This window comes from Pelodiscus sinensis, chromosome 2 (assembly GCF_052426305.1).
Source record: "Pelodiscus sinensis isolate ZL-2025 chromosome 2, ASM5242630v1, whole genome shotgun sequence".
In the NCBI taxonomy this organism is placed as follows: Eukaryota; Metazoa; Chordata; order Testudines; family Trionychidae; genus Pelodiscus; species Pelodiscus sinensis.
The window spans coordinates 50,546,848-51,116,267 of NC_143053.1; the positions used below are offsets into that span (position 1 = coordinate 50,546,848).

The 569,420-nt window shown below is 42.9% G+C and overlaps 4 protein-coding genes, 1 long non-coding RNA gene and 1 other non-coding gene across 13 annotated transcripts; 5 read left to right on the forward strand and 1 right to left on the reverse strand.

Moving 5' to 3' along the window:
- Nucleotides 1-13,989: 13,989 nt before the first annotated feature.
- MRPL53 (mitochondrial ribosomal protein L53) lies at nt 13,990-22,489 on the reverse strand. Its single transcript, XM_075920478.2, has 3 exons — nt 22,264-22,489; nt 17,888-18,000; nt 13,990-14,745 (listed from the first exon to the last, which is right to left on the reverse strand). The coding sequence occupies exons 1-3, from the start codon at nt 22,353-22,355 to the stop codon at nt 14,630-14,632; spliced, it is 321 nt and encodes a 106-aa protein (XP_075776593.2). The 5' UTR covers nt 22,356-22,489; the 3' UTR covers nt 13,990-14,629.
- Nucleotides 22,490-22,754: 265 nt separating this feature from the next.
- Nucleotides 22,755-56,595, forward strand: LOC149525256 (uncharacterized). 2 transcript variants are annotated; one of them, XR_016348707.1, is made up of 4 exons: nt 22,755-22,894; nt 24,187-24,251; nt 48,700-48,784; nt 56,385-56,595. It is a non-coding gene; the product is annotated as an uncharacterized LOC149525256 (long non-coding RNA). The 2 variants fall into 2 exon arrangements; XR_016348706.1 differs by having other exon boundaries at nt 22,786-24,251.
- Nucleotides 56,596-90,652: 34,057 nt separating this feature from the next.
- On the forward strand, nt 90,653-276,650 carry PAG1 (phosphoprotein membrane anchor with glycosphingolipid microdomains 1). Of its 4 annotated transcripts, none has more exons than XM_075920477.2 (9): nt 90,653-91,160; nt 200,052-200,134; nt 223,495-223,661; nt 243,423-243,631; nt 248,796-248,847; nt 251,652-251,748; nt 256,316-256,917; nt 265,240-265,299; nt 266,909-276,650. In XM_075920477.2, exons 4-9 carry the CDS (start codon nt 243,507-243,509, stop codon nt 267,260-267,262), a joined length of 1,290 nt encoding a protein of 429 aa, XP_075776592.2. In that variant the 5' UTR covers nt 90,653-91,160; nt 200,052-200,134; nt 223,495-223,661; nt 243,423-243,506; the 3' UTR covers nt 267,263-276,650. The 4 variants fall into 4 exon arrangements, with proteins under 4 accessions (XP_075776592.2, XP_075776589.2, XP_025046625.3 ...); XM_025190840.3 differs by lacking the exon at nt 90,653-91,160 and adding an exon at nt 194,714-194,948; XM_075920474.2 differs by lacking the exon at nt 223,495-223,661 and having other exon boundaries at nt 90,669-91,160.
- ZNF704 (zinc finger protein 704) lies at nt 274,790-478,130 on the forward strand. 3 transcript variants are annotated; one of them, XR_016348708.1, is made up of 10 exons: nt 312,658-313,253; nt 356,095-356,345; nt 443,613-443,716; nt 447,749-447,981; nt 450,680-450,780; nt 452,769-453,030; nt 458,241-458,345; nt 466,203-466,300; nt 471,580-472,330; nt 476,553-478,130. XR_016348708.1 is itself a non-coding variant. In XM_075920471.2 (9 exons), the coding sequence occupies exons 2-9, from the start codon at nt 356,119-356,121 to the stop codon at nt 471,689-471,691; spliced, it is 1,242 nt and encodes a 413-aa protein (XP_075776586.1). In that variant the 5' UTR covers nt 274,790-274,926; nt 356,095-356,118; the 3' UTR covers nt 471,692-478,130. The 3 variants fall into 3 exon arrangements, 2 of the variants coding, with proteins under 2 accessions (XP_075776586.1, XP_075776585.1); XM_075920471.2 differs by lacking the exon at nt 312,658-313,253 and adding an exon at nt 274,790-274,926 and having other exon boundaries at nt 471,580-478,130; XM_075920470.2 differs by having other exon boundaries at nt 471,580-478,130.
- Nucleotides 412,959-413,116, forward strand: LOC112547788 (U1 spliceosomal RNA). Its single transcript, XR_003091598.1, has one exon. It is a non-coding gene; the product is annotated as a U1 spliceosomal RNA (small nuclear RNA).
- A 32,867-nt stretch (nt 478,131-510,997) lies between the features above and the next one.
- Nucleotides 510,998-558,039, forward strand: LOC102445697 (uncharacterized). 2 transcript variants are annotated; one of them, XM_025190841.3, is made up of 11 exons: nt 511,000-511,108; nt 512,384-512,447; nt 516,644-516,733; nt 526,303-526,381; nt 531,817-531,931; nt 533,780-533,964; nt 541,765-541,919; nt 543,562-543,724; nt 552,446-552,604; nt 555,106-555,273; nt 557,351-558,039. In XM_025190841.3, exons 1-11 carry the CDS (start codon nt 511,099-511,101, stop codon nt 557,513-557,515), a joined length of 1,353 nt encoding a protein of 450 aa, XP_025046626.3. In that variant the 5' UTR covers nt 511,000-511,098; the 3' UTR covers nt 557,516-558,039. The 2 variants fall into 2 exon arrangements, with proteins under 2 accessions (XP_006135337.4, XP_025046626.3); XM_006135275.5 differs by lacking the exon at nt 512,384-512,447 and having other exon boundaries at nt 510,998-511,108.
- The last annotated feature ends 11,381 nt before the right edge of the window (nt 558,040-569,420 follow it).

The following is a 569,420-nucleotide window of genomic DNA, read 5'->3' on the forward strand; positions in this document are numbered from 1 at the left end:
TTGCCTCAGTGTGTATAACCAGAAAAGTTGTTATTGATCTAAAATACTTCTAAAAACCCAGCTAAAATCTGTTTGCGTGCGTGAATTCGACAAACTGACTATGTACTGTGTGTAGAAGTACTTTTTTTTAAACCAATATTTGTTCTCAATTTACCTGCCATTGATTTCACTGTTTCATGTCCTGGAATTTTACTTGGCTTTATCAGTGCAGCTTTAGCCCAGATTTCTGTGCATCCTTTGAAGCGCAATACCAGACCATTATCTTTGGCACTGTCTCCTCTCTTCTGCTGCTAATGAGTCAATCATTTATGCTAATCAAAAGGCCTTTTCAACTTTCAAATCAGATATGGTAAACATGTAACCAGTCTAATAACTAACTCCATTTACACTTATAACAAGTATCAAAAAGAGATCTGATTACAAATATCAAAATCTTCATAATCGTGTATTTTTCTTAGCATCTAGCACACATAGGTGCTGGAATTAAGGGTGCACCCTCCACAGTTTGAAGTGATTTCTATTAGGTTCGCAATTTAATTTAATGTCTCTCAGCACCACCCCTATATAAATATTGTTCCAGCATCCATGCTAGCATAGACACTTTTACTAAATGAAAAGGATATTTATAAGCATAGTTTGTCACAAAGTTGAAAAACTTACTTTATATTCTAATAGACTGTCTACATTTGGCATTAAGGGCTGTGTCTAGACTGCATCCCTTTTCCGTAAAAGGGATGCAAATTAAATACATCGCAATTGCAAATGAAGCGGGGATTTAAATCCCCCCCACTTCATTTGCATCAACATGGCTGCCGCTTTTTTCCGGCTCAGAGCTGTGCCGGAAAAAAAGCGCCAGTCTAGATGGGGATCTTTCAGAAAATAAAGCCTTTTCCGAAAGATCCCTTATTCCTTATTTTAAGAGGAATAGGGGATCTTTCAGAAAAGGTTTTATTTTCCGAAAGCTCCGCGTCTAGACTGGTGCTTTTTTCCAGCAAAGCACCGAGCTGGAAAAAAGCGGCAGCCATTTTTATGCAAATGAAGCAGGGGGGATTTAAATCCCCGCTTCATTTGCAATTGCGATGTGTCTAATTTGCATCCCTTTTACAGAAAAGGGATGCAGTCTAGACACAGCCAAGGTGTGTCTGCTACAGAATAGGAATCTACTTTAGAAGTAGATTAAACTAAATCAGAAAAAGTCACATTCACTCTGGAATAAATGAGGGCTTCCCACTGAAGGCATGTTTACACTACAAAATTAAATTGATGTAAGGCAGCTTATGTTAACCTAACTATGGAGGTGTACACACAGCTATGTTGACTTCATAAAACCACCTCAAGGAGAGTCACAGTGACATAGTTAAAATGACAGTGTGTCAGTGTCAGAGGTGAAAGTAAGCAACAGACATCCAGGCAGGTGAAAAGGGCTATCGGGGGCCATGCCCCCCCATTAGTCCAGAATAGCCCCAGTCCCAAGCCCACCCAAGGCACCATTTAGGGAGGGCAGCGAGGGGAGCGGGGCGCTAAAGCCCCCAGCCCTCCATAAGATTCGTACCAGGATGATACTTGCTGTTCACCTTCTGTCACTCTCAGGAAATGAGAGGAAAGCACACAGAGTGCCTGCATTCCTCTCCCTCCTTGCTGGGAATGGCATGGGGGCAGAGGAGTGAGTGACCCACGCTGTGAACTTTCCATGTTAGGGATGTAAGCAACTAATCGACTAGTTGACTATCCCATAAGCAAAAGCTTATGGGATAGTCGACACACTAGTCAACTAGTTGGTCCCTCCCCCCACTTGCTGCCTTTGTCATTAAGAGGCAGAAGGGGGGGGTGGATGGGGTACTGGGAGGAACTGGCTTAAAAGCTGGCTCCCCCATCTCCAGCACTGTGGGAGGGAGGGAGAGGTGCAGCAGCAGTGTTCCAACTTTGAAATGTACAAGAGTCCCTACTGGGGCTCTTGTACATTTCAAAGGCTGAACACCACGCTAGTCCTTATTGACTAGTCAAATGGTCCATGGAAATACTATCGACTAGTTGATTAGTTAATTAATCCAAATTTAACATCCCAATTCCACTTGCTTCCTGACTGTAATGAAGGAGAAGAGCAAGCAGCATCCTGGTTCAAATTTTGGGGGAGGAATTTAGTCCCCCAGGCATTTCATAAATAGCAACCTTACATCCATACCCATTTCCCCCTAAACACAAATATCCCAGCTCCCTACCCTTTCTCACACTCCTAACCCTGTCTTCTGCACGCCCCTTCCCTGACCCCCTCCTCACATCCCAATCCTGACTCCTTCATCCCTCCATACACACCCAGCCCACTGCTCTGAGTCCCCACGCCCCCAAGCTACTGCCATGACTCCTGCATCCTTCACATCACCAACCCCTGCTCTGAGCCCCCCCACACCACAATCCTCTGTCCCCCACACTCGACCGAACACTTACATTTCTTACAGGTACTGTCCTATCAAATCCCCTCTTCCCCCATCTCCTTACTGTGAGCCCCCCATGGCAGCGGGGGGGAGGGGAGGAGGAGGATTGTGTGCAATACGACAGTACCTTCACTCTTGTACTGTGTTGCTAACCTCACTCTAAGTGGCCTCCAGGAGATATACCACAATGACTACTGGGACTACTCTGGTCACCATATTGAACTTCCCTGCCCTGCAGCCAGGTACACAACTGTACACACCCCAGAAAGCAATGAATTGCTCTTCCTGTTTGCTCACCCACCAACTGCCCAGCTGAACATGCCAGCTCCATGCAAACACATTCCTACTTGGAGTACACAGGAGGTGATGGATCTCCTGAGTCTATGGGGAGACTGTGCAGTCACAGCTCCACTTCAGCCATAACAATGTGCTGTGGCTTCACAAAGAACGATCATTGTGACACACAGCAGAGACATGTAAAAATGAAGGATCCATGACAGGCATACTAGAAGGCAAGGAGGCAAATAGTCTGGGTTGGAGAATCAAACATGCCGCTTTTTTCAAGGAGGGGGCAGGGATCAGTGTGATGTTATATGGTTAGGAGGCTGGTGGGGGGAGCAGTCAAAGTAAAGAGGCTGGAGTGCTTAGCTTCAAGATATAGGGGGGAAATGACATGTTTTTACAGAAGAATGAAAAGAAACAGAATTAAAACTTTTCTTGGATCAATAAAGGAAGACACCACTGGCATTCCCTTTTTCATATAGATAAAAATTGTGCAGGGTTAAATTCCTGATGGAGAGTGGGAAATTCATGCACTTTTTGTATGACTACTGTAGATTATTCATTAAAGAAAAGAGATTTACTTCTTTTCTGTGGTAAAACATGACCTAGTTTTCTAGAGATCTTTACTTGAGTAACTGTGTTGCATTAATATAAATTGCAGCATTACGTGGTTCTATGCAGTGTTATTAAAAGTCAGTGCCATGGGCAGACACTGTATTTCCATTACACATTGAGAATTGGAATTGGAATGAACATGTGTTATCTGGATTATATGAGATGACTGGCACACAGGTTCTCAGGGCAGTTGAAAAGCAGCAAGAAACAGAGTAAAACTACATCATGTGATTCTGAACTTGCCCCCAGGCATTACAAAGCCTTCCCAAAACTCCCTGCAGCCAGTTGCACAGTGGGATAGCTATTCACATGCACTGCTGTCTGTGTCAATGCAAAAGCACAGTGTGGACATGCAACAGCAGTTTGATTACAGTGGTGGCTATACATCGACATAAGTTTAGTTGAATTAACATTGTAATGTAAACATGGCCTAAGTTATTCAAGATTAGCTATTTCACATTCAATTCACACTCTGCCTTATTCCAGAATAGCTTTAATATGTAGATAAATCCTTAATTGCTCCAACGTTTCCCATTGTTTGTATAAGAAGTGGAAGGGAAATCAGGTTTTAATCCTTTTAATCCTTTAAAATATTGTTCTAGAGTTGCTCACTGCTACCCTTTCTATTTTCTTCCACTTCATCCCACTCTTTGTAGAGTCAGGTTATATTAATGCATTTCAGTGTGCCAAAGTAGTAATCTCAGAACACATCTTAAGTATTTTCTTTTAAATTTGTTATGAACTAGCTGAGTTCATGTTAGCCAACATAATGCACATATGCATAGACTGATTATTATTTGTAATACTTAGAGTCATCAACAAGCATCTTGCCCGCACTGGGCTTAATAGTGTACAAAAACTGAGAAAGAGACATGTTCCTGTCCAGAATATTTTACAGTCTAGGGCTCCAGTCCTGCAAGTACTTATGCCTAGGCTATCGTTAACTTTATTCGCATACTTAACTTAAAAAAAACCATATCACACAGTTCAGCCATAAAGGCAATGTGTCATATAGATATTTAAATTAAATTGTATTTATTTACAACCAGCATTTTGAATATTTGTACTAGGTTTACTTAAGCAACTCTATGCCATAACTCTGTTGTTGTTTTCCCACACAGACATCCCTGCTTTGTTACAGTTGCAAAAGTTTTGGCACAAGATGTACCTTAATGTACATACATATTTAAACACTTCCCTTTGATCTTTTCACAGCCATGGCTTCTCAGTCTTTGCAGCACTGCATCAAAAGCATGTGTGTGTTACCTGGTCTCCTCAAAGCCAGAGGGGAATGGAGCCCCACAGTTTCTCTCAAATTCCCACAGTTACTTCTTCAAAATCCATTCTACAAAACAATCCAATAATCTCCATATCCAGCAGCAATTACAGTCCTAGAGTCTCAGATGCAGCCTTCACAAAAGAGATGTCTTGGTCATAAACAAACACAGCTATGATATAGTTGGTATCACAGAGGCTTGGTGGGATGATACGCACAATTGGAATATTGGTATAGAAGGGTACAACTTGCTCAGGGAGGATAGGCAGGGGGAAAAGGGAGGAGATGTTGCCTTATTAAAAATGAATACAGTTGGACTGAGGTAGAATGGACATAGAAGACAGACTTGTTGAGAGTCTCTGGATTACGTTAAAAAGGGTAAAAAATAAGTGTGATGTCATGCTAAGGGTCTACTACAGACCACCTACCCAGGCAGAAAAGGTAGATGAGGCTTTTTTTTAAAACAACTAACAAAAGCATCCAAAGCACAGGATTTGGTGTTGATGGGGGATTTCAACTATCCAGACATATGTTGGGAAACTAACACAGCAGGGCAAAGATTATCCAATAAGTTCTTGGACTATATTGGAGACAATTTTTTATTTCAGAAGGTCGAGAAGGCTACTGGGGGGGGGAGGCGGCTGTTCTTGATTTGATTTTAACAAATAGGGAAGAACTGGTTGAAAATTTGAAAGTGGAAGGGAGCTTGGGTGAAAGTGATCATGAAATCATAGCCTGTGTCTAGACTGGCAGATGATTTTGCGGAAAAACTTGCCAGCTGTCTATACTGGCTGCTTGAATTTCTGGAAAAGCACTGACGATCTCATGTAAAATCATCAGTGCTTTTCCGGAAAAACTATGCTGCTCCTGTTCGGGCAAAAGTCTTTTTCCGAAAGACTTTTGCGCAAAAGAGCCAGTGTAGACAGCCTAGTAATGTTTTCCGCAAAAAAGCCCCGATCGCGAAAATGGCGATCGGGACTTTTTTGCAGAAAACTGCGTCTAGATTGGCCACGGACGCTTTTCCGCAAAAAGTGCTTTTGCAGAAAAGCATCCTGCCAGTCTAGACATGCTTTTCCAAAAATGCTTTTAATGGAAAACTTTTCCGTTTAAAGCATGCCAGTGTAGACGTAGCCATAGAGTTCATGAATGAAAGGAATGGTAGAAGGGAGAAGAGCAAAATAGAGACAATGGATTTCAGGAAAGGCAGATTTTAGTAAATTCAGAGAGCTGGTAGGTAAGGTCCCATGGGAAGCAACACTAAGGAAAAACAACTGAAGAGAGCTGGCAGTTTTTTAAAGGGACGTTACAGGCAGTCCCCGGGTTACGTACAAGATAGGGACTGTAGGTTTGTTCTTAAGTTGAATTTGTATGTAAGTCGGAACTGGTACATATTGTAGGGGAAACTCTAGCCAAACATTTTTTTTAGTTTTGGATAGCATAGGGTAAGGTTAACTCCCCTCTAATGTTTGTTTTGCTGTCTGTTCCCCTGTTCAGAAGATTTCACATCTATTTCTGTCCCTGTGACAAACTCAGGACTAAAGGAGTAACTCATCAAATACCAAACAGCTCTGCACCATGCTTTGAGCTAATAGCTTTATTTCCACACACCACCCAGGGTTCTAGGAGGAGGGTCCGTTTTTTGCTAACACAATGAGGCCAGCACTTTGTTTGTTTTGGTGGAGTCTTTGTTTGCCCAGGGAGCCCAGCATGTATAGGGGGAGGAGGGGCGGAGAGGCTGCTTTTGTCTGCTGTTCGGCAGCCTGTTGCTCAGGGGAGGGGGCAGCCTGTTGCTGGCAGGGGGAGAGGGGGGAGGCGTGCAGGATGCGAGGCCGCGGGGAGGCACTTTTCCTCTGCCCGGCAGCTCTGCGGGATCCCTGTCCCTGTGGCCAGCTGCTGCAGGCAGAGGCCAGTTGGAGCCGGCCGAAGAGGAGGAGGAGGTGGATTCTAGGACCCAGGTGAGCGAGCCCCGGGGACGCTGCTGCGCTCCCCTCATGTATAGAGGGGAGGAGGGGCAGAGAGGCTGCTTTTGTCTGTTCGGCAGCCTGTTGCTCAGGGGAGGGGGCAGCCTGTTGCTGGCAGGGGGTGGGGTAGGGGAGGGCAGCGGGCGTGGGGAGGCACTTTTCCTCTGCCCGGCAGCTCTGCGGGACCCCAGTCGGAGCCGGCCCGAGGAGGAGGAGGATCCTAGGACCCAGGTGAGCGAGCCCCGGGAATGCTGCTGCGCATGTGCGGGAGTTGCCTCACCCCGTTCGTATCTAGGGATCCGACGTAAGTCGGATCCACGTAAGTCGGGGACTGCCTGTATTAAGGACCCAAAACCAAACTATTTCATCACATAGGAAAGAGAGAAAGTATGGCAAGAGACGACGTTGGATCAATCAGGAGTTCTTATATGATCTAAAAATCAAAAAGGTGTCATATAAAAACTGGAAACTAGGTCAAATTACAAAGAATGAATATAAGCAAACAACACGGCTACGTCTGACTGGCATGATTTTCCGCACATGCTTTTAACGGAAAAGTTTTCCGTTAAAAGCATTTGCGGAAAAGATCATCTAGATTGGCATGGACGCTTTTCCACAAAACCACTTTTTGCAGAAAAGCGTCCGTGCCAATCTAGACGTGCTTTTGCGCAAAAAAGCCCCGATAGCCATTTTCACGATTGTGGGTTTTTTGCCCAAAACAAATCTGAGCTGTCTACACTGGCCCTTTTGCGCAAAAGGACTTTTGCCCAAATGGGAGCAGCATAGTATTTCCACAAGAAGCACTGATTTCTTACATGAGATTGTCAGTGTTCTTGCGGAAATTCAAGCGGCCAGTGTAGACAGCTGGCAAGTTTTTCCACAAAAGCAACTGCTTTTGCGGAAAAACTTGCCAGTCTAGACACAGCCAAGAGGTATGCAGGGGCAAGATTAGGAAGGCAAAGGAACAAAATGAGCTAAATCTAGCTAGAGACATAAAGGGTAACAAGAAGATGTTCTACAAGTATATTCCAGAATACTGGAAAAGGAAATAAGAACAACCCAGGAAACAACAGACCAGTCAGTTTAACTTCTATGCCAGGAAAGATAATGGAGCAAGTAATTAAGGAATTCATCTGCAAATATCTGGAAGAAAATAAGGTGATAGGTAACAACCAGTAAAGAACAAATCATGTCAGAGCAATCTGATAGCTTTCTTTGATAGGATATCAAGTCTTGTGGATAAGGAAGAAGCGGTGGACGCAGTACACCTAGGCTTTAGTAAAGCATTAACACAGTCTTGCATGACCTTCTTATCAGTAAACTAGGGAAATGCAACCTAGATTGGGCTACTATAAGGTGGGTGCATAACTGGCTGGATAACCATTCTCAGAGAGTAGTTATTAGTGGTTCACAATCATGCTGGAAGTACACAGGGATAAGTTTTGGGACCGGTTCTGTTCAATATCTTCATCAATGATTTAGATGATGGCACAGAGAGTACGATTATTATGTTTGTAGATGATACCAAACTGGGAGGGGTTGCAAGTTCTTCGGAGGATAGGGTCAAAATTCAAAATGATCTAGAGAAAGTAGAGAAATGGTCTGAGGTAAATAGGATGAAGTTTAATAAGGATAAATGCAAAGTGCTCCACTTAGGAAGGAACAATCAGTTTCACACATATAGAACGGGAAGTGACTTTCTAGAATGGAGTACTGCTGAAAAGGATTTACGGGTAATAGTGGACCACAAGTTAAACATGAGTCAACAGTATGATACTGTTGCAAAAAAAGGAAACATGATTCTGGGATGCATTAAAAGGGGTGTTGTGACCAAGTCACAAGAAGTCATTCTTCCACTCTACTCTGTGCTGGTTAGGCCTCAGTTGGAGTATTGTGTCCAGTTCTGGGCACCACATTTCAAGAAAGATCTGGAAAATTGAAGAAGGTCCAGAGAAGAGCAACAAGAATGATTGATGATCTAGAAAATGTGAGCTATGAGGGAAGACTACAAGAACTGGCTTTGTTTAGTTTAGAAAAGGGAAAACTTAGCAGGGACATGACGGTAGTTTTCAAGTATCTAAAAGGGATAGATACTTTCATTCACAAGGAGGAGGGAGAAAAATTGTTCACCTTAGCTTCTGAGGATAGGACAAGAAGCAATGGGCTTAAACTGCCGCAAGGGAGGCTTAGGTTGGACATTAAGAAAAACTTCCTGTCAGGGTGGTTAAACACTGGAATAAGTTGCCTGGGGAGGTTGTGGAATCGCTATCACTGGAGATATTTAAGAGAAGGTTAGACAGACACTTGTCGGGGATGATCTAGACAGTGCTTGGTGCTGCTGTGAGGACCTCTTGAGTCCCTTCCAGTTCTATGATTCTATGCATTGTTCAGCCACTGAGTTCACAGGGCTGTCTCTAGTTCCCCCATTTATAATGTTTTCCCATTGACACCTGATTGACTTAGCTTCTAGGTCAGGGGTGGGTAACCCTTTTTGGGTAAGGGACCACTGACAGAAAAATCAGTTGAGGGCCATGCACAAATAAGCAAGAAAAAAAAACACACCCACCCCCCAAAAACAAACCCCTCACTGGGACAGCACCCCAACTGAGAAGGAAAAAGACATTCTCCACTTTTGCCTCGCACACCAGAGTGTTGGGGGTCCCAGGCTAGTGGATTGTGTGTGCCCCAGCCCTGCAGGTGGGCAGTGGGGAGACTGGAGCACCAGTGTGGGCTCCCCACTACTGGCAGGGAGCGCCGAGCCTCAGGGGCCAGATACAGACAAGTCAGGGGCCGCATCTGCCCCCCAGGCCTTAGGTTCCCCACCCCTGTTATAGATGGTGAATGTGTGCAACCAGCTAGACTAGGGATGGGCAAAAGGGCTACCACAGACCAGATTTGTCCCACCAAGTGAGTTAATCTGGCCCACAGAGGCCCTGCCACTCCTCCCACCCCCAGGCCAATCAGGCCCTCCAGGTGCTTCTGGCAGGGCAGGAGGAGACTTCGCACACTCCCCCCCCCCCCCCCCATCCACAAGCCCTGATTGGTCTGAGGGCAGGAGGGGTGAGGAGCACACAAACTCTCCTCCCACCCTGTGAGAGGCACAGTGCTTCTAAGCACCGCACACTCCTTGAAGGACAGTCAGGGTGGGAGGAGTCATAGCACTCTTCCCTCCCCCCCCAGGCCAATAAGGGCTTGGGGGTCGGGGGAGCATGTGAAGTTTCCTCCCACCCTGCAAAGGGCCCAGCACTTAAAGTCAACCATCAGCTGCTGCTCAGCTTGCAATTGACTCTGAGGCACCCCCTTCCAGGGCGGGGGCAAGGACAGAGAGGCATCACGTGCACTCCCTCCCCAAGCCCTGATTGGCCTGAGGGCAAATGGGGGGAGCCGTCAGCTGTTCAGAACCGCTGGCGGTTCTCTCTGGGCAGGGAAGGGACAAAGACTTTGCGTGTTCCCCCACCCCCAGACCAATCAGGGTCTGTGGGTAAGGAAGCACAGAAGTGTCCAGGCTCTTCCCCTTCCAGTGGCCTGGAGCCACTTCAAAAATTTCTGAAGTGGCCCCCGATCAAAAATTATTGCTCACCTCTGAGCTAGACTGCTTGCTCTTAATGAAAATCCTATGCACAGATTCAGAAACATTTACTGAGCATGCCCAAACACTATCACAAAGCCACCACCCCCCACTAGGGCTTTGTCTACACTGGCGCAATCCTGCGCCAGAAATATGCAAATAAGGCTAAGCGTGGAATATTGCCGACCCTCATTTGCATATCTAATGAGCCACCATTTTTACGGAAGAGGCTCTTGTGCAAGGAGCGTCTACACTGCCTCCTCTTGCGCAAGAAAAACCCTCTTGCGCAATGCCGTTATTCCTGAAAATAATCAGCCTAATGGCATTGTACAAGGTTTTTCTTGCGCAAGAAGGGGCAGTGTAGACGCTCCTTCTTGCGCAAGAGCCTCTTCTGCAAAAATGGCATCTCATTAGATATGCAAATGAGGCTCGGCAATATTCCACGCTTAGCCTCATTTGCACATTTCTGGCGCAAGATCGTGCCAGTGTAGACATAGCGTAGATGTCTCTAACCCTAAGCACCGACTCAGAAGATTCATCATAACTCCATCTCCCATCCCCTCTCCTTCTCTCCCCTCCTTCAACTCCAAAAAATAATCAGTTCCATCACTACAAGCTGGTGGGTTATTTACTCATCAAAAGAAGGAAAGCTGCAGCCATGTCTGGTTTCGTTATTGTTTCCCTGGGAAAGCATCACCCAATGTTTGTGATTTCCACTAGTAATGTCAGGTTTGATCCATAGGGCACTAAATGGCATGGGGCCCAATTACCTGCAAGACTTCACTCTGCCCTGAGGAACTCAGTGGAGCCACCGGAATTGAAAATCGGCTGATTTGAAAGCAGGGGAACTGCTAACAGGGCAATTTCTGAGGGAACCTTGCCTCTGGAACTTAGATTTGTTAACCCGGGTATGTTGCAAGATTCATCTATTTTAATGTGCTTGTTTGTACAAAGTGGGGTGAGGTTTTATTGTTCATGGAAAGGTTCTTACTATTCTGGGATTACTGTGTTATGTACCGAGCTTGTTAGTTTATCAGTATAAAGGTTGTTTTAAAATAACTTGGGCAGTGGAGTCTTTTATTGTACTAAGGCTATTGGTCCTTTTGCCATGGTTTTAATATCTGTACAATGCCTAAAGCAGTGGTCTCCAACCTTTTTACACTCAAGATCACTTTTTAAATGACAGAACAAGCCAAGATCTACTGCCCTGCCCCTTCCTTGAAGCCCTGCCCTCTCTGTTCTCCTCCCTCCATCACTTGCTATCCCCAGCCCCTTACACTGCTGCCTTTCCCCCCCAGTTCTTCTGCAGGAAGAAGTTTATCCAACATTTGGCCTGTCTAGACTTGACCAAATGTCAGAAAAAACCCTTCTTTTGGAAGCCCCCTTATTCCTTATGGAAAGAGGAATATAGGGGTGACCGAAAGATCATGTTTGCTCTTCCACTAAAAGAAGTGGAAGAACAAACGCATCCCTGGATGAAGAAGAGTTTTTCTGGGATATCTCCAGAATCCTGAAAAACTCCTGCAGTCTAGACATACCCTTGCTGGGTTGAGACAGGATGTGTAGGCTCCGGGGAGGGAATGAGGGACTTGGGTGCAGGAAGGGATGAGAGGTGCAAGCTCTGGAAGGAAATCCGGATGCAGGAGAATGTGGATAAGGGGATGCTGGCTTGGGGAGGGAGTTACAGGCTGGGGAGTGTTGGGGTTAGATGTAGGGTTAGGTTACTAAGTAAGCCACAGACTTCCGGATGTGAGGGTTCAGGAATTTGGGGTGAGGTATGTGAGGGGCTCAGGGCAGGGGGTTCCAGTGTATGATAGGTTGAGATATAGGGTCTGGGGGAAAGGGGAGTGCAGGAGTGTCATGATGCTGTGGCCAGATGGGGGCTTGGCCCTAATTGGGGGTTTGTTGGCCGGGCTTCATTTTCAAATAAAATACTATGTCAAACACAAAAAGTTTCTGCATTGTCTTTATTTCTGAGAAGGGCAGGGAACCTGTTTGGACAGGGAGCCGGGAGGGCAGGGGACCAGTAGGGACAGGTTTCTGAGGCTCGGAAGAGGGGGGAAGAGAACAGAGGGAGGTGGGAGCAGAAAGTCCCCTGCTATCGCCTCCTCCCAGGATTCTGCCCCACCCTCCCAGGGAAATCAGCGCGTGCCTCCCGCAGTGCAGTCATGCCCCACGGGCGCCTGCCCTGGGGCAAACCCCCTCTCCTGCAGCGCAGCATGGCCAACCCGTGGCAGGGCGAAACCCCCACAGGAGCCTGCCCTGGGGCCAAACCCCCCTCCCGTGGCAGGGCCAACCCCCACGGGCACCTGCCCCAGGGCCAAACCCCCTCTCCCGCGGCGCGGCCAGTCCCCTCTCCCACAGCGTGGCCAAGCCCTCCTCCCCCCACAGCACGGCCAACCCCCAAGGGTGCCTGCCCCGGGGCCAAACCCCCCTCCCGTGGCGTGGCGTGGCGTGGCGCGGCCAACCCCCTCTCCCTCTGGTGGCACAGGGAAAGCCCTGCACTCAACTCACCCCTCCAGCACCGGCAGCGCAGGGAAGCCACTGCACTCCTCCTCCAGGGCCGACGCCCCGTCCCCCAGCACGCAACAAAGCTGTGGGAGGGGAGCAGCCTGAACTTCCCAAACCCCCGGAAGCGACACAGGCTTCAGACAAGACTTTCATCCACCCTGCGGGAAGCTGGCACTACACTAGAGGTAGGTAGTGGGGCTTCTTGGGGGTGGGGGGAAAATGGGGGGTGGGGGTGCCCAAACGCCTCATAATCAACGGGTTGGTGACCACGTGCCTAAAGGAGTGATAGCTGAGGTTTAAAATTTGCATTTTACTAACACCCATTGCTGTGCATATTATGGTGTTTAGAAGCCCCAGTCATGGACCTGGACCTCATTGAACTGGGTACTGTACAAACACAGAACAAAAAAAGAGCTTTAGCTACCTCCTCTCATCATCTTTCTTAAATAAGAGGAAGCCTACTTGACATTACTGTGCTTCTTCCTGTGGGCCCAAACCTACAAACCTGTGATAAAACTGCCCTTCTTTCAGCAGATTTTGTGCATATGAAAAAATACACAATCAGGCTCACTTTGTTCTTGAGAAAAAACCCAACATACCTGTACCACAGCAAATGACCTCTCTGCACAAACTACCCAAAACATCAATTCATCTTTCACTTTGGGCTAGATTCTGAGACATTTATTCATTACAGGTAGCCCTTTTTTATCTGTGGATAGTCTGTTATAAGATGGGTCTAACACAGTGGTACCCGCAGACCACCCCGCTCAACACAGACCTTTTTGAGGCCCACCAGCCACTATGATGACTTGAGAGGGTGAGGATGTAGGGTCTAGCCAGTAGGTAGGGTACAGGAGCAGGCTGAAAGTGAGGGTTTTAGTGGGAGGGAGGTTGCAGGATCAGGCTGGGGTTGTGGGGGTCTCTGGGAGGGAGGTGCATGAAGAAGATGGGGGCATGAGGATGATAGGGGGTGCTTACCTGGCTCTGTGCCTCCCTCTGCTCCCATTGACCATGATTCAGACTAATGGGAGCAGCAGAGAAAGCCTCCAGGCGAGCAGTTTCCTGTGCTACTGTTGTTCCCATAGCTGAGTGAAGGAGGAACAGCAGCATGCGGAGTCACTTTCTTTCCCCTCGAGCAAGATCCAGACCATGAGGCTTGCCCCCTTCCTCTCCCGCAGTGGGAAGCTGTCACTTGTGCTCCAACTTTGCAGGAGGAAGATGTGGGGCTGGAGCACTAATGCAGGCTCCCGACTACAGGGGAGGGGGGGCAGTCCCGAGCCTGCGGACCACCTGCAAGACAGCTGCAAACCACTAGTGGACCACGGACCACACTTTGAGAACCACTGGTTTAACACATTCTTATTTATTTTGTGGCTTTGATTTCATTGCTGAGCTGATTATACGATTATTAATCTTCAGAGATTCTTCATTTAAAATGAGTGATTTAGAGCCAGACAAGTAGAACACTACAGCATCTATCCTGAATTTCGTCTGAAGTACTGAACCTCAGTGACAGCAAGCCAAGATAATATTTTAAACCTGTTAATCACATTTATATTTACAAACATTAAAAACACCATTTAAACTTAATTTTTTCATTTGTAATAAATGTATTATGCTCATCTTCATTATTTATATTCATACACAAATAGGCATGGTACCGATCCAGTGTGTGCATGGTTAAAAGACTGATCGTTTGTGTATATGGCAAGAGGATTCATTTGTGGATTCAAGACTTGTCAACCTGCCAGAGTTAAAGATTTTAGCTTCTCCATTATATTTTCCTTAGGAAAAATATAAACGTGTATGAATCATTCTGCTAGATGTTGAACTGGCCAGCATTTTGTCCATATCGCTTTTTATGATTTCATATAAGTTTTCAGGGAAGTTTCCTATATAGTTCTGATGACAAAAGCTGCTCACCGCTTTTCACATGCCTAAACAATTTTAAACACAATTGTTCTTTTGATCTTCAAGCACTCTTTTACTTGTTTTTTTCTTCTGCCTTAAGGCCTTTTGCTATGCATCTGGAGTTGAAAGCTAGTAACATTTCTCTTGCTGTCAAGTTGGCTCCTTTCATTATTAATCTGTCTCCATCAGCTGTAAAGGAAAGATCATAAGTGTTAGAGATGACAAAGAAAATTGTAAGAAACAATTTAATATACATTCAAACTAAAATAGGTGTAAACACTCAGTTCATTCAATTTACTTAAAGGTATTCAATTATATTCCCATTACTCTTGAATCTGTGCACATAGCATACATTAAGGGTATGTCTAGACTGCATCCCTCTGTTGGCAGAGGGATGCAGATTAGGCAGGTCGACATTGCAAATGAGGCACAGATTTAAATATCCGGTGCCTAATTTGCATAAAAATGGCTGTCGCATTTTGCGGACTCAGCACTTTGTTTGCAAAAGGCAGCCGTCTAGGGCTCTGTGGAGAAAGAAAGCCTTTTTCGACAGATCCTGTAAACCTCCCTGCAGGAGGCATAAGGGATCTGTCGAAAAAGGCTTGTTTTCTCAACAGAGCCTCGTCTAGACTGCCGCTTTTTGCCGACAAAGTGCTGAGTTGGCAAAACGCGGTGGTCATTTTATGCAAATTAGGCACAGGATATTTAAATCCCTGCCTCATTTGCAATGTCGACCTGCATAATCTGCATCCCTCTGCCGACAGAGGGATGCAGTCTAGACATACCTTAAGAACAAGCAACATTATAAAGTTAACTGCCCACAACAATAAAACTAGCATCCATCTCTGACCTGCCTCATCCAGACATAAGGAAAAGCTCCCCAGATATAAACTAGTTTTCAGAACAGACATATTCCTAAAGTAATTTAGACTATTCTCTGAAGGTCAACAAACTCGGACTCTAATGGTATACTAGAAAAATAAGTCAACTACATTAAGTCAACTTACAGCTAGGGGTATAGGGTCAGTGATGCGTGTCCTCACCAGAAGCACTTCCACTGACCTAAGAGGGACAGTGTAGGGAGCTGACAGCCCAGTCTCTAAGCTCCCCTGGCAGCTCCCTCACAGGAGCCCAGTTGCCCCCAGACTCCCAATGGGTTCTCCCCGCTCAGCTTTGTGGTAAAGGGAACAGCTGCCTGGGTAACGGCCCTACCAAATTCACCATCATGAAAATCTGGTCTTCCCCCATGAAATCCTGTCTTTAGTGTGCTTTTACCCTAGTATGCTATACGGATTTCACAACGGAGAACAGCATTTCTCAAATTGGGAACTTCTAAAAGGAAGTTGCAAGGCAGTTACAAGTTTATTTTAGGAAGGCTGCAGTATTGACACCCTTACTTCTACATGGCCTGCAAAGCTGGGCAACCAGACAGCTACTTGGATTTCTTGTCAACTTCACAGCTCCTACCAACAGTGGAGTAATGCAGTGTCTACACATACACTGCTTCCACCTAGCTACAGTGACATAACCCTTACACCTTGTGCAGGTGGAGTTATAATGTTGGTGTAGTAGGGTACTTACAATGGCAGGAGGAAAGCTGTAGGGTAGATATTGACATAATTAGGTCAATATAGGCTGCCTTACATTGACCTAACTGTGTAATGTAGACCAGTCTAAGGAAGTGGATTCCACATCTGACAAATCACATATAAAGAGGCAAGATGGGTTAGGTACTATCTTTTAGTGGACCTCCTTCCAGCAGTGAGAGAGACAAGCTCTTTCACAAACAGAAGTTGGCCTGATGAAGATATCACCTCACCCACTTTGTCTCTATAGTAACCCAAGACTGACAAAGCTAGAATTCTACTACATGTCATGACAAAGCCGCTGGACCCCCCCCCCAGCAGACCAGGGACACCAGAGCAAAGCCGCCGCCTGCAGGGAGATGGGGAGCAAACCGCGGAGCACGCCCGCAGCGGGACAGCCCGGGCGTGCTTGAGCTGACCAGCAGACCAGGGAGATGGGGAGCAAAGCCTCGGAGCACGCCAGCAGTGGGACAGCCGCGGCGCGCCTGGACTGTCCCGCTGCCCGCGTGCTCTGCGGCTTTGCTCCACATCTCCCAGGTCAGCAGACCAGGGAGACGGAGCAAAGCCGTGGAGGACTTGTGCGGTCCCGCCACCCCCGTCTCCCTGGTCTGCTTGGGGGGGGGGGGGAGTACAGCTAGTGCACCCCCCGAGCAGACCAGGCTTTTCTTGCCTACCCCTGGGGTAGAGCAGCTGGGGGCTGCCGGGTTGGTCCCACAGCGCCGCTCCGGACCAACCCAGCAACACCCCAGCTGCTCTGCCCCAGGCGTCCTGATTCAGCCGCTACTGGTCAGTTTCAGCAGTGGCTGAATCAGGACGCCTGGGGCAGAGCAACCCAGCAGCACCCCAGCTGCTCTGCCCCAAGCGTCCCCAAGTCAGCCGCTGCTGAAACTGACCAGCGCTGACTACAGGAAGCCCGAGGCAGAGTTGCTCTGCCCCAAGCTTCCTGGAATCAGCTGCTGATCAGTTTCAGCAGCAGCTGACTTGGGGTCGCCTGGGTTTCTTAAGTTGAATCTGTATGTAAGTCAGAACTGGCATCCAGATTCAGCCGTGGTTGAAACTGATTAGTTTCAGCAGCGGCTGACGCCAATTCCGACTTACATACAGATTCAACTTAAGAACAAACCTACAGTCCCTATCTTGTACGTAACCCGGGGACTGCCTGTATACGTTAGAAGATCCCACAGAGCTAGCTGCATCTCGTAGACCCATTTCTGCAAACATTTATAAATGTGAATAGTTCCCCCCCAAACTAAGTAAGACAGCTAACATGATCAAGTTATTCAATTACATAAGTAGCTGCAGGATCAGACCTTAAGTTCTCAAAACCTGAGAAGTCTGACAGACCAATATTGCAAGTGAAATGCAAAGAGGTAGAGCAGTCTCTGTAGCAGTATGAAGCCACACTGACTTCAACAGACCTCTGCATAGGTTCAAGGGTTCACTTGAGATCTCTCATTTCAGGATGAGTCTCATGTTTTTTATGAAGTCCACCCTTTTTTTAAAACAGTTCTGAATCCCGTAGAAATGTTTATGATTTCCTTCCCAACACATTAACCTAACTGTGATTCCATTCTGCTTTAGCTCAAAAACATGTTTGTACTACACCTAGTACAATGTGGTTCTGATCCATAACTGAGCTATGAAGGTACTACAACAATACAAATTACAGGAAACAACCACAGATATCTTCTAGTATGAGTCTAGTAAGGCAATGTTTCTTTTAAAATTAATGATAAACTCCTTACCAAACATGATGTCTACAACTGGTTCGGTCCCATCATGTCTTACATCTGTTTTCACTACACAGTTGATATTGGAGGCACGAGATTTTTTACTGTTTACCTGTTCAAGAAATATTCTGAAAAGATTTAAGTAGAGATTAAATAAGAATATACTGAACATGTTTCTGTAATTAATTTGCATAGTCTGATGTTGCTAGCTAACCCAAATACAAACCAATTAAAATTTACATATACTGCCCCAGTTCATAAGTGCAGACTTGATTGCACGATCATGTTACTAGACAAAGACAGTTTAAAATCCTATTTTGTTTACTTTCTGAATTTCTTTCAGTTAAGACAATTGTAATCAATCAAGTCAGTTTCATTTTTCTTTATAAACAGCTTTATTTTCACATGGTCAATGTTTGGAGCAGAGAGAAATGTTTATTTTGTTTATATATCTGTTTTCATTGGATTTTTTCTAACTCCATGGTAACAATTTGCTGAAGTTTGTGTAATTTGTTTTTCAACACATACTTTTTTGTTAAAAGATCAATTAATAGGGTCCCTTTGAAGCCAGGTCGATCACCTGCAGGAGACAGGAAGGGATTCCCTGCACACATACCAGTATATTCTACTGTGTGTGTTTTTACTGCATTCCTTGGAAGCATCAGCTGTGGCCATAGCTAGAGATATGACACTGGATGAGGTGAGCCAGAACTCTGAGATAGCACCAAACATTCTCCCTCGCAATAGGCTTGCCTGGCTGGTTCCTGCTAACATGCTCAAAGTCTAATTGATTGCCATATGTGAGGTCAGGAAGGAATTTTCTCTGAGGTCAAATTGGCAGTGATCCTGCTTGTGTTTCCCCTTCCTCTGTACTGTATGTTTAAGGGGTACATGCAGGATTAGCTGGGTGTCTCTCACTCATTTCCCTGCCATTGTGAGGGTTTTAGGCATTGGTGCACTGTGGTCCCTTCCAGTCTCTGTCTATGGCTCACAGTATCTGGTTTCAAGAATGATAGAAATGTAGCCATGTTAGTCTGGTGTAGCTGAAACAAAATACAGGACTATGTAGCACTTTAAAGGACTAACAAGATGGTTTATTAGGTGATGAGCTTTCGTGGGCCAGACCCACTTCCTCAGATCTGAGGAAGTGGGTCTGGCCCACGATAGCTCATCACCTAATAAACCATCTTGTTAGTCTTTTAAAGTGCTACATAGTCCTGTATTTGGTTTCACGAGGTCTGTAATATTTTAGTCTTAATTTCAGTTGTTGGGTTTAGCTGGTTGAAGATGGGGACAGCCTATGGTGAGGTCAGACTAAATGACCAGATTATCCCTTCTAGCCTTACTGTGTCTGTATGCACTTGTACATATGCAGGGGGCAATGAAAAAACTCTCCAAATATACTCCAAGTCTATATTTTGCATTCCTTTTGTGAAGTACAATTATTTGTACATTTTAGTAAGTTTGATCACCAAAGAATATCAGTCATTGTTTTTCCTCACTATGTCAAGCACTGTGATGCTAATTACAAAGGACCTTATCTTGCAGCTGACTCCACATGTGCTGAAACTTGCACTGGCATGGCTCCCCAATGACTTTAGGTTTGGCACTTCTATGCTTAGCAGGGTAAAATTAAGCATATGCGCTTGCAGAACCGGGGTCTTAGTCAGTACTCTTCCCTTCGAGACATAACCCTAATTCAGACTAAGCTATTGTGCTAGAGTATAGCTGTGGCAGCAGGAAGACTAGCTGCCCCAAGTACATACTTAGGAACACATTAGGAATGTCAAGGAGTAATCAGTTAGCCAGTTACCGAGTAAGTATTATCTTACCAGCATGCTTACCAGGGTGACCAGCACCCAGCCACCCAGAGCAGATCCCATCTGTGCTGTGGGCAAGGGCTTCTCCAGCCCATCCCGGCCCACCACACTGTGCTGCAGGCAGGGGGCTGCTCCAGCAGCTCAAGATGGCAGGCTGATTAACCAGGTAGTTTAACTGATTAATATTTTAAATGGGCTTTTACATCCCTACGTAGCATCTCGATAGATAGTGGCTAGCTTCTCCCTCACTGCTGCTATACTCTTATTTTTAGGAGGCTATCTCAGTTACATTTCAAGCAGATATGTCCCCTTAAGCTGGAATTTATACTTTTCAGCCCTTTGGATGTCTTTCCCAAAGACAGAGAAGCAGAAGACAGAATAACTGTATTTCAGCCTTTCTTTTGATCACTTGTTCTGCAAAACCTTGTTACGGTATTTTAAAGTGAATAAAAATGGCACCTTCCTATTAAAGAATTGCCTCCTCAGTATGTTCAAACATTTCTACTTACTGATCTACTTAGATGGTTTATTAGATGATGAGCTTTCGTGGGCCAGACCCACTTCCTCAGATCAAATAGTGGAAGAAAGTAGTCACAACCATATATACCAAAGGATACAATTAAAAAAAATTTTTTTTAATTGTATCCTTTGGTATATATGGTTGTGACTACTTTCTTCCACTATTTGATCTGAGGAAGTGGGTCTGGCCCACGAAAGCTCATCAGCTAATAAACAATCTTGTTAGTCTTTAAAGTGCTACATTGTCCTGCATTTTGCTTCAGCTACCCCAGACTAACACGGCTACATCTCTATCACTGATCTACTTACTGATAGTGGGTTGTACCATCTTGCTGAGAGACAGCCATTTTCATTGCTACATTTTACTCTCATTATCAGTGTTGTAAGGATAGCACATTGGAGTGGCAATTTGGAGTCTATTCCTTTTACATTAACACAATTGATACATGAGTATAAATTAAAAGGGTGCCAATCAAACTAACACAATTGTAGAGATTTCACTAAACCAGTAGTCTGAAAATAATGGTATTACATATGTCTTGCTGCATTCTTAACTTGGCCAGTTCTCATGATATTTTATTTGATATTTTAAATGAAATATAAGAATGGTCGTACTGGATCAGATCAATGGTCCATCTAGCTCAGTATCCTGTCACCAGTGCCAGATGCTTCAAAGAGAATGAAAACAACATTACAATTATCAAGTAATCCTTCCCATTTTCCAGTCCTAGGATCTGGCAATCAAAGGTTAGAGACACCCAAGACATGGGGTTGTATCGCTGACCATCTAGGCAAAAGCCATTGATGGACCATGAACGTACCGATTTCTTGTCTGAACCCCGTTATACTTTTGGCCTTTACAATATTCCTAGGGAAGGAGGTCCACAGGTGGTTTGTGCACTGTGTGAAGTACTTCCTTATATTAGTTTTAAACTTGATGCCTATTAATTAAAGCCCTCGTTAGTGGAAATAACTGATAAGAAAATCTCATTATTCAAAATAAAAAAACAACTGTAAGCCCAGTGGTTACAGAGAAAGGCCTGAGTGTACCGAATAGGCTCAAAAAGAGGGCAGTTTTTTAAAGCTTGTTTTTTGGAGAGGAGTTTGTTTTTAAACTCAATTTTTAGATATCTGACTTGGATTTTTTTATACATTTAAGTCTGACAATACTGCTTGCAATTGACAATAATGAGAAGAAAGTCATGTTAACTCTCTGGGCCTAGATAAAGTTGTCTTTGTACTTGGTAACTGATCTAGAACTGATCGCTTGCTCTTGAATGCACAGAACAGCAGACACTCACCCCCAATACCATTTTAGGAACTAAGTAGAAATAGATCTGAGCTACAAAGACGTGCTGAGTGCACCTGACTAGTGTGGGGGACCCCATCCCTTACCTGGAGAGGCTAAGTGAGAAAGAGGGTGAACAGGCCCTGGGGAAAAGTGAACAACTCGGTGCCTCTGGCACAGACAGACAGCCACATCTGCCTGCCTCCTCCTCCCACATGGAAACCCAACTCCCGGCGGGGGGCAGGGCAAAGACCTCCTTTGCTAGCCTGAACGGGACCCAGGCTCCCCCTCCCTCTCCTCCCAGGAGCGGATAGGCCAGGCTGGTCTCTACCCTCCGACTCCCCTATGACAGGGCGAGGAGAACAAGGGGGCACTGGCTGCTCCCCGAGAACGGGGATGGGGGGGGGGAACTGGCTGCTCCCCGAGGGGGGGAATTGGGGGACTGTCTTGTGCCGGGGGGGGGGTAATTGGGGCACTGGCTGCTCCCCGAGGGGGGGGGAGGGGGGGGATGGGGGGGGGGCTGGGGGGGAGGGGGACTGGCCGGGGGGGGGGGGAATGGGGCACTGGCTGCTCCCCGAGGGGGGGGAATTGGGGGACTGTCTGGTGCCCGGGGGGGTAATTGGGGCACTGGCTGCTCCCCGAGGGAGGGGGAATTGGGGGACTGTCTGGTGCCCGGGGGGGTAATTGGGGCACTGGCTGCTCCCCGAGGGAGGGGGAATAGGGGCCTTTGCGGGGGCCTGGCCGCCCTCCCGAGCTCTCCTCACCGCGTGGTTTCCACGTTGGTTTGGAAAGGGCAGAACCGGACCATGACGCTCTTCACGTGTTTCAGAACCACCGTGGCCTTCAGCACCGCCATTTTCTCCTTGCGTCCCCTTGGAACTGCAATTCCCGGAAGCCTCTTCGCCGAGGCGAGGCGCAGACGCGGGCGGCTGTCGGCGCGCGCCGCCCCATGGGAAATGTAGTGCGCGGCGGGCGGTCTGCGCTGCGGCCGGCGTGTCCTAGGAGCACCCCCTAGCGGGCAGCCTCCCCGCGGCCTGCGAAGCTCGGCGCGGGGCTCGCAGCCTCTGCCACGGCGCGAGGGCGGGGCCGCTGTGTCTGCTCAGAGGCGCTTTCACCCACTGGAAGAAATTCTCCCAGTGCTCAGCAGTGGACTCGGATTTTGCTCCGGGAGCAGCGGGCGCCCGCTGAGCCGAACGAGGAGGAGGCAGAGGGGAATGTCAGCGGGTCACCCTGGGGCCAGGCCAGAGCTGCAGCAAAAACCAGCAGGGAACTATTTAAAGAACCGGCAGGGGCCCACGTTGCGAAAGGGCAGTACCTGTACGAAATGTGAAGTTGCTTTCGCTGCTGGGAGAAGGACCAGGACTAACTGAAGCTTCAAAAGTCAAGTTCAGCTCAGTTAGTTGGAAATTTGATTCTTTTCACATTAACATTTTTTCATTCTTTTTCCTTGTCAGACTTATCAAATAGCGTGCTTGAAATACAGAACTATAAACTTATTATATATTAATGAGATGGTGCCCTGGTAGTTTGTTTATACCAGTGGTCAACAACCAGTAGATGGTAGATCTTGGGGCCTCTGACAGGTAATGCTGACTGGTTTGGCCAAGAGGCTATCCAGTGCTGGCTCTTCGGCTGCCTCTCCAGAACTGCTGCACAACTCCTGCCTTTAGCCTTGGAACTGCCTCCCTCACCCCTAGGAGCTTCCTGCTTGCTGGGCAGAGCCTGAAAAGGAGAGGGGGGGTGCTGATGTTAGGGTGCCCCCTCCCAAGCTATAGTCTGTCTTCACAGAACAGAGGTGGGGGTACAATAGGGCTTGCAGGGAGTTTGCTGGCTACTTTGGGGAGTGGTGCAGGGCCAGGGCAGGGATGAGCCTACCTTAGCTCCACTGCACCACCACCCAGGAGCCATCACAGGTAAGCAGTGTTTTTAAAAATTGGAGACTACTGGTTTATACACAGATCTGCTCCAACTGGCTTTGTGCAGATGGACATTTATTGGCTTCAGTGTGGGCTGTCAATAGAGCTGCCAATTTCCAGGGTTGTCCTAGCCTTCAAGGATTAAAAATTATTTTCAATTAAAGTTCCCCCTTACAAGAAGCAGCTGTTAGCCCCCATTTCTGCTTCCAGGGAAGCAGCCAATCCCCCTAAACTCTCCTCAAGGGGATCAGCCAATTCTCTCTATACCTTGCTCCCAAGGAGCAGCCAGCCCCTCCTACTCCTCCCTCATGGGAAGCAAGTGCTTTGGAGTTTAGGATTAAATTTCCCAAACATCTGGACAAACTATGATTCTTCTGATTATGTCATGTGGTGAAACCTCAAGGGATATGTTCTACCAAAATTGATAACCCTTAATGACACATGAGTCATCACATGCAGAATCAGGACCTACCATAGTTTCTTGTATCTTCCTCTGCTCTCAGTGAATTTAGAATGGTAGGAATATAGGTTATAAAGATCTATCTGCCTAGCAATATATGGCCCTGATCAGGCAATTGATCACTGTGTGTGCACAGGGACATCCATTCAGAGCTTATTGCAGGATCTGAGTCTGTTTTTTAAAGATGTTCCAAGAGGCTTCCATCATTTCTCCTAGGAATTATGTGTCTTACTTTGGTTTGCATAGCCTCCTCTTCTCTGATCATATCTATGTGTTTTTGAGACAAGCATTTTATAATTTTAATATTATAGAATATAGAAGAGAGACCTGCTGAAGAGTCTGATAGAAATGGAAATAAAGAAATATATAAAAGGAGGTAAGATAAACCAACTAACTAAAGTCATTAAACAAATATGGTAGAAATTGATTGGAATGCAGCGTAGCTGTGTAATTAATACATTTTACACTAGATGGCAGAATTTCCTTTTGTAAATTTGTAGGAAATTGCTGTCTGAAATTGTTGGTAGCCACTATTGGCATCCTAACCAACCTTTGGCATGGGAGTTGGGAATAAATCATCTTTGGTAATCTATTTAAATATACTATGAAGTTAAAAGGAGTCTTTCAATACTGTATTTCTTTTGTACCTTGTGTTGAAGTGCTGCTGATGTTTTTCCCCCAGTGCTGTACAAAGGAAGTTAGCATCATTTGTAAATGCTAAGCCATCTTTGTAAAACTTTAAAAAAAACCGAATAGTCTAGTAGAACCTTAAAGTCTAACAAAATATTTTGTTGATCTTTAAGGTGCTACTAGACTATTCATTGTTTTTTATGTTTTTCTAGTTACAGACTAACTTGGCTAACCCTCTGAAGTTTTTGATATCTTTGTAAAATAACTTTAGCTCTTTTTTTAATGTAGCCACTAAGTTAACTCCAGTTTCCTAGTGAAATGAAGCCTAGAATATAAATTAAATAGTATAACTAATTTCAGAAGTAAATATTTTAAACTGTTTTCACATTAATTTATATTACATCTCATTGTCTTTGAAAAAAAAAGTCTGTGTGATAAAGCATTGTAACAAGCCTACTTGTTGAGCAAAACCACTTTGATTTAAAAAGTGATTTAGCAGCTCAGGCACTTAAAGGAGCAAATATATATTTAAAAGCTCAGTTCTGTCAGGTGCTGGTACCATGTATAGTACTCTGAATAATTAAGGTAAAAATAATCTTTATATTGTCCCCTCTTGAGTTTTGATAGCAATTTCTTGTGGAATTTGTAGAGTTTTGCTGTGCAAAATTCAGGGCAAAGAGAACCTTTTTCAGTCCTCTTCTCCATACTGCAAATCAACCTGTTGGCCTTTTTCATGATCTGTAAAGTTTTATCCTCCTCATAGATCTAAACCATAACTTCAAAAGGTATTTTTAAAATCCCCTTTTCAGTAATTTATTTTTAGCTGCTTGCCTGAACCTGATTCATCCAACTTAAAGTTAACATAAGGGAGAATATAAATTCAATAAACTTCAGACAATACCTTCTTTCTTGATCCGTTTAAAAGATAGAATCTTTCTATGAAATGATGCCAAGGGAAACAATGTGTACCTATGTACCTGAATAGTAGGGTTGCCAGATGGTTTCAACAAAAATACTGGACACACTTGACATTACATCACAATCTACATTACATCTTATTTAGAAAATACTGGACATTTCTATTTTCTCAATTGGTTTCCCGAACAGAAAGCTAAAATACTGAACTGTTCAGTTCAAAACCGGACACCTGGCAACCCTACTGAATACTCTGTGTGCTGTTTTGATGGGGGTTCTGTAACTTACTGTTTAAGTCATTGTTTTATTTTAATGGTCTGTTTTTATAGTTAAACCTTGCCCTAAGATGAAGGCCTAAAACATAAGTCCATGTAGCACAGGCCTGATTTGATGCCTGACGCCTAGCTAACAATGGACAAAACATGGCTAACATAAGGCAAAGCTAAGCTGTGAGCAAGAGGCAGGCCCCTGCTCAGAGAACTTGGCACAAACAGGGCTGAGAATGCAAAACAGTAATTGATTCTAGGTACTAACTTCAGAACAATAATTGGTACTGGTCATAAATCGCACGGTACCAGTAACTCATTAAAAAAGACCATGGTACCCACTCCTCAGATACACACCCTGGTTCAGGAAAGATCTAAAATAACAGCATGATGGATAGAGATGATCTAATCAAACCACAAGGTACAGGGTTATGGGTGGTATGTAAGCGTCAGAGGGTAGTAACCTGACAACATCAGAGGGTGGCTACCTGATATGTCAGCAGTGAGGTTTGATTTGTTGTACCTGTATATAAGGTCTTGTCTTGGGGGGACAGTCTTTGTATGACCTAGGGAGCAGTGGAAATTTCCCACTTACTGAGTCATTCTATTGTGGCAAGTACATATGGGTGTTTCCACTATTTTATTCTGTTCCCGTGATTGCTGTCTCCAGATTGCTTGCTGCCCTGCGAGAGGAACATGGGGCAGCAGACAGCAAGTACAGGTGCCTAGTGGTTAATCAGAAATTAACTGAGATACAAGTGTGGGTACAGTGTATTCTAGTAGTGTAATAAATATCCAGTCAATAAGAACTGTTATTAATGCTTAAATTCGACACTTTACACCTGAGTCTGAATAAAGAATCTAATTATCTTACCCATTACAAAGATAGCTTCCCCAATTATCATCTCTAATATCATTAGCCCACAGACATTTACCTTCCCCCCATTCCCCTTCTGTTCTGAAATTTGATTTGTCCTTTTCATATGTGTTCATTTTTTTTAATTGTATCCTTTGGTATATATGGGTGTGACAATTTTCTTCCACTATTTGATCTGAGGACGTGGGTCTGGCCCACGAAAGCTCATCACCTAATAAACCATCTTGTTAGTCTTTAAAGTGCTACATAGTCCTGTATTTTGTTTCAGTCAATAAGAGTATCTCTGCTTTCATACAGGAATTCCAAATACAGTGTGATCAAAGATGCACTCATTTATTGCTGCATTATTAGATATAGATCTTAGCCACTTTGAAGTATTTGTCAGGTATCTCCTTAATCTATAATAATAGGCTAGCAATTACATTAATCTGTACAAATTATATCAAAATATAAGAGAATGAATAATATAATACAGGAGTTCTTTTGAAGAGAGGAATTATGTCAGGCACAATAGACAGTAGATAACTATTCAGATAGGTGTTCCCAGGGAAATTACTGCACACAAATGAAAGAGGGAACGCAGGATGCCAATTACTCCATAATAGTGAAAAAAAACTCCAGTGAATTTTATTTAACTATAATATTGATGTTACAGTGTCAGCTACAGCAATGAGAGTTCTGGAATACTAGCCATTGTCACTGGAAATTTGCAATAAGACAAGCAGGCAGAGAATTTGCATCTAGTGTAAATTTTACAGGGCCTTCAGCAAAGCCAGTTCAGTGCATCTCTCTATTGACTTTTGTCCTGTTAAATATGTACCATGTACATACACACACTTGCATATAAATTGTCCTCATTTCTTCTTAGTTTTGCAGCAGTTGATATAATATGACAAGCACTGGGAGGTTTTATTGATTATATTTGTATCAACACATTTAAAAAATAAGCAAAATTCATTTATAAATATTCTGAGGCTTGTTGCTCAAGTTATGAGCAATGTAGTAGATAATGTCCCCAATGAGATATTAAAGAATAATACGCTAGGTGCACTTTTTAAAAAGTTGAAAAGAACTTGCCTGAAGCTGGCTACAGTGAGAACTCTTTTCATTAGCTATAAAGCTCATTTCATGTCGAAGAAGAAATAAACATCCCCTATGTTCTGCAGGCTTCTCTTCTATTCTTCATCTATCTACCAATCTTTCATCAGTCTACAAAATTTACTGATCTAGCAAGCCACATGGATTTTGGGGTTTGGATGGCTTGAGCTCTGAGAGGTATGGAAAAAATGGCAATCTCCTCCAAGGTTAGACCTGAAGAACAGAGACAGTTAGAATTGACTAGCAAGAACAGGATAAGTGTTAGACACAATAATGCTAAAATAAAGGCAACTCACTTGGCAATCAATTTGAAGCATGTACTTTAAATTATATTTAAGAACATAACATAAGAACGGCCGTACTAGGTCAGACCAAAGGTCCATCTAGCCCAGTATCCTGTCTGCTGACAGTGGCCAGCACCAGGTGCCCCTGAGAGGGTGGACCTATATTTAGGTCCCTATGTTCATAGGGAGGTAAGTACTTATGTTTAGATACCCAATTCTGAAAATTTTGGACCTAAAGCTATATGTTAGAAACCAATTATATTCAGAGGGTGACAATTTTTGGCAAAATCAGTGCCTTTATAGTGGTCCCTTAATTTTAGTTCCAGGGTTTTATTGGGGTGGGTTTTTTTTTACAAAACTAAGTAGAAATGAGCAGAAATTGAACAGAAATGAACTCCGACTACTGATTAAAAAAACCAACAAATGGTCTGGTAGCACTTTATAGACTATCAAAACATGTAGATGGTAACATGAGCTTTCGTGGGCACAGCCCACTTCTTCAGATGACCAGAGATAACTCCTACCACCTCTCTAACTTGATTGATAAACAGTAACCATAATTAGTCAAAAGACTATAAACTAGAAATACTTGTAGTCAGGGCCATCCTTAGGGGGTTGTGGGGTCCAAGAGAGTCTATATGCCCCCCTTAATATTTTTATATAGGTGAAATCTGGTATGGGGAGGGGACACCACTGGTAGGGGATGATGGGCAATCACAGGGTGGCAACTGTGCTAGAACAAGTTGGCCCCCTGTGCTGGGGAAGTCCTGGAAAAGGGGGTGGGGATATGGAGCGGAAGGGCAATGGTTGGGGTCAGCTTGTAGTTGGCATAGTCTAGTGGCATAGACTAGGAGACTGAGGCTGGTGTGATATTGGGCAACACTGGGAGCCAGCAGACCGGGGTGGGCTGGGGTCACTGCTGATGATGCTGGAGACAAGCCAGAGCCCTGCATGACACACACACATTGAAGCACGGTGTCCCCAAGGTGCTGTTGCACTGATTTGCTGTACCCCAGGGATGACTCTGCTTGCAATACATTTTAGTGTGTTCTATTTGCCAGTTTTAAAAATCAAGAGCAAATGTTTCTATAAATGATTCCTAGCAACTGGCATATGCCCCACTCCTTAATAGAGGCTGAGTGGAAGCATGGAACTAATGTGAAGCCAATATGTGGCCTATCTCTTTTTGCTAAAATAAATAGTTCTAGAGTAATTCAAACAAGTATTCACAAACACAACATGTCACTTCTATTATATTGTCACCTCTCTGCTAAGTCATAACAGATTTGGGATGAGGGGCTTGCAAGTCAGAACATAAGAACGGACCAAAGGTCCATCTAGCCTAGTATCCTGTCTTCTAACAGTGGCCAATACCAGATGCCCTGGAGGGAGTGAACAGAACAGATAATCATCAAGTGATCCATCTCCTGTCACTCATTCCCAGCCTCTGAAAAAACAGGCGCTAGGGACGCAATTCCTACCATCCTGGCTAATAAGCACTGTTGGACCTATCCTCCATGAATTTATCTAGTTCTTTTTTGAACCCTGTTAAAGTCCTGGTCTTTACAACATTCTCAGGCAAGGGAGTTCCACAGGATGGCTGAGTGCTGTATGAAGAAAAACTTCCTTTTGTGTGTGTTAAACCTGCTGCCTATTAATTTCATTTGGCGACCTCTAGTTCTTGTATTGTGAGAATAAGCAAATAACTTCTCCTTATTCTTTTTCCACATCAGTCATGATTTTATAGACCTCTATCACATTCCCCCTTAGTCTCCTCTTTTCTAGACTGAAATGTCCAAGTCTTTTTAATCTATCTTCATATGGAACCTGTTCCAAACCCCTAATAATTTCCGTTGCCCTTTTCTGAACCTTTTCCAATGCCAATATATCTTTTTTGAGATGAGGCGACTACATCTGTATGAAGCATTCAAGATGTGGGCGTACCATGGTTTTATATAGAGGCAATAAGATATTCTTTGTCTTATTCTCTATCCCTTTTTTAACGATTGTCAACATTATATTTGCTTTTTTGACTGCTGCTGCTGACTGAGTGGATGTTTTCGGAGAACTATCCACAGTGACTCCAAGACCTCTCTCTTGAGTAGTTATAGCTAAATTAGTCCCCATCATATTGTATGTATAGTTGGGATTATTATTTCCAATGTTCATTACTTTACATTTATCAACATTTCATTTGTCATTTTTTGCCCAGTCACGTAGTTTGGCATGTTCTTTTTGGAGCTCTTCACGGTTTGCTTTGGTCTTAACTATCTTAAGCAGTTTAATATCATTTGCAAATTTTGCCACCTCACTGTTTACCCCGTTCTCCAGATCATTTATAAATAGATTAAATAGTATTGGTCCCAGTACAGACCCTTGAGGGACACCACTAGTTACCTCTCTCTGGGTATGTCTACACTACCACCCTAGTTCGAACTAGGGTGGTTAATGTAGGCAACTGGAGTTGCAAATGAAGCCCGGGATTTGAATTTCCCGGGCTTCATTTGCATATTGCCGGGCGCCGCCATTTTTAAATGTCCTCTAGTTCGGACTCCGTGCCCGCGGCTACACGCGGCACAAACTAGGTACTCCTCGTGGAATGAGGTGTACCGGTAGTTTGGAATAGGAAGCCTAATCCGAACTACCTAGTTTGTGCCGCGGGTAGCCGCGGGCACGGAGTCCGAACTACGGACATTTAAAAATGGCGGCACCCGGCAATATGCAAATGAAGCCCGGGAAATTCAAATCCCGGGCTTCATTTGCAACTCCGGTTGCCTACATTAACCACCCTAGTTCGAACTAGGGTGGCTAGTGTAGACATACCCTCTGTTCCTACTCTTTGTTTCCTGTCTTTTAACTAGGTATCGGTCCATGAGCGGACCGTCCATCTTATCCCATGGTGGTGTTCCCTCACCAACACTCTTAAGTGTTTACTTAAGAGTGTTGGTGAGGGAACTTGTAGAAGGTTTTCTGGAAATCTAAGTACACTATAGCCACTAGAATCCCCTTGTCCACGTGTCTGTTGACCCCTCAAAGAACTCTAGTAGATTAGGAAGGCATGATTTCCCTTTACAGAAACCATGTTGACTTTTCCCCACCAAATTATGTTCATTTATTTGTCTGACAATTCTATTCTTTATTATAGTTTCAACTAATTTTCCCAGTACTGACGTTAGACTTACTGGTTTGTAATTGCCAGAATCATCTCTAGAGCCCTTTTTAAAATACTGGCATCACATTAGCTATCTTCCAGTTATTAGGTATGGAAGCTGATTTAAAGGATAGGTTACAAACCACAGTTAATAGTTCCACAATTTCACATTTGAGTTCATTCAGAACTCTTGGGTGAATGACATCTGGTCCTGGTGACTTATTACTGTTAAGTTTATCCATTTGTTCCAAAGACTTCTCTAATGGCACCTTAACATGGGACAATTCCTCAGATTTGTCACCTAAAAAGAATGGCTCAGGTTTTGGGAATCTCCCTAACATCCTCAGCCATGAAGACCAAAGCAAAGAATTCATTTAGTTTCTCCACAAAGACCTTATCATCTTTGAGTGCTTCTTTAGCATCTCAGTCATCCAGGGGCCCACTGCTTGTTTAGCAGGTTTCCTGCTTCTGATGTACTTAAAAAACATTTTGCTATTTGAGTTTTTGACTAGCTGCTCTTCAAACTCCTTTTTGGCTTTTCTTATTATAGTTTTATACTTAATTTGACAGAGTTTATGCTCCTTCCTATTTTCCTCAGTAGGATTTAACTTCCACTTTTTAAATTATGCCTTTTTAATCTCTCACTGCTTTTTTTACTCGGTTTTTAATCCACAGTGGCACTTTGTTGGTTTTCTTACTGTGTTCTTTTAAGTTTAAATTGGGCCTCTATTATGGTCAGATTCCAATTGGAAGAGAAATCAGTGATATGGAGTCTGGATATTTTCTTAGAGTAATTTGTTAGCTAGATTTGTATACAGCCCTGGAATGGGGTGGTCAGAAATGGCCTGCAACCTATCCCCTTTCTTTAGGAATAGCCAAAACACCTGTTTTCCAGGAATCCTAAATATATAAATATAAAATCAAATAAAAAGATCATCGGCTCAGAAAAACACTCTTTTGTCCAGTATATTTATACAAATATAGTACATTTCAGTTATTGATTCATGCCCTTTGCTTGTGGTATTTTTAAATCCAGAGTAATTCTTGCTGTCTTAAGTTCTGTCTCCTCTCCTGAGGCTTTCAGAACACAGACAATATTTATGAACTTTAAAAATATGATATGTTGCTTCATCTCATTAAAGTGCCTCATAAGTGAAGATTCCCGAGCTCCCTCTTGTGGTATTTGTCTAACTCCTCACAGCTGCTGACCTTTAACACCCTTGTTGGTTTTCCAACATATTGTGTGCTCTTGTAATCCGATATGTTCAAATGATTCATATTAAATGGTTTTTACTTTATACATTTTCCAAGTACCACTAGAAAAGTTTTTTCATGAGCATGGTGTATTTGCAGCAGTATCAGAGGGGTAGCCGTGTGAGTCTTGATCTGCAAAAACAACAAGAAGTCCTGTGGCACCTTATAGACTAACAGATTTATTGGAGCATAAGCTTTTGTGGACAAAGATCCTGACGAAGTGGGTCTTTGCCCATGAAAGCTTATGCTCCAATAAATGTGTTAGTCTATAAGGTGCCCCAGGATTTCTTGTTGTTTTTGCAGCAGTAGTATCTGAGCACACAAGCTCGCTGACTGGGGAAGGAAAGGAGGCAACTGCCCTGTGGCCTGATGATTCAAAAGGGTCCAGGACTCCCAGCTTTCACCACCACTACTGTGACAACAGTGGCTGGAGCCCTGGCCCCCATGTGGTGCACTCCAGGTGGCACTGAGGGCTGGCTACCCCCAGCCTTGCCCCTGCTGCCAGAGGCTCTTTCCCTTCTGAGAGTGTGGAGCCAGCCTGCCCTTCCCTTGTCCAGGGACCTAGCAAATCTGTTGGGCCTATGTTTGCACAACACCCTTTTCTTACTGACACTGGGGCAGGAAGAGGCATGGCAGGACAGGGCCTGAGACAGAGCAGACGTGTCCCAGGTCCAGGGATGGTGCTAGCTATAGCTGATAGCATATTTGCTGCTTCTCAGTTATTTCTCCCTGGTGTTCATCACTTGTGTAGCATTGCCAGATGGTTTCAACAAAAATACCAGACACACTTGCCATTACATCACAATCTACATTACATCTTATTTAGAAAATACCGGACATTTATATTTTCTCATTTATATTTTCTCGATTTGTTTCCCAAACAGAAAGCTCAAATACTGGACTGTCCAGTTCAAAACCAGACACCTGGCAACCCTATGTGTGGGTCTGACTGTGCCATATTGTCTAGGCCAGTGATGGGCAACCTACAGCCCCTTAGGGTTCTATGTGTGGACCACAAGGGTATGTCTAGACTACATGCCTCTGTCAGCAGAGGCACGTAAAATAGGCTACCCGACATAGTCAATGAAGCGGAGATTTAAATATCCCTGGCTTCATTAAAATAAAAATGGCTGCCATGCTGTGCCGGCTCAGCTGATCGTCGGCACAGCGGGGCCATCAAGACATTTCATGAGGCACAAGGGAGCGGTCGACAAAGGCTTCCCTTGTTAACCGATCCGCATCTTGACTGCTGCTCTGTGCCGATGATCAGTTGAACCGGCACAGCGCGGTGGCTATTTTTATTTTAATGAAGACGGGGATATTTAAATCCCAGCTTCATTGACTATGTCGGGTAGTCTAATTTACATGCCTCTGGCGACAGAAGCATGTAGTCTAGACATACCCCAAAAGACTGTTTACTGTTGCCCATGTGCTGGGTTGCCAGATTATGCTGGTTTCCATTGGCATAATTTTTTTTCTGATATTACTAAAATGTTATGTATTTAAAGCAAGGGCACGTGAATGTGCACACAACATTGACTTGGAGAGCCATGCACTCCTTTTGCATTTAATCAAAGTGCTGCTATGGTTCAGTTTATACACTCCATAAATTTTAGGTATGCATGTGCAGTTAGTCTCCTGGAATAGAGTAGTTTTACTCTCTTGGTTATGACAATGTTGTGGCTCACTGAGATGAAGGAGATCCACTCATACAGCTCACTCACTAGCCTAGGTTGCCCATTGCTGGTCTAGATCTTTCCTCAGACTCATTTTCCATGGCACTAAGTTTTAAGCCCTCCCTCTCCTGCAGTGAAAACCACATAGGCAGACTCTCCCTAGCAGTGATCCACTGAAGTCAATAACAACTTTATTGCTTATGGGAATTTGTGAATAATGTGACATTCTTATGTGCCTGTAGATGGCACTATATGATAATCATTATATTAACTAATGATTATATTAACTAATGAGTCACATAAACTCATGTATGCAGAACTCTAATACTGTATATCACTACCTTAACACTTAGGACTGACCCATAATTAGGAGGGAACCAAAGAGGCAATAAGGAAAGAAAAAATACCATAGAAAAGAAAGAAGAATGGGCTAAATAACTAACCACATTCAGAAATCACTGGGAAAGGAAGTAAAATAAAGTGATTATAATTTTGTTTTGTTTTAGTGATTAATTGTTCTATCACATTCACATACCATTATGGTAGATTTAAAAGTATAAAACAGTCATACTGAAATAAAATATAGTACCAACCTATTATGTCACTATCAATATATTACAGTAAATGTTCTGATCGTATAATGGCATGATCCGTACAAGATTAGCATGCCTTTCTCTAGAACATTATCTGAATGAAAAGTCAGCCAATTGTTTTGCAGCCACAGAGATGAACATTCTATAGAAATATTAGATGTGGTGATCTGAAAAGGATTTTTTACTGCAGATGACATACAGAGATAGAGAAATTCCAGTTAAAATCGTTTTAAATCGTTTAGTATGGAATCTGTAACTGCAGCAAAATGAAAAAATCATCTTCTGAACACTGCTAAATAATGTTAACGTATAATAATGTTGGCATAAAAAAAGGAACAGAGATAAATCACCAATTTAATTATTGAGGTGTAAAGAAGTTAACCTGAGAACTTCTGAAGTAAGATAAATTATAATGCTGGAGTGAGAACCAAGAAACAAAACCAGAAATAAATAACCAGCATTATTAGTAATTATATTATTTCATATTATTTTTACTATTATCAGGAGCTGATAAGCAAAGTTAAGTCACAATATTTGGTCAATGTTTGGTCAACATAATCTGCTTTTTAGCTGTTATTTCTTTGTAACCAATTCTGATTTTTAATCACTTAAAATCTATCTTTCTGTAGTTAATTAACTTGTTTTATTGTTTTATATAAGCCAGTGTGTTTCAATGGAAGTGTTTGGGAAACTTCATTTGAGGTAACAAGGTTTGTGCATTTCATTTACAATTAATGAAATAACAGACTTTGTATGAGCTTGTATTGTCCAGCTGGCTACTGACAATTCAGGGTTCACATTCTTGGGAGGAAGTCTGTGAATTTTCTTGTGGTGTTCTACACTGTCATTCAAGAGTAGCATGCTAGTTGGCAGAAGCGCTCTTCTAATGTAGCTGAGAGTAAGTTACATGCTGGAGGCTATGTGAGCAGGCCAGAAGTAACTATAGTAGACTTCTGATAATCCAGAACCTATGGGACGGGACTTAGGTGGTGCCGGATTATCAAATATGCTGGACTATCAGGAGGTACTATAAGATGGTTATATATATATATATATATATATATATATATATATATATACTGAATACATTATATACTGTATATAAAGTGTTCTTAACCCTTTTTATTGTACATACTGTATACAGTATACTGTACTATTTTAGGTTTTTTAAGCCTTTTTTACCCTTTTTGCTCAGTTCAGCTGCTGCACTGTTACCTCGTGACTCATTTTTTGCTGAAGCTCACTCACTAGGTTCTTGCCATTTTGATGCCGGACTATCAGGAGTGCCGGACTATTGGATGCCGGACTATTGGAGTTTTACTGTACCTTTAGGGTACGTCTACACTGCAACACTATTTTGAAATAACTAGCGCTATTCCAAAATAACTTAATCAGTGTCTACACAGCAGGCAGTTATTTTGAAATACAGCCGGTCCCCGAGTTACGAACAGTCGATTTACGACCGTTCGCACTTACGACCAAACTTCCCATTAAGTGGTTGTAAAGGCGGTCCCCGAGTTACGAATGCGACCTGCGCTTACGAACAGCGCAGTCACGTGTAAATCAATTGGGTCCAACTTACGAACACTTTGAGTTATAGCCAAGTGTTTGGTCCGTAACTCATTTGTAACTCGGGGACCAGCTGTAGTGTCAAAATACAGTCAAGCTAGAGGACTTCTTACTCCAACTCCTGTAACCCTCATTGTAACAGGAATAAGGGAAGTTGGAGGAAGAGTGCTCTATTTCAAAATAAGTGCTGTAGTAGACGCTCCCTATTTCAAAATAAGATATGCAATTGACGTAGCTCAATTTGTGTAGTTTATTTCAAGTTAAGCCCTGCTGTGTAGACGCATCCTTCCAGCAAAGCAGTGTAAAAGGCACCCCAGGTTGGAGAACTGAGGAGACACAACTGTCCAACAGCTCAGATTATACTTTGGGGAATGTAAAATTATATTACTCCTAAGGACATTCTGCGCCAAAAAATTAAAAATATGTGTTCAGTATTTTAAATTTTGCAAATTGTATTTGTCGTTATCTAAATAAACTGCTCTCCTTAGTGTTTCATACTATCATGTTTCTTTTCACAACACTTTAGGTTTCAAATAAAGCATGAGTCTTGTTGGATAATAACCAACTATCAGGCATGCTACAAAGGACTTCAAAGTCTCTTCTTCATTTTTGATAAGCAAAGCCCAGTCTGTGAATGTGATCATTTTCTATTGCAATCACTTTTCTTGTAGAGACATTCCTGTCTTGGCTGATTAGATGACCTAATGGGTATTTCCATTTCTAATGTCTATGATTCTATGAAATTACTGTACCATTTGTTCTATCTGCATTACCCTTTTTTTTTCTTATATCCCTAAACTTTCCTTAAATTTAATCCCAAAAGCTTAATCCCAAAGTAGAGTAAAAAAACTCCAGGTTTTACCTTTTCACTTGGCTATATCCCTGCCTTTCATTTATTAGAAACAAGTTTTTATCCTGTGTGAGAGATGCAGATCGAATGAGTTCTCCATGGTCTATAGATTTTGAGGATCTGCTGAAAGCAGTAGCTGACTGTATAAAGAATCTATACTTTCACATTCCCTCCTAGACCTGCCACTCTTTGCTATCTCCTGGCAGCAAGGAAAATGTGGTTTAGATTAAATTTACTGTACAGATAACAGATGCACAAATGGTTGAAAAACTGTACTGAGAGTAGTTATCAGTGGATCACTATCAAACTGGTAAGACATACCTAATGGGGTCCTCCAGCTGATCCAGTATGTTTTTGTTAATGACTTGGACAACAGGGTGGAGAAGACGCTCACAAAATTTGCAGATGACACCAAGCTAAGCTGGGAGAAAGGCAATGGGCCAGAGCTTCTGGGCAGCCTGGGAGACTAGCAGGGGGCCTGACACTCACAGCAGAAGTCAATGCCCTCACCCTGCACTCACCAGCAGGGGTGGGGGAAAATAGAGCAACATGACCGCAGCCCACTCTGCTCCACTGGCTCCTTGCCATATCACTTGGGGGAGGGAGTAGGACAGGGACTGCCCCCATACTTGCTGGTGGGAAGTGGAGCCACACGGCTGGGAGCATGGGCTGAAGCCAAACTGCTCCCATTCCCCCTGTCCAGGTGCCAGTGAGCCCTAGCTGCTGGTACCATACCCCAGGCCTCACTAGTCCCTTGGGCTGTGTCAGTCAGGGAAGAGGGCTTGAGGGAAAACGCTGGGCAGGGGTGGACCGGTGGCAGAGAGGTGTCAGAACAGGGTCAGGGATGGGATGGAGTAGAGGCAGGGAAGAGGCATGGTGAGGTAGTGGCAGGGAGAGACAAGGCAGGGGTGGGGCCTGGGTAGAGGGTGGTTGTCCCAGCCCTCCCCTGGGTTAGGGGTGCTGCAGGGAGTGGTCGTGTGGTTGGTGGCCCCCGGTGTCCCTCCTCAGCAGTTGCCCCTGCAATCTTGAAAGAAGTTTTATGTTATGAGGAAGACAGTGATCCATTTGCCATGTCCCATAAAGGTAGGATGGGAAATAATCAGTTTAATCTACCACAAGGGAGATTTCAGTTAGATGCTAGGAAAGGCTTTCTAACTATAAAGATGGCTAAACTCTGGAACAGGCTTCCAAGGGCAGTTGTGGAATCCATGTCACTGCAGGTTTTAAAGAAATACAAATACCTAACACAGATGGCCTAGGTTTATTTGGTCTTACCTCAGTGTGGGGGAATAGGCTAAATGACCTCTAAATATCTCTTCCAGTCCTACATTGCTATGATTGTTGGGATCTCCTCTGGCCTACAATGCCCTGACGCTTTCTTGGTGGAGGAGAAAGACCAATTTGCAATCCACAGAAAAAACTCGTGCAGTACAGGCAGTCCCCGAGTTACGCGGATCCGACTTACGTCTGGGCTGTCCGCTGCCCGCGTGACCAGGGAGACGGGGAGCAAAGCAGAGCAAAGCCACGTCTGGGCTGTCCGCTGCCCGCGTGTTCAGCCGCTTTGCTCCCCGTCCCCCTGGTCTGCAGACCAGGGAGACAGGGAGCAAAGCAGAGCAAAGCCGTGGAGCACGCGGGCAGCAGGACAGCCACGGCCTGTCTGGGCTGTCCCGCTGCCCCCGTGCTCCGCGGCTTTGCTCCGGACGCCTGTGGTACAGCAGCTGGGGCGCTGCCGGTTGGTCCCGTAACCCGGGGACTGCCTGTACTGCTAACACTGACCACAGCTTTGTTTCACACTTTGGAACTCCCCATTCCCCCATTGCTCTCTAGCTGAAGAACTTATATAGGCAGAATTCCTGTGAAGAGGGACTCAGCAGGGTTGAGAATAAGTGGAGACATGTCCAGATGCTAGCACATCATTTCAAACGAGAAAAAAGGAAAAGGAGCGGAAAGCATCTTTTCATTTTACATATTTTTCTCCTCCTTTCTGGAGTGTGTCATTTGTGAGCTGAGGCAGGCATTTCCAGTTGATAAAAATAAAAGGATGAGAATATTTAACGTAATTGGTAGTGACAAGTCACAGATTGAGTACAAACAGTTTTCCTGTGAAAAATCCTCAAGTATAAAAGAAGACAAGGTCAGTGATATTTCATCTTATATGAAGAAAGAAGTCTGAATGAAATCAGAGGGGAGGATTGCCAGAAAATCCAACTTATTTTCCCCAGAACAATTAAATATAACCTAAAATTGTGCCATTTTGACTAACAAATAATCCATTTTACAAGTGACATACAATAGTATGTCAGCTGTTGGCACATTGAGGAAAATACATAAATCGTGAAACTTTAGAAATACTTTTTTCCTGGGTTAAAGGAAGTCAGTTTGAACTTTCTAGCAGTGTACTATCATGTGTCATCAGAATTTAGCTGCAGGGTATGGACAAGAAACAGTAAGAAAAAAGGAGAAAGTCATGGGGCATGTTTCGCTGCTTACTAGAGAGAATAATTGTTTATTGTGGTATTGTACTAAAAGTGCACCTCAGATGAACTCTTTTGAGTGTCTAGCAGTAGGTAAGTACGTAAAGAGTTTATTGCCATGATTGTAACTAAAAACTAAAAGAGGCTACAGTGGAGGTTAGTTATAAAGTTTCCCACCAGGATTTAAATGTTAGTTTCTTGTTGCCATTTGGGCTAAAGGTGAAGCAATACATTATGTTTGGGAGGTTTAAGCCCTCAATGAAAAAACAACCTTGAAGAGGGAGCAACTCTAATACTAAAATATTAGTCTTTATATTTGGGCTACACAATTCATATTCTCTTTAGTAACTGAATAGGTCTGTGCTGCTATTTAAATTATTTGAAATATTATTGTAAAAAGGCTTCTATTCTTTGACTTAGCTCATCAACCAGGAAATTTGATCCAGCACCCAAAGGTAGAAATGCAGTATGCTGTACAATGTATTGTCTTAATAACAATAGTATTTTCAAAGGGAATTTTTCATTTATCCTTTAAAAGACTCACATTAATATCCTTTAGCTAGATAGTCCCAGAGCTCTCAAACACAACCAGCTGAGGAGTGGAATAAAGTAACCATTTGATACCTGCAATAATACAACAGCTTTTAGGGGTGATCAGATACAGAATATACCTCTTCATTTGAAATGATGATGGATTATTATTAATAATTTACATTTATTCATTAAGCACTCACAAGTTGCTGGGTGGTATATAATATACAGCTATACTCAATAACCACAGGAGTTTACAATCTATAAATCAGAAATTAGAAAACAATATGGTGGAAGAGGATGGCAGTAATTTATAGTTCTAGATTTTCATTCTCCATCTTTCTTGTATTGTAAATTAGGGGTAATGATGGTATTCTGTTGATGTTATTTGTAGAAATCAAAAGGGGATTTTAAGTAGGCAAAATATGAAGCTGGATTCTAATCTTTCCAGCTCTCCTATCATAAGTAGCTACAGGCCTGAAAAAAACTTGACCAGGGAAACCCCGGGGCTACATCTACACTGCGCTCTCTTGCACAAGAAAATATGCAAATAAGGTGAAGCAGTGAATATGGCCACGCCTCATTTTCATACTTAATGAGCCACCATTTTTGCGCAAGTGGCTTTTGTGCAAAAAGGAGCTATCTACACTGCTCCTTTTTGTGTAAAAAACCCCTCTTGTGCAAGAGCCATTCTGCTGGATTTTTTTCAGGCAGAAGAGCTCTTGTGCAAAAGCCCCTTGCGCAAAAATGGTGGCTCATTAAGTATGCAAATGAGGTGCAGTGATATTCACCGTTTTTCCTCATTTGCATATTTTCTTGTGCAAGAAAGTACAGTATAGACGTAGGGCAGGTGTTTCAGAAAGTAATGTTGATTATCAAGTAACACATTTTAACATCTGATTGAGTATGTAACCAGTGTAACAGATCATCCCTAGGACTCTCTGTAGTGCATGCTCAACTTTTATGACCTATAAAACAATGATACACCTAATAGTTTTGACCTTTACAGATTCCATGAGACTTGTCACTGTGTCATGAGCAATATCTATCTTAAGTAATTATATATTCTGAATGGATCAATTATTTCTGTCTGAACAGAATGTAAAATAATCGCATCTAATCTGTCTTTCTAGATTAATATTAGACTGCAGAGAATAACTTGCCATGAATAATTTATTTAATGAATTTAGCCTTTTTCTGGTCTCTCAATATGCATTAGCAGATCATGATTTCCTTGAATTTAATATTTTCTGTATGTAATGGTTGAAATTGAGCTCTGTTGATTAGTTGTGATAAGTTAGCATAATGGTTCTTACTCAGGGTATGTCTAGACTACATGGCTCCATGAATGGAGCCATGTAGATGAGGTTTCTAGAGATAGGGAAACGAAGCGGCGATTTAAATAATCGCCGCTTCATTTACATCAAAATGGCTGCCACGCTATGCCGATCAGCTGTTTGGCAGCATAGCGCGGTAGTCTGGACGCTCCGTGGTCGACAAGGGAAGCCCTTGTCAACCGCCCTGTTATGCCTCGTGGAATGAGGTACACCCGAGCAGTGGGTGGCAAAGCATCCTTCACCTCTTGAAATACGTGCCAGGAAGTATAGAGGGTGGAGAGCCCCATGCACTGGGCGAGCACTGGAGGATCCACCCGGTCTCCCCAGTCATAGTCCAGGAGGTCTCTGATTCTGGTGATTTCTGCCAGGACCAACCTCTGGCACACCAAAAGGGACTCTGCCGCCTGCACATGTAGATGGGAATTGTGTAGCAAGGGCTTCGCGAGGAGGTCTGCCCCCCTGGTGTCTCCCAAGGACCTGGTTGCCGCAAGCAGCTTTTAGGTTCGGAGGAGGTCTTAGTAGAAGGCCAGCAGCCCAGAGAGGTCTCGCAGAAAACCTTTCAAATAAAGTTGCTGCCGGTCATATCGAAGCCCCTGGAAGCGGCGAAGGAAAACATGCGCGAGCATGCTCCATGCCAGACTACCTGCATCAAATAAGAGTCTCTGCAGGGCCTGAAGGTGGAGGACATGAACCCATGTGCACAAAACACGTCAGGCCCTGCCCTCTCTTCTCCAGGGTGAGGTGGAAAACTCCGGCAGAGACCCAATGTAGTCCTAGCCAGAAGAACCGCAGCATCAGCTGCTGGATCTGAGCCAGGAAACCCAGGGGCGGGACCAGGTTGTTGAGACGGTACCAGAGCATGGACAGGACCAGTTAATTAAGCACCAGTGCCCTCCCATGCAGGAAGAGGCACTGGAGCAGTCCCGTCTATCTCCGTAACCACCCAACCACCCTGGACTCTAAACTCTGCCAGTTTTCTGGCAGAGAGGGATGCGCAGCAGAGAGAAAAACGCCAAGATAGAGCAGTGGACCCGTGCTCCACCTGATGGCTTGAAGTACGGGTGGGAAGGAGCTCACCTGCCATCCAGCCCCCACTACCGGGCCAGAGCTCTTGACCCAGTTGACCCGGGAGGAGGAGGCTGCCAAGTAGACAGCTTGGCAGGCCTCCACCTGCGCCAGGTCGCCCGGGTCCTGAACCACAAGGAGCACGTCATCGGCGTATGCCAAAAGGACCAGCCACATCTCCGGCTTACAGAGCACCAACCCTGTCAACCTCTTGCGAAGGAGATGGAGGAAGGGCTCTATGGCAAGAGTATACAGCTGGCCCAACAGCAGACAGCCTTGAAGTACTCCCCACCCAAAGCTGACCCATGTAGTCAGGGTCCAGTTGAGCTTGACCAAGCACTCTGTGGAGGCATACAGCACCAGGAGAAACCCCACAAAGCAGGGCCCAAAGCCGAAGGCCCACAGGGTGCCGAGGAGGTACCCGTGGTCCATCTGGTCGAATGTCTTCTCCTGATCCAAGGACAGGAGGGTGAATGACAGACCATCCCTACACCCAAGCCCTAAGAGATCCCGGACCAGAAAGAGGTTATCGAAGATGGTACGGCCCGGGACAGTGTAGGTCTGGTCTGGATGGACCACGTCCTCCAGCACAGACTTCAGCCTGAGGCTTTGGTGACGATTTTATAGTCTGTGCTGAGGAATGAGATGGCATGCCAATTCCTCAGATCACGGAGGTCTCCCTTCTTAGGCAGCAAGGTGAGCACGGCTCACCTGCATGATAAAGGGAAGACCCCGTTCTCCCAGAACACACGGTAGAACTCCACGGTCAGCCCATCCATGCCCAGGGATTTATTGGTGGGCATGAGATGGAGGGCTTCTGAGAACTCGGCCTGAGAGAGAGGCAGCTCTAGCCAGTCCCAGTCGCCCACACTGACCGTCAGGAGTTTGTTCCAGAGAACCCTGCGGGCGTCGGTGTCAGTCGGATCCAGGGAGAACAGAGAGGCATAGAAGGCATGAGCCCTCTCGCGCATCTCCACCGGATCCGTGAGGAGGATGCCATCCTCTGCCAAAAGGCAGATGATGTGCTTTTTAGCCCCCCACTTTTTCCCCAGGGCATAGAAGAAGCGGGAGCCACGATCCATCTCCCAAAGGAGATGGATGCAAGAACGAACAAAGGCACCATGGGCCTGACGGTTGTCGAGGGCCCGGAGTTCCTCCCTCTTCTCCCGGTGCGCTCTGCAGAGGGGTAGATCTCCAGGGCGGGTGGCCAGCCATCTCTCTAGCTCTAATACCTCCTGTTCCAACTGCTCTATCACCGCATCCCTCCGCCATCTGGCCCTCTGGGTGTAGTTGCAGCAGAAGAGCCACGTGCGCACCTTCCCCACATCCCACCACTGCCGCGCTGAGGGAAAGGCACACTGCCGCCCACTCCAGGCCCGCCAGAACTCCCAGAAGGACGCTACAAAGCGCACATCCCCCAGTAGACTGTTGTTGAAATGCCAGTAGGCCGGCCCCAGCCTCTCTGGCTACATCTACACTGGCCCCTTTTCCGAAAGGGGCATGCTAATTTTAAACTTCAGAAGAGGGAAATCCGCGGGGGATTTAAATATCCCCCGCGGGATTTAAATAAAGATGTCCGCCGCTTTTTTCCGTCTTGTAGATAAGCAGGAAAAAAGCATCTAGACTGGCCCAATCCTCCGGAATAAAGCCCTATTCCGGAGGATCTCTTATTCCTACTTATCTACAAGCCGGAAAAAAGCGGCGGACATCTTTATTTAAATCCCGCGGGGGATATTTAAATCCCCCGCGGATTTCCCTCTTCTGAAGTTTAAAATTAGCATGCCCCTTTCGGAAAAGGGGCCAGTGAAGACGTAGCCTCTGAGTGTGCTCCTGCTCAGTGGATGGGGTGGACCGCCAGGCACGCTTGCAGTGCCACCCCATAGCAAGCTCCCAGCCCTCGGAGGAGGAGGACTGGGCCCAAATGGGGGAAGAGCCAGGGGACAAGGAAAATGACGGGAGGATGAGGGAAGACAGGGGCTGGCAGCAGGGGAAAGGGAGACCTCCCCCCTAGGTAGTCCCTCTCCGAGTCCCATTGCTGACCCCACCGCTCTCTCCTTCGTGGGCCCAGCCTTGCCACTTTTGGCGGTGGCAGCAGCATCTGCTCGCTTGTCTGGGCCCTGCAGAGCCAGAGCAGGACTGACGACCGTCACGGTTGGAGAAGGGGCAAACCCAGGGTCCGGACCATCAGGGCCACCAGCGATGGTGAGGCCAGTGCCCTCCCTGGCATCGGGGGTCCCGGATGCCTCTCTGAGCTGGGCTGGGGGCAGTCCCTTTGGACTTGCCCCATTGCCCGACAGAGAAAACACAGGGCCTCTCCCACGGTATAATACACCCGGTACTGGGCCCGTTGATGGGGCACCAGAAATGACCCTTCTAGAGCTTCTCTGCCACGTCCCACCGGCAGAAGTTGGATTTGTACCTGCTAGTGAAAGGAAAGGACGTGGCGGCGGGTAGGGTCTTTGCAGCCCAAAGGAAAGGGACTTAGGACTGACAAAGGCCTCCCCAGGGTAGAGAGGAAAGGCAGTAGGGCAGCATTGGGGAGAAAGGGAGGAACGAAGGAAAATACCACCCGTACGCCCAGGTCCTCAAAGGCTCGAGGAGAATGTGGACTCCCCCCACCACCAAACCCCTCTCTGCCGCCTCCTGGGCAGCAGCCTCGGACGCCAGGAAGAATACCACCTTCCCAAACATCCATGTCCGCGGGCCCCAGCATGCGTGCCAACGCCCGCACGTAGGTCTCCACATAGGGCGAGGCCAGTACCTCCTGATAAGGGTGGAAAACAGGCCGTGGCCACTGGAGAGGGAATTTCGGGAGGTGGCTTGGGAGGCGGCAGGCGGGGAGGTGGCGGCTACTTGGGCGTACACCATTGCCCCTAGAGCTGGTGGAAGGGACAGGGGAACAGGAAGAAGGGGGAGCTGTGGCTGACAGTGGGGCTGCAGCTGGGGAATGAGCCCTCGCCACAGGAGGCTCTACCTTCCGGCCGGGGCTCTTACCCTTTTTGGTCCCCTGACCCTTCCTGCCCCTCAGTGGGGCCTTCTTGGTGGTGACCGAAGGTGCTGCAGCAGGAGCGGTCGAGGCTCCAGGATCCCCGTCCATGTTCACCATCTCCACTGTCATGATGGGGGGCCCGGCAGCCTCAGAGAAGGAGTTGTTTTTAGATGTGAGAAGGGGTGGGGAAGAGTCAGCAGGGGTGTCACCAGACAACCCCTCCATTGTGGTCATGGTCAGGGAAGGAAGAACAAATAGTTGGGGGAGGACAAAAGTGCTAGGGGAGGGAACAAGGGGGGAAAGGAAGGGAAGGAAGGAGGTTTACCGCTCCCCACTGCTAGGCTGGAAGCAGGGTGGGAGGGCAACAATGCAAAAAGGGGAATAAAGGAGTAAGGGATACAGCTCCCAGCACAGGATGCAAAGAGCGGCTCCTCCAGCTGCACTGGGGAGATGAGGGTAAATTATTTAAAGAACACGGGGACAAGTGAAGTTGTGTGTACAGGGAAGGTAACTAAAAAGGGGGGAGAAGCTCAGGTGCGGAAGAAAAGAACAGGGTGGGGGCATGGGCACACAAGAGGGTGGAGGGACAAGCAGTGGAGAGGGAAGGCAGGCAATGAGGAGATGCCTGCTGGGGCGGGGTGAGGGGGCAGAGCTAGACACAGCTGGGGGAAGGGAACCAGTGTGCCCACAGGCGCCTGAGTAGCAGGCCCACAGCACCTGCTGCAGGGCCCAGAAAAGCAAAGGAGAAAAAGGGAGAATGGAAAGGTCCCTATAGCAACTGGGGCTGGGGAGGGAGCAGCATCAGCAGAAGTGCAAGGGCAGATGAACCGGGGGAGGAGAACCACTGCCTGCCCCCAGCACCCTAAAAGAGCTACACCAGCCCCCACCCAGGAACCCTGATGGATAGGCCCCTTAATCCCCCCCCCCCCCAGCACAGGGCAGGCTTTGGGGAGAGAGAACCCCAGGGGCTGCCGTAAAGCTGCCCCCTTACCTTCTCTGCCTCAGGGAGAGCAGCAGCAGCAGCAGGAATGGTGGAGGTGAAAAATAAAAGGGGCCAAAATAGACTCCCAAGAAGGATGGGAGAGGGGGCTCTCCCCTACCCACCCAGAGGCAGGGCAGTAGAGACCCCACCCAGCACCTTCAACAACTAGGTGAGGTGAAGGGTGGGGGGAGCTGCCTGCAAGAAAGGCAGATGGAAAAAAGGGGTCTGGCCCAGAATGTAGGGGTAGCCAGAGCCTACCTGCCACAAAAGCAGCAGCCCCCCTTCACAGGCACCCCCTCCCAAAAAGGAAGAAGAGGGGTGCAGGAAAATGTGCAGCACCCCAAGATCAAGGAGCTGCAGAAGCTGCATGGAAGGCAGGTATACAGGGCACTGTATAAGTGGTTTTCTCTTTCCAAAATAAACTCCTAGGCTATGTCTACACTGGCGGCTCTTTGCACAAGAACATATTGCGCAAATGTTCTTGTGCAAGAAGTTTTGCACAAGAAAATGTCCACACTGCCATAGGCAAGCTGTGCTTTTGTGCAAAAGCACCCATGGCAGTGTGGAAGCTCTCTTGCGCAAGAAAGCTCTGATGGCCATTTTAGCCATAGGGCTTTCTTGCACAGGAAATCTCTGCTGAGCATCCACACTGCCCTGTTGCACGAGAGGTCTTACACTTGTTAAAAAAAGAGCACAGCTCTTGCGCAAGAAGTCCTCTCTTACCACACCATACTGTAAATCTTCTTGCACAAGAGCGGGCAGGCAGTGTGGATGCTCTGCACATTCTTGCACAAGAAGCTGTGAGTGTAGTCATAGCCCCAGAGTCTGCTGCCATGAAATGCGGAAAAGCAAACAGCTGGGGCTAGTTAATTAGATTGCTCCCTCAAGCAAGTCATTCAACACCTGCAGCCAATTAAAGCTAGTGGGGCTGCTTTAAAAGGTTTCCCCCGCCCCCCCCCCCCCCCATGTCAGGAAGGGGGAGGAGGAGATGACAAAGAGTAAGAGTGGTAGACCAGAAGGGTAGAACAAGAAGAGGCTGTGTGAGAGCTGAGGACTGGCTAGCAAGTACCAGAGGGAGACACTTGGGCTATGTATACAGTGCAGGCTTTTTGAGCAAGAATGGCTGTTCTTGTGCAAAAACTTGCAGAGTGTCTACACTGCATGTGTGTTCTTTTGCAAGTAAATTTACAGTACAGTGTTGGAAAAGAGGGCTTCTTGTGGAAGAGTTATTCCTCTTCCCCACGTGGAATAAACCTTTTTGCACAAGAGCTCTTGCGCAAGAAGGCAGTGTGCGCAGGCAACATGGATTTCTTGCGCAAGAAACCCCTATGGCTAAAATGGCCATCAGAGCTTTCTTGTGCAAGAGAGCATCCATGCTGCCATGAACACTCTTGTGCAGAAGCACATCTCTTGCACAAAAGCACATGGCAGTGTGGATGCACTCTTGCACAAGAACTCTTGTGCAAAACAGTTCTTGTGCAAGAATCCTGCAATGTAGACATAGCCTTGGAGGGACTATTGGGGGAAGTGGCCTAGAGAAAAAGCAGCCAGTTCAGGAGGAAAAACAACCCTGACTATTGCTGCTTAGGGTCCCTGGGCCAGAAACTGGAGCATTGGGCAGGCCTGGGTTACCCTGAAACCTCCCCCACAACAACATAGAGACTACACCAGGAGGGGAGACCAGGACTATCAAAGGGTTTCACCCCAAAACCATAAACTAGTCTGTGATGAGTATGGCTCATAAGCTGAGGACCCTGTCTCTTGTAAGAGACAGAGGCTGTGCGATGGGCCACAGTGAGTCTCTGAGGCTAATATTATCCGCCAGTAGTCCAAGACACATGGGGGCATGTCCAGAGCTTTGCCACAACACATACACTCACAAGGATTACCCCTGGAACTATACAATGGAAACTTTGCAGAGATAGCATGTACATGAGGAAGGCTGTTTAACTTATGTCAAAACTAAAGATCATTCCAGTGAACTAGAAGAAATTATAAAAGGAGAACTAACATCACCTGGCCTCATTCCCCATGCAACTGAACACATGAAAACATGTCTAGAGGCCAAAAACTTGGATTGAAGAAGATGTCCAAGGTGGAAAGGAAGAATCCTAGCCTATGTATGAAGATTAGTAAGCTCTCTGCTTGATTCAAATCCTGCCTAGTTTATAGTCCATAGGCTGGGATTGTAATCTACTTTGAGCTGTATACTTACTAATTATAATTACTTAACATCTATTTTTCTGTAGTTAATCTTCTTTTCTATATTTTTACCTAAAACAGTGTGTTGTCCGAAATGTAAAGAAAAATCTGTTCAGGACCAGGAGCTGGCACATCACCCCTCCCTCAATGTGGAGAGGAGAGACAGGTAATAAACATTTCTGACCAGTGCAAGACCGTACAGTCTGGGGGAAGTGGCTGGAGCCTCTCTATTTTTTGGTTTGGGAGTAGCTGGTGAAAGCATTTATGTAACTCAGGTTGGTGTGTCCCTGCCTGGGGATGTATAAGTGTAGGACCTGGATGGGTTTGCAGCTTGTCACGTTATTAGTGAGAGGGACCCCAGGATGATGGGACAGAGGGTTCACTGGTACTGCACGTCCAGGGTTGCACCCTATGGAAGTACGTTCAAGGGATACTTCCTTCTCTGATTGCCTCTGGGATGCGTCCTCCCTTTCCTCAGAGAAAGCCCCTTTGAGTAGATGGGTCAGCCTTTAGAATTCCCAGTAATGAGGCAGTGGACTGCAGGTCTGCTTACTCCATCTCTGCCACCCTGCCTTTTAATTCCAACAGCAGATAGTACATTCCAGAATGGGACTGCCTGAGCCCAAAATAATCCCTTTGTGCCCAGTGTACTTATCATAGTCTGATAAGGCTTAAGGTGTTGTTTCTCTTTTGTGACTAGATGAATTTGATGAAAAACATTACATTCAACAAGAATGTGACTTATTGAATCATCTCTTATATTTACTCTGTGAACATTCATATCATCTAGCTCAGGGCCCTAACAGTGGTAAAGGATTGTATCATTGGCTTCAGTGGGAAATCCAATCACAACACACTAACCTAGCTGCAGGCAGCACCACAGCCAGACTGTAATCAGCTGTCCCAGGGTTCCTCCTTCCCCATCCCTGGGGGTTTACCAATGTCCAAGGGTCATCTTCCATCTCCCCAGGATACACTGATAATAGTATCAGAGGGGTAGCCATGTTAGTCTGAATCTGCAAAAGCGGCGAGGAGTCCTATGGCACCTTATAGATTACCTGAAGTGTAGGAGCATAAGCTTTCGTGGGCAAAGACCCACTTCATCAGATGCATGTCACATGCATCTGACAAAGTGGGTCTCTGTCCACGAAAGCTTATGCTCCTACACTTCAGTTAGTCTATAAGGTGCCACAGGACTCCTCGCTGCATTTACTGATAATAGTAGTCCCAGCAACTCCTCAGTGTCTAGAGTGGCAGGGTGTTCTTCTCTAGAAACTCAGGCATGTCCTCGGGGCAACAGTGGTCCTTGGCATCCTGCTCCAGCTGTGGAGGGAAAGCATCTGTCGGTTAGTCCCTCATTGTCTATCTCTGAGGGAGGTCAGGCCTCCTCACTACAGTATATTATGTATTCTTAATACAGAAATGATGCACTCTTGCTGTGAACAATATGTTGGTTATGATAAAGGTGCAGATCTGTTTCATGGCCTCTTCTAGATTATTACCAGTTCCAATGTTTCATCTCCTTAATTATATCTTACCTGTAGTTAGATGAGAATTGCAGGTCATAAGTAGGCAGTGAAATAGAAGTGTAACAACTTCATATACCACCAGCTGTGTAGGTGCCATTCTACTAGCAGAATTTCTCTGAGTAATGGGTGCCAAAATAGGCATATGCAACTCTGCATATCCCTCTCTCTCACAATGGTTTATTCTGTTTGTCTTCATATGCTGACTTACATGTAAAGATTTACGAGCAGATGAGAAGGGAAAACCCTTCCACAGAGGACTAGAAAAATAAGAGGCTGTTAAACAAATTAAATACAAGATTTGAGAGGGCTGTAGCATTTGTGACAGGGTTTAACCAATTAAGTAATAGCTTTAGACATAGGAAACTGCCATCTGAGTGCACCCAGAAACTGCTAAATTAGATGCCCACTGGGAAAAGCTGAGGGTGGTAAATGGACAAATTCCATTTGTAATCTGGATAATAACAAATCTCTAATTGTCTGGCATTAGTACTAGTAGAACCATAATAAAGGAAAGGATGGTTATGTCACTCCTCTGCACAGCCACAAATGTGCTGTTGGGGAATTATCAGGAAAAAATGCCTACAAGCAAATGAAACATATTTACTCATTGTAAATCTAGGTTAACTCTGCTGAAAATAAAGGAGTCCATCCTGATTTACATTGGGGTAGATTAGAGCAGAATTGACTTCCCTCCTTCTCCCTGAACCCATCTGCAGCATTTTGAATTCACAAACTTCCTGTCAAAGCTTGGGGGTTTTAGCAGGTGGTTTCCTGCTTCAGAAACAGCTGTGTTAATTTGTGAGCTGTACAAATATAGCTCCCATGTTGAATGATCGAAATCACGATGGTTTGGAATTGTATATTTTGCATAATTCTCTGCTTGATATTTTACTGACAACACAGAAAAATACTACAGGTTGAAATGCTAAAATCTGGTACTCTGGTCTGGCAACAACTGTGGTCTGGCAGGATCATGGATCTTGCTACATCAGAGAGCCCAGCTAGGAGTGGGGACAGCCAGGCTGGGAGTGCAGCTTGGGCTGGTGGCTGGGAGCTCAGCCTTGGTCGGGTCTGGAGGCAGCAGGCCTGGCAGCAGGGAGTACAGTCCTGGCCAAGGCAGGAGCGCAGCCCAGTCCAGCGGCTGGGAGAGCACTCCTTGCACCCAAGAGTGGGGCTGATGGCCCAGAGCAGAGCCTTGACCTCCCCTGATCTGGCAAACTCCCTGGTTCAGGACCACTCAGATCTGGAGAGTGCCAGACCAGAGAAGTCAACCTATATTAATTAGGGAAGTTAGCATATAGCCTTGTAAATGATTAACCAATAAGCCTGGGCTTATCAGTTAATCAAAATGGCTACACGCAACCCCCTCCCTTGCTGCCTCTCTATCAGAGCCACCTCCCCCCCTCTCTGCCTCCCACAGAGGCACCATTGCCAGGGGCATACGGAAACCAGTGCTCAGGGGGAGCCAGCTTAAGAGCCAGCTCTCCATGAACACCAAAACCTACAGAGCCGCCTGCCCTCCCACTCAAGTGCTGCTGCCTCTGATGAAAGGCAGCAGTGTGGAGCACAAGGGGGGGACAGGTATGAACCAGTACACGGGGGAAGCCAGTTTTCAAGCCAGCTCCCCATGCACATTGTCTCCTACAGAACTGCCTGCAGGAGTGGGGAGTGGGTGGGTACAGCCAAGAGCCAATACATGCAAGGAACCGCATGTCCCAGCTCCATGGGTCTGCCTGCCCCACCCCTTGCTGCCTCCCACACCACCCTGTGCTACCTGCCACCTTGTGCTGCTGCCTCTGATACAAAGGCAGCAGTACGGGGTAGCAGCAGTCCCTGTCCACGGTGGACCTGAGCTCCCTGCGGACAGACAAAGGCTGCTCTGGCATCCTGCTTGCTCCCCCTGCACCGAGTGACAGGGGGCTCCCTGAAAGTGGGGCTGGGAGCACACTGGCTGCCGACCCCACCCCTGAGGGTCATTCAATAACCGCTAAGAATTGGTGTGGTTACATGATTATTAAATTAAACAGTTTCTGACTTCCCTAGAATTAATTCATTCTGGTTATTGGTTGGTGGAATTGTGGTTAGTTGGATTTTTTTTTTCAGGACCTCTAAAATATTATTGCTTAAAAGAAATTGTATCTATCTAAGAAACAAGACCTGATCACAAACCAGCCTCTGCCTACTGTGACACCAGAATGAGATGCTACCAACAGTTGGTTACCCAGCTCTTCTAAATATAATATCCCTCTTCTTTCTTGTGTGCTTTGATCAGTGGTGAAATCTATACTATTAGAAAAGGAGAGGTGTCTGTCCTAGAGAACATTTGAGAAGTCACTGGAAGACTTGACAAGTCTGGCTCTGGTGTGGCTCCTCCATTGGCCTAATGGCTAAGGTGTCAGCTTCCAGCACTTTGGGAGGTGGATTTGAGTCCTGCCTCAGGAGCAGCTGGGGAGCTTCCCCAGGGCATCAGCTGAGGATAGGGAGGTGAGTTACAAGCTGTCCCAGGGCTGGAGCTAGCGGGACTGAGCAGCTGGTTCACGTTTACGCAGTCCCCTGACTGGAACAGGAGAGCAGCCCAGGCAGAGTTCTGTCTGTATAGCAGGGACCCTTGAACCCCACCTCCACTGTCTGTAGCAGGGTTTATTTATTGTAACAGTCACTCCCATGTGGCAGCCAGATGCTGTTTCACACAGAGAATGAGTTAGTGGCCCATGGGCCGAATGTGGAATGGAGGCCATGCCTTTCCGAGAGCGCAGGGAATTGGGCTGGTCCAGGCAGGGAATTGGGCTGGTCCAGGCAGGCTGACCAGGATCCAGCCCACCAGCACCTGGATGACAGACTCTAGCGTCTTCATGGCACTCTCCAGTGGGTGTGAGTGCACAGCATACACAGGAAGCATGAGGTGGGGGCGGAGCAGGGGGGACACAGTCATGGCAGTAGTAAGTCTTTCACAGGCAAGATGGTGGCCAGGTCTGCTTTTGCCCTTTATGCCAGGCCAACCCGAGTGTACATCTACCGTCACAATGGGACAGGTAATGCTAGTAGTTTATAATGTAGACATTTAAATTTTAGGCCCCAGAGTTAGCACCCTAGTGAGGTGAATGGGGTAGTTCACACCTCTCAAAACCACTGTTTCAGGCTGTGTACGGACTCGGGCATGCATCATTGCATTGGTTTATATTCTGAAAGTTTTCTTGACTTAAGAGAAATGTTTCTAGACATTTCATTAAAGGAAGCTTGGATTCTACAGAACAAGATGATAGCCACCACGAACCTCTGAATTCAATTCCTGCTTATTCCAGAGTATCCTCACACAATAAGATTTGAACATATTACAGTACAGGGAGCATATAGCTAATATAAGAAAACTTACTTCAGTAAAATTTGTTGATGTGTATAAAATAAATGGATCAAATACCTAATGACATTTCTGGAAGCTGATTAATACAATTACTTCCCTCATTCCAGATTTGTAGTATTAATAATCACTTAGGATATGTCTACACTAGCCCCCTAGTTCAAACTAGGGAGGCTACTGTAGGCACTCGAAGTTGCAAATGAAGCCCAGGATTTAAATATCCCGGGCTTTATTTGCATCTTCCTATCTGGGCGCCATTTTTAAATCCCCTTAGTCTGAACTTAGTCCCTCGAGGAATGAGGTGTAACAGTTAACTCGAACTAAAGACTTAGTTCGAGTTAACGTTTGACTGCTGCGTGTAGCCGCGGGCAGTTAGTTCGGACTAAGGGGATTTAAAAATGGCTCCCGGACGGGAAGATGCAAATAAAGCCTGGGATATTTAAATTCCGGGCTTCATTTGCAACTTCGAATGCCTACATTAGCCTCCCTAGTTCGAACTAGGGGGCTAGTGTAGACATACCCCCAGTATGTAGTGTAATCAAATTGTTGTGCGATAGGAGCAGATGCATTAAAATAACTTTATTTTGTTCTTTCTTTATATTTAAAGTGTCTATGCACTTGTCATTGGGCAGGACTCACCATTGTGGTGTACATCCTGCTGGTACTCCAGGAAATTAGGTTTTTTGTTAGCAGGGCGCCTCCATCTTTGCTCCACGCTTTCCCTCAGGACCTGCATCACTCCCAGAGTATGGTGCCCTCTTCAGGACACTGCCCTCTGGCAGTGCCCACTACTGCAGTCTCGTGCCCCCTTCCAGGGTTGTATGGGCAGTCCTTAGTTTCTACTGCCATTCTAGCCAACGGTGGCTCCAAGCCTAGCTCCTCTGTCTCAGGGGCAAGCCACAGTCTGTATGGGCCATATCTTGGTGGCAAAGTGAGGTGTAAGGTTGAGGGCCTGCCCACTACTCTGGGTCCCAACCAGGGACCCTCTGGTAATAGCTTTGTCCTGCCCTCCTATACTCCCCTAGTTCCCTGGGCCACTTCCTCTGTGATCCCTTGCAACCTCTTGGCCCTTATAGCAAGGCCTTTGCCTGGCAGGTGTCAGACTGGAGTCTCTTTCTGCTCCCTCAAGCCTGCCCAGCGCTGTTCTCTCTAGGTGCTTCTCCCTCACTGCAGTGAGTTAATCCTTTGCTCTTCCTAATCAGGATCTAACTGCCTCTCCTTATATACAGGGCTGCCAGCAAGCTGTCCTCTGGTCAGCTTCTTAAAAGTTTCTTCCTTGTTGGCTAGAGTTCTACACAGTCTCCCTCTAGCCTGACTGATCAGGCTGCTTTCATATTAACTAGAAATATCACAAATTAATTCAAATGAAGCAATAAAAAGAACCATAGTAGAAGTATGGGTAAAATCTTGTTTCTATTGAAGTCAGTGGTAGTAAACTCCTGTTTACTGCAATTGGTATAGGATCTAGCACAGTAACCCAGTTTAATTTATCAGACCCTTTAATCCATCTCCTCCCCCAAATTTCTGAGTAAATTATGCAACAATACACTGAAAACTCACTAACAAGAAAAAAAATCATTAAGATAGTACAATGGACCTTTCAAAATGACTCAGTCTGTACTTTTTTTCAAACAGGGTTACAACCCAGCTGTTACCATCTGCTGGAGAGAGCTTTTGGCAGAGATGTGTTACAAGTCTGCCAAGCCACCAATCTGTTGAAAAAATGAAACTCCCAAATTCTCACAGATGGAATTGCCTTGAAAGAGGAGTTATTTTGTATTTCTAAGAAGAGTTCACATTTGTGACTAGATTTGCTGCCTGGATATCTCCAGGTAGCAGTTAGAAGATCAGGAAGTGACCAAGTTAATAAGTAAAATTGAAATTTTTCTTGGTCAATTAAAAAAAAAGCGTATTTGAATTTTAAACACAGCTACTGTGTTATTGTAATTATAAAAGCAAGAACTTTTGGGTGCTTGTAATTTCCTCCTAGCTAGGGGCACCAACAGCCTCTGTGGGACCCTGGCAAGTTGAAGGGGGGGCGGCTTCGTGCTTCTGGAAGGGGTGTGACCCTGGTCGGAAGGGGCGGGGCAAGGGGCAGCCAGCCCTGTGTGCTGCCCACAGCACAGTGCACCTCCCCAACTCTCAGAGGTGGTGCGCCGGGCAGGAATTTAAAAGGTCTGGGCATTGGCCACTGTTGCTGATAACAGTAGCCAGGAGCTCTGGGCCCCTTTGAATCACTTGACCACAGAGCAACTTTGCCCACTCCATCCCTGTCCATGGGCTTGCTTGCAGCCCTCTTTTTTAAATTAATTATCACTAATTTTAAATTAAAGTTCTCATCTTTAAGGGCTTAGTTCTAGGATTTATTTACAGGATAAGTTACTGATTAATTTTTTCCTATGGTGATTTCATCCACAAAGTTTCCCCAGTTTAGCTAAGAATGGAAAGTTGATAAACGGCAAGTATGAAAAACTGTTAAATATCTAAAAATTTTCATAAATTGGCAACTTATTACATACAGAAAATTCCATATTCCAGATGCTGTTATTTAAGGCTGTGTCTACATTACCAGATTATTTCAAAATAAGTTATTTCAAAATAACTCCTGAAATAACTATTTTGAAATAAGCTTATTCCTCTTCACAAGCAAGAATAATTATTTTGAAATAACAAGCACATTATTCTGAAATACCAGGCATGGTAGTGTGGATGCTTGCCTTATTTTGGAATAGACATGCCCTAAGGTTGTTTCATGGTGAAATATCAAATCCTCTTACGATATAATTTTTATGTTAATGTTTTTGCTGAAATTATAAAACTAAAAACTATCCTTTTTTTTCTGTGTGGTTTAAACTTTTTCACTTTCTGTCTGTCTCCAGCACATCACAAAGACAGAGTTACTGATACATTACCTGTGGAACTTATCTTCAAAAGAATAAATGATCGCAACATTCAAGGAATTTACTATAAAAGCACCCATATAACATGAAATAAAATGGAAGTGAAAGTCAAATGAAAGCACATGTTGTTGTAAGGCACTAGCTGTAACTTAAGGGTGTATTTCAAAATGGAAAGTCCACCACATTTGAAAAGAGATTTATACTTTAGACTTTAATAAAGTAATTATTTTGTGGTGGGGAGCGGGGGGGGGGGGGGGGGGGGAGAGTTGTAAAGTTCTCCTTCCCCTTTCCTCTCCCCCCAAAAAAAGCCCTATTCCTGGGATAGAGTTGTTAAATTAAGAGATGATCTCTCCCATTTTTGATACAAGAGTTCTATCAAAGTTCTTTCAGAATCTTATCTTCATTCTAATCTTAATAATAAAAACCTTAAATTAGAGTGCTCAGCATTTACATACAAGTAGATACTGTTTGAATCGCATGGAGGCACACAGTTTTAGTAGATACTTCCATTCCATTCCAGCTAATTAAACCCATAACTTTTCTACATTTCTAGTCTTCCCCTTTCTGGTTCAGTGGAAATCAAACCCTTGTTCTTTCACAGCACTGGTGAGCAGTGCGTATGGAGCACTAACCAGAGAAAAGAGGAAAAATTAGTATTTATTAAGACTTACATATTTAAGGGCTTGCTTATGTGGGGAAAGTCGACTTCCTCTCTAAGGGTGTGTCTAGACTACATGCCTCCTTCGACGGAGGCATGTAGATTAGCCAGATCGGAAGAGGGAAATGAAGCCGCGATTAAAATAATCGCGGCTTCATTTAAATTTAAATGGCTGCCCCGATCTGCCGATCAGCTGTTTGTCGGCAGATCGGGGCAGTCTGGACGCGATGCGCCGACAAAGAAGCCTTTCTTCATCGGCACAGGTAAACCTGGTTTCACCAGGCTTACCTGTGCCGATGAAGAAAGGCTTCTTTGTCGGCGCATCGCGCCCAGACTGCCCCGATCTGCCGACAAACAGCTGATCGGCAGATCGGGGCAGCCATTTAAATTTAAATGAAGCCGCGATTATTTTAATCGCGGCTTCATTTCCCTCTGCCGATCTGGCTAATCTACATGCCTCCGTCGAAGGAGGCATGTAGTCTAGACACACCCTAAGATAACTACTTCAGTAATACCACTTTTATTCCAGAACAGTGTGTCTACATGGGGATGTACACCAGCATAGCTACAGCAGTATGATTATACTAACACAATTCCGCCATTCAATTTCCCAATGCAGCCAAGCACTAAGAATTTGGTTTGTAGGATCTGATTCTACAGTGAGCAGCGTAACTATATCTACTCCAGTGAAGTATATTCTATCTTACAGTGGTGCAAAAGAGAAGAAAATCACACATCTATGTTATATGTATATTTTCAATTCAGCTACCTAAATTTTCATCAGACTCCACTGTCAGAGTTAATATATGGGTATAAATGATCATATGACAATGGAGAGGGGAAATGCAATTTCACAAGGCATAATACTGTTCAGAAACACTTAACTGGCTGTGTCCTAATGTAAATTCAAGTTCACAACTTACACATTAGAACTAGGTGCAGTGTACTATTCCAGAGGTCCCTGTGAGGAGATGGTTGATCTTAATGTGCTCTAAGATTTCACACCCTTTGAATGGCACTCTGAATTGAAATCCTGTTTCCCTATACCACAGGGGCCTGATAAATAATGGAACTAGTGCATTCACACTATGTGGGAGGGAGAGTGTGGGATGCCTTTGTGGGCTATGCAGACACCTTTTAGCCCACAGAACATGGCTCTTTTGGGACTTCCTGCATCCTTTTACATAGATGTTTTAAGGCAGGAAGGGATGCAAGAGAGAGTGCTATATGTGAAAAGTGACTAAGGATATAAGGAGCACAAAAACCACTGCATGTGTTTTGAAAGGGAGCTTCCCAACCAATGGACGTGGTGACCATTAAAGGGAGCAGCAGACAGTGATTCCTCTCTCAGAATGAAGTATGTATAGAGGCACAGTTTACAAGAAGGGACATATTGTCGACATTCTAAATCAACTGCAGTACTGGTTGCCTTGAGAAGGTCTTGTCCTCAGCTGAGTGAATATTGTCATATAACTGGTGAAGGCAGAAAGCAAAATAGCATTGGTTGATACAAATTGTCCCGAGGAATCTGAATGGTTTGCCATGGTTTCAAATTATTCTTCTTTTGGAAGAAGGCCGTTGCTTGCACAGAGTGGAATTGCCCTAATGAGACAAAGCATTTGTTTGAGCTAATGAGGAGACCTGCCCTCTGGAACAAATTGCATGTCTGCTTCAGTGAGGTTCTCAATGTCTGCCACAGAGCTCAATCAGCCAGTCATTCACATGCTTATACATACGAATCACCTGGTTTCTTTAATGAGTGGTCTCCACACCAGGCACTTGGTAAGGACTCTGGGTATCAAGGACAGGTCAAAAGGAATGATATCAATAAAACCAGACATTTTTATGAGAGAATCTGATATTGATATAAAAATAGGCATCAGTGGAGACCGAAACCAGGCCTGTTGGGAAAGGAGAGAATGAGAGAGGTCAAAGTAAGCATCCAGAATTTGAAACTTCTGAAGAAAGTTCTCAGCATTCTGAGGTTTGCTTAAGTTGTCACAGTTCATGGCAACTGCACCTGTATTTCTTCTTTGCAGTCCAGCAAGATCACCCACTGTGGGCTCCTGGCTTCTCAGCTGTCACCTCTCTTGCATGGTAGATGCTCAGATCTGGTGCTCAAAGCAGGAGTCAGGCCTAGTCATATATCAGGAGGTCTGAATCTGAGATAGACCAGAAGGCAGGCCAAAGTTCAGGTGTCAGGAAGTAGGCAGGGTCAGATTACCAGAAGATTTGGGTTCTGTACCACTGTACAGACTGCAATCGAAGAGCACAGTCAAGTACAAAGTAGCGTTGGAAGCCAGAGTTGAGGATGTATATTGCAAGGATCTGAACAGAGGCAGGAAGTCTGTGTTGTTCAGAGACCTCCTCTTCATAGTTTCCTAGTATAAGTACTGATACCAGCCAATCAGTGGACTGTGAGGGGCTGCCACTCAGGTCCTGCTGAGTGGTACTTCCTGCCACGCCCAGACTTACAGAATCCTCCCCTGGCAGTCCAATCTAAGCCTCCAGTGAAAATACAGAGGTATCAGCAACCCAGGCCCCCATGTTTCCAGTCCTGCAGGTTTTCCTCTTTCCTCCTGATTGAGGTTTCTCCATGCTGCAGAGTTTCCTGCCTAAGCTGTGATAGTCCCAGCAAGCCAGACTGCCTAAACAAGCCAACATCTACATTTTGCTTGCATTCCACAGGGTATGAATAGCTGTAATTGCCAGCAGTCACAAGTTATCACACAGTTCTTTGTAAGCAAGAACATTTATTTTGACGGTGAAAGAATTGCAGAGAAAATATATTTAAAATAATAGAAGAATCCACATGCATGCTAATAATGTTACCCCTAACTCCAACTAGGGCCGTGGTAGGAGTCAGTCCTTCAAAACTCACATGGGGTTTTTCTAAGGTTACGAGTTTATAACAGTATTAGCACAGCACACCCATGAATAGCGTGGTTCCTTGATTTTGAGACTGGGAATAGGTTCCCTCCTCAGGGCTCGGCTTCAAAAAACAAGTTTTTTGCATAACTGGAGGTGGAGTCGTGGTAGGGCTTGAGGGTAGGGCCAGGGGGCGAGGGGAGCAGATCAGGGGCAGGAAGAGGTAGGTTGGGGGGGTTGCCCCAGGCCCCACACCTGGGACACAGTGGGAGTTGTCCAAGGCCTGCCCTACTTTAGGGATAGCCCTGGTAACAACTGATGTGCAACAAGCCTTAACAAAAGAAATAAAAAAACAAAACAAAAAATGAATTTCTCCTTTGAACATCAACAAATAGTGACCCGCAAAATGTGCTAGAAATCCAATGCAGGCTCCTGAATTTCTTCCCCTTGTTGCAAAAAGGTGAAAGTCACTGTGAAAGGAAACATGTTAAGTGGTTGTTGTGCTTGGTGTTCCATTATTCCCTATCTGATTAAACTAACATTTTTTACTTGGGAAAGCCCTCAAGCAAGGATAAGATTGCAGTTATTAAGATGAAAAAATAAAAAGGGGCTTCTCTCCTCCCTCCCTTGTGTGTTTGTGTAACCAGACACAAAAGAGACGTTGTGACGTGTTTTTAAATGGCTACTGTAGGAAATAACTGGAATGACTGAACACAGGAGATTATTTTATAGATTAATTCCCAAAATAGTTCTGTCTAAGATAGCAATAATTTTCCCCTCTGGTAGGTACTGTGATGGTTACAGGTAATCTGAGGTAATGTTGCAGGTTTCAATTTAGCAATTTTATAATATTAAATTGTTGAGACCATAACATAGTTATTGGATATGTACTATATTTTTTGCTAAAATCAACAAGTATATTGTCTACAAGTATCATATATGCTGAAAATTCAGATATTGATTTTGACCATAGCTGGATATATCTATAAGAAAAAAAATGTGTTTATATAAAAACCTTTGTGCTTCAAAGCAAAATTACTGAAGTTAATGTGGTTGGGAGAATGAAATATTGTATCTGTTAACATGCATGTTGTAATTACTGCTGTTATCTCGCTGCACTTTATATTTAATAGTTGTGTCTGGGATACTATTATGGGATATTGATTTAGAGAACAGAAAATGAGCTTCTCAGTGTTAAAGCAGTTTAGCTTTATTTAAAGCAAGTCACTTCTCTTTTGTTTCTGCCTTGGTTGTAACTTTAGAGTCACCATCTAACAACAGCTTTGATTTATTTTTAGCATTTTTTGCATATTTAAAAGGATGTTTCCATATGGTGTGAGTAGCAATCTAGCGTAGCAATTAACTGTCAAAGAAACGGATCTTTACAATTTGAAATAAGTTAGAGATTGATTTCTGAGTCAAAACAAATGTAAGTATCCACATGCTCTGATACATTGAAAAGTATAGTCAAATATCCCCGATTTTTCTATGTTGAATCACAGCATAATACACAAATTGAATTCAAAGATATATCTCTAACAGAGCTCAAATGTCTGGAACTTTGATTTACATGCTGTATTGTGGTAGGGTTTTTAATTCTGATTATATAAATTGAGTACTTCAGCAGCAATCTATCAGAAGCAGTATCCTTTCTGGCTAATGGAGCACATTTGCATATAAATACAATGACCCATGCAGAAAATATCTTGCTTTTATTTATAACTTACAATGAACTTCTCTATTTCTGAATATAATGATTCCTTTTAAAGGAGAAGAAGCTCCATCTTCCAAGTGATGGTGAACAGCTGATTTCATATTGTTCAGATAAAGTACAATATGCTTGCTAGTCAAGATGCATTACACAGAAGCACTTATAAAATGTGGAGATAGAAATAAGTTTGCTTTGTTCAACTAAGACCAAAGATCTTTTATTAAATACAGTATTTGGGCACAGCACAAATTCTGTTTACATTGTATTTTAATTAAGACTGAAACATGTACTTGTAAGAAAAACTACAGTAATGTATTTTTTTTCTATATTTTGTTCTTGTACATGACTTTCTAGTGTTTATCGCCACATATAAAACAAAGAATATAGCACTTGCAGCTTTAAAATAATGTCATAAAATGTCATGCTTCAGGGCTTCAGACAGTCATTCTCAAGGGTCAGGAAGGATGTTTTTTCTCTGCATAATTGGCTACCGATATTCTTGGATGATATATGGGTTTAATTGTTGTTGAGATGCTTTTTTTGCTTTTTTTTTAAAGCATCTAAGATTGGCACAGCTACATGTGGGATACCAAATGAGGTGGAGTCAAGCTTGAGGTGGTATACAGAATCCTCCATCTAAATACCAACCTGGTGTATCTTTCTCACATGCTCAGGATTTAAGAGATTACCAGATTTGAGGTTGGGGAGGAATTTCCCCTATGGTCAGATGGGCAGAGATTTTGGTATTTTTTGTTGTTGATTTTTCCTTTTTTTCTGCAGCATGGGGTATGATTCACTGCTGTGATTATCTGGACATGTCTCATCTACATAATTCCCTGCAATTTCAATGACACATCAGGCATTGGTGCATTTTGGCTTTTCTCATTCTCTGAGGACTGAATTGCTTTGGTCTAAATAAAGTCATTTATTTTAGTATCAGAGTTTCTGGGTGAAAATTAAAGGCCTGTGATATACAGGTCAGAATAAATTTTAATTGTCCCTTCTGGCCTTAAACTCTAGTAAATTATGAAATATCAGAATGAGGACATTTCAAAACTGCAGATCCCCCAGCTTGAACTTTGTACATTTTAAAATTTGTATCATAATAAAGGTTAATGTATTATTTGCTTACATATAAATTACTTCTATTCACTTATGGACTTGTTTTCAAAATCTCTATCCATTACACAGCTTTGTTTGAGAGACATGGAGTTTAGTTTCTGACTTCTGTCCTAGATCAACAGGAATGGGTGGTGCAGAGAAGAAAGAGTCCCTGGTTCTCTACTCTGTTACATCATTGTATGCTGGTTTATAATCTGAGCACCCAGAAAATGAGGAAACTCACAGCTGGTGGTTGGTTGCATCTGAAAATTGTGGTTTAAATAATTTGCCTAATAGCACGTAAGAGTTAGATGAGAGAACTAGGAATAGAATCCACCTCTCCTAAATCTGTCTAGTCACCAGAAGATCACTTAATTCCCTTCCTAGAACATAGTAGGGAAGTAAAATCCCATTTAATTGGTTAACTGGTTAACCAGTCCCCACCTTAACCAGTTAACCTTAACCAGTTAAACATTCATATCCCTAGAACGTTGTGGCTCATTTGTTATGCATATGTATAGAACTTGTGCAGTAAATGATGTGGTCCTACAAATAATAGGTATTCCTTTGCTAGTCTGCTGTATTTTGTTGATTGCAGAAATAGGGATTAAGTAAAGTCTAAAGCTATTGGCAAAGAATTTTTAAAAATGGAAACTAAAGTTGGGCTCCTAAATCCATAGTTAAGCAACTAAATGAGTAGCCTGATTTTCAAAGTGTTGATCAGTCAGCAACTTTGAGAATCAGATCAGCTAATTAGATGCCTAAATTTGGGCATCCATTTTTTTTAAAAAAAAAAGGTTGGAGAATCCATTAATTTTTTGGGTGAATTTCTTTTCAATAAAGAACTTTTATGATTAAGCAGGTTTCCCAAGAGATCTGAGATAAACATCGAGCAATTATGTATTATTGGAGTTAATGCAGATGTACTGCAGATTCTGGTTGGTATATGTAGAGTAGGTACAATACCGTAATGAGCACTCATCTTATTGGCTTCTTGTCCTGGGTCCTCAGAGCTGATCAAATACAAATATTTTGTCCTTAAGGAGCAGGATTCTTGGAATCCTTCACCAACTGAGGTTTCCTTCACAACTTCCATGGCAATGATACCATTAGTGCTGCTGCTATTGTGGTGTGCTGGCTATGTATATTCATTCTCTGGGATGTTAAAGAGAACTTTCATTGTTCATTCACATGTGCTGAATTGTTTGCATGGCCTTCAAGGGTACATCTACACAGCCATGCTATTTTGGGATTGTGTCCATTATCACGAATCAGCGTTCTGTGTGTCTTAACAGCATGCCCATTCTTTCAAAATACATTCGAAATAATGGGTTTCTTATTCTGGCTTCCTGTAAACCTTGTTGCATGAGGATTAAGGAAGATGCTGGAATCGCAATTTATTTTGAAATTAACGCTGTGTAGACAGCACCAGATTTCGAAATAAGTTATTCAAATTGCGTAGCTTATTTCGAGGTATGCACCACAGTGTAGACATACCCTCAAGTTTCCTTCTGTAAGTATGATTGGAAAATAAGTTTTAGTGATAAAACATATGGTCACAAATTCTCTCTGTGTAGTTTTAATTACTAAAGATGTTTGAAGCAAATTCCATACTAGAAGTCAGTTATTCCAGATCCATTGTATGATGAATATTAGTATACAAATAACATTACTTGATTCAGAATGGCAAATATTGTTATGATAGCCAATTTTAGTCTGTGATAGCCTTGTTGTATGTAATTGAATGAGAAAAGAAAAACAGCTTTTAAGGCTCACTTTTTTGAGAGGTTTAGTCAGAGTGGTAAACTTTGGTGAAAAAGGCAGTGGCACTCTTCTATGCCCCACCTACAAAATAAATGATACAACACTCCAAGTATACTGAGTGGAATTCCTGAATAAGACAATGCTTGCTCTCTAAACTCCACTGGAATCTCACCTGGTGAGGTTTTATTATGACTATGGGCTCTGCTGGGCTCCTTGGGCTCTTCATTCATTGGAGGAGAAAATATTAATTGGGGCATATCCTAACCCCCATCTACCTGTAGCACCAAAATGAGACCTCACTGAATAAACTGCAGATCTGTGATCCTCCTGCTTTCTAACATGAGCAAAGAAATAGCTAACAACGTTGATGTCTAACTTATCATCACTGGTCATCTGAATTAATATCTCACTAAGATGAGCAAGGCAGTTCATGCCCTTCAGCATTGTTTTTCTCAGTTATCTGAAGATTTCCACTATGCTCAGTTGACACTTTATGAAAAATCTCATAAAGCTACAACAGTGATGGGCAACTGAGACTAATGAGTGAGCCACATGAGTGGCCCTCCTTCATTTCAGTGGACCGCATCATTTGAACCTCTGGTCTGTGGCCCACTGGGGTTCCACCTGATGCCCACACACGCCCTTTCTGCCCCGTTCTCCCATGCCTCTCGTAAACTGGGACACTGGAGCCCTGCACTGGAGTCCTCTTCCTCCCAGCAGTATCGGAGCACCATGAATCTGCTGATACGTGCTCCATCCCTTCTCCCAAAGCTTGAACAGCCACAAAAAGTTGATTCACAGCATTCAAGCTCTGACAGAGAGAGGGAGGGATAGGAAGTGCATGTCTTCAGTGCCTCAGTGCCTGAGAGGCATATGGGGGGATGGTATAAGACAGAGGGTGTGTGGGCTGCAGTCGGAACCACAATGTGCTGCATGCAGTCCATAGGCTCCAGGTTGCCCACTACTGAGCTACAGACTTACTTTTTGTTTCTGCGGCTGTGTCTACACTACAAAGAGAAGTCGGAAAAAGAAACGCAAATTGCGAACCGCAATTTGTGTATCTTTTTCGGCTTTTCTTCCGAAAGAGGCTTTGCCGACCTTTGGCCCATCTACACAGGGCCAAATGTCAGAAAAAAGCCTCTTTTGGATCACCCCTTCTTCTTCATAGAATGAGATTTACCGGGATGCCGAAAAAACACATCTGCTTTTCCAAAAATTTTTTTGGAAAAGCAGATGCATTCCTTTGACGCGGCAGAGCTTTTCCAGGATACCACAGGTCTCCCGGAAAAGCTCTGCACTGTAGACATAGCCTAAGTATAACCTGACCAAGCCAGCTTCAGCAGAGGTGTGCTGGGAGAGCCTATCGTTGTGTATCAGCTCATTCGGTGCTTTGGGTTAGCATTATGGCACCTCTAGACAGGGCTACTGAAATGCACTCTAATGGCCCAATGTTCAAGGATGGTGAGTACCTGGAACTTCCTTTGTCTGCAATGCCAGAAGGCAAAGGCCTGATCTCAGACCATTGAAATCAGTGGGAGTTTTTCACTGACATATAGGAGAGCAAAATCAGGCTCCTTGAATGCCTGCAAAAATAGCAAACAAATGATTGAACGTTTCACCTGTTCAGAAGCAAATAGAAAGATAAATAGACAATTTGGCTGAGAAAAAATTATATTTATATAAGGGTAATTATTGGAATTTTCCTCTTTAGTAATCAATTTTTGTATTAGAATTCTAAGCAGTTTTGTTCATATGCTTGCAAGAGTGACTGAATATCAAGCATTTCTAATAAGATTAGGATATTGATCTGCCTATAAACATAGAAATGCAATTCTCTCACTATTCATTTTTGGCTTTAAGTGTTTGTACAGCTGTAATCAAGGCTTGCTTGGAGTCTTTTGAAATTGCTTCTGTTGTGTAATTAAAACTAACAATGCATTTATGAAAGTGCATACTGGGGAAAAACCCTTCAAAACTAGCTTCTCAGAGTAACAATGGAAATTCTGTTCAGCTTCTTGCAAGATCTTCTTTAAAAAAGTGTGTGCTGGATTTTCAGCTGGGGAAAATTGGCATAATTTCTTTGGATTCAGTGGGGCTATGCTTATTTATACCAGCAGAGGAGCTGGGTCCCTGGGTTCAAATAGTTTTGGAATGACATTAAAGGTACATCTGAAGCCAAAATATAATGTTTGTGTAACAAAGCTTATACAAATACAGCTTGCTGATGATGGGTTTGTGAACCTGCTGCTGTTGTGTTGAATGCATCCAATTAGAATGGAGAGCAACAAAGGTGGATGTTACTTGAATGTTATCGTGATCTGATGACACTAGTAAAAACCATAATGCACTATTTTTTACCAGGAGGAAATTTAAGTGAAAAATATATAGGCAGCCCCCAGCTTCCGGTGCGATTGGTTCCTGGGAAAGCATTGCAAGTCGGGGGCGTAATAAATTGAACCCTAATTTATGATAGGCGTTGTGCGCCATCGTAAATGCAGGCCGAAGATGTAAATTGGGGATTTTTTTGCCTCTTCTGCACTTACAAAAATGGTTGTAAGTGTGGGGGCTTGCAACTCGGGTGATTGCATCTCGGGGGTTTCCTGTATAGGTATAAATGTGTTATTCTTATTAAAGGACTTCTTAGACACTCAGTGACCTTAAGAAGATCTTTGATTATGATAATATTTTTATTTAGTTAGAGCAGGGCTGGGCAAAATATGGCCTGCAGGCCTAATTCAGCCCCCCAAACCACCAGATCTGGCTGTGGATACAGCGGCAAGCCTCAGGCAGGCTCCCTTCTAGCCTTCCTTCGCCCTCCCCCCTGCACACCACTCAGAAAAGCAGCTATGGGGCCCTGTTTGTCTTTGAACAGCTGCAAGCCCAGGGATGGGAGGAAGAGGCTTTGTGCCAATGGGAGCTGCCTGTTTGAAGAACAGGCAGTGTATGAAGCACCCTTCCCCCTACCTTAAGGCTCACAGCTATTCACAGACTCACTTGGCCCCTGCAGCCCTCGCAGGAGCGGGGCAGGCAGGGAGCCTGCCTGAAAAACCTGAGGAGCTGCTGACTGGGAGTCACTCAGGTAAGTCTCCCAGCCAGAGCCTGCCTCTGGCACCGCAGTACCTCCCCCCCAACACTCTGCTCCCTCCACTCCTGCCTCCCTACCCTCATAACCCAAACCCTCTGCCTCCCTTCCTGTACCTATTCCCCTCCCAGACCCTGCATGCTAATTTCCTGCCCCAGGTCACAACCCAAACCCCTGCACCCTTTCCCAGACCCTGCACCCCAGTCTCCTGCTCCAGGTCACAACTACCTCCTTCACTCGAACTCCATCCCAGACCCCGAACCTCCTCCATTAATATCATGGAAGAGTGCAGCCAGGGGCAGCCCATGCCTATAGGCAAACTAGGAAGCCGCCTAGGGCGCCAAGTTACATGGGTCGCCAAATTCCAAACCCTGCCCCTTCCATTTCCCCTTCTGGTGCCTTACCTAGAGCATGGCTTCCCTGCAGCCAGGATGGGGGTTGGCCCCGGGGGAGGAGGAACGCGGGGGTTTCCCCTGTGCCACGGGAGGGGGGGGTCAGCCCCAGGGGAGATAGGCACCGACTTCCCCTGCACCACAGGAGGGGGGTTGGCCCTGGGAGAGGCGCATGCCAGCTTCTCTCGGGGGGGGAGGGGTCTTGGGAGGAGGTGGGTACAGGGGACTCTCTCTCCCAACTGGCACCCTGTTTCCTCTCCCTGGGCTCCATCCCCAGCCCCTCGGCCCCCAAACACAGAACTCCATCCCCGGCCCCCCTCTCCCCAGCACAGAACCAAAACCCTCAGTCAATATCTGCCCTTTGGGTTGGGGGGGGGCGCCGATTGCATGGTTCTCCTAGGGTGCCAGTTGATGGCAGCTAGTCTAGGGCCGCCCCTGAGTGCAGCTCTGGACCATTTTGCAAATTCTTGGAGTGGCTGGGCATAGAGAAATATGGGCAGTTTTAGTGGAGAGTGTCGTGTCTTCTCCCTGCAGCCCACATAACACATTGTGGGCTACATGATGCCCAACCTTCTGCTACTTCTCCCAGGGCCTGCTTCCAACAGCTGATTTTGTTACTGTGTATGTACGACACCTCCCTTAGGCTAGGTCTACACTACACCCTTCTGTCGGCAGAAGGATATAAATAAAGCACATCAAAAGCCCAAATGAAGTGGGGATTTAAATATCCCGTGCTTCATTTGCATAATCATGTTCTGGCGCTGTTTCGAACAAGCACCATTTCAAACCTGAAACCATGGTTTAGACGCGGTTCTGCTGACAGTGGGGTGATTTTTTGACAGATCCTGTACTCCTTGTTAAATTGAGCCAATTTAATTTTAAGCAATTAAAATTGGAAGGAATGTTTGTTCCTTTGACAATGGGTGTCATAATGATTACATTAATTGATAAATGTAGACTTGGCACTTGAAAATTAAACTGGTCCATTAGCACACTGGGAGTGAAATACTTTACCTCAGAAGTGTGTCTTTGTCGTGACTCTTATGTTTCCTGCATGAAGTCTCCTCACCAGTACTGCATATATTGTAACGAGAGTTGTCAATTAATCACAGTTAATTCACATGATTAATTAAAGTAATCATGATTAATTGCAATGTGTAGTACTGTAGCACCATAGAGACTGACAAAAAATATATACAAGTTGACCCTCTGTAGTCCAGCACCCTTGGGACCTGAGCAGTACTGAACCAGGGAGTTTGCTGAACCAAGGGAGATCAATGCTCCCTGGCTGCTGGCTCTCTCCCTGGGTCTCTCAAGGCTGGGACTCCCTGCCCTGCTGCCCCCACTGCCACCAGGGGTTCCCAGGTGTTTCACAGCCAGGGCCACCCAGCCACCAACAGCCCAGTTCAGCCGCTGAAAACCCCACTAACTCCAGGGGTTCCTTGAGGTTCCCTGGCCCTGGACCACTCAGCTGCCACTGGCCCTGCAGCTGCCAGGGATTTCTCAGGGTTTCCTGGCCAGGGTGGCCATCAGGGATTCCCTTGCTGGGGCAGGGAATTCCCCAGTTGGGGAAGACTCCCTGTTATCTCTGGGCCCTGGGGTTCCCCTGCCTACCTGCTGCTAGCCCAGCCGAGACTCTGCAGACCCTGCGTTCTCCTGCCTGGCTCCCACTCCTAGGGCTCTTTGGTCCAGCAATATCCAGGGCTTTGCCAGACCACAGATGTTGCCAGACCAGAGAGTCCCAGATTTGGGAGGTTCAGTCCCACAAAACCTCATGCTACTATATCTATATATATAGATAGATAGATTAGATTAGATAGATTTGTTAGTCTCTATTCTGTGGTGCTACAGGACTATTTGTTGGTTTTTTAAAGTTACAGACTAACATGGCTACCCCCCTAAGATGATTAATTGCCGTTTCAATTGCACTCAAAAATAATAGAATACCGATTTAAATTTATTCACCATTTTGAATGTTTTTCTACATTTTCAAATACTGATTTCAATTACAACACAGCACAAAATATATATTGCTCGCTTTATATTATTTTTATTACAAATACGTATGTTGTAATAATGATAAAAAATACTGTTTTCCAATTCTCCTCATACAAACACTTCAGTGCAATCTCTTTATTGTGAAAGTACAACTTACAAAATAGATTTTTTTAGTTATATAACTGCACTCAAAACCAAAACAATGTAACATTTTAGAGGGGGGGGTGGCCAACCCATTCTGGGTGTCTGGCTGGTGAGTCTTGCCCATATGCTCAGGGTTTAGCTGATCACCATATTTGGGGTCGGGAAGGAATTTTTCTCCACTTTGGCGAAGTGTCTGAGACGTTTGTCCAATGTACATAGCAGACGGACACTTTCGGCACATGATAGCATAGATTATATTTCTGGAGGCGCAGGAATATGTATTCTTGATCTTGTAACTCACTTGGTTAGGCCCAATAATGGTGTCAGCAGAGTGAATATGTGGACAAAGCTGGCAGCGGGGTTTGTTGCAAGGGAAGGTACCAGGGTTGGTATTAGTGTGGTATGTCCTGTGGTTGTTGGTAAGAATCATCTTGAGATTAGGTGGTTGTCTATAGGAGACTATGGGTCTGTCTCCCAGAGCCTCTTGGAGTTTAGTATCCTGTTCCAGTATAGGCTGTAATCTATTGATAATGTGTTGGACAGGTTTAAGTTGGGAGCTGTAGGTGATGACAAGTGGTGTTCTATTGTTGGTTTTCTTGGGTCTGTCTTGTAGTAGATGGTTTCTAGGTATTCGTTTGGCTCTTTCAATTTGCTTTTTTATTTGTCCAGGTGGGTAGTTGAGGTTTATAAATGCTTGGTAGAGATCCTGAAGTTTCTGGTCTCTGTCTGTGGGATTAGAGCAGATGCGGTTGTATCGAAGGGCTTGGCTATAGATGATGGATCATATGGTGTGTGCTGGATGGGAGCTGGAAGCATGTAGGTAACTGTATGAGTCAGTGGGTTTTCTGTAGAGGGTGGTGTCTAATTTTCCATTTTTGATTTGTACTGTGGTGTCCAGGAAATGGATCTCTTGTGTGGAATGGTCCAGGCTGAGGTTAATGCTGGGGTGTAGGTTGTTGAAATCTCTGTGGAATGTCTCCAGTGTTTCTTGGCCATGCGTCCAGATCATAAAGATGTCATCGATGCAGCGTAAGTAGAGAATGGGTAAAAGGGGACGGGAGTTGAGGAAACGTTGTTCTAGGTCAGCCATAAAGATATTAGCATACTGTGGGGCCATGCGTGTACCCATGGCTGTGCCGCTGATCTGGAGGTATAAGTTGTTCTCAAACTGGAAATAATTGTGGGTGAGAACAAAGTTACATAGGTCTGCTACCAGGTTGGCAGTGGTGTCCTCTGGGATAGTGTTTCTAATAGCTTGTAATCCATCTTCATGTGGGATGTTGGTGTATAGTGCTTCTACATCCATGGTGGCAAGGATGGTGTTATTGGGGAGGTTATCGATGTTTTGTAGTTTCCTTAGGAAGTCAGTAGTGTCTCGGAGATAGCTGGGGGTGTTGGTTGCGTAGGGTTTGAGGACAGAGTCTACATAGCTGGATAGACCAGTAGTGAGCGTGCCAATACCAGAGATGATGGGGCGCCCGGGGTGTCCAGGTTTATGGATCTTGGGAAGCGGATAGAAAAATCCTGGTCGGGGGTCGGAAGGTGTTTCTGTGTGGATATGTTCCTGAGTAGCTGTAGGGAGGCTTTTAAGGAGACAGAGTAATTTCTTTTGGTATTCCGAGGTAGGATCAGAGGAGAGAGGTTTGTAAAATGTGGTGTTGGAGAGTTGTCTGGTTGCCTCTTGGTTATAGTCGGCCTTATTCATAATGACCATAGCACCACCTTTGTCAGCTGGTTTGATTATAATGTCCAGGTTGTTTTTGGGACTCTGGATGGCATGTTGTTCAGCGTGGCTGAGATTGTGTGTCGCTTGTTGTTGTTTGCGAATAATGTCAGTCTGTGCGTTGTTGCGGAAGCTTTGTATATAGAAATCTAGATTGTAATTCCGACCGTCAGGGGGAGTCCATATAGAATTATTCTTCCTTTTGTGTTGATAGGGGGGATCTGGTGGGTCAGATTGGTGTTCATTCGTGGTTTGGAAATATTCTCGGAGGCGGAGGCGGCGAAAAAAAGCTTCAAGGTCACCACAAAATTGTATCCAGTTTGTGGGGGACGTGGGGCAGAAAGAGAGACCCCTGGATAAGACAGACTCTTCTGCTGGATTGAGTTTGTAGCTGGAGAGGTTAACAATATTATCCGGTGGGTTGAGGTTGTTGCTGTTGTAGCTTGTGGTGTGGAGCAGTTTGGACAATTTATTGTCTTTTCTTTGTTGTAGGGAATAGAAGTGTGTATAGTAGATTTCTTGTCTGGTGGAACAAAAGTCTTGCAGGGTGTCAGTCGGTGTGGATGTTTGTCCTGAGATGAGACTCTCTAAGTTAGAAATGTCATTCTTGATGTTTTTCTGTTTTTTGTATAAAATGCTTAGCAGGTGATTCCTTAATTTTTTGGATAGTGTGAGGCAGAGTCTTTCACTGTAGTCAGTGCAGTATGTTGATCTTAATGGATTGTTCACTTTCAGTCCTTTGGGTACGATGTCCATCTTCTTGCACTTGGATAGAAAGATGATGTCTGTCTGTATCTGTGCAAGTTTCTTCATATGGTTGATGGATTTCCATTCCAAACGGCTAAATGTAGTGCCTTGCATGTAGAATAGTGATAGAGATGTAGCCGTGTTAGTCTGGTGTAGCTGAAACAAAATACAGGACTATGTAGCACTTTAAAGACTAACAAGATGGTTTATTAGATGATGAGCTTTCGTGGGCCAGACCCACTTCCTCAGATCAAATAATGGAAGAAAATAGTCACAACCATATATACCAAAGGATACAATTTAAAAAAAATGAACACACATGAAAAGGACAAATCACATTTCAGAACAGAAGGGGATGTGGGGGGGGGGGGGGAAGGAAGGTGAATGCCAGTGAGTTAATGAGCCAGCTTTGTCCACATATTCACTCTGCTGACACCATTATTGGGCCTAACCAAGTGAGTTACAAGATCAAGAATACATATTCCTGCGCCTCCAGAAATATAATCTATGCTATCATGTGCCGAAAGTGTCCGTCTGCTATGTACATTGGACAAACGTCTCAGACACTTCGCCAAAGAATCAATGCCCACAAAACAGACATTAGACAGGATCACAAAGAAAAAACAGTTGCTTGTCATTTCAACCAGAAAGGACACGGTCTTAATGACCGGCTAACCTGCATCCTACTTCAGAAGACATTCAAATCTGCACTTGAAAGGGAATCCTCTGAACTGGCATTCATGCTAAAATTCGACACTCTCCGCACCGGACTTAACAAAGACCTCGGCTATCTTACACATTACAAAGATAGCTTCCCCAATTATCACCTCTAATACTATTAACTCACAGACATTTCCCCTTCCCCACCTCTAATATCATTAACTCACTGGCATTCACCTTCCTTCTCCCCCCCCCCCCCCCCCACATCCCCCTTCTGTTCTGAAATGTGATTTGTCCTTTTCATGTGTGTTCATTTTTTTAAAATTGTATCCTTTGGTATATATATGGTTGTGACTATTTTCTTCCATTATTTGATCTGAGGAAGTGGGTCTGACCCACGAAAGCTCATCAACTAATAAATCATCTTGTTAGTCTTTAAAGTGCTACATAGTCCTGTATTTTGTTTCAGCTACACCAGACTAACACGGCTACATCTCTATCACAGTAGTACTAAAGTGACACACATGTAAAACAAAGGCATGTGGTGTAAGGTGCTAGCTGATTGCACACAACATTGATTGTGAGAGCCATGCACTCCCTCTGCATCCAGTGAAAGCACTGCTACGGTTCCATTGGTACACTCTACAAATTCTAGTTATGAAAATGCAGTTAGCAAAACTACTGTATTCTGAGAGACCATCTTGGTTACGACAACCTTGGGGCCCACACTGAGATAATGGAGGGCCACTCATGCAGCCCACAAACTAGTCTAAGTTGCCCATTGTTGTACTAGAGTATGCGTGCAACAGTTTTAGAGTAAAGTTGAATGCCCAGCATTTCCCAAAGTGTGGTCCATGGCCCAGTACCAGTCCTTAGAAAAAAAATACTGGTCCTCAGGAAAAATTTTCATGCACGATTCTTGGGAGAGATCTGCCAGGCATGCTCCCGGATGGCGGGGCTAGATCCAGTGGACACTAGGACCCAGGAAGAAGACCAGGCACCGTGTTCACTGACACAGAATGCCCAGCACCAGACACAGCCGGGGGAACCAGCATCAGCTGATAAAGCAGCTGGGATTGGGGCCAGAAGGGGGGGGGGGTGGAACAACCTGCCGGACAGGTAGGGCTAGCAACATGCCCCGGGGCAGGGTGCGGCCCGCGGTTTCACCCATGAACGCAGGCACGACTGGGGGAGAGGACACAGGGCTACTCACCTGATCTCCAGGGCCCATAAGAGCTGAGTAACCCAGCAGGCCTGAGAGGGACCTTCTAACCTTACCAGTGGTAAAAGTAGATACCTCGGGGTTGGGGTCGGGAAACCACCCAGGGCAGTTGACCAGGCCTGTTCCTGTTGGCACTGGGGGCTTTGGGAGGACAAGAAACAATTTATTTGCATATTCATCATTTGCTTAATGAATATGCATATATGCAAATAAATGTTACAGGTCCTCCAAAAGCTTGTGAATGGGTTTACTGTATCCAGTATCGAAAAGATTGGGAACCACTGCCTTAGAGTATAATTAGAGCCATTTCACTATTTATTTTTACATATCCCAACAAACAGAGTCTAAACACTGAGCACATTTTTATAGTTTTAATATCTATTTGAACAATACTAACACGGAGATGAGCCAGATTGATCCAGATACGTTTTCCAGTATTCAAGTGTCGCATGGGGAATTTGACATAAACTGGCACCTGCCAGCATCACAATATTGGAACAAGTTGTAAAAATAGTATTACTAATCTGTGATCACCTAGAAATACATTATTGCCATTATGCTGTTAAACAAAATGATGTTATTACTTATACTTATACTCTTACTTATTAATATTCATTTTATGGGAGTTAACATTACCAAATAAGGTTTTAGGAAAAGTAGTGATAGACGTGTGAATTAACATACTAAAATAGTTAAAGGGTATGCCTAATGCCAATTTGTTGCCACTTGGATGTTGTGTTGAATGTCCGAAGTAAAAGTGCATGGGCAATAAAGCCATTCCGTTTACCTCATTTGCTCCTGGGTTGCCTGTTTCTTCTCTAACGCTATTAAATGCCTGTAACTTGCTGCATGCCTTGATCTCATTGATAACATCTGTAACCCATATTGTAAGTTAATATGTAAATATTTGTACAATAACCACTGAAATTGCTTACATCACTAGGCAGGAGAGAAATATTAATTAATGTGAAATAGTTTTCAGCAGAAGATGTTATGTTCTGTCTGACAAAGAAGGTCCATCAACATCAGACAAACTATTGTAGAAGATCACAGGACAAAAAATTTTGCTGTTTGCTCTCCCCATCCCTCCGTAAAGAGGAATTGTGGTGCATAACTGAAACTGTCAAATTCAGGTCTCACTCCTGAGAAACAGGGCAAATCTATCTATAAATGTTAGTGGTTATTACCCATAAGATATACCAACTGATCACAAAAATAACTTCTGTCTCACCACACTAGCTAACAAGAAGTCATAAAAACAGTTTCCAAGGTATTCCAGTTCTATTACATCATTAAAAACTCTGGTTTCAGAGATGAAACAAGTTCTTTTGATCCCAATGGATCAGCCACATACTCAGGTCAATATACAACTCAGATCTTAACCAAAAATCATGCTGTTGCCAATCCTTTTCTATTGAAAGTCTAAAAAAGTATCTGTAAATAGAAAAAAGGAAAGATGAAAGTTGAAACTGATTCTAAGAATCAAATACATACAGATATGTGTAAAGTTCTGCAGTCAGATTAATAGAACTGTTCTGCTTAGTAGTTGCAAATGGATCTTTAAGCATCCGTCCAGAGTTATTAAGTCAATATCCATTATATGGGCACCTGGGAATCCTCCAATCTCATCTTTATGGCTTGTAGTTTTTCCCATGGGCAGATAAGTAGATATGAGATGAAAAAGGATCATGTCCAAAGGGCCTTTATACTTAATTTCTAGCAGCCTCTTAGCCTGGGAGAACAGTGGGCTTTTGATGTAGCCTTCTGTCTCCCAAACATTGTGGCAATTAGCACAGGGTATTTAATCCATTAAGCAGTTCATATGCAGTTTACCACTACCTTCAAAAAGACATATCAATACTAATACTACTTCAATCAAGTTTCATCAGAAATGTTAATATTCCCTTTTGATCTTGAAGCAAGACTATGGTAACAGACAAGGACTGTTTTTTCACATCACAAAACCTAAGCAGACACCTACCATTTTACTGCCCTAACTGTGCAGGTTTGCATTTCAAAGTTCTATTCTAAACTAATGTAACAGCCCAACTATCATTTATATATCTTTCCAACAACTCTTCAGAGGTCTACCCTAGGTCATTCATCCTATGAGGTGGTTAACCCTTTCTGCCTATCTGCCACATTTAAATCAGACATCCAACGTTTCAATCTGATAATATCACGGGACACATTCAGGTAGATTCCTTCCATCAGCTAAATTTACATCTCGAAGCAGAAGGGGTGGGGGAATAAAATCCCTAATAAGGAGGAACTGTGTCTTTAGGTTGCTTTGCCTCTGAGGGGCAAGGACTATTAAGCATAAGCAAACAATCCCCAGTGCTTAGCCTAAGTTAGTCCTAAAGAACATGCAGACCTTCTATTACTTCTTGAATATTTCTTTTAAAAAAAAACCCATCCCAAGAGTGATGTAGTTAAGCCAGCTTCACCCCTCGTGGTGGTGACACTAAGCAGACAGAAGAATTCTTCCCTACCTACTGCTGCCTCTCTGGGAGGTGGATTACTTACAGCTATCTGAGAACCCCTCACATTGTTCTGAGTAATAGCAGCACTGCAGTGTTACAAAAGAATTTGGGGATCTTGGAAACAGATTTTAAAAGGCATTTAAGTACCTAAATATGTTTAAAAATCTGACCTTAATGTACTGCAGATACCAGATAGGTAAACTTGCATACATTTTTAAATAGCTAATATTGAAAGATACCAGATATTTTTAACATATGCAAGTTTACCTGAGCTCCTGCTTGAGTAGTCTGTCAGTTATGAAAATTTAGTTAATTGCAGGTTTATATGATAAATATTTCCCCTATGAGGAATTAGCAGATATTCCATATAAAAATTAAGTCAAAATGAATTTTATTGAATGTTCTTTTGGCTCCATTAAATCTGGCTTTGCTAAAGCTACCCTATAAAGAATCATTGTATTAATTCACTGAGACCAGAATTATTTTATAGCTTGTGATGTTATTAATGAATTCGATGGCCAAATTTTTCAAATTTAGCTGTGTAAATATGGATTTAGAATGCCTGAATTGAGGCAAACCAATGTGACAGATTAGAACATAAGAACATATCATAAGAACATAAGCATCTCCGTACTGGGTCATACCAAAGGTCCATCTAGCCCAGTAGCCTGTCTGCCGACAGTGGACAGCACCAGGTGCCCCAGAGAGGGTGGACCGAAGACAATGATCAAGCAATTTGTCTCCCGCCATCCTTCTCTAGTCTCTGACGAACAGAGGCCAGAGACACCATTTCTATCCTCTGGCTAATAGCCTTTTATGGACCTAACCTCCATGAAATTATCTAGCTTCTCTTTAAACTCTGTTATAGTCCTAGCCTTCACAGCCTCCTCTGGCAAGGAGTTCCACAGGTTGACTACACGCTGTGTGAAGAAGAACTTTCTTTTATTAGTTCTAAACCTGCTACCCATTAATTTCATTTGGTGTCCTCTAGTTCTTCTATTATGGGAACTAATAAATAACTTTTCTTTATCGGCCCTCTCCATACCACTCACGATTTTATATACCTCTATCATATTGCCCCTCAGTCTCCTCTTTTCTAAACTGAAAAGTCCCAATCGCTTTTGGAGTCCCTCTCAGTCTGCTTCTGTCTTGACTATCCTAAACAGTTTGGTATCATCGGCAAACTTTATCACCTCACTGCTTACCCCTTTCTCCAGAACATTTATGAATAAGTTGAAAAGGATTGGTCCCAGGACTCACCCTTGGGGGACACCACTAGTTACCCCTCTCCATTCTGAAAATTTACCATTTATTCCTACCCTTTGTTTCCTGTCTTTTAACCAGTTCTCAATCCAAGAAAGGACCTTCCCTCTTATCCCATGGCCATGTAATGTACACAAGAGCCTTTGGTGAGGAACCTTGTCGAAGGCTTTCTGAAAATCTACGTATACTATATCTACTGGATCCCCCTTGTCCGCATGTTTGTTAACCCCTTCAAAGAACTCTAACAGATTAGTAAGACAGGATTTCCCTTTACAGAAACCATGTTGACTTTTGCCCAACAAATTATGTTCTTCTACATGCCTCACAATTTTATTCTTTACTATTGTTTCAACTAATTTGCCTGGTACTGAAGTTAGACTTACCGGTCTGTAATTGGCAGGATCTCCTCAAGAGCCCTTTTTAAATATTGGTGTCACATTGGCTACCTTCCAGTCATTAGGTACAGAAGCCGATTTAAAGGATAGGTTACAAACCACAGATAATAGTTCTGCAATTTCCCATTTGAGTTCTTTTAGAACCCTTGGATGAATGCCATCTGGTCCTGGAGATTTGTTAACATTAAGTTTTTCTATTTGTTCCAAAACCTCCTCTAATGACACTTCAATCCGGGACATTTCCTCAGATTCATCACCCACAAAGGACGGTGCAGATTTGGGAATCTCCCTAATGTCCTCAGCCGTGAAGACTGAAGCAAAGAAATCATTTAGTTTATCCACATGGCTTTATCGTCCTTGATTGCTCCTTTTATATCTCGATCGTCTAGGGGACCCACAGGTTTTTTAGCAGGCTTTCTGCTTCGAATGTACTTTAAATACATGTTGTTATTTCTTTGAGAGTTTTTGGCTAGCTGTTCCTCAAAATATTTTTTTTGCTTTTCTTATTAAATTTTTACACTTGATTTGACAGTGTTTATGTTCCTTTCTATTTATCTCACTAGGATTGGACTTTCACTTCTTAAAAGATGCCTTTTTGTCCCTCACTGCTTCTTTTACATGGTGGTTAAGTCATAGTGACTCTTTTTTAGGTCTCTTGCTATGTTTTTTAATTTGGGGTATACATTTAAGTTGGGCCTCTATTATGGTGTCTTTAAAAAGTTTCCATGCAGCTTGCAGGGATTTGGCTCTAGTCATTGTGCCTTTTAATTTCTGTTTAACTAACCTCCTCATTTTTGCATAATTCCCCTTTTTGAAATTAAATGCCAGAGTGCCAGACTGCTGAGGTGTTCTTCCCCACCATTGGAATGTTAATTGTTATTATATTATAATCACTATTCCCAAGCGGTCCTGCAATGGTTATCTCCTGGACCTGATCCTGCACTCTACTCTGGACTAAAATCGAGAATTGCCTCTCCCCTTGCGTGTTCCTGTACCAGCTGCTCCAAGAAGCAGTCATTTAAGCCATTGAGAAATTTTATCTCTGCTTCTCTCCCTTTGGTGAAATGTATCCAGTAAATATGGGGATAATTAAAATTCCCCATTATTATAGAGTTCTTTATTTTGGTAGCCTCTCTAATCTCCCTCAGCATTTCAATGTCAATATTGCTGTCCTGGTCAGATGGTCGGTAATATATCCCTACTGCTAATTTCTTATTATTGGAGCATGGAATTACTATCCATAGCGATTCTATTGAACATGTTGATTCATTTAATATTTTTATTTCATTTGATTCTACATTATCTTTCATATACAGTGCCACTCCGCCACCTAGCCGGCCTGCTCTATCCTTTCAATATATTTTATATCCCGGTATGATTGTGTCCCACAGATTTTCCTCATTCCACCAGGTTTCAGTGATGCCTATTATGTCAATCTCCTCCTTTAATACGAGGTACTCTAGTTTGCACATCTTATTAGTCAGACTCCTAGCATTTGTGTAGAAGCACTTTAGAAATTTGCCACTGCTTTTTTGTCTTCCCTTCCCTGATGTATTGGATTCCTTTATATGCGGTTGTTTCTCTGCTCTGGCCCATGGTTTGTCTTCTCCCCTCCTCTCTTTCTGACTATGGCTTAGAGAATCTCTATCAATGGATTCTCCTCTAAGAGAAGTCTTCATCCAATTTACGTGCATCTCCGCACTCTGGAGCTCTCGGCTTTCCCCCATCTCTTAGTTTAAAAACTGTTCTACGGCGTTTTTAAGGTTTAGTGCCAGCAGTCTGGTTCCACCTTGGTTTAGGTGGAACCCATCCTTCCTGTATAGGCTCCCCCTCTCCCAAAAGTGTCCCCAGTTCCTAATAAATCCAAACCCCTCTTCCCTACACCATCGTCTCATCCACGCATTGAGACTCTGAAGCTCTGCCTGCCTACCTGGCCCTGCGCTTGGAACTGGAAGCATTTCTGAGAATGCCACCATAGAGGTCCTGGATTTCAGTCTCTTTCCTAGCAACCTAAATTTGACCTCCACGACAACTCTCCTACCCTTCCCAACGTCATTGGTACCTACATGTACCATGACCACCGGCTACTCCCCAGCACTACACATAAGTCTATCTAGATGCCTCGAGAGATCCGCAATCTTCGCACCAGGCAGGTAAGTGACCATACGGTTCTCCCGGTCATCACAAACCCAACTATCTATGTTTCTAACGATCGAATCACCCACTACTAACACCTGCCTCTTCCTAACAACTGGCATTCCCTCCCCCTCAGAGGTATCCTCAATGCGAGAGGATACCACAACATTCTCTGGAAGGAGGGTCCCAACTACGGGATGGTTTCCCTCTGTTCCCATTGAATGCTCTGTTCCCTTGAGACTTTCATCCTCTTTAAGAGCACTGGAGCTCTCAGACTGGAGGTGGGACAGTACTACAGTGTCCCAGAAAGTCTCATCAACATATCTCTCTACCTCCCTTAGCTCCTCCAGTTCAGCCACCCTGGCCTCCAAAGCCCGAACTCGGTCTCTGAGGGCCAGGAGCTCCTTGCAACGGGTGCACACATACGCCACCCACCCACAGGGCAGGTAATCATACATGTTACATAAACAGGATAGCCCCCCACTCTGCTGCTGGGCTTCTGTCTCCATTTTTTTATGAATAAGTTTAAGTATAAACTGGGCTTATTAAATGTCTGGAATATAGATTATAAAAGTTAGGTTTAAAGAAGGTCAGGAGTCCTGGCACCCTCTATCCTCCCTCTCCAAACTCCCTGTTAGCTGCTCCTGGTTGCAAGCTCCCTGGTCGCTGACTCACAGGCTTATCAAGCCCTGGTAGCCCCTCCCCCTGACTGAGGCTCAGCCAATTAACAGAGGCTTCTAGATTTCAAACATTTTAGAAGCTCCTTCAAACAAACAAACCAAAGAGACAAATACAAGCTCAGCACACAGCAAATAACCCCCTCACACAGTAACACACACTCCAGACAGCCACTTACCACAAGGGTCCCGTATTTACTCCTCTTTTACCTGGAGAACTCCCTTTCCAATCTCCCTGTTAGCTGCTCCTGTTTGCAGGATTAGACACAGGGTTTTCAATGAACCAGAAAATACCAGGGGACAATAACTATTCAGGAAAAGTTAGTTAAGATTTGTTTATATGCTGAATATGCCCAACAGCCAGATTAGTGGGGACATTTGGTACAAACTTCACCATAGCACAGCCCCAGGCAGTGATAGTAACAATAGTGAAAGCTGTAGAATAGAAAAGGAGCAGGTTTTTGCCACTGTGCTGCATGAGTTATGCTTCCATTACAGCTTGCACCACTATTGCTTTCAATGGTGAAAATGCACTGGCAGTGAATTAAGGCTCTGAAGTTAGCAAGTGTAGAATCGATTTAACAGTCCATAAAGTGAAATATCAGAGAACTGGCACAGTCTTTCACATGCACATGTTTTAATGTTTTAAAGAAAACATCAACATTGCTAAAAGTCTCCTGAATACAAAATTGCATGTTACCCATAAAGAACCAAACAAATAATGATGTGCACAATGAAGTAAATTATTCTTCCAAACAACCCAATGTGGTCTAATAAATAAAAGTCATGGTCTTGAGTGGCAGGAGGCTTGAGTTCTATTACTGACTTTGCTACTGACCTCCTATGTGACCTTGGACTAGTCACTTTGACCCAGATTCACGACATACTATGGTGCTTAAGTTCAGAATGTGTAGGTGCAATAGAGACCTCCAAACCCCCTGCTTTTGCGTCTGCCATCTCACCCTACAGACACCTAAATTTTTGCCTTACGAGCCCCCTGGTGCCTAGATTTCTGATGCTGGGCATGCACACAGCCTCCCTGTAGGCAATCAGATGCCTATCACACATCTAAACCCTGGTGCAAACTACAGACCTATCACACTTGTGGGGCCTAATCCAGTGGGGATGCTTTGTAAAAACCTGGAGCTGATGGGTGGTGGCGAAATCTCAACATTGTAGTGCCTCAGTCTCTTGTGGATCTAGATTTTTATCTCTGTTTCCCTTCTCATTTGTTGTCCACCTTCCCTATTTAGATTGTAAGCCCATATAGCATTTGCAATTGTATACACACAGGGGCTGACATGTTGTGTGGGCCCCTGAACAAGGTGGGGGGGGAGCAGCTCTGTGCTCCTGGAAAAGGAGGGGTCTTGGACAGAGGGGGTAGTGCTGGTGACAGCCCAGCCTCCATGCTGTCCAGACCACGGCGTACCCCCATCCCCAGCCCTCAGATCCACCCAGAGTTTGGTAGCGTAAACAAAGCCTTTGAGTTAAAAAATGTCCATTCTAAATGAAAGCAAAAGGTTATCTATTGCCAGTACATTTTAGATAAACAGGAGCCTACAAAAAGAATTAACCTTGTACATGAGCAATAATGGAATTAAGGAGGACTAAGATTTTTTTAAACTGACCTATAATTTAAAAACAAACAGATTATTGTTGAAGCTGCTTTAAGGACACGGTCCTGATTAGAAGACACCACATATGCCTCAGTTCAGTAGGGAGTATTATTTCTGCAATTCAGTTATGAGCTCCTGAAATATATTTTTGCATAATGATTCTTCCAGACCTTTACCGACAGTGTTACTAACACGGTAGTGGTAAAATGATCTGCTGAACTGCTTTGAGTGACTAGTGAGGTTATTAGAGAAAATTCTGTACTTTGTTGCCTGCAGGATGGCTGTCCTACATAAGAGGGCATGTAGTTAATATTCAGGCAATTCAAAATCTCCATTGATCTGTCATAGCCAGCACTTACTAAGATGTCTGATTGGTATGATTAACTAGTGTTACAGATGGGGGAGGAAAAGAAATGGCTGGGGAGGTCAAGGTAAGACAGAACACCAGATAACCAATTAAATACCTCAATGTATCCTTTAATGATACCTGGTGACACATACATGATTTCTACATTTGTGTATCCAGGTTTGCCAGCTAAATCTTTAAGAAATCTGGTAAGTGTAGTGAAATTACTTTAGGAATTAATTTGGCCTATTATGTTCTGTATTTCTTTGGTTAGATAGATATAATGGGAGTAATAACAAAGACTTTAAAGAGTGTATGTATCGTAATGGAATGGGATGATAATGTCTTGGAGAACTCTAAAAAGTTTGAAGAGCCATCAGAAAATCGAGACTTAAAATTTTTTCCTAACACTGTGCTAAGTCAAAAGCTTTGCTTCACATGTGTTTCACGTAGATTATACCATACAATCAAACATACTTTAAAGCAGTAGAGCCTTTCTTTTAAGGGAAATATTGTTTATGGCTTACTATATGTGAGACGCTTTCCAAACATGCAAAAGGTCATTCTGTGATCTGAAAGACTCACGATCTAAGGACAGATAGGCAAATAGAGGAATTGGGAAAAGAGAAGATCTAATAGTGAATGTTTTAACTTTACTAAGTGGGTTTTTAAGAAAGACATAATTGTGGATGGGCATGTTTCTTCACGGCAGAGAAAGTATGATTCAGGAAATACATTGACTATGCAATCAAGTGTGGAAGGAAGGGAAGGCACCTAAGGAATGGACGAGATCTGTGCTATTGACTATGCACAAGAAAGGAAGTATGTTGGAGTGCAAGAACTACAGAATGATTGCCTTAACGAGTCATCTAGGCAAGGTGCTGCCGATGATACTGACAGATTGGGATTGCAGATAGAGGAACATCTAGCAGATGAGCAAACGGGATTCAGGAAAGATAGAAGTACCATAAAGCAGATATTGGTACTAAGATTGATAGAGGAGAAAGCTCGTCAAAAGAACAAGAACATCTACAATTGCTTTGTCAGTTTTCAGAAGGCATTTGACAGTATAGATCAGAAAGTGACTTGGGCAATGTTGGAGTCCTACGGAGTGGATAATAGACTGATACGGTTGTTGAAGGATATCAATAATAATGCGGAGGCAGCGGTCAGAACGTGCGGAGAGTAGGGAAGTTGGTTTAGAAAGAGTAGAGGTATGAGAAAAGGAGATCCGAGATTGCCGAGTATCTTCATCACACTTAGAGAGAATGATGGACAAGATCAAGGAAGAGGTAGAAGGGATATTGGTGCATGGGATGAGAATTAACAACTTGAGGTTCGTGGATAATATAGTTATCATTGAGGAAGATGAAGAGAAGTTAGCGAGAATGGTATGGACTGATTATGAATATCGATGAAACGAAGACAATGGTATTTGGAGATAAGGAAATAGGAAGGAAGATCAATGTAGATGGGATCAAACTAGAGAACGTAGAGAAGTTAACATATTTGGGGGGCAACATGACGTATGATCTAGACTGTAAGAAGGAAATAGCGACTAGAATAGCAAAAGTAAGAGTGAGTTTGAAGGCGATGGATAAGATCTGGAAAAGTAAAGTGATTAGCTTAGGAATGAAGCTGAGCATCTTAAAAACATGTGTATTTAGCAGCATGTTGTACAGATGTGAGACATGGGTAATAATGAAAGATTGGAAGAGAAGGATATTGGCATTTGAGATGAGTTGTTATAGAAAGATCCTGAGAATAGGATGGATGCAGAAGGTCACAAACAAGGAATTAAATAGGAAGATACCAACTGAAAGAAAACCTACTGCAGATGGTTATACAACGGAAGTTACAGCTATTTGGGCATATCTGCAGAATGAACAACAAATGAAAAGTTAAGACCTTGGTATTCAGCATAATGAATAATCCAAATAGGAGAGGCAGACCCCAAAGAGAATGGGTAGTTGATATAGTAGATTGGTGCGGAGCTAATCTACAGAAACTAAGCCACTCCGCACTGGACAGGGAAAGATGGAAGGGAATAGTGAGGGAGGCATTGGACACCAATGTGTATTGAGCCCATGGTTGTTGATGATGATGATGTTTCTTTATAGAAAATTGTAAATAGGTGAAAACCTGTAAAATCTTTTATGTTAGAAGCTATGAAACATATGTATCTGATTTCTGCATCTCTAGTATCATCTATATGGCTTATTTCAATTATCTGCTCCTGTAATACTTTCCTGTTTAATGGATTGGGTTTGCCTTACATTTAGATATATCCACTGGCTTGGAGCACCTGAAACCTAATGCTGTATGAATGTATTTTGAAATTGTCTGTAGTTTTTAATTAGTTACTATGGCTATATTAGACGTGACTTGCAAAGGATTATTCTTAAATCACTAAGCCCCTTTAGAAATTATTTGTGAGCTATCAGTAACAAGTAAGGAATACTCCTTGTTAAAATACATTGCATTATATTTGAAATGTTTTGAAATATAACCTCAGACTTATGGATTTCTCTAGTTAAATGAATCTGAGTGATATCACAAGCACCATCAAAAAGAGTTTGAAAGAAAAAAAATTAGACTACAATTTTCAAAGGACCCTGAAGGCATTAGACTTGCAATTTCTACTGTCATTCAAGGGTAGCTGGTCACTTAACTCCCGCAGGCTGGAATTTACAAAGAAGCCTAGACCTTTATCTTTCCCATTACATATAAGCATGTGTGATGTAACTAGCAAGGAAACCAAGGAGTCTGCACCTCAGATCTTTGCATTTGGCTATGTCATTTTATTCTGAATCTTTTGTAAGTCGGCTCTGAATGAGCTCTCCAAACAGCAAGCTGGAGGGATGGACTTCAGGAGCAAACCTACTCTACGTAGCTATCCAGCAGACAGAGCAGTGTTGCTGACAGTGATCAACTTTGGCTGGTGGTGTTGGGTTACAAAGTATTGAATGCAAGGGTAGCAAAATGCTGTTATCAATGTTCTTTTTATTGAATGAATGAAGGGGAGCAGAACTGTGCTTAACCTGTCCCAAATGAAGGGATTGCCCTAGGCACAAAGGACCTCATTATACCAGGGGCTCAAATGCCAGAGCCCCATGAAAGTAAAAGGGGGAAACATGTACTAGCCAGGAAGCATGTGGACTGTTCCCCAAGTTCCCTCTATGCTATGCAGCGAGGCGGCTGCGCAGCTGCTAAACAAGCCTCACAGAAAGGCTCAGGGCCGCAAAGAGCTCTGCCTCTGTCCACCAGCCCCAGCACTGAGCTACCTCCAGGGCCATTCTAGGGGGGATGTGGACCCTGGGGGCAACACACACCCCCATTGGCACAGGCTCCACTCGCTTCTTGCCTCTGCCCCTCCCCCTGCTGTAAAGAGTCACCTTTCACATGGTCCCAAGGTCCTGTGCAGAGAGAGGTCTGGGTTAGGGATGGGATCCTGTAGTTGAGAACATGATTAGCCGATGAACCTGGACTCATCAGTTAATCCTCACGGTTACATGCAGTCCCCCTCACCTTGCTGCCTCTGTATCAGGCAGCGGGTGGGGTGGGGAGCCAGTGCTTGCAGGGAGTCAGTTTAAAAGCTGGCTCCCCCCTGAGTACCAGCTCCCACAGAACCACCTGCTTCCCTCCCCCTCCCCTGTTACTGCCTCTACAGAGGCAGCAATGGGGGTGGGGGGCAGTAAATGGTACATGCAGGGAGCTGGCTTTTCAAACCAGCTCCCCATGTGTACCGGCTCCCACTGAGCCAATTCTCCCCCTCCTGCCTCCATAGCAGAGGCAGCAGAGGGGAGCAGGGACAGGTGGGACCCAATATGTGCAGGAAGCGGGCTTTCAAGCTAGCTCCTCATCCATGCTGGCTTCTGCAGAGCTGCCTATCCCCCACTCTCTATGCTACTGCCTCCCACAGAGGCAGCAGCATAGGGGTGGGGGCCAGAGGTTTCAATGTTGTCTTTATTTATGCCGGGAGTGGTGAACCTTTTTGGGGGGTTGGGAGCCACTGATCCACAGAAAAATCAGTCAGGGGCCATCCAAAAGTGTGAGGCAAAATCCCTCCAAAAAACAAAAACAAAAAAAAAATCCAACTTTCACTGATGTGGCCTATTCTGGTATAAGAGTTTCATTTTTCATTTTAGCTTATGTTGCTTGGGAAGAGGTTTAAACTACCCAGAAAAAAAAACATTCTTGGGTAAGAATATCTACTTGGGGGCTTATGCTAGCATAACTTACATTGGTTTTACAATACTGGTATAATTTTCCTGGTGTATTTGAAAGTTTCCTATGTAGATTAGAGATATAAAATCCTGTTGAATTGGTTAACTAGTTAAACATTATGTTTAACTGGTTAACCAATTACAGAGGGGAACAGGTGGGCTGGAGCTCCTTTCCCTTCCTTCCCCCTCCCCTCTCAAACAAGGGCAACTCTGCCAGCCAGTCAGAGCAGCTTCTACCCGTGGCTGAGGAGCTGGGCCCACCACAAACAGGGGCTGCTCTGGCTGGCTGGTTGGAGCAGCCCTGGCCTGCAGTGGGTCCTGCAAGACTGTAGCAGCTCTCTGCCTGCCTACCAGTTAACTGGTTAACTATTCACATCCCTAGTGTAGATAAACATTTATTTTTCACTTTTACACATCAATCATAGAGTCAGGCTCAGATCTGAGGCCTAAAGACATTTGTGACAGAATAAGGGCCTGATCCTGTGCCCATTGAAGTGAATAGGAACATTTTCATTGCTCTGAATAGTTGATGGATTACTCCCTATGCCATTTTTGGGTAGAATCTATTGTATTTTAATATGCAGTTATATCATTTCCTTTGAAAGAAACTCAAGCAAGATATTTTCACTTTGCAGCTTTTCCTGCCTCTGCTATTGTGGTTTTCCTCTCTGTCAACATTCTGCACACTCACCCACTTTGTTTCAAACCTCATACTTTCTTTCACTTAGAGACTTCACAGCAACATTAATCCTGGTAACTGTCCTGAATCGTCTGACCACAATCTGTCTATTCATTAATATTGCCCCCGATTTTCTACAAAGGGCATAAGGTATAGACTACTTCATTCTTCATTGTTCACTTAATCAAACACAGTAGTCTTATCCCTATATAACTGTAAGCAGGGTCTAAACCAATGTTTTAATTACAGCCAGCTAGAATGGGAGAGAGCCCAGTTTTCCCCTGCTTTGCTTAGATGTGTTAGATATTCAGCTGATGGAATAGCATTCTGCTCATTGTAACCAAATAGAGTTTTGCTTATTGTAATCAACTTGTGTTGGGTCACAAACTGTGTAAACACTAATTGCAATATCTGTAATTATTTTGGAAATACAAAAAAAGAAAGTCTGTACTTAACCTGGCACAAAGGAAAGAGACACCATCAGTATAAATAAACATGGATGGACAGAGGCTCCACTTCTAGAGCAGTATGAGCTTAAGCAAGGAAAGGCAGGACTCTGAGTCATCAGGCTGGATGACCTTCAGGCATGAGTTGTAAGAGTAGTTAAACCTGTTTCTCTGCACTGTTTCAATGATAGAGCTAAAGACAGGCTCCGTAAGGAGTCTCTTTTTTTAATTTAATTTTATTCCAGTGGATGCTGGACTATCTGGGATGCACTGTGCTTTGGGCCAAAAGCCAAATCCATCATGAGCCAACAGAAGCAGTGGTGATGGAGATGTGGTGATCTAAGAAGAATGGCTAGCAGGGTGGCAGTGCAAAGTGCAATGAGTGGGCAGCAGGGCAGTGCCCCAGAGCAGTGGGCAGCAGGGTGGCGAGTGACCATTGGTGTGAGTAAGTAAGATGCCTTTTTACCCTCTCCCCACCACTCAGGATGGAAGCTGAACTCTGCAGATGCACCTCTGAATTCTAGGTCTGTCCTGAATAAGGACAGCAACTGTGAAGGGGGTACAAAGAAGGGTTGGGTATGTGAAAGAGACATTTACATTGCTGGATTTAAGAACCTGAGAGGAAAAGGACATTGCCCAGCCTATTTGGGGTGGGACTGTTACTCATGGTTTTGGTTATGAACTCTGTGATGTTTTCCCAATTTAATGCCACCTCCTCTTTTATTAAACGTTTAGTTTTCTACACTCAGGCTCTGTGCTTGCAAGTGGGGAAGCATTGCCTTTCAGAGGCACCTAAGGGTATTGTGTGAATTTCTCAGGTTACTGGGTGGGGGCTCAAGCCACTTCTGTGTTGGGCTACATCTAGATTGCAGAGTTTTCCTCTGCCAAGTCCAAAGAATGTGTCTGCTTTAAAAAAAACTAGAAAAGCAGACACATTTTTTCTGCCACTCTGCAAACCTCGTTTTACAAGAAAGAAGGGATGTTCCAAAAAGGGGTTTTTTCTGACATTTGGCCCAGTGTAGATGGGTCAAATGTCAGAAAAGCCTCGTCTGACAAATCAATCAGAAAAATTATGCAAATTGCGATGCACAATTTGCATATCTTTTTCCAATAGAACTGAGTAGTCTAGACACAGCCTTGGATAGATGGAGAGGAGCGTCTAGATATTGAACCTGGCACTGGCTGCTGCTGGGTCTACCTGGCAGAAGGGTTACATACCAACTTGTGGCTAATGTGGGAATTAGAAGATCAATATTAGTCTGTGACTGGGCAAATGTGAAAAATGGGGAGATCAGAACAGTGTTTAGGAGCTTATGCTCCCTGCACAGCCAACACACATACACCGCAGATAGTTGCTGAAAATTCACTTAAGAGCTAGCTGAAGCTTGAGAATGGCAGGGCTAGTAAAATATTTATAAAAGCATGGAACAGCTTTGTAAAAAATGGGCCATATGGCACACTTCTTTATCTACAGTGTGTGTAGCTTGTGTGACAGTATTTTAGAGAAATGTGAGAAAACATATTTTCTAAGTACATCTGACTCTGAATCCTTCCCACGTTGCCTTACCTAGGACACAAACAAGCCTCCACCTTCCCTATTTTTTGAATGCCCGCGGTTGTTAAAACCCATACAGATCTCCCTCTCTAAGTACTAATGCTGCATATACCGCTATTTCTAGCTTTGTCAAACAGCACTTTTTACTTGTCCTTGATTTTTTGGTTAAAAAAACAATATAAAAATGCACGAGCTTACTGGAAGAGCGAGGCAGAGGGTCTCTTTGACTGAAGCCTACAAAGACCACTCGGCCTGGGCCGTCAGCGCTACCCACTGCAGCGCATGGCAGGCGTTCAGACATGACAGACAGCGCTACTGATGTACTCAAGGGAGCGAGCGGTGCCTGCATGCAGAGCTCGCTCTCTGCCTGGGCTTCCGAGTCTCTGGAGGGAAGAAGGGAGGGAGGTGCAGGCATGAAGCGGCAGCGAGGACTGTAGTTGCGTGCAGCGAGCCGGCTGCGTGCCAGTGCTGAGCAGCTCCGTGTCTCGCTCTCCCTGCACGGTCCAGCCGGGCTCTGCCCCGCCGCAAGCAGCCCCAGCGGCGCTGCATCTCTTGCGTTTGCACGCTGGGCTTTGGGGAACATGCGCATTGCCGGAGCCCATCCTGCGCTGCCCGGACCGGCAGCTGCTCCTCCTCCTGCCGCTGCTGTCACTCTCTCCCCTGTGTAGGGGGCTGTGGCCGGCCGCTCCTCGCTGTCCTGCTCCGAGCGGGACTCTGCCGCCGCCCGGGTCTCAGGGCTCGCTGCTCCCGCCAGCCCGCCCCGCGCTGGGCGCTGCGTGGCCCCGGGGGCTGCTCGGGCGCGCGGGGCGGCCAGAGGCTGGCGCGGGGCTCCGGAGCGGGCTGGGGCAGCCCGGCGATTCCGGGTAAGTTGGCAGCGGGCGGGGTGCGAAGTTGATGGCGCGGGGCGGGGCGGCGGGTGCGTTACCAGCCCTGCGCCCCCTGGGGTGGCTGCAGCGGGTGGCTCGGCGGGGCAGAGCGGCATGTGGCCGCGGGCGGAGGGGCGGCGCCCGCGCTCCCTGCAGCGGTGCCATAGCCAGGCAGGTGCGGCTCGGGCTGGGGGCACTAAGGGGCTGCCTTTGAGGTGGCGGTAACTTGTGTCTGAGGTGCGGCTGGGGGGGGGGGAGAGACTCCGTGACAAGCCCCAGGGCTAGTGAAGGCAAAGCGAGCGTGCGGCGTTGGGGAAGGGAGGGCAGGGTTGGCGTGTGTGTGATCCCGGCGCTGGGCACGGCTCGGGTGGGGCGTAGCAAGGTGCTCGGATAAGGATTAACCCTCCAGCAGGAGCCGCGCAAAGATTCCTGCGCCTCAAAGTATCTGACGTGTTGGCCAAGAAATGTAAGTGTCGTGTGTCGCAGGCGGGCTGGAAGGACTGTGTCATCCCAAATGGGAAGTGCTGTATGCAAATGACAGGAGGTTGTGACATAAATCCACAAAGCCCTGTCCAGAGTTCCTGTGGCCCCAGGTAGAGCAGGCTCCTTTAGACAAGTGTAGGGCACTGTCACGCCCTGGCAGCATTTTACAGCTCCTCACGGGTGCAAACGACAGCACCAGGTCCAAAGCAGTGAAGAATCAGGTCCAAAATCTTAAATGAACGGGTGTCTCTTGTCTTGCACTACATAAAATGAGATATCCACAGCAGGCTGACTCTTTCTGCTCTGATTTTTCCCTTCTGTTGTTGCTCCAAGTCGAATCCTTAACCATATTTTAATGCAGATACTGTTACATTGTGACAGACTCCTGTTTGTTTCACAGTGGCATCTGTTTTTCGCCTTGGAAACTCTTTGAAGGGAAGAGATCACCAAGAGAGAGATGGATTATTTCAATGCACTGCAGAGAGTGTTGCATGCACAAATTATACATAAGAGATAGTTTATTGTGTGCTTGGAACATTTTTTCTAATATTTGTATGAAAAACAAAATTAAAAACCCCACATACTGAAAAACAGTCATAAACAGAAATGTGAGTAGCTTGAAAGTCACTTGCTCTCATGGACCCAATTATCTAAATAAACACAATGATTTATAGGTGACTGAAGTGTAAGGCTTTGAATGAAAAAACTCTATAACATTTCCTTTTAATCTGGCCCCCAGAGATTTGTTTTAAGCTGAGCAACATATTAGCAGTGTTGGTGAATGCTTCAGTTAATTAAATTTGTAAAAGCAGAGTTTGTTCCATGGTGGCTCAGTATTATTTCAAATGCAGAAAAAGAGACAAAGATGTAGTTTTGGCAGAAAAGATGTTTTCATAGCAGCCATGTTTCAACTGAGTTTATCTGATATATAGAGTATAATGTTTAATCAAAACAAAATAAGGGTTGCTTGTTGCCTTAAACAACAGATGGGCAAATCTTCAGCCGGCGTAAATTGTCATGGCTCCTTACTTCAATGGAGCTAACACAATTTTTTATTAACCTCTGCGTGTGCTACGTTATACCGTCAGCAGTATATGTGACTGACTATCTGGGACAAAACTAATATTTTTACATGTAGACACAAAGGTTTTACTATGTTCATGATTTTTAAACAATTTTTAAACATCTGTACTACTACCTTAAGTTATACAATTAATCATTATAGCAAAAATCACCACATTTTTCTAAAAAGTCATTAATCCGGATACAATGTTTATTTCATAAGAACCCAATTCTACAGCATGCTGAGCATTTCCTACATATGCCAGCTGTCTTCAGCTCCCATTGGAATCAATGACAGTAAAATGTACTGTCTTTGCAGGATGAGCCCAAGGAATTATTCTTCCATTTCAATACACCTCATGGACTATGTGTTTCATCACAATAATATATAAATCAAATATAAGAATGTAAGAATGGCCATACTGGGTCAGACTTAAGGCCCATCTTCCAATAGTGGTCAATGCCAGGTCCCCCAAAGGGAATGAACAGAATAGGTAATTATCAAGTGATACTTTGTAAGGAACAAATATAGTCACTGCTCTTAAATGGAAAGTTGAACTGAAGGTAGTGGAACTACTTGTATGAATAAAGTTTGCAGGATCTTATCTTTAACAGGCTTAAATGTTTTTTCTAATTCCTTTGTGAAATGTAATTTTAATATAAAAAAATCCACAGTCTCTCTTAATGCCTTTCACAATGTAAAGCTCTCCAGAAACCTAATTGCAAGGCATCTTAATGTGAATGTGCTTTTTAGCTCATACATTGAATACAGAGGAATATTATCAAATAGTTTAAGCTCTAAATGTAAGCTGCCATTAACATGATTTAAATTTGTGAGGAAGGACCATCTGGGATCTAAATCATAAAAGGAAAGTATTCCATAATCCAGAACAAAAGTGTATTTTTGAAAAAGTCATTATTTTATAGGAGCTACAAAAACAAAGCAGTTCAGCTCCTTTCGTTAGCTGTTATTGGTTTTTAGCTAAGAAGCACTTTTCCCCCCAAGGTCTCTGTTGGCTTTGTTGACTCAAGGAAGTTAACAGATGAGCATGTTCCTCAACTAATTGATGCTAAAAATGTTTCCCACCAACTTTCTCTTAAGGGGAAGGCAAAAAGTGAAGTTTTTCAAAGCTGTTCTTTGAGTGTACGGTTTAGAACTCAGACATGGGGAGAAGGAGGAAGGATACTGAGGTTAGTAGCCCGGGTCTGTTGTTAAACATGTTTTAACACTCTGTGTAGTAGAAACAAATCCTTAAGATGATACACTGTGTAATTGAAGGCAGTTCACAGTGAGATCCAAAGTCTATAGCTAATAGGCAGTTGATTTTCATGCTATCTCATATCAGGCTGTGCTGACTTTAATGGGGTTTCACATGTGCATAGCAGTTCTCTGGAGTGCGGTCAGATGCAGGATGAAGTCCTTAATTGGGTAATGCTATAGGCCCCAGTCCTGCAAACCTTTATTTTTTGAGTAAAGTAGTTCACTGGGGGTAGTCACATAGGAAAAAACAGCGTTGTATTTTAATATTTGCATATCAAGCAAGAAAATAAAAAGCACAATCTTACAGTGTAGTTTACTTATTAATGATAATTAGCTCTTTACATTTTCGAAGTACTACTTTAATCCTCAGAAAGCCCCTTGTCAATTTTTAATTGTATTATGCATATTTTACAGAAAAAGGAATTTGGAATAAAAAGAGGCGATTTGCCCAAGACCAGAAACTGCAAGTCAGTTGTGTAGCAAGTTAGTGGCAATGTTATATGCAAAGAATGTTCATATTCAAAGGAAAGAATGAACAGTAAATATGAAAGATAAAGACAAACGGTGTTCATCTCTCTGGAAGTGTGCTGTGGGAAAGTATAAATGTGTGTTAAAAAAAATCTCTCCATGAATGCATAATTTAAAGGTTTACATAACTTAAGGCTAATACTATGATAAGCATGTACAAAATCATGTTAGGATTCCTACCAAAGGTATATTTTTATTTCCAAACTAGTAAGTGATGGGCATGGCCAATAAATAATGCCCTAGTTGTCCTGACTGTCAAGTGCTATTTCATCATGACATTGTGCAGAATATTGGTTTAGTACTGACGTTGTATTTCTACTTCCTCAGCACTGGCATATGATCTATTGCTCGTAGTTAACAGTAATTATGAAAGAAATGAAATTCTGCCTACATAAAAACATGGAATAGGAGAATTTATGTTTTCTGGCTAATGAGGTTATGGAATTAGAGAATTAATGTAAACCACCATTTGGTTACTCACTTGGTTTGCTAAGGAGACTCATGCTTAAAACAAACTGTATTCCCATGTAAGAAATCTGTTAGTGGCCTGTTGACCAGTTATTCAGAGACACTTTTGATCTCTTCAGATCATCAGCTTTCAAATAGAGGATGGCAAATTTAGCTCGTTTTTTAATTATTTGCTTACAGTAGCATGACATCCATATATGAGGGTGTTTTCCAGGCATGATAATGCAGAGTTAGGCCTTCATCCTTTCCTGCCTTAAGAAGCTCCAGTGTGCAGTCAGAGAGTTCAGAATTTTACAGGGTGGATCATTGATTTCATGGCAGTATCACAAAATTGTACACAGGTGTTGCCCAATTCTCAAAAACCGATTTAAAATGATACTTTTGTATCAATGCCCACCAACCCATATATTCTTGTCTTTCAAGATGTTTTTATATACATGTATTTCAGCTAATGCTGACAGACAATGCAGATTGTTTGGAGTGAACCTATTGCCACCTGACTTAGAGACATTTATTTTACCATGTGCAATAAAGTAAATTTCTTAACACTGGGTAAAACTCTATGGCAGCATTGCTCCTGACAGGAGGAGGCCAGAGAACACTCTGAGGCTATATCTACACTGCAGCACTATTTCGGGATACCAAAATAGCTATTCCATGTCTTTTGAGCATGCCTGTTATATAAAATATAAATATAATGGGTTCGCTATTCTGACGTGCCTGTAAACCTCATTCCATGAGGAGTAAGGGACGTTTTGGAATAGTGACGTATTTCAGAGTAATTGCTGTGTAGAAAGTGCCAAATTTTGAAATAAGCTATTTCAAAATAACCTTGAATTAAGAGCTCCAATTGCTTATCTTATTTCGACCTACAGTGTGTAAAACACACCCTCAAAGAACTGGTTCTGTCCTGCAGTTGCTTTAGGATCTATGCAGAAAGTGTCTTCTTTCTCTGAAGGGTTAACCAGCATTGCCCAATGTGCGAATCCCCAAACCTTCCTTTTAAGAAGGATACTTGTGGAGGAAGTTTTTTGTAAACTTAGAGAGTTTTTTGTATATTTCCTCCCTTCCATCTGCCTGATCTAAAGCCTAATGAAGTCAAGAATGATTTTGGTTGATTTCAGGACCATTAGTCAGCCTCTATAGCTGATAAACAAAATGTGGAGGGTAAGGTGAAGAAGGAGGGAATTCCACAGATATTTGTGTAAATCAGAACATGTCCTGCTATGTTCTGTAGCAGTCTGGCTTTCATTTCCAAACTTTCTGATCAATTATTTTCAAAAATACAATTCTTACATTATTGCAGTCAGTAAATTTGGCAAAAGGGATGTTCCAGTTTTGGCACTATGCCAGTGCATGATGAAAATAACCAACAGTCAGACAGAACATATGTGAATCCATGTGTGCATATTTATTTATACTGTATAGACCACCAGATCAACTTTGTTTAAAATATCTGTTGAAAACATTTTGAAAAATGGAAAATTTAAAAGAGAATCTCCATGCTTTTGTACAAACAAAACAAAATGAAATACTTACCTATGGGAAGAGAGGATATATATAATAAATATTTTTCATTGAAAAAATTCCAACCAACTGTGCTTCACTTCTACACGTTTTTGCCGTGGGAGAATAATGCATGGCACAATAAATGTGAATCTAAAAATCAAAATGTGTAAGACTTGACTGTAAGGAACGTTACACAAATTCTCCAATATGAGATTTATGTAATTCGCCAGTCTTTATAATCTCTGTAAAGTCGCAATGTACAGCGTCTGTTGTTAGAGCCCAAAAGAAATCTGCAACGTTTAAGACTTGTAGTACAATAGTATTTGTAGAAGTCCAGATTGAAGACTCATTTCTTGTTGAATAGTGATAGAAAAGTAGCTGTGTTAGTCTGGGGTAGCTGAAACAAAAAACAGGACTATGTAGCACTTTAAAGACTAACAAGATGGTTTATTAGGTGATGAACTTTCGTGGGCCAGACCCACTTCCTCAGATCAAATAGTGGAAGAAAATTGGCACAACCATATATACCAAAGGATACAATAAAAAAAAATGAACACATATGAAAAGGACAAATCAATTTTTTTGATTGTATCCTTTGGTATATATGGTTGTGCCAATTTTCTTCCACTGTTTGATCTGAGGAAGTGGGTCTGGCCCACAAAAGCTTATCACCTAATAAACCATCTTGTTAGTCTTTAAAGTGCTACATAGTCCTGTTTTTTGTTTCATTTCTTGTTGACTTCTATAGAAAACCAATTTAGCTAGTGTACAGTAATACTGCACCATGTGTAGAGTTAAAAGGTATTTAAAAAACACTCTGCCTCAGATTTATTCATCTGGGGATTTACTCATTAATAATTGATAACCCACTGAAACAAAATCTCTTCATTACTTCTTGGAATGATCACCTCTTCCCCCTTGTGCTCACTGTTCTTTTAGATGCACAGAAAGTGCCGCAGTGCTTTAATTAAGGCACAAGGCAGCCTCTTGTGTTCCCTGCAAAGGGCACACAACTAAATAGCATAAATGAAATGCATGACAAAGGATAAACATTTTATTGCCCTGTGGAGATAAGCTGTGTTTCAGTGTGTCAGAGGAACTACTTAAATACGTATTTAAAACTACTTTTCATGATCTCACAGGAGTAAGTTCTTATGATGGATCATTAAATCAATGAAATATTCCTAACGTACTGCAATGTAATACATCAAATTAAGGAATATTTGGTGTAAATTTGTAGCAGTTGTAATTACAATATTAGGGTGTGACCCTGCAAGCTCCTACTCCCATAAAGAATTATTGATTACAGTGGGACAATATGCATGAGCATGGATTCCTCATGTGAGTCAGAGTTTGCAAGACTGGGCTCTATTTATCAGCCACAGAAATACAAAAAGACGTTATGCTGCTTATAGTGCTAATAAAGTATACTTGTGATTTAATTTAACCATTTATCTTATTTTTAATGGGAAATCTACCTAGCTGTAAGGAAAGAAGTTCTTACTGATGGCTTGATTGCTTTGAGGTTATTTGCCAAGTTCTATAGGAGTCTTAAAGTTTCTACTATTTGCTGCCAATTTCATAGTCTAATTTTTTTTAATGTACAGGAAATATGAAGATCACATAATTAAAAGAGGAGCCTAACAAATCTTATGTCTATTTTAATGCAAGGTTCAAGATATTACTTGTATTTAATTGAAAGGTGAATGCTATAAAAGCCTTGCCACTTTGCTGTTTCCAAATGACAGCAAGTTTTAAGAAGTGACAGAAAGGGAACAGTGTGCAAGTCCCAGATCTCAATTTCAAGCTTCACAGCTCCAGCTTTTCCTCCTACCTCCATTTGTGGCTCCCTCTGGATTTATATCTTCTAAAAAATATTGTTTCTGACCAAATGAAGAAAGGACATTTAAAATGCTAAACTACTTCTATCTGAGATTAAAGAAAACTGAACCCTCATCCCATCCTTGCAAACAAAGTTATTAAGGCTATTGTAACAGGATGTGCAGTGCTTCTACCTTACAGCAGTCTACTCTGCTAATTTATAGCACTGTGGTCAGAATGCCTGATTCTGTACTTCCTTAAGCCAATTCAGCCATTGAATTCAATTCTGAGTTGGAGTCTGGATCTTGGTCAATGTACTGCCATGATCATTGTACTCTTCTGGAGATCAGTGCATATCATAAACTGTGTGGGAGCCAGGAACCAAATTGTTTTCAGCTGTGGGTTTCTGGCTGTGGAACGATCTTCCAAAAGAGATTCCATGAACCCAGATCTAATTTGCTTTAGATAAATGACATACGTCTCCTTCTTTGATTACAAAATTTCCACCCTAAGTGGAAAATCACGTTTATAATATCAACTGCCTCCAATGTCTTTCTCTTGAAAAATAACAAAAACAAAAATTAGCTACCTCAAGCAGGATTTTCTGTCTCCAGTAAGGCGGAAGAGCCAGAAGTCCATTATGAAGTCCATTAATGCCTTCAGTCTTGCCAATCTAGTTACATGGAAAATGCCAAGATGCTATTGTTACAAGGAGGAGGGAGAAAAATTGTTCTCTTTGGCCTCTGACAATAGGACAAGAAACAATGGGCTTCCTAACTGTCAGGGTGGCTAAACACTGGAATAGATTGCCTAGGGAGGTTGTGGAATCTCCATCACTGGACATATTTAAGAGCAGTTTGGATAGACATCTCTCAGGGATGATCTACATGGTGCTTGGTCCTGCTGAGGGGATGAGGGACTGGACATGATGATCTCTCAAGGTCCCTTCCAGTTCTAATATTCTAGGATTCTATAGTTTTTCATGCTAGTAAAATCGCTCTACATTAGGCATCAACATTCAGATTAAGATAATCTTATTACTAGAAAACTAGAAGAACTAAAAATGGCTGAGTATGGTAATTATTAAGAATATATGTATCTTATAGATTCTCCCCCCTCCACCCCACTATTAAAGTATGCTTTAATTTTTATTTCAAGCATTGATGTAAGCCTGGGTTGAAAATAATCTCTCATTTAAATCTCTAATCTCCTTGTTGTTATTATTTTTAAAACAACTAGAACTGACTGCATACTGTGCAAATTTCTAAAATACAGAATCAGTGTAATGCCCTTCATACTATGGCCAATTATTCAATGTAAAAAGTATATTGTTTTTCTGTTTCAGGAAGTGCATTGTTTGATCTATTGTAATATGCAAGATTGTATCATTTAATTTAGCAGTGTCACAGATTAAGTTAATTTAGTATTTCTTTATTCTCATTAAATGCAAAATAATTGATCCAGCACAGTAGATTATTTGAGCTAATGCAATGGATGATTTAAGATATATTGTTTGTAGATCACTCATTATTTATTAATCTGACACATTTGATGAAGCATGTTGTCGATCTAATTGTTTAAGGAGAGAATTGGGGAAAATGCATATAGGAAACTAGATATTAAATTTGTGCTTTGAGAAACTGTCAAACTATTGTGTAGTTTTAGTAAGTTTTAATAAAGGAATTTTCTGTTTAGTCTATTAGAATTGTGAATAGTCAGATAACACTAAAAATGTTAGAAATAACTCAAGGCTAGTTGGGCAGAATACTTTTTCACAGATTTTTTTCTGCATGATTTGAATAGGAACATAACACAACAATCAAACACAAGAAGTTAAAATTATAATGACTAATTTAAAAGGGATATTTTACAATTGGCTTTTTTGTCACAATCTTAACCTTATTAATTCACTGATAGGTATAGGAGTAAGCCATTTATGATATTCAATGGGCTATGGGTTAGCCTTTTCAGAGAATGGTATTTTCAAAAATTGGCCCCATAGATTGTGTTGTAATAAGCAGTTCATTCTGACAGTAGTACCCTATTCTCCTGCCTTTGTACAGCTGGAGACCATTTGATGGATATTTCTTCATGTATCCTGGATTCAATCAGCCATGGATTAGTAAAATGAGCCCCTCATCCATAGTTCAGTGGAGTATATCAAGAGCATTTCCTGATTATTTTTTGATGTAGATTTATTGTTGTTGTCTCGGTTTTATGGCTCTCATGATAATAGTAGTCATGGGGCAGAGTGTTGAGGCACAGCAATAGGTGAGGAGTGTGCGCTCTTGGAGTGACTTTGGGTATGAGATGGGGCTCCTGGCAGGGGCAGAGTTTTGGAGTGCAGGAGTGAGGAATGCAAGCTCTTAGGCAAACTCTCTTCCAGCCTGGAGCCTCCTCCTGCACCCACATTCTTTCCCAGAGCTTGCACCTCTCACTCCTTCCACTCCAATGCTGTGGCTGCAAGAGGGGGCTCCAGGCTGGACAGAGTATTAGGTGCAGGACGGGGTGAGGATTGTGGGTTCTGGGAGGGAGTTTGGTTGCAGACTCATCAAAGACAAATGCAGAGTCCTGCACTTGGGATGGAAAAATCCCAAGCACTGTTACAGGCTGGGGACAGACTAGCTAGGTAGCAATTCAGCAGAAAAGGACCTGGAGATTAGTGTAGATGAGAAGCTGGATATGAGTCAACAGTGTGCGCTTGTAGCCAAGAAGGCTCATGGCATAGTAGGATGCATTAGGAGGAGTATTGCCAGCAGAGTGATTATTCTCCTTTATTTGGCTCTGGAGTATTGTGTCCAGTTCTGGGCTCCCCACTACAGACAGGCTGCATCTAGACTGGCAAGTTTTTCCGCAAAAGCAGGTGCTTTTGCGGAAAAACTTGCCTGCTGTCTACACTGGCCGCTTGAATTTCCGCAAGAACACTGACGATCTCATGTAAGATTGTCAGTGTTCTTGCAGAAATGCTATGCTGCTCCCATTCGGGCAAAAGCCCCCTTGCGCAAATGCTTTTGCTCAAGAAGGCCAGTGTACACAACGCGTTATTGTTTTGCGCAAAAAAGCCCCGATCGAGAAAATGGTGCTCGGGGCTTTCTTGCACAAAACCGCATCTAGATTGGCACAGGCACTTTTCCGCAAAAAGTGCTTTTGCAGAAAAGCATCTGTGCCAAACTAGATGCTCTTTTCCGCAAGTGCTTTTAGCGGAAAAACTTTTCCGTTAAAAGCATTTGCGGAAAATCATGCCAGTCTAGACGTAGCTAAAGGGTGTGGACTCATTGGAGAGGGTCAAGCGGAGGGCAACCAAAATGATTAGGGGACTGGAGTACATTACCTACGAGGACAGGCTGAGGGATTTGGGTTTATTCAGTCTACAGAAGAGAAGAGTGAGGGGGGATTTGATAGTAGCCTTCAACTTCCTGAAGGGAGGATCCAAAGAGGATGGAGAGAGGATATTCTCAGTAGTGATAGATGGAAGAACAAGGAGCAAGTCACAGTAGAGGAGGTCTAGATTGTATATTAGGAAAAACTATTTCCCTAGGAGGGTGGTGATGCACTGGAATGGATTCCTAGGGAGAGGGTGGAATCTCCATCCCTAGAGGTTTTTAAGTCTCGGCTTGACAAAACCCTGGCTGGGATGATTTAGTTGGGGTTGGTCCTGCTTTGGGCAGGGGGCTGGACTTGATGAGGTCTCTTCCAGCCCTATGATTCTGTCTATGGTTCTGGCACAGGAGATAGGGGTACAGGCTGCAGCTGGGAGGCCCTTACCACTGGTGACTTCCGGTCGGCAGTGCAGCAGAGTTCAGGTAGCCTGTCTGTGCCTGGGCCCATGCTGCTCCTGGAAATGGCCCGCATGCAGTCATCGTCTTTGTATGGCCCCTGGGAGAAGGAGTCTCCATGTGCTGCACTGCTGCCCACTCCCATAAATGCCACCCCCATTGGCTGGTTCCTGGTCAATGGAAGCTACTTCTTGGACAGTGTTGAGGGCAGGGAACTGCCTCACTCCTCCACTCTCTCCCAGCAGAGGTTGCAGAGACTTCCTGTACTCAATCAGCCAGTTGCTTCCAAAAGCAGCAGAGGCCCAGACAGGCAAAAACAGCCTGATTGACTGGCAGAGTCTCCAGGATCTACCAATCAGTCGCGATCAATGGGTTGCTGACCCCTACTTTAAAATAAGTCATACATTGATTAATAGTTTCGGTAACCAATATATTTGATTTTTAAAAAGTTCTGAATTTTTCCTTTGTAGACTGTAGAATTATCAGTTTCAGAGGGGTAGTCGAGTTAATCTGTAACCGGAAAAACTTAAAAAATAACAAATAGTCTAGCAGCACCCTAAAGACTAACAAAACATGTAGATAGTATCATGAGCTTTCACAGGCACACCCATTTTCATCTGAAGAAATTTAATCTGAAGTGTGTTGTGCCAATGAAAGCTCATGATATCCTCTACATGTTTTGTTAGTCTTTAGGGTGCTGCTAGACTATTCACTGTATTGTAAAATTTGTTTGTCTTATTTACTTTTTAACTTTGCAAATATAACTCCTTAATATGGAGAGGTGATGAATATGTTTAGAATAGGTTATTTAATATACAGGTTGAGCCTCTCTAATCCAGCAGTCTGTGGTCCAGTAACATCTGTTCTCCAGCATGATTTTAGTAGCCAGATGTGCACTTATCATGAGTTTGGCCACGTTTCCCAGGGTCACATAAAGTTTGTTTACAGCCACCACTCCTGGCTCCCAATGTTTTATGCTGTTATTTACATCTAATTTACCCCTAAATGTCTTTTAAGAGCCCAGTAAGCAGTGGAAGTGTTGGTAAAGCTGCTAGACAATATTAACTGTCCATGGATTGGCAAATTCTCTGGTTCGGAACTGGTCAGATCCCTAGGATGCCGGACTAGAGAGGTTCAACCTGTATTTTTTTTAATACTTCCCAGGCTGACAATTTTGAAAAAATGAGTTAGTTATCAGTAATTTAATAGATTAAAGTTGTCAGGATATTGGGGTATGTTTTTTACTTTAAGGTTTTATATAAATGTGTGTTACAACAGGATCTGCTTAACTGGCATACCACAGTAGACCGTCTGCATCCCAATTCATTTACTGTTCTGATTATGAAAAGACTCCACTTGATTCATTGGCTTCAATTGGAGCAGAATTTGACTCTCTCACTTTTTCACATTACCGTTTAGATTCATAATCTTACTACACATGAATATTAGCATTTTTTGTGGGTTGAATCCTGAGGCCATCACTGAGTTATTACTCAGTTCTTATTATTAAAAGTCTTCCATTTAATTCAGAAAATGCGTATAGATTAAATGGAGAATAATTTTGGCAAAATTATGGTGAAAGAGAAGACTTTATGTGCATATATGGTGGACATGTCCAGTCACAGGGATGTGATTCGTAGCCAAATATTGTAAATGGTTGGGTATTTATTACCACATGATCCTTTGATAATCCTCTTGTGGCTTTTTAGTGGAAATGATCATCTTCAAAGATATGAAGAACTGAACTCTCATCTGCTGCTAGTTACTAGATTGCTATTCTCAGTGGTAAAAGAAAAATAACTCAAAATTAAAAGAATGGTTAAAAAAATTGTGGGGGCAGGGGAGGAAATCACACACAAATTACTTACCCAGCAGGCTAGAAAGAGGACAAAGAGATACTTAGCTACTGCTTACAAAAATAATTCTGCACACCAAGGGTTGCCAGATGTCCGGTTTTCACCCGGACAGTCTGTTTTTTCTGGCCCCTGTCCAGTAAAACAAAAAAACCCAGAAAATACCAGACATGTAAAATGTCCGGTATTTTCTGTTTTTCTTGGATGGAAGGCCAGTGGGGACATTCTTCCCCTGCCGCATCTGGTGTGGATGGGGGGAAGTGAGGAACATGGGGAGTCTTAAAGGCGTAGCGACCTTTTTTTTGTTCTACCGTTTTGTTTCCTGTGTTGTCGGTTATTTTGGTCAACAAATTTGGCCTCCTTTTTTTTCTCAACCAAGTTTTTTCCTGCCATGTTCAGGATTTTGGGTGAAAGCATCAGGCAAGCCAATGCACACCAGTACTTTTTTTTTTTTTACTGTTAATATTTGATAGACATGCCTCACTTGATAAATATGAATTGAGTCAGTAGTTGCACTCAGCTTAATAAAATCCCCTAAAACAAACAGGCCTGGGCAGTATAAAGTAGCTCACTTTGTAATGTTGTCATACCAAATAGATTTGATCATTATGTTACTCGTGATGTTTCTCTAAACAAAATAATAAGCTCAGTATTGCAGTACTTAAGGTTTTATTTCTGATAAATAAATATTAATTATGCACCGCCCCCCTCCTTAGGTAGCATGCGTTGCTCTCTTTACCTTTGCAGCTTATTATTTGTACTTGTTGCGTCTTTGCACTGCTGATTATGATGCACCTGGGGAGAGTGCCCTACTTGCCCCATCCTTGTTATGCCCATGGTAGCTGTAAGGATCTGAGGTAAAAATTCCATGGCTGAGGACAGACAGTACTCTGTAGAAGATCTGATATTTTAAAACTTCTAATCATAGATTAAAAAGAACCAGAGAGTTCTAGAGCATGATGCAAAATACAGCTCTAAACATTGGCCTTCCCCAAATTAGGCCCCAGTTCACCAAAGCACTTAAGTGCATGCTTAATCTCATTGAATCCAAAAAGTGAAGCATGGGCTTAAATGCTTCATCAGAGACTTGCTGAGCTATGGAATGCTTGGCAACATTTTCCTAGAAGACAGGAACCAAGAAGTAAACCTGGTTAAGAATGAGGTTAATCAAAGGTTGAACAAAGAGGTCTTTTTTGTCTGGTAAGGCCAAGTTGATGTGACTATTAGTTCATTATTTCTGGCACCTACATATAATAGAGATAGAAAAAGAAATGCATAGTTTGATAGATTCACACGTATAAGGATAATGGAATAAACTAATAAACATTCTGATTCACATTTTGGAAAAAGGCTTCTTGCAAATTGTAGTTTTTTACAAATTACAAGATTGACAGGCCTGCATGCACATAGGCTAGGTCTACACTACAAGCTTCTTGCACAAGAAGCTTTTTGCGGAAGAGATCTTCTGCAAAAACTTCTTGCACAAAAGCGCATCCACACTACAAAAGCTCATCGAAAAAGCGATGCGCTTTTGTGCAAGAGAGCGTCCAGACTGCATGGACACTCTCTTGAAAGAAAGCACTGATAGCTATTCACAGAATGGCCACCAGGGCACCTGTGCTTTTTTTGATAGGGTGTTTTGCACAAAAAGAGGCAGTTCCCCATGCACGCACACCTTTTTGTGCAAAACCCCCTCCATTCTGTCAATTTACTTGCAAAAAAATGCACTTGTGGTATGGATGCTCTGCGAGTTTTTGTGCAAAAACTCTGCAGTCTAGACATGCCCATAGACAATAGCTACTTCTGAAAAGATTTCAGTAACATCTGAAAAAGATATTTACTTCTCAAAGGACTTACTGTCCAAAAGGACTTCATACCTTTGCAGACGTCTCTTGGCTTGGGAGAGCACAATAAGTTTTTGATGTAAATAGCTTTGGTCTATCAAACATCATGGCAATTAGTACATAGTTTACCCATTAAACAGTTCACATATAGTTTACTACAACCTTCTAAGAGATATATAAACAATAATACTACTTCAGGCAAGTTTCATTATAAATTATCTTGAATCAGTTATAGTAACAGACAAGGATTGTTTGTTCACAATGCAGCCGCTCCCTGAGTTACAACCACCTCCACTTACGACCATCCGCACTTATGACCAAAGCAGTCAAAAATGCGGATCCGAGTTACGAATGGTGATCTGCGCTTATGAACAGCGCAGTCGCCATGTAACTCTATGGGATCTGAGTTACGAACACTTCGAGTTACGGACCAAGTGTTGGTCCGTAACTTGTTCGTAACTCAGGGAGCGGCTGTACGTAAACCTACCATTGTACTGCTTTAGCAATGCAAGTTCGCATTTCAAAGTTCTACTTTAACCTAATGTAACAGCCCACTTATCATTTATGCATTATAAATCTTTAAAGGTCGATCCTGGGTCATTCAGCCTATAAGCTGGTTAACACTTTCTTGTCACGTGTCACATTTTAATCCAAGATTAAAATCTAATATTTCAATCAGATGTCACTGCCTGCTAATCCTACATGTCAAGAAGACAAGAAAAAAATCAGTATGATGAAATGGCAAAGTTCAAGAGCTGCATTCAAGCCATATGGGTAGTCTTCACAAAATGGAGAACTAAACCTATTGAATCCCATAGAAAAGAGTGTAAATTCAAACTATGGCTGGATGAAAATAAGAATTAATAGGGAATTTGATGAGCCAATAGTCAAAGACATAAAAAACTAGTAAGAATTTCCTTATATATAAAAAGGAGGAAATCTGTAAGAGAATTGATGGGTCTGCTGAATCATCTGGGAGCTAAATGAACAGTGAAGATAGCAAGGATGTTGTGGAAAAATTAAATTATTTCCTAGCTTTTGGGTAACAAAGATGAGGTACTATGAGATGGGAGCTTATTGGAAGAAACTGGAAAATAGCCACAGGATGACACCCGAGTTCTGAAGGAAAGTATGGAGCTACTAACAAAAGCAGGCAATCTCATTTAAAATCAGCTACTATATGAGAGTTCTGGAGGAGAACAAATCTTGGTTGGGGAGTCTTCCTCTCCCATTTTCCTCTCCAGGCGGGAGGACTGTGATGCATTATGGCAGGGCTGGACAATCCATTCTGGGCAAAGAGCCAAGATAGCAGTGGATCCAGAATGAAGTTGTTGAGCAAAAAAAAAGCTCTGCCCCTTATCCCCTTATTTACGCACGTTTAGAGGCTTTTTGGCCACATTAGGCTCATGCCAGCCAATGCCATCTTTAATTCTCATCTTTCAAGGCCGCACCAGGTGGCTCCCCTGCCTAGGTCAGCACAGGGAGCTGGGAGGAGAGGTCCATTTTTGGGGGGCGGCTTATGAGCCAGGGAAAGGGGAGGACTTTAAGAGCCGCACCGTGGGGGGCAGGCGGGAAGAGCCACATGCGGCTTGCGAGCCTCAGATTGGCCATGGCTGCATTATGGCAATGCAGCTCAACCAGCAAACCCAGTCCATAGGTGAGAATGGGAACAAGAGTCACTTCATCTTCCATGAGGTGCTGCACCAGCATTTACAAATAGAAATATTTTTGGTTTTGAATTTCTGAAAAAAAAATTGACATTTTCATTATGGTGGTGGAAAGGGACGGCGTTAAGGTGGTGTGAAGAAAGGATATTTTTGACCGTGGTAGTCTGTTGTTTCATGGATGGGTGTCAGCATATGGCAGAGCTCCTTCTATTGTGGGTATTCACACAGGCCCAATTCTTTTGACTTTTGCTCCTCTCCTTGCATATACATAGATGCATCAATCATAGTGTGAGTTGTCTGTGCAGTCCTGTCTCTAAACCTGTAACTAATCTGATTGTATAAATCCATACTTGCCAAACACCTGTTTGCTCCTGATAGGTATGTGTCTTCAGCTTCTCTCTGACTTGAGTGAGTGAAAAAGAATAGCGGAAAAAATGGGAGGTTAACCTCTTGGATATTTTATGAGATTATTGTATTATTCATAAATTATTTATGACTTTGATTCTATACACTTTTTCCCCAGGTTATGTCTTGTACAACTGAACAGTATGATTTACCTTAAATTGCCCATCCGACATGCATCATGAATCCCTGTACACTCCACTGGTTCTGTTCTCGTCTCTGGCCTTCACTAGTGCATAAAAGACATTTGCATAAAGTGATTTTTGCATGTAAATGTGTTCAAGCCAAAGCTCCAGAGCATATTGTTATAACATATATACAATCCACTATATTTGTTTTACTGTGTAACTCAGTAATTGAGTAATTGAGTCTATTTGTTTTTTTAAATTAGCACTAAACACTCTGTGTGTTTAGTTTTAAGGGGTCACTTTTATGGTAGTCTTTACAGTCTCTGTCTTCTGGACAAATATAGGTCTCTGTCTTCTGGACAAATTTATAGAAATGTATAGAAATTTATAACTTTATAGGTTTCTGTCTTCTGGACAAATTTATAGAAAAGCTGAAACATAAAGAATCTTATGAGAAAGGATGTTGCTTACAAAAAGCTGTATTCATTTACTGACTAGCTTAGTGGTTTGAGCATTGGCCTGCTAAATCCACGGTTGTGAGTTCAAACCTTGAGTGGGCCATTTAAGGATCTTGGGCAAATCTGTCAAGGGATGGTGCTTGGTCCTGCTGTGAGGGCAGGGGGCTGGACTTGATGACCTCTCAAGTTCCCTTCCAGTTCTATGAGATAAGCATATCTCCATATATTAACATATACTGACCTATTGAGAAGAACAGCATGCATTATTAATAGAGATTACCCATGTGAAATCTACATATATACTAGACTGGATTATACTCCCATGTAAATGGAGTTTTGCATTGGATTTAAATTAGAAGTAGAATGGAAGTCTATAGTAATGCAAATTAGCATTAAAGGGCCATATCCTCAGCTGGTGTAAATCAGCATAGTGCCACTGAAGTCAATGGAACTACACTACTTGATAGTCTGGTCCTAAAGCACATACACATCATTTCACTTGGGAGGAGCTCAGTCATTATCTTCCTGTACAGTCAGAATTCCCATTTGTCTAATTGGGATTGGTAATTAGTGTGCAAATTAGAGAGAGATGATGTTCCATTTATGGAGGCCCGTGAAGTATATGTGAGCACACTACAGCAAGAACTGCATTTAAATGCTAAGGAGATAAGACAGTTTTTAATACTATAATGACAATTTTGAAATTAATTTCCAGTCTTTTTATAATTACCATTTTTGAGTCAATAGGTGCCTTACTCTCACATGCAGCTACCCACCCACCAGCCAGTCCCTGATAGGGATGTAAAACTTCATTTAATCAGTTAACAGTTAAATGTTAAGTTTAACCAGTTTACCGATTAACCAGGATCCTGTGTGCGGGACGCTACTCCAGCCTGTCCAGAGTGCCACCAGCTCATAGGCCTGCTGGCTCCTGGCCCCACCAGCTCTGCAGGATTGCCGGCTGGTTGGCCTGCTGTGTGGTGGGCCTGTCCAGGCTGGAGCAGTCTCCTGCCTATGGCATGCCACAGGCAGGGGCTGCTCCCAGGCACCAGTTAACCAGCTATTGGTAATGATCACTGGTTAGCCAGTTACCCATTCACATTCCTAATCCCTGATGTCCTTTCATCTCAGTTCTTGTGCTGAAATAGTAACAAGAACATCCCTGCGAGATGTAAAAGAGACTGCATCCAAATCTTACTGACTAGATCCACCAGGCTGAGGAAGTATGTGAATGTTGACGTGCCATAGTAGAACTGCACCTCAAACCTTTCAGTCCAATATCAGAGTAGGGACGTTCTTATCAGAAACAAGGTTGGATCTTGCTGGTCCAGCACCCTCAGGACCCAACTGGTCCCAAACAAGGATATTTGCCGGACCAGCAAAGGTCCCTCCCCTTGTGGTCTGTGCTGCCACCAGGTTAGGGCTCCAGCCTGTCCCCACTGCTGCCCAAGCCCCCCAGGGATCTCTAGATGCCACCAGTCTCACTGCTGCTGGGGTTGGAGCACCATTGCTGTAGTTCTGCAGCCAGGGCAGAGCTCTGCAGCTGCCAGGCTCTGCAGCCAGGGCTGGAGCTTCCTGGCTGCTGCTGAGGCTGGAGCTCCTGGGCCGCTGGAGCCAGAATGGGCCCGGGGCCAGAGCTACTTGGCCACAGCCAGAGCTCCATGGCTGCTGATGAGGTGGAGTTCCCCAGCCACTGGAGCCAGAGAGCTCCACTGGGGCCAGAACTGCCCACCGTGCTGCTCGTCTACATCTGTCACTGGGCTCTCGGCTGAGTCGCCGGTGAACCTTATGGTCCTCCTGCCCCACCGCCAGACCTCCCGGTTTGTGGGCTCGCTGATCCAGGAACATCTGTGGTTTATGCCGGACCATGGACGTTGCCAAACCATAGTGTCCTGGTTAAGGGAGGTACAACCTGTACAACTGAAAATGGATCTTTGGACCCAGCAATTTTGCTGTCTTGTTTAGCTGCGATTCATTTGCCTCACAAACTGAAGTTCCTTTGAGATTCTTCACCTTTTTGCTATCTTGGGACAAAGTTCAGTCGCAAAGTAGAGGTGAGGACCAGCTAAGACCCCACTTGCTCCCAGGTGATCCATTAACTGCACCCTGGCACTAGTGGAAAGCAAGAATTTCTACCATGAATGGTCTGGGAGAAATAGAACAAGATTTCCTAGAGGCAGAGCTAGCCCTAGGGACAACAAAGCAGCTGCAGTGAGATAAACAAGTAATGAGATATTGCTGCTGTATTCTTTGGATCCCAACAGATGTTTAGCATTTTTACTCTGTGTTGATAGGTTTTATCCCAACTTCCTCCCACCCTCCTTACCTGCTGCTCATCTTTTTCCACTCTTTTCTTCCATCACTCTCAGTAATCATCTTCCTCATCCTTTTATCATCTCCCTTACTCCTGTTAACCCCCTCCTGCTATTCCCTTCTCACCTTTTCTTTGCCTGTTAATAACAAAATAAGTAACTTAAATGATGGAATTAACAAATCCTTGCTTGTCACCGTGAGTGAGTGAGTGTGTGTGTGTGTGTGTGTGTGTGTGTGTGTGTGTGAACATATATCCCTCTCCTGTGCCTCCCCCCATAGAGCTAGAGCACAAGCACCAGTTCACCCTGTTGCTGGAGGAAGCTCGATGCCCTGAGTAGTGTGAGTGAGGGCAGATCAGCAAGGTTTGGGTGTGGGTGATTGGTTTTGTTTTGGGTTTTTTTGGTGGGTTTTTGTCTCTCACATGGAGGTCAGGTCAATGAGATATTTCTTTATTTTTGTTTGTTTTTTGCATCTCACTCGTGTATTGTTCCTAATTGATTTTTCTGTGGCCTCAGACTGAAAAAATGTTCTCTACCCCTGTTTTATAGTTTATACCCTTGTGGGGAGAGGTGTTTTTTTTTCATATATAATTAGAAAAGTCCTATCATGTTTTAGGAATTGCTGTCATACAATTTATATGTTAGCTGATATTCAAGGTACAAATTTTTAAAATGAAGGAAATTCAGTGTCATTCAGTTAGTGTTAATGCCCTAACACATTACCATTTAAGTTAGATTAACTTGACTTTGAATGAAATATTAAATGTTATATTCATATCATTTGTGTCCATTAGCTGTTATTTTAAGAGTTTGAAGTATGGGTGAAATATATAATCAGTTCTGTAAATAATAATTTCTTGCATTTTACAGTTGTGAAAGTGTGTCTCTTTTGCATATTGTTTTGTGGGAAAGAGTTGTTCCTTTATTTGAGGGTGACAGTGTTTTGATCAGGCATATATCAAATGCAGAAGTTTGAGGGCTTTTACTTTTCCTTGGTTTCTATAATTACCAGATATCTAATATGAGCTTGCCAGGTCCAACATGCTAATGATTGCTTTCTAGCTTTTAGAAAGACAGAAATTATATAGTAGCTATATCTGATCAAGATTCTGCTACAATAGTTTAACTAAAACATGTGACACTGCTTTGTTAGCATTGCAAAACATATATGATGCCCCTTTTCTCTCAGTTCAGAAAATAATAAATCCAAAGGTAAATTTCCTTTAGTAGTACTCAGATGGCTATGGTTATACTGGGCCATCAATAATAGATGAACTGCTTTGCAGTTTTCTGACACATCATGGGGAATATCATGAATCATTTTCAGATAACAGGGTAAATGTTCTGTCTGATTTTACTTCTCTTACAATACTACATTTTTCTGCTTTGTTTGCACATTTCCCTGAGCAAGCAATATATTGTTGAAAAGCAGTGTATTTTCTTCCTAGATTGTCTTTTACTGAATTGACTGTGTAGACTAAACAGCTTGCTTTAACTTAATTCTGCTAAATCTTCAGAATTATGTATTAATCCTTTGTGTTTGGACCTGATTTTACATTCCAAGCAGCATGTTCACATCCATTCTGTGCTGAGATGTGTGAAACAACAGTGCATAGAAAGTATTCTTAAATATCATGCTTGCTTTGCTGCAGTCTGAGCCCAAAGACTATTGGGGAAGGCAACATGTTGTTACAATGTTGCCAGTGATCTTACAAATGTATACCATGGGTCTAAAGGATTGTTGTATAGTTTCCAAGTTTCTAGAAGAATGGTCTGTAACTTGTTTCCTTTTTTCATTATAATAAGGTCTTTAACCACTATGATTACATTGGACCTACAGATGCACAAACCGTAGTATTTGAAATTAGCAAAAGACAGGATGTGGGAGTTAGGTGAAACAAGAACAAAATGCACAAGATAATCCAGAGTTGATTTTGCAAAAAAAAAAAAAAAAAAAAAAAATCTGAAACTGCCAAAGGAATTTCTCCATTTCAACAGTAAACAGGGCAGTATTATTATAGGTGTGGAGTAGTATAAAATTAACAGAGTATTGCTGGACTTGGGACTTTGTATATATATGGTATATATGGTCGTGCCAATTTTCTTCCACAATTTGATCTGAGGAAGTGGGTCTGGCCCACAAAAGCTCATCACCTAATAAACCATCTTGTTAGTCTTTAAAGTGCTACATAGTCCTGTTTTTTGTTTGCAGATATGTGTGAGTAGAGAATGGGTCACCCTCCATTCCCAGTAGGGAAGGGGGAGAAACAGGAAAAAAATGGATGTGCAACCTTAATTCAGCCTCCTTAGGCATAGGCACTATGATAGAGAATTTATTCACATGATCACATAACAGTTTTCCTGCCACACAACTCATGCCTCATTCAGTGTAGATTGTGCTCACGAAATGGGTAAGCTATTCAATGCTTTATTTTCTCCTCGTTGTGACCCTATGCCTCATTTATGGCACTATTGAAACTGTGCTCTTAAAAAAGGAATTATGTATTTCTTTATGGATGTTTCTCAATCACTATAGTGCCTGTTTGTTCCAGAAATGTTGTTTTTTTTCCATATGTCTGGATTATAAAGGGTAGAATTCCATTCTGAGTGATGGTCTGTAGATGGGTTCTTCTGTGCATGTATATGAATTTCATATGCCCAGGACCAGAAAGTTTTTGCTTAACAATGTCCATTTGTCCACTCTTCTGCTCCTCATACTCCTATCTGAGTATATAAGGTTTATGTGGACTGACTGCACTCTAGTCTCTTTCTATTGTAGCATGGGCCTGAGATGGAACCTCCTCATTGTCCACAGAGAATAACCCCAGAGGATGTGACATCCTTACTGTGTTGGAATATCTTCTTTCCTTAAAGCCCTTATGGTAATCCACAGTTCTTAGTCTCCCATAGGGATAAAATTCCCTTGTGGCTGTACTCTAAATTTACCTCCATAGAGATCTCAGATTTCCCTCTGAATCAAATAGTCAACCAGTCTACCTTCTTCTCTGAACCACACACCTAAAGTGAAAAGAGAATCCTGCATTCTGGGGACATCAGTCAGGTCAAGCATTGGTATCTATCTCCAAAGAACAAAGCCATTTAGGAAATCACCTCATACCAATTGCAGAACAAATGACAAGGGGAAATAGTGTCTTTCCAGAGTCTTTCATCAGGAGGCATTCTACTGTGTTACAAGTTGGCAAACACTCTACCATCACACAAGGCATGAGACGTCACTCTTCTAAAGCCCGCCCTGTTTCTGTAGGCTCACTTAGAGATTTTTCCTCTTGTTGAAATATGTAAAGTGGCTACATGGGGTTCAGTACGTACCTTATGAGACATTGTACTCCAGCCCGGCTTCTGCAGCTGCTGCATCCCACAGCACAGCAGTCCTGTCAGCAGCAGAACCACAGAGGTCTTTGCACCCTCCTTCTCAGTGAACACTGCTTGTCAGTCACCGACAGTGGAATACACACAGAGATCACCGCTCAACCAAGAAAGGAAGCTTATTTACTGAGAACAGTAACTCGAGTCCTTTTTGATGCATTGTCTTTATCTGTGTGCCATGGCCCTGCCCCATGCTTTATGAAAATTGGCTTATGAAGATGAATGTACATAACTTGAACATGCTTTATGCAAAACAGGTCATGAAACATAGCAGTTTTACAGTTACAGTCTGAATCTGAATATCCAATTTTAGTGCATGTATCATTCTTGAATGCAAAGTTAGAAATATGAAGTGTGGAACTGTTTATAATTCTTAGGCACATTTTGTCACAAAAACTTCTGAATGTTCACATTACAACATGACAAAAAACTTTCAGCCCTATGAGAGACTTTTGTCTCTGCACTATAGACAGTCACACATTGTATATTAAAGTAGGCTTTTTTGTCAAGTTTATTGAATTCCAGCATGTCTCCCATAATGCCCCATTTAGCCGCTCTGGACATCACCTTGAATTACACTGCCCTTCAGCAAGGTAAAGTTTACAGGTAAACAGATGCCCCCCTTCCACTTGCGAACCCTAGGATCTTTAAACTTATTTCCTATGTCTGTGGCACATTCTTTGGTGGTCCTCATGGTCTCTTCTCCAGGAAACAGGGGTGGTAGCTATCAATCCAAATGTTCTTCTGCTTATGTGGGGTGATGAATTGGTGCCGTCAAAGCTGTGAATGACCCATAGGAACTGAAACATTTACAGTCACATTTCTTGAGTCCTGTGTGAGAAGGGGTATCAGTGAGACACCCTATAATGCAGAACCAAGATCAAGGATACCAGAAGGCAAGAAAGGCAAACAGCTGATCTGGAGCTTCACCCAAAACATTCTTGTTTTATAAAGAATTGGACGGGGGACCCCCACAACTATACCCTGTGACACTGGGTAGTTCCCAGAGAAAAAGAGCCAGAAATACATGTCCCAGATACACAAGTTGATAAACAGCTTGAAGAGGGCCAAGAGGTGAGGTGGCAACCTGTGCACCAGGCAGTGAGGAATTGTTCTCAAGTCTCAATGTTTGTGAGGACACTCAGAAACTCTATGTGAAAGAGACACAAGGTATTGAAGCAATGGAAGGGACACAAGGTTCCTTGCTGTGCAGATGGGCGGGGTTGGAGGCTGAGCGGGTAGCAGCTGGGAGGAGCAGTAAGTTGCTGTATGCAGCTGGTGGAAGGGTGCTGCAGTGAGTAGTTGCTAGACAGGTGGTGGGGTTGGGGGCTAAGTATAAGATGCTCAGTGCAGTAAGGGGGAGTGGCACTACAGGATGAACAGAGGCTGTATTTCTGTGAGATGGCTAAGCACTCTCTGGGTCTACATCAGTGTCTCTCAAAGTGGGATGTGGACCTGCTTCAGGAAAACCACTAGAAGCCCAGGCCACTTTTTTTTACCTAAAAGGGTCCATAACCATGGAGCCTCGCCACTCCCATTGGCTTTGGTTCACCGTTTCCAGCCAATAGGAGTTGCAGGAAGGCATTCATTCATGGGAATGCCTTGCTTAGAGGCAGGGAAGCAACCCCAACACACAGAAATGTCAGGTCCCCTCACTGTCAAAGTGATTCCTGATATTGATAGCCACTGCATAGGCTCCTCTGATGGCATGAATGTCTGGCTGCCAGTTTCTGTGCCTCATGGTTCCACCATTGGGAAAACGTTTCACCCGTACTCTCACAAATTATGTAAGCAACAGCATGCGGACACCATCTTGGGGATACAATCCTCTAAAAGATCCAGCCTCTCATAGAGATGCCTTCATCTTACTCTTAATTTGTCAAAGGAACATTCAATAAGTTTAGCCTGTTGTGAACCACTCCTTACTGCTCTCAAGTTGCCCCACGTAAGGCTTCATGAGCCAGGGCTACAGGGGATACGCCGAGTCACTTATCATCATCGTGGGCACTTCCACATTCCTCACTATAATTTTATGGTCTGGAAAGAAAGTGCTAGCATTCAGCTTTCTGTACAGGCCACTCACTGTCTGTGAAGATGCCTACATCATGCACCATACCAGACCACCCCACATTTATATCTGATCATTTAAATCCTACTTTTTATACTTAGTAAAAAACAAACAAACCTTTTGTTTATTATCAAGTCCAGATCCTCTGGTCTCCCCAGACAAGGCTCAGAATTGGCATAACCACCTGTTTTCCCTCTACCACCCCACTAGTAACCACCCCCCTGCAGAGCAACACCGACACTGAATGAATTCAGCTCTGGGATGGCTCATTTCTAAGGGCTCAGCATCCAGGAAACCAATTCCTAAAAGGGACTAAAACTTCAAAGAGTAATTGCTCCCTCAACCCAGGTAACAGTTATTTACACTGGGGGGATGCTTGTGATTCACCCTGTCATACTGTGTTCTACTACCTGCTTTTTTCCCCCTTTGGATCTTTTTATATAGATTCATGGTAAAGAAGGAACAGGAGAGGCAATTGGTCCATGCTGCCTCTTATGCCCTCAGGTTGGAGCTTAAGGAGCAACAGAGCACAGGCACAGACCAATGGACACTGGTAGAAAAACTCTTCTGGTCTCAGACACAATGGAATACAAGTAGGGATCACATGGTCTCAAAAACTCTAGTTATAGTACAAGGTAAATAACTTTTTTGAGATATCCCATCACCCTTATGCTTGCCTTTGTTTTTGTATTTATTACCAGATGATACACAAAATAAAGACATGCATCCTAGTGAGTAACAAAAGTGTTTTTTCATGTCAGTGAAAAAAGATGAGAAAACCTGAGTTAAGATTTTTCCATGGTATTTAAACCATAAATCTGGGGTTTTATGTACTTTGTCTTTTGGACAGTTGCAGGAAGCAGAGCAGGAGAATATGAATGAGTGTGCATTGAAGTCATGTATGAGCTACATGATAGGCGAAGAGTTTTTGATGGCTCCATCTGGCCAAAAGGTTCTGTGAGATCTATTTTCTAACAGATGGACAATAGCGCTAAGTGGAGCCTTTTGAATATAAAAGCACTGGTATTATTATAATGTGTTATCATTCAGAGACCCCGTTTCTTTCAGAGTGATAGGTGATGTTGCTGGCATGTGTGTGCTGACTGATTTTCCTCCTGCTGCACTGAATATGTGCATGCTAGGTTTCCTTGCCTATGTCAGATGTATCCAATTTCCTGTCATTCCTCATCGCAACAGGAGCAAAAGGAAAAATAAAAACCAGACTTCCATTTGGAAAGCACATTAAATACAAAGATAATTGAGAGAAAAATACACGTTAAATGTAGGGATGTCAGTAGTTAACTGGTAAGCATCACCCTTACTGGGCAATGCTTACCGGTTACCAGTTAACCGATGGCCTGACTGGGCTGGAGCAGCTCCCCACCCACCCTTGGGGCGGCATCGTGGGCCTGGCCTGGCCAGAGCGGCCCTTGTTTGTGATTGGCCCAGACCGGCTGGAACAGCTCCCCACCTATGCCAGGGATGGGATGGTGCTCCAGCCCAGCCAGGCTCACTGGACAGAGGGGCTACATCTACACTGGCCCCATAAAACGGAATAGTCATGCAAAGCAGGTAAGTCAGAATAGGGAAATCCGCGGGGGATTTAAATATCCCCCGCGGATTTAAATAAACATGGCCGCCGCTTTTTTTCCGGCTTGGGGAAAAGCCGGAAAAAAGCGTCTAGACTGGCGCGATCCTCCGGAATAAAGCCCTTTTCCGGAGGATCTCTTATTCCTACTTTCAAGTTTCTGTGCCTCATGGTTCCACCGTTGGGAAAACGTTTCACCCGTACTCTCACAAATTATGTAAGCAACAGCATGTGGACACCATCTTGGGGATACAATCCTCTAAAAGATCCAGCCTCTCATAGAGATGCCTTCATCTTACTCTTAATTTGTCAAAGGAACATTCAATAAGTTTAGCCTGTTGTGAACCACTCCTTACTGCTCTCAAGTTGCCCCACGTAAGGCTTCATGAGCCAGGGCTACAGGGGATAGGCCGAGTCACTTATCATCATCGTGGGCACTTCCACATTCCTCACTATACTTGACTTTCACTTGACTTTCAAGTAGGAAAGTCACTTGACTTTCAAGTAGGAATAAGAGATCCTCCAGAAAAGGACTTTATTCCGTAGGATCGCGCCAGTCTAGACGCTTTTTTCCAGCTTTTCCCCAAGCCGGAAAAAAAGCGGCGGTCATGTTTATTTAAATCCGCGGGGGATATTTAAATCCCCCGCGGATTTCCCTATTCTGACTTACCTGCTTTGCATGACTATTCCGTTTTATGGGGCCAGTGTAGACGTAGCCAGGGTGCTCCAGCCTGCCTGGAGCAGCCTGTCACGCTGTGGGGGGGCACTCCAACCTGACCTGGGCCAACTCTACCTGCAGTTCGGGACCACTCTAGCCCAGCCAGGCACTCGTCCCCCGTTTAAGAGGTTAACTGGTGAAATGTAACTTTTAACTGGTTAATTGATTAAACTGGATTTAACATCCCTAGTTAAATGTCTAGACACTGTGATGGGTTTTGTGCAACAAATTCATAGGTATAGAAAAATGTATGGATTGAGACTTGTTAAATCTTTCCTAAATATGCACATTTTTTCTGAAACAGGATTAGTAGTTTCGCCTTACTTCTCATGTTCCTCCACCTCCCCTTGTGTGTACAGCATCCCACGGAGTAGCCTGGCACTTCCTGACAAGGTACTAGTTCTTACCATGAAACACAGCAACAGGGCCTCATAGAAATCTTGTGTATCAACACCCCCATTCTCTCTGGGGCTGACACTGAGCAGCTCTTCTTGGCCTTCGAATGACAATCTAATGTGGATCTAATGAATTCATGCAGCCTCTGATAATGGCACCCAAACCATGATAGTTGTGTGGAAGTATCTGAAGGCAAAATATGAACCACAGATGTGTAGCAGGGGAGAGACAGAGCGGGTGATTCTACTGCAGCAGTGGCTGGAGCCCCAGATCTTTCAATCGCTGCCGAAGCACTGTGCTGTGTGCTCCGGGCGGCTCTCAGGGATGCCTGGGGGAAGGGTGGGCCATGGCACAGCATGTTTTGGGTGATGCTTCTGCCTGAGGCCCTGCCCTTTCCAGAAGTGCAGAGCTGGGGCACCCTACCTTGCCCAGGGGCCTGGCAAGTCTGTTGGTGCCCATCAGTGCCAGTCCTTTACTCGGTGCTAGTGCAACCCCTGCCTGCATGATGTGGCACTCTGTCCCCCTTATCGGTAGCTACACCAGCTCGGGATTGATGAGCCTTCTGTAGCCTTGGCTGAGAGTGGCGTGTCTTTTTACTCATGGAGTAGAGGCCTATGCATTAAGCACCAGAAGTCCCAGATTTGATCCCAGCTGATGCAAATCCGGGTCTTTCAGTGTTAGGGTACATCAGCTGTTTGTCGGCTTAGCGCGATAGTCTGGACTCTTCCCTGCCGACATCAAAGGTATTTGTTGACCACCCAAGTAAACCTCCTGGGATGAGGTTTACCTGGGTGGTCGACAAATACCTTTGATGTTGGCAGGGGAGCGTCCAGACAGATCAGCTGTTTGTCAGCTCAGCGCGGCAGCCATGTAAATTTAAATGAAGCGGCGATTATTTAAATCACCGCTTCATTTTGCTGTGTCGGGTAACCTAATCTACATGCCTCTGGCGACAGAGGCATGTAGTCTAGACGTACCCTTAGAGTAGCTCTGTTATAGAACCATAGGCTTGGAAGGGACTGTGAGAGGTCATCTCATCCAATCCCCTGCTCTTGTGGCAGGACTAAATATTACCTAGAGTTGACCATGTCTGACAGGTATTTGTCCAATCCAGTGGTTCTCAATCTTTTTGATACAGGGGACCAGTAAACCCATTCACAAGCTTTTGGAGGACCGGTAACATTTATTTTCATATTTGCATATTCATTAAGCAAATGATGAATATGCAAATAAATTGTGTTGCTGGCCCTACCTGTCCGGCGGGTTATGCTGCCCCTCCGCCTGGCCCCAATCCTGGCCACTTTATCAGCCGGCGCCAGCTCCCCCAGCTGCATCCAGCGCCAGGCATTCTGCGTCGGTGCGCACGGTGCCCAGTTTTCTCCCTGGGTCCTAACACCAGCCGGATCTAGCCCCACCACCTGGGAGCATGCCCGGCAGAGATGCTGCGGCAGTGGGCTCTCTCCCAAGAGATCCTGTCACACAAATTAATAGGATCATGCATGATCATTTTTCTGAGGACCGGTATTTTTTTTTTCTAAGGACCAGTACTGGGCCGCGGACCACACTTTGGGAAACACTGGTCTAATCTGTTATTAAAAATCTCCATTGATGAAGATTTCACAACCTCCCTGGGAAATTTATTCTAGTGGTTAACCACCCTGACAGGATATTTTTCCTAATGTCCAACCAAAACCTCGCTTGCTGCAATTTAAGTCCATTGCTTCTTGGCCTGTCCTCAGAGGTTAAGAATGACTCATGGTTTTAGAAGACTTGCAGTTGGCATTGGTAAGTATGTGCAAAATAGAAATTTAAAATAAAAGCAGGAGCACATTCCATTGCTTTGGAAATTATGTAGGAATGATTTCCTATATGGACAATATGCAGCCCCCACAAAAATAGTCTTGTATCTATACTAGTATTGATGGTCTTTCCCATCGTCACAAGCAGGGCCGACTCTAGATTTTTTGCTGTCCCAAGCAAAACAAATGTGGCCAGTTCCCCTTCCCCCTCTTTTTTTTTGTTGGCTTTTAAACATGTTTGCACTCTGCAATGTTTTTTGTTTTGTTTTGTTTTGTTTTGTTTTGTTTGTTTAAAATTTTAAAAACATGAAAACAGAAAATTTGTAGTTAGTGAAATAAAACAATTTCCTACTAGTGTACTCATTTAATTTTAACAAAGTCACAATTACAAACAATTTGGGTTCAACTATACACTGTAATGAAAAACGTTAGTGTCTTCCGGTGCACCCAGTTTCTCATAAATTAAAAGAATTTATATGAACTGAATTTTTCTGGTTTTTATACTTGCATAGCCTTTTAATAATTCAGTAAAATCTAAATTTTTTGCAATGGTACTTTCAATTGAAATTAATGCAAGTCCTGACAAATGATTTTGAGACATGGTGGACCTCAAATAATTTTTTAGTAATTTCAGTTTTGAGAAACTGCACTCACCAGAAACCACTGATACTGGTAACGTTAAAAGAATGTGTAATGCTATAGCAGTGTTTGGAGTGAAAAAATCATTTCTTGCTATAAATTCTAATACTTTTGGAGGAGACGTTTTAGGACTTATTAGCTCAGATAAAGCTATTATCTACAATTCTACTCCATCATACAATTCCACTCCATCAATGTCATCAGTATTATCAGTACTGAGCACTAAATGTAGGTTCTGGCAGTGCTTCATGAGGTTGTCTTTAGAAAACTGATTTTTAATATTTCCAATATCATATACAAATTCAAAAGTTTCACAAAGACCATGCAACTGATAAAATCTTTCTTTAATGGAAGTTATAGCTACATCCAAAATACAATAGAAACATTCAACTTTAAACCTTTCTTTTGGATCGAGAATAGGATCTTGGTGGTCTGCTTGGCCTTGCGCTGGAGGTTGCTGATGAAGACAGGGAAGTAGCCAGCCTCCCAGAGGCGGCTCAGGATGGCCCTGGATCAGCAGCAGGTGCTGGCATGTCTGGGACAGGCGGGGGGAAGGGGGTTGTTCCTCAGCCCCAGGCCCGGCTGCTCCACCAGTACCTGCAGCTTCTCCAGCACCTGCAGGGCCTTGTCCAGCACAGTCCACGTGGCCGTGCCCAGGGCGCAGGGACCCCGGCGGGTACCCAGCCCCCCTGTAGCCACCATGGCCCAGGCCGGAGGGGAGACTGCGCTTCCTGCACTGGGGCCATCCGCCGGCAAACCCTGGCCCTTCTCAGGCAGGGCTGACCCAAAGTAGGCAGCGGAGCCGGGCAGCAGCAGGAGTCAGAGGGCAGCCAGCAGGCTCCGGGCGTGCATGGTGCCAGCTCTGCGCAGCGGGTAGTGGCATCTCCCGCAGCCCTTTAAAATTGGTGGGGCGGGGCCGGGCATTGCTGGGGGCAGCTGCTTACCTGGAAATGCCACCCCTGGAAATGTGCCGCCTCAAGCATGTGCTTGATTTACTGGTGCCTAGAGCCGGCCCTGGTCATAAGGAAGCAGAGGGAGCCATGTAGGCACATCTCCAAGTGAGGGAGGCTGAGAAAATAGCAAGAGATTAAGAACTAATGTACAAAAGGTGGATAGTTCCTTTACATGCAGTTGATCTCAGGTGACTTCCCAAGTTACAGCCATGAACGAGAGCTTTGTTTTGAACATACTTATTTAGTACTTGTCTGTTTCAGGCAGGGAAATATTTTCTTTGAATATATCAAGCTGCTATAGAAATAGAATCTAACATCTTCCAAACTCTATTTCAAGGGCCTGATTCAGAAATCACATTGGATTTATACTGCTTATCTCCCCTGACTTCACTCAAATTACTTATGAATAAATCTTGGTTGAAATGAAAGCACAGCCAGACCCTAAATAGAGGTAGGACTCAAGAAGACCCTTTTGCCATGGGCTTAACTCCAAATAGTAAACAGGCATTAAAACAAATATTGCTGCTGTAGCATAAAGAGAAAAAGTGAAGTTGGTGGAACTGTGTGAGCACTTGGGACTTTCACTCTCTCTTTTCTTCATGCTGGTGTCTTAGCATGTCTGATCTATTTATTACAACCGAGTCCATAAAGCAAAGTGAGCAGTGCTGTAGGTTTTTTTAACATTAGAAGAATGAGATTGCTACAGGGATTGGTTTAAGGACAACAATACAAATAATTCTGATTGGAATCTTTAAAGCTAAACCTTCAGTATAAACCAGGGTAAGATACTTAATGCTTAAAAATTTAGATGGTATCCTTTAATCATCTGTTACAATCTAGAATTGTAATTCTTCCTCCTTTGTATATAATTAGAGGGGTACCAACACAGGAACTGCAAATCAAAATCAACTGAATATTGCAGGAGACAGGGGCTACTGGATTTGAATTTCTGAATTGAAAATTGTTGTTTGGGCTTTGGGCAGACTCCAAACCAAAAGGCACTCATTCTTTGGTTCCAGTTTGGATGAAACAGATTGCTTTTAAGTGAAGATTATGAAGTGCTGACGTTATAGCTCAGGGTTTCTCAAACTTTTTTTTATAAATTACCCCTTTTTCAAAAAAAAATGTATAAGTATCCCCAGTACCTACAGTTTTCAAACACACAAAATGTTTTCTACTTTTGCAAAACATTTGTTTAAACAACTTAATCGTAGCTGGGCGGGCGATGAAATTTTTGGATGTAAAAAGTACAAAAATAAAACTTAAAACAAAAATTCAGTTTTCTCCAAAATTTCAATTGTATTGACGTACCCCTAAACTTCTCTCTTGAGTACCCCGAAGAGTACTCCTACCACTGGTTGAGAAACACTGTCTTAGCTGGACGTTGGCCTTGATTTGACCTTGAAACGGAATCTTTAAAAATTCTCTACTTTGGCCTGTGTCAACGTATTGGACAACTCCCTTTTTTTAAAGCATCAAGTCTCTCATGCTGCTAATAAGGCTGTTTGTGTCTTTTGGTCATTTTCCCTGTAAGCCAACATTTTTCTATTAAAAAGGTTTTAAAAAAAAGTTACTGTCACAGGGCAGACTCCACCACGGCGCCTCCTGTCAGTAGCCCTGGGAATTAGCTCATTAGCCTGCCAGGTGTCTCCCTCTGGCTGGTGTCTCCCCGTGTCCTCACTCCATGCTCTCTATTCTGGACCTGTGTTGCTCCCAGACTATGGCGTCCCCTTCAGGACAATGCCATCCAGTAGTGCCCACTCCAGTGTCTCTCAGCCCCCTTCCAGGGCGCTGTTTATCAGTCTCTGCACTCTGGGGTCCTCCCCTCCCAGGGAACCCTCCCAATACCCCCTGTACTTACCATATTAGTTGATCTCTGCTGGTCAGCCCACCCAAATGATTAGATGAGTTGTGACCTGCAGAGGCTGCTCTGCCCCAGAGCCGATGTGATTATATGTGGGTTTGTCTGGGGCGCTGTGGCCTGGGTTGCTGGCAGTTGCACACCAAGCCCAGGCCTCTGCTCTGCCTGCATGGGATTGTGGCAGCTGCTCTTCCAGTGCCACGAAGAACTCCCAGGTCGGCAGTGTGGGGGGCTGGGATGTCCACGGCGCCCGCACCACTGACACCCATGGCAGCTTCCTCCTCCTCTTCTTCCATGGACTGGGAGCCCTGCCGGGCAAGAGGAGGGTGCCTCCATTATGCATAGCCCATAGCTTTGGTGCACACCTCAGGTAGGATGAACCTCCTGGGCAGGCAGAGCCAATAATAAAATGTGGGGCCACGTGTGGGAAAACCCAGTGCCCACGCTCCACGCCAGCCCTGCTTTGCCCCCTCTCTCTAACCAGTAATGTGAAAAGCCCATGCTGGACAGCAAGGAGAATCCTTATGCCCCTCTTTGCTTGGGTGGTCCGTACTAAAGGTCACAGTTTGGCCCATAATACCTTTTCATTTATAAAACTGCCACCTTCTGACCCAGAACTCGTAGAGTTTTATGAGTCAATGTACTTACATTTTCACCACTGGATTTCTTAAATATCCACATACAATCCATTTGGGAGAGCCTGTAAAACCCTACTTAATTTATTCACATTTCAAGTCAGGTCCGTGGAAGATCTCCAACATGTGTTTACCATTTTCTTAGTTTTATGCCAATGTTACTCAACGTTACTAAATGTTTTACAGGCACAGAGGGACGCATTGTTTGGAAATCCAGTATAGTTCCTGTGTGAGCATGGCTTTGAATTTCTCAAAACGTGGGATGAGTTCCTACATGTGTGTGATTCACCCATAGTTGATCTCATAAAAGCTCCTTCAGTACCATGTAACCACAGGGATCCACAGAATCCCCTAGTACTGGATTAAAAGAATGAAAACTCAGATTGTAATACTAGAGCTGTACATAACCTCTCTTGTATTCCTTCACTATTTTGAGACGTATCCCAGATTCATAGTGAAACAGAAACAATACATGACAGTTCACACTGCTGTGTTTTTGCTTATAAAGATCAAGATCAAGCTCAAGAACCTGTTACTAGGAAACCAGAGGTCAACGGAGCTGCATTATGCATCAGAAGTAAAAACGAAGATCACCAGCACATGTTTACTATTTTCTTAGTTTTATACCAATGTTACTCAATGTTCTGTTTCATCAATAATTATGGATGGTGTAATCTCTGTCACCCACCCCCACCTCCTCTGTGACAGGAAACATACCTATGTATGTGATTGGTATATTCTATTGAATTTCTGCCTTGGGTTTCAGTATTTTGGCTTTCTTTCTGACCTGCCCAGATTGATTTATTTATCACAGGCACCTGAGATTTTTTGTCAGAACATTCAATTTGATTTTGTAATTGACAGAATTTCTCACTTAATTAATTGCTGTAGCTGTACTGCAGGAATAGCACAGGCAATGATGCTTTATAATTGCATACTTTGCCTTTGGTATATTACCAATGCTCATTTCATTATTTACAAATTAATTACAAATGCATTCCTCAGGGCCAGTAAATTATTCAGCCAACGGGGCTAGACTAGTAAGTGGCAGAGATGGCCCCTATCAATTTAGCTCCTTCTTGCAGAACTGGAGCATATTTAGGGCATAGTCCAAAACTCGCCTTTTTGATTGCACTAATTAGAGATAGTTAAAAAAAACATTTTGTCTGTTCTTGAGGCTGCACAAGAGGAGAATAAATACAAGAGTAGTGCAGTTCCTCATTGTCCAAGAAATTTCAGGTCTGTTTATAACTATAAGGCCACTGACCAGTTTCTCCATCTCAGGAAGGACTAATTACACAGACAATGATCTTATAAACCCTCCCATCACAGCACAGTTACTTAATTCAAACAAAAAAACTTCCCAAAGTAACACACAGAAAAGTTATTCTCCTGACCAGCACAAGTTCCTTTCAACCACACCTCACTTTGCTCCAGGGTCAGACATAAGTGCTAGCTTCTGTCCTACAAAGCCCTACTAACTGGGCTCTCCCAACTTTTTTTTTATAGCAATCAGCTGGGTCTGGTAATCAAACAAAACTCGCTGGCCCAGGCCCTCTGGCTGCTAAAGAGGTAAATCACTCTGCTACTGTAACTTAGTAGTTACAATTGATACAGTTTTGTGAGACTTGAATATTAAGTTGATGGGTGTAGTTAGAGATTATTAAAGTGGAAAATATGTTTTTGTATTTTATCTTCTCCAAAGAAATTACAGGTCTGGTAAATATAAAGTCCCTGACTGGTTTACCCATTGCTGAATATTATCTTCTTTGTGTCATAAATTAGGAGAGGAATAACTTCTTTTCATAATCAGGATAACTTTAAAATTGAAGTGAAAAACAATTGCTTTGACCTTGACAATAAATGTGGAAGACCAGCTTTGTAGTGATTGAGAATGTAGCTAAGCAACAGCTGTGTAGTATGTTCACGCTGGGATATTTTTAGAAGAATTCTTCAATAATGGGAGATGTCTGGACTAGCAAATAGAGATGAATAATACATTCTGAGACTATTCTCACCTTTGAGTGTGAATAAATTTGGCTTGTAATGCACATTAACATTAGCCATAATTTATGTTTATGTCAGGAGAAAAATATTGTATAAGCATATCCTCTTAAAGCCTGAAAGAGGATCATCTGTCATTGTCCCTGGATGCTTAGGCAGCTTTAAACTACTTGTGTTTCTCTTGAAAATTGCTTATGTAAAAATGGCACCTGTTGTGGAAATCTAATCTTTTTCTGTATTCTTAGTAAATTCTGCTTATTTTAATAAAAATGGATTTTTAAATAATGTTAATAGCTATGTACACCCAGCAAAGATGAGGCCTTGTCTATGCCGATTTAACTAAACTAATTTAGGCTTTGGCTACGCTTCTAAACTTAAAGTGCATCCACAGCAGCACTTTTAACAGAGCACTGTAGTCATGGCACCAACACTGACATAAAGGTCTTCCAATACTGTAGATAAACCATGAGGGGATTAGCTAAGGGTATGTCTACAGTTGCACCCTAGTTCAAACTAGGGATGCAAATGTAGGCATTCAAAATAGTCAATGAAGCGGGAACTTAAATATCCCGTGCTTCATTAGCATGATCTCACCGGTGCGTTACTCCGATCAACAGCTGTTTCGAAACACGCCGATGAGATCATGCTAATGAAGCGTGGGATATTTAAATTCCCACTTCATTGACTATTTCGAATGCCTACATTTGCATCCCTAATTCGAACTAGGGTGCAAGTGTAGACTTACTATAAGAGTACCTATATTTCCCAAACCATTGACTGAACTGGCTGGCAGCCTATATAACTGGCACTTTACAGAGCTGTAACTCGGGGGGAGAGGAGGATGTTTTTTCACACCCCTGAGTGAGAATGTTACATCACAGTAAAGTGGCAGTGCAGACAGGCCCTTCAGAAACCTGATTTAATTGAACCAGTGAAAGTGCTTGGTGTGGAGACAATCTTATTTTTTTAAGATTTTTTTATATTGACATAAGTAGTCAATTCCTTGCAAATTAAGCTAATCCTTGCTAGGTATTTCTAAACCTGAATCATAGATCTGGAAGGGACCTCGAGAAGTTATTGAGTCCAGTCTCCTGCCCTCAAGACAGAACCAAGCACCATCTAGATCATCCCTGACAGGTGTTTGTCTAGCCTACTCTTAAATATCTCCAGTGATGGAGATTCCATAAGCCCCCTAAGCAATTTATTCCAGTGTTTAACCACCCTGACAGTTAGGAAGTTTTTCCTAATGTCCAACCTAAACCTTTGTTGCTGCGATTTAAGCCCATTGCTTCTTGTCCTATCCTCAGAGGACAAGGAGAACAATTTTTCTCCCTCTTCCTTGTAACACCTTTTTAGATACTTGAAAACTGCTATCATGTCCCCTCTCGGTCTTCTCTCTTCTAAACTAAACAAGCCCAATTCTTTCAGTCTTCCCTCATATCTCATGTTTTCTAGACTTTTAATCATTTTTGTTGCTCTTCTCTGGACCTTTTCCAATTTTTCCTCATCTTTCTTGAAATGTGGTGCCTGGAACTGGACACAATATTCCAATTGAGGCCTAGTCAGTGCAGAGTAGAGCAGAAGAATGAATTCTCGTGTCTTGCTCACAACACTCCTGTTAATACTTCCCCAAATCATGTTTGCTTTTTTTGAAACAGTGTCACGCTGTTGACTCATGTTTAACTTGTCATCCACTATGACCCCTAAATCCTTTTCAGCAGTATTCCTTTCTAGAAAATCACTTCCCATTCTGTATGTGCGAAACTGATTGTTCCTTCCTAAGTGGAGTACTTGATGAAGGCTGACACAAGGGATTGCACTGATGTAGCTAAATTAGTATTAAATTTTCTGATGTAGAAAGCACCTTGCATTTTTCTCCTTTAGGTGCATAATTAACATAATTGCTTACTAAAGTCTAATCAATTACACTATGCAAACCCCATGAGAGCAGTGGATTTACACAAGTGTCATCAAAGTATGGTTTGAAGAAAGTGTGGTTGCATGGCAGTAACCTACTCTAACTGTACCTACAGAATCCATGTTCCTTTTTACAGTGCATGAGAAACAGAATAAAAAAGCTGTAAAGAAAAAGGGGAAGACATAAATATTAAACTGTGAATTCTTTAAAACTGCAAGGTGTTGCTAATAATAGATTAGGAAAGGTGTTATCTAAAAATATTTCTACTCTTGAGAGTGTCCCATTAAATTGGAAAAACCATTAGAAAATAAATAGTTTTGTTCCCTGTTCCACAGTTCCATTATTAACTGGATTCACATGTTCAGAATTATGAGATTTCCTTCTCTATTTTTATTTATTTATTTTGTGAAGAAGAGACATCCATCAGTATTATACATCCCTTGACAATCAAATCCTACAGAGTTTGTGAGGAATTATTTATATAACTGTTTTTTGTTTGCTCTAGAGGTCAAGTTGGCTTTAGTTCAGTCTTATGTATAGACACCTGTCATTTGTGGAGGTACCAGTTCTGAGCAATTAAACTGGGTAACAGCATTACATGCGGCATATACGGAAGTTGTTACTTAGTGCTTAATAATCCTCAGTGTGCTTTCTAAAAACTCAAATTTATATCTGCATTAAAAAAATGCTGATATATTTTGTGAATGTATAGTGGTGTGGGGATAGGGGCTATGCTTTGTTTAGCACAATGAGACCTCAGTCCATGATTAGGTACTACAGCAAAACAAATAATATTTTTATAGATAAAAGTCCTAATAAGGAGGAGATGCACTCTAGACATGGTGATAAGATTAATTTATGATTTTACACTCTACCAGACAATTTAAAGCTGTCTTTTATATAAATCTAATATTTTATATTGAATGTGCCTTTGGAGTTCTGTTTTTCTGTCATGATTAGGGTGACCATATTCCCCCATGCCAAACAGAGGACACCAAAGGAGAGTGGTGCTGGCACTTGGGGCTTCAGCCCTGCATTGGGGGGAGGGGAAGTGCTTGGGGCTTCAGCCCTGCATGGGGATGCTTGGGGCATCAGCCCTTCAGTGTGGGGTGAGGAGGTGGTACTCGGGGCTTCAGCCCTGTGGCAGACGGGGGGAGGAGCCACCAGTGCTCAGGGCTCCAGCCCCATGGGGGGGAGGAGGGAGAGAGGGGGAGAGGAGCTGCCAGCGCTCCTACAGCCCCAAAATGATTACAGGGAGGCGCTGCCAGTGCTGGGGCTTCAGTGGCTGAAACCCTGAGTGCTGGCAGCTCCTCTCTGTCCCCTGCTGCAGAGGAAATACAGGACAATGTCACCGTTTTTAAAAAAAAAGTTGGATGCTGGGAACAGGCCTTAAATACTGGACTGTTATCAGTAAAAATGGAACAGATGGTTACCCTCGTCATGATGACAGTATTGGTCTCTGTCATGGATCAAAATTCTACTTTCAGCCCCAACACTAATCTCATTTGAGAGGAAAAGATCATGATATGTGGATGGCCAAAAATTCATTGAATTTTCTGTTCCTGTTTGAAGAGAGCTGTCGATCTTTGAGGTGAAAAATCAAATCTATAAGGGTATGTCTACACTACAGCGCTAATTCGAACTAACGTAGTTCGAATTAGTTAATTCGAACTAATCTAATTCGAACTAACGGATCCAGACTAAAAAACTAGTTCGAATTAGCGTTTTGCTAATTCGAACTAGCATGTCCACATTAAGTGGACCCTGAACGGGCTTAAGGATGGCCGGAAGCAGTGCCGGCAGGGCATCAGAGGAGGACTTAGAGCGTGGAGCTGCTGTCTCAGGCTAGCCGAGGGCTGTGCTTAAAGGGTCCCGACCCCCACCCCGGACAGACAGTTCTCAGGGGTGCCCCGCTTGCAAAGCAGTCCTGGCTTGGAGTGCCCGGACTACCCACACTGGGCACATCACAGCACTAGGCCATCAGACCGGCTGCACTTGCCGCAGGCTGCCATCTGGGGAGAGGGGGCAATTGGGGGGTTGCAGGAGAGCTTCCACCCCCAGAAGCCCGCAGAGCCAGCCCAGTCCTCCCCATCGGGGGCTCGTGCCCCATTCCACCCTCACCTACTTCCACTTACCCTTCCCTAACCCCTCTTCTTGATGTACAAAATAAAGAAAACGTTTCTTCCAAGATGGAATCTGTCTTTATTGAACAAAACTGGGGGAGGCTGGGAGAGGGGAGGGCAACTAAAATGATCAGGGGTTGGGAACAGGTCCCATATGAAGAGAGGCTAAAGAGACTGGGACTTTTCAGCTTAGAAAAGAGGAGACGGAGAGGGGACAGGATAGAGGTCTCTAAAAGCAGGAGTTGGGTGGAGAGGGTGCGTATAGAAAAGTTCTTCATTAGTTCCCATAAAGAAGGACTAGAGGACACCAAAGGAAAGGAATGGGTAGCAGGCTTCAAACTAGTAAGAGAAAGTTGTTCTTCACAAAGCAAAGAGTCAACCTGTGGAATTCCTTACTGCAGGAGGCTGTGAAGGCTACAACTAGAACAGAGTTTAAAGGGACGTGAGATCAAGTCATGGAGGTTGGGTCCATGGAGTGCTATTAGCCAGGGGGTAGGAGTGGTGTCCCTGCCCAAAGTTTGTGGAAGGCTGGAGAGGAATGGCACGAGACAAATGGCTTGGTCACTGTCTTCGGTCCATCCCCTCCAGGGTCCCTAGGGTTGGCCGCTGTCGGCAGACAGGCTACTGGGCTAGATGGACCTTTGGTCTGACCCAGGACGGCCATTCTGTGCTCAGGGCTCAGGGTCGGGGGTCTCAGTGGACCCCCTTGATTTTCATGCACTCCTGTTCCTGGGTGGCCAGGCTGGCAGCTCTCCTGCCCTAGCCGGCCCCCTTCCTGTGCCTAGTGCGGAGATCGTGGACGAGGTCCATGATGTCTGTACTAGCCCAGGTAGGTGCCCGCCTCTTGTGGTCCCGGGCAAGCTCCTGGGAGCCACCAGCCTGGTCCCGGGAAGAGGGGGAGGGCTGGGGGGCATCGGGTGGGTGGCTCGATCCGTGCCAGGTGCAGGGTCTGCTGGCTGGGTGCTGGCAGGCTTGCACCGGGCATGGGCACCGTAGCCAGCCTGTGCCCCTTTAAGGGGTCCGGGGCCGGGAGGGGGGCAGACGAGTTTCCCTGGTGTTGGCCAGAGTGGCCACCAGGGAAACCTGGGGAGGGCTAGCCTCCCACTAGTTCGAATTAAGGGTCTACACAGCCCTTAATTCAAACTAGCTAGCTCGAACTAGGCTTAATCCTCGTGGAATGAGGATTACCTAGTTCGAACTAAGCACTCCGTTAGTTCGAATTAAATTCGAACTAACAGAGCGCTAGTGTAGCGCCTATCAAAGTTAGTTCGAACTAACGTCCGTTAGTTCGAACTAACTTTGTAGTGTAGACATACCCTAAAAGATTAAAAAATCAAGAATTGAAAGACATCTATTAGCTTACCACAAAGAGAAGAGCAGAAGCCAAATCACAGCCAACTATTCACTAGGGCAGACTCTCTTCACTAGACAATCCAATAGATTTATGCAGGCATGTTCTTCCTGGTATCTAAGCCCCTCATTTAGCCAGGTCTTCTATACTAGGCTAGAAAGAAAATGTGCTTTACTCCTTTGGGCAATTAGCTTATTAATATGATGGTTTCTACTGCCAGATCTTTCCTGTCCAAATGTAGAACTAGTGAGGTTTCCCTCCATTTAGTGTGTAGACCTGACCTAAGTGCAACTTGTTTGCAAGTCACAATACAGTTCACAACAGATAAGATTACATCACCAAACTATTATAGATCACTTAATGCAATTAAGAGTTGTGGCCTCTGCAAAGAAGAGTTGCTGGTATTTAGTTGGTATGTAGGTTGAACTACATCTGACCTCTATATGGTGGGATCCTATGATGTTGGGGTTGCGGTCATAGGGAGGCAGAAAGAGAATATTTTCTCTGCAGCTGCTTGTCTGAGCTTGGGTTTAAAAAAAGGAATTTCTAATTTCTGTCAGCATTAATTATATAATGTCCAGATGCATAATTATTAATTGAAAATGTCACAAAATATATTTTACCTACTTGCAGTATGGGTACATTTTTAACCAAATAGCAAAGCCTAAAAGTTGCCCCTTATCCATTCTATTTGATCATCTAATTAGGCGTCTTAACAGGATCTCCAAAACACAAGGGAAAGGAAGGGAGACATCTGGCAGTTATTTTTCACATACTAAACACAAGAGAACTCTTACAAAATGGGGTTTCACCCTTAATTCAGCTTTTCCTTGATGGGATTCAGTTCCTCTCCCTTCTAGACAACAGTCCTTTTTTAGGATCTTGGTATAGTATTTCAAGTATTCACTAAGCTACCCTTTGTGAACTCACAGTCACTAAAGAACTTAAGCTGATATCATGGAAAACAATCTTCCTTTTGTTAATTCAAGCACGGCACTACAATATTTGATGATAGATGTCTCTTCATTCAGGAGAGCATTTTGACTTTTTTCCTAGTTAAATGTAGCAGTAGGAATTGCAGTTTTTGCATGAAATCAAGAAGCTTGATTTTTTTTCCACAGTTCAGGGGATTGCCACCTATTTCCCCTCCCCTCCAGCAATATACTGTGTATTTAAACAGCATTTTTTGTTTTAGTATATATTTCATGTTCAGTTAATTCATCCTTTTTAATTCTTCTTGTATCACTGAGCTGCGCAATATTAAGATAAAATTGTCTTGCTGGAACTCTAGGTTCATTCCAAGTTTATAATGTGCTAAATCCTGAGATTCTTAAACAATTTTTACTGAATCCTTACTTAGGCAAACATAATTGATGTCAATAGGGATTGGAGTAAAGATTTTCTGAACTAGATCACTGATAAATCTGTTGCTGTTCACACTAAAAACCATAACAGTATATGAACTTGGTGGGTGATGGTGCATGTTCACATTCATGTTTTGGCATAAATTCATCTTCAAGATTTAAATGTTAGTTATATAGAAGACTATAGCGCTCATTCTGCAAGACGCTTCCACTCTTACACCAAGATAGCTCCACCTCAATTGCCTCTTCTCCTCTTACAGGCTGATCTAATTTTGGGATACAGAATCACTGTGGTGTTGTGAGCAAAGACATAGTAGTTCTTTGCTTTGTATAGTAACTGTGTGCGTGCAGGGGAGGAGAGGATGCAGTCTTTCAGGTAGGCATGTGGCAGGCTATTTCCTCTTAGAAACAGCACCTAAGCTCCACCCAAAATCTCAGACAGCTAGCATGGACCATGAAGCACTGGTGTACTGTGCTTGCCATGAGCTATGCTGGATAACAAGTGGTTTGCCACATTCTGCAAGTATTAATGAAGTTAAGATGTGGATGTACTCAAAGTTCACTTCTGACAGAGAAGTGGACCAAGCAAGATACAGCCTGCAGGCTGGATTCAGTCTACCAAGCCTTTGAATCTGGCCCACGGCCCACCGTGCCAGGACCCTCAGGCATGAAGGAGCCTTACACTACTTAAAGCAGCTGGCTGCTCCATGTACAAACCGGCCAGTGGGAGCCTAGAGGTTGTGCTGGGTGTGGGGACAACACATGAAGCTTCTCCTCACGCCCGCCCCAGTGCACAACTCAGAAAGGCACTTGTGGGGCTGCAGCAGGCAGGGAGCCTTCCTGAGAGTCTCGCTGGGCTGCTGGCCAGGCAGCCAGCACCTGCTTCTGGAATTCAATCCCCTCCTGCACCCCATATTCCTGCCTCAGCTCACCACCCAAATCCTCTGCCCACTCCCTTCCACAGGTCACAGCTCCTTCCGAGACCCTGAACCCGCTCCCACTCCCCTCTCCCAGGAAAAAACCTCTTCTGAACCCATGCCCCCTTAAGGTTTCTCTAGGCATGAAGTTATTCAAGTATATAGCTCCTCTGCTTTAAATAGGCACTCTACCATAATCCAAAATAATGTGCATGTACATTCAGGTCATTACCTTCTTCTTATCTCTAACCTAAGCAACTAAACACAAGCCTCAGCATAAGATTTCTCTTGAGCTTGGCTTGTTCTCATGGTTTCTCTGTGGAAGACCACCAACCAGTCCCTGCTATAAAGTAATCTGAATTGTAACTAATGAGACCCACCATGTTCAGCTTCCACCATAAATCACAATACACTCCTGGCTCTCCCTTCAGAGGCCGAATTCCTAATACCCTTCACAGGGATAGCTTCACCCACCAAATCTTTTGGTTGCTTCTCCCTCCCTTGAACTTTCAGCCAGGTATGCCCCAGTCTTATCCAGACACTAAGAAACTCATTCAGCTGAGATTTGTATAATCAGAAGAGATTATCTACTATATATTTGAGAGAGTTTGTCTTTGAGTGAGCAAGTCTTGTTCAAGAACTCCTCCTAAATGGTAAGAGATAGGACTCCAAATTTGGCATGCAGCTTCCTCTTATAACTTAAAGCAAAGTAAGAGTTTGATTATGTCAGGACAATGGACTGTGTGTGAAATTTGATTGTTTCTCATAAAATGGAAAGGGAGGAATCTGGTAGGGGGGGTAGTTATACTGTAGAATGACCAGAGGAGGGCAGAAAGGGGGCCAGAGATGGGAACCAGGAGAGCTATAACTGTACTGAGCCAGCAGGGGGCCGGTGGAGAAAAGGACAGCTCTCTACTATATATTTCAGAGAGTTGTCTGTTTGTGTGTCTGTCTGTCCCCGAGCTGGAGAACATGCATCCCTGTACTGGTTGTGTTTGCTGCAACTGCAGTAGCCATGGACACGTGCTTCTCACCTGGCCCCAAGCTGCAGTGGTGGGAGAGGGCTGTACTTGTCCTCTCTCCCTGGGGCAGCCTGCATACTGAACCCCACATCTCCAACCTCACCCAAGAACAATTATTTCAATGAGGAAAAACAAAACTTATCTGAGTTAAAGACCCAAGCAATGCCAGATAAAACTTCTAGCACAAAGTAGAGAGATGTAAGTATTTGGGGGGTGGATTTGCAATCATAAAGCTACTACAGTGCATGTCAGAATGACAATAATTGTGGTGGCTGTGAAAATAGGCTTACATTGCAAGAATGCCTAAGGTTATTACAGGGCTGCATGAATCATTAATTTACCCTGCTTTCATTTCACCTTTGATCCCAGGCCTTTTGCAGGGAAAAAAAGGCTATTTTAGAATAAGCTAATAGCTTTAAAATAAAAGCTAAGTCAATTGTGATAATAGCCAGCTTTGTTACACAGATGTGCATTGAAACAAATTCAAGAGTAGCAAACTGAGAGACCTTTTTCTACCACCTACTCTGAAATGTGAATATAACATTTGAAATGTGTAGATGAGTAATCACTGAATACTTTGCAATCAGTGTATCTATTCACATTTTTAAAGGGGAATATTGTTACTCTTGGAATCGGACAAAAAAAGAAAAAATGATAGTCTTCTTAACAGCCCTTCTTACATTTTAGAATGCTTTTGTTGTTAAAATTGCTCCATATATTTTGAGACAGACTTCAGCTGAATGACTGCCTAGCATGTGCTAGACATATATTGATTTTTTTCTTAGTTCAATGTTTCCCTTGGGCATAGTATTATTTATTCATAAAGCAGAAATGATGTCTGACAGGCAGTTACAGGGGTGTAAATCTGTAGTCCAGAAACAATATGAAAAGCTTTGCATGAATCTCCAGAAATCAATATGCTGATATCAAAGACCAACCTCCTAATTCCAAAGCACATGCTTGTGCAATCACTCGGTGTGGAAAAGAAAAACGATTACTTAAATTTCATAAAAACTAAAAGCCTACAGTTCATTTTCCCCCAAAATTTTCAGTGTTAGTTCTCAAGCCAAGGTGAATGGTGGCAATGGTGATAGATTTGGGTGATAGAAATCTAAGCGAGAACATCTCCAGTTTCTAAGGCAGCTATGTAAGTGTTCAAATCCATATACAGTAACTTCTCACTTAACACTGTAGTTATATTCCTGACTTTAAATGCTACTTTAAGTGAAATTATGTTAAGCAAATCCAACTTCCCCCTAAAAATTAATGTAAATATGGGGATTATATTCCAAGGAATTTTTTTCAGCGGACAAAAGATAGCACATACATAATTTTAAGCAAACAGTGTAATACTGTGCTCAACAATGATGACTGTGAAACTTCGGTAAGGTGATGAAGACAGAGGGTAGAAATATTTTCCAGGGAATGTCTTGCTAGCACTTGGCTGAGCCCTCAAGGGTTAACACGATGCTGTAAGTCTCACACTCTGCAAAGCAGCATGGACTGAGGCAGCAGGGAGGAAACATAATAGACGCAGGACAGTGACTGTAAACACTTCCCTGCAGAAACTGAACATGATGATGAACCCACACTATCCCGCTGGACCACACCATTCTCTTCTCTGACGGTGCCTCCATGGCGGCACAGTGCCAAGGGGTGAGTGTGTGTGTGTGTGACAGAGAGAGAGAGATACATGCTCAGAGATGCACACACACTGTGTATGTTAGAGACATCTAGATCTTATATCTTTTCTTCAGTGAATTTGAGATTCTGATCTCACTTTATTTAATTGAGAAAATTAGTAATAAAAATGGACAACATTCCTTTGCTAAGCTTTGCTATATATTGCATCAGAGACATTTCCGCAATCATAACTTGATGCAACATGAAACATCACACCACAAGTGTGTAATCCCTCCCAACAAATTACTTTAAAAGTCCATGCAGTATGGATTATGTCTACAGCTATTCCTTATTTCAAGCCTTGTAAGAATGACTGTTTCTTTAAGAAACAGATACCCCGTGTATTTAATTTGATAACAGGATGTGTAGTGTTGAAGACAGTTCCTTGCTGAACATTCAGCATAACTATAATTGAACTGTATATTTTGTCTGTTAAATTAGAGCTGGAATAATATTAGTTTTAAAATAGCTATAGTATATTTGATAGCCCACCAGTTATAAAATGTGGTACCATTTCAACCTAGGCTGAACTACATGCCTTTCTCCTCTAAACTCTATTCATCACTGCCATTAATGCTGTCAGAAACCTAGCTGATTACCAGGTCTGTTATCTGATATTTGAGTAAAGTGATTCTGTCTTCTATTCTGTAACATTACCTGCATTCGTTGCTGTCTCAGGTACTTGCCTGCTGAAACTCATGTTCATCTCATTATCTCTTCATGTCTTAATGATAGTAAATCCCTCCATACTGCCTTTCTCATGGGTGGCAGTATGAGAGGCAGGGGAAGGCAAGGTGTTCCCAAACTGCCAGCCTGGACCCACCCCACTCTACCCCAGTCCCTTCCTGCCTTCAGTGTGTCTCCCCCCAAAGCTGTCTAGGATTCAGCCCCACCGAGGCTGGGGCCATTCTGCCAACTCTCTGGGGACTGGGAGCCTCCCTCCCTCTCCCTAGTGCTCTGGCTGGGGCCAGAAAAGGCTGGAGTCCTCCACTTTCCCCGCTATCCCCAGTGCTCCCGCCAGTGCTCCCGTCATACTCTGGCTGGGTCAGAGAAGGCTGGGGCTACGTTCTGCCCATCCCTCCAACTCCTGCTCTTGGGCTGGAGGTAGGAAGGCTGAGGCTGCAAACTGCCCCCAGGGGAAGGGGTGGCCTGGCCTTGCAATGGGGGGGGGGGGCACTTGGTGTCAGGGACAGGGCCTCAGACAGAAGGGTGGGGCTTGGACCTAATCTCCCTCAGCCCTGTCTCAAGTGAGCCTGTCTCAAGTTCCTGCAGGGTTGCTGGCTGGGAGCAGCCCAAGTAAATGCCTTCCAGACAGAACCTGCCTCTTGCACCCCACCCCATCTCTCCCTCCAACTACCTGCCCCAGGCCACCACTTAAACCCTATGTATCCCCTGTCCCCACCTCCTCCAGGTCACAACTCCCTCCTAGACCCTGCACTCCCTCCTGCTCTCCTTCCCCAGGCCAGAATCCTCTCCCGCACACATAACCCTCCCTGACCCTGCACCCCATTGCCCTGCCCAACATCACCATCCAAACCCTCTGCACAACCTTAACCCCTTCTCCCAGGTCACAACTCCCTCCCAGACCTTGCACCTCCTCCTAAACCCCTCCCCCAGGCCAGAATCCTCTCCTGTACCCATAACCCCTCGTGGACTCTGCACCCCAAGCCTCTGCCCCAGATCATAACCCCCTCCTTCACCCAAACTTCCTCTCAGACCCCACACTCCCTCCTGTATCCCAATTGTCTCTCCCAAGCTCTCTTCTACACCCCACCTGTCATCCCAAACTCCACACCCCCTCCACAGAGGTGTGGCCCTTGATCTCTTACTAAATCTTGGAGTGGTCCCCCATAAAAAATGATTGCCTACCCCTCTGTTAGAAGATTGTTTATGGCAGCTAGCCAGGAGCTTGATAACTCCATAGGCAGGTCACATACTGTTCTACTTTAGACCATCCTCTGTTTTGTTAGCCAGGGAGTTGATGTGGATCTTCCCATCAAATTTTGGCATGACCTGGCAATGCCTTGCAGCCATGTACATTCTTGAACATCTTCCTGTTTAGCATTAGATAGGAACTCTATACTTCCTAAAATTAATTTGTAGTTTGTAGCAGGATCAACTCATCATATTGCAAATTATTCACTAGAAATTAGTTTAGTTTTCTGTCTAAATCAGACTATCACTTGCCTTTCTGGCTAACAATTGGCTTTGAGCTCTACATGGTGATAGCTTAAAAACCTAGACCTAAGATCACGGGTGGGCGATAATTTTTGACCGGGGGGGGGGGGGGGAGGGAGGGAGCACTCCAAGATTTTGGAAAGTGATTGAGGACAGCACTCTTCGAAGATATTAATGGAGGAATTGTGGGGTCTGTGATGGAGGTTGGGGGCAGAAGGGAGCTTGGGGTAAGGGAATTGGTGCGCAGGAGAAAGAATAGGGTCTGAGAGGGAGTTTGAGTGAAGGAGGCAGCTGTGACCCGAGGCAGCGGACTGGGGTGCAGGGTTTGGGGATGTGATGTAGGGTAGGAAGTGAGGGTATGTTGACACTACAGCACTAATTCGAACTAACTTAATTCGAATTAGTTAATTCGAACTAAGCTAATTCGAACTAGTGCATCTAGACCTAAAAACTAGTTCGAATTATCATTTTGCTAATTCGAACTAGCATGTCCACACTGAGTGGACCCTGAACCGAGGTTAAGGATGGCCAGAAGCAGTGCCGGCAGGGCATCAGATTAGGACTTAGAGCGTGGAGATGCTGTCTCAGGCTAGCCGAGGGCTGTGCTTAAAGGGACCCGACCCCCACCCCGGACAGACAGTTCTCAGGGGTTTCCCGCTTGCAAAGCAGTCCTGGCTTGGAGTGCCCTGAGTGCCCACACTCAGCCCATCACAGCACTTGGCCATCAGCCCGGCTGCACTTTCCCACTTTCCGCAGGCTGCCATCCGGGGGGGGGGGTGTCAATCGGGGGTCTGCAGGAGAGCTTCCACCCCAAAGAGCCCGCAGAGCCACCCCAGTCCTCCCCATTGGGGGCTCGTACCCCAGTCCTCCCCATTGGGGGCTCGTACCCCAGTCCTCCCTCACCTCCTTCCACTTACCCCTCCCTAGCCCCCCCTTCCTGATGTACAAAATAAGGGATACGTGTGTTCAAAAATAGAAACTCTTTTTATTGAACAAAACTCGGGAAGACTGGGAAAAGGAGGTTGGAGAGGGGAAGAGAGAGGGTGGAAGAGGGGAGGGCAACTAAAATGATCAGAGGTTTGGAACAGGTCCCATATGAAGAGAGGCTAAAGAGACTGGGACTTTTCAGCGTAGAAAAGAGGAGACTGAGGGGGGATATGATAGGGGTCTATAAATGCACAAGTGGTGTGGAGAGGATGAATAAAGAAAAGTTCTTCATTAGTTCCCATAATAGAAGGACTAGAGGACACCAAATGAAATGAATGGGTAGCAGGCTTCAACTAATAAAAGAAAGTTCTTCTTCACAAAGCAAATAGTCAACCTGTAGAACTCCTTGCTGCAGGAGGCTGTGAAGGCTAGAACTAGAACAGAGTTTAAAGAGAATTTAGATAAATTCATGGAGGCTGGGTCCATGGAGTGCTATTAGCTAGGGGGTAGAAATGGTGTCCCTGGCCTCTGTTTGTGGAAGGCTGGAGATGGATGGCACGAGACAAATGGCTTGGTCATTGTTTCGGTCCATCCCCTCGAGGGTCCCTAGTGTTGGCCACTGTTGGCAGACAGGCTACTGGGCTAGATGGACCTTTGGTCTGACCCAGGACGGCCATTCTGTGCTCAGGGTTCAGGGTCGGGGGTCTCACTGGACCACCCTGATTTTCATGCCAACCTGCTCCCGGGTGGCCAGGCTGGCAGCTATTCTGCCCTAGATGGCCACTTTCCTGTGCCTAGTGCGGAGGTCGTGGATGAGGTCCACGATGTCCGCACTAGACCAGGTGGGTGCCCGCCTCTTACGGACCTGGGTAGGCTCCCGGGAGCCGCCAGCCTGGTCCCGGGAAGAGGCGGAGGGCTGGGTGGCATCGGGTGGCTGGCTCGATCCGTGCTAGGTGCAGGGTCTGCTGGCTGGGTGCTGGCAGGCTTGCACCTGGCACGGGCACCGTAGCCAGACTGTGCCCCTTTAAGGGCTCCGGGGCCGGGAGGCGGGCAGAAGAGTTTCCCTGGTGGTGCCCAGAGTGGCCACCAGGGAAAGCTGGGGCGGTCTAGCCTCCCACTAGTTCGAATTAAGTGGCTACACAGCCCTTAATTCAAACTACTTAATTCGAACTAGGCTTAGTCCTTGTAGAATGAGGTTTACCTAGTTTGAATTAAGCGCTCCGCTAGTTCGAATTAAGTTCGAACTAGCAGTTTGTATGTGTAGCGCCTATCAAATTTAATTCTAACTAACGTCTGTTAGTTCGAATTAACTTTGTAGTGTAGACATACCCGGATTGTGATCTGGGAAGGAGACTGGGGTGCCAGATTTGGAAGGAGGTATGGGAGTAGGAGGGGGCAGAGGGTTTGGGTATGTGGAGAGGGGGCAGAGGGTTGGGGAAGAAAGGGGCTTGGGTGCCAGAGGCAGGCTCTGGCTGGGAGGCGCTTACCAGCAGAATCTGAGGCAGACTGTCTGCTGCAGGTTGCTGGCAGCTCCATATGACTCTGCTCTGGGCATGAGAGCGAGGGGGAGGGGGATGGACGAGGAGGGAGGGAGAAGGCTTTCTACACTGTCCTTGCACCCAGCAAAAATTCTCAGCTCCTATTAGCCAGAAACTGAGAGATTGGCCAATGGGAACTAAGAGATTTTGCTGGGGGGTGGGAACCTCATATAACTTAGATAGGGCCACGATAAGGTGGGTGCATAATTGGCTGGATAACCGTAGTCAGAGAGTTGTTGTTAACGGTGCTAAATCCTGCTGGAAAGGGATAACAAGTGAAGTTCCTCAAGGGTCTGTTTTGGGACCCGTACTGTTCAATATCTTCATCAATGATGTAGATATTGGGATAGAGAGTACGCTTATTAAGTTTGCAGATGATACCAAACTGGGTGGGGTTGCAACTTCTTTGGAGGATAGGGACATAATTCAAAATGACCTTAGCAAGTTAGAGAAATGGTCAGAGGTAAATAGGATGAGGTTTAATAAAGAGAAATGCAAAGTGCTCCACTTAGGAAGGAACAATCAGTTCCATACATACAAGATGGGAAGCGACTGTCTAGGAAGGAGCATGGCGGAAAGGGATCTAGGGGTCATAGTGGACCACAAGTTGAATGAGAGTCAACAGTGTGATGCTGTTGCAAAAAAAGCAAATATGATTCTAGGTTGTATCAACAGGTGTGTTGTAAGCAAAACTCGTGAAGTCATTCTGCCGCTCTACTCTGCACTAGTTAGGCCTCAGCTGGAGTACTGTGTCCAGTTCTGGGCGCCACATTTCAAGAAAGATGTGGAGAAATTGGAAAAGGTACAGAGAAGAGCGACAAGAATGATTAAAGGTTTAGAGAACATGACCTATGAAGCCAGGCTTCATGAACTGGGCTTGTTTAGTTTGGAAAAAAGAAGATTAAGGGGGGACATGATAGCGGTTTTCAAATATCTAAAAGGGTGTCACAAGGAGGAAGGAGAAAATTTGTTCCTCTTGGTTTCTGAGGACAGGACAAGGAGTAATGGGCTTAAAGTGCAGCAAGGGAGGTTTAGATTGGACATTAGGAAAAGATTCCTAACTGTCAGGGTGGTCAAATATTGGAATAAATTGGCAAGGGAGGTGGTGGAATCTCCCTCTCTGGAGATATTTAAGAACAGGTTAGATAGACATCTGTCAGGGATGGTGTAGACGGAGCTTGGTCCTGCCTTGAGGGCGGGGGGCTGGACTCGATGACCTCTCGAGGTCCCTTCCAGTCCTATGATTCTATGATTCTAAGAAGTCTTCCTCCTCCCTCACCAGCCCTCCGGAATGGAGAACAGCTGGATTTTAAAGTGTGAGCTATTCTCTGCCTTAGGGTCCTGGCAAGGTGGCCGCAGGCTGGATCCAGTGGCTTGGCGGGCTGGATCCAGCCGACTGGCAGCCTCTTGCCCACCCCTGCCTAATATGAACCCACTGATGTCAGTAGCACAGTTCCCAGGGACTTCAGTGGAACCAGGATTTCACTCCTTATCTAACTCCTTTACAGGCACCACAGGTATAATCAGAGCACTAACTGGTGGTATTATTTGAGTGGATGCTCAAAAATGCAAAGTTCCTCCTCATGAGAAACCCTTTGTGTGGCTACATCAGTGAGGCCTGCCCTTATGCCAGTCCCCAAAACAGCTCCACTTTGTGGCTATCCTCAGCACTTCCTCTCTCCTGCCCCAGATGCGGCTCAGGTTTTTTTAATCCACCTACCAGCTGTTCCATTGATTTCACTTAGCCCATCCCCAGTTTTCTCTATTGGTTTTCTCAAGCAGGCAGAAAATGTGACATTTTTACTTGCTGGGACAGCACGTACACATCTTGCAGCATCCTGGACGCAAGGAGTTTTCCTACCCTGTGGTGGAGACTTTATCTGCATAACAGCTACAGCGCGGCTGACAATGAGCTGTCCCAACAGCATGCATCATCCATGACCTGGAATGATCCCTCTGTAAAGATCAAATAATTCAGGCTTTGTTCTGTTTCAATCATTAGCCTCTTTTCTGAACCTGAGGGTGGAGGGTGACAGTTATTGTCACTTCCGATGGAGGGTTTAGATGTCTACACTGCAACAAAAGAGACTCAGTTGGCCGGGATCAGCTGACTCTGGCTGTGGGGCTATCAAACTGCATGGGCTCTGGGACCTTGCGACAGAGCCGTAGCAAGGGTCTTATGCGCCCAGAGGCAAAGGCAAAATTCGTGCCTGCTGCTGCCTGGCGGCGGAGCTCCAAACCTGGTGCATGGCTGAGCCCGACCCTGGGGGCCGGGTGGGGAGCTTGTACTGCATCTTCCCACATCCCCTCCAATTTGCACCCGGGCCCCCACGTGCACTAATCCTCCAACGGAGATGGAGGAGGGTCGGGCTGGGGGTGGAGAGGCGAGGAGGAGGCTCCAGCCGGTACCAGCGGATGGAGGAGGAGCAGGCGACCTGAAGGATGACAGGGTGAACGGAGGGAGACTAAATTGGTGCCCCCTAGCATGGCAACCCTCCCCCTCTGCCTCCTCCTTGCTACACCACTGCCCTGCGAGGGAGGAGACTTCCAGAGTCTAGGCTTCAGCCCAAGCCATAATGTCTACATTTTAATATTATAGCCCTGCAGCCTGAGCCCTGTGAGCCTGAGGGAGCTGATCCAAGCCAGCCATGGCTCTGCTGAGGGTCTTTTATCACAGTGCAGATATTTCCTTAAAGATTGAGACCCTGAGAGCTGACAATAAAGGAGCTGGATTCCTCACTCCTGGTGCTACTTTTAAAACTGGAGCAGTTTGCTCAATCTGCATGTGCAATCATGCATGTATATTCATACTGACTTGGCATGTGGTCCACCCAACAGCTCGCTGCCGCCTTTCTTAGCCATGCTGGGATCTACACTGAGGATTAAACTGAAACTGTGTGCACTTTTGCATGTGATAATTATAGAGTGCTTCCCCCAAATAAGGCTTTATAATTTTGAATACACCTAGCCAAACAACATATTTGTACATTATCTAATACTTGCCATCTTAAAAGGGCAAAACACGTCCATAGTTTCACATCTAAAAAGGGTAAATCCTTTTGCCATTTGCATTGTTTCTGAAAATTGTGGCTGTGTTAATTAGAGATTAACCACAACACAAGTCACACATGGAGAAGGAAGAGATTAGCATTCTTCTGTTCTTTAGCACTTCTTGATTGACAGTAATTGATCTATATTGCATTCTTGCTTCTCTAAGTAGATGACACTGGTTTCTTGTTATATATATTATACAGCATTGCAAAAGGGGTATTGTGGGAAGTTCATTAATAGGTCATAAGACACACAAGGAAAAGTCCATTCACAGCATAGCTAAAGAATAAAGATAATGCTGCTTTTGAGATTATTTTCTGTTGAGAGGTACAAAGCAAACCTTAATGTCAATATTAGTTGCTTAGCTCAGGTGGTCATTTTTCCTCTGAAGTTACCAACTGCTGTTTCAATTCTATCTTGTATAGTAGATATGGATCAAGAGAATTAAAATTAGAACATGGTATATATGTAAAAGCCAAAATCAGACTCTAGGATGGTTGGTGAAAACCTGTTTGTACTGATCCTTTTATATGTCAGGACTGATTTATTGCAACTACTATCTTCAGGATTCATTAAAATATCATTAGTAATTAGTTTATGAAAATAAGCTACTGGAGACAGTGATGTCCTGGGCTTGGAAATAAGGAATGGTATCAGTGTGAGTTTTACTACCTGTCTTCCCATTTCAGAAGATTCTGGATTGGGGGAGTGAAAAATAATATGTTAATGCAACTTGATGGGGTGTGTGTGTGAGTGGGTGTATATTTTATGTGTGATTTCCTGTGGACACAGTGGGAAATACCCATACAAGATGTTGATCACATGGTTATTATTAACTGAATTTACCAACTTTAAGGGCAGTATGTTTTTTACATGTAATAAAATTTTACATGAAAAGAACATTATTAAGGTTGCAGAGAGAAACACTTAAAAGTTAGAAAATATCAGAATACCTGTGAATCTTTGATTCAACCCCTTCTGCATATAATACATGACCATATTCTATTTTCAGCAGAATGACCCAAACTTCATTCACAGCACAGGATGGTTGATGGACATTGAATGAACTGCTCTTGAGTATTTTGTCTCTACCTTGTTCATTGTGTGGCTCCTTGACATATTAATAGCACACTATTCAAACACTGCTTTGACAACAGAGTAATTAATTTCTTCATGGGCTTTTGAGTTACTGTCTCATCCCTGATGCATCTGAGTAATTCACAAATGTATTTGTTTTCATAACTTGCCTGTAAGGCGTATGGTGACTCCCCACTTTTACAAATGAGGAACTGAGACATATAGGGAACAAGGTCCAAATATCCACTTCTGTAAGGTGCCCGATATGCGCCATGTAGGACCTGATATTTCAGACTATTGAGTGTTTTGTGTAGTACTTTATATATTCAAAGCACAATTCCCATTGACTTCATTTGCAACTCTGAGTGCTCAGCACTTCTACAAATCAGATCCAAAGCCACACATCAGGCTCCCAGAACATGAGGAATAAACAATTAATGACCACCTGTGAAAAGTTTTGTGTAAGTGACTTGCCTAATATCACACAGGATCACTGTGGCAGAGACAGGGACAACTTCCAGCTGCTTAACCAAGAAACCATCCTTTCTCCTCCTTCTACACATTTTCCAACATCTGCAACAAATGAGGCAGTCTTCATCACTCCACTGTTTCCAGGACTCCCCTTCTCCATGTTCTCCATCCCCACTGGCTTCTACCAATCCCAGTCTTTCTCCCATGCGTCTCACCCAGTCTCAGTGTCTTCTACACCTACATAATTTCTTGTCCCTGTCATCGGCCAATATTCTTCCTGCACCCTTTTCCTTGTCAGATCCACCCCCTCACCCAATTCTTCCTCCATCACTGGTCTCTGATCCAGTTTTTCCCCAGCTCTCTGTTACCTTGCCCAGCCAGTCCCAACCGCTTGTGTCCTCCTCGCTTCTGGCCCCATTCTCCCCTACCCATAACTCACAGTTCCAAGGTTTCCCCCCCCCCCTTTCTGTATCCCTGCCAGCCTCCAGTCCCATTTTTTTCCTCCAGCTTCCTTGCCCCAAATACTCGTCTCTCTTCTCCCTCTCTCCCCCCAATTCTTGTTTTTTCCCCTCCTGAATTCAATTCAGGCAGCTTTCTCCTCCACCCTCCTTGGGCAGCAGCATGGTGTGTGCGTGTGTGGGAGGATGTTATTGAGAACAGTTGAGAACTGTAATTGCAGAGAAATTCCTGCTCAGCCCCAAGCTGGACATTTTCTTGGCCTCTGGGTCTTCAGAGAATTATGCTGCAAAGCTCTAGCAAGTGTCTACCAAGCATGTGAACTGTACTATTTCAAAGAATTGGACCAAATTTGGGTGGATTTTTGTAGATACTGTAAAAGGCTCATTCTTGACACGAAGGCCACCACCCTTACATTTTAAATTCCTGATTGAAAGCATGAAGGTGTTATAGATTGTCAACAGAAAAGGACAACAGATTTTTTTATCAGGAACAAAATACAATATTTTAATCCAGCCTTATCAAAAATAGAACTGTTTCAGCTCTCTTTTTTCATAATATTCAGTGTGGGCAAGACACCACATAGTTACAGTTTGATAAAGTTAAAAGCAATCAAAAAGAAGGGCATATAATGGGAAATGTTGAGCAGCTGTAATGATAACTGTGCGACCAGCCCTGCCTTTGTCATTACCCTTACAGCTGATACAGCTCTAAAATGAAATTGTAATAGCTTTTTGTAAAATATTTGCCATATCCCTAGTGCACAGTGGTGTGGTATAAATGTTTTATCAGTACTTATTGGAGATGACATTTTTTTAAAATGGTGCTGAATCTATGCATTAATCCATTTCTACAGGGCTCACAGGGAAGTGGTTTTCAGGTAATATCTCACCAGCTTTTCCAAGGCAAGAAAGGCATGCCAATGAGGAACTGAGAATTTCCTCTTTGATGATAGATAGATATATATATATATATCTTCTATTTCTAGCTCTGAAATGATGTGAGATAACAGATGCTAAAGTCACAACATTGCTATTGCTCCAGAATTGATAAGTATTCATTTTAGGCCTTTAACATGCATAATTTTAAGGGACAATTCTATTTTGTAATTGTAGATGATCTGTGGTTGGTGGTTCTGGAATCTTTTTTGAGACAAATAAATTTGTAACATGATGCTGCAATTTATTGCATGCATATCCCTTCCATATTTGTGGGAGGCATATATACATGTATATGTATTTTGCATTTTAAAATTTACATACATATATATAAGTGGTCACACATACTAAAACAACTTATACTGGTGTGCGAGAGGTTTCCTGTACATATAATAGGGTATACCAGTAAAAATGTATGGCAGAGATTCATGCTGATAAAAATGCTTGAAGTGCAACCATTGACTATATCTGAGAAATATATTTATATTATATAGTAAAATAAATATATAGTGCTTGTGACAGATTCAATATGGACAACCTTGGAAATAAAAGTTTTTTGAATTCACACAAAAGTATACAGGTAGTAGTAGTACATGCTTGCCTGTTGCACTCCAGTGTATCCACGTCATGCCCTGGTGCCCGGAGAGGACAATCTGAAAGAGTAGCAGTATAGTTAGCCTGTCACATTCACCCAAGCTATGATTTTCAAAGGATCTAGAGCAGTGTTTCTCAAAGTGGTCCACAGACCCGCTCTGAGAAAGCTGCTAACGGGCTGCTCCAGTTTGTTTACTTGCCGGCTCTGCAGCCACAGAGCCTTGTGGCTCCCATTGTCTCTGGTTCTCTGGTTGCAGCGGGAGCTGCAGGAAGCGGTGTGGCCAGGATTGCTGCTTCCTGCAGCTCCCCTTGGCTGCAAATGGTAAACTGCAGCCAATGGGATCCGCAATACTCCGTGCCTGCTGCACTGGTAAATAACAAACCGGAGTGGCCTGTTGGCAGCTTTCTCAGAGTGGATCCACAGACCACTTTGGGAAATACTAATCTAGAAGGAAATAGGCACTTTTCTCCCATTACATTTCAGTGGCAATCTAGTGTCTAGAAAGTGGATCTGCCCCACGAAAGCTCATCACCTATTAAATCATCTTGTTAGTCTTTAAAGTGAAACATAGCTTTTACTTTTGTTTTAGCAAGATCAGACTAACACGGCTACCTCTCTATTACTAAGTCCCTTGTGTTCATTTGAAAAGTCTAGCTTCAGTGTCTAGCCTCTCTCTTGAGAGTATCAACAAAGAGGCCAATTGTGGTGGCATTTTATGTAATGTCAGAACCTGTCCACTATAAACTGGAGTCAATCCCTCAATTCAGTTCAAGCGATCATCAAACTGTTACAACTGTTGCTCATTACTGACTTTGCATGGATTTTGCCCAGTTGATCTAAGCTTCATAGCTAATTAACAAACCCCTGAACCTTCATCTTCCCAGACAGTCTGAACATTGCATTGTTTAGCTGTGAGTTAGCTATAGAATATAGCTTTAATATTATAATCCAAATATTACTGCTCTGAGTAATCTAAGGAAATGACCATTTGTATTGAAGGAGAGCAGGGACAGCTAGAAATTATAGAGCTTTTAGGCCCCAGTATAGCAAGTTGTTCTGAGTAGGAGGACCAACAGGCCCTCATGGAATAATTTACAGTAATGGATTCTTAATTCTTTGTATTAATGGATTTGCATTAGCAATGCCCTGTAAAGAAATCACAAAATATGCTGCAGCAGTATTAAAGAGATGAATTACACCCAGGAATTCACATGTGATGTTAGAAACATAATACCTAATTGAGAAAACTGTACAGTGCTTCTGCACAAAAGGGTCAATTAAAGACTGAGAGCAATTTTATCCTTGTGTAATGCTATTCATTTTTCTTGGTTTGCCCCAAGAATGAATTTGTATTGGTATTTCAGTCTTACCTCTGAATTTCCTTATATTTATAGGCTAGAGTTGTCACACCTTCATTTCAACCTGAACATTATTTGACTATAATTTGTGGTTTAATTTCTTTATTGTAGTAAAAGGGAAGCCATTGAAATTGCTATTGAAATGCAAATATTCTTTAGAGCCAGTACTTTGCTAGGGAAGGCATATGTTGGCATGCAAATCTGCACTTCTTTAAAATAGTAATTGGGAAAAATAAGAGGGAAATATTGATGTGACAGGTTATATTTCAGAGATCTCCTTGAGACTGTCACCTGCTGAGCTGATCATACCACTGAGCCCACATACCTGCCATCTGGGGCGCCCCACCACCTTTTCCTGCTGAACCAGAAGTTCTGATCTCCCTCATCAAAAGCTTAGAGCTGGGGTTGCAGCCCACAGCAGAGCAGTAAAGACACTGAGAGCACCTCATTTCTGGGAAAGCTCAATCATAGGGACTTGACATAGCACCAAGAAACAGAACCCCAATGGGAGTAGAAATGCAAAATAAATCCATCTAACTCCACATACAAGTTTTACACAGAGCAAGCTCATATGTTGTTCACTCTCTTTATCAGTGAAAAGGAGAGCTGCAGCTCTCTTCAAATAACAATTATTTACACTGGGTTTAATAATAAATAAAAGTGTTTTATTAAGTATAAAAAATAGGATTTAAGTAGTTGCAAGTGAAAACAGACAGATCAAAGTAAGTTATAAAGCTAAATAAAACTAAACACACAAGCTAACCTAATAGAAAGTTTCTCAGAGGGGTAGCTGTGTTAGTGTGTAACTGAAAAAAACTTAGAAAAACAATGAATGGTCCTGTAGCACCTTAGGGTACGTCTACGCTTGCCCCCTACTTCGGACTAGGGAGGCAAATGAAGCATACCGAAGTTGCTAATGAAGCGCGAGATTTAAATATCCCACGCTTGCTTAGCATATTCACAGCCGGTTGCCATTTTAAAATGCTGGTCACTCAATTTAACTTGACGCGGATAGATATGATAGTCCGATTTAAAACCCTTCTCTCGAATTAACTGTTACTCCTCATTGCACACTTAAATCCCATGCTTCATTAGCAACTTCGGTATGCTTCATTTGCCTCCCTAGTCCGAACTAAGGGGCAAGTGTAGACGTACCCTTAGAGACTAACAAAAAATATAGATGGTATCATGAGCACAACCCACTTCTTCAGATGAATGGAGCAAGGGGTCCAGAGTCACAAATAAATGGCAGAAAGAGAGGGGATAGGGAGGGAAAGAGAAGGTGGGGAGTGGGGGGGAGAAATCTGGTCAATTAGAGGGGATGGGGAAAGAAGGTTGTTACAAATAATAATTTCTCACCCTAGTTCTTATTTCAGGCCAGTCCTGTTCTTTCTGACCCGGGTACAGCAGCACTTTTGTAAAAATCGCCTTAAATATTTAAACAATTTGTTTAACTGTTTAACCACTGGATGGGGGGCGGACAGCCCCAGCCTTGCTGTGCTATGGCTGTGGGCAGCAAGGACTGCTCAGGCCCTTACCCTGCTGCACCCCAACCAAAGGCAGTGGGGGCTGCTACAGCCCTGCTGCACCATGGCCTCGGGTGGTAGTGTCTGCTTTAGCCCCAGTCCTGGCCCAGGTTCTAGCCCCTGCCCTGAATCTTAACAGAAATCTGAGGAGGGGGGCTTCTGACCCCAGATGCCTCGTATGTGTTGCCTTGAGACGATTCAGTGCTAGGTACCAGAAAAGGTGGGATTATCCCTGGGAAAGGGCGGAGCACTGGGGAGGGAGGGTTGGATGGGTCAGGTTGATCAATCACCCCCATGTGACAGAGGTGTAGGGGTGTGTGTGTATGTATGTCTGTCACCTCACTCCATGCAAACCTTAAAGATAAGGTAAATAATAAGATTCCAGCTCTGCAGTATTTTTAATAGGAGCTCGGCTGACTTGATGTCAGTTTGAACATTTGTACTGTATAGTTCTGATTGATTGCCATTGAACTCGCTTGAGTAATTTTACTAGGTGTCCCTTATTCAGTATAAGGAAACATGGTCACCCTATCACATGCCTTTGTAGGACTAAACATAGTCCAGGTTTACAGGAAAAAACAGATTATTCAAAGATCATTGTCTCACGTATGAGGTCATTAATTTCCTTGAGTACTGCTAATGGCTTTTACTAGCACACATAGATCAATAAACAGGTTTATACTTCTTATTCCTAACTTCCAATAGAGAAATGATACAGGCACACAAATAGAATATACACATTCAGGAAATTACAAGTTCTCCAATGATAGGTTATATGCATCCATTTTGCATAAAGCATATAATTATTTTTTTGAATATGAATATGCATATTTCCACAAAAACATCACAATTGGTTCCTATCAACATCACAATTGGTTCCTATCAACATACCATTATTTGTTTTTAATCTAAGTTCTCTTTAGTATGCTGTCATCAGTGAATGTTTTAAGGTTTAATATTCTTGTTTTGTATTAAGACTGAGTGATATTGTTAAAATATATTCACAGCATATACTCTTGGAACCTGTTACTGAAGTCCACATCTAGCAGAAATCCCCATTGATTTACATGGGGTCTTTGCCTGCCACAATCTTTCACTCTATCTGTGGTAACAATAACAGACCAGAACTATATATTTTTTCTCCGGTCTAATAATTGCCTTGCAGTAATAAATGCTTTGTCATGCTGGCTTCTAAAATAGCTTGGTAATAATACTTTAAAAAGTTCTTTCAGCGGGATTATTTTAAGAGATCTGGTAATTGTTCATGTATAGCAGGAAAATAATGAAAAGTAAACCCCTGGATATTATCAGGATATTTTGCTAACGGAGCTGCTGCATTATGGCCTATAAAATTTGGAGCTTTTGTTTTAGTGTCATCTTCTACATCTTATGCTGCTGTAACCATTTCCAGAATGTAACCATTTCCAGAATTTTGTAATAGTTCTGTTTTTTAGATACGCATTAATATTGACAAGAAGCTTCTTTCTGGTTCATAGGAGACTACATTTTTCAGTATGGATTTAATTCCACCAGGAATCATGGTAGTGAAATATGCTGTATGGCAGCTGGTACAACAGCATTTTAATTCAAATAATAGAATCCAGCTGGTGGGGAGTTGACAGCTTTCTGAAGCAGACGTGACTTACTACAGATCTTCCTGATTTCTTTAATAAAATGCATTACCCTGGCATGTTAACCAAATGTTGATGAAAATACCAAATGTGCAGACCAGTAGAAGTAAAACTGATTATATGAAGTCATTAAGGGAATTAAAGTGGGAAGAAAATGTAGTTTTAAAATTATATGAAAATAACTGTATGCAAACTCCACTCTCTCACACACTTCACAAAATTACCTCTGGTCTGCAGATACATTTATGATTATTTGGTACAAGATCATCTTCGCTGAGCCCATTTTATATGGCACTCCCTGCTCTTCATCTTTTTTAACTGCCTGCTGTTGTCACTGGCAACAAAGGCCCCCTTCAAGGTAGATATTAATTTCCATGGTATCCCTAAATGGTTGTTGCAGAATAGTGGCTTAAAACTGCTTAACGCCAACACAAAAATACATTTCTTTTGTATGAACATTCATGCTACACTTTTCCAGCAATGCCCTTTTATATATGACTGAAAGTTATAATTATCACATTAAATAAATTTGAGGGGGATCTTACTGGTGCATGGGATTGAAGATGATGTAACCCTCTTATACTTTGCAATGGTGTTTGTGTAGCTTGCGATACTGAAAATAGATCAGTGGGTACTAAACTTTTCCGAAAGATTTTCTTGTGAATTTTGATATACCACCTAGAATAAATAAGCAGCTATAACAAGAGACTCATTCTATCTCTGTCTTTATCACATTCCATATTATTGAAAGAAATGGCTCATACTGGAGAAAATAATAGTTGATTTTTTTCAATACACTGTAAATCATCATCCTTTTCTGTCAATCTAGTTAATTTATCGGCATACCAAATCTGTTAATGGCACTTTGGTCTGTTCCAGCCCTGCTGCTCTGTTGCTGTTATTTGAGTGTTGACTGTGTTCAGTGCAGCCCTAACATGAAAGAAGACATTGGGTTAAATCCTGGCTTCACTGGAATCAGTAGCAAAACTCCCAGTGACTTCAAAGGAGCCAGGATTTCATCCATGGCCTCTTCTCTGCTCTGCTTACAATCTAAGGACCCAGTCCTGTAAAGTGATCATAACTTTCAACTCCTATTGCAGTTAATTATACTTGAGGGAACTCAGTACCTCACAAAATCAAGTCTCCTGTTAAAGAAAGTGTGATGCCCCTGCATGCAATCCTGCAAACACTTATTCATATGAATAGTCCTCACTCCATTAAACAGTTCCATTGAAATCACTTCCATGAATGAGGACTTCTCATGCCAAGACTAAAATGTAGAAGGATCAGTTTCATCAGAATTTATTCAACATACCTAATATGTAGGGCCCTAATTCATGGTCCTCTTTTGGCCGGTTTCATGCTCACATTAATTTCTTGATTTCAGCTATTTAAATCTGCAATTCCACAATGTTGTAATTGTAGGGGTCTTAACCCAAAAATGACTGGTGTGGGGATCACAAGGTTATTGTTGGGGAAAGAGTTCAGCATTGCTGCTACTTTGCTGCTGCTGGCAGTGGCACTGACTTCACAGGTGGGCAGCTGAAGAGCGGCAGCTGCTGGCAAGGAGGCCAGCTCTGAAGGCAGAGTTGCCTCCAGCTGAGATGCAGAAGTAAAGATGGTGTTGCATGTTATTGCCACTTTACTTGTGCACTGCTGCCTGCAGAGCTGGGCCCTGTCAGCAGCTGCTCTCTACAGCCACCTAGCTCTGAAGGCAGCAGTACAGAAGTAAGAATGGCAGGATATGGTAGGGTGTTGGACACCTGCTCAATAACATGACCTCCCTAAAATAACCTCAGACCCCCTGCAACTCTTTTTTGGGTCAAGACCCTCAATTTGCGAAACACTGGCCTGTATAGAATAAGTAAAAAGCAAACACAAGACCAGATTTCCCAGGAGACCAGTTTTTACGGTCTGTGATGCATTTTTCATGGTCGTAAATTTGGTAGGGCCATACTGATATGTAGGCTGAAATTTCATGGGGTTAGAGTTTTGTTTTTAAATAGCAGTTTTTAATGGAAGCTTTATATATTCAATATGCTGGGTGCCCTTATGGAAAGGTTTGTGCAAGGATTTGAATATGATAATTGTATAACCAGTAGGTACAATTAGCTTTAGCTCTTTTATTGTTTACTGGAGAGGGAATGATTTTTCACAGTTCTGTTCTGTTAAGACACCTTTCTCTAAGGTGTGAAAATAAATGTATTTGAAAACCCAAACCGAATGTATTCAGTTATTTCAATAAGAGTCTTGGAAATGTACATAAATATTCATGAAGTGTTTGTTTTTATTATCTTCAAGGTATTTTTGTAATCTTCATGCTTTCTGAAAATTTTATGGGAGGGAGGCATGTATATGTTTTTTTAAATTAGATCTTTATTTGGCTTTTCTAATCTTAACTATTTGGTAATGGTGGTAAACACTTCTGAAAGAAATAAATTGAGTTATGAGCAGGGATATAATGAAGAGTTCTGAAATTAAGAATCTAATGAGACTCAAAGTAAGAGGGTAAAATATGGATTGAATATCAGGACATTTTCATGAGCTTAAGATTGCAGAAATTGTGAAGCAATTGTTCTAGGGAAGTGATGGAAGTTTAATCACTTCTGGCATTTTAAAACTATATTCTCCTACCCTAGAAAAGGAGAATTTCTGTTCTGAAGAATAAGTCTACATTTTCAGGGAGTGGACCTTGGGAGCTAAGCAAGTTTTTTCTATCTTTTTTCTATCTTTGACATCTCTGATTCTCTAAAGTGATTCTATTATGTTGCAGCAAATGAAATGGCACTGTGATCATTGTTATCAATGCAAAATATTAGTTCCAATTCAGATGTATTGGTATGAATTGAAATGTACCTGTTTTCATTTGGATTTGTTGGATTAAAAGTGCTTGCCACTACAATGCAAATAATAATTAGTTGGCTTTAATAAAACCCTATTGGACTGACAGTATCTATTTCAATTAAAATCGCTAGGTCGATAACAGTAGATTATGCATTAGTCATGCAATTTATGTCTGAAGATAACAGCCCTTTCAAAACTGACTAATTAAGCAGCCTGTTTCTAAAGTAATCCAATAAATGTTAGAAATGATGGGGGCTCTGTTTTTGCAAACAAATAAGCTCATGTGTGACATTACTTAATGAAAGAGACCAGGCCATGAGGTAATGTCTTTTATTGGACTAACTTTTGTTGGTGGATGGTACAAGCTTTCAGACTATATAAAGCCTCCTCTTCAGGTTTGGGGAAGGAATCAAAGTGTCTGAGCAAAACATAAATTGGGAGGTAATGCGTGTGAAGTTATCATTCAGGGCAACAGTTGAGGATTAGATGGTTGTCTGACATGAGCAATTAAGTATAGCAAACAGTGTAATATGCTATAAAGTGTTTATATTGAACCATATACTGGTGTCGCTGTTACGTTCCATGCGTTTTGGTGTCTTACTAATTTAAGTTCCCAGGATTGCCTTTTGAGGGTGCTGTGCAGGATTTGTTTGAGGACAAGTACTGAAGAATCAGATCTACACTGATCACTCTGTGAAAAGTGTTTGCTCATAGGTGATAAGATGCTTTTGTATTTTTTCATTTTTCTATATGACTTCAAGAGTGTAGTGATTGTCTGGTTTCATCCACAGGGCAGTTATTGGGGGGATTTGATGCACCGGATAAGATGCTACTTCTGTATGAATCATCCCATTTGCTTCTCATGAGTAGTTATGTACTTTCTTAAGTGTCTTTGGTATTCGGGCCTAAAACAATAAGCATGTAAAGTAACTCCATAAGACTTTTGATCCTTCAAACACTAAGCTATGTGCTTAATTTTCCTACCATTGATTTCAAGTCTATTGATTTCACACGGAAATCATCGGGTGGGGAGGGGGCTAACAGACTTGCTGGGCCTCTGGGCAAGGATGGCAGCTTTATGTCTTGAAGGGTTGGGGCCTCGGGAAGAAGGTCAGGGCTGTGGCAGCCAGCTTTCAGTGCCACCAGGACTGTGCTGGGCCCTCACCAACCAGCTCTCAGTGCCACCTGGAGCATGCTGCCTGATGCTCTGGTGGTGATTTAAAGGGCTTGGGGCTCTGGCTACCCCTGCTGCTGCAGAAGTAGTAGTGGCAGCTGGAGCCCTGGGCCTTTTTGAATTGCCAGGCCCTGCGGCATTTTCCCCCTCTGCTCCTCCTTCTCCCCTTCAGTGGGTGTGTAAATCATGAACCTCCTTGTATAAGGAAGAGAAGGCAACACAGCTCAGTAAACAGTAGGCAACAGGGAATCAAATGAGATGATAGTTAGGAAAACAAGAGGATTAAAAGGGGGAAAAACTGAAACACGTACCAACAACCAACCAAAACTATTTATTTGAACTCTCCGGAAAGCTTAACGCCAAAACATGAGTATTTTCTTTGTAGGCAAGTTTCCAAATATTGAAAATACACTTGAATAAATTATTGACTCTTTTTTTATTAAAATCTATTGAGAGCCTAAACATTTTTCACTCTCTGAGGCTTGGTGTACACTACCAACTTATGTCTGTAAAGTCCACACTTGAGTGACCTAAATCCCAGCATAGACACTGCCATGTTAAGGGAAGGGCTTCTCCTATCAACCAGCTCTTGGAGAGATGGAGTACCTACATAAATGGAAAATGCTCTCCTTTTTTGCATAGGAGCCTCTTCACTAAGCACTACAAGGACACAGTTGCACTAGAGCAACATTGCGAATGTAGACAAGGCCTAAGAAAGCATATGTGAAAATCAGAATTGGGGTGGAGCTTTGGAGGGGATTGGTACATGGAGACTTAAATACTTTTGTCACAATTGTAAATGAAACCAAGGCAAATAGGAATCATGCTGAAATGCTGGTAGGTGGGTGTGTTTTCTGAACATGCCACATCAAAAACAACTTCTGAAGAATACCAGAGATGCCCGTTAAGAGAACTTTCACTTTACTCATCACCCTGAAAGAAACATACTCTGTCTTCAGGGAAGATTGTTGTATGGCAAACACTTGATTCCCTGATGCCAACTGTTACACTTGCTCCCAGTGCACAATGTGTAAATGACGCAGCAAAACTCACTCTGAACCTCAGGCTGAGAAGCAATATCTAGGTCGGGTGGGCAATAATTTTTGTAGGGCAGGGGCTGCTTCACCAATTTTAGTAGTGGTTCCTGGGCTGGCTCTGCCCCTGGAAGGGGCGGGGCATCAGGCAGAAGGGGTGGTTCCCTCTAGGCACTGCGTGCAGGCAGGAGGAAAGGAGACTTTGTGTGCTCTCCTGCAGGGTGGGGGAGCACACAAAATCTCAATGCCTACTGTGCCATGGGTGTGCAGCTCCCAGAGGGAACCACCAGCTGTTTTGAACAGCTGGCAGTTCTCTCTGGTGCTGTGTGCCCCTGGCAGGGGGAGGAGACTTCATGCATTCCCCTTCCCCCAACCTCCAGTTGGCCTGTGGGCAGGGGAGAAACAGGATGGGCCAGATCAAAACTCTTGGCAGGCCAGCCCTATCTTGCTCACCCCTGATCTAAGTTGACAGAAGAATTCCATGGCACTGACACTGTACTGGATCACAGAATCGTAGAATCATAGAGCTGGAAGAGACCTCAGGAGGTCATCAAGTCCAGCCCCCTGCCCAAGTCAGGACCAATCCCAATAAAGGGAAATAATAACTTCTCTGGATCTGCTGGCAATGCTCCTCCTAATACACCTTAATATGCCATTAGCCTTCCTGGCTACAAGAGCACACTGTTGACTCATATCACTGTTGACAGCATCTCATCCACTGTAATCCCCAGGTCCTTTTCTGCTGAACTGCTACTTAGCCATTCAGTCCTCAGTCTGTAACAATCCTTGGGATTCTTCCATCCCAAGTGCAGGACTCTGCACTTGTCCTTGTTGAACCTCATCAGATTCCTTTTGGCCCAATCCTCTAATCTGTTCAGGTCACTCTGGACCCTATCCCTGTCCTCCAGCATATCTACCTCTCCCTCTAGCTTAGTGTCATCTGCGAACTTGCTGAGGGTGCAATCCATCCCCTCATCCAGTCATTAATAAAGATGTTGAACAAAACTGGTCCAAGAACTGATCCTTGGGGCACTCTACTAAAAAATCAACCACCAACCTGACATCGAGTTCTTGATCACTACCTGTTGGGCCCGACAGTCTAGCCAGCTTTCTGTGAATCCATGTTGACTGGATTGTCTGTGTACTGCTGTATTGGTCTCCCAACAGATGTCAGCGTGATTAAAGTTGCCCATGAGAACCAGGGACTGTGATCTGGAAGCTTCTCTCAGTTGTCCAAAGAAAACTTCCTCTTCCTCATCCACCTGATCCGGCAGACACCAACCTGTTGCTTCCACCTCTAAATTTAACCCATAGACTCTCAACTGTCTTTTCTCCCTCTAAGTACTGGAGCTCTGAGCAATCATACTGCTCTCTTACATACAGTGCAACTCCTCCTCCTTTTCTCCCCCGCCTGTTCTTCCTGAACAGTTTATACCCTTCCATGACAATGCTCCGGTCATGCGAGTCTTCCCACCAAGTCTCCGTTATTCCAATCAAATCATAGTTCTTTAACTGGGCCAGGGCTTCTAATTCTTCCTGTTTGTTTGCCAGGCTTCTCACATTGGTGTACAACACCTTAGATAACCAGCTGATCGCCCTGCTTTCTCCATCCGAATCAGGGGTCCTCCTTTGTTGCTTGTTCCTCCTTGTGATTCTTCCCGGTATCCGACTTCCTCACTTACCTCAGGGCTTTGGTCACCATCCCCCAACGAACCTAGTTTAAAGCCCTCTTCACTAGGTTTGCAAGCCTGCCTGTGAAGATGCTCTTTCCTCTCTTGGTTAGGTGGATCCCATCTGTTCCTAACCATCCTTGTGTCTAAGACAGAGTCCCATGGTCGAAGAAACCAAGCCCTCTCTCCAACACCACCTGTGCAACCATGCATTTACTTCCTCAATTCAATGATCCCTACCTGGATCTTTTCCTTCAACTGGAAGGATGGACAAGAACTCCACCTGAGCTTCAAATTCCTTGATCCTTCTTCCCAGCGCTACATAATCTGATGTGACTCACTCAAGGTCATTCTTGGCTGTATCATTAGTTCCTACATGGAAAAGCAGGAAGGGGTAGCGATCTGAAGGTTTAATCACTTTCGGAAGACTCTCGGTCACATCCTGAATGCGAGCTCCCAGTAAGCAGCACACTTCTCGAGATTGCAGGTCTGGACGGCAGATGGATGACTCAGTCCCTCTTAGGAGGGAGTCCCCAACCACCACCACCCGTCTTCTTTTGGGGGTGGTGGTCATGGAACCCCCAACCCTAGGACTGCGCATACCATGCCTTCCTGTAGATGGTGTTCCCTTCTGATTTCTTCCCGGAGAGGTCCCTGCCAAAGCATTCTCCACCGCAGTGCCTGTGAAGAGAGCCTGAAAGCGGTTACTTACCTCTACAGGAATGGGGGATACCTGAGTTGGCCGCCTTCTCCTTCTAGAGGTTACATGCTGCCAGTTTTCTTCCTTGTCCTGTACTGCCCCGACTGGCTCTTCATCCTGCTATGGCTGCAGGATTAAACACTGCCTTCTATCAAGGAAGTCTTCATCCTCTCTCATAGAACGTAGGGTCAATACGTGGGCCTCCAGTCCTCTACTTTTTTCTTCCAAAATGGTGACCAGCTTACACTTAGTGCAGATGAAATCCCTTCTTTCTTCTGGGAGGAAGACAAACATGGCACATGATGTGTAGATAACAACAGCAGAGCTATCACCATCCATATCTGCCTTCCTTCTGAGAGATTCCTCAGTTGTTATTTAATGCCTCCCTGAAGGAAGGGAGTGTAATGAAAAGATGTTAAAGAATCCCTCTCCAAACTCCCTGTTAACTGCTCCTGTTTGCAAGCTCCCTGGTCACTGACTCACTCCTTTATAAAGCCCTGAACTGCCTGATAGCCCCTCCCCCTGATTAAGGCTCAACCAATGAGCAGAGGCTTCTAGATTTCAAACTCTGATTAGACACTCACATCTTCCACCTGCCAGCCAGAGCACACATTTCGCGAGGGAGAGGCGAGGGAGAAGGGGAAAAAAAAGGTTGGAGCAGCAAGGATTTTTTCACAAACCAGAGCTATGCTGATGTAACTTTTTTATGCAAACCAGCTCTATCATGTATACAGGGATAATGCTTCCTTACTTCACAAAGAAGTTTTGAGGATAATTTTTTAAATGCACTTGAGTTGCTCCAATTGGTGACGAGTGCATAGAAAAATCTATGAATAAATCATAAAAATGTAGGCTATTACGTTTTTGAATAACCCAAAACATAAGTGTTGTTGGATATTATTTTAATCTATTGAAAACTGAATCTTTTTAAAATTTACACAGATCCAAAAGATCCCAGTGCGGATTTTTTAAGTGCATTGGTCAGTCTTATGGATTAACTAAAAACATCAAAGAAAATTGTATTTTGCAGAATAATGAAAAATAAGATGTATGAGAGAAGAATCCAGTGTGGCATAAAAAGAAAAAAATGGAAACAGAATGAAAACCTCTATAAACAGACACAATGTTTTCTACAGAAATACAAGAAATAGTTAAGCCACATAAGCAATGAATAGTATGTTCACAAAGACACCTTCTGTTTCCCACTTCTACTAAATCAAAAATGACACATTTCAAGAGGAACCCAAAAGTATTATGCAGGTATACTAAAAGCGTCTATCTTGGGATTGCATTATATTTAGATTCATTGTGACCTCTCAAGTCTTCTTATTCTTAATTCCCCCCCTGCTTTTAGTTGGGAAAACCGCAGAGTTTAGCAGACATTCTCACCATGTTTTATGCACATTTAACTAGGATAAATATTAAAGGATAATGCAATACACTATGTTGAGGTTTTAGAGAGGAGGTAAGTGGGGACTTTTGTGGCTGGTGATGGAGGACTTTTTATAACAGTGCTTCAGAAATTAGATTAGGGTGAGTATCACATGAAAAATTCTCTCAGTTGTGCTGTAAATTTAATGGCCATGTTCTGTGAAATGAGCTTTTGTGGACGGTAAGCAAGAAAATCAATCAGTGCACACTATATCACTCCCAACTCCAACAAGAGCCCTGGTAGGAGTCAGCCCTTCATGCCCCACAAAGGGGGTTTTCTATGGTCACAATTCCTACAAGTTTTAGCTCAGAACAAGCATGCTCAAGAATCTGAGAGTCCCTATTTATATGCAGCTTGGGGGCTTTGATTTTTACATTCCAGGAATAGCAGACAATGGGTTTCTCCTCAGGGTGTAGCTCCAAAAGGTTGGGTTCAGAGATTGGAATTTTTATTCACCTCCTCAAGTATTTTCTAGGAATTCCACTCAGCTTTGTCTATTCCAAAGGTTTCTTCTTGTTTGGCACGTTATTTAAAATAGTCATTTGAAGCTTGTAACACTTCTTCAGGCTTACACAGGTCCTGTCTCTTCCCTAGAAAACTTGCATATAATCCCACATTAAGACATAAATATTTCATTTATAATGCAATGGACTTCAAAGCTATTTAGATCTTAGTCCAGTAAGATCTCCCAAATATACTGCAGGAAATTGTCATATCTATCATTGCATGGAACTTAGGAAGTTAGGAAAATACAAGGCACGGGATATAAGTAAACCGAGTCCCTGATTCAGCAGTACAGTTAAGCACATGAGGGGCTATGTTAATTCCACTGAAGCCGAAGTTATGCTTAGATACCTTCCTGAATTTGGGTCAAATACCATACACTTAGAACTGATTTTTTTATGTGTGCTTTTCGAGTTGCACAGAGGCATATATGCATTTGCTTCGATTAACTCAATAACTGTTGTGTTATGCTTCAGTGAAGCGTGCTGCTACCAGCCATCGCTGTAATGGAGTGGTTTTTTTTTTTTAAATAATCTATTTTGGTGTTCTCTGTGTTGTGGGTAGAGCATTGTTTAGATGTAGTTTTAATGTACACTTTTGTATAGAAACACTGCCTCTAAGTAGTAAGAAGCAGTGTGTGCAGTCTGGGTGTCGGGGAATGATTGCTTAGAACCTGGGTCAACATAGATATAATACAGTACTATGATACCCTGAACAACTGTAATTTTTCCCCATTACAATACACTTCAGTATTCAGATCAGTCTTTGTATCTAGTTCTCCCCTCCTATTTATCACTGTTCATATTTCTTTATTGCAGTTGGTGCTTTAAGATAGACATCCTTTTCTTTATTTCATGATAAAACATCTGTCATGCTTTTGATTCTACAGAAAATACAGATATTCGGGTTTCACAGGAAATACAATAATTTATTTTTATTCATTTATATGTTGCTTTTTTATTTCTTTAACAGAATACAGATGACAATGTAGTCCAAATACAGTATGCAAGTGTTGTTTTCTGGATCAATGATACTAAGTAATAGGATTTTATCATATGTAATAATTAGCAAAATAATTTGCTTCCCTTTCTTGAAAAATCAGATTCAAATATTCTCACCTTGTGTATGTTTTTTACGAGATTTCTGTCCTTGGGGATAGTCCAGCACTATTACTATTTATTAAAAACATGTACAAATATTAATTATGTCTGACATGTATTTTAATCACATTTTCAGAAGAATATGGGATTGATTCTGTCTTCACTGGTAGTACTCCCTGATTCACCTTCATGTGAGATCAGAATCAGGCCCTCTATATTAAATGCATAAGACAACCATAAGTGAGTACCATAAGAATAAGATTACTGTACAAAAGAGTATGCTAGATAAAAAGGGGGAAATGACGTAAGCATATTTCATCAAGATTTAATGTACAAATCCAAAACTGGACATTTTACAAAAAAATAAATATTCTACTTAAACCAATCTGAAAGAAGTTATTTGTCTATTTGCGGTAAAGGTAGAATCTTTTCCATTCTTGTATACACCCAATAGAGTCCTGACTGAGAGAGACCCGGAGGGAGCAATAATGTTGTGCACCTAAGTAGTGGGGGAGATGTTGGCGGAGGTACATATAGAGCAGTGTGCATGTCAGAAATCCAGCACACATGATAATATTTGGAATTGTACCATTATAGAATTGGTGCTTTGTGCATAAATACTTTCCTGCAGGGTTGGATTTTTCTAGTGCTGTGTTCACTGCTGGTAGAAGAAGCATCAAAACTATGGGCACGTTCTACAGAACAACGCATAGTTTTCTAATATTTTATTACTCAGCAAAATGACTTCAAGGCTACTAGCTACACCCCAGTGGCTTGGCAAAGCTTTCAAATCAGAAGCAATGGAACTTCAAGGAACTCACTTTGCAAAAGCACCTGAAAGCATAGAAAGCAAAGATCCTTATATTGCTCTCCCTTCCCCCTGCTCTTATTCTCATCAGCTTTATGGGCATTCCATAGAATCCACATTGAATTTTTTAGTTGTTTTTTACAAAATCACTGACAGGATGTTGGGGTCTGTAGCTAAATTAATCCCTGATGTAACTCCGTTGACTCAGGCCATTATGTTTTCTAGCCTTCAAGAATTTCTTAGAAATAAATTATGTGTGTAGTTCTACTAGTGTGATTCAGCAGATGGGATCCTTGGAAAAACATATATCTATGCAAGATCCAGAGGCGGCCCACCCATATAGGCGAACTAGGCGGTCGCCTAAGGTGCCAAGTTAAATGGGGCACCAAATGGTGGTGCAATATCATTGAGGGGTTTGGAAGTGGGGGCGCCGATTGCATGGTTCGCCTAGGGCGCCAGTTGCTGGCAGCTAGTCTAGGGCTGCCCCTGGCAAGATCAATGTCTTAAAACCAATAGGATTTAATATTTTTTCCATCAGTATTCTCTTTCATCCTTCTCCCTTACGTATGCAGTTTTGTGCATGTTAGAGGCAATTGGACTCACCATGAAAGAATTCATATAACCTGACCCAATTGTTGCTTCTTATTGCCAATATATCTGAAGAAAGCTTATATACATTCATTTCTGTTTGTTGAGACTCATGAGAGAAATCTTTGAAAATCAAAAGCAATAGCACAACAACCATAAAGCCATGCCAGCATATGAAAAAACAATGTAATTAATTCCCCTCTTCTTCCCTCTCCCTTAGCTAAAGGTAATGATTAGTTAGCAGCAACCAAGCAATCCCTGTCTTCATATGGTTCTGCATTTTGGTGATATACTGCAGTAGCTGTTGCAGTGTTTTTATCAGTGTCCAGCAGTGTTCCCTCTAAGCTGAGGGACAGCACAGCTTCACAGGTGATTAATCAGCCCTGCCCAGTCAGTCAGCTCTGTGCATGGAGCTCTGAGCCTCTGATTGGGAAGGGCTGATTAATCACCTGTGAAGCTGTGCTGCCACGCAACATAGGGGGAACACTGTTGTCCAGCAATAGCTGCGTGACACAATAGACTGTTTTGTGTTTAAGCATGATTATTATTATTACTGTAGCACCTATCCAGTCATGGACCAGAACCCCACTGTACTAGGTGCTATATAAACACAGAACAAAAAAAAAAGACCCTGCCCAAGGAGCTTACAATTTATGTATAAAATAAGAGACTACAAATAGGGAAGCACAAGGAAATGAGTCAGTTTTGGTCGGTGTCAATAGTCTATGATCTCTGCAGTGCAGCAGTTTAAGGCCAAATCTACCCTAGACCTGGAAGGTCAGCTTAAGGTATGCAAGTCTGGCTATGTAGCTGGAGTAGGCTTACCTTAAGCTGAGCTTGGCGCCAATCCTACTGTGGGAGGCCGACTGGAGCAAATGTTCCTGTTGGCTTCCCTTACTCCTCGTGACTGCAAGGAGTACAAGTGCTGGCCAGAGCTGCCCTCAGTGTTTAATTTACAGGTCTATACTAGACCCACTAAATCGAACACCAGAATATCAATCACTGGCACAGCAAGTGAAGGCATGCCCTAACAGTTGTCCATTTTTTTGTAGGCATCATGGCAAGGGAAAGTTTTGAAGGTGGATATTGAGGTAGCTTTGTGGATATTTACAAGGACTCCTCCGAATTATGTGGTGCAGCAGCATGTGAGAAAGCACCATTGTTCAGCTATTTTGTACTTGGGTAACTCAAGTGGCTTTTGTTCTAAATCACATAGCTGGGTGTGTGTAATGCAACGTCAGGATGTGACTCCATGATTAATTGGGATCTTTTAGCAGCTCTATTCAAGGATGAAGTGACTCACAACCCTGCTCCAGATCTTCATCCTAAACCAATGTTGCCTTATTTAGTTGTACATTTATATCATTTTATAGCACTTTCCTCATCCTTCAAGAAAAAACAAATGACTGAAATCAGTTCTGTAGTAATGGTGACAAGAAGGACATATCTGTCATGCTGCAAGAAAGCTGCTTCTGCATTGCTGCTATCAAACAGGAAAGTTTGATCAGAACTGTCCCAACATGAATTGAGGAAGATGTGGCACTGTTAACCATTTCATTAATTTTACAACCTAGATTAAACCTGCCAGATGATGTTGTTTTTTAAAATTGTTGTCACTGATTCACCATCAATTAGATTCTCACCTGTGATTCAAAAGAGAAAAGATTAGTTTGGCTCAGATGCAGGTACTGGGTATCATTTCATTGTACACAGCATAAAGAATGTGTACGTGTTCTGTAATTGTGTACCTTACTGTACAATCCTGTGGTTAACTTTACCTGGAAAATGATATAAAATAATAAAATTAGTATAGTGTTATAGTGCATATTCAAGATTGCTGTTTGAAGCTGACAGTGATAACAATTTTTAAAGTTTATTAGAGATCATTACAAATTGATTTAAGTAAAATAAAAATACATATTTATTAGAAGCCAATAAAGTAATGACTAACCTTGTGCTTGTCCCATAGTTGTAAGGAAGAAATGAATACTAGCTTGCTCAGTGATGCGATGACAGTGATGATAGCCCTCCTTAAATAGATTGTACAGCAAAACAAAACCAAAAAAACCTCCAATCCCATTATGCTATTATGGCTTGGTCAACAAATGCTACTTTTTATTGCAAGAAATAATAAAATTTTTGCTCTTTTATACTGATGTGTATAATACACTTTTTCTTATGATATCAGAACCACTAGCTATTACCTGATTCTCATGCCCTTTTAAAATTTATTTTAGTTAAATTACTTCAGTTTATAGCCATTGCTTCAAGCCACAGTCATTTGGAACTTAATAGCCTCCAAAAAGAAATTTTTACCTCCACACAGTTACAAGATAAACACATGGATATTTTTGTTCTTTGAAATAAAAATAAGATGATTATTATTTTCCATTAGGGTATGTCTACACGACAGCGTTATTTTGAAATAGCTTATTTCGAAATTACGTGTCTACACACAAAATGCATTTCAAAATAGTGTTTTGCTATTTTGAAATAGCGTGTCCACACTCAGTGGACGCTGAATCGCATTTAAGGCCAGACGGAACCAGGTCTGGCAGAGCATCAGGTCTAGAATTACTTTGTGTGGCTGCTGCCTGATGCTATCTGAAGCCTGTGCTTAAAGGGACCCCCCCCAGACAGCTGGTTCTCTGGTTTCCCTGCTTGCTTGCCTACCTCGATGAGGGACAGCAAAGCTTTTTGTATCTGCGTACTCTGGTTGCCCTCACCCGGGACACCACAGCACTCTGCAACATGGAGCCAGAGCTGCCCCTGGGCACTCTGGTGCTTCTCGTGGACGTGTTGCTGTGAGCCTGGTTGCACTTTCTGCAGGCTGCCATTCAAAGGCTGCACTTTCTGCAGGCTGCCATCTGGGAGGTCCATCGGGGGGCTGTCAGTATCCAGGAGGCCCTGTGGGAGAGCTTCCACCCTGAGGAGCACTAAGAGCCTCCCTGGTCTGCCCCACTGGGGGCTTGTGCTTCATTCTTCCCTCATGTCCTTCCACTAACCCTTCCCTAACCCCCCTTCCTGATGTCAAATAAAATACACATATTTTCATAAACACAAACTCTCTTTACTTAACCAAACTGCGGGGGGAAATGAAACTCTGGTGAGACTGGGGAAAGGAGGTGGGAGAGGGGAGGAAAGAGGGTGTGACTAGGAGAGGGGGAAACCTAGGAGAAGGGAGCTGGAAGGGGGAAGCAAGGGGAAGAAGAGGAAGGGGAAGCTCAGGGCCCAGGATTGGGGGTCTCGCCAGACCAACTTGATTTTCACGAGAACCTGCTCCTGGGTTCACTTGTGGCTTTTGGTGGCCAGGCTGGCAGCTATCCCTGCCATAGACAGCTGCATTCCTCCATCTAGTGCGGAGATCATGGATGTTGGGGGCATCTCCCCCAAACCTGAATAAGGTCCATGATCTCCACCCTGGACCAGCAAGGTGCCTGCCTTCTCCGGGCCCTGGCAGGCTCCTGGGAGCTGGCAGGCAGACTGCTTCTGGGGAGTGGTGGAGGGCTGGCTGCCAGTGGCTTGCTGGCTCATGTTTTTGGGCCACTGGGTCAGGGGTAGTGACTGCTGGCTCTGGGCTGGCAGGCTTGGAACTGGCACAGGCACTGTGGTCAGAGTCTGCCCCTTTAAGGGCTCTGGGGAGGGGGGAAGGGAGAGGAGTGTTCTTGCTTGAGGCCAGAGTGGCCACCAGGGCACCCTGGGAAGGGCTGAAGGCCCCCTATTTCAAAATAAGTATCTACACAGCACTTATTTCGAAATAGCTATTTCAAAATTGTCATTATTCCTCGTGGAATGAGGTTTACCAATTTTGAAATAAGTCTCCGCTATTTTAATTTCAAAATAGCGGTTTGGCTGTGTAGACGCAAGTAATGTTATTTCAAAGTAATGGCTGTTATTTCAAAATAACTTTGCTGTGTAGACATACCCTTACAGAAAAGTAATTTCAAATCTTCATGTACGAGAGAGAAGTCTGTTGCTGGTCAGGTTATAGATAAGAATTCATAATGACCATCTGCATACAATTTTACCTACAGTATATTTTGGGGCTGGCGAAAGGAAGCTGGTTCAAAAGCTCAGTATTTTTTCATCGCCACTGTTATTTCAGAGGGGTTTCTTCTTGCTTTGTCAACTTATTCAAAGATGCTTTCTGAGTTCATATAACTCTTTACCTTTTCATAATGTTTTTCATCATGCCACCTGTTGCATTCAATAAGAAGTCTCCAGCTATTGTGAGCTGGATTTATAGAATATAAATTGTTGTCATCCCCAAGCTGAATTTGTTCACGTGGGTAGAAAAATAAGCAGGCTCTCGCAGAAAATATTAATGTCTTCTTTCTTCCCCCCCTAAAATAAGATGGAACCTTTTTTTAGGTTGTTTTCCCTTAATTCAGTATTTGTGACAAGTTCCTTCTCGTGTAAATTGCAACTTACCTAAAACATTTCACATTATTTAAAAAACAAACAAAGAAAACACTAAAGTGAGACAGCTAGAGAGATAACTTTAAAAAAAGATTTAGAAAAAGGATGATCTCTTGTATTCTTGATTTGGATTTAGCTTTGGAAGGCTTGAGTTTCATCCCAGATGATTTTCAGTAGAGCTGGGTATTTTCCTGGTTTTACAAATAATTCTTGTTTAGGCTATGCTATAACCCTGTTTGAATTTGGTTACTATGAACAATCAAATGACCAAAGTTTATTTGCATAAATACTCATGTAAAATGAATTTTAAGGTTGTATACTTGAGTAGTGTCATCAGAAGTAGTATAATAATAGAGATGTAGCCATGTTAGTCTGGTCTTGCTGAAACAAAAGACAGCACTTTAAAGACTAACAAGATGGTTTGTTAGGTGATGAGCTTTCGTGGGCCAGATCCACTTCCTCAGATCAAATTGTGGAAGAAAATTGGCATGACCATATATACCAAAGGCACTAACCTCCCCCCCCCCACCCTCCATCTGTTCTAAAATCTGATTTGTCAATTTTATATGTGTTCATTTTTTTTATTGTATCCCTTTGGTATATATGGTCATGCCAATTTTCTTCCACAATTTGATCTGAGGAAGTGGGTCTGGCCCACGAAAGCTCATCACCTAATAAACCATCTTGTTAGTCTTTAAAGTGCTGCATAGTTCTGTCTTTTGTTTCAGAAGCAATGTACTCTATATGGCTAGGATGTCTCGTAGCACCATAGTGGAGCAGTGTTCTCAAAACTCTTTGCATTGAGCTTTTGCAAAGGGATATCTTATTCCTAATAGTCTGCAAGCATTTATGATGAAATGCATCTAACTTCTGAGCATCTGTTTTCTTAAGTTGTCAGGTATCGCTGTTGTAGGTTGTTATGGTTACTACGACAGCTTAGTTGTGTATATAAGGATATGGTATTCTTTAACTTAATTTGCGCATGCTTGAATTCCTTCAGCATGCTCATGTAGACGAGCAATGACATCAGTGAAATCTAAATAGAATAATCTTGAATAATTCCACCTTAAGCCATATTACTTATTCTTACATCACTTTAGGCCATATTCAATGAGGAGCAAGAACAAGAATGGAAAAATGATGCATACTTACATTACCCCTTCTTAATTTCAAATTACTTACTTAATCCTCTATCCATTTTAACACAGCATTTGAAGCTAGTGTAAAATGCCTTCATTACATTGGTAAGGTTCATCAGAATTCTGTACTATCTGACAATTTTCCACATTGTATCCCTATGTATACATTTGAATATTTTTGAAAGTCTGTGAAATTAATCATGAGAGTTCCTTGAAATTCATTTGCATTTTCAATAAACCTTAAGGTGAAAATTATGTTTGTGCATGAATGACTTCATCTAAAACCAGGTTGTTCCTCGTGTAGAATGGTATCCACTTTTCCTTTCATCCTGTTTAACATACTCATAGCTAAGACAATCCCTGTGAGGGACAAAAATGCCACTCCTCTCCAATTCAAGCAAGTTACTTAAGTCTCCTGGTTTTGGAAACTTGATAATAGTACCAAGTGTCCATTCTTCTGCAACTTTTTTTCTTCTCTCCATGTTTTATTGCATAATAAACATACTTCAGTTGCCAACCTTTCACCCACATATTTGAGCATTTTGAGGTAAATATCATTTAGGCATGGTGCCTTGTTGTTTTTCTAGCTTGTGTGAAGCTTCAAAAGCTCGTCAACTTTGATTTGAGATGCATCACTGTCTAACTGTCAGTTCCTCTTCGTTGATCTCAAGCTGAGTTGCTGGATCAGGATGGTTAAACACTTCTTTGAAGTGTTCAGTCCATTTGTTCTCTTCTTCCTCTTGAGTCTTTCAGAATTTCACCAAATTTCCCTTTCTCTGGGATTCTACTGGAGTTAAACCTGTACCCTGCTAGCTGTTTCAAGATACAGTAGTATAGACAGTTCTAGTGTTGTTTCTTTGTTTTGCATCTTCAGCTTCCTTGGTCTTGCTTTCTATGCAATTTTGTTTATCCTTTTTACAGCATCTCTTTACTTCTTTGTTAAGAAGATTTCTATAGAATCGCTTTATTTTTCATCTTTATTTTGAAACTCTTTAGTTTTCTGTTTTCTCCTCTGATCAATGAGTGCCCATGTTTGAGCTGAGATCCATTGTTCTTTGACAGTTCCTCTTTTTCTGCCTACCATCTTTTCTGCTGCTTCAATGACTGCTGTTTTAAAATTGTGCCAACATTTCTCTATGTCATTTGCTTCATAGTCTCTGAGAGCCTCAGATCTCTCTTTAAGCTCAATGCGGAATGTATTCTGTAGTTCAGAATCTTGCAGCTTTTTAATGTCAAATGGCTTGGATCTATCAACCTTCTTTTCCAGCCTTTTAAGCTTTAATCTAATGCTTGTCTTCAGTAAATAGTGGTCATTATCTATGTCTACTTCTCTAAAAACTCTAGCATCTAACACAGATGTTTTCTATCTCCGACTAATACATATATAATCTATTTTATTCTGTATTCGACCATCTGATGATACCTGTGTCTTTTTGTGAATGTTTGTGTGATGAAAACATGAACTACAAATACTAAGATTATTTTCTGCACAAAATTCTAGGACTCTAGCAAATATCATTACTTGACAATATTCCTGTTGTGTGAGGGTCTATAACTGTTTCCCAGCCTCTCTGATCCTTCCCAGTCTGGGCTTTGAAGTCCCCCATAATGAGCACTAAGTCATGGCTCAATATTCCTTTCACCACATTTCCTAGATCTGTGTACAATCTGTCTTTATCCTCTTCATCAGCATACAGTATTGTTCATATGTATGGGTTTAAATCTCACTGTGAGTGTCCTTTATGATACTGGCTGCCAGGCTATTAGTGACTATTTCTCAGCTGTATTTATAATTCTTACTCTTCATTCATGTTTACTTCTACCTGAATAAATAATTAGTTTGTCGCCCTGATATTAACAGGGGGACATTGAACCTTGCACAGGCCTAGGATATCAAATTTATACTTACTAGTTCATTAGTTACGGTACTTGTGCTAGCTTTCTGGTACTATTCAAAGTTTGTACATTCCCAATAGCTTTGCATTAGTTTTGGCCATCAGAATTTGGAACATTGGACAGATGACTTCCCAGGGGCTTTCATCATCTGCTGTTATAATTGCATCAAAATGTTCTCCATCTTCTTCAGATGAAGGCAAAGATTTCATGGTAACATGAGTAGTTTCCAAAGGGAAGCTACTCTGTTGAGCAACTTTCCTCCTTTCTGATCCAGGTATGGGCCTGACACTGACAAAATTGATAACAGACTAAAAATCCAAAGGCGATGTTGCAGACACCACTGCGCCTTAGGCCTCTTTTTAGTGTCCTTCAAATGTGCCCCTTAGATGACAAGCCTGGCTTCCTACATCCTACTGTGGTGTGGGGGTGGGAGGGGAAGAGAAGGTGTCAGTACAGGTTTGTCACTAAAAGCTGCAATGTGTAGACATACCCTAAGTCTTTGCCTGACAGAAACTGAGTGCTTTTATCTCATTTTCATTACATTTCTGGGTGTTTCTTAAATGATTTCTTACAACCTTCAGTGACCCTTGACAATATAATTCCAGTTTCCATAGCAACACCTGTTGATGGCAGGAACACTGCAGCACTTCAAAACTGCCTTCCCACCCCAGGTCATGCTGTGCCAGCATATTAGGATTGGGTTCAGTGTGTTAACTGAGTACAAGATCATCTTCCTTCTCTTTTCTAATGGGTGTCACATCTGGAATCAGTTCCCCTAATTTGTGCAGACTAATTTAGAGACTGAGTGCTGTCTCTCAGATTACAATTTATGATACAGCTAGAACTAGTTATATGTGGCCTAAATATGCAACAGCGAGATACTATGGTGAACAACTTGTTTGGGTTCAAAGCTTTATATTATAAGATATACATATGTCTTTTGCTGTGAAACAAAAATGAATTTTTCCAAATGTTCACATCACTGAAGAAAACACTTTTTAGACTCCTTGTGATCTTGCCAAAAGAACAGTAATTCAGCATGCTACATAGTTTAACACTTTATTTTAAAATATCATAAAAATGCATTGAAGGCATTCTTTGCAGAAAGTTAGTGTAGCCCTACATACCTCCACAAATGTATAGCTGTTTTCTTTTGTTGTTGTTGTTTTTTAAATAGATCATGTCCCTTAGTTACCTATTTCTGCCTATTTCTTCAGTAATTGCTTCCCAACAAAAACATTCAGAGCAGTGCTATTTAAAAGTGTTTGCAAGATTCCATGTGGCTTCCCCTTGGCAAGAAGTTCATTTGCTGTCGACTCCTAACTAAGCATCAAAATGGTTATACATCCTGTTGGATCTACAATATTTTATTTTTCTCTTTACACTCTTAACGCAGAAGTTTTAATCACTTGTATTTTTTTCTAGTGCAATTTATAATTGTGAATCTTTGCCACATTTATTATTTTTGCATTCCCAGACATTTATTATTTTTTCCTTCCCAGACATTGATAGCTTGTTCAGTCAATATGGTAGGTTCCATATTATGACAGATGGTGAACTCCATTCTGGTGCTGCTTTCACACACACTTTTGTTTGTTGGAGTCCAGTGCTTCTGTTGTTGCTTTTTTCAAATAAGGAATGAGGGAAACTTGCTGAACTGTTCACTTTGCTGTTTTAAGATTCTCAACATTTAATTCTAGTAGATTGTATAAATTAACATAATTTATTTTAATTCTTGTATGGCTATTCTTTAATGAGGTGGACAGTAATGACCTTTGAAAAATCTTGGGTTGATATTTTTGAAAGTTCATCTGTGAGAGAGCGCTTCTTTGTTCCACCTGTTGTACATGCAGAGCCGCCAAAATACATCTGGACCTCTTCTCTGTCAGTCCCAGAAAACATCATTCTGGTGTATTGATTCATACCACTAATTGTGTATCAGCCAGGAGATAATTGGTTTTGGTTTGCATATCTCTATTGCTATGGGATTGCAAGTTGATGTCATCTGCAAAGTCAAAGTCTTCTAAATACTGCGTGAAAGTCCACTGTATGTGCGCCATATCAAGATACTATCCAGAATGAGTAGCTGTGTCCCCCCTGCCCTGCAATCCTGACTGCCTTACAATGCCTTGCTAAAGTAGCTTCCATCTCACAAACAGCATTCTGGCATGCAAGCTACCTCACATCCTCCTGAGTTTCTGTGTGCAACTGTACTTCTTTGGGGGGGGGGAGGAAGAAGGGGTGGGTTTCTCTGCTGCTGCCTGATTGTGTACTTCCAGTTCCAAATGAGGTGTGTGGTTGATTGATTAGAGTGTAACTGTAGTGGTTATACTGCATGATCCTTTTCTCATTTGTTTTGGTATTTTTAATTCTTACCATATCTTTTTATAAAATCAGCAAGGAGTCCTGGGTGTGGCTACACAGCACAGTTATTTCAAAATAACGATGCGAGCGTCTACACAGCAATTTCATTATTTCAAAATCATTTTGATAATGGATGGCTTATTTTGAAATCTGTAAACTTCATTCCACGAGGAATAACACTTATTCCAAACCAGCTATTTTGGAATAGCTGTAGCATGGATGCTCCACTGCTACTATTTCAAAATAGTTCCTTCCCAGGGACATTCAAAGTAATTACTCCCCTGTGCCTTCTGGGGCTCTAATTCAGGGTAGCACATAGACTTTAGGGAAGCCTGATGGACTAATTTTGAGGCTTCCCTGTAGTGTAAACGTGCTATTTTGAAATAAGCTATTTTGGGAAAAAAATCCAAAATAGCTAAATAAGCGCGCTGTGTAGATGAACCATAACATATTTATTTGGGCATAAGCTTTCGTGGGTAAAAAACACTTTGTCAGATGCAAAAAAAAAAAGAGTTTTGGGGTTTTTTACCCACGAAAGCTTATGCCTGAATAAATCTGTTAGTCTTTAAGGTGCCCCAGGACTCCTCGTTGTTTTTACAGATACAGACTGACATGGCTACTCCCCCCACTCCTGAGACATATCTGTTTTGTAAGCAGCCTCCCAAAATCTCTACAGTATTCTTCAACTCTGCCTAAGCTAGAATGATATCTGGACCTGGATCCATTTTCAAACAATTTGAATGATATCTGGACCTGGATCCATTTGAATGATATCTGGACCTGGATCCATTTTCAAACAATTTTCTGCTCTGTCTACTTCTATTCTTGTGATTGGGGCCTAGTTCAACATTCTAGATCATCTCCTTCCTCTGTATTTGGGGGATTGGCTTCTGTCTCACTATTCAGTGGACTTAAGTCTGTTTGACCCAATATTCTGTTCAGTTAATTGGTGGGGATTTATGTTGGTGTAAGTGAAAGCAGCACTTAAAAGTGACAGCAACAGAGAGAGAGTGTGTTGGTAATGGCTTTTAAAAACATTTTAACCACACTTTGAACCATCGTTAGTAAGGGTCAAATGGTGTTCAGGTGAAACCATTTTCTAATAATTTTTAGAAAGCATTTCCTAGCACAGTCTCTTGTGGTGTGGTCAAGGCATTAATGTACTTTTGCTTTGGCATACATAAGGGATTTATGTTGTTGTGAGTCAGCGATGAATCAGGCAGGAGCAATCCCATGGTGTGAGTGGTATTGTTAATGCATTAGTTAATAGGAGTTAAAAACCATGAGCTGGAACAGCTGGGAGAGGAAATGAAGGGAGATGCAGCTGGAATAAAGAGAGGGAGTGAGCTTGAATGAGAAACATACAGACAAACACTGAGGGCAAGAGAGCTAAGAAGTGCAGCAAGGGTGGGTCGGGGTTTCTTTTTAATTATTTATTTAACAGAAAGTCTAGTCAAAAAGGGGACCTGGCAGGAATGGAGTCTTGGGGAGAAAGAGACAGGTTCCAGCACCAGAGTTTTCTTTGGTGTTTCCCATGCATGTGAGGAATTAATTTTGTTAAGTACTTCAAGATGGAGGTGATATGAAATAGGGATAAAGCAAAGGGTTCAGGGCTGGGCTGTGGCCAGGTGGATTCTGGGATGGGGCCAGAGTTGAAGGATTTGGGGTATAGGCTGCCCTGGGGTTTAGGAAAGCTGAGAGGATGAGAAGACCTCAGCTAGTCCAGGGGTGGGCAATAATTTTTGACCAGAGGCCAGTTCAGATATTTTTTGAAGTGGCCCTGAGCTGTCCTGGAAGGTGCGGGGCCAGTACACTTCTGTACTTCCCTACCCACAGACCCTAATTAGTCTAGGGTGGGAGAGCACGCAAAGTCTTTATTGTCTCTTCCCTCCCTACCCCCCCCGCCCCCCCAGAGAACTGCCAGCTGTTCTAAACAGCTAGCGGTTCCTTCTAGGTACCCATGCCCCTGGGGGTGGGAGGAGACTTTGCATGCTTCCCCCTGCTGCCCCCAGATCAAACAGGACCTGGGGAGGAGGAGCACATGAAGTCTCTTGCTCCCTGCCCCCACCTTGCAAGGGAGCGCCGTGCTTAGCGTCAGCCACCAGCTCAGCAGCATCTAGTGGTTGACTTTTAAGTGCTGAGCCCCTTGCAGTGTGAGAGGAGATTTCACGTGCTTCTCCCCACCCTCAGGCCCTGATTGACTTGGGGGTGGGGGGGGAGTGGCAGGGCTTCCGCAGGCCAGATCAACACTTGGTGGGCCAGATCCCAGCCTGCAGAGGCCCTTTTGCCCACCCCTGCTCTTGTCTCTCTCCTTGCAGCTGACATGGTCTGGGAACAAGGGAGGTGCTTCTCCCTTCCTGGCAGATCTGAAGCTGGGGCTGCTTAGAGGGAACCTAATTCTGCACTCCTGCTGAAGTGTCTGTTTTTTAAACATTAAAAAGTTGGCAACCCTAAATGCAAGCTGCACATTTACAGGTACTTATAAAGTCATAAGGCATATATTTTCTTATGAGCATATTTGGTGGTTGTATTGCATTATAATGGAGAATGATAAGGTAGAAGTGCTTTCCTTGACTTAATATTATGCCAGCAATTGAAGCTACTCCATACTTGATAGTGATGGAGTAAGAATTTGAAGATGATGTATTTTGTGTACTCTACTTAACCAATTCAAATACAAAAGTCAGAAAATGAGGAAGCCAATACTATGTCTAATATTAGGATCCATATGAAATGGTTTGGTGAGAGCCTTTTCCTATAAATGTGGCAAATATTTTTGCATGATTAAGCTAGCTCTTTTTCATCTGCTGGTTTAAAAATAAAATGTTTTCATTGTATCGGGCACACATATCTCCCTAGCTGTAAATTAAACAGCAGTTTGCTGCCTGGATTCCCACAGTAGCAGCAAGAGCAAGTGATCATATATAAGGGGAAGTTAAGATTATTTTCATCATGAAACAATCACTGATTTATCATCTCTAATATCATTAGCTCACAGACATTTACCTTCCCCTCCCATCCCCCTTCTGTTCTGAAATTTGATTTGTCCTTTTCATATGTGTTCACTTTTTTTTAATTGTATCCTTTGGTATATATGGTTGTGACAATTTTCTTCCACTACTTGATCTGAGGAAGTGGGTTTGGCCCACGAAAGCTCATCACCTAATAAACCATCTTGTTAGTCTTTAAAGTGCTACATAGTCCTGTGTTTTTTGTTTCAGCTACACCAGACTAACACGGCTACATTTCTATCACTAATTTATCAGAGGCAGCAATGAGAGTCCCTTAGGAAAAGCTCACAGCTGTCTGCAGCTGTTCTAATATATTTTTCTCAAGGCCCAATGCAATTGAAAAGGAAGAAAAACTTTGATGAAATACATTAACAACTGTTTGGAGAGAATTCTGGCTGTGAAAGTAAATATTTAATGCAACAAAACTATGCATGTTAAACTGCCAGAGCTATACTAAATGACAAATAAAAATTGGCAGTGGTATTTTTTCCTTTATGTTTGTGTTCAGTTTACTGGGGCAATGGAAGTAAGAACCTACATTTTTTTTTAATCCTGCACTGGCATGGTTATGATACTTCAAAAACTCTTCGTGGCCCAGTTGATACAAATCAGACTAGGACTTGTGACATCAGTATTCCAGCCATCTCCCTCCCCATTCGGTTTTGCCTCAAGCCAAAATTGTGAAGGGGAAATAAGTCTGCTTCTGAAAACCAGGCCCAGTGTCTCTCTCGGTACTTTAAAGGTGAACTGAAAATGAGTTTTTCCAATCGTTGCCCATATGTCTGTGTATTTCATAAATGTATTTTGAAACCGCTCTGTATTTTATAAATGCAGTGGTAAGATAGTTGTTGCCAAAAATGGTTTAAAATTAGATTTAATGGGTACAGTTTGTACCTGTATCACAGATTTTCATTTATTACATCAACAAAGGGTTGCTTATAAACAAAATATATAAAAAGCTCATGTTTGCTTCAACAGAGTCCTCAGTGTTTATCTCCACTGTATCATTTATGTACATGAGCATGTCAACAAATAGGACTGCTTTTCCTCTTGTCACCTCTGTCACATAAGTTCAGTGTAAGCTGTAAAATATCTAAAGGCTGCTTTTGAAATTCAAAGAGAAAAATATTTCTTCCCAATTTCTCAGTGCTCTCAACTCATCCAAGCTTCATCAGACACTTGTGGGATTTGCAATTGTAAATTGCCTACTTCATGAAACTTTAAAGATTAATGTTGTACATTTATAGTACTCTGTCTTCTATCACATTTCTATCACTATTCTACATCAGCCACTTTAACCAACAAGATAAACCTTGGGTAGGGCTTCCATGCTTGTGTTGTCGGCTACCAATGTATTATATGAAAGAAATATTAGGAAAGTAGCACAGTAGTAGTATTTTATATAACACTCTAGGAGATGAGTGTGTCTCACAGATCTAAAATAAGGAGTTTACACTTTAATTTATACAATCAAATCATGGAGTAACCAAAGGAGGGAAAATTCTTACCAGCTTGTTTCTCGTTTTGTACTCCTTTGAGCTGCCATGTTATATCAACTTCTTGATTGCAGTGTTGGTCACAGCATATTAGAAAGACAAGGTGGGTCAGGACCAGCTTCTGGTGGTGAGATACACAAGCTTTCATGCTTACACAGAGCTCTTCTCCAGATCTAGGAAACTATTGTGTTAACTTGGTCCAATAAAAGCTATTACCTAGGGACATAAAAATGGCTGTACTGGGTCAGACCAAAGGTCCATCTAGCCCAGTAGCCTCTCTCTGACAGGGGCCAGCACCAGGTGCCCTAGAGAGGGTGGACCGAAGACAATGATCAAGCGATTTGTCTCCTGCCATCTTTCTCCAGCCTCTGACAAACAGAGGCCAGAGACACTATTTCTATCCCCTGGCTAATAGCCTTTTATGGACCTAACCTCCATGAAATTATCTAGCTTCTCTTTAAACTCTGTTATAGTCCTAAAAGGCTACGTCTACACTGGCCCCTTTTCCGGAAGGGGCATGTAAATTTCACCAGTCGTCGTAGGGAAATCCGCGGGGGATTTAAATATCCCCCGCGGCATTTAAATAAAAATGTCCGCCGCTTTATTCCAGCTTTTTTAAAAGCCGGAAAAGAGCGTCTACACTGGCCCCGATCCTCCGGAAAAAGCACCCTTTTCCGGAGGCTCTTATTCCTACTTCAAAGTAGGAATAAGAGCCTCCGGAAAAGGGTGCTTTTTCCGGAGGATCGGGGCCAGTGTAGACGCTCTTTTCCGGCTTTTTTAAAAGCCGGAAAAAAGCGGCGGACATTTTTATTTAAATGCCGCGGGGGATATTTAAATCCCCCGCGGATTTCCCTACGACGACTCATGAAATTTACATGCCCCTTCCGGAAAAGGGGCCAGTGTAGACGAGCCCCTAGCCTTCACGGCCTCCTTTGGCAAGGAGTTCCACAGGTTGACTGCAAACTGTGTGAAGAAGAACTTTCTTTTATTAGTTTTAAACCTGCTACCCATTAACTTCATTTGGTGTCCTCTAGTTCTTCTGTTATGGGAACTAATAAATAACTTTTCTTTATTCACCCTCTCTATATCACTCATGATTTTATATACCTCTATCATATCCCCCCCAGTCTCCTCTTTTCTAAACTGAAAAGTCCCAGTCGTTTTAACCTCTCTTCATATGGTACCCGTTCCAAACCTCTAATCATTTTAGTTGCCCTTTTCTGAACCCTTTCCAAGGCCAAAATATCTTTTTTGAGGTGAGGAGACCACATCTGTACACAGTATTCAAGATGTGGGCATACCATAGTTTTATACAGGGGCAGTAAGATATTCTGTGTCTTATTTTCTATCCCTTTCTTAATAATTCCTAGCATCCTATTTGACTTTTTGACCGCCGCTGCACACTGTGTGGAAGTTTTCAGAGAACTATCCATGATAACTCCAAGATCTCTTTCCTGATTTGTCATAGCCAAATTAGCCCCCACGTATAGTTGGAATTATTTTTCCCGATGTCCATTACTTTACACTTATCCACATTACATTTTATTTGCCATTTTGTTGCCCAATCACTCAGTTTGGTGAGATATTTTTGGAGTCCCTCACAGTCTGCTTCTGTCTTGACTATCATAAACAGTTTGGTATCATCCGCAAACTTTATCACCTCACTGCTTACCCCTTTCTCCAGATCATTTATGAATAAGTTGAAAAGTATTGGTCCCAGGACTGACCCTTGGGGGACACCACTAGTTACCCCTCTCCATTCTGAAAATTTACCATTTATTCCTACCCTTTGTTTCCTGTCTTTTAACCAGTTCTCAATCCAAGAAAGGAGAAATTGGAAAGGGTACAGAGAAGAGCGACAAGAATGATTAAAGGTCTAGAGAACATGAAGCCAGGCTTCATGAACTGGGCTTGTTTAGTTTGGAAAAAAGAAGATTAAGGGGGGGACATGATAGCGGTTTTCAAATATCTAAAAGGGTGTCACAAGGAGAAAATTTGTTCCTCTTGGTTTCTGAGGACAGGACAAGGAGTAATGGGCTTAAAGTGCAGCAAGGGAGGTTTAGTTTGGACATTAGGAAAAAATTCCTAACTGTCAGGGTTGTCAAATATTGGAATAAATTGCCAAGGGAGGTGGTGGAATCTCCCTCTCTGGAGATATTTAAGAACAGGTTAGATAGACATCTGTCAGGGATGGTGTAGACGGAGCTTGGTCCTGCCTTGAGGGCGGGGGGCTGGACTCAATGACCTCTCGAGGTCCCTTCCAGTCCTATGATTCTATGATTCTGAAAATTTACCATTTATTCCTACCCTTTGTTTCCTGTCTTTTAACCAGTTCTCGATCCATGAAAGGACCTTCCCCCTTATCCCATGGCAATGTAATTTACACAAGAGCCTTTGGTGACGGACCTTGTCAAAGGCTTTCTGAAAATCTACGTATACTATATCTATTGGATCCCCCTTGTCTGCATGTTTGTTAACCCCTTCAAAGAACTCTAATAGATTAGTAAGACATGATTTCCCTTTACAGAAACCATGTTGACTTTTGTCCAACAAATTATGTTCTTCTACGTGCCTCACAATTTTATTCTTTACTATTGTTTCGACTAATTTGCCCAGTACTGAAGTTAGACTTACCGGTCTGTAATTGCCAGGATCGCCTCTAGAGCCCTTTTTAAATATTGGTGTCATGTTAGCTACCTTCCAGTCATTAGGTACGGAAGCCGATTTAAAGGATAGGTTACAAACCACAGATAATAGTTCAGCAATTTCCCATTTGAGTTCTTTTAGAACTCTTGGATGAATGCCATCCGGTCCCGGAGATTTATTGACATTAAGTTTTTCTATTTGTTCCAAAACCTCTTCTAATGACACTTCAATCTGGGACAGTTCCTCAGATTCATCACCCACAAAGGACAGTGCAGATTTGGGAATCTCTCTAACATCCTCAACCGTGAAGACTGAAGCAAAGAAATCATTTAGTTTCTCCGCATTGGCTTTATCGTCCTTGATTGCTCCTTTTATATCTCAATCGTCTAGGGGATCCACAGGTTTTTTAGCAGGCTTCCTGCTTCTAATGTACTTAAACGTTTTGCTATTGCTTTTTGAGTTTTGGCTAGCTGTTCTTCAATCTTTTTTTGCTTTTCTTATTACATTTGTACACTTGATTTGACAGTGTTTATGTTCCTTTCTATTTATCTCATTAGGATTGGACTTCCACTTCTTAAAAGATGCCTTTTTGTCCCTCACTGCTTCTTTTACATGATGGTTAAGGCACGGTGACTCTTTTTTACCTCACTCATCTTTTCTCAACAATCAATTTATTGGGGCTTTTATCTCTTTTCTTTTGTAATAATATCATGGCCAAGATGTTGGAAGTGAGATCCACCATTTGGATCTGAGAGAAAATACTGCCCTTTAGTGCCCGCACATTCTTTTTCTTGATTTACAAGGGAAAATATAATTATTTATTTCATAAGTTGTGTCACAACCCTGGATTTCAATGCTAAGTTCCACAGCAGACTGCTTTCTCCACTTGGTTCACATTTTTACTTTGAAGTACAATCATATACACCTTTGTGGCACCTTAGAGACTAACAGATTTATTAGGCCACAAGCTTTCATGGGTAAAAACCACTTCATAAGGTGCCACAGGACTCCTCGTTGTTTTTGCAGATACAGACTAACATGGCTACCCTCTGAGACTCTCCACATGAATTAAAGCAGAAATATTTGAATGATCAATAGATGTTCTATTGATATTTTGATATGGATCAAAGAGGTTGATCAGGCTTCCCTGATTTTTAAAACTGCTTTCACTGCCAGATGTGAATTTACACTATTTGAAGAGATCAAGAGCCACTGAACTGTTAAACTATACCCATCCTATTTTTCCTTGAAATGCATTTTCCACAGTTAAAAAGTCTTGGGTAATATCCAGTGGTGTTAATTCCAGGTTGACAGTTTCCCCTAAACTATTTTCCCCCTTGCAAATCCCTGGTCTTCCATTAGGTGGCAATTTTTAACAGACTTATGCCTATCTTGATTCAGCACTTAAGTGTGGTTAGGTCTACACTGCAAAGAAAAGTTGGAAAAAGATAACGCAAATTACTAACTGCAATTTGCTATCTTTTTCTGCTTTTCTTTCGAAAGAGGCTTTTCTGAATTTTGGCCCATCTACATGGTGCCAAATTTTGAAAAAAACTCTTCTTTCAGCACATCCCTTCTTCCTCGTAGAACAAGGATTACAGGGACGATGAAAGAATGTGTTCAAATTGTTCAAAAAAAGCAGACGTGTTCCTTGGACACAGCATAGCTTTTCCGGGATACCTCCTGTATCCTGGAAAAGCTCTGTAGTCTAGACATAGCCTGTGCTGTAAAGAGTTTATGGAGTTATGGAGGCTGAACCTCTCTAGTTTGGCACCTTGGGACCTGACCGGTTCTGAACCAGAAGGTTAATATTGTCTAGGAACATTACCAACACTTCCACTGCTTACTGAACTGTTTAGAGGATATTTAGGGGTAAATTAGAGCCAAATAACAGAACATTTAAAATAGGTTTAGCAGGATCAAGATTCAGAAAGGCAAGCCAGCAATTAGACATGGTGCAGAACAATTCAAACTCAGTGACAGAGTGGTGACACAGGTGATTAATGAATGAAAAAGAGTAGTCAAAATTCCAGAGTTCCTTTTTCTGCAAGGTAAGTCGTGTTGTGGAATAACAGGAAAATGTTCATCTCATCTCCTTATGACATTTGTCATTCTAAACATTAAATATCCTTTTCTGGTGGATATTTTATCAGTTACTAGTATATCAACTCCATTTCCATAGGCTTCTGTTCAGTAGTATTGGCATATCATTTCATAACTTTAATCAGAGCTGACATTTTTAAAAAGCATGATTCCCCATGTGCTTTTATAGCTTGGCAATTTGATTTGGATAATCAAATTTGGTCCATATTTTCAACTACTTCAGACAGTTCCTTCTGGTTAGCCATGACAATTTGAGAAAATGGATAGCTTTGCAATATTTTAAGCCATATCTAAATACATTTGAATGTCATACGTCCAGTGAGAGATTTGATTTGAAATCTAATTAAGAAGTGGAAAACATAAAAAAGGCCTAGTCTGTCAAGACCTCCATCCTGTTAAATGAAACAGAGTATGGGATTCTTAAAATGAAGACTAAAGAAGGCTATTGGGGCATAGAAAGCATGACCTATGAGGGAAGGCTGAAAGAATTGGGCTTGTTTAGGTTAGAAAAGAGAAGACTGAGAGGGAACATGATAGCAGTTTTCAAGTATCTAAAAGGGTGTTACAAGGAAGAGGGAGAAAATTGTTCTCCTTGGCCTCTGATGATAAGACAAGAAGCAATGGGCTTAAATCACAGTGAGGGAGGTTTAGGTTGGACATTAGGAAAAAGTTCCTGTCAGGGTGGTTAAACACTGGTAATAAGTTGCCTAGGGAGGTTGTAGAATCTCCATCTCTGGAGATATTTAAGAGCGGGTTGGATAGCCATCTATCAGGGATGAGCTAGATGGTGCTTGGTCCTGCCGTGAGGGCAGAGGATTGTACTTGATGATCTCTTGAGGTCCCTTCCAGTTCTAGTGTTCTATGATTTTTTAGAAACAAACTAATTAGCAGGAATGCTCTCGTCAATTGTGACTATACTTGTAAGTTTACATTAGAAATTTAAAAAATCATATGCTTACTGTGCTTCTAGTTCATAATTAAAATAATGTAAATCTGTATGCACAATAACTTTACATTACCAATGCATAATTCAGAAAATTTATAGCCTTATAATCTCAGGAAGTCAGGAGACTACACTCTGAGTATGTTACAATTCGGATACGATAATGATAAAGCTATATCAGCATACTATTTTCACACACACACACACACACACACACACACACACACACACACACACACACACACACACACACACACACACACACACACACCTATACTAATATAACTTTCAACCATACACCAAGACTCAGAGACAGTAGCAGTCTTAGACCTTTTTGAAGCTATGTCTTTCACTGAAAGAAAAAAAAGGTGTGTTCTTTTTCATATTGTAATAGCTACTTCAGTGTAAAATCCTAATGGAGACAAGGCACGGATAGTTTTTGCCTTGACTGTAGCTAGCCAAGACCAACACTGGCTGGGAAGTAACCCACATTAATGCAAAAAAACCCCACCCTACCTGTGTCTTTTTTTCAATCAGGATTTTACATCAAAATAACAGTTGCAATATGAAAACACACCTTTTAGTACATGGGTGGCAGGTACCATATGCTGGGGCAGGTTGTGCCTCCCCAAATAGCCAGGTATGGCACACCCACACACTGCCCCCAGATCTCCTGCTTCTGTTTTGTGGCCTGGCTGCTGGGGCTGCACGCTGCCTGGTGCTCTGGGCTGGGGCCATGTACCACCTGCGCTCTCATTGCTCCAGGCGTGGGGCGGGAGGCTGCAGCAGTGCTTTTTCCCCTTCTGGCACCCCAGGGCTGGAAGTGCTAATATGTGGCAGAGGCCAGAGGCCAGTGGCCAGTGGGAGAAGTCTAAGCTCCGGTGGCAGAAAGGATGGGGCCTTGCTCATAAAAGGGGAGGAACTCCCCCAGCCAGCAGTTCATGTGCTGACAATGTTTTAGTAGTAAAGACATAGTCATAGAGTAGGTCATTAGTAGATTTTCCTACCTCAAGCTAATTGATTGCCAATTAAGTGAACATGTATAACCTGTTTACTCATGCTCCTAGTGTATGAATCTTACACTAGGAGCATGAGTAAATTATGCTACAAATTATGGAGCCTGCAATAAATGTGGACTCTGTTTACACTAACTGTAAGGTTCATGTCAAGTATCCTGAGTTAATAGGCAGTCAATTCTCTCAAAGCAGGGAAGTCTGGTAGTGAAGACAAGCTCCTATTTTCATCGTTAAAATAGCCCTTTGCTTTCCAGAACGTTACACTTCTTTCACACACCTAACCAACCAGACAGAATATCATCTACAATTCTCCGCAGATTTTCTTCCCAGCTCAGGTAGACAGACATGGCATTGCTCTGTTTGCACACTAAGAATAACAGTATGGACATTGTACCATGGATAGTGGCATGAGCTTAGAGTGGAACCCAGGGAGGTTTAATTAGATTTTGATAAAGGTTTAATTTTATTTGACAGACGTATTTCAGTTGCTCATAAAAGTTCAGCACATGCCACATCTTTCAATTTTTCATTTAAAAAAGAAATTCTAAAGCTTGCATATTATTCTGGGTGCTGTATAATGTATCTCTCTACCTATGCATATGTAAGCATAAAGTGTATGAATGAGAGTGTCAGGAAAAAGAAATATATTACATTTTTATAAGATTTGATCAAATACAATTTGCCTACCAATAACACATTAGAATTTTCAATTCTAAAGATTTGTACTGTGCTCCTGTGATTATTTTGCATAACACAAGACAAAGCTTGTGGGTTCCATAGTCATTTTTGCAGTAAGTGCCAGAGCTCTTTTTTCCTTCCCTCCCCCTGCCGAACATCGCTGAGATGTAAGCAACATCTCTTTGTACCAGGATGTTATGCTCTTTGGGAAATTCTTCTTTAGTTCTTAGTATGCATGAAAAGAATGTATAGAAGAAATTTTCATCTCAGTTGCTGTTGTCTAAATCCTAAGATATTGAAGTTAATGAAGTTTTTTCAATTTGCACTGTTATAACTGAAATAAAAATATTATACACTGCACATAACATGACTACATTCTCCATGCCTCTGGAAATTAATAGAAGTTTCATGCTGCATTAGGGAATAATGACCTCATTTTTATATGCCACAGGAGATGCTGTAAGAGCAGGAAGCAAGACATGAGAAGATCCAGAATAGCTCAGGGTCACATAAATTCAGAGGAAAAAAGAATGTGATAAACTATGTTAATGTTGCTCTCAATCTCTAAGGATTATTTAGCAATACAAATCTATCTGGGAACTACAATTTGGGTAAGATACACTGAGTTTCTGTTGTGAGCTACTAAATTCTCCATAGAAGTATCTCTGCCTTATAGCATTAGGTGCACATAGGCACGTGTGTTTGTTTTAAAATCTGGTAGGACAGAATAAAGATAAAAATACCACTGATGTGGGATGAGATAGGTGTAGATATCTGGGAAGTCTTCTGCACTATCTCATAGACTGTGCATGGGAAATATTTTGACCTACAGGTGACTGCCATTTAGTGATGCCCTTCTTGAAGGTGCAATCTCCAACATGAGGTATCTAATGTCTGACATCTCACTGATGCTTTACTGCCATTCCCAAATGTTACACACTAAGGAGAAAAAATTTACAAGAACTAAGGGAAAATAACACTGACACCTGCCAGTTTCAGGTACAGTACAGGTTTAAAAGGGAAGGGAAGAATAAAGCTGGCCTACAGTACAACACTCTTGCTAGCCAATTCTTAGGTCTGGTCTACACTTAAAAATTGGGATTATGTACCTGAATCAATCAGGAATGTGAAAAACCCTTACTCCAACCAATGTAGCTATGTCCACTGACCCCCTCCTCTTTTCCCCGTAAAGGCAACTATGTCAGTGGAAGGATATTTCCATCAGTGTAGCTATCCTTGCTCATGGAGTTCCTACACTGATGGAAAAACCTCTTCCATTGGAATATGCTATGTCTGTACAGCAGGGTTATGCCAGCATAGCTATGGCAACATCACTATGCTGGTATAGTCTCCATTGCATGAATATGCTCTTCATTGAATTGATTCTCCTTGCTTCTAGCAATGAAGGTATCTCAGTGTATGTAAGATTTATGTATGGTTTCCCTTGCCATTTGTAAGATTGTTCAAGAGCACTGGCCTCCTGGCATTTCTTTAATGTGAGACATTTTCTTGCTTTTAGACAAGGAAAAAACCCATTGAAGATGATTTTTAATGTATAAAAATGTATGAATTGTGAAATCAGTTATAAAGCTCTGTAAGGAAAAGTAGGTCAGATTTGAGGTCTATCAACCCTGACACTTCCTCTTTCAGCTAAGTCTGTATTTCCCTCTGGAATATTGTTTGTACATTTCAGACATTATGACAAAGAATTTTTACACCTGAAATTCAACAAGTTAACATGATTAGATATGTTTCCTAAATCAAGGTTAAAAACAAAATCAAGACACCACTTGCAATTCTTGTGTATAATGCTTGTGTTGTGGCCATTTTATGGCAGTATTTGTAGGTCTTGGGCAGTATATAGGCCCGATTGTGCCAGGGGCTGGTAGAGACAGTCCCTGCTCCAAAACACTAACAGTAGAGACTAGGACAGGTGCTTTGAGTATTTTCTGATTTACCTCAGGTTGAACTTAATAACTCCCCTTGAGAACAGGGTTTTTCACTGACTCTAAGGTCAGAAGGGATGGTTGTGATAATCTAGTCTGATCTTTTGTATAATACAGGCCAGGCAACTTTCCCCAAATAGTTCTGGATATACTTGTTTCAGTTAAACAACCAGTCTTGGTTTAAAAATGATCACTGATGGATAATCCAACACTAAATTGTTCCAAAAATTAAATACTGTCAATTTTAAACATGTCTAATTTCAAGGCTTGTTTCCAATCCCAGCCATTGCATCATGTTAATTAAGCCTTTCTCTGCTAAACTGAAGAGCTCATTATCAAATATTTGTTTCCCAAATGGGTACTTACAGACTGTACTGTACAAGTCATCCCTTAATATTCTCTTTGTCAAGCTATAAGTAAAAAAATAGCGCTGGTCATTTGGGATAGACTCTTGCCATTCAAAAATGCTTTTACAATAAAGGGCAAATTCTTACTTAGCTTCTATGTACTTTCCACTAATACTACAGTCCCTCTGAAGTTCCCTGCATGAGGATGTTAGGATTTGGCCTACTTCATATTACTCCTAAAGTACTGGTTATTTTTTGAAAAGGTAAAATATTTCCCTTCTGTCTACAAACTGATGTTCTGAATTGAGTTGTGTCTGTACATAGAATCCAGAAATCTTTTAATTTAGTACCAAGGGTGCCATAATGACAGCCTAGCAGGACCTATTCTAAACAGGTGGAAGGGCTTCTGACAGACTGCCAGGGTATGTCTACACTACAATGTTAGTTTGAACTAACGGACGTTAGTTCGAACTAACATTCATAGGCGCTACACTAGCGCTCCGCTAGTTCGAATTTAAATCGAACTAGCGGAGCGCTTAGTTCGAACTAGGAAAACCTCATTTTACGAAGATTAAGCCTAGTTCGAACTTACTAGTTTGAATTAAGGGGTGTGTAGCCCCTTAATTCGAACTAGTGGGAGGCTAGCCCTCCCCAGGTTTCCCTGGTGGCCACTCTGGCCAACACCAGGGAAACTCTATGCCCCCCTCCCGGCCCCGGACCCCTTAAAGGCGCACGGGCTGGCTACGGTGCCGGTGCCAGGTGCAAGCCTGCCAGCACCCAGCCAGCAGACCCTGCACCTGGCACGGCACAGAGCCACCCAACCGATGTCCCCCAGCCCACCCCTCTTCCCGGGACCAGGCTGGCAGCTCCCGGGAGCTTGCCCGGGACCGCAAGAGGCGGGCACCTTCTTGGGCTAGTGCAGACATCGTGGACCTCGTCCACGATCTTCGCACTAGGCACAGGAAAGTGGCCGTCTAGGGCAGGAGAGCTGCCAGCCTCGCCACCCAGGAGCAGATGTGCATGAAAATCAAGGGGGTCCACTGAGACCCCCGACCCTGAGCCCTGAGCTTACAATGGCCGTCCTGGGTCAGACCAAAGGTCCATCTAGCCCAGTAGCCTGTCTGCCGACAGCGGCCAACCCTAGGGACCCTGGAGGGGATGGACCGAAGACAGTGACCAAGCCATTTGTCTCGTGCCATCCCTCTCCAGTCTTCCACAAACCTTGGGCAGGGACACCACTCCTACCCCCTGGCTAAGACTACTCCGTGGACCCAACCTCCATGACTTGATCTCACGTCCCTTTAAACTCTGTTCTAGTTGTAGCCTTCACAGCCTCCTGCAGCAAGGAGTTCCACAGGTTAACTATTTGCTTTCTCAAGAACAACAACTTTCTCTTACTAGTTTCAAGCCTGCTACCCATTCCTTTCCTTTGGTGTCCTCTAGTCCTTCTTTATGGGAACTCAGGAAGAACTTTTCGGAATGCACCCTCTCCACCCAACCCCTGCTTTTAGAGACCTCTATCCTGTCCCCGCTCCATCTCCTCTTTTCTAAGCTGAACAGTCCCAGTCTCTGTAGCCTCTCTTCATCTGGGACCTGTTCCCAACCCCTGATCACTGTAGTTGCCCTCCCCTCTCCCAGCCTTTCTCTTCCCCTCTCCCACCTCCTTTTCCCAGTCTCCCCCAGTTTTGTTCAATAAAGACAGAGTCAATGTTGGAAGAAACGTTATCTTTATTTTGTACATCAGGAAGGGGGGCTAGGGAAGGGTAAGTGGAAGGAGGTGAGGGAGGAATGGGGTACGAGCCCCCGATGGGGAGGACTGGGCTGGCTCTGCGGGCTTCTGGGGGTGGAAGCTCTCCTGCAGCCCCCCAATTGCCCCCTCTCCCCAGATGGCAGCCTGCGGCAAGTGCAGCCGGTCTGATGGCAGAGTGCTGTGATGTGCCCAGTGTGGGCACTCCAGGCACTCCAAGCCAGGACTGCTTTGCAAGCGGGGCACCCCTGAGAACTGTCTGTCCGGGGTGGGGGTTGGGTCCCTTTAAGCGCAGCCCTCGGCTAGCCTGAGACAGCTGCTCCACGCTTTAAGTCCTCCTCTGATGCCCGGCCATCCTTAAGCCCTGTTCAGGGTCCACTCAATGTGGACATGCTAGTTCGAATTAGCAAAACGCTAATTCGAACTAGTTTTTAGTTCTAGACGTGTTAGTTCGAATTAGCTTAGTTTGAATTAACTAATTCGAACTAAGTTAGTTCGAACTAACTCTGTAGTGTAGACATACCCCCAGAAAGTTACCAATTAGTGATGATTGAATGGGGAATTATTGCAATGTTGCCATAGTTCATCCAGGAACTGGAACAAGTCCACAATTGTGGTTCACCCTGGCTGAATGGTCCCTAAATGCTTTTACTGGAGATTAGTTTTATGAAATAATCATTTCCTCTCAATACATATAAAACAGTGAATTTCAAACTAGGATACACATAGCAATAGGCTAGGGTATGCAAGGTCTCATCAGGGTGTATAGGAGAACTACCAATACAGGACTGTCAACACAGACCTCTTCTCCTCCCCATTTTCATAAGCAGATAGTTCAGTGAGCTGGGAAAGGCATGTAGCAGAGCAGGACAGAGTGGAGCAAGCTTCTGGATCGCTCCGACTCCTGCTGCTGTGGTGAGTGTGACTGTTGCCGCCCCACACCAGGCCTCCTAGGAATTCCCCTGTCTGCCCTGGACCTCCTTCATAGGATGGTTGAGGTGGCTGCTGCAGAACCTGACCTCCCCCCCAAACCATCCTATGGATGGGACAGTTCTGCATGGGTATATTCTGACCCAGTTAATTTTAGATATTTAAAAATCTTCACATTAAATTAACCTTAAACAGTGTTGAAGACAGTTACCATATATGGGAATACCCAGAATCCTTTTCAGGTGGGTTCAAAACAGTTTTGCCTTTGATTTAAGTGGATCAAGGATTACACCCCTGTTGCTTCACTTAATCATCCCAGTTTAGCTGTTCCAAGCGAGATCTACACTGCACTGTGCCTGTGACGGAACTATGATTCTGCAAAGATCTGTGCAGATGAGTTCAGTAAGATTAGTCATGTGCTGCACTTTAAAACTCATACATCTTTGCAGGATCAGGGCCTGATTTTTGTTTCAGTTGAAAGTAGAGTAAGTACAGGTTGTCCCTGCCTCCTCTGGCACCCTTGGGACATGACCAGTTCCGAACAAGGGATTTTGCCAGGCCGGGGAGGTCCCCCGTCACTGGCCTCCCAGCCTGCTGCCTCTTCCCAGCTGCCTGCCCTGCAAGGGAGCCCTGCCCCAGGGAATATGTGCTGCCTCAGACCCCACTGCTGCTGACATAGCCAGGAATCCCTGGGGCCAGGGCTCTCTGGCTGTTGTCAGCCCCACTGCTACCAGTGTGGCTGGGCATCCCTGGACCAGGGACAGCCAGCCCCATTGCTGCTGGAGTGGTCGGGGAGCTTCAGCCCTGGGGTCCACTGCCACCACCGTCTCCGCTGCTGCTGGCTTGACCAAGTATTTCTGGCCCCAGCAGTCCCCAACCACTGGTGGCCCCTGGTGCAGCTGGGCATTCCAGTGGGTCAGGAATCCCTGGATTGAGGCTCCTCAGTGGGGGCCCCAGTGCATGCCAGGGCTTTCTGCTCTAGCTCTTTGCTGCCCCAGAGTGTTCCAGATTTGGGAGACTGAACATGTAGAAGCACCGAAGTAAACTCTGAGAATACACTATATCCTGTATATTGGTTGAAACTTAAGCTACATATATATATATATACATACATATATTAGCAGGGCTCACCAAGCGGCGGTGAGTCCCGCTCGCCAGCCACGCAGTTCGGCACACTTTGCATTCGCAGACCGCGCCACACATGCACTGACCGAGCTGTGCCATCTTGTAATCTACTCGCCCCAGGCGAGTAGATTACACTAATTGTCAAACCCTGTATATTAGTCTTATAGGTAAAAGTTTACACAGCACTTTAAAAAGGGACTGCTGGTTTACATCATTCATTGACAATGTAAGCGGGGGAATGGTCCCGCTATTGTAGGGAACTTTCCTGGCTTCTATACTACTCCGGTGAAATGGACCAGCGAAAAGATCTGAGTCCCTGCTCCCACTTCTTTTACCCAAAGGCCTCCCTGACCCTGAGGGTTCCCCTTCCACTCTCCTAAGTAGGAGAGTCCTCGAAATCCCAACAAGGCTGGGCCCAGGTTTTCTGGGGCTTAATCCCCGACCTTGTAGTCACTTGGGGCAGGGGCTAGAGTGTCCCCACTCCGGGGTGCTCTCTGCACACTGCATGCTTTCTTGACCCAGTGATCATTTCATACAGTTCAAAGCAAACACAATTTATTAAACAGGAACTGATTAAAAAGAAAAGAATAAGGAAAAAATGAGAAGGTTACATGAGAACACGTAGCCCTGTTCTGTAGCATGGGGACATCTCAAACAACAGTCTGCAGAGTGTAAGGACAGTTCACAGTCTGTTCCTTATAGGCCCAGGACTCTTTCTCAGGTCCTGGCTGTGCTGCAGGGGGGGCTGCATGCTGGACACGCTTGTTCTGGCAGTGACCACAAGGCATCAGGCTCTAGGTGGCAGGACCCCTCTCCCAGTTGGAGTTACAATCCCTCTCCAAGTCTGGCCTGCAGGGCCTCTTGGCTGGTGGCCTGTCCCTGCCCAGAGCCTCTTTTTCCCCCTTTGCTGATCCCAGCCATCACAACACCAAGCTGCAGACTGTGCTGCTTTGCCAGACTCCAGTTCCTTGTGTTGCTTCTCTGACCCCTTTGGCTCTGGTCACTGCAGGTTTGTAGCTCAGCACAGGGTCTGCACTCCTTGGGCTGTGTGTGCCTGGCTCTGTCACTGCAGGTCTACTTCTTAGCACAGGGTCTGCGCTCTGTGGGCTGTATGGGCCTCTGGCTCTGACACTGCAGGTCTGTCTCTCCACACAGCTTTCTCTTCCTCCTGCTCTTCTCAGTTCACTCTCCTTTTCTCACAGAGACCCAGAAAATCCCAGATCACAGGGAGGATGGGATCTGTCCTCCTAATTTCCTCATTGGCCTGTCTAACCTGTCAATCAGGCTGAGCTGGAGTGTTGGCCTCTTTCCATTGTCCCTGGGATCTGTCAGTCTCAGGGCCCTGATTTCTCATGGACCCTTCCCCTTTTGGTACTGGGAGCTGGCCAACCAAAAACTCCCACTGAGTTTTAATAAGGGGCTAACAGTCCCTCTACAACAAGAAGAGCTTTATGGGGAACAGTGTATTACATTAAGAATATTATCACACTCCTCTGCATGTTGACAGCTGTAAACATCTGCTAAGAAAGTTATTCATTGTTGGTAAAGTGTGTCTCATAAAGTACTTCTGGAAGGCCAACTATCATGTGTTCTTGAAAAATTAAATTGTAATGTCATTTGGAAAAAGTGAACAGACAGATTTGTTTGGAGAATTTCTGATACATGACTTCAGACTCTCTTAATATAAACCATAGTATTAATACTCTATTCCAGAAATTAAGTCTTAGTAAAAGGATCAGAATTCATAGTCAATTAAAAAAAATGTGTAGCAGATTATTTTAAACATACATTTCTATATCAATGTGAGATTTCTCTTTCAGATATTATTCTTTAGAAGTTGAAACAACCTTTTCTGCCCCTTAAATTATATGCCTAATAAATCCTCCCATTTTGTGCACCCACATATGTGAAACAAAAAAGCATGAAAAAGTTGGCAAAGTATTTTTGCTGTTGTTTTTTTCATTTAATCTTTAAATGTAAGGTTTTGTGTAGAATACACTAATACTTTTCCAGTAGAGTTTTGGGCAATCAAAAATGCACCAGTGTTTTTCCCATCAGTTCTCATCCTAGTTAAACTGTTCCAAGGACAGGGAAAAAGTACAGGGTTGTACATTAGAGGAGTGTCTTTGTGATACTATTCATTCTCTGTCCTGACAGAGAAGTCATTGTTTGTTCACTGTAATAGGCTTGGCAGCCAAATATGGTAGAGATCTGTGCTGCGCATACAGAATCAGAAAATAGCAGAGTGGACAAGAATATCAGAATTCCAAGAATTGAATTAACTAGAAGACAGAGTTTTATACTGTGTGGCTAATAATTTTTCATGGTATCTTTGGTAAAAGGAAATGGGTTCCTGGATGAAGAAACCTTTTCAGTTGAAGGTAATATTTTTGCTTGTATGTTAATTCTGTTTAATTAGTTATTAATTAAAAATGCACACAATAGAAACAAAATAGTTCTACTGTCTGCAGCATTCTTTGGAAGAATAGGCAGTTTAGAACAAACAGTAGCTTGATAATAATCAGCCTTGCAGAAATTGAGGATTATTTAAGTTTAGAGCCATTCCCCTTTTAAGAGCAGCTCCCATTACCATTAATGAGAATTCTTTATGTGCTCCCATCAGAGGAAGAAAAGACCATTTAGTTTCCCAGGCTTCATTTTATAGTCAGTAGCTACTGTATATATGCAGTGTGAACTGAGGATTTTGCTAATAGAGCTACATTTATGTATAGCCACTAGATAGGATAAATAGCCCTGCCTGTTACCAGATACAGTTCTGTACCTTTCAGGTGCTCTCGGTGGTATAAAACATTCCACACTGTGGTAAAAATTAACATTTGTTCCACATACTGCATCAGAAAGGGAAAAAAACAGCTTGTGTTTATTAAGCAGTATTTCTCTTGGTGTTTTGAGATTGCGAATTGTGCTGAGCAGATTTTTATATGGTAATGCAGATGTATTTCCTCTGATGTCCTTACAAGTTAAGTGGCTGGTTTATGTTTCTACTCCTCTGTGACTGTTTCAGTTGTAAGTGCATTATTGGAAAAGTTCGTGCTGTGTGAGTTAAACAGACATTTTTGATTTAGTGAATTCAGAATGAACATGATTATCAAAAGTCAGTGACTAGTAATTTTAAGTGCCCAACATGAGATGCCTTGAGAGGGTGGAAGCTGAGTACTGAGTCAGGTCGTATCAAGTTGGACATCCAACATCTGGAAAACTCAAAATCACTAGTGACTTTTGAAAATTGTTACTTACTCTATTTCTTAAACAGAAAAGAAATCAGAAATGGAGAAAGTTTGTGGCTCACAATATCAGATCTTACAATAGACGTCTCCTTTTATATTGTACAGAGCAGCACCAACTGTTGCACATCTGGAAGCTTTCATTAGGAAAGCATTGCCAGGCCCAGAGGGCACGCTCTACTTTGTGCTCCTATGCATTACCTTGTATGTGAAGTTGTAGAAACATGCGGACAATGACAACATTAGCCATTGCCTATCAGACTGGACAACAGGCTGCCAAAAGCACTAGCTTTACTAGCTGACCAACTAAAAAGCAAGCTCACCAGCCATAAGTCAGTCACCACACTGGATATACAGGGCATGTCTACACTAGGAAATTATTTTTAAATCATTCATTTCAAAATAATAACTCCCAAAATAACTATTTCAAAAGAGCATTTCCATGCTACAGGCAAGCCTCGAAGTTAGTCCAAGGAAGGCTCCTTTAATACCTCCACTTAGAGCCCCAGGAATCACTGGGGAGTAATTACTTTGAATGGCTCATGGGGGGGAGGGCTGTAGTTAATTCAAAATAGCAGCAAGTGGAGCATCCACACTAGTGCTGTTTTGACAGAAGCATTATTCCTTGAGGAAAGCAGGAGTTATTCTTTTGAAATAACCAGCCCCTTATTTTGAAATAACGGGCTTGGTAGAGTGGACATTCTGCCTGTTATTTTGAAATAAGGGGAATTACTTTGAAATCACTTCCTAGTGTAGACCAGGGCTTACGGAGTTAAAAGAAAATATTATTTTGCCACAGGAGACAGAGATGGTGACAGTTTTTCACTTGAAAATACTGTACCTGAAAATAGATTCTGTCGGCAGTACAGGGTCCGATCTTCCGTTGATGTACACATGTAATTCCTGTATAGAAGTAGCTAGGCAGCTATAAGATGGAGTTGGGTCAGAAACAGAAAGAGCAAATCTTGGTTCAGCTTCTTGCTCCCTGCTAAGAACAGCCTGTGATGGTCCCCCACTCTCCATGCTTTATGAAATTGATTTATGGATACAATATGCATAACTGGAAGATGCGTTGGACAAAATACCTCATGTAACTTATCAATTTCAATGTCTCAGTCTGCTGAATCTGTATATCTTATTTTGGTACATCTGTCACTCTTGTATGTAAAGTTAGAGATATGGGCTACGTCTACACTGGCCCCTTCTCCGGAATAGCCATGCTAATTTACAACTTTGGAATAGGGAAATCCGCGGGGGATTTAAACATCCCCCGCGGGATTTAAATAAACATGTCCGCCGCTTTTTTTTCGGCTTGGGGAAAAGCCGGAAAAGAGCGTCTAGACTGGCGCGATCCTCCGGAATAAAGCCCTTTTCCGGAGGATCTCTTATTCCTACTTCAAAGTAAACACTTCAAAGTAGGAATAAGAGATCCTCCGGAAAAGGGCTTTATTCCGAAGGATCGCGCCAGTCTAGACGCTCTTTTCCGGCTTTTCCCCAAGCTGGAAAAAAAGTGGCGGCCATGTTTATTTAAATCCATGGGGGATATTTAAATCCCCCGCGGATTTCCCTATTCCAAAGTTGTAAATTAGCATGGCTATTCCGGAGAAGGGGCCAGTGTAGACGTAGCCATGGAGTATGGAATGAATTATAGTTTTAAATGTGCAAATGAAAGCCATCAAGGGTTTTTCCCTCAATGTCTGGGTGATCACCTATAGATAGGTTTTCTACTGATTTATGACAGTCTGGTTTTCTACCGGACAGTCCGGTATTTGCGCCCTCTGTCTGGTCAAAAAATTCAGATAATACCGGACATGTGCAATGTCCGGTATTATCTGAATTTCCAGCTGGGCACCGGACGGAAGCCTGGCGGTGGGTGAGGGAGCAACTAGGAGGCGGGGCCGCGATTGACGCTGGGAGCCTCTGGTTGCATGCAGAAGCCAGGCGGGGGGAGTGGCTCCCAGCCACCCCCGCCCAGTTTCTACTAGCAACTAAAGGGAGTGCCTGTCGGGGTTGCAGCCTATTGGACTCCCAGCTGTGGCCAGTGGCTGCACCCCTCCCCCCCCGCCAGCTCTGCTTCTCGTCCCCCTTCCTCCGGCCCCCCCTCTCCCGTCCAGCCCCCCTGGACTCCGATTCCCTCACCAGCTCTGCTTCCCGCCCCCCCCTTCCTTCTGGCCAGCCCCACGGCCCCCGACCTCCACCAGCCCTGCCTCCCGGCCCCCTTCCTTCCAGCCAACCCCGTGGCCCCTGGCTCCCCCCACATCAGCCCCGCCTCCCGCCCCCCCTTCCTCCCAGCCAGCCCCGCGGCCCCCAACCCACCTCCCACCCCCTCCCTCCTAGCCAGCCCCGCCCCCCTCCCAGCTGGTCCGTCCCCCCCTCCCATGCCCACGTTCAAGTGTGTCCGGTATTTTGGGGGGGGGGTTACCTGGTAACCCTACCTGTAGAGAGTCAGTTTTGTCATTTTTCTCAGACCTGAAGTATTTCAGTGCCAGTATTGCTCCTCCGGGTGGGGGGGCGATCTCAACTCTGTGACTTGGCTGGGGGAGATTCCATGAACTGGCCCAGCAGGACAGAGTGTTGAGAAGCCCCAGAGAGCAAGGAGCTGAGTGTCAGTGGCTTTGTTAGCATTCCAGGAAGCACCCCAACAAGTCTTCTGTGACCAGATCCCATCATACAGCCATCCCTCATGGCTGGCCTGCTTGATGTGCTCTGCCTCCTCTGGCTCCTACCTCTTCCTTCATGCCAGGAAAAAGAACATACCCATGATGCCATGGCCTAAGAGGCTAAAGATGAGGAGCTTGCAAGCAGGCCAGCCAATGAGGTTTTATGGGTAGAGAGAAGAGTTCACAGGTCAGGTTTTGGGGAACCTCCTCAGGAATGTAGCATTCTCTTTACGAGAGGGTGAGCAAGAAAATGTAGGATTCTGAGTGGGAGGATGGGAAATGGTTGGATCCTCAGAAGGAGTGTTTATCCCAACCAGTGCAGAGGACACATTCTCTGTTCTTCTGAGTCCTAACAGCTAACCATTTATGTCTTTTAATAGTCCTCAGAATCACAGGGTGGTAAAGTTCACTTCTGCTGCTGGTAGCAATACAGTTACGCTTGCTCATTCCACTAGTATTGTTAGCCCATCAGCTTTAATTTTGTTAATTTCAATCCTCTACTAACTCACAAGAACTGATTTAGCAAAGGGAGTTGAGGAAGAGCTCGAGGTACATACAAACACACAGGCATTTCACTAATTGTCAGTTCCAATAGCTGGATTCAAAAATTGTAGTAGCCCTTTCTCTATGGAGGGCTAACCATCAAAGAAATAATAACCCCATAACCAAGCCTGATAAAGAAACATTTGGAAACAAGATTTTTTTGTGCATGACATGGTTCCTTTTAATAAAAGCTCGTTAAGGGCTTGTCATTGTTATAGCCCCAAGTTCTGGGGAATGCAGGAACTGCTCCCTTTGTAAGTTCCTGGGAACAAGGAGGGTGCACACATAATCCCAAAGGAGGAAACAATGATCCTACTTTCCTTCTGCATTAGCCTATCATATGGTGCCTAGGAGGTGGGGAAGGACTATGCTGGAGCCTGTCAAGCCATTTGTAGAATAACACCAGTGTTTAAATGTGCAGTCTGTAGGATATCAACAGGCAGGAGAAATCTTCGTTCCTTTTATTAAGGAAACAAATTCCAAAAAGCTCTGGCCTAGGAAGATATTTCAAAGCAATACAAAAAACATAAAAATCTGGAGTTGCTTGTAAGATAACAAATGATGGGGGCTCATTTACCATTGACTTTGTTGAAAGCAGGATTCAAGTGTGGGTGGGTGGGATTTTTTTTTCCATTTAACTCTTAGAAACTCTTAGAGTTTTCCATTTTAACTCTTAGAAAAATAAAACAACACCAATACATTAAAATGGAGCTGTCTTATTCTGAACTTATGAATACCTGATTGTGGTTGGTTTAGAGCCCACTTTCACATCACTTTTTGTACTGGAGTTTCATCTCTTAATAAAGATCTTGTTTATTTGCCAAACAATTATATGCCAGATTTCTAGTGTATATAGAAACATTTCCTCTGGAGTGTATTAAACGACACAGGCAGAGTCAGCTTGACATGGAATGCTCTTAGCTCCCATAGTTATTTTCTATACTGTACCGGAATTTATAAACAAAAGGATGAATTTATGTATATGTCTTACAGGAAGTGTTTGCAAAGATTTCTTAACCACTACTTCATTTTTCAGCACCCAGGAGTTGTTTCCCTGTTGGGAGGACCTGCATGACAATCTGGGAGAACGCTGTCGCCAGTAGGAGACACCGACTGCAAGTAAGATTTGTTTTGTTTACTTTTTTTGATTTGTTAGTTTGTTCTTATTGAAAATTTTATACTTACTTAATTTCCATATGAAGTTGTTTCACATGGCAGCTAATGTTTTTCAAGTAATTTCAAGTAAAAAATTACATATACTATCATTTTACCATCCTCCTCTAACAAACTTGTGAAGAAAATTGAATAGCATTATGTGTGGGATAACAAAATTTTTAAATAGTTTTGAAGATTACAGTATTAAATTTGCACACATAAGTTTTCCTGCTGGCTTTAAACTGTCACTGAGACAATTGTGTCATTTGTTCCTTGTACCTTGTTTACAGCAGATCAATGGGACACTTTATTGTATTCATCAAAATGCTGGGATAAAAAATGAGAGCCAAGGTTCACTTTCTCATTCCCCATCAGAACCAACCACCATTCTGCTGCCCCCTACCACCTCACGTTTCCTCAATTTCCCTGAAATCCATGCTGAGTAGATGGATTGGACAACACTGCTTTATAGACACGTGTTGGGTTTCAGTCTGTTTTTGTCTTGTTCGTTGGATAAATTAATAAGTGGCCCACTTGGGGAACTGAGAAATTTATTTGACACCCTTAACTTAGACTGTCATGAAATATAAGGCTTTTCAAGGCAAACTGCTTCCATGTTTAAAGGTTAAATATTCTCCCTATAAAGCTAGCTGGAGGAGAAACAGAACTCAGGCCCTGTATACACTGAGTATGATAATGAACACAATTTAATTAACATGATATCCACACAGTCAAGGATTGTTATGGTGAGCAGCACGTCAACTGGTGATAGTTAAATTTAGAGTTACCTTTTGTGCATGAGGTGCAAAGTCATTTTAATGCCGTTAGTCAAAATATGACAGCTAACAAGTTTGTCAGCATAATGCATATCCCTGGTACTAGGAGACGCTGCTGCATTCTCCTATAAGGGTGAAGGACTTTAAGGATGTATGAAGGGTCAGGGACATGGCCTTGCAACTTTGTAAAGCTTAAGACTCATAGGGGAAACTCAGTGTCATCTCAGTAAACTTAGAGCATCTATTCTGAGACCCTGCCTCTTTATGCTTCCCTTCAACCTGCCAATACAGCTCAAGAAGCTCCCAAGGGACAGAGGGATACAGTTACAGCTCAGAGAATTAATGCTGCAGACAGCATGTTGTTTCCTTCATAGATTTCTACTGGGAAATCACCAGAGTTGCTGCAGGAGAATGCTGTATAGAGTTGCTCTTCCTTAGCAGTGCCTACGGTGTCCCCAACCCCAGAACATCTATGCCGAGTCGCAAAGAAACACTTATGAATAATGGTGAAACATAGAGTGCAGCACTTTGGGGAAAAAAGCAAGTGTAAAACAAAAATTTGAGAAATTGTAGGTGTTGTTTATAGTTGTATGGAGGCTGAAGACACAAGGCATCAAGAACAATCCTGTACTTTATCTTCACAGTGCAGAATGGCATAGGACTGATATCATGTGTGGGAAATAGAGATGCAGCCTATTTGTCGGGGCTAGAAAAGATCCTGAAAATACAATATAGTACCATACACAGAAGCTAAAAAATGCTACTTGGTTTTATTGTGCAATAAATTATAAGTAGTACAAAACCTTAAGCTGAGTGTATATCCATTTTTCAAATCCCTTAGAAAGACATTAAGTTAGTGGCTGGAGATTACATTAGTGACTCTGCATCTTCTTGCAACAAATTTTGAATATTGGAATAGGAAATAGTGACAGAAGATTTGACTAGACCTTATGGTTCTTGAGAGATTAACTAGAGAGAGTTATTTCAGGAATCAAATAGAGAGAGAGTGTGCAGAACTGGCCTCCATATACAATTTTGACTCTATCTCTCCTGGCTTGAACAAAGAGATGAACTGGATGAGCCATTATATTCAACACCCAAATGACATCAAAAGGTAAGTATTAGACTTACAGCCTACTCTATTAGCCTCATTTAGCACAGACACTTTAAGGATATGTCTACTCAGCAACATTATTTTGAAATACCTAGCGTTATTTTGAAACAATGTCAAAATACTGTCAAGCTGGAGGACTTCTTATTCTGACTCCTGTAACCCTCATTGTATGAGGCGTAAGGGAAGTTGGAGGATGAGTGTTCTATTTCATAATAAGTGCTGTGTAGATGCTTCTAATTTTGAAATAAGCTATGCAATTGCTGTAGCTCAATTTGAGTAGCTTTTTTCAAGTTAAGCCCTGCTGTGTAGATGTGCCCTAATTGACAGGTTTTTCTCCTCTTCCCTTTTCCCCTTTTTCTGCTTTATATTTGAACCTCTATGCCTCTTGTCCATATTTTTCATCCGAAGAAATAGGTAGTGCCCATGAAAGCTCATGATACTATCTATATATTTCTTGGTTAGTCTCTAAGGGTATGTCTACACTACCCCGCTAGTTGGAACTAGCGGGGGTAATGTAGTCATCCGCAACTGCAAATGAAGCCCAGGATTTGAATTTCCCGGGCTTCATTTGCATGAAGCCGGCCGGCGCCATTTTTAAATGCCGGCTAGTTCGAACCCCGTGCCGCGTGGCTATATGCGGCACGGAGTAGCTAGTTCGGATTAGGCTTCCTCATTCCACGCGGCACGGGGTTCGAACTAGCCGGCATTTAAAAATGGCGCCGGCCGGCTTCATGCAAATGAAGCCCGGGAAATTCAAATCCCGGGCTTCATTTGCAGTTGCGGATGACTACATTACCCCCGCTAGTTCGAACTAGCGGGGTAGTGTAGACATACCCTAAGGTGTTACCAGGACCATTGTTGTTTTTTAAGATTTTTTAGGGAGAGCTTATTTCTGTAGTTATGCAACTATATACATTTCTGACCAAGTAAGCTTACTTTATTGGAATAACTAAGGACATTTTAAATTTTTTTTGCTTTTGTTTCTAAAAATGGGAGAACAGATGTTGGCACTTGCCTTACTTTAACCATTCCTTTGTTCTAACTGCTAGAAATTTAGATTTTACACATCAGCCTCAGAGCTGAAAACATGGATTCCCCGGTGAAAACAAATATTGATCTTTGTCATCCTTCTTGTTCAGGAAGAAGATACGAAAACAGAAGGGTATGACAAAAGGGAAGGGCCGTTTCCCTGTATAAATGCTTTCAATTAGAGTACTGATTAATCGTGAGACAGCTTAAGAGTGTTGTCATCTGCTATTTCTTCTGAAACATGGCAGTAGTAACTTTAAAAGGCTCTTGAAGGGAAAAATAAGACTCATCACCTATGGAAAATGGAAAGAACCAAATACTTTAAGTTATCAGGAGAAAAATAGAATAAAATGGATTATTTTGTAGACAGGGAAAATTAAGAGCTTTTTCATAAATGAAAATTGTTTGAATATCATAAAAATCTAGTCTGTTGGTATCCCTAAGACAGCGAATACTAATGAATCAACAGTTTCATTCATTAATTCCTTCTAACTAGTCTAGGGGAAAATAGATAATCCAAAGTTTGTATACCTCCAAACTTGATGCATAAACTGTTGTGAAAGGGTTTGGATTAGTTTAAAGAGAAAAAATATTTGATCTTCCCTGTAGAATATGTGGCTGCCCAGTCGCTTCCGTGAACGTACTCTACTGTAAAGTACTATTTGTAACCAAGACAAAATGGCTATATCAGATATGTTTGTGGGTCTAGGTGAATAACATTGCTCTTATAAAAGAAAACAGGACAATTTGGAGAACAATTTCAGAAGCTTGGTGGGGAAAAGGCAGTTTTGATGGAGAAAGATATTAGAAAAAGCAAATACTCCTCCAGCAATTTAAAATCTCTGAAATAACCATATAAACTTCATGGAGAGGAAGCATTAGATAATAGGAGCTTTGCGAAAGAGGAAGTAGTACTCTTAAGGGAAACAGATCGTGCTGATGAGCACTTTTCATCTTGGCCTTTATTTTAAATATTACTTGAGATTGGGGCCTGTAAATCTAAGGCTGTTAACAGTTTGGGAGCGAGAAAAGAGGCTTTTCTGAATATAGGAAGAAAAGATTATTCTCCCCTTGAAAGTTCTGATTGTTCTCCCAACTGTTTAGGTTTCTTTAGCAATAATCATTTTCAAAGCACTGTGAGGTTAATTTAATTTCTCCTGTGAGAAAGGTAAGTTTTGTCCCTGTTTTATAGATGGAGTAAGTGGAGGCACGGAGCTATTGTTGAGGCCACCCGGTAACTTCATTGCAGGACAAGAAGAGATCCAAGTATCCAGACTCTCACAAGACCATCCTGCCTTCCTTCCATCTGTTGGGAAGCAAAGACTTTGTCTTTGTTGACCATGACTCATTGTACAGCACCTCAAATACTTCCGTTGATGTGAAAGGGGCTAGCGCCACATTTTTAGAAGTACTGAGGCATGGTTGCCCTCATCAGTGTAACATCTAACTTAAGAGCTCTTTCATTTTCCAAAGGGATTTAAATGTTTAGGAGTCTAAAACTAGGGTTGCCAATTGTCCGGTATTGTACCGGACAGTCTGGTGTTTGTGCTCTCTATCTGGTAAAAAAAAATCAGAAAATACCGGACATGTGCAATGTCCGGTATTTTTTGACTTTTCCGGATGCGCACTGGACGGAAACCTGGCATGGACGGGGGGAGCAGCTGAGAGTCCCAGCTGGGAGGCGGGGCCGCAATTGCTGTCGGGAGCCCTCAGTTGGTTGAGTGTGAGGAGGAGGGGAAGCCCCTCCTCACTCGTGCGTCACCAGGAGCCTGCGCGGGACAGGCAGCAAGTGCCCAGGTCAGTCCCGCTCCCCGCCGGCCAATTTGCTCATCCTCTCCTCCCCCCCACTTCCCTGCTGGCCGGTTCTCTCTCACTTCCCCCTCCTGAACTTCCCTGGCCAGCCCCCTTCTCTACCACCCAGCTCTGCTTCCCACCGGCCCATTCTTCTTCCTGATCTTCCCCAGCCAGCGCCACTGCGCCCTCCCCCACCCAGCCAGCTGTGCTTCCCGCTTCCCATTCCTCCCAGACAACGCCACGGCCCCTGACCCCGCCGCCAGCTGTGCTTCCCGCCCTCCCCTTACTCCCGGCCAGCCTCGCCACCTCTTGACCGGTACCCCCTCCCCCGATATCCCCTTCTCCCAATGAAGCATGCCCGGGTTTTGGTTTTTTTTAAATCCCCTAGCAGTGATCCAGGTTCTTGCAGTCTTTTTTTTTTCTCAACAATTTTGCCCCCCCCCCCCTTTTTTTTTTCCGTGTGTTTTTTTTTGGGGGGGGGAGATGTTCGGTATTTTTGTTTCAGCCATCTGGCAACCCTATCTAAAACCCAATGAGTACAAATCAGTTAGCTATGGCAACACGGTGGGCAGCAAGGCCTAAATATCTTGAAAAATCTGAATGTCCAATATCTGACAAAATCAACTCCCCTTGCATCTTCCTTAAAATCAGTTTTATAAATTCCTTTAATCATGTAGATTTAATGCATGATTTAATAATAGCTAATACAACTCTGATTAGGATATGTATATGAATATCAAGTTTTTCATTTCATTTTAATTCATTCAGAGATTACAAAGCCAGAAAGGAACGTTGTGATTGTGCGGTGTTACTTCCTGTAAAGAGCAGGCCATAGGGGTCCCCCAGTGTAATTCCTAGAGCAGATCTTTTAAAAAACCAATCTGGATTTAAAAGTTGTCAGAATCTGCCACAACCTTCTGTAAGTTGTTCCAGTACTTAATTATAGTCGCAGTAAAAGTATATACTTTATTTCCAGACTGAATTTATCTAGCTTCAGCTCCCAGCCATTGGATCATATTATACCTACGTACTCTGGATTGAAGAGCACATTATTAAATATTGTTCTCCATGAAGGTACTTACAGTACCTATGTACTCAATTTAATCATAACCTTCTCTTTGTTCAGTTAAATAGAGTTAGCTCTGTGAGTTTATTATTATAAACAATGTTTCTAATCCTTTCATCAGCCACGTGGCTCTTCTCTGAACCCCCTCCACTGTATCAACATCTTTCTTGAATTGTGAGCACCAGATCTGGACACAGCATTCTAGCAGCAGTCACACCAGTGCCAAATACAAAGGTCTAAATCTCTCTGCTTCTACTTGTCTGCTCTCTAGTATTTACACAGCACAGGATCATATTAACTTTTGAACACACTATCCCACTAGGAGCTCATGTTCAGCTGGTTATCTACCCCGACCCCCAAATCTTTTTCAGAATCACTGCTCCCCAGGAGAGAGAACTCGATCATAAAAATATGATCTCTATTCATTGTATCCTGATATGTATATCTATATTTAGCTGTAGTAAAATACACATTATTTGCTTGTACTCCATTTAACAAGCTATAGAACACTTTGAAATCAATTACCTTTCTTCTTCGATATTTACCACCACCACACCCAGTTTTTATGTAAACTGCTAATTTTATCAGTGAGGATGTTAGGTCATTGATAAAAATGTTAATTAGTGTAAGGCCAAGAGCCCATCCCTGCAGAATCCCAATAGAAATACACCCACTAAGATGCTGATTCTGCATTTACAGTTTCATTCTGAAATACGTTTTTAATCCATCTAATGTGTGCCATGTTAATTTTATATTTTTTAAAATATTTTAATCAAAATGTCATGCAGTACCAAATCAAACACCTCACAGAAGTCAAAGTATATGTCAGCACTATTGCATTTATGAACCAAAATGTTAATCTCATTTTTAAAAAATCAACTTAATTTGATAGGATCTATCTCACCTATGCTTCTATGTTGATTGCCATTCTTTGTATTACTCTCCTTTAATTAGTTATTAAATGAGTCCCATATCAGATGCTCCTTTACCTTGCCCAGGATTGATGTCAGACTGTAATTACCCAGGTCATCTGTTTACCATTTTAAAATAATGTAACAACATGTGTTTTCTTCGTCTTCTGGAACTTCCCCATTGTACGAAGACTTATCGTGGTCTTCTTCCTCAATTGTGGCATTGAAGGCATCTAGCTAAGTGTTCTTAAACAGTTTCCTATTATCATTCACATTTTTCTGATTATAATTCTGCCTCCCAGCTCATGCCTGTTAAGACATGTGATGGCTTTTTGAGTTAGGAAAATGTCATCTAGAAATTCAATGGATGTTTTATTGTTGATGGCATTAGATCTCTAGGATATGTTGCTCAAATATACCTCCATGATCAAACATATTTTTTTCAGATGATCCAGAAGAAGGTGTGGATGCCCTGTCCCTAGTGTGTTTTGTTTGATTAGTTCCCCATCTTTTGTTCTGTATTTATAGATATTGAGCCATAAGTACCTGAGATAATTTTCTTCTGAGTTACCAGCGACTTTGAAAAAGTAATGCCATTTTTGACAGATTGTCACTGCCTCTGCCCATTTGCCCACTCTATCCTTAAATAGATTATAACCAGTGATTTTAACATTCCAGTTATGCAAATCATTTCACTGGGTTTCAGTAATACCAACTAGATCAAATTTATGCTCATAAATGAGCAATGCCAATTGCTCATGTTTGTTATCCAAGCTCCTAGCAGTGGTATATAACCAATTAAAGAATAACTTCTCTTTGTGTCCTTTGATTCCTTTATTAATTTTGTTCTCAACATCACAGTATTGTGTGGAGTACAGGCAGTCCCCAGGTTACGTACAAGATAGGAACTGTAGGTTTGTTCTTAAGTTGAATCTGTATGTAAGTCGGAACTGGCGTCCAGATTCAGCTGCTGCTGAAACTGACCGCCAGTTCTGACTTACATACAGATTCAACTTAAGAACCCCAAGCTTCCCCAAGTCAGCTGCTGCTGAAACTGATGAGCGCTGATTCCAGGAAGCCTGGGGCAGAGCAACTCTGCCTCGGGCTTCCTGTAGTCAGCGCTGGTCAGTTTCAGCAGCGGCTGACTTGGGGACGCCTGGGGCAGAGCAGCTGGGGTGCTGCTGGGTTGCTCCAGTAGCACCGCTCCTCGGCGCTACTGGACCAACCCAGCAGCACCCCAGCTGCTCTGCCCCAGGCGTCCTGATTCAGCCACTGCTGAAACTGACCAGCAGCGGCTGAATCAGGACCTGGGGCAGAGCAGCTGGGGTGCTGCCGGGTTGGTCCAGTAGTGCCCAGAGCAGGTGCTGCAGGACCAATCGGCAGCGCCCCAGCTGCTCTGCTCCAGGGTCCAAAACAAAAATCTGGTCTGCTGGGGGGGGGGGCACACTATCCGCGCCCCCCCCTCCCCCAGCAGACCAGGGACACGGGGAGCAGAGCAGCAGCGGCAGCGGGGTGCCGCGCCTCTGAGGCTTTGCTCTGGCAAAGTTTCAGAGGCGCGGGACCTCCCCTCCCCCCGCGGCTGCGGCTTCAGTCCCGGTGCCTGTGGTCTGCTGGGGACCGTCCCCAGCAGACCACAGGCACCGGGACTCAAGCGGCAGCAGCGGGCGGGTTCCCGCGCTTCTGAGGCTTTGCTCTGGCAAAGCCTCAGAAGCGCGGGAACCCGCCCGGTGCCCCTGGTCTGCTGGAGACGGTCTCCAGCAGACCAGGGGCACTGGAGCAGCTTACGAACGGGGCTTTCTCGCCCCAGAGCTCGCAGGTAGCAATCCGCTACCTCGACCTCCGGGGCGAGAAAGCCCCATTCGTAAGTGCGGATCCGACATAAGTCGGATCCGCGTAAGTCGGGGACTGCCTGTATTCATATCTTCCTAAATCCAGATTTTTGAGAACAAAATGAATTAAAGAATGAAAGGACACCAAAATATTCAATACAAAGACACAGACATGAGCATAAAAAACATTTCAAGATCAATGTTTAGTTGAATCTCAGTTGGGATGAACTTCTGATCTACTGCAGATGCTGTATGTGGTAAACCAAATATAACAAAAACATTATAGTAGCCTCTATGCAGATTAAATGTAAATGGTCTTCTAAGTAATCCAAGCTCAAGAAAGCAGTGTATGCTGGGCTGTCTAATACCCATCCTAAATTGGGCAGGACAGTCCCACAGCCTTTGTCCCAGATTTCCTGCTGTGCCACTTCGCTCCTGCCTCTTCCCAGAAAATAAGCCCTACTTGAAAGTAGAAATAAGGGATCTTCCGGAAAAGGGCTTATTTTCCGCAAGATCCCGTCTAGACTGGCGCTTTTCTCCAGCAAAACCCCGAGCCGGAAAAAAGCGGCAGCCATGTTCATGCAAATGCCGCGGGGGATATTTAAATCCCCCGCGGCATTTGCAATTCCGACTGGTCTCATTAGCATCCCTTTTCCTGAAAGGGGTACCAATGTAGACACAGCCGGAGAGTTTACTGGCATAGTTAAACCAGTATACCACAGGAGTGGGAGAACCGACCCTTCAGGGACACTAACTCGCACCCTCTCCTTTCCGCCTCTGACCCTATCTCTCCACGTGCCAGTGCCCCAAGCACCCAGCCACCACTGGCTGCCAGCACACTGAACTCAGGGTAGTGCTGGCTGGAACTTAGCCAGCCCTCACCAGAGAGAGAGAGGGAAGGTGGGGCCTTAGGAGGGAATATGGCCAGGGCCAAGGCATGCGACAGGGGAGGCTTAGCCTGCCCAGGCTTGTGGTACCCACCGCCCATCAATTAACCTTTCTAAAGTTCAATGGGCCTAATTCAAATACAAGGCTCCAGATTGAGGAGAGGACACACTTTTTCCATTTCCCTTCTAGACAAGGCCTGTTGAATGTAAGGGAAACAAATTAATCTACCCTAAAAGCCTGTAGAAATTCATAGAGAATGAGATTCCTACTGTAGAATTCTGTAGGCTTCTTACAAATTCTAAAGGAAAGGCATAATCCTTTATTATATTCCATAAACATTTTCAGATAATATAAAAACACATTTACTACCTGATGGCAGCTAGGAGAGTTGTGTTCCCAGTGGCACTGTGGTGATACTTCTAAGACTGGTTTCCTATTCCCCACCATTATCTCAGCTGATAATGGATTCAGGAAGTAAATTGGGGCTCTACTTACTCTGTGTTTATAAACAGGAGCAACATTTCTGTTTTAATGCTGATATTCAACAAATGGATAACAGAAATGCAGTTTAACTATGGATATAGTGGGTAGTAATTCAGTTTACAGCAGTCTAAAGGAATCTTCAATTTTGGTGCATTATTTGCTATTTATCTTTTACCAGTGTCTGGTTTAATATACTTGATTCATGGCATTTCTGAAACATTCCTGAGAAACCTCCTTTAAGTGAACATAATAGTCCATTTTCTGATTAGCACTCCATAACACTTGTGTAGGTTTTTAGAAAAATCTATATTTTATTCTAGTCACGAGCCCTCTTTGAGATTACAGCTTCTCCCCCAGAAGGTACAACAACCATTGCTTTTTAAAAAAAAAATCTCTTGGCATTTTTCAATGCCTTTAATGTGGTTTGCAATATATTTGAGTTTAAACATCTCTCTGGAGTCACAGAGTCTACTCAGTGGTAGTGCTTCCAGGAAACCTGGTTTTTGTTAAGATTTGTGGTAAAAAACAACAGTGTGTTATGGGCTAATTTATTTAAAAGCTACTTTATTGGAGCTATTTATGCATTTTATTATGTGTCATTTTTGTGGTGAAGAGTTCCAGACAATCTAAGTATGTATGTGTTCTTACTCAAACATTATGGCTGTGGGTGAATCCAAAGGAATCTCCACTCTCTCACATCAGTCATCTGACCAATCCAATCCAAGTCTAGATTATGGTGATTTTTTTCCATCCTATTCAAGACTGCGATTTTACTCATAATGGAAAGGAAAAAGCCTCACAGCCCCTCTTTTGAGCACCTGCATGTTTTAGAAGGTGAACAGATGCTGTTAGATAACATTGTCTCTACAGGGTGTATAACTGTTTTGGGCCAGATTACTATCTGTGTGTGAACAACAGGTGCATTTTCCAATCTGGCCTACAAACAATCAACATAATATGTAAAATCCAATTTCCGCCTTTCTGGGTTTTGGCTTCGTTAACACAGAAAAATTAGAACAAAAACAAACTTTCTCCCCAGGCTTGGCTGCTGCTCAGGTCTGCTCAGCCCACAGCCTGGTTCTCTGTCCAGAGACCTGCTCCCACACTTACATCCAAACAAGTCACCTGTCTGCCACTGCAGAATCCATTTTAGCCTCTTGCAATTTCTAACAGTCCACATTAGACCAAGCACAACAAATGACGTCAACAAGAAAGGGTACTTCTCATCCCAAAACTGAGATTCCTCCAAAATACTATGATTCTTATTGTTATCTTGTGTATGCTGAATGTATAACTTGTGTGTTATTAGATTTTCAAAATTAACTGTGGGATAGACTGCTATATCACCACCGGCTATGATAATTAACAGTGAAGCCTGGGAACAAAGCCATCTTGGTATTTACTATTTTTAAACCAGCAAACTAATGCACTAATGATTAATCCTTTCTATCCTATTGGCAGTTAAATTAGAGGACTGGGTTTAAGGGAAGCAATACTACTTAGTGTAAAAAAAATAAAAATAAAACTTGTGAAAGAGTTCATCCTTGACTTCGAGGAATCTCTGATGATGATTCTACTTAGTGACACACTTGATCTTTCTATAAGTTGCTGCTTGTAAGAATTTTTCACCATATATAGTTGGTTGCCTGTTTTAAGAATTTCTTATGGTTTAGTGACACTAAACGTTGGTTTCATTATTAATAATAAATGATGAATTGTTGACACTAAAGCTCTAATTCAGTGGTCTCCAACCTTTTTAACCACAAGATCACTTTTTCAATTTAAGTGCAATGTAAGATCTACCTCAAACCCAAAGACCCTTGCCTCCCTTCCTTCGTGCCCCTTCTTTGAGGCTCTGCCCTGTTCTACCCCTTTTCCAAGGCCTCACCATGCTCACTCCGTTCCCCTTTCTCTCCCATCCTCCTTTATTTTCAGTAGGCTTCAGTAAGAATTTGGGGTGCAGGCTCTGGTCTTGGGCCAAGGGTTTGGAAGATGGGAGGGGCTCTGGATTAGTCCAGGGTGGGGGATTGAAGTCAGGAAGGGTTTCAGGGTGCAAGCTCTGGGAAGGAGTTTAGGTGCAGGGGGACTCATGTCTGGGGCAGGAGGTTGGGTGCAGGAGGAGATTCAGGGCTGGGACAGGAGTTCAGGATACAGGCTCTGGCTGGGCACTGTTTAACTGAGATGGCTTCCGGGTGGTGGAGCAGTGGGGTTAAGGCAGGCTTCCTTCTGTCCTGGCCCTGCACCACTCCTGAAAGCAGTTGGCATGTACAACCGTGGCTCCATGACGCCTTGTGCTGCCCTCATCCATAGGCACTGAGCCCACAGCTTATACTGGCCATGGTTCCCCATTACTGATCAATGGGAGCTGCAGGAGCAGTGTCTGCAGGCAAGGACAGCATGTGGAGACTCCCCGCTCTGCCTCTCTCAGGGGCTGCAGGGACATGCCTGCCACTTCCTCCTTCTCCTGCCTATGCTCTGCACAGAAAGCAGGAGGCTCCCAGGGGTACAGCTCCAAGGCAGAGGGCAAGAGCAGCAGGACAGTGAATGGAGGGGCAACTGAAGAGGGGCAAGCCAGCACTTGATAGCTTCCTGGCTAAACCAGTCCAGATCACCTGTCAGATGGTCCAAGATTGACCTACTGTAAGAAGGGTGCATAACTAGTTGGATAACTGTTCTCAGAGAGTAGTTATTAATGGTTCACAGTCATGCTGAAAGGGAATAAAAAGTGGGGTTCTGCAGGAATCAGTTTTGGAACTGGTTCTGTTCCATATCTTAATCAATAATTGAGATGATGGCCTACAGAGTTTGCAGATGATACCAAGGTGGGAGGGATTGAAAGTGATTTGGAGGATAGGGTCATAATTCAAAATGATCTGGAGAAAGTGGAGAAATGGTCTGAGGTAAATAGGAGGAAGTTTAATAAGGATAAATGCAAAGTGCTCCACTTAGAGAAGAACAATCAGTTTCACACTTACATACAAAATGAGAAGTGACTGTCTAGGAAGGAGTACTGCAGAAAGAGTTCTAGGGGTCATAGTGGACCACAAGCTAAGTATGAGTCAATAGTGTGACACTGTTGCAAAAAAAGCAAACATGATTCTGGGATATATTAGCAGGAATGTTGTAAACAAGACATGAGAAGTCATTCTTCCACTCTACTCTGCACTGATTAGGCCTCAGTTGGAGTATTGTGTCCTGTTCTGGGTGCCACTATTCAGGAAAGCTGTGAACAAACTGGAGAAGGTCCAGAGAACAGCAACAAAAATGATTAAAGGTCTAGAAAACATGAGCTATGAGGGAAGACTGAAAGAACTGGGCTTGTGTAGTTTGGAAAAGAGAAGTCCGAGAGGGGACGTGATAGCAGCTTTCAGGTATCTAAAAGGGTATATCACAAGGAGCAGGGAGAAAAATTATTCTCTTTAACCTCTGATGATTAGACAAGAAGCAAAGAGTTTAAATTGCCACAAGGGAGGTTTAGGTTGGACATTAGGGAAAACTTCCTAACTGTCTGGGTGGTTGAGCACTGGAATAAATCACCTAGGGATGTGTGGGATCTCCATCACTGGAGATATTTAGGAGCAGGTTAGACAGACATTTGTCAGGGATGATCTAGATGGTGCTTGGTCTTGCCATGAGTGCAGGGGACTGGACTTGATGACTTCTTGAGGTCCCTTCCAGTTCTAGCATTCTGTGAATCTATGAAATTCTAATCTCAGTTGTGGCCTCTCCAAATGTAAAAGGAGGATAATGTACTTTCTCACCTTACTCCACAAGTTTGCTATGAGGCCGAGTCAATATTTATGCATCACTGGAAATGTCAGATGCACTAGATGTGCCAATTGATAATTATTATAATTATCCCGTGAAGAAGATTTGAAGCTCAAATTTACATGTTGATTTAGTCCAGGAAAGTAAGCCTTTCAAACAACATATTTTATCCAGCTGCTTTATTAAGGCTTATCTTCTCTTGCTTTTAAAGGATGATAAGGAATGTTAGTAAGGAAATATCAAGTCTGACTGTTTTGAATAATGAGTTATGTACTTAGGCACAGTAGGTAAATTTACAAACCAAGCAGGAGACATAATCATATCGATTCTGCCTGTTCAGCAGATGGTTTTACATGATATCCAGCAGCACATGTCCGCTGAGACCAAATAGGCAAATATGGTCTAAGCCAGAGGTTCTCATCCTTCCCTGACTATTGTGCCCATTTCTGGATTCTGATTTGTGTTGCATATCCGAAGTTTCACCTCACTCCAAAACTACTTACTTACAAAATCAGACATAAAAATACAGAAGTGTCACAGCTCACTTACTGGAAAAATTGCTAATTTCTCATTTTGTTTCTGTGAATTTTAGTTTGTACTGACTTTGCCAGTGAATCTTATATATCCTCTTGTAAAACTAAGCAAATACATCAATTCATTTTGAGGTATCTTAAAGAAGACCTCTGTACCTTCCGGGGTATGAGTGCCCCTGGTTGAGAACCACTGATCTAAGTAATGATACCATAAGACTGTCAATATAAAGGTAATTTCTATATTAAATTGTGCATACTTCCCGCTTTTTAAAATCCTACAGTTATCTAGTATACAAAAGAATAATAAACTGCCTCAGTAATGGGTTAACACCCTTCGAAGATTGCCTTCAAATTGTCTTCACAAAATAAGGATAATTAATTATTAGCCCTAAAAGAGCATTTCATATTGTCACAGTACTTATATAATACTAAAGACAATGGAGTTTTGCCTCAGTAAGAAACTTAGGGTGTCAGTATTAATTCTAAAACACCTTAAGACTTGTGATGTGAATATTTCTTGCAGTTTCTAAAGTTGCTGAATTTTCCCTTAACTTCACTGCTTTTCTGTACTGGTCTTGTAAAAAGGCTACATCATTCTTTGCCATTTTTAACAAGTTGGGCAATTTCAGACTTAATATTTTAGTAAGTAAGCAAATGTATGCTTTACTGCAGCTAGGGAAATAGATACAGTCACACACTATTAACTATTGTGTGACTGTCAGTTATTGCAGTGCAACTCTATTGAAGTCAGTGGAGTTTCACCAAGATAACTGGGAGCAGAAATTCCCCACAAGTATAGCATTTTAGAGTAGGGATGTAAATACCCATTTAAAAAGTTAACCATCTAAACAATATGTTTTACCAGTTAACCGTGGAAGGCTGGAGTCCTGCATGCAGGGGGCTTGCTTTGGCTGGCCCTGTCGTGCGCAGGGGGGCTTGCTCCGGCCAAGCCTAGCCATCCAGTTAACCAGTTACCCTGTAAGCATGCCTGCAAGGCTAATGCTTGCTGGGTAACTGGTTAACCTTTTACATCCCTAATTTATAGTTGTGTGAAATGTAAAAAGTCATTTTAAAAGTTCCTGAGTTAATTTATAAAGAGGCCAGCCTTTTTCTTAATGGGTTTTAGAAGGATTTTGCAAAAAAAGTTTTCACATGGGATTCAGAGAAAGATAAAACGAATAAATAAAACCATGCTACAAGAGGTAACAATGGGGAAAACCAGTTCTCAGGGAAAGTTCGCTCATGTCCTACAGAAAGCAAATTTACCTACCAAAACTTTTAAATGTTTACTGTAACTCTGGGTAGTCTAAAAAAAGAGTAGTCCTGTAGCACGTTAGAGACTACCAAAAGTATATATATAGTATCGCGAGTTTTTGTGTCAAATCCCACTTCCTCAAATGAGAGTGGATTAAAAAGGGAAACCTCCCAATTTATATAGAAAAAGAAGGAAATGGGAGAGAAAAAGAACACCTGGGGTGTGTATGTGTATTTTTGTTAGTCTCTAAGGGTATGTCTACATTAGCCCCCCTAGTTTGAACTAGGAAGGCTAAAGTAGGCATTCGAACTTGCAAATGAAGACTGGGATTTGACTATCCTGGGCTTTATTTGCATGTTCCCGTCCGGTCGCCATTTTTAAATGCCACTAGTCCGGATTAACTGCCTGTGGCTACACGCGGCAGTTAAACAGTAATTCACACTAAATCCTTACTTCGAATTACCTGTTATACCTCATTCCAGGAGGAGTAACAGGTAATTCAAACTAAGAACTTAGTTCGAATTACTGTTTAACTGCTGCGTGTAGCCGCAGGCAGTTAGTCTGGACTAGTGGCATTTAAAAATGGCGACCAGACGGGAACATGCAAATAAAGCCCAGGATATTTAAATCCCGGGCTTCATTTGCAAGTTCGAATGCCTACATTAGTCTCCCTAGTTCAAACTAAGGGGGGCTAGTATAGACATACCCTAAGGTGGTACAGGACTCCTCATTTTTTTTAAAGTTACAGACTAACACGGCTACCTCTCTGAGATTCTGGGTATTCTAGTTGTTCCTATATATTTAAAAAAAAACTTTTTTGAATACTGCCCAATTCTTGGATTAAATGATACTTTGTGACCATGAGTTCCACAGATTGATTATGAGTTAGTTTTTTAAACACAATTCCTATTATCAGTTTTTAATTTGCCACCTTTCTATTTCATTGATTGTCCCCTTGTTCTTCTGCTGTGAAAAGGGTCTATAGAAGTTTTTGATCTATCTTCAGGCCTTTTTTTGTAAAGATCTTTGAGATCTATCATTTAAAAGCACTATGTAAGAGCTACAGTTCATTATTTTATTATTATCCCTTCTTATTTGTCTCTTTTTGAACAGATAAATAGTCCCAGTCATTTCAAATTGCTTCATATGAGAGGGTTTTTTCCCTGTATCTAGTTGTTGTGATCCATCCCATACCCCTAATTTTCTGCTATATCCTTTCTAAGATGAGGTGACTAGAACAGAATAAAGATTTCCAGGTGGGTGGATACTATTAATTTGTATAATGGCATTAATATTGTATGTATATTTCTCTTCCACACCCTTTAACGTCCTAACAAGTTGTTGGCTTGTTCACCACTGCTGTGCATTGAGTGGACATTCATTCAGTTGTTCAGTGATGCTCAGTTCTTTTTCACAATACAGTAAATATAGAACCCAGTAAGATGTATAAGCAGTTCAAATTATCCCCACTATTGTGCATTGCTCTGCTTTTGACCGCTCCAAATTGTATCTCCCATTGTAATGTCCTACTCATCTGGCTTGTTTAGACATTGTAAATTCCTTACAGTCTTCTTTAGTCGTAACTAACCAATGTCATTTGTGTCCTCAGTAGATTGCATCAGCTTATTGCTCTTCCTTTTTCCAAATCACTGGGGCTACATCTACATTGCGCATTTTTGCGCAAGAGGATATGCAAATGAGGTGCAGCAATGCATATCGCCGTGCCTCATTTGCATACCTAATGAGCTGGCATTTTTGCACAAAGCGCTTTTGCGCAAGAAGGAGCAGTCTACACTGCTCCTTCTTGCGCAAAAAAACCCTCTTATGCAAGAGCCATTCTGCCAGAAAATAATCAGCAGAACGGCTCTTATGCAAAAGCCCCTTGTGCAAAAAATGCCAGCACAAGGGTAAGCAAATGAGGTGTGGTGATATTCATCACCATGCCTCATTTGCATATCTTCTTGCACAAGAATATGCAATGTAGACGTAGCCTAAGGATACGTCTGCACTGCAGAGCTATTTTGGGATACCGGATGTATCCCGAAATAGCTATTCCGCGTCTTTTGAAGCAGTCTATTCAAATAGATTTTGAAATAACAGGTAACTCATTCCAAAGTCCCAGAAACCCTCATTCTATGAGGGGTAAGGGGAATTTTGGAATAGGGAGTTATTTCCAAATTTGGCACTGTGTAGAGAGCGCCAAATTATAAAATAGCTATTTTGAAATGTACTCAAAATAAGCTACACAATTTGCATTGCGTAATTTGTAAAGTTTATGTCAAGCTAAGGTGCTGTGTGTAGACATCCTAATTTATTAAATGCTACCAGCCCTAGAACTGTGGTAATTCCATTTTTATCTTTTGTTCATTTGAAAATTGACTATTTATTCCTACTCTTTGTAGATTTTCTTAGACAAAGCCAGGAGAGTAAGAAAAGAAATATTTTTTAAAAATAGAATTAAGAATAAATAAAATAGAAAAGGAAAAACCTAGAAATTGATTTGATATCTCTATTAATGATTTTGTGTTTTCATACAAATACCTTTCGGCACATAAGTTACAACAATAAACAAGTCTGAAAAAGTGTTACAGTAAAAATGTTAAGAGTAGGTGAATGCAGTAGAGTAGCAGAAACGTAAAGGGAGGAGGTCTGATTCAGCACTAGTAGCATAGATGAGTTACTGTTTGTTCTTTTTATAAAAAGGTGTAAATAATCTGTGAGAGAAAAGGAGATTGGTAGACCATTCCAGATAACTGTAGAGTAAGGGTAGCAAAGGTTTGACTTTTAGTACTGTATAGAAGGAGATGGTGGGAGGGATAAGGTTACACAGAAATGGAAGCTGAGGGAAGGAGTGAATTTTATTCAGAGAGACGAGATTACAAAGTTAGCTGGGTCTGCTTATGAAGGATCTTGAAGACAAAGATAACTATTTTTGTAGAGCGAACGAACAGTGTGTGTTTGTGTGTGATGTTGTTATATTTGTCTGTACAGGTGAGAGTATTATATCCCTAATCACCTCCAGTGTAAACATACATATATAGTAATTGTGACATTTAGATATAAAAAGCTTTTAAATTGACTGACATCTCCTTTCCAACAACCATGCAGCTGTTCTTCCTTTGCCTCTTCCTTCTCTCCCTGGAGAACTGTTACACTGTATCTGATTTAGTATTTCATCAAATTAATTGCGCGCTTTCAGATCCCTGCTCCGGACTCACCCGTGTGGTGATGTCTTAAAAAAAAAACACAATACACCTGATTGGTCAGAAACAAAGAAAATCTAAATATTTTGTATCAACAAGCGAGGGGAACTTTGGCCTATTTAGTTATGTGATGTTTGACTTGTCCTCCTTTCTCCTTCCCTCTGTTGTTTCTCACTGTCATTTGTCAGATGATAATTTTAATTTGATTGTGAACTCTTCCTGTCCTGGATAGAATTTCTTTTTGTTTATACAGTGGCTCGCATACTGGGAGGTCTGGGAGCTATATAAATGCAGATAATAACTTGGTTGAATAAAGAGGCAGAACTCTTTCAATCAGGCACAGTTCCTTAGTGATAAACAATCAGATAAGACACCTTGGCTATGTCTACACTGGCAAGATCTTGCCTCAGAGCTATGCAAATGAGGCTAACCGTGGAATATTGCCGAGCCTCATTTGCATATCTAATGAGCCACCATTTTTGCAGAAGAGGCTCTTGCGCAAGAAGGAGTTGTCTATACTGCCCCTTCTTGCGCAAGAAAAGCCCTCTTGCGCAATGCCGTTATTCCTGAAAATAATCAGCATAATGGCATTGTGCAAGAGGGTTTTTCTTGCGCAAGAAGGGGCAATGTAGACAGCTCCTTCTTGCGCAAGAGCCTCTTTCGCAAAAATGGCGGCTCATTAGATATGCAAATGAGGCTCAGCGATATTCCCCGTTTAGCCTCATTTGCATAGCTCTGGCGCAAGATTGCGCCAGTGTAGACATAGACATTCTGTGATAATCTTAAATTGGGACAGAATAACTGGTGATAGCTGCTGAAAAGACTGAAGGCAGAAGGAAGAAAACTGGCATTTTCAATTACTAGACTGTTCATTTTCAAGTTAAAGAATTCAGACTGTGGGCAAACTTTTGCCTTTAGACAAATGCATTTGGCCTTTATTAGTGTCCTGGGGAACAATATGATCATATGGTACCAGAATTTGGTCCTATTGAGGAAATTATGTCTTTTACACTTATCTGCATATTATAAAGTGCTAGTCCATGATAGTTAAATACTTATCTTTGAATAACATGTAAAAGTAATTTATTTGAGAAGTCCACTTTTAGGGCTGTCAATTAATCACAGTTAAATCAAACAATGAACTCAAAAAATTAATTGTGCTTAAAAATTAATCATGATTAAACATAGTTTTAATCTCACTTTAAAAATAGACTGTCAACTGAAATTTATTAAATATTTTGGATATTTTTCTACATTTTTCCAATATTGATTTCAATTGCAACACTGAATATCTAGTTTACAGTGCTCACTTTATATTCTTTTTATTACAAATATTTGCACTGTAGAAATCATAAACAAAAGAAATAGTATTTTTCGGTTCACCTCATACAAGTACTGTGTTGTGTAGGGGACAGGCAAAATTCGGCTCATACACCAGATTTGGCCTAAGAAACTATCAAATTGGGCACACGTCCCAGCAGTAGCTTCATGCAGCCTCCTTGCCTGTCCCGCACACTGCTCGAAGCGGCAGGTTGTGGGGGCCACGTGTCCCAACTCAATCTCAGAGCTCCCATTGGCTGGAAAGTGGCCAATGGAAGCTTCCAGTACCATACTTGCGGTTCTGGCAGCATGTGGAGGACCCCTCACCCCTTAATGGGTGTGCAGCACACAGAGAGCACATGGACTCTGCAGCTGGCTGCTTTGAGCGGCATGGAGGGCACAGTAGGTAGGAAGACTTCCTGAAGAAACCACTGGGCTGCTGACTGAGAATTGCTTAAGGTAAGGGGCTGTGGGCCAGAGCCAACACCTGGAACCCCACCCCACCACTTCCCTCCTGCATCCCTATCCCAGGCCAGAACCCAAAACTTCTGTATCCCTGCTCCTGCACCTATACCCCCTCTCAAACTCTGCACCACAGTCCTCTGCCCCAGGTCAGAAGCCAACCCCCTGAGCCCTTTCCTGCATGCCTGACTCAAGTCACAACCCCCTCCCATAATCTGCACCCCCTCCTCTATCTCAATCTCCTACCCTAAAATCCCTTCTGCACCCAACAACCATACCAGACCTTGCACCTCCTCCATTAATATAACTGAAGACTGCATCCCTTGATACCAAATTCTTGGAGTGCCTCCCCCCATCAAAACAAAATTTTTTGTTTTTGCCATATAACTGCACCCAAAACCAAAACAATGTAAAACTATAGAGCCTTCATGTCTACTCAGTCCTTCTTTTTCAGCCAATCACTTAAAAACAAGTTTGTTCACATTTTAGAGAAATAATGCTGCCCACTTTTTATTTACAATGTCACATGAAACTGAGAACAGGTGTTCACATGGCACTTTTGCAGGCGGCACTGCAAAGTATTTACATGCTAGATATGCTAATTATTGGTATATTTCAGCACCATTCCAAAGGACAAATATTGGATGGTCAAATATTGGAATAAATTGCCAAGGGAGGTGGTGGAATCTCCCTCTCTGGAGATATTTAAGAACAGGTTAGATAGACATCTGTCAGGGATGGTGTAGACAGAGCTTGGTCCTGCCTTGAGGGCGGGGGGCTGGACTCGATGACCTCTCGAGGTCCCTTCCAGTCCTATTATTCTATGATTCTATGACACATTTCAAAGCTGGCGACTGTTGTTAAAAAAATGTTAATTATATTTGTGACTGAACTCCATGGGGGAGAATTGTATGTCTCCTGCTCTGTTTTATCCAGATGTTGCCATATATTTCATGTTATAGCATGCGTTCGTTTTACAAATACTTTCATTACCAATTTGACAAAACCCAAAAGGCACCAATGTAAGATCTCTACAGACAGCTACAGCATTTGACACAAGTTTAAGAATCCGATGTGCTTTCCAAAATCTTGGTGGAGTTATGGAGCATTCTTTCAGGGGTTTTGCAACACTCTGATGTAGAAACTACAGACCCTGATCCACCTGAAAAAAAATCAACCTTTTGCTGGTGGCATCTGACTCTAATGATAAAAATGAACATGCATGGGTCCATACTGCTTTGGACTATTATCAAGGAGAGCATGTCAGCATGGATGCATGTCTTCTGGCATGGTGGTTGAAGCATGAAGGGACATATGAATTCTTAGCACAACTAGCACATAAATATCTTATGATGCCAGCCAAAAACAGTACCATATAATAAACAGGTCTGTTTTCTCTTTCAGGTGATTTGGTAAATAAGAGGTGGGCAGCATTATGTCCTTCAAATGTAAACAACCATGTTTGTTTGAGCAATTGACTGAACAGGAAGTACGACTGAGTGGATTTGTAGGTGCTAGGGTTGAATATTGTTTTATTTTTGAATGCAGTTATTTATTTGTACATCATTCTAAATTTGTTAAGTTCAACTCTCATGATAAAGAGATTACCCTTAAGTACTTGTAATATTGGAATAGAAAAATGCTATTTCTTTTGTTTTCTAGAGTTCAAATATTTATACTTTGCATTCTGTTGTAGTTTAAATCAATACATTTGAAAATGTAGAAAACAACATCCAAAATATTTAAATAAGTAGTATACTATAATTGTTTAATTTTTTAATTGCTTGAAAGCCCTATCCAATTTTAATACAGATGTTCACTGCATGATTCTTAAGCATACATTCCCCTACCTCTCAGGAAGGATCTGGGGGAAAAATTGTGCTACTGAGTTTACCAGAATTGATAACAAAGTTTTCATATATTGCCTAATGGAGAGTCTTTTTTCTATAGTGTATATACAAACAAAATATCCCTGTAACAGGGCCTGCCTTTCAGAGACACATCTCCACACTCAGGCAAGGCCTTATTATGCTCTACAGTCCTTTTTATCTCCCTTTCTTCCCAAGTGTCCACGTCCCCAGGACAGATTAGAGTCCGTCCAGAGTCCAAGAGCAATCCCCCTGGAGCTGCCACTCGTCATCACCCGAGGTCACTGGTTTGGTACTATGAGTGCCCCTCGCTTACCGGCTTCCCCCTTGCTGCAGTGGAACCTGCCGAGGAGAGTGAAGCCCACTACGCCAACCAGATCCCTTACCGTCCACCCTTCCCCCCCTTCTTAGGGCTGGCTGGCCTCATTTTAAACTCCCCCGCTTCAGTGACAGCACCTTGTGCCACATCACTCGCATGCCATCAGCTGACCCTCCCCTAAGGTCCTAAGCCCGCCACCTTGCAAGGCCACTAGTACACAGGTGCTGCAAATTCGGCGTGGCCCGGCACCTCCGAGCTGCTGCGGCCACCACCTGTGGCCTGCAGTGGAGGGGGGCATGTCCCTGCAGGCCACGGTAAGCAACCTCCTATCATAATCCCAATTAAATATTTTCAGAAGTTCCTTATTTGCAGTTCGTTGGATCTTATTATCATGTTTGCTGTATGGCATTTTTGGGGGTGTGAACCCTGCTTGCAAGTCATTCCCACAAAACTAAAGATTACCTTTCACTACCTTAGACCACTGGGACAGAGGAAGGCTAAAGAATTATCTGTAAATAGTGCCAGGAAATTGAAACCATTTCAAAGCTTGTTTTCTTACTTTACATTGCATTGTTTAGATTGAGAAGCGCAGTTTGCCAAATAGTACTGAAGTACTCAAGTAGCCAGGCTTGGAGGTGTAGTTCATAGAATGTTTTAACATGTCCAGAGTTGCATCTTTTTGTCCATTTCTTCTTTCTCCACCCAGGTCTCTAGGAACATGAAATGGATGACATTATGCCAGAGTTAAAGATGAGGATTAAAAGAAAGGAAAAATAATAAAATGAGGGCTTGATCCTGTGAGGTGCTGAGAAGAGATGAAAACAAAACTGTAAGGGATATGAAATCTGGCAAAACACCAGGACTTTCAGGAAGGTTAATGAAATTTCTTTAATATGTATACAGAAAATGTATATAAGCAGCTGTACACCAGAATCCATGAAAGAAGCCAGTATATCAGTGCTGCCAAAACCAGACAGGCTCTCAATTGTGTGCTTCTCATTCTAAGCAATGTCACTCAAGGCACTCAATTGAGATTAATATAATCTACTATATATTTTAGAGAGTTTTCCTGTCTTTGAGTGTGTCTTGTCTGTCTGTCTGTTTGTTCAAAAATTCCTAAACGATAAGAGCTAGGACTACCAAATTTGGTACGCAGCTTCCTCTTATCATAACTTAAAGCAGGGGATTTCGCGTTTGGGTCACAGGCCCACATGGGTAAGCCACTGCCCGACTGTGAGACACTTTGTTTATCTAAACATCCATTGGCATTGAGCCTCACAACTACCATTGGCTGCAGTTCGTTGGCTTGATTTTTTTGGTCTTATTTAATGTTTTCATCTCATGTGAGTTGGCTACTGTCACAGATGTTTAGTTATCCAGAGATTTTAAAAATACCATTTTTAGCAGTGAAGATAAGGCCTTTGGACAAGAAATTTCAATGGAGAAAGCCCAGATTACAGGGGGCAAAGAGAATATTGGAAGACAGGGAACCTAGGCCATGAGAGGCCACTTTTTTGAGGCAGTGGTACATAAAAGCAAAGGAGAGGAGAGAAAGGAAGCAGTAGTTAGACAAGTGGGACTGTTAAGATTTGTTTTTTCTAATATTGGATTACAATTTCATGTTTGAATGAGAAGTGGCCAGAGGACAAAAGAGTAAAGAGAAGGAGAAAAAAGATGGAATGTGGGAGGAAATTAACCCAGCATGATATAACAGCTGTTTCTAATATATTCAAGTTCTCTATGTGTGTGCATCTGTGAGCAAGTGAATGAGAGAAAAAGATGTGCATAGGTTCAAATTTATGGTAACCTGTGTGCCTTGATTACTTTGACAAAGAACAGGATGACAGGAAAAATGTAACTTGCATAGCCTTTGCAGTGATGGTTCTTACGTTTCTTTGAGCATTGTAAATATGATTTGAATTGTAAAAAGAAATAAGCTTCCTGCATCCAAACAAGTAGATTGCTGTTTGCTACCACTGACCTATCCATGGCTCTCAGAAATTATCCTTTGTTTTCATTTTTGTAATGTTTCCTTTATAGTTTGTCCATGTAACCACTAGATTTCCATTTTTTGGGAAGCATAGATGTGTTGATCACAAAGGCTTTGTCTATACTACAAGATTTGCTGCAAGAGCCTATGCAAATGAATTGCGGATTAGCATTTTCCCGCACTTCATTTCCATACTCTCTTTTGGTCTGTTTTTGCTCTAGGGGTTTTTGCGCAAAAATAGGCAGTGTGGCTGTGGCCGTTTTGCGGAAAAAACCCTTTTTCCACAAGATCCTTATGCCTGTCCTAGAGAGGCAAGAACAGTGCAAAAACAGACCAAAAGAGAGTATGGAAATGAAGCACGGGAAAATACTAATCTGTGCTTCATTTGCATAGGCTCTTGCAGCAAAAGTCATAGTGTAGCCATAGCCAAAGTGAATTTGGGTCTCTTCAAGAACATAAGAACAGCCATACTGGGTCAGACCAAAGGTTCATCTAGCCCAGTATCCTGTCTGCTGACAGTGACCAATACCAGATGCCCCAGAGGGAGGGATCACAACCCACCTCCAGAGAAACAGAGGCTAGGGACACCATTTCTACCCATCCTGGCTAATAGCCATTAATGGACCTAACCCCCATGAATCTATCTAGCTCCTTTTTTAACCCTGTTAAAATTCTAGCCTTCACCGTATCCTCAGGCAAGGAGTTCAACAGGTTGATTGCATTGTGTGAAGATGTACTTCCTTTTTGTTTGTTTTAAACCTGCTACCTATTAATTTTCTTTGGTAACCCCTGGTTCTTGTATTATGGAAAGGAGTAAATAACTCTTCTTTATTCACTTTCTCTGCACCAGTCATGATTTTATAGGCCTCTCTCATATCCCCCTCAGTTGTCTCTATTCCAAGCTGAAAAGTCTCAGTCTTATTAATCTTTCTTCCTATGACAGCTGTTTCATACCTCTGATCATTTTTGTTGCCCTTTTCTGAACTTTGTCCAATGCCAAAATATCTTTGAGATGCAGGAACCACATCTACATGCAGTATTCAAATGTGGGCATACCATAGATTTATATAGTGGAAATATGATATTTTCTGTCTTATTCTCTATTCCTTTCTTAATAATTTCCAATATTGTCTTTGCTTTTTTGACTGCTAACTGCACATTGAGTGGATGTTTTCAGAGAACTATGCGTTGGTGAGGAACCTTGGCAAAGGCTTTCTGGAAATCCAAGTACACTATATCCACTGGATCCCCCCTTTTCCACATCTTGTTGACAGCTTCAAAGAATTCAAGTAGTAGTTTGCTGAGGCATGATTTACCTTTACAAAATCCATGTTGAGTTTTCACCAACAAATTATGTTAATTTATGTGTCTGACAATTTTGTTCTTACTATAGTTTTAATCAATCTGCCTTGTACTGAAGTTAGATTTACCAGCCTGTAATTGCCAGGATCATCTCTAGAGCCCGTTTTAAAAATTCATATCACATTAGCTATCCTCCGTCATTTGGTACAGAAGCTGATTTAAAGGCTAGGTTACAAATCACAGTTAGTAATTCTGAAATTTCACATTTGAGTTCTTTCACAACTCTTGGGTGAATGCCATGTAGTCCTGGAATAGTTCCTCTGATTTGTCACCTAAGAAGAATGGTTCAGGTTTGAGAATCTCCCTCATGTCCTCAGTCATGAAGACTGATGCAAAGAATTCATTTAGTTTCTCTGCAATGACCTTATAGTCCTTTGAGTGTTCCTTGGGCGTCTCAATCATACAGTGGCCCCATTGGTTGTTTAGCAGGCATCCTGCTTTCTGATGTACTTTTGAAAAATTGCTATTACTTTTGATTTTTTGGCTAACTGTTCTTCAAATTCTTTTTTGGCCTTATAAATTATATTTTTATACTTCATTTGTTAGAGTTTGTTAGAGTTTAATTCCTCACTAGGATTTAATTTCCACTTTTTAAATTATGCCTTTTTATCTCTCTCTGTTTCTTTTACTTGCTTGTTTAGCCTTGGTGGCACCTTTTTAGTTCTCTTACTGTGCTTTTTTTTTTTTTTTTTAATTTGGGGTATTCTTTAAGTTGAGCCTTTATTATGGTGTCCTTAAAAAGTTTCCATGTGGCTTGCAGGGATTTCACCATTGGCACCGTGTCTTTTAATTTTTGTTTAACTAATTTCCTCACTTTTATGTAGTTGCCATTTCTGAAATTAACCTGTCACAGTGTTGGGCTGCTGTGGTGCTTTTCCTTCCACAGGAATGGCAGCACGGGGGGAAGTGGAGCAAGGCAGCCCCAGCAACCTAGTAATCTCATGCCGGTAATGTTAGTCCATTGGTAATGTTAGTCCATTTCAATCAGTTTTAGTCACGTACCAGAGTAGGCCTAGTCATGCAAGCCCTTTGCGTGTAGAAATCCCATCAGTGTCATGTGGGAAAGACTTGCAGGACTGGACATTAATTATGGTCACATCTGGTTAATGTAGCAATTCTCGACAAACAACTGTGTTCTCTTTGTTTTCATTAATAGATATCACCAAACTTTAGATCTTGTAAATTCAAGAATCTATGACATTAAAGAATTCAAGGATCTGAATACTAATGAAAAGTTTTTTGTGAGACTTAAAAAAATGGAAATAAGGGTTTGATGGGTGCTGTTGAGTTTTTACAGAATGGGAAGTTGGATTGTATTGTCTTTTTGAAAATTAAGACCCTCTTGCATTGTTTGATGTCCAAATATTGCAAGAGTGTTCACAGGTAAGTACTTTAAGGTAAAATTGATTGGAAAGTGGCAAAAATGAAACTGGCTAGTTCTTTTTGTTACCTGCGATTGTAAAGGTGTGATAGCAGCTGTATAAGAACCTACATATCGACAGAAGTTGAAACAAATGCAGAAAATAAAAAGCATAAAACTGTTTTAATGGCTAGATTTTTTAAATGCACACTTAGAATCAGAAATGTAAGCCTGGAAGGAATCTGAAGAGGCCATCTATTCTATCCTCCCATGCTGAGTTAAAGCCAACTGAAACCATCCTGTGCTCAAAAACTGTGGATGTCAGGGATTCCACAATCTCCCTGGGAAGTCTATTTCAGAGCTTTATTATCCTTTCAGTTAGAAAGTTTTTCTAATATCTAACATAAATCTCCCTTGCTGCAGATTAAGCCAATTCCTTCTTGTCTTACTTTCAGTGGAAATGGGGGACAATTGATCACCATCCTCTTTATAACAGTCCTTAACATAGTTGAAGACTGATCAGGTCCTTCTTTTTCAAGACTAAACATACTCAATTTTATTTGACCTTCTCTCATAGATCAGGTTTTCTAGACCCTACATCATTTTTGTTGCTTTCCCCTGGATTCTCTCAATTTGTTCATGTCTTTCTTGAAGCGTGATGCCCAAAAGTGAGTACTATACTCCAACTGATACCATACCAGTATTGAGTATATTGAGTATAAGTGGAACAATTATCTCCTGTGTCATGCATACGACATTCCTGTACCCTAAAATGATATTGGCCTTTCTCTTAACCGCATCACACCATTAATGCATAATCAGTTTTTGATTCACTGTAACCCCTAGCCAGGTATTTTCTATTTTGTAGTCATGCTTTTGATAGTTTGTGCCTAAGTGTAATGCTTTGCACTTGGCTTTATTGAATTTCATTTTACTAATTTCAGACTAATTCTGTAATTTGTTAAGGTTGTTTGAATTCTAATCCTGTCCTCCAGAGTTCTTGTAACCTCTCCTAGCTTTGTGTCACCTGCAAGTTTTATAAGTGTCCTCTCCACTCCAGTATTCAAGTCACAAACAAAAATATTGAATAGCACCAGACCCAGGATCTCTCCCAGTGGAACCACACTTGATATCCTCTCCTAGTTTGGTAGTGAACTATGATAATTACTGTTTGAGTATGCTCTTTAAGTCAGTTGTGTACCTTCCTGATGATAATTTCATCTAGACCATATTTCCCTAGTTTGCTTATGAGTCTGTCATATGGGAATATTTTCAGGTATTGAATTTAGGCTGACTGGTCTATAATTTCCTGGGTACCCCTTTAAAATATAAGGCAGAGAATATCTTATTTCCTCTGTATAAATCCATTGTACGCCCACATCTTTAATATTGCATGCAGATGTGGATACCTCATTGCAAAAAAGATATGTTGGCATTAGAAAAAGTTCAGAAAAGGGCAATAAGATGATGAAGGGTATGAAACAACTGCCATTTGAGGAGAGATTAATAAGACGGAATTTTCAGCTTCAAAAAGAGGAGACTGGGGGGCGGGATATGATAGAGATCAATAAAATCATGGCTGGTGTGGAGAAAGTAAATAATGAAAAGTTATTTACTTATTCCCATAACACAAGAACTAGGGGTCACCAAATGAAATGAATAGGGAGCAGGTTTAAAACAAACAAAGGAAATATTTCTTTATACTGGTTTGTAGAATTAGTCTATATCAGGGTGGGCAATAACTCATCAGCGGTTTGCCAGGGTTAGCCCCTGGTGCTCTATTACCCCTATTTACCTGCATGGCTGCAGGTACCAGTGATCGTAGCTCTCGTTGGCTGCAGATCATTTTTTCTGGCCAATGGGAGCGACGCAGACCGAGATACCACATCACACAGTTCCCATTGGCTGGGAATGGCGATCTGCAGCCAATGGGAGTTGTGATCGCTGGTTACCTGTGGCCATGCAAGTAAATAAAGTGGTGCGGCCCATCAGGACCTAACCCTGGCAGACTGGATTTGCCAACCCCTGGTCTAGATGGCTGATAACCAATGTTTCTTCTAATTTTTTCCAACCATGTGCAGAATAATTTTGTGATGTGCTCCAAAGCATGAGTTGGTATGCGTCATCTGTAGAGAAAATGTTGCCAGTTCTGAGTGGCTCTAGGCACAATGCTAATCAGCTAGGCAGCACTTGAATCTCTCCTGGGAGGTTGCCCAAGCACACAGCTTACAGAGAACACTGCCTATAACTGGATTTTAATTAAGTGATTGTAAAAGACCAGACCTAAGAGGCTGAATTATAATGTGATAGGAATGTTCAAAATCTTATTGGATGCCACTGTGTTCACCAGCTAAAGTGATATTATGCTGACACCTTGTGGCCATGTCTGATGCGTGTTTGATTTGGTTTATTCCCAGAATTCAGACATGAATATCGCTGTAACATAGCTACAGTAATTAGATGTTAGGTTCTCACCAGTTGATCTGTAGAATTTATGTTGAAAGGAACCTGGATTAAAGTTTCAGATCCAGATATTCCTAGACTTCAGTGAAATTAACATCTGCATCCAAACTTCACAGCTTGAGCTCATCTCTAGTTTTCTGCCACGTAAACTGTTAGAAATTTGCTGTCAATGCAGTCACAAAAAATCAAGGCATCCCTCTCCAATCTTATTTCATGTCTTAGTCTCCAGGCCTCGTAATACTCCAGAACACTTACAATCTTCAGCTCTACAACAAAGTCCCAGTGGCAGGGACAGCTACCACAGCACCTTTTGTATCCTCAGTGACATTGCTCATCCTGCCTCTCTCTTTTCAGTTGTCAGCAGCCACTGCCAACAGGGCCTGGTGCTGCAATGACTTAGCTGTTGGACTAAATCCCATCAGAGTTCCTCCCCTTCTGGGGTATCAAAATTGAAAAACAAATATCACAAACTCAGAAAGAAGGGTCATCCACCCTGCCTCTTTGCCCAAACCCTCCCCTTCAGCTCAGGGTCTCTCTTCCAAGGAATATTCACCTGGGCTACCTGCTTCAGGCTTACATTTCTTCCAGGAGGCTCTGCCCTCCAACAGTCCAATTCAGCTCCCTGGCACTAGTCAGGTTTCTCTCACTTGAGTGAGAGGCAGAAATCCACTCTCCTTCCCAACCAGCCCCTAATGGAGCCAGGTTCAGCTGCTGTAACTCCTCCCTCCAGGTCTGACACCTACTGCAGGTGTAGCAGGCTGGTGTTGATTGAGTCCCTAAGCTCTCGCTAACCCCTTGTTGGCCTGTGGGGGACTGGTATCCCCAGTTAAATTTCTTTTCACCTTCGTCACACAACCATACACATTGCACACGTCCAACTTTGCTAAATCATGCTCAGATGAGCAACTTAACCACTAATCTCAAAATTATTTTTGTTAGAAATAACACATTATTCTCTCTGAAGATAAAGGCATCTTTAACCATATTTCTCAACTGTACTGATGTTGGAGGTAAGATTTCCCATTCAAGTGTATCTTTGAGGAATTGGCTATATACATTATAGAATCCTAGGGCTGGAAGAGCCCTCAGGAGGTAACAGAGTGCAACCCCCTGCCCAAAGCAGAACCAATCCCAACTAAATCATCTCAGCCAGGGCTGTGTCAAGCCAGGACTTAAAAACCTCTAGGGATGGAGATTCCATCACCTCCTTAAGTAACCCATTCCAGTGCTTCATTACCCTCTGAGTGAAATAGTTTTGCCTAATATCCAACTTAGACCTCCCCCATTGTAACTTCAGACCATTGCTCCTTGTTCAGCCATCAGTCTCCTTTCTCCTTGGAACCTCCCTTCAGGTAGTTAAAGGCTGCTATCAAATCCCCCCTCACTCTTCTCTTCTGCAGACTAAATAAGCCCAAGTCCCTCAGCATCTCCTTGTAAGTATTGTGCTCCAGCCCCCTAATCATTTTGTTGCCCTCTGCTGGACTTTCTCCAATGCAGCCACATCCTTTCTGTAATGGGGGGCCCAGAATTGGATGCAATACTCCAGATGTGGCCTCACTGGTGCCAAATAAAGGGGAATAATCACTTCTCTAGATCTGCTGGAAATGCTTCTCCTAATGCAACCTAATATGCCTTTAGCCTTCTTGGCTACAAGGGCACACTGTTGACTCATATCTAACTTCTCATCCACTGTAATCCCCAGGTCCTTTTCTGCCAAATTGCTACTTAGTCAGTCAGTCCTTAGCCTGTAACAATGCTTGGGATTCTTCCGTCCCAAGTGCAGGACTACACACTTGTCCATGTTGAACCTCATCAGATTTCTTTTGGCCACCAATAGCTGCCCACTCTCCTTCCCATTCTGTGTTATGGTTAGTTGTATATAGGTTCCCTCAGTGGCTTATATGTGATACTTAAGTGTATGAACATTTCCATAGTATTCCATGCTATTCAAAGACAGGGCTGGGAGAGTGGGGATATAATTATTTTCCAGTTTCTTTTCATTATTGGTTTTGAAGTGTGAGCATAAATACCCATTAACATTTTATCCTACCAAGTGTAATTGCAAATGTCCTTCCTGTCCATATGCCTTGTCCTTGTCTTTATCCGTAGTATTATTAATTAGAATTTGGTATCATCCACAGTGTGCTACAAGCTTTCTAAATGCAGTTCAGCTTATAGTTCTTTCTCTGAGGAAAGTACAGGCTGAACCTTCCTTGTCCAGTCCCGAAGCAGCAAATTTGCCAGATCATGAGAGGTTAACGCCAGCCCCTCTGTGGCTGCTGGTTGTAGGGCCGTGCTCTGGCAGCAGCAGAGGAGCTGGCATTGAAGGAGCAGAGGCGGGGGGCACTCTGGGAAAGAGGCAGGGCAGTTGCAGAGACCTCCATCTGGGGACCAGATCCAAGTCCCGCCACCAGCCACAGAGTCTTGTGAGTGATTTTAATTTCTACAAGCTCTGCTTGGGCGGCTTGGTTTAGGCCTTGAACCCACAGCTTCCTCCCTAGTTTTTTATGTGGTGTTGAGGGGGTGACTATCAATACTTGTGCACCGGTGTCTAGTAAGGTGGTGAATGGCCTTACATCGTCATCTGGGGTGGCCACCTGATGGGATGCAGCCGCTACTTGTTTTTTGGCTGGGTGTTCAGGAATTCACTTTCGCTGCCCCATGGCTTGAAGCCCTTTGCTTTTGCTAAGAGGAGTTGTTCGGGGGTCGAGAGTCCCCTAGCCTCCTCTTTGGTAAGCCCACTGTTAAGCAGGAAACCAAACACAGCCCTCTCTTGGGGGGTGCGTTCAGGGTACGTTTTTCTCCCTTGGGGCCGGGATGGGGTCCTGAAGTTACAGCAGCTACCGCTCCCGCCGATGGTTCGGGTTGGAATGTGGATCTTATCTATTATGATGTACAAGCTAGTTAATGGTTGGTCAACAACGGTGCATAACCACATTATTTGGCCAGCATCAGGATGCCCCGTGGCCTCACAAACTGCGTCTATTGCTATTCCCGCAACTGGGATTTGTGAGATGTCATTGACAAATCTATGTGGCTGCCCCCGGTCTGTTGGGCCGGTGTCAGGTTGATGGGGTGCTTTGCAGGAATCCAAATAACTATAGAGAGTCCAGCTACGCCATACATTAGATCTTGCGGAGCCTTTACAGCTCCACGAGGGATGTTAAATGAGGCTAGCGTGGTGCCCAAGAGCTGAGTGATCACAGAGGGGAGAGGGATTGGCCAAACATTATTGCGTTGGACAGTGATGGGGTTTCCTGCCCGCCATGCTAACTGGCGTTGCGAACCAAATAGGTGCACTCCTCTGAGTCTACAATTTCGCTACCATTTTCTAAAGAGACGCACCCCAACCAAATGACTACCGGGTCTCCAAGGCGTCTACGGGTGGCTTCAGCCAGTTCCTTCCTTTCCACCACAGTGCGGGTGCGGGAGACGGATTGGGTCATGGTGTTACCTTGTTGGTCCACCAGGTAGTTGGTGACCACCACGGGGCAAACCTCCCGGGGCTAGTTATCTTCTTCGGCGGGGGCGGGAGATTTTTTGGGCGGGAGTGGGGCGGACGGGTACCGGGAGGTGGTTCGGGTAAAGGTGGTCTTGGTTCCGCAACGGAGTTTTGTGTGCCACCAGCTCTAGTGCTGTTCGTGGGGCACATTTGCTGTGTGACTATTCGTGCAGTAACTTCATACTGTTCTATTAGGTGCAGTGCGGTTATGAACTGGCCATATAGTGCTTCTAAAAGGTGGTGAGGTTCATAGGTATCAGGTTTTAACTTATGGCACGTTCGCGCGTTTACGAGGGTGGCGGCTACGTTGGCAGCCAAGGTGTGCTTGGCCCCCAGTCTCTAAGTCGGGGTAGAATGTTGAGGGAGAGATAGAGGCTCCTGCCTTTTTAATGCAGGCCTCCATAGCCTTAAGGGCATGTCGGGGGGTCGCTGCTGGATCTAGTGGCTTTTTAAGGCCTGCTAGTTTTACTTGCTTTTTCGTCAGCAATGGGAAAAAGCGACTACTGGGGTGTGTGCAGAGGACTCAACCCAGTGATGAGCCGTCAAGGCATACCTCCCATTTTTGATCCCCAGCGGCGATACTCAGGTGTCCCAGTATGCCGTCACCTGTGTTGGTGATTTGGTGATATTGGGCATGGAAAAGTAAATCTTCCAGGGTTAAGTTAGTTCTGTCTTCCCACGGGCATCCTGTTCGTGATGCCATGCCGCGAGAATCACAGGTACAATGATGCATACCCGTGGGGGAAGGACAGAACCAGGTGGACCGTTTTAGCAAATAAAAAATATTTATTTATAACAGTGATGAATTTATAGTATTTATTCTAAGATTTTTAATAGAACGTGTTAATAACGAATTTACAGTATTTATTATATTTATTCTATGATTTCTAGTTAATTGTCAGAGATGGGAGTGACAAGGGGATTAATCTCTATTCTAAAAATATCCAGATACACTAATTAAATAACAGTGATAACTACAAACTCTATGTACTACCCAGAACGACTACAACACTAAGCTTATACAACAAGAAAAAATCAAATCATACATACCAACTTACACAGCACACAGAACATTTCAAAGATATCCATTTGGTTGTGAAGGCCTTGGTTATGCCCGAGAGTTGGGGGAGGTGGCTGGTCGGTTGATCAGGCCGGCAGTGATTTGAAGTATATGGGAAGGCACATGTACGGTGGTACATGTGTTGCGAAGACCTCCTTGAGCGAACTGTGCGATGGGTATTTATCCCCAAATCTGCACATCACTTTCCCGCGCTTGCATATTACCATATATGGCCCAATAGTCACCAAGTGGGGGGTCTGTGTCCCAGGGGTTGGGCCGAAACTGTGCAGGTTTCATGCAACCAGGTAAGCCCCGCAGTTCTCACGTCCAGGTGACGGGTGGGAGAGTCTGAGGCTATTTTCCCCTCTTCACGCCTTCCCTTTTTCTAAAAGCAATGGTATGCCGGAAGGGTGCGGCCAGTTTCTCCCAAGGAGTACTGCAGCCCACTATAGCAAAAGCGGCCTGGACAAACTTTTTACTGGGGGGGCAGTTTTTTCTCTAACATTTTGTATGTGCCCCTGGCTGCGAGGCTCCTCAGTTGCCCCACATCTTCCCCTGATTACCTCTGCTCTTGCCCTTCCCTCCCTGGGTTGGAACCCCATAAATCAGTTATTTGCAGTGCTCTGGGAGGGCGGGGAAGAGTTGCTGAGCTTTTCCCCTTCAGTGTTCCAGCCCCAGAGCACCCATGAATGTGGACCATGGATGTCGTTGGATTATAGACATTCAACCTGTACAATCTAAAAAAATCTAACTGTCTAAACCTTTTCAGAGATGTTTTAGAACTGTCCAGCTCAATAATATCTGCTCAGTGAGTTAACCATAGGTATCTACATCTATTTAATGTATTATGAGCATCTCAATGATATTTCTGTGCGAAGATCAAAGTAATAAAGTCTGGTGATCTGTTAGAGACAGCAATAGTATTTTTAGGCCAAGCAGCTGAAAGGCTGTGTATTCACCTCCATTTTTAGCCACCCTGATTATATTTAGCACTGGAATCTAGTCACAGGAGTAAAGGTAATGAGAACAGAAAAGAAAAATACCTTCCATATGGAGCAAATAGACACCAGAGGGCAGTGCAGTAAAACATTTCCTTTAGAAGCAACAGCTACTCCTTAAGAAACAGGTATTTGCCTGGCGGGACTTGCCCACATGCTCAGGGTCTAACCTGATCACCACTGATGGGGTCAGCAAGGAATTTCTCCCCCCCAGGTTAGATTGACAGAGGCCTGGGAATGTTTTACCTTCCTCTGCAGCAAGGGACATGGGCCATTTGCAGATTTCAACCAGTGTAAATGGTGAATCCTCTGTAACCTGAAATCTTTAAACCCTTATTTTTTGAGGTCCCAATAACATAGCTAGAGGTTAGGAATCTGTTACATGCATTAGGGGGATGATGATCCGTAGCCTGCAATGGGCAGGAGGTCAGACTACACTATCTAAAGATCCCTTCTGACCTTTAAGCATATGAGACTATAATACAGTATTTTGAGTTAAGACTATTGAGTTAAATGTCTATGCTGCGCTCATCACCATACTTACCTGCATTCTCTTAAAGACTTTAAATTACCGTAACATGTGAGGCAATGTACAGTATACCTCATCTTACCACATACAGTTGAGTGAAAAATGTATATTTCAGTCAAGTAGCTTTAGTGGCATTTTAGATAGTAGGAGCAGCCCTCTAGTGGTTAATCAGTATCACTAAAAGCATGTGGCATTTATATATAAAGTTGGGTATATTTAATGGTGCTTTATTTATATGTAAATATCTCCCTTGACTTACTCTCTCTGATCACTCTTTCTTAAAAATCTCTTTGTTACTCTCAGTTCCTGCGTATTCCATAATTTTTGAGAGCCGTTCTGAATTCTTCAAAATCTGTAATCCTCATGTGGTACTCTCTGTTCCAGGCCTCAGACTCAGGGTACGTCTAGACTACAGGCTTTTGTTGACAGAAGTTTTGTCGACAGATATTGTCGACAAAGCTTCTGTTGACAAAGAGCATCTAGACTACATCCAGTTCTGTTGACAAAGCAAGCCGCTTTGTCAACATAACAGTGTAGATGCAAAGGACAGTATAGATGCAATAACGCCTTCTATCGACAGAACTCCGTTGAAAAAAGGTCTTATTCCTTGTAGAATGAGGTTTACAGCTGTCGACAAAACTGCTGAGTTCTGTCTACATTATGTCAACAGAACTCAGCGGCAGTGTAGACACAGGTATAGTTTTGCTGACAAAACCCTGTAGTCTAGACACACCCTCTGTTATCACGTTCCTTAACTCAAGTATTAACTTTGCTAGCAAGGCCAATAATTTTAGAATATTCTTATAAATAAACCTACCATTAAAATATTTATATACATAATGTAAAGATATTAAAAGGTTTCTAGGGCCTTTTCACTTGTGATCTTAAACCCCAATGTTGTAAAAAGTTAAATTGATAACTAGCCACATTGTAATGTAGCACTGACCTTTTGGCTATGCTGGGTTCTGTCTTGTAGGGCTTCATAATCACTTTGTTCTTCATAAGCAAGTAACTGGAATCTCCAGTAGTCACTTCTTGCTTTTTATTCATAGTGTAAGCTTTACATCTGTGTTTGTCTCTTCCACAGTGGAGTGACTCTAGTTTCTGACCTTAGCTGCCTTCTCTTGTTAATTTATCTTATGCTCAGTAGAATTTCTCATTTCTAGCTGCAACCTTACCCCCTCATTCTTAAAAAGCTGTTATTTTCAAATAAATATCTCCCTTGAATAACTCTCTCTAATTCTTCTTTTTTTAAAAATCTGTTTGTTGCTCTCAGTTCTGTTAGTTCCTGCTTATTCCATAATTTTCAAGTGCTATGCCAATTTCTTTACAGTCTGTAATCTTCTTGTTGTCCTGTTGTCCTCTTTGTTTCATGCCTCAGACTCTGTTATCACTCTCCTTAACTCAAATATTAAGACTAGCAAGACTTAAAAATAGCAAGACTAGCAATTTTAGAAGAGAATTATAGAATAAGAAAAGGCACCTTTCCTGCTGTATATGCCCATAGATATTACATAGACAAATCCATTTTCTTGGTGACCATATAGGATTGTTTCCTGGGGCTGACTGAAAAATCCTGTTTAATTTTTATGTGAAAAATGTCAACTAAAATGAAGTTTTTGCTTTATTCAAAAAATTTTAAAATATTTGATTTTTAAATGAAAAGGTCCAAATGCAATTAAATGAAAAGTTGTTTATTTTTTTCTCTCTCACTCTCCCACCTCACTTTTTCAGTGCATAAAAATGGGAAGATACCAAAGAGGGAGGATGTTGCATTTTCCTTTTAGTTTGTTTGTTTTTTCCCTCATCCAGTGGGAGAAAAGGAAGGAGAGTCAGAATAAAATAAAAAGAAAGTTGAGATTGGGACGTTTTCCATGTTTTATGTCCCACTTTTTTCTCATTTTTTATTTTTGTCTCGTTTTCCCCAGTAAAGGAAAAAGGAAGAAAGGGGGAAACTGAAAAACAATATAAAATTCATAAAAACAAATTTTATTAAAAAAACCTCCCAAATAAAAAATTGTGAAAAATTTTGATTTGGCCAAAAATCCATTTTTCATTGAAAGTTTCTAGCAAAAATGTTGAGCTCGTTCTGTTAATCCTTTCAGTATATTAACTTGTGTTTTATAGGTGCATGGTAATAAGTATTCCACTACTTGCTTTTTGAAGCTGTTTTACAACCTAATACCTCTCACTATCAGTAAAGCCCTGCAAATCAGCAGATATAGTATCTACAGACCATGTTCGAGGGTCATGTATCAGATGTGGATACAAATTTTCTATTTGCTCTATCTACCACATAATTAATTTCTGACATTTAGCCAAATTTTTCCTGTCTCAGTTTTATTCCATTACTCTGTTATATTCATGTGAATCACACTAATTCCTCACCCATCCTTTGCATTCCCAGCTTTTAAATATTTGTAGATTATGTCTACAATAGGTCTCATTGCCAAGCTAGAGACATTTAACTCCACTTCAAAGTGAGGCCTTTTAGGGCCACAATAATTTCTCCATTAATCTCCATTAATATATATTAAGTTCAGATCTTTTCATCATACAATATGGATAACAACATTTCATTCTCCCAGCTTCAAGTCTTAAGTGAATATCAACCCAAAAGAGCCAAAATTGATCACCATGACACCGCAAGTGTGTCTACTGATCTCTGTGGCAAAGTAGGTTGTCTGTATAAATAAGGTCTGCTCTTGTAGCCTTTTCCTACAGTTGATTAACAGATGGCAGTAAATAGCTCATTCAGACCACTGGCTGATAATAGTCACCCTGACCAGTCATTAACCATAGTCATGGACTCATCCTGCTCTCCATTGTCTCTATGATTCTCTGATGACCTGTGACAAAAAAGGAGAGTAGAAAGGGAAACTGAAGGGAGAGACCTCTCTAAATTCACCAAAGAACAGTATTGCCAAACCAAATATCACAAGGAACACCTACACAAAGTTATGAGACTGGTCGACAAATCATAAGATATTTTAAAAATAAAACATGTTGGATTTTTATTGGCCTTTTGTTTGAGTATTTAGGGTTCATGTTTTAAAGCTTTCCTCCTTAGCTGTAAGGCCCAGAAGTATAGAGAACTTTTTTTAAATGAAAGCTGAGCTTCCTACATAATCAACTGACTCCAGGCCTTTAGAAAAGCACCAAATGTTTTGAGACTCATGGTAAAACAATGGAGGAAATCTTGTGAGCCCATGCTTTGCCCACAGTAAATAAATAAAAAAACAACAACAACATCTTCTCCACTAAACATCCTAATGAGATACTGCAAATGGTGAACTGAATTCAACAGCTCCTGATATGAATAGGTATCAACCTAGCTTTTCATATTTGAGATGGGTTACCAGGAATCATATATGATAATATGAAAACTTTCCACTCTCAAGTCAGCATATTCACAAAGCACCTATAATTTTTATCCATTTTATATTATTTTTCTCCCAGGGGCAACTGACCCCTCCGGCCCCCTCACTATGCCACTGCCCCCTCCTGCAGATCTATCATCTTATGCATGTGCAAGATCTATGAGAGCCGTCCCATGCATCTGCAGTTAGTGTCTGTGGCGCCTGCTTCTGGGTGGTGTCTCAATGCTGCCACATTCACCTTCCCAAAGAAGGCCCTTGCTGCTGACCCCCAAGGCATCCACAGGTCCTTTCAATGGGCCCACTTCCCCGAGCTCATTGATCTTGGATCTGGCTTCCATCCCCTCTCCAACCCCCATCAGAACTACTGTGCCCTCCTGGCTTAGGAAAAGAATAAACAGGAGGATTGGAAATTAACCCACCCAATCTCATGTCCCCTAAGCAGGGAATGAGCCTACATTGGGCTCTAGCTGGAGTATCATGTCCAGTTCTGGGTGCCACATTTCAGGAAATGTGGAGAAACTGGAGAAAGTCCAGAGAACATCAACACAAATGATGAAAGGTCTAGAGAACATGAGATATGAGGCAAGGCTGAAGAAATTGGCCTTGTTTACCTTGGAAAAGAGAAGACTGAAAAGGGACATGAGAGTAGCTTTCAAGTATCTAAAAGAGTATCATAAGGAAGAGGAAGAAAAATTGTTCTGCTTGGCCTCTGAGGTTAGGATGAGAAGCAATGGACTTAAATTTCAGCAAGGGAGCTAAGGTTGGACATTAGAAAAAACTTCCTGCCTGTCAGGGTGGTTAAACACTGGAATAAATTGCCTAGTGAGATTGTGGAATCTCCATCACTGGAGATATTTAAGACCAGGTTAGACAGACACCTGTCAGGGATGAGCTAGGACAACTATACTTTGGAAGCCCCAGGGGCCACACTGATACTTACAGAACATGCTGAGGGCCTCAACTTAAGTGTGGTTGCATATACAAGCAAATATATACAAATAGCTTCTCTCACACTGACAGGCATGAATACAAAGATTAAGGCAAGTCTACACAACACACAGGCCCCATTTCAGTCAGTTCTGCTGATATTAATAAAATGCAATATTTACCCGATTTCTACTCATGTGACAGCACTTTTCATGAGCAATGACAGTCCAATAATTTAACTACTAAAACACATATCAACAGAAGATCATTACACTGACTACTTTTTTGTTTTGGCTCCCGGCCACATGTTGATCCCCACATAAACCCAAACTGCACCGCGGGGCACAAACAAACTGGCCGTGGGCAGCATAAAAAGTTATTAATAAATATTTTTAAACCTTTCCCTTTTCTCTCTGCTGCCATGTCTCCTCTCCTTGCTCCATCATCTCCCCTGGTGCCTACTGCTCCCCAACTCCTCACCCTCCTCTGCTGTCCTGACTCCTGCCCTTCTCACTGCACTCAGCCCTCCTGCGACCTGCTCCCCTCCACCAGCCATTCTCTCCCCCCTGTGCCCACTCCTCCAGTAGCCCCACTCTGCCCATGTGAGCTACCCCTCCTCATCCCCTCTTCTAACTCCTCCTTGCCTCTCTCCTCTGGTGCTGGTCCCTCCCCTACAGGTGCCTGCCCTTCTGCTTCACCCCAAAATCCCCTGGCACCTGCACCATCCCTTAGCCCTGCACCCTCCTGGTGCCTCCCCCTTCCCTTACTGCCCCTGCCCCCTTTGCCCTCTTTTTCCCTGATGCCCATCCCCTCACCACCCTCTGCCCCCATTCCCCTCACACTCTGTGCCATCACACATGACTTGCTCCATCCCCACCTTCCTTATGCCCACCCCTTCTTTCAAGCCTTCTCCCAGCACCTTTCCCTCCCTCTCCAATGCCCTTACTCTCTCCTCTCCCAGCATCACCCTGTCCCCCCTCCCACTGACACCTCCTCTTCTGCCCTTGGCCCCCTGGCATTTGTCTCTCCTGCACCCCTGTCTCTTGGTGCCTTCCCCTCCCCCCACCCAAGCCCCTTCTCCTTCCACCCCTCCCCCTCCACCCCTCTGCCTCCGCCCAAGCTCCTTCCCCCCCCACCCTCACCCCCTACCTCTGCCTAAGCCCAAGCCTAAGCCCCTTCCCTTCCCCCTGCCCCGCTGCCGCCGCACAAGCCCATTACCTACCTTGTGCCTTCCACGTTGCAGTTGCGGGGCTGGGGCATTAACTCAACTGCATGTTTCCTGATCTTGAAGTCTGATTGCAAGGTTATAAATTAAATCTGCATATGCTATTGCAAAATTATGATGAAAACGATACATCCCGCAATGGAGAAAAAAACCTATCTTCCTTTTATTTTACCTTATGTGGCACAACATAATCCATCTAAGAAAAAACCCACACTGCTTTGAATACCAAAGGAAAATTTTATAGTATTTGAGTGGCATTAGACTGAACCATGTCTCAAGGGCTGCTGCAGTGAACAAAATAACTTGATTTATACGCTTTTGTGTAACAGTCATTGTGTTGATTTAGGTAGTTGGGGTGAAAAAGCCATCTCATCTCTTCTTGTGTTAATCTTGACAATATTCTACTCGGCTGAAAAGTCATTTTGGATTCAATTGTATTATTCTTGAGCCCAGGGCAGTCTAATAAAACTAATAATGTTTCACATAGAGAAAATTAAATCTAATTATAATCCCTTTGCAGAAAAGTTGTTTTATGCTATTCTGTTTTAAAATGTACCTTGCTTGTTTGACATTATTAGAGTTAAGCATCATTTTTCAGACAAACGAAGGTTTGGGTTGACCGGAACATTTTGCACATGTCTTCTTTCACAAAAGAAACCAAATAAAACTTTCAAAAAAGATAAAACATTTTGTTTTGACATTTTGAAATGAAATGTTTTTATTTTGATTCAAAAGTGTTTTCGTTTAAAATTTTACAACAATTTTTTAAAAACTTAAAGTAACTAAAAACCTCAAGCAAAATTAAATGTTTCATTTTAGGTCAAACAAAATGTTTCATTCAAGCAGAAACAATTTTTTTTATTTTTTTATTTCTCAGTTCTCTAAAAAAAGTAATTTTGGGTTGACCTGAATCAATTTTTTGTATTAATTCTCAGTTCAGCCCTTAAACAAACAAGCTATGCACACAGCTCTCCTTGTTTAACAGATTCAGGTATCAGATGCTGAGAGCTGGGAAGAGAGGAGACTCTATATAAACCATTTTTTGTCTTGCTAAATTTGCATAACTTTTAAATGTGTTTTAAAAATGCACTTACTAAAATCCTCATTAACAATTATGGGCATTGCTCTGGTATCTGGAAATTTGACATTTGGGGTTATTTTTCCCCAAAATACAAATACTGATGTTACATTACTTCTATTTCTGTGAAGATTGTTGGTATTTGATCATTTCTGTTAATATTTGACTGGTTTATTCTGTTTGTTTTAGGATCTTACTTCTATTTTTGTTAGTCTTTCTGTACTTGCAATAGTATTTGATAGAATAATAGAAATGTTGGGTTGGAAGGGACCTCAAGAGGTCATCAAATCCAGCCTCCTGCGTTGAGGTAGGACCAACTAAACCTAGACCACCTCTAACAGGTGTTTGTTCAACCTGTTCTTAAACACCTCCAATGATGGCAATTCCATAACTTCTCTTAGAAGCCTATTCCAGACTTCAGCAATCTGTATAGTTATAATGTTTTATCTAATATCTAGCATACATTTCTGTTGCTGCATATTAGACCCATTACTTGTCCTACCTTCAGTGGAGATGGAGAACAATTGATCTGTCCTCGTTATTATAGCTCTTAACATATCTGAAGACTGTTATCAGTTCCCTTCAGTCTTTTAATATTAAACATAGACATTTTTTAACTTTTTCTCATGGATCAGGTTTTTTAAAAGCTGAGCCTGTTTAGTCTTTAGTTTTGTAGATTGTACCTGAAGATCTCTTTTACCTGACTTCTAATTATCTTCAAAATCTATAGCAATTTCTAAAGACATTGTTCTCTTTGCAGAAAGGGAAGGTGCTTTTCACAGATGCCAGCATTCTCCAAGGATCAGTCTGTCATCTTTAAGTGACACCAGCACATGTTAATATAATGGGACCTGACGGTGGTTTCTTAAGCAGTGGACAACTTCATGTTGTTGCGTGGGGAAGTTTGGCTGCTGTGACTGCACTCTTCTTCCTTACGTTGCTCATCTTTCTCTGCTCCAGCTGTGACAGGTAAGACTCGGGGGTCAGGCGGCAATAAAGAGAAAAAGCATGGAACATGCTTAGGGAGTTCTGTTGCATTTTTTGTCAAGGTATAAATAAAGGAAAACCCTTCTGTCATTGTAATATGTTCTCTTCAGTTCTGGGGTAAGTATTTTTGACACTTTAAGTAGAATGTGGATTGAAGTCATTTAATTTATAACAAAGTAGCAAGAATGGCTGAATTTACAAAAAAATCCAAAAAAATATCCAAAGTAGTTTATTGGCCATCTTTATGCACATGAAACTGAACACCAAAAATAGGATTTTATATGAATCTGTAAATTTGGGGGCTGTGTCCTATAACTAGAGAATTATTAATGTAACTATTTTTAAGAGCGAGAAAGAGAAAGAAAAAAAAATTACTAGGAAACTACAGGCCTGTTAGTTTGACCGCAAGTTTATGCATCGTCTTGGAACAAATTTAGAGAAAGAAAATAGTTCAGGACAATAAAGCTAACCAGTAATTGGGATAATATACAACATGATTTTACAACAGATAGACTATGCCAGATTAACCTGATCCCTTTCTTCAAGAAAATAATGGATTTTTTGGCAAAGGAAATGCAGTAAATTTAATCTACCTGGATTTCAGTAAGGCATTTAATACAATTTCCCATGGGAAATTATTAGTTAAATTGGACAAAATCGGGATTGAGAATGGAAAGATGGATAAGGAACTGAGAAGGCTAAATACTGAAAAGTGAACTCTGAGGCTGGATGGAGGTTACTGATGGAGTTCCTCAGGGATCAGTCTTGGAACAAATTTAATTCACTATTTTCAGTAATGACCTTGGCACAAAAAGTGGGAGTGTGCTAATAAAATTTACAGATGACACAAAGCAGGGAGGTATTGACAAGATAGCGGAGGATCAAATACCATACTGAAAGATCTGGAAGACTTTGAAAACTGGAATAATAGAAATGGGATGAAATGTAATAGGTCAAAGTACATGGATGGCGGGTATCAGAGGCAGGGGAAGGCAGAGCTGTCCCAAACTGCCTGGCTGGCCCCACCCACACTCTGACTCCAGGCTCCCTCCACTTCAGCACAACTCCCTCCGGTCTCTCATGGCTGCCTTCTCTGTAGCTGCACCAGGGCTGAGGCTGCCCGCCCTCCCTGTGCTCCAGTGCCAGGAAAGCTGGGGCTATGTGCTGTCCACTTAGGGGGGATGGTTTGGAGACGTGCCCTGAGAGGTGGGGGGAACTCTCTAGAAGACAGATTGGGACCAGGCTAGACCCAAGAGCCCTTTGGTTTCCAAAAAGCATGTGTTAATTGGTTCTGCTCTTAAAAGACAGACCCGTCTAATTTTCTTCTTTACAAGATCTTGTGAGCACTCCCATATTCATCAAAACTGCCTGTATATAGATACGCGTTAAAAATCTTCTAGCTCTTAACCAAAGTTCTGTTTAGTGAATACAGCTCTGTATTGTATCTAATAATGCTTGAATCCCTGAGACATAGCCAGAAACCAGAAGCAACAGAAAGATTTTATGAGAATGTATCTGTTGGATAAACAGATTTCTAACAAGTTATGCAAATTCTTGGCTAGAAGCTATCTAATGAGGCTCTTCAGTAATTCAGCATGTTGCTAGTCTGTTTGCAGTGTCATTTTTACGAGTTATTTTGTGGGGTGAGTTGTTTACACAGAAATACGATTACATGCAATATCTCCATCAAACTCTTTTCAAAAATTATTGATGGAATATTTGATGATGTAAAAAAGAGAAAAATCTGCTGAACTTAAAATGGTTTGTCAAAAAGTTTTGGGAAGGAATTAAGCATTTGTAAACATAAATCAAACTCTGAATGGCATGGATATTGGTAGAGATTTAATTGGTTGTTTCACAATTAAGTAGAAGTTTAAAGATGTAGTAGACAGACTTCTGTTGTGGAAAATGCCATGTGTCTCAGGGCCAGAGACAGATATTGTTAGTCTCCCACCTCACCTCCCTGTACTTCCTCTCCCCTCTGCAATTTTTACTTCCCTTTTCCTCCAAATTGAGAAGTTTCCATCTGACAGCTTCATCGCTGTGTTTCAAAATAACTGATCCTTTTCATGAAGGGGCCATTGAGGACCCAGTTAATCCCATCTAAAACTCTGGAGATTTTAAAGCACAACACATTCATTGCATAATGAAGAATATTATACATTATATGTAGTGTTAAAAAGTACATTGTAGGTGTTTTGCTTCTTGAAGTGCCCACTTTATCCACTATTGTTAAGAAATCACAATGCTGTTAGTAGGATTTGTATGGCCCCTAGACCTTTAAAAAGCCTCTTCTGGTTCTTCAGACTGTAATTTTCATTAAAAGGTGTTCTCCGGGCCATTTAAAGAGTCAGAATCACAAATTACAGAGCATGTCACAAAAATATCTGACACACAAATAGAAAGATTAAATTGTTATTTTAACACGGCAGCTCAGAACTTTCTCCATTCTGTGAATCCATGTTAGACCAGGAAAAAATTCTGATATGAGTGACCATCTAAACCTGTTGGCTACCACTTTCTAGAGAGTGGCAACTCCAAGGTTAAGAATCCATGCTTTTGTCTGAAGAATAGAAGTGAAGCAATATTGGTCAGTAGTGATCACTACTAACATAGGGTATGTCTACACTATAGCACTAATTCGAACTAACTTAGTTCGAATTAGTTAATTCGAACTAAGCTAATTCGAATTAGCGCATCTAGACCTAAAAACTAGTTCGAATTAGCGTTTTGCTAATTCAAACTAGCATGTCTACACTGAGTGGACCCTGAACTGAGATTTAGGATGGCCGGAAGCAGTGCCGGCAGGGCATCAGATGAGGACTTAGAGCGTGGAGCTGCTGTCTCAGGCTAGCCGAGGGCTGTGCTTAAAGGGACCCAACCCCCACCCCGGGCAGACAGTTCTCAGGGGTGCCCCGCTTGCAAAGCAGTCCTGGCTTGGAGTGCCCTGAGTGCCCACACTTGGAACATCACAGCACTCGGCCATCAGCCTGGCTGCACTTGCCCCAGGCTGCCATTCGGGGGGGATCAATTGGGGGACTGCAGGCGAGCTTCCACCCTGAGGAGCCCGCAGAGCCTCCCCAGTCCTCCCCATCAGGGGCTCGTACCCCATTCCTCCCTCACCTCCTTCCACTTACCCCTCCCTAGCCCCCCTTCCTGATGTACAAAATAAAGGACACATGTGTTCAAAAATAGAAACTCTCTTTAGTGAACAAAACTCGGGGAGACTGGGAAAAGGAGGTGGGAGAGGGGAAGAGAGAGGGTGGGAGAGGGGAGGGGGAAAACTGGGAGGAGGGAGCTAGAAGGGGGAAGCAAGGGAAAGGAGGGGTGGGGAAACTCAGGGATCAAGGGTGGGGGTCTCGCTGGGCCAACCGCCTCCCAGCACGGCGAGGGAGGGGGCCTCGGCGTCCCCGGGGGGGTGGAGTGGAGGGTGTGGACATTGAGGAAGAGGGTGTGGGGGTTGAGGAGGAAGAGGTGGGAGGGGAGGCAGGAGTGGGAGGAGGGACAGCAGGTGGGGGGGCAGCAGGTGCAAGACCGGCACGGGGCACCATGCTCTGCAGCAGGACCTCAGCCAGCTACTCCTGGCGGAGCTGGAGGTCTGCCCACATCCAGGCCTCCAGTGTGCAGTGCACGGCTTGCAGGGCCCCCAGGTGCTGGTTCCAATACTCCTGCTCCGTGCTGGCGGTCCGGAGCAGGCCGTGAGTGCGGGAGCATGTCCCGGGTGGGGTGGTGCGCCCTGCACGAGCAGCTGGTGCAGCTGTAGAGAAAGAAGAGAAGTGGTCAGTTCTCCCTGGGGACGCAGAGGATGATTCCCAGCCCTCTCCCCCACCCCGCAACGTGAGGGTGACCATGTCCTGCACCGTCAGAGCCACTGTGCTTGTACAGAGGCCATGGTCAGGATGTCTGGCTCTCCCCGGGACTGGGAGCTGCCCCAAGACCACACCCATGTCCCTGTGCCATGTATAGTGTGGCCGGGGCAGCGGGGGGGAGGAGGAGATGTCCCCTGCCTCCGTGTAGAGGGGACATGTGAAGGGAAAGCATACTGCTGGGTCCCGCCCCGGGGTCGGGAGATGTCAGGTCTCTTCGCACAAGCATGTGCCTATTGGGCCATGGCCCCTGGGTGTCACGCAGCTGGAGCCACCTGCCCAACGGTGGCATAGCACGTGCTCGCACGTGCATAGGTGTCTGCGTGATCCGTGGAAGGCATGGCCCACGCGCGTGGTCTCTGGTCTCCCTCCCGCCTCCCCCCCCCCCCCGAACTACTTAATTCAAACTACTTACCCGGTACGGTCTCCCTGGACGACCCTGCTGGAACACCTGGCGGTGGCCCCTCCAGTGCAACCAGGTCAGGGCCCTCCGGTCCCAGCTCGCTGTCCCCCGGGCTGGCACAGACCGCCCCGCCCCCAAGAGTTGGTTGAGGGCAGGGAAGTAGGGGCAGGTGGCAGCCCCTGCTGTGGCGCCGCCCCTGGTGGCCCTGGCATACGCCTGCCACAGCTGTTTTACTTTCAGGCGCACCTGCTCCTGGGTGCGTCTGTGTCCCTTTCGGGCTATGGCAGCTGCTATGCGGCCGTAGACAGCCGCATTCCTCCTACTAGTGCGGAGATCATGGAGATTGGGGGCCTGCCCCCAAACCTCTATGAGGTCCATGACCTCCGCACTAGTCCAGGAGGCCGCACGCTGTCTACGGCCCCTGGATGGCCCCTGGATGCTAGGGGACTGGGCGGGGGACACGTCACTGCCACTGGCTGCCTGGCTCATCCTGGGGCCACTGGTTCGGGCCAGAGACTGCTGTGTGAAGTGCCGTCTGGCCACAGTCTACCCCTTTAAGGGCCTGGGGCTGGGGGAGAGGAGAGGAGTTTTCCTGGTTGTGCCCAGAGTGGCCACCAGGGGAACCTGGGAAGGGCTAGCCTCCCACTAGTTCGAATTAAGTGGCTACACAGCCCTTGATTCGAACTAGCTAATTCGAACTAGGCGTTCGTCCTCGTAAAATGAGGTTTACCTAGTTCGAATTAAGCGCTCTGCTAGTTCGAATTAAGTTCGAACTAGCGGTTTGTATGTGTAGCGCCTATCCAAGTTAATTCGAACTAACATCTGTTAGTCCTCAACATAATTTTAGGATGTTAACAATATGCATTTTTAATTTAAGGGAAAAGAGGCCCAAACATCAGAACGGAGACCATGAAAATCTGATGAATGTGGTAAATACTATTTACTTATTCCAGTTTGTGTCTTTCCATTGGTTTGTAATTAGGCCTTTGCATGAGCTTGGGCCTGCAATATTTTAATTTGCATGTAAAAAGATAAAAATAGACCAATGGGTTTAGGGGAGATAATAGGAAGGTTTGTGAGGTGGGTACAGTTGATTTCACTTGTTGGCAACCCTGATATTAGCAATTTCCAGTTAGTGGCAACAGATTGCTGGGAACCAATCCATCTTATTAACATCAGCGTTGATGGGATTCAAACATTAGCGATGGCATGCCGCTTGCTAACAACTTTCTCTGAAAGAAAGGTGCTACTTGCAGTTCCAGAATGAGCATCCCCTGCAGGCAAGTTTGCAAGGCTATTGTCAGAGCCAGGAAGGAGATGATGAGTTGTGTCTTCTCTGACTGCAGCCCCACAAACCTTCTTGCAGCTGCTGCCCAGCTCATGCCAGCACTTCCTTCTATGGCCTACAGCCCAATAAACCAGCCTGGACTAGGAGACAGGAAGTAAGGGGCTTATGGACTGGGAGGGGAGGATGGGCAGAGCTGTAGCAGGGAAAGGAGTTCTAGCCCGGATGCCGGAGCAGCATGGTAGCTCTCCCTGTGCTCTCCCTGGGCTGCATCCTGCTAGGGAATGTGATGCAGGGAGAGAAGCACTGGGATGTGATGAGCCACAGCCACCAGAGAGTTCAGTGGAAAGCTTGGGTGTGCGGGAAATGCAGGGTCAAGCAGTGTTTGCCGTTTCACACAGTGTCCTGGGATATTAGCATGTCCAGCATAATCAAGGGCAAGGTGATGTCCTAACATTCAGTGCTTACCTTTGAATTTTTATTGCATTGATTTTTAAGTCAGACTTCATTCAACTTATGCAGTGATGACATAAATAACTGTGTTTGTTTCATACTGAGGCAACACTCTTTGCCCCAGAGATGAAGCTGGTTCCTGCCTTAGTAAGGTAGCATACAAGATGCCCTGAAGGTAGGGCAGTGGGGTGGGTTCTGGAGCGTCCTAGAGAATAGGCTATTTGCTTGGGGAGCGCAGGGTCAGGGGCGGATATAGGACAGGGCGAACGGGGCGGCCGCCCCGGGCCCCGCACTTCAGAAAGCCCCGCGCATGCGCGGTGGCGCCGCTGCACATGCGCCGTGGCAAAGGGTGGGCCCCGTGGAATTACGCTGCCCGGGGCCCCGCAAAACTGTCATCTGCCCCTGCGCAGGGTGATGGGTTCAAGTTTCACACTGAGTATAAATTGGTCAGGAAACAGGTGTATGTAATGGTTTCCATTTAAAGACCAACCTTTTCTCAAAACGATCACATAGGGATATTGAAGAAACTACAGTCATTTTATATTCTAACCGTAAAGAAATATTGTGGTAGATAAGATACTTCAACGTGGTAACTATAGGTAAATGTTGATTTCCCACTGTGCAAGAGTTTCTGATCTCATTTCCACAGACTAGCTTCATTAAGAGTAGTGAACCTACTCCTGATTTGCACATGGTAGCTTAGAGCGCAGTTGTATCCTGTATTCAGAAAAACACAATACAGTAATTCCTGATTTAACACTATAGATCTGTTTCAGAAAATGATTGTGTTAAGTGAAAACGTGTTATGAGGGATCAATTTTCCCATTGAAAATAATGGAAAAGGTGGGGGTTGTGTTTCAAGCAGTGGTGTCTGTTGGAACTGGGACATAAGGTTGAGGGAGAAAGAGGACTGAGTTACAGCAGGGAGGGGAGGTGTTTGGCTCTAGGGAAGGGAAGGGGAGGAGAGGGGAGGGGGATTGGGTTGGGAGTATGCCCCTGTGATGGGTTTGCTGGGACCCGCACTGCGTCCGGCGAGGGGGGGTTGCCTGGGAACGGCACGGTGAGCGGCGAACCCTCTGCCGCTTTGCAGGGAGGCGGGGGAAGCCCCGCGCAGCCGCCAGCGACAGGCCAGCTGGGGAAACCAGCCTCCGGCCTGCAAGTAGGGGCGGAGGAGAGGGGGCAAGGAGTCCAGCGAGAGGGAGTCAGCGGGGAACGGCACGGTGAGTGGCGAACCCTCCGCCGCTTTGCAGGGAGGCAATGGAAGCCCCATGCAGCCGCCGGCAACGGGCCGGCTGGGGAAATCGTGTTATTCCAGGGACGATCATGTAATTCAAAAAATGTTCCCTAAAAAAAAATTTTGCTGTCGCGAAAATGTGTTAAGCAGGCATGTGTTAAATGAGGAATTATTGTAGTAGTACTTGTAGGAATTTGTTGATTTGAGAGTGCAAAGTAAGTATAATTTATACACTGGCCATTCAGTAGTAAAAGCAGCTAGGATGACTAGCAGCTTGGTGGGCTGGCTTTTTGTGTTCATAGCTTTTCCTGTTACTATAACGCCCATTTTTCCTCACTACATTTGTAAGTTATACCTGCTTTGCACATTCACTTGGGTTTTTTACCATTTTATATGTTATCAGTGAGCTTGGACTAGAGATTTCCATGGGAGTAGTACCCATTTTACTCTGGGCTGAACTTTGCAGTATAATTAGATACAGTTATTTATTTAATGTAACACATATGTGAATGTTTTAATATATAAGGCCTGATTCTAATCTTACACCAGTTTTACAATTGATACAGAGCAGTGTGAGATCAGAATCAAATCTATAGACTGTCGAAATGTATATGCATATTTAGTAACATGCATGTGTATCTTTATAAACACCCATGTTCTGTTTCAAATTAATTGCACTACATTCACAATATTATTTTGTAGTGTAGATTATCTCTTGCTCTACTTAAATACTAGGTAACCCTTCAGATTTTGTTTTGCAGCCTTCAGATAAGGAGATGTTCAGCCATTCCATCACAAGTCTGGCTACAGATCCTCTTGTCAGCAGTGTCCAGAATGGGGAACTCAGTAATGGGGATGGTAAGGACTACAGCTCTTTGAAAATGAAACAAAAAACCATACTCTTTAATTACTTTATTTTTATTGCATCCTTTATCTCTACTTTGCTTTGTGAAGTCTCTTAAGATCTAGTCCTGCAATTATGCCCATGTTTCACTTTTGTTTGTGAGCATTTGCCATTGACTTTAATAGGAGTATTCACGAGTTAAGCTAAACACTTTTGTTCGCACAATCAACACCTTCAGCTGTAAACTCTTCAGGGCAGGAATGATCCCTTCTTTTAGGTTTGGGCAGTGCTCAGGCACATTTTGAACAGAATGGGAAAAGAAATGAAAAATAATAACAATATACAAAGCTGTCCTGTTCCCGGTGTTATCTGAACACGCAAAATGGTCAATAGTTTGGAAAAAATAAAACTACTTTTTTGCTTGAACGTATTTTGATGTTTTGGAAAACAAATACAAATAAACTTTTTCTTAATTCCTCTTGCTTTGCTGAACACTCAGCATGGTTCACACTCAAAATACTATACTCAGCTGAAACTAAAAATAAATATGCTGTCAACAGAGCTCCCAAGAGCCAACTACTCTTCTCTCTGGGTTAGACACTTAGACACACTGGGCCGCATTCTCTAGTTTACAGTTAAACCCTTAATTGTTTTCTGAGTGCTAAAGGTTTAACAGATTAGTTTATGGACTCACAGTGAGATTAACAAAAGGAATGTTGAAATCCAACCTATTTTGTGGCTGATCCCCATTCCCTCATGTTGGTTAGTGTTTCACATTTAGGTATAGTTTGCTAGTTAGTCAGTATACTGAGTAGACCCAGCAAATCCATATAGAAGGCGAGTGCTTTTATAAGCTACTAGCTTCTCTTGCAAAGTACACGTAACAGTTAGAACGTGTAATAAAAGAAACACAATTGTCTTAATTTTTTAAACTGCCACAAACAGCACAATTTTTATAAATATCATGCACAAATTTGTTTTAGTTCCTTATTTGTTATATCTTTCTTGGCTGCCCTGCTGATCTTTGTGTAGATCTTTTCAACAAGAGATGAGCATGGTCAGGCCTGAGAGCAGCTCCAATTAATGGACTCAGATTTGTCCCTCTTTCCTCTCCTGCCTCTGTTTTCTATTCTGTGCTCACTTGCCAGCTTCTTCATTTTCAATGGCTTTGTCAACCTCAGCATAGAAATGAGCTCTCTAACCTCTGAACTGCCCTACCCGTTTTCCAGTCCTCCCCTGGTTACTGGTGCTACCCAGGAGCTGTGGGGTCATCCTGGATAGTGAAAAACACTTTCCAAGATTTCCACTGGCCACTGCACAGGGCTGGGTTGAAAGCAGAGGAGGTTCCACTTCTGCCATTTCTCCAATTCTTGTTGTTCCCTGGATTTGTCCAGGGACCCCAGGGTGGAGAGTAGACTTTCTGAATCCATCGCTGCCAGCCTGAAACTCATAAGAACATAAGAATGGTGATACTGGGTCAGACCAAAGATGCATTTAGCCCAGTATCCTGTCTGCTGACAGTGGCCAAAGCCAGGTGCCCCAGAGGGAGTGAATCGAACAGGTAATGATCAAGCGATCTCTCTCCTGCCATCCATCTCCACCCTCTGACAAATGGAGGCTGGGGACACCATTCCTTACCATACAGGCTAATAGCCATATATGGACTTAACCTCCATGAATTTATCTAGTTCTCTTTTAAACCCTGTTATAGTTCTAGCCTTCACAGCCTCCTCAGGCAAGAAGTTCCACAGATTGACTATGCACTATGTGAAGAAGAACTTCCTTTTATTTGTTTTAAACCTGCTGCCCATTAATTTCATTTGGTGGCCCCTAGTTCTTATATTATGGGAACAAGTAAATAACTTTTCCTTATTCACTTTCTCCACACCACTCATGATTTTATAGATCTCTGTCATATCCTCCCTTAGTCTCCTCTTTTCCAAGATGAAAAGTTCCAGTCTCTTTAATCTCTCCTCATATGGGACCCGTTCCAAACCCCTAAACATTTTAGTTGCCCTCTCTGAACCTTTTCTAATGCCAGTATATCTTTTTTGAGATGAGGAGACCACATCTTACGCAGTATTCAAGATATGGGCATACCATGGATTTATATAAGGGCAATAAGATATTCTCCGTCTTATTCTCTATCCCTTTTTTAATGATTCCTAACATCCTGTTTGCTTTTTTGACTGCCACTGCACACTGCGTGGACATCTTCAGAGAACTATCCACGATGACTCCAAGATCTCTTTCCTGATTAGTTGTAGCTAAATTAGCCCCCATCATTGTGGCGGGGTCCCGGGGAGGGGCTCCGCTCCCCTCTGCCCCCGTCCCGGGGGAAAGGGGAGCTCCGCGAACCCTCCGCCTCAAGTCCTACCTAATCATCCCTATCCAGGTCTGTACGTGGTGCACAAGCGGGGTGCGATCACCCTCCCACCCCAGGCAGCGGGGGGGGGGGCTCAGTGGACCCACCACCATGGCCCGCACCTTTTCCAGGTGGCTGGGAGAGGTCTGGCCCAAACGTGGGCCCTGGGGTCTCTGCCCCCTGGTCTCGCCCTTGCTGGGCGTGCGTCCACAGGGCGGGGCTACGGCTCTGGCCTTGCAGTGCCCTCGGTGTGTAGGTTTGGTGGTTGCGGGGGGGAGGGGGGAAATTTGCTTCAGGGTTGGGTGCAAGAGGAGTGGGGGACCTGGGCCCATGCTCTCCTCCAGGTCCCAGCCCGGGGCCCTAAGTGGAGTGCGGCGCCTAAGGGCAGCCCTCCACGGCAGACGGGGCCGGTGCCCTAAACTCTTCTGCCCACGGGCGCCAGAACGGCCCCGTCCGGAGCTGCTTCCACTCCCTTGGCCGATCGTGTCCCCGGTCACTCACCCCGTTGGAGGTGTCGGGTCCGTCCCAACGCGGCCCTCCAGCTGCCGACACTGTCCTTCCTATTGGTGCGGGGGCCCGGCGGCTGGGTACCCCTGGACGCCAGGGTAGACTCCGTTGGGCTTCCCCTCTCTAGGCGTCTGGCCACCGCTTTTGAAGTCCCAAGGGAGTGATGTCAGGGGCTGTAGCCCCACCCCCCCGGCGCCTTCCTGACCGCGCCTCCCTGGCGGCCCCCGCAGGACTCCACCCCTCTGTGCGAGCCGTGGCGCCCTGGCTGGACGCTGCTCTGCGGCTTGGCCCCGCCTCCCGTGGTGCGCGTTCGCCCGCGCTGCCCGGCGCCTGAGTCCCCGCCGGTCGGATTCAGCGCCGCCGCCTCCTACGGCCGCCGCTTCCCTGGTCGGGGGCGGGGCCTCCCTCCCTCGGCTAGTGCGGACCCTGCCAGATCCGTCACAATCATATTATATGTATAGTTGGGGTTATTTTTCCCAATGTGCTTTACTTTACATTTATCCACATTAAATTAAACACCCTCTTGTTGAACTAGGGCAAAAGTGTATGCCCAAAGCAGGGTGTCACTGTGTTTATGTGCTGCATAGGAAATAGAGCTGACAACCACCCAAATTAGTGACACTGATTACATACGAAGTGCTGTCAAATTCACACATCAGACTGAAAAACTGGAGGGAAAATACCACTTTCTATCCCTTCTTTTTAAAGCTTTGGTCAGTGCAAAGTTATTAGAAACCATTAAATAAAATATATTTATAGATAAATTATTTTCAAATAGATGATGTCTCTTATAAAAGCACATGATAAAATCTGGAAAGTGTTTGCATGGACATGGACATCTGACTGCAAGCAAACTGAATACTCACATGTGCACAACCCGATAACGAGATCTGTAAATTCTATTCCAGGAGTATCATCATCATCTCTGAAAACTATATGTTATTCTCATATTCTCAGATGTGAATTACGTGTTCTGATTAATAAAAGAGCTTCCTCTTTTTTTCTTTTCTTTTTTCCCCAAATCTAAGATGTTCTATTTTATATGTGGCTCAGTTAATAGTAATTTCTCATTTATAGGACTAAATGTTGTCAGTTCATATTATTCATTCCAATATTAAGAAAAGTACTGCATTGCACTTCGATAAGGAACTTGTGGAGTAATGAATGTGCTGAGCAATGCATCTGACTTCAATAGGGCTGCACAAGGTCTGAATCAGGTCAGAAATAGGCCATGCTGTTAAATTGAGGACCTATTTGTCGGAGAAATGAGATCACAGAAATCAAAGATCCAACAGGACTTTTCAAAATCAACAGTAGCTGACTCCAGGATCCTCACTAATATCCTCACTCTTAAGCCCCACAGTTTCTAATATGCAAGAATGAATCACAGGCAATTTATAGAACATTTCATCTGTTGTGTCTACTCTCCCATTCCCTGGGCTCACTATGAGCATTGCTACTATGTGAAGTGTTTTGAGATTCATTGCATAAATAATGCACTATGTGAAACCAAACTCTCTTATCCTTACAGCAATGTCTTTTTATTTAAAACCTGAGAGTATGGTGAATGCCAATGTATTCCATGTTATTTTTTCTCACTGTAAATAATAAATAGCAATGCAGAAATAAAATAGGTCATACGCTTGTCAAATCTAACCTTCCTGTAGTCAAGAAGAGTTAGTAAATTATTCTGTTTTATTTTTTCATAGTTCTCTCAGAAGACAGCACAACTGCCTGCATCCAGCCTTATGAAGAAGTACAAACTTCTGTTTCTGATCTGTTAGACCAGCAGGACTCTCTGGGAAAGTCAATAAAATGTCACCAGAGCAGGGAGCTACCCAGAATTCCTCCGAACAGTGCTATGGAAACCATACTCTCCCCAAGAAATGTAGAAAACTATCAGAGTCTTGGAATGGAAGGTCCTTATGAGGTCTTGAAAGATAGCTCCTCCCAAGAAAACATAGTTGAAGACTGCTTATATGAAACAGTGAAAGAAATTAAGGAGGTGGGAGTAGCAGCCAACACTGAGAGAAGCTGTGGCAGCAAACCAAAGGCTACACAGACAGCTGCTGAAGGTCACGAGCAGACTCCTGAGCGCAGGACTGAATCAGCAGAATATGCCTCTGTTGACCGAAATAAAAAGAGTCGGCAAAGTGCTAATTCAGAGAGTCCTCTTGGCAATACTCCAGACATGGAAGATGAGGCTCCACCTCCTGTACCTATGAAATTTCTTGATGAAAATGAGAATGTTCAGGAAAAGGGAGAACAGGAGGAAGAAAAGGGGATTGATGGGGCTGGTGAACTTGATAAGGTAAACCCCATTAAGATCAACATACTATATTACATGCCTACACTGACAATTGTATAATGACAGAAAAAAGACCCTATATATGTAGACGGTGGTCATATAGCTGATGTTTTAATTATCCTTTATTTAAAAAAACCAAACATTTAAATGAAGGTCATGCATGTCTGTTAAATAGTGGAGGTATACAGCATATGTTCCAGTCTCTTGGTGAGGATGGGTAACCAGATTGGATTCCTCCAGTGTGCTTTACTTAGGGTCATTTTTAAAGACTACTCAGAAATAGCAGGTAGCACAAATTGCTTCTGCCTACTTATCTAATTGTATGTTTACACTAGTTCTCTAAAGATTGCACTGGGCAACCTATTTATTTTTGTGTCTCAGAGTCTTTTTCCTTTCATTTTTTGCAAATAGCATATGCAAATAATACATAGATTAAATAATGGAGAGCAAGACATTCTTGGTAGAGGCCATTCTTACCATGCACTCACTTCCCCTGTTGATTTACCAACAGTCCAACTAAAGTTTGCAGCTAGATATGATGAGCCCCAGTCCTGAAGTGCATACAGTCTAGAGCAGTAGTTTTCGAACTTTTGTACAGGTGACCCCTTTCACATAGTAAGCCTTTGAGTGCGACTTCTTCCCCTTACAAATTAAAAACATTTTTATATTTTTAACACCATTATTAATGCTGGAGGCAAACCGGGGTTTAGGGTAGCGGTTGACAGCTCACAACCCCTCATGTTGTAATGTCCCAACCCCCAGTTTGAGAACCCCTGGTAAAGAGGCCAGGTTCTCTGCTGTGCCTAAGACACAACATAGGAAGGAACGAAGGTGACTTTAAGCCACCTTTTTGTCACCAAGATTCCACTTGCAACTGTGGCTGGGACAGCCCCCTGCTGTTATATGTGCTCTAGGAGCTACTTTAAGCATCGTCCTCTGGCTATCATTAAGCTGCTCTGTGGCATAGAATGGCCATAGAGTTTTAAAGTGCTACGATAGAACAAGGTTCACAAATGGCTCAGATGAAGTAGTAGTGAGCTTTCTCTCATTAGTTACATTTGCTGAGGTAGCTAATAGCAGAATGAATTTGGGGATTTTAGTAAGAGAAGAACTTCCTTGGGTTTTTTTACTTGTAAATACAGATTCCTGAAAGATATGATTTTCTATGGTCTAGTCACTGCTGATAGGCAATTTCCGAGATGCATGATCACATTGGCAAAAAAGTTAGCCTAGTACAGGGGTGGCCAACCCGCGACTCGCGAGCAGCATGTGTAAGGGGACTGTTAGCCCCTTACTAAAACTCTGTGGGAGTTTTTGTTTCGCCAGCTCCCAGTATCAAAAGGGGAAGGGTCCATGAGAAATCAGGGCCCTGACACTGACAGACCCCAGAGACAATGGAAAGCAGCCAACACTCCAGCTCAGCCTGATTGACAGGTTGGACAGGCCAGTGAGGAAAGTAAGAGGCCAGGCCCCGTCCTCCTTGTGAGCTGGGATTTTTCTGGGTCTCTCTGAGCAAGGAGAGAGAGCTGAGAGACAGCTAAGAGGAGCAAGCTGTGTGGAGAGGCAGTCCTATAGCAACTGAGCCAGGCACACACAGCCCAAGGAGTGCAAGCTGTGCTGAGGGGCAATTTTGCAGCAAAAGAGCCAGGCACACACAGTCCAAGGAGCGCAGACCCTGTGTTGAGCAGCAGACTGGCAGTGCTCAGAGAGCCAAAAGGGACAGAGAAGCAACGCAAGGAGCTGGAGACTGGCAAAGCAGCACAGCCTGCAGCTGGGTGTGGTGAGCAGTTGGGACCAGCAAAGTGCGGGGAGAGGCTCTGGGCAGGGAGATATCGCCAGCCAAGAGGCCCAGCAGGCCAGACTGGGAGAGGCGTCTGGCCACTTAGAGCTTGAGGCTGTGTGGTCACTGCCAGAGCAAGCGTGTCCAGCCTGCAGCCCCCCTGCAGCACATCCAGGGCCTCTAAGGGGCCTATAAGGAAGAGACTCTGAACTGTCCTTACACTCTCCAGACTGCTGTTTTGATGTCCCTGTGCTACAGAGCAGGACTGTGTGTTCTCATTTAACCATTCTCATTTTTTCTTATTCTTTTCTCTCTAATCAGTTGATGTTTAATAAATTGTGTTTGCTTTGAACTTTATGGAATGATCACTGGGCCAAGAAAGCATGCAGTGTAAAGAGAGAACCCCAGAGTGGGGACACCCTAGTCCCTATCCCAAGTGACTACAAGGTCAAGGATTAAGCCCCAGGAAATCTGGGCCCAGCCTTGTTGGGGTTTCGAGGACTCTGCTACTCAGGAGAGTGGAGGGGGAGCCCTCAGGATCAGGGAGGCCGTAGAGTAAAGGAAGTGTGAGCGGGCACTCAGATCCTTTTGTTGGTCCATTTCACTGGGGTAGTATAGAACTCAGGAAAGTTCCCCACAATAGCGGGACCATTCCCCCACATACACATGTGTAACCCACACACCTAGTGTGGTTACTGAGCTATTGTCTATGGTCTAGTCACTGCTGATAGGCAACTTCTGAGATGCATGTTCACAATGGCAAAAAAGTTAGCCTAGTACAGGGGTGGCCAACCTGTGACTCACGAGCTGCATGTGTAAGGGGACTGTTAGGCCCTTACTAAAACTCTGTGGGAGTTTTTGGTTCTCCAGCTCCCAGTATCTAGACCACAGCAACAGTTAAGATCAGGAGACCCCTACAGCATGGGCTAGGAGCCATCTGGCTTTTAGCTCAGAGGGTAGAGGCTTCTGTACTCTGCTTCAGAGAGTCCAGGTTCAAATCCACTTGGTGGTGGTGACGACAAGTAGGGGCTTGTCTGGGATCTCAACTGGGTCTTGGAAGCTCGGGACATGCTTCCTCACCTAGGGGAAATATGTAACTCACACGCCAAGTGTGGTTACTGAGCAATGCAAGAGGTACCTAGGCCACAGCAACAGTTAAGATCAATTGACCTCTACAGCACAGGCTGGGAACCAGCTGGCTTTTAGCTCAGAGGGTAGAAGTTCCTATACTCCACTTCAGAGGTCCCAGGTTCAAATTTGCTTTGTGGTGGTTACACACACGGCTCTGCAAAGGAAAAATTGCGGCTCCCACACCCGCAGCTGTTCTCATGGTCCCCTGCTCTGACCTTTTTTTCCTTGTCTGGGCAGAGGGCCACTTGGTGCAGTGAGAGCTGACGCTGCGGTCAACAGAAGCCTGCTTGGGCCACACATGGCTCTTAAAGAGGCAGCCCCCCTTTTTTTTCTCAACAACTTCTTTCCCTTGGTTCTTTGTGCTGTATCTACCACTATTTTGGCTCTTCGTCTGTAATGGGTTGGCCACCCCGGCCTAGTAGTTAGCTTTTTCCAGTAGTAGGGCAATAATGTGTGTGAGTAGTTCATCACTTTGCCATATTCTAGTTCTTATACAATGGTCAAATCCTAAAATAAGAATTGTGTGAAATGATACAGCCAAAATTAAGTTTACTCTGTCAAATTATTCCTCACTACAGACTGGAGGACATATTCAATAGTGAATCTCTTTGAAAAGGAAAAAGCTCACATAACCATCTTTAGTTTGCTTCACTAGACTTAATATATATTATGTCAGTGTATTTCATCTCACTCTAATAATTGATCTTGGTATTTATCAGAATTGGCCCAATAGTTTTACTAGGTTTTTTGTTTGTTTGTTTGTTTGTTTGTTTGTTTGTTTGCTTGTTTGCTTGTTTGTTTAAATTGTGAATAAAAACACTGAGTTTTATTTGCTGTGATTTGTGAGGTGTCCTAAGGTGATTGTCCCCTTTAAGAGGAGATAGTTATACTTGTTCCATAATAAATTAGTTGCTTTCCAGTGCATGCAGGACTAAAAAGGGTTAGATTAATGGAAAACTAGACCTCATAAAAGGACTGAGAGTGAGATCATTCAGGGGTTGGACCCACATGGAACAGGAAGGCAGGTTCCCATGAAAGGCCTTGAGTCAGCATTTGCAAGGAAAAGGGTATTGCTGGAGAACCAGCCTAGGGACCCAAAGCTTTATACCAGCACCATAAAGGACACAAGGCATAGAGCTGAGAGTGGGCTGAAGAGATACCCTGAAGGGTAAAGAAACCTTTTCTTTGTTTGGGACTTTTAAATTTGGAAACTTGATGCTCTGGGTTTATGTATGTTGCCACCTGGCTGGAGAGTTAAGCCACATCTCTGCTTCCCAGACATTAGTTTGTGCTGGACGATACCAATTTTGATGAAGAAAACTGAGGCAGGCAGTGCCATCCACACAGTGTTTTACCAAAAGGATGTGCTATGGCACAACCACACCCTTATGATACAAGACCATATTTGTTAGTTTAGAGGATTTGAATTATACGAGTATTTATTAAAATATTAACAAATCTCCAAAATTTCACAAGTTTTAATGTAAATGATTGTGTCTGAAATGTGTATTGGATATACATTGTTTGCTGTTTGTCTCCTACTTAACATGTTTCAATCCTTCAGTCACGGAGCAGAACAGTACCATATATAAGTGTGAATATTAGAGCATAAGAGAAAATGTACCATGTACATATACCCCATAATCTGAAATTAATTCATCAAGACTGTTCAAGAAATACTTACAAATAAAAAGGATATTAAACAAAAAATAAGATTGCTTTGCTAATAAACTACAAAGATCTAAATATATACACAAATAAATATTAAATGTAATTAATATTTGCACCAACCCTGTTATTTAGGAGGGAAATTTGTCAGTGTTAATGACTTTATTTCCATCAGGTGTGAAAAATCTTATTTTAATTCATAGTCATTGATACAAAGAAATGTATTCGCTGCTCTATAGCTCCCCAACCCAGAAAAATACAATGTCAGGCTCTGCAGGGACTGGAATTGATTAAAATGGTTCATGCTTTGAAGAATTAATCAGGAGATGACACATACAGTTCCCTAAGTGCCAGGGAAAAGGTGTTTGTCTAATTAAAATTTATTCAGCGTAATAGCCATCCTAAGTTAGACCTCTGGCAGCATCACATGTTTTTTGCCATGTACATGCATAATGCATTGAAGTACAGGCCTGTTCTGTCCTTGAGAACTACAGCTGCAGCACAGTTGAAAATAGGAACTGATTGACTATATAAATGTATTTATTTCAGGTTTTGTAGATGGGGGTTGTTGTAAGGGGGTTGGGTTCATTTTAATAACCCATTTCCCTATTTAGCTTTCACTATCAATACACAGCAGCATCTGCTGATTCTGCTGTAGCAACAGCAAAGGGAATGTTTATGTAAATACATCTTTGATTTTTTTTGTTTTGTTTTTGTTAAACCAGCTTCATTGGTAACACCTTCATTTCCTCAGTTGTGATACTACTTGTCTTCCTTGGCCAACATGCCACCTAGATCCAAAGCTTTGTACCCAACACTAAGATACCAGCCACAAACATGTTGCAACGGTTCCATGGACATTTTAACAAAGAACATCTCTTTCAAAGAAATTTATTCCCTTGGGTGTGTTGAAAACTAATTATTTTAATTAGAAATAATTCTTAGATCACTCTTTAAACATCATGTGTAAAATTGTTTAAATTCCTTATTATTAAAAAAATAATGAGGAGCAAGGGGGCTGTGCTGTCTGCTGCTGCTAAGACAGGCAGAGTAGGCAGTCCTAACAGCAGATACGCTGAGGTCCCTTTCTGTTAATTCACATGCCTGCCAGCTACCTCTTCAGTTTCAGTACAGGGCCTGAGGGAAAGTATGTGTGCTGAGAACTCCCCAATGAAGCAGTGTATGAGAGTGATGTCCTCTTGCTAAAGTATGAGACAGGAAGTGCAGCTGATACTCAGCAAAATAACAAAAATCAAAGTGTTCCTAATAGCATAAAGAAAACAAACACGCCAAAAAGGAGTTATTATTTTAACATTTCAAACCTTTCTGCTATAGTAATCTTAGGTACAATTTATAACAATGTTAACGACATAATTTTCTGGTGTGATTTTTTTTTCCGAGACTGTTCTTTTAACCAGGACTGCAGTTAGGGGCAGGTGGCCCAGGCATCTGCCTGAGGTGCCAGGCTTGGGGGGATGCCAAGAGCAGGGTGTTAATTTTATTGTTAGCAATAAAGGGAAAATAGAATGTTTGCCATGAAATGTTTTAGATATTCCATATGTGGATTCATTTTTCACTAACCTCCTAGAACAGTGGTGATCACAAGCTTCATCCAACCCATGAAGCAGCTGGATCTGGTCCGTGGCCCAGCAGGAGCCTTGGGCAGACTCCCTGCTTCCCATGCCCCCCCCCCCCCCCAGCCATGAGTGTCTCTGAACACTGCAAGCCCAAGGGGAAGGAGTTTTCATGTGCTGACCCACCTCCCACATTATCCTGCAGTTTCAATTGATCAGTTTCCAGCTAATGGGAGCTGACTGTTTGCAGAACAGGTAGCATGCAAAGTATCCCTTCCCCGTACCCCCAAGCTGGCAGCATTCAGAGAAGCACATAGCCCCAAAAGCTGGCTGCTCTGAGCGGTGTGCAGGGCCATGGAAAGCAGGGAGTCTACCTGAGGGACCTGCTGGGCTGCTGGCCAGGAGATACCCAAATAAGCACCTCCCGGACAGAGCCTGCCTTTAGCATCCCACCCATTCCTTCTCCCAACTCTCTTACCTCCCTGGTAAACCGTTGTTCCATATAGCCAAAATCCCTGCACTCCCTCCTGCACCCCTCCCCACTGCACCTCTGAAGGTTCCTGCAACTCTGGCCTGAGTCAAACAAAATTGTGGAAACAAGGTTTGGGTTCGAGTCTGAACCCTGGCTTATATTGTAGTGTAGACATACCCACAGAAGTGCTGGCTATCTTTTAAGATCCTGTGGTACTTCACATAAGGGCAGAAGGGTTCATTCTAGTGCCCTCTCTACATTCCAGTCAAGATTCTACCTTGCTAAAATTAGTGTGAGAGCTAAACTAAACCCCAGATCTGCTCCCCACAATCAAAACTATGATGAACTTGGGATCAGATCTGAACTTTTGGGCTGAGGCTCATCTGTACCTAAAATGCCCCTTACAGTTAGGGCAGTTATTTTATTTCCTGTGCTAAATTGTTGATGGTTAGTAGTGCAGTGCACTATTCATTGCCACATTTCACCTCAACTGTGACTGTATTTAATAGCCCTGCTCAGTCAGAGACTCGGGGCTCATGCAGGGAGTTGACTGAGTGTGCACAGTGGGGGGGCTGATGAATCACCTGTGAAGCAGTGCTGCTGCACAGCTTAGAGGGAACACTGGTTGGTAGTCATGGAATTTAGTAAGGTTTTTGAGTATCATTAAAACGGTGTTCAAAGCTCCTTTCTTAGGTAAAGTATGTAGAAATTGTGATCTAAATAGTGTGATGTGGTAAGCCTTACATAACAACCAGGTGTTGATTGCTCACTTTTATAACCTTTTGCAGACTCATTCTCATTTCACTATAAAGTCTAACTGCAGGAATCCTGTGTAGAACCAGAGTCCATTTAGCTATTGTTTTTCCCTTTCTTTATGAAAGTTAGGTTCAGAACAATGCTGGTACATTAAAAAGCCAGACTGCCTTCAAGGCTGTTTGTCTCAAAAGCAGTAGCATGGATATCAGTCGATATAAAATAGAATGGTGTGAAAAAATGCCCATGTTATATCAGAGGCAACTGGTGAGGAGGCACATAGGGGGCCACCAGCCATTTGATGCTCCATCCTCTCCTCTTCCCCACTCTTGCTTCACCCCCATCCTGCCTTTTCTCCCATCCTTTCCCCCTGAGCAATACAGCTCAGGGGGGCTGGTCCCTGCACTCACCGGCAGCAGGAAAGAGAAGAGGGGCAGCATGGTCTCAGTTCACTCTGCTCCCTTTGCCGCATCACTCTGCTTCCTGCTGGTGAGTGCGGGGGTGGTTCCACTCTCTCCCCCCGCTTTCAGAGCAACATGACTGGAGAAGCAGAGCAAGCTGGGGCCACATAGCTTTGCTTCCCCCAGTACTGCTGGTGAGTATGGTGGGGGGGGCGGGGAGGCCGGACCAGTGTTCCCTGTAAGCCTAGGAGAGATTCAGGAACTGCCAACTGATTAGCAGAGTACCCATTGCCTCCCAAAGCCGGCAGCATGTGTTTCTATTGGTGGTGCACATAACAAAATGTATTCCACCCATGGATGAAAAAAATTAGAGGGAACATTTGGCCCTGGGTGCTGCCCAGCACCTTGCCCCTTCTGCCTCTGGTATTTGGGAACTCATGCTACCTCCTCACATTACCCCTTCATAATATATATTGATTCTAAGGGGAATGCCGTATTACAGTTTTCACAATGTTCACTGTTAATGAGAGTTTTTTTCTCTTACAGAGGCTTAGTTCGCTGTCTTACAAGTCTCGAGAGGAAGACCCATCTCTTACAGAGGATGATGTAGGTTTCTTGCATGAAATTTAATAACTAACCAGAAGATACATTTTTCAGACTGAGATCAGCATGAGTTCTGCATGATTAAGTGGAGTTTGAGAGAGGTGAAAATTCTCAGGAGGGACACTACAGCTATGAATTACTTTCAGTGTATAAAGCCAAAGTCAGAAAAAGCTGAGGTGTTTTAAAGTAGAATGTTGCATTTTGTTTTTCATCTCTGTTATTAGAGAGATATGGCCTAGTAAAGAATTAAAGACAATAAATAATTTGAGGCCATAAATAGCCCAATTGATTTCAATTGCTTAAAATAAATCAGTAATCATATATGATCTTTTTTTTAAGCATTTCCCCCTTCAAAATGTTGGGGGAGTGTAAAATAGTTTTAAAACATAATAAAACCACATGGATTATAAAGCCATTCTCTAAAAATATGTACAAATAGAACAAACAAAGGGGATACATATAGGGAAGGTAGAGAGTTTAAAAAGACTGAGATTTTCAGCTTAGATGGATCTTTGATCTGACCCCCCATGGCCATTATTATGTTCTTAAAGGAAAAGGGTTGTTTTGTTTTGTTTTTTAAAAGTCTGTGTGTGGTCACCTCCAGTAACCCCATGAAATATACAAATATGTGTTGCCTACACTAAAAAGCTAATACAAACTTTACAGTGCACCACAAGAGCCAATGTATTCTTTTAAGAAAGCATTGACAGGCAGTCTTCCTTGAACTTGGGTTCCTTTAATTTAGTCCTGGGAATCACTGTATGCCTAGACGTTTTATTCCAGAGAAATATATTAGTAGGCAAACTTTTTGTATTTCCTGTTGTTTGCAGGAAATAAGAGATGTATCACAACTTGTAAAGTGATAATTCTGTTAAATCGATTAAAAAAACAACAGAATATTAATAGACATATTGGGAATTGACTAGTGTAACTCTGGATGTTCCCTCTTCCTTTGAGCCTCCTTAAAGGCATTCTGATATGGGTTTGCAATGCTCAACCCCATAGGGACTTGTGGAAGCAATCCCACTGGAACCAAATGAATAGGCTCAGCATTCAGGGGACTGGACTTGATGACCTCTTGAGGTCACTTCCAGCCCTATGATTCTGTAATTCATTCTAGTTTTATTAAATATCACTTTTCCTGAGTAAATTTTCTCTTCCATTTTTATTTTCTCTTCACACCCTCATAGTACCTACTACAGTTTACATTGCAGCCTCTACCCAAGGGTAAAAGAGTAGCTGTTATATCAGAGGATTTAAAATTAGGTACAAATTACATTACACCTCCTCACATGGGGACGGCTTTCCAGAAGCTGAAACTCATCATCTCCTTCTCACACCCACAGTCAGCCAGAGCACTGAGAATCTTGAGATAGAACGTAGTGTAACTCTATCAACTTGCCCCCAGGGCTGGCTATCTTTAGTATATGAATTGGCTACAAGGGCTTATGTTCAATGAATGTTTCTAATATATGTTTTCTCCATAAAGAAAAACTGATACAGAAACATACTTTTCAGTGTCTAACTTCAAAACAGATTCAGTGTCTAACTTCAAAATAGACATAAAAGTTCTTTGCTATGCTTAAAAATTCTTTCTCTCTCTCTTACCTAGATTTCAGCTATGTACTCTTCTGTGAGTAAGCCAGGACAGGCCATCAGAGAACTGGATTCTACTTACACCAGTATTCAAGACATTGTACCTCAAAGATCCCCATCTATTTGCAGTGGCCTCTATGCTAGTGTAAAGGACTTTGAAAACACCTCAAATATTACCACTGTGCCTCAGTCAGCAGACAGGCAAAATGGCGAGTTAGAGCCGGACTATGAAGTGGTCCAGTCAGTAATCCAAGAGGAAGACAAGAGCTTATCAGTGCCTAACACCAGCCAAGTTGCTCTCCAAGGGGAGAATGACTATGAGAGTATAGGAGACTTGCAGCAAAACTCCAGGGATATCACCAGACTTTAATTGCCCTAGCAACAAGATAATGGCAGATATTATCAGCAGGTATTTTCAACAGATTCATGTGAAACAAGAACAGGAATATTTCTCCTTTTAAACAACAGAAAGTCAGAGTATAAATACTGAACAAAAGTCAAAGAAGCAAAACATTTTTTATCTAAGATGCTCTATCTTGCTGGTGGTATGAACCTCACTAGAACAGTTACATCAGGTCAGAATTGAGATCATACTAGTTTAAAGGATTCTTTATTGTTAGAGTTTCAAGTCAACCAGTATTTGAGACCTGAAAGTACATTTGTCACCTCAAAGTGATCACTTCTTAAAAATACTGCCCTTAAAGAAAACCAGCTTTTCATTTTTAAATATTATCCTTATCATTTGCTTCAAAATACTTCTCAAGGATCATTTTCCTTCAAGTTCAGCCCTTCTCTTCAAAGTGCAAATCTCAGATTATTTTAGCTTCATGCTTCAACTCAGACTTTCTTTGTAAGGCCAGTAAGAATGAGTTTTACTTCTCTACAAAGGGGGAACTCTGCATTTCAGTGTATTTGGGCTGTGAAATCTTGCAGCAAGATGAGACCAGAGATGAAGATAGAATTATTTAATGTGTTCCATTCCATTTTCAAAACTGCCAGGGTCTCAACAAAAGGTACTTCAGTTCACAAGTGACTTACACCAATAGTACTTGAATTCATTTTGTAGAGTCCATGGTTGGTTGGTTGGTTGGTTTGTTTTAAGTCAAGCTTTAGAACCTGTCAGTATTTAAACACCGGTATTTGTAGGGGTTGTTTGTTACTTTTTTAAAAACTATCTGGGAATACATTGCTTTAAAACTATAGCCTTAACATTTAGGTTCTGTGTCTCTCTCACATTCAGATTCACACACACAGTGTTTGGGCAGCTGTCATGTTACATCTCAAGGACTGTGCAAATGAATGTCTGGTCCATGTTAACGGAACTGAGCTCATCTTTAAAAAAATCTTCTTCTTTTAAGTTACTCAACTTAAATCAACTTAAATTTAATCAGGTCAAAATGTAAAAAAAAATTATAATGAGGCTGTGTTTACTGGGTATGGTACATGGGGATATCAACTGTATCAAGCGTTATGTTTAGTTCTAAGAGATTGCCATGTTCAAAAATATTGTATATGAATTTGTCATTTTATGTAACAAAAATTATCCTGGTTTTTTTTAAAAAAAAATCTATTAGTTGTAATATAAGCACATAAATGAATACTTTAGTTGTTACTAGGCTTTATCTGATTTCTAAGCAAGTGAGGAGAACATATTTTGACACTGGTCAACTTAGTTGTATAGTAGTCTATCTCTGTTTCAATTGGTATTAGGAAACACTGGTAGGTTTTACCCGGGCTGTATTAAATCTAATAGGGTGTTTTTGTAACTCATGGGCACAGTAATTACTTGGCCCCATAAAGCACTACAGACCAAACATGACTTTATTTAATAACACATAATTAGAAAACCGATTTTTTAAACAGTAAATTTATTCACTGCCACACAATACACAGAAATTATTTTGTAAAGCAGTGATACTTTTCAGTGGAATCTTGCAGTATCAGAGCAATGAAAAAATTTTGGATCCTGACCTCCCACTCAGTCCTGGACTTTTGGGCTGTGACTCTTTTCTTGCACATGAAGAGGCAGTTCAGACTAAGCCAGAAGTATGTTAGGCCCTGCTCAAAGTCCTCTCTTACTTTTATCCTTGTACCAGATTCTTTGCCTCCAATTCATTGCTTCTGCCTCTTCCAACTTTCAGAACTGATTATGGGGGAGCAGCAAACAAAATCTTCCCCCCTATTTTCCCATTTCTTTTCCTCAAAAATGTTGGGGTGGTTCCTGAAAAAAGAGCCCATGTTGAGCTCCTTCTTTGCCTATTCCGAACCCCATTGTGGCAGAACAGGCCAAAGATCAAGCATTTACACTGAGATCGTCTCAGGAGCCACTGTTGGGAAGACCTGCCAAGACTATTCCCTACCCAACCGAGAATGTGAGTGGCTATTTTGGGTATTACCCCTAATTTCAGCTGTAATTCCTTTGTGGATCAGTGCTATTTAGCTGTCGAAAGCCTGCAAACAGAACAGCCCTCCATGATGGACTTTTCAGGGGAAAATCCAAAATTCCAATTCAGCCTCCAGCTCCAGTCCACCTTTAAAGAGCAGAAATATGCTAGAGTCTCTTCCCAAGATCTTACCTGGATAATTTTATCATTCACTAAGGAATCTGGCATCTCTTCTCACCCCTTTCCAAGAGTAAGATCTGGATTCTTGGTGATGCTGCCTCTTCAGCCTATACATTGGATGAGGGGATACACCAGAACTCAGCAGCATCCTTTGCCTTATGTTTCAAACCAGGGCCACGAAACAGATTAATATTAGTATTTGTTAAGCAAAGGAACATACTTTGCCTGGCCTTATTTCTCTCTCCCCTTCCATTAATTCCTCCATGCTCACTATATCCCAAATGTCTCATATTAGGAACGAGGCCAGTATCCAAAACAAAAAATGTGCTACCTGATTATTTTCTTTTTTGGGGCCTGCTCTACACCTTAACATTTACCTGGTCAGTGGTGTGAAAAAGATCACACCCTAATCAGAATAGCTGCATCAGTAAAAGCCCTAGTGGAGATGCGCACAAAAATGTCCTTTGGCTGGAATCACTTTTTTTTTCAGGGAACTAGTGGAAACTATGCCAGCAAGCTAACTCTCTTTGTCAGTAAAAACTATAATCTCACGATATCAACTGTGTCTCCACTAGGGCATTTACTGATTTAGTTATACCAGCAAATTGTTCTAGTGTAGATAAGGCCTAAGACAGATCTCTTCCAGCCACAAAATATCTAGAGCACATCCTTATTGAGGCCCATGTTCCTTGTTAGCAAAATAATCCAATCTATTCATAATCTGATCTACTGATTAGTATTCAGTGTCACCTGCTCTATAAATTTTCATTTAGTAGAGAGGATGTGGTCAGCCTCTGAAGCCTCTTGGACAAGTCAGATTTGACTCTGCAATTTGTAGGAAGAGAGCAACACAGACTAAATGTCTTGGAAATCAAGAGTGGATAGTCTCAAGATGGGAATAGTTACATGACAATCTTTCCGGAAAGGTAGATGTTACAACAAAGCATCACAAACAAAGCTGCCCTTCCCAATATGCAAAATATGCAGTTGTGTAGAGCACCGCAAAATATGGGGCACCAAATTGCCATAAATGTGGTGCCCTAGTCAGCTATGTGCTATGTGTGGGGTGGCATTAGCTCCATTTGGCAAGCCTCATCCACCAACCAGCCCCTGCATGGGCGGCACCTAGCTGGGCTGTCCCTGGAGGGTGTGGGGCCCGGGACATCCCCTCCCCCACACTAGGCCCTTCCCTGCCCCCATTCTACCCCTTCCCCAAACCCCCTTCCCTGAACTTAATGATCCAGGAAACTAGTAGGGGATCTGGGGCTGGCAGCAGGGGTCGCGCCCCTCCCACATGGTGGCAAGCGGAGTGGCCGAGCCCTAGCCCACTCCACTCTGCTCTACTTCCTGTGGCCAGTGGTGAGTGTGGGGGGGGGTTGTCCCCAACCCACCCCCAAGTGATACAGCTTGGAGCTGGGGGAGCAGAGTGGGCTGGGGCCGGGTCACTGTGCTTCCCATCTCTGCTGGTGAATGCGGGGGCAGGGCCAATCGTTGCTGCCTCCCTCCCCAGCACCTGCTCCCCGCAGTTCTGGGCCTGCCCCTCACAGCTCCTGTCCCCACACTTGCAGGCTGCCCCACTGCCATGGAACCCTGGGGTGGGGGGGCTACCTAGGGCACCAAAACTTCTAGGGACCTGCTTGCAATGAAAATTATTTATATTTTTTTTCATTCTTAGAATTCCAGTGAGCTTTCAGGTCAGGGGTGTTCTTAGTCTACATCTGCCTAGGATTAATAGTTGCTCATGGTATTTTACATTAAAATCACTTGTAAACTCACTCATATATCCATGGTTCATAGAATTAGAAAAAAATTGCAGGAGGGAAATAATTTTTATGATTCAAACTCTTGTTGTCACGCTGGAATCTTCCCCAGTAGCAGTTGACTAGATGTCAACTGCTGCATCCTTCAGGACATTGCATATTGTGCCTTTAGGAACTCATCTTTCAAGAATTCTTCTGGGGTGTATATTTTTCCCTGGATCCCTGCACACCTCCTGCTGATAGTCTTGCTCAAAATTCTGTATACGTGGTGTTTCTGTTGTCAAACCTTTCAATGGTGCTTTTCTAAGATGCTGGATAAATGTGTTTTTGCTAAGCTGAAATATAAAGCTGTGACATACATCATTCTCTGTTGGACCATGAACTTAGCTTCAGCAGTGTTATTCATATTTCAAAGCTCACTAACTTGGCTTCCTTTTTTCTCATTAGCTCACACAGGTTCAAAATGGAAACCTCACACACCTAGACTAGTCAGAGTTTAAAATCAGCCAATCAGAGCCAGAGGCTTAGGATAAATTCAAGCTGTGATTTGTACATTATGGGGTTGGAATGATATATAAAGAGGGACTTACCTCCCACTCCACATTCTGTATATACATTTAGCTTGTAATCTATCTAATGAAATATAATTCTGAAACATAAATCTAATTGGAGTCAAATTCAGAGATCCTTCCTTTTGCCTTAAACTGGCAAGCTCCTATTTAATTCAGATTTGAATCACCAAATTCATTTGTTGCTTGAGTAAGGTTATTGGACTTTGCCCAAATGAAAAACTTGGGATTTAGCTTCTTGCAAAATACAAGAATTCAGAAAAAATTATTCAGTATCTCTGACAATGGTTTCTTGTGCTGCTACAGAACTTGAACTGAACACTGTTCAGAGGGAAAAAATTACAACTTTTATTAATTTGGGGTACATCGACACAGCAGTGTTATTTCAGAATAACCGACGCTATTCCAAAATAACATAGGGCGCGTTTACACTACAAACCTTTATTTTGAAATAATGTCAACTGGAGGTCGTCTTACACCGACTCATGGTAACCCTCATTTCACAAGGAGTAAGGGAAGTCAAAGGAAGAGTGTTCTTCCTTTGACTTCCTACTGTGTAGACAGCGCCAAAAGTTGAATTAAGTTATTTCGACTTAAGCTACGTAATTGACGTAGCTGAAGTTATGTAGTTTAATTCAACTTTAGCCCCGCTGTGTAGACGTACTCTTGAATGGGCATTGTAACTGTTTACACCAATGCAGAAGTTGGTCCCTAGTGTCTCTTTCTGTAGCATGATAGTGATGGAGGACATCGTGAAGGGGACTCTTGGAGGAACAGCAGGAAGATATATTTCAGCATCCCTTCCAGCTAGCCAAAGAACAGCACAGCTTATGGCAATAAAGGATAGAGATAAACCAGTATGAGTAGTGGGTATAAGAGGCAGGGGAAGGCAATGCTTTCCTAAACTGCCTGGCTGGCTCTGCCCACACTCTGCCCTTCCACCTTCCCCATTCAGTACAGACCCTCCAGTCTCTTGAGGCTGCCTGGGCTTCAGCCCTGCTAAGGCTGGGGCTGTGCACTGCCAGCCCTTCTAGGGCTGGGGAGCTGCCCACCCTCCTCATGATCGAGGGAAGGCCAGTCCACCCACCACATGCACTTTGGCAGTGCCTGCCCTCTCTGTGCACACGCTCATAATTCTTAGCTTTCCACCTAGAAACATCCAATAAATGTATTGCCTTTGTGCCAATTTTTCAGTAGCATGTGCGCCAGGCATTATGCTTCTCATGAAGGCTAGTGCAAAGATACGTGGTGATTTCTGATGTGAGGTTTCCCATTGATCAATTTACAAACAACAACTGCACATCTTGCATATGTAAACCGCTGGTCAATGTGTAACATGCATCTGTCCTCAATCCACAGAGGACATGAGTTGGCTACAATGTTGGGCTGTCTCTTTCAAGCTATAACAACTCAGGCTTTTAGCTCTGGAGGGCCCAGTTTAAACTGTTGCCAAGCTGGCAACCATCACACACAGGCTGACAAAGTGCCTACAGCTAAAGATATAAACAGAGCACTGTTTGTGCACAGGAGTTATTAGGCTGGTCTACTGTATGTGCTTGTGTCCTGCTTTTCACTTTCTAAACATATGGCTTTCATTTGTTTGTTTTATCCTTTTAATAGTAATTTCTTACAAGTGTTGTATATTTACAAACCCATTGGTCAATTTTAACTAGCATGGGTACGTAGGAAAGATAAAAGGAGAGTCTATGATTTAAAGGGTATCTATGTTCAAAGGGTAGCTGTTTTATTTCTTCCTGTTAATATAAAAATAACTGACTGTTCAGATGATTGGAGATGCTTAAAGTTGATTTTGTTTTAAAGATTTCTTTATTTTATATGGGCTGACTTCCTTTCAGTACAATATAGTGCTGCCACCTCTTGAGTTTTGTAATGAACCTCATAATATTTAGTGTTTGCGGGAAAGGGGGAGCAGGAGGAGGAGAGGATGTTGATGTAACCAGCTCCTGGAATCCTGTGATTACCTGAGAATAAATTCATAGTTTTTTTTTTAACACTGGGAGTTGGCACTGCTGAAGCTCTGACTTCATAATGACCTAAAAGAGACTTAAAATATTTCATTTCTGGATTTTGGTACAGATTGGATTTGTAACATCCATCATTGATTGAGCTATCGGTTGTTGGTCTGTTTTGTCACCTTGACAGCAGTCAGCATTTTAACAAAACTTTTGTCCTTTTTAAAATATAACTTAGCTGTCAGAGTGTGTGCACACTGCACCAGACTGGGAATTTAGAATGGAATTTTCAACAGCAGCTGATTTAAAAGCAAAAACTGGTCTGGTAGCACTTTATAGACTAACAAAATATGTAGATGGTATCATGAGCTTTCGTGGGCACAACCCACTTCTTCAGATGACTGGAGTTTTGAGTTTAGGATGTGCAGACCCAAAGTAAATTATACCATCTGCATGTTTTGTTAGTCTATAAAGTGCTACCAGACCAGTTTTTGTTTTTTAAGTTTATCCTGTACAGACTAACTCAGCTACCCCCTGAAGCTTCTGATTTAAAAACATGAGTACTGTGCTTCTAGGTCACCTAGGTCCTTTTGCAAATCAGAGCCTTAAGGATCAGATCCTGCAGATCTTATTCAGGCAATTAGCTGTTACTTTGGCAAGCAGCTCAGCTGACAAGCAAGGATTGGTGAGACATAAACAGACAATATGATAAAAATGTATTTTATAAAAAGACACCAAAGAGGACTCAAGCAAACATGTGTGATCTCTCAGATACCTGAGGACACTTGCATTTTGCTTTTATCCTTGAGGCTATATCAGAACCATTAGTTAGCTCATTTCCTCAGAGTTTTCTTGCAAGTACCCAGCTTTAGTCTATTGCTCTAGCATTGCACAAGCAATTGGATTTTCCTTGTAGCTGCTGACTGGCCACCTGCGTCTCCCTTAATGATTTCCATCTGGGCCTGTCTACTCCTGGAAGTAGTTGGTTGCTTCACAATCACCTACCCCAGTAACTCATACCAGAAAAGCTAGCCAATCCTAAGTTCTCAGTCAGACCAGTTCTCCAATTTAAAGAAAAGGCTAAATTGCTAGTACAGGATGATGTCTTCTTGGGGTGAAATGTAGAATGCTGTTGTAACTGGAAGAGGAGTAAGAAAAAGAATGGCAGGTAAGTTTCATTTGTGTTTCAGCCAGATCATAAAGATGCATTCCTCCCAAGAAAGATTCCCCTAGCATGAGAGACTGCAATTAAAGGAGAACATTCCCAATGCCTAGGAAGGGGGCATCTCTTTTTAGAAGTGCTACTCCTGAAAGTTTCCCTGAACAAAGAGGCAATGGCAGGAATTCTCTCCACTCCACCCTATGCAGTGCCTTGATAGCTTTTTCCTGAGAGCCCAGATAAACAACAAAAATTAAATGAAAACCTAACTTCTAATTAGATATAGCACTCTTTGGAAAATCTCAACTGGATAAATGTTGCAGTGTTGGAAATCTTATTGATCCCTGTTTTCAAGGTGTTCATCTACATGGTATGCTAATGAACTGTGTTTGAAATTAGAATTGGCCTCTTTGATTTCATTAAAATTATTTACAAAAGTAAGAGTTGCAGGAGCAGACACTTAGATACAAAGCAGCTAATTCGTGTTTCTGTGAGTATTCCATGTATTACAATTAAAGTGATAAATTATTTTTTTATTTCTCTGACCCTGGTCAACAACAGATCATGACTTCCATTGCAGCAAACAGAAATAGAGTTATGTTTATGGGAAAATGTTAATAGCTATTACAAAGAGTATGCCTTGGTAGTAATTTTCCAAGGATTTGCTTTAAGTCAGGTGCTATAGAGAATAGGTAGGCTTCAGCACAAATATCTTTATTTATGTATGAAACATCATATTCTTAAAGCATATGGAATTTATATTTGTAATTATGGACACTTGCTTTTTTTATTGTTTTATAACGGAAAAACATTTTTTATTAAAATGATATCCTATTACTGTTCTGTTAAGGAACAAATTGTGTTTTCTGGGCTATAGTTGATTTTTCATCATCGAAACAGCACTGCAAAATATTGTCTAACCATCTTGATTTTAAAATGAGATGATTAGAGTTATATCAAACTATCATATCTTGAACTAGATACAGAGAATGTGTTAAATAAACTGTATGTAGTTCAGATGCATGGACAGTGAGAAGTTTAAAGGAATGATTGTAATGTAAGAAAGTGCAATCAGAGTAGCTTTTAGAATTTACATTCCATAAACTGTAGGTTGGCTGTAAATTCTGAGTTTGTTCCACTATGGAAGTAATTCAGATCCAAAATATTAAGTTATGGTTTTGTAAACTTATAAATGACATGAAGGTTCTTTCAATATTTTTTTGTAATAGTACGTGTGATCTGTTGTAATCTAGCTCTACCATTATTCATTTGATGTTTCTAGCCAATTTATCTTTTGGCTGCTGAAAGCACAGTATGTATTTGTGATTATTTACTGTAAATATAGACAAGTTGTATGTAAATACGTTTTTTTGCCCTGATGTAACTTACATGAGGCAAGTTATATAAAAGTAAGAACAAAGGTCCATAATTTAAATACAGGTTTCAAATATGTATAGCAGTATCCTAATCTTTATTTGTTCATATTCTTTAATGTACTCTCTGAAAAGCTTTTAAGATAGGCTCTGCCAATTTTTTCTGGTTCATATGATATTTGCGTATCACTTTTGAATATATTGGTGAGCCACGTAAACTAAGTCAAACCAAGAAATGTTTCATGTTGAAATGAAATGAAACACAAATCAAATTTTAAAAATCCTGGGGAAATTCAGTGGATTGAAATCTATATAAAAATGTAGTAGCCAAAATTAATAAATATAATCAGTTTTGTCACATTTTGAAAGTGTCTTTTTTAACAAATATTTCCATGTGTTATTCTTGCACCCTACTCTTGAAGTCTCTGAAATCCACATTGTTTGTTGGAGTCTGTTGCATTGATTTCAAGCAGACTTTCCATTTGCAAAACCCTAGGATTGGAAGGGACCACAAGAAGTCACCTAGACCAGACCATGCCTGACAGGTGTTTGTCTAACCTGCTCTTAAAAATGTACAGTGATGGAGATTCAATAAGCTTTCTATGAAATTTTGTTCCAGTACTTAACTGCCCTGACAGGAAACTTTCCCAAATGTCTAACTTAAGTTTCCCTTGTTCCAAGTAAAGCCGTTTCTTCCCATCCTATCCTCAGGGGTTAACAAGAACAACTTTTAATCCGCCTCTTTGTTGCAATCCTTTATGTACTTGAAAACTATTATCATGTGTGTCCCCCCCCTCCAATTTTCTCCAGATTAAACAAACCCAAGAATCAAGCTCTCTCTGTCAGGGGAGAGGAATTGAATTTCTGATGTAATGATATGAAGGCTTATGCATGTTGTCAAATTTTAATAAACAGATTTTTCTAATCTTCCCTTTTAGGTACCTTATATAGATTATCACTATGGTGTCTAAATGCTATGTTGTTAAAGACCTAATTTGAGCATATCCTAAATGGCAAAATTCCCAGCCTCCTGTGTTGCCCATGTGATGGTTTAGGGTTTTTCTTATTTTGTTCTTTTCTTCCTAGTTGCTCATTTTGAAGAGGGGATAATCCTGTATTATGTATACAGAAACTGGTAGGTGGTTTATATGCATGTGTATAATCAAAGCAAATCACAGGCAAAATGATGTTACAATAGTTGTCAGGGATGTGAGAGAGAGGCCTTTTCTCCACTGTGCAGTTTAAATGGAAACCAATTTGAACAAAGCCTTTTACTGCAGTGTTAACTGCATAGAGTCCAGTGACAGGGTGAAGCCCTGCTCACACTAATATGGAGGAACAGCCTGGACTTGGAAAAAAAAATAGAGAGGATGTCATTTCTTTTGGCAGAAGAGGCAGCATGTTCCCTTATGAGACCCTGTCTGTTTTGGTAAGCATCGGTAAATTGCTAAATAGAAAGCTATTATCTGAAATGCCAGTGATGCACTATTGAAACCTATTGCTTTGTATTATGAAATATATATATATATATATATATATATATATATATGCATTTTATTGCCACAGACAGAGTTATATAGTGAAGAAAAACTGCTGCTATTGCAGGTTATGGGGATGCCTTCACTAACAAGACTGTTGATTATCTGATACAATTTGTTGCATAATGGTTAGAATGCCTTCCACCTGCAGAGCTCCAAAAACTATAGAGGCAATCAATTAAATACCACAATAGCTAGCTGAGAGCTCTATTAGCTCTGCAGTGCTAAGGGAAGTAAAAAGGTGCTATTGTTACATAAACAGAGCTGAATCTCTTTTGCTTTAGAAGAAATGTGGCTGAGGTAGAGCAAACATTCTCTATGCTCTTTAAAATGGGGGAGAATTGGTTCTTTAAGCTTGTTAAATCGGTGAAAGTTAATGCTACTGAAAAAGAGTCCATTGCTTCTCGGTGTTGAACCTCCCTGCTCAAAAGTCTTGTTATTTTCATGATTAACATTCTCTTATAGGTATTAATGAGTAGGCTACTGCATAAAGTGCTGTCGCAGTTTCATAAATCTGCATTAAACTCAGTTGAGCCTTTTGTATATTTCATAGGAAATATGATAATGAATATGACTGTCAGCAGAACAAAACTGTTAGACTCGTTATATACAAATAAAGGCAACCTAACTGAGATTTTATATTCTACACAAGTTATACTTACTAGCCTCAAATTCAAATTATTTCTATTATTACGTTTCCATTAGTTATTAGCCAACCAAGCATGTAAACTATTAACTCTTGGAGTAATTATATGAGCATAACTTAAATGCATCCTCTGCTAAAGGGCTGATAGGCAGAACAGGAATTAGAAACTATTAGTCTTCTTGGCAGTACTATAGTTTCTATGGTTTGGATTGCAGCTATTTCATGCAGTGAGTCAGGAATCCCTGATGTACTATGCCACTGTTAAATATATTGGAGCGAACATTAGCCATATATAGGGACATGTGACCATGTGGCACCACCCCCTCTCTCAGTACTACGCCCAGCCTGGAGCCACCATGCTTCCACTACCCTCCATTATATGTGGGAGAGCTATGTTCTTCTGTTGCATCATCTCATCCCACCAGTGGCACATTCAGCCACTCTCCCTGACAGCCAGGCCCAGGAGAGGAGCAGGACAGAGTCACTTCTCCCCACTCAAGCTGGCCTCTCCAGATTGCTGCTGCTCTGTGCAGTGCAGTGCAGGCAGGGCTGGCCTTTGGCCGATTCAACCAATTTCTCCCAAATTGGGCCCCATGCCTAAAGGGGCCCCGTGCCCTGAACCCAGAAGTGTGCTGGGCGCCATGGGCGGTGAGTTACTATTCAGAGCCGGGGCCCTGCTCCAGCAATATGTGGAGTTAAGTCTCTCCCCCGGCTGTCTGGAGCAGGCCACAGCTCCCCACCTGCTGCCCCACTCTTTCTCCCCCCCCCTTCCCTGCTCGTCCTCCCACCCTGCCCCAGAGCGTTCTCCTCAGCCCCGTCCCGTCCCTGCCTTGCGGCTCCCCCTTGCCGGCTGCTGCTGCTGCCATGTGTGGCATTCTCAGGAGGGCGGGGAGGATGCCCGGCCGTGACATGACATCATGGCCTGGGAATTTAAAAGTGCTTGGCGCGGCGTGGCCTAGCAGCTCTGGGTTTGGAGTCTGGGGCCTAAGCGCAGACTCCGGCCCCGCAAAGTGGAAGGTAGGAGAGGAGGCGAGAGGAAGGCACCAAGAGACAGGGTGGAGAGACAAATGCCAGGGGGCCAAGCGCAGACAATGAGGAACAGGGCAGGAGGGGAGATGTCAGTGGGAGGGGGGACAGGGTGATGCTGGGAGAGGAGGGGAAGGGCATTGGGGGCTAAAGAGGGGAGGGGGCAGTGCTGGGAGAAGGCTTGAAAGAAGGGGTGGGCATGAGAGAGGTGGGGATAGAGCAAGGCATGTGTGAGGGCATAGAGGGACAGGAGGGGAATGGGCAGAGAGTGGTGAGGGGGTAGGCATCAGGGAAAAAGGGGGTGGGGCAGTAAGGGAAGGGGGAGGCACCAGGAGGTTGCAGGGCTAAGGGAAGGTGCAGGTGCCAGGGGATTTTGGGAGTGAAGCAGAAGGGCAGACATCTGCAGGGGAGGGACCAGCACCAGAGGAAAGAAGCAGGGTAGGTGTGTAGAGGGAGGTGTTAGAAGAGGGGATGAGGAGGGGTAGCTCACATGATCAGAGTGGGGCTACTGGAGGAGCGCGCACAGGGGGGAGAGAAGGGCTGGTGGAGGCGGGCAAGTCGCAGGAGGGCTAAGGGCAGTGAGAAGGGCATGAGTCATGGCAGTGAGAAGGGAGGAGACATGGCAGCAGAGAGAAAAGGTAGAGGTTTATAAAATATTTATTAATAACTTGGGTGCCACAGTGGCACATCCAAACAAGCCACATGAACTCAGTACAGGTGCACGACACAAAATCCATCCTGCTCATGGGAGGAAACTCTTAGGCTATGTCTACACTGGCGGCTTCTCGTGCAAGAACATCTTGCGCAAGGGTTCTTGTGCAAAAAGTCTTGCGTAAGAACACGTCCACACTGCCATCTGCACGCTGTGCTTTTGCGCAAGAGTATCCATGGCAGTGTGGACGCTCTCTTGAGCAAGAAAGCTCCCGTGGCCATTTTAACCATAGGGGTTTCTTGCGCAATAAATCCCTGCCGAGCATCCACACTGCCCTCTTGCGCAAGAGAGCTTACATCTGTTAGAAAAGAGCATAGCTCTTGCGCAAGACGCCCTCTCTTACCACGCCATACTGTAAATTCCTTGCACAAGAGCAGGCAGGCAGTGTGGCTGCTCTGTGGGTTCTTGCTCAAGAAGCTGCGAGTATAGACATAGCCTTAGAGGTAACACTCCCCCAGCCTCTCTGCCTCTGAGTTAATGTCTCACACATTGAGTTAATGCAATTGCAGGATAGTTACGTGATGGGGGGCTTGGTGGGGGCACAAACTAATCCCTGTTGGTAGGAGGATGGTGGGAAAAGTCCTTTGAGAGGGGTGACATGACACCTTTTACTTCTGGTCATGCGTCCATCTTGCCCCAAGTGTGTTACCTCCAGAGGCCTGGTTAATGGGGGCTAGGAGCTGTGGCTAACTGGGGTTGGGGCATGGTTAACAGAGGTCAGGGGGTGTGACTAATGGGGCACCACCAAAAATTACACTCCTTTGGGGCCCGCAGATTTATATGTCGGTGGCCTGCGCCACTGGAGGTGTGAATTTAGCACAGGGTATTCCTGTGTCACAGGAGGGGGGGGGGTGTGTGTGTGTTGGTGGGGGATTTTTTTGTGGGGTTTTTTCCTCAATTAAAAAATTCCTAGCCCCACCCCCTCGTTGAAACTTTTTTTCTTCCCCTCAACCAAAATTGCTGCAGGGCCCCGTTGAAATTGTTCGAATTGGTCCCCGCACTTCCTAAAGCCAGCCCTGAGTGCAGGCGTGCTCAAGAGAGCTTGGCTGAGGAGGTGGCAGCATGCGCCCCCTCTCTCGCGCGCGCACACACACACGTCACCTCTATACCCAGGGGGATGCCAGCACCTAAAGCTGAGGTCTCACAAGAACCCGGAGCTGAAGATAAAACCCCTCCTGACACAGAAGGCACTTCAGCCATCAGAGGGCTCCAGTGCCAGCCCTAGAGGGTTGAGGCACAGAAGAAACCCAGCAGGTTCCCCGCAACCAGAGTCCCTGAATAGACAAGGGCGTTTCCCAGCTCAATGGTCCGTGTCTGCCAACAGCATTGGTGGCTCTGAAGCACAGTACCCAAACCTCTGCTACAAGCTCCACTGGACTACGTAAATGCCATGGGCTCAGACTCTGACGCAGCATGCCCCCTAAGGAGACAGGGCAGTGTAACTAAATGATGACATCAAGCATGGCTTGTAGGTGTCTGAGGGGAGGGTTGTTACCTTTTTAATTAAACTTGAGGTGGAAGGCAGCTGATAAAAGACCAAAGGGTTGTTTTCATGCAATTTCCCTTTCCTAATTTAGAAAATGTCTCTTAAATCCACTCTGCCTTTTCCCTTGTGCAGTCCAAATAATGATCTTGAAGTTGAAGTATGTGCCAAATATACTCTATGCAGACTTAGAAATTTCAAAACTGATGGTGGAGTGAAAGCCAGTAGAGAACGCAGTCTGAGCGAAAGACTTTTGGCTGGCTAGTTGTGGTTGGGTCCCATTTGCCCATCTAGTGATCCAATGTCAAATTCTTAGCATGGAAGCAAGGAATGGTTCTCGCTGGAGGTAGTCAGCAGTGCACCATATGGATTAGAAGTGTGGGAGTTTTGCAGCCACAGAAGTCCAGGGGTAAAAAAGTTCTGATGTGATCTGATTTTGACATTTGAGGGCCTAATCCCAGGTGAAGCAAAATGCAGGACAATGTAGCACTTTAAAGACTAACAAGATGGTTTATTAGATGATGAGCTTTCGTGGGCCAGACCCACTTCCTCAGATCAAATAGTGGAAGAAAGTAGTCACAACCATATATACCAAACCATATATGGTTGTGACTACTTTCTTCCACTATTTGATCTGAGGAAGTGGGTCTGGCCCACGAAAGCTCATCATCTAATAAACCATCTTGTTAGTCTTTAAAGTGCTACATAGTCCTGTATTTTGTTTCAGCTACACCAGACTAACACGGCTACATTTCTATCACTAATCCCAGGTCTCAGTCACAGGACCAATCTATCTGAAGCCAGCAGCACTGTGGTGGTGACTACAGAGGGCAGCATTGGGCCTTGACAAGCAGTATCTTAAACCCTTTTGGATAAAGATTCAAAATGTAGTATGAAGTCTTGCTAGGAGCTATACAAATTTAGACACTTGTTGGTGATACATGCTTGAATGTCGTCTTCCTATGTTATGATTCACAGGAGCACGATCTTGCAGCCCCAGGCACTAGTTCCTTAAGCCTCTTGTTGCCACTAAAGAGTCTGGACCCAGTTTGTTTATAAAATAAAAGTCTAATTTCAAAATAAATGTTAATGCCACCGGTTCTTTTGTTCCCAATTTGACATTCAGCAAGCACCTTAGAGAAACAGCAGATTCTCTGAATACATGCCTTAAAATGAGTCTGGCAAGGAACCAGCTGTCACAGTTTCAGGGTTAACTGCACCACGTGCACATACGCCCCTCTCTCTCTCTCTCTCTCTCTCTCTCTCTCTCTCTCTCTCTGTGTCTGATGGTTGTGCTTGGTAGTTACCCCTTGTTACCGACTCTTGATACTCCCATTTCGTTGTAGGCAGTATTCATGCTCCTCCGCTGCTGCAGGTGACTTACACTCCTCTCTGCCCTGCAGACGAGGGATCTGACTCAAAGGCAACACTTCAGCAGAGGAGCCATCCTGGAAGCCTTCACTGGACTGCAGTCCCTAGGGGAGGAGGTGTGGGTGCCATTGGGGGCAAAAGGCTGCTTTCTGGAGTGCAGGAAAAATGGCAAGGAGAGGATCAGAGATTGAAAGAGAACAGGCGGAGAGAGGGCAAAGTTCTTTTCCATCTCTGAGGCTCTGAAGTTAAATATATTATTAAAATCCCAATAGAGTTGTGCGTGGAGCATACATACAGGGAAGCAGGCATGCTAGCTGTGTTCCTGGAGACTTTAACTTCAAAACCCTGACTTGAGTGCATGTGTGATGGGTATAATAGGTCAGGGGAAGCAAGCTGGCAGTGCCTGGGGCAGCTCAGGCTGACCCAGGGGCCAGGTTAACTGAGTCAATCTTGCTGGTGCTCGGGAGGGAGGGAGGGAGTCTTTCTGGGGCTCCACTGACCAGAGCTGCTTTGGGCTCTGCTGAGCTGAGGTAGGGCTGAGGGGCTAATAATTCTTGTGCTACTCAAGCTTCATAACTGCAACTGGCAAATGTTAAGAGAACAGACATGGCTACTGTTAAGGATCACAGGAAGAGAAAGATGGGGAATCTTGCCAAAAACTCTCTGGGAATGGGTATTCTGAACATTTACATGAAGATGGCTGCTTATGTATTTGGAAACATGAGTAGAAAGAGGATTGTGGGTGTGGGAGGAGATTAGCAGGGGAGGGGCTCTTCACTTGGGATTTTCACACGTCCCCTCGCCTGTGGTTTGTGCGTGTGGTGGTTTATAGTAAGGGGATAATTATTGACTTTTGCATTCCATCTGCAGGCCTGGCTTAAACATTAACAAAAGTTTCTTTCAAATTGGTTTAGCCCATAACTGAAAACAGTTGTTCCAGGATTTCTAAAATCAGTTAAAATTCCCTGGTACATTTTTTTTTTTTCCTGCCACACTGCTATTTTTTGGTTATCGTATGTCCATTGATGAGAGACAAGAATGCTTGCTACAGTTGTTTACAAAGATTTCCCTGGCTTTGCCAAGGTTTTCGTCCCTGGGTCATAAACGGCAGGTCACTTTTAGAAACCCGCGATATAAATAGTGTGTGAAAAGTGCTGGCTCGACAATCCTGGAAGCAGAATTTGTCTTAAAACATTGAACAGCAGCAGAATGGGCATTCATATATTGTTTACCTGGTGTTGCTTGCATCCTTAACTCTAATTTTTGTTTTTCTTCATTTAAATGATTGATCTGTGGGGGGGATAGGAGATGAAGGGCTTGGCACACAGGCTGCCCCAGGGAGAGAGGACAACCCCAGCCCTAGCTCACCACAGCAGCTTGAGCCAGGTGAGAAGCACCTATCCATGGCTGCTGCAGCGCCGGCAGGCACAGCTGAGGGAGGGGTGCATGTCCTCTGGCTGGACCATGTCCAGATTAGTCTGCCCGCTTGATTTCCCCAGCCAGAGTGAGGAAAGTAGCAAACTGTGCACGTTTTCCCCCCCCCCCCCCTTCCCTGATGAAGGGGAACAGCCAGTAATGTTCCTGTATGAATTGGTAGGGAGAGCTTCATTCTCCCCCCCCCCCCCCCCCGCCTGGAAAGCGGGAGGTTTGGGGCTGGGGTGATCTCAGATGGGAGGGTGCCCCTAGCCAGCCCTTTGCACCTGTCTGGTGATTCTCTCTCTCTCTCTTCTGTATGATTTTATGAGAAGCAGTTCCATTCCAGGCACATCCCACTTCTCTGGCACAACCAAACCTTTGCTTTGCTTTGCTATGATAAGAGGAAGCTGTATACTGAATGTCATAGTCCAAGCTCTTGCTGGAGTTCTTGAGCAGACTGGCACAACAGACAAACTCTCTCAAATATATAGTAGAGTGATACACTTCACACTTGTGCCTCAGACCCCTCAAACTGGACACTAGCTGACTATTAGATTTAAATAAACATTGGGGGGACAGGGTTTACAATACATCAAAACACTTTCCAAAACATTTCCCACTAGAAGGGAAAGAACAGAAAGGGAATGTTTTCCATTAAATCCATCCTCAAAGCTGTCAGAGGTTTTGGCATTTGGTTTCAGGAGTGTAGGGATTGGGAGAAAGCAGATTACTTGGGAGTTGAAACACTGCTTCCTTTCTGAATTACCTCCACAACAAGGAGGCCTAATGTCTAACTATTTTCAAAATTAAAGCTTTCATGCTGGAGAACAATGCTGCTGTGAAAAGTGGTAAATATATGGAGCCTGTGGCCAATGGCCTCTAGCAGTCCTGTAGTTACAGACAATGGTGTGATGGGTTTCTTTGTGGAGCAACAGCCTGTACAGTAGAGCTTTGCTGCTGGTTTCAGGTGTATGGACATACTACGAAGGACTCTGCTTTGTGTACATACCAACAGATTTTTCCTATTGTGATATTCAAAGTCGATATTCACTGCCTTCTGGTCATTCTCTATTTAAAAAGAGGCTCCCAGGAGGAAACGTAGGTAACATGACATCCTTGTCAGCCCATGTAATAGCTAAGGAAATAGGAAACAGAAGAGACAAAATCCACTGTACTCAACGTACCTGTTTTAAAGATTGTTTCTTCAACAGCCTTAATATGAAAAGCAGTAGCTCCCCTTGGCAACAGCGTGTGACTTATAGACTAGCCTAGTCTGCTGGGTTCTCATGGACTTGACTTACACTCTTTTGTTCTCGGGCTGATATGTAATTCAGAAAAAAAAAACTTTTAAAAAGCCCAAATAGACCAGTAGCACCTTAAAGACTAACAAAACATGTAGATGGCATCATGAGCTTTTGTGGACACGGCCCACTTCTTCAGATGACAAGATTGTTAGAAGTCTAGATCCAAGAATAAATAAGGGAAGGAGGTGGGGGGGGGGGGGAGAAAGAGGAGGAAGAAAAAAAGAGAGCCAGTGAGTAGATAAGCTTCAGAGGGGTAGCCGAGTTACAATCCCGTAACCTCAAACAAATTCTTTCCAATAACTACACAACATACTTCCATCATAATCATCCAGGAACCTGCCCCTGCAACCAGCCCCGGTGCCAACTCTGCCCACACATCTACAGCAGTGATTTCAACACTGGACCCAACCACATCAGCCACCAATCGGCTCATTTAACTGCACATCCACTAATGTGATTTATGCCAGCAGTGCCCCACTGCCATGTATATTGGCCAAACTGGACAGTCTCAACTGGAAAGAATTAATGGACACAAATCAGCCAAAAAGGCAATACACACAAACCTGTTGAACACTTTAATCTACCTGGACGCTCATTAATGGATCTCCAAGTCACCATTTTGTTTCAGGCAAATTCCACAAGCCAAATATACAGAGAAGGGTTGGAACTTCACTAATGAGTTTAATTCTTATCCAAATGATATGAGCAAAGACATGGACTGGCTCACACACTACCTTCCACATCCTAAGACTTAACCTACCAACCAATCAACGGAGGTGCTAATAGTTCTTATCGGCCTCTTGTAACTATTTAGTCGTTAAGGTGCTACTAGACTATTAGTCTGTAACAGGAAAAACTTTAAAAACAACAAACTCCGCTACCCCTCTGAAGTTTATCTACTCATTGTCTCTTTTCTTTCTCTTTTTTTCCTTATTTAGTCTTGGGCCTGGACTTCTAGCTCTCATGTCATCTGAAGAAGTGGGCTGTGCCCACAAAAGCTCATGATACCATCTACATGTTTTGTTAGTCTTTAAGGTGCTACTCGTCTATGTGGTGTTAAGTTTTTCCTGTTACAGACTAACTTGGCTACCCCTCTGAAGTATATAATTCAGATATCTTCTCAACCAGCTCCATCCCAAGGTTTGGCAACTCCAATCCATCAGCCAGACCACAAGCGATGAAGTCAGAAGTTTTCAACAGTGCACTGGACCAATGAGTCCCGAGCGTGGCAAACTTAATATTTAATTCCAAAGTAGCACAGTACTATTTGGGAAATGAAACCTTTATTGAGAGAAATCTCAGATGGGCATGTATGTATATAAGCTATACAGATTAGCAACATAAACACTATGAAAGTTACAAAGCCATGCACTCAAATTAGGAAATGCCTGTGCAACCTTAGATGAATCACTTTGTGAATGTATTTAGAACAGTCTTTATTTGTAACCCTTCTGCCAGGTGTTGTGTGCAGCAAGAGGGGCTGAGTTCAATATCTAAGGGTCTCTTAAAATTACAAACCAAACATCTCCAGCTGGAGAATTCAGACCATTACACCTCCCTTTTCCCCCCTCCCCCACAGAGCCCTAGTGTCTCTAACATGCATGTCTTTCCCTTATATGCCCCTGCAGAGCTATACCCCTCTCTACTTAGCCACCCTCTAGCAAAGAAAGCATGTCCCAAGCTTCAGAGACCCAACTGAAGTTCTGGATGAGCCCCCACTTGTAATGCTGACAGAGAGAATGGAACCTAGGGCCTCTGGAACTTAGAGCATGAGTCTCTGCCACTTGAGCTAAAAGCCATCTGGCCCTCAGCTAAGGCTGTAGAGCAGAATCCTTATTCAATCTGTAAGTGATCTAAGTGCCAATACACCATGGGACAATGAGCTGCTCCTAGTAAGTGTACAGGTTACACATCTTGGACAATCTCCTTTCAAATGACATGTGGACAGTACCATAGCTATTTATCTGTGGCACTGCTCACTGTGCAGCAGTATATGGAGAAGGGAACAAATTGTGGTTGAAGAGGAGTGTGGGTTCAGAATTGGTTTGCTTTCAGAATATGTATTTAATATCTCCTTACTAATGATGATAAAAAGACATGTTTTGTATTCATGCCAAACGCATACAAGATCTTGTGGCTGCCGTTTATGCCTGGTTGAACCATGTAAGTTCTGCACTGCAGGATTGTTGGAAACCTAAGCCTTTTGTAACCTAAGCCTTTTGTAATTTTGCAGTATTTCAAAGTAAATGGCTATTTGCCCCAGCCCCACACACACATGCATGCCCTGGAAGATGCCATTTTGTGCACAGCATGACCCACATGTACAGCATGGAAGACACTTTACAAAAGGTGGCCTCTGTAATAATGTGACCTAACATGCATCCTCTGTGCAAGGTCATGCAGTAGAGATCAGGTCCAAGTGGGACAAGAATTAGGTCCTAGATGTTAGTCTAAGATCTGCTGTGATTCAAAAGTCAGTAAGAACTAATAATTGCACTGTGGTTTCTTTAGCTGTTCAGAAGCAGGGTGAGCACTACTCAGAAAACAGCTGTAACATCTACTGAGTACTGATCAATATCCCTCTTTATCATGGAAGTATACCAAGTGGTATAAAATACTAAATAAGGAGTACAAGTCTGCATTCTTTGTAACCCATTGTATGTAATCTCTAGCTTAAATCCGCTGTGAAGACTATAATGGCATGCTAAATGGTATTATACTGTTTAGCCACTAAGTAGTGCTGTGCTTATTTAACACAGGTGGCATCTTTATTTAAACTAACCTCATCCATGCCTGGCAAAACATTAAAGGATCTTAAGAGGAGCACAGCTGGTGAATATCTGGCACAGAAGCAAACTCGGTTGCTGCTCCATTTTGGGGAAAGGAGCAGGACAGTGCACCCCTCCCAGTTTCAGTTGTTATTGCAGAGCTGTTTGTTTACGTATTGCCTGATGTCCCCATCAATGCTGCTACTTATGTCATGATCCGAACCAGACCCGCATGCTGAATGTTCGTCTTCCTCTTTTTATGCTGTATTTCCCACATTTATTTTCTAACGATTTTCTGAGTCCTGCACACTGAAGAGTGTGTCACCATAGTTATACGGTAAATCCATCCCTCTTTCCGTTGAAATGTAAAGAAGGCCCTAACTGCCGGCAGTGGCTGTTCCCTTCCACTGGTGTCTGTGAGAGGGGTTCAATCAAAGGTGAAAGTACACCACACCAGGGCACACCAGCTTATTGTTAAGAAAGTAGCGGGCTGGGAGTGAGGCTCTGATCCAGCCCCCTTATCCCTGTCCTTTCCCTCTCCCCAGTTAAGGCCAGCAGCTGAGCTCCTTGTAACACACAGGAGGGATCCTTGGCAGTAGGCTGGGAGCCTGGGGATGCTACCGCACCCCCGGCACTTCTAGTTCCCATCCTGTGCCTCTGGGTGCTGCTTCCCCCACAATTCCCATTTGGCCAGGAGCAGTGTGGGGAAGGCCCCCTCACCTCTAGCCCCTACCCTGAGTTCTGCACCTCCCCTCCCCCCGTGTGCACACATTTCCCTGGCTCCCCCACATTTACATTTCTTACAGGTACTATCCTATGACAATTCCCCCAGCCCCTGTCCTGAGCAACAGTACCATTAAGAAACTTTAAGTGTGTATTGACAGCTGGCTCCAGATGATCAAGTCAGTACCTGTAAGAAACTTAAGATATTTTCACCCCCGGTTTCAATGCTAGCAGGAATTGTAGACCAGCTCACCATTTAAGACATGGAAGAAGTGGGGCTTTCATTTAGTTCCAATTGGCATGTAGCTGATCGTGCAACTGCTCATATTGCATCATTGCAGTGAGGTGTCCGTGCTCCCGCTGAATCAATTGTACTGTCTCCCTAATTCTCACTGTTTAAATCTGATCAGATCTCTTTCACTTTCTGGCCCTCCCTTTTGGAAGTGCTACAACCACCAAGGGTTCAGTGTCGTGCTTCTTTTCGGCACATTATTTATTTGTATGACCAAAGCACCTACAGGCCTGAGTCATTGTATGGATGATGTGCAAATGCAGAAGGAAAAGATGCCATTTTGCTTTCCAGTAGTGACCCCTGCAAGGAATAGCAATGATCAGCAGGTGCGAGCCACATGAAGCACTCCTCAGTTGGATTGGACTGGGGCCTCTAACGGGAGTGGAGAGTTGGCTTCCTTCCCCTTCTTTTCCCTCCCCAAAACCTTTTTATTCAGTGTGAAAAACACTTTTAACTTTCTAGTTGTGAACCAACTAGTATACAGTGATATCAAAGGAATTTAAAGTCTCAAGGCACCTAAGCTTGGTGTAACTATAAAGTGCAGTAAAAGTGACAGATTTTTGACCTCCATGCTGTGCTCCCAAAAAGAGCACTTCAGCATTTCTCTATGAGGTCATGTATTCGTGAAAAGGTGTCTGTGACCTGTGCAGATAACAGCTAATTATTTTTGCTCCACTGTGAGACAGTCCACCTCAATCCTCCACTGAGAGAGTGTTTTGAACCCTAATCATTTGCTTTAGCAATGTACCCTGTTAAGAAAGACGGTATAGAAGTTTTCCTACAATGGTCTTCAAAGCTCTTCCTTGATCACTGTTACAAGCCATTGGAGATATTCTGGTGTTTAATTTACAGACTGTAGTCTTCTGTTTCTATAGCCTGGGTTACACAGTCAATGCTCAATAAATAATCATAGCCCTACACCAAGATACTTGCAATTAATTAGTTCAGGCACAAATAACTTTAGTATTCTATTTCTCATTATTTATTGTTCTTCCTAATTGCTTCTGGGCAAACTGAAAAATCTTGCTATCATGGTGGATTTTTTATATCAATGAAAATATCAGAGGGACTCATTAATGATCTTTCTGGCATCTTTCTAGTACTGCAGAATCACACGGGAAAATCTTGAAGCCCTTAGTTCTTATTCAAGCAAAAATTCTGTTGGTGTTATAGGTAGCTTTTTGCCTGAGCATAACTGACTCTAAGATTTAGTCAAAAGAAAAGACTGACTGACTTTTTCATCTAGCACAACCAGCTGTCAATATACATTTATTCCCAATGGACTAGTTTCTAGGTCAATTAAGCTTTCAGAAATGGAGGGACAAATAATAATTTCTCTTCTCCTGGCAGGCCTGGCCAAACAGTTCACAAGGCCCAAGGTAGCACTCTGTGGTTGGCTGAGCAGTGAGTGAGTGGGCGGGGCCAGGGGCTGGGCTGCATGGGGCCCAAGGCAGCCGCCTTGCCCAAAGGCCAGGCCTGTCTCCTGCTGAAAATACCAAACCAGCCCAGTGTACCATAGTCTAATCAAAGTGGATAGAATCTACTTAAAATTGGAGGATTGTGGGTCTCAACTCTTTTAGACCCACCTAAAAATGTACCTTTGGTTATAAGTATAGGATCTCTTATCTCCAGCATGGACTGGGAATAGGAATTTGTTGAGCACTCAGTTTGTAAAGTGGTGGCCTCAATGTGCTTGGTGTTGTACAGAACCATGAAATAACATGGCACTTGACCAGGATGGCTTCCAGTATAATTCAAGGCAAGAAAGCGGCAGGCAGGGTAACCAACAGTGGGAGAAGACTCAGGGAGAATAAGGGTAATAATGAAATGAAAGAATGAGGCAGCTCCTTCACTGATACAGTTGGGCAGTAGCACCCTCTGCTTTAAGTAGCATTTTTATAAGGGGTGTGTGTGTGTGTGTGTGTGTGTGCCCGTGCCATGAAGAAACATACATATAGCTGCATTTGAATAATTTAGTACAAAATCAAGTTGTGCTGTATAAATCCTGTAAAATAGCTCTGCAGACTCCCCTAGCTAAGGGCAAGTGAGCAAACAGAATAAGTGAGCAAGTAGAATAAATGTTGAAGGCTCGGCTGCCTGTGCCTAGCAAGTTTTGCTCCAGAAGAGATTTTCTCCCCCTTCTATTTACCGCCTTCTACGGATTTGGAACACAGGCCTGAACATTGCCAGCACCATCCTTCCACCTCCTTCCTTTGTCCCCTGCCTCTATATTGGTAGCTCTCTTGTTTGGTGTGTGTTTTGTGAAGGCCCTGCTTCTGGAGTCATGTGATACATCAGCGGTCTCCAACCTTTTTACACCCAAGATCACTTTTCAAATCTCAGAACAGGCGAAGATCTACTGCCCCTCCCCTTCCTTGAAGCCCCGCCCCTTCATTGAAGCCCCGCACTCTCTATTCTCCTCCTGTCCATCACTTGCTATCGCCAGCCCTTACTTACACACTCTGATAAACAGTTTATTTTTAAATTATGCGATACATACAATTAAAATCACGTGTTTATAGTTATGAAATAAATGGTCTGTTTTTTATTCATGCTATTTAAATCTAAAATGAAGCATTTATAATTATACATTTTGTGGGGACGGAGTACTGTGGCTGGGGGCAGGGGAGAGGGAACAGGGTGCTGGGAGGGCAGAGGACAGGGTTCTGCAGCAGGGGACAGAGTGCCAGTGGGGACAGAGTTCAGGGAGTGGGGACGGGAGTGGGGACAGAGTTCGGGGAGTGGGGATGCGAATGGGGACAGCATTCTGTAGTTGAGGACAGGGGAGTGGGATGCCAGTGGAGGCAGAGAGTCCCCTGCATCTTCCTCCTCCCAGCATTCTCCCCCACTCCCTGGAAACCAGCGCGTGCCTTCCCAGGGGGCCGACCCCCCCCCCCACCCGCGCAGGGAAGCCCTGTGCGCGTGCCTACCCCGGGCCCAAACCCCAGCACGCCAGAAGCCGACACTACCTCCGTCTTCTCTGGAGGTAAGTAGTGGGGCTTCTGGGGGGGGAGGGAAATGGGGGCGGGGCTTACAGGACGCCTCGTGAGCGACTGGTCGAGGCCTCGAGATCGACCAGTAGCTCGCGAGCGACCGGTTGGTGACCACGGTGATACATGGTAATGACATCTCATTTAGGATTTTATATGAGAACCTAAGTACATTTTTAAGTGTTTTTCTAGCCCTAAAGATTGAGGAGAACCTTGAAGATGGGACCCCAAGAAGCTCCAAAACCAGAAGAGAAATGAGAATCCAGATCTATTATGTTTTAAAATCATGTTTTTAGGGAGGCCTGACTCATGATTTATGAACACTTGGGCTCGGCAACAGCCAGCAAACGGAGAAATCCACCCTCCTGACCTCATTGAACTCTCTGTCTTTGCACTGCTCCTGCCTCCCTTGGCTAACCTCTCTGTCTCTGAACTGGCAGCTGCCCTTTCCCTTGTCCAGGCCAGAGTCAGTGTTGTCTAATTCCAGACCCTACAACAGGCAAGCTGCCTGCCTCCCATCCCTTCTGTTCCTCAGGCTGTCCTTGAAACAAGGATCCAAGGGAGCAGCAGTACCCACCACAGAACACAGAGTTTGGAATGGCAGGACAAGCTCTGAAGAGAAACTGAGCAAGCAGCCACAAGGAAACATGTAATGGATGAGGGGAAGCCAGTGGGGAGAAAGAAAAGTAGGGCGCACAACCACCAGATCTCATTCACAACAGGACAAGCCATTTCAAGCAGACCATGGGACTATTGTGTTTTAAAATTTTGTAAGTCGTCTTGAATATTTTAAATAGAGAGGTGGGGTAAAAATATTTTAAAATAATAATAATAATAGTAAGTTTCCATAGGAATTTGCTGGGCTGTAATATATAATAGTGCTCTGGGAGTAAGTTTGACCTATTGCTTTGTGTCTTCCCTGATCCCTTCTAGGTTTTTGTTTTTTTGTTTTGTTTTTTTTTTAAACAAAATTTTCTAATCTCCCTTTTCTTTGCTTTTGCAATGCTGATATTGGTGCATAATCTAGTAGCTCACTTCCTATATTGCTATTGAGTTTGGCTATTACGTGAGTGCCATGATGGGTCAGGCGTGAATAGAACATCTTAAGAAAAAGAAACCTGCCAGTTGTAATCCTTTGTGTGCCTGCCAAACTTCTGCCAGCTGGCAATCTGCAGGAAATATGTTTGTGAGAGAGATCTGAGTCCTGGGCTTTGGCGAGCAAATTAGGACTCTAACTATGAGTCTGTTTGTTGCTCAGAGGATACACTTCCAGCCTGAGTGCAAGCTCAGTGTAACAGCTCTTGACAAACCATGAATTAACAATAGCTTCACTGACGAGAAAGTAGCATGGAAATCAATATAATATTTCAACTTCACTTGAGTTAGGTAGGAAAAGGGGAATTACCATCTGTGCTGATATATCTGGAATTTCGCTAAAGTCTCTGAATTCTTCCACTTTTTTTTTTTGTTTTGTTTTTGTTTTGTTAAGTTTCTTTGGGGGATATAGAGGAGAGCAGGATTTACTGTCTGTAGCCAACTTTTGGAGCTAAACTTTGCTTTTCTGATTAATGGACTTTTCTAGCTTCCTAGGGCAGCTGAAATAGGAGTCTGCTATTATAGGTGTGTCTGGCAATAGCACAATGGTCAGGCCTCCATTTGTTTTCTGTAATTCTAGCCTCACTTTTAAAGAGTTTATAACTAGCCCTTTCTCAATGTAAAATAACAATCCTAGTCACACCTCTCTTTAAAAATAGGTTTTAAATTAGCTTCCTCCTAGTGATTTATTATGTAAGCGTGCTTCTGAAAATCTGCTGGGAACAAAGGGACAAGCCCATAATAAAGTTGTGTGTGTAGATTCAGCCATGCAATTCTCATTAGCACAGATGGGTGATTCTAGACTAAATCCCTGTAAGTTGTGCTAATATTTTATCCCTGCACGTGAAAGGTGATCTCCAATTTCAGTGTTTCCATTAAAATAGTTAGTCCACTGAAACTGGTTAGTAAAATAAGAACCAGATCCTGCCACAGGATCATACAGGTAGATCCCTCTATCCACGTGGACAGCCATCAAGAGGAAATCAGCAGAAGAGTGAAAAGGTCAAGGTCAAGCCTTTAGTGCTGCTGAAATCAATGGAGGTTTTTTGTCATGACTTCAGTGGGAGCAGGATCTGGTCCTTAGTGATTTTCTTAGACAATTTAATTCTAACTTCTCCCTTTTTTTAATAAATGTTCTTCACTGTTTCAGGATCTCCATAGCTGGGAGTGGCTCTGGTGTGTCACTGAGAACTAGTATTTTACTGTTGCTTCTCAGCAGGAAAATCTAGTGTGAAATCTAGTAGGGTTCTATACATGGGTGTTGGGGGGAAGCCCAGCTCCAACCCCGCCCCTTCTGCCTGAGGCCCCGCCCCTGGAGCCAAGACCCACCCCACTCCCAGCCTGATCCTTCCTGGCCACGTGGAGAGCTGGGGCTGCTGTGCTGCGGCCCAAGTTGGCCCTTCCTGGTGGCTGGGGAAGCCAGGCTGCTGTGCTAGGGACCCAGCCTTACCAGGCAGCTGCGGAGAGCTGGGCTGCTGCGCTGTGGTCCCAGCCTTCCCCGGTGGCAGAGAGGTCTGGGCTGCCGCATCGCAGCCCTCGCCTTCGCCAGAGGTGGTCCCAGCCTTGGGCAGCTAGGCATGTAGACCGTTTGAGAGGCTGTACCTTCCCTTGCTCACATTACTGACAACCCATGGTTCTATATAAGCTAACATTGCCTCTCTGGTGGCTGACCTACATAGCATGAACCTCTAAGATTGCACAGTCATCCTTTATTCCCATTATAGGATTTATACCCCTCCCCCCTCAAAGCTCTTCTATTTCTCCTCCCCTTTTTTCCTTCTCATACTTTTCCTTCTACTTACGCTCTCTTTTCCCCTTGTCAAGAATGAGTGTAAGCATATGGGGAATGGGGAATCTTCTTCCAATCTCTCCTCAAGCCGTATTTCTGGAAATAATGGTTTGGCAGAGGACAGTGTAATAGGGAGAGGGATTGCTGATATTTTGTTAATGATGACTGATTTGGAACCATGGAGTTGTGCACATTGACTAATTTGTGTAATTGCATATCTGTTACTGGGGCAAGCTGGATGTGGTAATATCTTTTGAGCTCCTCAAAGCCCAGACCTGAAGAAGAGTTCTGTAGAGCTTGAAAGGTTGCCTCTTTCACCAGCAGAAGCTGGTCCAGTGGCAGATTTCACCCAACTCATCTCTCTCATGACCTGGAACCAGCATGGCTATAGCAACACTGCAAATATCATTTTTATTGTTGCCTTTAACCTTCCTTCCCTAGTCCCTCCCAGTTACATTTGTTTGTTGTATCTTGTCTTAAACTGGTCTTCAAAGTTCAGAAGCCAAGGATTGTGTTTTATGTTTGTACAGCACCTAGCACAATGGGGCCTGACTCTTCCGGTCATCTGTGGGTGCACTGGCAATACAAATAATGAAGATGTGTCAATTTTTGTCACTACCATCAGCAAATATGACTCTGAATAACAAAGGCAATATCTATTGAGCATCTTTTCAGAGAAAAACATACCTTAAAACAACCATCGGAAAGGGCTTTCAGATGTTCACAAAATGTCTTGGTTAGGAGTAATGGAAGAATAAAATAATCTGAGACACTTCCATAGCTATAAATGTGATGTGGCAATATTGTCTATCACAAATGACACATGATGCAACCTTGTCGAACTTAGGAAAATTAGAGAGACCAGCAAAAATCATGGATTACAATTTATGCAGCTTTCCAGTGATTATATCATAAGTTCTCATCTAGTGCTGGTTTCTATCAACGTAGGTGAGTACATTAGAATAAATTACACCAAGAGCAGAAGTAGACAGCATAATTTTATGTGGTGGAGAAATCCAAAAGCAGGATCATGAAAAATGAGTTTTTGATTTCAAATGATGTAAAGAGAAATGAACTCATGAAAAGCTCATGCTACCATCTACATGTTTTATTAGTCTATAAAGTGCTACCAAACCAGTTTTTGTGTTTTAAGTTTATCGTGTACAGACTAACTTGGCTACCCACTGGAGCTTCAATTTTAACAGTGACTGTAAATATCTGTGCTAAGTGCACAAGTGCAATCTCCATGTTGTTAGCTGCTCAAGGACAACTAGAGAAGGGGTTAATTTTTAAGTTTGTGGAAACAAAAGTATCTAGTGAAACATCTGCTGCCACTTAAGGCCTCACAGTTGTCATTCTTCTGAACTCCAAGCTAGAGGAAGTACATTGTCACAATAAGGGATAAAACAGGAATCCCCCTGCTCCAAAACCAGTGGCCCTTTCCCTTAGGTTGAATGAGAATCTCTACCAAAAAATGGGCTTAGGGCCGTGGCCACCAACCCATCGATTGCGATCAATTGGCCAATCGCAAGGCGTTCGGGGCCCCCCCTTTTTCCCCCGACCCCCAAAAAGCCCCACTACCTACCTCCAGTGAAAATGGAGGTAGTGGCAGCTTCCTGCAGGGTGCACGGAAGTCCTGCAGCCGTGCGCCACTTCCGGCTGGCTGCTCCCCTCCCCCAGGTCTGTGGTGTACCAGGAACTTGCCTGGGGGGAGTCCCCAGAGGAGGTGTGTGCCGGGGCTTCCCTGCACCACAGGAGGGGGAGTCGGCCCCGGAGAAGGCCTGCCCCCTGCTACAGAACCCTGCTCCCACCCTAACACTCTGTCCCCCTGCCCCAGCACCAACTAGCACCCTTCCCCATACCATGTCGCTTGCTCCCACCAGCACAGTTAGGGCCACATTAGTGAGGCTTGGTGGGTTTTTGGAGGAGTGTGTGTGGTGGTTTGTTTTTTTTTCCATCTCCCTTGTGTGGCCCCAACTGACTTTTTTGTGGGTCAGTGACCCCTGACTTGAAATAGGTTCCCTGCCCTTCTCATAAATAAAGACAATGCAGAAACTCTGTGTTTGACATAGTATTTTATTTAAAAATGAAGCCTGGCCAGAAAACCCCCAATTGGAGCCAAGCCCACATCTTGCCACAATATTATAACACTCCTGCACCCCCCAGACCCTAGATCTGAGTCTATCATACACTGGAACTCCATGCCATGAGCCCCTCATATACCCCAACACAAATTCCTGCACCCTCATAGCCACAAGCCTATGGCTTCCTTAGTATTGCAACCCTCCATCTGACCCCAACACTCCCCAGCCTGGAGCCCCCTCCCAAGCCAGCATTCCCTTCTCCACCTCCTCCTGCATCCAGATTTCCTCCCAGAGCTTGCACCTCTCACCCCTTCCCACACCCAAATCCCTCATTGCCACCCCAGAGCCCACACATCCTGTCTCAGCCCAGTGAGGGTACGGCTAGACTGCAGGAGTTTTTCCAGAATTCCAGAGAGATCCCAGAAAAACTCTTCCGCATTTGTTCTTCCGCTTTTTTTAGTGGAAGAGCAATCATGCTCTTTCAGTAACCCCTATATTCCTTGTTCTACGAGGAATAAGGGGGATTCCGAAAGAAGGGGTTTTTCTGAGATTTTGTCCAATCTAGACAGGCTGAATGTTGGAAAAACCTCTTCTGACAGAAGCATTGGGGGAAAAAAAGTGGCAGTGTAGAGTGTATAAGGGCTGGGGATAGCAAATGATGGAGAGAAGGAGAATAGAGAGGGCGGCGCTTCAAGGAGGCGGTAAGGTCTTGGGGGAAGGATGGGGCAGTAGATCTTTGCTTGTTCTGAGATTTAAAAAGTGATCTTGAGTGTAAAAAGGTTGGAGACCACTGGCTTAGGGCATACAACTGTAGTTGTTTCCAGTCAGTAGAGGGCGATAGCATACAAACACACTAATAAAGAAGGTTAAATGTTAGAGTTCAACCACAGTGCACTGTGTTTGCAAATTTTGGCAAATAACACTGTGGAAGGAGAAACTTTGAATTAACACTATTAAACAAAATGTGAAATAAAATAGCAAAGAACGGGCAAGCTGCAGAAATATTACTGACTCAAAGGGGAGAATTTTTTTAAATGATTTGTGTGTCCATTGTCACACATTTTGAGACCAGTGATGCAGAGCTATTGAATGAGCTGGCATAGCTCAAAATCAACTAATCTCCCTGAGCACACTTAGATTCAAAGAAGACCAGAGAGCAGCTCTTTGTTAATCATAATAAAGAATTTGCTATATTCAAATGAAGTTACAGCAAAAGTGGATACATGCCAATGCAGTACCAGTGTTCCAAAAGGGAATAAAGGCAAGCTAGGAAATTATACACCCTTCATCTCAATGTCTGCAATTTGCAAAATAATGGATACAATAGTGGAGAAAGTTTGCAAAATGCATGTGCAAATGATGTATCGTTCTCTGTTAGCTAGTAGGAAATAACTAATAGGGATAGACAGTTTTGGTTAATGAGCTACTTTTTGACACAACTATGATATCCTAATACATTATATTTAAATATTTGGAATAATAATTCATGGGACAGCCAGATTATGGAGATGAATGGTAAAAAGAATGACTAAATGTAACTTTAAAAGAAAGTAAGTTTACAGTTTGTAAGAGGAACTTGACACTTCTATGTGAAAATATTAAACTAGGTTCACAGTCCCACAAGACACTGGTTTGCAGGCTACTTAGATTTCTGAACTGCACACAGTTAGGACAGCTGGAACCAGAGAAAGAGAAGAAAATGAAACCATTTGTACCATTTTCTATAGAGTCTACTGTATTTATTTGGATTGAGCAGTAGTCTACCTCAACAACTGTCCCACAGGAAGAGGTATAAGAACCCCAAGAGCTAGGATAAGGAGCATGATGTGAGTGCAAAGCAGGAGGAATCAGTGTGTGGAGTGGGGAGGGGTCTCTATTGCCACACACAAAGCAGAAGAAGATAAAACAGCAATCTCTTGCACAGCTTTTTAGAGAATGGTATTCAGGCCTCAGAGAGCATACAGAGCATGCAGTAAGGCATGGCTTGGGACAACAGGGTCTGGAGAGTAGGGGAAGGGGGAAGTAGGGAGACTTCTTAGTCTCTATCCATCCCTTCCTACTCTAAGACATGGAAGGGGGTGAAGGATGTATAGAGTGCAAAAAGAGAGACCTGGAAGTGAGATGGAACTGCTGGGGGTCAGGAAAGCACTAGACTACACTTAAAACACTCACATTTGTAGATTTAAACTTTCAGAGTTTTCAAAACATGGATAATTACCCCAACCCCTCACCCTAGTCTCTATACTCTTTCAATCTGACTTTTAATGCGACCTTAGTTCCCGTCTTGACTATACTCTGAGCCCTTTGTATGCAAGACACTAAAGTAAAGCCCAGGTGTTTAACAAAGATTAATTCCTTAAGAGAAATAGGCTGCAGTCCCATTTCCCTACAGCCAATCCCAAGCCTTCAAAAATCATGAATTGGCCCCCCAAAATCATGAGATTCAATAATAATGATTTGAGTCATTTTTAAAATGGATTTTGGATTCTTTTTCTTTGTCTTCTGGTTTCTTAGACTTTAGAGTGTTCTTGGGTCAGATCTTAAAGCTTTTCTCCACAAAGAATGAGGGTTAGAAACTTTTTTTTTTAAAACAAAAGCCAAAAGTCTCATGAAATCACTTATTTCCTGCAGCTCTGGCTACAAGAAAACAATATATTTTGGAAGATGAATGCTAAAATCATGAGAGTCAGCAATGTGGTGTTTTGCTGGTAGGAAAATGGAAAGTCTGCTCCAAGCCTGAAACCGAACCTAGCTCTCTTGATATCTCATTCTTGCGTCTTGACCACAGGACCATCTTCATAATAAAAAATGCAAGTCATCATAATTATTGGAAAGCATTTTAAGCATAGTGACCAAGAGTTCCGATTTTAGGGCCAGTCCTGATATTTGTGGCTTTGTCTTATATAGGAATCTATCCTTCCCTACCCCCCACCTGATTTTTCACACTTGCTATCTGGTTGCCCTAATTTTAACAGACCAAAATGATGTTTGCTTCCCAACTAAAACTACAAGCAGCTCATAAAAGCCCACTGCCTAACGTTCATCTTTATGGATTAAACAGCTTTTTGGGCTGATGCAAATGTACTTTGTCATATTGTTTTGAACAATCGCTGAGAGCCAGAGAGAGCTGCCTTGATGACAGCTCTGAAACGTTCTCAGGGTGTATTTCTTCCTTTTTCTCTCCATTGACAGTGCAACAGCCTTGCTATTCAAGCTCATGTTTTTGTTGTGGAACAAAACCCTCACTCCCAGCTGTGGCGCCAAAATCTAGCACACACTGTAAAAGTAACTGACAGCTGGGAAGTGTAGTATAGTGGAGGCCTGGAGTGAATCTACCAATGGCAAGCTCCCTTTCTCTGAACCACACATGTTTACAGACAGCATTCTGCCGGTAGGAGGAATAGTCAGAATAAAAATCTGTACAGGATCCTGGGCAGGAGCATGGATCAAATGTGTTGTGAGCATTTGTGAGACTGGCAAATTGAAACATCTGCTCAAGTGCCACAAGGCTGCTGCTAAAACAGTGGAATTTCAAATAGGAGGATTACACACACTGCCACACACACCTTTGTAGGGGAGAATGCAGGCAATGTTGTTTTTCCATGCAAGTTAACTTTTCTAAAAGGTTACACACACTCATTTTTAAGGGAGGAAGGTAAGTTCAGATTCCTCCAAAGGTTATGATGCATGAGCAGTGGAACTGGTCAAGAAAAATATGGAGGGGGAAAGGAAGGATTTCTGTGAAATTTCAACAAACTGATTTTTCCCCTCAAGTGTTCAGACTTCCATTGAAGTGCTTGACAACTGAGACAAATGTATGTTTGTTTGGTTTTGTTTTCATGAAAGCCCCCCCCTCCAAAAAAAAAAAAAGAGGGAAACAGACATTTTTTGTGGAGAAAGAATTCCATCAAGAGATTTCCAGTGACAAACTTCAACCAGTTCTTCAACCAGAACAGTATTTTCCTGCTGTAAAGCTCACTATTTTTATGAAACACACTCATCCTTACCTGTTATCTTTTATGCCCTTTAAGGTAAAGTTGATCATATTTCTAAAATTGCCAGTATGAAAACAGTTAATTTCATCACAACAATGTATGTACCCACAACTTTTGTCTTCTAGTTGCTTTACAAACATAAATTATTCCTCACAACAATCCTGTCAGGTAAGCAAGTTAAGTACTGTGCTCATTTTATGGTAGGGGAACAACTTCAGCTTGTTCATCAGGAAAGCCAGATTTTTTTCCCCCAAAGCTTAATTTTCCTATTGGAAAGGATAGATTGCTATTAAAGGCAAGGATGTAAAATTACACTGTAGTGAAAGGTCAGATTTGTTAGATAAATTGGTGTTGCTATTCGTGGAACCTGTGGATTAATTTAGGGCTCATCTCATGTTTCATCAGGAACTGAGAATAATTCAAACTGAGTGTGCATGAGTTATCAGGATATCTGATCAATTTTCCCTTCAGTTCTGACAGTTTTAATGGCCACTCCATCAAGAACTGTTAGAAGTAAAACCAATGTGGCACATTATCTGAAATTTTTGGATCCCAGTTTTCAAAGGTAGATAACATTCATCCATAAAACCAAGAATTTGTGTAAATCATGGTTGCTAGAATTCTACCAAAACTGAAGTCAAGATATAGGAAAGGTGAGATGAAGACATAAATGATTGATACACTCTTTTAAACAATATAACATTGAATATATCCCCTCATTTATTGCATTCATTATTTCAAAGTTTTCTCTGTTATAGATTGAGAACTGTGGAAAACTGTTGGGTAGTATCACAAACCTTGTAGTGTAGTTTTAGCCTAAAACGTGAGTTTGTAAATACGACATTGTGGAGTTCTCTAGTTATTGTGTCTTACTCATTTCCTTATCAAGTCTGCTCACCTTGGCTCTTCTTAACTGCTAGCCCTGAAAATTCAGCCTAGATTTTGTGACACAAGCTCAGTTGTTTGCATTTCACACGTGACCAGTAAAAAGAAGTTAATGGCCCTAACCCCGCAAATGTTTAAGCATGAGTAGCCCCACTGAAGCCAGTGGGCCTACTTACATTCTTTAAAGTAAGCATGTGTTTAAGTGTTTGCAGAACCAAGACCTATATCTCTGTACTTCCCACGCTTGGTACCCCATCCCAGTAGTAAAGTCTAAGAGGCTGTTTTAGTCTGATGCTGCCGTTAATGGCCTAAGCAGAGTCTTTCTTGTTGGTCTAAGTAAGTTAAGTGGAGAAATCCTTGGTTTCACAACTTTCTAATTTCTCCCCTTTTCTGTCTCATTGTGGCTAAACATGGAAATAGGAAGCGCCCATGATGTCAGCAGTAGTGTGAGACATAGATGACCTTTCAAGTTTTTCTAGGAAAGAAAACCATTCAAGAAGCATAAATATTAACTTCAATTTTTGTGAAATTATTGAAGATTGACATAATTCACTAGAAAAAGTTTGGCAAGGGAGAGACACTTTTTAAGCTAGTGACACCCTTTTTTTCATAGTATGATCTACTGTGATCTGCCAAGACTAGAACCACTTTCTTGAACCTGTTTAAAAAAAAAAAATACTTCCAGGACTAGTACACTTTTCTAAGTACTGATCTTATACCAGTGATCTGACAGAGAAATGTTTGCCTGCTGACTAAAATTGTTACTGTTGTCTTCATTCCAACACATGATTACTAACAGAATCTTCTTAAAGTAAATATAGCCTTGATTGCATGGTGGAATTGCTCCACACAATAACCAGATTCAGAAGTAATCGTGTGCTCCCCATTCTCTAGATGAGTGGGCACCAGCATGTCACAGAAGTGATGATTTGGGTTACTAAAGAGAGGGTGGAAAGGTTGCCACCTCTCTCCTTTGAGCAGCATCTGGTAGACAAATTACTGACTAATGTTGTCAATCATTCCCTTCTTCTTGAAGGTGCCTGTCTGTCCTCCCAGCTGGAGGGTGAGCGTCAGTGATCATTGCATAGCAAAAAGAATCAGAAGCTCACAAAGAGGGTGGGAGAAGGCAGGTCCCCAATTAAAGAAGCTGGCAGCATCCCCAATACCTCAGAGAACGAGAGAAGTAGCAGAATACATACATAATAAGTGCATATGCTGCTTTTAAAGGTATAGCTCAAGCTACATTTGTTACACACTGTAATTAAACATTAGAAACAGAGAAATTAGGACCATAAATGAGTTGTTGGGTCACCCCTCTGTACAGGAATGTTCCCTGCAATATACTTCCATAAACATTTGCAATAGGTGGTGATTGTCCAGTTTATGGATTAGAGTAAGGCATTCAAATGAAGCAACTCTGAGATTAAAATGGTGGTTTCTAGTGGAAACAGGAAAAAGTGTATTTGTTTTTAACGCTATGTAGTGTTCACATTACATGTATCCTGGTGATTGTGATTTACTTCTTGGTGCTAGGTTTTTTAAAAAGCAGAGAAGACTTGAGGTACAAGTTGAATTTCTCTAGTCCAGCACTCTCTGGTCCGACAACATCTCTGGTCCAGCATGATTTTACTTAGCTAGATGTCCACTTATTATGGGTGTGGCCAAGTTTCCCGCAGTCCCTTAAAGTTTGTTTACAGCCACCAGTCCTGGCTCTGTGTTCTGTGCTGTTATTTAGTTCTAATTTACCCCCAAATGTCTAAGAGCCCAGTAAGCAGGGAAAGCGATGGCAATGCTGCTAGACAATATTGAACTCTCGTGGTTTGGCAAATTTTCTGGTTTGGGAGAGACTTGCTGCTGTGTCCTCAGCAGGGAGTTGCTGCTGTCACGGCTGGAGATGTGCCCCTCTCCCAGCCAGGCAGCTCCCTGCATGAAACCTGAGCCCCTGGTTGGGCAGGGCTTGTTAAAAGCTGTGGAGCTGTGCTGCCAATAGCTTAGAGGGAACCTTGCTGGCACTCCCCCTCCCATACCTTTTGTAGTCTGGCATACTCCCTTGATTGGGACCAGTTAGGTCCCAAAGGTGAGGTCCAGCCTATATTGTTTCTGGGAAATACATGATTTTATTATGTAAAACATGTCAGTTAAGTGTCTTCCAAGGAATCCTATAACTAGCTTTTCCCAAAATCCTTAGGCAGCCACTGTGCATGGTGAGCCTTTTAATAGATCACTGGAAATGTCTATGCTTGGGGATGAAGCATTGTAGGCCTGGGACTTAACCTCATACTAAACCAGCTTTGGGTGAAATGCAGGGATTTCACCACTAAAATTAAGGATGAAAAAAATGCTCCATTGCTGATAAGTTACCCCCCCCCCCCCCCCTGAGTAATGCCCTAACAAGATTTACAACTCTTGGTATTATAAAGTAGAGGCATCCAAGCATTGGGAAGTTCAGGGAGGAAACAGAAAGACTCCAAGAATTGGTAAAATAGATAAGCTTTGGACAATGAATTTATACTGACGATTTACACAAACAAAGATCATAAATAAATTACAATTTGTGCATGAGAGATACAATGTCAAGAGTTGAGCAGACAGGAGAAAATGTAGGTGCCCATATGTGACTGGTTACATTTTATCACCCACGGGTACTGAATAATATCATGCGTTTTAGAGAAGTTAAAGGAGTTTTCCCTATATAATGTAACTAAAAACCACGGTTTTGGGAAACCATCTCCAGACTGAAATTTAACATCAAGATGCTAGAACTCTGAGCTCGCTACAAGACCATGGCATGCAAAGGCAGACTGGCACTCTCAGACAAGAGGATCCTGACTGGCCATAGTAGTAGAAAGAGAGCCGAAATAGTAGAGACTGCTATGAAGGGTCACAAGGGGGCACCAGCCACCTGACCACCTTCCATCCCTCCCCCCTCCTGCCCCCGGGATTCCTTCCCATGCCACTCCTAGTCTGAGGAAGGACCACTCCCCCATTCCACCCATCCCCCCCAAGCTCACTCCCCTGAGTGATGTGGCCCAGGGAACTAGTGGGTGGCCTGACTCTGGCAGCAGGAGTCTGGTCCCCTGCCTTGCACTCACCGGTGGCAGTGGGAAGCAGAGTATCTTAGCCCCAACTCACTCCTATCCACTGGCTCCCACACCCATTACTCCACTTCCCACCACTGGTGAGTGCGGGGGATGGTCCCATCCATTCTCCAAGCCCCTTGCTGTGAGTGATACATAAGGGAGCTGGCAGAACAGGCTGAGATGGGTCATTCCACTTCTTGCCATCACTGGAGAATGTAGGAGTGGGCTCAACTCCTGCTGCTGGTATCAGACACTCTTTGAGTTCTCCAGGCTCCAAAGGGCCCCCAAATCATGAGAACCAGGGAGGTTGCCCCTGGATGGGATGGGTCTACCAGCTGCTGGCTTCTTGCTCCTCCTTTTCTCCCCAGCATGTGGTGGGGCATGTAACCCTCCTGATCTGAAACATAAGGCTTTAATATCAGAAATCCAGTGTGTGCCAGGTGAAGTTTATATGTTGGGAGTGGTGAGCATAGGACATTTGCTTGGTATATGTATTCTGTGTATGTGGCTAATATATAGATTTTTAGAGCACGTGTAAGGTTCATTCACTAGAAAAAGGTTCCACAGACTCATAGAGCCATGAGCCCTGTTGGAAAGAACAGGTACTTAAATTGACCAGATTTTTTTCCTGAGCCCATGGGTAAGGATAGGTGTCTTACATTCCCTCCCTTGAAGGGAAAGTGTGGGGTGGCCTAAATAGATCAAGTAAAGTATGGCTGGTGTGCCCTAGATTTTTGCATCTAATCGGACAGCATATAAAAAGTCATATATTTCTTCTTCCAAGTGCTATGGCACACTTGGAAGTATGGAAAGAGTTGATTGGGAGACAGTGAATTCTAGTCTACATTTGATTCCTAACACTTAGTGAACCTAGAAAAACAGAGACTTCGAACTGCCATGGAAGCTCTGCTTTTTTGATCCCTAAACTGTTCATCTAAATCTTTTTAGTGCATTGCTTTTGCTTTTTAATTAACCTCTTGAAAAATCTGTGTTAAACTGCTGTTCCAGGTGGTGGATAAGCAATGGGCTGGGAAGAGATAGAACAAATAGTTATTTCTATCCTCCAGGTGTACAGAAAATTCTATGAAAGAAATTATTCTTGCTATCAAACTGTTCCAGATTGGTTCAGCAAAGAAGTGCTGAAAATCTCAGACCAGTTTCTACTGTTTCACTAGTCTAAATCCAATGAATGGACAAGAATGATCATGTTCACTGAATTCTACAGTAATTCTGAGAAACAGTTTGACTGAAGGTCTAAATACACAGAGCTGTATTCCAAAGTCACATTGAAGTTAATACATTTACCCCAGCGTACATTGGTGTAGAACAGTAGTCATCAACCGGTAGATCAGGACCTACTGGTAGATCTTGGAGCCTCTGACAGGTGATCTTCCTGGTTTGGCTGGGGAGCACTTCAAGCTGCCCCTCCCCACATTGCCCTGCTGCTTCTGCTCAGAGCCTCAGAGCTGCTCCCTGGGAGCTTCCCACTTGTGCAGGGTGGGGGAGACAGAGGCAGGGGGGCACTGATGTCACTCTGTCCTCCTCCCCTATACTCCATCTTCACAGAGGAAGGAGAGTAGGTCCTTGGCAAAGGTATTGGGGTTTGAGGTAGATTCTGGACTGACAAATTCAAAAAGTGATCTTGTGCTAAAAAGATGGGAGACCACTGGTGATGAAAATATCTCTATAATTTCCTGGGCCAGATAATGGAGTCTTTATTCATTCTTTCACCTTGTATTGCTGCATAACCTTACACTTGTGATAATGATTAATTCAATTTGCCTACCATTTGTTTTCCCATTTCCTATTATATATTCATGACTAAAACATATAGGGTGCATCTAGACTGGCAAGATTTTGCGCAAAACCAATGCTTTTGCGCAAAAACTTGCCAGCTGTCTACACTGGCCACTTGAATTTGCGCAAGAGCACTGATGTTCTAATGTAAGAATTCAGTGCTTCTTGTGCAAATACTGTGACGCTCCCGCTCAGGGATAAGACCTCTTGTGCAAGAATACTTGCGCAAGAAGGCCAGTGTAGACAGGCACCTTAATTTTTTGTGCAAGAAAGCCCAATGGCTAAAATGGCCATTGGAATTTTCTTGCGCAAAAGCGCGTCTACACAGGGCACGGATGCTTTTGTGCAAAAGCATCCGTGCCAATCTAGATGCTCTTTTGCGGAAATACTTTTAACGGAAAAACTCTTCCGTTAAAAGTATTTCCACAAAATCATGTTAGTCTGGATGCAGCAATAGAGGTAGCATTTTATGTCTGTTTCATTAGTGTAACCCTTAAATAATTCCAGTGAGGTTCATTGACTCAGTGAATCTGAATTAAGTAGAATTACTCCAGATTTACCTCAGTGCAAATGAAATCAGAATTTCTTATTGTCCTTCATGAAGTGTTTATAATTTAAACTACTGTGGACTCCCATATGTGAGAACTTTTGTGTAGATGACTCTGCTCTACCTAGTCTTAATGTAGCCAATTAGTTCATTTTATCATCCATTTGTCACTGTATTATGTGATATCAATTCATATGCTATTTCATATATAACTACGGTAAGCTAAATAGTTTTTTTTTTAAACTAGGCCATAGGCTTAACAATGCTTGACATCAGTGGGTGAATACTGGCATACGTTTATTCACTGAAGTCACAATATTACAGCAAAAGATGTGCTAATAGGTAATGTTAAAAAAAAAACCCTACTTTGCCATTTATTACAATCTAACGTTTAACATCATGAAACATCATTTAACATTATGAAATATCCTGTCCTGACCACAGGGTAAATGTTGTACATTGTTCCTCTTATGCTTATTAGCATCTAAGAACAAGTTGATCTAGGATTCTATGGATACTGGGGTGCTAGTTTTCCTCAGTGGGTGAACACTGGCATAGGGAAAACTGTGGAAACACAGGTAAGGAAAAGGGGTTGAAACCCACATGCACAAGGTGTTATGTATGCCGAGAGAGAGAAATTTCTGGTTGGATAAATACTGGTAACTTCAAAAACACAATTAAGGACAGCCATAAATGGAAAATAACTCTTTGACAAAGACAGATATGTAAAACTGATTAGAAAAAAGGTCAAATGTCATGCCAAGCCTTCAGCAGGAACCTACACATTCCTATTGGACATCTGTTTCCCAACCTTGCTCCTCACAGATTGGACTATGCAGCCACAAGAGAAGTTGTAACATCATTGTTAGATATGACAGCCATATTGTGGTAGGAAGGTATTATGAAGATCAGAAATTAGGATTTGAACTATTCAAGTTAGGACTATTGAACACTTACAATAATATAATGCCATTTCTTTAATTATTTTAGATGTTTTCTACATTTTCAAATATACTGACTTCAGTACAGAATACAAAGTGTACCATGCTCAGTTTATTTTCTATCACAAATATTTGCACGGTAAAAGTATCTTTTCAATTAACTTCATACATATACCATAGTGTAATCTTTATTATAAAAGTACAACTCACAAATACAGATTTTTATTTGAGTGCAGTTATGTAAAAACAAAAATGTAAAACTGTGGAACCTACAAGTCCACACAGTACTACTTCTTGTACAGCCAACTGCTCAGTCCAAAAAGTTTGGACATGCAGCAAATCAGCTCTTCAACCCTGAAGTGCCCCCTTCTGGCTGGTGGCTCGCCTGCCACCTGATGTTAGGACTCATGTCTCTCCCTAACCATAGCATCCTCCCCCTGCATACTGCTTTGCCACACCATGCCCGCACTTTAGGGTCCTTCTCTTCAGGGAATGCCAACACCCTGGCTGTGTCTACACTGGGCCACTTATTCCGGAAAAGCAGCCGCTTTTCCGGAATAAGCTGCGAGCTGTCTACACTGGCCGCTTGCTTTTCCGGAAAAGCAATGACGATCTACTGTAAAATTGTCAGTGTTTTTCCAGAAAAACTATGTTGCTCCCATTCGGGCAAAAGTCCTTTTCCAGATAAACTGTTCCGGAAAAGGGCCAGAGTAGACAGCACAGTAGTCTTTTCCACAAAAAAGCCCCGATCGCGAAAAGTGCTTTTCCGGAAAAGCATCCTGCCAATGTAGACATCCTTTTTCCGGAAATACTTAACGTAAAACTGTTCCGTTTTAAGCATTTCCGGAAAAGGGTGCCAGTGTAGACGTAGCCCCTGTGTGTACCTTGCCTCAGTGATCCACTGCCCGTTTCAGCTAGCCCCTGCCTCAGGGGCAAACTGCAGTCTGACCTGACCACTCGTCATAGGCAAGGGGGTGTAAACCTGCAGCCCTTATGCCAACAGACCTTACTTCAGGCTCTGCAGCCTGGGAGATTGCCTAGCCCGAGCTTCCCCAGCTCTGGGCTAAGTCAGGAAGCCTCTAGCTTCCCTGGCAGCTAGGTTCCTCCTGCACCACAGCTGGAGCAAGAGTGTGTCTATCTCCTGTCCCTCCCAGAGCCCTTATTTATGTAACCCCCTTTTTCCTCCCCGGGGTTACTCGGGAGCAGGTCACACTCACAGGTGTGCCTGGGCACCTGATAGTTTTAACCCAAAAGGAGATCCTGAGCACCCCAGTGGTGATGGTGTTTAGTTGGGGAAAGCCCTATCCACCCCCTTACTCATAATGAAGGTATAAGGGCGGTGCCTCCACCTGGCTGGCCTTATACACATCTACTAGTATGCCTTGAGAGCCTCCAGGAATATACTCATTCCAGCTATAATTGGATCTAATTCCAGAACACCACTACAAATCATATACATCTAATAGTTTATTTTAATGTAATCAATCTTAACTTAAACAGGGTTTAACAGATTAACTATGAATAGCATTAACAAAGTGCACAACAATAATTGGAACTTATATCTAGCAGTTACACTCCTAATATTGATCCCACCCCAGAGTGTGCACACCCCTGGACTCAGAGTACCAGACTCTTGCTTGCGTGGGTGCACTTGAAGAACTACAGCTGTAGTGGAGGTTCTCTGCAGGCAGTGTGTCCAAGCTAGGCAGCAGCTCTGTCCCAGGCAGCACTTTCCCAAAAAGGCCCAGTTACTTACAGCCTCATGCTGTACCTATCAGAAGCAGCCTATATCCCAGTTCCATAGGCATCTAATCCCAGTCTGCAGCTGCACTCTAACAGCCCTTGGACTGGATCAAACTCCTCCACAGCAGCCTGGCTCCCCTTCTCTTCCAAACTCCAAAGGCCGAGTCCCCAGCTGCTAGGCCTCTCTTTTCATGCACATGGAGAGACCCAGCTCTCCCACACAAGAGTCACTTCCTTCCTGTTTTTTCCTAAGGGCTCATAGGAATTGTAGTCTGTGAGGCTGGATTTCAGCACACAGGATCTTTCCAGAAAATAAGCAGAAGAACCTTTAGAAAGGGGACTACATTTATATAGCCCCAGCAGGGCCCTAAGTGGCTGTCTCTGCCTCAGCTGCTGCCTCCACTGCTGCAGCCCTCTCCCAGGGCTGGAATTTAACTCTTAAAGGGCCAGTGTGAGGCAGACACCCCATCACAGGGAGATAATGCTGCCTGCTTATTTACAATGTCACCTAAAAGTGAGAACAGACGTTGGCATGGCACTGTTGTAGCCAGCATTTCAAGGTATGTACGTGCCAACTATGCTAAACATTTATATTCCTCTTTGTGCTTTGATCACCATTCCATGAGCACTGTAGAAAACCATCTAAACTATTTATAATTTAAATTGGTATTATATTATTGTTTAATCGTGTGGGATTAATTTTTGTCAAACTAATTTGTTTTGAGTTAATTGTTTAACTGATTAATTGACAGCCCTATCTCATATACATGAATGCACTCTACATGTGGATTCACTCAGTCTTTAACCTTTTGTGGCTTTGAGGTCATATTTAAAGCAAAACTTAAACTTTTATTTGGATTTCATTTACACAGTCCATTTTGCTTTCCAAATTATGTAGTTAGAAATTAAGAGAGGAGGGGGGAGTTATTTTTGTCTTTTTGCAACAGAGGTAAAAAGCCAGATAATAAGGTGATATGGAAGAACATGAGAGACCTGCACATTTAAGCAATGATGATTATTGTCAAACTTGTCAATCCCCAACTGAGCAAATGTTTGTCATTGTGTCAATGTATCTAGCTGCATTACATAGTCTTACTATTGTGTTTTAAGCATGTGGTAAAGCAACAAAACAACATTGCATTATATTTAATAAAGGAGAGGTGTTACAGCAAAATGAGTCAAGTGATTGCAGTACCTGTTTCATTTCTCTTGGGAAAATATATTGAACTAGCTATAGAGGAATTAGCAATGGTCAGTCTATTCACAGTTACTGTCACAAGCATAGAATGCTTTAGAGAAAGGTGTAAGCCAACTCTCCTCTCCCTCCTACCCATTCCCAAGAATCAGGAGGTAGAGAGAAAACAAAGTTATATATATGAACAGCTTAGTAATAAATTTAAAAGTGAAGGGAGGGGAACAGCAGAAGTGAGGATGCTAACTGCTGCCACAGTCCTGTAACATTGGCTCTTTGGAACAAGTTTTCAAAATCCAGGACTGTTTTCTAAAACTGTTGGTAACACTGATTCAGGGAGTCCCTTTTAAAATAGAGTAAAAAAATGGAAAAAATGTTTAATCAATAAAAGTGTTATCAGTAGAGACTATAGTCTATTATTAAACTAGGACAATATTCTATACTCTGGTGGGTTTGAAAAAAAAACCTTGGAGTGTCTTCTCTAACCCTTTCGATCATATGAGACATACACGTTGCTGATTATTAGCTAACTCCTGATTTTTTTTTTATTTCTGCTGTAAATAACGTTAATTATGATAAAATGTAGGGAGCTTTGGCACTCAGACGAATGATGCCATCCCAATGAGCTATGGATGAGAGGTGTAACCGCCGAATAATGACTGTTTGGTTTCTATTAATGGTGGATATTTGCTAGCCCTAAGTGTTTGTAATAGCTTATTTAAATGACAGCATCCCTCAAGTGTCACCCTGGGGCTAGGCAGGCGGCAATGGGAACTACTGCTAACGATCTCGCTGGGGCTCCTTTTCTCAAGCAGCAGAGACCCTTTCCTCCCCTCTGTGGGAGAGGCGCGGTGGCGAGACGCTGGAGCACGGCCATTGCTCTCCTGCGAAGCGCCCGGCTGAGCGGTGAGCGCGAGGAATCCAGTCCGGGTTTTGGGGCAGGGGACTAGCGGGCTGCCTGCAAGGAGAGGCTAGTAAAGCAGGAGCGCACCGCTGCCGACAGCTGGGGCAGAGGGGACGGGGAGGCCCGCGCCGAGGGCAGCGGGAGCAGGTGGGGAAAGCCGCGGGGGGTGGGGAGCCCGTGCCCCTCTAGAGCCGATTCCACCCGGACTCGCCTGCCCCATGGCTGCCGCGCGCCCACTGCAGCGCCCCACTGCCCCTTCCCGCGGCTCTGCCCCCCTGTGAGCGCCGCCGCCGCCTGCCGAGCCCCGGGTGTCTATGAGTGGCCGGCCAGGGGCCGCCACCCTGAGCTGAGGCGAGTCCCGGGCTCCGCACCATGCAGGCGCGCCGCTTGGCCAAGCGATCCAGCCTGGGCAGCCGGCGACGGAGCGGGCAGCCGCCGGACGGGGGCCGGGCCCCCAAGCCCGAGAGCGGCTGCTGGAGGCCGCCCCGCAGAGAGGGCTCCGCCGCGGCGCTGGAGGAGGAGGAGGAGGACGAGGACGTGGTGGTGGAGGTGGAGGAGGAAGATGAAGAGGACGGCGGCTTGGGGAGCCCGCCTGCGCCGCTGTCCATCCCCGCCAAGGGCCCCGGCAGGGGGAGCCTGAAGGTGCGTCCCGCGCTGGGGCTGGAGAGCCCGGTGGGAGGGGCGGGCGTGGGGTCTGGGTGCGCTGCCTGGCCCCGCCCTGCAGGCGGACTGGGGTGGCGGCCGCTCCCTGGTCCGGAGCGAGAGGCGGGGCGGGCTGCCCCTTTCTCTGGGATGGAACCGCCCCTTGCCCGGGGTGGGGTGTGGAGCGGGTCGTGGGGTGGGAGAACTGGGTGCTGTGACTCCACCGCCTCTGGGGGGCGAAGCCGGGGAGCCTGCTATGAGCGCCACCCTCTTCTCTTGGGCTGGGCATGGGCGAAAGGCCAGGGGAGGGATCGGCAGGGGTGCCGCCCGTTCTCAGGCAGGAGGAGTGGGGCATTGAGGGGAGGACTGTGGGTGCCATTCTGTTCTTCAGGGCTGGGCACCACCCCCTCAGTGCCCCAGGCTGCCTCGTTCTCTAGGGTGGCGCCCTCAGGGGAGTGGGGGATGCTGCTCCCTTCTCAGGTTTGGGTGTATCTGTTGTGGATGCCACACTGTTCTGCAAGCTTGGGCACAGAGTGAGGCATTGTGTGTGCTGCCCCTTCCTCTGGGCTAGAGGGACTCCTTTAGTTTAAAAATGCTGTTGAAAACTGCAGGAATATTACAGTCAAAGATATAAACTAGGGAATCTCAACCTGTAAAATAATCCCTAGGTTAGGTACAAGGAGCTGTATTGTTGGTTCTTGGCTGTTTGAAACGGGAGGGGTAAGGCATGAATGTAGAAAATGATGAGCTGTTTTGCTGTTTATGAGGTTGATAGCTGTGATCCTCTTTCAAATATGGTCCTGTACTCAAGAAGTACTAAAGTAGCTCAAAGCTTTACTTTACTAGTGCTCAGTGTGGTTAATAACAACAACAAGCGATTTTTAGACGTTGTTTACAGTACAATTTCACAAGGGATTGTTGGTTTTTGAAATAGTGGGTACAGCCATTTTTTTTTCTGAAGTAGGAATTTAGCATGTTATCGGGGATTTTGGAAAAGCAGTCCAAGTGATGGTGGGAGTCTTACAATTAAAATGGATGTGGTGGAGTCTTCTAACATTTTGGTTGGTTTGCAATATTAAAAAAGCAAATACCTTGTTAAATGTGTGTGTTAAGATTTATCTTTAGATGATGATGAGGGATTTGTAACTTAATATTGATCATCCCTCTTTTTTCAGGTGTAAATATGTAAGTGCTTATGTGTCAGATGAGATACATTGTCAGGGAGTGTTCACATATGAGGGTTACAGATAGCCCTGGTAAATTGAATTAAATGGGTGATTCTAAAAAAAAAAATTGATACCATATTATTTAAATATTAAGATTTACTCAGTGCCTAAACCAGAGGTTTTTGTGGGACATGCAGGAAGGCGAGCAGCAATGACAGCTGTGTGTAGGGAAGGAGAGGGGTACTTGGGTAGGGTATGCCACCTCCTGATTTATCTTAGTGGGGTACTTAGCCTGTGCATTATTTTCAATTCCTCCATGCCCAATTCTGGCTCTGTCCCCAGAGACAGTTGCATACACCTTGCCCCCCCCCCTTCTGCCTCCCCTCCCACCTGCAAACCAAGGGGAGAAAGGCAGATATTAGACTCGGCACAACTAAATATTGTACCTCAGAGGGTGGAGGAACTCAGCTCAAAAAGTTTGAGAACTGCTGGCGTGGAGGCTGATTCAGAGTCCATCAAAGTCTCTGTGATTCTTTCCATTGAAGTCAACGTGCTCTGGATTAAGACTTGTATGAGCACTTTAGAAATTTCTCTAGGCCCTGAACCTGCAAAGGTTTATACACCTTCCTAACTTGACTGCCACGAGTAACTCTATTGATTTTAATGAGTCAAATAAATTATGGTAAATAATAATAATGGTAGTAAAGTGAAGCATATGTATAAAGTAAGTCTTTGCAGGATCTAGGACATAGAAAGGTAGAGATGTTGTGGGGCATTTGTATTGAAGCCAGACAATATATTCAATTTTTAGTTTTAAACATTCTATTTAATGATTTTCTAACGAAGAATACGTATGAAAACCTTATTTGTGAAAAGTGCCAGGTTGACATCAGTCCTTTGCATAGCCACAGAAAAAAATCACAATAAAAGCAGCAACAATGCAAGATATCTTTACACCATAGGTGGGGAACCTTTTTTGGATCGGTGACTGCTGACCCCCTGCACAAAAGTGAGAAGTGCAAAAAAAACCCCAAACTCCACATTACTGATGTGGTGCCCAACTGAGAAGCAGAAAGACACTTCCCACGTTCTCCTTGCACACCAGAACCTACGGGGGGGTGGGGGGGCAGGCTAGTAGATTTTGGGAGGGGCAAGGTCCCAAGCCTCAGGAGCCAGATCCAGGCAAGTCGGGGGCCTAATCTGGCCCCTGCGTTGTAGGTTCCCCACCCCAGCTCTACATTATTCAAGTGTTAGAATCCTTACTCAGATTGTTCTAAGAGTGTTAGGCTAATTAAGAGTCCCATACATAGTTTTTTATGTGGAAATGCAGACGTTAAAGGCAAGAAAAACTGGTTTTGTAATACACCAACAAGTTAATGTCTTTGTTTAGGCCCAGGGTAGGTAAATTCCAGTTGTGCAGACCCTCTCTGTAATTTGTTAGTGAAATTCCTTTCTCATACATCACTGTGATCTGGACTGAGACCATCATTCCGTATTATTCAGGCTTCCAAGTAGGTGACACTTTGTAACTACTCAGGCCACTTCTTCACTTGCCACACCCGAGATCTATCTCTGGCATTTGATTTAGCAGGTCTAGTTAAGACCTGCTAAATTGAACGCTGAGGGTAGCTCTGGTTGGTGCTAGTACTCCTTGCAGTTGTCCTCTGTAAGGATGGTGCCAAACTCAAGGGAAGCCAACTCTAGCTACGTATTTTATATAGCTGAGTTGCGTACCTTAACCCAGCCTTCCAGATCTAGTGTAGACTTAGTCTCAATCGCTGCAGATGTACATGACACTTGAACAGGTAATCTAGAGATGAAGGGCCCTGTGATAGATTACTAATCCCATGAATCACTCTATCCCACTGAAATTAGAATTATGAAAGTCTCTTGTAGGTGGCATAGAAAGTGACTCTTTAAAGTATATGAAATGAGGCAAATTTAATCTTGTATCATATGGGAGAAAAAAAACTATTGGGGAAGTTCTAAAATGAAATTCTGTAAAATTTAAATGTCAGAATATTATATCTATTAACTGCATACAGTGCGGATTTCCTGAATATACTATTTTCTGTGTTAGCAATCAATATGCACATGCTTTTGAAAACTGTGCCATGTGAATACATGTGAGGGTTTCTGTCTTACATTGATTGGATATATGTGCTCAGTATACACTGACAAACACATGAGCTTTATACAGAGATCACACCAGTGAGTAACTTTGCTTTGATCAGACACTTTTCAGTGCGTCGTCTTGGTCTAAAGTGTTATGTTTCTCACTGAGCAGTGGCTTTCATATTGTTTCATAGGTGTTCATAAATTAGAAGAGCGTATGCACAGATGTCAAGGTGCTTGGTTTCAATGTTTTATTGACTAAATATTATAAAACAATGCAGTGAGTTAAAGTTTAACATGTACAGATATATAAGTGGGAATGTCCTTATTTAGTGAATGATAAACACATGCGCCCATAAATCAATTCTCAGGGCTCTGGTACAATAATTTAAAAACACAACACATTAAAAATAAACAGGATGAACTCAGAATAGTATTCTATCACACTCTGATCCCAAAACCACAGGAGCAAATAGGCCTTGCATCATGTACTAAAGGTCAGCAAATTTGGATTCTTGACAAATCATGGAACCAAAGGCCTGTGACCAAAAACATTCTATCTCCTGTGCCCAGCCCTCAGAACTGTGGACTCTTATCAACTGGGGTCACCTTTATTGTCAGCTATTGAAATGACTCCTGCTAAATATGATTTCAAATGTAGTCAGGACCTAAATCTGGATGGACTTCATAAAATACAATTCAAATCCTGGAAACTGTTTTTTCAGTGCATTCCATGCAGTGAGGTTGCAATGTACTGTCTCCAAGAACATCATTCAATAGGAGAGGTGCGACATTCTGGTTGTCTCTTGTAGGTATCTATAATGTGTCTGTCAGCTTGATATTGAAGGATCAAATAATTTTACATTAGCTGAGGATTCCAAGTGGCCTTCATAGAATAGTTTAACTGGGTGAATTGCAGTAGTGCTATTTGTTGGCATTGGAGTTAGGGCTTGAAAAAATATTTGATAGCTAATTATTGACTATTGAAAACTGCTTGTGCCATCATACCCTCAAAGCCATGCCCTCTCCAATATAAGATAAAATAGCTGTGTTCTGTATTTAATGGTGACAGCATCAATCAGCTTTCTATTAAACATATTTTAAAGTGTGGAGGGAGAGGATGACAGAGACACTAAAGAGAAGTCATAAAGTTGCATACCACAGTCTGTTATAGGAAAGTAACATTATGTCAGGGAGTGAAAGTTGATAGAACATGCAAACAAAGAAACTATAGTTAGTAGAGCTCGTGGAAAATAAAGAAAAAAAATTGATTACATTTGATTTTCACTAATATTCATCTGAATATATTTGAATAGGTTTTTAATGAATTGATATATAGTGGTGAAATTAATAAAATATATATTTGAGGATTTTTTTAATAAAACCATTTTACCTCATTTCTTTCTAGTGTGTGACTCCTCATAGTATGTCCTTATCTTCTGTTCTGGTGGGTTATGTTTGGCCAAGTAGGTCTATCTTGCACAGAGGTGGGCAGTATTTTTTAAAAGGGGGCCACTTTCACAAATTTCTGAAGTAGCCCCGGGCTGCCCCAGAAGGGGCAGAGCCTCAGGCAGAAGTGGCAGGGCTAGGAGACTTCTTGTGTGCCCTCTCACAGACCCTGATTGGCCAGGGGGTGAGGAAGTGTGGGGAGTCTTTGCCCCCCCTTCCCCAGAGCCAAGAGAGAATGGAGGGTAGTTTATGCCTGCTACAGCCTTAGAAGAGACATGTGGATTGTATGTGGTGGAAGAGAGAAATGGAAACTAAGGAAGTAAAGAGGGATAGTCATGTGCTCTTGTTTAGTGACATTTCCAGGGTCTTATGTTATCAGACCCTTATGCATGTGAGAACAATAAATACTAGGTTGCTGATTGTATAACTTCAGTTTGCCTATGAAACTGCTCTTTAGTGACATAGTTGAAGATGAATTTTCAGCTATAATAGCAGCCATTTGAAATTAGACAAATTAATATATTGGAGGAGTTGCTAATATTGGATATCTAGAAGCACAGACTAATTTTTACTGTGCTCATGTAATCTTCTGAGTGAATGCTATTGAATCCCTGTAAATTTTTCAGTAAGTTACAGGAATTGTGATGGACTGGTGTTATGGTCTGTGCTCACTATATTAAAACCCAAGAGATCATAAATAATCGAGTATGTGTTTTGAGGCTGAAGTCTTGATATGGTAAGCTTATACCAATAGTAACATACAGTTGTTATCAACAGAGAATTGAAAGGGGGCCTGGCTGGTGAGAATACCCTTGGTGAGGAGGAATACCAAAGGGCATTTTCAGCCCTCAGATACATACACTATTTTTTTACTCTCATGCGTACATAAAGCCAATGGGAGTTCAGTGGGCCTACAGTTAGAACTTAGTCCTCCATGTTTAGTAAATAACAGAGTTTCATGCAGGTCCGTTGATGGGTGGAGGGGGGAAGAAGGCAACTGTGACAGCGGTGGTGGCAGGAGTCCCAGGCCCTTTAGAGGCCTCCATGCGGCACGCTCTGGAGGCCTCCATGCAGTGTGCTCCAGCTAGTTGTGAGGGGCAGGGTGGGGAGGACTGCCACACCCTCTGGGTAGTGCAGGGGGCTGGAACACCCACCCCACCCCTTCCACCCAAGGCCCTGCCCTTTTTGGGGATGAAAAGCTGGGCCCCCTCATCTATATTGCCCAGGCCCAACAATCCCATTGGCTACCCTGGTTTTATGGATTCCAGTTTCATTTCATTTTGCTAATGAGCAGGTTAGCTTGCCAGGACTGGCTCATACATCATTTCTGAAGTTTGCTGTGGCTTTCTGTTTAGTTTTGTAACTGAATATTTATCTGATAGGGGTTGAACATTAAACTAACTGCAACAATTTGTAAAAGAATCCTAATGCATGGATTGGGCAGACTGATTTGTGTGTCATTCCTGATTTAGTAAGGATGGGGGAATTTTGGTGCATTCAAAGATCCACCGATCTCAACTGATTTTTTTATAAGGTTGTAAAACTAGTTAGTTTTTAGATCTTTTCCCCAGGTTGAATACATGTGTGTATTTAAAGAAAGATTACAAATAAAATTAATATGCTATAAAATAAATTTCGAATTGAATTTATAAGACACTTCTTCCAAGGGGTTCTATTCAGAAATCTTTACGCATATATAAGTCTTCCCCCACTTACTTCTGCCAGTTAAACAGCATTTCCAACTTCAACGTCTCCCAGCTCTTCCGCCACCACAGACATCCTCTCCCTTTGTCAGCAAGAAATGCCTGGGAAAATAGGTAAGGCTTGAGGTGAGTCTTAATCATCAAATCTGTCTGGTGGGCCAAGAACCAAAATCAACAACCCCTTGCTGAGAGTGCTTTGCTGCCAGCCTCTTTCAGTTATATGTGGACAGGCTGTGAGTCTGAGCATCTATGGTGCCCTCAACTGCCACAGTAAAGAGAAGCCTGATAATTTATTGAAGATAAGAGAACTCCCAAAGGTAGGCTGGCACAAATTAGGTGTATTGTATTTTTGTTGGAGGTGTGGTGTGTTTGTGTGGGGGGAGGTGTTTTTATATTTCAGTAGAATTTCTCTCTTTCCCCCTGTTGCTTCTTTCAACAGTCTCTCTAAAGCAGTGAGGGGCAACCAAAGCTGGTGAGTAGGCAGCATGAGTGGCCCTCCTTCATCGTAGTGCGCTGTAAGATTGTCATAACTGAGACGGTCTCCTGGGATAGGATAGTTTTGCTAACTGTGCTTGCATATCTAGAATTTTGTGGGGTGTACAGATTGAACCGTAGCAGCACTTTGATTGGCTGCATGGCTCTCATCATCAATGTTGTATGCAATCAGCATGCACCTCACTTCACATGCCCATGCTCTGAGTGCATGTCACTTTAATAATACCAGTAGGAAAAGAACTGCATGACTGAGAACCAGCAGAATCTGGCAACTCTGTGCATGGGCAACAGTAAACAAAATGTCTTGTGAGCTATAGAACCCAAATAGACCACTTGTGACCCTCGGGCAACAGGTTGTTTCCACTGCTCTAAAGCGCCACAGAAATTGAGTACTTTTTATAGTAGATCAGGCCTAGATAAGCTGACATAAGTCACCTTGAATCAACCAATGTATACATATGTTTATGTTCAGTTTTGTGTCCAATCAGCATATGTGCCCTCTTTACTGCCATAAGTGGTGCAGTAAAAACCACCTCCCTGTACGGTAGGGATCCACGGTCAACCTGTAAGATGCTCCATTACCTCTGTCAACCCTAAGGCTATGTCTACAATGGTGGGTTCTTGTGCCAGAAATATGCAAATGAGGCTAAGTGTGGACTATCGCTGAGCCGCATTTGCATATCTAATGAGCCACCACCTAGCCTAACAGTTCTCCAGCGGCTAACCCACAATGCCCCATTTCATGTGACTGTGACTGGTCTGGTCAAAATTGTAAACTCCACTGGCCAGGGGTCACAGAGACTGGAAACCAGACCTCTCTTCCTGCCTCTACCTCCAAACTCTGGCCTGTTTTTGAAATGCCATGCTTGGTGAGCACTCTTAGGTACTCACCTTTCTTATGAGTAACTGTCCAACTGACCACTCTGGCTCCACACACTAGGTGCGCTCCTGCATGAAGTAGACAGGTGGTATTAGGTCTCCTGGGTCTGTGGGGAGAAGAGGTTGTGCTGGCACAGCTGTGGACCATCTGTCAAACCATAGCAATTTATGAACAGACTGCAGATTGCAAATGACTGGAGGATAGCTAATGTGACACCAATTTTTAAAATGGGCTCTGGAGATACTCCTGGTATTTTCAGACCAGTAAGTCTAACTTCTGTACTGGGCAAATAATTTGGAACTATAGTAAAGAACAGAATTGTCAGACACATAGATGAACATAATTTGATAGGGAAGAGTCAACATGGGTTTTGTAAAAGGAAATCATGCCTCACCGATCCAGTGGAATTATTTGAGGCTGTCAATAAGCATGTGGACAAAGAACCCAGTGGATACAGTGTACTTATTTCCAGAAAGCCCTTGACAAGGTTCCTCACCAAAGGCTCTTAAGCAAAGTAAGTTATCATGGGATAAGAGGGAAGGCCCTTTATGGATTGATAACTGGTTAAAAGACAGGAAACAAAGGGTAGGAATTAATTGTCGATTTTCAGAATGCAGAGCGGTAACTAGAGGTATGTCCCAGGGTTCATTCCGGGACCAATCCAATTTGGCATATTGATAAATGATCTGGAGAAAGGGGTAACAGTAAGGTGGCAAAATTTGCAAATGATAAAAAAATGCTCAAGATAGTTAAGACCAAAGCAGACTGTGAAGAGCTTCAAAAGGATCTCACAAACTAGGTGACTAGGCAACAAAATAGATGAAATTTAATGTTGATAAATGCGAAGTAATGCATATTAGAAAACATAAACCCAATTATATGTATAAAATGATGGGGACTAAATTAGTTCTTACCACCTGAGGGAGAGAACTTGGAACCATTGTAGATAGTTTTCTGAAAACATCCACTCATTGTACAGTAATGTTCCACAAAGCAAAACGAATGTTCAGAATTATTAAGAAGGGGATAGAGAATAAGACCAAGAATATCTTATTTACCCTATATAATAAATTCATGGAATGTCCATATCTTTAATACTGCATGCAGATGTTGTCACCTTATCTCAAAAAAGATATCCTAGCATTGGAAAAAGTTCAGAAAGGGACAGCAAAAATGGTTAGGGGTATGTAATGGCTGCCATATGAGGAGAGATTAAGAAGTCCAGGACTTTTCAGTTGGAAAAGAGACAACTAAAGGGGGAAGATCTTGGATTGCACTTAAATTCAAAAAGTGATCTCATGCGTGAAAAGGTTGGAGACCACTGTCCTACACATGGCTCAGGGTCACAGTCCTACATATCAAGAATTTTCCAACTCCAAAATGATTTTCCGCTGATTGGTAGCAATCCACTGTGGCAGGATTCTGGAGTGTGATCATCACCCAGTCTTATTTACTGTCCATGCAATTCCCATTCTGATGTACCTGTGGGGGAGGACAGACAAGCTTGGCAATTGTGTGGAAATGTGGTGTTTTGCATCTGAAAGTTCTTCAGGCACACCTTGGCATCCCAAATCTGAATCACAATGCAATCCCACCTAGTCAGTGCTTAATTTTTGGACCTAGACCAGTGTTCCATCATCTGCATTTGTTCTGTGAATGCTAACAACCATCTTGAATTGTTTTTTTTCACTATGTCCTCAATAAATTCTCCTTGAAGAAATTGTCCCTCATTGTTCCAGTATTTCCCATGGGGCTGTAGCTTTGGGCTAAAATCTGCACCTATTTTTGCTATGTTCATGAGAACAGTGCAGAATTCTGCAAGCTCCATACATCTGTCACAGATGGTGACAACGTAGAGGGGAATTTAAAAACAAAGCCATGGAAATTATGGGATAAGGATGGCATTATGAAAGGGAGAAAGTTGCATGCAGGCTCTGAGATCGCTGGGTGACCCATTTCTGTCCCATAACACTGTGCCAAAAATCCCAAAAAGTGTTGTACTAAATAGCTGCTTGTGGTCCACTGGGATAATTATCCCTGATGTATTGCATTGTGAATTGACACAAGCAGACCTGGTGAATATGCATAATGCTGACGCCTGCAGCCAAGTGATACATAGACTACAGTAGCTGTATGTGAACACAACTTGCATTGACTCAGGTTTGTCATGTAGACATTGCCATGGTTTAATTGAAACTTTTAAACTTATAGTGTGTGAGTGGTTGAGACTTGGACAAAATGAGTTTATGCATTTCTGTTAAGTAGTTGTGTGTGCTCCCTCAGTCAGTGGAAATTCCCCTATTGAAGGGGAATTTCAATAGGGTAACATTTGCAAACCTAAATCTCTTTATTTTAGTGGGTAAGATTTTAGCTATATAAGCTTTCTGAATAGTGATGCAGACTGTTAGATGAAGCCCTATATACTGAGTTAGCATTGTGCTCTCCAGTTAAACTGACCAGAGGAAACTGAGGTATACTCCTGGGCTACGTCTACACTGGCCCCTTTTCCGAAAGGGGCATGCTAATTTTAAACTTCGTAATAGGGATATCCGCGGGGGATTTAAATATCCCCCGCGGGATTTAAATAAAGATGTCCACCGCTTTTTTCCGGCTTGTAGAAAAGCCGGAAAAGAGCGTCTAGACTGGCCCGATCCTCCGGAATAAAGCCCTTTTCCGGAGGATCTCTTATTCCTACTTTATTCCGGAGGATCAGGCCGGATCGGGCCAGTCTAGACGCTCTTTTCCGGCTTTTCTACAAGCTGGAAAAAAGTGGCGGACATCTTTATTTAAATCCCGCGGGGGATATTTAAATCCCCCGCGGATTTCCCTATTACGAAGTTTAAAATTAGCATGCCCCTTTCGGAAAAGGGGCCAGTGTAGACGTAGCCCTGCTGTGTTGACCGTATAGTAATTAGCAATGGAAATTAAAATCAATTGTGCATCCATGTAAATTGACATAGTACTTTACACATACAGAATGAGACCTATTCCCTTCCCCTAAAAGAAGGGCTTGTAAGTTTAGTATCTTTAGTAGGCTTGAAGGCAGAGAAGCTTGTTGATGCTTTTACAATTAAAAATTCAGGCATTGCCTATTCTTGAAGACTGTGGATGGCTTGAGAATAATTATAGTTATGAAACTTGTGATGTCAAGGAAACAAAACTATTCAGATTGTTATAATCTTGGTGCTTGTATGTTTTTATTATCTATTTAAAACAGTTTGGAGTACAGCTCAGCTTTTTTGGTTATGAATTAAACACTTCACTTCCTCAGTTAAATGGATTTACACTCTATTAGCCTGTATCTTACTGCAGCTTTTCAATTATGTTTAACCAGTATGATTGAAAAACAAACCTTTCTGCATGTCAAGACATGAATGTGTTTGAGTTACATAAATGCTCCACAAAAAAAGGGAATCTGAATTTTCTGGTATTTTCTAAGGGCACGTCTTCACTCTCCACACCGAAGATCTACATTCTGGTGTTTGATTGAGCAGGTCTAGTATAGACCTGCAAATCGAATGTTGAGGGCAGCTCCAGTAGGCATCAGTAAACCTCATAGTACCATGGAGTGAGGGAAGCCTCCCCCAGTGGTGATGGCGCTAAGCCCTGCTTAAGGTAAGCCGACTCCAGCTACATATTTTACATATTTTACATAGCTGGAGTTGTGTACCTTAAGCCAACCTTCCAGGTCTAGTGTAGACCTGGCCTAAGAGAAAAACTCAAACAAGTAAAAATTTCCTTTCTGTTTTCAGGCTATTTTTGTACACCAAAAAAGCAAAATTGATCACAAACCCATTTTTTATTTCCCTTCACCTCATGGGGGACACATGCAAAAAAAAAGAAATGAGGGGAGGAAACTCTGTGTGATCCTGAGTGACAGTGGTGGCCTGTGGCCGGGAGCTCTGGGCCTGTATGTAAGGTGTGTATACTACAGCAGTGATGGGCAACCAAGAAGAGTGAGTGGGCTACATGAGTGGCCTTCCTTCATCTCAGGGGGCCACAGCTGCCTGCTGACCCTCTGTCTGTCCTTCTCCCCCATGTGCCTCTCGCGGGCACTGGATCCACACACTTCCTACTTCTCTCCATCCATCTCAGCACTTTTGAAGCACCATGAATTGTCTGATTTGTGCTCCATCCCTGCTCCTCTCTCCTTTTCAGAGCTGGAACAGCCATGAACAGCTGATTTCCAATGTTACTCTTGTGCCACTGCATGCTTCTTGAGTGACTTTTGGCAAGACAAGTAGCCTCTGTCTGCCAGGGTTTCTCATCTGTATAACGGGGATTATAATGCTGGCCTACCTCATGGGAATTTTACATGAATAAGTACAGGAAATACTGTAAAACTGCGGGGAAATAACATACTGTGATGATGGGTCATGACATGAAAGTATTTTTGATAAATAGCTAGCTGTTGTACCAGGTCAATTCATGAGTAGCTGCTAAGTCTTAGTAGTTGCCTGATGAGGATATCCAGAAGTTATTTTTTGATTGCTTCTAACATTAAAAACCCTTTTACCATACACAAGAAAAGAAGTGGTTCTAGTTCTCAATGAGAAATTAATATGTTTGTGCTACATGTCAAAAATCAATCAATTTACTGATCCTAGGGTACAATTTTTACATGCAAGTCAATGACAAAATTCTTACTGTTTTTGCTATTACCTTTTTTTAAATATATAATCTAGATATTTTTCAAAGCTAGGGGGAAGGGAAAAGGTGTGTAAAGGTGACATCAGGGAATGTGTGTTTACTCTACCTTTCCATAACTTAAAAGGAAAATATTTTGCTGACCTTTAAAACAAAAACAGAACGCCCATCCCTTTGGTCACATCCCAGGTATAAAAGTCTCAACACTGAAAAGGAAGGTTTTGGAAAACTACCAATATGTAAAAACAAAAAATTGTAAGTGAAATTATAGAGCAGCTTGAAACGCAATGTGGTGCAGTGATGGGGTGCACCTGGCATTTGCCGCTTGCTCTCTATGGGTACATCTAGACTACACACTTATTTCAAAAGAGATCGTCTAGACAGCCACAACTTTTTTTTGAAAAAGCAATCCACTTTTTCGAAAGAGAGCACCCAGGCAATCTGGATGTTCTCTTTCGAAAAAGCCCTGTTTGCAGTCAAGAACACTTTTTTTGAAAGAGCTCTTTCGAAAAAATGTATTCTTCCTCGTAAAGCGAGGTTTACCACTGTTGAAAAAACTGCCACGTTCTTTTGATTTAATTTCGAAAGAACGCGGCGGCAGTCTAGACACTGATGAAGTTTTTTCGAAAAAACCCTGTAGTTTAGACATAGTCTATAGGAGGCACTGTGATTCTGCTACATTACACTCTAAGAAAAGAGCAGTGAAGACAGAAGGCCTCCTAGAGAGGCCTCCCAGAAGCAGCCAATCAAAACCCAGTATGCTCAGATAAAAGAAGTTGCAGGACTTAGTATGTCAATTCCTGTTTGAGACTAGAAGAGTGAACAAGAGTGTGCTTTTGTAGCCAAAAGACCAAAAAGGGCAGGATTCACTTGGGAGCTGAAACAAAGAGCTGCATTTAAAGAGTCCAGAATCATCTGAAGACCCTAAAGGCAAAGAGACTGTTTTGTTTGCTGGATTCTTTGATGCCCTGGAAGCAGCTCATTTGGATTTTGTGACTTAGTTGAAGAGGCAAGCTATTGAAGACCCCCTCCCAAGGTCAGTTGCTGGGGTAAGAAAGGACTATAGTACCGCACCAAGTCATTCAAAAGGGGAGTGCCCCATTGCATGAGTATACAGGATCCTTCAATTGTTATAGACTGGAGTGAGATTAACAAAGTAACTCTTTGATCTTGATTTTAGTTTATTTACAATCCAAACATTTAAAATTTACTGTCAGTGAACTATCTTTTGAGAAGTGGGTACTGTGTGGTAATAATTAGATTGAACAGTAATAGACACTTTCTGCATAAGTGAGAACATATGTTGTACTCATGATAAAAGCCCTCGAGTATCAGTACAGTATAGGGATATAATATTTGTAAAATTTATCAAGGGGTGCTTTGTTTTTAAAAGAGCAGTAAGCAGTTGGGCCATTCCTAATGCTTAATTAATTCAAAAGAATACAGAAAGATGGCAGAGTAAGGGAAACTCTGGTGTTCACATACAATTGCAAATATGAAATGTTAAAGCAAAATGTTTAAATATCTGAAGTGATTATTAATCAGCTTAGCTCTCACAGACTTCTGCTATAGGCTGTAGCTTATCGCAGAACAGAAAAGCCAAGCATTATGCTTTTTTCAGTAATGATGAACAATGTGTAATTTGATCACTTTCACCATTTGGCAATTTGCCAAGCTTTCAAATTTGGAATAATAATGATTGTGATGACATTTGTCTCACAGTATTAAAAGTACAGGGGTGGGTGGTATTCACTGTTTGACAATAAAACTAATGAAGGCAGGAAACTGAGATACAGTAGATCAACTTCTGTTGCTTGAACTTTGTGAAGAGGGGAAAAAAAAACTTTTTTTTTACGGTCACCAATTTTTCATAAAGAAATATTTCAAAGATGAAAATCCTGACTGCAATGATATCAGTATTAAAACTAGAATTGACTTCAGTGGGGCCAGCATTTAATCAGTGAATATATAAACCATCAAAATGAATCCAGTAAGCACATAAAAATAGAAAATATTAAGGCTATTGTTAAAAATAATGTAAGTATAACTTCAAACCACAGTAGACAGTATCAAATATTCGTTAGGCACAGAATTAATGAAAACAAGCAAAATGTTTATGTAATTAGATACTGAAATGTGTCACTAGACAATTTCACTGAGATAATTCTTTACATAATTTCAAAAGGATTGCTTGGACTTTTGATAAGCAGAGGAGTATGATAAGCTATCATAAGATTGAATTTAGTACTGTATGTTTAATTAGGGAATTATCTTGTTTAGCTGAGAGTGTTTATGCTTGCTTCACATTTTCACTGAGGCTATGTTTACACTAGAGAGTGTTTACAAAAAAAGGTCATTTTTGTGCAAAAATTCATGGAGTATCCACACTCCAAGTGCGTTTTGTGCAAAAAAATCGGAAGAACGGAGGGGGTTTTGCACAATAGTTATTCCTCTTTCTATGAGGAATAACTCCTTTTTGCTCAAGAGTTCTTGTGCAAAAAAATGTGTGTGGACGGGCAACGGGGTTTTTGCGCAAAACCAGGAAAGAGAAAAAAGAACAGGTGCCTGGTGGCCATTCTGTGGATAGCTATCAACGCTTTCTTTTGAGAAAGCATCCATGCAGTGTGGATGCTCTCTTGCACAAGAAGCCTGTAGTGTAGACATAGCCAGAGTGGACAGGTGGTATGATAATCATAATCATATATAAATTATAAAGGTTACAAATTTATGCACTTGACCTGAGTTGATCATTTTATATTGAATACCTCTTTGGAAATAATTTTAAAAGATAATCTTATGGATAGCAAATGCTTGTGATTACTGTTCTGTCCTTGCAAGCCAAGCTGTTTCAGAATTAACTTACAACTAATGGACCATCAAAGCAACCAAAAATTTGAAATTAGATATTTGCTGCATGTGAGATTTGTTTTCTTTAGGAGTATACTATCTTGGGTGTGTGTGTAAGTATTCTTATTCTAAAATACTGAGATACCCACATCTCTCTGCTCTATTTTTCTTTTCTATATATTGATCGCTCCCCCTGCTGATGCATTGAAGCATCATGTACTTGATGGAAATCCTCATGTTCTCTTTCACTGGAAAGCCAGAGGTTGCTTTCTGTGTGCATTCTGAGGCTCCTTTTTCAGTAAAAATGCTTGTTTCCTTCCTCCAGTTTGCTAACAGTACTCAGGGGAAGAAGTCTGAGGTCTCCCTAGCCCCTAGTGATGGTGCTTTTGCAGTGCTTCCAGATGATAACAGCCTTGCACAGGGGTGAGATTGAAAGGCCTTCTGCTTCTGATCTCAGACTTTCTTCCCCCTAAAAAGTAGGATGGATCTTTGGGGAGCATCTCCTGACTGTTCAATGCTCTTACTAGTGATTTTCCTTGCTTGTTCAACTGCCCTAAGGAGCATGCCTTCCACTTGCAGGAAATGATGTCAGAGAAGAGAAAATGTGTGTGACATGGAACTCCTGATATTCTCCCCATGGTGGCTTCAAAAAGAGTCTCGGGCCCTTGTGATCAGTACCCAAGATAGACTCTAGTACTTGAATTGACAGTATTTGTATAATCAAACCTTTCCAGCAGTGGGATACAATCAAGAACCAGCTCAGTCCCTCTCCTTGCAGTGAAACCTCATTATGTAAACAACCTCATTGATTCAGATGAAGTTTTTTTTTTTTTTAACCTCTTGTTGGTAAGTAGAGTAAGATTTCAGACCCTCCTAAGAGGTCCTGGCTCCACACTCTATCAGCTGGCCCATTGCAAATGGAAAGTATGTGGCAGACCTGACCAGAAATTCCATCCTCTTCAAAAAGATTGGAGACTACCAATCTAGATGGTGCTTGGTCTTGCCGTAAGGGCAGGGGACTGGACTTTGACCTCTGAAGGTCCCTTCCTGTTCTATTGTTCTATGATTCTCAGACCCTGCACAGGTACACAAAGGCTACGTCTACACTGGCCCCTCTTCCGGAAGGGGCATGTAAATTTCAGCAGTCGTCGTAGGGAAATCCGCGGGGGATTTAAATATCCCCCGCGGCATTTAAATAAAAATGTCCGCCGCTTTTTTCCGGCTTTTAAAAAAGCCGGAAAAGAGCGTCTAGACTGGCCCCGATCCTCCGGAAAAAGTGCCCTTTTCCGGAGGCTCTTATTCTTAAGTAAGAATAAGAGCCTCCGGAAAAGGGCACTTTTTCCGGAGGATCGGGGCCAGTCTAGACGCTCTTTTCCGGCTTTTTTAAAAGCCGGAAAAAAGCGGCGGACATTTTTATTTAAATGCCGCGGGGGATATTTAAATCCCCCGCGGATTTCCCTACGACGACTGCTGAAATTTACATGCCCCTTCCGGAAGAGGGGCCAGTGTAGACGTAGCCAAGCACAGTTAGCAAAACTTCCCTGTCCCAGAAGACTGTCTTGATATGACAGTCTTGCATCCAACTAAGATGGAGGGCTACTCATGCAGTCCACTTACTACTCTTGGTTGCCCATTGCTAATGTAGAGGCAAAATGAATCAGAGCTAGACGAGACCTCAGGAGGTCATCAAGTCCAGCCCCCTGCCCAAGGCAGAACCAATCCCAACTAAATCAACCCAGCCAGGGCTTTGTCAAGCTGAGTCTTAAAAACCTCCAGGGATGGAGATTCCACCACTTCCCTAGGTAACCCATTCCAGTGCTTCACCACCCTCCTAGTGAAATAGTTTTTCCTAATATCCAACCTGGACCTCTCCCACCACAACTTGAGACCATTGCGCCTCGTTCTGCCACCATTGCGCCTCGTTCTGCCATCCATCACTACTGTGAATGGCCTTTCTCCATCCTCTTTGGAACCTCCCTTCAGGAAGTTAAAGGCTGCTATCAAATCCCCCCTCACTTTTCTCTTCTGCAGACTAAACAAACCCAAATCCATCACTCTCTCCTCATAGGTCATGCGCTCCAGCTTCCTAATAATTTTGGTTGCCCTCTGCTGGACCGCTCTCCCCATCCTTTCTATAGTGGGGGCCCCAGAACTGGACACAATACTCCAGATGTGGCCTCAGCAGAGCCGAATAAAGGGGAATTATCACTTCTCTGAATCTGCTGGCAATGCTCCTCCTAATGCACCCTAATATGCCATTATACTTCTTGGCTACAAGGGCACACTGTTGACTCATATCCAGCTTCTCATCCACTATAATCCTCAGATCATTTTCTGTAAAACTCCTACTTAGCCATTCGGTCCCCAGCCTGTAACAATGCTTGGGATTCTTCCATCCCAAGTGCAGGACTCTACACTTGTCCTTGTTGAACCTCATCAGATTTCTTTTGGTCCAGTCCTCTAATCTGTCCAGGTCACTCTGGACACTATTTCTGCCTTCCAGCATATCTACCTCTTCTCCCTTGCTTAGTGTCCTCTGTGAACTTGCTGAGGGTGCAATCCATCCCCTCATCGAGGTCATTAATAAAGATGTTGAACAAAACTGGTCCTAGAACAGATCCTTGGGGCACTCTAGTAGAAACTGACCGCCAACCTGACATCGAGCTGGTGATCACTACCCGTTGGGCCCAACAGTCTAGCCAGCTTTCTATCCATCTTACAGTCCATTTATCCAATCCATATTCCCGTAACTTTCTGGCAAGAATATTGTGGGAGACCGTATCAAAAGCTTTGCTAAAGTCAAGGTATATCACATCTACTGACTTTCCCATATTCACAGAGCCAGTTACCTCATTATAGAAGCTAATCAGATTGGTCATGCATGACTTGCCCTTTGTGAATCCATGTTGACTATTCCTGATTGCTTTCACTTCTTCCAAGTGTTTCAAAATGGATTCCTTGGGGATCCCCTCCATCATTTTTTCTGGGGACTGAGGTAAGGCTGACAGGTCTGTAATTCCCTGGATTGTCCTTCTTCCCTTTTTTTAAAGATAGATACTACATTTGCCTTTTTCCAATCATCTGGGATCTCTCCCAATCACCACGAGTTTTCAAAGATAATGGCCAAAGTCTCCACAATGACATTTGCCAACTCTCTCAGTACCCTCAGATGCATTTGTGTATGTTTAGCTTTTCTAAATAGTTCCTAACTTGTTCTTTTCCCACCAAGGGCTGTTCACCTCCTTCCAATACTGCATTGCCTAGTGCATTTGTCTGGGAACTGACCTTGTCCATGAAGACAGAGGCAAAGAAAGCATTGAGTACTTCAGCTTTTTCCACATCATCTTTCACTAGGTTACCTCCCTCATACAGTAAGGGCCCCACACTCTCTCTGATCACCCTCTTATTGCTAACATGTCTGTAGAAACCTTTCTTGTTACCCTCCACATCCCTTGCTAGCTGCAATTCTATTTGCGCTTTCGCTTTCCTGATAACTCCCCTGCATTCTCGAGGAATATATTTATACTCCTCCCTACTCATCCTCCCAAGTTTCTACTTCTTGTAAGCTTCCTTTTTGTGTTTAAGCTCACGAAGGATTTCCCTGGTAAGCCAATCTGGTCATCTACCATATTTGCTTTTCTTGCTGCGCATCGGGGTGGTTTCTTCCTGTGCCTTTAATAAGGCTTCTTTAAAATACTGCCAACTCTCCTGTACTTCTTTCCCCTTCATGTAACCATCCCAGGGAGTCCTGCCCATTAGTTCTCTGAGGAAGTCAAAGTCTGCTTTTCTGAAGTCCAGAGTGTGTATTTTGCTATTCTCCTTTCTTCCTTTGGTCAGGATCCTGAAATCTACAATCTCAGGATCACTGCTTCCCAGGTTGTCACCCACTTCTACTTGTTCTACTAGTTCCTCCCCATTTGTGAGCAGCAAGTCAAGGTGCGCGTGGCCCCTGGTCGGTTCCTTCAGCACTTGTACCAAGAAGTTATCCCGAACATTCTCCAAAAACGTCCTGGATTGTCCATGTACTGCTATATTGGTCTGCCAACAGATGTCAGGGTGATTAAAGTCCCCCATGAGAACCAGGGCCTGCAATCTGGAAGCTTCTCTCAGTTGTCCGAAGAAAGCCTCGTCTACCTCATCCACCTGATCTGGCAGTCTTTAGCAGACACCAACCACAACATCACCCCTGTTGCTTCCACCTCTAAACTTAACCCATAGATTCTCAACAGTCTTTTCTCCTTCTAAATACTGGAGCTCTGAGCAATCATACTGCTCTCTTACATACAGTGCAATTCCTCCTCCTTTTCTCCACTGCCTGTTCTTCCTGAACAGTTTATATCCTTCCATGACAGTACTCCAGTCATGCAAGTCATCCCACCAAGTCTCCATTATTACAATCAAATCGTAGTTCTTTGACTGGGCCAGCACTTCTAATTCTTCCTATTTGTTTCCCAGGCTTGTTGCATTTGTGCACAAACACCTTATATAGCCAGTTGATTGCCCTACCTTCTCCATTTAAGTCAGGGGTCCTCCTTTGTTGCTTGTTTTTCCTTGTGTTTATTCCCGATATCCAACTTCCTCACTTACCTCAGGGCTTTGATCACCATCCCCTAATGAACCTAACTTAAAGCCTTCCTCAGTAGGTTTACAAGCCTGCCCACGAAGATGCTCTTTCCTCTCTTGGTTAGGTGGATCCCATCTCTTCCTAACAATCCTTGTGCCTGGAACAGAGTCCCATGGTCGAAGAAACCAAAGCCCTCTCTCTGACACCACCTGAGTAACCACGCATTTACTTCCTCAATTCGACGATCCCTACCTGGACCTTTTCCTTCAACCAGAAGGATGGATGAGAACACCACTTGCGCTTCAAATTCCTTGATCCTTCTTCCTAGCACTACATAATCTGCTGTGACCCACTTAAGGTTATTCTTGGCAGTATTGTTAGTTCCTAGATGGAGAAGCAGGAAGGGATAGTGATCTGAAGGTTTAATCACTTTTGGAAGACTCTCTTGGTCACGTCCTGAATGTGAGCTCCTGGTAAGCAGCTCACTTCTCGAGATTGCGGGTCTGGACGGCAGATGGATGATTCAGTTCCTCTTAGGAGGGAGTCCCCGACCACCACCACCCGTCGTCTTCTTTTGGGGGGGGGGACGGTGATTGTGGAACCCCCATCCTTAGGACTACCCATCCCATGCCTTCCTGTAGATGGTGTTTCCTTCTGATTTCTTCCCTGAGAGGTCCCTGCCAAAGCATTTTCTACCGCAGTGCCTGTGGAGAGAACCTGAAAGTGGTTACTTACCTCTACATGAATGGGGGATACCTGAGTTGGCCTTCTTCTAGAGGTTACATGCTGCCAGTTTTCTTCCTTGTCCTGTACTGCCCTGACTGGCTCTTCAGCCTGCTGTGCCTGCAGTATTAAATGCTGCCTTCTATCAAGGAAGTCTTCATCCTCTCTAATGGAACGTAGGGTTGATACTTGGGCCTCAAGTCCTCTAATTTTTTCTTCCAAAACGGTGACCAGTTTTCAGTTAGTGCAGATGAAATCCCTTCTATTGTCCGGGAGGAAAACAAACGTGGCACATGATGTGCAGGTAATAACAGCAGATCTATCATTATCCATACCTGTGCTCTTCTGAGAGATTCCTCTGTTGTTATTCAATGCCTCCTTGAAGGGCAGGTCGCTGACTCACTCCTTTTATAAAGCCCTGGACTGCCTGATAGTCCCCTCCCCCGATTAAGACTCAACCAATGAGCAGAAGCTTCTAGATTTCAAACCCTGATTAGAAGCTCCCAGCTTCTACCTGCCAGCCACAGCACACACTCCGTGGGGGGGAGAAGGGGGAGAGGAAGGGAAAGGAGGAAAAAAAACCCTATCAAAACACAAGAAAACCCCAAACACAACACACACTATAGATAACCATTTCCCTCAAGGGTCCTGTATTATCTTTCTCCTTCACCTGAAGAACTTCCTCTGCAAACTCCCTGTTAGCAGCCCGTTATTAAATTGTGTATGCCAATACACATGCTATAAAATAAAAGAAACAACAATAACAAGCAGGCTTGGTTTCTATAAATAAGGTCTGTCACTTCTATTCTTTAAAATGTTTAGCTAGGAAGCCAGGCTAATTGATGCTTCAGAGGATCTCCAAGGACTTAGAAAAAAAATCAGAAAATCCTGGCTCTGCATTTAGATCCTTCCAGAGTTTTTGGTTGCAAGGACCACAAATCTGTGTTTTCACCCCCATTTTGAAGATCTAAATAGAGGATAAGGTTTTATAGTTTTCAACTATTATGACCTCATTTCTGATTTCCCTGCATCCCACTGTTTCCACTTCACTTCATTCTAAAGAATTTCTGGCTTTCTGCTTTGACTACAAGATAATGTACATCTGTGTTCATCTCCTCCCACAAGCTCTTTCAGTCTCGCTGTGTCTTGTCCAGATTTGTCTCCTGACTACTCCTTTTTGTCTCTTTCACTCCTTTTCTTCTTCCATGTTGCCCTTGTGCTTGGAACAGCTTTCAAATTAAAACTGCACCCTTCCTCCCAAATTACAATAATATGTATGCAGTATTCTAGGCGAGTTTGTCTGAGGATATTAAAGAGACAAGGTGAGTGAGGTAGTATCTTGTATTGGGCCAGCTTCTATTGATGAGGGAGAAATATAAGCTTTTGAGCTTACATACATCTCTTCTTCAGGAAGATCTGGGCAAGCTTAAAAACCTCTCTCTCACCAACAGAACCTGAGCCGATAAATTATACTATTTCACATAGCTTTTCTCTATGATATAATATAAATGTTATATACATTATAAATCAGCATCAAAGTCAAGAAGGGTATGGCAGAAAGTTTCCATTCCTTATTATTCCCCCTCCCCTCATTTTATAGAGTTATTGTGGGGTGTTCGCATTGGTGCCTGCTTATCTTTTGTATTTACAACACCCAAAAATTATGTGCCATAATAAAGAGCCTATGAAAATGCATCTGTCTGTCTGTGAGTCTATCTTGCTGTGAGTCCATTTATTCAAGAATTCCTCCTAAATGGTAAGAACTAGGATCACCAATTTAGATATCCAGCTTCCTCTTATCCTAACTTAAACCAAGGTCAGTGTTCGGTTTTGCCAGAAAAATGGGATATGCAGGAATAGGACTGTTTTCCATAGCAGGGAAAGGAAGGGAGCTGATTGAAGGGATAGGTATACTGCAGAGTGACCACAGACAGGGCTGGCCTTACCATGAAGCAAACTGAGGCGGCTGCCTCAGGTCCCAGACTGTTGGGGGCGGGGGTGGTCACTAGGACCCAGAGTGTAGAAAATTATGTCTGCTGCTAGTGCATATGTATTCTCTCTGAAGTACCATGAGAGGAGTAGAACAGGAAGAAGGCAGAATTGAGACCTTTCAAAGTTTTGGCCCCAGTGAGGGGGCATAGGGGTATAATTTGAGCTCCCCGCCTCAGGTGCCAAAATGTTGTGGGCTAGCTGTGACCACAGGGGACCAGCTGCACCAGCAGGAGAGTGGCCAGCTGGGGTCAAGGCTTTCAATGTTGCCAGCCATCAGACTGAGTATGTGGCCTCTCTACCACAGTCCCCGTACTGCAGCCTGGCACTCCCAGGAAGAGATGTCTCCTTGGAGGAGAAGCCGGGAACCATGGCCTGACTCCCCCCCTCCCCCCCCACCACCGCACCTCTAACTGTTGGATAGGATAATATAATCTGTGTCTGTGTCATGTTTCACAGTGCAATCCAGACCAGTCACTGCCTGCCTTATAACCTTGGATGTCTCACAATTCTGTGTGTGCTAGACGGCTCTGGTTCTGCAGTTCTGATCTCAGCAGCCTGTCTATAGACCTACTCTGGCTTCCACCAGTCTTGGTTATTACTTACAGGATAACCACCAACACACTCGCAGCCCCAAATTTTCACCAACATGTGTTCTTTCAGCCCTCTCCTGGACAGTTCAGAGAAATACAGCCTCTTCCCAACTCAAGAACCGGTTATGGACCAAGAAATTGGTCATAACTCGGCTCGTTTGTAAGTCTGACCTCATAGAGTTACACGTGACCGTGCTGTTAGTAAGCGTGAATCACGTTCGTAACTTGGGGTCCGCCATTTATGACAGCTTCGGTCTTAACTGGACGTAAGTTGACCGTTCACAACTCAGGGACCAGCTGTAATCCTTGAAGGAGGCAAAACACATCAATTTACCTCGTGAACTGGAGCTGATATTCACAAACACATAGCACTGTTGGTTTCAATTAGCACTAAAACAAGGCTGCAACATTATGAAAAAAAGATGGAACTTTGAGTGATTTCAGGTATAAGAAAGAAAGAATAGAAATGGTTACAAGCAAATGAAAGTGAAAACACAGACACTGAAGTCTAAAACTTAATTTAGCAAGTTTTGGTTCAAGGCTTTGTTCAATATGGTCTTTCTTACCCAAGGTTTCCCAGGAAGATGATTACTGACGCTGTCCTCAGTTAGGAGCAACGGCATGTGTGTAACCAGCATGCATGCACCTCATTTCACAACATTGACTATGAAAGCCATGTAATCCCTCCACATTTAATCAAAGCACAGCTGTGGTTCAATTGGCACAGCCCACACATTCTAGGTTTGCAAACACAGCAAAACTACCCCCAGGAGCCTATCTTGGTTACAACAATCACCCAGCCCTCTGAGATGGAGGGCCACTCGTGCGGCCCACTCACTAGCATAGGCTGCCCATCGCTGATTTAAGTTAAGCATTTGAGAGATGACAAAGGTTTTCATTTATAAGTAGAAACATCAATTGGAAAGAATCAGTATCTTCTGGGAAATATTTTTCCATTATAAATGTTTTCCAGATTTAAACAATTAAGACTTTCCTGTGTTTACAAAAAAATCCATCTCAGTAAGGATATTTCTCTCTAATTCTTTGTGTGGGTTTGAATTTCAATTTTTGGGTGTAGAGATGAGGGTGAAAAGACTTATGACTTTGGTTTATAGCACTGATAATGCATTCTAAGCAATGTTGTAAAGTTTTCCATGTAAAAATCCACCTGTTCTTTTACACAACCAGGCATCATTCTCAAGCATAAAAACTTACAAAATCTGTTTTATTGTGATTTTATATATATATATAATCTCAAACTGAGATATCATACACTTTGTCCAGCACTTTGATCATTAACTTGTTTGCTTTGAGCCAAATGGCTGCAACATTTACAACCTACCATTTGTAGTATATTGTTAATAGATTCTTATCAAATATTCTGTACAAAACATAAAGTACTCCAAAATACAGTATAAAAGAAGATGGTACTTGTATATTGAAATTATAAAGCTGCATTGCAGAATCTGTGTAAATGCCCTTGGAGGTAATAAACTTTCTTTAGGCATACAGCCCTGTTTATCTTTCCTGACATTTGCTGGTTCTTGGGAGATAAGGTAGAAGCCTTCTGGGATTCTTTTAGTTAGCCTGAACATTTCACATTATTTAAATAACAAATATGTGCATGAAGGATTTTCCTCCAAGCACCCTATGCATGAAAATAATAAGTACATAATAAGCTTCAGTAAAGGTATGGCAACTATAATGACACATACTTTTATTAGTATCACTATTGCATTAATATTTCTCTCCTATAGTGCCATAATACTACCTTGTGAAGCCTACAGAACATTAATTCTTTGGTATGTATTTAGTATTCAAAATACTATTAGTTGGTATTCAATCAAAAAATGAAGATATGGATTTTTGTCATGGTTTTAAAAAAATCCAGTCGCATGTATATATGAAGAAAACACTTAAAATGGTCCTAATAATGCATTATCTCATGTATTGTTAGCAAGAAGGAATTTACAAATGCTAAGAGCGATTAGGCTAAACCGACTTGCTTTATGTGTAATGAGCAGCCACTGGTGAGACAAATAATTAAATGCAAAATGTAGTCCAAAACGTAGTAATACATTAAAATTCAGGGCAGAGCTTTTCCAAACATCTTTACAAGAATCTATCTTACCTCATTGTATTTGTATGTGAATAGAGACTTCTGGCTGAATAGAAATTCAGATAGTACAATGCAGTTCTTTTCTTCCATTGCTGTTGCAGTCTCAGGGCAGCAAAAAGTGGGACTTCACCTTACATGAACATTAAGAGAGCTTGAGCTGGAAATACATTAAAAAGTAACTGAAACCCTTATTTTTCCAGGAATTCATTTTTAAAGAGCTTGTTACTCATTTGATGTTGTCTTGGTAACAAGAGATGCCTATCCTATGCTTCTTGTTGCTGCTAGTGATATTTTGCTATGAATTGTCCTATTTTTTCCCTATATAAAAAAAGATGGTTATTCCTGACACCAGAATATAGCTATGTTTAGGGATGTGCAAGTGTAACCGTGTAAATGGTTAACGGATGAGCTTAACGTTCATTGTTACACGTAGGCTTTCGGTGTGCATGGAGAGCTGCCTGCCACCTCACGCTGCTGCCTCTGACCCAGTAAAATGAGTGCCATTAAGTAACTGAGTAAACACTGAAAATTTCAGCAGTTATTCAGGGAGGAGCAGGTGCAAGCTGAAATTTTCAGCGGTTACATGGTTACTTAATTACACACATTTTAACATACCTAGCTATGTTGTCTTAAACCTGGTCTATACCAAAAAGTTAGGTAGACTCAGTTGCATCACCCAGGAGGTGTGAAAAATCCACACTTCGTGAGCCAGTGTAATTAAGCTGGCCTAAGCCCCAGCATATAAAGACCTTGCTGAATGTAAGAATTCTTCCATCAACCTAGTTACTGCCTCTTGGAGAGTCGGATTGTCTTTGCAGTGTAGATAGTGTCTACACTGAAGAACTAGAGCAGCATCTGTGCCTCTGTAGTTTTCAAGTGTAGGCAAACCCTGAGACCAGATTGTGACTTACAGTAGTCTTGCAGCCATCTATCGTGCCCTCCCCTTTTTTTGGCTAAACTTTGTGTGTATGTGTGTGCATGCATTCACGCACCATTGTTATTATATTGCAAGGTGCTAAGGGCTGCCAGCAATTTGATGTATTGGTGCTTATAGACACCATTCAGGTAAAGTAGAAGAAACGGGTAAGCTCCTTTATAGATAAAGTAAGATAACTGGAGAGAACAAGTCATCTCACATGTGACATGGGCATATGGGAAGGCCTGAGGAACAACGAACTCAGGGAAAATATAGGGGTTTCCTGGGAGTTACTGCAAATGCAGGAGCTAAGGCTTTGATTTTTTGCAGCTTTGTGTGTCAGAGGCAGGACAATTATCAGAAAGGAACCAAAAAGGAGTGAGGGAACAAAGAGGAATCCAACAAGCATGAGAGAAGCAGTTGTGAGTATGGCACTGAAAGGGGGCAGAGACCGAGCTTCTTGGGGTGCAGAACTGGCTGGAACATAGGCCTGGATTTCTGCTTCCTATTTGTTCCTACTGTGTTTACAAAGTCCTGTTTCTTTGTACATAATTATAAAGGAATAGGATTGCATCAGTGAAGTACCAGCTCATATCCATTTATCCTCTTATTGAAAACATCTGAACAAAGACCAAGTATTGACTAACCACTTGGTACCTGAGACGACAATATATTAGTCCCTTTAAGGTATTTAAGAATGTATGACAAGGTTGAAATTTTAAGATCTTTTATTGGTCAGTATTTTCTGTACTATGGGTAACTTGCAGAAATCTCATGACTCCATAATGCAGAGAACATACATAATCTTTTCTTAAAATTTCAACTCTGGCATGTATTCTTAAATGTGCAATATATTAAATGGGAACTCCTGATTTGTTAACCAGATAATAAGCGTGTCTTAAACTGAACGAACTTCCAAGGATACAGGAAGAGGTTGTACCAAATGAATATCAATGCAGAAGACTGGGTAACTTATTAGGGCTAGTCAAAAAGAAGGATAGTATATATAACAAGAAGGAGATCTGGGATGGGGGAAAGAATTTGGAGAAAAATAAGAGATAGAAAGTACATGGAAGGAGGTAGAGAATGCTGTATAGGCAACAGGAATGGGAAAGAAAGAAGGGAATAGAGGAAAGAGAAGGGAAAGGGAAAAAAACACAAGACAACTTGAGAAATTGTACACTATAATCAATTATAAGAAAGAAAAAAGAGCAATGCCAGGAAGAGAAACCCCTTACAAACAAAAGCAAGAGTGATGTATTAAGTAAAGAGGGCTGAAGAATGTGGAGCTATTCTGTGGCTATTAGTGTTTTCACTATTGATTGGAAGGAAGTTTAGAATGGAATCAGACCAACAGACTTTATAATGACTCACACAAAGATTAAGAATCCATGTTAAACTAGATACAAGCATAAAGAAAGATGTTATTTGAAGGGAGGTTCCAAAGAGGATGGAGAGAGGCTGTTCTCAGTAGTGACAGATGGCAGAACAAGGAGCAATGGTCCCAAGTTGTGGTGGGAGAGGTCCAGGTTGGATATTAGGAAAAACTATTTCACTAGGAGGGTGGTGAAGCACTGGAATGGGTTACCTAGGGAAGTAGTGGAGTCTCCATCCCTAGAGGTGTTTAAGTCTCGGCTTGACAAAGCCCTGGCCGGGTTGATTTAGTTGGAATTGGTCCTGTCTAGAGAATAACTAGACAAAATGTCTCGTAGGCCAATGTGCAGAGTTGCCAAATTCTGCCGGTTTCTATCCATGTCGTTTTTTCCTGCCAGTATTACTAAAGAGACACGCACGTAAAGCAAAGGCAAGTGAAGCGAGGTACAGGCTGATTGCACACACCATCGACTGTCAGAGCTGTGTGCTCCCTTTGCATCCAGTCAGAAGTGCTGTTGCAGTTCAACTGGCACAACCCTGCACATTCCAGGTGTACAAGCACAGTTAGCAAAGCCATCCTGTCCCGGGAGACTCTTGCTTACGACATTCTTGCAGCCCATTGAGTTGAAGAAGGGCCACTCATGCAGCCCACTCACTAGCCACTTGCCTGTCGCTGTCTTAGGAGCTCAGCAGGACAAGGCACATGCAAGGGTTTCCTATAGGCAGTTGTTCTTTTGAAGCATTTTCCTTAGAGGCATTTTACTTACCAGGGCCTGTGTCTACAGTGACATCCTCCCAGAGACATTCGTTTTCCTCTGTAGAGGAACTGTTATGTTGTTCTTCATTTGGATGCATTTTAGAGGTATGTTCTGTCTTTGTATAATGTGACGCTTTGTTTTGCCTGAAATTAGCACAAGAATGGTCATAGTTTTGAAGCCAGGCCTGCAGACGGGGGCAGAGGGGGCAATTGCTCCAAACCCTGGTGATTCAGAGGGGTCTAGGGTTCCCAGCTGCTGCCACTCCTACTTTGGCAATGGCTGGAGCCCCAGCCCTTTAAATAACTGCCAGAACATGGGGCTATGTTCTCTGCACAGTTCTAAGGACTGAAAGGGACCTAGCACCATGCTCCCAGTGACACTGAAGGCCAGCTGCCCCAGTTCCCATCCCATCTGCCCAAGGCCCCATCCCTTCTGTGGTCCGGAGCTCCTCCCACTTACCTGGGATCTGAAGTGGCTTTTCTCTGACAGCCCCACTGCTTGAAACTATGTTGTTTACTCCATGCCTGAGAATAACTCGCACTGTGTATTGAATTGGGAAGTTTCCAGATCTCATTTAGCCATGCCAGAATCCTAATAGAAGCCCATGGGTCTGAATAAGAGATCTGAATAGCCCTTGGAGATCAGAGAAGTCTATGGGCCTCACATCAGCATGCTGCTGCTTGACAGGATGACATAAGTTGTGTTCTGTCAGGCTTATATATGCACGTTTCTTCTGCAAGCAGGCAGCTGTGACATGCAACCAAGTCCTCAGCTTATGTAAAATGGTGTAACTGTTGTTCCTCTGAGTCATGTGGACCATGTCCATGCACTCACTCTGAATGATGGGATATGAGACTTCATAGGTGTTGCACAAATTATTAAATCTCTTGCCCCACTGTAAATATCAAATGCACTTGAAGAGTATTTTGACTGATGCTTTCCTTTAAAGAAATTCCCTCCCCCCCCCCGAAGTCTTATGGTAGAAACCTTTTGGCTATTGGGTTCAGAGGGGGATGAAATCTATTAGTAACTGAGTAGAGAGTAGTTGTGAGAGGCGTTGAGAGTTGGTTTAAGAAATTCATTAGCTAGATGTCAAATGATCAGAGTGAAATAGTGAACAAATTGTCATCTTTAGGTGTCAGACTTAACCATAGAGATGAAAGAGACACATTTGCTTCTGGCAGCCTCGAGTCAGGAAGACAACACTGCATCAGTTTACACTCTGTTCACATTTTCAAGTTTATCTTTACAACCATAAATTTTAGGAAAGCTGTTTCTCGAGCCCATTGATTCAGGAAGGAGTTTTTTCACTGAATTGGCTGACACCCCCCTTTTTTTTTTTAAACAAACTTTTAATATTTTTAGTTTATACGGATGGTTGAAATATCAGCCCTAATATGCACTCATGTTGAGTGAGAAGCCATACTGTGAGAATTCCTTGAAAAAGTATGTGGTGGAAAGGTCCAGGGGAGGCACTAATTGATATTATAATAAGAAATATCAGGTAAGGCTGTGGCCAGATCTACGCTTCAAACTTACATTTGTATAACTTTGTTGCTCAGAGGCATGAAAAATCCGCACCTCTGAGCAATATATTTTCTGCCAGGTTAACCTCTGTCCCGCTGAAGCACTCTACAAATAGACAGGCTCTATATTATTAGTTTATAACTATATGAAACTTTAATGGTTTGGGTTGAAGTTTTCTGTGCTGGGTATCAGCCTCAGGCTGAATTTTTTTTGGGGGGGTGGGGGAGAGTTTCAATAAAAATGCTTCAGTTATTTTGGAGAGAGAGGTTAGAGGAAAACATTGTTTTGCATGGGTTGAAAAAGAATTTTGAAGATGGGGAACCTTTTTTGTGTTGGGGGGGCACTGACCCACAGAAAAATTAGTTGGGGAACACACAAGTGAGAAGCCAAAAAAAAAAACCCTCCAAAATCCCCCAACCCTCACTAAGGTGGCCCCCAACTGAAACACTTTACTCCTCTGATGCTTCAGCCACAGCAAGGGAGGAGGCAGGACAGGGAGGACTAAGGTTCAGGGCTTCCCATAGGCCAGATTTACTCTTTTGGGGTTCCAGGGTTAGTAGATTTTGTGGACCCCCTAGGCTTTGGGTTGGGACAGAATTGGGGGGTTCAGTGTGAGGGACAGAGCTGCCAGTGAGAGGTATAGGATCTGGGCAGAGGGTGGGATCCAGGAGGCAGTGAGGGTGCAAGGTCTGGGTGGGAACTGGGATCTAGGAGGGGGTGAGAGTGGAATGTCTGGATGGGAAGAGGGGTGCAGGAGCGGGCTGAGAGTAGGGTGTCCAGCTGGGGAAGAGAGCAAGAGCAAGGGATGATGTAGTGTGGCCAGTATCAAAAAAATACTGGACACACGTGATCCCAGGACAGGACTGGGGGGGGAGGGGACCGGCCGGTGGGAAGCAGGGCTGGCTGGGAGGGGATCAGGGGGAGCGGGGCTGGCAGGGGAGGGTGGGAATTGGACAGTGGGAAGCAGGGCTGGCCCAGGCACACGCAGATCCTGGGGCGCTGCCCGTCTCACACATGGTTCCGGCGGGGCTCATGGCTGAGTCTGGCCCTGGGGATTCCTTCCTCCCATTGTGTAGTTGTCTACTGGCTAGCTGATAGACACGCTCACGCAGTGTGAGCGTATCTGCCAACCAGGCTGTATGCAACTATGTACTGATTCTCATGATAATACAACTTACTTAATTAGAAAATACTGGATATTTATATGTCCTGTACTTTCTCAATTTGTTTCCCAGACAGAAAGCTCAAATACCAGACGGCCTGGTTCAAAACCGGACATTTGGCAACCCTATAGCCAGGGGACGAGAGGGGGAGCACTTGTTCCCCATGAGCAGGATAATGCAGCAAGGTTGAGGCTTTCTCTCTTCTGCCACCTCCCAGTAGGGTTACCAGGTAGACCCCCCTCAAAATAACGGACACACTTGATCGTGAGGGGGTGGGGTGGGCAGGGGAAGGAGGGACCGGCTGGGAGGGGGGAGAGGCTGGCTGGGAGAAAGGGGGGCAGAGCTTGTGTGTGGGGGGGCGGAGGCCGCAGGGCTGGCTGGGAGGAAGGGAGGCGGGGCTGGGACGGGGGTTTGCGGGGATGGCCAGGAGGCGGGGCTGGTGGGAGGGGGTTGGGGGCCACGGGGTTGGCTGGGAGGAAGGGGGGGCAGGAAGCAGAACTGGGGGAGGGATTAGGGGCCGGGGGGCTGGACGGTAGGAGGGGGCAGGAAGCAGACCTGGCGGGGGGGGGTGCAGCCCTCGGCAGGCACTCCCTCTAGTTGCTAGTTGAAGCTGGGCAGGGGGAGCGACTCCTAGCCCCGCCCCCGCCCGGCTTCTGCAGGCAACCAGAGGTTCCCAGCTGGCAGGCAGGGCTGCGATTGGAGCTGGGAGCCTCTGGTTGTGTGCGGAAGCCAGGCAGGGGCAGTGGCTGGGAGTCCCAGCCAATGCCCCTGCCCCACCCGGCTTTTGCACATGACTCCCAGCGCCAATTGAAGCCCCGCCTCCCGCCCCCACCCCCGCCAGGCTTCCGTCCGGCGCCCAGCTGGAAATTCAGAAAATACTGGACATTGCACATGTCTAGTATTTTCTGAATTTTTCTACCGGACAGAGGGTGCAAATACCGGACTGTCTGATAGAAAACCGGACACCTGGCAACCCTACCTCCAAGCAGAAAGCTGGTGCTGGTGCTCCAGCTGCATGTGGGAGGAAGCGGGAGGGTGAGGCTGCAGTGCTAGTACGGGCTCCCTGCTGCAAGGGGAAGGAGAGCTGAATTTGATCTGCAGACCCCCAGGAAGGTGGCTGCAGAGCCCCTCACACTGACTTGGGGAACCCTGGGAGGTAGGGTTACCAGGCAGGTTTAGAAAAAATACCGGACACACTTGGGGGAGGGAACTGGCCGGGAGGGGGGCAGGACTGGTCGGGAGAGGAGGGGGGCAGCGTGGCTGGCCCAGGGAGAGGGGGCAGAGGTCGGGGGCAGCGCGGCTGGCCAGGGGAGTACCACCGGCAGTCAGGAAACAGAGGTGGCTGGGAGGGGGTCTGGGGCAGCGGAGCTGGTCGGGAAGGGTCGGGGGAAGTGGGCGGGAGGGGGGGTGGGACTGACCTGGGCATGTGCAGATCCCCGGGGTGCTGTCAGTTCCGTGCACGGTCTGGAGAAGCACGAGTGAGTCCGGCTGCGCCTTCACCACGTGCTCAGGAGCAGGGACAGGGCTTCTCCTCCCCAAGGCGTCAGACGCAGCCAGGGCTCCCAGCCACTCTCCCAGCCCCCGCCAGGCTTCCGTCTGGCACCCAGCCAGAAATCTAGGAAATACCAGACATTGCACATGTCCAGTATTTTCTGGATTTTTTTACTGGACAGAAACTGGACTGTCCAGTAAAATACCGGACACCTGGCAACCCTACTGGTAGGTGCATTTGCACCCTTCACACCTCTCCTCCATATGGGCCTGCTTCAGTATGCTTTTTAAAAAGCTAGGAAATTACATGCAAACACGTTAACAGAACATTAGTAAGTTGCAAAGTCAAGCACTGAAAAGTTAGGAAATGCCAAAGTTAAAGTTGCATGTGCAATCATAATCTGATTCCCAGTGCATAGGCACTATGACAGCCTTTTTTCCTCCACAAGGCCCAAGCCTCATTCAGTGCCCAGGGTGGACCTTTTTTGGTTATAAACTCCTTGTGTAGATAAACTTCTTGCAGGAGGAATAACAGGTAGTTCGATTTAGGGCTTTAATTCGAAATACCGGGTCTCTGACGCATGTAGACGCAGGGAGTTAGTCCGGACTTGTAAATTTCAAAAATGGCCACCGGCTGGGAAGATGCAAATCAAGCGTGGGATATTTAAATCCCGGGCTTGATTTCAACTTCGAATGCCTACATTAGCCTCCCTAGTTCGAACTAGGGGGCTAGTGTAGACATATCCTAAGGGGCTAACAGTCCCCTTACATATAACACAGGCAGGCTGAAATAAGGTTGCACAGCATTAAATCTGACACTTCCTAAATTTTGAGGGTTTGGCTTGCCAACCTTAGTGTAGTTATGTTGGCAATATTGAATGGAAATAGAGAGCCTTTGTGCCTCTCAGAATGAGGTTCAGAGTTTCTAGTCGATTTTTAAAATGTTCTTAAATATAATCATCATTGCTACAATCAAATTTATACCGTCTGTGTCTTACCTCTGAGTTCTAGTTGTTTACATGTTGAGTATTTTGCTTTTCAAGACAGTGGAGAGGCAAATTCTCTAGGTAGCTTGTCAACTGGCTGGATGTCAAGAAGTATAAAAATGACTAATGCTTTCTACTATTTACTTTCCTAAAGTAACTGTTCTAGTTTTCTGTTGAAACTGCCCATAGTCCTTCCATGGAAACAGACACACATTAAATCATTTGTCCTGAGTATTTATGTGCCTATGGTGACATGTGCTTTTTATAGCAGAACTAACTTATCTTGGCATAATTATCTTTCCTGTGAACTGAAAACAACACACCATTTTTGTACCTGTTGACATTTTAAAAACTGTACATAGATGTTTGGGAGAGTCAAACATCTTTCTGCTTTGTTGTTGTTAATTTACCAGAGGGGTAAAGAAGTAGTTTACTTAAGAGATATGTCATCAAAACTTCTAATGTAGATATAACTGCCAGCATGGCTATATTACTAGCATTCTCAGTTGTCTGCATTTGCAAGAGAGCCCATCCTCACAGTGATTGGTTGTATTGGCAAAAGATCTGGGTGGATATAATAGTGTGCCCTGCTCACTAGCCAGTACACTGCCTTCTCGGAAAAGATTTTACAGGCTGAACCTCTCTAGTCTGGCATCCTGAGGACTTGACCACTGCCAAACCAGAGAATTTGCTGTACCGTGAACGGTCAGTATTGTCTAGCTGCTAGCAGCATTACCAGTACTTCCACAGCTCACTGGGATGTTAGAAGACATTTGGGGTAAATTAGAACTAAATTACAGCACAGAACACTGGGAACCAGGACTGGTGGCTGTAAACAAACTTTATGGGACTGCAGGAAACTTAGGCATACCCATGATAAGTGGACATCCAGCTAACTAACATGATGCTGGACCACAGATGTTGCCAGACCAGGGAGTGCGTGGCATTATGTGACACCAGCACTTCTTTCAGTGAATTATGGGAGTTGAGGGTGAAATTCTTATACATCCCACTATACCATCCCATAACCTGGTCTTCCTTGTCCCCGTTTTCAGTCTCTGCCATCTTGCTATGTGAAGTATAGAGGCTGAACTGATCAGCAAAACTGTCTTGCCTGTTTTAGAGACTGAGCAACTGATTGTTCTGGGTTGGCAGAACTCTAACAGTTATAGGGTTACCAGGTGGCTTAAAAAAAAATACCGGACACACACTTGATCTCAGATGTGGAGGGGACACCAACGGGGCTGTCCGAGAGGATGTGTGGGGTGGAACCGGCTCGTGGGAAGCAGGGCTGGCTAGTGGGGCGGGGGGAAGAGGGAAAGGAGGGGATGGGCAGCAGGGCTGGCCAGTGGGAGATTGGGGCAAGAGGGTTGGGGGCAGCAGGGCTGGCTGGGGGAGATCAGGTTGGGGGGACCGGCCCACGGGAAGCTGGACTGGCTGGGAGCAGGGTTGGCTGGGGAGGGGAGCAGGGGGACAGAACTGGCCGGCAGGGAGTGGGACTTACCCGGGTGCACGCAGATCCTGGGGCGCTGCCTGTCCCGTGCACGGTCCTGGCGAAGCATGAGAGAGTCCGGCCCCAGGGATTCCCTCCTGCCCCCCCCCTCACATAGTTGTATATTGCCTGGCTGGTATACACATTCACGTAGCATGAGCGTGTCTACCAGCCAGGCAGTATGCAAGTACTTACTGATACTCCTCATAATAATAAAATTTACCTAATTAGAAAATAACAGACATTTTATTTGTCCGGTATTTTCTTAATTTGTTTCCTGGACAGAACCCTCAAATACTGGACTGTCTGCTTCAAAACCGAACACCTGGCAACCCTAGATAGTTACCATGACAGCTGGGTGTGCTGCTATGAACTGGAGAGAACAAAGGATGACTGGAGGATGCAAGCAATGAATGACGGTTGCTAGTTGCTGCAGCTATTCACTGACTGACTGCATATGATAGAATAGCAGTTCTAGGCCTGAGAAACGAGCATGGAGAAATGGGATTGCATCATGGTGCAAATATGGAAGGATAGTGGAGGCGGCAGGATTTGCAGAAGGCCACATTTCTGGAATTGTGTGCTGAGCCTGTCCCAGCCCTTTAGTGCAGGCACACCAGAATGAGAGCTGCTGTGGCTATCCTTGTTCTAGAACAGTGGTGCACAACTCTTTTTCAACCACAACCCCCATATACTCATGTCACGACCCCCAAGATAATTTGAGTGGTGCAGCACTTAGATCCGGGGGCTGGGCTCAGCCTTTGGCAGCCCCGTAGCACAGCGCAACACTTATATCCAGGCAGCTGGGGCTGGGCCCAGCCGTTGACGGCCCCCCAGGAAGACATCCGTGATCCCCTTGGGGGTTGCGACCCAGGGGTTGCACTCCACTGTTCTAGAACACTAGTTCTTAACCCATGGCCCACTCAGCACAGCATTGCAGCTCGTGTGACATCCCCTGGGCCAGACAGGTAGTATTAGATGCAGCCCATGGTGGTAAATAAGCTGAGAACCACTGTTCTAGAACCTGTCGGCGAGTAATCAGTCAGTTCACTATGGTGGGCGTAGTCATCAGCCACTAATTGTTCTGTGGCCCAGGATGCAACTCCAGGCCATGTGCAGGAAATAATGTATTTGATAAAATGGGCTTCCCTAATTATGGTGGAGCCATAGATGGGATAGGATGCATAGCTGTCCATTTCTTGCCTCTCTGCCCTCTCTTCCCAATTCAGAATAGATATGTGGGAAAGGGCTCCTTTTCCATGATTATGCATGCCTGGGTGGATCGCTATAGATGCGTCCGTGGTACTAATGTTGGCTGTTCAGAAAAGCTTCTTGATGCTCACATCTTTAGGAATGCAGGATCTCTTAACAAGCAGAGACATCTCCCCCAAACTGCCATATTCACATGGGTGGAGTTGCCATGCCAAATCTGGGTTTCAACCTGTGGTTTGTTCCCTTGGCTCAGGAAGCCAAACACTGGGCACCAACACAGCAGCAGGGAATGATTTAACTGGTGCTTGAGCAGGTGCTGGATGAGTGTGGAGTATGCCATTGGCAGATTAAAGGGTGATAATGTCTAATGACTAGGCTGGAGTTTAGTGAGCAAATAGTCCCAGTGTTATTGTTGTGTGTTTTCCTCTACACAGTATTTGTGAGACCCTGGGGAAAATGTTACCAGCAGAATGGAGGAATAAAGTGGAAAGACTATGCACTGATTTTGGACAGCCAGACACAAGGGCAGTTACCAGAGCCCTTAGAGGCACTGTGTAGCTGAGGGAAACTCAAAGTGCACACTTTGACAGTGAACTGCATCCAGTTTGCTGCCTTGTGTGATTTTTTTTTTTAGTTTTACTTTGTGAATTTGGGTTGTCTGTGTATTATAAGATAAAATGAGTCAATCGTGGGTTTTGCAAAATAGAACCCAGATAAGCAGAAATAGACAAGCAAACTTTTGCTTGTTTTGCTCCATAATACTTTGGAGCACCTGAGTTTTCTATCTGAGAAGCTGCCTGAGGTCTTGGTGCACATGTCAGTGGACCTTTCTGTCTTTCTGCCTTTCTCTGTATGTATGTGTTAGATCTCCACAGAAGCTCCAAAACCAGATCCTCACCTAGCTTCCTCCCTCCCCACCCAAACAAGGTCTGTCTTTAAAGGAGGCATGATCAGTGTCGCCCCTCAAGAATGTCCCATTCCAGAGGTCACGGATAACAACCAGAGAGCCAGCCATTGTTAAATTTAAGAGGTTGGCAGAGGTCACAAAATAAATGCTGCACTGCTTAATATTTCACATAGGGTATGTCTACACTACAAAGTTAATTCGAACTAACAGATGTTAGTTCGAATTAACTTTGATAGGTGCTACACTAGTTCGAATTTAATTCGAACTAGCGGAGCGCTTAGTTCAAACTAGGTAAACCTCATTCTATGAGGACTAAGCCTAGTTTGAACTTACTAGTTCGAATTAAGGGGTGTGTAGCCCCTTAATTCGAACTAGTGGGAGGCTAGCCCTTCCCAGCTTTCCCTGGTGGCCACTCTGGCCAACACCAGGGAAACTCTATTGACCCCCTCCCGGCCCCGGACCCCTTAAAGGGGCACGGGCTGGCTATGGTGCCCGTGCCAGGTGCAAGCCTGCCAGCACCCAGCTAGCAGACCCTGCACCTGGCACGGCTCGAGCCAGCCACCCGATGCCCCCCAGCCCTCCCCCTCTTCCCGGGACCAGGTTGGCGGCTCCTGGGAGCTAGCCCGGGACCGCAAGAGGCGGGCACCCGCCTGGTCTAGTGCGGCCATCGTGGACCTCGTCCACGACCTCCGCACCAGGCACAGGAAAGCGGCCGTCTAGGGCAGGAGAGCTGCCAGCCTGGCCACCCAGGAGCAGGTGTGCATGAAAATCAAGATGGTCCACTGAGACCCCCGACCCTGAGCTTACAATGGCTGTACTGGGTCAGACCAAAGGTCCATCTAGCCCAATAGCCTGTCTGCCGACAGTGGCCAACCCTAGGGACCCTGGAGGGGATGGACTGAAGACAGTGACCAAGCCATTTGTCTCGTGCCATCCCTCTCCAGCCTTCCACAAACTTTGGGCAGGGACACCATTCCTACCCCCTGGCTAATACCACTCCATGGACTCAACCTCCATCACTTTATCTATTTTTGACCACACGTTTTCTTTATTTTGTACATCAGGAAGGGGGGCTAGGGAAGGATAAGTGGAAGGAGGTGAGGGAGGAATGGTGTATGAGCCCCCGATGGGGAGGACTGGGCTGGCTCTGCGGGCTTCTGGGGGTGGAAGCTCTCCTGCAGCCCCCCAATTGCCCCCTCTCCCCAGATGGCAGCCTGCGGCAAGTACAGCCGATCTGATGGTTGACTGCTGTGATGTGCCCAGTGTGGGCACTCAGGGCACTCCAAGCCAGGACTGCTTTGCAAGTGGGGCACCCCGAGAACTGTCTGTCCGGGGTGGGGGTCAGGTCCCTTTAAGCACAGCCCTTGGCTAGCCTGAGGCAGCAGCTCCACGCTCTAAGTCCTCCTCTGATGCCCTGCCGGCACTGCTTCCGGCCATCCTTACCCCGGTTCAGGGTCCATTTAATGTGGACATGCTAGTTCGAATTAGCAAAACGCTAATTCGAACTAGTTTTTTAGTCTGGATACGTTAGTTCGAATTAGCTTAGTTTGAATTAGTTAATTCGAACTAAGTTAGTTCGAATTAGCGCTGTAGTGTAGACATGCCCATATAGAGCTGTGTAAAGAATATGAACAGGATCACAGTCACATCTTGTGCACAAACCTGAAGCAAGCAGCACGTGCCATGGTGAGTGTATGGGAGTACCTTTCAAACCTTGTGATAGGTGCAGGGCTAGATGTGGAGTCCAGGGTAAATATAGGGATAATGCAGTAAACATTGTTGAACTTTGGCAGTGGGGATCCCGGCAGCTATATTGCTTTCAAGGATGCAAAAAGCCCAGAGAAAGTAGTTGTTTGAGATGGCTTGAGGTAAGGTTGCCTGGGTCTGTACACAGCTGGGTTTTTCACAGTAATCACACCCTTGCTGGAGCTCACTGTAGTGGGTGGAAGAAACCCAGGTGCTCTTCCTAAAAAGGCAAAGGCAAAGATCAGAGTACCTGCTGAAAGTTTCCCCAACATTGTGCCAGAGGACAAAAAGGCTGTCTAGGCCGATGTAAACTGGAAACTCTGCAAGTGGAGGAGAATGGTGCTAGTTGGCTATTTCAGTCGAAGCCCTCTGAGCCAGCACCAGTTTCGTCTTTCCTGAATCTATGCACAGCAAGCTAATATTTTTTTTGTACTTGGATTTTCATACATGAAAGGCAAAATATTGTGTTTATGGTCTAGAAAACCTTCATCTCATAAGCTTACAAGAGCATTTCTACAACATCATGGAGTGAATGGCCAGATATTAGATTACCTGCAAGCATTGTTTTGTATTTTTTATGTATTTATTTTAAATGTTTGGGTGTTTTGTGTATATTTCTTTTCTGGGTTCATTTTTATTTTAAAAACATTCTTTTTTTGAAAGGCTTCTTATCTAAATCTTCAGCATGTGTTTGAGAATGCTTTTGTGGTATCTTATTTATTAGTAGTAGTATGTATGTAGGTTTGTATTAATTTTTTACTGTTGCTGACAGTGTGTGCCCTTCAAATAAACCACCTACTATAAAACACAATCCTTTTGTTTTTGTCACATTCATTTTGACAAAGAGATAAGGGACAGAAAAAGAGGAGTGAAGTATTGAGGAGCATAAAGAGAGCTTTAAAAAAGTATGCATTAATGGGGACATTAAAATGCACCTAGCTGAGTCCCTGTCCCCTTCCTTGGTGTATTCTGTCAGTGATCCAGCTGCATCTCAAATTGTTCCTGGCTTTGCAGCCTTTATGTCCTCTTCCTCACTGTGCATTTCTGGGGTGTCTTCTACTAGATGTTGTGAGGTGTCCCCTGTCATAAATTGGTAGTGGGGTTCCTGCGACATCAAGCTCTGTGTAGTAGAGGCAGCTGAGGGAGGCAATACCAGACTGGGGTTGCCATCTTTTTAATGACTGGTAACCAGATTAGGGATGTTAGTGTATAGTCGTTTAAATGGTTAACCGATACTCCTGGGCTTATCGGTTAATTCTAATGGCTACATGCACACACATCCTATATCATAGGCAGCAAGGGGTGGGGAGGCAGAAGCTGGTGACCATGGGAAGATGACTTTTAAGATGGCTTTCCACATGTGCTAGTTACCACGGAGCCAACTTCCCTGCCCTGCTGCCTCTCACAGAGGCAGCAGCATGGGGGCTGAGGGGCAGGCAGGAGCCAGTGCTCAAGGGGAGCCTGCTTAAAAGCTAGCTCCCTATGAGCACCAGATCACACATAGTTGCCTGCCCCCCGCACACTGCCTCTTTATCAGAGGCTGTGGGGTGGGGGAAGCTGGTACTTGTGGGGAGCTGGCTTAAAAGCCGGTTCCCTGAGAGCACTGGCTTCCACCTATCACACCTCACCTTCCCGTTTCCCTTCCCCCGCATAAATGTGTAACTTCTAAAAATTCAAGCAGTTACACCTTTATACAGAAATACGATAGTTAAAATCCGTTCTGTGAGCCTGGGCAGCAGAGGACACGGATTCAACCAGAGCAGTCCCATGTGAGATTACTGTCAGGACCATTTGTGCCCTTCACTTTACAGCCCCCAGAATTCGCTTTGGCATCTTCCTCTCTAAAGTGTAGCTACTCAGATCAGGGTGACCCATGGTTTCTGCAAGCTGCAAGTCCCATTTTAAACAGCTGTATTCTCTTCGTTTTTTCTCTTCTTTTTTTTCCCCCTCCCATTTTGATTAATTCCTGGGAAATGACCAGTTTCTAAGGAATGGCCAGTCCAAGAGCTCAGTGGCAAAAGTTTGCATGCCCTGAAGTAACATAGTTAGAAGGGCCTCATCAACATCCTGTGCCAGCCCAGCCATGCTCCTCCATTCCCCAGGAGTGGCGGGAGCTGGGAGTTCGAGAGACTGGAGAAACTGGGCAGAGATGTGGTGTTGGGATACTTGTAATGCTAATGTGTAGAGCTAGTAAGAATGTTAGAGGCTCCTCCACCCTAGGAGCTGCTAGCATGGCCCTCTGGGCTTTTATTGCCTGGCCCCAGTCGCAGAGGTACCCTTATACTTGGAGAAATGGAGTGTCTAAGGCTGGTAGCCCTCCCTTTTATAAGGTGGCGGGGAGGCAGAAGGAGGACTGAAGGAAAGGCACAGAGTGAACACTGACCATGGTCATGTATTTATGGATCACGTTAAGTGACTTGGGATCACAAAATAAAGGCTGGTCTCTTAACATCCCTCCCATGTATTTACACCTATACAGCACAAGGGTCTGAATCTCCCTGTCAAAGAAGTTATCATTATCATATATTATCATTCATAGCCACCTTGAAACGGCCTCTTTGGAATGATTAGTTTCCTCTGAATGGCCTAACAGGGCCTGGTTTGTAATTCGTACTCCTGCAACCAGGAAGCAGACTCTTCTATAGAGGAGGAGAGAGACAGGTTTAAATTTACGTTCAAATAAAAGACAAATTAATAAGTGGCTTCTAAAGAGCTTCTCATTCATTTAAATATGCCTGGAGGTGTAAAAATACACTTCACAATCCTTCCAAATGATAATATGTACTGTTCTGTTGTGCTATAAAATTGTAGTAAATAGTATATATGTGTATATAGGTGTGTGTGTGTGTGTGTGTGTGTGTGTGTGTGTGTGTGTGTGTGTGTGTAAATATATATACTTATGCATAAATATGCATACTTTGTTGTTCGAAAACAACGAGCAGTACTGTGGCAACTTAGAGACTAATAAATATATAGGATCATGAGCTTTTGTGGGTAAAACCCACTTCACCAGATGAGTTGGAGTGGAAATAACAGAATCCAAGGTATATACAGTAGTCTTTGGATTCTGTTATTTCCAGGGCTTGATAAAAAATGCAATATACTCGCCTGTGACAAGTAGATTGCAACCCAGAAGAGCCGGGTTCGGGCTATCTGCACATGCGCAGAACGATCTGCGCATGCACAGATCGCCAGACAGCGTGGCTGGCGAGCGGGGCTCGCCGTGGTTCAGTGAGCCCTGGTTGTTTCCACTCTAACGCATCTAATGCAGTGGGTTTTACCCACAAAAGCTCATGATCCTATATATCTGTTAGTCTCTAAGGTGCCACAAGATTTACAGACTAACACAGCTACCTCTCTGACTTTTGCTGTGTGAGTTATTCTTAGGTTAAGAATTATGAGTTATCCAAAGCTGCTTACCTTATCAAGTAGTCAGGAATTACTTCCCAAAAATGATGATGATGATGATGATGATATTGTCTGAACTGTCTTCGTTACTAGTACATTTATTTTGAAGAAAACCCGACAGCAATTTTAGAGACCGTAAAGGGCAAAGAGGTGGTGACCTAGTTCAGTGATGCTAGATAGAAGTGGCTGCCTTAGGGTACATGTATAAAGCAGGGCTAAAGTTGACTTAAGCTACACAAATTCAACTATGTCAATTGCGTAGCTGAAGTCAAAATAGCTTAACTCAGCTTTTGTGCTGTCTATACAGCAGGAAGTTGAAGGAAAAACACTCTTCCTTCAACTTCCCTTAATCCTCGTGAAATGAATCGTGTGAGAAGTCCTCCAGCTTGACATTATTTCTAAATAAAGGCGTGTAGTGTAGACGTGCACTGTGTTATTTTGGAATAACATCAGTTATTCCGAAATAACACTGATGTGTAGACATACGCATAGTGGTGTTGAGTTCCTCCCTCCCCCTTGCATTTAAAAGAAATAAAGAAAAATGTAATAATAATTGCTTTTAATTTTTCAGGCATGCAGCAGCGTTAAGCGTGAAATGACCTTCACTACATTTCAACAGGATGACCTAAAAAGTGACATCAGTCAAAAATTACCAGACCAACAGTTTCTCCTGTTGACCATGAGGGAGGAAGATTTAAAAACTGCAGACACCAAAAAACCAAACAGAATTTATGAGCATGAAAAAGAAAACACTCGTTCTGTCTGTCTTCTTGAACAGAAACGCAAGGTTGTTTCTTCAAATATTGATGTGCCTCCGGCAAGGTAAAGACAAGTTTTAAAAGCATGTTTTGGTTTGTCTCTTAATGGAAGAGGGGAGGGAAGTTTGATTACTTGTACTGTTGGCACAGTGAAGCTAATAGGTATTCTCCAGCAGTTCAAACTAAATCATTAAACTGTTCTTCTGCGGTGTCTGCTGGAGAACTAAACACCCATATGAAAAATGGAAGCTGAAAGCATTTGAATCTTATAAGTATGTATTGCTTCTGTTCCTTCATTGTCATTAAGGAGTTGTGCAGGGTATAGACAGTTTCAGTCTTCTTAGCTGCACTATTAGTAATGTAATTTGGACAAGAAATTTTTAAATGAAAAAAACCTGAATACCGATAAAAGGATGGGGGAGAGGAAAATGAAGATGGAATAGTTTGAACAGGGAGGTGGACATAAATATAGTGTGAGGTTATCATTTTACATCTAGACCAGGGGTGGGCAATAATTTCTGAAGGGGGCCACTTCACAAATTTTGGAAGTGGTCGCAGGCTGCCCCAGAAGTGTGGAGTGTTGGGCAGAGGGGCGGGGCCTCGGGTGGGATGAGACTTTGTCTGTGGGCGGGGGTGCGCACAAAATCTCTTGTCTCTCAATTCCCACTCCCGCTCTGTCAGAGGCAGCAGTGCCTAAAGGACACTGCCGGCTGTTTTGAACAGCTGCTGGTTCCCTCTGGTGCTGCTCACTCCTGGTGGGGGGAGGAGACTTTGCACGCTCCCCCATCCCCAGGTCTCAATTTGGCCTGGGGGCAGGGGAGCGGCAGGCTGGATTGAATGGCTTGGTGGGCCGAATCCAGCCCGCGCACCCTGTCTTGCCCACCCCTGATAGACTCTAGGGTGGTGTAGCGCAGAGCCAAGGCACCCTAGAAGAAACAGGGGAGGAATTAAGTCTCTGACAAGCAAGAGAATGATGACTGAGGCTGAGCCAAGGCTCTTCCCACTCCTGTGCCATGTGCCTGAGTGCTTGCTGTCCCACACTATACCTGCACTTGCAACGTGGAGACACTTATGGGAGCGTGTGAGGTCTTACTGTCTTTACACCCCTAGGGCAGAGACATATTGAACATGGGGAGAGAAGGAGAGACCGTGAATGAATGACTTGAGGAAAGGAGGGAACCATAACAAAGGAAAGAAAAATCTATGTGTTGCCAAGAGGTGGGATAGGGTATGGATAATTCAGCTAAAACTGAAAAGTTGAGCATACTTTTACTTTGTACATTTTGTTACACCTCTCTTGTCCACTGTGGACCTCCTGTAAATACACACAAATGCAGGTAGTTTTAGCATTTTTATTAGACGGTTATACTATTGTTTTAACTGCTTAAGATGTGTATTTGGGAACGAACAATTGTTCTCCAACTTGACAAATGTCCAGATAAGAATGAGATAACAGTATATTTAGTTGTATGTTTTCTGGAGTTTAAGCAACTACTGCTGCTTGTCTGTAAAAATGTGGGTGGACTATAGATGGTTTGGAATCTTCTGGAACTTGTAGGATGTCAAGATAGCAAAAGTGAAAAATCGACAGAGGGTGAGAGCAATAGGTATCTATATAAGAAAAGCCCCCAAATTTCAGGACTGCCCCTATAAAATCAGGACATCTGATCACCTTAGGAACTTCATGAGGTCTATACTCTCTTTCATGATGAGACCAAGAAAATGCTTCCTCTAGAAAATTCTGAAAATTAGAATGCGAGAAAACATATGACACACACATTTGTAAAGTTTCTGTGATGGTTCAAACTTCTCCTGATTCTTCTCTGTGTAATGGCTAAAAACCACTGCAGGTAATGTTGGGGTGAATGTCCTGAGGTCCAAAGTAACCTGTCATGTTGTTCTTGTTTGATTGATTGTTTTAATTTTGGCATTGAGGTTTTCAGTAAAGGCTTTGTAAACTGTCTGCATTGTAAACTCATTTGTATATAGAGAATGCCTTCCTGTGTATCTAGTTGTCCAAGTTTGTTTATTACAAGTTCTACTTTTGAGGTACATTGTGGGACTGGAAGTGGGAAAAGTATGTTATGATTTGAGCTGCCAAGTTAAAGATTGGATCAGAGCTTCCCCAAAGTCTGAAGATGATGGTATCACTGGTATTACTTTGGCCCCTAAAGATAGAAGCCAACTGTGGAAACACATGCAGGTCACAGATTTTCAGAACTGGGATTCTATTTCAGTGCCATGTCTAATAAACAAGTGAATGTTTAAGATTTGAAAACCTTAGTGTATTTCAGTGTTTTCATGATCCTGACTGTGTATTATCTGAGTGCCACCCAAACATGACTGGATTAATCTAAAAACACCCATATGAGTAAGAAATTAATTACCCTGCTAAACAGGTATTAGGAAAAGATTTCTAACCTAAATCTACCTTGCTGCAGATTAAGCCCATTGCTACTGGTTCTACCATCAGCGGACTTAGAACACAAATGATAATTGTCTGCTTGTAAAGACTGCTTTCAGGTTTTCCTTCAGATTTCTTTTCATAAGATTAAACACATCCATTTTTAACCATTCCTCATAGGCCAAGTTTTCTAAACCTTTTATCATTTTTCCCCCCTCTCCTGTGGACTCTCCTTTGGTGGTACTTGTGATTAGATAGAGCGCTGTAGTTGAGACTTCACCAATGCTGAACACAGCAAGACCGTTACCTTACATGTGACACTCCTGCTTATACTAAGTATGTTAAAATGCGATTATCTGGCTTATCGTATAGTCGATTCAATTTGCATTTACTGCACGATTAGTCGATAAATGCCGCTCTGCAGAGCTGCAGCAGGGTAGCTCCAGGAGCTGACTCGAGCCGGTTCTGAGCAGTCCCGACTCGTGCTGGCTCCAGAGTCACCTGCACTACAGCTCTGCATTTTAAATGTAGTAAGAGCCACTGGGCTCTTACTATATTTAAAATACAGAGGCACAGCGATCAGCACAAGCCAGGATTGCTTGCGCTGAGTCCAGCAGCCCCTGTTCGGAGTGTACAGCTCTCTCTGCTGCGAACAAGGGCTGGTGCAGGAGCAGCCACTGCCCGCGGCCATCCCTGGCTGCCGCGAACAGGGGTTGCTTGGCGGCAACAGTCCCTGTCTGCAGGGTGGCAGACAGCAGCATTCCCAATCCCCCCTGCTGCCTTTGATAGAGGCAGCAGTGGCGGCAGGCGGCACCCCAGAGACCGTGCTGGGGGGAGCCAGCTTTTAAGCTGGCTCCCCCCAGCACCAGCTCCTGTCCTGCCCCCCCTTGCTGCCTCTCATAGATTATGGGGGGCACTACAGAAAGCATGGGGCGAGCAGGGACTCCCTGCAGCACTTCTGTTTCTGTTCTGTTTCACATTTCAAAATCAGAAGCGCCCTCCGTGGGAACCAGCATGAGCGGAGACTCAAACAGTCCTCACTCGTGTTGTTTCCCACTGTGCCTCTGCCTCCCCTACTCCCTGTGGAGACCGTGCTAAGGGGAACTGGGTTAAAGCCAGTTCCCCCCAGCACTTGCTCCTGCTCCCCCCTTGCTGTCTATCTCTGATAGAGGCAGCAAAGTGGGGTGAAGTGACTAGTCAAGTTGTTATTCGACTATTTGATAAACTCCTTTTCAGCAGATCTGTTGTCTAGCAAGTTATTCCCCATTTTGTAGTTGTGCATTTGTTTTTTTTGTGTGCAAAGAGTAATATTTTGCACTTGTCTTTATAATATTTCATCTTACAGAACAGTTCTCCAATTTATCCAGGTCATTTTTAATTCTAATTGTGTCCTCTGCAGTGCTCGCAACTCTTCTCAAAATGGTGTCCTCCACAAACCTTACAAGCATAGTCTCCACTCCATTATTAAAGTCATTAATGAAAATAGTGAATAGTACTGAACCCTAGGACAAATGCCTCCACAACTCCACCAGAATGTCCATCTGTATGATACAGTCTGTCAACCAGTTTTGCATCCACTTTATAGTAATTTTGTCTACATTACATTTCCTTAGTTGTGTATGAGAATGCCAAGGGGGGACTGTGTCGATAGCCTTACTAAAATAAAGATAGATCATATCTACAGCTTCCTCTGTATGCTCAAGGCCAGTAACCCTGTCAAAGAAACAAATTAGGTTGGTTTGGCATGATTTGTTCTTGATGACAAAGCCATGTAAGCTATTCGTATAACTGTTATCCTCTAACTGATAAGCTAATGTTTATGGGCTAATGTTATCAGTTAAACAGTGGCCCACACCCTAGGAGGTGGCTTCCTTGCTGCAGCGAAACCTCCCTGGAGCCAGAGCTGGCAGAGGCTGGTGGCCACACTCCTGGGAATGCTTCACTGTGGGCTCTGCAATAGGAAGCTCACTTAAGCTTTATAGTGCAGAGCCTGCGGAGCATGTCACCACTAAGATTTTTACCTTTTAAAATGACTTTTAACATCTCTAACTGTAAGGAGCCTGTGGGGCTAGCAGCCACTAGGAACCTGCAGCTGGCATCGCGTGGGGCCAGCAGGGCTGGTTAAAAAATACGGTTGTTTAACTGTGTAGCCAATTAAATTATTATTGGTTACACGGTTAGTATATTTACTCCAATTTGCATCCATACTTTGGACCATATTGTCCCATTCCTCTATAGTGGACAGGAAAATCTCTAAGGTGCTGCCAGGGAGAATGTCCAACGTCTTTCTCTAGAAGCCCCTTCCGCAAAGTGATTGAGGGGGTCAGGCCCAAATTCAGTGTACTGGTTGAAATTGTGTCGGGAGCTCTGAGAAGTCCTTGTGCCTTTTCACACAGTCTCCATCTTACCTCTGGGAAATCTTGCTGCATTTGGTGAAAGTAGCAGAAGGGGGTAAGTTTTCACGGCAGCTCTCTCTGGCCAGTAATCACTAGTCTGGACTGATTGTTCTTGTCTTCCTCACCTCAAGAAATTTTAATCCATCAGCAGCATGCAAGATATTGCAAACTAAATAGCTTTTTCGTTTGAATAATGCAGTAAGAAAATGGGCAAGAATTGCAGTAACTTTGTTTATACAAGGCCTTATCTTGTTTATTTAAGATCTGCTTACAATTTAGAAAAACACACAAACTTCAAAAACTGGATGAGGACTAAAGATAAGGATATAAAACATTACAGAAGTACAGTTTGTTTCTTTTCTGTTTTAATAACAGAGTGGAGATGACTTAAGGGAGGAAGGGATACAACTGCTGAGCTTCCCGTCCCCCCAGTACCAAAGTCAATAATTAAAATGAAACTTTATAATAGCTCTTCAAACAAAGGGATACTAGGGATGTTAAGAAGTGAGTATTTGACTAATTGTGTAGTTGATACAATTTTTATTGACTACATGATTAATTGATAAGGGAAAGCACTCAATCCCAGCTCCTGCCAGGTCCTTGAGCTACCACCACTGCAGCTCTGCAGTTTAAATATAATAAGAGTCAGGCTGCCTGCCCACCTGGCTCTTGCTACATTTAAACTGCACAGCTCCAGGGAGAGTAGATTCCAGACCTGGCGCAAGCCAGAACTGAGGCAGGCTTGTTTAGTCCCAGCTCACGCTGGGTCCAGCAGCCCCTGTCTTTGTGGGGTCCCAAATAGGACCCCTCATGGACAGGGGCTGCTGCCAAAGTAGCCTCAGTTTGCAGCCAGCCTGGGCTGCCACAGACTGGGGCTGCTCTGTGGGATGCGGAGCAATTTTTGTCAGCAACAAGGCTGGGCCCACCATGTGCAGAGGCTGTTTCATGTTCCCTCCAACCCTGTGCTGGTGCCTCTGATAGAGGCAGCAGCAGCAGTGCAGGGGGCAGCACCACAGGGATGGTGCTGGGAGGCTGGCTTTTAAGGGGAAATGCGAGTAGTTGAGTAGTCAAGTACTTTACTACTTGCTTACATCCCTAAGGGGTACCAGGAATAATAGCTTCAGAGATATACTGGTAGTAGTTCAGGATCCTTAACATAGCATGCAAATATCTTAAAAGTATCTCTTTTTCATAGGCTTCTTCAGAATTAGCAGTCTTCTCAAGTGAGCAAATATCCTTTCCTTAACAAAAACCCCAACCCTGCATATTATTTTCCCTGTATTGCATCGATAATAAAGATGTAGGTAAGACACAGAATTTCTTTCCGTGAATAAGAAAGAAGGTCTTAGTGAGATGTGTAAGTGTAATGTCAAAGAATCATTTTGAAAATGTCTCTTGACAGATGAGCAGCTGTCTTAGGGTGCTGCAACCTGGTTTTTTTTTCGTATTATGAAACTTAAGAAATGTAGAAAAGTTTAAATCTAGCACAACAGATGTTTGGAAGCTTAGTTCTGAAATATGCTTTAGTTTCACTGGGTGGCACTACAGAGCACTTTGGCTTTTGTGAAAATGTAGCTAGAGTTTGCTAGAATGCAATAATTCTTTCATTAAAAAAAATTGAAGATTTTGAAATTTGTGTTTGTTGAAGTATGGCACAAAACAGATCTTTTTTTATTTTTTCGATGAAATATTTTGAGAGGCAGACAGATTCCAGATTAGTAGCCAATAGTTTTGTGGCTAGGGCGCTCAAGATCAGGTACTTGGGTCTCCCACATCCCAGGTGAGTTGCCCTAGCCACAATTCCTGACCAGTTATGAATGTATCTCTGAGTTTAAGGGAATAGTAGATAGATTAAAATATATTCGTGTATATTTAAAGATCCCTTAACTTATTACATGTCAAAGAATTTAAAACTCTTACTTACATTTCACCATTAATGCTGATTGTTTACTTTTTGCATTTCACTCAGAGTGGACACTTCCTGGGTCTCAGTGTATTATCGTGGTGCTACAATGTTTGGATTAGGAATAGGATTAGAATGAGAGAAAGTCACAGAAATTTTACTGTGGATGGTAGGTTTCATTTTTGCAAAAAAAAAAAAAAAGTGAATGTGGGATTTGCATCAAATGAGAATCTCCATTTTAAGAAGATCATATTTGTCATATAACTAACGTTGCCATGCTAGTTTACAATGGTTTGAGCTAGATACTACTTTTTGTTTTAAAAGTTTATGTAAATTAAACATGAGTAACGTGGAATGCTTTTTTCTGTGCAATTTGAGGGGAAAGGAAATGTATTGTTACCTTAGCAAGAGGACCAGAAATAATTAAAGGGAATTTTAATATCCGTTCCTGAAGTGTAGTTTTTTCTTCCATTTAAGTGCTTGTGTGTCTACTTACATTTTGGTCATCCCGTATACTTCTGCTTCTGAATATTTGTTTGTTATATAATTGTTTTCGAGAATTTGGGTCTAATGCGTACAAGTTTTTACAGTTGTACAAGGAAGAAATAAGGTGTTCATTCATTTAGGGTAATCTTTTCCGCAGCACTATCTGTAACTACGTTGACCAGAGAGCAAGTGTGAAAAATTGGGACAGGTGGTTTGGGGTAATAGGCACTTTTATAAGAAAAAAGACTGTCCATATAAAATTGGGACAGATGGTCATTCTGTCATTAACCAGCCTACTACAGTACAGGCAGTCCCCGGGTTACATGGATCCGACTTACATCAGATCCCTACTTACAAACGGGGTGAGGCAACCCCGCACTAGCTGCTTCCCCCCAGCAGACCAGGGAGACGCGAAGCTAGCGCCTCCCGCAGCAGACCAGGGAGACGCGGAGCGGCTTTTCTCAGCTGACACCTCAGCTTGAGAATAAAGGACTGAGGAGAGTGAGGTGTGGGAGAATAAAACTGAGCTCTGGAGAAATGTTTGGCTAGAGTTTCCCCATCAATATGTACCAGTTCCGACTTACATACAAATTCAACTTAAGAACAAACCTACAGTCCCTATCTTGTACGTAATCCGGGGACTGCCTGTAATTGGCTTCCACAATATCTCCTTTTGTGAAACCTTCATGTGGCTCACATGTGGCAGCTTACACCAGTGTATAACAGAGTCTGAGTTCTAGAAAGGATAATGTTATTAGCACCTCACATTATTCTGCACTTACACCCCTACTTTTATTCCAGTATTTCACAATTTATATCTGGGGAAATTCTGTGCCTAAAAAATTCTGTGTACAATATTTTAAAATTCGGCATGTTTTATTGGTCAACATAACACAATATAATTATGCCAGTTTCAATTAATTTGGTAATTTATTTCAGAATACCTATCAGCAAGTATGTCTGTAACAATGTAGACAACAAAAAAGATTCAGGAAATGTAGACAACAAATAGATTCCTTGTTAGGCATATTAATACAGAACTTAGATTACCAATTCATTTTAATTACAATACTGTTCAAAAATGTATTTCTCTCACCCCTCAAAAGCAGTGCAAAGGCTTGTGGGAAGTTGGGGGTAATGGAAGAGCTGAGGGAGGGAGAAGTAATTGCTAGGAAGGAGCTTGTGATCTTGGAGAGTTGTTGGGGTTGGGTGGGAGATGTATCGAATAGTTATGGGGGGAGTTGGTGGGATTGTGAGTTGGGGAACCTCCTCCATGCAGTCCCTGGCTGACTTCTTCCAATTAGTTGGGCACATCTGACCCTTTCCCCATGTACCCCTGCACTCCTACTGTCCTACAGACCCAGTTTCAGACTGTCCCTCCAGTCCTTCTAAATTCCTATTTATGTGATCCCCAATCAGCAGCCTCATGTGCCCCATGCTGTCTGTCCTTCCCTCCCCCACACATCCTGTGCCTCCTCATATGGCCCTACAGGCAGAGCCCTGTGAGGAATGTGGCCTCTGATCTCTCCCTGTCAGCTGCTGACTGTTACAGCCAGTGACCAATGAGCAGGCTGATTTTGTTTGATGGCAAAGCAACCCCTGGTGGACAAAATAAGTAACTGCAGCGCATCTCCAGCAGAATATATTTTCTGCAGAGAAAAAAAATCTACAGGGTATATAAATTCTGCACATGCTACAGTGGTGCAGAATTCCGTCAGGAGTTAACAGTTGTGGCTTTATGACATGTATGAGGGCTGCCCTGTTCTAACCCTCCCAAAAATGTTTAATCATGAGATTATCCCAGTAAAAAAATGTAAATATTAGGGCTGTCAATTGACCTGTGTTAACACCTGCGATTAATGTGTTAATCCTTTTAATGCATTAATCGCAGGAGTTAATGCTGCGCTGTCTGGAGTGGCCGTTAATGCCAGGGGAAGCCTTTCCAAGGGACAGCGCTGCATGGAGCCGGGGTCAGCTGGGGACTGCAGCTGATCCTGGGCTCCTGCGGTACTGCGCCTTTGAAACGCCGCTGCTGCATTTCAAAGGGGCAGTGAACGTGATTAATTGTGCAATGATTTTTTTTAATTGCTTGACAGCCCTAGTAAATATGGCATAACAATGACATTTCCTATGTGTTGGACATACAGTTTGAGATACTTTGATGCACAAGGCTTCAGAAGCAGACTTAGATGACAATATTGTATTTATATAATAGGTTTAATATTTTTCCAAAAATTTTGCTATTGAGCACTGAAGATAGTTTACTATGGCTCATATCCACTTGTCTCCATATGTAAAAGTAGTTAGCACCTTCTCCTACCAGAAGCCAAAACAAAAGACAAGAATTGTTTTTACTGTTTGATTATATAAAGTTGCCAGCAGAACTGTGATCTCATTACCAAGCATGTTCTTTTTTATTTTTCTAATGTGCACAGAGGAGAATTCTCTTTTAATCGGCAAAGAACATTAGGCATTAGTTCTTGAAGAGTAGCAGTAGTCATTGCTGCTTTTTCCATTAGCCATAAGAGTGAATCCATGTCTTGTTCTCAAACTTTAATTCTTCAAAAAAAATTGGTGAAATTCCATAATACTGCTAAACTGCTGGCAAAAGTAAAAGTAGCTTCCTTGTGGTTTTCATTAAGCATAGTACAAAAATATCACTGTTGAAGTTCCATACATCTGTGTGTCTCATGCAAGAAAAAAAACAATGGGTGTGGATTTTAACTTGTGCCTCTGTGAAACTTGCAAGAAAACATTATCATGTATATGGGTGTGTTTAATATGTTTGTGTCTATAATGAGTTTTTGTAAAACACTTTCAAATTAAAAAACAATTACATCCTAGATTAGACAGTAGTCTCTCATGTTGTATCAGGTGGTCAGCAAACATAAGATCATTATTCACTGCCCATACTGAATACTAAAGTCAAGGGAAGGCAGTGCTTTCCCCAAAAGATGGGTGGCTTTGCCCATGCTCTCCCTCAGGCCCCCTCATACTCACATGCAGTAGGCTGCTCTTGGCCCAGAGCTGGGGCTGGAGGAAGAGAAAGAGGGAGCCAGGGTTCAAATCTGGCAGTATGGCCCACACTTCCTGGCCCTTTGGTGCTGCAGGGTTGGAAGGCTGGGGTTGCATGGGTGCCCAGCTAGCCAGGAAGGCTGGGGCTGCACCACCTGCTGGGAGGAGGAAGGCTGGGGGAGGATGGCTATGGACTCTGGGTGGGGAAAATAGTCTGGGGTTTGACTCCATGGGAGTTGCGGAAGGTATAGGGCCTGGGGCAAAAGGGGCAGGGCTGGGGTCTTGCTTTCCCCTGCTGGGGGTTTACCCACTGCCCATGGTATTCGGACAGAAGATATGTTACTCTTTACATAACAAAATTACAAACTATAATAATTTATTTTTAATCAAGTTAATGAATTGCAAGTTCAAGTTAATGAAGTTAATGAATTGCATCATGCAATAGCAACTCTGGTGTATTCTTTGCATGATTCACTTTATTACAAACTGGAGGTGGGAAAGGTGATAATTTTGCATATTTATAGTAATATATCTGAGCTATTACACAGGTTGTATTTATAACTGTAAAATCAAACTCTGCACTAATAAATGCCCTTGTAATTTTATTGCCTTCAATTAGAATAGAGTAAAACATTACCAGTAGTCTATATAGATGAAGGGTTACTTTTCAAGGATTTTCTCATTACAATTATTACAAGATGTTTTGCGTGCATTAAATATCCATTAAGGATTATTAGGTATTCTGATGCTGTTGTGATGAGGGACATATAAATTAGGCATTTAAAATAATCTTGACCTCCATATATCAAAGTGATTTAAGATACATAGATAAGTAGAATATTTATTATTTTAATGGCCTTCTTTTTTACAGTAGTATATTTCTATAAAAGGAAATATTTATTTGAGGCAGGCATCACAGCTTCCTCTATATTTTGAAAGTGGCTGGAATACTGTAGGCACTAATGCAAGCTGAATAACAAATCCTAATCATAATAATCTGCTTGATAGCAGTAAATATTTTTACAATAACATACAAGGCAGAAGTACTGTATTAGATGGCTTAGATTTGTTTAAATGATTGCATATTTTCTGTTGAACTACTAGCATTTTCTTTGAGAATATTGTATTCTTGTATATTTATAAAAGGACATGGGAGGTTTATGTATTGTGCAAATTGAGTTAGTCAAAAGGTTTTTTTATTTTTCAGTATGAAATGCATATTTTTTTTCTATATGGATGAGTATTTCTTTAAGCTTGCAGAGATGGTATTGTTTTGTTTAAGATCCTTTTAATTTACTTTTTCCTGCAAAATGGCTGGTCATTTACTACATATATACAGTGTGTGTGTGTGTGTGTGTGTGTGTGTGTGTGTGTGTGTGTGTGTGTGTGTGTGTGTGTGTGTGTGTGTGTGTGTGTGTGTGTGTGTGTAAGTAAAAATGTGTGTTCAGGTGTGTCTGAAATATCTCCACTAGACTGGGCATCTGGTTCACTTACAAGCACTGAACTTCACTCTCTTTCAGGAAGGTTTTTATTAAACCGAGGCTCCAGGAGTACCAGATGGGCTACCACCATCTTCCCAACCTGTTTTTTTTTTTCCTGTAAGAGATCAGACTTCTAGTCAAACCTCATTAATTGAAAATGTTACATAAAACTTTTTAAATCAACCTTTCCCGCCCTACAAGACATTTTTTTAAATTAATTCATTGTCTCCTATTTCTACCTTACCTTAACACTCTCCCTTTTGTCTCTCCCTTCAGTTGTTTGCTTTGCTACCAGCTGTCTCCTCTCATTCAGTTCTCTAGTTTTGTTTGTTTCTCCTTCAGGTGTGTTTGTTCCTTACCTTACCAGCATATTGCCCTGTGTCCTCTGTTTTGCTTTCCATCCCAGGTACAGTACTCTTATTTCTCTCTCTTCTCTCTCCATCCAGTCTCAGGTCCTCCTTTCTGTTTCCCAGTTTTCTCTTATAGCTTCCAGAACCTGTCTTCTTTTAAAGCTGATATATGTGGCAAGGAAGGGATAGTAAAAAAAAGAGGGCAGCTCTGACCCTCTCCTCTGCAAAGTGCCACTTACAAGGAGGTAGGGGAAGTACTGCATCAGATTTAATGTAGGGTGGCATCTCTTGTGGTCAGATCCAGGAGAGAGGCAAGAATTTTGGAGGTGCTGTGCTTGTCCAACCTTAATATGTATTTTTGTTTAAAAAGTGTATGGAATGGGGCCACTTTATTCCAAGATTGGCTTACTTGGGTGGTTAAAAAAATAGACAAAGGCTGTATTCCTGTTACCACTGCAGAACCGACATAGGTAAGGACATGCCTAAACTACGCTATGGCTTTTGCATTGCTGTAGGGATTCCACTTCCCTGAGTGGTGGTAGCTAGGTTGATGGAAGCATTCATCTGTCAACCTTGCTACATCTGTAAAAGGAGTAAGGTTGGCTTAATGCTCCAGGTAGGAATTTTTTGTGTCTCTGAGAGCAGTAGCTCTCTCAACCCAGGCTTTACATGTAAAGCAGGTCACTATGAGGGAGTCAGCAGAGTTCTGTTCCGAATTGAAAAGGCCTGCCTTTGGTTTTGTTTTTAATCCTATCTTGGGGAACATGATTTAGTGACTTTGTTAGTTCCACTTCCTTGAATTAGTTCTTCTGGATCTTTGCAAACTTCTCAATATTTCTTTCTCTCCCACAGCCTTGTCTGGGTTTCTCATCTTCTCCCTTCCATACTTGTATCTGAGACATAAAGTGAGTGAGATATAGGGTTGCCAACAGTCCAGGATGATCCTGGAAGCTCCAGGAATTAAAGATTAGTCTTTCATTAAAACATTTTTGTCATGTGATGAAACCTCCAGGAATGTGTCCAACCTAAACTAGTAACCCTAGTAAGGTAGTATCTTTTATTGGGCCAACTAAGTTGGTGAGAGAGAAGCTTTTGAGCTAAAGCAGGTCTCAAACTCACAGCCTATGGGCCATTTCTGACCGAAGCAGTTCTGTAAACTGGCCCAGGAGTCCCAGCGGGCTGAGGAGTGGTTGTTCATTCCCATCCCCCAAATCCTACTCCTTCCTGCCACCACTCTATCTTCTACCTCCACATGGCACCCCATCTCCCAAGGGACACAGCCTCAGGGATTACCTGGGGCGACGGTCCTGGCATGGCAACAGCGATCAGGCGTCCTGGCACTCCATATAGTGGCAGGATCCATGGAGAAGCATAGCGAGTGCAGTCGCCAAGAGTACTATGCTACTTCACTGCTCCCACCACCACAAGGAATGCAGAGAGGCCAGACCACTGCTGCGATGTTGCTCCAGGTCCCCCAGTAATGTCCAAGTACTCATCCCTCAGGGGACGGGGTGCCATTGGCAGGAGAAGGTCATGTCCGGAAGAGGAGGGCTTGGAGGACAGGAACTGATAGGCCCTCACCTGAGACTTCAAGGTCAGATTGCACAACTTCTCTGGTCAGGGGTGACTCACAGGATGTGAATTTGAGACTGCTAAGCTACACAGAGCTCTTCCTCTGGTCTGGGAAAAGCAGAATGCCACAGCTCAGGGTCTCCAACCTTTTTAGGCATGAGATCAATTTTTTTAATTCAAGTGAAATCCAGAATCAACCTCAAACCCAAACACTCATGCCCCGTCTCCTTCCTGCTCCTTCTCCAAGGCCCCGCATCCTTCCTCCCTCCTCCACTCTCACTCACTTTTTATCAGGTGTGAGGTAGAGGCTTGAGGTGCGAGGGCGGGGTCTCTGATTTTGTTCTCTGATCTTGGGCTAAAGGATTTGAAGCATGGGAGGCGTTCTGAGGTGAACCTGGCACGGGGAGTTGAGGTGCAGGATGGATGCAGGCTCTGGGAGGGAGTTTGGCTGCAGGGGGACTCAGAGCTAGGGCAGGGGTTTGGGATGCAGGCTCCAGCTGGGCACCATTTACCACAGGTGGCTTCCAGGTGGTGGTGCAGGGGGCTAAGGCAGGCTCACCCGTCCCATTGCCCTGTACCATTCCCAAAAGCAGCCAGCAAACTGTCTCCATCCCTGCCCCCCTCAACTCTGTGGAGATGGAGTACAGAGTCGAGGGAGGGGCACTCTGGCATCAGTACCCCCTCCTCTTTTTGTGACCTGCACAGCAAGCAAGAGGCTCCTGGGGCTGGGCCGCAGCTCCAAGGCAGAGGGCAGGAGCAGCATGGCAGTGCTGAGGGGCAGATGAAGTGCCAAGACTTAGCCTCCCGGCCAAACCTGTCAGGAACACCTGTCAAAGGCTCCGAGATCTACCAGTAGACCACAGTCTACTGGTTGGTGACCACTGCCATAGTTGAATACAAAGTCAAACAGCAATTAGCATAAGCAGTTATATTCTAATGAACTATTCAATGCGAATTGGCCTGTTAATGCCCCTGTAGTTATAGGACAAAAACAGGGAGGTTAATGGGTTACAGTTTATAGTAATAAACCATAAATCCTGTCATGTGTGTTGGGTATCAGAAGCAGGGAGAGTCTAAGCCTCCCCAAATTGCCAAGAGTGGCCTGCCCACACTCTGTCACCTCTGCCCTTCCTTCTGCTGGCTGCCCAGCCTCTCCAGGCTCGGGGGCAGGGAGGTTAAGGCCACGCTGCCCAGCCTCTCGGCCTCCCTGCACTCTAGGGCGGGCAAGCTCCAGCATAAATGAAGCTGTGCTCTGCAACAACATTTCATGCATAAGGATTGGATTGTGTACTTCTGAAGTACTTCAAATTAGAAGACTGGAAACAAACCACATTTTACTCCCTCTTTTCCCTGTTGTGCATGCATTTTATAACATATTGCTGAATAGCTTTCTCAGCGAATCAGTATCCAACTGATTTAGACACATTTAATTTTGTATATCAGAATTGCCAGTTCTTGGGCTATAAATAGAAGTAAGGTTTAAACAGCTTTTAAAAATAAAAATTTGCATCAACAGTTTAACTTTTGTAATTTAAAAAAAAAGTTTTATATTTGAACAAAACAGGCTCATTAATTCATGCTTTCTCTTTATTGCTGCTATAGAGACTCTTGTTCTTTTAATTTTTTACTATTCAGTTATACAAGTTAAACCTCTATAATCCAGATTTTTCTCGTCCAGCAATATTTGTGGTCTGGCATCTGTGGGTGCTCTCGGGCTGGAGCACTCATGGGAAAAACTGGGGCCTGTGCTCAGAAACTCCTTCCAGATCTTCTAGAGCACCACAAATAGCTGATTTCCTGGGCTCAAGCTCAGTGAGGGAGGATTAGGGGCCACTGGGGGGAAGGTGGCTCAGGGCTGCAGGACCCCACAGCTGGGATCTGGGAGCACAGAGCCACCCTGTGGCAAGGGGCCCATTAATTAGGGCTAGGAGCACAGCCCTGTGCATCACTCCTGGCTCCACAACTGCCCCACCTCACTCCCTGAGCACACGTTTGTCCCTGCTTCATCAATGCTGGCCCCTTTGCTGCTGCCAAAGTGGAGCCATGCAGCTAGTACCAGCTCAGGGGCCAACATTGATGTCACCTACTCCAGGAAATTCTCTAGTTCAGGACCCGTCCGTTCCCGAGGGTGCCAGACCAGGGAGGTTCAATCTGTACTGTGATTTTTTTTTTTTGTAGTTTAAAAGATCTCATTATTTAATATAATGTTGAGCTCTTCAACCTTAAATGTAGTCAGATATCAATGGAAAAATAGTGTCAACTCAGAACATTGTCAGAATTTATCCTTTTCTTGACCCTACCTCTACTAAAATCTTCATCCATACATTTAATCACTTCCCTCATTACAACTGTGATTCTCTATTTTCACAGGCCCCAGAATCTGGTCTCTGTTACTAATCCAGAGTAACTCCATTATCCCACCTCTTATATAATTAATTCACATACACTTACCTTCCTTCCCTCCCTCCCTCCCCCCCCCGTATCTCCCTCCTGTTCTGAAATGTGATTTGTCCTTTTCATATGTGTTCATTTTTTTTAATTGTATCCTTTGGTATATATGGTTGTGACTATTTTCTTCCACTACTTGATCTGAGGAAGTGGGTCTGGCCCACGAAAGGTCATCGTCTAATAAACCATCTTGTTAGTCTTTAAAGTGCTACATAGTCCTGTATTTTGCTCCATTATCCCTAAATTTCAGAAATCCCAGAATGTTACAGACAAACTATTCTGTTGTTTCAGGAATCAAAAATAAAGTGGAATCAATTAAAAGTCAATATGGGTATGTGTACACTACAAAGTTAGTTCGAACTAACGGATGTTAGTTCGAACTAACTTTCATAGGTGCTACACTAGCGCTCCGTTAGTTCGAATTTAATTCGAACTAACGGAGCGCTTAGTTCGAACTAGGAAAACCTCATTTCACGAGGATTAAGCCTAGTTCGAACTAGCTAATTCGAATTAAGGGGTGTGTAGCCCCTTAATTCAAACTAGAGGGAGGCTAGCCCTCCCCAGCTTTCCCTGGTGGCCACCCTGGCCAACATCAGGGAAACTCTACTGCCCCCCTCCCGGTCCCAGACCCCTTAAAGGGCCACGGGCTGGCTACGGTGCCCATGCCAGGTGCAAGCTTGCCAGCACCCAGCCAGCAGACCCTGCACCTGGCACGGATCAAGCCACCCACCCGATGCCCCCCAGCCATCCCCCTCTTCCCGGGACCAGGCTGGCGGCTCCCGGGAGCTTGCCCGGGACCGCAAGAGGCGGGCACCCGCCTGGTCTAGTGCAGACATTGTGGACCTCGTCCATGATCTCCACACTAGGCACAGGAAAGTGGCCGGCTAAGGCAGGAGAGCTGCCAGCCTGGCCACCCAGGAGCAGGTGTGCATGAAAAATCAAGGTGGTCCACTGAGACCCCCGACCCTGAGCTTACAATGGCCGTCCTGGGTCAGACCAAAGGTCTATCTAGCCCAGTAGCCTGTCTGCCGACAGCGGCCAACCCTAGGGACCCTGGAGGGGATGGACCGAAGACAGTGACCAAGCCATTTGTCTCGTGCCATCCCTCTCCAGCCTTCCACAAACCTTGGGCAGGGACACCACTCCTACCCTCTGGCTAATACCACTCCATGGACCCAACCTCCATGACTTGATCTCACTTCCCTTTAAACTCTGTTCTAGTTGTAGCCTTCACAGCCTCCTGCAGCAAGGAGTTCCACAGGTTGACTCTTTGCTTTGTGAAGAACAACTTTCTGTTACTACTTTTGAAGCCTGCTACCCATTCCTTTCCTTTGGTGTCTTCTAGTCCTTCTTTATGGGAACTAATGAAGAACTTTTCTGTATGCACCCTCTCCACCCCACTCCTGCTTTTAGAGACCTCTATCCTGTCCCCCCTCCATCTCCTCTTTTCTAAACTGAAAAGTCCCAGTCTCTTTAGCCTCTCTTCATATGGGACCTGTTCCCAACCCCTGATCATTTTAGTTGCCCTCCCCTCTCCCAGTCTCTCTCTTCCCCTCTCCCACCTCCTTTTCCCAGTCTCCCCCAGTTTTGTTCAATAAAGACAGATTCCATTTTGGAAGACACGTTATCTTTATTTTGTACATCAAGAAGAGGGGCTAGGGAACGGTAAGTGGAAGGAGGTGAGGGAGGAATGGGGTACGAGCCCCCGATGGGGAGGACTGGGCTGGCTCTGCGGGCTTCTGGGGGTGGAAGCTCTCCTGCAGCCCCCCAATTGCCCCCTTTCTCCAGATGGCAGCCTGCGGCAAATGCAGCCGGGCTGATGGCCGAGTAGTGTGATGTGCCCAGTGTGGGTAGTCCGGGCAATCCAAGCCAGGACTGCTTTGCAAGCGGGGCACCCCTGAGAACTGTCTGTCCGGGGTGGGGGTTGGGTCCCTTTAAGCACAGCCCTCGGCTAGCCTGAGACAGCATCTCCACGCTCTAAGTCCTCCTCTGATGCCCTGCCGGCACTGCTTCCGGCCATCCTTAAGCCCGGTTCAGGGTCCACTTAATTTGGACATGCTAGTTCGAATTAGCAAAACGCTAATTCGAACTAGTTTTTTAGTCTGGATCCGTTAGTTCGAATTAGCTTAGTTCGAATTAACTAATTCGAACTAAGTTAGTTCGAATTAACGTTGTAGTGTAGACATACCCTATTAGCCTGTCATTACCACCCAATGACTACAAGTATTCATGTTTCGGGACGGGGGGGGGGGGGCGGATTGTGATGATCTAATTGTAGAAGCTTTTAGCAAACTACTGCATTTCTGATTCTCACCTGGTGTAAATTAATATATCTGCACTAGAGCTGGAGCTATGCTGATTGACATCAGTTGACAGTCTGGGCCATAATTGTCCTCCTAATTTGCCAAAGCTGATTCCAGTCACCCTCCATTATACATTTTTCCATATATCTACCTATTCTTGCTTATTCTGTTCCACCCTTTCTGTTCCCTTGCTATGGATATGACTCTGCGCCATCCACCCATAAAACTAACCTCCATCTAAATTACTTCCTATTTTCACATCTGGTCTCAAACCTTCCTTTTCATTCTACTTTAGCTAAAAATGTAATATACCTTCCTTCTCCTAATTAATAAATCTTTCACCTAATTAATACATCTTTCCATTCTCTCCTTACTGTGACCAGTTTGTAAGAATACATACTTGCATCTTAAGCATTTGTAAAGTCCACTTTGTTTTTTGTTTCCCCGTTCCATCTTTTCTTTCAGTTCATACACGCGATGATACATCCAACTTGCTTTTAAAGTGTTCTTTTTATTCCTTCTCATACTTTTTTTGACACATTTGTGTAAGTGATGCTGTATGAAAATAAATTGTAGAATGTTGTATTGTACTAATATAGTTTAAAGGTTCCTGTTGTTCTTTTACTATACTGTGAGTTTATTTGAGTGCATGGAAAACATCCAACTGACTTTTTTTTTTTTCCTAGAAGGCAATTGAAAGGGAAGCTGCTAAAAGCATTGCAGACTCGGAAGGGAAAGGGAATAGGCAGAAGAATGGGAAGCATGGACAAACTTGTGAACTTTTTACTTAAGCCTTATTTTTCACCAATAATTGTCATGAAATCATCAAAGCTTTGTATATCATGATGAAATCTAACATTTGTTTATGGAAAATAAGTATCAGTTTGTCCCAGAAAGGCGTGTTTTTACTTCAGCTCCTTCTAAAACTGGCAAAAGTCCAAAGTTCCTATCTGCTTGCTTTGTTTTTGTTATGTGAGAAACTTTTCACACAGCTCTGATTTGATGATCTTCAACCAGAAGAGAGAGAAACCAAATTACTCTCAATAAGCCAGAAGAGAATCCAGAAGTTTCGTCTATAGATTTGACTATATTTTTATAAAACAAGTAGAATTAAGGTTACCATATTTGAACTTTCAAAAAGAGGACACTCCTGAGGGGGAGTGTATCTATCAGTATCTATCAACTCACGTTGTATTAATGTGTTATATAGTATTGAGTGAGTTATTACCTTATTGTGTTTGATTTACTATTTAGTAAATCATAAACACAATAAGGTAATAACTCACTCAATAATCAGTACAGTGCAACCACAAACAGGACAGATTGAAAACATACACAGCCTTCCTTTAAGTAAACGTTGACAATTTGATGTTTCTTTCTACAAACCAAAAATAAAAATGCTTTATCTGACACCCAATGTAGCTTCTTTCTTTTTAAAACACCACAACATATTCAACATAAGAACAGTCATATTGTGTCAGACCAAAGATCCATCTAGGCCAGTATCCTGTCGGCAGTGGCCTGTATCAGGTGCCCCAGAGGGAATGAATAGAATAATTAACTATTAAATGATTCTTCCTTGTCACACGTTCCCAGCTTCTGACATACTAGGGACACCATACTTGCCTATCCTGGCTAATAGCCATTGATGGACCTATCCTCCATAAATTTATCTAGATCTTTTTTTGAACCTTGTTATAGTCTTGGCCTTCACAACATACTCTGACAAAGAGTTCCAAAGACTGACTGGGTAGTATGAAGAAATACTTCTTTTGGCTACCTATTACTTTCATTTGGTGACCCCTAGTTCTTATCTATGAGAAGAAATAAATATCACTTCCCTATCTACTTTCTCTACTTCAGTGGTCCCCAGTGCGGTGCCTGCATGCGCCATGGCGCCCGCCGGGACATTTATGTATGCCCACCTAGTGACCAGGGCCGGCCCGAGCCATTTTTGCGCCCCGGGCGCCCGGCGCATGCGCGATGCCATCCGTGGGTGCCCGGTAACCCCAAAAGGTTGGGGACCACTGCTGTACTTCAATCATCTAATATATAAAGGAGAATGTTTGTATGTTTGTGCTCTAATAACTTGGACACTATAAAACCTACCACAACCAAACTTTCCATGGCATAACCTTTCCTCCAGGAGAAGGTTTTAAGGTACTTTTGGGCCCGGTCTCAACCTGTAAAAATAAAAAATAACCCACCGCACCGCATTGCAGGGGCAGCCCCGCTCATCGTAGGTGACGTGCCCACCGCCTGTGGCCCCAAAGTACTGTCTGGGACTCACCCCACCCCCATGTGCACAATGGCTCGGGCATCTGCCCTGCCCCCTGCAGCTACAGTTACCAGGTAGTCTTTTTTTTTTTTTTTTTTTTTTAAACGGCCACACTTGATGTGGGGGAGGAACCAGCCAGGAGGGGAGCAGGGCTGGCCAGGAGGAAAGGTGGGACAGGAAGCAGGGCTGGTCGGGGGGGTCAGGGACAACGGGACTGGCCAGGGGAGATCGGGGGAGGGGTGGCCAGCAGGAAACAGTGCTGGGAGGGGTGGGTCGGGGGCAGTGGAGCTGGTCTGGGGAGATCGGGGGGGGGGGGGCAGCCGGCGGGAGCAGAGCAGGGCTGGCCGGGAGAGATTGGGAGGAAGAGAACCAGCCGGCAGGAAGCCGGGGTGGGGGAGAAGCGAATTGGCTGGTGGGGAACGGGACCGAGCAACGCCAGGTAACTCCAGCTAGTAATTTTATATACCTCAGTCATATCTCCCCCTTAGTTGTTTCTCTTCCAAGCTGAAAAGTCCCAATCTTGTTAATATCTCTTTATACAGAAGACATTCCATTCCTCTGATAATTTGTTGCTCTTTTCTGAACCTTTTTCAATTCCAGTATATCTTTTTTGATGTGAGGCGACCACATCTGCATGAAATAGTCAGTGTAGGCATACTATGGATTTATATAGAGGCAATATGATTTTTCTTTATTATCTATTCCTTTAATTGTTCCCAACATTCTGTTCTGTTTGCTTCTTTGACTGATGCTGCACATGGAGTAGATGTTTCCAGAAAACTATCCACAATGATTCCAAGATTTCTTTCTTGAGTGGTAAGAGCTAATTTTATGTGTGTAATTTGGATTGAGTGATAACAGCATCATTTTATACATATAATTGGGAGTATGTTTTCCAATGTGCATTACTTTGCATTTATCAATATTGATTTTTAACCATTTTGTTGCCAAATCACATAATTTTGAAAGATCCTTTTGTAGCTCTTCAGTCTGCCTGGGACTTAACTATCTTGAGTAATTTTGTATCATCTGCAAATGTTGCCACCTCACTGTTTACTCCTTTTCCATATCCTTTATGAATATGTTGAATAGGACTAGTCTCCAGTACAGGCTGCTGGGGAACACGACTGTTTACCTCTCTCCATTCAGAAAACTGATAATTTATAGCTGCCCTTTTCCTCCTATCTTTAAACCAGTTAAAATAGCATCTTAAGATAGGGGCTGGAAATGGATGACAGGAGAGGAATCACTTGGTGATTACCTGTTTCTGTTCATACCCTGGGGGGCATTTGGCATTGGCCGCTGTCAGAAGACAGGATACTGGGCTAGATGGACTTTAGAATGACCAGACTGGGTCAGACCAAATGTTCATTCAATGGCAAAAACAGATGCGGAGGAAAACATCTTCAATTAAAGATCCATCACTGATCCATATGTCTTTGAATGATTCTATATATTTCTAGATCTAACACTTTTAAAAAATATATTTATACTGCCACAGTGCCAAAATTTACTAGGATATTTCTGGATTTATTATTTGTATTTGAGGAAGCACCTAAGAGTCCTGGTAATGGACCAAAGCCTCACTGTGCTAGGCTCTGTACCAGCAGAAATGAGTACCTTTCATGGAAACAGCATCACATAGGTTGCAACTTTGTATGCTGCTGAGTGCCCACAATGGATGAGACTTGTCTCTAAGTGAAAATGGAATTCAGTATTAACTGACACAGAAGGAAACTTCTATTGGAGACAAGTATCCCAGTGCTTCTACCGTCTTGGCCAGCAGGAGGCATCTTGTTACTTCATACATCTGCTGCCTATGGGCCATGAGAATTGTGGGCTGAGTCTTGAGTGGGGCAACGGGCAAACCGAACATGTGGCAGGCTAAAGTAATGTCAGATGTTACTCTGCTGACACCAAGAGTTACACTCAACATGAATGCAGCTCTGTTCTTCTGGCACTAGATAACAGACTCCACTAATTGATATGTCAGCCTCCAGCTGATGCACACACAGCAAGCTGAAGACAAATAGATGTGAGTCTCATAAAATAAGAGGCTATTGAAAATTGTGCTAGGATTGCTGAAGAATTTTTTTTCCCTTGAAACCATATAAAAATTAGCAATTTACTGAAGAGGTTATGTTGAAGCTATTAAAGGGGGAAATGGACAAATATTCAGTAATTACCTGTGAGTCTAATCATGTTGACATAAGGAGTTTAAACGGTAAGAATCTTGGCAAACATTTGAACAAATCTCAACTCCCAATTTTATACCTGATTTTAATGGTTTAGCGATCTAAATGTTTTGTTATACAGTTGATTGTTGTACTCGATACTTTTGCAAACTACATCTTCTAAGAGAGAATCCAAAGCAAGAAGGTGGCATTCCTGCATATATTTGTTTCAGAGGCTTCTCAGGTCACCTTCTCTCCCAAGTAACTGCTCACTTCATTATACTAGCAGCTCAAACAGCCTCACCAGAGATAAATCTAAGAACTGGTAATATAGTGGATTGTCACCATTTATATATGTTCTTTGTTGCTTTTTTTAGGGGAGGGAGAAATTCTAGATGATATCTCTAGTCATAGCTACTCTTTCTCCAAAGCATTCCTGACAGCCTCCATAGTGGGCTAACACACATCTGCTTCTATAATTACTGGATGATGGGTTATTGTATTATAGTACAGTGCCAAAGGGTGGGGGACCATCTATTTAGTCACCTCTCACAACCTACACTGCTCCAAAATTATAATCTCTGTTCAATATTCTGATAGACCAGTTACTTCAGTGGTATATTTTCAGTTGAAGCTGGTAATTGAACGACTGGTTGCAGCTTATTTTCCCCCTCTCTCATGGCAGGCCTGTTACCTGCCACAATAAAGTGATAATTTCTCTACCCTACCAGCTTTCTTCATAAAGGACAGCTATGATGAACAAGTGGTTCAGTGGCAATTTTAGATGTAGGTGCAGTATAAACTATCCACAGTACTTTGGAGGGCCAAACCTCGACTGAACCCATTTTCCCTGTATAGTCTACCAGTGTATTATAAACAGTAGTTGGGAAAGTATGTATATATATATGCACATGTGTACATGATAATGTTCTCTGTCTATAGATCCCTGGCAAAATTGACATAGATGGCCCAATCAGCCTTCCAAAAAGCATTGTCAATCAGCCATTGCAATAAAGGACAAAAATTAGTAAATAAATCCCCCTGAAGTTCTTTGAATATCATCTTTGAAAGGGAACTTAAGTTCACCCAGCTGTTCTAAAGCTAACAAGGAAAATGACCTTTTTATTTGTTTTGGTAAATATAGGGTATGTCTAGACTACATGCCTCTGGCGACAGAGGCATGTAGATTAGGGTACCGGACATAGTAAAATGAAGCGGCAATTTAAATAATCGCCGCTTCATTTAAATTTACATGGCTGCCGCGCTGAGCCAACAAACAGCTGATCAGCTGTTTGTCGGCTCAGCGCGGCAGCCATGTAAATTTAAATGAAGCGGCGATTATTTAAATCGCCGCTTCATTTTACTATGTCCGGTACCCTAATCTACATGCCTCTGTCGTCAGAGGGATGTAGTCTAGACGTACCCATAGTTTGGAGAGAGATATGCACGCTGTAGCTTTAGGCTTTATCTATTATATATTTTGGAGCTGTGATGTCCAACTAGTTCTGAAGCCACTATTGTTGCACTTCTGTAGCAAACTAGCCACACTCAACTGGCCACAGTCACATGTGGCTAATGGCTAGCGTGTTGGACACCCCAGTTTTAGAGAGTGTGTCTGTTTGCTCAAGAACTCCTCCTAAACGGTAAGAGTTTGGACCACCAAATTCAATTTGCAGCTTCTTCTTGTAACTTAAACAGTGTAAGGGTTTGTTTGTGCCAGGAAAATGAGATGTGTCTGGAAGGAGATTGCTGTGCCTGGAATGGGATTGCGTCTCATAAAACCAATCAGAAAAGAGACAGAATCACTAAAGCAAGTACAGTCTGCAAAACTGATGTAACTGAGCAAATGTTGAAAGAGTCTGAGTCAAGATGAGCCAGAAAAATAGAATGAAACTGGAATAGGATTGCTTCTCAATAAACCTTACAAAAAAGAGACAAAATGGAGAAATTTGGAGTAGTGCTCTGTTTTGGTGCAGCTAAATCAATGCTTAACGTTTGAAAACTACAAGAAAATGTTATTGGAAACCAAAAAGACTATCGTCCTTTTTTGTTAAAATGTAGTGAATGATAAGAGTTTATAGGGATTAAGAAAAAAATACTTATTGAATTCTCATTTAAAAATGTACTAAAAAGATTATATCAAAACATTTTAAAAATCCATTTTTAAGAAACCCCAAATAAAAATTAACTTCATAAAAATAACACTGTATTTTTGAAAACTACAACCATTTAAATAAGGCAGGTACATTTTCCTTAAAGAAACTCCCACATTGAGTCACAGACCCAAGCAACACGTGGCAAATCTGCTAGTATGAAATAATGTAGTTAAAAACATTCAGTATTTCATAAATATTACACTGCTAGATATGCTCTGTAGAAAGACCATGGATGGCTACACACTTAACAAATCATTAGGCCAAAAAGAGCAAGAGTGAGAGAAAGGAACTCTGTAATCCAATGATTAGGATACTCTCCTGGAAGGCAGGAGAGGCAAAGTTCAGTCCAACGCCTCTTCTCCAATCACTGTTCCAATCCTTTCTCCTTCTAGCAGAGCGAGGGAATTGCCAGCCATTTTGCGTGGGGTGAGGAGGTACCTAACTCATTCCTGAAAGAAATGCATAAGCTTCCTGACTCTGTAAGATGGGTTCCCATTCATGGATTGCTTATTGGTGCCTTTTGGCAGCCTAGATTTAGGTCCCTAACTTCATGACAGAGATGAGCTTAGTTCACACCTCTCATCAGCATCTCCCATTGACTAGCAGAAATAGTTCACCACTTCATGTGCTAGCTTTTGTGGATCACTTTTAAGGCACTTGTCATTTCCTGTGTTTTGTGTTGGGCGCCAAGGCACCTAATTCTAGCTTTGTGGATTTCAGAGTGTTCCTGTGATTTTTCTAGGCACCTAAAAATTATATCCTACTATGCTCACCATTGTGACACCTTTGTAGATACAGGCCTTAATCTCTCTATACCCTCTATGTAACTTGGGGATAATAGTGCTTCATTATGATGAAAAATACATCAAAGATTGTGAGGCGCTCAGATACTATTGTAATAGGGGTCTACAGAAGTATGGTAGATAGATGAGAATATTCCTTCTGGGGAATTCAGCGCTACTGCTCACTGCAGAATTTTGCAGAAATTAATGTTGTGCACACTGAATTTCCTTCCTTCCTTCCTCCTCCCTCATCCTCCCCCCCCCCCCATACTGAAACAGACTGCAGAGATGTTGGCCGCTACTAGGGATGGCTGGACCCAGCAGAGTCCAGCTCACAAATAAAAGACAAGGACAATGAGGGGAGAGAATTGGAGGGTTTCCAGCAGCTGCAGGTCCAAGCTTGCACTGAAGGAAGGAGGCAGCAAAGTGACTTCTTTTGGTTTAGTTTGGAAAAAGGATTAGTTTGTATTGTGAAAAGTTGAAGTGCTTGTTTTCAGCATGAAAGTTAGCAACCCTTGCCTGGGACCATGCATCAAGGCAGTTTTGTCTTCTGGATCTCTGGGCTCTGGGAGGTAGATGGTGTGAGAGTCTGGGTTGTGGGTAGTGTTATTTTGACAAAATATGGAGAATCTTGCAGAATTTTAAAATATTGTGTGTATAATTTTTAATTTTGGGTGCAGAATTTTTATTTGTTGGCACCAAATGCCCACAGGAGCAGAATATGGATGTTTTTAAATAGCAGAACTACTAATGAGTTCTGATTGCACAGTCCAGTATTCACAGCCTTAGAAAAGAAGAGCAATATTTTTCACAAATGGATTGGTGGCCTTATACTTTGTTGCAGAGCTTAGTACTGGATTTAACCCAACTTGTTGTCATTGTGGTGGCTGAAAGTCCAGAAATACTCATTTTGTGCATCAAGGTTTGTCATTAAAAGTAGTTTTAGAATAGGTATGAATGTTGTTCACTTGGAAAAACAACTCTCATACTGTAAGCACTGCTAGTTCTGCAAATTACACTGAAAAGGTGTACTGGTCTTTTTATTTATTGGTATGTGTCACCTGGCTGTTGTTTACAAAGAGATCAACACCTATATTTCACTTCAGTCACAACCCTATTTACTATAGATACTGATTACTAAAGGGTACTGAACATTTGTGACCTCACCTGCTATTTTTATCTGACAATTCATTATACTCTTCACACTGTTTGCTGCTGGATACAGGGAGGAATGTTTAGTATATTCAGTGCTTTGAACACTTGCTGTTTAAAAAAAAAAGTAGATTCATTGTGTTGCACAATTCATTGTGTTGCTTACCTGATTCCGCAGGTGAGCTGTCTGGCGCGGAGCAGGAAGACAAGATGGTGGATGGCCGCCAGCAGTCTGTTAGGGCCAAAAACCCTCAAAAGCATTTCTTAAAGGGGCCATGCTGGGTTTTCTTTATTATTATTATTATTATTATTATTTGCATAATAACTCTTGGGGTCCTTTTTTTGCTCAACAACTTTGGTCTCCCTGTTTGTTTTTCTCTTCAGAATTTTTTCCCCGGTGTTTTTTTTGGGGGGGGGGGGAGGTATTTGGTATTTTTGGTTAAACCATCTGGCAACCCTAGAAGTATATAATATTAACTGACAATTGAATTTTGCTGAGAAAATGTTCTCTTGTTTTATATCCGAATCTCTTTATTTGCTGGTAGGAAAATTCAGTTCATTCAAAAAAGGCTTAGGTAGTGATTGTTTTAAACAGTTTTTGTGCCCATGTTAGCATGTTTAGGGTAGCAGCTTACCTAACAATGATGCCTAGAAGTTATTCAGTCTTTTTTATGTAAAGGGGCTGTACAAAATGAACTAATTTCACCACACATTGCTAAGTAAGTGTAACCCACACCTAGTGTGATTACTGATCAATGCAAGTGGCACCTAGACCACAGCAACAGCTAAGATCAAAAGACCTCTGCAGCATGGGCTGGGAGCCAGCTGGCTTTTAGTTCAGAGGGTAGAGGCTCCTATACTCCACTTCAGAGGTCCCAGGTTCAAATCTGCCCGTGACGGTTATATAAGCATGGCATTTTATGAGTTTGTGGGAACAGAGGGAGAGAGATTAAATGGTTATGCAGTGTAGTAGAGCCAGGATTAGAAATTGGGACCCAGCAACCATCTCTTACTGTTGAGTCCTCAGTCCCTTGCAGCCCTCACAGATTTACATTCCTGTTTAGACTCAACGGTCTGAGGTCCTTCCTGAAAATCCCACCATAACTCAGTTTGAAAATAACCAACCCCCTCAAACTCCATCTAAACTCAAGCATTTGTGAGAGGGATGAAGGTAAATGTGTAGGGATAACATATTAATGTATTGAAAATGATTCCTCCAAATGGAAGTGACTCCCCATAATTTGTTCCCCACAACTTAAAGTGTTTAGATTTATTATTAATAATTCTTCTTCTTCTTCTTCTTCTTCTTCTTCTTAAGATTTGTTAAATGTTTAGATTTATTATTATTATTATTGCCCCTTTAGAATATAATGTATTAGGTCATGTAACTTAGAACTGTTAAGAATATAATCCTATGTAGCCAGAAACAGCCCCCCCCCCCCCCCCTCTGCCCCAGGGCATGCTCAAGCTTGTGCAAGGGGCTGCTTGAAATTGACATTGCAGAGATACATTGTAACAATGCATTGTCAAGGCACTAACTCTGCTATGGGAGCCAAGCTCTGTAATTGACTAAGGGCATTGTTACATAATTGACGCCTGTTCTCTTTAAAACATTGTAACTTTACTTAGCACTCAGAGAATGTTTTAAGCAATACCATCTAGAAACTTTTGTAACTACAACTTTTATTATTATACAAAATACTGTATGAATGTATGAGAGAGTGCTTGGACGATGAATGAATGGTTCTGAGAGGTGCCAGCCTGAGAATACAGCAACAAAGGGCTGAAGAAGGCGTCAGGTGCCAGTGCAACCAAAAGGTGTCAAGTGGAGAAAACCAAGTACTGGAGGTCCACCCGACGAGATCACTGATGAGCACCTGGCAGCCACCCTGGAGACATCAGCATGATGCAGCAATTTCCATAGACTGGAATAGGAAGAAATTCCTGTAAGAACTGGACGAAAAAACTATGGAATCAGAGTCCAAGGTTCTGCTGCCAGCCTACCAGGAGCTTCAGATGCGCATCTGATCAGGACTTCGCTCCCCACTACCATCACTTGTGTACAGAATACCTAGCCAGTATTCTGTCACAAGCAACTTCCAGGCTGGTAACTATAACAAATACACAGAACCTGAATGAATGGATGAATGAATGTTTATACATATATATATATATATATTAGTGTATAAGGGTTAAGTAGTGTTAGGAATAAGTAGTTAAATAACGTTGTTTGCTTCTATCTTTTCTTTATTTTTTTATTATTATCTTTACAATAAATGTGGCTTTTTGCCTTATCCCCCCTCATAAGATCCTGCTTGCTTTTATTTGGTACAACAAATGTTTTAATTACTTACTGCAATAAAACATTCTCTAGTGTTTAGGATTCTTGTGCATGGGAACTTGGAGGTTCACCTTTACTCCTTTTCCATTTGGGGAAGTCAGGATGCAAACAGGTTAAAGGCAATTAAATAAAAAATGTCTGTTGGTTTTGGGTGCACAACTGGAGACATTTTGGGTCTAATGCTGAGTGCACACAACTTAAGTTGACGTTAATGAGAGCTGCAGCTGTGGCATTATCTGAAAATGTACCTAGTGTGTGTCAAGTTAGGCACTGCCAATGTTTTCTCTGATTTTTTCCACCCATGTGTGAAATGAATTTTGTTATGTACACTATTATTGAGGTAATGTGTAGAAACAAAAATCCTAGATATAATAGATATTTTTTAAAAGTTACCCTAGGGATAATTACTGCAGCCAAGACAGGCTAGACATCTTAGAACTCACTACTCAAATAATTAAATTTAAGTATAAGAGAACTATGAAATGCATAGACCAGTCAAAAAACCAAAAATAACAACAGTACTTTGAAAGAAAAAAATTACAGAGAATATAGGCACAATGTAGGAAATACAGGGCGTCACAGCTATAAGTTGACCCAGTATACATCCGTTCTGCACAAAGGGTGCGTCTGCATAGCAGGGCTTAACTTGAAATAAGTGGTATGCTGATAAGGCCTCAACTGGAGTATTGTGTCTGGTTCTGGAAAGATGTGGACAAAGTGGAGAAGGTCCAGAGAAAAGCAACAAAACTTATTAAAGGTCTAGAAAACCTGACCTATGAGGGAAGACTGAAGGAATTGTTGAAACAAAAAACAGGACTATGTAGCACTTTAAAGACTAAGAAGATGGTTTAATAGGGGATGAGCTTTCGTGGGCCAGACCCACATCCTCAGATCAAATAGTGGAAGAAAATTGTCACAACCATATATACCAAAGGATACAATTTAAAAAAATGAACACATATGAAAAGGACAAATCAAATTTCAGAACAGAAGGGGGGTGGGAGGGGGAGGTAAATGTCTGTGAGCTAATGATATTAGAGGTGATAATTGGGGAAGCTATCTTTGTAATGGGTAAGATAATTAATGTCTTTGTTAAGACCTAAACGTAAAGTGTCAAATTTAAGCATGAATGACAGTTCAGAGGATTCTCTTTCTAGTCTGGTGTTAAAATGTCTTTGAAGCAGTATGCAGGTAATCAAGTTGTTAAGACAGTGCCCTTTCTGGTTGAAATGGCAAGAAACGGTTTTTTCTTTGTGATCCTGTCTAATATCTGTTTTGTGGGCATTGATTCTTTGGCGAAGTGTCTGAGACGTTTGTCCAATGTACATAGTTAATGACAAGACATATGGGATGCATGGGACAAAGAGTAGAATCAGTAAAACCCATGTAAAATTTTCAAAAGCACATAAGTCTCATTTTCAGAAGTGTCAGAACTCAGACTCAAAGTGTCATGGAAAGTCAATGGGACTTGGGCTCCTCATTCACATAGGTGCTTTTTCAAAAAGTTACCTCCATTCCTTTGGTAAGCTGGTCTAGTAGTTATTACAGGAGTTAAACAATCACCACCTTCTTTCTAGTCTGAATTTGTTTAGCTTCAACTCCTGGCCACTGGCTTTTGTTATACCTTTGTATGCCAGATTCTCCTTTATGGCATTGGTAACCACTATGTAGGATTCCCCTGTTAGCCTTGTAAGTATAGAATTATAGAAGCACAGAATACTAGAACTGGAAGGGACCTCGAGAGATCATCAAATCCAGTTCTCTGCCCTCACAGTAGGACCAAACACTGTCTAGATCAGTGTTTCCCAACCAGGGTTCTGCGGAACCTTGGGGTTCTGCAGGCCATTGTCAGGGGTTCCACGAGAAATCGTGGAATAAATAAATAATTTTTTTCTTACAGTGTAAGCTGACATATATAAAAACAGCTCTTTACAAATAAATTTTCTTGCACTCCCCGCTGTCAACTTTTTCTGGCCAACCAAACGTTTTCACAGGTAAGGGTTCCTCGGGATATGAAAAATTATTTTAGGGGTTCCTCCATGGGAAAAAGGTTGGGAATCACTGGTCTAGATCATCCCTGATAGATGTCTAGCCAACCTGCTCTTAAATAATCTACAGTGGTGGAGATTCCACAACCTCTGTAAGCAATTTATTCCAAGTGTTTAACCACCCAGACAGCAAGTTTTTCCTAATGTCCAACCTCCCTTGCTGCAATCTAAGCCTATTGCTTCTTGTCCTATACTGCAGGACCACACCTCAGTCCTGATGATAGCACTCTTGGCCCAGGTTTCCTGCAGACTTCGTATGGTTTCATGAACTTCTAAAGTCCTCACAAGGTTAAATTAAGCTAAAGCAATTCACAGTAACCACAGCATTCAAGTATGTTTTAAGGATGAACAAAAAAACTTAACAGAAGAAGCAACTGCACATAGGTATCCCCTGTATTCTTCGTTGTAGATGAGGTTAAAAAAAAGTCAGCAAATCATTTTGTGTATGTGCATGTTTAGGGAAGATCTATATTTGAACTTTACAAAGCTTCTGTACTAGTTTCCTTCAAAAATATATCTCACTGAGATCTACAAACCAAGCAAAGTGTGAATCAATTAGGTTAGCTGTGGATTTTATATATGCACAATTTTGAAAATAACATATGGGAAATGTGGTTTGTTTTTGAACTTACAGAACTCAAAACTGCTGAACAGATTTAGCTGAAACTCAGCCTAAACAACCCACCCACCCCATTGGATTGAAACCAAACATGCAAAATTTCAGGCCAAAAGAAATTTGTTTGAGAAAGATTGAGCTGCTGAAAAGGTGGGAGGGTTTATAATGAAAGATTAATTTAAAATCTAAGGATAGATTTTGCTAGTTATTTAATGGGAGAAGTGAGATATCAGTTTCAGCTTCACTTGCAAGTGTGGAGTATAACATACCATGTGGACCCTTGAATGAGTTGTGGTATTTAACTCTCATGTCCTAATCACTCAAAAGAGTAGATCAAATTGGTGTTTTCCACTAAGCATCATTAAATACAACAGAACTACATGGATTTTTGAAAGCAGACTCAGAAAAATATAGATAGAAAAATATGTTTCTGTCTCTCACACTTTTAATATTTGGGAGCTTGTTTTCAGCACACTCCAGTATTTCCCTGCAATTGCTGCTCTGTGTTTCAACAGCTCTGATGTACGGTAGGTGCATGGACTAAAGATATCAGAAAGGTATGCGAGCTATTCAAGGCTTGTTTGATTAACAGTTTAGTACCTCTGAGTGTTTTTAAAATTGAATCCATCAGTTAGGAAAAAAAAAACCCAAGTAGTATTTCATAATTGCTTTGAATCGCATTAGAAGTCCTGTTGACACATTATCACATATTTTTATGAGGATGCCTATAGACATGTGTGCTAGTAACCAATAAGTGCTCCTACCTAGGGATGTGAATGATTAGTCAACACACTAGTCAACTAGTCGCTTCTCCCACCTTGCTGCCTCTATCAGAAAGAGGTAGTAAGGGGAGAGGGAAGCGGGTACTTTAAAGCGGCAGCACCACGTGGAGCCCCGAGTCAGCTGGGGACTCTCCTGCTGACCCTGGGCTCCATGCATCACTGCTGCTTTGAAATGCTGCGGGAAGCACGGGGCCAGCAGGGGGACTGCTTGAGTCCCTGCTGGCTCCCTGCTTCCTGCAGCACTTTCATCTTTGAAATGTAGCAATAGCCCCAGGGCTGAGACACTTCAAAGGCGGAGACACCCTTATCGACTAATTACATCAACTCTTCGATTAGCCAATTAATCAAAAATTTACATCCTTACCTCCACCCTCTTTCAAAAGCCTAGCTGTGAGGTATATAAGAGCTGCTACAGATGTATTGTTGTAAATAGCCCTTGCTAGAAAAGGAGCCCTTTTCTCAGTTAAGAAGCAAATACTGATACAAAACACATTTTCTAACCCACTGATTACTTTACATTATTACTAACAACAGATTTTTTTGCACTTTTCTCAAACGTTTTTGAAGAGCTGCTTTTATGACCTTGCAGATGCTTCTCTTTTGAAGTCTGGTGTATGTTTTGTGTTCTCTGGGTAAAAATAAATTCTTGTATATGTTCTTGGCCAAGTGAAAAATTATTACAGAGTAAAAGCGGAGTGTCCAGATGGCTTAATACTTTTTTTCTTTTTTATAATGCAGTGATTTTCTAATGTTTTCACACTATGGGCCGCTTCTTCAACTAGAGATCCCTGATGTGGACCACCTTCCCATCCAATCTTAATATCATGCATTAAAGAGACAAGTGAAAACAAGTTCCCTTTAAAGAAACAGAGGTACATTTTGTATCAGCTCTGTTTATTTCCTTTTCATTTATTAGTGCCAAATTTCCCATTCTTGCCTGTCGCCCTCAGTGTTCTAATCTCTCCAGGTCACTAATAGCTTGTTCTAGACGCTGATTCTGAGGTCATCTGCAAATCTGATCCTGTTTGAATTTATATCAAATAAACAAACATCCAACAAAGACATGTAGCAGCTTCTCAGGATACAGACAGTTGCTTGATTTAACTTTTATTAAAATTTTATTCAAGATGAGCCTTTAGGTTGAAATAGGTTACATCCAGGATAATTGTTATCATTGAGAAAGAATTAGCTCAGTGCACCACAACTGATTTCATGACCATAGTTTAAGACTCACTGTAACTGTGTTTCAGGGGGAAATCCTATTATTATGTTACTCAGGTTCTCCACACTCAGCATCTCATCACTAAATAAATGTTGTGACTATCTCTCAACAAGGAGAATCACAGTGTAAAAGCCTTAAGAAAGATACGTAACTTTTAATATGCAGTAGAGAATTAAGCTACTCATATTTCATATTATAAAATAATTCTGTTATAGTATGGCTAGCCAAATGGAAGACCTATATTTAGTAGCTTATGCAACTAAGTAGAATAGTATGTTCCTACCTTGTAATTCTTAACTAATATTTAACTAACATCAGGCATTAAAAGTCCAAAAATAAATTAAAATGTTATATTGATGTGGCTGGAGAAATTGCATTTAACCAAATAAATAAAAATTAAACATAGGAGGAACTTGAAAGAGGAACTTTGAAAAATGTAGCACTATTTTGATTATTGTTTTGCAGTGTGTCATAGTTCAGGGCAACTGCACCTCAGTTTCCCCTCAGGGGTCAAGCAAAGACTCCCAATTTCAGACTTCTATTCCTTAGCTATTGCCTCTTTTGTTTTTCTGACCAGAGTACTGCCAGGCTGTATAGTTCCCTGCCTTCACTGTGTTTTCCCTAGCACAGATGATCTATCTGAACAGACCTGCTTGCTTTTTCTTCAAAGACTGAACAGAGTGATTGCTATAAGTATAAATTATCTCACAGTTCTTTCTAAGCATGCCTACTTTTTTTAAGGAAAAAAGCATCACAAATACATTTTAAAAACAAAAGGAACTAATAAGCTTATTAGAGTTCACCACAACTCTAACATGGGTTTTGGCAAATACAAAACACCCTATAGTGGAGTGTTGAAAGTGTGTGTGTGTGTGTGTGAGTGTGTTTATAAGTTAGTACAGAACAGATACGTTCATGACAAGTTTAGTCCATCCTTTTATGCACGTTAGGGGTCTTTTGTCTGAAGATTCCAGAAGCAGGTAAGAACTTAGAATGGGCCTCTCTCCCCAGGGCCTAGCTTCAAAAGGTTGGCTCCTGAAAGTTGAGTTTGCATTGCTGTCGTCTCATATGTCATGTCCTAGGAAATATGCCATAGTCGCCGACTCTGTAGGTGCTCTGGGCTGAAGCACCCAGAGAGAAAAAACAATGGGTGCTGAACATCCACTGACAGCCCCCTTCCCAGCTCTGTCCTCTTCCTCAGCACATCCCATTGACTGATCCGGTCCCACCGATTAGAGCCTCCACCTCTCTCCCCATGCCTCACACCTGTTGTGATCAGCTATTTTGCAGTGTAAAGAAGGCTCTGGGGGCAGTGGGGAGGAGCAAGGGTGCAGCATGCTAAGGGAGGGGTGGAATGGGGTAGAAAGAGGTGGGGAGGGGTGCGGTGGAAAAGAGCGGGGAGACTTAGGAGAAGGGGTGAGGTGGGGAGGGCCAGGGCAGAGCTGGGGGTTGGGCACCCACAGGCACGTTGGAAAGTCAGCACCTGTCCAATCCACTTCACACACATTATTCTAAAAAGACCCTTGAACTTGCTAATTTCTTCCACAGATTGCATTAATCTTTTCTTCCTATTGAAGAAGTTCTGTAAAATCTCACAATAGTATATAACCCTTTGCATTTCTAATACAATGTATCCCAAAGGTGTCAACCTGATTTGATAAGGTTTGACTTAATTCAACAAACTTTATTCGAGATATTTTAGGCTATTGTCAGTCTGTCACACTTTAATTGTTGTGGACTAGCTGTCAGATACCCTTAAACAGTGTTCGATAGTGCTACTCAAAATACTTCGATTGAACCAAATTCTACACATAGGTGATTCATTCTCTAACTATTCAGTTACTGGGCTCAGGCTAATGTTTTAAAAAATTGTTACTAACGTAATGTTTCCGTAGCACTTTATAGAAAAGTACAAGAAAGCCTGCTCCCAGGCTAAAGGAGAGAGATTGTACACAACTGTGAAGAAGTTGTTAGGAATGTATGTTCTCCCCTTTGAGGGTTTTGTAAATGCTGTGCTATCCTGATGACACTTTTACCTTGCCTGACAGTCTCCTATGTTTCATTATTTCTATTTTGTATGAGGGGAAACTGAGGCATGGGGTATTTAAATTATTTGTCTAAGGTTACTCAGAAGGTCAGTAGTGGAGCTAGGTCTCCTGTATCCCAGTCCATTGCTTTATCCTCTAGGAATCACTGACATGTTCTTGATAGAACATGATCGCTTTCTCCCTAATCAAATTCTATAGGAAGTTTTCATAAGTCTGCAAAACTGAAAATTAGTTTGTGTGTCTGTTGCAAGAAGCAGACAGGTGATTCTTGCACAAGTGCATCATGTGAATAGTGCTAGATTAGTGATTATCAGACCTCAGTGGTGCAGGAACCAAATTAGCTATCAAAATTATCTAAAATAGCCCCAGGCTTTTGTATATATATTATATTATTCTCACAGCAAAATGACTCAGCAGGTATTATTATTTTATTAAATACAATTTGTTACCAACATAATAAAAGCATCTCAACTGGTTAATAACTTAGGTGGGTTAATAATTAAATCACATATCATTTTAATATCATGTGCCGCAGGAGACACATTAAAGAGGCACTTGTGGCTCTCAAGCATCAGTCTAGGTTGTTCAGCATTGTGGGATAACTTGTAGATTAAGTGGGTAACTGTCACACAGTTGACCTATAAGTAGGCAGATGGATGACAGTCTGAATTGTAATGAATATCACAGCAATCTAAAAGCCAAATGTTTTTGTCAATATTAGGACTCCTTTCTATAAACATGCTTTCTGCTTTTTAAAACTTAATCAGACATTTAAAACTAAAACCAGATTAAAATAAAGTGTAAAGTAGCCTCTAACTTAGATTACACTTGCTGCATGGATGGCAAGGAGGAAAAAGCTATCTGGTGAACAATGATTGAATAAGGGCTTTTTCAGTAAAAGCTCAATTTCTAATTTAAGTCATTAAAATGTATTTGAATCAATGTGCAGCCTCCTTAGGGAGTCATTTTCATCATGTCTTTCAGTCAGAAAGAAGATAGAGATGGAAAATACCTTTTGATTCATCTAGTTTCTCCACGCTTACTGTATATTTCCTAGTGCTTTGTTCAATGCTTTAAATGTGTCTTGCGACTTGATTACTTTCTGGATTTTGTCATAATTGATATGGGCAAGGCACTGAAAGGAATGTCTTCAAACTTGTGAAAGGGCGTAAAATATGGTATCAGATTTTTTGAATGAATCATTACAAATACAAGGTGTATTGACAAAATTCTGATCTGGGTTTGGATTTTTGAAGAGAGGTGTTGGATGAGGGCTTTAGTTAGGCTTATCTCTTTCTAACATTCTGCACTGTTTGGGATCCCATGAAACTCAGAAAATCCACAGAACTACTTCAACTCTCAAATGACAATATTCCTCAAGGTAAAAGAAAACTCAGTGAAGAATTAAGTCTTCAAAGAATTTAATCTTGATACCACCACCTGTTCTGAATGTGTACAGTGTCTAGCATAGTAAGATCCTAGACTACGAGTAAGACTCCTAGGTGCTATAGCACTACAAATGATTATTATTGATAAAAATAATACATATATTGCCGTATTTGATTCTAGTTAGCTGCTGTTGCGCTTGGGTTTGAACGGTTACCCAATATTCAGAGTCTTTCTAGGTGGCTTCCATTAGGAGGAGAAATTGATTATTTTTCTTTCATGTAATCTTGTTTGTGTACAAACAGTGTGCACAAAGTCATATTTCCCCAAATAGAGGAGGAATTATCAACAGGATGCAGTTTTCATGTTCAGAAATTGTCTGCCTTTCCTACCAATTCGTTGTGCCCAAAAGAAGTGCTGAAGTGTTTCTTTGCAGGGTCATGATCAGTACTACTTCTCTTGCTGTGTCTTTTTCTTGCTTTCCGGTTGCTTTCTGCTCCTGACATGCACATACTCATCTAACTGGAAATTGTCATTGTTCCAGCCCTTGTGTTTTCAATTAATCCCCTGGGAAATTCTTTGGCCCAGATGAATTATGCATGTTTTGTACATCTATTGACTTTATCCAAGTCTGTGATTGATGTAATCCATTAACCAGCTTCCAATGAAACACTGTTGCTTATATATGTGTTTTGTTACTTTTCATATTCTTAATCCAATAAAATGTCTTGAACTAAAATTAGCGTAAAGCAATGAGACTTCCATCTCTTTTACCAGAAGACTATTCCATAGATTTGTGATTAAGGAATCCCTATTTTATTTATATTATGGTTGCACTAAAAGGTTCCATGAAGCATGGGGTACCTTTGTGCTAGACACTGTGGAAACACCTGTGAAAATGTGATCCTGAAGAGCTTACAGTTGGCTCCTTATCTTTCTTTGTAACCTCAAATTGTGGGGTATACACTTTTGTTTGCAGCCCTTTTTTTCCTTTTACCATAACATATGGTACATCTGCTGGGGCTACTCTTTAGCACCTTCGAAAATTGTGTTTTCTCTTCATCTGCCACAGTATTTCATTATTTCAGAGTATTATAACATCTGTCTGCCAGATCTTCCTAATCCTCTTCAGATGTTTCTCTTGAAGTCTTTCCAAAATGCCTTCTGTTGTACTTCCACTAGCTTGGTGCTCACAACACTGTACCACTAGGATAGCATTTCAATGCAGAGCCCAAAATGATCTTTGCATAATATTTCAGTTTGCTTCATAAAGCCTAATTACAAGGTTTTAAATTCATGTATAGCATATATAGTTACCTTTCTCTCTTGTGTAACAAGCTGTGTCTTGTTAAAGCATAATTTCTTGAATGTGCCTTTATTTCTATAAATAAAGAAATAAGGTGAGGGGGTCACCTAGGGATCTGGGGCAAATCTGTCAGGGATGGTATGTGGTCCTGCTGTGAGGGCAGTGGACTGGACTTGATGACCTCTCAAGGTCCCTTCCAGTTCTATGAGATATAATATATGAGGACATACCTATTTTAATTTTCAGGGTCATCCACTTTAGCATGTTGTTGGGCTAATGCTGTATTTCCTGACTGCAGTTTACCAAGTTATATAGCACACATGAGATTTTATTTGTTAGGAAACACAATCTTTCAGGTACAGGTTGAAACCTCTGTGGTTGGGACTCTCTGGTCTGGCAACATCTGTGGTCTGGCAGGTCCATGGATGTTGTCGGACCAGAGAGCCCCAGCCACGCAGGCTGCCAGCAGCTGGGAGCTCAGCCAGCTGGCAGCCTGGAGGACCAGTGACTTAGGGGCAGGAATTGGCTGGAAATGTTTGGGTGGTTTTAGTCTACAAACATAGCCAGCCAAACCATATAGGCTACCTCTAGACTGCTTTCTTCTGCCGAAAGAAGATATGCAAATTCTGAGCGAATTTGCATATCTTCTTCTGATTGCATTATCGGAAGAGGTTTTGTCAGAAAAGAAAGCAGTTTAGATATGGTTCTTTCGAAATACCCCCACCCTTTTTCGAAAGAACCCTGCACACCTCATTTTTTAGGAAGAAGGGTTCTTTCGAAAAAAAAAAAATTCCGAAAGAACTGCATCTAAACTACTTTCTTGTTCGACAAAACCTCTTCCGATAACGTGATTGGAAGAAGAGATGCAAATTAGCTCCACATTTTCTTCTGTCGAAAGATATGCAAGCAATCTAAACATAGCCTTTGCATCCACACACTCCTTGCATGCAGAACCAACATGGGTCCTGTTCTAGAGAGAGAACTCTCCTACCTCCTGCTCTCAGACCTGTTTTGGGACACAGGATATGCATCTGTAAGACATTTGTGGACATTTCAGCAGCAGTTTTTGAACAGCTGAATACAACTCTTGGAAAAGGGTCCTGACATGCCAGCTTTGAACCATATCATCAGCCTATGCCTATTGTTGCCTTGGCAGCAGATTTCCCATTAGGTAGACCAGTGCTTCTGGAACAGGGCCACAAACACAGACCAGGGATATCCCATTCTTATGCAGACCTGGAATGACCAGAAAAGGGTTCCAGAACTTACACACGAAGAGGCTAATGTTCCCTGATGTTTGTGAACAGCTTGCCCCAATTCTCCAGTATCAAGACACCTACATTTAGAGTAGTCATTCCAGTCCAGAAGTGGCACACTATAATCATCTGAAATCTGGCTACCACAAGCTGGCATAAGTCTGTGGCTAACTAATTTTGGAGTTGGCAAATCAAATGAGGGGTTGTTGTGGCAGAGGTTTGTGAGATCGGAACTGTGATTTACAGTAATTCCTCATTTAACACGGTAGATACGTTTCAGAAAATGATCATGCTAAGTGAAAACGTTTTATGCAGGGTCAGTTTTCCCATTGAAAATAATGGAAAAGGTGGGGGTTGCGTTTCAAGCGCACATGCGCTTGCAGCTCCAGCCTGCACTTGTTAGCAGCTGGGACCGGGACATAAGGTTGGGGGAGAAAGGGGACTGAGTTATAGCAGGGAGGGGAGGTGTTTGGCTCTGGAGAAGGGAAGGGAAGGACAGGAGAGGGAACTTGCAGCTGGCGACTGGGTTTCCCCAGCTGGTCAGTCGCCGGCAGCTGCGCGGGGCTTCCTCTGCCTGCTTACAAAGCGGCAGAAGTTTGCCACTCGTTGCGCAGTTCCCCGGTGACCCCCTCTGGCCGGACATAAGGCATCTGGCCAGAGGGGGTCACCGGGGAATGGTGCTGCGAACGGCAAACCTCTGCCACTTTGCAGGAAAGTAGGAGAAGCCTCGTGCAGCTGCCGGCCAGAGGCTGGCCCTAGGGGAAATCGTGTTTGAAAAATGTTCCCTAAAAAAAAAAAAAATTGTGCTATTGCGAAAACGTGTTAAGTGGGCACTTATTAAGTGAGGAATTACTGTACCCAAAGATGATGGGCATTACCAACGTTCCTGAAATACTTGCTGGTTTTCTGAGGCTGGGCTTTCCAAACTGCACTGGGGCCTTTGATGGGACTCATGTGCTTCTAATTTGCCTGCTGCAAGCAGCATGAGTCAATAATCCACAAAGAGTACTACGCCACCGCTATGCAGGCACTGGTTGACCACAGGGGTAAATTGAGGGACACTAATGAGAAATGCGCTGGGAGGGTGCATGATGCTAAGGTGTTCTCAAGAAAAGGACTCTACCTTCATGTAGAAGTTGGGACTTTTTTCTCATTGAATGACATGATTATAAATGGAGTTACTGTCCCCTCTGTTGTTCTAGCCCTGTTGCCTTGGCTTATAAAACTGTATCCTAGTTTTAGAGGTCCTAGTGAAAGGAGGTTCAGCTACACAATGAGTAGTTGTAAGATGGCGATGGTATGTGCATTTGGCAATTGAATGCCTTCTAAATCGTTTCTAAATCGTTGCTGCCTTCTAAATCGTTTCAGTGCCAATACCATTAATGCAGTCTGCATTGTTGTAGCCTACTATGTTCTGTATAATTTTTGTGAAGAGAAGCAAGAAACTTTTTGTTAGCAGTGGATACCAGACACTGCTGGATATCTGATCTGGTGCACGAGCCAGACAGTACACCTGTCATGACTGGTGCTGGTTCCAGATGAGCAATAGAAATGAGAGATGTTTTGTGTTCCCAATAACAAGCATGCATGATCCCATACATGAGGAAATGGAATGGTATTTGAGGTTGTACTGTGAGTGATATTTTAATGTGTGGATATTGTGTGTCATGAATTCTGTAAAAACTCTTATTGCATGTATTATGTTTTATCCACATTGGCAGTACACTACCGTTTGTAGCTTATGGAATACTATGATTATAATTGTAAATTTTTGTTATAAAACTTTGACAGGAGGTATGTGATTACATAAATTAAAGTTAGTGCCGCTCTTATCATGACATATAATAAAACTTGTAGCCTTGTGTACAAAGCCAGTATTTTATTTTTCATGGCTATTTACATGCTGCAACAACCAGCAATGCAGACCAGATGCCATCTGGCACAATAGTAAAACCTGACTGGATCCAAAAAAAGTCAAAGGTGCATTTTCTTCTTGGCCTTTCAGGCACATTTTGCACTTGACTTGTGTCCACATTGCAAAATGTCTGGGCTCAGACCTTCACCATAACAGGACTCCAACTCTGACTCACCCCCTAGAAGGGTCTTTGGGCCATGTTTAGAGGTGTTCCTTCCTGCATGAGTCAGAGTAACTTCTGTGTGGATAAAAGGAACAGTTGGGTTTAACCAGAGACTGAACAGGTCTCAAAGGATGTGCATCATCACACCCTTTGAGATTTGTATAGTTGGGCATGTGATAACTGTGCTGTCTGCCATTACAAGGGGAGAAAATCAAATGTCCCAATTTAAAAACAAATCCAAAACTCTCTTGAATGTTTTAAAATACTCTCTGCAGTTCTTGTGTTATGTGGAAAACATATGACTTAGTATAAAGGCTTTCTCAGCAGCTGTCTGCTCTATCAACTCTTGTTTATTTCATTCCTGTATGCTGGGATAGTATAGCACGAGTCTCACTATAGTAGAAGAAAGAAACCTACTTTTCTGAACTGATTTATAGTTAGAAAGACATACAAGAGTCAGAAGTGTATTCTGTGCTTTTTCATTCTGAGTCATATTGACTGAATCTAACCACTGATCCAGACTCTTGAGTGAGTTGGGGTTTTTAATGACATATGCAGTGATGTAATAATAACATTCGTTTCTTAAAGAAAGTGAAATATATTTATTGGCATTCTTTAATGGTAGTATATTTAACTAAGCACAATACAAAATAAGCAGAGCTGGGTAAGTGCATTCATGGTAGTGTATTTGACAATTATATTTTGGTTAGTCTTCAAGGTACTGCAGGACTACTCATCGTTTTTAAGTTACAGCTAACATGGCTATCCCTCTGAGGCTCTTCTTTCTGTTTGTCAATTATCAGCAAATACACTTGGATTAATACACAATTTAGTACTCAGTATTTGAATGCGCCACTGAATGCTTCATTCAAGTGTGTTTCAACCTAGGGCTTTTCATTAATGATTTACTCTTTGATTATTAGCTGTTCCAGTGAGCTCTGGAAGTTCATAGTCACAGACCAACACACAGGTGGTGGATGTGCAATTCAGTCATATTGCTCTAGGATTGAGGCAGGTCTAGCATTTCAGCTGCTGCACCCAGGGCTAGGAAAGGTGTACCATCACCTTTTTTTGGGAGCACTCGCTGCTTTCCTTTGGCACAGCCCCCAACCGGCCCTGGGAGCCCTCGTGCCGCACCGGACAGAAGCCCGTTACATGGCAATTAAAGGGGCTGTGACTGATTTTGGCCCCAACCTCCTGGCGCTTGCTTTTTTTTTTTTTTTTTTTGGTTAACAAATTTTCCCTGGCGTGCGTTTGTTTGTTTTTTGCTCGACAAAACCATCTGGCAACCCTAGTACCGGCACCTTTTTTTTACAAAAAAAGCACTGCCTAAAATAGCCTTGCCTCTTTTCACCCTGGCTGGATAGCCGCATCCAGCAGGATCACCATCCCAGTGGTAAAAAATGTAAGAAAATTTACAGTTTTGGAACCTGGAATGTATGTAACCTAATGGACAACTCAGACAGTGACTGACCAGAGAGATGTACAGCTATTATTGCCAGTGAACTGAATCAGTTTAACATCAATATTGCTGCCTTGTCCAAAACTAGAAAAGGCGATGAAGGATAGGTGAGGGAGAAGAAAGGAGGAAGGGAAAATCTTTAGATGAACCTTGATTGTATGAAATAGGCTTTGCTAGTAAGAATAAGCTCATAAGGTGCCTCTCTGAGCTGCCAGTAGGCATCAATGAGCAGCTTATGACACTCCAGTTGAGGCTCACCAAAAACCAACAGGTAACTATTGTGAGCGCCTATTTGCCAACAATGGATGCCGATGAGGATATAAAGGAAGATTTCTACTCTCAACTGGAAACCATTTATCCAATCCATACTTCCTTAACTTGATGGCAAGAATACTGTGGGAGACCATATCAAAAGCTGTGCTAAAGTCAAGGTATATCACATCCACCGACTTTCCCATATCCACAGAGCCAGTTACCTCATCATAGAAGCTCATCAGATTGGTCAGGCATGACTTGCCCTTGGTGAATCCATGTTGATTATTCCTGATCACTTTCCCCTCTTCTAAGTGCTTCAAAATGGATTCCTTGAGGATCCCCTCCATGATTATTCTGGGGACTGAGGTAAGGCTGACTGGTCTGTAGTTCCCTGGATTGTCCTTCTTTCCCTTTTTTAAAGATGGGTAAAACATTTGCCTTTTTCCAATCATCTGGGATCTCTCCCGATCCCCATGAGTTTTCAAAGATAATGGCCAAAGGCTCTGCAATGACATTTGCCAACTCCCTCAGTATCCTTGGATGCATTAAATCCGGACCCATGGATTTGTGTATGGTTAGCTTTTCTAAATAGTTCTTAACCTGGTCTTTTTCCACCGAGGGCTGCCCACCTCCTTCCAATACTGGGTTGCCTAGTGCAGTAGTCTGGGAGCTGACCTTGTCTGTGAAGACAGAGAAAAAGAAAGCATTGAGTACTTCAGCTTTTCCCACATAATCTGTCACTAGGTTACCTCCCTCATCCAATAAGGGCCCCGCACCCTCTCTGATCGCCCTCTAATTGCTAACATGCCTGTAGAAACCTTTCTTCTTACCCTTCACATTCCTTGTTAGCTGCAATTCCAATTGTGCTTTTGCCTTCCTGATTACTCCCCTGCATTCTCAAGCAATATATTTATACTCCTCCCTAGTCATCAGTCCAAGTTTCCACTTCTTGTAAACTTCCTTTTTGTGTTTAAGCTCATGAAGGATTTCCCCAGTAAGCCAATCTGGTCGCCTACCATATTTGCTTTTCTTACTGTGCATTAAGGTTTCTTCCTGTGCCTTTAATAAGGCTTCTTTAAAATACAGGCAAGTCCCCGGGTTACGTCAATCTGACTTAAGTCGGACCCCTAGTTACAAACGGGGGGAGGGGCGCAGCTAGTGCGGGGTGCCTCCCCCACTGTTGCCGCCTCTGGCGGCGTGGGGGGCGCTTCCCCCCAGCAGACTAGGGAGACGCGGAGATAGCGCCCCCCCCCCCCAGCAGACCAGGGAGATGCAGAGCCTGTTTTCTCGCCGCAGAGGACGCGGGCGGCGGGACTGCTGAGATGCGCTGCGGTCCCGCCGCCTGCGTCCTCCACGGCGAGAAAAGCCGCTCCGCGTCTCCCTGGTCTGCTGGGGGGGGCGCAGTTAGTGCGCTCCCCCCAGCAGACCAGGCTTTTCTCGCTGACACCTGGGGTAGAGCAGCTGGGGGAGGCTGCCCAGTTGGTCCCACAGCGCCGAGGTGCGGCGCTACTGGACCAACCCAGCAGCACCCCAGCTGCTCTTCCCCAGGCATCTCCAAGTCAGCCGCTGCTGAAACTGACCAGCGGCTGACTACAGGAAGCCCGGGGCAAAGCAGCTCTGCCTCGGGCTTCCTGTAGTCAGCCGCTGGTCAGTTTCAGCAGCGGCTGAATCGGGGACACCTGGGGTACAATATGTACCAGTTCCGACTTACGTACAAATTCAACTTAAGAACAAACCTACAATCCCTATCTTGTACGTAACCCAGGGACTGCCTGTACTGCCAGCTCTCCTGGACTCCTTTCCTCTTTATGTTAGCATCCCAGGAGATCCTGCCCATCAGTTCTCTGAGGGAGTCAAAGTCTGCTTTTTTGAAGTCCAGGGTGTGTATTTTGCTACTCTCTTTTCTTCCTTTTGTCAGGATCCTGAAATCTACAATCTCATGATTACTGCTTCCCAGGTTGCCACCCACCTCTACTTCCCCTACTAGTTCCTCCCTGTTTTTGAGCAGCAGGTCAAGCTGTGCATGGCCCCTGGTGGGTTCCTTCAGCCGTTGTACCAAGAAGTTATCCCCAACATTCTCCAAAAACTTGCTGAAATTTCTGTGTCTTAATTGTTACCCTCTTTAAAAAAGGGGATAAAGCAGGCTGTGCAAACTATTATGGTATCTCTCTCCTTGTTGTTGCAGGCAAAGTTCTGGCATGGGTCCTTGCAATCTGTCTTCTTCCCCTGTCAGAAGAAATTCTACCAGAGTCACAGACTGACCATATTGCAGAACTGTGGATATGACCTTCATTGCACAGCAGCTGCAAGTGAAGTGTTGGGAGCAAAACTGATCACTGGACATAGCTTTTATTGATCTAATTAAAGCCTTAGACTCAGTGAATCATTGTGCCCTTTGGACCGTACTTCTGAAGATTGGATGTCCTGCTAAATACATCAGTGTCCTAAAGTTGCTTCATGACAACATGAAAGCGACAGTTCTGAGCAGCACTGGCTCCCAGAGTGAACCTTTCAAAGTACAAACAGGAGTCAAATAGGGTGGTATCATCACCCCAACCACATCTTTATTATGGTTATTTTCAACCTAATTGCTTGGAAGCTGCTCTTTTGCATTGAAATAATCTACAAGAAAGGATGCAAAGCTATTTAGGCGTAGCAGGTTGAAAGCTAAGAGTAAGATTTCCACCACATTTATCGTGGAACTTCAGTATGCTGATGACAATGCAATTTTTGCCCACTCTGAGAGAGCCTGAAGATCTATCTTGAATCTGATTCCTGATGCTGATGCATGTCTTGGTCTCACCCTCAACATCAAGAAGACCAAAGTGCTCCATCAGCCTTCTCCAAATGAGTTACTATGTGCCCCATCTATTAAAATCAATGGAGAGGTACTGAAGAATGTCAATCATTTTCTCTACCTTGGAAGTTATTTTTCATCCAAGGCAGATATTGCTGTAGAAATCCAATATCATCTGAGCTGTGCCAGTGTAGATTTGCTCATTTATGGCACAGGGTTTTTGAAGATCATGGCATTCTAAGAGACACCAAACTTCTTATCTATTAAGCTGTCATTCTCCCAACACTATTGTATTGGTCTGAAACAGGCGTGGGCAATATTTTTTGATAGAGGGCCACTCTAAGAATTTGGAAGTGGTCGAGGGCTGCACTCTTCCATTATATTAATGGAGGAGGTGCAGGGTCTAGGATGGATGTTAGGAGTAGAAGGGAGCTTGGGGTAAGGGAGGGAGTTCAGTTGAAGGAGGCTGTTGTGACCTGGGGCACTGGAGTGGGGTTCAGGGGGTTGGATCATGACCTAGGGCAGAGAATTGGGGTTCAGGAAGGGGTGTAGGAGACTGAAGTACAGGGGTTTGGATTGTGTAATAGGGTAGAAGGGGACTGTGATCTGGGGCAGGGGATTGGGATGCCAGATGTGGGAGGGTGTAGGAAGGAGGCAGAGGATTCAGGTATGTGGAGTGGGGGCAGGAGTGGGGAGACTGAAGGGCTGGGGTGCCACAGGCAGGCTCTCCAGGAGACTTACCAGCCAGCAGCCCAGCACTTTCCTGAAGCAGCCTTCTTGCCTGCCCCCATCCCTGCACCGACTGCATCATGTGCTCTGTGAATAGCTATGAGCCCCGCAGGGGAGGGGACATGGTGCTTCTTGGTTGCCCGTTATTGAAACAGGTAGCTCCTAATGACCAATTTCTGGTGAAAACCTGGCCAATGAGATTGTGCTGGGGGCAGGAGCAGCTCCTAAAACCTACAGGCATCACTTAAAAGTCCTTGAGAGGTATTACCAATACTGCCTCCGCAAGATCTTGAAGATCAAATGGGAAGACAGATGCACTAACATGAGTGTTCTGGAAGTGGCAAAAACCACCAGACAATGATCATCCGTCAGCAACTTCGCTGGACTGGTCACGTAATTCAGATGCCAGATCATCGCCTCCCAAAATGGGTCCTGTTTTCTCAGCGGAAAGAAGGATACCGTAACGTGAGAGGGCAATTGAAGTGTTCTAAGGACTTGCTAAAGGATAACTCAAAGAAGTGCAACATTGATGTTGATAGTTGGGAGACACTCACCCAGGATCGCTCAAAATGGAGACAAGTCCTACACAATGGCTCCCTGCTTTTTGAATTTGCCCGCTGAGAAGCTGAAGAGGAGAAGAGGTGCAGGAGGAAGGGGAGACTGGCTTCTCGTCATGGTCAACAGGTTCCTGCTGTAGCTGGAAACATCTGTCCTCACCATAATGGAACTTATGGTTCAAGGATCAGCCTTATCAGCCACCTGGGGTTGATATGCAACTGATGAAGTGGGTCTTTGCCCACAAAAGCTTATGCTCCCATACATCTGTTAGTCTATAAGGTGCCACAGGACTCCTTGTCATTTTTGCAGATCCAGACTAACACAGCTACCCCTCTGATACTGGGGTTCCATAACTCCCATGGAAGAAGAAGACTGTACTTGGCAATGAGGGATCACCCATCATCATCACCATCATTAGCTATTCCTCACTAACGGAGTCTGACTGCTCACTTAAGTTACCCAGACTTGTTTCTACTTCTTAAGTGACAGGTGACTGCAAAATTTATGATAGAGAATAGAAGAAATCAAATAGATTTCAGTATGGTTGGATGAGCACTACTGGCAAAAACCTTCTTTAGAAACACATTTATACTACATGTGGGACCTCCCTGCTCCAGCACCCTCAGGACCTGAGCGGTCCCAGATGACAGAATTTTCCAGCCAAAGGGAGGTCCACCCTGCTCCTTGGTGCAGGATTGTTGCCCCTAGCCCTGCTGGGGCTGTGCTTCCCAGCACACTGACTTTGGCTGAGGTTGTGTTCTGGCTGCTGACCCCACTGCCTCTGCTCCCCGCTGTGCCCGACAGCCTTGCTGCCTCCGGCCGGGTGGGGCTACAGTCCCCACTGTGCCAGCCCCCACCACCAGCCCCAGTGGGAGCTGTTCTCCCCACCACGTTGACCCTGCTGCTACCGGGACTGCACTTCCCACCACCAGCCCCTGAACTTGGCCTGCCGGGGCTCTCCGGTCCAGCAATATCTGTGTTCCTTCCCGACCACAGATGTTGCTGGACCAGAGAGTCCCGGATTTTAGAGGCGCAACCTATAGTACTTAATTCTATGAACATTCTTCCAAGCAAAAAGTCACAGACTAATCACTGCAGAAAGTCCAAGTGACAAGGTTAAAAATTCCATTGAAAAGTATTTATGGATTTTATTTGAATGCATATTTTAAATTGTTTTTCAGTACTTGCCTACATTGTGCAAGTATGCAGTGTCGTTCTTTTGCAGGTAGAAAAGGCATCTCTTTTTGTGTCTGTACCAAAGCTATGACAGACCTATGAGGAGTTAAAAACAACAACTCTATATTTGTTACCTTTTGCCCAGGAATATCTGTACACGGTGATCTTATCTGGAGAAAAGCTATGTGGAGAAAAGCAGCTGCGTTTCAGATATGAGTTAGATGTGTATAGAGCTTTACAAGCATGATGTCATTCTAATTTGCACTGCTAGGGGATGAGCTCATTGGGAGTGGCTTTGCAGATTTACAGCTGTGCCAATTCATCACTGTTGTGATTAACATTCTCCAAGCTTCCCTTTTGAACTAAACAACAGCCATTCTGTTATGAATTATTTAAAACCCAAAGAGAGCTCCTACAAAATATAATCAAACACCAGTCAGAAGACACAAAAGAGAAAACTCTGTCTCTTGCTTGCTCTGCATTGTAAACAATAGCATAACTGCTGTTCCCAAAGGGATAAGCAAATAATTGCACTCTGTTTTCACACTTTGTTTTCCTAATATTTTTAGCTCCTAGTTTTTCCACAGCAATGAGACTTGCATTTTATTGGATAAACAATGTATTGAGCTGTGCGTGGGTAGTGCCTAGATGAGTCTTTTTTTGGTGCTTGTTGTTTTATTAATATTTAGTGCAATCTGCCTATGTGGATATTTTGTTCCATTCTTTAACTGGCTTCTCCTCTCTTATAAGTTCCTATTAAAGAGATGCATGGACTCTTAAAACTTGGACTTCCAGAAAACTAGATCCTTATATTAGAAGACAAGACCTAGACTCATTGGAGTATCTGTTTTCCGAACAAGCCACAAGGAAGCATTGTTCTGTTTCCTTGAACTAGTTAGTTTTGCACATTGTAGTTTTATTGTATGGTTTTCGCAGAAATATGACCTCAAATGAGACAAGTAGGATAAGTTTCTCACTTATAAATAATAAATTGAAGTTAAAAATTCCACAGGAGTTTTCAGTAGATTTTACCTTTTAAAATATTCAATTCTGATTGAGATACAATTTGATTTTTACACAGCGTTCATGTCACCTTATGGGTGGGATGTGGCAGCAGTTTAAAATCACATAAGCTAAATGGGAGCTGCTTTGTGCCATCTCACAGTTAGCTGCACATCAGTAGTGGGTGATGGGATTAACATAAATAAGGTAAAATTTTGTTCTCAGATCTGTTGGAGCAGCAAAACATCCTGGTTGCGAACTACTGTGCAAATGTGTGAACAGAAATTCATTCAGCATTTGTATCCTCCTTTAGAAAAATACCTTCTTAAAACATCCACTGCCTGGGCTGAAAACAGGGCAAGCTGCCATCTTTCTTGGAGTCTCCTGGTTGTCTGCTACGTTCTCTGTGGCAGCTTTATTTTTTCTCATGTGATATAATCCACATCAGATGATCCTCTGTTCATCATTGAGGATGGATCCTTTGTGGTGTTGCTTAGTGTGGTACAGTAATAAGTGGTGATAACATGAATGTGAAGTCAGAAAGTACAAGGAGTACCGTTGGGGGGGGGATACATCTGGTTTGTATTTAACATTATCTCCTTTCCAGTTTCTTTAATGATTCTGTTAGTGGAACTTGGCTGAATACATGACAGCGAACAAACAAGCATTTCATCTGGGATTTGGAAATATTAAGAGGGCACTCTTAAAAGAAGTGATTTAATACAAAGGCCAAGCTGTTTTTACTTGTACATTCATTAAAACGTTTCTCATTTAGAAAATCCTAATTTTTAGCAGCATGTTAGAATATGGCAGTGCTCCACTATTTTGCCTGTCAAGAAGTAGGAAGGAAAGAAAATTCTCTGTATACAAGAGGACAGCAAGCCCTGCAGAAGATAAATTAAAAATTGAATTCACACTTTGATCCTTTGAAAAATGGCAGAGTTAGACTTGCCACAGGAGAACTCCAGGGACTTAGATTTAAGGAGGCTATAGGAATTATACTAACACATGAGGAGACAGCTTATCTTTCATGACAATATTCTGAAAGCCTGGACAAAATTTAGAAATAGATAAGTGACCATGAAGTACTTAATGTTGGAAGCTTGTCAGCTTTCTCTGTCCTTTTTCTCTGTCTTGTGCATTAGCAATGTCTAGAGTACAGCAACTAGAATTTCAGTATGAGAACCCAGCTCCTTATAATCAGTGTTATCGTTAAGACAAATTGGTTACCATGTTAGCATGTCTGTTTTCAAAATAGTAATCTCTTAATTTCATACTGTGAATGGGAGGGATGCCAAACTATACTTATTCAGAGGTGAATTCTACATGCCTTCAGCAATGAAAGTATATGATTATCAACCCAGTATTTCCTACTGAACAAAGCCCATAATGCTGAGTAAATACTGTTTAGTTAGGAATATCTTACAGCTGCATATACACAGTTACATTTAAAGATTAACTTAATAAGCAGTTTCCATTCAAAGGGAAAAAGCCTGTGATGCAATTTCAGAAACTCAACAAAACATTGCAATAATCTCCTAAGGTAAACCTCAGTTCTTTTTGCAAGTCTCCTCAAGAATTTTAATTTTGGAGTAAATATGGTAGATAAGGCACTGAACTGGAAATAATAAAGGTAGTATTCCCATTCCTACCAAACCTCCTGTGTGATGTTCGGAAGGTCATGTCACCTTTTTGCCTCAATCTCTCCATATGTCAAATAAGGTCAAAGATATGTACCAATCTTTTGTTATAGGCATTCAGATCTACTGATAAACACTATATAAGACCTAAATATCTATCTGTCTAGCTATATTTTAGAGATCTGTATGTCTGTCTCTGTGTGTGTCTATCTGTGAGTCTTTTTTTCAAGAACTCCTCCGAAACAGTAAGAGCTAGGACCACTACATTTGGTATATAACTTCCTCTTTTCCTAACTTAAAGCAAGGTCAGGGTTTGGATTAAGGATGTTAAATTGCGGTTAACTGACTAGTCGAGCAGTCGATGGAATATCCATCGACTGCTCAACTAGTCGATAGGCACTTCCGCGTTTCTCCTTTGAAATGTACAAGAGCCCCCCAGTGGGGGCTCTTGTACATTTCAAAGGAGGAATGTGGAACTTCGCATGCTGCCCGGGGCCAGCGGGAAGTCCCGCTAACTCTGGGCTGCATGTGGTGTGCCAGCTTTGAAACGTATAGGAGTCCCCGGCAGCCATGGAGCCTGGGGTCAGTGGGGGGCTCAGAGTCCCTCGCTGATCCTGGGCTCCATGCTGCATTGCATGCTGCACAGAGCCTGCACACAGCCCTCATGCCGCACAGCATGTCCAGCTCACCTGGGTTCCTTGTGGCTCTTCCCCAGAACCCCAGGTCAGCTGGGGACTCCCCAGCTGATCCCAGGGTTCTGCTGAAATGCCATGCAGAGCCCCTTTGAAATGCTGAGGAGGCATTTCAAAGGGTCAGTGCTGCACAGCTGAACCGCGGATCAGCTGTGCGATGGCTGCCCCATTGAAATGCCGCCTTGGGGTTAAATGGGGACTCCCCAGCTGATCACAGGTTCCATGCAGCATTTCCAAGGTGGCACTCCAAAGGGGCAGCCACTTCACAGCTGACCCCAGCTCAGCTGTGTGGCAGCTTCCCCTTTGAAACACCAAAGTGCAGTGCCCTGAAGCCAGGGGTCAGCTGGGGGAATCCCCAGCTGACCCAGAGTTCTCCATAACATTTCCCCAGAACCAGCAGTTCAGCTGTGCAGCACTGCCCCTTTGAAATGCCTCCTCAGCATTTCAAAGGGGCTCCACACAGCATTTCAGCAGAACCCGGAATCAGCTGGGCATGCTGTGCAGCATGGGGGCTGTGTGCAGGTTCTGTGATGTTTCAAAGGGGGCAGTGCTGCACAGCTGAGCCATGGATCAGCTGTGCGGTGGCTTCCCCTTTGAAATGCCACTTTGGGGTAAATCCCCGGCTCAGCTGTGCAGTACTGCCACTTTGAACTGCCTCAGTCTGATAGTGCGGTGTAGATTACTTTTGATTTCACAGGTGACTGGAGTGCTGGCCAGGCATCAGTTTCCTGGCGATTTGGCCATGAGGTTCCCTGGGGGATCCTTTTGGATATGCAGGAGGCTTTACTTTCTCTGGGCTGATCCCAGGTTTCTGCTGTATTCTTACTTCTTGTGAGGGGGCATTTGGGAGAGAGGATATATATATATATATATTTTTTCCCTAGTCACTCGTCAGTTGATTCATACATTTTGCAGGGTCTTTGTTTGCCTTAAAAGGTTACAGATCCTAAACTCCCTTTAATAGGGTATTCCTTATACACACCTCAAACGCATCCCACAGATTACATACATATCAATAGTGATAGAAATGTAGCCGTGTTAGTATGGTGTAGCTGAAACAAAAAATAGGACTATGTAGCACTTTAAAGACTAACAAGATGGTTTATTAGGTGATGAGCTTTCATGGGCCAGACCCACTTCCTCAGATCAAATAGTGGAAGAAAATTGTCACAACCATATATACCAAAGGATACAATATTAAAAAATGAACACATATGAAAAGGACAAATCAAATTTCAGAACAGAAGGGATTTGGGAGGAGGAGGGGAAATGTCTGTGAGCTAATGATATTAGAGGTGATAATTGGGGAAGCTATCTTTGTAATGGGTAAGATAATTAGAGTTTTTATTCAAACTTAGGCGTAAAGTGTCGAATTTAAGCATGAATCCTCTGAACTGTCATTCATGCTTAAATTCGACACTTTACGCTTAAGTTTGAATAAAGACTCTAATTATCTTACCCATTACAAAGATAGCTTCCCCAATTATCACCTCTAATATCATTAGCTCACAGACATTTACCTGCCCCCCCATCCTCCTTCTGTTCTGAAATTTGATATGTCCTTTTCATATGTGTTCTTTTTTTTAATTTTATCCTTTGGTATATATGGTTGTGACAATTTTCTTCCACTATTTGATCTGAGGAAGTGGGTCTGGCCCACGAAAGCTCATCACCTAATAAACCATCTTGTTAGTCTTTAAAGTGCTACATAGATACATATCAATAAGCATACATTAAACAATATGGTTTCTAGGCAAAGTTTGGCCTCACGGCCTTGAGTAACAAGAAACCGTAGTAAAAAGTCTAACATAAATCATATTGCTTGACAGCTAGCAAACTGTAGCTAAGAGAGCCAGGGTCAAGGAAAAGGGGACAAGCAAAGGGGTATGTTCAGCCAACTAGACGCCAGTGAAGAGAAGGAAGAGGAGGATCATTTCCGACTGGTTACATAGCTAACTATATCTGTGGCAAAAACAAACGAAAAACAAACAAAGCTTTATGGCAGGCCTGCGCGTCATCAGCTGCAAAAACTGGCAAAACCCATAGCCAGAGATACTGAAGCACAAACCTCTACAAGAATTAAAAGGAACTATGATATCTAGTGGCCCTGAGATTTTTTTGGTAACTTTGAAATATTTTTAGCAACTCCTTCCTGGAAATTGTAATAAAGAATAAAATTGAAAGAGGGCACAACGCTCTATAAAAACTAACATAAATTAAATATTTACAAATATTTACAAAAGATTCCATGATCTCTTTCTAACATTAAAAGTAACTTAAAGAGATTCTATAGCTGGAGACATAGGAAATTGGTCCCTCCTGTGTGCTCTTGCTATAGAAAATGTAGAAGAGCTGGCTACAGCCTATCAAGTAAGAATTTACCATCAGCCTTTCAAGAAGGTGAAAATGAACCTTTTAATTCCTTTAGCTTTTGCAATTTCTATTTTAAGACGAGGCAAGTAATAAATAAATTAAAGTAGATCCAGATTTTACAACCTTTTTTTCAGCACCAGAAAAACAAATCTTAACACAATTGAGTTATCCTAACAAGACTTCTGTGGGAGTATTGACATGCATAAAGATTTGCACAGTTGGGCCTTTCCTTTTTATCTCAAGTATTTGAATAAAAGTAAATAGCTTTTAAAGGACAGATTTGTTCACTAATCCCAATTCTCTTATGTTATAATGTAAGGTCTGTTCTGTACAGTTCATGGGTTGGCTGCACTGCTCCTTTTTTTATTCTCTCCACTGGGCTATTCAGAAAGCTTTTACAATAGCCGTAAAGCACGAGATCATTAACATTTAGTATGCTTTGCTGAAAAACTTCAGGAGGAGAAAATCACTGAGAAACACAACCAAACTCTTTGCAGAACTACTTCCCTAGTGTTCTCTTCTGGGAATTTCTGCTGTGAAATATTAATGGAAATTAAATCAAATAGGAATTTACCATGGGTATCAGCTGATTTTTATGTAAAACAGGGTTTTTTTCCCCTTCAAACTATAGATAAATACCTGTTGCATCTCTAAGGGTGCTTTTATACAAGAGAGCTTAATTCAAAATAAGCTATGCAAATTGAGCTATATGAATTGTGTAGCTTATTTAGAAATTGGGAGCATCTACACAACACTTATTTCGAAATAGAGCACTCTTCCTCTGACTTCCCTTATTCCTCGTACAATGAGGGTTACAGGAGTCAGAGTAAGAAGTCCTCCAGCTTGACAGTATTTCAACATTATTTCAAAATAACGCTAGTTATTCCAAAATAATGTTGCTGTATAGACGTACGCAAAGGGACTAAAACAATATTTTGCTTTTGCACATTAAGAAATTGAACTGCATCTTGCTAAATTTTGTCAGTTTCCACCTAACATAAAAGATGCAGGACACAAAACCTAACTTTATAACATGAAATACTTATAAAATGTGTAGGGGAAAATACAACTGCCTGTGCGCTTTTATCATATCTACTTTTTTTTTTTAACAGCATAGTGAGCTGAAGAAGTTCTAAATAGCGTTTCATTAGTAGATTGACCACAATTGAGTATTGCTTGGAAAATGCACAGACAATGGATATGTAGCTTTCTAAAATTCAGTATAAGAGCACATATGATTTGCATCTGACAAATCTATGTCTGAATTGGGGGATATTTTGTCCCCATACATCATTTGGGGTGGAAAAACTTCACCCAGAAACTTTGCTCCCAAAAATTTGTGGGCACAAAATGAGAGGCGGAAATTAGGCTCCATTCAAAATCGAAGTCTTGAGAATAAATATCTCCCCCCAGTTTCATCCAGATGTGCAGTCTTGGACAAAATCTGGCCCAACAAACAGCAGTTATCACTGATAAATGACTGGTGTCTTTCATGTATGATTCCCCTGGGGTTTTTGAGTAAATTGTATTTTTTCAAGGAAAACTGTTTTTGAATATTCTCAAAACCATGGTTATGGCAGGTAACTAAACTTGGATTGCAATGGTGCAACCTTTTTAGCAGTATTAATAGGCACATTATACATTTGCTGTGAAGATGATGTATAAAGTATCTTATTTAGTGGCTTGAAATCCTGAAGCTTGGTCTTTTTTCCCATTGTATTGTAACCTCTCTCTAGCCTTCAAATTATTTGGCAGCATTGTATTGTACATGATCCCTAAAAAGACATCTATTAATGATTACATAAATTAATGGTAGTCTGTTTCAAACACAACTGGCAAAACTGGCCTACTCTTGGTTGAGAAAAAAGAGCCCTGGAAATTTAGAAATCCATATACTTGTGTTGTAATTTTACAATGTGTCTGTAACATTCCCCATAGCAATAATATATTTCTAAGGTTATGTCATGGTGTTAATCTTAATCCCTTTTAAAAAGAGGTTAATTTATAACTCAACATACCTTCTAGATACCATGATCACAAAGAAGGTTTCCTAGGGTGAGGCTCATCCATTGGACTGTGGGTGTGCTGACCCATGCAATTTCCTTACATGTGGGAAACTTGACTGCATAATTTGTAGTATTGGGGGACTGCGTTCGCACTTTCCCCGGACAAGAAAGAAAGGAAGGCAGGAAGGAAGGCAGGCAGGCACAGAACCTGAATTATTCCTTGGTATAAGAATACATCAGATTTTGGATGCCCTACCTGAATGCCTTTTATTGGGACCTAATTTTCAGAGTTTTATTGTGCAGCACTTTCTGAAAATCAGGCCTTTCAGGATGGGTCTACACTGCAGGGCTTAACTCGAAATAATCTATGCAAATTGAGCTATGTCCGTTGTGTATCTTATTTCAAAATAGCTTATTTCAAAATAGGGAGCAGCTACACAGGAAATAGAGCAGTCTTTCTCTGACTTCCCTTATTCCCTGTACTATGTGGGTCACAGGAGTTGGAGTAAGAAGTCCTCCATCTTAACAGTATGACACTATTTTGAAATAACTGCCTGCTGTATAGAAGCGGACGTTATTTTGGAATAACTCTAGTTATTTCAAAATAGTGTTGCACTATAGAGTACCCTCAGAGAACTCAAGTTGCACTCCCAATATCACTGGTCACTTTTGAGAATGTAGGCAAATGAATGCACATTTTAACTATCAGATCCTCTTTATTTAGCTTCTTTTTAATGTATAAAGTCATGAAATTCACCATAATCACAGTGGCCTGCCATGTTAAAATAATTTGCGTATTCATTTGAGGCTAGAGTGTGAAACAACATTCTTTGAGTGAAGGCAGTTTTTAAATGTGAATGTTTGTTTCAAATAGACCTGGCATATTACAGTGCCGTTCTTTATATATGTCAGTGTTGATATAATGGAAATGTGTACGGTGATATGAGTGAGGTAATGTGGGGAAGGTGAAATCATGGGTATGAGTTGCAAGGGATGGGTGAAGTCTTGATTGGTGATTTCCTTACTTGTTTATGCTTGTGCCTAGTACATAAACTTGAACAACTGTAACTGCTTTTTTAATAACTTATTTTGTTTAAGGAGGATATAGATCAAAGTACCTTTGGACATTGGTACTGTATGTAGGCAAGAATCAAAGCAGCAGAACTAAGCTGTTTCAAACTTTTCTGTATATGGCTACGTCTTACACAGTAGCTGGGGGGCAGAATTCCCAGCTTAGTTTAGGGGTATGAATGATTAGGGTTGCCATGTGTCTAGTATTGACCTGGACAGTCTGGTATTTTCGCCTCCTGTCCGGTAAAAAAAAATTCAGAAAAAAACGGACACCTAAAATGTCCAGTATTTTCTGATTTTTTTTTCCCCTGCTAGGAGGCGAAAATATCAGCCCCTGGACACCCTCCCACCCTCCCGCCTCCTGCTTACCTGGTTCCACAAGGGCTAGTCTTGTGGCTGGAGAAGAAAAACAAAATGGCCACCAGCAAAAAAGCCTTTTCTTAAAGGTGCCATGCTGATTTTTTATTTTATTTATTTATTTATATATTTCTGTATTTATTGCTCAACAACTTGGGTCTCCCCCCCTTTTTTTTCCCTCAACAGCCTTTTTTTCCTGGTGGGTATTTTTTTTTTTTTGAAAGAGGGAGAGGGGTTGTTCGGTATTTTTGGTTAAACCATCTGGCAGCTCTATGAATGCTTAATCCTTAATGGTTCCAGTTAACCAGTAGGGGGCTGGAGAAATTCCCCATCCTCTGCGGACAGGGAGCTGCTCCAGTCCCGCAGGGCCCACCACAGGCAGAGGCAGATCCAGGAGCAGTATAGACATACTCTAAGAATGTGAAAGAGACTGAGGAATCCTTGCTTGCTTTTATTGATGTTTAGGGTGCTAAACCAAATGTTTGAAAACTCTGCATTACATAAAGGCTACGTCTAAACTGGCATGATTTTCCGGAAATGCTTTTAATGGAAAAGTTTTCCGTTAAAAGCATTTTCGGAACAGAGCATCTAGATTGGCACGGACACTTTTCCGCAAAAGCACTTTTTGCGGAAAAGCATCCGTGCCAATCTAGACGTGCTTTTCCGCAAAAAAGCCCCGATCGCCATTTTTGCGATTGGGGCTTTTTAGCGGAAAACAAATCTGAGCTGTCTACACTGGCCCCTTTGCGCAAAAGTTTTGTGCAAAAGGACTTTTGCCTGAATGGGAGCAGCATAGTATTTCTGCAAGAACACTGACAATCTTACATGAGATCGTCAGTGCTTTTGCGGAAATTCAAGCGGCTAGTGTAGACAGCTGGCAAGTTTTTCTGGAAAAGTGGCTGATTTTCCAGAAAAACTGGCCAGTCTAGACACAGCCCACAGGTATTACAAATCTATACAGTGATTTAGGCTACTATGCTCCTTTAAACTAATGAAAGCAGATTGGAGCAAAACCTTGCATTAACCCATGATTTAACTTGGCACCCAACTGTTATGCACAGACAACTCCCATTTAAGTAAACTGGAGTTTTGCATGCACAACTGAATGCAAATCAGGCCTTCAACTAGGATTGAGCATTGGGATTCTCACCCCTTTTCCTGGATAAGGATTTGTATTTGTGAACTGAAATGTTGCAGAAATGAGTCATCAGGTATTAGAGCATGCAGTCCATAAGCCAGTCTTCCTGTCCCCTCCATATTCCTCTAAACTCTGTTCTCTTGAAGTGATCCTGCTAAGGACAGTCAGTGAGGTTGAACACTGGGAAGCACCATGGGTGCTCAGTTCTCATTTTGTGGGACGGTGTGATATTACCTATCCATGGTCCTCTAGTTTAAAAAATGGGGTATTCTTGACATCATGGCCTGACTCCATGTGTTGTCCTTCCATGCATGACATCAACTAAAGCAGTGGCATAACACAAGCTGATGGTTCAAAGTTATTTAAAGAGTAAGGAAGGCTTTTTACTATACAAATATAGGATTTGCAATGAGATTAAAGTAGTGTTTGAACGGGAGTTGCTTAGCTTTCCCTTAGGCAAACAGTCAAAGCCAACAGACAAACCACAGATGGATATGTTGCATAACTGCCCTGTTGATTAGCCATTTGTGTATTATTTGTGACAGAATATTCCTTCAGAGTTGCACTTAGTACAAAATCCAGTTAATCGTCTAGACAGATGAAAATAACCCTAATTTGAATGTGCCCTTGAGTTTTTCAGTTCTTGAGATCACAAGCCTTTATGTAAAGCAGGGAAATCAGTCCTAAAGCATGAATTATCTTTTCAATAATATTTTCCTTGAAGTATTTTCAGTGGAGGATCTGCCAATATAGAGGCTAGGTTGAAGCTCACTTGTGCTGAACATGTGGCTGTCTAGCCATAGAATTGGAAACATGTTACTGTTTAGTAAAAAGTCCTACCTGAAGATCAGGTACTGACATAAATATCTGACTTGTTTGTGGACTTCTCTGCAATGTTCTGTTATGCCAAGCTCATGCATTCTTTTAAAATACTGCTTTAAAATAATTAATAGAGAAAGCAAAGCACAGTTTGTTGTATAATATCTACCCGATTATCATAAATTTATCTAGATCCTCAAAAGATTATGCTTTTTGTGGGGGAGGACAAAACCAAAAATAATAAATAAAACTAGAAGATGAAAATAAACTAATTCCATTGGAGGCAAAATTTTTGTCTCAAGCAAATGAAATCCTTATGGCTTTGTTCTGTTTCTGCCTAAGTAAGCAACATAAGCTCCAGTTTTGCACCAATTGAAATCTGTGGCAGCTCATACATTCACATCAGTTTGTGTGGGATCAGCTTTGTTTGAAGCCTGTATTTACTCCAAAATTAGTCCAGCCTGTCCTGAAGTATGCAACATCTATTCTTGTTTGGGTACCGTTAGCTGCTGTAACTGTTATTTTAACCCATTCTAATTGGCAGGTCTGGGTGCCAGGAAAGTTTTCAAGACTTGAGCCAAAGTATATAAGCTGTTTTTCTTTTTTCTATTAAGTCGGTGTCTGCAGCTCCCGATTATCTTTGTTGGTTGTCTCTGAGTCCCCTCCAGTTTGTCGTACTTTTCTGATAACGTGCTGTTCACAGGGCTGGCCTTACCATGAGGCGAACTGAGGCGGCTGCCTCAGGTGCCAGACTGTGGAGGGGCGCCACTAGGACTCAGAGAATTTAGACCTTTCAAAGTTTTGGCCCAAGTGAGGGAGTATGGGGGCGTGATTTGAGCTCCCCGTCTCAGGTGCCAAAATGTTGTGGGTCGGCCCTGGATGTCCAAAACTGAAGGCAGTATTCCAGGTGCTGTCTCTCCAGATCCATGCAGAAGGAGTCCAACCTCCCTGTTTTATAGAAAGAGAAGGCTTTTGAATCATTATGTAATGGGAAAAGGCATCCACAGTAGGCAGACAGCTGTATTGTTCTGGGTCACACTTTGTGTCTGTAGGCAGGCCTTAAGCCAGGTCTAAACTGGCAGAGAAAATCAATGCAAGGTACACAACTCCAGCTACGTGAATTTCATAGTTGGAGTTGACATACCTTGCATCGATTTTCTGGGGTGACCTCGTGGTAGGAGGTCGACAGAAGAAATATTCTCGTCTACTTCCGTTACTTCTCATAACAGCGAGGAGTAGCTGTACCGACGGGGGTGCCCATAGCTTTTGATATAGCAGGTCTTTTACGTTAGACCCTATATTTTAGACCCATTAAATTGAAATTGATCGCCAGAACATCGATCCTCAGGCCTTTGGTTCACACGCCAGAAACCAGAAGTAGTAGTCACAATTAGGATGAGAATGTGGCTTTTGAATGAGGTGCAGTGTCATTTAGTTAAACAAATAATTGCACAAATTCGAGACAGCATAATCTATTACATTAAATCTATACTTCCTTCCTTATAACATGCTATAAAGAAAGACATTAGGTCAGATTACTTTGTCTGGGAAGGCCACTTTCTGGAAACAGTGCAAAGCTGTTTCATATTGGCTGGAGATAGAAGAATGCTATCCCACTGCCCAGGGAAACTCCTTGTATGGCAAGTTGATAGACACCATTTTTCATAGCCTTGTGCACCAGCCATCCTCCAATGCTGATATAAGGGGAAGGAGTGGGCCCTATAGGGGTAGACAAGAAGAGGAAATAAAACTTACAGCTGTAAGTGAGGATTTGAGTCTGCACCTATAAATGCAGAGCTGGGAAAATAACCTTACTAGGACTGTTGCTGTCTTCTAGAAAATGTTAGAAAGTAAGTCTAAATTCAAGGTACTGGTTAAACAAAAATGTAAAATTAAGGATGTTAAATTTCATTTAATCAGCTAATTGAAATTCCATTGACTACTCAATCGATTACTTGATTAGTCGATAAGGGGGGAAACTGCAGAGCCTCAGCGAGGTTAGCTCCCAGCCCCAGCAGGTAACCCTTTTCTGGCTCTGTCTTTCATATGTAGTAACAGACATCTGGCTCTTGCTACATTTAAAAGGCAGACGTGGAGCAGGGAACTGGGCGCGAGCTGGGAATCAGCTGTCTTAGTTCACACTCAGTACCAGACACTGTGCCTCTGCTTTAAAAGCATTTAAAAGCAGAGGCACAGCCTCTGGGACCGGGCACGAACTGGGACAGCGGATTCCCAACTTGTGCCTGGTCCCCCACTGTGCCTCTGCCTTCCCTGCCCCACTGTGGAGATGGTGCTGGGGAAAACCGGCTTTTAAGACACTTCCCCACCACTGGCTCCTGCTCCCCTGCCAGCAAGGTCGGGGAAGCAACTAGTTGAGTTGTCACTATGCGTATGCTTATCAGGTAGTCGACTATTTAATTAGCCTCTTACATCCCTAGTCAAAATGAAAACTGCTCAGCTGATTTATCCCCATAAGAACATAAGAGTGGCCTAACTGGATCAGACCAAAGTCTTCCAAGAGGTAATCATCAAATGATCCATCCCCTATCACCTATTCTCAACTTCTGACAGATAGAGGTTAGGGACACCAATCCTGCCTATCCTGGCTAATAGCCTTTGATGGGCCTCTCATCCATGAATTTAACTAGCTCTGTCCTGGCCTTTACAATGTCCTCTGGTAAGTAGTTCTATAGGTTGGCTGTGTGTTGTGTGAAGAAATACTTCCTTTTGTTTGTTTAAAAACTACTACTATTAATTTCATGTGTTGATCTCTAATTCTTGTGTTACGAGAAAAAGCAAATAACTTTTTCTTATTTGATTTCTTCATACCAGTCATATAGACCTCTATCATATACCCCCTTAGTCTTCTCTTTTCTGAGCTGAAAAATCCCAGTCTTATTAATCTCTCCTCATATGGCAGCCATTCCATACCATTAATAATTTTGTTGCCCTTTTCTGAACTTTTTCTAATGCCAATATATCATTTTTGAGATGAGATACATATATTTGCATGCTGTACTCAAGATGTGGGTATACCATGGACTTATATAGAGGCAATAAGATATTCTCTGTCTTATACCCTATACTTTTTTAATGATTTCTAACATTCTATTTGTTTTTTGAGTGCTGCTGCATGTTGAGTAGATGTTTTCTGAAAACTATCCACAATAACTCCAAGATCTCTCTTGAGTAGTAATTGCTAATTTAGTCCCCATCATTTTGAACATATAATTGGAATTATGTTTTCCAATATGCCTTACTTTGCCTTTATCATCATTAAATGTCATCTGCCTTTTTGTTGCCCTGTCACCTAGTTTTGTGAGATCCCTTTGAAGATCTTCACAGTCTGCTTTGAGCAGTTTAGTATCATCTGCAAATTTTGCCACCTCACTTTTTACCCTTTTCTCCAGATCATTTATGAATATGTTGAATAGCATTGGTCCCAATACAGACCCCTATAGGACAGCACTCTCTTCATTCTGAAAACTGACCATTTATTCCTACTGTTTTGTTTTCTATCTTTTAACTAATTATCAGTATATGAGAGGACCTCCCCCTTGTCCCATGACAGCTTACTTTGCCTCAGAGCCTTTGGTGAGGGACCTTGTCAAAGGCTTTCTGGATATCTAAGTACACTATGTCCACTGGATTCCCCTTGTCCACATGCTTGTTAACACCCTCACAAAATACTAATAGATGAGTGAGGCATGATTTCCCTTTATAGAAACCATGTTGACTTTTCCCCAACAAATAATGTTCATCTATGTGTCTGACAGTTTTGCTCTTTACTATAGTTTCAAGCAATTTGCCCAGAACTGAAGTTAGATTTCAGCTTTTAATTGCTAGCGTCACCTCTAGAGCTCTTTTTAAAAATTGGCATTATATTAGCTATCCTCCAGATGGGTGAATAACATCTGGTCCGGGTGACTTGTTACTGGTTAGTTTATCGATTTCTTTCAAAACCTCCTCGAATGACACCTCAATCTGGGACAATGCCTCAAATTTGTCACCTAAAAAGAATGGTCCCCAAACAAAACTTCCCACTCTGTATAAAGACCATGTAATATGTTTGCAGCATGGCTGTGAGGCCTGGCCTGGAATTGGTCACCGCTGTATCTTCAATATCACAGCCAGCTAAATGGGTTTTTTCCAATAATTATTTCTGTAAAAATAATTCATTACTTTTAAAGGTCACCTCTTGTCTCTCTGGAATAATCCTAAAATCCTAACCAGTCTGTCAGCTTCCAGTGAAGGAGATGGGTTTGCCTGATATTGTAGAGAGGACTGAGTCAAGTGGCTATCTAGCAATTGCAGCATGATGACCATCAGCATCACAGAAAAAATCTGTTACTTTCAAACTATTAAAGTTATAACTTATTTTCATAAACCTTTGTTTATAACCCTACATTTGGAATTTTCATGAATTCCAGCAATATTTTTAGACTACATTGTACAGATGATTCCAAGAAAGCCAGCCAAAGGGCGCAAAAATACAGTGGAGAAGATAAATGAGGAGAGACGGGTACAGGAAGAAAATCAAGGCAGAGTATTGGCAAGGGAACAGGGAAGAGGAGGTGTGGTGTGTGATTTTATTCAAATGATGTAATGTATAGTAATGAGATGTGTGGTATTATAATTTGCATAAAGCCTCCAGAGTTTTGTGTCTACAACTTTAACAGGAATGCTTAAAAGATGCACTTAATTTACTTTTCAAAAGCCTGCCTTCAAAAGAAGAATGCTCTCCTAAACATGTAAAACATAGATGCTGAGAAAATTACTAAAAAGTATCCCCCTCACAGAATTAAAGTATATTTTATATTTATATATTAGTATATTCTAGTAGATTTTAACAAAAGAAAAATCTTATGACCACATACTGAGAGGGCCTGTATACTACCGTCTGAATCAGTGGAGATTGTAGGTGCTCGGCAGCTGTCAGATTTTGGTCCTAAGTGAATAAATATAAATTGAACTTTGAAGTCAATAATGTTAGTATAAGACTAGAACAAGGGGGGAATATTATAAGATGTTCTGTATCTATATGGACATTTAAGGTTGTAAAAGAATGTATGTAGTATATTATTTGGAAAATCGTATGCTATCTTGTAAACTAAAGTCTCTCTCGAAATATCTGTGTAAAATTGAGCAGAGTTAATATTACAATCCAACCATAACTTTGGCATTTTCTGGCTCTAGAGTACTAGGCTGTACAACTTTAATGGACTTTTAATATCTACTGTGTATGGAGTAAGACTTCTACAGGATGCTTATGAAAATGACACTTATAACCTAGTGAAATTTGGGATTGTAAGGTGTTATTGTGGTCTCACGCCAGTGTAAATCAGGGGCAAATTCAGTGAAGTATAGAACTAATGCAAAGAAATAATTGGCTATTGTGTTATTTTATTATTATTTTATTATTATTTTATTATTATTGATATGCTTGTTGAGATAATACCACTTTATGAACAAGAATGAAGATATCTGTACCCTGCAGAACCTACAATCTAAAAGAAAAAAGTGATTTTTACAAAAATACGTTTTCTCACAACTTCAGTGTTTTCTACACAAAAGCATTATCATATTATAGCTATAAAAAGTCACTGATGCAAATTGGAGTGTCAGCAAGGAAAACGCTTAATTCTGTCAAGACTGAGCTAATACAATTAGATAACTGTTGGCCATGACTTAGCTAGTTTCCTGTAATGAGAAATAGATGAATGTAGGCAATGGTGCTAAACAAGGAATTAGAATTAAGCCAAATGCATTCTACTTCCAGTAAAAATCACACCACTAACTTCATTGTTTTAAATGCAAAGAAGTCAGGCAATAAAAAGGCTCATGTAACAAGCACAGCATATTGGTATAAATGTTTAATATTAAAAGCATCACAGAAAAAGTTTTATAGAGCATATCTGTACGTAATCCTTGTATCTCTTTATATGTTTTGATTCACCTAGGCGGACCATTATACCCGTTCAACAGTGGTTTGTCTACTATATATTTGGCATTGGAAAAGGTTCAAAAAAGGGCAACAAAAATTCATCTGACGAAGTGGGTCTTTGCCCACGAAAGCTTATGCTCCTACACTTCAGTTAGTCTATAAGGTGCCACAGGACTCCTCGTCGCTTTTGCAGATTCAGACTAACACGGCTACCCCTCTGATACTTGAAAAATGATTAGGTGTTTGGAACGAGTCCCATATGAAGAAAGATTAAAAAGACTTGGACTTTTCAGCTTAGAAAAGAGGAGAGTAAGGGGATATAATAGAGGTCTATAAAATAATGACTGATATGGAAAAAGTTAATAAGGAAATGTTATTTACTTATTCCCACACTAAAATAACTAGGGGTTGCCAAATGAAATTAATAGGGAGCAGGTTTAAAACAAACAAAAGGAAGCTTTTCTTCACTCAGCTCTCAGTCAACCTGTGAAACTCCTTGCCAAAGGATGTGGTGAAGGCTAGAACTTTAACACGGTTCAAAAAAGAGCTAGATAGATTCATGGAGGTTAGGTCCATAAATGGCTATTAGCAAGGATGTGCAGGAATGGTATCCCTAGCCTCTGTTTCTCTGGAGGTTGGTGGCAGGGGAGGGATCGCGTGAGGATTAGCTATTGTGATCTCTCCCTCTGGGGCATCTGGTATTGGCCTATTGGCAGACAGGATACTGGGCTAGATGGACCTTTGATCTGACCCAGTATGGCCATTCTTATGAGAGAGTTTGTCTGTCTGTGTGTAAGTCTGTCTGTCTGTTCAAGAGCTCCTCCTAAACTATAAGAGCTAGGACCCCAGATTTGATAGGCAGCTTCGCCCCTCCTTCTCCTTCCCTCCCTCCTGCAATGGGAACATTGCTGTCTGTTTCCTCTTAGTCAGGAAGCGAAGGAAAGAACAGAGTTTGCTGCATTCCTCACTCTGGCTAGGGAGCACAGGGGGGCAAATGAACTGGACCTGCCCCAGCTGGGAGGCATTTACCCCTCCCCCATCTGTGCCCAATGGAGCTGTAGTGACCATGGAAAGGTGCTTCTCTTCTGGCTCCAATCTGCTGCAGTGAGAGGAGCTGTGGTACTCTGTCTCCCCAGGGCATCCTGTAAACTGAACCCCTCATCTCCAGCCCCACTCCAGAGCAATGATTTAAATGAAGCATGTACTTTTTCATTTGATTTTCCAAAAAACAAAAATGAGTTAAGGACCCAAGCAATACTGGATAAATCTTCAAGTAGCTTATATTACAGAGTACACATTTATCAGAAATAAGCAAGTTTTTGCATTGTTGTGCTTTCTAAAAATCTTTCATTTTTATTATAGGTTCTGTAAATGCTAATATTTAATAAAATTTTTAATAGAAATATATATGTTAGTTATCTTTAACTTCTTCTTTCAAATGTTGTGTTCAATGCTATATTTCTTCATCAAAGTTGGACATCCAAGTTCTCCAGCCAGTGAACACTGTCACTGGTTAGACTGTGGATATCCTCCAATGAGCCAGTGAATTTTTGTGTTGTGCATTCTACAACAATGTGATGCATAGTTTGGCAACAAATTCCACTTCCACAGTAGATAACTGCACCTGCCCTGACCAGTCCTAAGCCAGTTTAGATCACACCACAGTCTCCAGGGAAGATTGAAGCCTGGAGATCTGACACAAGTTGTTTGTTTGGGACATCTACTTGTTGCCATTCAGCTCACCATATTTTCTTGACATTGGCTGTGACTTCCTTCCCTTGCTGCCAAGGAGACTTACAGGATTTTAGATGTGATGTGGGTGGCTGATCAAAGTATTTCTGGATGGGAAGAGGTTGGCTGCAGTGGTTGATATGTTGGTATAGTCTACGTTCCTACTCCTGTTGACGAATGCTTGATGGGGCAATGTTTGCCAACGGCAGTAACCATTCTATGGCAGTGGGCTTTAAAGTTCCCATTATCACTCGCATGGTGCTATTCAGTTGAGTGTCGACTAGCTTTGTATGGGTGCTTTCTGACCGCACAGAAGAGCATTATTCAGCAACAGAATACACCAGGGCTATTGCTGAGGTCCTCAAAGTGTGTGCTCTAGCTTCCCAGTTGGTTGCAGCAAGTTTTCTTAACAGGTTGATCCTTGGCTTTAGTTTCTCCTTTGTTTGTTCCAGATGGTGTCGGAAGGAGAGCGTACGGTCAAGTGTTATGCCTAAGTATTTGGGATGGGGCTCATAAGCAATCTTTTTCCCACAGAAAGCAACATCAAGTTTTGTGGTGGCATTACGGTTGTCTAGATGAAAAGCTGTGACCACAGTTTTGTCCAGATTTGGTTTGAGCCGCCACTTCTGTAGGTGGTTGGATATGGTCAATAGGTCAGATGTTATTATCTGGCTGACAGTTTTGAAAGATTGCGATTGTGCAGCCAGCGTGATATCATCTGCGTAGATAAACATTGCAGAGCCAGTTTTTGGGATGTCACTAAGATAGATGTTAAATAACAATGGTGCCAGTACGGAGCCCTGAGGGAGACTGTTATTCAGTGTTCTGGGCCTACTAATGCTATTATTGAGGTGCACATGAAACTGGCGGTCGACAAGCATTGCTGTCAATAGCCTAAGTGTCGGCCGGCACTGAATCAACCTTGATAGTTTACATAGTAGTTCCTTGCACCACACTGTGTCATATGCAGCTGACAGATCGACAAGAGCTGTCAGTCTTCATTTTTGCCTGGTAGCCAGCTTCAGTTGTGGTTGTGAGGGCTAGCACCTGGTTGCACATGCTTCTGCCTGCCCTGAAACCAGCCTGATCTTTTGATAACCCACTCTCTATGGTGGCAGACAAACGAGCCAACAGTGCTTGCTCTATCACTTTGCTGGTGGCAGAAAGGAATACTATTCATCTGTAGCTTGAGGCACAGTAGTTTTCCATTTTAAGAATTGCAATCACCTTTGCTTGCTTCCATTCTGTAGGGAGGCAGCTTGTTTGGTGGATAGATGTGAAGAGTGCAGCCAGCCAGTTCCTCCTCTTCGTTCCTAAGTTCTTCAGAAACTCAGGGAATATTCCATCCATGCCAGCGGCTATCTTTAACTCAAACCACTTTACAAAATCTTATATATAATGTTCTTTGGAAAAAAATTACAAGCCAGTTGAGAGGCAGCTGTATGATAATGATGGTTGGGTGGGCTCTTTTTTTATTATCAACAAATTATTGTTTTAATGCTCTATTTTGCTCTTTATTAAAAAGTCTCATAAGAGAAATCAGCACCAGTTGTCACAGGAACTTATGGAACATATAATCATGCCAAATTTTAGCTTTCAAAACATTTTAATTTTGGCTTCAGAACTGTTCAAAATGGCTGTACAATTTTTGTTCAGACTTTAAAAAAAAATCACCTCAGGAATATACCAGGCATAGGAAATTTCAGCTGAAAATTGTTGTAACTTTCATGAACAGTTTGAGACAATGGTTTATAATGGAAACTGTTCTGCAACCTTACCTGTGGTGAGTCACAACAAATATTCTGCTGTTTTTTCAAAGTACAAGTAATCACATATAGGACTAAAGGTAAATGACTAAACTTGTGTTTAATCTGATTGCTCCATCAGTTTGCGTCCTGAATCTTCTATGGCATAGAGCTAGAATGAGGGCCCAGATAATCACTGGCTACTGAAACAGCCCTTTGGGGCTGTGCACATCAAGGTATCATTTTAAAGCAACTTCTCGGATGCTTTAAGTTAGATCAGTGTGACCTTAAATGCCCCTGTATTCAAACCCTGCACACAAAATATGTCTTGTGAGGTCTCATGAAAGTTAATAAGATACTAGTAATTAATACTATTATCAAATGCATGTGTTCATGCTATATGTAAAGTTATTAATTCCCTCTGTATGATGTTATTTAAACACATTTAATCCCAGAAAGCCTAGTCCCGGTAAAGGTGATAAACAGATCAGCCCTAGGCAGAGGAATATGGGCGTGCCTCACATTACATAGTAGCAGTAAACAAAGCCATCAGGCTAAACCAGTCTTCAGCTTTAGAGATAGAGAATTAACATGAATCCTGCACCTACGAGAGACAGAAGACCAAATCACCAGCAGCTCTTCCTGACGTGTAGGACAAAACCAGCCCCTTGAGGATATAAGGAACAGAGCGAGGCTCCATCTGTATCCTTTACTTTGAGACAAAGAAACCAAGTTATTGGATGTGTGTGATGGACCCTGGCCAGGCCAGCCAGTAAAAAAGCTGGAAAGGAGACTGAGCATGAGAGAAACCATCTTGAACAAAGTCTATGTCTTGCTAGATTGTTTTAGATTTTCTAAAGACTCCCTTTTATTTTCTTGTGACAATCTCTAAATTATTTCTATTACTTGGTATCACATCTCAAGCCCTGCTCTTCTGTTAATAAACTTGTTTTATTTTTGCCATAAACAAATTCAGTGCTGTGTTCGAAGGGGAGGTGCAATTGAGGCCATGAGCTTACATAAACAATCAGTCATTGAATGATCCATTCCTCATTGCCCATTCTCTGCTTCTGGCCAAATAAAGGCTAGGGATACCATTCCTGCCCATCCTGGCTAATAGCCATTGCTGGACCTATCTTCCATGAATTTGTGTCTCTTTTTTTTAACCCTGTTAGGCTGCGTCTATACTGCACAGTTATTTCAGAATAAGTTATTACGGAACAGTTATTCTGAAATAGCTTATTTCTAAATAGCACGCCTACACTGCATGGAAGCCTCAAAATTAGTCTGAGGCAGGCTTCCCTAATGTAGACGTGCTATCTCAATTTAGAGCCCCAGGAGGAATAACTTAGAATGGCCCTGGTGAGGGGCTATTTTTAAATACCAGAAGTGGTGCATCTACACAGCCCCTATTCCGAAATAACTATTTCGGAATAAATATTATTCTTTGTAGAATGAGGTTTACAGAAGTTGGAAAAGTTGTCCATTATTTCAAAATTATTTTGAAATAACGGAATTGCTGTATAGACACTCCCATAGTTATTTCAGAATAACAGCTGTTATTCCAAAATAACTTTGCTGTGAAGACACATCCTTACAGTCCTATCCTTTTCAACATCCTCTGGCAGAGTTCCACAAGTTGACTGCATTGTGTGAAGAAATACTTCCTTTTGTTTGTTTTAAACCTGCTGCCTATTAATTTTATTTGGTGACACTCCTCGGTCTCTTAGCTCTTGTGTTCTGTGAAGGAATAAATAACAATTCCTTATTTATTTTCTTCACATCAGTTATGATTTTATAGACCTCTATCATATCTCCTCTTATTCATCTCTTTTTCCAGCTAAAAAAGTCCCAGTCTTATTAATCCCTCTTCACATGACAACTGTTCCATCCTCCTAATCTTTTTTGTAGCTCTTTATTGTACCTTTACCAATTCTAATATATCCTTTTTGAAATGAGGCAATCCACATCTGCATACAATATTCAAGATGTGGGCATACCATCTTGTATTTATATGGAGGCAATATGATATTTTCTGACTTATCAACTGGTATCTTTCTTAATTATTCCCAACATTCTCTTTGCTTTTTTATTGCTGGTGAATGTTGAGTGGATGTTTTCAGAGAACTATCCACAGTGACACCAAGATCTCTTACTTAACTGGTAACAATTAATTTAGACCCTATCATTTTATATGTATAATTGGTATTATTTTTCCCAGTGTGCATTACTTTACATTTATCGGCACTGGATTTCATCTGCCATTTTGTAGCCCAGTTATCCAGTTGTGTGAGATCCCTTTGTAACTTTGCAGTCTGCTTTGGACATAAAGAATCTTGGTTAGTTTTGCTTTGTCTGCAAAATGTGCCACCTGTTTACGCCTTTTTCCAGGTTTATTTATAAAAATATTGAATAGTATTTATCCTAGTACAGATCCAGTAGAACAACTGAAAACTGACCACTTTTCCTATCTTATGTTTTCTATCTTTTAACCAGTTATCAATCCATGGAAGAACTTTTCTTCTTATTCCATGACAGCTTACTTTGCTTAAGAGCTTTTTGTGAGGGGGCTTTGTCAAAGGTTTTCTGGAAATTTTGTTGACCCCCTCAAAGAATTCTAGTAGATTAATGAGGCTTTCCCTTCACAGAAACTATGGTGACTCTTCCCCAACAGTCATAATTCTATAGTTCCAGCCAGTTTGCCCGCTACTGAAGTTGAGCTTACTTAGCTGTAATTGCAAGGATGGCCTCTTGAGCCCTTTTTAAAAACCAGCATCACATTAGCTATCTTCGAATCATTTGGTACAGAAACTGATTTAAATGATTACATCAGTTAGTAATTCTCCCATTTCACATTTGAGTTCCTTCAGAACTCTTGGGTGGATGCCATCTGTACTTGGTGGCTTGTTACTGTTAAGTTTATCACCTCTGCTTCTTACTGTCTGTTGCCCTTCAACCTGTTCCTGGTGCATTTCCTCAGCTGTGCTAGAAACCTCCCCACCTCCCCTACCCACCCACCCATCTCTTTTCTGCTGTTAATACAGAAGTGTCTGGGTAATCATATTGCACAGTAAATCTTGGACCATGTAGTGAGTGGCCCAACCAGATTTTTTTCCAATTCCCTTTCTGAAAAATCAGCAGTATAAGCTATCCACTTAAGACGAACATGTCTGTGAACAAACTCAGTTGCTACAAAAGCAACAGAAAGCAAATATAAATGGGGCAGAGAGTGGGGAAGAGAAAAATAAAAATGCAGAGAGTTAGTATAATTATTATTGGCTGTTTTTTTTATGTGCCCATCTCTAACTTCAGTGTGCTACTGAGCCTTAGTCAACTATTATTATCTTAATTAATTGCTTTTTCACATTAACAAGTTGCTTTAAGGATAGATGCTATGGCACATAGACATCATTTCAGTGACAGCATATTTTATTATTCCTTTTTATATTGGACATTTGCCCAGGCCTAACCTTTAAAAGAATTACCCATTCATTTGATCACTCTGTTTTAAAGTGCACTATGTCTTGTTCCTATTTCAGCTTCTGTAGTTGCCTTTGGGTGTTCTTCATATAATTAGCTTTACTGATAAGTCATGGCTGTTTCAAAAGCAAAACATGTTTATTGAGTCAGCTTTTCAAGTAAATAGAATAAATAAAAAGTGGGCATTACAGCTCCAACTTTTCTCTGTGTTCATTTATGTGAATCCAAAGGACTATCTATTATCTAGCCTGTTACCTGAACAGGCTGATTTACTGTCCTCTTTTAATTATTTTTAATATACCGTAAAGTTGCGAGTATAGTGCACACTTTTTTTCCCGTTTTTTTAACGTCAAAGTAGGGTGCACATTATCCATAGAAGTCTTTTTTCAAAGTTTTCATTTGGCGGTTCCACGGCACTTAATTAATCACTGGACACCAGAAGTTAAGTTGATTTTTATTAGCATCGACAAGCAACTAAATACACAGTTTCAGAAAGGTAAGTTAAACAAATGAAATCAACACTGCAGTGCAAACAAGCAAATACCGTATGTTAATTGATCTTCTACTCATCTTTGAAGCCCTCGAATTTGCGTTTGTTAGAATCTTCCTTGAACAGACGAGCAATATCTTCTGGGGTATAGCCCTCGACATCTTCATCCAGGTAATACAAATCATTGTCATCTTCGCATACCGGTAATTCTCCCTCAGACGATTCATCGTCGCTCGGATCCATCCACAGGGCATCATCCTCGCTGCCATCCATAGCATTAGAGATGCTGCATTTCAGAAACCCCTTCCTTATGATAGCGGGATCAAGTTCAACCCCAACATCTGCTATCCACTGGGTAACATCTTGCAGCGTCGGTGTTCGCATACATGTACTGCAGGTGGATGTATGTTCATCTTCTAACAACCATGTGTTTCATTTCCTCATAGTGCATCTTTCATTGGCTTGTTAACTGTCATGTCAAGCGGCTGCAACATTTTGGTTGTTCCACCAGGAATAATTGCCAAGTCTGTTTTGTCCTGCTGAAGTCTTTTCTTGACAGATGGCATACGATGACACCGAAATACATCCAAAACTATTAGAGACCACTTTCTCATAAGTCCACCTGGCTGCTTCGCCCAAACTGTCTGTAGCCAATCAAGCATTAAAGCTTCGTCAATCCAGCCTTTAGGGTGAACACGCATGTGAACAGTGTTCGGGAATATAACATTCTTTGGCATTGTCTTGTGCTTGAACGCAATATAAGGAGGCAGCTTCATTCCGTCGGCCATGCAAGCAAGCATTACGGTAAACCTAGACTTTTCATGGCCTGTGGTAGCAATGGAGACGGTCTTGGCACCTTTCATTTCAAGTGTTCTGTTGTAGGGATTATCGAAATGTAATGGTGTCTGATCTGCGTTACCAATTAATGAAAGGTCGTAGCTGTGCTGCTTGCGTAGTTTTATGATAAACTTTTGGAACTGTAGTAGCTTGGTGTCTGAGTCCATGGGTAGCTTCTGTGCTATAGTTGTTCGGCGTCGGACCGATAGGCTATGGCGATTCATGAACCAATTGCCCCAGCCATGCGAAGCTTTAAACCCGGCTGTGTTAGTGCAAGTTTTGGCAATGGTCAAAGCCTTCATTCTAACCTCCACAATGCTAACACCTCCGCCTTGCTGTCTACACTCAGCAATTCATTCAACCAGCTTGGCCTCCAACTCAGGATATGCAGCGCTTTTACTTCGCTCAGACATCTTCATCCGAGGCAGCGCTTGCAGGCACTCTTTCTGCCATCTCCAAAGCCGAATGTTAGACTCTGCTATGCCATCAAATTCACGGCTGGCAGCTCTGTTGCCATGAGCCTCAGCAAGGCTAATAACTTTACATTTTTCAGCAGTCGTGTAAGATCGCCGACAACTCATGGCATCCCAAAGAGAGCATGGAAATGCTGTGCACTGTTTACTCATGCGCTCACACGTGATTACCCAGCAATACAAAAAGACAAGTCAAGACAAAACAAAATACAGCAAGACAAAATACGGCAAAGTCGGGGTGCGCATTATAGATAGGAGCTCAGTTTATGCCCGAATTCTCATGTTTAAAAGGTAGGTGCGCATTATGCATAGGTGTGCATTATAGTCAAGATTTTACGGTATTGCGTCTTGTACATGGCTGAGTGAGACTTAGGGCTCAGTCCTGTTCCCATTTAAGTGAGTTTGGCATTCCCTTTGACTTATACAGGAAGAGAATTGGGCCTTAGCAATCAGTATTAAGGATCAATGCTCATGAGGGACTTTGTGTACATGAAGGTTTTACCTACAGTAGACTTGTCTGAGGATTTTTCCACTGCTTGCAATCTAGAAAACACAGTCCTGTCCATGCTAGTGTGCCTTTTCCGCACTAGCAGACCTGAGCCAATGGCAGCCTAATACCATAGTGGGAGAAATCCCCCAGAAATTCAAATGGAAATATTAATATTCCATTAGCAATAAGGTATGAATTGTGTCCCATTGGAGCTGAAAAAAGGACAAGAATCCAGTGGAGGACCCTGACAAGTATCACAGCTGGCTTGGAGGAAAGAGTGGCTGAAAGCTGTATATTACCAACTGGCCCAGGGGGCGGGGAGGAGATAGTAGAGTGGGAGATGGGAAAGGGAGACCTATGTAGAAAAATACTGTGGCATTTAATAACTGGGTGTGCTGATTTAAATCACAATTTAAAATCACTAAAACAAAATCTTTGATATAAATCAAGTTACTCAAAAAGCTAAGACTGACTGTGCTTAGAGTGCATTTAATTTTGGACTAAGCTCCACTGAACTCATTGACACTTCTGGTTTATGAGAAAATAAGTATAGAATGGGGTTCCTTTGGAAAAACTGAGTTATGCTGAAGTAAAATAGGGAATAGATATATGGGCATCACCATTCTGGTCTATGGCCATGATGTTCCAAAATAAGGAGCATGTAAGAAAATTACATTCAATGGCAACTGGCAATTCTAGATTTCTCTTACTGCAGCTTTTTTGTGTTGTATACGAGTGACAGATTTAGTTAACTAATTAAATAAACTGTAAGGATTAGCTAAACTAAACTCTCTTTTTAGCAACACCCATCACAGCAAACAGGTTGGGAATTTATTTGTCAAATCACACTTACACTAAAAGGCATTGAGTCTTGATGAATGCTGCACTGCAAAGTGAATTATTTAAGTTACTAACTACAGGTTGAACCTCTTTAATCCAGCATTCTCTGGTCCGGCAACATCCAAGGTCCAGCATGATTTTAGTTAGCCAGATGTCCACTTAATCATGTTTGTGTCCAAGTTTTCTGCAGTCCCATAAAGTTTGTTTACAGCCAGAGACCTGGCTCTTAGTGTTCTGTGCTGTTATTTAGCTCTAATTTACCCCTGAATGTCTTCTAAGAGCCCAATAAGCAGTGGAAGGGTTTATAATGCTGCTAGTCAATATTGACCTCCCGTGATTCGGAAAATTCTCTGGTTCGTCTCTGGTCACGTCCCTGGTGTGTCAGACTAAAGAGGTTTAACCTGTAGTTGATTCACTGAGCCAAATCCACATCTTCATTGACATAATTATCTCCTAATAAGCAGTTTTCCTTCTTGAACTGCTTACACTTTACAAGTTTTCCTTTTTCATCCAGAGAATAAATTTCTTCAAAATATTCCCAGATAAGGTCTTCCTTATGCCCGGAAGCCATGACAGTTTTTCTGTGGCAAAAGTGTATGAGAGGCGGGGGGACAGTGTAGGAATCTGTGTGTGCGCTGAATAATGTCTTCTTCTTTTTTTTTTCCAGTCCAAACCACTGTTCCTTTCTATGCTGTCTCCATCCTTTCCTATATATATTCTCTCTGGGTATATCTATACTACAAGGTTTTTGCGCAAAAACAGGGAGGTGTTGCACAAAAACTGGCAAAGCGTCCACACCTCAAGCGCGTTTTTGTGCCAGAAAAAAAAAACTACAGTAAATCAACAGGACAGAGGGCTTTTGCCGGTAGAGTTATTCCTCTCCCCATGAGGAATAACTCCTTTTTGCACTACAGCTCTTGCGCAAAAGGCATGTGTGGATGCTCTGCAGGGGTTTCTTGCGCAAAAAGAACCTATCAGAAAAAGCACAGGTGGTCTAATGGCCATTCTGTTAATGGCAATCAGCGCTTTCTTGCAGTATGGATGTTCTCTTGCGCAAAAGCACATCGCTTTTGTGATGCACTTTTGAGGTCTGGACATGCTTTTTCCCAAGACGTTTTTGCAGAAGATCTCTTGCAAAAACCCTGCAATGTAGACAAAGCCTCTCCTTTGCTGTGCTTGATCCAGGTCCACCACCACATAAGCTCAGAACAAAAACTATCCTATCCAGCCTGTGTCTGTCTTTGCACATGTTAGTCTGCTAAGAAACAGAAATTGGAACCCCAGAACTTTCAAGAAGAGCTAGTAGTTAGGCTGGACAGACTACAGGCATCAGCACATTTTTATGAAACTGTAAGTGTAGATGTAGCACAGGTGTGAGCAAAGTCTCTCAGTGGGCTTGATCCGGCCCACTTAGGGCTTTGATCCTGCCTGAGGAGGCAGTTCCTAGCACAGTGTTCGACAACCTATGTGCCACTTATGCCGATTTTCAGCAGCATGGGGGAGGGAGCTCAGCCCGCCTTTCCTCCCCCACGTAGCCGCTGTAGAGCGCTCCCTCCTCCTTGCAGCAGGCTAAGCCGCGGTGGGAGGAGGCAGCGCTGAGGCTGGGGCTGAGGCTCCTCAGCGGCACCTCGGCAGGGACTGGAGACACCACAGCCACATGGTCCAGGGATGGCCCTGGAGGCGCCATTGCCACACAGTACAGGGTTGTGTGGCTACGCCAGTGGTGCCTCCGACCTCCGGGACCGGCCTGGACCATGTGGCCACAGTAGCAATGCCTCTGGCCTCAGGGTCCATCCCCGGACCGCATGGCCACAGCCATTGCTGCAAGGGGGCACAGAGCCAGGTAAGGTCCCCCCTCATCCCAATCCCCTCACTTCCCTCTCCCCCTCAAGACCTGGCAGCCCCAGCTTCCTCCGACACCCTCCCATGTTACTGCACCCTCTCTCCTGGCCACACACTGCACCCTCCCTTGCTCCTGCTCCCTCACCCTGGCCAGACACCCTACTCCCAGCCTGCTTCTGCACCCCACTTCCCTCCCAGATCCTGCACCCATCCCTATCCTACTTGCTGGCAGCCCTGTCTCACACACTGTAACCTTCATTTTTGTCCTACCCCAGAGCCTAAGGAGGTCAATAAAATCCACTAACTCCAGAACCCCAGAAAAGTAATATGGTCTATAGAAAGCCTGAACCTCAGCCCCCTACCCCTCCCCCCCACCGCCCCTTTCCTTCCCCTCATCCAGTGAGGCTGGGCCTTTTGTAGTGGACATAATATTTTACTTTATTTAAAATGAAGTTCGATAAACTAACACGAGAAAGTTAAAACGCTTAATCTGTTTCATGATTTAAATTAAACCGTTCTCACTAGCTGGTTCAGAAAATAGTCACCATACTCAGCCTGCCCTTGCGTCCTCTCCCCTCTCTTTCCCCCGGCATAGAGATCCATGAATAAGTTAAATCTCAGTACGCCACTTCTGAAAGGTTGCTGGCCCCTGCACTAAACGGTAAGATCTGCATCTTAATTTATTTATTAATGAAGTTGCTGTAAGTTAAGCTGACCAGACGCCTTTTTGAGGGGCTTGTCCTCCCCAATAATTATGTCCTCCTTTTGTCCTCCTTTGTCCTTCTTGTCCTACTTTGCCAAAAAAAACCCGCGTTCCTTTTTTTTTTTTTTTTTTCTCGATCAGAAAATACCGGCTGCCCGGTATTTTTTGGGAGACCATCTGGCAACCCTAATATACTAGTATGTTTTTTTTTTGTTGACTCCGTGTCCTCCTTGCACATTTTCAAATTCTGGTCACCTTATGTAAGTAGGACTATTATTGACATTATAAAGTATCACCGACACTTGGACCCGTACATAGAGGCGAATAAGTCAAACCTCAGCACTCCACCTCTGAAAGGTTGCTGACCTCTGCCCTAGCACATTGCCTGGGAGCTGGAGACATGTGAACCCTTTCAACTGCTTCTATTTAAAGAGCTCATGCTTGCTGGGCGGCTGCGTAGCCTGGCAGCTACCCGGCAGGCACAAGCCTTTTTAACAGAAGCAATTGAAAGGGCTTGCAGCTCTCAGTCCTACTGGCCTGTTTTCTGGGAGCTGCCTGAGAGGCACGAGGGGGCTGCCAGGCAACAGGTTAGCAGCGGGGCCAGGAGCTGCCAGCCATAGAATCATAGAATACTAGGACTGGAAGGGACTCATGGCAGGACCAAATACTGTCTAGACCATCTCTGATAGACAGTTATCTAACCTACTCTTGATTATCTCCAGAGATGGAGATTCCACAATCTCCCAGGGCAATTTATTCCAGTGTTTGACTACCCTGATGGTTAGGAACTTTTTTCTAATGTCCAACCTAAACCTCTCTTGTTGCAGTATAAGCCCATTGCTTCTTGTTCTATCCTCAGAGGCCAAGATGAACAAGTTTTCTCCCTCTTCGTTATGACACCCTTTTAGATACCTGAAAACTGCTATCATGTACCCCCTCAATCTTCTCTTTTCTAAACTAAACAAACCTAATTCTTCCAGCCTTCCTTCATAGGTCATGTTCTCTAGACCTTTAATCATTCTTGTTGCTCTTCTCTGGACCCTCTCCAATTTCTCCACATCCTTGTTGAAATGCGGTGCCCAGAACTGGACACAATACTCCAACTAAGGCCTAACTAGCACAGAGTAGAGCAGAAAAATGATTTCTCGTGTCTTGCTCACAACACACCAGTTAATGCATCCCAGAATCATGTTTGCTTTTTTTGCCACAGCATCACACTGCTGACTCATATTCAGCTTGTGGTCCACTATAACCCCTAGATCCCTTTCTGCCATACTCCTTCCTAGACAGTCGCTTCCCATTCTGTATGTGTGAAACTGGTTGTTCCTTCCTTAGTGGAGCACTTTGCATTTGTCTTTATTAAACTTCATCCTGTTTACCTCAGACCATTTCTCCAATTTGTCCAGATCATTCTGAATTATGACCCTATTCTCCAGATTAGTCGCAACCACTCCCAGCTTGGTATCATCTGCAAACTTAATAAGTGTACTTTCTATGCATATATCTAAATCATTGATGAAGATATTGAAGAGAGCCGGTCCCAAAACAGACCCCTGCGGAACCCCACTTGTTATGCCTTTCCAGCAGGATTGTGAACCATTAATAACTACTCTCTGAGTACAGTTACCCAGCCAGTTATGCACCCACCTTATAGTAGTCCCATCTAAGTTGTATTTACCTAGTTTATTGATAAGAATATCATGCGAGACCGTATCAAACGCCTTACTAAAGTCTAGGTATACCACATCCACAGCTTCTCCCTTATCCACAAAACTCGTTATCCTATCAAAGAAAGCTATTAGATTGGTTTGACATGATTTGTTCTTGTTATGTAAACTCTAAGCCTCCACCCCAGAAAACTCTGTGAGGAGGCTAGCCCCCAGCACCTTCCCATCTGCTCCAAGTCCCTTCCATTGGCCAGAAGTCAGGGGGCAGGGACCCCAGGCCTAGCAAAGCTCCCAGCAGGGTAGTTCTCAACCTCACTCCTTCCACCTGAGGCTCCGCCCCTTCTGGGTCAGCCCACAGCCACTTCTAAAATTTGTGAAGTGGCCCCCCTTCCAAAATTATTGCCCCTGTACAATGTAGCATGTTTGTGATGACAGTTAATTGTAACTCTTATTTGAAGTGAGAAATTTAGTATTTTATTGATTATTTAAAAGAACCCAAAAACATTTGATTTAAATTTAAAAAAAAATTATCTTTTAAAATCATTAATTTTTATCCACCATGTTTAATTACCAACAATAATCTTTCTATAGGTTTTGCGATCCCTGCTATGGAGAATTATTTATCTACTATAAAACTCTGCAAAGTGGCTGAAAAAAGCCTTACATTCTGTATTAAATTTGTTTGGATTTTGTAGTCATTGCTATAGAACTACACTGTATTTTCAGAGTCCCACTGGTTTTATTCATACAAGAATGTACCCTTAAGGGTGCAGCTGCTTGCACTATTAATGTGGCTAGAGGAGAAATACCCTCATTTGTTGCAAATTGGCTTCTCCTGGACTCTCCTGTCAAATATATTCTCCATTTAAGAATGTTGGAGTCAGATTTGTAAATCCATCTCTTATCCTGTCACTAATTAACCATTAGGGGCACCATATCATTTTTAAACTGTTACAAAATCAGGCACCATTGAGATAGCATTTGAATAACTTACACTGGTGTATTTTTACATAATAACTCTCCTCATCCACTGATAGACCGCAAAAGAATAAGACACATCAAACGGGGGAAGATATCTCAAGCATTTGAATAGTAAAATCTGTCATTTTGGCCAAAAGGAGTTGGAAACGTCCTCGAGGGGCTCTCCTGCTTGTTTCTTTGTTCAAATATGTAACTTTTGCAAAAGTATCTTGCAGATTTCATTATAGAGATTTTTCTCTGTAACTAATTTTTAATGACTGTGCGTAGAACAGCTAATCTAAATAACAAGAGGATGGATGCTATAGCCGAGAATATCCATTCTACAAGTGAGTCTAAACTTGACAATTGCAGGGTTAGCTTGGAGAGCTGTAGTTTGACAACTAGCCACTAACAATAATGACTGGATTGATTTCCAGACTTAGAGAACTCACACATGTTGCTATTATGTAGTTCTTTTATGTTAAAATAGTGGTGCTTCTCTTAGTTATGCAAAATTGTAATCCTACATTTAGCTTACATGCTGTAAACCCAGTTCTGTACTGATGTCCATATTAAATCTCTGAAAGCACATTTGTTTCCCCTTTGCTTTATTGCAGACCATAACAGCTCTTATCAAACAGTACTTGTATGGATCACTCCCTGTATGTCTCTAGCTAATTTTTTCTTGGCCTGCAGCTTAATTTTTACTTTTCTTGACTAACAGCTAGCAAGATCAGCTCATTTACTTGCAGATGTTTTGAGCTGCTAGGCTGTCTGTAACCTAATACAATTTTAATGCAGTCTGTTTAATGGATTCATAATATTTTAGAAAATAAGAATATGGATTCTTATGGTACAGCACTTTGCCCAAGACAGAAGAGGAATTGCTTTTTTGATGTAGTTGCAATTACTTTAGGCTTCTGCAGCCATTCTAGAAAACAACCACACTTAAGCTACGCTTACTGATTCTTCAATGTTAGAAAGCTGAGCAGATACAAGTAATAATTGATTGAAAAACCACGACACCCTTTTTTTATTGTGGTGCACGTGTACTCTGTGTACATTTGAGATTCTTTCTCCTTTAGAAAATGCATTTTTATAGCGGTTGCAATAATATGCAAAGATTCATGGTTAATGTGAATCATATTTTTAATATGTCAAAGCCTGTAACAGCCCGTTGATCACTCAGCGCTTAAACTGCAATAGAGTCACTGTAATATTTAATACTTTTTTTTATCAAAAGATCACAGTTCTTCACAAGCCACTGCCATGAGCTACATGTTGCGTGGAAACAGTAGACTGATAGAACGAGTAGTGCAACTTTGCACTTGTAATGCACTGTTCATTTGAAAATGTTAAAACACTTTGCAAATATTCATTATGTCTAACAAGATCTCCAAGAGGTATATATTCCCATTTCCATTTTATAGATGGGGAAACACATAACAGCAGCAACCTTTTGGACCAAATACCAATTCCAACCCATTTCCTTGTGAAAAGTTCAACAGCACCCTCTTTTTGGCTGCCAAACAGTGCACAGATAAGCACTGGCCTCTTTCCAAAATTAAAAAAAAAAGGGGGGGGGGTTGGAAAGCAGGGCATTTGATGCACCATCATCTCGTTTTTTGTGTTTCCAGGACTTTGAAGCCCATGGAAACAGAAGTCACATTGACAACTACCCCTTAGTCATGACTCGCCCATAAGTTTTGCACTTTTTGCTGATATAGCTTACTCCAGTTGGGAGAATGAAGTAACCTATACTGGCTATAATGCTCTTTAAAACATTCTTAAAACTGTATTGACTCCAGGACTCTTGCTAGTATAGTAATAACTGTAAAATCCCCAAACCAAAATGCACCCTAAAAAAATAGTTATGTCAAAAGTATAAGCATAGACCAGGGGTGGAGAACCTGTTTTGGGTCAAGGGCACCCACAGAAAAATCAGTCAGGTGCCACACACAAGTAAGAAGGGGGGAAAAAGCCACACCTTCACTCATGTGGCCCTTTACTGACATGAAGAAAGACACTCCCCATATTCCTCTTGCCTATGGAGGCCCATCTTAGCAGATTTTGGGTGCTCCAACCCTGCGATGGGGCAGCGGGAGACTGAAGCTCCAGTGTGGGCTCCCCAACGCTGGGGGAACCATGAGCCTCAGGGGCCAGATCCAGGCAAGTCGGGGGCTGCATCTGGCCCCTGGGCCTGAGGTTCCCCACCCCTGACATACTGTCACTATTCTTACTGACAGCTGCAGGATGAAATGACTTTAACTACTTGTTGGACAATCGTTACAATCTAAAACACAGAGAATTATTCTCTTTTTAAATATACAGTTGAATCTCGTTGATCTGCACACTTTCAAATTCACATAAAAGTTAATATTCTCTCCCCCAGCATCCCAGAAAAACAATATGATAGCAAGGGCTCTAGAGGTGATCCTGGCAATTATAGACCACTAAGTCTAATGTCAGTACTGGGCAAATTAATTGAAACTGTAGTAAAGAATAAAATTGTCAGACACATGGATGAATATAATTTGTTGGAGGAAAGCCAACATGGTTCCTGTAAAGGGAAATCATGCCTTGCTAATCTTCTAGAGTTGTTGGAGGGGGTCAACAAACATGAGGACAAGGAAGATCCAGTGGATATAGTGTACCTAGATTTCCAGAAAGCATTTGATAGCCCCCTCATGAAAGGCTCTTAAATAAAGTAAGTTGTCATGGGATAAGAGGGAAGGTCCTTTTGTGGATTGATAACTGGTTAAAAGACAGGAAACAAAGGGGTAGGAATAAATGCTAAGTTTTCCGAGTAGAGATATATAACTAGTGGGGTCCCCCAAGGGTCTGTCCTGGAACCCATCCTATTCAGCTTACTTATAAATGATCTAGAGAAAGGGGTAAATAGTGAGGTGGCAAAATTTGCAGATGATACCAAACTGCTCAAGATAGTTAACACCAAAGCAGATTTTGAAGAGCTTCAAAAAGATCTCACAAAACTAAGTTACTGGACAAGAAAATGACAAATGAAATTTAATGTTGATAAATGTAAAGTAATGCACATTGGAAAAAATAATTCCATTTACATATACAATATGATGGGGACTAATTTGGCTACAACTACTCGAGAGAGATCTTGAAGCCATTGTGGATAGTTCTCTGAAAACATCCACTCAGGGTAGGGCTACACTGTGGGGTGGGGGTGGGGTTTTGGAAGAAGGTATGCAAATTGCACTTGCATTTGCATATCTTCTTCCAATTCTTTTTCTGGATTAGGCTTTTCCGATATTTGGCCCGTCTACACGGGGTCAAATGTTGGAAAAAAGAAACCTCTTTTGGAAGCCCCCGTAAACCTCGTTTTACAAGGAATAAGGGGGCTTCCGAAAGAGGAGGTTTTTCCAACATTTGGCCCCATGTAGACAGGCCAAATATTGGAAAAGCCTCTTCCAGAAAAAGAATCGGAAGAAGATATGCAAATGTGAGCACAATTTGCATACCTTCTTCTGAAGCTTCCCCTCCCCAACACAGTGTAGCCCTATCCTTTGTGCAGTGGCAGTCAAAAAAGCAAATAGAATGTTCTGAGTCCTTAAAAAAGGGATAGAGAGTAAGACAGAAAATATCTTATTGTCTGTATATAAAACCATGGTACGCCCACATCTTGAATACTGCATACAGATGTGGTCGCCTCGTCTCCAAAAAGATATATTGGCATTGGAAAAGGTTCCAAAAAGGGCAATAAAAAAATTATTAGGGGTCCCATATGAATAGAGATTTAAAAGACTTGGACTTTTCAGCTTAGAAAAGAGGAGAGTAAGGGGGGGATATGATAGAGGTCTATAAAATCATGACTGGTATGGAAAAAGTGAATAAGGAAAAATTATTTACTTATTCCCACAATATAAGAACTAGAGGGTCACCAAATGAAATTAACAGGCAGCAGGTTTAAAACAAGCAAAAGGAAGTTTTTCTTCACTCAGCGCACAGTCAATCTGTGGAACTCCTTGCCAGAGGATGTGGTGAAGGCTAGAACTCTAGCAGGGTTCAAAAAAGAGCTAAATAGATTCATGGAGGTTAGGTCCATCAGTGGCTATTAGCTAGGATGCGTAGGAATGGTATCCCTAGCCTCTTTTTCTCTGGAGGTGGGTGACAGGGAAGGGATTGTGTGAGAATTACCTGTTGTTATCCCTCCCTCTGGGGCATCTGATATTGGTCACTATCAGCAGACAGGATATTGGGCTAGATGGACCTTTGGTCTTACCCAGTATGGCCATTTTTATGTTCTTGGGTCTTGTAGTGAATTCATTATTTTAAAAATGAATGGCCAGTAGATTTACTCATGTTTACCTATAAACAATAGGAATTCATAATTGGCAAGTTCAATGTTCAAAGTGCATTTTGTGATTCTTAAATGTTTTTTATTGTGTGCGTACTTGCTGGATGATTTGTTAAGTGCAGTCATTGGCATTTGTTCATTAATGTGAATTTGTGGGGTTCTCTCACCTACATGTGAGTTTTCTCTCCCTGCTTTTTGATAGAGTTCCTCTGTGACAGCTGAAGTCACAGCTAGCGATATTCAGTGGTTTTGTTTTGGTGCGGTCTCTTTTCAGAAATTGGTTTCCAATACATTTCCATTTTCCTGATTGTCTCCTGGAGTAGTTTGGCAGACTGTACATAGAAATGCTATTTAAAATATACAGTAGTATAAAGAGAGCTACTCTTACAGTCACAAAAATGGAACGAGAGCTCTGCCCTGAATGTCTGTTCTAGGATGCTTGCTTGATTCATCCCTGCTAGTGCAGCTAAACCATGCCTGGTGGAACCAGCAGGGGGACACTGTGCCTCAGGCAGTGTTTGCATTGCTGCTTATTCAGAAGTTCTGCCAGGCAGAGGGCAGCTGTACATTGAAGTTCAGACTACATGCAAAACTCCCTGAATATAGTTGCTTGAGACTCTATTGAATCAGCTGTCCTCATTCTCCCTGCTGCAGCAAGATTTACCCAATTTTGGGGAAGATGCTTGTTCACTGCAGGCATCTTAGTTATGTCACAACACCTGTCCTGGTAGATATACCATCCCCTATGTGTCCTTGAGCTACAGATCATTCTATAGCTCAATCTAGCCCCTGATTTTCAAAGATTTTTATTTTAAAACAGATGGTTACAGAATTGGTGGGTGTGTTCTGTAATGTAACGTGTATGTCTTTACAGTAATTGGCTTGTAAAACTGATTGATAGAAATTTACTGTACTTTCAAAGAGGCTAAAAGTAAATAACTAGAATTTAATGTCAGAGCATTAGCTGTGTTATTCTGTAAGTGAATAAACTTAAAAACAATGAATGGTCCTGCAGCACCTTCGAGATTAAAAAAAATATATACCATCTACATTTGTGTTAGTCTCGAAGATGCTGCAAGACCATTTGTTGTTTTTTAATAGAAGTAGATAGGGTTGCCAGGTGTCCAGTTTTGAACCAGACAGTCCAGTATTTGAGCTTTCTGTTCAGGAAACAAATTGAGAAAATATAAATGTCTGGTATTTTCTAAATAAGATGTAATATAGATAGTGATGTAATGGCAAGTGTGTCCGGTATTTTTGTTGAAACCATCTGGCAACCCTAGAAGTAGAAGTAACCAAAATAAAATCTGTCCTTTCTCACTCAGTTTTAGCTTTGAAATTAAAGAATGCTTCCAGATATCTTGTTACTCTGCCAAAAGTGCTTATTTTACCTGCCCTACTTTGCTTCTTTAGGCCTAAATCCAGAAAAGCACTTACGCACATGAGTAGTTGAAATCCTGGGGCCTCACTGTGCTAACAAAGAGACAGAGAGGTTCACAACATCTTTCATACAATTTCCAGGATTTTTCCCTTTGATTTGGGCTGATTTGCTAAAGGTAGTCACCTTTAGCAAACAGTAGGTGATTGACACAAACTTTCAGATCTGGTTCTTTTCTGTTTCTCTGCTTCAGTAGTTTTGTTGCTGTGTTCTACTGTCCTGTTGACTAGGCCTACCATGAAACTTCTGCAAGAATCAAAGGTTTACTGACATATTTTCTGCTTTCCTTTCCCTTTTTTGTTTCAGAAAATCTTCAGAAGAACTGGACATGGATAAAGTGACAGCAGCTATGGTACTAACCAGTTTATCTACCAGCCCTTTGGTTCGCAGCCCTCCTATACGACCCAATGGTAAACTTACAATATACTACTTTTGGGGAGGGGGTGTAAGAAGCAGTAGCATTATGCTGAGAATCTGAATGTTACTTTTCCATTTTGTGGCAGGAACTTATCAAACCTCAATAAATATAGTATGGATAAAGTACCAATACCTGCCCCGGTAGTAGCAATGCAACTGGAAAAGAAAAACAGCTGCCCAGTTCTCTTTTATACCCACTGTAATTATCTACTAGGGGAGCTAGAGGAGCTGCATGTCTATGTAACTGCCACCAGGCGGATTTGAACCGTGTGCCTCTGAAGCAGAATATAGGAGCCTCTACCTTCTGAACTAAAAGCCAGCTGGTTCCCATCCCATGCTGTAGAGGTCTCTTGATCTTAACTGTTGCTGTGGTCTTGGTACCACTTGCATTGCTCAGTAATCGCACACTAGGTGTGTGGGTTACATCTACACTAAGAAACTATTTTGAAATAATAACTTTGAAATAGCACAGCCACAATAAAAGGCAGTATCAAAATAGCACAGAATTATTTTGAAATAGCACATCCACACTGATTGGAGCCTGCATTTCATTTAAAACCCTCAGAGGCACACCAGTGAGGGCACCAGGAGAGCAGACACTTCCTGTGGCTGCTTGCTGAGGCTAGCTGAAACACTTGCTGATCGGGGCTCCTCTCTTCAGCCATGTCTCACATGCTACTTCTACACTGCCTTAACCCCTCACGGGACACCAAACTCATGCTGTGTGAGCCAGTGGCCCTTGCAGACACCATAGTACTTACAACATGGCGCTGGAGCTGCTGCAAAACAGTGCCAGGCTCATGGGCCTTGTGCTGCACCTCATGACACAGTTCATCTAAACAGCCCACGTGCTGCTTCAGCATGACATGGTCCTGGCACTCGTGCTGCTGCTAATGACCCTCAATCTCCTGCACACCGTGAAATGCTGCTTCTGGCAGAGGGAGACCAGATCCGATTGGTGGAACCGCATTGTCATGCAGTGGTGGGTGACCAGCAGTAGCTCCAGGAAATCCACATGCGGAAGGCCACCTTCCTGGAGCTCCGAGCATGGCTTGCCCCTGCCCTGAGGTGACAGGACACCTGACTGAGACTCGTCATCCCCCTCATATCCTCAGCTGTGAAAAATGATGCAAAGAATTCATTTAGTTTCTCCACAATGACCTTATCATCCATGAGTGCTCCATGTGCATCTCAGTTGTTCAGTGGCTCCCTGCCTCTGATGCACTTTAAAAAGTACTATTATTTTTTGAATTTTTGCCTAGCTGTTCTTCAGATTCCTTTTTGGTGTCCCTAATTATATTTTTACACTTCATTTGACAGAGCTTATGCCCCTTTCTACTTTAATCACTGGCTACGTCTACACTGCAGGCTTCTTGTGCAAGAACTGTTTTGCGCAAAAGGTCTTGGACAAGAGCGTGTCCACACTGCCATGTACTTTTGCTCAAGAGATGTGCTTTTGTGCAAGAGCATCTGTGGAAGTGTGGACACTCTCTTGCACAAGAAAGCTGATGGCCATTTTGTGCAAGAAACCCCTGGTGCCCATCCACACTGCCTTCTTGCGCAAGAGCTCTTGCACAAGAGGGCTTATTCCTCATGGGGAGAAGAATAACTCTTGCGCAAGAAGCCCTCTGTTGCGACGCTTTACTGTAAATTTACTGTAAATGGCCGTTCTTGCGCAAAAAGCCTGAAGTATAGACGTAGCCACTAGGATTTAGCTTCCACTTTTTAAATGAAGCCTTTTTATCTCACTGCTTCTTGTATTTGGTTAAGTCATGTTGGTTCTCTTCCTGTGTTTTTTAATTTGGTGTATATATTTTAGTTGAGCTTGTATTGTGGTGTCTTTGAAAAGTTTCCGTGCAGTTTGCAGTGATTTTGCTTTTGGCACTGTATCTTTTAATATTGCTGGAATATACTAATATACAGGGCTCGACAAATAATACAATCTACTCACCCGTGGCAAGTAGATTGCAACCCGGAAGAGCCGGGTTCAGGCGATCTGCACATGCACAGAACGATCTGCGCAGATCACCGGACAGTGCGGTTGGCGAGCGGGGCTCGCCACAGTTCGGCGAGCCCTGCTAAGATATGTTGCTATCATTGATTATATATGGACATTTTTTTCCGAAATAGGAAGAAACTAGCACTGTAAGGAAGCTTATATTTTACTTAGCAATTTAAAAAAAAAAGGTTGAGAGAGAATATTTAGGTTAGATTTTGCTCTACAGTAAAATTGCTCTGGATTTACCTCTGTATAAATTGCTACTTTCCCTCCACAAATCATTAATATTGAGTATGATTCTCATTTATAGTTAGCCACCTTGTTGCCATTCTTGCAATGTAAAGGGGCCTTAAAGGGAAGTAAATTACAATTATACCTCTTAAAAGCCTTCTTTACACAGCCAAATGTATTAATGTAAATGAAAATCAGGCCCTCTGGGACTGTTTTCTTTTCTTGTCAACCTCATTGTCATTTTTTTATATATTACTTTTTAAAAAATATTCTTGATTAAGTCTCCATGTAACTGAGGTAAAGGGAAACTGTAATACCAGAGAACACAAAGCACTGGCTTAAATGTGTCAGAAAATTACATTTGAAAGCATGTTTCCTTCTTGTGCTAAATTCACAAATTGATACCAGATGTGCTGGTTGGCTTTGTCATGAATTGCAAATCATTTAACAAAATTTAAAAAAGGAGAGAAACACAAGAATTCTGAAGGGTTGTAACCACAAACAAAAAGAGTTTTGTATTATGTTTTATGTTATGCTTCATCAGCAATAGGCTAATTATTTGTAGGATTTTTTCAAAAGGAAAGGTGGAGCACACTAATTTGCCCACATTTTGCACTCTGACCACAATCCCGCAAACACTTGACGATGTAAGTAACTTTTCAAATGAGTGGTTATGGGACTACTGAAGTGAGTATAATCATACATGAGCTTAGTGTTTGCAGGACTGGGCCCTGTGTTGTGAGCAGTGAGTATTTTTAATAATGGTTTGTGCTTTAAGTACTGATCTAAAGCCCATGGTAGTCAGTCAGTGGAAAGACTTTATTGACTTCAGTGGGTTAGGCTTTTGGTAAGGACTGAAGGAAATAATTCTTGAGCCAGTACTACCACTGAGAAAGAGACTTGTGTGTTAAAAAGGTGAAGAGGAGTTTGTGAGTAACAGGAAACTAATGCAGGTATTGTCAGCTATGGAAAAATACCAGTCGCTCATTTAATATACTGAATTATATTATTTACTTGATAACCACACAAGATAATGCTAGGTATGGTATGTGGGGGTGAGGTGGGGAAGGTCCCTTACCCCAGGGCACATACATCTAAATAAACAAAGATGATACCTAAACACACTGGCAGACCACGAGGGTGATGTCAGAGCAGTTTTTTTGTTTGGTGTTGTAACAGTAGGTTTATGACAGCATTTTTATATCTGTGGGTTAGTGTTGTGGGGCTGAGTAGCCTCTTCCCAGGAGGGGAGTCTGACATCACCTAAATCCCTGATTTGTACAGTCAGAAGCTTAAGAGTGATGAATGTTAGCACATTCAGGATTTGTGCCAGTCAAAGGCAAGGGATGTGATTTTTTTTTTAATTTCATTTATTTGTATTGTTATCTGTGCTGTATTCAGGGAAAGCATTCCAATTCATGATTGTAGCAAAGCATATGCTTAAGTTGCACTGAAATCAGTAAAGTCCTAGGAGTGCTCAAAGTTAAGTGCTTAAATGCTTTCCTGAATCAAGGCATTCATCACCATCTTATCGACTGCTCCAGATATAGTTACGCTTCAGAATAGTCTTTTGTCTCCCTAGTTCAGCTTTTCTTTTCTAGACAGGTGGTGTTTTTACTGAAACAAATTTTAGTAAGATGTCAGTCTGTCTCCACTTTGTAAACAGAGTTTTCTGGCTTTTCTCTGTCTGAGGTAAAGAAAATGATAACTGAACACGATATAAAAGCAAATGTCTCTCCTTAGCTTTAACTCATGACATTTGTTAACTCCTGTTGTTGTTGTTCTTAATTAACAGAATCCCTGAATGGATCTTGGAAAGAAGGAGGATTTGTGCCTTCTAGTACCAGCAGTAGTGGATACTGGAGCTGGAGTGCCCCCAGTGACCAGTCTAATCCATCCACCCCATCTCCGCCTCTGTCTGCTGATAGCTTCAAACCCTTTCGAATGTCCTCTCAGCCAGATGATAGTATTGATGAAGTTGAAACCAGCAGTCTCCTTTTTGATGAGCCCATTCCTAGAAAGAGAAAGGTTAGTTTAGTGTGCAGTCCCACACCACTGCATATCTGGGGTCCTGTTCTTCTGGGGTGGGGAAAGAAGAAAACCAAAAGCATGTGTGGACTCAATTCTGCTGGGTGTTTCAGCTGCTAGACAGACACTCTCCATAGCCCCCTCATGTGTATGTGCAGCTGCTAGCATGTCTAGCCTAACTCCACCCCTCTCGCTAGTGCACATGCTGCCATCGGCACCAAGTGCTTAATGGCAGATGTTGAGGACACATAGCTCCTTCCCAGAGATGCAAGATGCTCCCTGCAGCTCCCTGGACACGTAGGGGATTTCTGCCTTGCTTTGGCAAATTTCTTTGGGACAGGCTGCAACAGGCAGCCTCTCCCTTTTTTCTTTCTGCCATCAGGATTTGAACTGTATTTCTAGTTCACTGAACATGCGGTTAGCCTATCAGGTGCCCTAATAAGATGAAAAACTCTCAGAACAAATATGAGGGGAGGGCATGGAGACTAACTGAATCGAATGGCTTTCTGTATAGTATCATCAGGCCAAAAACATCCCTAGTGACACTTCACTGAACTCACTGGCATTGCACTGGGGGTGCACTCAAAACTAAATAATTGAAACTAAACAAAAAGCCGTAGTTTAGTTTATAACCCCTCCTACTGCCATCATATGCCAGCAAGCAAAGTGCCTTTCTTGACAAAAACAAAGAGATGGCATTAGTCCAAGCTTTCTTCATTCCTAACACAACAGGAAGATTTTACACAGCAAGATGAAAAAAGAGCTCTGTGTGAGAAAGAGGAAAACAAGGTATTTATCCTGTCTTGGTGACTTCTTCTCTGGATCAGACTCAGAGTGATAATTGCCTCACCCCTGGCAGAATTACGTTTACATGATTGTTTAAACATGATCTGATTATCTTTTTGCTACAGGGGTTGCTCATTTGCTGTCCCACGATCACACTTGCTTTTGTTGAGACATCTTTTGAGAGGGTGATGTGAAATACTAGTATGGAGAACACATTTTGCTATGATAAATTAAAAGTTAATTAGCTATTAAAATAATACAAGAGACGACTCTGGGAATGAGAAGGGGACAAAGAGAAAAAGAAATGCTGTGATGCTTTTTACTACTCAGTTAAAGCTGTGCTTATCATTGTTCTGATTGTTCAGTAATGATTAGACAGATGGTTTTACAGCTGCCATTTTTACTGTTTCATTATTCGTATTTTACATATCCACCACAAACATTTTATACTTTATGATCTCTTTTGATTTTTTTCAGTTTTTGGCCTGTACAACAAACATTAAATTTGTATAAGGAATTATTGTATATAGTTCACCTATAACAAATTCACTTTCTCTTCTCTTTTCATTTGTTCCTGGATAATAATTATGTCTGTTTGTGTTTACTTTGGGAGAAAAATACTTATGTTCTAATTATTGGTTTGTTAGTGCTGACAGTCTGTAAAGTATAAATGTGAAAAGCAGAGCCATTGATGAATTCACCAATTAGGAGTAAAGAATGCCTAATCAATTAGTGTCAAATTATTCTGTTTCATGGAGTCATGTCTTAGAAAATGTCATGTATTCCACTATCAACCATCAATAAAGTTGAATGTTTACATTTTGCCATAAATTCAGCCCATTCCTCATCCAATCACTTAAGGTGCAAAGTACGTAGCTTATTTCAAGTCAATTTCAAAATAGCTTATTTCGAAATTTGGCACTGTCTGAACAGCACTTATTTAAAAATAAATCACTATTCTGAAACATCCCTTACTCCTCATGAAATGAGGTTTACAGGGATGTCGGAATAGTGATCCCATTATAGTGTGAAATAACGGGCACATTCATAAGACACAGAATAGCTATTTTGGAATACTGGAGGTATCCCGAAATAGTGCTGCAGTGTAGATGTAGCTTTAACTAATGTCTGAGTGGGAGGAGTTAAAAGCACTAAAGAATGATGAGGCAAATTGACTACCTTACTATTCTGAACCAACTAATTTGGAGACGGTATCTATAACAGTAAAACAGTTTCTATAGAAATGGACTATTCCATTGCTATTGCTGGGGAAAGTAGTAACTTCTTGAGAATTGGCAGGTTTCATGAGATCCAGTCTTAGGCTGACTGTTGCCTTTTTAATACTTCCCTTGGTATATAGAGGTAGGCATATATATTTAAATCAAAACTGTGGAAAAATCAGTTATTGTTCTACAACATTAGTGGGAAATGGTGCTTTTATTATACTTAGCATCTTTGAAAATAAGGCTATAAATACAAATACTAGTAATGCTGAGTGCCCACCATTCCTATGGAAGTCATTGAAAGATATAGGAATTAAGCTCCTTTGACAATCAGGCCACTTATCCTTCAAGTGTTTAAGACCCAGATTCTGCCTTTTTATCCCATATAGCTTGACTGAAGTCAATGGACTGCAAGGCCTTTAATTAAGGGTAAAATCTGTCCCTTACTTTTCTTGCAAAATGATCCAGGAAGTGTTTATTTTATGGCGGGGGGATTCCAGTTTCTGTTGTAAATTAATGGCAGAGCTATTGCATTCAGCAGAATTACACCAGTAATTACACTAATGTAACTGACAGCAGAATATGGCTCAGTTTAGGATGGGGTAACACATACTGATGGTGTATATCTGTAATTTTTCCTACCTTCCATGTGAACACTTTTTTAAACCTGCTTTTTTATAACTTGTCAGAACTCCATGAAGGTAATGTTCAAATGCCTATGGAAAAACTGTGGAAAGGTACTGAGCACAGCCGCTGGGATTCAGAAACACATCCGAACCATTCATCTTGGGTAAGAGGACAACTGTTCTTTGAAGAGAATTGGTACTGACCCATGTTCAGATTCTTCACTGCTCACTCAAGCAGGGCCAGATGGAAGCATAGGCAACCTAGTCCAGTTTCTGACATCAAGTGATTACATCAAAATTTAATCTGCCATTTAAAAAACACACCCACCCTCTCACCCCAGAAATGTGGTGTGACACATTGCTGCTCCTCCTCTCCCACCCTGAGATGCCACCTCATGGACTGGGGTTTCATTGAGCCTCTTCTCCTCTACCAGTCTGGGTTCCCTCTCCCTGCTTTGCTGAATCAGGCTGTCTGGCTTCTTGCAACATGTGTACACTGGTAGGGACCACAGCCAGCTACAGACACAGACTAAAGTCAACACCGTGCAAGACGACTCACCCGTCACTCACATGCACACCACCCCCTTTTGGGAGACAAATCCAAAATAAAGATCTGCACAGCGCATGCTCATAAAAATTCACTCTCTCCCTCAATGCGGAGAAAGGTTTGCACAGCTTTCCCCACCCCCACGTCTCTGGATATGGACTGCGCAAACTGGGTTATGTTACAAACAAGAAATAATTGTATTAACTACAAAGGTAAATTTTCAGTGATTTTAAGAGAAAACAAACAGATCAAAGTAGATTACCTTGGTGAATAAAAAAAGACTTCAAACTGAACTTAACACACCAGCTAGGTAAGATATAAATAGCATATTCTCACCCTTAGTGATAAGCAGGCTGACAGATTCTTAAGGCACAAGTTGACTTGGCTTTCCCAGGTTTTCATACATAGGCTAAAAATCCTTCCAGCCTGAAACCATCTCTTCCCACAGTTGAATCTTTGTTCATCAGGAGTTTTCCAGGTGTTTGTTGTAGAGAGAGTGAGGTCCCCCCCATGATGTCATTGCCTCCCTTTTATACCTCTCACTTGCTGGAAAGCTTTTATGCTGTGACCTGGCTCAAACAGTCCCCACTGTGTAGTGCTAGCTCTCAGAAGTTTCTATTGCACACAGTTCCTGGGGTAATCCTGTGCATGTCCTCAATAAGCTATTAACATTGTTTGGCCTTTTTTCTGTTGTACCTGAAAGACTGCTTCTGGGTGTTTTCAAACTCACATTTCAGTAACACATACCTAGCCCAAACTTTACATGCAACAATACTACATATAATCCAACAAGATATTGATGTTTAGCAAATCATGACTTTTAAAATGCTATCGCACAGGGGATACTTTGCACAAAATGTATCCTGATTACATTGGTAAATATTGGGAGTTATGTGTCACATGCAGCATAAATGTAACTCACACGATGGTTTCAGAAAGGAGCCATTTTACCTCTTTCTAAATGCCTCACTTCCCATGTTGTGGAAAACTAAGGGCTTGTCTACACTGCCACTTTATAGCGCTGTAACTTGCTGTGCTGTGGGAAAGGTATGAGCAAGAAAGTTCCAGTGCAGTAAAGTGCCAATGGAAGAAGGCTCCCAGTGCTGAAGCCACACTCCTAGTGGTATTTGCTGTTCCCCTCGTAGAGGTGGGTTTACCTACAGCTCTGGGAGACCTCTCTCCCAGCACCGGTGCCGTGACATTTGCTGCCACTCTTCATTTGCATAATTAATTAGCAGCTATTTTTTCATAAGAGTCTTTTGTGCAAAAAGGAGCTGTTTAGGATGGCTCCTTTTTGTGCAAAACCCCCCTCTTGCGCAAGAGCCGTTCTTCCGGAAAAAAAAATGAGGCAAGTTTGCCTGCCCTGGCCCAGTGTTGCTCCTGGTAACGGTTGGCTGCTGGTACATCTCTCGGGTGAGGCAGGCAGCAGGTCTCAGTGCACGGCTCACACCTGCATGCACTGCCCCCACAGCTCCCATTGGCCGGTTCCTGGAGGAGGAAGGCAGGAGGCTGCAAGGAGGCAGCCAAGGAGCCATGTGCAGGTCTGGAGCCGCAGATTGCCAACCCCTGGCGTGGTAATATGTGTTTTGTCTTTTCTTGATTTAGACGGGTAGGAGAGTCTGACTACAGTGATGGAGAGGAAGATTTTTACTACACAGAGATCAGACTGAACACAGACTCGGCGGTGGATGGCTTAAGCAGCATTTCTCCAGTGTCTTCATCTCTAGGCTCTCCTCCTCCTTTTCCCACCCAAGATGCAAATCGTCCTGAAACGTCATGTGCCAAAACTGAGCCTAAATTGATGACGCCTCTGAGTCGCTCAGCTCCTACCAATCTCTACCTCGTCCACACAGATCATGCTTACCAGGTAAAGTTAGAGACAGTAAATTAACCTGTTTAATAGAATTTGGTGATCACACACCTGCTTGAGTTTAACCACCAAACTCCCTTTACATTACAAACGGGGTACTTTTTAATGTGAGAGACAGAGCGTGAGAGACTGCTACAGCTTGGCCCATGCTGGTTCTTTCTTCACAAGTCCAGTGGCTGTCAGAAACCATTCCATTTCTGAGCCATCTGCTGTGAGGTGGGCAGCTTTGCATACATGTGGTTTAGCAGGAGAAATAGAAATAAGGCTATAATATCCCCTGCTCTTTCGGGTAATTCTTTACAAATGGCAAAAAAAACCCAAGCAGATTCCAAGTTTTATTAGAGAACTTTGCAACTTAATTCAAACAGCATGCACTCATTGTAAAAATGTGCTAAAAATGAGCTTTTGAAAACTCTTGATTTTAACATGCTTTGATCTCCTGGGCACCATATAATTTCTAAGAAAAAGATAGCTTTTGAAGAATTGGGATCTATGGCCTACTTATGGACATGAAAAATGAATTCTTACCACATCTAATAAATTTAGAAACTCTTCTCTGTGAAATAGGATGGGGTAAAAGCACACAAAAACCAGATTTCAATGTGTGATCTGTTTTTCATGGTGTGAATTTGGTACAGCTTTAGCTATATGTTAGGTAGGCTTGGTCAGTGCTTTGGGTTTTCCTTGGAGGTCTCATTAAAGTATTTTTGGAAATAGCGGTGTTGACATCCTTTATCTAAGTGAACACTGGACAAGTGCTCCAACAGGTTCTAGTGGATATACCATCTTCCCTTCAAACAAGCTATTGTTAACCATTTCATGCTGCTAATCTTGCCAATTGTCTTTTGGGTTTCAAACATTGTTTTAAGAAAAACCTATAGCAGAGATTATGATAAGGCAATTCTGGTATCATTGGGAGTTATCAGATTTTCTTGAAAATTTTCAGTGAGGCTTTCAGTAGGGATATAACACAGAGACACTACAGACTGCATGGCCTGATGGCCTCCTATCAATAGATAAGTTTATGTATCAGTATTATTTAAAGGCCCCTACCCCTTTAAACAAGAGTTGAAAGGGCTTGCGCCTCCCGTGGCTCCCACGTATCATGTGAGGAGGAGGTGGGAGCTGAGAGACCCTTCAACTCCTGCTATTTAAAGGGCTTCCTATGCTGCTAGCGCATTGCCTGACAGCCACGGGGAAGGTATGAGCCCTTTAAATAGAAACAGTTGAAAGAGCTCGCAGTTCCTGACCCCGCTGCTAGTAGGTTGCTTGTGAATCAGGGACAGCCTGTGACCAATTTCAAAAAAAAGTTAAGTAGTCCCCCTTCAAAAATTATTGCCCACCCCTGGCTTTAGGTGCATGTCACTTTAGTAATACTGCAGGGGAAAAAAACTACATGAATGCAAACAAGCAGAATCTGACAACCCTGCTCATGGTCAATGGTAAACAAATGGCTGCATCTAGACTGGCAAGATTTTGCGCAAAAGCAGCTGCTTTTGTGCAAAATCTTGCCACCTGTCTAGACTGGCCGCAAGTATATGTGCAAGAACACTGACTTTGTACTGTACAAAATCAGTGGTTCTTGCGCAAATACTCCAACACTCCCGCTCAGGGATAAGTCCTCTTGCGCAAGAGGGCCAGTGTCAACAGCCAAGTTAATTTCTTGCGCAAGAAAGTCCGATGGCTAAAATGGCCATCGGAGCTTTCGTGTGCAATAGAGCATCTACACTGGCACGGATGCTCTCTTGCGCAAATACTTTAACAGAAAAACTTTTCCATTAAAAGTATTTGCGCAAAATCATGCCAGTCTAGACGCAGCCAATGTCTTGTGGGCCATACAGAGAACCCTGATGGGCAGGTTGCCCACCACTGTTGTAGTTTGACATCTCTCCAGCTGAACATGACTGTGAATCTAGTGAGGGAAACTCACATATAATGTGAATGGCTGAAAACAAACACAGTATTTAAAATTATATTGGCTGGTAGAAACAAATGAAAAATGGAAGGAAAGCTCCATTAAAATGGTTTAAGTGTAAAACAAGAACCTTGTGGTAATAAAGGTTGAGTCACAAGAGACACAGGAAGTCAGTCTTAAATGCAGCCACTCATTTGCCCTGATAAGCAGAGAGGAACAAGCTTTAAATACTGACAGTAAAATAAGAAAGGAGTTAAGACGATGCTTTAAGGGACCCAAAGGACCTCAGCAGAGCACACCTTTTAGCCAGGTTCCAATGGCCCAGAGAGGAGGCGGCAGCTTAACAGAAAGGTTATAAAACCTGGATGGAAGGAAAATGAGCAAGTTGAGAGGCCAATAGTGTTGTTTTTCAAAATCTTGATTTAGCTTTATTTTTTTGTTCAGTAATTGCCCTCAAATGTTGAGAATTTCAGCCCACAGTTTTACATAGGGAAAGCTGGTTTTAAGCATGTTTGTCTTGTAATTGTAGAGTAGTTGCCTCACGTTGATGATCATTTTTGGTTCCCAAATTTCTCTTCTTCCACTCTTTAATAGTTTCCACTAGACAATAACTTTAGTTTAAAATACTTTAATATGGATTTGCTCCTTGCTGGGCTTTTAATCATTCTAGTTAAAGTTTTTTTTAGTATTGACCAGATGCTGGTTTACTGAACTTTTTATTATATATATATATATATATATATATATATATATATATATATATATATATGGTGGGGAAGGGAAAACCTACTTGCACATCTGGTGGCTGTGTTGAGGAATACTTTCGTGATGAAATTATTAAAAAGATATGACAAAATTCCAGCTTCTTAGAGATCTCCTGACCAACTTATTTAATGCTCTAGTAAAGGATCTACATTATAAACAGAATGGCAATGTAATTCCCTTTGTTTCATTGTTGTTAGCAGCAAGACTTGGTGTTGGACATAAAAGTCTGACTACTGCTATGGAATTATGGTATAGTAAAATATGGACTGTCTTTAATTTTTGGCACAGAAGTCCCCAGGAGTAATTAGAAAAATTGTGCACACAGTATTTTAGAATTCTGCATATTTTATTTGTCAAAATAATGTTATAATCATGCCAGTTTTTATTTTGGGTAATTTCAACATATCTGTCAACAAATACGTCTGTAACAATACAGGCAACAACAAAAAAAGATTCAGGAAATATGTTTTGATAAAGAGATTCCTTACTAGAAATACAGAATGGCGTAATAATACATTTAAACTTCAGAGAAACGTGGTTTACACATCCCTCAGAAGCAGTGCTAATGGTTGGAGAAGGGTAATGGAGGAAATGAGAGAGACGGCAGTAACTGCTATGCAAATATAGGTGCCAACTTCCCATCTAGTCAAGGGGTGCTCAATCCATCCTATCCCCCACTTCATACCTTCCCCCCAAGCTCCTGCCCCTCTTCTTCCTCCAAGCACTGCCCTTTCGCACTTCTTCCTGTCCCTTCCAGAAAACTCCCAAATGCCACAAAAGAGCTGTTCACAATGGAAGGGAGCAGGGGTGGGGTTGAAGTTTGCCAGTGGGGCTGCTGGCAGGTGAGAGGCACTGGCACCTGCTAGTTTTACCCTGTAGATCCTCCAACCCCTGAGCAGTCCTGGAGTCAGCAGCTATGGCCAAGGAGGATTCTGAGTGTGAAGCTGGAGGGTAGCTGGATGTAGGTGGGTGAAGTATGGAACTGGATGTTTTTTGTTTGGGTTTTCTTTGAGCAAAGTAGATTTGAGGAGCGGAGAGATTGTTAGAGAGTTGAGGTGCCTCCCCTGCTCCAAAGCCACACTGGCTGACCCCTAGCCTTTTCTCATTCATTCAAACACATCTGCATGTCCCTCTTCCCCCCCACACACACTTTCTGCCATCCAGTCCCCATGTGGCCCTGCCATCTCTCTCTCTCTCTCTCTCTCTCTCTCTCTCTCACTCACACTCACACTCACACTCACACTCACACTCACACTCACACTCACACTCACACACACACACACACAGTCAGCCCCCTGCCATCTCTCTCTCTCTGTCCCCCACTAGCCTTTCTGGATTATGTGCCCCCCCTAGCAGGCAGGAGTGCCCCCTATGGTCTGTTCTCCCTGTATCCCATGTTTGCTCACCTGGCCCCTCCTCTGCCTCCCTATCAGCTGCTGACTTCTGCATCCAGTGGGCAGTGAATCAGCTGCCTCTGCTCAGGCACCATAGCAGCCTCTGGTGGGTGAAAGGTGTAACAACAGAGTCTCTGCATTTTCTGAGAAGGAAAAAAAAAAGGCTGCAGGGCACATGAATTCCCCCAGAGAGCACTGTCATGGAAAAGTTTTCACACCAATTACATAGAGACCTGCCAAAAAGAAGATAAGTACTTAGCAATGTGGTCACCAGTTTATGTAATCAGTGCAGCAAGCCAGGATTTTTTGCCTGAATATTAAACTGGTCCTAAACAAGTGATGTCACAATGAAATGTTAACATACTTCATTGTACTTTACCACAATGAAAAGTTTCAAAAGAAAAAAAATGTATGTGGATTTCTGAGCTCCTGCCTAGTATCTTTCGATACTTAGCTTTTTAAGGTTTCTTACAGAAGCCATTTCTTGGAAGAGCTATTATTTTTTTCTGCCCAATTAAATAATGACTACATATAAAGATCTTGTTCTTTCTTTGTTGCCCTATTCATGTTTATCCCCACTAGGGATTTGAAAATATAACCACTTACACGGTTAACTGATGAGCCTGAACTCATCGGTTAATGTGCATGGTTTCATGTCTCCCCTACCCACTGTGCTACTGCCTCTGTATCAAAAGCAGCAGGGGGGGAGGACAGGTGGGAGCTGGGGCAGGCAGAAGCCAGTGCATACAGGAAGCCAGGTGGCAGCAGGTTGGGGCACGCAGCTCTGCAGAAGCCAGTGTGCATGTAGAGCCAGCTTAAAAGCCAGCTTCCTGCACCATGTAGAAACCCCCACCCATACACTCACAGCTGCCTCTGTATTAGCAGCATGGATGGCAGGTGAGAGTCACCTGCCTTCCATGTGTAACCCCTGAAACTTTCAGTGATTACACAATTACATAATTAAATGCATTTTACCATCCCTAATCCCCAGAGAACAAGGGTAGAATGCTTACACAGCCACCATTGTAGAAATATTTTGAAAACCTGCTTAATTTGCAGTTTAAGAGCGAACGATCATGTTGCAATGCTTTGGAAGATGAACACTTTTTTTTAATTGGATTTTTTTTAAACAGGCTACTCCTCCAGTGAACATTCCAGGGTCAACAAAGTTCACTCCCAATGGCCGTAGCTTTAGCATCTCTTGGCAGTCACCTTCAGTTACCTTTACAGGCACTCCGGTAAGTGGAAGATGAACAAAGAAGGTACCTAAGTAATGGAAAATGTTAAAACTTACCAATAATGTGCTTACGATTGACATTAAATGAGAAAGAGATACAGATACAATCCTCCAGGTCCCAATTGTCCTCTTACACCAATGCTATACTGCTTTATAAGCCCGTTGATTTACATGCAGTTATTCTGTAGTATATTTTTTAAACTATCTGCTTACAAAGGAATGAAATGGGTAGCTTCATCAGTCTATAAAATCTTCTGCATTTGCCAGTGCATGTCTCTGTTTCTAAAGGAGTATTTATAAAACTAGAGGAAACCAGCAATTTGATCATTCTGTTAGAAGGCTTATTAGAAAGGTACTTAAAGTTTGAAAACTACTGCTATAAAATATTTTTTCTTGTGATTCATTTGAAAATTGATGCCTATGATCCAACATAATGATATATTTTGACTAGAGGGTAGGCTCCGGGGTGCGGCCAGGGATGAGGTGTTTAGGGTGCAGAAGTTGTTCCAGGCTGGGAGGTGGGGCAGATGAGCAGTTAGGGAGCTCTGGGGTGGGGCTCTGAGTCTGGGGCTCATTCAGGGCTGGGGCACTGAGTTACTTCTCAGGGTTTGGGCATGGGCTTACTTTTGGTGGTTCCTGATCTGCAGAGCTGTGAAGGGGATACTAAGGCAATGCAGACCAAACTGCACCCCGGAAGTGGCCAGCAGCAGGTCTGGCTCCTAGTTGGCAACGTGCTCCACCCCAGAAGTGGCCACATGGTCTGCCTCTGCATTCTGCTCTCACCTGCAAGCACCAGGATGGGGGCAGCACGCAGAGCCCCATCATCCCCTCCCTTTCCCCACCTAGGAACCTGACCTGCTGCTGTACGCTTCTGGGTACAATGTGATTTGCAGTGCCAAAACAGGTAGGAAGCCTGTCTTAGCACCCCTGCGACTCACTGGGTCACCCTACAACTAAGCGACACAATGCCTCCCATTCCATGACCCAGTACAGGGTTGCAACCCATAGAGTCTTTAACCAGTGATTTTCAAACTAACAGAGGTGATGTCCAATAAAACACTGCAAATCATGTACAAATGAAAGAAAAAAAATTACCTAACAAAACTGAATAAGGAATTCTTAAGCCCTGGTTCTAGCCCCAGATACATGCGGGCAACTTCTGTTGATTTCACAAAGGTAGGTTTTGTCTTTATATGAAACACAAACTTGGTATGTATTGAAATTACTTGTTAATGATGCAGTATTAGATGAAGCTCAACTTTGACAAGGATTGTAAAATACTCACAGGGACTTGTGGTAAGTTGATGAAAGTAAATGGAAATTTTGCATGAATAAGGATGGTTGAATCAGGCTTTTAGCTTAATTACAGAGAAACTTTTCTCAATCCCATTGAAAGAAAATAAAATCAAAGAAGGATCTAGAGAGGTAACTAGATAATACTAGGTGACAGGTACATAACGTGCATCAAAAAATTAAATCAAAATCACTAAGTTTAAGCTGCAGAAAATCTACTAGTGAATAAATAGAGGGCAGTGTATTCTCATTTTAATTATTAAAAAATGTTAAACAGGTTTCTGATCAGATAAGTCATTTACATGTTGGATATCAAAACATTTCATTTCAAATTACAAATTCAGAATTGTCACAGTTTATCACATAATGCACACTAGTTACCCAGAGAACCACATAGGGTTGTTTTTCTTTGACAATGTATATTAGACTCGGTGATAACAGATACGGCCTCCCTCTCCTCTCTTCACTAAATGACACAAAAGCCTCTTACTCTCAACCTCTGGCAAATCTTGGAGATTTTCTCCAGAGGCTGTGGTCTCCTGCAGAGCTGATAAAAATGAAAGTGGCTGAATCAATTACACTGCACTCTGCCAATGAATATTTATTAAATTCCATCAAGGAACAGCTAACAGTGAAAGACATCACGCTGGCAGCAATTTGAACAAGAGTGCCTCGGCAGCAGAGCATGCCATGGGTAAAGTATTCTTAGAATTTGATTTCATAACCGTTCAGTTGATAGAGTAATTATTAAACTAGCTCCTTTTGTGGAGTAGCAGAAATTGGTGCCAGTAGTATTGGGAATCCAATAAAGCAATTAGCAACATGGTAAATAAGAGGCTGAAAGGGAAGGGATTAAATATGCAGGTATTTAGTTGACTTCAAGCAATAATGATCTTTCAGCTAGTGAGTGAGAGTTCCCAACAGAATTTAAGAAACAAACAGCTTTCTGGGAGATTATAAGATGATGCTAGTGATTTACAGTTTAATTTAAAACTATCTCATGTGAAAACCTAGAACAACAGTGTTGATAGTACAATTATAGGTCATTCAGGGCGCCATGAAGTCTTTTTATCCCTTTCTCCTGGAAATCTTTCAAGTGGGGAGAGGGAGGAGCCCACCAAATCACCCACATATCATCCCTGCTTGGCCATATTTCTCTGTTTTATCACTCTCTAGGCATAAATGTATAGTTAGATGAAGTGGGCACTAATATTTTAAAGATGCATATGAAGGCTGTTTTCTTCCTCTTTTTCCATCTGAGGGAAACAAGCTACTGCTTTTTAAAAAGGGTACTCCAAGCAGTGTTCAGTATAGACCATCATTCTTTATTGTATTGTTAATAATTACTAACATTTAGCAGAGTATAGTTCACATCCTCAGAGGACTTTGCACACGGTGTTTTGGCCAGGTCTTGACTAACGGATATTAGAGAGTTCAGCCCAGATCCTGACACATATCTGGCTCTTCAGCAGGGCAACCCTGCTCCAACTGCTGCTTCTGTGACCACTGGTGGTCAGTATATGCAGAGTTGACTGAACCTTAATGCTGCCTTCATAGCTTGTACTAAAGCTCCATGGATGGGATTCTTGGTGGGGTACCCCTATCTCACCAATCCTGTTGACAAGCTTAGTGCATACCAAGAGCTAATGGCTTCAGATCCTGTTGGGGCAGACCAGCCATAGGTGGCGGGACAGAACAGTGCCCACACAAGAGCACAGGGCAAGGTAAGAGGAACATGAAAGGGGTTGCATGTTGCCTACGTGTCTGAGCTGGCTTTAGGTGGCTAGCTGCAAGAGAGGGTTTGTGGCTGAGGATCCTGAGTGCAGGAAGGTTCTTGCCTATCAGCCAGGCACCCCTCAGCATTTCACTCCTGGCTAGCTTAGGCAGCTCTGTGGTTTCTGAAAGTCATTTCTAGTTTGCCAGGCTCCCCATACACTGTATGGCAAAGTTAGGCATCTAACTCAGGGCTGATAATTCCATTGAGTGATAGGCTGCTCCCTTACTGAGCTGAGCAACACCTATGTATGTTTATGGACCTTCCTCCTATCACAACACCCTGCATTCCTCCTAATCCACCTCTTGAAGTAATGCAGGACATCTTACAGAAAGCTGATCAACATGGGCAACACAGCGCTTACATGTCAGTTCTACACATACATGCCCCTTTCTGCTCTAGCCAGCGGATGTTCAATTCCCCTCCCCCCCCCCCGCCCACCTCCAGACCTTATCCCACCTCTTCCCAAATGACCCAAAGCAGAGAGAACAGACACATATTCTCTCTCATCATCTGAGTCAAGTATCACCAGCAAAAGGTTCACTTTCTTTTTGGGTGGTTCAAATTCTATAGTTTTTGATCAGGGTTTTGCTCTTTTAAAACTTCTGAAAGCATCCTCCACATCTTGTGTCTTACAGATTGTGAAAGGCACTTTGATTTTGAACCTTGGGTTGAATATTGTAGCTATCTTTAGAAATCTCACATTGATGCCATCAGGGCTGTTCCCCATTCTGGCACTCCAAATGCAAAATGTAGAGCCCCACAAGAGACCTTATATGCCTTGCCTCTTCACCATTCAAATTTCAGCACTGTATTCCTTTGGTTCTTCTGGCTCCCTGCCAACAGTCCCTAACTATCGGAGTACAGGCAGTCCCCGACTTACGTCGGATCCCTAGATACGAACGGGGTGAGGCAACTCCCGCACATGCGCAGCAGCATTCCCGGGGCTCGCTCACCTGGGTCCTAGGATCCTCCTCCTCCTCCTCGGGCCGGCTCCGACTGGGGTCCCGCAGAGCTGCCGGGCAGAGGAAAAGTGCCTCCCCACGCCCGCTGCCCCCCCCACCCCCCTGCCAGCAACAGGCTGCCCCCTCCCCTGAGCAACAGGCTGCCGAACAGACAAAAGCAGCCTCTCTGCCCCTCCTCCCCTCTATACATGCCGGAGCGCAGCAGCGTCCCTGGGGCTCGCTCACCTGGGTCCTAGAATCCACCTCCTCCTCCTCTTCGGCCGGCTCCAACTGGCCTCTGCCTGCAGCAGCTGGCCACAGGGACAGGGATCCCGCAGAGCTGCCGGGCAGAGGAAAAGTGCCTCCCCACGCCCGCTGCCCCCCCCCCCCGCGGTCTCGCATCCTGCACGCAACAGGCTGCCCCCTCCCCTGAGCAACAGGCTGCCGAACAGCAGACAAAAGCAGCCTCTCCGCCCCTCCTCCCCCTATACATGCTGGGCTCCCTGGGCAAACAAAGACTCCACCAAAACAAACAAAGTGCTGGCCTCATTGTGTTAGCAAAAAAAGGACCCTCCTCCTAGAACCCTGGGTGGTGTGTGGAAATAAAGCTATTAGCTCAAAGCATGGTGCAGAGCTGTTTGGTATTTGATGAGTTACTCCTTTAGTCCTGAGTTTGTCACAGGGACAGAAATAGATGTGAAATCTTCTGAACAGGGGAACAGACAGCAAAACAAACATTAGAGGGGAGTTAACCTTTCCCTATGCTATCCAAAACTAAAAAAAAATGTTTGGCTAGAGTTTCCCCTACAATATGTACCAGTTCCGACTTACATACAAATTCAACTTAAGAACAAACCTACAGTCCCTATCTTGTACGTAACCCGGGGACTGCCTGTATTTGCATTTGTCTTTGTTAAACTTCATCCTATTTACCTCAGACCATCTTTCTAGTTTGTCCAGATCATTTTGATTTATGACCCTATCCTCTAAAGCACTTGCAACACCTCACAGCTTGGCACCATCTGCAAACTTAATAATCGTACTATGCCATCATCTAAATCGTTGCTGAAGATCAATCTCTGTGTGCCGGGGAGACAAATCAGGGCATCCCTTAAGAGACTCAGAAGGATGAGACTAGAGATCCGTGAGTTTGGGATTTCAGAATTAGATTCACCTCCTGATTCTATTAGGAATTGTTTTTACAGAAAATCAGTGTGAAGATCTCAGTCCAAATACACAAAGAAAGGATACAGCATCCCCAACAGGAACCAATCCGGATGCCTCCCTCTGTCCAGCTGTCAGCATAGGAGGCATTTTGGGGAAGTGGCTGGAATGCTCAGTGCTCTGACAGCCCGCAGCTGGAGGATCAGGGACAGCTGGTGGTGGTTAGCACAACTGCCACACTGCATAGAGTCTGGGACAAAGAAGCAGGGAGCTATAATCATCTCCCTGGCAGCTGCATCACTGCTGCACCTAGCGTAAGCTGGACACAGCAGAATATCTAAGCTTCAGTACATGCTATGATTCAACAGAAGCGTGCTGGAACATTTCAGCATGGTGACAACAATTTCCCAAACCATTGCACAAAAATGGGCTATAGACTTCAGGTGAGGACTTGGCCGCACATATAAAGAAGTGTTTGTGATTCCAAACAACAGTCTCCTCTGATCCATTTATAACATCACAGTTGAGTTCTGAGGACACAATTGCTTCCCTCGTTCTCTCCAATTGCTTCCCTCTTTCTCCCCTAACGCACCTGCTATGAACTGAGATTGTGTATCTGCAGCTTCTAGCCTGCCTGTTTGTATCAGAGCATGCTGGTAAAAGTCTAACCCAATACCCTTAGTACTTTAGCAAGAAATGTGAAAAACCTATCACCAGCAGGACACGGACAAAGCACTCTGGGATGTCCCACCACATAGGAAGCTGCATGGACCAAGCCAGTTGCACAAGCAATGTTAATGGATCCCATCCACATGGCAATAATAAACTGGTTACAAAATGGCAGCCATGTGCCAGTGTAGGATTCCAGAAAGGACAAACACAGTTGGAAGACATAGTTACCAATCAAGTATTTACCATTCTGCACATGTCACTAACTGGTTGGAGCAATTCCTGATTTGCATCAGAGTAACTGAGATCAGAATCTCATTAGAAATACTTAAACAATTGGTTGTAATATTACCATAAACCACAGTTTTCCTTGACTAGACTATTCTCTGCTGTGCCTACAGTTAGATAAGAAAAAACTTTATAAACAATTAATAGTCCTACTGCACCTTAGAGACTAACAAAAAATGTAGATGGCATCATGAGCTTTCATGGGCACAACCCACTTGTTCAGATGGGGTTGTGCCCATGAAAGCTCAAGATACTATCTACATTTTTTGTTAGTCTTTAAGGTGCTTCAGGACTATTTGTTGTTTTTAAAGTTTTTTCCAATTACAGACTAACACAGCTACCCCTCTGAAACAGTTAAGAATTTTCTGTTCAACAAATGAGAAGAAACGTAGAAGCTATGTCAATCATCTGCCAGCAGCATTACAAAAATTCTCTGTGTTTATAGCAGTGGCATTGCTAGAAAGCAATTAGTAAGGCTGAAATGAAGGATATGCATTTTCCTGTCCTGGTCTGGTCAGTTCTGATTCTTCAAAATGGATGGCATGTGAGTTTAAAAAGGCAGTACTGAACAATGATAAGTTAGAGGAGACTGTTAGTTGCACAATCTACAATGATTTGTTGGCACTCCAGGGCACAGGAATCTCCATATTCAGAAACATCTTCAGGAAAACCACATTTTTCTGTGTAGACCAAAATGAGCATTCAAATTAGAGATTTAACTCCTCTTCCTAGGGTTCCTGTAGATGGCTTTTGTCTTCATGTTCTCCACACCGGAGCAGAATCACTTTCTGAGAAGTCGGAGTTCACAGAAAAGATTTAGGGCCCCCAAAGTTGGTATTAAGTTGAATCAATCTAATTGAGTTGGCCATGGCCTGGCCCTTGTAGTGAGTTTACTCAAAAGGGCAAAAGCCATCCAGTACCCTAGTCTGCTGGGGTCCAGAGCCATTCAAAGAAGGAAAAAGACTGCTAAGGAGGTTTCCAGGGCATAGGAACTATGATGAGTCAATGTAACTCCTTGGCAACCTCTCTCAGCAGGGACCTGAGGGAGCCATAAACTAGAACTGTCTTCCCCAGCAGAATAGCCAGGGGAGAGCTCTGGTCACATTTACAGGGCCCTCTCCATGGAGACTTTCCCTCTGATACAACTGCTCCAGGGATGCAGGTATATAAACTACATCCTACAAGTAATAAGTGAAACTCCTTGATAGCAGGGGGTTATTAGTTTTTAATCTTAACTAGGTTACATCCCCTCCCCTCCATTAATTGCACTTTTCCCTGATCAAATGAGAAGTCATTAACTATTCACCACAACCATTCACTATTCATTAACTATCTTAAAAAAAGAGTGAGATCTAGGGTTTTAAAAAAAAACAAAAAACAAAAAAAAAACACCTCTGATTTATCCATTTTATTTCCCAAAGATACACAACTTTGTTGTTCTTTGTTTTAGTTTGTTCTATTTATGCTACTGGAGGGTGGCAGGAAATGGGAAGTTCCTCACATGCAGCTAAAACTGTGGAACACTTTCAGAACATCTCCCTTAACTTTTGGAGAGTTATAGGTCACATACTCACTTTGACCATTTTCTCATCATAGACCAGGAACTGGGATTTCCTAGGAAACAGCCAATAATGGACATGCCAGCTGTGGTATCAAAGAATGTGTTTATATTGCATGTACATACACGTGTGCTTTTATAAGCTTCATTTTTCCTGCGTTTTGCCAGGTCTCACCAACCCATAATCGTCCTGCAGGGACAGGAGAGCCGAAACAACAGACCCACACAGTTCTCTCATCACCACCCAGAGCATCATTTGGCTTAAGGTATGAGACAATCAACTCCCATTGACAGACCAGTAGACAGCTGGCATACAGCAGAGTCAAATGCCCAAAATCAGAATTGGCACAATCTGTGCACTTCCTTTCAATAAAACAAACAGCAATGGACATATATTTTTCTCTCTCTTACCTAAATTAAAGGTTTTGGGGGGACAAACACTGAGAGTTTCAAAAGACATGCTATTAGACAATTCCGCAGATGAATCTGAGCCATGAAGTTCCAATTTAGATCTGAATTTCACTAATATTCAAAGGTGTTTGATATAATGTTCTAGTTTGGAACATCTCTTAGCTTAACTACATAATTGTCTTGCATTTTCCCTTGGATTTAGGGATATCTTCATGCTTATCACCATTTTTACTTAATTTGGGTAACCATGGAAAATGTATCTTTTCCACAGATAATTTAGGTCAAGTTATTTTTGGTTTCACTTAAAAAAAAAACCCCACAATCTCTTTCCTGTGGTCTAGATCCACCTCCTCAGAAGTCAATGGATGATGAATCATGCATCACATAAAGTCAAGACACTATTTTGCTTTTTATGTTCAAAATCCTATGTTGGATCTAAATTTCTAACAGGATAGGAGAGAAGATAATTCCTAATAATTCTATATTTTAATTGTACTCTGAAGAAATTTAAAATTACATTAAAGGAGATGCCATGTTTATCATTTGTTCAAGTCTTCCAAATCAAATCTCTTCTGTTTACCAGACAAAAAATATTTTTGCTAATTACACAGGCTATAAACTCAGCCTAGGACCTGGCAGTCAAGTTGCATTCTTTCTGGTTTGTGTGCTATTCCCAGTAGTGAACTTTCAGTGATCAAAATGATGCCAACATTACAGGAACATTTCAATTTGGGACTTTATGGGATGATGACTCCTCCCATTCTGTGATGCTGGAGCAATTTGCCAGAAGAGGCAGGCTCCACCCAGCTTCCCCCATCATCACTTTTCAAAGGGCTAGTCAAAGATGCAGATAGGCCAGCCAGCCTTATGCTGTGTGCGCGCTGCAGGGTGGGCTGGATCATTTGTGGCAGCAAGTACCCGGTGCTGGCCTGTTAAGTGGACTGGGCAGAACAATAAATGGCCAGGAGGAATGGATCCCCTTCACCTGGGCCAGAGGGGCCCTTCAGAGCTTTCCCACAAGTAAGCAGTGGCCTGAGCCGGGCCAATTGTTTTTTGTTGTTTTTTTTTAAAACTTGTTTAAATTCTGTGACAGGCGGGGGGAAGGGGGCGCTTGGTTGGGAGAGGGCAGTAATCTTGAGTGGTGGGAGCCAGAGGAGAAGTGGGGAGAGAACAAGGGAAGCAAAGGGAGGAGGGATGTGGTGACAAGGAAGAGATAAGTTAGTGGTAGGATAGGTCTCCACTCTTTTCAGTCTCAGATATTTTCAGTGGTTGGGAGATTGTTTGCCTGGTGAGAATAGGGCTGAGGATTTGGTTCCTTCACCCCTGGGGATATTGAATCTATCAGTCTGCTGCATAAAGCTGGCATCATCATGCTGCCTCAGTGGGACATTTAACCTTCTTGGTTCTGTGAGCTGAATGGGTGCTGCTGTTAAAAAGCAGCACCAGCCTGTATTTTACGGGCATTTCCTTTGGCAATTCATATTCATTGTCTGAGGCAGTGCTTTTTTTGTGATGGTATGGCCTGGAACAGCATACTGTCACCTATTTTCCCAGCACACAGTAAAGGAATGGCATTTCCCCTGTGAGTACCAGCACCTCGTCTCCTGATGGAAGCCTGCTCAGGACACAAGGCTTCCCCCCCCCCCCCATCCCCCAGTGTGGCATTTTGGCTCTTAAAGGGGCCGCAACCATATTTCAGCCCCCAGCACTTTTTTTTTAAATCAAGTTGGGGGGGAGGGGGGAACAGTACTGGTCTGAGGTACTTACTATGGTTGAAATCAACATAGAAAGCCCTCGACTTGTTTGTCTGAAGAAGTAAAAATAAAGTGGCAACTTTTGCAGTCTGATTCTAGTAATTTTCTTTCTGTCAGGGAGCAAATGCCAGCTGAGGATGAGGCCTGACACCTTTTTGATTATATGAAGGACACATTTCTCAATTAGCTTTAACTGGTGCTTGCCATTCTGTGTTCCCCAGGATCAATAAGAGGAGTTTGGATGTCAGCTATGAGGGTATATAATAAACTGTGACTGACATTTCTTGTTCTCAAATTTAGATCTGTTAATTAGATACCTTCTCCACATCTGGTACATGGTACAAAACACGCTCCATTTTGTTGAGAAAGAAATGGCAGAATTGGAGGGTTTTTTCAAAAAATAATTTGCTTGGGTTTGGGGATTTGGCTAGAAGGGGACAAGCACGCAGTGAGCAGGGATACAGGATGTCCAGGGAAGAGAGGAGGGAGACAGTGGGAACAGGGTGGGGTTTGGAAGGGACAGGGCTTAGGCTGGGAAGCTACTGCCTCCCAAAGTGGAAGTTTCACCAACCACCCATGGCCACTCATACTGATGATGTAGAAGGCAGAGTAGGAATCTAGGTAACTCTGTACTGCCCACAAAAGGTCATGATACCATCTACATCAGGGCTACTTAACGCACAGCACACAGTGCAGTTTGGGATTATGCGGGGCTCAACATGCAGCCTGCAACTGGAATCCTTTGAACATGGCCTCCTCTAGGAACATGCTCCACAACAGCGAGTCAATATAATGGTCTTCTGTTGATTTCCGTTTTAGTAGTTAAATTCCTTGACTGTCATTACTCATTAAAAGTGCTGTCATATGGGTGGAAATTGGGTAAATATTGCATTTTATTAATATCAGCAGAACTGACTTAAATGGGGCCTGTGCGTTGTGTAGTCTTGCCCTAATCTTTGTATTCATGCCCATCAGTGTGAAAGAAGCTATTTGCTTATATATGCAACCACACTTAAGCTGCAGCCCTCAGCATGTGCTGTGAGTATCACTGTGGTCCCCAGGGCTTCCAACGTTGAATAGCTCTGATCTACATTTTTGTTAGTCTCCGTGCTGCTGCAGGAGCATTCATTGTTTTTTAAGTTTTCTCCCCTAGGTGTTCGACAGGGTTTACAGTTTTAAACTTAATTTTGCCTGTAACATAAGCAGATACAACACAAAGATAAGCAGGGATAAATCTGGCACCAGTGTTATTTTAGGATTACACGTAGGGATGTTATTGACTAGTTGCTTCCCCAACCCCTTGCTGCCTCCATTGCTAGGTCTACACTACAAAGAAAAGTCGGAAAAAAACCACGCAAATTGCAAACCGTAATTTGCCTATATCTTTTTCCACTTTTCTTCCAAAAGAGGTCTTTCCGACATTTGGCCCATCTACACAGGGCCAAGTGTCAGAAAAATACCCCTCTTTCAGAACATCCCTTCTTCCTCATAGAACAGGGCTTACAGGGATACTGAAAAAATGCATCTGCTTTCTGAAAATTGTGAAACTTTGTGTTCCATTGATGCATCTGTAGTCTAAACGTACCCTATCACAAAGGGGCAACAAGGGGGGAGAAGAGAAGGTGCTGGGGGGGAGCCAGCTTAAAAGCTTCAGCTCTGTGGGAAGGAACAGTGGATTAGTTAACTACTTGAATAGTTGATGGGATTTCAATCGATTTCAAGTCGATAAGGACTAACATGGCTTTCCACCTTTGAAATGTACAAGATCCCCAGCGGGGATTCTTGTATATTTTAAAGTTGGAACACCACGTGAAGCCCAGGGCCAGCAGCAAGTCCCCCACTGACTCCTGACTCCATTCAGCTTTTCAGTCTTTGAAATGTACAAGAGCCCCTACTGGAACTCTTGTGCAATTCAAAGGTGGAAAGCCATGCTACTCCTTATCGACTAATCAAAAGTCGATTGAAATCCCATCGACTACTTGATTAGTTAAATCAAAATTCAACATCCTTAGTTACACCTGTTTATACATAAGGCTGAATTTGGCCCACGAGAACAGAAAGGTGCCATTTTAACAGTTACTTTAAGATTACCCTAACATTTACTTATTCCACATTGTAATTTCTGCTTTAGGGTCTGTAACCACTTATCTCAAACAATGAATCCTTGTGCTGTGCTAGCTTTGGAATATCAAGTGACTTAGAGAGCTACAATTAAAACAAAACCAACATTCACTACCTATTATCAAGTAGAATATTTTATCAATCTGTTTACAATAAGAGCCAAAGTAAATCCAGGCCAGGTTCAAGCATGTATGTTGTCTTCTGAATTTAGTGGCTTTTCCCACAATTATCACATAATTCCAAGGCTTGCCTATAGCTGTATAAATTTTTTAATCCTGAAAATCTAAACCAAGCAAACATCTTGTCTGCTGTACACTAGAGAGTACTGCAGTAATTGTTGTGATTTTCTATTACTGCATGGCACTTTAGAATACCTGAATCCAGGGCTATATAGGGACTAGTCTTGGCAGAGATGAACAACAGGACATAAAAGTCTTTTTGGTTGCTAATTTCTAAGAGTCTCTGAAAGATACATTAGTGGAAACAGGAGCATTTTCTAATCTAATTTATTACAATGGGAAAGAAGAGGGCAGATTGTAAAGTAGTGAAGGGCAACATAGGCTAGTGAGTGGCCTGCATGAGTAACTCTCCTTTATTTCAGTGGGCTGCAAGATTGTTGTAACCCAGACAGTCTTCCAGGATAGGATGGTTTTACTAACTGCACTCATGTGCCTAGAATTTACCGAGCATACCAATGGATCCGTAGCAGCACTTTGACAGAGAGAGCCATGCACTTCCTCTGCATCCAATCAGTGTTGTATGCAATCAGCCAACACCTCACATCACATGCCCTTGCTTTATGTGCATGTCACTTTAGTAATACTGGTGAAATATACCCTATGTAGATGGAGACAAGGAGAATCTGGCAGCCCAGCATGTGAGCAATGGTAAAGAAAATGTCTCACAAGTGACACCGAAAACCACGATGGGCAAGAGGTTGCCCACCGCTGTTGTATGATGCGTGAGAGGAGCAGGCAAAGAAATGCGTGGTCCCTTGAAACAACATAGAAAAGCAAGCCCATAAGCTATTCTCTGAAGACTACGGCAGGGGGAAGAGGTTGGGTGGATAACTCAATAGTGGGTTTCACCTCTCTCCAAGTCTCACTACTTCAGCAGAATCCTGGCATCTTGAAAACAGTAGAGACCCATTGAAAATATCAGGCTCTTTCAATGTCACGGTGCAGTTAGATGATTTTATCCCTGTCAAAAAGTATGTTTGATGATAGATAATTAAAAACCTCCTTTTTTCCCCCGGACAGGAAATCTAGAGGGGAGGGGAAAAAATGTCGGAAAGTGTATGGGATGGAGAACCGAGATATGTGGTGTACTGCCTGTCGTTGGAAGAAAGCCTGCCAAAGGTTCATTGACTGAAGACTAGAAGCACAGAGGATCCAGGAATGGGAGTACAATAGTAGGATCCTGTCGCTTCAGCTGCTCCTGCCTACCCTCCACTGCTGCCTTTTAAACAGACTTGTATTCAAAACAACGCACTTGTCGCCAAGGAGAAGCACTTAGCAAAACCTATGTGGAGCAATGGAGCCAAAAAAAAAAAAAGTCATGTCAAGTATTGAACCAAGAGCAGCTATTAATGTTTTTCTAAAAACAAATAATTTGTTGCTAACTGAACTATTTGCTCCCCCCCAACTATTCTTTAACCATGTCAATGTCTATGCTGTGAACCTTTGTCAGTTGAACCAAGTACTGTGTGTTGCCCTGAAATGAAGATTTCTTTTTTAAAACTTTAAACATTTAATTAACACTTTTAGAATATAAACTACGGTTCACTCAACAGCAGCCATACCACAAGTGGAGTCTTCTAAATAATTCTGCTTATGTGAATGATCATGGTTAGGTTTCTCATTTGGGGTGTTTAAGAAATTAAAATCTAGCACTCCTGGATTTTTTTTTAAAGTGGTCACAAACCAGAAAGAAGAGTGGAGCTAAGATTTAGATTGTAATACTCCAGAGAAGGAAAAATGATGGGAAAACACCAGCAAATCTCAGCCACAAGTAAGTCCAAGATTTCAGGGAAAGAGCTTCAACTGTTATTGAAACATACAGGAATATAATTTGGGTTCCAATATCTTTTCTGTTGCTGAAGCCTTATCACGATCCAGTAAATGCAGCTCTTTGAATTATACATAACATCTATTCAGGGAGGTAAGCCAACCCAGCAGTTCAGCTCTTGCTTCCTGTTCTCTTGTATATAAGATTATTAATGGTTTTAATGGTTCATTCATTCTTCCCATTGGTAATGCCAAATATTATATGCGCAAACAATGTATAGAAAACAAAAACTCCTGAGAAGTGCTCCCACCGTATCATCCCAGCAACTGAAATGCAACAGCAGAAGAGCAACAAATTATGTGTGTGTAAGTCTTTTTTTATTTTAAAATACAGTCACTGAGGTCAGAAATAGCCAACTTCAATGAAGAGGGCATGATAATGGGTTTGTGTGCTTTCTTGTATTTTAGTCTGTTTGAGGGTATACATTTAGAAAGCTGATGTTTTATTCCTAAATAAATGGAGTTGTACATCAATAGTTATTTTAATAGGAAAATGAAGTAAGGAAGAAATGCTATGTGAATGTGCATCAACTCCTGCCTGCTTCAAAGCAAAAGAAAACATGGGTATAGGCACTTGTCATATGAATAGAGCTATTCAGGCCCATTACAAGCTGAACTTGTTTTTCAGAGTCTGATAAATGGATCACACAGCTTCTGCTGAACACATTACTTAACTCGCATAGCTGCCTATGCTTATTTAAAGAACAAAGGTGCACAATTTTGAATCTAGCATATTGTTGGAATGGAAAATACAAGGATAGGAAGAGCCTGATTTTTTTAAACAAGTTATTTGCTTGGTTGCATGCATAATTTGAGCATGTTATTTCTGTGACTTGTTTACAAATCATGCAATTTTCATGCACAAGTAGCTACTGAAGGTCACTTGCATGCATATAGTTACCTGATTTTTATACATAACTGTGTGCATAACTTGTTTAGAAAAATCAGACCCTGAAATCCAACCATGGTAATTTATTTCATGTTTTGTTTTATTAACATAACAGAAGGAAAAAATCAGCAGATATACAGCACCAACTGCACTCTAGTGTTTGCCCTTCCTTACCTTTTGGTGAATTCATAGGTTATGGGATTTTTTTTAAAAAGATTTCTTTAGGGAAATACCTCAGCAATTTAACTGTTTTCTAGTTAGCATTTCAGAATGAACTGACTTTGTTGTCAGTGCCTTTTCCATTGTGGGACACAAAATGGATTTTGCTCCACTGCTATCCCTCACTTCTAAAAGCCTCCCAAGATGCTTATAAAACAGTAATTATGACTACTGTTGGCCCCATATTCATTACTTATGCCCATCACTGTTCTCTTCTCTTTGTATTTCTCTTCTCCCTTATTTGCTCTGATCACTTGAGTTTGAGGATTTTTAAATGTATATATTAATATAATTTGTTTCTAAAATATTGTACAGCATCATGAGCACCTTGCCAAAGTGCTACTTTATAAATTAACATATTAATAAGATCATTAAATTTCCACAATATGGAGCAAATTCTAGTTGGTGCCAGGAACCAGCTGAAATACTGAGGAAAATGAGTGGGAGAGAAGGCACAAGCCTTATTAATTGCATGTATTCTCAGTTCACTCAGCTCTTGAATGTGGAAAGATTTACTGGGCACGCTCAGAGGTTTAGCATAAACATTAGCAATGCTACTCCCCTATTGCTAATTTTATATCTATTTTTAGAAAGATAGGCACGCAAATAGATTGCCAAAGCTGTGTTATTGTCCATTTCTGGCCAGAGTTATACATATTTTCTTTCTGTTCCTGATAAGAGTAAGATTATTTACAAGAAGCTGTATGAATGGACCACCGCCTGGCCAAAGTTTTTGGCTCATACGTCTGTAGGGACCATATCCTTACACTCTTTAGCCACATCAAGTCACACTTTTCTGTAGGGTACGTCAGGAGTCCCTTAATTTTTCAGAACAGTCAAAATCTGGTCATCAGTTTCCATCATACATTCTTTCCACAGCTCCCATTGGCTGGGAACAGCAAACTGTGGCCAACGGGAGGTGCAATTGGCTGTATCTGTGGACACACAGGTAAATAAAGCATTTGGTGGCCCACCATAGGCTAACTCTGGAGAACCACATCCAGCACGTGGACCGCTTATTGCCCGCCCATGACCTAGCAAGACCTTGCCTGGAGTTATGGTATATTAAATGGACAGATGTAACCTAGAAGGTGTTGCTGCAGGTCCTTTACTCTCCTATAAGTACATTAACAGAGTTGCTTAGGAGCCTGGGAGAGGGATGTCAAATGAGGAGTCCCCCGGCCAGTTGCGAAGGCTTAACAGATTATGAGGGCTTGTCTCCATCCGTGAATGGACCAAACTCCACCGAGGTCATCACTAAGGACAAATTATACTTCTCTTCAGTTAGAAGAGGCTGGAAAAGATACTAAAACTCAATCTTGTTTTCTATTTACCCTTCACTGAACTCACCTGGAGGTAGCACTGCTGGAACTGAAATCTGAGGATACTAATGTAATTAATCCAAGACTTCCAGAGCATATCTTGTACATACTTATATCTGTTCTAAACGCAGTTATAAAACATTCTAGTGGAAATTTTGTTGTTGTGGGATTCCAGAAGGGCTCTACACCACCTTCAGCAAAATAATAAAAACTAGCGAAGCTGACAGCTTAGATGCAGAAAGTATATGCTAATTTAAGCAGCAGGATCCTTGTGCTTCAAAAACCTTTTTACAGGCTATGAAAAAAGTGGTGTCTTGATTGGTGGTTTATAGCATCTTGCCTCCAGAATTCCCTACCTGGTACTACTGTGATGTTCACATAGACTTCTTAATCAAATTTCCATCATATACAATTAAAGGATTTTTCTGTGACTTTCAGCAGGACAGTTTTTCACTAGCTGAAAATCAAGCGGTGTTGTGTCTGCTTCATAGAGCATATCATCTCTAACCAATCCAGAAAGATTTTACAGTTTGAAGGTACCTGGCACTATTGTTGATGATGCACAAGCAGAAAAAAAAAGTACAACTTACTCATCCATACCCTTCTTTATTCCACATTGCTGACTGTAGGAAGAACTTGTTTTTGTGAATAAGCTTGTCAGATAATACATTAGGGAATAGATAAATGCAGTAACAAGCCTCAGTTCAATAGAATTGTTTTTCTAACTAACCAATTTTAAGAAAAAAGCTGATACAACCTTTGAATCCAAGTTGGAGATTGCTATAGTATGTTTCCCTGAGAGAAATAAAGAAATAATTATAATATGAAAAATAAATTAGCACTAGAAATCTAATAAGAAAGCTAAATGTATGTGGTACTATTCACATCAATCAAGATTATGTCCAAATTCTTAAAACCTAACACAAAGCTCAAATGAGCTCCTAACATTACATATATAAATTCTCAATTTTCATCTTTCCCCTCTAAGAAATTTAAGAATTTTATCTTTCATTTTATACTACTGTAGAAGATATAGATATCCCTGACTTCTGAGTATGTGAGGAAGAAATGATTCCCCACCAATTAATTATTTCAATAGCAAATAGTGTGCAGCATTTGATATATAATGTTCAGATAAGCAGAAGTTCCTAAAAGTGTACATAGAGAAATATCTTAAAAATAACAAAATTATGTAAATAATATGGATTTCCTCAGGGAAAATAAAAGGGCAGTAAATGCAAAAAATAGGTCTGTTTGAACCTACAATTATTAAGAATTTTAATATGTACTTTATTTTTCTGGACAGAATTATTTAATGAAATAAGAACTACATTAGTTTGAATTATTAAAATTAGAAATGAGTGCTAATTTGTGACCATGAGCTTTCTTTGCTTAACACAAAGTAGTGAAATCTGTGTATGCTTCAAATAGTAAAAGGAAAGGGGTTTTAGCTGATATCAAGTTATGGGAACTAAGTCTGAACCTACAACCTAATACAAAAGGTGGACTATATCTCTGTCTATAGCTTTCTAGAATGTACTGTAAATATGAAGTCTTGTTGCTATACAATCACCCAGTTAAATATGTTATCTATAACTGGATTATTGTTCATTTAAGTGGCTCAACAAAAACTTGTACTTTGTAGCATGCTATCCTGCAACTACTAAGTACTCTGGTTTGCAAGGTGCTAATTTCCTTATGGTGCGCTAGATATTTTTAACATAACTTTTTCATAGAGGGTGCCAACTTGAATGAAACTCAAGATCGTGCATTGAAACAAGAAAATGCACTGTGCTGAAATGCACACGACTTTCAAACTTCTCCAGCAGTACATGAAGAAATGACCCTTTTTTAAAAAGTTCCATTGTATTATGTCCTTATCAGACATCTTTACAGAATCTAATAACATCATGACCATGGACCAAAGTGAGCTGACACACTCAAGTGAGTAAAATCATGCATGTACATAAATATCTGAATATTTTAATAAAGTTTTATCTAAGTAATTCTCATGCTAACACTCTGAATGATAGTGACTGACTGAATAGGTACTGTAAATCTGCAAAGCAAGGTTCACTGAATGTTAGAGGTTGAAGAGATGTATTTCAGTAGCAGAAAAGCACTTACGCAAAGCACATGAGTGTCTCATTAATGGAACTACTCTTCTGCTTAGAGTCAAAATTTGCTTGCAAGCACTGTTGACTCAGGACCATAGAGGGAACTATTCCTTATAGTCTTGTTTTGAAATACATTGCAAGACAACATGGCCATTTGTTATTTTGTGCTATTTGTCTTGCACTAAGAAAGGTCTAATTCAGAAAACTGGCTTTTTTTTTTTAAAGACATTGTTTAGCATTCCATAGTTGCCTTTTCTTTGTTAGATTCAAAGACACTTGTCAGAACAAAGACATAACACGTACAGGTCACTTACTTTATGACATACAGCTTGAAGTTTGTACTGCTTATGCGCTCAACGAAGCCATTGACTTGAATAGGAATTCTGGGTGTACAGGAAAAAGAAATTATGGACTATGGGCCCGATCGTCAGCTCATATACAAACTTTCAAAATGCAAATATTTTGTATCATCATGATTGGTGTCATTTTGTGTAGGTTTTAGTGTTTCTAAAAAGATGTCCTATTTTCAGAGCTGTCCCTTGGGCACGGCAAATCAGTGTGCCTGTTCAGGGTCCAGTGAGTTAGAGGGCAAGGGCCAGTGCAGTCAGCACTGGAAGACAAAGGGGCAAGAACTACAGGTGCAGGGAGTGCTTCAGGCTGCCAGCCTCACACCCCCAGGAATTTGCTGCAGAACGGAGGCCCACAACACGGCTGTAGCTAAATTGCCCCAGGTCTCGAACCCCTCTAGGAACGCCCTGCATATTTATAGTGGTAAGGAAACAGCAGCTTCTTTATACGATGCAATACTTGCTTACTAAACAAAGGGCTAAACTCTACACACAAGTGCTACAAAGCATGCTCTTTAAAGCTGACTTACCATCAATATGATTGGTTGCTATAGGCAAAACTTCAGTATTGTAGCAATGCTAGCATTATTTTATACAAGAGTACTAAAAACTGAAACAAAACTCAGATTTCATTAATGAACCAAAAGGTTTGTTGCTTTATGGAACAATAGCACATGTACTCTAATAGAGCAGACAAAATAACCAAGAACACTTGGGAGTAGTTTATCAAGTCCTGAAAGTAAGTGTTGCCCTTGATAGCACAGAGATAAGTAGGTCTGAAATTAACATTTCAATGTCATGACAACCAGCCCAGGCCATGGTTATCAATTCCATGTTATGAAAAGAGGTTTTGCTTGGGCTCTTAGGTGATTTAATATATTTATAGTCCCAGTTGTAAAATTCCTAAAACTGTAAACTGTTTAGCATGAAGGCACTATGCATTGTGACAATGATTTCTTCTTTCAGATGAAACATTGTCTCATGTGAAGTTTGAGCCTGATCCTACAAGGCAATCTGCTCAAACTTCAGAGGAGTATGTGCTAGCATAAAGATCTTCACAGGAAGATCACTTGCAAGTGTATTGCTCACTGGTAAAAAGCTTTTCTTAGTTGGGGCAATCAAACTACAAGCCTTACAGATGTTCTGGTGTTGTCATACACAGCTTTCACCAAGTTTGTTAAAGGAACTTTGTCATTTGGGTTAAGAACCACTATTTAGGGATTCAGGGGGAGGGATTTAAGCCAAACAAAACTTTTTATCGTTTTGAATATTAGGTTAAATTATTTGTTTTAATTGGATTTAAGCATTTCCTGCAGAGCTGGCCATTCAGACATTGTAGCATTGAATGCCAGAAAGTCAAACGGATTCTGTATTTCACTGTTTAAATAATGAAATATATTACAGTTAAAAAAACTGAACTTCTAAAAATCTAATTTTACTGATTTAATATTCTGAGGTAGCAGTTACAGAGACAACATTTAAAAACACACACACACACACACACACACACACACACACACACACACACCACAGCTCTGGGGCCACATGCTGAGCACTGCTCTTGCAACCATAAAGCCAGTGGACCAGTATCTCTGAATCCTCTCAAGCTAAAGAATCTGAGTCCCATTAGAGGGCCACCACAGCAGTTCCTGTGCCAACCCCCATGCTATTTGTTTCCTTGTATAGATGGGATGCAACCTGGGGAAGGATGGGATGACTAGGTATTCCTAACCCCCTCCCCTGTACCCCTCAAAACAAAACTTGGCTCCTAGACTCCTCCCACGATGTAGCACCACTAGCTTCTAAGACTAACTTCATGAGTTCACTGAGCAGGAGTTGCATGAAGATTTTGTGCTATATGCGGAGGACCAAAAATGGATGCACCAGAAAATATCTGGCCTCAAAACTAATGAAATCCAACCAGGCTGGAGAAGTGTTCTCCCAGCCTAGGGCTGCCACCAAAAACTGCAACCCCTCATTTTGACTGGGGTAATCTTCATAAGCTCCTTCCAGAGAAAAACCAAAAACCCTGTGACAGCCTCAAGCATTTGATATAACCTAGCGAGTCCAAATGATATCAATTCTGCTAAACCATACAATTATCTATCCACTTAATAAATAGTATTCTTCCAGCTTTTCCCTGTTATGCCAAAAACAATTTAACTAGGGTGTGTCTAGACTACATCCCTCTTTTGACAGTGGGATGTAAATTAGGCACTTAGAAATTGCAAATGAAGCATAGGAAATTCAAATCCTGGCTTCATTTGCATAATCGCATCATGGCGCTCTTTCAAAAAAACGCTATTTCGAAAGTAAAACTGCAGTCTAGATGCAGTTCTTTCAAAAAGGGAAGCCTTTTTTTCCGAAAGATCCTGTAAACCGGAAGATCCTGTATACTCCACAACCCAGGTATGCCACAACTGTTTTTTTAGCAAATAAAAGCCAGAGACAGTGTTAGGGGAAGCCAATAGTGTAACTGGGGCCCCCATGAAGAAGCTAAGTTGCTCAGGCTTCAGCCCTGTGCAATAGGACTTCGGCTTTCTGCCCTGGGTCCCAATGAGGGTAAGGCCAACCCAGAGGGTTGCCAGATAGACTCCTAGTACAGTAGATCTTATGCACTTTTTACCTTGCAGCATGACAATCTAGCCTGATTAAATGTGGATAACACGTCTCTATACAAAATACAGGACTATGTAGCACTTTAAAGACTAACAAGATGGTTTATTAGATGATGAGCCTCAGATCAAATAGTGGAAGAAAATAGTCACAACCATATATACCAAAGTATACAATTTAAAAAAATTAAAACCATATGTGTTCATTTTTTTTAATTGTATCCTTTGGTATATATGGCTGTGACTATTTTCTTCCACTATTTGATCTGAGGAAGTGGGTCTGGCCCACGAAAGCTCATCATCTAATAAACCATCTTGTTAGTCTTTAAAGTGCTACATAGTCCTGTATTTTGTTTCAGCTACACCAGACTAACACGGCTACATTTCTATCACTTCCCTATCCAGATACTTGTGGCCTCCTCATTGTAATAGACTACAGGTTCTATTCTCCTGCCAAAACATTGTACTATCCTCAAATCGTTTTTAAGTTGAAGACTCTGTCAGCAATCAACACTATTTTATTTACTGTTTTTAGAATAGAATAGTCAAGAAACTTGCCAGAAAAGATTATTCATTAGCTTAGGTCATGTTCTCCTATAAAGTACCTTAAAGCAAATATGATTTAAATATTTACTAAAATGCATTACTTATCTGGAAGTATGTACATTTCTAAGTAACCGTTGTAAATTAATGCATGAAAATGAGCCTTTCATGAACAAACAACATCAACATGATACCCTTTAAGATTATTCTTTCTACAGAGCATGTCAGTCAAAACAGATACTACTAGTTATTTTAAAATACAAATTAATATAGCAATAATTAGTGCTAGTATTTCTTGGGGATTAAGGGAGAGCAGCACATACTACACAGTCTCAAGTCCACATTAACTTACAAAGGATTGTCTCTAGAGCCAAGAGATCTGAATCTAGTGTCCATCTTCAGTACACAATTGCAGCATATTCTGGTTGTCAATTGCACAATTCATATTTTTACAAAACAATTATATTACATCACAAGGCTTTACATGACTGAATTGCATAGCGACTGGCTTAGGGCTAATCATGGTCTCTTCTCAAGGGAGTTGGTCCTATTCATGTGAACTGTTCTACTCAACACATCCAAGTAAGGACTTTTAGAGTAAGGATTGCAAAATTAGGGTGCTAACATTTCAGGTGACCCCACACATTCCTCCAGTCTTAAAAAACAAAGCAAAAAATTCTGCCAAAAAGATGGCTAAGTAGAACTGTGGAGTGTCTCTTTCCCATTACTCTAGAAGCAAAATTTTGTTTATCTGGATTGGAGAATTAGGAGATCTTGGCTCAACTCTGATTTATTGTATGACTCTGGGCAAGTTACTCAATTACTTTATGCTTTAGGTGGCGATAACCGTATAGCCTTTGTCTTAGCCATTTAGACTAAACTCTTTGGGACAGGTCCTCTTATTTGCATTTGTACAATGTTTAGCACAATGCAGACTAATTTTTAGCCCTCCTTATGGGTAATATTTATTTGTATTTAGGGGAGGGGCACATGTAAGGCGAAAGAAGTGGGGACAGAACAGTGGATAGCCAAATAATCTTATGTAAAATGAGACCTAGGACCAAGCCTCAGCTATGCCAGGCTCTATTTGTCACAGCTTTGAATGAGCATCTAGGGTAGCTTTGAACTATATTTGTACTCCCCTGATTGCAGGGGCTTCCAGGAACCAGTTGAGCCCATGGTACAATGCAAGGAGGTCTGAGGTCTGAGTTCCTCTAAATGTTGCCAGTTTACAACAGTCCTGAGTCCATTTATGTTGGCCCTTGATTACACGAATGGAGCCAGCTCTGGCCACTGTGGCTCATGGAGGTGGCACAGAGCTAGCTACAGTGGCTCTATACCCATCAGGGATATCCTGCACTGAGGGGAATCCTCAACTAGCTTGTTTGTTCAAAGGAGATAGTTTGCTGCACTATTAGCATGGCATAAAAGGGGGCAAAATGGTATCTAGGAACTAGTCCATAACATCACTAAGAGACAAATCTGTCCGAACCAATGTCAAATTGCACTACGTTTCATAGCATCCCACAAATATGAAGATGCATTTAAATACAATATTCTGCTTTTTTTGTAATAAAGGGGACATATTTTAATGCACAGAAAGGGAATATTGTATAGATTCTGTATGACTTTAGTATAAGCCAAATATTAGTGAGTACTGGCCCAATCCTGCCATACATATGTAAACAAAATGCCTAATAAAAATCAGTCAGTATTTTGCTTGCATTGGGACTGCAGGAATCAGGTCCGTGTGTCTTATGACTGTTTTCCTACAAGGAAATTCAATCTCTGTTCAGTGTTTTGCATCTGCTTTCTGCCAAATGTTGCTTTGGAAACTATAAAGAAATTTTCAAATTTAAAAAAAAAAAAACACACATTTCAAAAAGCAATTCAGTTTTTACACACTATTTTTTTAAAAAGTATTTTCCTCTTTCATCCTGTGCAAAATAAATTATCTTTAGAGTTGCTCAGCATCACACTTCCTCATATGTATTTTCCCTACTTGTTGGGACATGTATTTTTTGATATATTAAAAAAAATAATGGAGAACTAGATTGTTTTAAAATCTTTATCACTACCAAAATCTCTCACAGCTTTGGCCTATAATTTTTAAAATTTTATCCTAAAATATGGAGAAATCTGGCACTACACAAATTTGATTAAATGAATAAACATACTCTGGCTCAGAAGTTGCTTTCTAATAACGTAAACAAATAATGTAGCTCCTGAAATGAACTGGCACTTAGTAAATTCAATATACAAATGGGATACTACAGCTTTAAAAAGGAAAATCTTGTACCAGGTGACAAAGATGTAGTCCTGGAACCTGTGCACGTGCGCGCACAGAGTGCTGGCTAAGTAAACTGCCTTTTTAATTGGTTTAGTTGAACTGATTCAAACTTTTTTGTGATCAGTCTTTACAAAACAGTTTTAAATTGAATGAAAACTGTCCACTCCCAACCATACTCTTACTGTAACTCTTTTCAATGCCTGGACTCTGGCTATTAAAGAGAACTTGCAAATCTTTACTCAGATGAGTAAAGTCACAGAAGCCACAGACAACTCACATAAGTAAATGTCTGCAGGATCAGCCTGTAAAAGCTATATCCTCCATCACTGCTCACCTGGAACTCTCCTTTCATTAAAAAATATATGGCCCTAAAGCTACATCCAAAGGGATTTAAGGGGCTTCTTTTTTTCCCTCTTTCAAGATGAGCACCTATTGCTTTAAAAAACAAGCAAGTACCAACAATGCCCTCTCTAGATATTGTAGAGCACACTAAAAACAAACACTATGGCTACGTCTACATTGGCATGATCTTGAGCAAATACTCTAACGCAAGAGTTTTTGCATTAAAGTATTTGCGCAAGAAAGCGCCTACACTGGCATGTGCCTTTGTGCAAGAGATGTGCTTCTGTGCAAGAGCATCCGTGCCAGTGTCGACATTCTCTTGTGCAAGAAAGCTCTGATGGCCATTTTAGCCATCGGGCTTTCTTGCGCAAGAAATTCATGTTGCCTGTCTACACTGGCCTCTTGTGCTAGAACAGTTGTACAAGAGGGCTTAGTCCTGAGCAGGAGCATCATAGTTCTTGCGCAAGAAGCCCTGATTTCACACATTAGAACGTCAGTGTTCTTGCGCAAGAACTCCCCGCCAGTGTAGACTGGCAGCATGTTTTTGTGAAAAAGCGGCCGCTTTGGTGCAAGATCACGCCAATGTAGACACAGCCTATGTCTAAATTGCTTGTCACCCAATTGTACTTATTCCAGTTCCCAGCTCATACCTTGAATTTCAGAGCGCTAGGATTTAAAGCAGGACTGGGCAAAATGCGGCCCAGGGGCCAGATCCAGCCCACCTAACTGTTTGATTCAGCCCATGGACTGCATCTGGCCACTTTCTGTTTATAACCTGAGGCCCATGCCACTGCATTTCCAGGTGGTGGTTCAGGCAGCAGGATTATATTTAAACAGTTCACGGTTACAATGCTACCCTAGCAGGGTCCAAGAGCTGAGAGCTGTGTAAATAGCCAACTCTGGAAGGAGGCTAGTCCCCAGATCCTCCCCTTCTGCCCCAGACTCTACCCCTTCTGGTGGTGGGGTGGAGTAGAATGGCCCATGATCACGTAACAAAATCCATTAAGTGGCTGTAAAAATTATTGCCCCCCGTAAAAATTATTGCTCGCCTCTGGTCTGAAGTTTTTAGAAGCCAGAGCAAATTAGCTAAGAAAGCAGATCTGATTTTGCCTCCTGTTTCCTCCCAAGGGCAGATTCTTTTTCTAAATTCCCTTCCCGCAAAAGAAATATAACTAGTTGAAGGAACTCTAGGATCACAGTATTCTATGAAGGTCTTGAAATTACAGCATGAAAACAAAAGGAATCTGAACCCTAATTCATTCCAAAAGGCACACCCATGTGCCTTCCTCACCAGAATCATATGCATAGGTAGATAAAGGTACAACACCTAGCTTCTACTAAAGCTGATGCTATGCTAACTCACCAGTATTTGTAACAGCACAATTCTCAGAGGTTATTCTGACAAACTCTCTTGAAACCTCTGTTTTGAGAGTTTTGCCTGAGTAGTAAAAGCAGGATCGGTCCCTACCTTGTGTGAGATTGCTGGCTTCTCTCTCCCTGCAAAGGTGAAAAATGTGTCTGGGGAACCCAACTGCCACTTTCCACAGGTAATCAAATTTACTCTGAACTACAGCCCCTGCATGGTGGCATCCAGAACAGCTTTGCCACTTAGCTAGTTTCTGCTTTTTCATTTGTTTATACAAAAATTGAAGGAAGAAAAAAAAAGACTCAGTGTAGCTTATCAGTAAGAGCATGCAGACAAATTACTCCCATGCTAAAAGGAAAGTCTTCAATGCTATGTGCACAGGATTTAGATGTGAAACTCCTGTTGGAAGCAAGGGCTAATTCTGTTACTAATCTTCCACACACACTGGTAACCTGTTTCCTTAACATGTTACTGAAATTTAGGAGGCGAAGAGGGTAGAAAAATCTTTTTGGAGTCACAATATATGGAGACATACCATCTCAGAACTGGAAGGGATCTTGAGAAGTCACTGAGTTCAGTGCCCTGCCATCACAGCAGGACCAAGTACCATCCCTGATAGATTTCCCCCAGATCCCTAAATGGCCTCCTCAAGGATTGAACTTACAACCCTGGGTTTAGCAGGCCAATGCTTAAACCACTGAGCTATCCCTCCCCACAATCCACACCCTTCTCACAATTTCAGTCACCAACCTTGTTTAGACAGTATGCGCTAAGCAAAAATATATTTATGAAACACACAAGGTGGTCGCGGCACTATTGTTTATTGGCTCAACTTCTCCTGGTGAAAGAGAAATGCTTTTGAGTGTAACAAAAATGAAAAGCTCATCAATTTAATCAATACAAGTTGGCCCATTCAAATATATTACCACTTTGTCTCATATACTGGAATCTATACTGTTATAACAATACTGCAGATAGTAGTATATATATTCAGTCTACCTTCCTGGAACACTGGGTGCACCTCCAAATTTTCTAGTCAGGCAAAAGTCCCATTACTTAGGGGACTCTTCGGACCTGTATACACTGCAACTAAGTTCAAGGAATCAGTTACAACTGAGTTTAATGTAGACATAACTCTGAAATGAGTCTGCTGAACCACTTCTGTATGCATCCACAGCACACTACACTTCAGGGCACTCTGCAATTTGCAAGCTCAAGCCTATAGTTTATTAGAAAGGCCTCTGTGCATTCCACTGCCCAAATGGAAAGGTTTTGGGCTAGGCCAAGAATGTTGAGATTGGGGCTACCCGAAATTCCTTTGTGAAGTCTGCCATTGCTTTGTATGAACGTTTTTAATGCACTTAGGATTCTTTGTGCCCATATGTGCATATATTTGCATACTAAAGACAGATCTTTCAATACGTTTTCAAGGAGTCTTATAATGCATGAGATAACACGTGATGGTGCAGGTGTTGGAATATTAACTCTTCAGACAGTGCTAGTAAAGGCTCCGAGTTGCTCAGGATGATACATAGTCTTAACAGGAGAAGGCTAGATTCCAAAGGGTTAATGAAATGTAAGTAGTAAGCACACGTGGTAGCATTTTCAAATACTCAGCCGTTGCCAAAAACAAAAAACAGTAGACTATGCTGAGAACTAAAATTTCAGTGTTTGAAATCAAGCCAGTTTTTAGCTAGCTCATAACACCATATTTAAGACTAAGTTTTTCTAAAGCTTATATCTCCCTTAAATTAATAATTGCTGCACAGGTCTAACCTCCAGACAAACCAGATAAATGTTGGCATATTCAGCAAGCATCTGCTATAATGGGTTTGGAGAGTCTATGTTCTAGTAGCCTATAAGGTATACAATGCTTAAAGTATCTCACAGAGACAGTGAAGGGAGAAAAGTAGCCAACCCTTACTCCAGTAACAATATTCAGTGACTTTTAATATGAAGGATACATGTTGGTCACTGATCTCATGTCAGTTTGTCAAAATGCAATTTTGTTGCAAATAAATTATGAACTTGCCTAGCAAGAAGCTTAGTTTGATCACAGTGAATGAATGTATGCAACTACAAACTATGCATTTCCATAGTCATTTATTGTATCTTGTATTGATTCAAAGCCAAAAAGTTTTCTCTAAATATCTTATTGCTGATGTAAGGCCCCAGCCTACATTCATAAACACACACAGAATTTTCCTTGACTTCAAAGGGAGTTTTGAGAGCACAAGGAAAGAAGGATAGGGCCCTACTGTTTTCAATGCATGTTTCACTGAAGAAGTGGTTAGAAAGTGGCAGGAAGACAAGGGAAAATTTTTTTTAAAAGGTAATGCATTGAACATTAGAGAACAGACAGTTGCGTCTTCTGTAATACATGTCAAACCATTCTGGTCAATAAGTAATGTATATTTCTTATACTTTACCTTGAAAAAATAAACATGAAATATCAGACGTGCTAAGAACATTGTTGTTTTAAAAGATACAGTACAGTTACCCTGAACTACAAGTCTAAGATGGTTTTTGCTGATACACCATACACTCAAACACAGGTTACACCATAGAGACAGCAATGGCAATTTTTTTATTTATCCAAAAAAGTAAATTCTTCTAGGGCTTATTCAGTTACAATTTCCAAAATAAAATATTAGTAACAGTTTTATTTTATGGACCAGCTCATTTATTATTTATGTAGTTTTTTTAAAAGGGTAAGCATGAAAACTGTATTTTCCCACATTTTTCAAGTTATATACATATTTCATAATTTACTGTGTTGCATGTGTAATATTCCCATCCCTTCTAAACCACTTCTGTAACATTAGATATTATAGTTTTGTTTTATAGCAAAGCTTGTGTCTGTTATCCAATTAAGAAATAATTTTTCCTAGCACTGCTTTGGCACTCATCCTGCAGCACGATGAACACCAACACTCACTTAACTAAGAATCTGGGTGAACATTTTCAGTGAGGGCTCATCTAGACTACGTGGAAGATTCGAAAGACGATATGCAAATTTCCACAATTTGCATATCTTCTGATCGCACTTTCAAGAGAGAGGAGCTTTGAAAGTGAAAGTAATCAAGACGCTTTTTTCAGCAACCCCCCCTTTTTCAAAAAGCCACTTTTCCTCAAAAAATGAGGTTACGCAGCTTTTCGAGAAAGGGGGGATTGCCGAAAAAAAGCATCTTGATTACTTTCACTTTAGAAGCTCTGCTTTCGAAAGTGCAATCAGAAGAAGATATGCAAATTCTATGGGAATTTGCATATCCTCTTTCGAATCTTCCACGTAGTCTAGATGAGCCCTGGGTGTAAATTGTCACAGCTGTTGAAAGTATGATCATCTGTCTCTAGTTCAGCACCCTCAGGACCTGACTGGTGCTAAACCAGAGAATTTGCTGGCCCCAGTCAATATTGTTTAGAAGCATTACCAACACTTCCATTGCTTACTGGGCTCTTAGAAGGCATTTACGGGTAAATTAAAGCTAAATAACAGCTCAGAACACAGAGAGCCACTAGTGGCTGGCTGTAAACAGACTTTATGGGACTGCAGGAAACTTGGCCTCACCCATGTTAAGTGGACATCTGACTAACTAAAATAATGCCAGACCATGGATATGGCTGGACCAGAGAGTGCCAGACTAGAGAGATTCAACTTGTACCAGCTGACAATCTACCCCTCCCCCTCCCCCCCAGCAAAGTCACATAAGTCCATTTGCATACCCTTGGTGCAGTCCAAAGGGGGATCTGTGGAAATCTAAAGGTCTAACTACACATATCACTGCCAGAGGTGGGCCTATGGCAAAAATAAAGAGGCACTATTACATTTCTCTGCAATCTTTGATTGCTCTTTGGGGCAGACCCAGGTCTCACTGCAATCAACGTAAGCCCTTCCAATGATTGCAGTGGGAGCCTTCTGTCACTAGTTAACATCACAAATTTCACTTTTTAAATATGAGAAAAGAGCTTCCAACTTCGGCACTAATAGAAATATTGGAAACTTTTAATGTATATTTGGAAAGTATTCGAAAATGTCTGTCTTTTTTTATATAACTTTTAGCCAAATACAAAAATTCTGATTACTGCTTATGTGGGTATCAGTTTGACTGTAAATAATCTTATAATGTTCAGGTACATAAACCTGAAGGAAAAAAATGACTGTTCATCAGCTATGCGTTTTGCTAGCTATTGTTATATTGTGTATATATATCTATATATAGAGAAGGTAATGTGTTTAAATGTTGGGTGTTTTGTATTGCTGTTCTGCTAAGAATAAAAATAGTTGTATTTCGTGTTACTTTTTATGAGTTAGATGGGAAAAAAGTTTTCTAACTTTTTGCACCAGAAATGAATAAACCTCACTATATGTATCAGGATATTAATTTCTGATTAAAAATTTGAGATGTAAACTGGCTGTAATGGGCACACCAGTTAAAATGCACTTTTCCTGTGACTCACAGTGTATTCCCTCTTATTGGGATTTCAAAAGATCATTAAATGTTTACATTTTGTTGCCCACTATAACTTCAAACATTTAAATTACTTCCCTGAAGTTAACAAGGTCTGATGCATTACTGATATACCAAGATCCAAGAAAGGATCATTACAGTTAGATAAAATAAGGAATTTGTACAAATACCATGTTAGTGATAGTTTTCTAACATTTTGGGCTTTCATACTTTGTGATGCTTTGATGTGTCAAAGAATGCTCTTGCTTAGCTAGCCTAACATCATTGTAGACCTGTAATTTACTGTTTATGGTAATGCCATGATTTGCACTGGCTTAAATTCAGTCAGAATGCTGGCCTTCCAGCCAAAATATTCAGACTGTTATGATGTCCAAACATTACTTAAATGCACTTGTAATTAACTACTATGGAGTACATTGAACTATTTCATGTAATAAAAAGGCTTTGTGTATAATTTCTATTTAGTAGGTTGGTTGTTTGTGAAAAGTATAATTCTTTTACAGCACATGACTGTAATCATGCCGAGCCCTATCCAGCTCCCACCGAAGTCAACAGAAGTGAGACTGGGCCCATTATCAGACTGATCACAAATCAAATATTTACATCTTGTGGTCTCTAGGAAAAATTTGGGACTAGGAATTTGGACCCAGAGTATTGATTTTGACTCCAGCAGTCACTTAAACCAGTGTTTCTCAAACTTTTTTTTATAAAGTACCCCATTTAAAAAAGAAATTATAAGTACTCCCAGTACCTACAGTTTTCAGACATACAGAGGTTTTTTTCTACCATTGCAATACATTTGTTTAAATAATTTAATCATAGCTGAGTGGGTGATGAAATGTTTGGGTATAAAACGTACAAACATAATAAAGCGCTGTAAAACTTAAAACAAAAATTCAGTTTTCTCCAAATTACAGTTGTGTTGATGTAACACGCCCCCCCCCCCCCTCGACTTCTCTTGAGTACCCCTAAGGGTACTCATACCACTGGTTGAGAAACGCGGACTTAAGCTATCTTCTTCTATTTCCCCATCTCAGATCTGTGCCCGCATGATCAAGACTTCTACCTGCTGAGAGAAGCAGATACTCCTCCCTCTCAGACTGTGAGCTGCTGTATACACATAGTGCCTGTATTCCAATGAAAGTTCCCAAATTGCAAAATTAACCTGCTAAATTAAAGGAGCAGCTTCATTAGCTTTGGCAAGAAGGAGGATTGTTATATACCAGAAAAGACCTAAGCTGTATTCCAGCACATGACCCATAAAATGTAGATGTAAAAGCAGCAGCATTAGATTCCCCTTTTCCACTATTAGTAACATGTGGCCTAAAAACCATGAAGTCTTACCTGAACGCTCAGTCATTTGCATACCTCACTGAGAACACAATCCCAGGATAAACTGTAGGCTGGCAGCCAAGTCACCGACTTCTGTCAAAATGGGGGGGGGGGGGGCGGGGAATGTGAGTCGTTTTCTAGCCAGATCTAAGGAATGTCTTGAACCTCAGTTCTTTTTCTGAACTGGACTCTAGAAAGATTTAGATGATGATCCACTCTTCCTACTGCTACAACCATCCAATATTTTGCTGGCTTCCAGCAACATACAATTGACAACATTTCTTTTCATTTTCCAACCAGATCCCATATTTCTAAGTACTGATTTGCTCCTTTTTAATAATGTATTTTGAAACCAACTATCTACGAAAGATGGCTACATGGTGGCCTATGTTAGAGGAAAAATCCCACTCCTGCAGGAACGTTATCTTGTAGCGGGCAGGCTCAGTAGGGAAGTCCAGGACTGAATGGCATAGATGCCAATAGAGGGCGAACTACCCATCACTCCTAGAGATGGTCCCTCCAGAGCAAAGATGAGGTACAGCAACTGTGCAAGGAGGAAGTAATTATTTGAAATAATATAACTTGTGACTGCAAATGCTTCCAATTAAATTCAACTACAATATACTCTTAACATACAATATTTTAAAATGTAGCATGCTTCACTGTGAAACTGTACTTCAATAGTTAGGTCAGCCTCTATGATTGTGACGCTGGGGTCTTTCCTTAATCCTTCCTATCTGTGTGCTCTGTCGTACATTTTTATGTTCTCTCATCAAGAGAGTCAGGATTCAGCTATGAGACTTTATACCCCATTTAGTGGATAAACTCAACGAGTGACATTCTGCTACATGGTACTCGTTTGCTTAGTAGCAAATCTAAGGCCATCTAGCCACTCCACAGTTGTCACTATGGTCATAAGGATAATTTGCAGCATCACCAAAATAAAACGCTGGTCCTTCTGCTTCCACAAGAAATACAACTTTGTACTCACAACTTACACTGAAAAAGAACTCCACTATTTCTAACAGTACCAAGGCTTATAATATGTATGGCCAGATCAGCCAATGAGGTCAGTGATTGTAAAGAGTTAGCAATACATTAACATTCATCTTGGAGTAATACAATCATATTTTCCAGTAAATTTTATAGTAGAAACCTTCTGCCCCACAAATAACGTGTTAAATAATTGTACTTAGTAACTTATTTGAAGCCCCCTAACTTGGATAAAATTTGTTTTAGCTCATTAACAGACAACCATCTGCCAAGATTTCTAGCAATGTTCAGTCTGGATAGTTTGGAACCAAATTAAGATGTTTGTGGTTATAAAATTGCAGTGTTAGTTTGAGGCTTGGTAGCAATGCAAAGAAATATAGTCAAACTGGAAAACATTCTAACGTTTTAAATTTAACTTTAGAGATGAATGAAAGCGTTTGCCCCTTCCTGCAGTTTCCTCTCCTTCCGATCCTATTAGTGATACACAGATTTCTATATTTGTTGGGAAGGGAACAGATGGAGACTTTACCCTCATTATATATATTAGTAGACAGGTGCTGTACAAGTTTCCCCCTTATACAGTATTTCTACATCTCAGCCCTATCCTGCTTACAAGTCTCCTAGTACAGTCTGCTGTACTGTAGTTACTTGCTATAGTAGCCTGTTCTGACCTAAGGGTTGGCCATGATGAACTTGGTCAGGCTGTAATGTATTTTAGAGATATGGGAAAATTTATATCAATCAAATTAATAGCATGATTCTGAAGATGCAGAGCACTAATCCACTGAATGTTAATGCCTTTGATTCATTCACAAAGATGTAAACCACATTTTCTCTGTTAAAACCAATATATAACTTGTGCTCCCAGTCATAAAGCTTTGTGGCTTTGTTCCAAAGTGCTCTGAGCACCATCACGTTTATTCTTGTTTTAAAATTATTTTGGCTTCTACATGTGGAATTTTAAAGATGACAAAACGGCAGAAAATGTGAGAAAAAACTAAGAACTGGGGGGAAAACAAGTCGTAGTCTTCATGTATTTGTGAGGTATCCGTGCTATGCACACACGGCTTGATTTTTATAAGTACCCGCCAACCCACTGATATCAATGGGAATTCAAGGTGCTTAGCATTTGTGAAAGTCAGGAAGCCAGTTTGTTAGGGCAAACCTTTATCACATGCTGACATCTTGTGGTATGTAGTGAATTTACAGTCTCTACAAATTAAAGGTGTGCAAGTAGATATAAAAGTAAATATTTATGGAGAGATGTGTACAAAAGTGTACCTCACAAGGCCTTCAACAACTACAGTTATATAAATTGGGACTGTTCCAGTATTTACGCAAGGTTAATAAAACACTCCCTGTGACAGAAGCTAACAATTGATCATAGAATCATAGAATAATAGGACTGGAAGGGACCTCGAGAGGTCATGGAGTCCAGCCCCCCACCCTCAAGGCAGGACCAAGCTCTGTCTACACCATCCCGGACAGATGTCTATCTAACCTGTTCTTAAATATCTCCAGAAAGGGAGATTCCACCACCTCCCTTGCCAATTTATTCCAATATTTGACCACCCTGACAGTTAGGAATTTTTTCCTAATGTCCAATCTAAACCTCCCCTGCTGCACTTTAAGCCCATTACTCCTTGTCCTGTCCTCAGAAACCAAGAGGAAGAAATTTTCTCCTTCCTCCTTGTGACACCCTTTTAGATATTTGAAAACCGCTATTATGTCCCCCCTTAATCTTCTTTTTTCCAAACTAAACAAGCCCAGTTCATGAAGCCTGGCTTCATAGGTCATGTTCTCTAAACCTTTAATCATTCTTGTCGCTCTTCTCTGTACCCTTTCCAATTTCTCCACATCTTTCTTGAAATATGGCGCCCAGAACTGGACACAGTACTCCAGCTGAGGCCTAACTAGTGCAGAGTAGAGCGGCAGAATGACTTCACGAGTTTTGCTTACAAACACACCTGTTGATATAACCTAGACTCATATTTGCTTTTTTTGCAACAGCATCACACTGTTGACTCATATTCAAGTTGTGGTCCACTATGACCCCTAGATCCCTTTCCGCCATGCTCCTTCCTAGACAGTCGCTTCCCATCTTGTATGTATGGAACTGATTGTTCCTTCCTAAGTGGAGCACTTTGCATTTCTCTTTATTAAACCTCATCCTGTTTACCTCTGACCATTTCTCTAACTTGCTAAGGTCATTTTGAATTATGTCCCTATCCTCCAAAGAAGTTGCAACCCCACCCAGTTTGGTATCATCTGCAAACTTAATAAGCGTACTCTCTATCCCAATATCTACATCATTGATGAAGATATTGAACAGTACGGGTCCCAAAACAGACCCTTGAGGAACTCCACTTGTTATCCCTTTCCAGCAGGATTTGGAACCGTTAACAACAACTCTCTGACTACGGTTATCCAGCCAATTATGCACCCACCTTATCGTGGCCCTATCTAAGTTATATTTGCCTAGTTTATCAATAAGAATATCATGCGAGACCTTATCAAATGCCTTACTAAAGTCTAGGTATATGACATCCACCGCTTCTCCCTTATCCACAAGGCTCGTTATCCTATCAAAGAAAGCTATCAAATTAGTTTGGCATGACTTGTTCTTCACAAACCCAAGCTGGCTATTCCCTATCACTTTATTACCTTCCAAGTGTTTGCATATGATTTCCTTAATTACCTGCTCCATTATCTTCCCTGGGACAGACGTTAAACTGACCAGTCTGTAGTTTCCTGGGTTGTTCTTATTCCCCTTTTTATAGATGGGCACAATATTTGCCCTTTTCCAGTCTTCTGGAATCTCCCCTGTCTGCCATGATTTTTCAAAATTTTTCATGATGCTTTTCTTCAGACTTACTCTCCCTATCTAGAGAAGGCAGCAACTCAAGTAACAAAAAAATGATTGTAATCACCCACCTGTGGCCAATAAAAAAGCATGATGTCCACTATTAATGAAAATGCTGATACCAATTCCAGTTTAGTCCTTCAACCAGACAAACTAGTGCTCAGCTACTCTATCCCATGTCTGCCAGGAATTAACTTGCTTCCTAGAGGCACTGAAAGTTTCCAGTGAGAAATTCTGTCTCAGCTTTTTAGAAGCAGCTGCCAATCCTCATCAGGGAATAATGGACCCCTGGACCATGATGGTTAGAATGGGATTGCTGGTGCTCTCATTTAAGACTGAATTCCATTCCAACAGACACAATCTTTAGGTGCTTACTGAATACCAGTTCTGCCTCTTTGGTTTTCCCTTTGATATTTTCATATCCTCTGCTCCTTATTTCCCACCCCCTTCCACTTTTTTTCCTTCCCTTTTCCCTTATTTATTTTGGGTCTGCACATCCTAAACACAAAACTCCAGTCATCTGAAGAAGTGGGCTGTGCCCACAAAAGCTCATGATACCATCTACATGTTTTGTTAGTCTATAAAGTGCTACCAGAGCATTTGTTGTTTTTTTTCAGTTTATCCTGTACAGACTAACTCAGTACCCCCTGAAGCATTAAAGCATTGATTTTACATCAACCAAAAAGAGATGATTTTTATAGAACAGTACTTTCAGAAGAGCATTCCCCTGTAGAACACAGATGTAAAAATGTAACCATGTAACCGCTAAAAATCCTAGTGGCTACACATGCTACAGGCTCTGCTTAAATATGTATTATACTGCAGAGCCTGCAGCGAAGCCTGCCCAGGAGCTGCCGCCCCCCGCCTCCTCAGGGAGATGGTTTCCTTTTAGCAGAGAAGCTACCTTCCCTAGGACTGGGGCCAACAAGAGCTGCCACTCCTAGGGAGTCTTCGCTGAAGGCTCTGCAGCCTGCTCCCAGGGAGCCTGGGGGGGGGGGGGAGAAACTGGCGGAGCCTGCCACAGACAGAGGCTACTACAGTGGGCCTCACAGAGCTGAAGTAGCTCCTTGCATGGGGCAGGCACGGAACTTCTCCAGCCCTTACCAGTTAACCAGAATTGGTAAACCTGCATTGTTAAATGTGAGGCTTACTGGTTAACCTTTTACAACCCTACTGCAGAGAGAAAAATCAAGGTCCTAGATACACTCCATGATAAGATTTTTTACACTCCATGATAGATTTTTTTATGTGTTCTCTACACACTCCATGCAACTGGAAACGTAATAATAAACCAAGCAAAGGAACTCGTCTCCTTTACATAGATAAAGCAGATCAAGACTCTCCTAATAATCATTTCCAGCCAAACAACATAAAAAAAGACCATGAACACATCTGGTCCTTTCTGGAGTTTGGTTCAGAGAACATCTTCAATCTGATTTAGTTGGGAAACTTAATAATAGGAGAAAAATTAAATGAGAAAGGGAAATCTCTGGCCAGACTTGATATCCACCTCTCCACCAGAAACTGGCCCTATTTAGAAACCTGTAAGAAAATTATGGACCACAATTGTGTTGCAGAAGCACAACTTTCACACTGCTCACTTTAGCATTTTTCAGAATGCCACTCACTGAAGTTTAGCCTGGCTGCCCAGGAGTTTGAGTTGGGGCTGGCGGTAGGGCACAGGGACTAGTATCCACTTCCTCCGCTCCTCCCTCCAACCACCCCAGCCTCCACTGGAGGTAAAGGACCCTGCTGCCAACTCAGCATCTAGTCAGTTATAAAGCAAGAGTTTAGATCCTGCATGCACCTTTTCACCCAGCCACATGCATGCACCTAACAACCCAAACTATAAATGGGCCACAACTTCTGAACCAAAATCACAACTTTAACAGACTTGCCTAATTTGCTACCTGTTCAGCGCACAGCCTCTGAGCGCAGAGAATGACCCTCAGCTTTTGATTGCCTCCCTCGTGCGCTATCTTGTCAGCAAGAGGTAATATCAGCAATGCAGCAGCAGAGCCTGACAAAACTATGGCTTAATGCTTCATAAGAGAGTGGGCACAGGCCTACCACACACCCCAGGGCAGAAAGCGCTCTTAAGATGACAGACTATAAAATTGTCCTTTTTCCAAGAAATTCTATCTAAAACTTACAGTAGACTTAATCCCAGCCTCACTGACCTGAGTGTTCAACTAGCATCTAGGGTTGCCAAATGGTTTCAACAAAAATACAGGACACACTTGACATTACATCACAATCTACATTACATCTGATTTAGAAAATGTTGGACATTTATATTCTCAGTTTGTTTCCCAAACAGAAAGCTCAAATACTGGACTGTCCGGTTCAAAACTGGACACCTGGCAACCCTACTAACATCATACCAGACCACCACCTCTGGAGTGACATTGTGATTTTACTAGATGATTCAAAGGGTAAGAACAAATTTTACTAAGGTTCAAGAGGCAATGTATTACATCCCTCCCACATTGTGTAATCTGTCATCCTTACTTTCATTGGTCAAACGATCTCGGACCAGAAATGAGGACTCCAGAACAGAGGCCAGGAAAATGGTGTTGGCATGTGCCACACTCACATTACTAGAAAAACAAGTGGTGGGTTGAAAAGGGAGCAAAACATGACTGATTCCTCCTCCTCCTCAGTCTCACAATGTACACATTGATCACAACCATGCACGTACAACAAATCCTGAGTTGGATGTAACCAATAAGGCATTTCACAATTGCAGCAAAAAGGAGATTTAGTTTAAAGGCAAGGCCAGTTATATAGACTGGATCAGAGGACTGGAAGAAATGGGATGGCAGGAAGGAAGAAACCCACTATTTAATCATGATAAAATTTAAACCCTCTTTTGCTGCTGATGTGGAAACAATGAAAGGTGACAAGCATGTTAACAACTTGTCTCTGAGTCCTTAACGAACTCCCAAATTTTCCTTTAAGCCCTCCAGGAAAATCAGAATTCTCCAAACATTTCCTGAGAGGCCTTTGTACCAGAGTCTATTCTTAGACTGCTTAGCTTTAAATATTTACATTTTCAGTCAAAGATCAGGTTGGACTCTTTCGGGCCAGATTCAATGTTTGCAGCTGGGTACGTGATTAACAATGCTCTTCCCTTCACCAACTCTTTGCCTCCCAAAGTCAAAGTCTAATTTCACAGATAAGATGCTTCATATTTAGAAGCTACACTTGATGAAGATATATCACTGTACTGTATTTATACAAGGTGCATGTGAAGTGGGGAACCTGGTATAATTTCTGGGTAGAAAGATTGGGAAACCATTAGAGGAGAAACAGATGAAAGGAGAGGGAAACTGGAGTAAGTGGGTGATAAAATTATTGTTACATATGGAGAGAGCCAGAGAGATCAAAGGATATTTTCTATTTCCATTCTATTCCCATTTCTGTTCTTTGCTGTTTCCTTCCTCTGCTATATATTATCTCCTGTATTATAAAACTCTGCCTGCCTGCAGTTGTCACCCTCTTAGCATTAGATTAAGCTTTTGCCCTGTGATCCATGTCTTCTCAACCATAAGATGGCTTGTGCTACCACTGCAAATACAGAAAAGATATTCTTCCACCTAATTCTTCTCATCCTGTGTCCATTCTCCCTAATTTTGGTTTTTCATTTATAAAACATACCCAGTTTCTACGTCCTTCAGACAAACTATTTTTTTCTTACCTTAATTGGGCTGATCCAACTTCCACTGAAGGAAAAGGAAAAGGATAATTCCTACTGACTTCAGTGAAGTTAGACTGGGCTCATATTAGGCTCCAAAACTGAAATGACAGGCCTATTTTTAGAACAAACATTATAATAATGATTTAATATGATATGATGAGCATAAACTATAGAGATGTAGATTCAGTCATGACTTTTGTTTAGGATTCAATCTTGCTCCCAGTGAAGCCAATGAAGTGCTACAAAACATACAAAGAATTCTTAACTTGGTTATTCTTCTGAAAATAGCAAGTCGTCATGTTTCCCCCCTATTTTCAGAGGGAATATTGCAAAGATAATATTTATGTTGTTTTAAATACAGTCCAGCAACATGTTCCTCTGGATTACACAAATTCTCAGATTAAAACTGAAGCCAAATGCAAGTTGTTTTAAAAGAGTCTCCTTTAAAGTTGAAGGGGAAGAGCCTGACAGAAAATGAATAAATTCTTTAAATTAATTTTTACTACATTCCTATAAATCTGCAAGTTGCTAAGTTAGAAAAGTATTAAACAGAAATGTGTATTTCCCCTTTGACATCTGAAATCTGTTGGGACAGACTTGTTAACAGTATTCAAATTTAAATGCTGGCCCTCGCCTCCATAAATCTTGCATAATGCTTATGCTTTTCCTTTTTCTTGGCTCCACAGTACCTGTCCATGTCCCCAAGCATGTCTTCTGCCAGAGCCTTGCCCACATTATCCTACAACAGCTTCAAAAAGCAGGATCCCCAGTCTCCTAATTAATCACAGATTAATTTTATTGGAGATTTCCCCCAAACATTCTGCAGCTAGATACCATGGATTCTAGTTATTTTAGAAGGAAGTGTCTACTCTTCCCATGCCACAGGTACTCACTCACAAAATCATGGCACTCTCTCAGCTGGTGAATGGACCCAAGAGGATTGCTGCCAGTTGGCACAGTTCAGAGTAGCTCCTAGGCTGTTCTAATCTGCTTTCAAGGTGATAGCCACATACAGAATCAGTTGTATTCAGCTTTATGTTAGTTCCCCGACCACAGAATCTGACCCTCGGTCTTTGAACATCAGCTATTTCCAGAGGCTGTTCTCCCACTTCCTGTAGCATCCAAAGGCTAAATTCTTAGCTAAGTCAAGGCACTTGGTAATAAACGTCTGTTCGATGTTTCTAAACTACATCATCCAATTCCCCATGTAGATTCTCTACAATACTTACATGGGGTAAAACACTTGGAACACATCCTCTATAAGACAGCAACAGGATCAAAGAGCCAAACAAATATCAGTCCTGCTCCAAACATGCCATGGAAACCTACACCACTTAAGGGATAACTCTGAAAAGATATGAAGATGGGGATTTTCAAAAGAGCCTAAGGTAGTTATTAGAGAGACACCCAAACCCCACAGAAATGTGTGTACCTAACTTCCATAAGCACCTTTGAAAATCCCAAACAAAAAACAAATCAAGACATTAAATCAATGCATATCTGTGCAGTCTATAAACTTCTGGACTAGAACCATGCCATAGCAGTTAATTACAATACACAACTGAAAACTGGGTGCAGAAAATTTCTTCCTGTAGTAAATACAATTCCTTGTTTCATAAGAACTGTCTGACCCAGTATGGCCAAAGGTCTATCTTGCCCAGTATCCAGTCTGCTGACAGTGGCCAACGCCAGATGTCCCAAAGGGAGTGAACAGAATCTGTCATCTGTCAGGGATGGTGTAGACGGAGCTTGGTCCTGCCTTGAGGGCGGGGGGCTGGACTCGATGACCTCTCGAGGTCCCTTCCAGTCCTATTATTCTATGATTCTATGAATAAGGAATCTTCCAGCAATCTCTCTCCCGTCATCCATTCCCAGCCTGACAGAGACTAGGGACACCATCCTACCCATCCTGGCTAATAGCCATTGATGGACCTAATCTCCATGAATGTATCTAGCACTTTCTTGAACCCTGTTAAAGTCCTGGTCTTCACAACCTCCTTTGGCAAGGAGTTCCATAGGTTGACCATGTGCTGTGTGAAGAAAACTTCCTTTAGTTTGTTTTAAACCTGGTACCTATTAATTACTTTTCATTTACTATCTGTATCTTACTGAATTAAAATAAATAAATTATTCTACATAACGGATATATTTTAAAGCAGGGGTGGGGAACCTTTTTTGGACTGGGGACTGCTGACTCACAGAAAAATAAGTCAGGGGCTGCAGCAAGGCGATGAGGGGGTGGCAGGGGAATGCCAGTGTTGGCTCTCCAATGCTGGGGGAGACCTTAAGACAGGGGTTGGCAACCTATGACTCGCAAAGCCAAATATGAGGAGTCCTGTGACATTATAAATTAACAGATTTATTGGAGCAAAAGCTTTCGTGGGCAAAGACCCACTTAGTCTGAATCTACATGCATCTGACGAACACGGCTATCCCTCTGATACCTAAGGCCAAATATGGCTCTTCTGGAGCTCCAGCTCAGCTCCCCTCGCAGCAGGGAGCTTGCACTGGTGCTACCGCCTTACGGCTCCCCACAAGATGGAGCACCAGGGCTGGCTTCCTGCGGGGAGAAGCGGGAGAAGAAAGCCCCAAGATTCCCCGCCAGATCCGTCATGCGGGGAACAAGCAGAGCCAAAAATAGCTCCATTTGCTGCTGCTTTTCTTCCCCCGTCTGGCAGGACATCCTCACAGAGACACACTTCTTGGAGACTTCCCCTTTGCTCCCATTGGCCAGAATCCAGTGAATGGGCATAGTGGGAGAACGTGTTAAATGGTGCCTGCAATGCGGCACAAAGACCTACTCTGAAGATATTACGTTAGGGCCAAAACCTATTTCATTATGATAAAATATTTTTTAGTAAATAAACTGAAAAATACAGGTAGTATATGGAATACTTGAGAAAGAGTATCAAGTTGGACGACGAAAGCTATTTAGTGGTGTTCATAAGTCCCATTTTCTGAGAATGAAGAAAAATGGGACCACAGATATAAGAAATTGGTTGATTTTTTTGGAAATCACCAAGGCAGTCTCTACTGTTATGTTTGCAAATTATTCCCTGACCGTAAAGGAAAACAAACATTTGTCAATGGGCACTCTAATCGGAGAAAAGTTGCAAGAGACATTGCTGATCATGAAACTATCAAAGTGCTTATTAATGCTCTGTGTAAGTTTGCTCAAAGATTTAAATTGTCTAGAAGAATTTATTCTCTATTATCACTTCAATTTGAAGCATGTTCTTATTGGAGGAAAGCACTGAGATGTGTTGTTGCTACAGTGAAACTGCTGTCTTCTTTGGGACTACCTCTAGTCAAATCAAAAAGGTAATGTCAAATGATCAATCTGTGTCAAATCAAAAAGGTAATTTTTGTAACTGGCTTTGAACATTAGTGAATTTGACTATTTTCTTAACGAAGATTTGAAAAATTATCAGTAGTGTCTCAAGAAAGACAATGAATTAATTTACTGGAATAGCAGAGCAGTCCAGAAACCAATTCACTGATGAAGTAAAGGACAACAAAGTACTATTCCATAATGACTGATTCAACACCAGATGTGAGTCATGTAGACCAATTAACATTAATTTTAAGATATTGGGAATGGTGACACTATAGAGCAATTTCTTTATTTTGTCCCATTAAAATCCCACACTTCTGAATGTCTAGAGACAACAGTTTTGGAAATCATTGCAAATTCAGGTTTGGACATCAAAAACTGTCAAGGGCAAAGCTTTGATAATTCCACAAATATGGCAGGAAAATATTCAGGTCTACAGGCAAGTCTGAACAATGCAAATCCCTCTGCTTTATTCATACCGTGTTCCAGTCATTCCTTAAATTTACTCTGCAATGTGGCAGCTGCATCTTATCAGGAAGCGACACACTTTTTTGACTTTGTTCAAAACACATATGCTTTTTTTTTCCAGTTTCCATACATCGGTGAGTAAACTACAATCACGCTTGGAGCAGGCAAACATAAGTTTTACACTAGGTGGTCTGCGCATGCAGATGTTATTCTGGCTTTGAAAATGAGCTATGATGTGATCAAGAGAACTTTATTAGACACAGCCACATCAAATTCTGAAAAACGATGTGCAAAAACTGAAGCAAAGGCCATAGCAGAAAAGTTTCAAAAGTATCGCCATTTTTATTTTATGGAACTGTTTACTTCAAAGAATTAATTACACCAGCAAATCACTGCATAAAGCTGATAAAAATTTATTGAATGCTGCACAATTGTTAGTCTCAGTTACAAGTTTTGTCATGGAAGTTTGCAATGACTATAGGTCCGTGGAAGCAGGAACATTTGACAAGTTCAGCAATACTGACAACTGGAAGTGCCTGTTAACAAAATATTACTTATGATGACTTAGTTAATGATTGGTAATAAAAAAAAGTGAAGAAAGAAAGCTATTGAATAAGTTTCTTCAGATGAAGTTAACTATTATTTTTCCATTCATACATCATCTATATATTTTATTTTTGCACATTTTTCACGTTGCCTTACTGCAAATACAAGCTTTCATCTACACCAGAAGTTCTCAAAGGCTATGTCTTCACTACCAGGTTATTTTGAAATAACTCTTGAACTAACTAACTATTTCAAAATAAGCTTATTCTTCTTCACAAACAGGAGTTATTTTGAAATAACAAGCTCATTATTTTGAAACAGGTTTGGTAGTGTGGATGTTTGCCTTGTTATTTTGAAATGCCCAAACTGTGCTCTGAGAACTGCATTCAGGTGGACTGAAGAAAGGTTATGATTTTTTTTATAAAGCACTCTTATCCAAAGCACTTTACTTTTAGATAGTTAGCTAATGGTACAAACAAGAAAGATCATTCAGTGCCCCATCAAAGTGCTCAGCAATTTTCAAGTGATCTGTGGGGAAAAAAGTTAGACTACAAAAAACAATGTACTTCACTTTATTTTCATTTACTTATAGGAGGAGGATGAAGAAAAAAATAATGAAAAATGGGAGGAACAGGAAGAGCGAATGTTCTTTTTCTTTCCTGGTCCCCATTGGGCCCTCAAAAATGAAACTGAGCACAGGGCCCACACTAGCTCTAAGTCAGCCACTGGATTAGGCCTTGAATCGGCAAGATCCTTAGGCACTTTTCAAAATCCCTGGACTAAGTGATTTAGGAATTTAAGTAAAGTGACGTAGGAGCTTAAATGCAAATGAAAGTCAACAGAACTTGTGCCACTAGGGCTACATCTACATTGCATCCCTCTTGCGCAAAAGCCTATGCAAATGAAGCACAGATATGCAAATGATGTGCGGCAATATGCTAAATATGGGGCCGTTTTTCCGCAAGAGGCTTTTGTGCAAAAAGGAGCAGTCTACACAACTCCTTTTTGTTCAAACCCCCCTCTTGCACAAGAGCTGTTCTTCCTGAAAAAATGAGGAAGAATGGCTCTTGCTTAAGAGGGGGGTTTTGCACAAAAAGGAGTTGTGTAGACTGCTCCCTGTTTTGCAAAAGCCTGTTGCGCAAAAACGGCCCCTAATTAATTATGCAAATGGAGTGCAGCAATATGCTAATCTGCACATCATTTGCATAGGCTTTTGCGCAAGAGGGACGCAAGGTAGACATAGCCTAAGTCGCTCAGGCAGTTTTGAAAAGCCCGTCTTTAGCATATGCCTGTATTTAAGCATCGGAGTCAGTGGGACTGCTCAAGTGTTTCAATAGAGGCATACGTTTAAGTAACTTGCTGAATCAGGACTATAAAATGCTTCAGTTGCATTAATTTTCTTGTTTTTCAGACATGGCATTTTAAGGCACTGAATCAAAAACATTCTTTTTCCCTGTGTTTTATTTGAAGCAGACAAACTGAAAGTGCTTGGAAGTATTACCCTCATTGACAACCCTTTTATCAATTCCTGCTCATGGCTGAGCAAACTTAATGTAACCCTAACCTCAACCTTAACCCTGTGAAACTGTCAATAATTGCTTTCAGCCTTATCTCCTAGAATAGTTCAGGATGAAGTACCGTGAGGAGTCTTTCAAAAATATAACTCCTATTTGAGGTATTTCATAAAAGGACTCTGCCTTCCTCTGGACTTCTCCCCCCATCACCACTCATGTTATCCCAAAAATACTTTTTCCCCCAGAGGTGTTCCACCCTCTCTCTGCCCTGAGGCCACTACCACCACTCCACCCTCTCTGCGCCTTTTCCCACCCTTGCTCCAACCCAGAGACCCCCTATCTACTCACCACTTGCTGCTCTGCCCCCTTCCCCAAATGCCAAACCGTAGTTTGGTTGCATCACCAAACAACTGTTGCTGATGGGTGCTGAGCATCCACTATTTTTCCCCATAGGTGCTTGAAGTTGGCACCTATGATGCAAAGGCCAAATTATGTAATTTTCTAGTGGAAAACATTTGTTACTACAAAATAACTATGGTAAGTGGAAAAACTGACCTACAGATATACCTTAAAATAGATGATATTACAGAGGGAAGACATTGCACTGAGAAACATTTTTAAAATGCATCTGTTCTACAAAGCTAGCAGTTACAATAATCAAAATATATTAATGCAACACCTTATAGATATGGCATTAAAGCCTCTAAGATTTAATATCCATATCATTCCAGCCACACCCTTGAAGGAGAAAACTTGATTTTAGACAGTGAGTGCAAATACTTAGTCTTGTAAAAACCTTCAAATTAGAAAATTAGTTTTCTAAAAATCACACCACCACTGACTACAACATGATGGAAGCTAGATGGCCAAAGAGATTGCATCATAGTGGCATATAAAGTGAGATTTCAAAGTAGGCCTCTAATTCCAGTTTGTCTCAGATCACTAGTAACTGAAAGACATAGGTTGTTTGCACGCAAATTGGTGGTGGGTCTCAATCCAGAAGAAAAACTAAAGTCGGGTTTCTACATCAATAATCTCCGCTAGCTCAGCGGGAAAGCTCAGGATTAGATGTACATAGAATCGGAACTACCCTTTCACACTCTGACTCAGGGCAAAAGAATAATCAAGGGAATATGGGGGTAAGTGACAAACTGCCACTGCCAGTCCTGTATGTGTCCCACTGGCAGACTGAAGATTTCACTTTCCATTGCACCTTTCACAATCTACCATTATGCACAAACTCTGCTAATTTCACTTTTTTTAAAAAAATCGAAGTAAAAGAAAAGTGCTCAAATATACTTGGTTTACCTGAACTTGTGATTCAAATCTGTTTTGTGTTTCTAGAGTGAACCGAAACCTACTAAGTGCCAAGGCCAGCCCTGCAAAGGTATACACTCACACAGAGTCCCACAACCTTCAATGAGGCTTCTCTCACATAGTTCTCTTTGCAGGATATGGTCATGATTATGAATTATAGAGGGAAGCATAGAACAGAATCCTGATCTGTCAAACTCTGGGGCATTTGGGGATGAAACACCACCTTTCTTGGGACGTTTGGGATATGGGCAACACTTCCAAAGTTTGTTTAGTCATCTCAAAAGAATAAGCTGACAGGGCTAACTGAAACAGGCACCAAACTTGCAGTATTCCAGCTACTGTTGGCATATAGTGGTCTAGTGGATGGACTACAGCAACTAGACTCAGGAAACATGTATAGGTTCTATTCTTGGCTCTGTTGGTGACTGCAAGCAAGCCATTTCACCTTTGTGTGTCTCAGTTTCCCCAACTGTAAAACGGACAAAATGACATTGAGGTCCTTTATAAAGCATTTTGAAATCTGTTAATGAAGAGCTATGTACTTATTAGATTTAAAGGGGAGTTCGCGCCTTTTGTCCTTCCTTATGAAGTATAAAGAAGTTGAAAGGTGATTCTTTTCAAATGCAAATTCATAAAGAAAAAAATGAAAATAGGTAGAGAAGGGGGAAGCAAAAAATAATGAAGGTGTAGAATCCATGGTTTCCCACTATATCAAACTTTGGAATATCAAGTACAATGTCCTGCCTTTTAGAAAACTGTGGACCATGATGCTAGACCATTAACAATCAGAACCAAAACCCCACACACTATTTCCTATTTACTAGTGATGTGACAAACCCTCGGTAATACCTTCTCCAATTTCTATAATTGGTTTACTTCCTAGTGTTACAAATAAACTGTAAGACATTAGACAGCACATTAAAGTTCTTTCAGTTTTGATTTGTATATTTGAGAGCCTTTTGCATGCAGCTGCCCTCATTTTCGTGCCTCTCCCACATAATAGGCAAGTGCGACTGGTGAACCATGGAAAATAAAACCATGGAAAATCACGAAAAACCATTAAAGCTCGTGATACCATCTACATGTTTAGTTAGTCTATAAAGTGCTACCAGACCCGTTTTTGTTTATTAAATTTCGTACAGACTAACTCGGCTACCCCCTGAAGCAGCATGAAAAGTAGCCAGAGAACACACTAGCCTTTGAAACTGCCCAGACTCTCAAATGAAAGAGACCCAGCCAGCCCATAAGGAAACGCTCCCGCCCACAGCCACAGTTTGCCCCGCGTACACAAACACCAAAGCATCCTCCAGAGGTGTCACCACTAGGCAGGCGGTCGCTTGATCCTTTGTCCCCTCTTCCCCCCTCCCCAACGAGCCACGTGAACTGATGCTTCCCGCCCCGCGCAGGAAACAGCTTGTGCCTCCTCCAGCCAACCTACCCCGTGCGTCTCCTCCCCGCCCACCAAACTCGCTCTGGGTCTCCACGCCCCAGAACAAGCACAGCCGCCCAGGCTCCCCGCCACTCACCTGGAGGCGCCCCGGGAGGAGAACTCGGGCCAAGGCTTCGTGCAGGGCTGCTGTGCAGGGCGAGGACTGGTATCCCGCTCGCTATGGCCCGCCCAGAGTGGCTCCTTGCCCGTGGTCATGGCATACGACACAGCAAATAGGGCTACTGCTCCCAGCTCTCCCGCCGCTCCCCAGAGCCACCCCGCGAAGAGGGGCGGGAGAGCTTCATTGCAATCAAAATAGCTAAAAGGCGCGGTGGGGAAACACAGCGGCGGGTGCGAACGCGAGCACAGCGGGGCGATGCCGGAGTGACCGCGCGGGGGCAACTTTAACTCAGCCACCTGTGCAGCGGCGGGCTCTTCAGTTACCAGCACGCCTGCTTTTTCCATTGCACCCCCGCGCCTGCCCTTCCGGCACACTTAACGAGCACCGCCTGGCTCTTGTGAGTGCTCAGCGGGCAGCCCCGTGGCCTTGCCTTATTCACTGCACACCCCCGGGCAGCGAGGCAACCCGCTTGGGGAGCCTAGTCCCCAGCCCTGCCTCTCCTGCACCCGGAGCCCCGCCCCGTGCCGCTGGCCCTGCCCCCATGCTAACGGCCCCCCGGGCAGCACAGCCCCACTCCTGTACCCCAAAGTGCCGGGCCGGGCAGCCCCAGCTTCCCCAGGCACTTAGCAAGAGAGCTGGGCAGCACAGACTGAGCTTCCCCGACAAGGGCGTTCGTGGCTCAGGCGGAGGAAACCGCCAGCCTGGCCCCTCCCACAGAGCGCCCGCTGTAGGCGAATTGGCGGCGGCGTGTTGCTGCCCGCAGCGCCCAACCTCCCTGTGCTGTGGGGGGCTCGGGCCACGGCGCCGCCCCGCTCCCCGGTGCTGCGGGGATGCAGAGGCGCGTGCCTGCTTTCCCCTCCCTGTGGTAGGGGCGGGGCTGCCTCCCCCAGCCGCAGCCGCATCGCCCCCGTGCTCCCAGCAAGCAGCCCCTCGCCTCCCTCCAAGCCTCCAGCGCTGGGCAGGTGTCACAGCCAAACTGGCGCCAGGACAGGGGGTGGCACAGATGGAGCGGCCACTGCAGCCGGCGGACAGAGGAGTGTGGCCCTGGAGATGCACCACAGGCCGCACCTCTGGCACCAAAACAGACAGGAGGGGTCTAGAGCATAAGCAGGGCCTGGGCTGAGGGGATCATGTAGCAGGTCATCCCCTATGACTCCCCTCACCAGTCACCTTTGCTTTTTAGTGTGCAATTTCAGAGACCTTCAACCTGATTTATAAGAGCACTTAGCACTTATATAACACTCATATGTCCAAAGCTCATTGACTACAGTTGCAGCTGTGCGCGCTCAGGGCTTCTACAAATCAGCCCCTAGTTGTCTAAATTTGAGCACTCAAAGTGAGGAACATCCAGTTAGTGACTATCTGTGAAAAGTTTAGTGTCCCTGACTTGCCCAAGGGAAGCTGCAGGGATAAACACTGTTTTTAGATGGGCAAATCCTATTCTCCTGCTACAGCCGAAGAACTGAAGGAGCTGGTCAGCTTTTCCTCCCCAAGCCCAAAAGGAGTTATATCCCCCTGATTATTGTAGGGGCCTATGCCCCAGCCCAGCAGAATGGGCACTGGGTATAACAGACCAGGGAAGGTGGTGAGTTGAAGGGGGGCTAGCAATGACTCACCCCAATGTGGACAGAATAGGCAAGCAGGGGCTCTTCCTATCTGCAGGGCTAATCAAGGCTTTTCCTTTTATGGGGGGGAAGGGGGTGGATCTTCAGGGCTCCAGCACGTGGGAGCAGGTCCTTGGGCAGAAGGGGCAGGTGCCTGCTAATGTGTGGCATACGCCATGCTCATCACAAATACCATTTTTAAACAGAACACATTTAAGATCACCTGCAAAAATCCTTAGTCCAAACACTGGCACCTTCCTGACTATTTTATAGTCAGAGATTGGAACTATGCTAGCATCCATAATACACAACTATGAGAGAGACTGATCACTGTTTGACAGACCATCGATTAATAAGATTAATCACGTACTGCAGTTTGCTCCAAACGGTCTGAGAAATTCTCTAAAATGCCTGACAATATCAGTGACATTCAAGAGCACTGGACTCAACTTAAAAATACCATTCACAACACATGTGCTGAAACCATAGGATATCCCACTCATCAGCATCAAGACTTGTTTGATGAAAATCCTAGTATTAATTCATCAGAAAAGAAATACATTTTGTAATTAGCAAAATGATTCCTCTTAGACAGTGGTGCTCAACCTTTTTTCATTCGCAATCCTCCCCCCTCCCCCCCAAAAAAAACCCACACCAGGAACATTTTCTTGCAGCCCCTTTAATTTCAAATTCCGGTCTGCTCCCCTGCCGCATGTACACCGAGCCAGGAAAAGGTCAGCCGGCCGCTGCAACCTCCCAGGAGGACAGCCGCGACCCCCGACCCACGGATTATGCACCACTGCTCTAAGAAATAAACATGAGGCTTATCACCTGCTTAAAGCCAAAATTCAAAGGAGCATGCATGACTTCAAAAACAAGTGGACGGTCTCTGAGATCCAGGGTTTAATAGGCCAGGATGATGATAAACTTCCTTCAAGCAACGAACGCTACATATGGGCCAAGTTCCAAAGGCCTAACTCCCTTACATTCCCAGGATAGCTCCAACCTGCCCAAGGACAATGTAACCATTAAAAACACTGGAAGTAACACTTTGAGTGCCTGCTAAAGGACAAAATCCATGGTCTCTGAAGACACCATTGGCTACGCCTACACTGGCATGATTTTCCAGAAATGCTTTTAACGGAAAAGTTTTCCGTTAAAAGCATTTTCGGAAAAGCGCGTCTCAATTGGCAGGACGCTTTTCCGCAAAAGCACTTTTTGCAGAAAAGCATCCAAGGCCAATCTAGACACGCTTTTCCGCAAAAAAGTCCCAATCGCCATTTTCGCGATCGGGGCTTTTTTGCGGAAAACAGTACTGTGCTGTCTACACTGGCCCTTTTGCACAAAAGTTTTTCGGAAAAATACTTTTGCCCGAACGGGAGCAGCATAGTATTTCCAGAAAATCACTGACGATCTTACATGAGATCGTCAGTGCTTTTCCGGAAATTCAAGCGGCCAGTGTAGACAGCTGGCAAGTTTTTCCGGAAAAGCGGCTGATTTTCCGGAAAAACTTGCCAGTCTAGACACAGCACATTGAGTTTATTCCACAATCATTTCTGAGGAACCAGCAGAGGGGAAAATTGAGAATACGGGAGACAGTTGCCAGGCTCTCAGTTCCTGTGTCTTATCCCCCAACATCCGGGGGAAGCGCCTGAAGGCAGAGTCCTGCTTAGCCCTACAGCTCTGCAATGGAGCATGGTCAGTGCAGATGGAATCTTCAGAGAATGTATCTGTCAAATTCTATAACAAGTCTTTGCTGAGCATGTGAAAACTGAGATTTTTCAGAAATTTATAAATTGGCCAAATTTGATTAGTTTTTCCTGGGACCAGCAAAAGGTACATCGTAGGCACAAATGCTACGCCACCTCAAGCCCACACCAAAGCAGGAGAGCACCAGAGCTCCTCTATGACATGGCTGTAAAACTTATTTAAACATGAAAAAGAAAAAATGTATTTTTCCCTAAATCTCATGCTATGAAAGAGCAAAACCATTTTTGCTGAAACTTTCCCCAAAAATCTGGGCACATGTACAGGAAATTTCCGCCTGAATGGTTACATTTGGCAAAGGAAAGAGGGTCTTATCATGGGAAGTGATGGACAACCTCATGACCAGGCAACACTGTCAGCTTTGCCCATAATACAGGAGAAGAGCTAAATAAACATCACACTGTCAATAGCTATGTTGCCAGCTCTTGTGATTTTTATTGCAAGTTTTGCAACATTCTGTGTTTTTTCTTAAAATACTAGACCCTGAAGTCCTGTGATTGCAGGAGAATTTCAGCTTTCATATACAACTTTTCTAGCCCTTATGGCTGCAGATAACCCTAAATATTCTAAAACCACTAGGCAAATGAAAAGATCTCCCCCCCCCCCCAGCATCTTTTTAAAATGTCATGTGATTTTTAATCCAAATCTGTGATGTTGGGGTATCTGATTTTTTTTTGAATACTAGGGAATAACGCATTAGCCTCATCAAACTGCCAAGCAAAAGCTGGTTTACAATTTACCTCCCATCCTTAAAGACAATCATAGATGGAAAAGCCTCAAATCATACAATGCAGGATTATTGATGCTCCTTTGGCAGTTGATTTTCTCTATAACCTTCTTATTTTTAATATTTTTACTAATGCTGTCTTACAGTGCCAGCTGATCAATATCATCCACGGTTAAAGGGAAACAATAACATTTTCCTCCCCAATCTATCACAGCAGCCACCTACAGCCTTTGGAAATCCTATAACTCTTGGATCCGGTAAAGCAAGCCCCCAGTGGCCAGTCTAGTGCAGCACCACCGGCCCTAAGGCAGCTGTCCCACCTCCACTGCAGAAATGAATCTGCGCCAGTAAACTGTTTCTATAGCAGCAGCAAAGCTGGAAAACAGAGCTGGGCAGAGGTAGCACAAGTTTCCAACCTCCCAAGGCTTCTAGGCTGATATTCTTCTGCTCTGCTCCTCCTGAATGATACATGTAGGAGATGCAGCCTGGTAAGTCCCAAAGCCCAGCAATGCTGCTTGTATGCCTGTGAATAACCAGTGTGTCACCAGTGCTGGGGGGGGGGGGAGAATCTGGGGGAGGACTGTCCTTGAGACTAGGCTATAATGAAAATACTGCTCTGATAGAGGCAAGTTACAAAGGAGAGCATTTGGCCATTTTACTTTATTTTCAGACAAAAATGGGCTGTGGCATAGAATAAAAATGCCTCCTCCTCTCCCCCCACTGTACTCAAACTAGGGATGTTAAAATGTGTGTAATCAGCTAATCGAGTAGACGATGGAATTTCCATCAACTACTCGATTATTCAATAAGGAAGGAAACTGCAGAGGCGCCGCAGGGTTAGCTCCTGGCCCTGGGAGGTAACCCCGCTGTGGCTCTGCCTTTTAAATGTATTAAGAGCAGTCAGGCTCTTAATATATTTAAAAAGCAGAGGCACAGCGTCTGGGACCAGGCACAAGCTGGAAATCAGTTGATTCCCGGCTTACGCCTGGTCCCCCACTACACATCTGCCTCCCCTGCCCTCCCAGACGGTGCTGGGAAGAACCTGCTTTTAAGCTGGCTCCCCCCAGCCTCGGCTTCTGCTCCCTCCCTTGCTGCCTTTCTCTCAGAGGCAGCAAGGGAGGGGGGAGGAAGCAACTAGTCGAGTCACTACCTGACTACCCGATAAGCATGTCTACTTAATGTTTCACTTTACTATGTATATGAATTGGAGTGTGCATTAGCAATATTTAGGATGCTTGAGTTTTAAGAAATTTTCTTCTCTAAATACAAATTCTTACTCAAAGCCACCCCAAACTGTCTCTTTTTAAAATAAAATATGTGAATTTCAGTGAAACAAGTGCTTGGTATTAATCACAATTAAAGATAGTCTTATTTCTGAATATCTGTGACAAAGACAACAGAGTGAGTCAAAACTGTCAACAAGGTTAAAAAAACCATTGTTCAGAAACCTAGAAGGTGTATATTATAATAACACAGCATAGTCAAACATAAGACCAAAAAAACCCCACAGGGTGAGAAGAAAGAATGTCAGCCCAATTCTGCTCGCCTTGTTCATGTGCATAATACTATTACAATATTGCAATCAGTAGGATTAGATCCATGGACAAGGTGATCAGAATTTAACACTTCAAGATGTATCTAATCATGAGGAAAATTGATTCCATGCATCAAACCTTTGAATTTTAAAGATTATGTTAAATATCTGCATCAATGATATAGTCTAGTGTATATAACTGAGTGTACTGCGTCATCTTTAATTCCAGAAAAGTCAAAGGAATTCACTACTTCTAAAATGACTCACGCACACAACTTGGCACCTAGTTTCAAGTGAGTAGAAAAGCATAACAACATCCCTTAGGGATTTTCTGTGAACTCTATTTCAAAAAGGTACTTAGTGAAGACTTGGATGGACAGCACTGAATTATAGTCTGATTATAGTCTGAATTATAGTCCTACTGCTGGAGCCCAACTGGTTCTTAACTTGTATAGATCTCTGACTTTTTGTACACAATAAAGCTACTAACAACTCTTCCCCAAATTAAACTACTTTTTAAAATTGCTTTCCTGGCATATGAGAAGTTTAGAATCCCTTAGTGTCTCGTTTAACAGGTTATTATTTAGATCATCTCAAAAGTGTGTTAAATGGCTTGTTAGTGTAGACAAATGTCAGAGTCCATGTCCCAAAGAATTTACAGTCAGACAATGTATAAAAGGAGAAGGAGACAGTATAGAAGTTAGGTAACAAGCTACAGACTAACAGTTTCATTTTGCAGCACTCTGGCCCTGATCTAACAAGGCACTTAATTTTAAATACAATTAATTCCATTTGACTCAGTAGGACTATTCACTTAAGTGCTTTGCTGGGTTGAGGCCAGAGCAAAGATGTTAAGCTTTCCCCTTTCCCCCCCAATTTTCTAAGGTCAGGTCTCTCATATACCCCCCTCTGAGAGGGTAACAATTTATCTATGATTAGATTGCCACGTCTTACTAAATAAAGTGCACTGTCCATCATTGCAGGGTTTTTCCTCACATACACCCTGATGAAAACTTGTGTGCCATTAGGAGTATGTGTACTGCAGTTTGAAAACCACTGATAAAAGATATGCAGTCACTCACTTGGTCACTGCAGTATCCAGCCAGAGGGAAGGCAGTAGAAGAAAGTGTAGGAGAGGAAGACATACCTCATGCAGCAAAGTCATTAGGAAAATGGTATTGCATTGTGAGAGCTGCTGTTGTGTTTGCAAGAGAATCCCAGAGGACCCAAGGTAGTGAGGCATTTATGGTGTTTTAAATGTATCACTTCTCCACATAGCCTATCACAAAACTAGATTTTTTTTCTTTTTAAGGAAGCTTGAAATTCCCTGTTTCTGGGCAAACTGGATTATTATAGTTAACAGTGCTAACTCATTGCTGCTCATTAAAAGAGGGATAAAAAAAGAACAGCTTCATTTAATAGCCTCAGATTTCACTTTTGTATCATTTTAGAATACTTCAGACCAGTAGAAATGTTTCCATGATTTAAATTCCAGTGGAAATAGCATTTCTTTAAGCTAACCCAGTCACAGGTGATTTGTGGTAGCACATGGGAGGTCCCTGTCCTCCTGCCAAAATCTTAAATTGCTAAAGGGGGTGCCTCCTCATACCCTCTCCATGTGGCCTTCTCTGCACCTCCTCTCTTCACAGGCACAAGTTGCCTATTCTTGTAATGCATGCAGCCCTGCCATCAGAGTACTGTGATAATGTATAAATACTAAAACTGGCTAGAAATACCACTGAGACGGATTTGTTCCTTTGGGGGTCTAACAGAAGCATAATGCTTAAAAATATATGTTTTAATATTAAAAATGAAAGAACATACAGTGGAGTTAACAAAATGAGCCAGGAGTTGGACTATTTCGCTCCCTTTGTCTGAGAAGCATGCAAAGGGGGCCTTGAGAAACTGTGGGAGAACTTCCTTGAATATCCCCTCCCAGGAAAGGAGTTAAGGCCCTGTGAAGTTTGGTGGAGCCATGTATCCACTGCCCTGATACACTATAGTCTCTCCTACCCCTTGCTAACCCAGCTCTGCTAAGAACATTTATACCCTTCCACACCCGCACATTTATATCCCCTTCACTCATAGGGCTGGAGCTTAGGGCCTCAGCTATTTAGCAAATAAAAGTTTTAGGGCTCGATTATGAAAACTTCAGGGCCATAAAGGAGCCATAACTGTCCTGGGGAGAATTTCCCAATGTCAGCAGTGACGCAGGACTGTCATAAATGCCCCTCCTCACACAGCAATGTGAGAAGTACTGAGACACAAACACAGAAAGAGACAAAAAGAGAGAGAGAGAGAGAGAGAGACTGTCTGACAGGAATTTCTGGGCTGCTTCACAGCCCTACTATAAATTAGAGCAGCTTATAAGCTGCTAAAACATGTTTGTGCCTATAGTGGCCCCCATAGCAGGCCTGTATCCAAGGAGAAGGAAGGTGCAAAAGATACATGAAATCACCCTCACCCAGCCCTACTCCCAGAGTCCCAGGCTGCACCTGCAGAGCTATGGCACAGCTGCAAAGCAGTGCTTCATTGTTTAAGCTGCAGCTGTGGTGACTGGATAGACACAGAGGCAATCAATAGTGTGAAATGGGAGGTAGAGAAGTCCCAAGAGGTAGAGAGACAACTGCCAGAACAACCCTTGTGGGCGGGGCTTAAGGGCAAGGAGATGAGAACATGCCTGACGTGATTCAGAAGACTGAGCACAGCTGAGAGAACACCCTGTCCTGGAGATCACAACTTCCAAATAGCAGCCAAGGCTCAGCACAGCATTCAAACTAGGGATGTCAACATATAGACTACTACACAATTAACCAATAAGCCTGGGCTTAATCAATTAATCCTGTCAACTATGTGCTCCCCATTCTTGCTGCCTCTCTATCAGAGGCAGCAAGGAGAGGACAGGGAAGGTGGGAGTCAGCTTTTAAGCCAGTTCCCCATGACCACCAGATCCCAAGGAGCTGCTTGCCTCCGCCCCCCCCCCCCCCCCCCCCGGGGCCAGGGCAGGTGGAGTTGGTACATGCAGAAAGCTGGCTTTCAAGTTGGCTGCCTGCACATATCAGCTCTTATCAGCTGCTTGCTTCCCTCCCCCCCCCCCCCCACACACACACTGCTGCCTATCCGACACCAGCACAATGAGGGAAGGGGGACAGGCAGGCACCAATACATGTGGGGAGCAGGCTTCTACTTGCCACCCCACACTGCTGCCTCTGATGCAGGGGTGGGGCCAGGAGTGCACTGACTGCCGGCCTGTCCCGGGGACTATCGAATAATTGTGTAACCACTAAAATTTGATGTGGTTACATAATCAATTGCTAACTAACATCCCCAATTCAAACTGTTAATGCTGGACGTGGCACATGATTTTAAAAGCTATGACAAGGCACAAAATGAGACATACAAAAACCCAGTAGAGGAAGCACCTTGACACAGATCATGGATTTAAACCCCCTTCTGTGTAGGACATTGACTGATTGAGCTCCTGCAGTTAGCAAGCCACCACTGAGGACGTGTGGGAACTCCAAGTTGCTGTAGGATTGGCTTTTACGTCTACACTGCAATTAGATGTCCTTGACTAGCCCATGCCAGCTGACTGGGTCTCACTGGGCTCAGGCTCTTGGAGCTGTTTAACTGTGGTGTACATGCTCAGACTCAAATTGGAGCCCAGGCTCTAGGGCCCCTGAGGAGGGAACCCAACCAGCTGGCAAGGATCAGTTAGTTATTTGTTTTTAATTATGGAATAGACATATCCTCAGAGAAACTGGCCTGAATGCTGGTGCCAATCACCTTTTGAATTTGGATAATGGGGGGGAGAGGGTGTCATTAATTTGGTTTTTCATCTAAGATAGGAAAATGTTTATTTGAAAATAAATCAGTGAAGATGGATCTCAAAAATACACGGTCTATTTATGCTATAAATATTGAAGTGTCTTAAAGTCAAACAGTTAACTTAGACTGGAAGTTACAGTCAGTGTAGAATCGGAAGCTCTTATCTACTGAAGTCAGAACTAAAAGAAAAATAATGTGCTTGCTCATAGATCCCGTGTTTTTCTGTCCCGGCCACTGAAAACTTGTGTATCAAGGAGAAGATAAAATAAACTAAGGCTTTGCTGTAAAAATGATCTGTTCCATCTGTAGCTCAAGGCTTACTACAAATAAAAATAAAAACAACTAAACCAGAACAAAACATAGGCATGTAGCCATCTTTGACTTTGATTATATTGCCATCCGAAGGCCCATTACTTGGTAGCAGGAGCCAGTAAGACGAAAGCAGAAGATGAGATTCCACACCTACCTCTTGGTTTTTATAACAGATTTATTTGCCACTGCTTTCATAAATGTAACAGTCACTTTAAGAGGGGCTCAGGTTGATTTTCAAGGGAGCAGCAACTACAATTGCCACTGTGGGTTTAGTATCTGGAGGATGCTCTGTGGGGGAGAAGGGGGGAGAAGCGCTCTCTCGCTTTTGTTTTTCTTTCTCTCTGTGCAGACAAATAGACACACTGAGTTCAATTGAGGCAGAGTACATAAAGAACCTACAGAAAGAAGTCTACCTACTGGAACTCGAGACATCGTTTCTATATCCTTTAAATAATATAAGTTTGGGTGTTGTTAAACAGCTGTTGATTCTCTGACAGAATACCATATTGCATCTGATATATAATTACAGAAAGTTGCAGCATGCGTTTGGGAAACTGTAGATAATTCTCCTGCTAGAAAACCCCCCCAACATAGCTGAATCATTTTATTTATTGTAGGACACAAAAACAATTCCTTTTGTGTGGTGGTTGTCTGGAACATGTACATGAATTCCCTTATTTTGGGAGAATACAGGCCTCATGGGCATGCTGTTATCTTAGTTTGAGAGAAAACTGAATTCTACAGAGAATTCTACACCACTGGGGATGGAGTATAGCAGAGACTGAGACAGCCCCTCTCTGACTGAACTTTTGTCTTGGATACAAAGTTTACTTGCCTGTTTAGGGACTATGGTCTATATTACAAATTTAAATTGATGCAAGGCAATTTATATCAACCTAGCTGTGTCTGTGTCTACACTTAAATTGGTCACCCACTATTGTAAGCTCCCCATTATACTGACATCATAACACCATCACCCAAAGCAGCACAGCGTCATGGCTGATGTACTTAAGCGTATAACTTGCCCATGCAGAAACTGTTAGTTAGGGTTGACATAACTGTCCTCCAGCAGCTATCCCACAATGCCCCACCCTGGCTGCTTTGGTCCCTACAGTGAACTCCAGTGCCTAGGAGGGGTCACAGAGTAGATGCCCTCTTCCTCCTCACCTTTAAAGTTGTGCACATTATTTAAATTCTTTTTTCTGGTTGCCTGGCTTCGTGAGCACATCTCACAGCTCTCTGTTGTTGAGTGCAACTGGCCAGCTGATCCATGTCAGCAACATACTTCAGATGCACTCTTGCATGAAGTAGATAGAAGATACTGGATCTCCTGTGCCTATGAGGAAAGAGGATACAGCTATGAAACAGATGTAGAAACATTGACATCTACAAGCAGGTTGCTCAGGGGAAAGGGTATGACAGGGACTAGCAGCAATGCCACATGAAAGCGAGGACCTGTGGCTGACATACTTGAAGGCCAGACACACCAAAAATTGATCCACTGCGGAGTCACAGACATGCTGCTTTTACATGCCAGGTAGTCTACAATTATCTGCTGAAAGTTTCTAAGGATGGCTGCCCGATTTCTTCTTCTGTGGTCAGGCACTTTCCCATAACACTTAGTTACTTCAGCAGGCAGTATTGCAGTACCCAGATAAGCAGCAAACGGGCAGTTGGTGCCCAGCTTCATGAGCAAGGGGTCATCCGGGTCCCCTAGGATTACTCCGATCATTTCAAGGACCAGCCCACACTGATGGTGGCAAAGTGTCCCCACTAATCCAATCCACCAGTACTTGCATAACCATAGAGAAGCAGTCTTTCTTTGGTGATTTGGGGCCAAAATAGAGGTACACGCTCCATCACAGTTTGGGAATCCCATTGCTGCAAAGCCATCCACTCTGTCCTTCATGTTGCCAAGAGTCGCAGTCTTGCATAACAGGAGGTGATTAATGGCCCTGCACACTTGCATCACAACACCAGGTGGATTTCCCAATTCCAAGTTGATGCCTGACCGATCAGGAACAATCTAGCATTGCAAGTTTCCACAGCGTAATCACCATTTGCTTCTCCACTGGCAGGGCAGCTCTCATTTTGGTGTCACTGCACTGGAGAGTTGGGGCAAGCTCAGCCCACGTATCCAGGAACAAGGTCTTGTACAGCTAAAATTTCTGCCACCACTTCTTGTTCCAAAGCTCCATTATGATGGGTTCCCACTTAAGTGCTTGTTTCTTGGCCTAGACGAGCAGCAGCCACAGCTGCTTCATGACTAGGGCAAAGATTAGTCACAGGTATTTTACAAGTCATGGACAGGGCACGGGCGGTAAACAAAATTCACAGCCTATGACCGGTCCGTGCTCTGAGGAGGGGACTCTAGGCGTGTTGCAGGTGTCCTGGGGCAGGGGGTAGCTCAGGCACTGCTGGTGATTTTGGTCGGCAGTGTGCAGCCCAAGACTGCCACTAGTGCTCTGGGACCCAAGACCACCATCACTGCTGCTCTGGAATGAGTGGGGATGTGGTCGCCTGCTACCGTCATTGGATCTCTGGGTGGAGGAGAGGCATGCAGTGGCCCTAGACTGCCCTTAGTAGTACTGGCTGCTGCAGAAGTCACAGAGGTCCCCAACAGTCATGGAATCCGAGACCAAGTCACAGCCTCATCTTTGAACACCACCACCAACCTGGAACCGGTTCTCGCCATATCCCACGTCAATCTGTCCTCCAGAGAACTGGAACATTCCCCACTCAATCAGTCCTCCTGTGGCTCTACAAATATTCCAGTGCATACCTCCTGTGCTTGCAATGCTCCTCACGATGACAGTGCAGAACTGGGCAGGCTCCATAATTCTGTCAGAGATTGAGGAGAGCAGAGTGCACCATCCAAGTTTGTGAGCTTTTGGGGAAAAGGTGCAAAAATTATAGGATACTGTTCATATTATAGGATGGAGACAGTTGCAAACTGGCAAGTTGATCCCATGCTCTTTGTCACCCCTGCATGATTAGTGTCATCCCCATCATGTACTGCCAAAGCTTCCCAAAGACAGTGCCCTGGAAACAGTGCCAACTCACACAGTGGATGCCTACGCATGGTTCACTACACTGCAGCAAGCCAAGCACACCTGATGACTACACACATCATCAACACAAGGAGCCACGTACAAATGCACACAAGCAATATGCTAACTGAAATGGCTGCATGCCGATGTAACTTGAGGTGACATACACTTGGGCTGTGTCTAGACTGGCCAGTTTTTCCGGAAAATCTGTCACTTTTCCAGAAAACTTGCCAGCTGTCTCCACTGGCTGCTTGAATTTCCGCAAAAGCACTGACTTCCTACGGTAAGAAATCAGTGCTTCTTGTGGAAATACTATTCTGCTCCCGTTCAGGCAAAAGTCCCTTTTGCGCAAAGCTTTTGCGCAAAAGGGCCAGTGTAGACAGCTCAGATTTGTTTTCCGTAAAAAAGCCCCGATCGCGAAAATGGTGATCGGGTCTTTTTTGCGGAAAACCGTGTCTAGATTGGCACGGACGCTTTTCCGCAAAAAGTGCTTTTGCGGAAAAGCATCTGTGCCAATCTAGCCGCTCTGTTCCGAAAATGCTTTTAACGGAAAACTTTTCTGTTAAAAGCATTTCCGGGAAATCATGCCAATCTAGACGCAGCCTTGTAGTGTAGACACAGCCTATGAAATGAATGATTATGTCACTTCTCCCCACTCCCTACCAGGATTCTGAAATCAAATCAACCCGGATTCTTTTAAAAAAAAAAAATCTTAAACATGAGGGGCTGGTCTACCCTGACAGGTTAGATCTGCATAAACCATTAATAGAAGAACTCTTCTGTTGACCTACCTACCTAACACCTCTTCAGCGGGATGAAGAGAACCCTTACGATGAGAGAACCCTCCGCGGCCAGTGTCAGTAGTAGTTCTTCATTGCAAACACAGCAGTGCCGTTGCTGAGTTTTAAGTTTAGACATAGCAAAGGTGTGATTGGGCAAGATAACACAGACCCACAACTATAAAATAATCAAACTGGTTTAAATCAAGAGCATGGCTCTGATCCTGCATTCCACATTCACCCAACCGATTTCAAAGGGTGTTTTAGATGGTTACTGGGATCAGTCCTTCCCTAATCATCTAGATGAAGGACTAAGGTTTTTATATATATAACCAAACAGAAATGATCGACAAATGTCTGAAAAAAAAATTTTTTTATTGGAGTTTGGTTTTTTTTAAGCAAAACATTTAATTAGACTTGCAGAAGAAATAGCAGTCAACTTAGACACAAAATCCGTATTGTAAAAAGGGTATTAGGGTTGTGGTATACTTGTTAAGATCCTTGGTTTTTAAATAAAAATGCTCTCTGGGCTGGAATTTATTGAATTGGAATCTTCCAAGAAAAATAATTTCTGGAGGCTCATTTGCTCCTTTTTGCTGCATATTGAGAGGGGAGGAAAAAAAATCAGAGAGAAAATGGGTATGGGCATGGGCAGGGGTATGAGCATCACAGCAGGGGCAAAAAACAGACACGTCTGCCCCCACTACTTTCAGCTTTCTGTGAGCTGCCCCATGCTCCCCTTTCCCCCACAGCCCCACTCTGCCTCTTTCCTTCCTCACCCTATCACCTCCCTCAAAGCTCTGCCTGCACCCCGCTTCTGTCTGCCCCCCATTCCAGCCCCTCCTCAGAGTATGCCCCACCATTATTCCACCTTTTCCCATCCTCCTCTTCCCCCTTCCTCCTAACACGCCCCACCCACTGCACAGCTGGGTGGGCAGGTGGTGCTGGCAGGGAGGGGAAGGATCTGGATCAGCAGAGCCCAGTTAACAGCTGCTTGGTGGGTGGCCTCACGCCTCCCTCACTGTTTTTGTTTCTGTAAATGATCCAGCCCTGAAGCACCCACACAGTTGGTGCCTATAGTCCCCACTGCTACACAGACACTTGCAACCTCTCATCCACCACAACACAAGAGCTCAGCTGCACCTGACTGCTCACAAGAGAGGGTGGAGAAGTCAGGAAACAGCTGTTCTACTTGGCACACTTCCCTTGAAAACTAGCCTGTTATTTGCTCTGGGCATCAGAAGCTTCCTTTTTTTGGGCAGTTTGCTACACCCTTGAGGGGATCTGCAAGCCCAAGAGGCCAGCCAGTGGGAGGAGGTAGAGGTGGGGGTGGGCGTAGACTGCTTCAGGGTTTTCCCCTGCTTATGCAAGAATCCCCAACCACACTCCCCTCAAATCTGCAGAGTGGATGTGACAGAACAAAAGGCACACAGCTGTTTTTAGCATGTCCTTCCTCCAGCAACATTTTACCTACACAAAGGAGGCCATTCACATTCTGAATCTGTGGAGCCTGTATTTGTTAGAGGGAAGACTATACACAGAAAGCGCAGATGCACTTAGAAGGGCTCTCTTTAAAACACATTATTTAAGATCACATGGAAATTCACCCTTATATGCCAAAGGCTGACAGCTCCTAGGTGCCACTTAAGGCTTCAAAATACGGCCTCGGAAGGTATCCAGACCTTAGGGGTGAATTTCCTTCTTGCTTGCATTCTTATCGCAGGTGCACACTTTGCTTTGCATGTAACCAGTTAACCAATATGCTGTCTTGGTTAAACTCCTGGCAGTTGCAGCAGCCCACAGGCCTGGCCTCCAGTGGAGCGTTTAACTGTGAATTTCAATTGGTTCCACAGAATTTTTTTTTTTTAATTTTTACTTCTTGACTGAAAGTTCAAAAACAGGGTACTGTCCTCTGTGCATCACTGTACAGCATTAGTTCTTAGCAATGACTTATGGGAAACTAGGACACTCAATTGGGGTGTGAGACAGATCAATGAAGGCAAAACTTTTTTTTAAAATGTATTTTCCCTCCAATTCCTTTTCGACCTGGACATTTTCCACACATTACACCTGAGGGCATTCTGTGCCAAAAATTAATTTTCTATGCACAATATTTTAAAATTCTGCAAATTTTGTCAATAAATAAATGCTGAGGTTCCAACATGGCAGTGAGGATCATGGGCCACTGGCTGCCTGAAGGTGAAGATCACCCTGCAGCCTCCCCTCTCCCCCAGGTTATGGACTCAGTGGTGAGGCTGCACCTAGCCCTGACAGCACAAGGCCTAGGTAACACCCTGGAGTCATGTGCTCTGCACTAGGTGCGGAGCAGGTCCTGGTGTGGAGGGGCTCAGCACCGAGGAGATCCAGATGCACAGTGAGAGGAGTGTGTGGGGGTCAATCTGGGTGCAGGCAGCTCACTGGGGGTTCTAGGTGGGGAGATTCAGATGCACAGAGGCTTGTTGGGTGGGTTCCAGGAGCAGAGTAAGGAGACTCTGCAGCAGTTTCCAGGTGAAGTTTGTTGGGGGCAGAGAGGAGTGGGTGTGGGGGGTCTCAGTGAGGGAGAGGCGTGGGCTATGGGTGCAGCCAGTTGACTATCAATGGTGTGAGGGTCTGGATGTGGTGACTCAGCATGGGGTAGATGAGTGGAGGTTTGAACGCAGGGAACTCAGTGGAGTGTGGTCTGTGTCCATGGGGTGAGGGCCCTTAGACAGGGGGTCGGGGCATAGAGAGGCTCCAGCTGTAATGACTGAGGTTCAGTGGAGTGGGTTTGGGATAGAGGGCTAGGAGAGCTCTGGATGCACCAGATGAGGTTTGGCAGAGGCGTACTGATATGGTAGGCGAAGATGTACTGTGTTGGGTGTATAGGGGTGGGGATTAGGGTTACAACAGGGAAGTGATGGAGGCAGGAAGCCAGGGAGGATGCTGAGTTTCATCCAGCTGCTGGATGGTCTAACACATCTCTAGCCACTCCTTTCAGGGGAAGAGAAAGTCCCATCCTCTCCTGCCTCCTACCAGCTGATCCTGGCGCAGGGCAGAAGTTATTGGTTAGATGTGTTCCCAGATATGTTGTGATTTACCCCTCTGCCAGCTACTCCGGTTGCGTACAACCTTGTACTTGCACTGCTAAGGAGTGGTGTGAGACTTTTCTTACAGCTTCCCTTTGCTTTCCTATCAGAAAATTAATTTTCTGCTGGGAAGCAAAGAAATCTGCAGGAGACATTAATTCTGTGTATGCATAGTGGTGCACAATTTCCCCAGGAGTAACAAGTGTGAAAGACATACAGCTGCAAAAGGTCTGTCCAGGCCTCCTATACCCTCATTTCCCTTTGCAGGACATGGGGGAATTGGTGGTGTTGCTGAACTCATCACATGCATGCCACAAAAACGGGCACCGGTGCTCAATAGGTGGTTCAGAGTGAACCGTTATGAGTAGGCATACCACTAATGGCTGAAACTGGGCTTAAAATAAGAGGATGCCGGTTTAGCTCAGGAAATATGAACTCCTCAGCTGCAAAAGATTTAGCTGACTAATGTTGCCATCTTTCAATATGCTCGATATTTTACTTGAGGCCTCCATTCCAGGAGAGAAGGGATTACATCAGAATCTCAGCTTTCAAAGGCAACTTTCTAGCCTCACGGTGGTGGAGGTGACACTGAAAAATCTGACGTAAGTGCACCATAAAGGCTCGAAACCCAAACATCATATAACAGTCCCCCACATTTTAAAAGAATCTCATGATGAAGCCACTCTCAGAACTTTAAAATACTGGGTTTCACAGTACTGGTGCCTAAATAATAGAGATCATTTAGTAGAGGTCAAACAGTTTTCTAGTCCTTGCCTGGATTCTAAATTCAGATTTGCTATCAACACTATTTAGAGGTTCTGTTCTATCTTTGTCAAGATTGCTCAATCAAAAAATAAACCTGCTGTCTCATGCAGCAGCTCCTACCTTAAATTCCAGCAACTTAAAAAAAAAAAATCCAGGCTGGGAGTCAACAACCTTCTGCAGGACCTAGCAGCCCAGCATGGGGTTGGGAGCAGCCCCTATCTGCAGTGGGCCTGGAATTTTACATCCCTAATAGGAGCATCATTGCTTAAGTGCTACAGCTACAGCATTTTAAGTGTAGACCTACCTTTAGTGTAATTTCAGATACATCCCCACATCAGTCACTTTTTTAGCCCCACTCTTGCCAAACCTTACATAAAGCTATGTGTGTACTTAATTGATTTAAATGTGTGTTAAGGATGTGAACAACTAGTTGACCAGTCACTTCCCTCCCCCCATCCTGGCCCTTGCTGCCTCTACCAGAAAGATAGAGCTGAGCCAGGCTACATGCAGTATTTCAAAGCAGCAGCTCTGTGTGGAGCACAGTCAGCTGGAGACTCCCCCGCTGACCACAGGCTCCATGTGGTGCTGCAGCTTTAAAACACCACATGGAGCCAGACACCAGGCTCCCCGTGGCATTTCAAAGTGGCAGCGCTGCACAAAGTCTGTAGGTCAGCTGGGGACCCCGAGCTCCATGCAGCGCTGCTGCTGCTTTGAAACACCATGGAGAGCAGGGGGCCAGTGGGGACTGCTGATTCCCCTGCTGACCCAATGTTCCCCACAGTGCTTTTGCCTTTGAAGTGTAGCAACAGCCCTGGGGCTGTTAAAGGGGGAGGTGCCCTTATCGTCTAATCAAATAGTCGATGCCAATTACATCAACTATTCAATTAGCCAAATAATCAAAATTTTACATCCCTAATGTGTATAGTTACATATGTCCTTAAGGGAGAATAGAAATGGGTCAGTAAATTAGATATCTGTTTAACGCTTTTCTCAGTTGTGCAATAATATTGTGTGGTCTAGCTTACTACTGTGAATTTGAAATGTTATACATAATGCTAAAGAAAGAAATACATACAAGATAATACTGTGACATTTCATAGAGTTTATCAAAACTAGCTGCTTTAAAAATGGCTTAAGATGATGAAAAATATTTAGGATATAAGAATTTACTAGTGTTAGCAACTCAGTTTTATCACAAGGCCATTTCGATATTTGGTTTTGGTTTTTATATTTTTCCTTAAAGCCCCAGTTCCTGGAATCATGATTATCTGAGATTCTCACATGGGTTCTGTTTGTTTGCTTTAAAGGAAGTTTCTAGTGTTCATGGCTATAGAGGAAAGTCATAAAGACTCAGTAAATCTGAGTTAAATCATGAGATTTTCAAAAAATATTCTCATAATTTTGGGGGGCCTGACTCATTTTTAATGCTTCAGGTTGGCAATGCTGAGTGGTCCTGAGTAATAAAATGCTAGAAAACATGTAAGACAAGTTACACAAAAAAGGAAAATAAATTTGAAAGTATAACTTTAAAACAATCTTCAGTTTTTATATTTTTAGGTTCAAGAATGACAAAGTAGCTAATGCCAAATCTTGGATGAAATGTTGGAATAAACACTCAAACAAGAGCTCTAGTAACAATACAAAATAATGCTTTCCAGTCACTCATCTGGCACTAGTCAAACAAGCAACCACCTGTGACCAACATCACTATGACTACCACTTTATGTAAACAACCTGTCTCTACATTAGCTTGTCCTCCCAAATACTCTCTCCCTCCCACATTTGTTTATTCACTTGTTACAGAATTTCCAACCCCAAACAGGGTTAAAAAGAACCCACTCCTGTGACCTAAGAACCATGACACTGTTTTATTTGCCTTGTGCTCCGATCCTTCAAGGTGTCCCCGGGGTCTTATTTTCAAGCTCTATGCACCATTGTAAGAGCTAGATTTTTTTTTGCTTTTGTTTTTTTAATGAAAAGGTGAACGTCTCATGAAATCGGTTGATAGCAGCTGCAGCTTTAAAGAAAAACACACCAGCTATAATGAGACCTGCAATAAAACTCATGGGAGTTGGCAAGACTTTTGTTGCATATTATCTAAAATCTATCTTGTGAGCTCTCTGGGACCAGGACTATCTGTTTGTGTCTATGTTTGTGTAGTGCTAGGCCAGTGGCTGGCATGCTAGAATTACGATATACATATTCTGAATGCAGTAAAGTTTAGCATCAAATGAGAAACCCACTACTAAGCTTCTAGTTATTAAATTAATGTTGCAAATATTAGAAGTGTAATACTGTATGATCTTTTGCCCTTCTGAGCAAATTATTCCTCAACTGTACATTGTAAACAAGAGAGCAGGCAAAAAAGGCTGCTAGTATTCAACCAAAACTCACCACTCAAGCAGAAAAAGTGTTGCAGAAGATGAAGGTAGGTTTTCCAATGTCTACATTAATACAACTCAAAAGCAGTGTGCTAATCTGCTTCTTCATTCCTACCAGAATCTTGTTCTCTGAAATTCTCCCACCCCCTTTTTCTTTTAGATGCATATTCTAAGGTAGCCTCTTTCTACACCCCCCTCACACACAAACAGTTTGAGCAGCTGCCTTCACCTCCAGTGAAGCATCTTAAGTCTCTCTTATCCAGCCTTACTTACTCTGGAACCGTTTGTAGTTACTGCACCTACAGTTCTAGTTACGAAGGTTCTAGTCCATAAAGAATTTGAAAAGAAAGATACTCACCTGTGTGCACATTCTGTACATCCTCTCCTATAGACCAAATACTATGAAAATTCACTCCCTCCCACTTTTGAAGTTCAAAGTGCAAAAAATCAGCAGCTGTCCAATAAATTACATACTACATTTTTTGATGTTTTGTCATTACCCCTTGTAACACTGAAAAAAATGCAGAATTAAAATCTTACATATGTCCTAACACGCTCCATAATTTATGGACTGCCTCATAGTAATTCACTCTCTTCAGGAACCTTGTTGCAGCACCGTTCCATTTTGCAGTGCAAATGAACCTCTAACTATGTTTTAACAATGACTCAGCCTTGTGCAATGTCCTGGCATGATTCAGGAATGGAACGGAAAGGTCTTGTTTATACTACAAAATGAAAGCCTGTTACCACCAGTTGGGGACAAACTTCTGTATTGGCTTTGCATAGCAAATCTGTACTATTCAAGAGGCACTATATAGGATGGGAGTACAGGGTGGAGGGAGGGAAATCAGGAACCCAAGTAATGATGAGCATGGCCTTGCATGTGTTCATCTCACAAGAGCTGGATCAACAATAACAAAAAAACCTAATATATAAACAGCAGTAACTTGGATACCTCAGTCCCCACACACTCATCTGTGTCATTTAAATTGGGGGCAGCCATTTCCTGAGCACCTAAGGAGTTTGTCTGTTGTCCTTGGCTTCATATGCAGATATATAAAGCATCAGTGCAGGATTTAGGAAGTTGCTGAAAAATACCTATTCTCATATCCTTTGTTACTGGGATACCTCTAAGTTCCTGCTTGACAGCCTAGTGTCTTGTCAGTTGCTGACTGCATGTGTCCTCCCTGCATGCTGCACTAGTTCTGGCAAAAGTTTCAGAGGGGTAGCTGTGTTACTCTAACTGAAAAAAACTCAAAAAATTAATAACCAATGATCTTGTAGCACCTGAGTAACAAAAAAAATGTAATGGTATCATGAGCTTTCATGGGCATAACCAACTTCATCTAAAAAATTCATCTGAAGTGGGCTGTGCCCATGAAAGCTCATGATACCATCTACATTTTGTGTTAGTCTCTAAGGTGCTGCAAAACTATTTGTTCTTATTTTTTAAAGTTAGTTCTGGCCAGATAGCCCATACGGCAGCCTTTGATGGAACTGCCCCAGACAACCACAGAATCAATTTGGGAAAAGGCACATGGTCAGGTTTATCCCCAACAAAGCACAGTATTACACTCCATACATGTATGCCTTTAGGAACGGACTTTCTGCTCCCCCCTCAGCCAAAGACACCACCTCTGTGACTCCTCTTTTATACACTGATACAAACAAGTTACATATTTAATCAGATCAGAGGGGAATTACTACCCTTTACCCTGTACACACCCGTTTGTTCAAAACATCTCTGTCCATCGCCCTGTCATCCTGCAAGCAAGTTCTGCTTTGTGGGGGAAGAGGCAAAGGACAGGAGAGGCTTGGCCTCAGGGTGGAGCCTTGGGGAAAGGGACTTGGGGCAGAGCCTGAGTGGCCTAGGGAGCAGAGGCCTGGTCTGGGCTTTGGGGCCCACACAAGCTTAAGCTAGTCCTGTCTTCCTTTGCCTAGCTCCCTGCCTAGTGTACTAGCTGTTGTTGATCTCATTCTAAAGTGCTTCTCTCTCCTCCCATTCATTGAATGGGGAACTGAGATACCTAACCCAGTTTTGTGGATCACGGTATATTCCTGTGATTTTCTAGGCACCTGAAAGTTAGGTATTGAAATGTTGAGTGTGGTAGAGCCCAAGTCCTTGTGTGAAGCTGAGCCTTAGGGGCTGCTTCCAGAGGGGCACAGACCTAACCTGTTATCTCTTTGTTTTGTTCAAATGCTACATCATTTACTTTTATATTAATATGCACAGTGCTTCAAAAATCATTTAAATCTATTTTGAAATGCAACCAATTCATTTCATGAACACTGACATTTTTGTTTCAGGCTGGGGAAGGACATGCAGCAGGAAATACCAATCACATGTACTCTAAAAACATCAGTGTAGAAGATTTAGCTTACCCCACTTAATTACAACAAAAACTGGAACTGAAACTCGAACTGTCATTATCTTAGAGCACAGTACTATGGACATACCTACCCTTTCCCTTAAGAAAAATACACTTTTGCTGCATGTTGCTGCTCAACTTTATGCATGGATTAATCAATAGAACTGCATCTGCATAAGCATTTGCAGGATGAAGGCCTTAGCCTGAATTGAGTAACATTGGTGACCTTTGTCTTTATTGATAAACATGCTTCTTTATAATCTGAACAGGAAAAAGGGGGATAGCGATATTTAAGTTTATACTGCACTTTGTAGTACCAAAGCCAGAATTTGCCAAGTGCCCTAATTAGATGAATCAAACGGATTTTCTCCAAAAACAAATACAGTGTTAATATTAAGAAAACAGCTACTGTTTTTCCTGTGTAAAAGCACGACAGCTCATAAATAAAGCATGAGAAAAACAAAAGGAGTAAAACTATGCCAGCCCCCAAAGTACCTTAAGGTTCATTTACCTGTCAGAATGATTTTCCCAGTGAAGGAAACTGCTTGCTCACATGAAACAAGAAGTGAAGCAATTTACATGTGCATCATTCATTCTTTCCCATGTAATTTTTCCATTGGGCTATAATTTACTATGTCACAGGACTTGAAGGTCACAGCTATATGCTGAGTAGGTTCTGATTGCAACAATAACTGTGAACCAGCCTTTGACAATTCTTGATTCTTCACTACTAGAAAATAAGATATGGTGGATAATTAAACTCTTGGAATTAAAGATTTGTCAGTTAGTACACTTTGAAGGGAAGGTCTGGGTATTCTCGGAGTCTGAAACCAGGTCTACTCTATAAAAGTGTATCAGTATGTCGCCCATGAAAAACCCACACCCCAGAGCTCCACAACCTAACCCTCTGTGTAGACAATATCACAATGATGGCAGGACTTTTCCTGTTGACACACTACTGCCTCTCGAGGAGTGGATTGTTACTCCAACCGTAGAACCTCTCTCATTGGCATAGTAGCATGTTCACTGAAGCACTACAGTGGCACAGCTGCACCACTGCAAGTGTGCTGCTGCCACTTTTTAAACATAAACCTTCCCCAATCAACTTACTACTGCTGTATTAAAAACCATACAGCTTGAAAATAACATTAAAGGAATGCTTTCATACTTCTGGCTATGTATACAAAATATCATTCAGGTATGTCTGTAACTAGCAGTGATACCTTTCTGGTTTATCCAGATGAGAAAAAAATTCTACGACCACCACATGGGTCTTTCTATTTAGTTCCTTGGCTATTAGGGAGATAAACAATTTGCAGAAGCCTCTCACTGCTATCCCTCTCCCCCTTCTATCATCCACTTACAATTTGATTCTACAAGATGCTGGCAACCTATGAGAACTCAAACTGCCACAGAAACTGATGAGAGAGAAAAGGATCAGGGCTCAGGGCAGTGAGCCCTTAAACCAAGTATAAAAAGATTTTAGTGGTTTAATATGAGTATTTATAGAGGGCTCATCTTGACCCTTGTTTCCCTACAGTGACAAGAGGGAATGTATCTAGGAAACCAAGTTCTGTCCTCAGTTATCACCATGCAATTCCATTGATTTCCAAGTGCAGCTGAGGACAGACCTAAAAGTCTGTGAGACATGCCCTTGCGTTCCAGGTTCCACCAGGCTGTAAACCATTTAAAACATGGCCTGGCTCATCAATAGCTTTGCCTTTTGGTTTGTCATTAGATATTGGTCTGTCATGTACAATGTGTTTAACGCCAAATAACACTTACAGATTTACTATACGAAAACCAAGGAACATGGCCTTCAGTTTTCCCTATCAATCCCAAAGCAATATTATCTGACAATGTAACAGATCAACTTCCTGGAGAAATTTGAACAAAGCACACCAGTGACCATCAGTTTCAAGGCCTACTCTAGCAAAGAGCCATGCCTCTAATGTCCCAGCATTGTCTCAGTGAAGTCCATAGGACTCCAGCAAGGCAGGGAGGGTTAACAAGGCCTCAGAAGAAAAGGGCAGAGTCAGCCCCAGAGCTTCCTACAGCATGCCAATTTAAAAGGCCTTGTGCTTCAGCAGCTGCAGGTAGGCCTAAGTGTCTGGTTGCATCAGTCCTTTGAGGAACCAAAGCTCTAATGACTGCAACTGTATCATGCAGAAGTTGTGCACCACGGAAAGCAGAAAATGTTAATGTTTGGAAGGAGTAACATTGGACTGGTACAACAAAATCATCACTGAAGGAGTTCACTAAGTATCTATCCCAGTTTCTGAAGAAACTTACTGAAGGACTCTTGTATGTACCGGTGAATTTTTTCTTTATTAAGCATTTTATAGGCAGAAGTAACATCAGTGATTTAACAAGAGAATAGTAAGTATACAGACTCCTGCAGTTACATATGTAGCAGAGGAGGTGTTTATACAGTTTCTTGAAAGTAAGTTGATATTTGTACAGACTTGTTTTCATTACTGCCTCTTAATTACAACAGGAAGGCTGATTGGTGTTGGGGCCAGCTGCTGATTTTGGGCATGCTTAAATGATTTCAGTGTCATCTTAGCTTCAATATTGTTGACTCTGATCAATGAAATGGGATCCTGCTTTTGTATTATACAATAAAAAAGCCAACAGCAGTGGATACACATGCTTCCCTCAAACATAAAACGGGTACTGTGATGAATGTGCACAGATTAAGAACTTAATAATAAGGGAAGTACCTACATAAATCTGAAGGAATCCTACTTGAAGGCCACCATAAACTGAACATTAACCTGGGAAACAAAAGTATTGCCAAACCCGTAGTGGCCCTGCCAGCTCATAGGAGCTGGAGCACTTTGTATTTGAAAAATCTCACTATGGAGCTGTTAGTCTGTGTGGGAGTAAAGAAGGAATCCAATAAGAGTGGAGTCTTTGTTTTTATTGTTAATTATTTAATGCTTACCTATTTTTCCTCAGATTATGTTCTTTTCCTGTTTTTCTCCTCAGTTTTTAACCTTTGACTATTTTTTAGTGTAAGTATGGAACCCCTTCAGCACCCTCAAGATTAGTAAATTTGTATTACCCTGAAACACAAGTGCATAAAAATTCTTATGCTGTTATATTTATAGGAATTACAATCAGAAATAAATACTGCTCAGCTGGAACTTGGAAAGAAAGAGACCACCACCAAGTTTTTCAAGGCAGAAAATCAAGCCACGCATGAACATCTGCAAACTTTGTCAGGTAGTAAAGGATCATTCCAATGTGTGGTACTTATGCAACAGTTCATCCTTAAGATAAATTCACACCTAACCTGAACAAATTTGTATGTGAATGTGTTACATAAAAGAAAGTAGAATACAGTGGAAATAAGGGGGGGGAGGTGTTATTTTGGAATATTTGAAAATAGTCTGTTTTAGATTAAAGCTCACAAAGAAGCCAAAGTTGTGCTAGATGATGTACAGAAGGGAAAAGGCAAGGCATCTATCTGATCAAATACATGACAGCTAGTGAATGTAACGAACAATGTTGCCTTGTTGTGGGTAACAGGTGCAGCTGAACTAGTGAAGAATATGTTGTAATCACAGAGGCAGACAATTAACCCATGTTAGCACCATTTTCAAAGACCACAGTTAAGAGCAGTAGCTATTTCTATTTTATGATAATTACGTTTATTTAGTAATTGGAAGTTTTAATTGCACAATAGTCCTGGTTTAAGCCAGCTGAGATCCATCCATTGATGACACTTGTTGTCTGCAATGGGCACATGTTCTTATTGCTGAATAGCCCCTGGGGAAAGGAATAGAATCTTATGGTTCTTTTGTTTTGACATATGCACATCTTACCAGTTCCATATACATTAATTGTGAGCCTGACTAAGTTAGTGCTCTTCTTTTAGGTAAAATGGAAGAGATTTTAAAGAGGGATTTGCATAAGGAGAATGGTAGTTTGAGAGTTCATTGCATGCATAAGAGAAATTATTCATTACAATTTATTATAGTATTAATAGTGAGCTTTTAAATCAACAACAGTATTTGTAGTTACATCGTATTTAACCATCTAAAACAGAGGTTCTCCACCAGTGATCCAGGTCCTCGGGTGGTGGGGAGTGATAAGGAAGGCAGAGGGCTAAAAGTAGATTTCAGGGGGGTGCCAAGCAGGACCACTGTGAGATTTGCTAGGGCCCAGGGCAGAAAGCTAAGCCTTACTTTGTGGAGCTATTGCCCGGAGCTCCTAGCCCTGCCAGCTGGGGCTGAAGCAGAAGCTTGAGCAACTTAGTTTTATGGGAACCTCTCACACATGAGGCCTCACAGCTTGCTACCCCTAGTTATGTGCAAAAAAGCCACTTGTGTTACTGATGGGTTGTGGAGCTCTTACAGCATGTTGGGAAGGTTTCACAGAAAAAGGTTGAGAATTCTTTTTTAAATTTAGATTAACTGGGTAACTGAATAGTCAATGCAATTGGGTAATGGATTAGTCCAAAGGCGGAGGACCCCCTTGTCATGTGTAGCAACAGTCCCAAGGCTGCTGTTACACTTCAAAGGTGAAAGCACTGTGGGGAGCACAGGGCCAGAGGAGGATTCAAGCAGTCCCCCACCGGCCCTGTACTCCCTACAGCATTTAAGCTGCAGCACTGCATAGAGCCCAGGTTCAGTGGGGGAATCCCCAGCTGTCCCCGAGCTCCACATGGCACTGCCACTTTGAAATGCCACCTGCAGCCCAGGGCCAGCTAGGGACTCTCCAATTGGCCCTGAGCTGCATGCAGCGTTTCAAAGCAGCAGCGCCTCGTGGAGTCCAGGGTCTGGCCCCGGGCTCCACAGGGTGCTGTCGCTTTGAAGAGCTTTCTGACAAACAACAAGGGGGAGGGGGAACGAGTGACTAGTGTGTTGATTATCTGATAACCATTTGCTTACTGGATAGTAGACTAGTTGTTCACATCCCTTTTCTAGATCAGATTGTTAGGGAATCATCTTTGTAACCACTAGTCATTTGAGCAAACTACTACACAGTTTCAGAAGCCACTGAGAAGATGGAAAGGGTACAGATTTCAGTTTATGAAACTACCATCTGAAAGACTGGTATTTCACACAGCTGCCAATACTAGAGAAAAGTTCTTATTAATGGAGGATGTCACAAAGCTGAAGAAATTGGCTGAGATTGTCAATCAGGATATTTCACACAAAGAAGCAGAGCTACTAAGAGTCCAACAAGAACTACAGAAAGCCATGAATTCTGTTAAAGAAAAAGAGCGTGATATCCATCATTGGGAAAACCAAGTAAGTAATCCTAGCTAAATACTTCTTTTCATGGATTAAATTTACACAGCAAACTCTCAGATGCTTAGATGTTAGAAATGGGGAATACCTGATAGTCATCCAATCCACTTCTGCCCTATTTAGCCTAATTTGAAAGCACTTGTACCAGAGAAAGCTTTCGTATTTCCTTTGGAAGACATCCACACAGTGTAATTAGATCTCATTTCTCTTGATCAGAATCTCTCCCCCATATAGCAGTCTTTGTTGACACCTGAAAGTGTCAATGAACTCCCAAAACTGACAACCTGGAGTGGAGTTTCTCATGAGCATTAGCTTAGCAGGACTTCAACTCCTGCTGGATAGTTCTGCAGATTACAGATACAAAAAGAACTTCGGTATCTAAGTCTCAGTGCACTAAGTCCTACTGAACTGGTCAACAGTTTAGCATAATCCAGGATGTGCAGACTGGATTGTGTGCTCCCTCTATTAGCCACCTTAGCTTTATAACCATAATTCAGCAAAGCCCTTAAACCACATGCTTAATTTTAGACACACATATACAGGCTGTGTCTTCAATGTAGTTCAGCACCATGATTAAACAAAGTTCACAGGACAAGTCTGCTTTTGGTTAATCAGGATTTAGGTCAGAAAGACTGGATTTTATTCAAAAGTTCTAAAAATGAGGGTGAAGAACCTGGAATGAAAAATGGTCTCCTTTATTTAGCGGTTATTTAGGAATCTTTGGCTGCAAAGAGTAACATGTGAGAGCGGTGACTCAGTACTAGTACCACAAACAAAATAAAGAAAAGTTTGCCCACATAAAACATGATAGTTAAAGAGCTACATTAGAAATGGATTAGTCACTTAAATAATCAAGGTAGTCTAGAAACAACTGGGGCTAATTCATGTGAGTTTTAAATAGTCATTGTGAGGCTTAAATATTAACATCACGTTAAACACAAGAGCACCAGTCCACAATTAAAAGCTACTGTCTTATTCTGCCTGTTTGCAGATTACAGTGGTAGTTCATGTTGTAGAAGATAAGTTTTAGATTTATTTTATAAAGTTTATATTTTGAAGCATACTTCTGCATCAGATTCCACAGCTGTAGGACATAAATCCCCACTGTACTCCACGCTATACAGATCTGTCAATGTACTCCACGCTATACAGATCTGTCAATATAAAAGTCAGGACAAGGACTGGAACAACAAACAAGAATGTATATTGACAATCCCCTGAAAGACATTTTTCTCAACTCTTTGAAACTAGATTACAGGCAGTCCCCGGGTTACATACAAGATAGGAACTGTAGGTTTGTTCTTAAGTTGAATTTGTATGTAAGTCGGAACTGGTACATATTGTAGGGGAAACTCTAGCCAAACATTTCTCCAGAGCTCAGTTTTATTCTCCCATACCTCACTTCCCTCAGTCCTTTATTCTCAAGCTGAGGTGTCTGCTGAGAAAAGCCGCTCCGCGTCTCCCTGGTCTGCTGGGGGGTGCGCTAGCTTCGCGTCTCCGTGGTCTGCTGGGGGAAAGCAGCTAGTGCGGGGCTGCCTCACCCCGTTTGTAAGTAGGGATCTGATGTAAGTTGGATCCATGTAACCCGGGGACTGCCTGTAGTTGATTTTTAAAAATATTATTTACACAGCAAGTGCAGTAATGAGAAACTTAAAACCTTTATATCAACACTCAAAATCATAAAATTTTCAAGTCAAATTCTAGTCTGACTCCAGATAGCCATAGAATGTCACCTCAATTTACGTCTTCATGCACTGCAGAACGCACTACATCCCTAGGTAAGTTGTTCCAATGGTTAGTTACCATCACTGTGAAAGATTGTGCCTTGTTTTGAATTTGTGCTTTAGCTTAGAGCCATTGATCTTGTTATGCGCCTCTGTCTGCCTAATTAAAAAAAATCCCTGTTCTCGCTGAACTGCAGGTCTATCACTGATAGTCCCAAACACAAAATCCCATGACTTGCTGCTGTCACTTATAAATCCTGATTTAGTTATTTACCAAAATCTAAAAAGTTACCTTTAAGCTCCTGCCAATACCAACCATAAGGGATAAGAGATAGCCGGGAATATGAGGGGAAATAGGGAAAAAAGTATTTTCAGAAGGATTATTCTAATTTTTATTCAAAAGATTCTTGCATTTTTGTATTGCAAACATAAGTGTCCTGCCACACTTTTCCCCCCCAACCATTGCTTATCAGTGAATTGAAATAGAAATGTAGCCGTGTTAGTCTGGTGTAGCTGAAACAAAATACAGGACTATGTAGCACTTTAAAGACTAACAAGATGGTTTATTAGATGATGAGCTTTCGTGGGCCAGACCCACGTCCTCAGATCAAATAGTGGAAGAAAATAGTCACAGCCATATATACAGCTCCCAACGTAAACCTGTCCAACACATTATCAATAGATTACAACCTATACTGGAACAGGACACTAAACTCCAAGAAGCTCTGGGAGACAGACCCATAGTCTCCTATAGACCACCACCTAACCTCAAGATGATTCTTACCAACAACCACAGGACATACCACACTAATACCAACCCTGGTACTTTCCCTTGCAACAAACCCCGCTGCCAGCTTTGTCCACATATTCACTCTGCTGACACCATTATTGGGCCTAACCAAGTGAGTTATAAGATCAAGAATACATATTCCTGCGCCTCCAGAAATATAATCTATGCTATCATGTGCCGAAAGTGTCCGTCTGCTATGTATATTGGACAAACGTCTCAGACACTTCGCCAAAGAATCAATGCCCACAAAACAGACATTAGACAGGATCACAAAGAAAAAACAGTTGCTTGTCATTTCAACCAGAAAGGACACTGTCTCAATGACCTGCTAACCTGCATCCTACTTCAGAAGACATTCAAATCTGCACTTGAAAGGGAATCCTCTGAACTGGCATTCATGCTAAAATTTGACACTCTCCGCAGGGGACTTAACAAAGACTCCAGCTATCTTACCCATTACAAAGATAGCTTCCCCAATTATCACCTCTAATACTATTAACTCACAGACATCTACCCTTCCCCACCTCTAATATCATTAACTCACTGGCATTCACCTTCCTTCCCCCCCTATCCTGCATCCCCCTTCTGTTCTGAAATGTGATTTGTCCTTTTCATATGTGTTCATATTTTTTTTTAAATTGTATCCTTTGGTATATATGGCTGTGATTATTTTCTTCCACTATTTGATCTGAGGAAGTGGGTCTGGCCCACGAAAGCTCATCATCTAATAAACCATCTTGTTAGTCTTTAAAGTGCTACATAGTCCTGTATTTTGTTTCAGTGAACTGAAAGCACTTTAAAACACCTTATTTGTGGCCGTCCCATGTAAGATGGCTGTTGCCTTCACTTCACTCCAGTTCACTTATGGATTGCTACCTGCACTTTGAAATAGCACAACATTCCATTTCACTTCATAGGACATGGCACAAAATGCAAGGAATGTAAGAATTACATAACACTATGAGCCAGTACATTTTTAGGCAATATTTTATGGGAAAACTCCCTTGTGGAGCAGTTCCCTATATTACCCATTATCTTGGTTTTCTGCTGCAAAAAAGTTTTATATAGGTAGACAAGAGCAGAGAGAAAAACCAAAAATTAAATTTCATTTCATTATTTATTTTTTAACCTATCAATAACTTTAATCAACATTAGTGTGAGAGGAACTTAATTTCTGGTTTCTCACTGGCAGAGATGCACAAAAGTCTAACAATCCACCCCCATACATACAGATGGGTCCACTTGTTGTCTGAGTATATAGGGAGACGTATGAATCTGGGAACATAATCCTCTCAGTGCCAAATCCCAGCAAGCAGATGAAAACAGGAAATGGAAGATTAAAAATGAGCTCTTTTACCAAATTTAGTTTTGCTGTAAGTACATGCAGCCTTACTGAAGTCCACTGATATCTACCTATATAAATTAAATTCTGGTGTAATTTTGTTTCTGCCATAAAGAGCACAGAACTCCATCAGTGCTTTTCAGTTTCGCCTTTAGGAGATACAAAGAAGTCGATGGGAAGGGAGGAGCAATTACTTGAACAGTGCTCTAGACAAAGAATGAAAACAGTGCTTGGAGGGCATTGGGGGAGAGGGAGTGTTGACTGGCTGAACCACAGACAACTGCTTTTTCCTATGGGATCTCTTGCTTTCTGGGGTAGTTGCATTGCCTGAGAGGAGGGAAAGGCTGGCAAAATGTAATACTTGTGCTTGATGCTAGTGTGGACCCACCACACAGTAGCCCTGAAGCCTGAAGGAGTGCAGCGTCTTGTCCAAGAACAGCATTTGGCCACTGAAGGCTTGCTGGACACCAGGGGCAGTACCCTAATTCTGAAAATAGGAAGCCTTCCTCATGGTGACTACTACCCTGGTCAAGGTGTCTGCGACATCAAGCAGACTGCAAGGACATCTTAGCTACCAAGCAGACCTCAGTGACAAATGCCTGAAATCCCTTCTGCCAGGCCCTGGGCAGCTGGACTGCGAACTCCAAGATAGTTGTCCAATAGCTGTTAAATAGACAACTAAGGCTTTGTAGTTAGTAATTAACATCTGTAAGGAAGAGGTGGAAATCTTCCAGCCATTAGGGCCAATTGTTTAGAGTGTCTATCGCTGCAGACGGATTTAAATCTGTCCTGACAAGCTCTGTCGTTGGCTGCAGTTAGAGCTACAGATTTTGGGATGACATGGAGTAAAAACCCCCTGAACAGAATCGAACAGTGCTTTTCTGTGTGTATCACACACACCTTGTGGTTCACTGTCCCATGTAGTGGCACTTAGCCCACTTATAGAGAAAGGTACGAATGAGTGAGCTCTACAGCTTTAGCTGACAGTTAGCTGGCTTTATAGCTCAAGCAGTAGAGGCTGATGACCTAAGCGCCAGAGTTCCCAAGTTCAGTTCTGCCTGTTGGTGGTTACACATGCAGTTAGCTGTAGGCAGTACGGAAGATACTATGCTCCAGGGTGCCTTAGCCAGTTCAAGGAGAACATTTTTGATCAGGAGGGTAATCTACTAGGGAAAATGGCTGTAAAACATCCCCTAATTTGTGGGTGTTATTGTGCAAGAGCTCTGCTTGCATACTACAGGAAGCAGCTACATGCCATGAAACATCTTCGTGCACCTTAGAATCCTCCAGGACCAAAGAAGAGAACGAGCCTGGCAGTACAGCATCACCTGAGGACAAAGATGAGTCCCTGAATTGAGCCGAAGCTGGATCTTGTTCCAGTCCTGATGGACACAGGAGGCTCTGCAGAGAGAACTACTGCTACCTGGGAAGATGTTGTATCAATTGTCACTCTTAAGTGAGAGAGTTGGCCATGTCTGAAAGAACGAGATGAAGAGCAGACACTAAGGAAAGTCCCATGGAGGCCACTGACACAGATAAGGCATTGGTGGCCAGTGACAGCCAGGTCAGGGACCTCTGTCCCAACCTCACCATGTGCACCAATCGTGCTCTTAACAGTCCCTCAGAGGTCCTTCCTGCTGGCTGGGTTATGGAGAGCCAGAGGATGATGATCCCAATTAGACCCAGAGGCGGCTTGGAATCCAGGAGACAAGGGTGAAGCAAGACCGGAAGGAGGAGTGAGCAGACAATCCGACTCCATTTGACGACCAGAATGAGGCAGGAAGTGACACTGCTGATGGAAGCAGTCCCTTCATACTGAGCATGCCAGTGCTGTAAGTGGCGTCAGTCCAAAAGTATAGAGATGGTACTGGAGTGTCCAACAGTATCAACATCGAGGGTGGGGAAGCTGCCACAGACATTTGTGGCATTGAATGCAGTAGTGCTAAGGTTCTTGGTACCAAGGTCCTCCCCACACTGATCTCATTACTGGCCTTCCTTCCATAGCCTCTAGAAGGGTCACACTGAGGTGTGGTGCCAGTCCATGTGTTTGCTGGGAGAGGCAAAAGAGTTGCCACAAGACCTGGAGCAGTTGATTGGTCTTGTGACTTTTTCCATGGCACAATCAATTGGAAATGGCTCTTCCATTTCTTCAGAAAGGCACCTGCTCCAGAACATGAAGTGGCAGTGCTCAGAGCTTGAGGATAACCTCTGACCTGATTAGCACCTTGATACCAAAGCAGAATGCAAGGCCTGTTCAAGTAAATGCAGTTTCAGGAAAACATCCCAAACCATGAGTCCATTTCCGGATCTACACATCACATCTTGACATGGGCCCCACTAGACAAAGCAAGCACCACACAGAAAGGACTCCTGGTAGGGATCACTCCCCCACACAAAGGGCAGTATTTCGACTCCAGTGAGGGCTTCACCCAGTGAAACGGTCTACTATAAGGTTCAGAAAAAGGCAACAAAAATAATTAGGAGTATGGAACTGAGACTTTTCAGCTTGGATGAGAGACCAGTGGGGTGGGAGGAGATATGATTAAGGTCTATAAAAGCATGATTGCTGTAGAGAGAGTAGATAAGGAAATGTTATTTACTCTTCCCCATAACACAAGAACTAGGGGGTTATCAAATAAAATAGGCAGCAGATTTAAAGCCAACAATGGTGTCCCGGCCTAGCTTCTACATGCCAGAACGACACACCTCCCCCCCTCAGAGATAGGGATAGACAAATTTCTTCAGTTCTGATACATTGGGCATGCAATACACCTAAGTTGAGTACGTGGCTGCATCTACTTGAACGGTTTGGCTTTGAATCAACCAGACATTTCAGGTCAACTTTAAGTGAATCCCTCTTGCTTCCCAATTTGGTCATTTTTTAATATGTTTTGTTTTAATGGCTAAATTGGAAATGGAAATATTTTGACTTTCAATGTTTTCCATTTTTTGCTGTTAAATCTCAAATTATTCACAAAATCATTTTGAAAAACATTTTTGTCCAGCTCTACCTAAGACTTAGAGACGGCTTCTTTTCTCACATCTCCCAAACAGTTCTTTTGTACAAACAAGAGTTCTGTTGTAAAGAAACGCAATGGCCACTAGGAAGTTTCAAAAATTAGCCCATGTAGTCTGAGGAGGAGCTCAGGATTTTGAAAGGATACAAGAAAGCTAGGTACCCAACTCCCATTGATAGTGGGATTTGGATGCCCAGATTCCTTAGACCTCTTAAAACGTCCACTGGAGTCTTTTGTAGAACAGAAAGAAAAGAAAAAAAAGGAGAAACCTAATCTGCACTGTATCCCAATACTAAGATAAAGAGGGTATATCCTGGTTCTCCAAGCTGCTCACCTATGAGAGAGAGCTCTTGGTCAGCACACAGCAAAGGAGAATAAACATTCACAATCGCATCACAATCCCTGGTAGTCTGAGCCCTTTCTGACCAGAGGCCCCACTACTGTAGGGCATTTGGAACCCTATCTTTATCACTTCTCACACAGGCAGTAACACATTTGGATTTAGCATGCTTTTCCATGGCAATCAAAGTACTTTGATGAACACAAACCTCACAATACCTTATGAAGTATTATCCCCACTGAAGAAATGAAAATTGTCTATAGAATTCTAGAGCAGTGGTCCTCAGCCTTTACCATCTCATGACCCTCATGTTAGTGTGCAAGTGTTTGTGACCCTCTTCCATTTAATGATTAAAAGAAAAGGGCGACTCACCACCAGACCTGTCTGTGACCCAAAGATAAGAACCTGTGGCTTACAGAATACTTAAAACAGGTGCTAACAGAACTATTCAGAGCACCCTTTGTTTCCCAGAAATACCACCTGTGCTTCCAATATTAGATTTTAAATTTTTTTTCTAAATTTTTTAAATTGGAAGAGGTATTTTTATATGCTCACTATATCTTTAATCTCTGCATTGTTGTGTTCAGCTCCTCCAACAGATGCAGCAACACCAGGATATGGAAGCAAAGCTTGTGGAAAATAGATCAGAATGTGTAAGAGTGCAGGCGTTGCTTCACCAGCTGGAGGAGAAATACCTTACTAGCTCCAAGGCTGTACACCAGCATATTGCTAAAGAACTTGGGTAAGAACATATGCAGAGCCGGCGATTGACTTATTTCAATAGCTAGTGAAGGGGGAGGAAAGAGAGAGCGCGCATGCATTGTTTGGAAGTGCTGAGCATCTGCAATTTCCAGTGGCAACAGGATCCTTGATAGCAAAACTGACATCATGGCACATGCAGAGAGCCATTTACATTTATTTGGGGAATCTAAAAAGTGAATTTGGTGTTCAAGAAATGTTTATCCAGGTATAGTATCAGACAGAACAATTTAAGCTTCTCCACACTGACTTCATAGAAGTATGAGGAAAGTTCATAGTTTTGCCTATTCTTTACATTGAGGAGTTGCAAATTGTAGTGCTAAGAGCTAAGCTTTCATCATGTAGAGCAGTGATCACCAATCAGTAGATCGGGATCTACTGGTAGATCTTGGAACCTTTGACAGGTGATCCTGACAGGTTTGGCCAGGAGACTATCAACTGTTGGCACTTCATCTGCCCTTTTCAGCTCTGCCGTGCTGCTCCTGCCCTCTGCCTTGGAGGTGACCCTCACCCCTGGGAGCCTCCTGCTTGCTGTGCAGGGCACAGGAGGAAGTGGAGGGGGTGCTAATGTCAGGGTGCCCCTCCCTCGACCCTGTATCACATCTCCCCAGAGCACAGAGGGTTAGGGATGGAGAGAGTTTTCCGGCTGTTTTTGGGAGTGGTGCAGGGCCAGGGTAGGGGTGAGCCTGCTTTAGCTCCACTACACCAACACCCAAAAGTCACCTGTGGTAAGCAGTGCCCAGCTGGAGCCCACATGCCAAACCCCGGCCCTAGTCCTGAGCCCCTCCTACACCCCAAGCCCCTGCTCCCAGCCTGATTAAAGTGAGTGGGAATGAAGGAGAGAGTGAGCTGGGTGGAGCCTCAGAAGGGATGGGAAGGAGGGGGGCAAGAATGTTTGGGTTTCAGGTAAATCCTGGATTGCACTTAAATTCAAAAAGTGATCTCACACTTAAAAAGGTTGGGGACCACTGATGTAGAGAATAACTATCAAATTTATGGGGCTGAGGTTATGCCAGGTCTACAGTGGCCAGTTCCAGAGAATTGAGGCCCTCTATATTGTCCTTAATCCTGGGAAGATTGAGGGATTATACAGAGGGAGGTGGGAGGCTCACTTTTCTCTACTGTGTCCTCATGTGTTGGATTTTTTGCAGTGAGTGAATCAGATTAAGAATGGGTTGGTGTCACTTATTCTGGTGTACAGCACCAAGATGCTTTGGTGACAAGGAATTAAGACTGGTTCATATTAAGAAAGTAAAAGGTTCTTACACCTAATCTTGTGAGCCATTAAAGCTCAGAATTGGACTGTGTATGCCTGAGAACAGCAGCACAAGAGAGACTGGATAGTGCAGTAATCAGTATAAATGGATTAGAAAAACAAGCTGGTCTTCTTACAAACGTTACCAAAACATCAAGCCAACTCAAGAGGCACAAGTTAGTTTTTCTGGACTTGTAGGACTACAACTTCTGTAATAGACTTTGAACTGCATATACTTTCCCACAGAAGAGGAGATAACTGCAGTTTAGATCGGACTTTGAAGTCAGTAAAACTAGTAAAGTAACATTGCTTCTTATAAAACATCAGCAATATTGAATTTAGTGCTAACATTGGAAGTATTTTTGTTTAGTGAAGAAACTGAAAAACTAAAACAGCAGCTCAAAGAAAAAGAACTTTCTGCTGATGAGGATAAATATCTACGCTACAAGATGGCAGAAGATTGTGGATATCTGACAAAAGAAAATGGTCTCTTACAGTCTCAAGTTCTGGAAGCCACCAGACACCTAGATAGAGTAAGTTGGGTTTTAAGGTTTGTTTTAAATCAGGCTATGGGGGCATACATCATAGTTCACATTGCCCTTCCTATCAAGACCCAGCTCAAGCCAGGGAAGCTAATGATCCAACTAGTGAACCAAATTAATGATCCATTTCCACCTGAGGCACACGCACTGCACATATGCTAAAAAGAATAAGGCTGTTGAACAGCGAGTAGCAAAAAATGGCTAACCTGAGAGGGTAAAAACTGTTTTTAAAAAGTGTGGGTTTTTAAAAATCTCTTTAAAAAAAAAAAAAACACAAAATGTATAATCAGCTGGAACCAGTAAATCTAACACTCGTCTCTGGAGTGGCTATGCTGTACTATGCTCAGTAGTAGTAAAGATTGCATAGCAGCCTCATTTGGAACTGGTGTGTTGAGATTCCCTCCAAGACCACTTTCCACTAAGGTTCCCAAAACTCAGTTCAACTCCAGATTCCCTTATTCTAGTATCTTTATGTGGCACAGAGCAAAGCTACAGAGTTTATCAGACTCAAGAGCAGGACCTGGGTATGCAGCATACCACATATGAAAAGTTACTCAGAAAACCTCTTGCTTTACTGACATTTACACATTAAACTGCATCGCATTTTGGGATTGGTTTGGTTACTTTGTAGGAACCAATCTATGTATAGCACGCTCAATTGTGCACTGTTCGTGTATTAGCTGGTCTTCACATTTCAAGGTTTTACTTGTCCATTGTCCCTAGCACCAGGGTGGTTCTTCCTTATCTTGACTAGCACAGACATCCTGACTCCAGCACATGCCTTGTTATAAGTTCCTATTTATTATGTAAAAGGGAGTTACTCACCTCGTGCAGTAACGAGTGTTCTTCGAGATGTGTGTCCCCGTGGGTGCTCCACTCTAGGTGAAGGGTCGCCCTGAGCCGCAGATCGGAGCTTTTCAAAGCAGTTTTCCCCCTGTTGAGCCACGCATGCCCAGAGGGCGTCTCGAGCCCTTCCCGCCCTCTGCAGCGCGCGGCTCAACCCCCTCCCTTTCAGTTCCTCGTCTCCGCCCGAGTAGTTTAGACTCCGTGCAGAGGGGAGGAAGGGAGGGTCGTGGAGCACCCACGGGGACACACATCTCGAAGAACACTCGTTACTGCACGAGGTGAGTAACTCCCTTTTCTTCTTCGAGTAGTGTCCCCGTGGGTGCTCCACTCTAGGTGACTACAAAGCAGTGTTCAATATATGGCTGGAGGGAGCCGGAGTCAATGTTTAGCGGTGGTAGAGAGCACCGCTGTTGCTACTGCTGAGTCCTGTGTAAGTTGCGGTAGGATTGCATAATGTCTGGCAAACGTGTGATCTGAAGACCACGTTGCTGCTCGGTAAATATCCCTTAAGGGGACATTGTTCAAAAAGGCTGTAGAAGCGGCCGTGGCTCGAGTGGAATGCGCTCTTGGGGGGCACGGTAGTGGTTTATTGCCCAAAGTATGACATTTGACTATGCATGTGGAGATCCATTTTGAGATTCGTTGTGATGACAGGGGTGTTCCCTTAGAACGCTCAGCGATTGATATAAAAAGTCTTTCGGATTTACGAAATGGTTTTGTTCTTTCCAGGAAGAAGGCAAGAGCCCTCCGAATGTCCAGGGTATGCAGAGTGGCGTCCTTCTGTGATGCATGCGGTTTCGGAAAAAAGGTAGGTAGTACGATAGGTTCATTTACATGGAATTCTGTACAGACCTTTGGCAGAAATGTTGGATGAGGTCTAAGTATGACCCTATCCTTCGTAAAAACTGTGTAGGGGGGTACTGCCATTAATGCCCCAATTTCACTCACCCGTCTAACAGACGTGATAGCCAATAAGAAACAGACTTTCATAAAGAGAAATGGGAGTGGTACTGTAGCCAGAGGCTCGAAAGGAGGTCCAGTAAGTTGGTGGAGAACAAGATTTAGGTCCCATAAGGGGGGTGGTGCCTTATGGGGTGGGTATACGTTGTGGAGCCCTTTAAGGAATCTTTTAGTGATAGGATGGGCAAATATGGAGAATCCATCAATGGAAGTATGGAACGCTGTTATTGCAGAAAGATGTACTCTTAAAGAAGAAATTGAGAGTCCTGATATTTTAAGGTCTAGAATGTAGTCCAAAATCATATGTAATGGTGCATCACGGGGTTCTATCCTGGTTCGCTGGCACCAGAGGGAAAATCGAGTCCATTTCTGTAGGTAAGTTTTTCGAGTGGACTGTCTCCTACTGTGGAGGAGGATATCTTTCACTTGTTGGGAACAGTGATTTTCTATCTCCGAGAACCAGAGAGTAGCCAAGCCTGGAGGTGTAGGGTGTGGAGCTGTGGATGCAGTATCGCTCCATTGTTCTGAGATATTAGGTCTGCCCGGTGAGGTAGCGGGTAAGGAGGGTGAACTGCTAGCCTGTACAGGTACGGGTACCAAGTTTGGCGGGCCCACGACGGGGCTATCAGGATGACTAGGGCTCCGTCTCTGCAGATCTTGCGTAAGGTTTTCGGGATTAACGGTATGGGGGGGAAGGCATAGTGAAGGGGGGCTGTCCATTTGATTAGAAAGGCATCCCCTAGGGAATGTTTGCCAAGACCTGCGCGTGAGCAGAATTGGGGGCATTTGGCATTCTGGGTAGATGCAAAAAGGTCTATGGATGGCCATCCCCAATGGTTGAAGATTGAGTTTGCGACCTCCGTGTGTAACTCCCACTCGTGATCTGAGGTGAAGTTGCGACTGAGTGAATCTGCTCTGGTGTTGTTCACCCCGGGCAGGTAGGATGCTACCAGGGTGATCTGTTTGCGGATGCATGAGTTCCACAGGCGGATAGCCTCTGCACAGAGGGAGCGGGAGCGGGCTCCGCCTTGCTTGTTTATATAGAACATCGTGCAGATGTTGTCCGTTAGAATGCGGACCGTCTGATTGGCAATGTCGGGGGCGAAGTGTGCGCAGGCATTCCTTACTGCTCGCAGTTCGAGGAGATTGATGTGTAGTCGTGCCTCGGATGGGGACCACCTTCCCTGAACGGCTTGGTCGTTCATATGTGCTCCCCAGCCAAGGAGGGAAGCATCTGTAGTAATCTGTACAGTGGGTTCGCTCTGTTGGAATGGAACACCTGTGAGAAGGTTGTTCGGTATCGTCCACCACCGTAAGGAAGCAAGGACGTTTGGTGGAATAGTCACCGTCTTGTTGAGGGAGTGTCGTGACGGTATGTATACACTTGCTATCCAGAGTTGGAAGCATCGGAAATGCAGACGAGCATGGTGGACAACGTAGGTGGTGGAAGCCATGTGGCCCATTAGTTGGAGGCAAGTAAGAGCTGTAGTGGTAGGAGTTGTAAGCATTACACTTATAATTTCTTGTATCGTTATGAAACGTTGCCGAGGTAGGTATGCTCGGGCTGTAATTGAGTCCAGGCGCGCCCCAATGAATTCTATATTTTGAACTGGGTGCAGTGTTGATTTGCTTTCGTTGAGTAGAAGGCCTAGACGATTGAGGAGTGATGTGGTCATACTTATCATGGAGGCAGTTTCGTCCTGTGTTGAGCCCTTCAAAAGGCAGTCGTCTAGGTAGGGGAATATGATGACATTGTGGCGTCTGAGGTATGCAGCGACGACTGCTAGTACCTTTGAAAATACCCTTGGAGCTGACGAGAGGCCGAAGGGGAGGACATTGTATTGGAAATGATCCTGGCCGAGAGTAAAGCGTAGATAGCGTCTGTGGGCGGGATGGATAGTTATATGGAAATACGCATCTTGTAGGTCGAGGGCTGCGAACCAGTCCCCTTGATCTAGCGCAGGAATGATTGTTGTAAGTGTGACCATTTTGAAGCGTTGTTTCTTGAGAAACCTGTTCAGTTTGCGGAGGTCTAATATTGGCCTCCAGCCTCCCGTTTTTTTCTCGATCAAGAAATAGTTCGAGTAAAACCCTTTCCCGTGGAACTCTACTGGTACTTTTTCTATGGCTCCGATAGAAAGGAGGCGGTCGATCTCTTGTTTTAGTAGAGTGCCGTGAGAGGGGTCCCTGAAAAGGGACGGGGTAGGGGGAAGGGTAGGTGGGGTAGTGGTAAATGGGATAGTGTATCCTACTCGAATTATTTCTAGAACCCAGCGGTCCGATGTTATGGATTCCCATTGTGGGAGGAACGGCCGCAAACGGTGGGTAAATAGGCAGCCATGTTGTGTTATTGCTAGATCGTGAGGGAGGTAGTGCAGACCCTCGACCACGACTTCAAATTTGCTGTTTGGAGGACTGGGTAGTTGGTGGGCGACCTTGATTAGGTCGTCTTCTCTGAGGTCGTTGCCTTGGCCTAGTGTCCTCATAGGGTCTCTGTGGCCGGTTGTATTGCCCATATCTATAACGATTGTACGTATTATATGGGGTGTATCGCCTGCGTTTGAAGGGCGGTGTATACATGCCTAGTGTGCGAAGTGTGGTTTTCGAGTTCTTACTATTATGTAGCATTTCATCTGTAGAGGCTGCAAATAATTTTTGTTTATCAAATGGCAAGTCTTCTACTTTTGGCTGAAGTTCTCGGGGAACTCCAGATGATTGTAGCCAGGAAGTTCTGCGCATGACTATCGCAGTGGCTGTAGCTCTAGCTGCTGTGTCAGCAACATCCATTGCCGTCTGGAGGGCAGTGCGAGCGATGGTGTGGCCTTCGTGGACTATTGCTTTCAAGATGGCTCTTTTGGACTCAGGGAGATGTGGTATCAGTTCTCCGAGCTTCGAATAATTATCAAAGTCGTGATTCGCTAAGAGGGCAGAATAATTTGATATTCTTAGTTGAAGCGTAGAAGAGGAATATATTTTCTTTCCAAAGAAGTCTAGCTTTCTATGTTCTTTGTCGGTGCTGCCATTCTTGTATTGCGGTATCTTCGCTCTTTGCTGTGCAGATTCAACCACTAAGGAGTTTGCTTGTGGATGCGTAAAGAGGAAGTCATTGTCTTTCGGTGGAACAAAATATTTCCTATCAATCTTTTTGTTAGTCGGTTGGATGGATGCTGGTGTCTTCCACAGATCTTCAGATGTTTCCATGATTGCCTCATCAATCGGCAGGGCAATTTTACTATGCAGCGTAGGATGCAGGTTCTTTAATAAGTGATGTTGTTTCTTTTGTACTTCTTGTAGGGAGACATGCTGACTTGTTGCTACTCGCTTAAATAGCTCCTGGAACTGTTTAAGGTCATCCATCGCTACGGTATCTGATGGTATCACTGCATCGTCCTGTTGGGCAGTCAGGTCATCTGGGTGAGTGACGTTTATAGATTGAATGTCGGATTCATTATCCGAAAAGCGCTCCTCCTCCTCTTCCTGCTCTGTGTGTGATGCAGGGGGTAGGGGCTGTGGATGAGGCAGACCTCTCCGAGATGGTGTGGAGTGGACTGAGGACCGGCGTCTGTACGGGTCCCATTGGTCCCAGGGCCCCCATTGGGGTGGATAAGGTGGGGGCGGGTAAGACCAGTAGGGGTGCCATGGGTTTTGTTGCGGTCCAGCCCTCTGATAATAGGAACGAGACCCCCTTGGCGACGTCTGTCGCGAAGAATATGTCGTATGGCGGTCATCCTCTAGAAAGGGAGCGCCATGAAAGGACACTGGGGACACAGATCTGGCAGGGGAATGCCTTGCAAGGGATGTCCCTGGTGAGCAGTCAATGGGAGGGGGGCAGGGCTGCTGTTGCCTGCTGTGAGAGTCAGACGGAGTCTTAGAGAGCTCTGCAGCAGACTCTCGAAGAAGCCTCTCATTGTCTGTTGCCGGTGCCGGTGCCGGTGCCGAGCTCTGGTTTGTGGCGGGCTGTGTATTAGACATGCTATGTTGCGGTGCGGGTTGTTTTAGCGGTGCCGTTCCTTTAAGCGGCACCGGGGTTTTTCGCGGTGCCGGGGCTTGCAGCGGCGCCGCGGTTTGAAGCGGCGGCGGCTTTTCTTTTCGCCCGGGTTTCCCAGTGCGTTCCCGGGAGGGCTCAGAAGCAGCGCGCACCGGCGCTGATGTAGACCGGGAGGATTTTCCCTCTGCCTTATTAGCAGGGGTCCCCGGGTTTCTTTGCCCCTCTCCCTGGGTTTTGGGAGAGGAAGAAGGCGGGAGAGAGCGAGATGGTGAGGCTCTCTGCCTTGTAAGTTTCGTTGGCAGGGGAGTTTCGTGCTGCAGTTCCCCCTGCTCTGAAGGCTGCAGAGTCTTATCAAATAAAATCATCCTCAGGCGGAGCTCTCTATCTTTTCTAGCTCTCGCCGTGAGGGAAGCACAGTGTGTGCAGCTGCGGGGCGAGTGAGCTTCCCCCAAGCAGCGGATACATTTCGTATGGCCGTCAGAAGCCGGCATAGGCTCGCGGCACTGGTCGCATTTTTTAAAGCCTGAGGAGGCAGACATATCTTGCTGCTTGTTTCTTTAAAATGTTGGTATTTCGTTTCTTTTCCTTTCATATGGTTTATGTGTTTTTCTCTGGCTGAGGAGCCAGGAGAGAGAGAGCTCCGGTTCACCCGGGGCTCCGGTCTGAAGGGAGTTTTAGTCCCCGAGGGGGGATTTTGTTGTCAGTTTCGTTCTTCTTATAAAAAAATATTTTGTTGTTATTATTTCAAAGAGAAAAATAAGGGAAACTAACTTGGAGTAACAGGGGAAAAAACTATGTAACCTAACTAATAGAAAATACAGTCTGAGGGACTGTGAGGGAGCTCCTGCTCGCTCCGTCCGCTGACGAGGGCGGTTAAAGAGGAACTGAAAGGGAGGGGGTTGAGCCGCGCGCTGCAGAGGGCGGGAAGGGCTCGAGACGCCCTCTGGGCATGCGTGGCTCAACAGGGGGAAAACTGCTTTGAAAAGCTCCGATCTGCGGCTCAGGGCGACCCTTCACCTAGAGTGGAGCACCCACGGGGACACTACTCGAAGAAGAACCTTCCATTCACCTTCCCAGTCAAGCCAACTGCTTTTTTTTGCGGAAGTGCAAACGTGCTATTTCGGAAGTCCGGTCTCTCTCACTCCATGAAAAAGAAGAGATCTTCCAAAAGAGGGGGATTTTCCAAAATTTGGCCCAGTGTAGACGGGCTAAATTTCGGAAAAGCCTCTCCCAAAAAATTGAAAAAGCTGTAGTGCAGACCTATCGCTAGTGTGACATTTCTCAGCAGACTTCTCTCCACAGCGCTCTCAATGTGCTTTTTACACTCACTCTCTACCTGCAATTAGTGCTTTCCCTTGTCACCGATAGGTCTTAGTCTTTAAAATTTCAGTGGCACTCAGACCTTTTCTGTGCTCTGGTAAGCATTCTGTTATATAGGTATTCCCAGTACTCCCTCTATTCCAGTGGTTCTCAAATGTGGTATGACTGTCTTGCAGTTGGGGCTGAGGGTGCCAGCGTGCCAGTCTCGCACCCTCCCCCCTCCTTGAGTTTCGAGTGCCAGTGTGGTCTTCCCACTGTTGAGGAGTGGGGGAGCCCTGGGCCTCATGGGCTAGCTCCAGCTTGTAGGGGCAGGAAGTGGCTCCACTCACTTCTACTCCCCCTATCCCCAGCTGGGGGAACTGCAGCACAGGAAACCACTCACCTGGAGGCTTTTCCCACTGCTCCTACTGGCCAGAATCCCAGCCAATGGTAGCAATGGAGAACAGTGCCTGGTAGTGGCGAGCAGGGACATAGAGCCAGGTTCGCATACCCCCATCCCCATCATGCCTAGACCTCTACACCATCCCCTTCACACACTCCCATCCCACCCAACTCACTCCTGCACCCCTCCCTCCTGCCCAAGCCCTCAGCCTTTATCCTCCCTCCCACACCTCACATCCCCACCCTCTCCTCTTGCACCCATTTTGTCATCTTAGGTGGTTGGCTGGTGGTCCACAAACCTTTCAAAAGTTTGAGAACCACTGCTCTATTCCCTTGAATTTCTGTTTAGTTGAGAGTATGATTTTTAGGTGTTACTCTTGCATTCTTTGTCTAATACTATTTGCTGGAGTTCCTTTTCCATCCAGTTCTAGACTCCCATTATCACTTCCCTACAGAAGTCCATAGGATTCTCCTTCTTTAGCTCTAACCCGCTCCTCCAGTGCCCTGGAAACCACCTCAAAATTTCAACCCACCCAAACACCATTGCTCATGATAAAACTACCTATGCATATAATCAATTGTATGTTACCTGCTCCAGACAGATGAATCTTAGTCATGGCACCTACTACACTGATATTGCCTCCAAGACCTCTCCACTTAGCTTCCCAAAAACTCCCTATTTCCTCACTCAGCTACTGTAATTTGATGTACAGCAAACTGGCTTGGTTACTTTGTAGGAACCAATCCCTCTATAGCATGCTCTGTTCATGGTAACTCTGATCTTTACATTGCAGGTTTATCTTATGCATTGTTCCAAGCATTGGCTTATCTTAGCTAGCACAGACATCCTGACTCCAGCATACTGCTTGTCAAGTCCCTATTTATGACATAAATCTTCCATTCATCTTCCCAATCATGCTCGTTAAGGAATAAGGCCAGTAACTTATGTCAGGCCTACATTTGGCCCCTTTCAAGATTCAGCTGTGCCTCAAAATGTGATTAACATTAGTTAATGTTACTCTTACCATGTTGAATGTAAAAAGCTCATCCTCTCCATAGGTGTCCTCCATTGGTGTACGTGCAAAACATTTACATGAAGTTCTCAAGCACTATCTACAAGCACATCTGTAAGAGGGGATTTTGTGAGTGTAAGTTCTAACTTCTGCTCAAGTCAGAGTTAAACTAGGCATAAGGCTTTAATGCATGATTTCCTACAGGAGAGGCAGCTGAGAGAGAAGGAAAGCAGCTGCCATACAAGGAGGATTTCTGAGCTAGCCTGTGAAAAGGAAGAAGAACGACAACTTGAGATGGAGCTCACTTACCTGAAGAGACTACTGCAGGATGAAAGACAGAAAGCTCTTGCTGCACAAGAACAGGTATTGCATATTGGTTTGAGTTTCTCAAATTCATCACACTAAATACAATATTCATCCCATGGTATCTCAACACCTTTAAAAAGCTGAAGTTCAAGTGACAGATTAAATTTTCTCCCTTGTTAGATTTCTGATTAATATTTTCAATAAAATTTCTGAGCTTAAAAAAAGAGCTTAAAAAATCAAAACCTGACCTATGTGATTGGTAACAGGTTGCCAGTTTAGGTTTATATTGCATTAAGATAGCTCTTGTATAATATTGGAATGGATGCTGGAGTTGTATAGAGCTCACATTTGAAATATCTAGACTCCTGTGCACAAAAGTTCCAATTCCAACAAGGTGACTCAATCCCTTAGCCTTCCAAAATCGATATTCTACATGCACATTCTATAAATACGTAGAGATCCTTTGGTATGAAAGGAAATTGTTCAAGTTAAAAAAAAAATACAAAATTCCATTTGCCATTATAGCGTATGAAGATAGTGGAATTATACTACAAAAATGTATTTTTCGTAGTACACACATTCATATTATAGCCTGACTGCTTGAAAGAGCTGTTCCAAAACAGTATGCAAATCAACAATTTCATCAAGGGGATTTTTTGGTTTGCAAATAATTCACTAACCATTCTGACCTCTGAATTAATTTAGCACTCAAAGGTATTCAGTGAATAGTTTATGAACAACTTGCACCTTGTCCTCTGAAAGGTGAGTCCAAACTGTCACACGAGCTATTCACTAGCATTTGCTGTAAGTGATGATAATAGTCTTAATACAAATGAGGAACTAAAATATTTTCATGAATATCATCAGTGATGTCTAAGTTGAGAGCAATATAGGTTAAAAATATGTACAAATCTTCAGTTATTTGACTAGTTTTAGATTATGCAAATACAATTGTGCTACTCATTAGTATAAGTTCTGTTACTATCGACTCAGTCTGAGTATCATGGAGCTGATTTTCAGAACTGTGCCCGCACAAATCTATTGGCGATTGTCTTCAATTACTGCATTTGGATACAAGTCAGAACTCACTGTACATGCAAACATCTTTATTTGCACATGTAATCATAAGAGTGTATGAATTGGTTAAGACGCTTGTGCACAATTCTGGGATGGTCCTTCTGAAAACCTTTTTGAATTTCAGGTAAAGTAAAATGTATAAGTTCTCCCCGGGTGAAAAAAAAATGTACTCACAAACAGCGCACACACTAGCAACATAATACAAAACTGAATTTTTGTGGGTAAGTTATTTAATAAGGCTTGCAGTATTTCTCACTTCTGACAAGTCCGTTGTCTATCCATCACCTTTAAATAGCTGAATTTATAATTTTTTTTAAACCTAAATAATGCAATGGTGACTGGGCAATGCAAGATAGAGGGAGGAGAAATGGGAGTACTAACAAAAGAAGCTTATTTGTTGAGTATAGACAATATCTTTAAGTCTTGTAAAAACAAATCAATGTTACCCCATGACATTTACACTCCAAGACAAACAAAATTCCCTGGGACACCTAGAAATGTTATTTTTTGGGGGGAAATTTTTGGCGAGAGTATAGCAAAAAATGAAGGGGAACAGCCTGGACATTTGAAAGTAGCCATCCTTTTATTTAAAAAAATTCAAACCCAATTACAAACGGAGAAAGCTGAACTGAAGTTCATTTGCAAATTCAATATAATCAATTTAGGACTGAATAAAGATCTTAACTGATTAATGCACTATGAAGGCAATTTCTCCTCTTGATATTCACATCACCACACCAAATGCTGAGAATGAGCCACTTCTACCCTGACTTGACTTGATTAGCCTCATTTACACTATATAGAATAGTGTTCTGTAACTTCATCAGATGAATTGGAGTGGAAGTGGGTTTTACCCATGAAAATTTATGCCCTAATAAATCTGTTAGTATTGCAGTGTAGACACCCCTTTAGAGACTACTTTGAAAGAACTAGCGCTATTCTGAAATAACTTAGTCCGCACATCTACACAGCAGGAAGTTATTTTGAAATATAGCATCAAAATACTGTCAAGCTGGAGGACTTCTTACTCCGACTCCTGTAATCCTCATTGTATGAGGAATAAAGGCAGTTGGAAGAAGCTCTATTTTGAAATAAGTGCTTTGTAGATGCTCCCTATTTCAAATTAAGATATGCAATTGACATCGCTCAATTTGTGTAGCTTATTTCAAAGTAAGCCCTGCACTGTAGGCACACCCTAAGGTGCCATGGGACTTCTCATTTTTGCAGATACTCTCACAACTATCCCTTGGAAAAAAGGGTGGGTGTCTTGCATTTTCACTGGCTGTTGACTTTCTACTATATGAGATTTAAATTCTTGAATTATAGTCAACCATTACATTATTCTGAATACAAAATATTAGGATTACCTACCTACAGAAATTAGATTGCTGAGCAACCTGAAGCCACAGGAAAGACATATCAGTTTGTCAAATTTTCCTTTGGAAATTTAAATGCCATCTGTCCATTCATTGCATCAATAGGTACTACATCTCCAGCAAGTAAGGAAATCTGTAGATCTAAACGGGCAGTCACTTCAGAGCCAGCTACAAGATTTAGAAAGAAGATGGTCAAGAGCTCAACTGGAAAATTCAAAGCTGCGAACAGAAAAAACTCATTTGGTAGAACACATTTCTCAGTTACATCAACAGGTACATGAATTCACTGCTTCTTAAAAAACAAGTGGTAGAATTTGTACCTTACAGTTGAGTCATCCTCCTTTATAATGACAATACTATAGAATAATATGAAGAGATCATTTAAAACCATACCTAGTGACAGACAGCTACAATTCTCTTTTCCATGCTTACATCAATGCAAGTGGCATCACTCTCTACATTTCTTATTTACCCTGATGTAAATTTGGAGTATTTAGAACATGGCTTCAGATAAGCAATGCAGGTAGCAACACTTGTAGTTACAAGATAGACTGGGACTTTCTAGAAGACCCACTTTTCAATCACTTATAATTTTGCCAGATTAATGTTGTGGGCTGAACTTCTCCTGATGACATCTATTTAAGCTCAACTTTGGGGGAAATTTTCAGCAAAAACAGCCTAAATACTTTTCATAATGAGGTTGGGGAAACACTACTGTAAAAATATTAACGTGGGCAAAACAATTATTAGGTTAAGACGCTCAAGTACCCTCATGCTTTGCAGTAGGATCATTCAACTTGGCAAGGGTGATGGGTCAGGGATGTACCTGAAATGTTTTGAACACGGTTCATAAAAATGTAAAAAAGGTTAGTTGTTCCTTGTGATAACAGGACACCTGCTTTGTTTGAACAAAGCCATTAACCAAAGCCAAAAATCAGATTTATAAAATGGAACAACAGCCCTTATTGTTGCAGACCTGTTAGTCTATCACAACATGCACCACTATGTGGCATATTAACAGTAACTGCCATTACCAGACCAGTATTCTCTCTCCAACTTTGAGATGCTTAGGAAAGTGCAAGAAATCCAAGAAAAACTCCACTTAAATAAGATATACAGTTCAGACACACAAAGCTCTAGATTTCACATTTGGTATTGTTTTCTTGCCCTTTCATCTCATTCAAAATAAAGAAAAATTTAGGAAGAACCTGGGCAAATGGATACCTTTCATTGTGTATTTCTGAGAGTAATCATCTTTACCCAGAACAGTTTAGAGAAATTTGTTTTACACCAGGGGTTGGCAATAATTTCTTGATGGGGGGGGGGGACATGCCAAGATTTTGGTAAGTGGTCAAGAGCTGCACTCTTCCATATCAATGGAGGGAGTGAGGGGTCTGGGATGGAGGCAGTGTGCAGAAGGGATCTTGTAGGAAGGAAGTGGGATGCAGGAGAAGGTGTGGGGTTTGGGTGAAGGAGGTAGTTGTGACCAGAGTTAGGGGACTAGGGTGCTGAGGTTTGGGTTGTGACCTTAGGCAAGAGGGGGTTGTGACTTGGCGCAGGGGACGGAGATGCAGGAGGAGGCAGTGAGTTTGGGTTGTGACTTGAGACACGGGATTGGGGTGCAGGATCTGGGAGAAGATATGGAGCAGGAGGTGGGGCAGAGGGTTGGTATTATGTGGGGTAGGGAGACAAAAAGACTTATCTGCTTGACTCCCAGCCAGCAGCCTTCTCAAACCAACTGCCTGCCTGCCCTGGCTACAGGGACCATGTGGTTTTTGAATAGCTACAAGTGTGGGGGTAGCGGCAAGTGCTTTGCAAGCTTCCTGTTGACAACAGGCAGCTCCCATTGGCCAGAAACAGGCCAATGGGATTGTGCTGGGGGTGGGAGCAGCACATGAAGGCTCATAGCTGTTCAAACAGAACCCAGCATCAGCTTCCTTCAGCAGCATGCGGAGGAGGAGATGGGAAATCAGGCAGTCTGCCTGAAGTTCCCCACTGCATCCGCTGGCCAGAGCAAGCCAATGGAAGGTATTTTGCCCAGGCCTGTGTTTACACTATATCCTCTTTATATAAAGATGTAACACAGAAGTAAGGGATCCATTACAGTTATGTGCTTTGCAGCAGCTTGAAAGAAAAGATTATTGCTAATTTGACAAGTAGGGTTAATTGTTATGGATTACTGAGTTGATTTTTAGGAACTGGTAACATGTACACCAGTTCCGTTTGTGTACTGTTGCAAACGGAATTTCATCCACACTAGAGTAAAGTTTTAGGACAAGATCTCTATCTAGGCCCGAGACTATATGATACAGAATCAATACTAACTTTTTTTTCCCTTTCAATTATCTAGCTTTCTGAGAAAGAAGATGAAATCCGTCACATGCATGCACATGTTAATACTATGTCCTATGACCTCAACCGTCTGAAATCTCAAGTGGAAATAGACCATACCTTGCACAGAGAAAGATGGAAAGAGTTCTCCAATATTCTATCATACAAACCACCTGCAAAATGAGCTCTATTTAGGGAAATCGCTCACTTTTTCAGTAACTGACCCAATAATTTTTAAAATGAAACTAACCCTAAATTAGTTTATTAAACTCCCATTGTAAAAAAAGTGTGTCTTGAGGAACCTATATAAAGCATACTGCTCTTCAAGAAGTGTTCTGCATTTCTGCACAGTAAATGAAACCAGGTCATATCAGAATCATTTGGAGCCTGGGGAGATAAACTAAGAACACTGAGTGGAATCTGCATGATCAGCTCTTGTGAAGCTGCCCTTCAACTGAAAAAACAACTCATTTAGCCACTTCAATTGCAAGGATAGTCTCACATAGTCATCACTCCTAGGTGGCAGGCTCTGCCATGCAGAAACATGCTTCCTGAATTTAACACTACAAATTAAATAGAAAATCCATTAGTTACTTTTTAAAATTGTCTTCATATAATGAATTGTTTAAATGAATGTTCTTGCTGCACCAGCTCTAACATCCTCTACCAAAAGCAAATGTATCAACAACAATATACTACATTCTAAAGTTGTAGCAACCTTGAAAGCCTGAGAAAGTTAATGAGCTTTTGGCATTCAGGATTAACAGGAAATATTAAATTCATATAGTATTATATCGTCTATATGTCAACTCTGAAATTAAGGAAAAAATATCAAGTTCATTCTCAGCTTTCACAAACATTCCTTTTGGCTCAAATTAAGTTATGTCTCAAAACAAAGATGGCAATTTTGGAAGTTTTGAACCAAATCCATTTACTCCTTTTCAAATGAGAAAACAGACAAAAAAAGAGGTTTCTATAGCAATGTCAGTTTTGCCAAACTGCATATAAGGTTGTACATCTCTAGCTTCAGATACAATCTTGCTCTGCATACTGCCATTGAAAATGCTGCTGCTAAGATCAATTTCTTAGCCTTTCACTTTGACCTCCATAATGAATCTGCATTACTCCTCTACCCCCCTTCTCTATCAAACATAAGTCTTCACTTTCATGGCCCTTCAGAACGTATCCCCTCTCTACCCATCATCATCTCATTAATAATCAAGATGTTAGCTCCTGCTTTGGTTGAGTCCATGCTGCTCGTCTCCTTTGCTCATGTGCCCCTCCTCCTTTTCCTCCTGCCCTCTGATCAGCTCTCAGTGGGATACACTGGAAGGGGGAAGCACAGGTGTGACAGGCTCAGTGGAGAGGGTAGGAAGTGGCAGGAACCTAGGCGGAAAGGGTGGAGGAGGACAGCACCTAGGACAGAGCTGGGGGTTGAACAGTGAGCACCCGCCGGCCCAGTGGAAAGTTGGCACCTGTAGCTCCAGCCCTGGATTTGGTACCTATGTAAGGAGCCACATATTAACTTCTGAAGAGCCACAGGTTGGCCACCCCTGATTTAGACAGTCACTGGGAGGAGATAGGGAAACCCCTTTGGTGCTCTGCATAGGTTACAAAGAGCTACATAGAACTGAGAAAGGCCTGTGTCCTCTCCAGATAGAAAGCCAGCGCCCGACACACCCAGCACATGGAGGCGTTTCTCCCCCATTGTTTGCATAAAGCTTGGGGTAGAAGACTAGCAGAAAAAGTGTCCTGGCCTATGGGGAAGGTGGAGACCACCTTGGGAAGAAAGGCCAGTGCGGCCAAAGCTGGAACTTGTCTGAAGAACGGGGTATACAGAAGTTCTAACGTTAGCGCTCGGAACTCCAACACCCTTCTGGCTGAGGTAACAAGCAATCAGGAAAGCTACCTTGAAGGAGAGTAGTGACAGGGTGCACATGGCTAGTGGCTCAAATGAACCCAGGAGCTTTGTCAGGACCAGGTTCAGGTCCCACTGCAGGAGAGGGTCCTTAACTTGGGGTTAGAGTCTCCGCAGACCCCTTAAGGAACTGAGAGGTGACCCCATGGAAGAAAACTGATTGACCTTGAAGCAGCAGGCGAAAATTAGATATGGCGGCCGTGGCCATGGACAGGCCCTGCTGCTTCAGGGGCAGTAGATAATCCAGGATTGGCTAAAGGGAGGCCTCAGCCAGAACCACCCACCTTGCCACACCTATAGGGAGAAACGGGTCCATTTAGCTGCGCACGTGTTGTGCACTGAGGATTTACACCTCTCAAGGAGGACCTGCTGTACAACACCCCAACATGCCAGCTCCTGCAGGTTCAGCCACAGATGAACCACACTGTCAGGTGGAGCGAGCTAAGGCGCAGGTGAAGTGGTCAACTTTGGTTATGAGATAGCAGGGGCCTCAGCAGCAGCCTTCTGAATGCGACACCAGGTTCATTAGTGCCACAAACACGAGCTGGCCAGGCTAGGCCAGCATGATGAGGATGACCATCGCCTTATCCCTCTTGACCTTTCGAAGGACCTTGCCTATGAGTGGAAATGGAAAGGTGGTGTACAGGAAGCCTTCCAACCATCTGAACAGCAATGCATCTGGCAGAGAGTCCTGCTCGAGGCCAAACCTGGAACTGAACCAACTGAACTTTGCTTTGTGTTGTGTCGCGAAGAGATCCACTAGGGGATATGTCCAGTCTCAGAAAAGGGAGGCAGTCACCTCAGGGTGGAGTGCAAACTCGTGGTGAGAACTCTCTGCTAAGAGTGGTGGGCTTCCGGTGTGACACATGCAGGACACAAAACTCCCAGAGCCACATCGCCTCTACGCAGAGTTCTGGAGATCGAGCTCCACCTTGTCTGTTTATGTAACACGATGGCTGTGCTGCCCGTAAGTAGTACACCACCCTGCCTTCTTGGTGCAGTAGGAACACCTCGCATGCGTTCCGTATCACCCAGGGCTCTTTCATGTTTATGTGGCACACCCTTTCTTAAGGGGACCACATACTTTGGGTGTGAAGGGTGCCCATGTGGACTCCCCAACTGCAGTCTGATATGTCAGCTCCCTAGAATGCAGTCGAAGATGGTATGCAGGTCCTGTTGGGCATGCCATTTGGGCCATCCACCAGGCCAGGGCCGACAGGACCCTGGGTGCCACCATCACTATCTGTTCAAGGTGCCTTGCTGGGCCATAAACTGACGCTCACCACTGCTGGAGGGGCCTTATTCTGAGCCTGGCCAGAGGTACCACATATGTTCAAGCGGGCATATGGCCCAGGATCTGTAAATACACTCATTCTATAGACATGAGGATGACCATGAGCTGATCAATTAGATTCAAAGTGCTCTCTGTCCTCTCTTGGAGGAGTGATGCTCTGGCTGTAGTGCAGTTCAGGACTGCTTCTATAAACTCTATCCTCTGGCTGGGCACCAAGAAGGATTTCTTTTATTAGGAGGCCAAACCAACAGCACATTCAGGAGGCGGTGGACATCCCACTGAATCTACCTGTTGGATGGCCTCTGGATTAGCCTATCAAGTAAGGGTACACCTGGACCCCCCAAGGCCTTAGGTATGCTGCCACCACCACCACACTTGGTAGAGACGCTGGGGGCCATAGACAAACCAAAGGGAAGGGTTTTCTTATAACTACAAATCTCAGGAATCGCTTGTGGCCCTCAAAGATGACGATGTGGAAATATGCTGCACTCTACCTCAAAGATGCGTATCAGCCCCCAGTATTCATATTGTGGAGAATGGTGGCCAGGGAGGCCATACAGAACCTGAAGTGGGCCAAATATTTGTTGAGGCCCCGGAGGTCCCTGTTGGCCTTGGGAATAAGGAAGTATCGAGAGTAGAAACCCGTTCTTGAACTCACGTGGTACCCCCTCCACTGCTCCCACCTGGAACAAATGGGACAGCTTCTGTTCAAGGAGTTGCTTGCGAGAGGGGTCCCTGAAGAGGGGTGGGAGCGGGAGTGAGGGGAAGAGACAAGAGCTGGAGGGTGTAGCTATATCAGACAGTGGCCAGGACCCAATGGTCCAATGTAATTTCCATCCATTCCAGGAAGAAGGGATGGAGCCTGGCTGAGAATAGGCAGGCAGGATCCTGGGATTCCAGTATGTCATCTTTGGGTACACCCACAAAAAGGAGCACTTGCCCTGGGACTTGGGCTGGCTGGTCAACTGCAGGCCAGATAAAGGACAGTGGCCTTGCTTTCATGTCAGAGGCTTAGAGAGTGAAGGGGCCCTTTCAAGGTGAGGGTACTGGCCTCTTTTGGGGGGAACTTGTTGCTTAAACCATTTCCTCAGACCCAGGAACACAGAGGCCCAAAAGGATTTCAAGGTAACGCAGTAGTCGTTAAGCCTGTGCAACATTGTGTCTATCTGTTCTGTGAACAGGGCCCCTGTGACAAATGGCAGGTCTTGAATAGAGTTCTGTGCCTCCAGGGACAGACCTAACAGGAGCAGCCAGGCCACCTACCTCATACAAATGGTGGAAGCCATGGATCGAGCCACCAAGTCTGCAGCATTGATGCCATTTGTAGAGCTACCAGAACCACTGACTAACCTTCTTCAACAAGGGTCTTGAAACTCCTTGAGACACACTTTGGGCAAGGAGGCCTCAAATTTTGCCAGCACCTCCCTGTGTTCATACCATGTGGTGCAAACAAGGCCTAGTGGTTCACCATCCTCAGGTAGAAGCTGGCTGAAGAGTGGACCTTCCTTCCACACACAGTCTTTATTCTTAGGGGTGAGTGCTGGCTGGCCCTTGCACTCCCTGTGGTTCAGACTTCACCATGAGGGAGCTTGGTGGTGGGTTGGTATAAAGATAGCCGTGGTCCACCACTGGCACAAAGTACTTCTGCTTTGGTTCTTGGCTATTGGTGGAAAGGAGGAGAGTGTCTGCCAGAGCACCATGGCAATTTTGGCAACCACCTCACGTAGGGGCAACGCCACCCTGCCTGGGTCCACTTGACCCAGGACTGTGAACAGTGAGTCTGACGATTCCTTCACCTCCTCAGCTTGGAGGCCCTGCCCATTGGCTAACCTCCTGAGTAGGTCCTGGTGGGCATTCGAGTCCTCCTGAGAATCCACCAGGGGGAACAACATGATCACCTCATCTGGGGATGAGGAGGCAGGGGCTAGCTGGGCTTCCTCGTCTTGGTGAGGCTGATTATCTACACCCATCTCCTGGTGTGGGGTGGAGAGCAGAGGGAGAGGGTGTGCCCATATCTCCTTAGGGTCCCCTAGGCCCTGCCAGCACTGATGAGGCCTGGGATGGATCAACAACTGAACAAGTAACCTGGGGCTAAACCCAGGGAGTCAACGGGCACCACTGAGCTCGTGGCCATGGTGTGCTCTGCGACAGTACTGGCGGCACTGAAGTCAACGGTGCAGTCTGTTGTGCAGTCTGCTCTGCTGGGAGGCTGGAGGCTACAGTCAACACCACACTACCAGAGTGGATGCTTACCGATACTCAAAGAGGACAAGTGGGAGCAGCAGCCTTTCCAGTGCCAGATTTCCGTCACTGACGAGACTGCAGCCACCTGGAGTGTCAGCGGGAACTTCTGTGCCCCAACAACGCTCCTCAAGTCTGGTGAATGGTGCTAGACCAAGGTATCACCATGCCGAGATGGAGACCAAGAGAAACGGGATGCACCTCTGCCGCTGGATCGCCTTGATAACGATGAGCATCTACAGCCCGGCAAATGGTATTAGTGCCATGGCAAGGGCGAGTACAGAGAGTCACTGTCTCCTCATACCACTTTAGGTATATCTTAGGTGGTCTTATACATTTTCAGGAGGCAAAGAGAAAGAACCTGTTCTACCTATCTAGAGAACATCCACATTCTATTAGTGAAAAAGATATGAAGGCCTCTACCAATATTATGAACCTTTAGTCAATTATTCACTACCGTACATTTTATTCTCCAACTTGCATGCAACTTCTTGCTTGAGGTCAGTAAAAAGTCAATTGGAAGAATGTGTTATACTGCTTTTCCACATATAAAACTAAGTTTCTATTCTGCTGGCCCTTATTTAAGGGTGTAGCTTTGGTCTTCAGAACTACCCCTCTTCTTCATGTGGATACAAAGTTTTTTCTATCTTGGAGTTATCAGGGTCCCAGACTGCTGTCAAACTCCTATTGTTCTTATGACAAAGGCACATGCTGACCAACAGGGAAGAGCAGTTATCCCTTACTAACAAGGTAAGCCTAAATACTACAGAAGTTTTTTGGTTGAAAGGCTTATTAAAACTTCAACTATGCAATGTCTTTGTAACTAAACCACTGGAGTCCTGAGGCACCTTAAAGATTTATAGATATATTTGTGCATAAGCTTTCCTGGGAAAAAACCCACTTCATCAGATGCACAGGACTCTTCATTGATTTTGCAGAGAGACTAACGCAGCTACACCTCTGATAATTGTTACTAACCACTGTCAAGAGTAGTGCTGAAGCCATCTCTACTCTACAAACCATGATCAATGCAAATTACACTGGCATACAGCAGCCAAATTCTGCACATCACTTGGACAGGTATATACCTACTTGCTTCCACTGGTGCTGCGCATGCTCAGCAAGAGCACTTTTGTCAATGGAGAAGTGCACAATGGATAGATACCTAGTGTGCCAAATGCCATTGTCTGGTGCAATTCTTTTGGGAACATCTTTGTACTGAATAAAAATTATTCACCCAGTGATTTCTAGGAGCTGGGCATCAAGTTCCCAGCATGCAACTTTCTCAGTGCCATTAAGCCATCCGTATCAGATAATTTCATGTTTAAAAAAAATGCATACAAATCCATTTACTTTTCCATGTCCACCATCTCTGACAGTGCAAAAGTTTTGAAGCTTCCATGATTCTATGTGGCAAATGCAGAACATACAGCACTCCTTGATTTGCAAACCTGCAGAAAATACTGCAACCATAGGAGGACCTTACAATTTCTTCACTGGCAGTATGCTGAGGGACATTGCCTCCAACAACCTTTTTTTGCTTTCTCAAAGGAGCTACAGAGGGTAGAGCACTGATGAGTGGACTCACACTGTAATGCAGGTTTGGGAAATGTAGTGACTGCAAAAGTTTTAGATTTGAAAATACATATTTCTTTGATCTGTGAACCCAGGTCGCCCCAGCTCTCCAGCACAGGGACAGCAGAATGAGAACTGTGTTGACGGAAGTTAGTAATGATTGCACTGTGGACGCTTGTAACATCAAATTCTTACTGGTTAGTAGGAAATCATTTTGCAGCCAAAAAAAAAAAAAAAAAGTGAGGACAGATGTCCTGCAAGTATGTATGGCTTCAAAAAGATCTCACCAAACTAAGTGATTGGGCAACAAAATGGCAAATAAAATTTAATGTTGAAAAATTTTAAGTAATGCACATTGGAAAAAATAATCTCAACTATACATACAATATGATGGGGACTAATTTAGCTACAACTACTTGAAAAAGATCTTGAAGTCACTGTGGATAGTTCTCTCGAAACATCCACTCAGTGTGCAGCGGCAGTCAAAAAAGCAGACAATACCAGGCATGATTAAAAAAAGGAATAGTGAATAAGACAGAGAATATCTTATTGTTTCTATATAAAACCATGATACGCCCACATCTTGAATACTGCATATAGATGTGGTAACCTTACCTCAAAAGATATATTGGCATTAGAAAAGGTTCAGAAAAGGGCAACAAGAATTATTAGGGGTTTGGAACGGATCCCATATGAAGAGAGATTAAAAAGAGACTCCGAATTTTCAGCTTAGAAAAGAGGAGATTAAGGGGGGATATGATAGAGGTCTATAAAAGCATGACTGGTGTGGAAAAAGTGAATAAGGAAAAGTTATTTACTTATTCCCACAATATAAGAACGAGGGGTCACCAAATGAAATTAATAGGCAGCAGGTTCAAAAACAAAACAAAAAAAGAAGTATTTCTTCACTCAGTGCAGAGTCAACATCTGGAACTCCTTGCCAGAGGATGTGGTGAAGACTAGGACTTTAACGGGGTTCAGAAGTGAGTTAGATAGATTCATGGAGGTTACGGCCATCAATGGCTATTAGCCAGGATGGGTAGGAATGGTACCACTAGCCTGTCTAGAAATGGATGACAGGAGACAGATCATGTGCTGATTACCTGTTGTGTTCCCTCCCTTTGGGGAATCCGGTATTGGCCACTCTTGGCATACTGGATATTGGGCTAGATAGACCTTTGGTCTGACCCAATATGGCCGTTCTTAAGGCCATTAACCCTCTATGCAGGACTGACTCAGCAATGTGCAGGAATAAAGGGATGATTTGCAGTAATGGGGTTCTTGAACTGCCATGGGGCAACAGGTAAGCATGTACACATCCTTCTTTTGGAACCAATTCATCCTGCCACAGACTACATAAACAGAAAGGGTGACTTTACTATGCTTATGCAAGCATTGGATCTTTTTTCTGTGCTTTCCAATCCATGTATTCTACAGTATGTGTTCTGAACTAATAAAGACAAATCTGATTCTCCAAAAAAATGCAACTTGGACTGGCAAAAAAATGCACTAAAACAGCATGCAAAATAATCATAAGCAATATTATTCAAGTTTAATACATTCAGAGTGCAACTTTAAAACTGGAAGGGAAGTAAATATTTATGTCAATTTGAGTACATAAATGTGGTTATACATGCTAGGGATGCAGAATTTCGATTCATTGGCTAATTCAATAGTTGATACAATCTGCATTGACTATTCGATTAGTCGATAAAGGTGCTCCAAGGCTGTTGCTACACTTCAAAGTCTACAGCACTGCAGGGAGCACAGGGCTAATAGGGGACTCAAGCAGTCCCTAGCTGACCCTGGACTCCACATGGCTCTGCTGCTTTGAAACAGTGTGCAACTAGAGCTGCATACAGAGTTTCAAAGCAGCAGACCCTGGGCTCCATGCGGTGATTCCGCTTTGAAGCACTCCCTTCTCCTCTTCTTCCCCCATGCCTCTTGCAGCCTCTTTCTAATAAAGGCAGTGAAGAGAGGTGGGGAAGCAACTAGTCAACACACTGGTCAACTATCTGATAAGCATTTGCTTATTGGACAGTTGACTAGTCCTTCACATCCCTAATACATGCATCAACTGTGGTGCACACAAGCCAGTGTATGTGAAACTGGTCTTCCTTTCTGTCTCCTAGGATGGAGTGCTCAAGGTAAAAATGCAGCCCATGATGCTAAGAACATTGTGGGGGTGGGAGTGGGAGATGAGTAAACAGCAACAATGAAGTTGTCCAAGGATTGCAAAGGGTCAAGCATTTTTGGGGGGAGAGGGTGGACCCAAAATCTGTAGCTGTTGGGTTTGCTGCCTGAAGTGGTGGTGCATTTCCCTCTTCTTCCCTCACTTTTCCTACTTTTTCCTTATCCATGCGGTTGTCATGTAAGGCCTTCAAGCCTTTTGTTCACAGTCCAGTGTAACTGGCATGTCGGATCTCACAGAACATGTCCTGCCTAGTGCTCTTTCCCCTCCTCGTCAAGGTTGACCATTGCAGGGGGTGGGGAGCACAAGATGATCATACCTGAGGTGGGATTAAAAAACAAACAATGTGCCATTGGAAAATGTGGACAGTGGAAAAGGTAAGGTATTTCATCAAGACTCTCTTCCCTTGTTCTCAAACACTTTCTGTGGCTCAGCATCGCCCACCAACTCCAACCACAGTGAATGTGGCCCACTAGTGATAAGGTAGGAGGATTTTGGGTGAACAAAGTTATATAATTTTGGTTCTTGTTCTATGGCAATGGTATTAAATATTGGCACTATTTTCCACAGGCAGGGATGATATCAGCTGACCTCTCTTCTCTGAGAATCATAAAGGCAGTTAATACAGATGCTACCAAAAATCCAAAACCATCTGAGTTTGCATATCACTAGCTTGTCTACAGCAATGGTGCCAGCTCAATTCACCATATAACAGCATAGAACAATATTCTGCTGTGGAGGAAGAAATTAAGCAGTCATCTCTAGAAATTCTTGAGGGGATTTAAGACTGGGAGAATTCTACTCCACTGAGCTTGTGTGACCTGCAGATGCAGATGAGATGTGTGCATGGCAGCTGAGTGGGGTTGCAGGGACACATGGGGGGAGGGGAGAATGTCCCCAACTTCCTGGTCAGCTAGTGTCCGCATATATGGGAGGCTCCCAAATCCCTCCCTCCTTTAGCCAGAATGGGCAGGGCTGGTGTCCTTAGCCTGTTTGCCAAAAGCTGAGACTGGGCAACACGAGATCAATCACTTGATTATCTGTTCTGTTCACACCCCCTGGAGCACTTGCTATTGGTTGCTGCCAGAAAACAGGATGCTGTGCTAGATGGACCTTTGTTTGACCCAGTATGGCTGTTCTTATGTTCCCTCCACCTTCCACTCCCCCAACTGTTCCAATGCTTTCCCTACCCACACCCAACAATCCTTCAGGTTCACTCACTGTCTCCTTCCAAGCAGTTACATTCCTCTCCGTCAGCTTCTCTATTATCCCTAATGCTCCTATCCCTCTGCACAGCTTCTGAGAGGTGCAAGAAATAGGTTTCTGTAATGTAGTTTTTTAAAAAGTTCTGTATCAATATGCCTAGTAAGAAATCTATTTGTCAAAAATATTTCCTGAATATTTTTTGCTCTGTTCCAAACATATTTACTAACAGGTATTATGAAATAAAATTACGAAAATAATTGAAACTTGCATGATGAGTGTGCTATTCTGAAAAATCTGCAGAATTTTAGATAACTGTATGCCGAATTTTAAATATTTTAATCAGAAGATTCCCCCCCCCCCCCCAAGCATAAGGATTGCATAGTATCTCAATGTACTCTAACAAAGTGCTCTACATTCCCTCTCCACAACCCAAGAGGGGAAAAAATGCAGATGCCAATTCTACCTCTTCTTATGAGTAAATCATGAAATGTTTATATCTGTCCTGTTAATTTGGGAATGGGATGGGCATCATCTTTAAATGTAAAGATTGTAAGAAAAAAATGCACACACCAACTTACCCAAGTTCCCATCCCCTTCATTGGGTTCATCTGCACTTGTTTGGTGGAACTGGTAACAGAATTCCCAGTTACATCCCACTTGCCCCTTTTCACATCAGGGATGGTCTTGTGCTCCTCAGTTTTTCCTGTTGGGCACTGGTGGGGTCTCTACCACATATGGCATGAAGTTAGTTGCAAAAGAGATCTGTGGGGAAGCACTAGGTCTGTTGTTGGTCTTCCTGACCTTCTAGACTACCCAGGTAAGTTCCTTTGCTTTCAGGCAGGACTACTGCTGATCCCATCATACGTCTTTGCCTGCTTCTTCTGTGCACTCTGCTTGTGAATGGTGTATTTATTGAGGATCAAGTGGATCAGTCTCCAGAATTTAGACAAGCACTAAATTTACTTTGTAATATTAAAAGGTTTAAAATGGAAAGATGGACTCTTTTTCCATAACAGATGAAATTCAGCTAGGAATCTTATGAGAGTTAATCTGTCATTTTTTCCAATGGGAAGATGCTCCCATTGTACTCTTACTCTATGCTGTTAATATTTGAACAATTTATGACCAGTGTAAATGTATTTTAGCTGTGGCATATCTAATTTGATAAAGATAATTAAATTACTAATAAAAAATTGTATGTGTCTGCATCCTATGAATGTTATCCTGCTTCACAAACAAATGGCTAAAAAGAAATGTCCAAGTTTCTAAAGAGTAGTTATCGCGGCTTTGAAAAATAAACCTTTTCTGCACTCTAGGCAGCTTGCAAAAATAAAGGTTTTGAGGGGAGACTGGGTTTGCCCTTCTTTATGCTGTATAAAGGTGACTAAACAAATCCACCTTTTCACAATTTTACTAAATTGCAGCCTCCCATTACTTTCCTTTACAGGCAGTCCCTGGGTTACGTACAAGATAGGGACTGTAGGTTTGTTCTTAAGTTGAATTTGTATGTAAGTCGGAACTGGTACATATTGTAGGGGAAACTCTAGCCAAACATTTCTCCAGAGCTCAGTTTTATTCTTCCACACCTCACTTCCCTTAGTCCTTTATTCTCAAGGTGAGGTGTCTGCTGAGAAAAGCTTCTCCGCGTCTCCCTGGTCTGCTGA

Bases quoted from the DNA above. Each gene is read 5' to 3' on its own strand.
- MRPL53 (XM_075920478.2), bottom strand. From the start codon at position 22,355: ATGGCGGTGCTGAAGGCCACGGTGGTTCTGAAACACGTGAAGAGCGTC. The intron at 18,001-22,263 runs GTGAGGAGAGCT...AAATCTTTTCAG, and splicing joins ACCAACGTGGAAACCACGCG to AATATTTCTTGAACAGGTAA. The intron at 14,746-17,887 runs GTAAGGAGTTTA...TTTCCTTTACAG, and splicing joins AGTTGTAGACATCATGTTTG to CTGATGGAGACAGATTAATA.
- PAG1 (XM_075920477.2), top strand. From the start codon at position 243,507: ATGGGACCTGACGGTGGTTTCTTAAGCAGTGGACAACTTCATGTTGTT. The intron at 248,848-251,651 runs GTAAATACTATT...TTTGTTTTGCAG, and splicing joins ATGAAAATCTGATGAATGTG to CCTTCAGATAAGGAGATGTT. The intron at 251,749-256,315 runs GTAAGGACTACA...ATTTTTTCATAG, and splicing joins GGAACTCAGTAATGGGGATG to TTCTCTCAGAAGACAGCACA.
- ZNF704 (XM_075920470.2), top strand. From the start codon at position 312,984: ATGCAGGCGCGCCGCTTGGCCAAGCGATCCAGCCTGGGCAGCCGGCGA. The intron at 450,781-452,768 runs GTAAGAGGACAA...TTCTTGATTTAG, and splicing joins ATCCGAACCATTCATCTTGG to ACGGGTAGGAGAGTCTGACT. The intron at 453,031-458,240 runs GTAAAGTTAGAG...TTTTTTAAACAG, and splicing joins ACACAGATCATGCTTACCAG to GCTACTCCTCCAGTGAACAT.
- LOC102445697 (XM_025190841.3), top strand. The intron at 533,965-541,764 runs GTAAGTAATCCT...TGTTGTGTTCAG, and splicing joins TCCATCATTGGGAAAACCAA to CTCCTCCAACAGATGCAGCA. The intron at 552,605-555,105 runs GTATTGCATATT...TTGCATCAATAG, and splicing joins CTCTTGCTGCACAAGAACAG to GTACTACATCTCCAGCAAGT.